Source organism: Bactrocera neohumeralis, chromosome 6 (assembly GCF_024586455.1).
Source record: "Bactrocera neohumeralis isolate Rockhampton chromosome 6, APGP_CSIRO_Bneo_wtdbg2-racon-allhic-juicebox.fasta_v2, whole genome shotgun sequence".
Classification (NCBI taxonomy): domain Eukaryota; kingdom Metazoa; phylum Arthropoda; class Insecta; order Diptera; family Tephritidae; genus Bactrocera; species Bactrocera neohumeralis.
The window spans coordinates 9,741,806-10,318,521 of record NC_065923.1 but is presented as its reverse complement, the minus strand read 5'-3'; the positions used below and the strand labels follow the sequence as shown (position 1 = coordinate 10,318,521).

Below are 576,716 nucleotides of genomic sequence, written 5' to 3'. Positions count from 1 at the left end.
GTCAGGATCGGGAAGGACCACTCCGAGCTGTTCGATACCAAACGAGGTTTCAGACAAGGCGTCTCTCTATCGTGCGACTTCTTCAATCTACTGCTGGAAAAAATAATTCGAGCTGCAGAGCCGAATCGAGGAAGCACAATCCTATATAAGAGTGCACAGCTGCTGGCGTACGCCAATGGTATTGATATCATTGGCTCAACAACCGCACCGTTAGTTCTACTTTCGCCAGATTGGATAAAGAAGCGCAGCAAATGCGTTTGGTAGTGAAAGAGGGCAAGACGAAGTATCTCCTGTCATCAAACAAACAGTCGTCGCACTCGCGTCACTGTTGATACTGTTTAGCAGAGAAAGATGAAGACCTCCACTCCGTTGGAGAGATCAGGTGTAGAAGGATTTGGCTGCACTTTGTATATAGAATTGGCGCCAAAATGCGAAAAGAAGAAACGACTGGCACGCAGTTGTTAACTCGGCTATATTCGCGTAAGCGGTGTTTACACCAGTAAAAAAGACGAAGAAGACACTTCTGTGGTTACCTCCAGCTGGGACAATTCTTCGAAAATTGCATTCAATTTCAGCGAGCGGAACCCAAAGCTCGCCAAACAGACTTCGTGTAAGACTCAAGACGTTTTTGTATTATTACGTCACTTTTTGCTGTGATTTCATAAAGAGAATGGGAATAAAGCACACACTCATGCATTAAGGTTCCAAAAGGCCGTATAATGAAGAGCTCCCAAATCACACATAAGTTAAAAACTTGATAAAATCTTTCATTTACATGTAGAGCTGTGGTATCTGGCGCTCGGTGTGGTTTTACGGACTTTCTCATTATACTCCGCTCGCAAAAGGAGGATAATATTTGTTTCAGATGCAAAATTATTAAAATAATTCAAGTTGCCATTACCCCCCGGCAAGCCCAGGGTACAGTCAAAGTCGCATGCGAGTTTCGTTAGTGTTCGCTAACTACCGTAATGCACACATTCTCGTAAATACGTTATACCCCCGCGAATTGTTGTGGCAAATTTCACTTGCATACAGATTAGCATCGCGTTCGTCCTTGCCTTTGTGCCCTGAGTAATTAGTAATTTTATTACATCACATAGTGCTGAGCACACACGAGTCTCCGAGTATCGTTCGCCTCATAACTGCTGCATTCGTTTTCTCAATGGGGACATTGGGTGTTTTAAAGGATTCTGGGGCGTGCGGTGTAATTACCGGCGACACGCCAAGTGCCAGCCACAGTCAGTGCGGCAGTGGGGGCGAGGCAGTCAGACACCAGACTCTAAGGTGTTGCAAATACTTTGTCCCATTATGGGCTACATACATATGTATGTATGTACATATATGTACATATGTATCGATGTAGGTATGTGTGGGTGCAATAACACATGAGTGTGGACCGTGTAAAATGAGTTTATTGTAATTTTGTTAAAATATGACATATTTTATTGCTCAAAACACTTTATCTGCGGCAACATTTGCATTCGTGTTTGGGCAATAATACCTTGTGCGCATATTAAACTCACGATAATGAAATGAAATTAGTCTCATTTGAATTTATGCAAGGACTAAACTCACACAAAGAGTGTGAGTATTATTTTTAAAGTTTTATGAGTCAGTTAAGATTTGAAACTTTGGAGATCAGGATACACACTTGCATCTCACGAGGCATTGGGAGAAATCCAACTGAATTTATGCATATAATTCATATACATTCTTCGTTTATGTACATAGATACAAACTCCTAAATACATATATGTATACATACGTATGTACATAGATACGTATATCCAAAGCTCTATCGTGTATTTTTTTTTTCTTTTATAGTCGTCTCAACAGATTGTGGGCTTAGCACCTTGATAGTCCTTAACTTCGTAAATTCCTAATAATATAATATATGTATGTATGTATGATTATTTTAACGAAATTACGAAATTGTTTCTAAAAATATTAAACTAATAGCGAGATTCTGTAACCAGTCTCTAGTCTCTATTTGAGACATTTTGAGGTAAAGTCTCAATTTGTGACTAGTTACTATTGACTAAACAGTCTCTAGAGTTCGTCTCAAAATATTGCCTCAAATTTGAGACCTGATAGCTAGCAGGTCACAAAACTAAAAAGAAATCTTTCTGTCATTTTGAATGTACTGAATAGAGATCATCATAGATATCAATCAATTGTCGTTTTTTTTATATTTTGTAAGCAATTCAAACACGAAAAGGTTAAAAATAAATCAATTTTACATAAACTTCGTAAATATTATGAAACAAAGTGAATATATATTTTTATTTTTATTGATAATTATGTTTTTTGACTATGTTATAGAAAATTTAATATTTGTTATCGACATATTTATTTTCATTAAAGTGTAAAAGCATCTCTGAATAAGGAAATGTAATAGATTTTGTGACTGTCACTTACAGAATAGAAAAATCGTCTCAAGTCTCAAAAATTGTCTCTAACCTAAAATTTCAAATTTAGAGACTTGAGACTGTATCACGGTAAATAGAATTCTGTTTGCATTGTGCTGCGAAGGCATTTACATACATATATGTACATATGTATGTAATCGTTTACCAAAGGGAGCACGTCATTCATATGAAAATATGTATATAGTATCTGTATATGTAAAAAAAAAAATATTTAACCCTTCTGTTACCTTAAGGTCCTCGTGACCTCTTTATGTTATTTTTTCTTATATTTCACAAAAGATACAAAATTTTGGGAATTCCTGCGTTGGGAGAAACCGCTTCGAAAAAGTGCAAATTCTTTTTATCAGTTTATAAAAAATGTGGCACAATCGAAACTAACGTGTGGGCAACATAAGATTATTGTAGAGGCAGATGCCTCATTCTTAGTTTACATACCAAGTAAGCTAAGTAAATACGGGATAAAAACATAGGGTATCTGCGGATATGCGTACAAAATTTTATCTGAATTTTCAAAAGTATTTTGAAAAAGATTGGGTATGAAAGGCGGAATATGACGAAAGACAACTTTTTTACAACTCGAGATTTAGCATTACTATTATATTCTTCTTTACTGGCGTAGACATCGCTTACGCGGTTATAGCCGAGTTAACAACAGCGCGCCAGTCGTTTCTTCTTTTCGCTACGTGGCGCCAATTGGAGATTTCAATCGTAGTCAGGTCCTTCTCCACCTAGTCTTTCCAACGGAGTAAAAGCCTTCCTCTTCCTCTGCTTCCCTCGGCAGGTACTGCGTCGAATACTTTCATAGGTGGAGTAGACGACATAACCTAGCCAGCGTAGATGCTGCCGGATATAGCAAGACCCGAATAATGCGACTTATAGAGTTTGGTTTTTGTTCGTCGAGAGTGGACTTCACTTCTCAATTGCCTACTCAGCGTTGGATTTCGAGGCTGATATTGTTGATGGTGTTATACCGTAAGACGAAACTATCTACGACTTTGAAGTTATGACCGTCAACAGTGTCGTAGGAGCTAAGTCGCGAGTGCGACGATTGTTTATTTGATGACAAGAGATATTTTGTCTTGCCCTCGTTCACTACCAGACTCATTTGCTTCGCTTTCTTATCCAGTCTAGAGAAAGCAGAACTAACGTCGCAGTTGCGGCTGTACATTGCAGTTCTGCAGCTCGAATTATTTTCTCCAAGATTAGACTAAAGAAGTCGAACGAAAGGAGTTGTCTTGTCTGAAATCTTGTTTGGTCTCGAACGGCTCGGAGTGACTTAATCCTGACGGAACTTTTGGTATTGCTCAACATCAGTTTACAGAGCCTTATTCATTTTGCGGAAATTCCAAATTCAGACATCGCGGCAGAAAGACAGGTTCTTATCGTGCGGTCAAAAGCAGATTTAAAATCGACGAAGAGGTGGTGTGCGTCGATTCTCTTTTCACGGGTCTTTTCCATGATTTGACATTACTTTTACTGAATAATAACGGGGCAATATAATAATAAAGTGGGCACTTTAAGAATTAATAAGCGCTTTTTGTCAGTTTGTGGCACTATCCAGGCGTATAAGACGATTACCACTACTAAGCAGTCGTTTCTTCTTCGATGGACAAGTCATCATGTTCATTACATTCATAAAAAGTATAAAATGTTTACTGGATTGAGCACTTTGCAACATAACAAAAAACATTATTGAAAACCATCTCAAGAAGCTGCCGGAATTAATCGAATTTTATAATTCTACGAAATCTGGAGTACACACAATGGACCAATTATCTTAGCAGAAACATATATCGGGTGATTTTTTAAGAGCTTGATAACTTTTTAAAAAAAAAAACGCATAAAATTTGCAAAATCTCATCGGTTCTTTATTTGAAACGTTAGATTGGTTCATGACATTTACTTTTTGAAGATAATTTCATTTAAATGTTGACCGCGGCTGCGTCTTAGGTGGTGGTGAAAGTCCAATTTTGGGCAACTTTTTCGAGCATTTCGGCCGGAATAGCCCGAATTTCTTGAAATGTTGTCTTCCAAAGTTTATGGAATAGTTGCTGGCTTATTTCTGTAGACTTTAGACTTGACGTAGCCCCACAAAAAATAGTCTAAAGGCGTTAAATCGCATGATCTTGGTGGCCAACTTACGGGTCCATTTCTTGAGATGAATTGTTCTCCGAAGTTTTCCTTGAAAATGGCCATAGAATCGCGAGCTGTGTGGCATGTAGCGCCATCTTGTTGAAACCACATGTCAACCAAGTTCAGTTCTTCCATTTTTGGCAACAAAAAGTTTGTTAGCATCGAACGATAGCGATCGCCATTCACCGTAACGTTGCGTCCAACAGCATCTTTGAAAAAATACGGTCCAATGATTCCACCAGCGTACAAACCACACCAAACAGTGCATTTTTCGGGATGCATGGGCAGTTCTTGAACGGCTTCTGGTTGCTCTTCACCCCAAATGCGGCAATTTTGCTTATTTACGTAGCTACGTCAAGTCTAAAGTCTACAGAAATAAGCCAGCAACTATTCCAGCTTTGGAAGACAACATTTCCGAAGAAATTCGGGCTATTCCGGCCGAAATGCTCGAAAAAGTTGCCCAAAATTGGACTTTCCGAATGGACCACCTAAGACGCAGCCGCGGTCAACATTTAAATGAAATTATCTTCAAAAAGTAAATGTCATGAACCAATCTAACGTTTCAAATAAAGAACCGATGAGATTTTGCAAATTTTATGCGTTTTTTTTTTTTTAAAAGTTATCAAGCTCTTAAAAAATCACCCGATACATATGTACGTGCAGGAGATAAACTAAATGTTGGTACATAACTTTTTTCTCGAATATTGTAGATGTCTCGACGCTACGCTATAAGCTCAGACATCCATTCTTTTTCTCGAAAATCTTGCCGGAGCTCAATTTGCCGTAAAAATTAGACTTAATTTGTAGTCAGTCAAATTAAGAAATAATAAAAAAATTAAAATCATTAGGGTTTTATAGGATACACTTACAAAACGTTGACTAGTTCATTCCGTGGCCTTAACATCACATGTGCACACCTTTTATCAAGAGAAGAGAAGGGTTAAAGATTCCTTCCTTTCTTCCTTTCTGCAAAATAATAACAAGCTAAGCTCATATGCACACATGCACATAAGAACATATGTATCTACATACATACATTGTATGTGTACGAGCGTTTATGCTACGCGCTCACATCAATGAACTCGGTTTAGTTGATCTATGCACTCATGTCGCAAAGCTGAAAAGCCGAAAATCTGCAAAGCTAATGAAATCGTTTAATTAATCGACAGTTGTGGCTATGGTTAAGCTCGTCGCAGCGCGTCACATTAATGCGGTGTAGCAACTAATTCAAAAGTTTTGATTACCTTTTCACGTACTTAAAATACTTTTGTAATTACTTTGTTAACTACTTCGACAACAAAAAACAAAAAAGTGAGGAAAACAAAAAGTGACAAGAGAATAAACAAATGCCTTTATTGTTATTGTTACTTGACGCTATAAAATTTTTACATAAAACTCGTATCGGTGACTATATCAATGTTGCAGCTGATTCTCTTGACGTACTTAGTTGTTGTTGTTGTTGGCCCCATTGTTGCTGCCTGCTGCCTGTTGCTGTTCAGGTCGCTGAAGTTACAGTGAAACATAATGATTTCTCATTCCAGATAAGGTGCATTGCTTCTGTTCACGGTAAACGCGAGTCGCAGTCAGCAGTTAATGCCATTTAAATTTATCTGTAACTTTTTACTTTTTTCTTGTTACTTTTTTACCTGTTGCCTTTTTACTTTTACGAAACTAATCGGACTTTTTGTGCTGCGCCATTGACACTCGCTTGCGTTGTCGCTGGTTCAGTCGCTAAGCCGGCTCGTGGCACTCTCCACACAATGAGTAATTTAAAGCAGGTCACTGTTTGGACTGCTCACAATGTTGCACAAGTGTTTGTGTTTGTGTTTGTGCATTTGTCCATCTTCAGATTGAGCGTGAACACAAATCGGTTATCAGCATCTATAAATCTCCGAATTAATTTGTATTAAAGGAAAACAAGCAGAAAACGTTTAAATTTGTTTTGGTTTTGTTTGCGGTGGATTGCTTTAGCTTTACCATCGGAGTTTTATATATTTTGACAGAAACAGTAGCAAAAGTGTAACGCATGTACATATATACAGTGTGCGACAAAACTAAAGCACGGAATATTTATAAAATCATAAAGTAGGCATTACGTGATGTTTTATTGATTTGTATTATTAGTTCATGTACTCTTCTTTTAAAATTAGTAAAAATTAAACAAATTAACTTACTAAAATATTATATAAAATTAAATATATGAAGAACTCCAAAAATCTGGTGCGACAAAACAAAAGCACATAACTAAGAATTTACATTAATTGCACATTAATTGTTTGTCAAACGGTTTTTAATGATCAAAAATGTTGGATATGTGTAGTTATTACCTAATTAGAAAAATATTAATGCATATTCAGTTGCAGTTCGTCATTCAGTACGGTTGGTTGTATGTTAAAGAGAAAGATATTTCAATGGCTCGAAATAAGTATTCTGTTCATTTTAGAAAAAATTTGTTAAGGATTTTAAGAAAAGAGAATCGGTTATGACTATTGCAAAAAAGTTTGGAATAAATCATCCTAATGTTTCCCGAACATTTAGCTGATTTGGCAAATCAAGCTCTTTGGTTACAGCGCATAGAGGTAGACGGCCGTGGAGAGCAACCGAACGAGAGGATAAGGGAGTCATTCGGGCAATAAAAAATTACCCTTTTATATCGGCAATATCTATTGTAAGACAATTACGGTTAAATATATTACAGAAATCCATACAACGTCGAGCTGTCCATGGGGAATTTTCATGCTACCTGTAGCAAGTTATTGCAAAAAAGCCGTATTATTTATTTAAAGAACAGACTGGCGTGATTGGAATTTGTGAGGATGCACATAAATTGAACGATTACCAAATGGCAAACTGTACTTTTTTCTGGCGAATCGAAGTTTAATATCAAAGATTGAGATATAGGCAGACCGAAGGGACAACGCCTAAATCAACGTTATAAAACAAGCGCGGTGAAACATGGTGGAGACAATGTACTAGTGTGGGGTTGTTTTCCAGGGAATGCAATAGGATAAATTCATCATATAAACAGTATAATGGACAAATATAAGCATAAAAATATTTCTCAGAATATTAATGCTGCCACATGTTGCAGAAGAAATGGCTTTAAAATGGAGTTATCAACATGACAACGACCAGAAACACACTGCTATTTGTGTAAAACAGTGGTTTGTTGATAACGGGAATGAGATTTTGAAGCGACTCGCACAATCACCTGATCTCAATCCCATAGAGAACCAATGGTAAATTGTAGATCGAAAAATCAGACTTGAGAATTGTAAAAATAAGGCCGTTTTATACATTCAAGTAAAGGTAGCATGGAAAAGCATTTCCTGGAACATATCAAATAAATTAATTGAGTCCATGCCTAGCCGATGTGCAACTGTATTGAAAAATAAGGGATACGCAACCAAATATTGAAAGACATAAATTTTTCATTCATAAAACCATTTCGTGCTTTTGTTTTGTCGCACCAAATTTTTGGAGTTTTTCATATATGGTATTTTATATATTTTTTTAATAAGTTAATTTGTTTAATTTTTACTAATTTTAAAAGAAGAATACATGAACTAATAATACAAATCAATAAAACATCACGTAATGCCTAATTTATGATTTTATGCAGTTAAATACCGACAAGGTAGATTCCGTGCTTTAGTTTTGTCGCACACTGTATATATGTATGTATATGTATATACAGTAGTTAAATTGTTATAAATTAATTAACGCTGCATCGAAGCATGAAATTAGTCAGGACGAGTGTCTAAAAGAATGTTGAATTTATCAGAAAAGCTTTTGGCTTCTACCAATTACATAGCTTTAAAACGAATTATGAATGGACTATTTAAATATTTGGAACAATTATCCGCACAAAAGTAGTAGCTTTTAAGGGGGTATTCTGGTATAGACGCATGAATTTTAGGCATTTTTTAAACTAAGATAAAAAAAAATGAAAAACATTTTTACTATCCATTTTTTGATATGTTTTTTATTGACATTTTAATAATGTAAAAAACAATTGCAAGAAAAAAACCAAAATTCGTGGAGATACCCGCCGGTGGAGTGGGGCTTCAAAAACCACGGTGCGTCCTGGTTAACGTGATTTCAACCCTTGTAGAGATCTAAAACACAAAAAATAAGAAGATTCTTCATTAGTAAGGATGTCGTTATCGGGTTGACCATTTTCAAAAAAATAATAATAATAACAAAATGGCGTCGACTTGAAAAAACATTTTTTTTGAACCGATTTTTTCGACTATTTCGATCTTTTTAAAAATACTTCAAATCAAAATTTTTGCAAATCCAAGGCAGACACGATAGAACATTGTATAAAGATGATATATACCAAATTTCAAAGGAATCGGTTCAGTAGAACTTGAGATGCCATGTCAACCACCTCAAAAAAAGTAGTTTCGAGAAAAACGCGTTTAAAGTGTAGGAGACAAATCTAGTGAACACGGACGCCACGTCACAATATCGGCTGTACCTCCGAAAATAAGTCGAATTTGGAAAAATCCTTCCAAGGTCATATTTTTGAAAGTCTAAACTTTCAAAATATGCAAAAAAAAATCAATTTTTTCAAAATCCTAGACCAGAATACCTCCTTAAAGAGGTTATATTTAATCTATTTAAAAGGTATTCTAGTCTCTAGTCTAGTACAAAAACAAAAAATAAACAATTTTCCGATTCACCCGACTTGTCTATGTCTAGAACTATACCAAAAATTAAATTTTTTACTATTAAAAAAAATCGAAACAGTCAGAAAGTGGTACACATTCTTTTCAGGCAGTAGACATTTCCAGACATTGCGGTATTATTGGAGATTAGGTTAGATAGTTGATCAAATATGGCACGTGGATTACATATGTAGTCATTTATGAGGCCATACAAGAGAAGAACTCCTGTGTTTGAACTTACAAATTAGCAAAACGTTTAGTAGACAAGACCAATTTGCACAGGCAAATCCATTCCCGCCAGCTCGGTGGGATGTCTGAAGATATACGCTACCAAGTGCTTAAGTCTTGACCTCCCAAACGCGGTACAGTCAAGAAGAAAGTGTTGAGTTGTTTCCACATCAACTTCATCCACACAACTTCTGCAGAAGGCGTCTGGTAGGACTCCCAGCCTTACTACGTGAACGCGAATAGGGCAATGTACCGATGGCGGCCCAGCGCTGATCAAGTTTCCGCGAAGTCTAGCTATTTAGTAGTAGAAAAGAAGAGGCTGCGGGAGCACCGATTCGCTCCCATTCTACCAATAGCGGTTCTAGGGTGCCCTTTCTTGCTATCTCATCAGCTTTACAGTTCTCTGTGGCCTGGCACAAAAACTAGTCTTATCACAAATACACTCGATGCTATTGATACCGAGCTTAGGCACTCTTTGAACAGCTCTGTACGGACTGTTAATAAGTCGGCTAGTATCACCGATGTGTTATCTGAGTGGGTGGCAATTTCTCTGAAGGAGGCTGTACTTCGCAGCAGTAAACCTAGTGCTACTTTAATGGCTGCAACCTCGGTCTGGAAGACACTGCAATAATCAGGAAGTCTGAAACTGGAGTTGATAGAGAGTTCCTGACAGTAAAGCCCTCCACCAATTTCCCCCCCAAAGCTTTAACCCATCAAGCTCACTGCCCCTCTCCTCCAACAAAATCGAGTTTAACAATATTGCGTTTTTTTTTTTGGTTCCAGATTGCTAGCTGGGTTGATTCCGTGGGTATGGTCACGTGACAACTTTTTGTGCTCACTTTATCAGCTAAGTTTTAAAAGGAGGGAGGAATATTTAGTATGACCATCCAAACGAGTTCATGACTTTAAATTCTAACAAAATTATTAAAAAAAAAATTTCTATAACGGTCACCATACCATGGTCAGGGTTAAAAACGGTTGGCGTAGTATATCATAAATGCAACAAAAATTGATAATTTCATCGCTGCTCAATGATTCAATTAACTACTTTAGTGGAGATATTGTCAAATATCAAAATGAGCGAGTGTTTTAAAACTTAAAATCATGTTCAGTTTTTACTCGCAGAAATATTTATTAAATAATCCACGAAGCGGAGATATTCGTCAATATTCCAAGAAGTAAAGACATCCCTAAGACAAGTTAAGAAGATATGATCTGTTTCGGATAGTGGGCGGACCAGAATATCTCATGCGGAAGGAATTCGTTTAGCCTCAAATCCAGAAGCTGTCAGACTAAATTCGATTGAATGAGATTTAATGGGCAACACCCACCGAGGAGCAACATCGAAAATCCACACATTCAAATAAATCCCACATACATACATACGCAAAGCCACATGCTCGCATGTGTGTATTTGATACAAATTCATGAGCATTCAATTGAACTAATTCACTGAAGAAGAAGTGCATACATTTTAACAGTTGATTGCAATCGTAACGATTTATTCGAGCATACACATACATATGGACATACATATGTACAATAAATGAACTGTATACGCAGCAGCGTCAATAAATGCAAAATGAAGCTTTAGAAAGCAGAAAGAAAGTTTTGCGTCTCCATCTCAATCAGCTTCAGTGAATCTCATTCAGCTGCCGAAACGGCGGGGCTGTGCAATGGTCAAAGGGCATTGAGTGGTCAAATTACAGGAAGTTCGTTATCGCAATCACCCCCTTGACGTGGACGTCAGCTGATTGCCCCTGGCCACCAGTGGCGCCTGGTGCTGATTAAAATGTCACGCATTGGAACGGCAAAAGTGGCAAAAGAATTTGGGAAATTAAGCGGCCGACAACGGATGAAAATCAAATAACCGTTCGAACGCTGAAGACACACTGAAACGCGCGTTGAATAATACATGAGTCGCTCTAACGGCGTCCATAAAATCCTTTAATCGAAGCAAGTGGTGTATTTAATACAGAACGCATAGCAACGTACATACATACATACATACATATACATATATACGCTGATGAGCTGAGACGTCAACTCCGGGCTAAGCACATTTATTTATTCATGTTCGAGGTCAAGCCAAGGCTATTAGGGTGGTGAGGCAGATGAAGACAGCTTAAATGGTAATATTTATTTATTTGTACCGCATTTAATTTCGCATGTTTACCTTGTTTCCCAATGCCCACGGACTATCATACGCCCAGCCATAAACAGGAGCACACGCCTGTTGACAGCTATCAGTATAACCTGAGGGGGGAATAATTACCCTTACTGCCAAGTGACCAAGCCACCACAAATGAAGCTTCGGAGCGGATATTTTACTTAAAGACTCACATACATACAAGTATGCACATTCATGTGTTTGTATGTAATTCAACAAAAACGGGATAAAGAAAATGTGACTTATCATTAAAGTGCACTGAGTTATTCAGGCCAAATGCAGTCGAGTGGCAAGTGTCTTAATCGGCGCTGTAAATGAGTATAAAAATTCCAAAAATACGGCTTACACATATACACACATACATATGTACATATATACAAATGTGAAAATATCCTGCAAAAATTTGTAAACCAACTGACATTATTTTAAAACATACCGTTACAAATGTATGTAACTAGATGGTACGAGAAGGTTTTATAGGAGACGGTGTTAAAAATGGACGGTGGGCGTGGCAGCGCCCCCTTTTAGGAGAAATCACGTTTCACCGTACATTTTCGACCGATTTCAACCAAATTCGGTAAATGTCTTTGAGGTATACCATCTCGGGTCTAAAAATTGTAAAAATCGGACCAAAAAGTATTCAAATGTCAGATTCCGAATATGGAGCAATAAGCATTAAGGTTTATTGTTAACTTTTTACCGAAAATATCGGTCAATCTATTAGGTATGAATACATAGCAGTATGTATGATAGTAGTATGCCGAATGCCAACAATGGAAGGAATCGAGTCATAATTCCCACAGCTCCCATATACCTAATATAAAAATTTCTTAACTTCCGGAGGACTTTGCACATGTTATAACGGTCAATATGTGAGCTTCTTCTTCTTCTTTATTGGCGTAGCCACAGCTTACGCGGTTATAGCGGAGTTAACAACAACGCGCCAGTTGTTTCTTCTTTTCGTAAATTGACGCCAATTCGAGATACTAAGTGTAGCCAGTAGCGCAGATTGTGGGGTCTCCCTTTTTGTGGTTTAGGTAGGGCACATCATTAGTTTCCAATAGTTGGAAATATTCGAGAAGCTAATACATGCTCCTTATCAGTTCTTCGCCACCGAATTTGAAAAGCAATCTATCGACTCCCGCTGCTTTGTTGTTCTTTAAGCGGGTAATTGCTATTCGAACTTCGTCGGGCAATGTAACGTCTGCTCCATCGTCATCGATATCGGAATCGGGTTCACCATCTCCCGGTATTGTGCTTTCACTGCCATTCAGCAGGCTGGAGAAGTATAGCCTCCATAATTTTAGTATGCTTTGGGCATCAGTCACTAGATCACCTCTGGCATCTCGCTTTCCTTTTCAATTCTCGATATCTCTCCCATCCTGCATGTGTTGAGGGCGATTGTAACGTTGTGAGGTAGGCGGTCTAATTTCTCTCCTGTGACATGCCACTCCTATTCGAACCAACTTTTCTTTTGCCTTTTCCGTAAGCCAATGGTTTCGTTTTCTGCTGTACGCAAGGAGCTTGAAATGCCGTTACACAGTTCTCTTATACCAGGTTGCTGATAAGCTCTCTTTGAGTAGGAGTGCAAGTCCAGTATAAAAACGTTCGGCAGTCTGTTGCGATTGCAGATTCTCGACGTCGAACCTTGTTTTTGTTTGTTGACATGCCTTTTTTGCTGCACTGAGGCGGGTGCGTATCTTCGCTGCATCAACATAGTGATCCGAGTCATTGCTGGGCACTGGAGTCGTGTCTATGTGGAATATAGCACATATAACCATATATGGTATTGGCTTAATTAGATAAAATCGATTGAGGAAGATTTAGTATAATTTTCGCTGTGATTGTAATCCATTCGCAAATTCGTCGAGCCATGAACCTGTAGGTATTAAGCTGGCTATGATCCTTACAAGTTGCAAGTGCACAAAGTGTTCGGTTACACCCGAACTTATCTCTTCCTTACTTGTCAACAGTACCGTTATATGTGGAGTGAGCGGCGTTATGATCCGATTTCATCCATTTTCACACTGTCGGTAGAGATTCTTAGTGGATTTTCATATAAAGGCCTTTTGTGGGCGTGACAATGGTTCAATTACACCCATCTACAATTTCGTCCTTTCTTTTTTGCCAGAGAACTTGTGTACCAAGTTTCATTACAATATCTCAATATTTACTCAAGTCATAGCTTGCACAGACAGACTGACGGACAGACAGTCACTCGAATTTCAACTTTTGATATTTTGTACATAAATAACCCGTTAGGTGGACACAATTATTATATCCTGTACCAACATGTTGCAAGAGTATAAAAAGCAATGCCAGTGAAAACCAGTGCCAGTAAAGTGCATTGCAGTAGTCGAGCATACGCACTTGCATGGAAATGCGAGTCCATTCGTATATGCTTACATACATATACGTAGTTGGAGATATAATGTATAATGGGTTGTCAAAAAAGTCTTGCGGTATTTTCGCTAGTTGGCGCTGAAAGCGCGTAGTTCTAGTTTTATTCGTCGCATCGGGTCATGCTATACCTTTTTGGAAGAGCTCATTTCACGCGCTAACAAATTGATTGTCGTTTCTTTTAAGTCGTTCGTGAGTTATAGCGTCGCAAACATGGAGCAAAATAAAGAGAAAAAACGCCATATTTTACAGTACTACTACGATAAAGGCAAAAAATGCATCTTATGCAGTTTATGGACCCGATACAGTTTCCATTTCCACCGCACAACGATGGTTTCACCGTTTTCGTTCTGGTGTAGAGGTGGTCGAAGATGCGCCACGCTCCGGAAGGCCTGTCGTCGAAAATTGCGATAAAATCGCTGAATTGGTCGAAAGAGACCGGCATAGTAGAAATAAAAAAAAGACTTTTTTGACAACCTAATAGCATGTACATACATATGTATGTATGTACTTAACTAATTCCACAGAAGCAATATTCAATGTAAGTTTTTAGACATACATACATGTATGTGTGTATGTACATACATATACATATGTGGCATTTATGTATGCACATACATACATACTTGCATAGATGCATAAATACATACATACATATGTATATTTATATGTGGGTATGCGAATATGGTGCAGCATTCGCCACCGAACAACTTGCAGCCAAGATTACGCAATGTGTGAACAATTGCGATTTTATTCAAATAACGAGAACAAAATTTAAAATTGCAAAAATAAATAAGTATCCGTGAAATTAGCTGTCTCCTTGTTTCCAATACCCTCTAGAAGAATTTTCAGAAACAACTTGTATAAACACATGTACTCGTACATACATACATATGTACATATGGTAGCGGAGGACAATCCGTACACGCTCTTGCTTTCTCACCCCAACGAAATACGAGCATTATTGCCATTTGACAAATTTGCGTCGTTCAAAGCAGTCATGATGACTTGAAATGGGTGCATATGACACACCTACATACATACATACGTACATGTCTCAGCCCACCTTGTGAGTTGCTGCAAAATTTGGCGACAGTTGTTGTCTATTGATGTTCGCTCGACGTATTAACCACCATGACAACATTTAAGATTTGCAGAACATTAAACTTTTTATTTTTCAAGTCCTTTTTTACTTTCTATTTTTAAGTAGCAATGAGCAGCATATGTACCGATATTAATAAGGTATGGATTCACATGGTATATACATACATACATACATAAATCAGTATAAACATATGTACATGCTTGTGGATATGTAATATAAATTCAATTAAGCAAGCGCTAATGTGCCGCTATTTCAGACGCCTTTCTTTGTCGAGACTATTTGGTTAGGTTTTAAGGGGTTATATGTGGGTTTCCTCAGGTAAAAGCCAGCCTTTTTTTAAATTTTTTGTTCTCATATTAAAAAAGAAATATTTTATTGTAATTTTTAACAAAGAAATTCTGAAATTTTTGGAAAAAAATATTTTTAACTCGGCCATTGTGACGTCATTTCCGGTGACCCCTCGAAAAAAAGATGCGACCGCGTTGACAGGATACCTCCTTACAAAATCATCTAAAGTGAAAAAATATGTGTTTTAGTTAAAACCTTAACTTAGAACTTGAACGAAGAAAAAAAATTGGATTTTTGGCAGACATTTTTACAAAAAAATTAAATTTCAGTGAAAGTTTCGCGAATTTTTTTTTTTCAAATAGTTGTAATCGAAAAAAAGATTCTTCATCCAAGTCTTTAAATTTCTAAAGATGTATCTCAAAAACCTGTGCAAAATTTCATGAAGATCGGTTGATTGATTCTCGAGAAATCTTGCCAACCGACTTCAAAACCATAGTTTCGAAAAAAACACGTTTAAAGTCGGCGCTCTTAGCCTAGCTAGTCTCGAGCGCACAAGTTCTCAAGGCTGTATCTCCGAAACAATTACTCGGATCAACTTGAAAATTTAGTACAATATTCTTGATATGTTGTAAAATTTAATAATATAATGAAAAAAATCGATTTTTTGAAGCCCGAAAACCCACGTAATCCCTTAAGTAACCGAGCAATTGCTTCGTTTTATTTGCCGTCCACCTCATACAGAAAGTTAGTTCAATATATGTGCTGTTAGGGGTTAATTGGTATATTCGTCAATGCATTTCTCTGTATTTCGATCATTGACCTTTAAATTTCTGAGATCACAGTTTTATCCTACAATTCCAAATTTTTCAACAAAAAAAGTTAATTTCATTAAATTTCTCATGAGCGATTGAACGACTTCTAATTTGAAAGCTCAACCTCATGTGTTTTAAGAAATTTGCAGAGAATTCTCCAGCGTCTATCACGTTACACTTCCAGAACTAATATACACCTAAACGTGTGATTTATGGTATTGGAGAGGGTGAAGATATTACTTAATTCAACAAATGTGTGTTTTGTGCCAGCAGAGAACACTTGCTCATCTTATTAATATTTGCGCAATTCATCGCTTACAAATTACTTGTATTGTCCCACGCACAAGCCTACAGCTGAGAGCGGGTGCTTCTGCAATTTCTTAGAGGCTTTCAGCATTTCAAGGTACCTCAGCTAACCAAACAAATGCCTCTAAGAGACATGAGAGTGGGAATGCCAGAACTCCAAATACTTTATTAGTTGCTGTGCCAAAAGTAGGTCGACCACAGCTGGGAATACGGATAAATTAGAGAAAGCAAATGGCATGAGTAGTAGATAATCACAAACAGTGGATTATACACAGCGCAACTGTTTGTATGTACATATGTATGTACATAAGTGCTGTAATATTAATTTATTGCTATTATTCTCCATGCCCGCAGCTAGAGACCCCGAAGACGTATCGAAATGAAAAAGGACAATTTAATTTAATTTCCGTTAACGCCAACCAATTGCTACAGAAGGATTCGGCACCGAGTTCTATGAAAGCAAAGCAACAGCTACCGCTAAGGCCTACACGAAACCATGCTGGCGATGATAAAAAGCCAAATTTCAAGAAGAAAGCCATAGTTCACACTTGTGACCACTCGTGGTGGAATGCGGTCACATAATGGCAGATACGCACACACCACATACGCATGTACACACATGCATATGTATGTGTATGTATAGACACATACTCGTAAATTGTGCATAAATACACGGCTCCACGCAAGAGTAAGTGCTGTTGCCGCCAGCTGCTGAGGGTTGCGGTTAATTTATAGCCACTAATTACGATATGATGAATTTTCCTTGCAGTGTCCACACATGAACGGAAATGTATAAGTATACACACATGTATGTGTGTGTGTGTGTGTATGTATATGTACGAAATCAAAGCAATGACAAGGGAAGCGTCGTGTATGCTGCCTGCCGCAAGTGTCCTCAATTGCTCTGCTCATCAACCAATATTTGATGTGGTTTAATTGTGGTTTTTAGCTTTCAAGTAAAAATTTATGTTTGATAACCTTGTTTAAAATGTAAGCTGACAGCGATTCTTATGAACACGCACCCACCCTAATGGCAAATGGTACGGCACAAAGCACCATCTCTTTCTAAGCACAATAACAATAACTGTCAACAGCCACAAATCTATACATCCGGTAGAATGGCGTTGTAAAAGACTATGCTTTGAAGAATAATGAAAACTACAGGTTCCACCCCCACCCACACCCTCACCAACACTATGCTACCGAACAGCATGGGCTGGCGTAATCCTCAAATGTGTCAGCAATAAAAAGATAATCATGATTTACATCGCTCAGGAATTTATTCATCAGCGGGGAGACGCACAAAGTTCGTGTACCAACAGATTCAGCATTCATACGCACAGCAACCAAAGTGAATATTTTTGAGGATTATTAGAGTGAAAATAGCGAACTTTATTAATTTGCAAATGAATTATTGACTTGAAGAGTCCTATAAAAGAATTCACACGTACAATGTCATAAATTCAAATGCGCGTATTGAGGGGGCGATGGTGTCACTTTATGAGCGCATTATTGTCATCCAGTCAAACATATTAGCTGAAGGCAGTCAATAAAGCTAACTTAGCTTAGCTTATGCACATATGTATGTATGTATGTGTTGGTGAGGACAGTCCTTGGAAAATGTGCTCCTGTCTGTAATATCGCCAATGCAATGTCGAAAAAATGTTTCGTCTGCTATTGAAATATTGCTACGCATACATATTTACAAAACATTTTCTAGGTAAGCAAAAGGAAATTATTGGTTTGTTGCAGGGTTTCAAAAGCAATTTCTTCTGGCCTTAAATTATTTGAAGCTTAACGTAATTTTCTCACTTATTCATCTTGTTCTCCCACTTGTATTCAAATTAGATAGCTTCGTGGAAAGAGTAAGTTGAGAGTAAGGTGGTAAATTTGGTACATACATATGTATGTACATACATGCGTATTATATTGGGTAGTCGAAAAAGTATTTTCGTATTTTGTCAATAGATGTCGTTGCAGTCGTATATCTCCAGTGCTACCAATCACATTGTGTCATACCATACAGTGTTTGAAAGGTGAGATTTTAAGCTTGATTCAACCAAAAAAATTAAATTCGGGGAAGTTGAAAAAAGTGACAGCTGTTCAAAACTGAGTGAAAATAATGAAGAAATTCGCTATATTTTGAAATTTTTGTATAAAAAGGGAAAAATGCACGCAAGCCACCAATGAAATTTGTAAAGTTTACGGAGACGATGCTGTATCAGTTCGTGTAGCACAACAATGGTTCGCTCGCTTCCGTTCTGGAAATTTCGATTTACACTGATGAAAGTTTTACACTGATGGAATAATGTCTCTAGTGGCAAATTGCAAAAAGTGGTCGATCAAAATGGTACATATTTGTTTATCTACTATTTATTATTATAAATATAAAAACAATAAGTTAAAATATAATTAAAAATACGAATAAACTTTTTCGACTACCCAATATATTCCGTTCCATGTTTATGAAATGCTTGAAAAGTCGCATAGACGATTTGTTAACGAAATGTCGAATTCGCCAGCCTCCCGTTATGTGATTGCTAGACCATTAATCTTTATTTCGATTTCGATGCCGACTTCAACTTCACCTTAACTTTACCTGGCTACGCTGTCGAACGCCACCCGCTGTGAGCTTTCCCCATACCATTTGGACTGACACATAAAGTCGAAAGTCAGCAAAACAAACAAATTTCTTTTTTATGGTAATTGAAGTTTTTATTGTTTTCTCTCATTGATGTTTATTGGATTTGCTTGGCGGCAGTGGCTATTTGTTTTGCAGTATATACACATACATACATACGTACATATGTATTTTGTTACACTTGCAACAGCTTCGTTTGCATTTAATTTTTTCATGCGATATACATTTGTAAGCATTTAAATAGCTGAGTTCACTGCGCGCTTTAATGCTGTTTATTTCGAATTCGAATTTCGAAAAATGCCAAAACTTCTATTAAATTTTAAAATATTTACTAAAGAATACCTTCTTCAGCAGCCGTCTCCGACGCACCGCTTATGTGTTTAGCGGCTGTCTGGTGTGGTTCGCCAAAAGCGCGTCGAATAAGCGTTTAAACGTGCGCCGAACGTCTGTCATCATTCACTGCGACGAAGAGCAGCAATAAAAAGCGAATAACTCGCACTGCAACTTTTTCAGCTCGAAATTAGTAAGGTAGCGAGGAAGCGCGAACAAAAACATCACAAGGTTTGGTTGCCTCAAATACCGCACATTCCTGGCATCCACTGCTGAATTTCCGCACACGATTGCCGCGAATATGATCACCAGACAGCGTAGCGTAATGCTACCTAGGTTCCCGCAAAGCAAAGCACGGTTTGTCCCTGAAGTACTACATACTTGTATGTAGGTGCACCCCGATTGAGAAGATTCACAGTTGCCAACGCACTTTGATTGCTTCGAGCCATAGCTGTAAGTGGGTAAAAAACGTATGAAAAGAAATCGAAAGCTAAAAACAAGCAGCATATATCCGTACAATTGTCAACTGCTCCTTGTTGTCAGCGTCGTCATCGTAGCCACTGTAAGCACACTCTCGGCACACATGGCCGCTCGCGCCTTGCATTTCATGTCTATATATAATATATGTATGTATATTAGGGTGATTCAAAAAAAAATTTTATTTTTTTTTCAATTGGTACTCGCAAAAATAGGTTCCTAGACACCTCTAAGAAAGCCTCTCCAAATATGAGTTTTTAATTGCAACGGGAAGGTCCTCCGCCTAACGGTTTTCTATTTTTTCTTATTATCAGATAGAAAAATTTATATCTCGCTTCCAACTACTTGAAAAAATATCTTGTTAATTAGGTTTTGTAGAAAATTGAATGCTCTAAAATATGGTCTCTTATGATTTTTTGGGAAAATTTTTTATTTCTTAAGAATTTTATAACTCAATGAAAAAAAATTATTACGAATAGATTTTTGGAGAGGCTTTCTTAGAGGTGTCTAGGAACCTATTTTTCAGAGTACCAAACGAAAAAAAAAAATTTTTTTTTTGATCCACCTTAATATGCATTGATGTTTGACGATGAATATCTCGTAAACGCTTAACTTAATCGAAATATCATAGTAGACCATTTTTATAGAGCAGTAAATTTCCTACAAAACTATGTGTTTCATCATTCATAATAATTTTTTTTCATTGAGTTATAAAATTAATAAGAAATAAAGAATTTTTCCAAAAATAGTCAAATTTCAACCGTTAATATATTTTAAACGGTTGGGTTTACGAAAAAATCATAAGAGACCATATATAGCATTCAATTTCCTACAAAACCTAATTAACAAGATATTTTTTCAAGTTGTTGGAAGCGAGATATAAATTTTTCTATCTGATAATAAGAAAAAATAGAAAACCGTTAGGCGGAGGACCTTCCCGTTACAATTAAAAACTCATATTTGGAGAGGCTTTCTTAGAGGTGTCTAGGAACCTATTTTTGCGAGTACCAATTGAAAAAAAAAAAAAAAAATTTTTTTGAATCACCCTAATGTATATGTATGTACATAATTGTAGGTATGTATGTAGCTAAGCGAAAACTGCTGGCTCACTTCAGGCATTGGTAGGAAATAATTACCAGCCGTTTTGCTGGTTGACAGCAGCATTCGTGTAGTGCTTGCTTGAACCCGCGAGTGTCTCGCTCGTCTTCCTCATCATCCACGTCCCTCCCACCACTACTGGCTTGGGATGTATTGATTTTTAGTTATTGAAAGCCAACCACTGCATTTGACAGAAAATTGCGTCAAATCAACAGGGCAAAAGCAAAAACTCAAAATGCGTATACGCATGCACACATACAGACATACAAATATACAAACGTACATATGTAGATATGCGGCCCAGAAGTACAAAGTGCAGCAGCACAGTAAGGAAACACAAGTCTGCGTGTGCGAGTGTGTGTGTAGTCATTCGTCGACAGCGTTTAAACCAAATTGCCGCAATAAGAAATATGCCGTTCGGGTCGGCCGATCGCTGCCACCGTGCCTAAGATAAGCGTAATGCTGTCCACTTTTCAACTCCCCCAGGACGTCAAATCTATGCGCCGCCGCTCTCTAGCGTATAGCGCGTAGACAAAACGCGCCAGCGCAAAAAGAGCAAAAGATCAATAGAGCGAATGCAGCGAATAACAGTAGAATTGTCACCAGGACGCCATGAAGACTTTTTCCCGCCGCAGCTAGACTTTATTTTATAGCAGCGTATACGAATGCTTCCTAGTCTGGCACGCTGCAAGCATTATTATTATGGCCCCTCGTGCGCCCCGTGCCTCCCCAGCTGTTCGCGCGACGAGCAGTACACATGTTGTTAAACAATACCGCAAACATTTGTTGACAAAATGTGCAACAGCACCATAAACAAGGCACCAAGTCGAGAGAGGGCAACGGCAATGGCCACTGGCACAGCGACAAAAACAAACAACAAATGTTGACGACATGTCGATGCACTTGGCTATGTTGCTGTCGCCAACCTAATCGCTGTTGTCGTCTTGTTACCAGGCCGCTGGCCCTCCGCACATCGGCCGGCGCACTGCAGGTACTACATACTACCGCGCCGACTTGATTGATGCACATCAATGCCCATGTCACCGAGTTGCTGCAGAAACTGCTGTTGATATTTCGCCGTTGCCTATTTATGGGCATACGTCAGTTTTTGCTCATTGGTGTGTTATTCGACTAATTGGGTATGAAGGGGCTTAAATAGCAGAGCATTGTTCTACATAATTAGCTGCTGCTGCTGCTGCCGCGGCTGCTCCTGCTATTGCCAATGTCAGTGCATTGTCCGCCGTAGGTGAGTTGGGCAAGGATTACCGATGGCTATGCACACACACACACACACACACACACACACAAATAAATAAAGACCTACGCCGTTAAATAGAGAGTCGAATAATAGGCAACATAAGTAATCGTTGCTCGTCTACGAAATGCAAAAATTATGATGTTGAATTTTTCGTTTTTAACCATTACTGTCACTCTTAAACCAATCCACCTACAATCCTTCTAAACAAATGAGTGTGGATCCAACGTTGACGTTTCGTTGACCTAGGCGTACCATATCGATTGACGCCAATTTCGATCACTTCACACCCACCAGCGCACAGCTCGCAAATCGCAGCTGGTGGCTAGCACTCGGGACTCGGCAACGGTATGGACAGGCGGCAGTCGCAGCGTCTTCTAAGCGCCACTTTGTGGCGACGCATTCGGCATACACTTATGAATTGCAAAATTTACATCACTTCGGCCTCACACCGCACGGCGCATCGCATCGCGCCGCGTTCATTCGACAAGTTTTTCACTCAACGGCCGGCAAGCTTTGAGACACCACAGCGCCAAATATTAGTTAACATGAATGCCTCGTGCGGTCAGTGAGACGTGATGGACATGTAGAACTACGAAGCGTCGCTCGTCGGTTCGGTTGGCGCAGCTCTGCAATGTCCCGTTTCGGAAGTTGTGGAAGCGTTCGCGGTCGCGTTCACGTTCACGTTCATGTTCACGTTTTCGTTTGCACTAAGGCCTACGCTTATTGATGCCTGTCGGCTACTTCAGTAGCGCCTGTTGAGCCAGTTAAGACTTTTTAGCGCTTGCGTTTGGCAAATCGATTGTAAGCAATACATGCCTCGCCGCTGCTTCCACGGCCACTGTCACGGCCTTTTCCGCTTACCTTGCAGCCCCGCTGCTCTCCCACAGACACACGCTGCACGAACTTAGGTATGCATGTACACTCGTACACTCATCCCAACACATGTAAGTATGTATGTACATATGTACATACCCCCATGAACGTCTACGTACTCGTACACTTTAGATGCGTGTGCACATGTGCCACCGGGCGGCGCAGCGCGGCTTGGCATAGCGGTCCATCGCAGCGAGCCGTATCGTGTGCGTAAATATCACTTTAAGCGAACGTGATATTTTCAAATTGATGACCATAATCTCCAGTTGTGGGATGTGACTGAGAGACCGAGTCAGGTCTTCTCGTAGTAGGTGCACGTACTTTGCGTTGCGTAAATTTTTGAAAGCACGCCTTCGGTTTTCATTCATAAAACGAAAGCTCAATGAATCGTCAATGTTATGCATGCACAAATGTGGCTGGCTGGCTGGCTAGTAGTAGATTCTTCCGCGTTACACGTCAAAAACGAGAACGAGCTGGAATTCATATCTCACGCACAAGTTTACTGCCTGATCGCTGAGGGACACATGTTTTTACATATCCATACATACATACGACTGTTGAATACAATATGTTACAAACCTAAATAGCGGGCAAATAGGAAGCGGTAGGGCTGAAATCAATAGTTTGCATATAATGATGAATTTGTTAGATTTAAGCGATGCTTAAATATATTTCTACGTTATATTGCTCCAAATTCATATAATATATATTTATAATAGGCTTGAGTTCTACACTTTTATCAATTAAGTATGTAATACGAATACTTTTCTTCTTCAATGACGTAGACACCGCTTACGCGGTAATAGCCGAGTTTACAACAGCGCGCCAGTCGTTTCTTCTTTTCGGAATTTGGCGGCAATTCGAGATACGAAGTGCAGCCAGGTCTTTCTCCACCCGATCTCTCCAACGATGTGCAGGTCTTCCTCTTCCGCTGTCTCTTAATTCGCTGAACTACATATGTCAATGTCGTCGTAAGCCGCCACAAATTTCCCGCAGAACCTTTCTCTCGAAAACTCGTAACGTCGACTGATCGATGTTGTCCATGTCTCTGCACCGTACAACAATGATGTATAATGAGAAATGAGAAAATCGAGAGCGGACTTTACTTTTCAATTGCCTACTCAGTCCAAAGTAGCACCTGTTGGCAAGAGTGAATCTGCGTTGGATTTCAAAGCTTATATTCTTGTTGGTATTATTGCCGGTTCCAAGATAGACGAAATTGTCGACGACTTCGAAGTTATGACTGTCAACAGTGACGTGCGAGCCAAGTCGCGAACGCGATGACAGGAGATATTTCGTCTTGCCCTCGTTCACTACCAGACCGATTAGCTTCGCTTCCTTATCCATTCTGGAAAAATTAGAACAAAGGACGCGGTTGTTGTGGGCAATGATATCAATATCATCGACGTACGCCTGCAGCTGTATACCCTTCAACTCTGCAGTTCGAATTATTTTCTCCAGCAATAGATTGAAGGAGTTGCACGATAGGTAGTCACCTTGTCTGAAACCTTGTTTGATGACGAACGGCTCGGAGAGGTCCTTCCCGATCCTGACGGAACTTTTGGTATTGCTCAACGGCAATTTACGCAGCCGGCAGAAAGGCAGCGGCAGAAAGGCAGCTCCTTATCGTGCTGTCAAAAGCAGCTTTGAAATCGACGAAGAAGTGGTGTGTGTCAATTCTCTTTTCATGGGTATTTTCCAAGATTTGGCGCATGGTGAATATCTAGTCAGTTGTAGATTTTCCAGGCCTAAAGCCACGCTGATAAGGTCCAATCAGTTTGTTGACGGTGGGCGAAAATCTTTTCATGCTCGATAGAACCGTATGTGCGAAGTTGAGTAGGTTATCCCAAGGTAGTTTGCGCAAATTGTGGGGTCTCCCTATTTGTGGATTGCACAAAATACACTCAAGTTCTAATCGTCGGGCATGATTTCGTCCGACCATATTCTATAAAGAAGCTGATGCGTGCTCCTTATCAGTTCTTCGCTGCCGTATTTGAATTGCTCGGCCGGCAATCCATCGGCCCCCGGCGGGTAGTTGCTGTTCAAAATTTTTCATGGTCGCGATGAGGGCCATTTCTGGCTCAATGGGTATGTAAACAAACAAAATTGTCGTACTTGGGATGAAAAGAGACCTGAAAAGATTCAAGAGCTGCCATTTCTAGAAACAACAACGGTTTGGTGTGGTTCGTGGGCCGGTGGAATCATCGATATATGTTTTTCAAAAATTACGTCGTTGAGAACGTAACCGTCAATGGCGATAGCGCCATGATAACCAATTTGATGCCTGAAATTGAAGCTCGTGATCTCGGCGACATTTGGTTTCAACAATAAGGCGTCTCTTCTCACACATCGCATCAATCAATGCATCTATTGAGAAAACACTTCGGTGAGCAGATAAATTCATGTCTTGGGCCGGTCGATTGACCACCAAGATCGTGTTAGACTTTTCCTGTGGGTATACATATGTAAAGTCTAAAACCTATGCGGACAATCTCGCTTCGATTCATGCCTTGGAGCAAAAATTCATGCATGTCCTTCGCCTGGTGCCAGTCGAAAAATTGGACTTAACGGATGGACTATCTGAGATGTAGCCGCGGTCAACATTTGAAAGAGATAATCTTAAAGAAATAAATGCCAAAGAATGATTCAAATGATAATAAATATGATATGTAAGTGTGTAAGTAAATTTTCCATTAAATTTGAAATTTCTGTATTTTTTCTTTAATAAATTAGGAACCTCGAAATTGTGAATTTATCATAGCTCGCTACTATACAAAATTAAAAATTTCTAATGAAGCGGACAAAAATAATAGGTTTTATTGCACCCAAGGATAAAAGTTTGTGAAATGACTTGATTATATGTTCACAAGTAGGCGCGGTTGTTGTCCGTTTTCGTCCATTTTTTCAGTGTACAATAGGAATATTTGTGTAGTCTGAACCACCGAATTTGCTTAAAAAAGGTCAATTAGCTCCTGATATATAGGATAAAACTTGGTAGACGTGTTCCTTGGCAAAAAAAACTCTCATAACTAAGCACTAAATTAAGATAAAGAACTGTAATTTGGTACAGGACATCGCAGTAGCAAGGGGCATCTGAAAACTTTTAAAAATGTAGTGGTGGGCCCGGCCTCTAATAAGTTTAATGTACATATCTTCTAAGGCTGTTGCGTCCTTTTCATTGTGTTTTTTTTACGTGACCGGGTCCCAAACCCAACGCACAATCCTGCGGATGGATGATTCGCCTTCCCACTTAAGGTCGCCTTCAAACCATGCTTTTTGACTACCCGGAGGATAGTTTAGCCGGAAGTCGCGAACTGCTTCAGCCATATATAAAAGAATCGTTTCTGGCCACTTTCAAGTGACTGGCGCTCAGAGAACTTTCCTCACCTGCGTGAGCTCCATGGCTCCATCCTCCAATTTTTATAACGACGTAAGCGGTGTCTATGCCTATAAAGACGGATCTACTTAACCATTAAAGCTACAAAATTTCTGTAAAAACCCCTACATGGATGAAATCGGTTGATATCCTCGCCCACTCCCCACTGTTAAAAACTATTTAAAATACGATAAATCAATAACATAATCCAACGTGACAACAAATTTTATGTTATGAGGGCTTTATAGAAGCCGGGGTCAAAAATTGGACAATGGACGTGTCCCCGCCCTCTTTTAGGTGAAATCACATTTCTCAATACCCGCCAGACCAAAAAACCAAATTTGGTGCGTAACATTCCTACACAGTGTAAAAATAGGTGAAAATGGACTACAACCACGCCTACTTTCAGTATAACATAATTTTGTATTTGACTTGATTCTTTCACTTTTAATAAAACGAGAAAAAATTTGCACGAATAATGACTTTGAAGTATGCCACCTTCTGATCAAAATTTCTCCATATCCTACCAAAACTGTTTAAGCCCTTAGTATGAGATATGAAATTGAAATACAGGAATAATCCTTTCCTGAAAACAGTATGTCTGTGTGATAAAAAAGGGGTGGAATCGGGTCAATATTTCTCTTAGTCTACATATACCATGCCTAATATAAAGATTTTCAAACTTTCGAGTGACTTTATAGCGCATAAATTGGCTTATATGGGAGTTATGTTAATGAAATCGAGTGAGGGTATTTTTCGGATAACGGTGCGTCTTTGTACCTAAAATGGATAAAATTGGGTGAAAACTTGGCCTAGCTCCCATATAACTAACACCTGGATTTTCGAACATCCGCCTGATTTTACTCCATAGGATAGTGTGTGAGGTACCTTAATGAAACATAGGGTACATTTTATTAGTAAGTGGCATGTTTATAGTACGTGATATTGTCGAAAAATAGGTAAAAGCGTGACAATATTACCCCAACTTACCTACATACATAATAATTTATTTTTTTTTTAAACCTTTATAAAGAATAAGTCGATCAGCGAGTTGCATGTTATATACATACATATAATTGTTTGGATACCGATCCGATCTTAGGTATTTAGCCGGCTTTTATCCTTATAAAATGTTTGGTTGACCCTGGCACTTTAAAGGTTTTCATTTAATGACCCTTTGTGGGTGTGGCAGTAGTCCCATTTCGCCCATTTGGAATACCAACGTCCCTTGGGTGCCAAGGAATTTTCTTTACAATATCTCAATTTTTATACAAGTTAACGTTTCCACAAACAGACGGACAGACAGATGCTCGGAGTTCAACTCGACTTGTCTGCCTTATTATATGATTGTAAACATATACATATATAACTCAATATCTATCTCGATTAATTTTAGGTGATACAAACAACCGGTAGGTGAAACAACCATTGTACTCTATAGCAACATGTTGCAATAGTATAAAAATGCATTATAAAAGTAAACGAAGAAATAATAAAACTGTAAAACCTTAAATATAAGCTAAATATAGAAAATTTAATGTTAAATTATTTTATTTGCAAACTAGGTTTAGTAGGCCTAGGCCGGGCCTTGTAATAAAAAAAATATCTAATAATAAAATATAAAATCTGTCTAAAAATTCAATAATAAAGGGGGTGAAAATAAATAGAAATTAATCGCTTTCCGATGGGAACAACACGAAGAAATAAAATTAGTTATTTATCGTATTTTTTCAGATATACATATTCCTAATAATAAAGGGCATTCCTATAGGTCTCTGAACGAAATACCTCTTGTTTAGAACAGAAGCTACAACAAAGATATTATGATAAATATGATCTTCTCCATTTCCTAGGAGAAACCCCACACTCATTATTTTTGGGTACATTAAATGTTATTACCTTCTGGTATTTTATAAGGACTAATATTAAACCAAATAAACCACAAACTCATTGTGCAATATACATGTATGACCATTTACATATCGTTAAACTATCTGAGATCTTCTCGCTGTAAATAAATATTTAGATCGAAGGTGCAGATCAAGGCTAAGCATCTACGATATTATACATATGATATGCACATACGAACGTTTACAAGTATCAGAAACTCTGAATTTAATATTAGACTATGGGAACATCGAACATAGTAGAGGAGTCTTAAAATATGCATTAAAAACTTGGAAAAGTTGCGCTTGCAAAGGTGTAAACATGCCACATATTTGTGGTGCTCTTGTTAATTCCACTTTTCCAAAAGACGCATATTTGGCCAAAGTACTTACGTAAGCGGTTTGAAGCATCTAAATCCATAAATAAACAATTTAAGTCCATAAAACATACACCACAAAGCAATGGATGGCTAAGAGGAACCATGCTGCAAACATATAAAACATATGAGGCAGTGTACAAATAACCGAAGGATACCATAACCGCACTTTGTATATAACCAAGCACACGGTCGTGACCATTTGTACATACTAAGAGAAGGTTATAAAGGAAGGAAGCGAACAACGTGAGCGAGTAAAAGAGATAACAACTGCGATGCTTTACTGAAATGTAGTTTTGTAGTAACGCACGAGTGGAGTAAATAACTGCACACTGCCAGCAACAACCAGTCGGAGAGACGAATATGTAGTATACGGCGTCCTCCCTTCGCTATTATATACATACCGTAACAAGCGGAGCGAATTGGTTGGTAGTCTTGCTTCCAGTTACTACAGATCGTACGGTAGCGGCAAGGCGTGGTCGCAACACAATCAGTGCGAGCGAGAGAACACTGTATACCATAGTAAATCAGTAGAGAGCGCGCAGTAAAATATGTGTCGTTAAGAGGCAGAAAGTGTATTTACAAGCGTGTTGACGTAGCACATGCAAGCAAATTTGCTTATCCCGATTTTTTATGTTGTGTTAATTCCATATTCGTTTGTTGTTGCATTGCTTTCTGTCCACGGCCATTAGCAGTAGCATAGCGATAGGGAAGAAGTACTCTTTGTAGTTACATTCATATGCTAATTCCTATTCGACAGCAACTGAGTTGACATTCAGTCACGTCCCGCCCATTCGATCCCGTTCACTTACATTCCAGCAAAAGTACCGCCATTAGGCGGCTGAATGCCCCGCTCGATTCCGGTTGGAGCCTATGCGAGTGCCTCTCAAAATTAATAGTGGTTGATTTTTATTAAATGTCAGTGAGGTCTGAATGCACTCCCATTCTGTTTAAAGATTTAACGTGCATTGCTAAAGCTCTTTCTTCATTTACATATAGTTCATATATTATTTATTTTCACTTTACTTTAGCAATAAGCAAACATATTTAAACTTTAGAAATAAACAATTTTAGTTCCGATACTTCACTTCTTTTCAAATATAAAGTTGATTTTGACATTTTAGCCATTGATAGCAATTTTCCAACGTATGCAATGTGAAACAATTTAAACGGTATATTAAGTCTTCATATCATAAAACCGATAATTTATTTTCTAATACTTCGTAAGAAAGAAATCCTGTTGTCAAAGAAGAATACAATCATAAGAATGTTAAAAGCATGAAAATAGTCTTGAGACTAATTGGAAATTTCGACTTTAAAGTTGCGCGGATTGATAGAAATCAATATGTAAATCCTTAGGGTCTTGGTAAATATTTTAAACGATTTCATACTTTTTTGTATCGAAATAATATGTAAATGTCGTACTTATGTACCAAGCTAGCTTTATTAAGAAATTAAAAATTAAATTGGGTATATGAAGACTTGCAAAAGATATGGACAAAGTTTGGTAAAATTTGGCTAAGTGCTAAGCAAACCAATTCAATTTAATCCATTTGATGTCCACATAATTTTCAGGGCTCCGCGTCTAAGAAAAATTCTCTTTTAACTTTAACACTAGAACAAATGCCATATTTGGACCTGGAACGGGGTAGAAGACTGTAACACCGAGAAGGAAACGGGTGAGGCCCTCTAATATATATTTATATAGTGAAAATCGTCATAACGGTACACCCATCGTCGCAGTGTTTTTGGCCGGTTAAAATAGCTGCCCATGTGTGGGGCCGTTGCAGAAGAGAGCGCTTAAAAGGAATTCTTAGAGCCAGAAGCTCCAACTCAGAAGTATATTTTTATTGAACTAATAAATGCGAGTCAGTGTTAGGCAGACAATTATCCCATATGAAATCTTGTTCGATTATCAGAGACAATTTGAACGAAATATTACCAATTTACTTGCCGTACCCGGTCATTGGAACGTACTCATGTTCGGTTATAGGAATTGGTTTTGTATGAAAATATTCATGGACATGTTGTGTTCTTGAAATTTTTTCGGCTATGGTGTCCAGTTCTTATGACCGTTATGGGAAATTTTACTGTAATTAAGAGGTTACATGGGTTTCCTCGAGTAAAAAACAGACTTTGTTCAACAGTTTGTTTCTCTTATAAAAATGAAATATTTTATTAGAATTTTTTATTGTTACAAACATACATTATTAACAAAGAAATTCTGAAATTTTTGAAAAAAAAATTTAAACTCGGAAATTGCGGCGCCAAATCCGGTGACCTCTCGGAAAAAAGATGCGCCTGCGTTGGCACGATAACTCCTTACAGGATCATCTAAAGTGCAAAAATACGTGTTTTAGTTAAAATCTTAACCTAGAACCTAGACGAAGGAAAACAAAATTGAGAATTAGATTTTTGGCAGGCATTTTTACAAAAAAAAATTTAAATTTCGCAACACTTTTGTTTTAAATACAACTAAAGTATTTTTAATACTACTATGGAAAAAAAACTTCTTCGTCCAAGTCTTTAAGGTCTCAAAGACCTGTGTAAAATTTCATGAAGATCGGTTGAGTAGTTCTCGAGAAATCTTGCCAACCTACTTCAAAAACACAGTTTCGATAAAAAATGCGTTTAAAGACGGCGCACTTAGCCAGCTAGCCTCGAGCGCACAAGTTCTCAAGGCTGTATCTCCGAAACTATTACACGGATGTTGTAGATAAGACAATAAAAAAATTGAATAATAAAATAATTCGATTCTTTGAAACCCATAAGCCCATGTAAGCCCTTAAATAAATGTGGAGGGTAGCTTTGGTGCAGTCGATGTTAACTTTTTCTTGTTTTTGTTTTTGTTTTTGTTTTTCTTCCCGTTATTATAATTGACCTACCTTATTTTTAAAAGTGATTTGGTAAGATTCTAAACAGTGTTCTGGTTATTTGTTAAGAGGACATTAAAGGAATATTACAGCTCAAAACCGGCTGATATGAAGCTTCAGCTGTAATTGGGAAACCTATTTCACTAAAATCTGTTTTCAAAACTCTGAGCTTTGTGGTATAACACTGTTAGCACTTGTCTGGGTATTGGACCAGTCAAATTATTTTCGATTCGTTTTCGAAATTACTCAGGTTTTCCAAGTTTTTATCAGTCATAATTATAGTGTAGTTTCTTAGTTACTAAAAAAGTAAAATTATCACCACCATTCACGTTTTCTTCTTATTGTAATGTTTTCTAACATTTTTCGGTAATGTTAATATGGCAGATGTTATAAGGTTTCAAAGTACAAAAATAAAAAAGTTCAATAATTAAACGAATGTTCCAAAATTGAAAGAGAGTATTGGTGTAAGTCCCACGAGTCCAGGAGAGGACAACAAGTGTTCACAGGCACTGATAGGAAAACTCGTCTGTAATGATCATTAGCCTTCCTGCTATTATTGTTAGCAGTAAATTGATTTGAGGTTATTCTTTTCCAAAAGAATTATATGATTCCAATTAAAGTAATTCGCCCAGAATATCCACCATATAATAGACCTTTATACGGAAATTGTTTTATAATGGCATATCTGCATCCATTCTTTTCCAAAATTACCCCAAGGTATTTTAATTTATATCTATATGGGTTTAAGCGATCGTCAATCGACAGAGAAATCCAAAAACTTTCTGATACATATGTACGTATGTATGTATATGGATCAGATATTAATGTAGGTACACCTATGCAGACGAACACATTAAGTTACTGAAATCAAAGTTTCAAAAGTGTAAGTCACCAAGATTTTCATAAAACATTTTCACGGCGATGCAATACTCCGCTATCAATCGATTTCCCCTTCCTTTCTTAACATACAAATGTATGTATGTATGCATTAATTTTCATTCAATGTAAACAGACTTGCTCCGAGTTAGTAAGGTTATTGCTATCAGAATATTTCACCCTTCTCATACAAGACTCCTCACTCCCTTAGCCAAATACAATGAAACCACTAATTTGCAACATTACAAAAATTAAATTAATGTTTACACTCGGTGTTACCGGAATGTGTGCACACATACACTCCCGCACTTTCATTGACAATTTTCAACATAATCAGAAGGACACACGCACATCCTTTTAAGGTCTGATGATCCGATTGAGAAAAGCAAAAAAGCAACCAGTACAATTAGAGGCGAGCTGTTGAGGTTTACACTGGGCGATTTCGGCAAACACAACAGCAGGTTGCCACGTTCTTAATCGCATTACACGGTTCAGCCCTCACTTTGCCTACACTCTGTACATAAAATGTATGTATGGAAGTAGCTCTGCCCCTGTATTTGGCTAAATTGTCCGCTCACTGTCCGTCGCTTCAAATTCGATTAGAATTCAAATGGTTCCAAAATCACGCAAGCATTACATAAGTACACATATGTATACACTTGTAGCTATGTGAGTGGTTAAAGTCAGAAACTCTTGAGCCTTTCAGAGCTTGGCATCATCACCGGATAATAGGGATTACGAAATTAATGAGTGAATATGTTTAAATTTGCGTATGGTTTAAAGTTGTCCAACTTGTTTTAAGATGTGCTGTGCAACCATATGTTATTTACCAACGTCTCTATTAAAGAAACATTGCATGGAATGCCTAAGCTTTATCCCTTTTGGCCTTTACGATTGTATTATGCATTCTTATTGCTGCTGTATTGTCATAAATTCACTTGAATTCAGAAGAAGTTGGTCTTGTAAATTTATCTCACATCTAAATTGTTTTTATTGCTTTGTGCTTTACATTACATTATGCTACAAACCACTGAAATTATTCCTTTAAATCGAGTTGCAGAATCACAAAAACCACAAATCACTAACACCACAGGCTATTCGCATGCACACACCCACACTTACGCAGTACATTTAACCGCAATAAATATCCACATGACATTTGAGTTGTGGGCGTAGCAATTTTAAACCGATGTAGCCAACCCCGAACCAGTGCAGATAAAGTGGCCATTTAAATTAATTATTTATATCCGATTGTCCTGCAAGAGCAATTATGTGGCATAATAAAACGATTTGCTCAAAGGAACTAGCCTCTTCTATGCTATATCTATCTATTTAGTCGTCTCCATTGGTTTGGTGTCTGAAATATTATTGGTTGATTTACGTGTCGGCAAATAAAGAGTAAAGGAGTAGTTGGCGACATTAAGGCATACCTTAAGTGAGCGAAACACTTGTTGCCAAACATTGTTGGCCCCAATTAATACTTGGCGCAGTATGTGAAGCGTTTATAGGGATATTATGAAAATGAAATCAGTACGAAAACGGAAATTTTAAGTTATTAACTTGCCTGTAGTCTATAAATAAATCAGGATATATTTTAGAATAAATAATTGTATATATACATACATATATTAAAAGGCTTGATTGAATGGGCAAATGGCCCAAAATATGGTTATCTAGTACTAGATTCCAGCATAGAAAAAATCATCAAGCTACCTGGCTGTCTCCGGATCGAGAAGCCATCAACCAACGACGAATACCGCAGTCGATGGACGATGATAGTTCAGCGAATCAAGAGATAGCGGCTACCTTGGCTAGGTCATGTGGTCGACCCGCCGGAGAAATCATCACCCATCGACTGCGGTATTCGTCGTTGGTTGGTGGCTTTTCGATCCGGAGAAAGCAGATCAACCATGATGTGATAGACGAAAGACACGTCTGCAGTTTTTTAGACGTGCATAATCTCCGAGATTCTAACTTTAACTCGAACCACTAACTTGTTGCTGCCAAGATACGCACCTGCCTCTGTGCAGCAACAAATGCAGCCCTGCTCTCTGAGAGCACTCATCAGCAACTCGGTATAAGGAATTGTGGGCATTTGACGCTCCTTACGTAACGAAACGATTGATTTTCGGAAAAGACAGAAGAACAGCTGGCACGATGAGGAGTGCCGTGCCGCAATGGAGAGAAAACATAGTGCATATCTCGCAATGTTACAATCGACCAAAACACGTGCGGAATGGGATGGATACCGAGTGTTGAAGAGGGAAGAGGGAAAACAGAGATGCCGAAATATGTACGTACGACAAGCTGGCCGACAGGGGTAATGCTCGAAATTTCAGTGCATACTCTTGTAGAGCCCACAGAGGTGATTTAGTGACTGATGCCAAGAGCATACTAAAATATTACTGTTTCGTCAATCTTGGAACCAGCACTAACACCAACAACAACGTCAGCCTCGAAATCCAACGCAGAGTAACTCTTGCCAAAATATGGTATTTCGGACTGAGTAGGCAATTGAGAGGTAAAGTCGTCTCTCGACCAACGAATACCAAACTGTAAAAGTCACTTATCACCCCCGTCCTATTATATGGTACAGAAGCATGGACGATGACAACATCTGATAAGTCGACGTTGCGAGTTTTCGAGAGAAAAGTTCTGCGAAAGATTTACGGTACTTTGCGCGTTGGCAACGGCGAATATCGCATTCGATGGAACGATGAGTTGTAGATGATATACGATGGCATTGACATAGTTCAGCGAATTAGGAGACAGCGGCTACGCTGGCTAAGTCATGTCGTCCGAATGGATCAAAACATTCCTCTCCGTTGGATAGTGGCATTGCGTCATCTCGAACGTGAAATATCAGACCCGCTTAATAAATTTGTTATAATAAATTTAGTTACTTGAGCGGGTTTCCGAAATGAGTCCACCCTAACCTAAGTTTACCTGAGTTGAAATCAGTTTGGTAAAATAGCCTTAGTTAACTTAGGCAAACTTTGTGTGTAATTGCAGAAAAACATTGAAAACTTAAGATATTCACGAAAAATCAGTATGAGTTTGCTCGCTCTCAAATCCTTTAAGGACAGCGAGAACATAAATAAATATTACTTCGCTTTTCCACTTGTTATCTTTACCTCCGACGGCGCTCGCCATTGTAGAGCGGTAAATAATACATCCGCTTTCCAAAGCGCTAATGTTTTTCGGCCAACGGCTTGTGCAGCGACGACGTGCGAACGGTAAGGGCAAGTCTTCTGCATGCCGCCACTTCCGCAAATAAGAAATGATTTACGTTGCGCTATAAATGTGACTAACTTTGTCCGCTTGTCTATCTTTAACCCAAAGGAGCTGTTAAAGTTTATTAAAAGCTCGACAGCATGCAAATCGCTTGGCATTGCCCAACGGAAATTTAAAAATACATTTACGCTGACATTATCACTTTGAAATGTTGCAGAGGCCATTAAAACGATGAATGTTAAAGCTGAAAGCAGAGCACAACAACTGACTATTTGACGTAATTACATACATACATACAAACACTATTTGGCATTTTGGCTTTATTAAATGCCCGAGATCAGCAAACAATTTATGTTTGTGTGTGTATATTTGTATATTTGTATGTATGTAGGTGTGTATGTTTGTAGGTTGTTCATGGCGTTTGAATAATTTGATTTCATATGGAGAAAAGGTCAAATGTCCAATAAATGATTCAAACGCAATGACACGTGTCGCGGTGCAAATTGACGCAAATCTGACAGTGAATGACACTTGCTTGCTTATTTACGCCTGCACACAATTACCTAAGCCACAAACAATAATTCAATTGATTGCATTGCTCGAAGCTAAAAATAAACTTGACATTGCTAAGGTTTTTATTACATATTAATAAAGCAGTTTTTGTATTTGCAATTTCTCCTACACTTACATTGATTGCTGCCATTGCAAAAGTCCTGGAATTTCCTTTGTAATATAAGCTAAACTGCAACGAATTTTCGATTGCCGCTCATACCCTCATAAATTATTATATTTGTTGGCGCTGCTCTTCTTATTTTAGTGGCAAGCGGCAGGACCACTTGCTAAATAGCTTCTTATGTGTCACTTTTCCATGTTAAACACACTCTTGGCAAATTAATATTCCCCACCAACCCCCCTCTGACTGTCCGGTAACAGTTTTGTATGAGCTGGCAGAGATTTATGCTTGGAGCAGCAATATGCCAAATTTTTACAAAATTGCACATATTTTAAAAATTACCCTTTAAAGCGAAATGAAATGAAAAATAAAGTGGAAATGCGTATGTACATATGTATGTATTTATTTCATAGTTCGTGCCTCCCCACCCACCAAACGGCTGGTGCTTCACTGATTTTGCGTATTTGGCCGTCACCCTCCACTCTAGCTTTTCGCATTGAATTCCCTTTGTTGCTCTCTGGAGTGTTGCGATTTTATTTATTGGCTCTGACGCGCACCCTGCGGGATAAGCAATGTGGTTATGCTTTTTCAATACATGTGTGCCGGCGTGAGTATGCATGTGTGTATATATTTTCCACTGTTTCGTGCGGATGTGGATAAGGCGCATAATGCATTTGATTTGGATTAGTTTAGGTGGCTGCTGTAGCCGCTGTTTGTGGTTTTTTAAGCTTATTGAGGTTTAAATATTTGATGATGACGTTTTTTTTTGGGCCAGAAAAAGGCCGAAATGCAAAAAACCGCACACACTTCCCTCGCTTTATTTATTATTTATTTTTATTTTTATTTATTGCAAGAGTTTCCCTTGCTCCGGTTATGGTTTGGCGGGCTTAGCGCTTCAGATGCTTATCTTTCAAGTGCTCAAAGGAAAATGTATCAATAAAAAAACAGCTACAAATACATAAATACATATTGGAGTAGTGTTTTAATGAATTCAACGGAACAATTTTCAAGTTTTCTCAAGACAAGTAGCAACGAATTCATAAATTCAGCGAGTAGATTAACATTTTGTCTATAAATCTCAGCAATTACTTTGGAAAAAAAACAAAAAAGAAAAAAGATAAAGCTAAAATATAATAATATGTATATGTAAATTGCTATATTCATACAATGGCAGCAATTCTTTCATTTCATTTAAATGTTCTAGCTTTCGCAGTGCCTTTGTCGTGAAAACTCTTACCGCGCTCAAACGAATCCCATGGCAAATTGAAGTGATATACAACCACGCCTAACACAAATAAACATATTTTCATAATTCATGCTTACCATATTCGCCACTTTTCCATAAATTTATTGCCATGGCGAAAATAATGAAAATAAGGGAAATATGCGTCAAAATGCGAGGGCTGTTTGTGAGCCGGTGTGCGTAAACTCGTGTTTTATTCAGTGTCTTTTCGCTGTGCGTATTTATGAATGTAATGCAAGTGTCTTTGCATTTTTGCTATTATAAATAAGCAGGTGCCGGCGGTATTTCAGAGCAATCTCCTTGGGCTAGCGGCAAGCGATACACGCTACTTTAGGGCACTGCGCTCACTTCGGCCGGCTTTTTGATTGGGGCTTCCGCCTTGCATGGGCCGTATTAGATTTCATGCAACACATTTATTATGATATTTCAAGCAGATGTAAATAATTCAAGAAAATTGTACTAAATTGCTTAGCCCATTTATGTTGACACTATCTCACGAGACGTTTATCTCTGCTACTTGGATGATTAATTAAGTTTCTGGCAGGCAACGCTGTCGGCCGTAGACGGTTGACATTTGAATTTTGGGCTTGGTGAGGCGCAATTTAAAATCTTTGCGAATGTTGTGCCTTTTTGATAAACCAACTGAGGAATTGCAAAGGACAGGTTGCTTTTATTATTGGCCCCAAGGTGCAGATAATTCTTGTAAGCTTTTAGCGGAGCTGGAGTTGGAGCTGCAGCTGACTGTATGGTAAAAAAGGTAAAAAAAAAGGTGTGGGCCAACTAGGCCACTTCGTCGACGGTGTGCTCTCTGCTTTTAAACTCTTAAAATCCTTTTTCTACAGTCAACAATGAAAAGCGTTTTTCTTCTTCGTATTTTCAAGATGCATATCGCCCCAAAACTCACAAGTTCACCACGTCTCCTTCGTGTGCTTCTGGTGTAAACGCCGCTACAATTGATTGAAAAATTCAGCTAACTCACCAATAAATGCCAATAATCTAAATCATCCATGAGTAAAAAAAACATTGAAATGCACAAATATAAAATGAAAAAGTGCTGCATATACATATGTAAAAGTATGTATGCATACGAGTGTGTATGAAAGATGTGAGCCTTACCTACTTCCGCGTACTAGGCTTTCAAATGGATCGGTATGCAATGACCCTCATTAGTTATGCATAGAACTCAAATCGGTTGGAAAATGAGCTTCAATCTCATTGATTTCTACTGTGATTCACTTTATTTCAGGAATGCATGGTGATTGTGTGTAGTTCGAAAGTTTAAAGCACATCAGTCAAAGTTGGCATTTGATTCAATAAATTAAATTACTCAATAAATTACATGAGAGGAAATGGTTATGCCTAATTTTCCCATTGATTAGTAGAGTTAAAATTAAAACTAGGTTTTGAATTTCAGCGTTTTGATTTTGGACATGATTTTGCGACCAATTGCGATTTTCGTGCGCCTAAGACTTCTTTATTTATGAATTTCAAGTTTGGCATCTCCTGCAATGCCACTTCGAAAAGTGTTTAAAAAACATTCTTTTATCGCATTTTATACATTTTACATTTATATTGCGGCGGGGAAGAACTGATAAGGATCATGTTTGAATTTAGTATCCCCGGCTGGTATGGCAGTGTAAACTGACGTTGAGTAATACCAAAAGCTCCGTCGAGATCGGGAAGGACCTCTCCGAGCTATTCGATATCACACAAGGACAGACAAGGCGAGTCCCTATCGTGCGGCTTCTTCAATCTACTTCTGGAGATGCGAGCTGCAGACCTTAATCGGGAAGGTACAATCTTTTATAAGAGTGTACAGCTGCTGGCGTACGACGATGATATTGATATCATTTACCTCAACATCCGCGCCGTTAGTTTCGCTTTCTCCAGACTGGATACTAAGCTAATGGGTCTGGCAGTGAACGGGGGCAAGACGAAATATCTCCTGTCCTCAATCGAACAGTCGTCGCACTCGCGACTAGGTTCGCACGTCACTGTTGACATCATAACTTCGAAGTCGTAGATAATTTCGTCTATCTTAGAACCATCATTAACACTAACAACAATGTCAGTCTCGAAATCCAAGGCAGAATAATTCTTGCCAGCAGGTGCTACTTCGGACTGAGTAGGCAATTGAGAAGTAAAGTTCTCTCTCGACAAACAAAAACCAAACTCTATAAGTCACTCATTATTCCCGTCCTGCTATATGGTGCAGAGGCTTGGACGATGACAACAACTGATGAGTCGACGTTGCGAGTTTTCGAAAGAAAGGTTCTGCGGAAGATTTATGGTCCTTTGCGCAGTGGCGAATAACGCATTCGATGAAGCGATGAGCTGTACGAGTTATACGAGGACATTGACATAATTCAGCGAATTAAGAGACAGCAGCTACGCTGGCTAGGTCATGTCGTCCGAATGGATGAAAACACTCCAGCTCTGAGAGTATTCGACGCAGTACCCGCCTGGCGAAGCAAAGCAAGAGCAAGACCTCCACTCGAATGTAAAGACCAGGTGGAGAAGGACCTGGCTACACTTGAAATCTCCGATTGACCCCAAACAGTAAAAAAGAAGAACAGCTGGCGCTCTATCGGCTATAACCGCGTAAGCGATGTCTACACCATTAAAGAAGAATATGTATATTGGATATTGCTTCAAAAACTGTTTCTATATTTCTAAACATATTATCTTTGCTCCCACATACATATGTATATGAAGGGTTGGGCTAATTGTGATTGTGACCTTATGGCAATAAGAATCTATGCATAATACTCACATTGGATATGCAAATTCATATTTCCATAATCCACTCAAATTTATTAGCACACAATCTTTAGAAGCTTACTATTTAATATATATAACTGTATGTGTACATAAAGGCCTGTGTATGTGTATTAACATGCTTATATGTGATGTGTGTTTTTTGTAGTGTAGTGACCTCTTGCAGTCATAAAAGCTACCCAGAAGCACATTCTTCAGCCAGAGAGCATCACCTTTTGGTGGAGGTGGACAATTCAAATAAGAACGAACATACTTACATACATATGTATATGTATGTATATGTTGTTATGCCAGCCAACAGATGGTCATAACCCGAACGTCGATCTGGCTCGGTCAATAATGCAATAATACTTACGATAAATAAATAAATATGCCATAAAAATAACAAATAAACAAGGCCCTCAAGATATATGGCAAATGGTTGGAAGGTGTGCAAAGGTTAACGGTAATTGTATTTGAAAAATTCAAGAGGACGGCAGTCGACCTAAAAGAAGTTCACCCAAAATCAACAAGATGACCACAAAACCAACAACACTAACAAACAAGGGCAAGGACAATACATAACGGCGGAGGCATTACTTATAGACAAAAGAAAGCAACAAAGAAAGCAACGAAAAAACACAAGGCTACTACAATGCATGCCAACAAAAATGGTCAGATATCTAGCAGCAGGGGTTCTATTGCGATTGCTCGTACAAACTCACAAACACCACTTTCCAGCGATGATGCATCATTATCGTTTTAACCACACAGAGTTGAAGAAAGGCAATAGGATGCACCAGTTGCTAGAAGATTAGAGTAAAGTAAACCAGAAGTGCCGTTGAAGATGATTACGCAGTGCTGAACGAATTCATAGAAAGGAAAAGCGAGTATCCACGAAAATTTATTGGATCATAACCATAAAAATAATAAAAAAACATCCACATGCATTGGTCAAATGAGGGCAAGTGCATTACTCCCTTGGACGCAGCACTACCTTTGTTCCACACATTTACTAACATAAACATGTGCGTATGTATGTATGTATGTATGTGTGTATTTGTTTATATTTGATTCAAAACACCATAGCAAGCTGGAGCGGAAAGTGGCTTTTACAGCAGCATTTTGCGGACATTGCGTAAAAATATTCTCTTGCTAACACTACATTGGGATTAGAGCGCAAATCAGCAGGACATGGGCAGGTTATGCTCACCCCCAAACCGTTTTTCAAGACCTCTGCATATGTGTAATGTGTGTGCGTGGGCGAGAACTGGGAAACGAAGTTCAATGCCTAATAGGCATGGACAGTTTGATGGCTCTCATCAAGCGTGTCTGCCAGTTGCGTTTCGTCATCTCGCCATTTCAGTGTCCCGCGGGAGCATTTTTATTGAGGAATGCCGGACAAGAGTTGGATTTTATTTGACGGCTGGCCGTCTTTCATTGGCACTTTGGTGTGCTGTCCATTTTTTCTCTCGCCTTTTTCGTTTGCCGCATTAAGTATGTATTTATTTGCACAGAATTTGACGCTTTATGATATCCCTTTAGTGCTGAGTGGACACAAATGTAATTGAATGAGCGAATTTCTTCGTTTTTGAAGAGGCACACTACGGCTTCTTACTCCAAGCTGTAAGTGCCAATGACGAAAATTGAGTTATTTTTTTCTTTTACATTTCTGACTTGGTCGCATTCAATGGGCGATTACATTGCAGAGCATGTGTGTATATGTAGACACAACCTAGTGTATGTATGTATATACATACATATGTACATACATACATACTTATGTAATTGTAATGTATAGTCATATAGGCCGCCTGCACCTCCTGCAACAACCACAGTTTCACACTTTTCATTCAACATCTGAAAATCTTTCAATGCTACAACAACAAGTGTCCCCAATGCTGAGCACGTCACCGTCTCCGAAACATTATTTAATTTCACAGAAACCTACTCCGCTTCAGCTAATGCACCGAAGCTGCTACTTGGTTGCCACTAAGGGAGTTCAGAATCGATAACATCGTAAAATGCAAACAAACAAATTAAATAAAAACACCTATGAGCTCATTCAAAGATTAGGCAAAGCGTAGAAGACGCCTGTTACGTACACATGTACATACATACGTGTGTATGTAGTCACAGTCTTGTCAGTAGTTGACTCGATCGCACCATAGAGACAAATGAAATTTTAATAAAATATCTGGAAAGTCATCAAAAAGGCGGAAATGTGGTGCGTGCTTAAAATAATCATTCAGTTCGTTTTATGAGATAACATCTCGATGTCACCACTTGTATTCCAACTACAATATATTATACATACGTATGTACTTATGTATGTTGTGTTCGCTTTGAATATACTTATGCACGAATGTATGTCTCTCTCCCCCGCACTCGGCGCCTTAATAAGTGGAAATACTTAGGCATGAACGAGTATGTAAACTTCTACATACACACATATGCATGAATGTTAATGAACGTAGCAAATACAGTTGTAGTTGTTTGTGTCTTCATCTTCATTCATGAAATATAGTATATCAGTGAATATACAAACTCAAGCAAATATAGAAATGCACACACATACGTATATATTAGAGAGAGCACGGGACCAACTATTCAGTACACAGTTTTTCGAATTTGTTCAACGAGCTCCGAAATCTTCTTCTTCTTTATTGAACTTACGCGGTTATAGCCAAGTTTACAACAGCGTGCCATTCGTTATTCCTTTTCGCTGTTTGTCGGCAATTGGAGATTCCTGGTATTGGAGTAGCCAGGTCTTTCTCTACTCGGTCTTTCCAATGGAGTGGAGGTCTTCTTCTCCTTTTGTTCTCTCCGGAGGATATTGCGTCGAATACTCTCAGAGCTGGAGTGTTTTCATTCATTCGGATGACATGACCGCTAGCGTATCCACAGTCTCTTAATTCGCTGAACTATGTTAATGTCGTCGCATATCTCGTACAGCTCATCGCTCCGTTGAATGCGGTATTCACCGTTGCCAAAGCCCAAAAGACCATACATTTTCCGCAGAACGTTTCTCTTGAAAACTCGTAACGTCGACTCATCAGATGTTGTCATGGTCCATGCCTCTACACCATATAGCAGGATGGGGATGATGAGTAACTTGTAGAGTTTGGTCTTTGTTCGTCGATGGACTTTACTTCTCAATTGATTACTCAATCCGAAGTAGCACCAATTGGCAAAAGTTATTTTGTTGGATTTTGAGGCTGACGTTGTTGTTGGCGTTAAGAATGCCATATCTAGATGATCACGAAAGTTCATTGAGCGATATTCACTTGTGAGTGGCCAGAAACGATTCTTTTACATATAACATCTCTCGAGTTCCGGTCTTAGACCAAGTATCCTCTGTGTAGCCGAAAAACATCCGCTTGAAAGCGAGCTAAAGTGAGAAGGCGAATCATCCCTCCCTAGGGTTGTGCGCATCGATGAGAGACAATTTGAAACTCCAAATGATTATTTCACTATCCAGTATACTATACCATACTTTTAAACCAAGCACGAATTACATACCTCCGCCCGCAAATAAATACTACTTACCATGATTTTCATTATTATAGTGGACCTTTTTCTTTTTTTTTTTTTAACTCGGTCATCTATAGCTTTGTGAAAGGCCCTGGGGAACCGCCACTATTGACTCACATCAGTAGCTCGCTATTTGCGGCTCTAGCTTCACTGCTTCTTTATCGTTCCAAGCTCTTACAGTATCAGAACTATCGTCTTCTCTATGGTATACCATAATTGTCTCGGTTGCAGCATATAAAGCACTATACATATTATCAGGTGTTTTTCGGCCTGTCAATTCTCCAGATCCCACCGCTCTGTTGGGCAGTAGAAAAATATATGCTCCGCATTTTCGCTACTGCTACCCCAGAAAGAGCAAGTAAATCCATTCTCATGACCGTAACTATTCATGTACTCTCTAAAACATCCGTGTGCTGTTAGAAATTGAGTCATGTAAAATTTTATCTCTCCGTGCGTTCGTTCCACCCATGCTTGTACATTGCCGATTAATCGGTGCGTCCATCTTCCCTTGGCTGCCGTGATCCAATAATTTTTCTGACTTGTCCTTTCTCTTTACGATCTGCCAATGTCAGCTTCCTTTCTATAATTTTGCTTTTGTCATAGATTCGCTCCTGTTCTCGAGCCATTATATCTTATAACCATAATAGTGGACCCAATACGGAACCTTGTGGCACACCAACAGTTACAGTATACTCTATTGGCCCTTCATCCGTGTCATGGAGCAGCAGCTTTTCGGACAAATAGCTCTGAATGATGCTCAGCAGGTAGGTTGGTTTTGTTCGCCTCTTTTTAACTGCTTTGTTGCAATCCTTTTTTTGGTATAAAGTTTTACCAACACCTGAGAGCATTTTCCCGGCTTTGATTGTTGCAATTAGCGGGAGTTTATAATACACCGGAACATGGACCTTCCCTAATTGTTGTTTGAACAGTACGTTGATTATACGTATCTCCTTCATTTGGTCATGGTTTAATCATTATCCCAGAGGTTCAATTTTCTCTTCACTCTCTTCATGAATATATTTAAGCGGCGCTATGTTAATCGACTCATAGCTAATTCAAAAAGTTGCTTCGCTGCAATTCTAATCTGCGAGCGTGCTGTAGTCGACTCTCCGTTATCCGATATCCGCTTTCCGCATACGTTGACGTGCCGCAAATAAAGAAGTATGTGCAAATGTTTATTGACATTTGGGATTTGAATTGATTTTCGCTTTCCATACCAAAGCATTTCGTCCCTCTCCAGCCAGTAATTTTCGCAATTCTCCAATCAGTATAAACACACATACGCAAGTCGGATTTTCGGGTTCGCTCATTTTCTAGCTCTTAGCATTCCAACTGGTTTCAAACATACATACATATGTACATACTTGTAGTTGCGAACGTCCCAAACGTAGTTTTATTGTAATTCGCTTAAAGAACCCAAATGCAAATATGCCATTGGAAATTTATTGAATTTTATTTGTATTTGAATTGCGAAAATTTATTTTATCTTAAAAATCTGAACACGTCAAATATGTTGACACTGTATTTGCATAAATAATGATGAGGCCACCAAAATGTGTCTCTTATTGAAGACAACTGCATAATTTTAAGCGCCCAAGCCTTTCCCAGTTGGAGACTGCGACTAATATGAGCTTGTAAAATGGCATAGACATACTTACATATATAAATATATATATGAGTACTCACTATTTGTTTGCGAAAATTAATGTCAAATTCAAATTCTTGCTGAGAGTTCCTCACAGATTCTTAAAAATATTCTTTACACACATACATACATCCGTACATCCGTCGATGGTATTTGTAATAACAGTAGCATACTTATATGTACATATGTACATACATACATACATACATCCATACATAAATATATAATATAGTTGTCCTATAAACTTTATTTATTTCCCTAAACATCTCCAACATCTCCAGCTACACCGCTGATTAAGAACTTCATTATCCACACGGAAAGCAACGAAATAATGAATTACAAACTAATGACACATTCAGTAGCCATAAATTGGTTTACAGCCCACCAGAGAATTGTGATTAGTGACCAGCAAAGTTCAGTTGTGAAAGCCAAGCGGTAAATACGAAAGGTCTTCCCCACTTGCGACTTGCTGCCAAACAGACCTATTATAATTATTTTATTTGTATGCAATTCAGCAAAATGACGCCGAAATTGAGAGGCTGTCCGAAGCGCTACAGCGCTACCAAAAGCAAAACCGCCCATATGCAGCCAGCTGATTAAAATCAACATGCTAAGCCAGTCAAACACCGCAGGAACGTACACAGTGCAGACACACATGTGTGTGTTTGCCAATCATGCATCCCCCAATAAGCGAGCAATTCCGTACATGTGTGGATGCGCCGGTTATTGAGAGTATTGGTGCGTTTCGGTGTTTCCGGTGCGACACGTGGTCAATCAGCAGCCCAACAAAGACTGCTCTAATGAAGCGAATTAAACACCTTCTTTGTTGGAACGATACACAAATCCAATACAATATGCCCTGCATACATACATACATACATAGTACGGTACATATAAGCCGCATGCGGAAAAATTAGCATTTTATAAACACTTTCACCCCAAAAAAATACATTTCTGCTGATTAAGAAAATAAAAGTGAAATATAGTCGATTTTCCCAAACAAATACGCTTGTTTGTATGTGTGTGCTGATAGGTAATTGCAATTCGAATTACCGCTTTAATTCTTCACTTTCCCGTATGTGTTTGCGTCTGTATTTGAACGCTCTCTTTGGTTTGTGGATTCGATCATAAGTTACTCCAGTTATCATTTTTTCCAAAAAACTTACTATAAGCCCCACAAAATAGCTCATTCGTAACGCATATTTTTCGCTTGTCGTGGGATCAGTTGTTGCTTTACTTATCGTACTTATCGCGAAATGAAACGAATTTGTTCCATCAATATGAAATATTGCAAAATTATACCACTAGTAAAACAAAAAAAAACAAAAACAGGGCTTGATTGCATCTTGCCTCTTAGCCACTTTTCTTTCCAAACACAGCAATCATTCCTTTACGCCTATTTATGCTTTCAGCTGTACCAAACTTACCCTCGTGTCTCGCTCTGTGTGATAAACTCCTCCTTTCTTCCATATATGCATGTATGTACGTATGACTTTGTACATATATACATAGGTATAGGTAAATAAACATGTTCTTAAGACAAATAAATCATAAGCAATAAATTACCGTTATAAACATATAAATGCATATACACATGTATGTGCAATGGAAAAATGTGGTGTCCGCGTATTAAACCAACCAGCTTACGAGGTGTAAACAGGCATGCATGCACCTGCAAGCGCATTTCTGTACAATTATATGGACCATATACTATACAAGTAATTATAATTAATCGAAGCACAAGAGCCACAGTCGTCATCAAGGATGCATTAATTTATATTAGGACCTAATCATATACAGCTACGGTCACCTAATTAGCAACGCCGCTATTTGAAGCATGTTACCATTCCTAAGTCCAAAAGTTGGTTGGGATTTAACTTTTGGGGGATAATTAAGCAACATTTCACTGCTTTATGAATAATGTAGTTTTTTTTTATTATATTTTATTCTGCATTACGTTTTTTTGGAAGAAGAATCCACCATAATTAACAACGCTTGATATACTATTTTTTTTTTTTTTTTTTTTTTTTTTTTTTTAGAAAAGCTAATATTTTGGTAGAAAAGCCATTATTTCACATCTGCGATGCATTGATTCAATTAATTTCTCACATATGCTTTTGTAAATTGCTTTCCACTCCATCCTTACCTTTTCGAATAGTTCGGTGCAATTTCCGACTCTGTGCAATCAAACCTTCGTTTTCATGGACCTAGAGATTCTCAGTGTGGACCGCATTGATCTGGACTGCTTGAAGACCAGTCTAATAAATAAATCATATTTTCGTTCATCCATCCTTTAATTGAAACAACCAAGTAACAGGCATATTGTCGTCGAAATTTGGAAGCATTCACATCTCTTAGTATAGAAATATACTGGTGGGGCTCTATATGATCCTCAATTTTTGTTATAGGCTCAACATACCTCCTGAACATAGCTTTATATTACCGTCGCCGTGCTTCAACGTAAGAAGAGTTCATTTGGAGTCAAACTTTTTACGTCACGGATGCCGATCGAAACTTTTTCCGTCTGGTGGCAGCTTATTTCATTTAAATAGAAAATAGGACTCTTCTCCACTCTTTTAAAGTTCAATAACGATATGAATTGGCGAATTCAAGTCGTTTATTACGATTTCGCTCTAACAGCAGCGGAGAAATCCTCGCGGAGTGTTCTTTTTCCCATAAGGGATTACATGGATTGCCTCGGGTAAAAACAGCCTTTTTTCAACATTTTTTTTTCTGATATAAAAAATTAAATATTTTATTAGAATTTTTCATTGTTAAAAATATACACTATTAACAAAGAAATTCTGAAAAAAAAAATATTTTAAACTCGGCCATTGCGGTTTTCGGTGAACCCTCGGGAAAAAACATACGCCTGGAAGGGAACCCCTTACAGGATCATCTAAAGTGAAACAAATACGTTTTTTAGTTAAAATCTTAACTTAGAACTTGGACAAAGGAAAAAAAACTGAAATTTGGATTTTTGGCAGAAATTTTTATAATAAATGAAAATATAATGTATAATGTTGTAGGATTTAATAAGATAATTTGATTTTTTGAAACCAGTAAACCCATGTAACCCCTAATAACAGTTTCTTCCGATGGTGCGCTATAATTTTCCACAAGCAGTTTTATAAGATGAGAAAGTTGTACAGAAAAGGAACACTTTGGAATGGACACCGACGCACGTTTGAAATTATTAAACAAACCATTGACAAAGATTGGATAGGCCCTCTAACTATATTGGTTTCGCTGTTTGGTCAAAAGAGAGCTCTGAAAACTTCACTCAGATTCGAAGAAACAAACAGTTCTGTGCAGTGTTAATAGTCGATAAATTAGATGCATATAAATACTCAAATAAGGCCAACCCCTTTTCAAGCCTTACGTTAGGCGTCTGCGTCAAAAGATGGAAATTTCTTTTCGGCATTTCGGAAACTTACAAAAAAACAGTAAAGTAAGGCAGTCACCCCAATAACACACACATCTTAATATTTATGTTTGTATTTTTGTTTGTGCAGCCTTGAGATGGAACAAATTATAAGGTATTGGAAATTGACAGCATTATGTAATGAATATAAAATTATGCAAATTACAGTGCAGTTACTTTTAATGGTCTACCTTTAGAAGAAAGAAGAGAAAACGGGACTTGTGGAAGTGCTTCGAGTATTTTAAAGGTTTTCCATGCGTCTCAAAAACACATGTTTGTAAATTTGTATGCAAATATTTTACGAGCTTCTAATAAGGGATGACTAAAGGCGTATTTATACTATTAGAGGAAAAAATGCGTAAAATAATCTAATCAATACATTCGAAAAAAAACAAGAACTTATTGCATACCAGAAAAAATAGTAGAGCACAAAATTATGTATACTAATGAACATAAAAAATTGTTATATAAAAAAACTTAAGTCTTATGTTTTTCTTTTTGGATGCATATAATAGGAGGAATATTTACCTACATTGGAGATGATAAGTGGTAGCAAGTTTCTTTTCTATTTTTCAAGAATAAATGGGCTCGATGGAAGATATCTAATCTTTATCCTCGAAAATCTCCGTTTGAAATATTGAGCCCACCTTTCCAAGTATCTTTCAATCGACAAAGCACACTATCTTCTTTACTGGCACAGAACCGCTTACGCGGTTATCTTAACAACAGCGCGCCAGTCGATTCTTCTTCTCGCTGTTTGGCACCAATTCGAGATACCAGGAGCAGCCAAGTCCTTCTCCACCTAATCCTAAATCTTTCGCAGAACCTTTCTTTCGAAAAATCATAACGTCGACTCATCAGAGTGACTTGTAGAGTTTGGTCTTTGTTCGTTAAGAGTGGACTTTATTGCTCAATTGCCAACTCAGTCCGAAGTAGCATATGTAGGCAAAAGTTATTCTGCGTTGGATTTGGAGGCTGATATTGTTGTTGGTGTTAATATTGGTTCCAAGAGAGACGAAATTATCTGCGACTTCGAAGTTCTGACTGTCAACAGTGAAGTGGGAGCCAAGTCGCGAGTGCGATGGCTGTTTGTTTGATGACGAGAGATTATTCGTCTTGCCCTCGTTCACGACTAAACACAATTGCTTGGCGTCGGCGTACACCAGTAGCTATACACTCATATAAAATATTGAGCTTTCTCATTTCAGCTCTGCAGCTCGAATTATTTTCTGCAGCCGTGGATTGAAGACGTCGCACGATTGGGGGTCGTCTTGTCCGAAACTTCGTTTTGTATCGAACGGCACGGAGAGGTCCTTCCGATTCTGACGGAGTTTTGATCTTTTCAGGGATACCAAGTTCAGACATAGCGGCATGAAGGCAGCTCCTTTTCGTGCTGTCAAAAATAGCTTTGAAATGTGTTAGTGAATATCTGGTACTTTCTATCCTGCTATCCATATTCTACAAAGAAGCTAATGAATGTATGCCCCTTTTAACTCGCTTTCGGACATCTTCATGGTCGAGCAATGGAACGTCCGCTCCATCGTCATCGATTGGGGAATCAGGTTCACCATCTCCAGGTATTATGCTTTCACTGCCATTCCCACAATAATTTCAAGGCACACTATATGATTCCGAAATGACACCATACATGAAGTTTATTTATGCAAAAAATGCAAATGTGTTTTGTATGCCTTGAATTTTATCGAGTTGTTGGCCACAAAGAGGGAAGCAAATATTTAAATAAGACACATTTAAGCAAGAGTCCTGTCTCCGCCCGTGCATACCATATAGATGCAACAATTGTATTTATATGCGTCTATTTTCATATATTCATATATATGTATGTATGTGCTTCTGTCAGCGTCCCTTGCAATTTATACACACTTACCGACCTTCCGAAACTTTTACCAATTTGCACATATTATCATCGGGTCAAATGCAATAAAAGTGTAAGAAAAATATCATTAATCATTTGAAGACATAAAGTAGAAAAAATAGTATCGTCTCGATGTGGCCCTGCCAAAAGTGAATGCGGGAATGTCCGAAATAAAAAATGCTCTTTTCGTCAGAGTGTTTTATATATCAAAATAAGAGCAAAAAAACTAGTAGAAGCGCATAAATTATCCTTTTTAGATTGAGTTGAGCGAACTCTAAGGTGGCGCACTCTAAAAATACTTACACAAGTCCAATGTGCATACATACATATGTACATATGTGTGTATATTGAACAGGGTGCGTCTTTAGGTGGGAAAAAAAAACTTTGTTGAATTCCAATAGAAATATTTACTTCGAAAAAAAGGCATGGAGCCATATTCCAAAAACTGTACTTTATAAGGTGATTCAAGAAACACAATTTTACTTCCAAATAGGTTTCACGATGTGGCACAATTATTCAACATGTGAATAACACCGAATAGGGTCCCAGGTTTCTCTGCATTTGTATTTCGATGGTATTATTGGCATAAGCTTCTCTAACTGAATATGAAGCCCGAGTTACTGTCAGTGAGCAGTGAACTTGAGGGGACTCCGCCATTTTACTCCATTGGTCTTTTGAGTGGGTACGCAATGCAATAGTCTATTCCGGTGAACCAGCTACAACTGAGCTTGGACTATGTGGTTTCACAAAAAGCCTTTTCGATGGTCATAATTCAAAGATTTTATAAACAACATTAAGACCGTGCATGGTTAATGGAGATGTCCACTTAATCGAGCGTCCATTTAGTAGAGCTGTCACTGTATTTTTATACCCTGAACAGGGTATATTAAGTTTGTCACGATGTTTGTAACACCCAGAAAGAAGCGTCGGAGACCCTATATAGTATATACATACATACATATGTATATAAATGATCAGTATGTTGAGCTGAGTCGATTTAACCATGTCCGTCTGTCTGTCTGTCCGTCCGTCTGTATATATACGAACTAGTCCCTCAGTTTTTAAGATATCCTTTTGAAATTTTGCAAACGTCATTTTCTCTTCAAGAAGCTGCTCATTTGTCGGAACGGCCGATATCGGACCACTATAATATATAGCTGCCATATAAACTGAACGATCGGAATCAAGTTCTTGTATGGAAAACTTTCACATTTGACAATGTATCTTCACCAAATTTGCTATAGATTATTTTCTAAGGCAACAATGTAATCTTCGAAGAAATTGGTCAGATCGGTTAACTATACCATACAAACTGAACGATCGGAATCACGTTCTTGTATGGAAAACTTTCACATTTGACAATGTATCTTAACCAAATTTGCTATAGATTATTTTCTAAGGCAACAATGTAATCTCCGAAAAAATTGTTCAGATCGGATTACTATAGCATATAGCTTCTATACAAACTGAACACATAGTTACTAAAAGAAATGCACCTGTGAAGGGTATATTAGCTTCGGTGCAGCAGAAGTTAACGTTTTTTCTTGTTTATTTATTAATTGTTTTTACTATCCTATCTTCTAAGTTAGTTCGAACTGGACACAGTGTGCCAAATTTTGCTAAAATCGGTTCAGTAGTTTAAGAGTGCATCGCGGACAAACAACGTGACACGTAATTTTTATATAAAAAAATGTCTATGTGTCAAAGAATAATAATAAAAAATAAAATGTCCGCGTATCCAAAAACAAAAAAAAAACACCCTTTATGTCGTAACTCTAGATTTCAACATTTGGCGGCGAACAAGTGCAAACTAATGTTATGCAATCCAATTTGCTTCCCAACTTTAACGTTGACTCTATCAAGTCTTGCTACACAGTGACACATCCGCGTCAATAAGTGCATGAGCACACACAGGAAGTTGTACATCCATCACTTTCATTGTTATTGTTGTTATATGTATGTTACGGGCTTCTGATCTCACACAAACCGACATGACCGAGACCGAAGGGAAAGTAGCCAGGGACTGACGCGTCGAGCCGGGTGTCAATTTGCAAAGTATTCACTTGCATTTTTCTTCCGCTTCGATTTTCTCAATTTACAACAATGATCTGCGAAATTTGGCAAAGAATTTGTGATGTCCCTGGAGTCCGATGAACGAATGGCTTCTTATGCACGGTCAAGTGAACTTAGCTTCAAAGTGCTCATGCCACATAAATACCTATGAAATTTACATATGTGAGTAAGCAGATACCCCAACTCCTATACATATGTATGTAGATAAGTATATATACACTCAATTGTGATTCAAACTACTTAATGCCTTCCACTGCATCACAAACAAACTGAAAAAGCAATCCATCCACCTAACACCTTTTGTCGTACCAACAAACGGTGAATCGTCAGCGTTTCCTAGTTATAAAATACGGTACATTTTCTGGTATACACATACATACATACATACATGCATATGTATATTTGTATCGTGTTTGTACGTAAACACCTTCGTGTAATTGCAGCTATCTAATCGTAACTACATAGTTGATTTGATTTTTCTCACAAATAAAATTTGTTTGACAATACAGTTGACCAGCTTAACCAATGAGAGACTTCAAACACCAGACACACACACCCAGAAAGTAATGACGCCTTTCTCTCACATACACTGCTGCTTTAACAGACACTTGAGGCACTGACACAAGCACATACGCGAGTACTTTTTTTTATTATATTTTGCCGAGTAGTCATGCAGGCACGGCTGCTTCGTCAAGTGTGATGCCCACGTAGGGACCATAGGACCTTTGTATCCTACTAAATTTATGACATTGCTGTCCCTTTGTTATCTCTTTACGTTTGTATGTACTTCACAGACGCCAGTTATTCTTTCGGCAGTGCGGTTTCCACGAAAAATCAACCTGTAGCTAACTGTAAATCGCATATGCCCGAAATAGACACATTGTTTGGGTAATAAACACGATAAAATTTATGTATTTATCTTCGAAACACTTTCTGTGTGTCGTTGTATTATGATGTCAGTCGATAACATTGGCGATTCGCCTTCCCAATAACAGCGACTGCTGTCATAATAATTTGTGACACAAATTTCTTTATTAATTGGTCGCATTGTTGCTGCACACATTCCACACCTGCATGTATGTATGTATGTATGAGTACTGATTTCCACGCTCTATACTCAAACATACATACATGCATATATATACGACCGAATAAACTACGTGAGAATGCAACTGCATACAATTAATAAATATTTAATCCTTCCAAAATTAAGATCAAATCAAGTCTTTACAATTTATGACCACTTCAGTGTAAAAATGGCGCGCCTTGGCGCCTGTGGCAAATCATAAGTCCTCCAAAGACATAAATTTTCAAGCTCAAACGGCATGAGCACGTTATCGGCAATTGTTTGCATTTGGAAATATTCGCGATCGCAAATAAGCGTAATTTGATAAGCAATAAAAGGAAAGCTGGAGCTGGAAGAAAGCAGCAGACTTACTCGTGCAAAGACATGGCGCTTGTGGCAGCCTGAAAGTGGCAATTGCAGCGCTGTGCCAACGTATAAATACAGAAGCACCTTGCTTACTTGAAACCATATCATCGAAATCGAACGCTAAACGCAGTCTTACGTTGTACTTAGAAGGAGAATTTATGTAAAATTCGCCAACTCCAAGCTACTACATACATACATATATACTCGTATTTAGAGCATTTGGCACACATGTTCCCAGAAGACGCACAAAGTCACTTCCACGCGTGTTTAAATGAACAAGTATGTGTATGTACATAAATATATGGTATATGTATGCGCATGTATGCATGGCAGGGGTTGGAGCGGGTGTTTTTGCAATTTTAAATCCGATTTATTTTTTAAAATGCCTCGGGGATCGATTATTACCGTTCAAATTCGAATAAAACGTACGCGTGTTCAATGCGATTTGAAACTTGCATATTCGTCCATCGAACGGTGAACGACGAAGCAAGCAGTTTGTTGGCACACTAAGCCCCCTGGTTTGGGCGTGGGCGGGCGCATTTCAGTAGACTTGTTCATTTTATTCGCTTTGAGTGCGCAATAATTTAAGGAATTTGAAGTCAATTCAATGTCGCCTGCGATGCTCATTCAATTTCCTATTATTACAATTGTCACGAGAGTGAACGGAGTCAGCCGTAACGATATGAATCATAATAAAAATGCATTTAAAATGTTAACAAAAGGTCTTTGTGCGTATTTTTCTTGTATTTTTTTTTTTTTTTTTTTTTTTTTGCAGTTCGCTTTATTGTGTTGTACGCAAAGCACTTTGCAGAGCATATGTTTGTACATTAGAAACACATCTCACCACCCACCCTACCGTCCATTGTCGTACCTACTTTTCTTACTTTTCTGGAATAAAATGCTCTGTGAATGCCGATTGAGCGGTGGCTGAAACGCAACGCTTCGGGATTGACAATGCACATACACACAAACACACACATAATTGACTCGTTTCTACTTGAAATTAACAGTCGAAGAACTCGGCTCAATGTGCCAAACATACCTATACACCCTAACCTTAGCTATGACAGGGTTTTAAACTGATAATAAGTGTGTCTTACTAGAGGCGACAGTCCTTAAGAGTTAGAAACTCCAATTTAGTAACTAAAGGCTTTGCTGCAGAAAAGGCATTATTATTGATTTATTTTCAGAAATTAGAAATAACCTCCATCAAACAGTTATTCCAAATAATATAGTTTTGTTTCAGAATGGCTGAAATAGATAGATAGTTAATACCGAGGTATTGCGCTGCGATCTAGGGTCTATTGTGCTCTCTCCTATATCATATATGGTCACCAAGGTCGAGCATCCTGAATAATTCCAAGAGTCTGCTGGGCGCTACTGAGGTGATGTGATCCCCATCCATGTAGATGGAACCCAGGGCCTTAAGCCTGCTTCAGCAAATTATTGGACAATCCAGAATCAGTTGGGCTGATGTTTCCTGTTCCAAGTAGCAGAACCGGCAGTTTTCGCAAGAGACTATGCCCATGTTGGACAAGTGCTTCCTGAGCCTGCAATGCCCTATGTAGAGCGTGACAAGGAGGCGGAATTTGTCAGGGGGAAGGTTAATTAGTTCCTCAAACCTAGAGAGGTTATGCCTTCTAGAAGCAGCTTGGCATGGCGCATTCCTGCTGCCTGCTGCCAGTGCTGATCTCTCCCCGCTCTCCTCTGTGCGGAGCAGCTCCTTAAGAGTGTGGGACCCTCTGCAATGCATGATTCTGGTCTCGTCATCTTGAACGCTGTCGCAGAGCAAGCTAGTTCGTCGGCTAGCTCATTTCCGGCTACCCCTTTATGCCCCAGCACCCAGATTGCACACTGATAGGCGATTCAGCCTTCCTGTGCACTCCTCTACTAAAATCGATTTAACCTCATATGCTGAGATCACATTTAGTGCCGCTTGATTGCCACTAAAAATGGCGATGCGCTGGTTGCGATAGTTGCGGTGGAGATTGAGTTCTACGCACTGACTTATAGCAAAAACTTCTGCTTGAAAAATGCTTGGAAAACGTCCCATTCGTATGGATAGCTTGGTATGCGGTCCCGCAAAGCCGTCCGGTATTTTCGAGCCGTCAATGTACCACTGGATAGTACTGTCTCTCAGCAGTATATCAAGCGTGGAGTCATTCCACTCTGTCTTGTTGCCGAGAGCAACTTTAAAATTCTTTGTGAGTTTAATCCTCTTTGTAACGCCGTCCCTTGGATGAAGGGCCAGTGGTGTGCTTTCCCCTAGGGCCTTCATCTGTTGAGACAACGTTTTCTTCTCTTTGCCGAAACCCTCTGCTGGCATTAGCAGCATGGTATGTTTCGCGACCTGTTTAATCACCAGATGCAGCTGCGTGAGCTATTGGTAAAATTTCTCTAAATACAATACGATGCGGCCGAAAATATATAAAAGGTCGCAGACGAGGTTTTAGATAACGTGATTCTCTATCGTGAAACTTTTTCAATCTACTCCTGGAGAAAATATTTCGAACTGCAGATCTGAATAGAAAGGGTACTATCTTCTATAAGAGTGTACAGCTATTTGCGTACACCGATGATATTGATATCATTGGCCTCAACAACCGCGCCGTTAGTTCTTGTTTCTTCAGGCTGGAAAGCTGTACGAGATATACATTGACATAGTTCAGCGAATTAAGAGACAGCGGCTACGCTGGCTAGGTCATGTCGTTCGTATGAATGAAAACACTCCAGCTCTGAGAGTATTCGACGTAGTATCTACCGGTGGAAGTAGACAAAGAGGAAGACTTCCACTCCGTTGGAAAGACCTGGTGGAGAAGGACGTGGCTTCAGTTGGTATGTTGCCATTGCTCAATTTGTATAAATGGTTTTGCACACATCTAGCTTTACAGTTATAATTTTTCATAATGGAAAATATGAAAACTAAAATTAAATTAATTAAAATAGTCTACCTTTATATGATAAGACAGGTCGTATCAGCTGATTCGGTCTACGGTTTTGCTTCGGTGACTAAATAAAGCACTATTCTTCATAGGTCACAGTTCACACTACGTCTACGTTTTCAGAGCATAGTCTACTCATTCACACTGTTCACACTGCACACAACTTTTTTGTAAAATACAATCTCAATTGTGGGGAGCGTAAACATACACCACCATCATCTGTTATTTAATATCATCCACTGCTGTTTTTTGCATAGTTACAATAATCAAGATATACGTCAAAGTACTAGCTGCGCTCAGAGGCGGCCTGATGCAATCTAGAAAAGAAATCATACTTAAGAATAAAGTAAAAAAACTAGCAAAAACCGCTCGCCAAGAGAATAACATTCGTCACAAGACAACACAACACAAGAAAAGCCGACAAAGAAACTTGTAGCAGTTGTTGCCAACTTTTACTCGACTAAAGTTAACCGCATGACATTGTGTGTTTTGGTCCTTTTCTTGAGAGACACAATTTATTGCTTAATTAATTCTTCAGAATATTTAATCCAAATTTATTTTATAAATATAGTACAAGAGCCTTGGCTGCATTCTACTGCTTGTACTTTTGTATTTGAAGCGAAAATATTCACATGTACATACATATAACAGTATTTATGTATGCGTGTATTACTTTAAGTATAACTTAATCAGAGGAATCAGTGGAAACGGTTAGTCAAGCTCACCAAATATTGAATGGCTCTGGGCTTGACCAACAAATAATAACATTTCGCCTTCACCAAATGAGCAAACACAAACAAACGTCACCGGCTGTTGATTTAGTGTGGTTAGGGAAGGAATTGGAATTGTTTCATTATGGACTATGGACATTAGAAGTTAGCTTTCACTTCCCTTCTATGAACCTAACATACACATATGTACATACATACATGTGAGCCTTAAGATAACAACATATATACACATACATACATATATGTATGTATGCGGAGATGGCTTATAATTTTTCTACCTGTATATACATTCATATGTACATGCATAATAACAGGGTTTGTCCGGAAAGTAAGAGGACTGAGTCGATTTAAAAAAAATTATTGAACCAATCGTTACAATTCTTTAAAAACTTTCAAAATAGGCTCCTTCTGTGTCGATGCAGCGCTGGCAGCGCGATTTCCAAGCATTGAAGGCGTCACGGAAGGCATTCTCCGGAATAGCCTTGAGAGCCGAGGTGCATGCTGCTTGGATCCCCTCTGTCATCTCAAAATGCTTGCCTTTCATCGGTCTTTTCAGCAAGGAAACAAAAAAAGTCTGGGGAGCCACATCTGGGCTGTAAGACGGCTGCGGAAGCGTTGATAACCGGCTTTGGTTAGGCAGCTGTTGTCGGTCCCGATTTACCCTTCGTTTGAGTCTCTTAAGGACTTCCACGTAAAACTTAACATCTGGGCAATTAAACGAATACTTAGTCGACGGTCTGAGTTCGAAACTTTGCGCACGCGAGTCACATTGTCGGTGTTTGTCGCAGTCGCAGGTCTCCCAGCACGGTCTACATCAGCAAGCTCTTCCCGGCCCTGCAAAAAGGCCTGATGCCGCCGAAACACACCACTTCTTGCTAAAGCAATATCTGGGTAAGCCTGCTTGATCATATCAAACGTCTCTGTCGCAGATTTACCGAGTTTCATATAGAATTTAATCGCTTGTTTAATCGGCTTGCACCACTCAATGAAACACGTCCCGTGAAAATATTTGTTCTGACGCTCCAGTTGCTCGGAGACAACTCACCAGCCGCTCGTTCATTAGCTAGGAACGCCCTCTACCGCGTCCAGTCGGTGCGCGCGCGCTCTGAAGTACAGTCGCGGCGGAAGATAATCAGCCCTATTACTTTCCGGACAAACCTTGTATGTGAACAGGCGGTAGCTTCTTTCTGAGGAACCCTGCGAGAATCGCAAAACTCTAGTTAAATGAATAAGGCCAAACTCGAGGGCTCCAAAGCCCATTAAAACCACCATAAAATCTTCCACACTGCACTAGAAAAAATGAAACTCACCAGCATTTTGCGTTATGTCCAGCCGGTATGCTTGTAAGCCTTTACTTCATTCGTATGTAATGTAGATAAGCACATGCGAAATGCGATTGTTCTGAACGTGTGGCCTTAATGAAGGACTTTCCATGAACGCCATGGATTAATTTTGAAATTGAAAAACTTGGAAACACTTACATACGTTATTACGTGCGGTGAGTGGAACACCGCTACATAGTTAGATAAAGGTTGCATTAAATAAGCCACCCCAACTTGCTTGGGTCTATCGAAGCAGACTTACATAAGCATTGAGATAACAGCAAACTCAAAGTCAAACAAAGTCACGTTTGGCTGCGATTGACCCAATACTATTTTATATTTTACGTTTAACCTCATCCCCCTGACCCTGTAGTGGACTTTAAATCAAAAGCATATTATTTGCCCTTGACAATAGCGCTCAAGTGCAAACTCTTTTGGCAGTCACACACACTAAGGCTACACTACAAGCCTGCTCACGTGACGACTAGAAATGGCAAAGCTACAAGTTTTCAGCATTAAAAATGTTAATTAGTCGTGGAATCTGCGAAACAATTCTTTTACTGTTCATTACGCCCCTCAGCGTAACTGCTCCGCTGTCGGCAAGCGGCAAGCGAACAACTTCTAAAAAGATTTGCATATAACAACACAAAACTGCATTAAATGTAAATGCGCACGTGAAGAACAACAAACGCAACAACAAAAATCAGTCCTGATTCGTCTGGCTGTGCCTGCATGTGCAGTTGCCGCACTTGGGGAGTCAAACATTACCCGCCAATTAGGTGCAATGTAACACTTGTACGCGACGGCCGCCCGCTCGTGCCAACCGCGTATAGCTCCACACTCACAAAGTTCATTTAAGATTTCGCAATCGAAACTGCAATTGTAGTACACCGTTGAATTTACTTAAATTCTCTTTTGTCTCTTATGCCGGAACACACTGGTGTGCAGGTCCTTCTAGCGCGAGCCGCAGACTGTATGACGCCCAAAATCGAAACGGGTGCGTGTTTGAGTAGAAGGAGAATGTGCTGTGCTCCGCAACAGTGCCAACCAAGGTTCGCTGCCATCTCGGTTGCACATCGGTTGAGTATGCACCGGTTTTTCGCGTGAAGCCAGCAAAGGTATCACACATTTCACGGTTTGCATCTCACACTACCTTATCTTTGGCATCATATTCCACAATGATTACGCCGCAACTGAATTCAAGGTTATTTGCCCTGCCACTGCCACTGCCACCACCAATCCCTGTTTGTACTTATTTGCTCTTATTACTTTTGAAATAGTTGCTCCCATTAATGGATCATGTCTGTACCGCAGCAGGCACTCCGTTTCTCTGTGCCTTATAAGTCTCGAAGCTATTTTCACTAATTAAACCTTTGTATGCTCAACACTTGTGCCATTCCGCCCAGCTACTGGAATTGGCAACCGAGCAAACAATGTACACTTTTCCACAACAACAGCAAATGTTCTCGTTGCGGTGAAGAAAACTGAATATGTGCTTTTAACTGTTAAGCATGAGCAAATACATACATACATACATTCAAATGTACCTGAGGTTCGATTTACAAATTACTTCTGATAAGATAAGCAGACGTAATTTATAATTAAAATTATGACTTTATAGAAAAAGGAATGCATATGTAAATTGGGACTGTTATATTTTCACATAAATTTACTTAGATATATCAAGGTATATGGGCATAAAACCTCTACAAGGCCACTGTTTACCATGAACACAGGGCTCACCTCTCTGGGTACGAATATGTGCTAAGTTTGTTTACGATATTACAGGTATTTGAGTCTTCCACACCGATCCATCTTTGACTCAACCGCTAATTCTGTTATTAAGAACGAAAGATAGAGCTCTTTATGGAACATCATGGGATATTTTATAATTATTCAATATTCTTCTTCTTTAATAGCCTAGACACCGCTTAACCGCTTATAGCCAAATTTACAACAGCGCGTCAGTCGTTTCTTCTTTTCGCAATTTGGCGCCAATCCGAGATACCAAGTGCTGCCAGGTTCTTCCCTACCTGATCTCTCCAACGGAGTGGAGGTGTTCCTCTTTCTCTTCCTCTACTTCCCCGGCGAATACTCCGTTGAATACTTTCAGAGCTGGATTTTTTTCATACATATGGACGACTTGACCTAGCCAGTGCGCTCTTAGTGCGCTGAACTACAAGTATGTCAATGCATTCGTATAACCCGTACCACTATCGTTCTATCGAATGCGATATTCGCCGTTACCAATTTCTCTCGAAAATTCATAGCGCCGACTCATCAGATGAGTGACTTGTAAAGTTTTGTTTTTTTCGTCGAGAGAGGACTTTACTTCTCAATTGCCTACTCAGTCCGAAGGAGCACGTGTTGGCAAGAGTTATACTGCGTTGGATTTTGAGACTGACGCTGTTGTTAGTGTTAATATTGGTTCCAAGGTAGACGAAATTATCTACGACTTCGAAGTTATTACTATCAACAGTGACGTGGGAGCCTAGTCGCGAGTGCAACGACTGTTTGTTTGATGACAGGAGATATTTCGTCTTGCCCTCGTTCATTACCCATTTGCTTCGCTCCTTTATCCAGTCTTGATGCCAATGATATTAATATCATCGGCGTACGCCAGCAGCTGTACACTCTTATAGAAGATGGTTCCTTCTCTATTTAGTTCTGCAGCTCGAATTATTTTCTCCAGCAGTAGGTTGAAAAAGTCACATGACATTCTTCCCGGTCCGGACGGAGCTTTTGGTATTGCTCAACGTCCGTTTACACTGCCGTATTATTTTTGCGAGGATACCACAATGAGACATAACGAAAAGATGGTGTGTGTCGATTCTCTTTTCACGGGTCTTTTCGAAGATTTAGCGCATAGTGAATATCTGGTCTGTTGTTGATTTTCCAGGCCCAAGCCACACTCATAAGGTGCAACCAGTTTGTTGACGGTACGCTTTAATCGTTCACACAGTATTCTCGATAGAACCTTATATGTGATGTTGAGGAGGCTTATTCCACGGTAGTTGGCACAGTTTTTGGGGTCACCCTTTTTGTCTTTTTATGGTTTGGACAGAGCACACTTAAATTCCAATCATCGGGCATACTTTCGTCCGACCATATTCAAGCAGCTGCCGACTTCCGGGCTTAGACCTATCCTCTGGGTAGCCGAAAAGCATCTGTTTGAAGGCGAGTTAAGTGAAAAGGCAAATCATCCTTCCCAGATTTCGCGCTGGGCTTAGGACCCACCACATAAAATACACTACCAATGAAAATAAGAGTATCCACATATACAAATAATTAGTAACTTTATTGGATTTATTTTCGCCAAATATGTTTTTGTTTAATCCTTAAAGGCGAATTTTAAAGAGCAATGCGCTGAATACGCTGCATCGCACCTGTTTTATTTTGCCAATAGGCAATCAATATTTATACATTCTTCCTTTCCATTACGAAACATTCGAAGTCCGACCCACCAAGTGTTCGTGGTCTTAATAAATGTACGCTGCGTATTGCCGCGCCAATCACACGCTCAAAATTCCAGTCACGTTTTCTATCAGTTTGAAAGGAAGAAGAAAAATCAATACCTGAAACCCAATCAACACTTTTCGGAAGCGCAGAAAAACTAAAAGTGGGAAGCATTAACTGGGCAGCGGAACTCTCCTCAACGTTACCTGCGGTGCGAGTGCATTTTCTTCTAATTGAAGGCACAGAGTTGGAGGTAGGATCTTTCTGTGCTTATAAAAAATAAATACCTATGCTTAAATTTTCAAATTTAGATAGCTTGTACCTCAGTCTGGTATATACATATATCATTAACTTCCAAATGCATGCAAGTGGAAAAAATTAAGGATTTTTAAACGTTTATAAATTAGTCTCAATTCCCGATTTGTGTCGTTTTTGATTGATTCCTTTTGAAAATAATGACTTTGATTAACTTTGCAGCGGAATCAATTGTATTCGGATCAACATTAATCAAAGTGTGTGCGTCAAAATTAAGGGGTCGAGTCAAATCTAGCAAATCAGCCACCGGAAATATGTGTTTCGAATGTTACAAATGACCTCAGCTACTTCGGCCGGTGATGAGATTTATGGCATCCCGCTTTGCTGTCAAGACGGACGGACGTCTTTTTACCCGGCCGCAGGACAAGTGTGCAGAGCCGCAAAATTTTTAGTTTGACATAATCATATGTGCACCGCCACCGCTTTGCGCTAAAGTGTTGATACCCACGTCGTGCTACATGCATACACATGTATGTATGTATGTATTGTCAACCGCGTTTGCCAAGCGAAATGCCTTGGGATAAAGGAGGAAACTAAAAGAGTCCAAACTATCGGCGGGGGTGGTGTGATTCCTTTTCCCAACAGCAGCTCGCTAGAAATCATATGGCATATTAGTAAATATATGTATGTGCATGCCCATGCGCATGAAAAATCTTTGAAGATACACACATATGTACATATGTATAAACGTATGTGCTATCAAGGCGTGAGATTAGCCATGCTCGTCCTGATGCTGCAACAGCTTCGTCGGACTTGTCATGTAATGCAATAATATTTGTACAATATTACCCTTGTTTTCATTGTCCATTCCAGCCATTCACTTTTCCACTTATGTCACATGATAAATGACCTTCTTGTCTTCCAACCTCTATGAATTATGACTTTCTTTTTCTTTGCTTCGCCCTTTCTGCGCTGCCTATTATTAATTTTTGGCTTTTTTGTTTCAGCTCTGAGTTTTTTTTTCCATTGTGATTTGCGTCTTTCATAACTCTAAGACATGTGATGTCTTTTTGTTGATTTTCTATACTGTTGACAATATATAAGGCAATTCGACTTAAATACCCTTGAGGTTCTGCCTGCTGAATTGAGTAGGAAGTCGGAAATTGTCTTCGCACTGCCTCAATGTAGGGCAAGTGTGAGTGCACGCGCCGTCGCCATCGTCATTCCTTGGCAATGTTGTCACTCTGTGACTTTACAGTTATGATTGTCTCGAATGGCAGCGCATTAATGGCGAAAATGCTAATTTAACCCTTTTTAGTATTCATAGCTTTACGGTTCAGCTAATACACTTTGGAGTGTCCCGCACACGCACCCTCCACCCGCGTTGTCAACAAATGATGAGATTAATCTTTGTCGCGGCGCTCATTTGCATTCCTTAAGTATTATCCGCCGGGAGTTCTTAAACATTACTCTTGATGTCTTCAGACTATTATTAAGTAAAACCACTTGCTGCAAAATCTTTAAAATAAATACGAATATATACATATGTACATGCACTTGGACATATACATAAAAATACATTAGTATTATTTACATTGTTACATTGTTACATATGTTTGTACATACATATGTATATTAAAAATATTAACATTTTCCATACAATAAAATAAATCCCAAGAAAAGCTTTAATCTCTTCACTATCACACTACTGTTATTATAGACCTAAATGTGCATCCAGTGATGTCATCTTCTCAAACCAGCACTGTTGGCCACTTTAGCCTGAGACGAAAAGATAACCTAACTTTCGCAATAGTGTATATCCCAACTGCTCTCCAGCAATTTCTTCGCCTAATAAGGTCAAATTTATGGTCAACTATATCAGAAAAATTCCCCTCCAGCGTTATGCGCTGGGTTTGGGGCCCGTCACATAAAAAGAAACACTCCCAATTAAAAGAACAAAACAGTCTCGGATGAGAGACCCCCTTTTGATGACGTCCGCTGCAAACGTTTTAACGATTACGATTTAAGAGCATGTACCTGGAATGTCCGGTCCCTGGTTGATGTCCTCTTAAAGGAAAAGGCTGACATCACCGCCGTTCAAGAAGTGCGATGGACGGTACAAGGACAGAAACGAGTAGATCCTCGTGGCATTTACTACAGTGGTCATATAAAGGAACGCAAATTCGGTGTAGGATTCCTGGTGGGAGAGAGACTCTGTCGCCGAGTACTAGCTTTCATCCCGGTGGACGAACGTCTAGCCACAATCCGCATCAAAGCGAAGTTTTTACACATATCACACTGATTTATCTATAAGCGCTTGAAGCGCACCCATGAGAGCTGCCCCCGCCACGATATCAAATCGTGCTTGGCGACTTTAACGCCAGGATGGGCAAAACAGGTATCTTTGGCACAATGGTCGGTAAATTCATACTCCATGATGAAAGATTCCCTAATGGGTTAAGGCTGATCGGCTTTGCCGGGGACAGAAATATGGTTATCTCTAATACTAGATAGGAAACTGCATCAAGCTACTTGACTGCCTCCGGAGCGAAAGGCCACCCACCAGATCAATCATGTTATGATAGGCGGAAGATACTAGACTTCTACGAAAAGACGCGGCGACTAACAAGAGGTTTTAAGACCGAAGCATACCCTTGTAGATCCCTAGAGATGATCTAGTGACTGATGCTCAGAGCATACTGAAATTATAGAGGGAACTCTTCTCCAGCCTGCTGAATGGCTGTGAAAGCACAACATCCAGAGAAGGTGAACCCGATTCCCCAATCGATGGCGATGGAGACGACGTTTCATTGCCCGACCATGAAGAAGTTCGAATAGCAATTGCAACTAAGCAGCGGGGGCTGATGGATTGCCGGCTGGGCTATTCAAATAATGATAATGTGCATGCATCAGCTCCTTTGTAGAATATGGTTTATTCCGTTATATTAACTCTTTCTTGAATTGGACACTGGAAAGTGAAAGAAAAATGGAATTTAAAATTGTGTTATGGGAAGTAAGTGTGGTTGTAGTCCAATTTTTGACCCCGGCTCCTATAAAGCAATAAAGGAGTGGACGTGGGATGCTTAAAAGATTTTTTCTTGATTGAATTTCGTTGTTGTAACTTAAGTGGTACCTCCTACATTATACTAATTAGAGGACGGAGCCACGTCTACTTTTTCAAAATTTTGCATACGGATTCCTCTTTCTACTGCGAACCCCTGTACCAAATTACAGTTCTATATCTTAATTTAGTGCTTAGTTATGGCACTTCATAGGTTTTCGCTTAATGGCGTCTTCTGGGAGAAGCAGTGGTCAAATAACGCCCATCTGCGAACGCATCCTCCGTTTTTTGCCAGGGCATACGTGTACCAAGTTTATTATCAAGCTGCTACGATATCTCACCTTTTACTCAAGTTACAGCTTGCACAGACAGACCGACGGACGGACGGACAGACAGACATACGGATTTCAACTCATATTCTTATTGAACGTATGTAAGTATGTATGTATGTACATATGATATACAAGTATATAAAGTCTGTGAATTCCTCAAAACTGTGCATTTGTTTACTTACCAAAATAAAAGTCGGCAAAATGAACGTTGTAGAAATACTAATGACCATTCAGGGCACAATAATTCGCCACTTGTATACAAACCCAACGCACCAACTGTTTATTCCTCTAAGATTGGGGCCACAGCCATTAATCCTCCCAGCTACGCATATCAATAATGTTACTTTACTGCAGGTACCACAATGCAAAGGTAGAGGAACTTACAAACTTAAGCACGTATACATACATAACTATGTATTTGTCACACTATCATGCTGCAATAGCCAATATACAAGTATTTAGCCGAGCAGCGGCTGCATTTCGTATGCTCGGCCACACGCAAACGGCGAAGTCTTCGTACTGACGTATGTAAATACATGTACGTGTGTGTGCGTTTGCATGCAGTCTCAGTCACAATAATGGAGGAAAATATTCAAAACACTGCCTATATACATACATACATATGTAGATATATGTATGTAGGTGTAAGAGAGCACAGCCTATCACAACGTCAAATTTTAAATATGTATTGACATGTGTGCCCTGCTCATGGCGGCTAGCCGAACGAACGCTTCTATTGGAAAAACGCCGTCAATGAGCAGTTGCAGTACCTGAACATCGCTTTGGAAGAATCTGTTAGCAAAACTTTCGACGACAGTTCCTCAGCGAAAGCTGCAAAACGTAACGTGGAAAAATAAATCCTAAGTAGGCACAAACACACAAACACTTTTTTTTTTTAATTTTGTATATTGTTTTTTTCTCTCCACAAATGCTTCACCCATACATTTACATATGCACATTTTTTGCTTTTATGGTACTTGGAGTTGACAATTTTTGTGTGGTTACGCCTTTGCTTCTGAAAATATTAACTTCGCTGTTTTATTGAATACACCTAATTTGAATGCACAATGCACCTGCATGGGTATAATTCGTAGAATGTTGTACTTTATTTTTACTTACTTTTTGAGGATTTTTATTATTGTCGGCCCAACCTCAATATCGATACGTTTTTATAAATTCATTTACACGTACATATGTACATACATACTTGTATATTTGTGCATGTATTTATGTGCGGCTATTACTGTTTATTTTCCATGTGTCGATGGTCTCTTTTATTTTGCCATTTTCGTCGGAGCGTAATTTACATATCTGGGTCTTGACGCTTTGTCCATACTAATATGCTTTACTAAGCGTCAATAGATTTCTCTTTTTATGCCTCAGCCCCGTTTGTCAGTAAGCTCAGGTAAGTTACCGATTTGAGCGTCCATTACAAATTAAAACTCGGACCTCAGCTCGTTGGCGTGCCACGTAAAACTTGGTTGACTCAGTCAAGAAAGCGCTCAACCTGAAACATACCTTCTTGTAAAACGGATGCGAGTAGAGAGAGTTTATATTCCTGGTAGAAACGACGGAGATGAAAGAATAATGACTTCAACAGTCTTCGAAAATCATCAAGGACTCAGAATGCGTTTTTATGGGAAATTTGAAAAAAAAATATACAGATGAATACTCATTAATTTGAACTTATGGTGCGTTGCTGTTTTTCTCAGAGAGTTCACTGCTGTTTTCATTGCCATTTTGCAGCGCTCGCCCATAACTTTGCTAGCCAACAACGATTGCGGGAAAAGAGCTTTGCAAACACCCAGAAACATATTAATTTACGAAAGTTCAATTTAATTTGGCGAAAAGAACTTCAGTAAGAGACTTTCGCTAAAATATAGCTCGAAAATCGATTTTCAACACAAAATCCCGCAAACGCTATGTAGCTATATTTATTACTATCATGCTTGTACATATGTATGTATGTGTGCCTGGGAGCATAAATATGTATGTATGTATGTGCCTGCATGTATGACTGTGTACTAAAGAATGTATGCTTTACTGTGTGCTTGCAGCAAATTGTAGGAAAGTTTGTCATTTCGTGAAAGAAATGTCTTTGCGTTTATGAGGAAATATGAAGAATTAAATTCATAAACTTCATTCACAATGCGTGTCACGTGCGCGCAAACGTACGCAGTGCGACTATACGCTTACACTTTGACGCACATACACATAACCACGCATACAAACAGACATTCGCACAAGCGCACACAGCGTCAATATGTCCATCCATCTGCACGTCCACCTATCCATCCAACCAAACCAAGCAAGCAAGCACACAAGCGGGAGAAAAAAATGCATAGCTGTCGGATACTGGCCGCCGTGGAGACATTTCACTTCGTATTTCATTCGCCAAATGAGTTGGCGCGGGAGGCAAAACGATGCACACGAGCTTTAATACTGCGGATGAAATATTCGTAAAATTTAGCCAGCACTTATCTGCTGTTGGATTTCCGACAAGCGCACAAGCATGCATACCCGCGCGCAAATGAAGTCCGTCTGTTTAAGCGTTTACTTGCATAAAGACATGCTACTAATAAAAGCAGCAAGCCAACAGCAGCTTCTTAAAGCTTTTAGCACACACTATTACGCATAACTACCTAGCCGTACTCAAAGTAAGCACAAGCATACATATGTACATATGTATGTACACATGAGCGCATGATAACATATCCAAAGTATTTTCATAATGATTTGTCAGCCAGTCAACTGCCGAGCCATTATTTTGTGAGTTAGCCACAACTAAGTACTTCAATATGATTTCTAGGAGAATAATTTGAAAATGTGATGGCATTTTTTGGCACTCAAGTTACTTTAATACCGTACATATATACATATGTATGTATGTATATATGTACATATATTTATATATATGTGTATATGAATGGAAATGAATATTGCCGCTCGTGTTCTGTTTTATTGTCATTTTAGTGACGGTGCGCGTTGCTCGCTAGACGCATTAGCTATAAATTCTCCCTGCCGCTATTAGCAAATCAAGGTGAATGTGAATTTGTATGCCGGTACTCATATAGTTCATACACATCATACCCTCATACAGTATGCAACCTAATCGTCAGTGGAGTGCTTTATTACCAAAACTGCCGTTGACTCAACTCCCAAAGTAGTTAATTATTCAGTGAAATGTCTTATTCCACTTACATTGGATATGAAGAGAGTAAACGCAATACATTTGACTCAATTTCACTTGCAAGAAGATGAAAATGTGTCCCACAAAACCTCACAACTATTTAAATATATTGTAGCTAAGTACAATAAAATATTCCTTACAAAGACAAACCAAAATTTCCGCTTAACATTGCTAAGACTGCTCCTCATGTGTACTTTTCTGATGATTCGGAGAAAGAGCTTGACAAACCTAGTATCACAACTTGACAATATTAGTATCGTCTCAAAACCAGAAGACAAACCAAAACCCTCTCCTGACATTACCAAGCATGTTCCTTGTGTCTTCTCTTCTGATGAAGACTTTGAAGAATAACCCATGCATAATTTCGTGAAGATATCTTGTTAAATGGAAAGCTTTCCACGCAAGCAATTTATTCCGATCGTACAGTTTGTATGCCAGCTTTATGCTATAGTGTTCCAATATCGATATCGGCCATTGCAACAAATGAGCAGTTTCTTGCTGAGAAAAGAACGGATGCAAAATTTTATATGGTTATTTTATAAAATGAGGGACCGTACGAACTGGTCAGACAGGCGAACAGACAAGTGGACATACATACGTAGGTAAATCGATTTAGCTCGTCACGCTGATCATTGGGTGTCTCAACGTTCACAAAAGATTGGAATTAAATACAGGGTGTCCGAAAAACGCAAAACTTAAATTTAAATCGAATGAAAATCGCCCACTCTGGCACCAGCTCAGTTGACCGGTTGTTATATATAAGTTATGTCTAAGGATAAGCCCGTGTTTTTGTTGTTTGTAACAGGTACATAACCCCCGTTAGGATGGTAAGGTTTAAATAAGTCGTCGTCGACGTCATCCAACGGTAGGCCCAGGAAACGTGCTGTTTTGACGGGTTCGGACCAAAGGATAGGGGTTAGTAGGATATTAGGATATGCAAAGAGGTGGCCAGTGTCATGCGGGAACTTATTGCACCCCGGACATATATTAGATATGTCAGGGTCTATTCTGGATGGGTAGGAGTTTATCCTGCTATAGTATTCAAAACGAAGCTGAGCAAGAGTCACTCTTGTTTCTCGCTACAACTCGAAGTCTTTGTCTACAAAGGGTGGTGGTTTGACTCCAAGTACGCCGTTCACTGAGGCGTCGATGAAGGTGCTGATGGCTCCACTGTAAATGGCGGTCAGTGCTTATCGAATTCGTATTGTTTGACGGCGTAGTTAAGGAATGACTTCTCAGTATGCAGGTGTTCGATGCGAGACATTAAGAGGCATCCTGTCGTATTTCGGAGTGCAGTGTTCTGACAAGTTTGGAGCTTCCTCGTCTGCGTTTCACTGCATCCAGACGACCATATTTATGCGGCGTAGTTAAGGACCGTCCGGCATTTTGCCTTGTAAGTTGCGAACAACGTTTATTTGTCCCTTCCCCATGTGCTGCCGGCTAGCGACTTGAGGATTTTGCTGTGGCTCTGTACTTTGGCAATAATCGTGGTCGTATGAGGAGTGAATGAGTCAGAATCTTAACGCTATCGACTGCAATATTAACGTCAAGTCTCCTTCATCCAATTTGTGAATATGGCCGATGAGATAGCCGTTTACTTTTGAGCATATGCCATCGATTCCATTGCCCGACGTCATTATCGTGCAATCATCAGCGTACTAGGTGATAGAAATGCTCTCTGGTAATTGTTGGAGTTTCGAGATGCAGAAGTTAAACAATAACGGGGACAGGACACCACTATGCATTGAGTTTTACGTCGAAATATTACAGATGATTGACGACCGCTCAGGTAGTTCTTCAGTCCTGCAGGGAACGTAGCTTTTTCGATGTCCTCAAGTAGCGTTGTGTGTGTCTAAGGCTTTTGGCAAGTCCAACGCTACGAGGGTCGTTCTCTCGAAGGGTGCTTTCTGATCAAGGCCACGAATTATCTTCCCCTAGCTCAAGAGTATCTGTGGTCTGAAACTCAACCTCATCTTGAGGATCCACCTCAGAATTTAATCTAATTTATATGTATGTTTTACGGATGGACATTTTAAAGGAAATATCCCAGGACCGAGTTCTTTCGTTGTCCATTCCCATGTTGCGTTTTAAAACTAAATAAATGTTGTCAAAAAATAGCCACTATTTGAACGTTGCAGAAAGTTTACTGATGCTTACGAGAATCTTCATATATTCACACACACACACGTTTAAATGTATATGAAATTGTATAAGTCGATGTCTATAATACATATGTACATGTGTGGATGTTTTTGTGGACAAGTACAACAATGACAAATAATATGAGAAAATTCCTACCGCAAGCCCTACTTATTTATTTATTGTTGTACAAAAGTAAAAATTGTTCAACCGAGCTACAACAAAGAAAAAGCAAAGCCAAAGTCACGCTAACCACGTTCCAAAGAACGTTTTGTCAACCAATGTGCGAGTATGTTTCAAATGAACAATCCCGTCCAACTGCCCGCCTCGCTGTAGAGGTGTCTTTTAACGGGGCGGGAAAATGTAAACAAACAATGCGTTGACCCAGCACGATTCCGTATTCGGCAACATAGTGAATATCTCAATTTCGTTATCGAACCCTGCAATGTGAGTTTTACAATTGATTGCAACTCACTAGTATCCATCCGAGTGCAACTGGGTCCACCACGCCAACGCGCAAAGGAAGCAAGCATCGCGGTGCAAGGCAGTGAGTCAGAAAAAAATCTTTCGAACACTGCTTCCTTCTGAGTTGCTCCCGTGGGAGCCTTCGAAAATCGTCTGCGTAGGCACCACTGGCTTCGTCTTTTCCGTTCGGTTCTAGCGGCAATCACGAATTTATTATATTGTAATGCTGTGACAAGTGGCGCTCCAGCCTCATTGCTTGTCAAATTCGTGCCCACGTAATAACTCTTTGCTTTTCGTTTCGCATATATGCACGTATATATATATGTGTACATACGTTATACACATACATATGGATATATGTATGTGCAAACACAAGGGCATGCCATACTTCGTTGATAACAATACCGGCTGCACTAAATAATGATTTTTTACAAAATCAATTTCATGTGCACATTTATATGTACTATATGTATGTATGTACAAGGAATTGTAGTGACATATTAATTTTCTGTTTTTAAATTAACAAACCTCAGCTTAACATTAATAGTTTGGATAGAATTAATGATTTGACTGTTACGAGTAGAATCAAAGAACCGGTGGGTTCCCATACCGCAAGGAAGAACCTCCAAGGCATGTGTCATGCCAAGTTGCTAAGTTGGGGGGTTACAACCTCATCAGGTTTAAATATGTAATCAACATCCCAAGGAGCAAATTCAGACTACACTGGCCACTGCAAGCTGAAAAAGCACTTATACAACATGAGCCTAGCTTCTTGCTTAAATTGCCGGATCTGTGACAGGGAACCTGGAACATCAGAACACCTGCTAATAGACTGCACAGAAGTCTGCAGACGCTGGGTGAAGGCCCTTGGATCCATATTTCTAAATAAGAATCACATCGCTTCGCTAGCTCCTATCAGTACATTAGACTTTATCAATATGCTGGGGCTGTGTTTTTATGGTGCAATCCTTGTTTATCAATCTAATCTATATCGAACAAAGAGTTTCGTGTACAGAATAATTCCTAATGTTGGAATAGTCTTACGATGATTCAGTTTTATCAAAAACAGAAGCTTGCGAGTGGTACAAAGCCTTCAAAGACGATTAAGAGATCGTTGAAGACATGCCTCGTTCTGTACGAGCTTCGACCTCTTCAATTGATGAATTGATATGATCTGTTAGAGAAATGGCAAGAAAGTTCGACATCTCTCACGAGTCCGTTCGGTACGGGTACTTTTTTTGTATATGATATAAATAATCAGGAGGACGAGAGCTATTGAAACCCAGTTGAATGTCTATCCGTCCGCCTGTGCAAGCTGAAACTTAGATAAATACAAAAAAAAATGTTAACTAAGCCAGAATACCCTTCGCAAATAAAAAACATTGCCATACAAGAATTTGATTTTGATCGTTCAGATCTACGGCAGCTATATGCTATAGTGGTTCGATCTCAGAAGTGCCGACAAATGAGCAGCTTCTTGGGGAGAAAAGGACGTGTGCAAAATTTCAGATCGATTTCCCAAAAACCGAAGGACTAGTTCACCTATATACAAACAGGCGAGGCTACATCGGCTTAGCTCGTCATGCTGATCATTTATACATACATAAATACATATACATATTATATTTTGTAGTCTCTTACGTTACCTTCTGGGTGCTGGCAAACTTAATATACTCCGTAAAGTGGTCCAGCCCCCTAATAAATATAATGTATATATGTATGTACATATCTCACAGTCCATTAAAGCTGTATCAACTAAATTTGCTCGATACAAATAATTTCCGACAGTGTGAATATGGGAAATCGGATGATAAACTTCTAAAAATGTGATGACTCACTAACTAAATAAGTCAGAAGAGCCTCATAACCATTAACCATTTAACCTTTATAGGAGCCGGTGTCAATATTAGACAATGGTGATGGCACTGTCCACCATTAAGTGAAATCACATATCTCAAGAACGACTAGACCAGTTTTCAACCAAATAAGGTATATAGTATTATCCTGACATTCACATATTGCAGTATAAAAAATGGAAAGAAAAATGGCGAAATCGGACCACAACCATGCCTACTTACTATAAAGCAATTTTTTCTTGTAATAATATGTCCTATATATCTATTCCTAAACCAAAATACCCAATATAATAATTTCAAGCTTCCGATAAGCTTTATATCGAAGGGGGCCGTCGCCCCGGGCGCAACGTCTTGGGGGCGGCAAAATGGTACTTAAAAACTCCAATTCGGGCAAAAATTCTTGCAAATTGTGCCAAAAGTGTACAAGATATAGGGAGAAAATGGGTTTTTTCTATGACTTTTAATAAGATGTCTTGTAAATTTACTATCAATTTCCTCAAAAACTGTATTGTGAGAATTGTGGAACTTCAGAATTAGCGCGGCTTCCTAAATTTTATATACTTAATATCGAAGATATTTTGTAAAAATTCACTTTTGTTCGAACCACCTCATGAAACTTGTAGGTAGGTAGATAAAGGGGGGCGGCAGAACATCCTTGGCCCCGGGCGCCCGAAGTTGTAGCTACGCCACTGCGTATATATCGGTCAATATGTAAGATATCTTAGCAATAATAAGTAAACGTATAACTCTGGATATACGTTGGTTTATTACTGAAAATCTGAAAACTCCCAATAGCTTCCATTTACTACATACATACATATAATGATTTTCGGTATTCTAGCAGACTTTATGTCCAATATGTCGGTCAATGTGTGATTTATCTTCACCATAATTGCATGGAAGTATGATCTCGAGTAAACTTGAGTAATGCCGAACTTTAACGCAATTAGTTCAGAACGTTTAGAAAGGAATGAAGGTACCTAATTTGATTTTGAAAAGACCTCCGGCTTTCATCATTGAAAATTGAGAACGTAAAAGTAGCCTTTTCTTACTTGTTTTACTTAAATCTATGTTGAATATATTAAAAGCAATGTTTAGTATTATAATTCTCATGAAAGTGATGTAGTTTTCTAAGTTTCTGCAGTTCTTCAAGCTTTTCTTGAGCAATTGACAATTTAGTATTCATACTGTAAAGCCACCCTTATTATTCTGAGGGATGAACTTGACAACATGCTAATGCAACAGTTTACGTTAACCATACATATCAGATGCTATTTTGCCATGTATTGGACAGTTTTCTTAAGTTGATCGAATACGACTTGCGTAAGATGCAAATAAAAGTAGCTAAGACAAACGCTAGACCCATTTAACCATTGCTAGGCGTCAGGTGCACACCTGAGCCCACGAAGAGCTGCTCTTAAAGGTGTTGTTGGTGGCGCAGTTATTGGCACATCACTGCTGTGTAGCTGGCCTTGCCGTTAGCAGTAACTTCTTCGTGGTTGCAGCGAATTCACAGCCGCGATTGTTGCAGAAGTCTACGGTCGTTTTGTCTCTTACGTGAAGCTTTTTTATTCTCACTTTAGTTGTGCCTTGCAGCTTGGTTGGCCGCAGTCGGGCTTTGGCGTGAGATGCTGTATTACTCCCGTCTAGTCGGCATCGGCGTTGTTATTGCTGTATTTGCAAATCTCGAACTGGTCTTTTCGTTTCGTTGGGGCAGGTTTATGTCCCTCCAGCAGCAACAACAGTAACACTAACACCATCAATTGGCCACCTTGTTGTTGGCCCGATTACTGAGCCGGCCGAAGCGACGACTAGTATGTGCACATCGCCACCGATGTTGGAAGACGATGACGACGATGATGCTGGCAGTATTGGTAATTCCAACAACAACAACGAACGTCTGGCAATAACGACGATGTTGCAGCTGAAAACATAAATGCAGTGAGGCAACTCTGGCTGCCACACGGCACCTCAGACACCGCTGCGCTGTGTTGGATGCTTCGCTTGATGAGATGAGTGGCGACCATGTTTCCTGATGCGAGGCGGATAGTTTATCGCCAATTTTCATGCCGTGCAGAGGTGAACGCGGAAAAAGGCGTTCAAATTAAAACGCACTGCACAGTGTAGGGAAACCTCTAATTGTGAGAACGGCTGGCTCGCTTGTATATTAGTAGTAGCAATGGGTATTCCGTCGGCAAGTGGATTCGTTAAATCGTTTCATTCGCTGATTGTTTGCCTCTGGCAAATCGGCGGTCTATGACGCTCTCGCACGCATGATTATTAAAGCCGGAGGCTATATGTGCGAACATATGTCGTACTACATACTAGCATATATATATATACATATGCATAAGTGAAACAATACGGTTCGCCATTCAGATTGTTTGAGTGCAGTGAATTCCGACACAAATCTCGGCGCAAAATAGTTGTCAAAATTGTGCCGTCTTTAAAGTGATGATTCATATCAGCCGAAACAAGTGAAAGTGAAAATCAGAAATACATACATATATTTTATATAACTAATAAATTTGGTGTAGCGAATGTAAGAATTTTGAAAAACGTGCAGTGCAATGAATTAAGCTATACACATTCGTACATAGTTTTCAATTAAATTCAAAGTATAAGTGATTGACTACGATTTCTCGTGCAATGGATCATCCAAGTAGCGGTTTTGTCGCATCGCCATGGGCAGCGGTATTGGGCCATCACGCTATGGCAGCAACGGCTGCAAGCGCCGATGCGGGATTCGCGGCAGCAGCAGCGGCACATGTCCAGAACGTGGCGGCAGTAGCTCAACATCACCATCACCACCCACACCACCATCAGATCGCCGCTGCTGCTCACCACCACTCGCACCACCATCCACATCATCACGGCCACACACACCACTCGCACCACACACATCACTCTCACCACCTCAATCCGACGGCCATGCCCATGGACTTACACGTACCACAAGGATTTCCATATTACAGGTACTCCTATTTACAAAAAACCGTTTGTGGTTACCGTTTTCGAAGCATTTTATTTGTAGATAATTGCGTCATTTGAAAATCGGTAATCCAATGTTTCATGTAGAAAAGTCTGAGTCTGTTCTTACTTTAATGAAGCAAAGCGTCGTTCTTGGCTAGTTCTGTTATCAGTGGTTTTTGTTGAGGGATTGAACAAGCGAAGTTTTTTTAGAATTGTAGAACATTATTCAATTAAAAGAGAGTTCGCAACTCACAAAAAAACTGAACAAAAAGCAAGTTCTGAATAGAGACATATGTATACAGTTATTGATTCTACAAGTGGTGGGACAATCAGCAAAGCTAAAAGCAAAGAAGCAAGCAAAAAAGACAAATTGTTGTTACAAAGCTTTAAAGCCTGAAGTTGACGTTTTTCACTGGCGTTTGGTGGATTTTATAAAAACTTGCTTTTGACATTTTGTGAGTTTAATAAAAACTTGCCTGGTGTTGTCTCCAAATGAAACAAGAATCAAGTTTATTTCGGACGCTAAAAGTGAAGTGACTACAAAAGTGTGTACGCCGAACAGTTACGATACATAAAAGTCAGCATGACGAATATTCGGAAACTATTTGATTGGCGTAAAGACATGGGTAATCTAAAATGTGGACTCTACACCTTCAACTTCTTAACAAATCTGAATGGCTCTCTAATACCATGTTCAGGCCGAAAATTTAAAAGATTAGATTATATTTAAGCATTTCATAACCCAACAGTGTTCTCACTGCCGTTAGAAAGGTCAAAACAGCTGTTATTGTCATTCAAGAACTCACATCGCTTAATATTTATCAAAAGAAAAGATTGTCATATAGTATTTTGAAATAAAAAGACGTCTTTTTTTAATATTTTCCATATAATAGAAATAATGGATGCATTTTTTCATTTGTTAAGTCGATTTTCAGATGAAATTAGATTCATTGCTTTAAAAAAATTTGTTTGTTTACATTTTTTTCCCTTTGTAGTGTCTAAATCAGCTGTGATAATGTAACAGATTTCCAGTGCTGACAAGTAGATTGCGCAAAATCAGAGTCGCACAGAGAGATTTAGCGTGGATCAGTTTCAAATCATTTCAATGAAGTGTTTTGGAACTGTCATTTTTGTATGGCGAAATCTTGATAAATTTTTAAGATTAGTGGGATAATCCATTCAACAGCCGAAATCGTGTGATTAAGTGTCGGTCTGAACATGGTATAAAAAACGATTCCATGTAGTAGAAATAGGCTTTCGGTTTCCAGTAGAGCAATAGTGATAGCGTGTGTGTCAAGTTAAGATGATTACAAACACGCTAAGGAACAAGCTCATTAAGCTCCATTCTCAATAAATAATATATGTAAGTAACCAGCAATAGCTGGTTGTACATGTCTATCTATCAAAATCATAGGAATTCAAACATTATTATAATAATTTGAATGAGAATATAAGTGGTTCAGTGTTACGCTTAGATATAATACTTTGTGACAAAAAAGTACCCGGAGATTCCTTCAGCGAATTTTGATTTGTCTCATCGCTTGTCTGAAAACGGGTTCCATTCCGCTGATTGTTGACTTGCTTGCATGTCAAACTCATAAACTCATGTCTCATCAACAGTTATAATACTCTGCATGAATGTCGGATCGGAATTCGCACGAACAAGCATGCCCAAAGAGACGTATTTACGGTACTTTTTTTGAAAAAAATTCAGCTTTTTATGGGCGAGTCGAGTAAGAATCCGAGCTCTCTTGCCATCTCTCTAACACTTACCTGACGATTTTATGGCAGCATATCCTTCACTTTTTCAATAGTTTCAGCAGCTGAAGAGGTTGAAGGTCGTCCCGAACTAGGCATGTTTTCAACAATCTCTGGACCGTCTTTGAGGGCTTTGTACCACACGTAGGCTTGTTTTTGATAAAACTGAATCACAGTAAGCCTTTTCCAACAATTTAATATTCATAATAAACAACAACTAGTTCCTATATATACTATACTATCACAATTTATATCAGTTAAAGACACTTCTTGAAGTTAGCAACAATTTTTATTAAAAACCTTGCCAATAAACTGAAAATGTGACATTCAACATATCTGGTACAAATTCATTCTGAGGATCATATTATGCTAACTGCAACATTCATGTTTAATGAAATTGAAATATAAAATTGTGGAATGGAGGCTGGCGGAAGTTATTGACCGATTTCTCACATTCCTTGTTCCAAATCAAATTTTCAGAACGATTGTTCAGCGGGCAGAGGGTAGAATTTGCCTGCAGTAAGGTATACATGTCGTAAGAGACGACTAAAATCCAAAATGTACTATATTTCAGCTTAGTCTTGTCAAATATAGTGTTCAAATACTCAGCGAGAACTGATACGAGCAGTACAGAGTTTGAATGAGTTTTCCTCTAATGAAAAAACATTTGAAGTTAAACGACAAATGTCACCAGTCATTGAGTTTGATGGGTGCTCAACTGGTAGTAGCAAAAGCTACAAGGTCTGACCGGAGACTTAAATCTGGTACCACGAAGAGCAGTTAGCCATTGGAGTTCTCTCCAATCTGCTCATTTGGCGTGTCTCTTTGGGGAGACGGCCACGGTTTAAACCTAAAGGAAGGTAGAAAAATTCAATTTAGTGTGGAGTCGCACTGCGGCCGGGTGGCGGACCCACAGCACGGCAAAGGTTTTAGATCGGCCTCAAACCCGACCAAGGTGGAAAAGATGTCACCCGACCCGACCAATTGGAACCAAAAAATACTTGCAAAAAAATGTATTATCTGGGTCGGTGATCAGGGCATTATTTTGATCCATGTACACCATAAGGTTGGGCCGTCGACGTCAGGCACTCACGTAAATCACAACGATGGTTTACTACCGATATACTCAGTGTATGGAGGTACGTTTGGGCCAATATTATGCCTTTTTGTCACATAATTTTATGAATATTCTTTCTTCGCGTATAAAGTTATTCACTATATGACATTGACATAAAGCCGGAGACAGATTATTTCTGAAGCATAGTAATTTAAGAAATGTTATGTGGAAAGTAGATTAGATTGTTGGCCCATTTACGGTTTAAAACTGACATAACAAGAATAAAATAGTCATGGGAATATTTCGTTTGAAATCAGTAAAGTATGTTTGATATAAAAATTCACTTTAAAGTCAGCTAAACCAATTGTATACAATTATATGTATGTATGTTTAACTTATCTCCATCATAAAAAATTTAGAGTTCTGGCGTCTCCGGTGAAAAATTTAACGAATTTTAGGAAATTTTCAAAAAAAAATTGAAATATGGAAGAGTATTTTATAAAATCTTCAAAAAAAAATATGTTATGGAAGATGAAATTTTCAAAAAAAATTATCATATGGAAGATGGACATGGATATTACAGCAGTTTGGTTATTTTAACATGGTTATGTATCTCACGTATACCACGCCCCCACCCAAAGATTTGTTATACATACTAAGTATTTGTGCCGGTATCAAATCCTAAAATTCTGACAGTCTAAATATCTATATTTTCACTCCTGACAGCGAATAGACTCATACAGACAAACATACACAGGGTATTTTTTTCCTTCATTCTCATCATTTTGGTTAATCGACCTATCATCCCATAATTGTGCTTACATGAATTTAGCAAGGCAATTCCATGCCAGCTCTGTTATTATATAAATATGCCTAAATGTTTGCGCGTAAACAGATCAAAAACTATGGAAACTAACCAAGTGATTATAAAAATTTTCAACAATGTGTAAAAACATTGACAATTTTCCTATATATGTATGTACATATACATATGTACATATGTACATATATTGCAAATATTCGGTTTAACTATAATAAAAAAATCATTTTAACTATAAAAGAAACATCGTTACCTATATTTAAGACAAAACTCCTAAAGTCCAGTTTCTAAAAAAAAAATAAGTTAAATGAATAATTCTGCAGTATTGGAATTGACACAAACGAAGGATTTATACTTATGTTCGTAAAAATTCATTAGGTAAAATTCTTAAGATCTCTAGTTTGTTGGTAGATACAAAAGGAAAGTCTTTCTAGTATTAAGTGGAACTCGAGTAATAGGTTAGATCTAGCATTGAAAATGCGCCGAACGAGGACAGGCAAACGAATCGGTTGTTGATTGGATCGTTGTTGTAAATCTAGCTGAGTGAGCACTTTATCGTTATTACTTCAACAATTTATTATATTTTAACATGGTCAGCAGCTAGACCGCGCACACAAAGCTTTAACTCATCGATCGCAATTGAAAGAGAATCCAATGATCAGCACTTGCACCAAACACCAAACACATCGCCAACATCCATCCAACCGTCGATTCATACTTGGCGGTACATAATAAAAGTCTATCAGGATTTTTCAATTATATCGAAATAGCGTTATCCGTACTTGCATCGCGTCAGAACGCATAATTACTATAATCACCTGAGTTATTACCTCGACGAATGTTGCTGCAAATCGAATTTACCATCGCCCGCTGACCACCGCCGTTCGCCGTTCGACGTCCGTCGCCAACCATTCACTACGTCGTGGCTTTACATTTGAACAGGAAGAATACGAGTGCTCACTTCAAAGCGAAGAGTGCAAAAAGGCAAAAAACAAATATAAAGGCATTATATTTAAAAATAAATATGTATGGATAAGCTGGCAATGCCTTATGGTTCATATTCGGCGGGAATTCGCGACTTCAAGTTGCATTTCGCCTCCCCTTCACCCTTTATCCTTCAACGTCGATTATAGCCATTTGATGAGTGTTTCACTTACCGCACACTGATACGATTTCAAAATCGGCTAAACTCAGAAATCGAATAACAGTGAAAATGTATTTTAAGTTTTTATTTCGATATACTTATGTACATACATATGTACATACTTCATTTGGATGTACTTTTGTATATCCACATTTTATTATGGTGTAATATTTGACATTATTTCTTGTTGTTATTATCACTTATTAAAATTCGAATGCAAACAAACACATGTTCATACATGTGTATGCATGCGGCGTGCAAGTTCAATTCAACTACATCGCTCTTCCAACATAACCGAAGCAGCCGGCTGGGTCATCTCGTCAACAGGCGACGATTCCATCTTCGGCACTTTGATGAACAGCCTAATTTAAGTGAAGTAGTTGCGCACACCCACACAAACAAATATTACAATGTCAAAAGCGTATATGCACAGTTGTATGTGCAAGCAGCTAGCTATATTAAGAACGATTGTGAAATTATGGCGCGAATGGGAGGATCTCCGTACTGCGCTGTGAGACCCAAACTACTTACTACACCATGCCATATAAAATGCGAATCACAATTTCCACAATTTATTTTCGAACGTGATTGGTGAGTGGCCGAGCACTAATAAAACGACAACAACAGAAGGCAGCAAAAACGATGTTCTCGGCTATGCAAAGCAATGACCAAAACGAAATAAATAAATGCGGCGAAATTGCAGAACGCATAAGCAGACGGCAAGAGGCATAAACGCAAAATTAAAAAAAAAAAATAATAATAAAATAAAATTCAGCCAAAAGTGATATAAAATGCAAGAAATTATGATGAAGATGCTCGCAATAATGATGATGATAGCGGCATGCTGAGGCAATTGCTTTGAGTTGGAAGTGATGAGAATTGCGGCGCTGGAAAACAAAGCGAAGCAGCTTCGTAGAGACGGCAGTGACTGCAGAGCGGGCGCTGCAAATCGGGCGAAAGGCAAAAGTCAACGCTGGCTTTGAAGTGGAAGTGCTGAGTGCACACCCCTTGAATGCGATTCACTTCACACAATCAGCCATCTACATTCACTGTTGATTTGGCCAGTCAGGTGAGCAGCAAATGGGTTGCGAACCTCTTAGCTGATTCTTCTTTCTTATACTTTTTATAGCAATTGTTGCCGTTCGTTGCGTTACCGTGCTGCTAGTGTTATCGCCGTTGAGCAACTGCAGCGCTTCAGTAAAATCGCTGCTAATTCGTTCCACGGCTGCAATGTGCGCTTTACAACCCATAACCGACATATTACTTCAACAATAAAATGGATAAAATTCACCGCCATTGCCTTGCATCTTCGTGCACGTACATATGTACATATATGCACATTGCTATGTTGTGGCTTAAATTGTGTGCACCAGCTTGACCAGCCAGCCGCCTTACTTGGATGCGCGCAAAAAGGGTGGCTGCAGTACACGCCGCCATTAATTTCCACAAATATGTTAACAGGTTTGCATTATTGCAACACCATCGCTGTGATATTCTTATCAGGCAAACTCATTGATTTCAAATGCATTTCAATCATCCAAATCTCTGCCCAGAGCTCATCGCAGCACCTGCAGACGCAGTAACGCCATTTTATAAAGTTCGAGTGTCTGCGTACGGAGGATTCTGACAACTGACGTTGCCGCAGATTCAATTAAGTTATGCAAATTGGAAGTTTCTGCCACTGCACACCGCCACCATGCATCCAATCGAATTCAAAACATTGCACCCTCACTCCAATGCCGTGCCGCCAACAAGCGCGTTTGTACGCTGCTGAAGTTCTCGTTACGTTGTTATTATTGTATTGTTGCAATTGTTGTTCTTTTCAATGTTTTTGGTTATACTATATTCTATATAATTTTGATGATTATTTGATGATGTCGAAGATGTTCACACAGCCTGCAGCCGAAAACTCATTACAAGGCACTGGCATCACAACCCAGATGGACACATCCTTATGGTCGGCGAAGTCAAAGCGAAATAACATGGTAGTTTGTGTCGACAAGTCAAACTCTAAAATTTACACAATCTTGATTAAGTTTAAGCGGCAGCGGGTCTAACAACCACATCAAGCCTTCAGTGGTAACTTCACTCCGTTTCATTTCTCACCGCCACAATCACTGACACAGTGCATGGTACTCCGCGTGTGCAGTGCTACCGTCCGGCTGTAGGCTAATTTCTGCGGCAGCTCATAGAAGCGGTTCCAACGCAGCAAAGGGCCGCATCAAATTGCAAACACACACTTACAGTAAGCAGCCCCTTTGACACACTATTACATGTCGTGAATTGAATTGTGAGCATGTGTGCGTTTGTGTTGCAGTACGCATGCGCAGGCTCACTTGCACAGCCATACGTTAAGTGCAAAAGTACAAATACCTGCTTGGAATATGTAATGCAGCGCAAATCATAAAGCGCATTTACAAGTGCTTATAATGCATATCCAACTCAGTTATACTCGCATAAGTATGTATGTATGTATGTATGTATTTAAGTATGTAGAGAGCGGTAATACACCATCTGGACAACGACGCCATTCTAAGCATACAAATGCTTTATTAACTATGTATGTATATTCTATAAAGTACATAGGCTACCTGCTAACTACAAATGAATAGAATACACAAGTGATGACTTAAGCCATCGGTCTATTGGAAAAAGTAGCGACGAATAGAGAAAGACAACTACTTGTTTTGAAATCCAACTCAATTAAAACGCCAAAAAATCTTTTTCGTGTCATATTTACCGTTGGCAAGACGAAAGTTCTACGAATCTTCCACAGAAGCAATATCATCAATTCGAGTTCCTCGAGCGAAAATCTTCTTTCCAATTTTACCAATTTGTCTGCATATTTTTTAGACAATGTTTCTTTAAAATTAATCATTTACTTGTATAAATAGCTCTAATTAAATTATAATTGTTATAGCTTCGCTAAATCAAATGTCGGTACAAAAATACTTTGGCTTTCGCTGTCTTGTAAATTTTGACTGTACTTCACCGCACGGCGAACTGTACTCACAAAAGCTGTATCCTAAAACACTTATAAATATGTATGAGTGGTGAAATTTTGGGATTCTTTGTCGGTTGTTTGGGTAGAGCTCGACGCAATGGATACAACAAGTAGAAGTCATCAATGCCGGCAAACAAGGTCGCAAACCTCAAAGGGTAAATGCGCATCGGTGGCAATAAAACTCAATTCGAAACAAATCGATCCAAAGTCACTATCATCAGACAGTATTAACAATTTTCATCGAACTCGCTCCAGACTGGCATAGCAATCATCAACTAACGGCTGCACCAACACAACACTGCCAACAACACAGCCTGCAGTAGATCAATCAGTGGACAGCGGAATTCAACTTAAATCAAAACAAAAAACATATTCGTTCAACGTACTGCTACGACAACAGCTGAGTCCGAGGAACGGAACAGCGCGTAAAAAGCATGGTATAATAATATTGGCGGACAATATAAACGCCCCAATAATCTCCACTCAAAATTAAAGAGATTTTTAGTATGCTCGCACAGATGGAACAACAGCTTCGTTGCCAACATACCATGCGCTTAAGTAACTACACACATATACATACATGAGTAGTCGACAAGCAGCTACCATGGACCACTGCCGCGCAGATATGTACATACTGCACATATGTATATATCGTCTCATTGGACAATAAACGCGGTTGTGCTTGTCAATTTGATCGATTTTCTAGAACGAACTCCATATTAATTTGTACCTTGGTGTAGCACTCACGTCATACCCCACGGAACAGGCAGCGATCACAAGCGAAGATAGAGAGTAGAAATGCAATGTGCCGCAACTTCATTAAAACCACCACAAATGAGAGCGTCACCTAATAAAAAATAACTACAACAAAAAATTGTTGGACACCTTCTTAATGAGCAAATTCACACTTCCAGGCGGAATATGAACATCGATAATACACATACATATGTACATGTACTATGTACATGTGTAAGTGTGTTTTTATGATTACTATGTTGCTTCGAGTTCACACAGCTTGGTGTTGGGCTTCTCGGTGAACGCAGCAACAATGTATGCCTGACATTTGGGCAACCAACCACACTGGAGAATTTTAAATTCTTTTTACATCAAAATGATTTGCTAAAGAAATGGGTAAATTTTTGCACAAAATCTCTGCATTTTTGTGCATAGAACAACTAACTTCAATATCAGATTTTATAAAATTTTAAATTGCATTTTGAATTATTTTGAATGATATATGTACATATACATATACATACATATGTATGTATGTACATATGTCGGGTAGATGTACACAGAAATATAATATAGAAATCCTTTCGTTAGGTATTGTTGATATCCTGTTGGTACACTCTGCCTTTTTGAATTCAATAATCATTAAACAGATCGAATCTGATTTCTACGACATACATACATATGTACATACATATATATTATATGTATTACTATTACGTTGATTAACATTTGGGCAAACGGTTACAACATTTACCATCTATTATGTTATTTTTGATCGTAACAGAGTCTGTAACGAGCGTCAATTATGTTACGTGTATTCAACATCCACAAGAATTTGATATGATGTTGTGGGGACTTTGCTGTTAAAAACTTTTTTTTTTATTTACATGCAGACGTACAGCTGTGTTCACTGAAATAGCAGTACTGCAAAATGAAATATGCAAAAAAAAAAACATTATATATTTTTGCTTCTGCTGTACTATTATTTGAATTAACACAATGTTCAATTATTGACGACGAATTGTTATACATACGCAATATGTTTCGCAGAATGTAGAAGTTCTGCTACTCTGTGTTGTTTTATATCGCCAAACGAATCGCACCATTGCCGCTCCCACAAAATGATATTATTATGCTTAACATAATAATTCTGATTTTGAGGCTTTAACATTTTAACTGCAATAACATTAAAACATAGTCATTTACTAAGCGCAATGTTACCTAAAATTGACGAAATGTATTGTAACACGTTCACCTCTCATATGATGATTTTTTTTTTTTTTTTTTATAGTAGGGGGAAGCATCGAAAGCCGGAGTCGGAACTTGATAATCCGCTCTAACATACTCCCAACTACTCTCCCAGAACGATTAAGTATTATTCGTGGGAGGGACAGGACATTTAAGTCTCAGAACTGACGGACGCCTAATTTGTTCAAAAAGTCAGTTGTGTCATTATATTGACGCTTCGCTGACATAATTTACCTCTCATATGATGATTATACATATGTATATGTATAGAACTGCTAAAAGTGAGAGTCTGTATTGATAATAACAGTTCATACAGCTCCGCTTGTAGGCTTTTACCAGAACTTTCGTATATTAGAGGATAATAAACAAATTTCATTACAGTTTTCACTACAGTCCTCTCACCACCGCTTAAAAATTAATACAATCGTACCGTAATCATACCCACAAACAATGTAACACCATTTTATTTGTATTTTAACACAGATATCGAAATAAAACTTTGCACTAATTATTATCCTGAGATGCCTGACATGACTCCGATAACGAAATAGCCAAAATTAGTACGTACAGCGAATATGCAGCCTTTTGGGACAAAAAAGTACCCGGAAATTGTAAATAAAAAGCAAACAAGAAAAAACGTTAACTTCGGTTGCACCGAAGCTAAATATGGCAGCTATATACTATAGTTAACCGATCTGAACAATTTCTTCGGAGATTACATTGTTGTTTTAGAAAATAACACGTACCAAATTTGGTGAATATATCTTGTCAAATGTGAAAGTTGTCCATACAAGAACTTGATTCCGATCGTTCAGTTTGTATGGCAGCTATATGCTATAGTTAACCGATCTGAACAATTTCTTCGGATATTACATTGTTGCCTTAGAAAATAGCACATACCAAGTTTCGTGAATATATCTTGTCAAATGTGAAAGTTGTCCATACAAGAACTTGATTCCGATCGTTCAGTTTGTATGGCAGCTATATGCTATAGTTAACCGATCTGAACAATTTCTTCGGAGATTACATTGTTGTCTTAGAAAACAATATATACCAAATTTCGTAAATATATCTTGTCAAATGTGAAAGTTGTCCATACATGCATTTGATTCCGATCGTTCAGTTTGTATGGCAGCTATAGGTTATAGTGGTCCGATATCGGCCGTTCCGACAAATGAGCAGCTTCTTGAAGAGAAAATGATGTTTGCAAAATTTCAAAACGATATCTTAAAAATTGAGGGACTAGTTCGTATATATACAGACAGACAGACGGACATGGCTAAATCGACTCAGCTCGATATACTGATCATTTATATATATACTTTATAGGGTCTCCGACGATTCCTTCTGGGTGTTACAAACTTCGTGACAAACTTAATATACCCTGTTCAGGGTGTATATATTTAAATATTCATCAATATTTATTTTGTCGCCACTAGACGTAATACACTTATGCCAACGATATTACAGTCCTTGAAACACTTTTCATAAACACTTTTTGGGATGGCTTTCAACTCCTTCAGCGAATTTTGATCTACATATTTCTTCGATCGACCGAAAAAGGGTTTCACAGAGCGGCAATTTCAGTTTGGGGAACATGAAAAAATCATACGGCGCCAAATCTGGTGAATACGGTGGTTCATCGATGGTATTCATTGCTCTTTTGGCCTTAAATTCGGTCACAACCGTACTCTTTTTGAAAAAATTCTGCTCTATCGAGACCAGTCAAGCAAGAACGTGTTTCATACCCAAAATGTTCACCAAAATCATTCGAACGGACTCGCGAACTAGCTCTCTCGCCATCTCTCCAACACTTGCCTGACGATTTTCAAGCATGCTATTCTTCACTTTTTAATATTTTCATCAGTAGAAGAGGTATATTTTCAACGATCTCTTAACGTCTTGGAAAGCTTGGTATCACTCGTAGGCTTGTGTTTTTAATAAAACTGAATCACCGTAACCTTCAAAGCTAATAGTAATAGCAAATATTTTCATGGAAACTAAATATAAGGTAACCTTATTTGATACCACAAATGAAGACAATATTTTGCCAATATTCGCCTATTAACGAATGTTCAATGAATTGTAAAAAAAATAATATTATGTTGTGGCAGCAAAAACAATCATATCAAACTAGTACAGACAGAATAGTTTTAACACTACTGGTTGATATTAGTGAATAGGCTTTTTAATCAAAGACCAACAAAAGTTAGAAACACTTTATCTTTATATGTAAGTAGCATTTACAGTAATGTGTGTACTTGTGTGTCGTTAGCGCGAACCTAACGATCATTAAGCGATAGCCTTTATTTATTCGTTAAGTGCATAATTAGGTATTTGACCACGGCCAATATGGCATCCTCAATAAAAAAAAACTGCTGCAATTTTCCCTTTCGCGTAGTAGCCATGAAAATAGAGGTCCCAAGGCGCTTGGCAGACGACATTTCAAAATAGCTCCCTCCTTGCCCGACAACGATCTCATCGCCTAAATTCGAATGCAAAGATTGTCACGCTTGTCGTGTCGATTGTAATTATCGCCACAGCTGAAGCCCTAAAATGGGTACTTAGTTTAACATAATAATTACTAAGCCATGATGAAACAAATTAGCAGCCGGCCAAGCGTCGCTTTGATAATATGTGAACACAAATACATATTTATTTATATACCTTAACGTGTTTATACGCGCATAAATATCCCTGTAGGAATGAAATGAATTAGACAGCTCCTCTAAATTGACAGACATTTCTCTAGTGAATGCGAGTACATAGTATAACGAAAACAAACATTGCGCAATTCAAATATTTTTGCTGAACCTACCTCTTAGGGTAAATTGGTATTTTTAAAATACTAGACAGTAAGTCAAAGTGAATTTAAAGCAATTTTACGTATCGATGCATGGCATGATTTTACCTGCAGGGGTGCAAGAAAAACATGTTCGAATTCCTGCGAAGGCACGTGTCCAGCGCAATCGCGTAAACGACGTTGAATCACAGAAAATGTGTAGCAAACAAGGGGACAATTGCCAAATAAAGAGTGAAAAATTCTCAACCGAAGTCAGTCATAGATTGCTGGTATTAGCAGTTCCAATAAAAATTGCTGAAACAAAAGAAACAACAAGAAAATGGCGGCAAACAATGCATCCTTAACTGGGTGAGAGTGATGTTTAGACACTTGCTGATGGCTCACATCAAGTTACGAACGATCAAGTAACAAGCGGGCTCACAGCAGCTTGTAGAATTGAGTTGGCCAATGAAGAAATGTGTTTAATCACTAAATGCATTTGCATGGTTGTACGTGTATGATCGTGCACGCAATGCATATTTGAGTAACCCACACAAAATGTTTAAACGCTTTTGAGCACATTTTCATTGACAAAAATACTCCAAGGGCGAGCAAAAAAATGTCCCGAAAAGCTGATACACGCTTGAAACGCTTCGTCTTCAAAATATTTCACAGATTCCTGAATTACTTTTTATCGGCATTATTCAGTATACTTGTACATACTCCTGTTTCAGGAATCATAATACTTTTATGAGCATTTTGAAGTTTTACAGTTAATAAAGCTTTCCGCAAATATTCATAACTCAGAAGAGCCAGTGAAAAGAGATATATTGCATATGAAGCGTTTCTGCTTCAAGTGGTCACCGTCACCGCTTTTTTCTTCAATTAAATAAATGTTTGTATGAAGATATAGTTGTATGCCTTTATTCCGATATAATTTGAAAAAAAATCGTTGATTAAAAGTATATGAACTAAGTATACTATATATGATTAATTTTCAAAATCGTACAAAACAAATTTATTCTACACTACAACAACAAGAAAGCAAATTTTATACGGATATGATAAGAAACACTCTTGTCATATTTGACTTATTTTTTAAACACATTGGAGTAGTAGGTGGGATAATAACGGGTGATCCAAGCAGATATAAGTATGTACTTTTCTCAATAGGCTTTTTTGACAGATCGCGCGTAAGTCGTGTCAGGTTTGGCATTTCATCATGGAAAGACATACGCTTAAACAATGTTTACAAATCGTTCAACTTTATTACGAAAATTCAGGTTCTGTAAAGAATGTGTATAGCGCACTTCGCTTAACTTATGGTCAACATAACCGACGGACTATTCGCAACATCATCACCCATCTTGAAACCCAGCATTCATTATTGGAGAATATTCGACCGAATAGACCACGTCCAGCACGCAGTGAAGAGAATATAGCAACTGTAGCTGAGAGTGTACACGAAGACCGTGGAGAGTCGATTTGGCGCCGTTCGCAGCAAATCGGACTAACGTGTGAAACGACTTGGCGCATTTTACGGCGAGATCTTAAACTGAAAACGTACAAAATACACAATTATGTAAGAACTAAAAAGCCGCTCGACCTTCTCCACCGAAATCGCTTCGCTCTACGGGCTTGTGAAAAGTTGCAAGAAGATTCGACCTTTTTCGTTCCAAATTTTGTTCAGAGATGAGGTCCATTTCTGGCTCAATAGATATGTAAACAAGCAAAATTGCCGCATTTGGGACGAAGAACAAACTTAAGGGATTCAAGATCTGCCACTTCATTCAAAAAAACATCGGTTTGATGTGGTTTGTGGGCCGGTGAAATCGTCGGTCCATATTTCTTCAAAAATGATGCCGCTGAGAACGTAACCGTCAATGGCGACCGTTATTGCTTATGATAACCGACTATTTGATGCCTGAAATTGAACCTCGTGATTTCGGCGATATTTGGATTCAATAAGACGGCAACACTTCCCACACATCGCATCAATCAATGGATTTATTGTGAAAATACTTCAAGGAGCAGATAATTTCACGTTTTGGGCCGGCCGATTGGCCACCCAGATCGTATGATATCAACCCTTTTGACTTTTTCCTGTGAGGATATGTAAAGTCTAAAGTCTATGCGAACAATCCCGCCTCGATTTAGCCTGTCATTCGCCAGTTACCAGTCGAAATGGATCACCCTATGTTTGATAAAATTTATAAAGTATTAAAAGCACGTCTGTAGGGAGAGGCACCACCCTTTTTACCACAGAGCCCGGTTTTTCACTCAGCGGCCCTACTTTCGATAGAGTTTTACTTCTTGTTTAACTATATACATACATATGTAGAAATGAAAAATAGTGTTAGTGCATTGCAACTATCTTTCATGTGCTGGTGTTTATCCATTTTTATTAGCCTTCGCCTCCAGCATTAATGCTTATTATTATATTATATAAACGGTCTTAAATGTTTTGTAACATATGTTATTATATCGATTCATTAAATTTATAAATCCAATGTCTTAGTCAATTGAAAATATAAATAATCAACTGTTGTCTATTTTGCAGATATCGCGATGATGCTCTTTGCTGGGGTGATAGGTAAGCATTTATTTACATTTTGAGATTACCTACTCAGCTTCCAACTACTACATTGATATACAAGTACATACATACATATGTATAGTCAAATCATATTTTACGAAAAATTCATTCATCCATTAATTATAACGTCTTTTGTAGAAAATCGATGGAAGAAATTGGAGCCGCACAATCTTCGGTAAATGCAAGGTAATAAAGAGCTACACACTATATATAAATTTAGTATAAAATAATTGAAATAAATATTTCACACTACTGAAAATTAGTATTTCTAAATATAGTTTTAGAATACAAGAAGAAGAACAAATAGTTGTAAGTAATAGTACAAATGCAGTAGTTAGGGGGTGCTTCATCACACCATGGCAAAGGCAATGGTAGGCTGAAATTTAAGAATTTTCTGTAGGCGTGACATACGAAAAAGCAAAGCTCGACACACTACACAATACAAGTTTATAATTAATTTGTTCGCAATGACAACTTAAAGACGCACTCCACTGTTATTACCGTCGACTCAATATCCATACCGTGGTTGTAGACATTGTCACCTCGCTCATGATGGAAATATCTACCACGGTGTTTTACTGAACATTTATGAAGATTTCACCATTAAGCACTAATAATACATTCATCCATACATACATACATACATATAAGCCGGTGTTTGTGTGTTCTTTGCCTCGGTGTCTTTTAAAGCGTCCTGCTGAATTTGTTAACATAAAATTATTAGCCCATCTTGACGGACGTTGGCTGACATCTTTTGCGGCTTAGGTGACATTTAAACAGCGTGTTTTTCTGTGACGTTGTTGTCAGCACATCGTTTCTGCTTCGCAACGTCAATAATGACGACAAGCAATTCGCGGCGATATCCGAGGCTGTGGATGCTGCAACAACAATCGTCGGTAACTTAGTTTAGTACTTAATGCGAATTACAGTAGAAAAAGTACAAATATCGGACTAATTGGATTTATCTTGTGACTGCTCATTTAAAGTCGACAGACTTACACACACACATGCGTACATGTACATACATATGTATAAATTTGTATTTCATAGTTTTAAACTAATTTATACGCACATCCATTAATTAATGTCAAATAGGAATCGTAGTGATATGTTTATACATACATACATACATATATGTATTTACATTTAACTGTAAGCCACTACCTGAGACTAGAGAAGGGCGAAAGATCTAAGCTCGTAAGGAAAACGCAGATTTTTTCAATGTATGTTCCATATTCTGAAAATATGAGTAAACACTTTATTTCCAAATGTTTGAATATTTCGCAATTTTTTTCTCTCCAGAAAATGTGAAACCAATTCATTTGTGTCAAATTCTACACTTTCTGCACAGGCGGATCCAGAAACAGTTTTTTTTTTTTGGAAATAAATATTTACTTGAAACTTGAAGATTGTTATATAGTATATTTTATATAGTAGCCTTTATACAGTTTAGTATCATGGTGGAAAAATTTCAAATCGACGTTCTAATAACAAATCCTACTAAATAGAGAAAACACATTAAAAATCGTAGTAGTACGGAGTTCATACATTTCGTGTATTGAATAGAAAAGTTTCACAAATCAAAACGATGTGGGCCAAGTTTTGAAAATCTTTCGTAAACTTCTTCTGCAGTGATTCTCATGATGCGTGTGCAGAAGCGCCAGACCAATCAATTTATCATAAAGCATGTTCGTCCTCAGCCACGTTTTCAATCAGCGAAGTGTCGAAAAAGAGCACTCAGAGCTCGCAATTGTCACAGGAAGTGTGCAGAATATGCGAAGAAAACTATGAATTATGGGGTATAGGTCTACAACGGAGTTCTTCAACGTTTCGAATGCAGAAGTCGTTAACTTGTTGTCTTTTGACTTTTGCTTCTGCCCCCCATGGGCACTGTCAGTGATCAAGTTCACCTTTGAGCATCAATCGTCGCATGACGTTGTCATTATCAAAAATGCCTTTGAATCTATCTATCAAGCAGTCAATAAGGCTTTCCATTTCTTTGGTTTTCAAAGCACATACTTTTTCTGGAAGCAGCAAACTCAGTTGAAATCCATCCAATACTTCTCTAGAAAAGCACCTCTTCAAATCTTCGCGGATTGTCTCAAACAGAGGAAATGTAAAGGGGTTTGAACAATCGAATTTGGTTGATATCGATCGAATAGGTCCTGAGATATGGATTTTCCCTAAATGAGGGCGGTGCCGCGCCTCTTAATCAAAATTTGACTCCTATAAAGCTTTCTAGTGCCATCTCGTAAAATTGAATGTCTCCGACGGATTTAGTTATTGATTTAATGCGATTTTACTAGTTTTAAAACCGTTATAAGAGGATTAGGCAGGGTTATCATCCAATTTCGCCAATTTTTATACAATCGTTAAAACATTTTTTCTGCATAAATTTTGTTGATATATAGCTTTCTTAGTTTGGAAGGTATTTATAGTATAGTTACAGGCGATAAAATAGAATCAAAGTTTCTTTTGAAGCAATGATACGAGTATAATTTTTGAAAATTTTTAAAAAAGAGGAAATGATACCATTGTCAAGTTTTATAGTCAACTTTAATTTAATAAGTGTAAATAGCGTGCCTCGTGCTTAATGACAAAATAATAGTATCAGCGAAATGGTTTCATAAACAAAAAATACTGAATTTAAAAAGCGTAAAAAGTAGTTATTTAAACTTAATTAGAATATTTGTATCAATTATGTATGTATATAGAGCGGTCGAACAAAACAGTGTTCAGAGGAAAAAGGTTTGTACGTCCAAAATTTGCAATAAAACGGTCACACGCAATGGGAAATTGCAAACATATTAAATATAGTATATCACAAAAATTTGTGTTTAATGTCTTGAAATTTCAAAAAAAAGATTGAAATAATAGGTCCATCACAAAAAATGCCTGCGGAAGTCAATCAAAATATTTCAAGATTGCCGATGCGCGATCCGTTTAAGACCGCTGCAGCCAATCAACAAGAATTAGGTGCACAAATTTCTTCAAGAACGGCAAGAAGATGACTTGTGGAGAAAAATCTCTTCGGCGAGAAAATGGAAAAAACGGCATAGATGCAATCGTATTCAGTTTGCAAAATTACACATAAATTAGGTGGAGTGGATAATTAAAAAAATGGTTCGACATTCTATTTCCGGATAATTAAAACAATGGTTCGACAGTTTTCGTGTCGGCAATATAATGTAAGTGGTGGTCGGACCTATCTTTTGGATATAAGAAAACTTGGACCGTCATATATACGCTAAAATTGTAAATATGCTGAATGGATTTCGCCTGCAATTTGGTAATTCCAAAAAGAGAGCGACCCAAACATACTTCTGATCTTGCAGAAAAATGGTTTTCAGATCAAGGTGTTGATGTCATGCCTTATGTATAAGAAGGTACTTCCCTGGCTTTAATAATATTAAATGTTTTTGATTATACCCGAACTTAGCTCTTACTAACTTGTTTTCATTAAGTTATATCATAAATATTCTGGATGTAGACTGTCATTATATACATATATTTCTAAATAATAGCATTCGACTCTGATTTTGAGTTATTTTAAGAAAATTTTGAAGACAACTTTTATAATTACTAGAGTATATCGAGATTGGCAACCCTGCGTTGTGAGAGAGCATTCAGCTGACACGTTTCTACGGCAAAATCCAAATGTCGTGGACTCTTACGGCAAAGAGGAAGGCAGTAGCGTTTTTCGCTGTTCTCTTACTTTGCGCTCCCATAAGATAGGTCGTATCAGCTGATACGGGCCACGGGTCTACGTTTTCGGCTATTTGCGCTCTTAACTTAGAAGCAAGAATGCATCTGATAACATTTTTATCGTAAAATATAAGCTTTCTGATATTATATCAATATGACATGAACAAAAAATGCAGGGATAGACAGAATTTGACCGATATCTCGGTATGTATAGTAATTATAATTATAATTATAATTATAATTATAAAAATAAAGTTCGTCACTTCAGCTATAAGTCATCCTAACAAAGATTGTCAGATCGAATTACCGATGTTCATTCTTTAGTTTACTATATATTATATATTGAGTTCTATCGAAAATCTGGGTCGGGTTATGTGTGTTTAATACAGAGAGTATATATCGAAAATCTTGGTGCATCATAGATTGGTGACAGAACAAAGTGACTTTTATGAAGGAGGAACTTTTAAATGCGATTGCTAACACAAGTATTCTTCATAAAGTTTTTTTAAGAGTTTTTAAATTTCTTTTAAAGTCAATTTAGTCGATCTATAATTACCAAGTCTTCAAGATAATTCGTTATTAAAAAGGTTATAATAATTAAAAAACGAGTAAGTGACCCCGCTAAACACGAGTTAAGTCCTTACGTACGCATATTTGACCCAAACGACTCTATCCCTTACACAGGCTTACGATCGGATACATCGTCAGGTGACCAAATTATTGAACTCTGTAATACTATGATACATGTTGCGATAGTATAAATGGAATACAGAGGTGCATACGAACTCATCTTTTAAGAGCAATATCAGGAGCCGAAGGCGTAACTATCAGCCTCTGGGTAGGCAGCGGATTTAGAACTAGGCCGAGAAAGCATTATTAATTATAAATGTCGAATTTGAGTTATTACTATTTATTTGCATTAGTCTTTTCGAAAAATATATGTACTGGACTTAAAACAGAGAATTTCTGCCCGTGAATTAATGAATTCAGTACAAATCGCTTATTCAAGAAGAAACCTCATAATCCAAAATATAGCTCTTCGGTAATGGAAAGTAAACCAAATGATCCAGGAATAATAAATCGTTTTATTTCTTTGTCAGGGCTACTTTCTCAATAATTGAATTATTGTACTCTTTCAATAGAAAGACGATATCTGTACGTGGTATAAAATTGCAATTGTTAACAAAATACTATTTGGAATTTTAGTCACAACATGTCCATCAAAATAGTAAATACGAACGTTAAAACCGTTTCGATAGTATCCGTATTTACTTAAATATTCACATATAGCCATGTGTGTACGGCATACGGTATGTACATATACATATGAACATATACATACATATGTATGTACATATGTGTGTATATACGGAGGCACCCATACATAAAATTTCATATAAATGAATACGTATGCGAGAATATATAGTAAGAGACGTGACGTGTGTATGTAAATATGTATATTCAAAGGACTGTAAATACTTTATATACACAACAAAAGGCGTACATACATATGTATGTACATGCGTACATGTTAAAAATGTATAGATTTATACAGTTCTCCCTCGATAAGTTAAACGCTGTTTGGTGGTATCAATATAATCATTATTTAGCAGTCATTCATATTATTATTGTTACTCCAATGCGTTCTTTACAATCATCCCTACAATTTCAGTTTACAAATATCTGTTGAGCATTAACTATAAGCATATTAAGGGATATGCTATTTTGTATACTGCAAAGCTACTATTAATGTCATTTTGCAAATTTTCCCACATTTTTACTTGATAAGTAATTCCTCTAGGAAAATATTTGACATTCAAACTTTCAGACAAATTATCTAAAATGAATGAAAAACAAAGAAAGCAAACTATTTATCCTTTTTTCTTTTTTATCGCATTTCTTCCCAGATAAATTAGACGATATCTTGCCTTTGAGGCCTTTTCCTGTGCATCACTGTTTATCCATGCAGTGCTTTGCATACAAATATAAAGATAAATATATAAATTACTATGAATGGATATGTGTACATATCTGTGTTAAACAAATACGAATGCAGTATGAACTTAGTACGTGTATGTGTCGGCAAAGTCATCATAAAAACAACAAAATATCAATAATGCAACTGAACAAAGCGAGACAGCAATAAGTGAAGTAACTGAAAAAGAGCCTTTTTCATATATGGAACTATGTGAATACTAAGTAACCACAGTAACATGACCAAATGCAAAAGTAGCCGACTAATTGTCGTGCGTGCCAGCCTATTATACCTCGAATTGTTGGTATATAACTCGAGTACTGCTACAAAGCGACAAAAATTTTCGCTCACGTAACTGCCAAAAAAGAAACTGAAGTGAAAATGTTGGTTTGTCGGGCGTGGTACCAACTGAGGTCAAAGCGGGATGGCAACACTAAATGGTTTCTTCCTTGAAATGTATATAAGACGTACACAATTTATATGTATAAGTATTAATATCCCAAGCACTAATACTGAGGGCACATAAAAACAACATAAAAGATACTACGAGCATTGCGAAGATACAACAACAGTTCTTTAGTACACGTTCTTCTGCAAAATAAAAAATACTTATGTATAACAAACCGTAATTTCACTTCACAGCCCCCACTTGAATACTTATGTTTAGTTGCATGTTAAAAATTTGTAAATACATATGTATGTATATGTGTAGCTCTGATTGTATGGCTCATTTTGTATGCGCTCAATGTAGAACCAACCAACGGCAGTCACGTCCCGCCCATTTACGCTCAACGCAGCACATGACCAACAACAGCAACAGAAAGAGAAAGAGATACAGCATAATGTAATGTCTAATACTGTATGTGCGAAGATATAGACTTGAGAGTCTTGCGCGGTAGTTATGGCCGTAGACAAAAGAGAGGGTAAAAAACGGACGTGCATCTTCTTCAAATAGGAATGACGAGCAGAGCGTGCAACTGCTTAAAATGCTACTGGTACAGCGAGTACATGACCGAGCAGCTAGTCAGGTGCACGACAGCGCCCACACATATTCAGATTCGAAAACATGCGCAACTTTTCCCCCTAACTGCTTACATATAAATGGATAAAGACAGTTCGTAGGTACAAAAATACAAACATACATATATGTATGTACGCATTTGTACGTATGCACGTAGTTCAATATAATGCGATAGGTAGCGATTCACATGTTCATCAATTCAATTCGCGTTTACGCAAAAGCTTTCACACATTTCACTGCAAAACTCTACATTCTTCGAAACTTCCTTCTCGTTTTCACGAAATATTACAATTAGCAGTAATTGAAAGGATATAGACTATGAAATATACCGATGATGAGAAAAGAACCCAACAAGAGTTGAAGTAAATGTCACATACGACAACGGTTTTAGGTTGGCACTTTACGCCCTTTTCCAATTTCTCATCCAAACACTCTTATGCAGTACAATTTAAGGTACAAAGGAATGTCATCTATATGTACTTATGTACATAATTGTAAATATATGTAGGTATTTGTTGCATCCAAATAATATTTAATTTTAATTTAATTTTTAATAAAGACGGTTCCAATTATTTGTCGGGCATTATTTTATATAAATATAACCGATATAACGCACGACTGTTCTTAAAAATAAATACATACATATGTATATGAAAGTGTAAATTCATACCATGAGCGGACAAAAACCTCTATTTCAACCCCCGCAATGCTACGCTCTATCTTCCGTTTCTCTCTTTGCTCCAAACTGCGCGCTCTCTAAGCCACAATGCCTTCGTCACACAACACATAATAAGATATGTATATACCTACTTGCGTATATATATGGACATAGATATACATTTACATAGCTTGCCTAACCTCCATAGGCATGGCCAGATTTTCGTGTCTTTTGGTTTTATTTTGAACGTGAATACATCGTTGAATTATTCTGCACGTACTCGTCGCCAACTTCGGACGCACTGTGTGTATAGTCGCCAAGTCATACTGCGTACGTTTTATTCTCGTACACTTCCTTTTGTCGTTTTCGGTATTGCACCAGCGCGCATACTAACTAAACTGTGCCAGTGCCAGTGCCCAGTGCCAGTCTACATCACTTTCTTTTGCAACGGTATCACAACGGTGTGGTGTGACCATAATCAGATTTTTCAACATAGAGTGCAAGTGTTGTAGTGACCGGTGGACAATGGCGGGTGGTAGTAGATAATCAACCCCAGTCATGCATAGTGGTAATCGCCAACTACGTGTAATTGTTGACCACAATTGCTAGCCAGATCCCATTCGGCGTTCAGCACTCACACGTAAACATCCCTGCACCAGCCTCTCCGGGCATACGGGACTTGGCGGAGATATCACAATTATAGACAAGGCATACACCGCACAACGTGTTGCCATTAAGTACGCACGTAACGTACAAAAACGTATTTGAACGTGCAGTTGATGTGGACCGTTCGGTACGCGGCCAATAAAACTCAAAGTCATCTGAACGCACGTCGCGTACGGTCCGTACACGGACTCGGTAGGATTCAATTGGAATTACTAATCCGAATTTGCCGAATTCGTCAGACACAAATTCGCATGTGCCAACCGGAAGGCCACACTAACGCCAGCCGATAACCTTCATACGTTTCCTCATTGTAAATTAGACCGCCTCCCTCACTTATAGTTAAAATATCTCAGTGAAATTTTTAAATGATACACGCTCGGTGTTTAGTGTGAGTGTTTATATGAAAGTGAAATTATTAAAAATACAAAATTATAATTGTTAATTGTAACATTTAACAAGTTCATAAAATATAGAATTTTGTGCATACGTATGTACGTGTTAATATTGAAATAAAATGAATTGGAATCTGCCACAAACGTGCTTGCATGGATGAAAGAACATGCCCATAGAGATCGTTAAAATATACATATGTGATTGAAAACGTTGTTAAAACGCACAAAATATACGATTTATAAAAAGTCAAGTAAATTTACTAAATTCGTCTTAAACAGTGTGATAAGTGTGCCATAATATTAAATACATACATACATGTTTTTAACTGAAGCAATAGTGTTCACACACATTTTCGTATTGACGCAGTTATAAAGCGTATAATTCGGTACGGTTTCATCGGTGCAAAGTACCATTTATTAAAAGAACTAATTAGTCAGCATTCGTCATGTTGCCCTATCAGGCTGTTGCAATGGATTATGCTGGTTACCAGCGGCAGCCTACGCCCGGGCATCCTGGAAATCACATGTCAGCTATGGGTTCGCTGAGCATGCCCGGTGTGGCGGCTGGCCCCTTCACACACTCATGGCTGGTGCCAACGCAGGACCTGTGCGCTATGCCATATGGCAAAATGACGGGTCAGCACCAAGCAGGCGGAATGCACGGTCCACAACAGCCCATCGAACCAGGGTCAGTTTACAAATTATTTTATTCATATTGGCTAATTACTGTCTCTAATCCACAATTTTTACTGTACGCTTTTTATACGGAGTATTCCTTCATAACTGTTTATATGTTATCAGTATGGGAATTAATTTATTTGAATTAGTACATTGAAATTTGGCTAAAGCGATAAATTCGAAAAGTGTACACAAATGCGCTGTAACCCGTTGTAAACTAAAGTTAGCAGTTTGTGCTCGTGATTTGATTTAGTTAGGATGTGTTAACCGATCTTAGGACTCAGGTTAAGCGTGTTATTAATCGTACATGAGTATGAACAATCGTTCCCAATTGCATTGAGGTCCCATTGGTGTGTCAAATTCACGACGGATATTAAACATTTTAACACATATCTACATATAATGTATAGATATATATTCGGTCCGGTAAAGAGAAATCATTTTTTTCCAATATATGGATTTATTCTGTCCCAGTATTTTCCCAATAGGAACGAAGGTTTCCATGAGAGTGGCTTTATGAAATTAGTTTCAAACAAACAACTGTCGAACGAGCTGATGCACATCTTACCTACATCGGAACATTCTAATTATGCTAAAAACAACTTCAATGTAATAAGAAATTAATTAGAATAATTTCAAATGTCCGTCTACGTTAAGGGGTTAGATGGGTTTCCGCGGTACAAAGAAAAAGTATTTCTAATATAAATAATTTGAAAAATTTAAAATGGGATATCAAAGGTACATATTTGAACAATGTCTCCTAAAATTTTAATATAAAAATGTTGAAAATTCAGCCGTTGAGACCTCATCTCCCTGGGTGCCTCACAAAAAAGTGCTCTTGCCGTGGACAGCATAACTTATTATTGGTTCAACTAAAATAAAAAGACCTAACATACTCCGTTAGTACATATGAAAATCTCGTTTTTGAACGAAGAAAATAAAAAAAAAAACTAAAAATTTTCATTTTTTCTTAGATCTTGAAAAAAATCTAATTTTTTGGTCAAATTTTCGCCATTTATTGGTTAAAAAAATAAGTTGTAATGAATCAAGAAAATCCTTCGTTCAATAACTAGGTACATATTGCTATTTCAAAAATGTGCACACAATTTGAACTAAATCGATCCATAACTTATCGATGAATCGTGTCCACGGACTTCGAAAACACAATTTCGAGAAAAACGCCTAGCTAGCCTCGAGCGCGCAAATTCTTAAGGCTGTTTCTCCGAAGTTTCTATAACTCAGATCAACTTGAAAATTTAGGACAATATTCTAGAGGTGTTAAGACACACAAAAAAATAAATTTTTGGAATTTTTCAAAGCCACCTAAAACCTTAAAAAGCCCATAATATTCCAATTAGGTCCTGCACAGACCCGCATAAGGTTTCCAATGACACACTCCCTTCCATATTCTATTTTTTTTAGTTTCTCAATGCAAATGTTAAAATGTAAATGAAAATTAGGTCGCTTTGTAAATACATCATTATGAAATAAGTGAACATTTTGAATTATATACATATGTATGTTTTTGTATATACATATGTATGTATGTACATATGTGTGTTAATGTCTGAGTTAGTCAATTGGCCCGTGGCAGTCACATGGACAAAATAGCTGTCTGTTAAATTTGTCCAGTGGTTCACTACATTAATTCGTTTAATTGCCCAAACAGATTTTTAACACTTCAAGATACACATCTTTGATGTCAGTGTTCAGCATGCTTTCAAACTCTCCGCCAGGTAACATACATATGTACATATGTTGCGGCAAGTTTGGAAAGACAAAACCCAAAGAAGAAGCTAAGGTTTTAACGGAATCGTAATAAGCCAACATCTCATCAAGAAAGGGAAAAGCCGCGAATATATTGTTGTTGTTGTTTCACATACCGACGCACTAAAAGTGAAGATATAAAAATATTTTTTAAAGGAACAGATGTTCACCGCCGAGAAATGTCACTATTATTTATGCGCATACACATTGTTACATAGTTTCTTTAATATAAATACATACATACATACATACATATGTATTAACCAACGTGGGTACGTTTATTTATTATTTATGTATGTACACTGCACTGTCGTCAGAACAACATCTAACCAAAGAAGCCGACATGAAACACAACCGAAAATTCTGAAAAATTCAAAAGGAAAGATAGTGACGGAAAAAAACTCGAAACTTGCAAATAAAAATGATCTATGCATATTCATAATTGCAAGTATTCGCAAAGTCCACATACCCTAGCATACATACATACATATATGCTTGTATGTAGTTAATAAGCAAACATCTCAGTTTGACATCTTGCAGCTAAGCCAACGCTTTTGTGAATGACAATTCCGCAATGTTAGTCACGCTTGCAGATGAAGATGCAAAATGTTGCACATGCGTACATTACACATAAATGCCCCTATGCTTGCATATGCACATATGAAGGTACATATGTATGTGCATTTGTTGGAGGAGTGCACACAGAGTACCATAGCTAAACAGTACCAACGAAAGCTTATACACTTATGGACCAAATAATAGGTGTGAACAGTTTTTACTTAATAACTTTGAAATGTTTGCAATTAAAACAGTTTTGTTTTAGTTATAGCTTTGCTTTACTTGATTAAATGTAAATATGTCGGAAATTTTCTTTCAGAACATTAAAACTGAAATATTTTTCGAAACAAGAAATAGCATTGGTCAAAGTAATAGGTGTAAAATAAATATATTTAAAAAAAAAAAATTAAGTTATCCTATATTCCGTTCACAGATTTCTAATAATCTGTATATCCTCCGTAGGTTTTCAATTCTACTCGACATTAATTGAATTAATTTTTAATTGAATTAAATTACGAACGAAGAAAAAAATATGCAGAGTTCTAACTTTAATCATTAATAAAAACATAAATATTTGGCGTATTATTATTATTTAAGTTTAATGTATACAGCATATAAAAAATAATTTTTTTCTAAAATACGCCGTGTTTTGAAATGAAAGGGCTGCCTATCTATTCCTAAGGTCACTCCACAAGTTCTCAATCGGGTTGGAATCAGGGGATTGGCTAGTTCATTGCATACCGGTCACATTTACAGCCTTAAATCACTCAAATACCAACCTCGATATATGTTTCGGGTATCAAGCATATGGTAACACAACGTTTTCCAAAATATCTCGGTACTCGAAGGTGGCCATTGTGTCCTTTAACCAAAATAAATGATCAACGCCTTGCCAGGAGAAACCTCCCCACAAGCAAAATGTTTCCGCCCTCATGTTTAATTGTCCTTGTGGGTGTTTATAAATTTTTTTTTTCTTTAGGCTGGCGAACACTTCTTTTACAATCATTTCCGTAAATATTAATCTTAACTTCATCACTGACTCAAATATTTCGCCACTTTTTCGTGTGTGGAACCGCACTAAATTTTATGTTTAGCGGCAAAAGCTTTTCTCTCCTGCATGTGGATCTTTCATAGAAGAGGAATTCTTCTGGCTTATGTCCTGGTTCACTAATCGACGCCAAATTGTCCGCGAGCTAACCAACTGCCGCTGCGATTTATTGTGAAGTCACATAATGGTCCTTTTTTGCCATGAACAGTATGCGGCGATCTGCAGTCAGGCAAGTTTTTCTTGAACCGCCACGAGTTTCCTATTAATTTTTTTTGATTTAGAGCATTAGTTACAAAGTTTCCCCACCGCCCTAACATATTTGCACTGAATTTCTACCTTTGTTCGTTCATCATAATTTTACCAATCGGCGCAGTGGCTTTTACGAACTATTCTAAATAATTTCTTCTTTTCAATAGTTTTTTTACCAATCGACGCTCTAAATCGCTTTTTTAATATTGCACTTGGCTATTTTTTACGACCCAATTCTAAATAATTTCTACAATTAACAAAACAATTCAGTTGCTGATACTGACAACTACTATCGCCTTCATCGTAAAAATGTAACGGTATAAAAAAGTAACAGTTACAACACCATTTGACCACAAAACAATACTAGCTAAACTCACACCTATTATTTTGTGCATAAGTGTATGTATAAGTATTAACTTGACTCGAATGCCTTCAAGCAAAACAAGCAGAAAAGAATGTCTAAATTGCCATTCAAATAAAACACTTCAACAAAAGTTTCTCTCATTTCGTTTTCCTTTATATACAATATTTATTTAAAAATAATCCCAATATGAATACAAATAACTGTGCAATGTGTTAATATGTACTTTCTGAATTATGAATCTCTTTGTATGTAAGTGCTTAGTAAAGACATTTTTACAGACAAATTTGCGAAGAGTGCATATCTTCTATTTTCTTCAATAACTAAGCTTGAATAAATACACATTATGTACATACCTACATATAATATGCGAATTAATAAAATAAACATTAATACTTGTTCTTAAAAATCCTTATTTTTCATCATTTCAAAAAGATTTGAAGATAAGGAACTAGTCATCAATTTTTCATACGGTGTCATATTTTTACACTGTTAATTCTGCAACCAATCTTCCGCGTAAGAACGGAATTTGCCATACTACAGTTTGAAACGGCACTTACTTTCGGTCCGATTTTTATCCATTTCAATGCAATACTTTGTCAAATTGAAGCCTGCTATTTACAAGGCATCAGGCAATATTTAATGTGTAGGCTCTCACATTTCTTATTTTTTTTCACAACAAATATACCTTCTATTATCGGATATTACATAATTATCGAAAATTCGTCAACGTCGTCACCCAGCAGCAACACCAGTATTGTTAGAGCGATTATAAAAATGAAAAATCTTTCAAATCATCGAATGGGGAAAATATTGTGTTTAATAGCCAAATTGCATTAAAATGAACTTTACTTGCTATGTCTTGTTGCACCTTACCTTACCTTACCTTGACTGTCATATGTAAGAAGAAGCAAATATTTCACCCATTGTTGCAGTTGACGTAAGAGGCCGCATAATGGTGTGAAAGACGTCATCACTTTGTCAAATTTACAAACTTACAAACATCCATTCATTCATTCACACGGTCATGAAACAAATTGCTGGCAATTATTTATAGATTCCGTCCAATGTTATTGTGATGCATTGACTTTAATCCCGATTTTTTGCTTTTTCCATAAACCCGCACCAAAACACCTTTTTCTTTTAAGTGTTGTTCGAGCTGAAAATTATTTAAAGTGAATTCTTGGAGACAATAGTGGAAACAACTCACATAGGGATGCAGTTTAAAGATACGGATAATAGTTTATATGTCTGGTATTCGCTAGCCAATTAGTCTTTTTGTCGAAATATTTCTTAAATTGTTCTTGTGTTATTGCAATAGTCAAAAAAGCTTTTAAGAGAGTACATACCTCTGAAAGTTTGCTGCTTATTCTTGATTATTGCCGATGAATATTTGTAGGCGGAAAACTAATTTTTATTCCAGCTTCTTATGAATGTAAAATATACGCAAGCAAATAATTACTTTGGTCAAGGCAAAATCTAAAATTTCAAAGTGTTTGTTGTGAGTATGTTTTTATTTTTCCTCGAACTCTTCAAATATTAGATAATAATAATGTATGAAAAATTTGTATTTGAGTTTTTGAGTAGAGATCTTCCTCTTCCTTTGTTTCCCCCGGCGGGTACTGCGTCGTATACTCTCTCTTAATTCGATGAACTATGTCAATGCGATATTCGCCGTTGCCAAAGCACAAAGGCCCATTAATCTCCGCATAACCTTGCTCTCGAGAACTCCTAACGTCGACTCAACAGATGTTGTCATCGTCCATGCCTCTGCACCATATAGCAGAACGAGGATGATAAGTGACTTATAGAGTTTGTCTTTGTTTGTCGAGAGAGGACTTTACTTCTCAATTATCCGAAGTAGCACTTGTTGGCAAGAGTTATTCTGCGTAGGCAAGAGTTCGAGGCTGACGTTTTTGTTGGTGTTAATGCTGCGACGATGTGAGTAGTTCTATTTTATACCATTCTTTCACTATTCTGTGAACTTATTAAACATGATGTTATGTTATTTTACCTTTTCGATAACGATACGTTTTTATATTATATTTAATAAACATAATATATAAAAACCGAATCGAACAAGATTGTGAAACACTTTCAGGTGTTGGCAAGGCTCTACTTTAAAAATTGTTGCGAAAAAATAAGGAATCAATATTTTACGAAATTTTCAATTTAATACTTATTTACGGTATGAGGAAGAAATCAACCAATAAAATGCAACAACATTATGTTAGGGATAATATTTATATTTATGAAAACATTCAAATATCACATATATTGACCAACGTAAATGGCTTAAAGTCAGCTAGAAAATAGGAAGGCATTATAGCCGGTGAAAAAGGTCCGGGTTCATAGAGTTAACTTGAGGCATTACTAGAAATGCAAACGATTTTTGTCAAAAATCAGCGATGTTTGCCATCAATGCTTCAAATCTAAAAACGTCGATATGTATGTACATCGATCTTGCCTGGACCGATGTTTTATGTCGATGTTTTTTATTCAAATTCTTTTTTAGAATTAAGCAGAAATCCTCTTTTTCGAAACACTTTTTCACACTGTCATGTATTTTGCTGTAAAATACAGATAATTTGTTGGTGGAATGTGGGTTTGCAAATATTGATAACTCATTTATAAGTAAGTGGGAAAAAAGTTTTACAAAAAAATTGAAAATAAACTTCATGTTCAATTCTAATTCCTTGCCATAATTTTTTAATTTTTTTTAACTTCATGTTCAATTCTAATTCCTTGCCATAATTTTTTAAGTTGTTTGTGAGCGGTTAATTTTATGATCCAATTCTAGGCAGGTATACATAGTATATATAAATAATTGTGCTTATATTCACGTCTACACCAATAAAGAATTGCGCCTTCAAAGTCAAAAAGTAAGGTCTAGAACTTGTATATAAGAAGTTCAGATGCTTCCGCCACATGCAAAATCATTTTTTCCTTAAACAGTTTTTAGAGACTGGCGCTGGTACGTCGGAATCTTCCGCTGAGTGTGAATCAGAGCATTGGTTTGATATTTGGAGCCACCATAAACATTTAGACAACAAAAATAGTGTGAAATCTAAGTTATCCAATTTATCTACAATTACATCAACAAAAGTTGAAGTGCAAATGTCTCTTGGATCAGCTGTTGCTCCTATCAAGCAGAATCTAATAAAAATGTGGATTGATATGAAAAGTGTTTTTCCGGAGTTTTACATACATATAAATATTTTGCCATTGTGGCCACTTCAATTCCGAGTGAACGATTGTTTTCTAAAGCCGGAGCAACTATCACACAGCAGAGAAACCGCTTGACAGGAAAAAGACTTTCTAAGTTCTTGTTTGTAAATTATTTTTTAAGTAAATAACTTATTGTGTGTTTTAAAACCTTTCGTATCTATTATTTATTTATTATACTCTTATTTAAAAAACTAAAAGACATTTTCTGGAACTTATATTTATAGGATTCTCGAACTACGGAAGGAAAAGTCGCGAGACGCAGCAAGATCTCGACGTGGCAAGGAGAACTACGAATTCTACGAATTGGCGAAAATGCTTCCTCTACCTGCGGCTATAACAAGCCAATTGGATAAGGCTTCCATTATAAGACTGACAATAAGTTATCTGAAATTAAGAGATTTCTCTGGACAAGGCGATCCACCATGGACTCGAGAGCCGTCGAGTAGTAGCAAATTAAAAAGTAAGTTGGTTTTTAAAAATGTAAAGACGTCTGATAACTTTTTTGATAAAAAAATAATAATCCGTTGTAAAAAAAGGCAAATATGTACTAATTCAGCCAACTAAGCTAGAGGGGTATAGAGATTTTTTTTTTTTTATTTAAAGAGAAAAAAATTTCAAAAAACGCACTAGGAAGAGCTTCAGTTTTAGTCAATACTGTATGTATTTAAGTATTTATGTAGGCTCATCCCACTCCGGATGGCAATACACGGCGTTTCACGTTCGGGTTCAAGATAAACTTTAAAAGCTCTTGAGATTATCGCTTATCATACAGTTATGTAATAATTACGAACTTATTTATTTTTATCAGGTGCTGCAATTCGACGTAGTCCTGCCGTAGATCTATTTGAGCAACATCAAGGCACACACATATTGCAGGTATGTATGTATGATTGCAATCAAAATCATAGTCAAACTAATTTTGTGATTTGGCAGTGAGAATGTGTCTTTATTAATTATACCATAGCTATATTAAATACTTAGTACTAAGTCAATAACAGTAGCGGGCTAAAATGTTAAGTTCATACACATTAGTTTAGGAATGAAATATCTATGAAGTATGCATATGTGTTTGTCCAATTGTAAATGTATTTTCGTTTTTTTCATTTTTCACTTTTAGTCACTAGATGGATTTGCATTAGCTGTTGCGGCCGATGGACGATTTCTGTACATATCGGAAACGGTATCTATTTACTTGGGCCTCTCACAGGTAGAAATGACAGGAAGTAGCATATTCGACTACGTCCATCAGAGCGATCACGCAGAAATTGCCGAACAACTGGGGTTAAGCTTAACCAACGGTGGCATTGCAGCTGGTGGCAACGGTAGTGGTACAACTGGGCTAGCGTCCCCCACATCGGGAGCGTCAGACGACGGTGTTGGTACACATGGAACGAATAACCCTGATGGTGAGTATGCTAAGCAGCATTTCTAAAAGAGTTCGTTGAACCGGATAAAAGCAAATGTATTTGCATATGTACTTACATATATATAACAATAAATATATATACATATATATGTATATGTGTATATAATGTTTATATGCTTATAAATATATACAAATATTCATTTAAATACAAGTCACTAATACTTGTTTGCTAATATAACATAACTGTTGTCGCATATTTCAGTGTCTGCACAAATGACCGTGTCCTCCACCAGCGGATATAAAGGCTACGAGCGATCGTTTTGCATTCGCATGAAATCGACACTCACCAAACGAGGCTGCCATTTCAAATCCTCCGGCTATAGGGTATGTACGAGCACACAAACAAATATGTCGCTACATACTTGTATGTATATACTATATTATGTGTATTTAGTAAGTAATAACACAGACCAACATAATATACACATGTACTGTAATGAAAATGACACTGAAATACATAAGAAGGCTCCTCCTATCCCATTTAGTAAGTAGCTTTAGAGTTTTTGTTCTCTTTCATATAATAATCTACACAGATATCATTCTATATGTAATTTTGGCATTGAGTAGAGTTCTTACTTTTAAGTTATATTCGTTGAGGTCAGAAACAATGAGGCAAACTTTAAAGTGAAATTATATCGACATATTTATATTTCACCATCCCATTACCCACTTATGTATCTGCAGGCAAACGATCAATCGGTCAATGGTGGTAAAAATGGTAAACCAACGGGCACTAATTATTCGGTACGTATCAATTCAAATCAGGGGCAAATTTGGCTCTATTTGTTTCTCTTCTGAGAGTAATTGATTTCCTTATGCATACATATGTGTACATTAGAAGTCCACTAGCCTATATATATGTATATATAACCGAAATGTGAAGTAGTGCATGCCACTTTTCGTTGATTTGAATATAAATTTTACTAACTTCTTTCTTTTGTCGGTTGCTTATTGATCAGATGAGTGATCAGTTGCACACTCCCTCGCATATGATCTGTATTGTATGCCGCACAGTACATTTCCTGAAAGGCGTACTTCAGTTTAATCCCGTTAGTATCTACCTAAGTCCCAATGTTGTACGTCAACTCCATTTCTTATGTCTGACTAACGTTTAGTAAAAGGTAGTAAATTGGTTTGCGAAATATTTGGTTTGATTGATCAGTTTGAATGTGGACAGCCTATCAATAATTATTTGTAGCGTTGAAATTAGATTTTTCCTTTTGTATTTGTACTTTTAAGTTTAAAATTATTGTTTTCGATGCAGGAATTTTCTCACTCCATAATTTACTTATGAGATCGTCTCAGTGTGTCGCTCCGAAAAATCACTGATTTAAAATTTGACAAAATGGCGGCGGTTTGAACAAAATGTAAATGTATCGAATTTGGCCATTTTTTCTACAGTTTTTCGTAGAAAAAAATTGGAAAATTAAAAAAAAAAACAAAGCTTCCATAGCGCGATCGAGAATAACGTTAAAAATGTTCTCTCCAAATCGGAACTAGATATCTTCAAAACTCTTTCTTTGAGAGTGGGAACCGTTTTGAAAAACACCCTTCTAAGGAAAACGCGTTTAAAGATTGGAGTCGCTATGTTCCCCACTATGTTCCTTTCTATAAGAAACGCTGTAGCGATCGTAATAATTTTAATTTCGATTTCTAAACTTGAGAGAATGTTTATTACAGTGTATACTATCCGATAATGCAGAAAAAAAAAATCGATTTTTGGAAAATTTCACACTCAGACGATCCGTTAAGTGTGTAGTAACGCAATAGCTGGATGTTAGGCTTAAACTTCTAGTTTTGAGGAAAATAAAAATACATTTACATACATATGTGCGTATGTACATATGTATATACCATATTCACCTTACATAATACTCCCATATACAAGGGATTTCGCACAGTGAGGACATTCTTACGAAATATGTAGTCCTGCTCATTTTGCTTTTAATTATTTTAACACAACTTTTATAATAAACAATTCTCATTGATATATGATCTCCTAATATTTTTCCAATTCGTATATTTATTTTCTAATCTGATACAGGTAGTTTTGCTATTGTGCAAGCTGCGACCGCAATACACGTTCTCACACACACGAAAATCTCAGCCTCCTTTGTTGGGCATGGTCGCTCTAGCGATTGCCCTGCCACCGCCTTCCGTTCATGAGATTCGTCTGGAATGCGACATGTTTGTAACCCGCATCAATTTCGATTTTCGAATAGCACACTGTGAGCCAAGGTATGTCGTTTGTTATTTATTAGAAATAATATTGAATATGCAAGTTTATAAATCTATATACATACATACTGATATGGAACATATTTATGTATGTACATATATAGTGTGATTCATTTTGAGGTTAACTACTTTTTTAAAGAAAAAAAAGCACAGCAAATCAAATTTTAAGGGGAATGTATATCATCATTCGAAAGAACATTCTTTGGCATTTTTTTGAAGATTAACTCTTTCAAATGTTGGCCGCGACTACGTTTCAGACGGTCCATCCGTTGAGTTCATTTTCGATAACTCGTTCAAGCGTTTCGACTGGTAACAGGCGAATGACAAACGTGATTTTTTGCTCCAAGCCCTGAATCGAAGCGGGATTGTTCACATAGACTTTTTACTTTACATATTTCCAAAGAACGGTGTGATATCACACGATCTTGATGGCCAATCGACCGACCCAAAACGTGAAATTATCTGCTCACCGAAGTGTTCTCGCAATAAATACATTGATTGATACGATGTGTGGGAAATGACGCCGTCTTGTTGAAATCAAATGTCGCCGAGATCACGAGCTTCAAATTCAGGCATCACCAGCATCATTTTTGAAGAAAAATGGACCGATGAAATGACAGCTCTAGAACCGCTTCAGGTGATTACAAGTGCGGCAATTTTACTTGTTTACAAACCCATTGAGCCAGAAATGGACCATCGCTTAACAAAATTTCGGTCGAAAAGGTTGGATCTTTTTGAATCCCTGAGTCTCAAGATGAGTGTTGATGTTTCGAATATTACGCGCAGTAGGCCGATTATTTTGACCATAAGTTCTAATTTGTTCCGGTGTAAGTCTTTCCATGATGAAACGCCTAACAATACTAATGAAAAAAGTACCTCTACTTGGATCACACGTTATATGTACATATGTATATAGATATAGAGAAAGTAAATGCATCTTGAAAAAACGTATATATTGGCTAACTGTTAATATGGATTTTCCAATCTATAAAGGGTGTCTGATTTGCTGGACTACAGCCCCGAAGATCTTGTCAACAAGAGTATGTACAACCTATGTCATGCTGAGGATGCCATTCGGTTGCGAAAAAGTCATATGGATCGTAAGTGTTTATCTCCATATATCAATTTGTTTTTGTATACTCAGTTTTGCCTATGCGCTTTTTAATTACAGTAATAGAAAAAGGTCAAGTTCTCACGGGGTATTTTCGGCTGATGAACAAGAACGGCGGCTACACTTGGTTGCAAACCTGTGCAACGGTAGTTTGCAGTACAAAGAATGCTGATGAGCAAAATATAATTTGCGTCAACTATGTAATCAGGTATGTTATTAGAATCTCCAAATGGCGTATGTATGTACCAAAAAACGTTTTTAATTCACTTAAATATTGCAGTAATCGAGAAAACGAGAATCTCATATTGGACTGCTGCCAGATGGAACCTACTGTGGATTGTATTAAACACGAAGAACTTGTCAGTGACAAGAACTCTGGCTCGCCTAACAGTGATGCCGCGCCCGACGGACAAGCCGGTGTTGGTGGCAATGCGAAAGACTCACCACCCAAGGCTGATGGTGATGGACACAACCAGCGTTCACGTGGACGGGGTTCAAGTTCCACTGTTAATACAAACTCTAGCAACTTAACTTTAGTTAAAGATAGTCCTAATTCTGTAAATGTTGAAATGGAAAATGGGACGAGTTCTTTGCCAACAACTGTGGCCACACCAGCAGCAACCCCTACCACAACAACAAAACGCAAACGAAAAACCAAAGCCTCGCTGCAAATCGAGGAGAATTCGGACGTAAACACAGTTAATGTTTCGGACACAGATACTCAACCGCAAACGAAAATACCAACCATAGAGAGGGAAGTGCCACGTAGCCGTTTGCCATCGACAGTGGAACAAATCCCACAGCAGCCGCAGCAAGCGCATATTTCACAACAACAACAAACGCAGCAACAAATACAGCAGTCACAACAACAGCAAGCGCATTCTGAGGCTTCCGTGAAGGATTTGGAAAATGCTATGACAAAACACTTGCCCTCACCCGGAATAAATAGTAGCGATGCTGCAGTAATCGCCACAGATTTTAGCACAGACGCGCTCTTAAAACAACAGCAACAAAACGAAAAGAGCAGCACTATACAGTGGATCGGTGCGCCACATTATCAACAACCAGCGCAAATGCCTGCCACCGCGCTGCTGCGGCAACTTTATGCAAATCGAGAAAGCGTCATAAGAGCTACAGCACGTCAAACGCCGACCGGCGTCTTTTACGGTGACCAACAGGGTGGACCGTTGCCCACTCCACCAGGCAGTGAGTCATCCTATGACAATCACCAATATCTACAACTTCATCCCGCCCATCCACAAAAGTCCTCTTCAGATGCATTCACAAACTTGGTATCCACATATGGTGGTTACCACACCTCTATCGATTATCATAATGCTATGACTCCGCCTAGTTCAGTATCTCCGCGTGACAGCAACAATACCATAAATGCAACCAAAGCAACCTCTCACAACAGTAACGGCTATGATTACACGGACTCACTCCGTGTTCAGTATTCAACACCGAATAACGCCGGCGAAAGTAGTGGCACACCTGCACTACCGCTCAAGCCACAGCCATACTCGGCCGCAACGGCCACCATGCACCATCCGCACCCAAGTGCCGACGCATCGAGCATTACATATGGCAACTTAGATCAATCACAATACTTTCCACCACATTCCAGCTTTCATTTATATCATAAAGGTACACCACCCAGTGGCTGGTACTCGACACCATCATAGGTCAGCCTTCAGAACTGCAATTTGCAGCAACAGTGGGGAACGCAGAAAGAACAACCAATGCAGCAAGTTGAACTGCATCCAAAGGAGAGTTGGGATATTGTTGGAGCACTTGGAAAAGTTGCCAGAATGTTCTTCAGTGCCCGTAGGGGTAATTAAAGAGAGGGCGGTACTACTAACTCGAAAGAAAATTGCCTTGCTTGTTAAACTCACGCATGCAGCGCGAAATATAGCGGCCCAATTCAACTGTAGCGTAATATGGTTCATACATACGCATACATACATATGTATTTACAAGTATGTTCAATAGAATCTAAGGAAAATATTGTTTTTTCACACTATCGTTCGAAAAATTGTACACAACTTCTTTTCCGAAAACCTACGTGGTCGTTACTAAATATTATTATGTGTACTTATGTATGTAGTTTTGAATGACCATACATACCTATACATAAAAACGGGTATATCTATACATGTAAGTATGTATGTGTGTATGTACATACTATCTATATGCTTCGACTAATAACTTTTGTGAAATTCTAAATTTCCTGCTTAAATTCGTGATGTCTTAAAATGTACAGATTGGTACATGTACATATGTTTGTACGTAAGTAGTACGTCCACCTTTGAATATCACAACTAGATATTTAATCAATTATTTTTAATTAGAAAGGCGTTAATCCGCTTCGTAGAGCTCTAAACTCTCCGACGTATAAATAGTATATACACATGTACATATTTTACTGTTAAATTTTGTTTTACCTTTCCATTTGAATTTGGCTTTAAATATTTTTTCAAACACTAGACACACGAATACTATAAAAATCTGTAATAAAAAATACAATTGTAAGTAAAATATGATTACGAGCACATCAAACATTTGTACATTTCAGAATTTAAAATATTTATAAAATGAAATATGTGAACTAACTAAAATTGTATATTTTTCGGATGCTATAAGGTTATAACTAAGGAAATACTCGAAATGAACAATTTCCAATTATTAATGGATAACAAATAACCAATTGCTTATATAAGACTTAGATAGTGTGCCAATAATGCAAAGACAAAAAAATATTATAAATTTAAGAAATTAGAAGTGCATTTTGTATTGTTATTAATTATTTAAGCTACATACTAGCGATTTACTTAAACGTTTATATACAATTAAGGACAGATATCTGCATGTCGCAAATACAACCCTATGACATACATATCAATCATTTTTGTATTTTGTTTCTCTTCCCGTGATGGAAGTGCACATTCCTTGCAAGTTTTGTGTGAATTAGTGCAATTATATGTATTTGTATGTGAATATACATATGTATGTGTACATGTATGTATAATATATAGGAACGCTTAATTTCAAATCCCATTCGATTCCCACCGCTCATTCCCAAACTTATTTCGTTAATATGATTTTGCAACTGTTAAGACGAATGAAAGTTGGCCTGTAAATACCTACTCTATATATATATTATATATACATGCATATATGTATATATACACATACACATATACCTATATAAACTACAATTCGGTTGTGTGTGCATACGTTTGAACCCAGTTAAAAGTAAAATAGGTAAAAATTATAGGTGGATTTGAAAAGTACATAATAATAACTGCACATACATACATATACTTAAATAAAATAAATGGAAAAATTATATAAAATTACCTTAATATCATATAGACGTCTCGTGCAAAAGCAATAAACTGATTTCAAGTAAGTACACACACATTTTATATAATATGTATGTACAGTGAACTTCCCCCCTACGGTCAGTCCTCATAATCGGACAGCTTTAATAACTCCAGAGTAGATTTTTATGGGGAACTATATTATTTTACACTGCCAACTCCAAATTTTTTTCTTCGCGGAGTGTCACTTATAATGGAAATAATGTATAACTTTTAACTTTTGGGGTTCTCAACTCATGGTATAGCGTACCCTTCGGCCAGCAGTGGACATGGACATATTGCGGAATCAACGTTCTAAAACCAATCAACGCTTCTATATTATAGGCAAAATTCTTGAGATTCCCTAAAAACATGAGGGGAATTCTCTTGCTCTTGCAAGATTGCACGATGACACAAAATGCATAAATCCTCTACCGGAATACGCGAGGCCATGAGAGCACCCAGAAGCTAGTGATATATGAACAGCTGATTCGGTTAATTTTTTGTGAGTGACCATTGTGAATTGGCGCACCTTCTGCATTCATTCTTAAAGCAAAATGTAACAAATTTTTATATTTTAAACAAAATGTATAAGATTATAAAATTTAAATAGAAATTATTAAATCTATTTGAAACTTACCTTCCTCAACAATTTAACGGCGACATCTGTCTTTATGAAAAATGACAGCTGGCACAGGTTTACAATTATTTTTTTCGTGTCATTGCTCGAAAATAAACATGCGTTTTGGTGTGACATATTTTACGGCCATTGCAAATATTTTATTGCGTCTGTGTTTTTATTGTGTCGTTGCACCAATTGGAAAATTTCAAACTTCGTGCACCGGGGAAGGATTTTGAAAGAGCAAGAGAATCCCCCTATGGTGTTTTAATCCTTATTGGCAGATGCAATCTAATTGCAATAATACGTTATTAAGTGGTTATCGACAAATTTCTTAACAATCGATAGCAACCGATTATTTCATTTTCCTATGTCAAATCGATCAGCTGTTAACGATTTGTATACCTTTGTAAGAGGAAATAATTGTAAAGTTAGTAAAAACCATCGTAAAGGGGGTGAAAACCATAGATAAAGTAAAAACAGACATCTTCAAAAATAAAGTAACATAACAAATATACTAATGGAAGAAGTTGATAAAATTATTGTTCAGTCGCTAAAGCAGATCGGTTGTGATATTAGTTATGATTGTACGATGGGCGATTTTACTCCAACACTTTTGGTGGACACAGTGTCAAAATGCTTACAAAAGATTCAACCATCTTCGAGATATATACCACTCACACTGCCTGAAGGACTTGCAATGGCGCAGAGATTCTCCATAGCTACTACATTGTCTTCAATTATATCTACGCTTAACTATCGTGCGGATATTGGATATCAAACTTTCCTATACCCCAACGAAGTAGATGTTCGGAAACTGTTAATGTTTCTTATTGAAAAAATTCCCCGCGATGAAGAAGCACCTACAACCGAAGTGGGAAATTTGCCATGTAATATAGAAATATGGAGAAAAAATATTAAAGAATCAATATTGGATGGATTGCACAAACCATGGACACCGCAATTCTGTAGAAATTTAGGAAATGCTCGAAATTTTGGATGTAGTGGTCAGATAACCAACTTCAAACCACATCATAACTTAATATTTGTAGTTGAAAACTCGTTATCTTCACAAAAAGGCCCCTGTTCTCAGCATAAAACAATAACAGTTTTTCAACAAACAGCTACACAAAAATTCGACCTAATAAGCACAATTTTACATCAGAACTCTATTGATTTATATGTAGGCAAGCCATGTAGCCACGAAAATCAACCAAAATTTGTACCAAAGCAAAATCAAACCGTGACTGCTCTGTCAAAATCGGAAAGTTTTGTTTTAAAAAATGCAACAGACGTATCGCCTATTAGCAATCTCACAGAAGAGATTAAAAATTTTAAAGATCAAAACGCTAATATTTTAGCAATACGAAAAACGTTAACAAAAAATATAAATACAATTAAAAATGAACAAGTAGAAGCGCAGAATGAATTGGAAAATATGCAAGCAGAAGTCAAAATACATGAACGCGCTTGTCTTGTTTTAGATAATCCAAAAGAAAACACATCTAAATTGGAAACTCTTATTCGAAGCACTTTAGAGCGTCGAAAAAATCTGGATCAGCAATGGCAAGAATTCCGAAAGCCAATGTTGAATACTATTGAAGGCCTGAGAACTGCTAAACATTTACTAAAAACTAAGAATGTAAAAGAATTTCAGGAAACAATTAAACAATTAGAGATAGCATTAGAAGATAAGAAGGCTCAACAAAAACAACTTGCCACAGAACTGAGAATGATTGCAAATGATGGGGCAGCTCCCCGTAAAGAATATATAAATAGAATATTGGAGTTTATTTCGAATATACGAAAACAACGAAACGATATTTATAAGGTTCTAGATGACACTCGGGATTTGCAGAAACAGCTAAACTCTTTATCGGCCCAATTACAGCGGCAATTCTGTTATACGGATGATTTGCTCTTTCAGACTGCCAAACACGATGTACATTCAAAAGTTGCGTACAAGCTTCTTGCCACATTACATTCCACTTGCAATGAACTTGTTGAACTCGTTTCAAAAACAGGAAATGTAACTAATACATCACGAGAAATAGAAGTTCAGATAGATCGTGAAAAAACAAAGAATGTAACTGTGCGTTTACAACAAATAACAGAAGACATAGAAAATTTTGGTAATTTAATACAAAATCTGCGAACTGAAATTCACGATATAGAAAACGAAATTTCGAAAGCTTGAATCACAAAGTAGTTATACTTATATGGAATTAATATTGGAGATCATATTGTTTTTAAAAACATTGTCATAGACACACAGTAATGGAAATATTCCAATCACTATAAATATACCCTCCTAAATATTGGTATTTAATTAAAAAAGTTTTAATATTCATTACAAATTTGGTAATTTATAGATTTTATAGTTCCAAGTGGAATATTTATTATTACTATATGCGCATTAAAAGATTTAAATAAACAAATATAATTCTTTATTATTGTTATACAAGGGTTAAGTTTTTGAAAATACAAATTCACGCTTATAGAAAGAAGTACATACGTAATTTATTGTTTATTGCAATAGCATATCCTACTCTTAAAGAATATTAGAATATTAATTAAATGGTTTTAGGTTTAATATCGGATTTGAACAGTTTACAAATTAATCACTCCTAACAATGTCAAAAATCATTAATACCTACATTTCACACACGCTCTATGTATGTGTGTACACTTTTGAATGTACAATTGAAACACTAAAACCATCGCTACTAATTACACTTATTTTCAATTAAAGACCAATGTTTAATTTTCCAAATCAAATAAAATATTTTGCATAATAAAAAAAAAGAAAAGCCTTTTAAAAGTGGCCGCTCTCCAAATACTTTTTGAAGCTTTCATAACACTCTTCCGACGTCCACTGCTCAATAATAGTATCGAATTCTTCGTCTAAAGCATTATTTATCGTTTTCAGATAATTATTAATAATAGATTTTTTCATGAAACGGTATGCCTGCAAAAAAAAAATAGACTTATAGAAGTTACAATTAATGTTATTGAACAATAATTCATTACTTCGGTTGACATCATTGCTATTTTCTTAGCAGTCAGTAAAGCATCTTCATTAACTTTACCAGAGGCGGTAAGTTTGTGTACTAATCCAGATAAAGCCGATTCTGTTGAATGTAGTTTTTCTCCCATCCAAAAAAGTTTAGTTTTCTTTAAGACATATCACGTTAATCAGTATTTATATGTAATTCAATCGCAATACTGTACTTACATAATTATCGCGAATTTTATTTATATTATTCCAAATGCAAAATCCTTCGGGCACTTGTCCGATTTTGACGTAAGGAGTTTCATAAGAGCCCTTATCACTTCCTATGACTATATCAAACAAAGGTAATTGCATTACGCCTAATCCAATATTGCTCCCGTTTACTCCAGCAATAAGTGGCTTCGGGAACGTTGCCAAAGTCTTCAGATAGTTCCTTTAAAATTATTGTACACTATATTTGTTTCAGCATAATTTCAATTCATTTAATCTTACTTGACGGCTGCTGCTAAGTGAACAGCGAATTGTCTACGTTTGTCTATAGTACCATGTGTTAAGTCTGTGAAATCAACACCGTAACAGAAGTTAGGTGCATTTGTTGTAATCACCACAGCATTGCATTCATTATCCTTGCTTAGCTTTTCCAATATATCAACTAATTTGTTCAACATCTGAAAACAAGACATCATCAACCTCATTCTTAGTGGATATTATTGTATTAACAGTACAATACCTGGGCTGTGAAGGTATAATTTATTTTTGCCTTTTGCGTGTTAAAAACAATTTGTGCAACTTTTGCGACTTTTTTAACCACGACGTCTGATATATTTGCACCAGCCGAAGACTCCTCTTTTAGCTGTTTCACTGAACTTTTGCTACTTACTCCAGTGCCTTTGCTCTTGTCTTTCTCATCGGTATTAGCGGGACTGCGAGTGCCTCTACGCCCCGCTGAAGCCCCACCTGACTTTTTAGTGTCACTTGTTGGCAAATCATCCAAATGGGGACTGGATTTGACTTTTCGATTTCCTTTTTGATTTGATTTTAATTCAGGCTTGGCAAATTCAAATGAATTACCAATACCGGCTTTCGCACCAATTCCAACACTAGATGCTTTAATAGCCATATTATTTTCATTTGATGTTTTCAGCAAACTCCTTTGGGCTGCTTTTGCTCCGGAATTGTTAGGCGTTACACTTACAGTTGTGTTTGGTTGTACATTTTTGGTCAACATTGTTTTAGTTGCACTTGTAGCTTTTGACACTGGTGCATCCAAACTGAGACGCCGAATTGACGCACTACTGGAGTAAGAACTATTAGAACGACGTCTTATAATCATAGCATCATCAGTAGCTTGTTGTTTATAAACATAATCCCATGTGGAAGAGGGCCTTTGTTTAGAATTGCGTTTGTTCTTTACGCCCCCACTGCTTGTTGTAACTGCTGTTAACTTTCCGGAGGTTGGGGTTGTTTCTCGCTTTAAATTCTAAAAAAATATATCAATTATTACTACGATTTTATATCAAAATATTTTAATGAAATATTCACTCTTTCGGAAATTGTAGCAGCGCGGCTTCGCATTAACGGCTTATGTGTTTTATCGACTCCTTGCTCCGCAATAAGTTTGTTTCTCTCACTTTCCAGGGAATGGAGCATGTTAGCAGCACCCTCATCGCTTACTAAACGATCGATTTCACTAACCCGCTTTTTCTTTGACCCTGTCCCACTTCCGTTTAAAACAGGCGTCTGTGAACGACGTTTTATTGGTGACTGAATTTTAATTACATTTTCTTCGTCAACTTTTTGAATTTTATTTGATTGGACAGTCGTTGGTGAAAGAGGTTCAATTTCTTTTACTTTAGTTAGAATAGAATCTAATTCTGACTTCGACTCCGTGCTTCGGACCTGTTCCATATTTTCGGTCTCGTTTCGATTAAGAGGTCCTTTGGTAGGCATTTTTTTCTCTTTCAATTCAGCTTGATGGGTTCTGGCAATTTCTACACGCACTCCCTTCAGACCTGCAACTGAAGAAGTTCTCTGAGAGGATATGCTCATAGATTCATTAGCTCCTCTCACATTTGCTTTAGAGCTATTGCGTGCAAATTGAGCATAAGAAATTTGAGTTTCAGGAGCATCCGGATCCCAAATAATTTTCGGTTTTATAATTCTTGTACGCTTAAACCCAACAACAGGTTTGGAAGTGCATGTATCATTTTTTAAGTGATCTAACTCATTAGGGTTACATTCTCTTTTGGTGTTGTCTAAATTTAATTTACCCGGTTTTTTTATATTTGTTTCTGATGATACGGGATCACTTGTTTTACTTTTCATTTCCTTGTTATCCACATTCATATCTAACTCAATCTTCTTATTTTTTATAATATTGTTTATATTGCTTGAGGATTTTAAATCTATTTCAGTTTCATCATCGCTCCAATCTGCACCAAGCGACGTTACTAAATCGGAGTTATCTTCAACTTTCAAAGGTTTAATATCTTGCTTACGCCTACGTTGACGATCCGCACCACGTGCATTTAATCCTGCTATTTGCTCCATAGCCATAGCTCGAATTTCTTCATTTGTTAGAGGTGTTACAGTACTAACGTTGGGAGTGCTCGCAGGATTTAAAGTTTTATGTGTATCATTCAAAACATTTCCTGTATCTTTTTGTATAGACTCAGGTTCGTCAGATTCGTCGTACACCACTTCCATAATTTGAAATTGTCCCTCACCTTCAATTGTCACACCCTCAGCTAAGTCACTTTCTGTTACAGATGGCGACCGCATACTTTCCATTTCATTGTCGATTTCTTTTACTTCTTTGGCAGATGTATTCGCGTGTTCATCAATGCCTTTTAGGACTGCAATCAAATCTTCATGTTCTAAAGCTGTTGTCCCACTATCATCTTGTACAATATTACCTTCATCATCGCAATGACTCTGTAGAAGGCTTACACTTTCTTCAATGCCAATACCCTCCATAATTTTACAACTGACATTTTCTGATTTCAACGATGATACCTTACCACTTGATAATCCTTGTTTATTTATAACTCCATTCCCGGTATATTCTATATTTGTGGGTTCCACGTGGTGCATTTCCGCAATCTCTCTTTCTAACGAGGTCAACTCATCCATTTTATCAACTCCACTATACATTCCTACAAGCAGCAGTTCATTCGAAATGATTTTTGCAGTACCACTATCATCAGAATCCCCACATTTTTTCTTCTTGGCTTTCTCGGCAGCGATCATACCATATTCACTCATTATAGTCTTTATTTGTTTATAAATGTTTAAATTTTTTGAGTATCTGCTTGTATGTAATATTTTTGTTTGATTATTGTAGTGGTTATCTTACGGCATGTTTACATCTTAACCAGCGCCATTTTTACTCCGTCTCTTTAGTAGAATAGGAAATTATGTACTTGATTAATGTACTCCTACAGAAAGCGAAATTAACAAACAAATACTTGAATAAAATTTTATTAACACGTAGAAATTAGATCTGCGACTTATGGTTTAATATCTTAAGCATTCAGAATATTAAAAACTATTGTATTTTGATTATTTTCACGTAATTAAATTCCTTAACATCACAATATCCAAATCTTTATCAAATGTCAATTAGACAAATAATTGTGGCTACAGTTCAGTTATTGCCATATTACAGACAAATGCTCGAAAAATATGTCAAAAGACAGGGTGGCACAATTTGTATGTACTAAATTAATGTAATGATATAAATTGTCTAGGTATAACAATAAATAAATAAATGTGTATATCCACGATGCTTGATTGCTGTGAAAATTTCACCTTTTAAATTTTGGGATCGTTTGACTGAAAGCTTTCTATAGCTACTAGAGCGAGACTTTATGGTGAAGTATAATTATGTATGTATGTACAGATACTTCAGATACAATGAATTATAACAACAATCTTAAATGCTCTTTAAAGCTATATAAATATATATTTATTCAGTTAGACATCGGATAAAAGAAAATGTTATAAAAATGGGCAACTTTGGTTTCTTATACAGTTGACTGCTGTCATAATCGCAATTGGCGTTTGCCAAAACCATTGTCACCATTGTGTTCTTTTTGCGCTCTAAAATCGCATTGGTTTGACGTCGACAAGGGTGGTGCGCTTTAAAAGTTCACCTCCATCGTTTTGTCGTTGTCGCGATCATATTTCTTTGTTTTGTATAATTTTATATCGCATAAAGTCGTGAGTACGTTAACTATTATTGTGTGCCAGAAATGGATGCACAAAAGCTTACTGAATTGCTCCGGGCAACAATCGAACCGAATCCCGAGCAGCGAAAAGCAGCGGAAGACCAACTGGCACAAGTAAGTGTGATTGAAACATTTGAGGTTATTCAAAGCATCAAGGTGCTATTGAAATCAAATGTTTTTTCTGTTTCAAAGAAAACTTGAAGTAATTTGATTAGTACCTATATAAATTTAAATGAAAAGCAAATGTCGATTAAAATATTAGGAGTACCATCATTGCTAGTTTTAGTTTTAGAATATTGTAGCACGTGTTTTGATTTCCTTTATAAATTTCCCATATACATTTGCATATACTTTACCTTTAGATATTTAGAGGCAGGAATTGGTAATAGACTCAAAATCGCATTAAAATCTTCTGAACATTTGAATTTGTTTCGGATTTATGACATCCTAGCCGAGACAAAACTTATGTTAAAAAAAATTAATTCCGAAGCATGACGTATCCGATATTCAAGGGTACCAGACAAAAATATTTAAGTATAAATTGAATTTTATTGCTATGTACATATGTACATTTTATGTATTAGAAAATTTGGCAATGAATCATAAAAATTTGTTCAGTTTTTGAGATATCCGAATGAAAAGTCATAAGTCATAGTGCAGGTTGATATTCTATTGATTATTTGTCGGCCAGATCGGACAACTATTACATATATCTTCCATACAACCGATTATTCAGATTTAAACTTCGCCTTAATAATCGCTGGCTCGAAGCCGGTTTAGCCCCATCCCATAGTCTCTTAGGCAAGGTAGTTCAGAATGGTCTATAGAACATTACCAGAATACACGATTCTACAGAAAAGAAGAAGGTATCAGAGATATAATCTCGCAAGAGAATATGTTCCTTTCCTTGAACTACATATATACATATATATTAAATTTTCGATTAGATCGGAAACAGTGTTAAATGAGGGGCAAGCGAAAAGGTAATAAGTGTGATTTGCACATATTAAGGACATATTAGAATGATAATAGATGTGTATCCTGAGTTAACTCAGTTTCGTTGACAATTATTTTTAGTTTTAAGGCAACGTTCTTAATTTGTTTTCGTTGTTTTAAGTTACTGCAACAATATGAGAAAAAATTTGGAATTGTAACAGAAAACACCATATGTATATGATCGAATATTGAACGCAAGGTTCTTAGATAAAAGGGTATCAAGGCATAGTATGGTACATCTTTTTAAGGAAAAAACAGCCAAGTTTTTTCGTTCCTTAGGTTTTTTTAAGCGCATTTTTGTACTGTCAGTAACTAATCCGATATTTTTTAAATATAAAAAATGTATCGTCGGAGGATGCAATGCGTTTATTATTTTTACGAATACTATAATGTTTCAGTATTATTCAGATATGATGTTTCATATTTATTTGTCTACAATTTCAGATACACAAAATAATTGGATTTGTACCGACAATATTGCAAATCGTTATGCAAAATAATGTAGATCAACCAGTACGACAAGCCGGAGCGATTTACCTTAAAAATCTCATAACGAACAGCTGGTCAGATCATGAGTCGAAAGCGGGTGAACCAATACCTTTCTCTATTCATGAACAGGATCGTGCTATGATCCGCGGGTCAATTGTGGATGCAATCGTGCACGCTCCAGATATTATCAAGTTAGATAAAAATTTAGTTTATGATTTTCGTTTTCTAAAATTCTATAATTTTAGAGTACAACTAGCCGTATGTGTGAATCACATTATTAGGAACGATTTTCCAGGTCGTTGGCCCCAAGTAGTCGACAATATCAGCATTTATCTTCAAAATCCAGGTTAGTACATAAGCCTCTTATATTTGGACGTTTCTTATGAGATGACAAATTCAAAGTTATGAAATCTGTACTCTAGATGTAAACGGATGGAATGGCGCTCTGGTTACTATGTATCAATTAGTGAAAACTTATGAATATAAGCGTTCAGAAGAGCGTATTCCCTTAAATGAAGCAATGAATCTTCTTCTTCCAATGATTTACCAACTTATGGTTAACTTGATGAATGATCAATCTGAGCAGTCGATGCTACTTCAAAAACAAATATTAAAAATCTACTACGCCTTAACTCAGTACACACTGCCATTGGATCTGATCACTAAAGAAACATTCTCGCAGTGGATGGAGATATGCCGGCAAATTGCTGAAAGACCAATACCAGATTGTTCCCATATAGATGATGAGGAGAAACCTGAATTTCCTTGGTGGAAAGTCAAAAAATGGGCCTTACATATAATAGTGCGAATGTTTGAACGGTAAGATCTAGTTTACTTTAGTAATGATTTAATTGCTTTGAACTATACAAAATTTCAGTTACGGTAGTCCACGAAATGTAGTGAGTGAGAAATATCAAAAATTTGCAGAATGGTACCTTCCAACATTTACATCCGGAATTTTGGATGTACTACTAAAGATTCTTGACCAGTATAGAAATCACATTTACGTTTCTCCTCGTGTTCTTACCGACATTTTATCTTATTTAAAAAACGCGTAAGTAAAAACATACAATATATTTTAAACAGCGCAATAAATATTTATTTTACAAATATTCTACAGTGTAAGTCATGCATATTCTTGGAAATTAATAAAACCTCACATGGTAGCTATAGTACAAGACGTACTATTTCCTATTATGTCTTTTACTGATGCCGACCAAGAATTGTGGGAGACTGATCCTCATGAATATTTGAGGTTAAAGTTCGGTGAGTTTCGATTGTTTACCTACATCTAAATATTTTACTTATAATACGTTATTATTCTTTATACAAGATATATTTGAGGACTATGCAACACCGGTACCAGCAGCGCAATCTCTGTTACATACAGTTTGTAAGAAACGGAAAGGTATCCTGCCAAAGGCCATGAATATAATAATGCAGGTATAGTCTAAATTACTTTCTTTTGACGACGCTAATATTACTTATCCTATGTATATATATAATACATTTTAAAATATCATTTGAATAGATCATAACCTCACCAAATGCGGATAATAAACAAAAGGACGGTGCATTGCATATGATTGGAACCTTAGCCGACGTGTTGCTTAAGAAACGTATTTATCGTGACCAAGTTGAAACTATGTTAACTACATACGTCTTTCCTGAGTTCCAAAATCCAGCCGGTCATATGCGCGCCCGAGCTTGTTGGGTGCTGCATTACTTCTGCGAAATTCAATTGAAGAATCCACAGGTGCTAGCGGAAATCATGCGTTTGAATATACATGCATTGCTCAATGATAAAGAGCTTCCAGTCAAGGTCGAAGCCGCCATTGGCTTACAAATGTTCTTATCAACAAATGATGATGCAGCACAATACGTGGAGAGCCAAATAAAGGAAATAACGAAGGAGCTATTAACAATTATACGTGAAACCGAAAACGAAGATCTAACGAATGTTATGCAAAAAATTATGTGCACATTTACTACTCAGCTCCTGCCTGTGGCCATGGAAATATGCCAGCATTTGGCTACCACCTTTAGCCAAGTACTTGAATCGGAAGAAAATTCAGACGAAAAAGCCATAACAGCAATGGGATTATTAAATACGATAGAAACCTTATTAACTGTTATGGAAGATCATCCCGATGTCTTATTAAATTTGCATCCTATTGTTATTAATGTGGTTGGCCATATATTCCAGAATAATATAACCGGTAAAATACTATTGAACTTAAATTAAAGCCAACATATGTATTTTAACATAAATTAACGTGCTAAATTTTGTGCCATTATAGACTTTTACGAGGAGACATTCTCATTAGTTTTCGATTTAACGTCAAAGGCAATTTCACCAGAAATGTGGCAGATGATGGAACTAATTTATCAAGTTTTCAAAAAGGATGGAATTGATTATTTTATTGATATAATGCCGGCATTGCATAATTATGTTACTGTCGATACGCCAGCTTTCCTTTCCAACCCTAATAGACTCTTGGCTATGTTCGATATGTGCAAAACGGTAAGTGAAATACAAACGAATGGATGGATGGCAAGTTTATTACAAATTTCATTCAAAAAAACATTGCAGATGTTAACTACTAATCCTGGCGAAGACCCAGAATGTCATGCCGCTAAGCTGCTTGAAGTTATAATTTTACAATGTAAGGGTCAGATTGACTCTGTAATTCCGATGTTTGTTGAATTGGCTTTATCACGGCTCACTCGCGAAGTTCAATCATCTGAACTTCGTACTATGTGTTTACAGGTAACATTTAGTGTCTTAATAGTACTGCTGAAGAACGCATATTAAATTTGTTTATATAGGTGGTTATTGCTGCGCTTTATTATAATCCACAACTTTTATTGACCGTCTTGGAAAAAATGTCACAGCCAAGCAATGAATCGATTTCATCACATTTCATAAAGCAATGGCTTCATGATACTGACTGTTTTCTGGGGTAAGTAACACAACAGTGTCATTGGTTTCAGCGTTTTTATTTTAAATTGAATATTGCGCTCTAGAATTCATGATCGCAAATTGTGTGTTCTCGGGTTATGTACCCTGATTTCACTGGGAGACGCCAAACCGCCAGTTCTCAGTGAGGTAGCTGCTAAAATCATACCCAATCTTATTCTACTTTTCGATGGACTTAAACGTGCATATGAATCACGTGCACAAGAGGAAGAAGATGAGGAGGAAGAAGAAGATGAAGATGATTGTGAAGGTTAGTATTGGTATTATAAAATCTGTATACTATTGTAACCGTAATTTGTCAGTAGAGGCACTGTCTAGTGACGAAGATGAAGTTGACGAATTTGCATCCAACTATCTGGAACAAATTGCTGAAATATCTAAAACAAAGGCTGCAGAAGCAGGTTTTGAAATGAAGGCTGAGATAAAAGATGATGAAGATTCAGATGATGAGGAAGAGGAATCTGTTGATGATCTTAATGAAACTGCTCTTGAAGGCTTTACCACGCCCATCGATGATGAAGAAGAGGATTCTGCTATTGATGAATATGTTACTTTCAAAGAAGTATTTTCAGGTAAATTAAATTTTCGATGATATGCTAGGCAACATCTTGAAATAAAATTGTAATTTACTTTATATAGCATTGTCCAGTCAAGATCCGGCATGGTATGCACTTTTAACAACCGGCCTCACAACTGAACAAACGAAAGCCCTCCAGGAGATTGTGGTAACCGCCGATCAGAGAAAAGCGGCTAAAGAATCAAAAATTATTGAAAAGCGGGGAGGTTTTGCATTTCCACAACAAACCGTACCCACTTCATTCAAATTTGGCTCCTAATACTGATCTACAACAATACAACAGTGTGTGAAATTTATTTCAAGAATATAAAAAAAAAATTATTTTCAACAGGCATGATATAGAATTTTTAAGATGATATGCATTAAAAGAATATAAATGATATAAAGATCGGTGCAAAATATTGTAATTATAAAGTGATTTATCAAGACCATGCACATTTTATATTAACTTGTATTATTTAAATATTTTCCATAAAAGAGACTCGATCATTAAGATTCTTATAGTTTTCTACTAATGAAATTACAAAACGCAGAAATGGATTTTATGCAGCTATTTGCGACAGTTTCATATGGTCTCTTATGTATATTACTGAAGCATACATACAGATATAAATAAAAGCTGGTAGTGACGTGGTGAAAAACTACGAGTGTTCTGAAGCACTTTTGAACCTATAAACAATACCAAATTAGTTAAAATAAATAAGTATTTACTGTATTATCTCATTTACACAGGCCATTTGATACTGCTAATGAGAGTGATTTAAGATTATATGAATACATAAATTCATATGAAGAATCTAATTGACCATCAAGTTTACTCTTTATAACTTTTTTTTATTTTGAAATAAATACAATTCATTTATTTTAATAGTAAAGAACAATCGAGTTTAAATTCATTAACAACATGCAAATATTTTGGTTGCAACATTGCATAGTTTTGGTAATTTAGATACAAGTTTAAATTTATCAAAAATGTTTGTCAGATTGAGTCATTTTGGAACAATTTTATATATTCTGATCTGCCAAATCTTGTACGAGTCAAGTAGAGCAGTTGTTGTTGTTGTAACGGTTATCTAGTGCCCGTTAGGAGGGTAAGGATTAAATAAGTTGTCATCGGGGTATCCAACGGTAGGCCCAGGAAACTTGCTGTTTCTGCGTGGTTGGACCATAGGGGTAGAGATGTCAGATGTGTAGGGTTAGCAGAGCATGCAAAGAGGTGGTTAATGGGTTAATGCCACGTAAGGACTCATTGCACGCTGTACATTTGTTTGATATGTCAGGATTTATTCTGAATAAGTAGAAGTTTAACCTGCTACAGCATCCAGAACAAAGCTGTGCAAGGGTCTCGTCACTGCAACTTGAGCTCTTCGACTGCAATGGGCTGTGGTTTGACTCCATGTACGCCATTCTCTGAAGTTTGTTGCGGCCAAAGTATAGTCAGCATATTGTTTTACGTCGTCGACGTAGTTGAGAAAGAACCTCTTAATGCTTCTGGGAAGCGGTTCCGCTACAAGCAGGTGACTGCAGGGATGATTTCTACGCAAGCTTGGACTGCTTAAAGAGGAGTTCATTATGCTCCTTAACTGGGAGCATGTGGGCCTCACTGTATAGGTGTTCGAGCCATCCCGTTGTAGTCCGGAATGCAGTGTCGCACTCATTAGCTAAAAGCAGTGTGACTCTTAATATTCGACTAACCGGATAGGGCATTATTCGAATAATAATATTCGGCAATATCCGGAAAGGTGTGAGCCTTCGACTATTCGATTAACCGCTCATTTTGGACTATCCGGTTAACCGATCGTTGTCGACTCTGTATTCGAATAGTAAACGTCCAACTTCTACAAACTGTTCCTACGCATATAATAGTATAGAAACTTTGCAGTATATGCGTTCACAATTGATATTTTCAGTAGAACGACTATTCGAATTACATATAATTCGGTCAAGATTCATACGAACGGTTACAAACCGGATATTCGAATAATCGGTTTTCAGTTTATTCGAAAAATTTTACGAGCTCTATAGTCAAGACACATCTAACATGCATTGGCGTACTTAAATATTATTTTTGTATCATGCCACATAGAAAATTCCGTCATAAAATAATATTCCCTCACTTTGAAAGGAGCGTCAACAAAAAATGTTAAATCGATGTCGGGATTTAGACAAGCTTTCAGCTGAACGGAAATGGGACGAAGTTTTCCATTGCCTTAAAATCGATGTAAACTCAACCATAGAGCTGGGCAGCATTAAAGGTAAAGTTTTAAAGTAATCAAAATTTCTTAATCTTAAATATGTACATTTGTGTATGTACATATGTATGTACATCTATATATTATTATTATGTGTAGTTACCAGGGATAACGAACATACCGATAAGTGGTTGGACGATTATAAAGGGACTATGAACTCATTAGAAGTAATTCTAGCTATTATTCTATTTTTCGACCAAATATTCTATCTCGTGCTTTTGTGGTATTTAATTTGTTTTATAATCAAATTTATACGTTATCGTGGACTAAGCACTTGCTGGCATTGGGCTCAGAAAATTTATTCCTTGGAAGAGAACATTAAAATGCCGGATATGATCATGAAGGAAGGCCATTACTTTTACAAAAGACCATTTGAAAATTGTAAATAATATTGACGCACATACCCATATATAGATATGTATATACATACATATTATGTATGCATGTATCAATAGAAACAAATATAAATCCTAAAACTATTAAACAAGTTTCAATGAATTACTGTTTAAATAAATTAATTTCGATTGGCTGGTGTGGGACTAAAATTGATAGACACGTCATCTAGAAAGAAATATTTCATTCTGATTCAGTTCCTATGGTATTGGTATGATGTTGCTGTCAAGTGCACATCTGCATTTGTAATCCATTGCCTAAATATACTTATATCTTAGGTCAATAGGTTATCTATGTATATCTTAACCTAAGTAATATGTTTGTATTGTTGAGTGCATGCACGTTGTATATACATAAATGCACATGTTTTGGGTTTGTTTGTATGTATGCCTGTTGAATATATTTGATCGTACATATTTTAGACCAGAGGACAGTATGTCATATAATCGTGAGTATTACATATTTCTTATCATGTATTATTTAATATTCTTAATACGTCTCTCATACGTAAATATGTATGTACATACATAAACATTTGAATTCAAAAATTGAAACTTCAGAAGTGTGCCACACATATGTACATACACACATACATATATGTATTTATAATAAAACGTACGTTGAATCAACTAAAATACAATAACACGTAACTTTAAAATTTCGCATTTGGCTTTTTTAACGGTTTTGACCGGTGCATCATATTACATACATATTTGTATGCACAAAACAGTGGCAGATTCAAAATTATGTAACCCCAAAACATCCCAGGATCCGCTAATCTAATATTATTTAAGTAGTGTTATTGCAGTGCATGCCGTTATAAACATTCAAATCAAGTTCGTTCAGATACGGCAATTTTTGCTGCGCAACAAAAATATTGCGAGAGAGACAGTTAGCTCTGGGAATCTTGGCATTTTCTGGGTATTAGTTTGCAGGGTATTAGTTAACATTCTGCAAAGATATAAATAGTTTATTTTAATATAATGTTTTTTTGAATAGAACAAAAGTTTGACTTCTATCGGGTGATTTTTTAAGAGCTTGATAACTTTTTTTAAAAAAACGCATAAAATTTGCAAAATCTCATCGGTTCTTTATTTGAAACGTTAGATTGGTTCATGACATTTACTTTTTGAAGATAATTTCATTTAAATGTTGACCGCGGCTGCGTCTTAGGTGGTCCATTCGGAAAGTCCAATTTTGGGCAACTTTTTCGAGCATTTCGGCCGGAATAGCCCGAATTTCTTCGGAAATGTTGTCTTCCAAAGCTGGAATAGTTGCTGGCTTATTTCTGTAGACTTTAGACTTGACGTAGCCCCACAAAAAATAGTCTAAAGGCGTTAAATCGCATGATCTTGGTGGCCAACTTACGGGTCCATTTCTTGAGATGAATTGTTCTCCGAAGTTTTCCCTCAAAATGGCCATAGAATCGCGAGCTGTGTGGCATGTAGCGCCATCTTGTTGAAACCACATGTCAACCAAGTTCAGTTCTTCCATTTTTGGCAACAAAAAGTTTGTTAGCATCGAACGATAGCGATCGCCATTCACCGTAACGTTGCGTCCAACAGCATCTTTGAAAAAATACGGTCCAATGATTCCACCAGCGTACAAACCACACCAAACAGTGCATTTTTCGGGATGCATGGGCAGTTCTTGAACGGCTTCTGGTTGCTCTTCACCCCAAATGCGGCAATTTTGCTTATTTACGTAGCCATTCAACCAGAAATGAGCCTCATCGCTGAACAAAATTTGTCGATAAAAAAGCGGATTTTCTGCCAACTTTTCTAGGGCCCATTCACTGAAAATTCGACGTTGTGGCAGATCGTTCGGCTTCAGTTCTTGCACGAGCTGTATTTTATACCGTTTTACACCAAGATCTTTGCGTAAAATCTTCCATGTGGTCGAATAACACAAACCCAATTGCTGCGAACGGCGACGAATCGACATTTCACGGTCTTCAGCCACACTCTCAGAAACAGACGCAATATTCTCTTCTGTAGGCACTGTACGCATTCGTGTGGTTGGTTGAATGTCCAATAAAGTAAACTGAGTGCGAAACTTGGTCACAATCGCATTAATTGTTTGCTCACTTGGTCGATTATGTAGACCATAAATCGGACGTAAAGCGCGAAACACATTTCGAACCGAACACTGATTTTGGTAATAAAATTCAATGATTTGCAAGCGTTGCTCGTTAGTAAGTCTATTCATGATGAAATGTCAAAGCATACTGAGCATCTTTCTCTTTGACACCATGTCTGAAATCCCACGTGATCTGTCAAATACTAATGCATGAAAATCCTAACCTCAAAAAAATCACCCGATACATTCAAGGCATCGATAGAATAGTACATATTTTTTATCGATAACGACACATACTATTGATAATATCTTCCAGCACTATGCTACTCTTCACGCTTGTATGTTTTGAATCGTCAAGTTTCGAATGTAAATACTTCAAAATCATATTTGTGCAGAAGAAAGTTTTTAAAGTATAATAATTAATTTTAAGTTATATAAATTATATTTAAAATAACAAAATGTCAAACAAATGCTTTGGAGATGATGTCATAATAGAAGAAGTGGGTCGAGTTCTTGCCGTTGTTATTAAAAGTGGTCGTATTTACTAATTATAAAGTTTATGTATTACAGATTCCCATTTTTTTGTCCAAAAATCTTCAAGAAAACCTATATCTTTTCCAATATCCGACCAAAACACAAATAAGCAACTTTGATAAATCAGCTGTGGTCAACTGTTGTGTAAAGCCATTGAACCAAGAAGTGAAGGTTGATTTTGCATTAAACACAGAATCGAATTTTTATGACCGCTTTAAAGGAGAGAAATTCGCTTTGGCTTCTGATGGAAAAAGTCAAACAAAAGGGGAACGTCCGACTTATAAACGTGGAGTCATGGATAAGCAGGCTTTCACAAGCACACGTTCGTTGGATGATGTGGACAAATATGTAGTTGGTATCCTTTCGGATAAGGAATTGCATTTGACACCCTTGGCTAATATACTACAGTTACGCCCTTCATTATCTCATTTTGACAAAGAAGACAAACGATTAAAGGCAGAACAGAAGGCCCTCAATGATGAAGATGATGAGGAAGAATTACAACAAGTGACCGTGAAATTCGCAAAATCTGGCGTAGGAAATAAAAAGTCAAAAGCTAAGGAAAGACAAGGATATGCAAGTTTTATAAAACGAAGCAATGAAGAATCGTGGTGTGAGACTTATTGGCACCCGCGAAAGTCACCCACGGCAGAACTTGAAAGACAAAAGTTATTTGCAACAAATCAGCAAATTAACCTCGCATTGGAATTGGACTTTCACAAGTATGTTAAGAAGCTTCTACCAGAGGATGGTAAAGATCAGGGCATAGATGCCGTACTTCCACCTAAGGTTATTAGCAAAACTCGATTAAAGTCAATGTCACTTGTTGACCAACTTAAAGTAATTCTAAGAGATGGTGAGTGCTCCATGTTATGGAATTTTTTGATGGTTTAAATAATTTTTTTTTTTTTTACAGTGCGAATGATGAGTTTTGAAGATATATACTCTATACTTCAGGATTGTAATGATTGCAATATATCTAGTGAAAAAGTTCTTCGCTCTTTACCCCAAGTTGGAGTACTTATACATGGCAATTGGGTACCCCAGTCCGATATTATTTATCCTACAGATACATTATCTAACTCAAATGGTGTTTCTTCCGAGCTAATGATACGAGCAAGAGATTACGTGGTAAATATTGTACAAATATGCAAGATTGTGTGCTATTTATTAATTTTATTTTTATATAGCTTTTCAGATTTTCTCGCGTCAAGTATCTGTATCGTCGCCAAGTAATAACGGCAACACAACTCCCACCCGACGAAGCTGCTGAGGTTCTACAATCCGTTGCTCGTCTTAACTCTGAAAAAAAGTGGGAATTACTATTGTCTCCCAACAAAGAGTTTGAACAGAGATACCCAGAACTTATTCAAAGACAAGAAATGGTTTGGCGAGCTACTGAGCAAACATATAATGAAATGGATTTTGAGAAATCACCCAAGCGTTCACGAAAACGGTCGATTCGGGAAAACAAATTGCAACCTTCGCAAATGCCTCAAACAGAAGCATCATAAACAATATACAAATATGTGCTGTATTTTAAAAGAAATTAAATATTATCTAATTCTTTAACATAGCATTTATAGTTTTTACAATTTCCTTCTGTATTGCATCACGGTTATTTTTATTTATTTCGTATATCTTGGATTTAGGCGACTTTTTTAAATTTTCTATAAGTTGACTTTGTTTAATAGGTACGCATGGAATAGTAGCCAAAATGGGAATTTTATGAATTAATTCATATAAAGCACGTTCAAAATGTTTGCTCTTCAATTCCATTTTTCCAATTTCATCAATGATCATAAGTTCGTATTTGAAATTTCCACATGCAATCAAGGGAAGTACAAGATTTTCGAAATCATTAATGTGAATAGAATACTTTCCCACTTTCGGCATCTGTTTTCTATTTTCGGACAGTGCCCTAAAATGGATTAAATAAATATCAATGTATTTAATGGATATCACCCTTTTTAGCGAACCTCGCTAATACGCCACGCTGGCCAGACAAGGTCACAACATCAAAACCAACACGTTCATGTGTCTGTTCATTACGTACTTCCTCAGTTAAGAACCCCTGACAACTGTAAATCAGCCGAACTTCTTCAAATATCTTTCGCAATAATGTTGTTTTACCCACACCTTAAAATAATATATGTATGTAAATATCTTTTGTATACACCATTACTTGAAAAGTCCTGTATAAATACTAATTACCTGGCGGACCCGTTATTAAAATAATATCAAACATTTTCTCTGGACTTATTTCTTTCATAAAATTTTAAGCATAATATGGTTGCCAAGTTTTCTCTAAAGTGTTACATCCCAATAATACTAGATTTTTATAAATGCTTATAAACAATTTTATCTCTTAAGCTTCACTAACTACTATATGAAATTAAAAACCAAAGAGTAAAATTTTTGAATATGAAATTAAAAATATTATCTCCATTTTTTACAAAAAAATTAAAAAGGGGTAAAACAAATAAAGGATGCACACTGTATATCACACGTCAACAATTTGTTTTACTGCGTGTGACAACCTCGTACTCTTGACAATACGAAAAATAAGTGCTGAAATATGTTGAGTTAAAATTATTTTTATTTTCGTAACTATAAAAAATTGTATTATCTTTTATAATGGCTAGTCCACGTACACGTCGTGTTCTTCAAGAATTAAAGCCCAAGGATGAAAACTCGGTTTGTTAAAAAAATAATGTTAATTGTCGGGTAACTATATACTCTTATACTATTGTACTACTCTAATATTTAGAAATGCTTTGAGTGCGGTACACACAATCCTCAGTGGGTTTCGGTTACGTATGGCATATGGATATGTTTGGAATGTTCAGGGAAACACCGTGGTCTGGGCGTGCACATATCGTTTGTACGTTCCGTAACCATGGACAAGTGGAAAGATATTGAATTGGAAAAAATGAAAGTCGGAGGAAATAGTAAAGCTCGAGAATTTTTCGAAGATCATCCTGAATGGGATGATCGATCACCCATTACCCAACGCTATAATTCCAAGATTGCTGCTCTATACCGGGATAAAATATCCACTCTAGCCCAAGGAAAGTCTTGGGATTTACAGGAAGCACAAGACCGTATTTCTGCTACCACAAATTATTTCGGTGACAAAAATATCAACTATACTTCTCATTCCAAAAGTAGTGGTTCCGAAGGTGGTTATCAAACAGAATCAAACAGTGGATGTGGTAATATTACAAATAATTATCAGCAGTTCAATACGCCTGAGTTCAAAGAGCAAAAAGAAGAGTTTTTCGAGCGTCGAAAAATGGAAAATGCCTCACGTCCAGAGTAGGTTTTCTTTACCCCGACTGTATATATTTAATTTTATTAATTAATTAATGTTTAAAAATATTCAGCAATTTGCCTCCTAGCCAAGGAGGGAAATACTCAGGCTTCGGATATTCTCGAGACCCACCATCAAAAACGCAATCTCAGGAAATTATTGACTCTACGCTTTCTTCCTTAGCTTCGGTAAAGATAACATTGTATAAAATTGTTTCCATATCTTATATACGTTCTAAAACAGGGTTGGAGCTTATTTTCGGCAGGAGCTTCTAAAATTGCAAGTACGGCTAAAGAAAAAGCTGTGACGACTGTAAGCCTGGCCTCATCAAAGGTATGATTTGGGTATTTTTGTTTTGGGTTCCATCTTTTTCGTATCTTTAGTACTACAACTTGCTAATTTCTTCAGTTAACATATTTTGTCTTATTATTTTTAATATAATTTGTAGAAATAAGGGTACACATTGTTTTGTTTTTAGTTTTTGGTTTATTTATTTATTTTTTTTATGTATATAATTTCTCAGATTAAAGAAGGCGGTTTATTAGAAACTGTCCAAGGTCATGTTTCCGATGTGGCGTACAAGGTTCGTATTGCTTATGACTTGTTTTTTTTTTATTGCTTGTTTTCTACTAAAACTTCTTGTTTAAATTTTCCAATATTTATCGAAATTCATTAGGTAACAGATATCGGCAAAAGAGGTTGGAACAATATTGGCGGAAGTAATGTAGCATCTAATCAATTCAATCCAAACGGGAACAATAGCGGTAGCAATGATAATTCCTATCAAAGATCACATTCTGTTGGAGGTAATTCTTTGTTGAAGGTTTATTCTTTTAACAATTTGACCAATATCAGCTTCCAATTACAGGCGACGGTGACTGGGATTGGGGGGATAGTTCCTCTAAACCAACCATAGCTCAATCTAATTCGTATCATCAACAACTCGGTGAAATGAATGATAATAACTGGTCAGGATTCGAATCAGTTGGATATCAAAGTGCTTACCAGCAACCGAAAGCAACTGGAGTAGGCCCGGGCACGACATCGGCTAAGAAAAACACTAATCTTCAATCAAGCTCTCAAAAATTAAGTGAAGGTTTCAATACTCTTGATGTTAAAAATGTAGCCAACAAAAGCGCCAATAATGGAAAGGCCACAGAAGAAGATGCTGCGTGGGACTTGCTGTTGAATTAAATGCGATATATTGATTTTTGAAATGTTTAAAAACTTTTCATATGTGCTTATAATAGCATCATATCGAGCATTTTAATGAAAACTAAATAATGGAGGATTGTTTTTCTGTATTTGTTTTCTTGTACTAGCTTGTAATAAAAAAGTATGTATGTGTATTCATAAAGTCATTCATTCTGCGACACAGCTTTGGCAATTTAATTTTCTACTACAATATTTTGCCAAGTGATGGGTGGTTTGATCAAGAACATATTTGCATCAAAAAGTAGATCCTAGATATACATACATATGTATATTTCAAACGTTACATTTATTAGAACAAAAAAATTTAAAATTGTAATGATTTCTATCAAATAAATATTCATAATATAACAATGTATGAAGTATTCTGCCAGTTTTCTGGTCTTAGCTCCAAATTGATGATGCAGTTTAAAAAACTTTACACTCTTAGAGTATAGTGGGCATACGAAAAATACGTCAAATACGTTGATTCAAAACCAAGTAATAACACGTAATTGACATATTCATATCTTCTTCTTAATTGGCGTAGACACCGCTTACGCGATTATAGCCGAGTTAACAACAGCGCGCCAGTCGTTGGTTTCGTTGGATATTCCAAGCGAAGCCATGTCCTTCTACACTTGGTCCTACCAAAGGAGCGGAGGTCTTCCTCTTCCTCTGCTTCCCCCGGCGGGTACTGCGTCGAATACTTTCAGAGCTGGAGTGTCCATCCGGATAACATGACCTAGCCAGCGTAGCCGCTGTCTTTTAATTCGCTGAACTATGTCAATGTCGTCATATTTCTAGTACAGCTCATCGTTCCATCGAATGCGATATTCGCCGTGGCCAACGCGCAAAGGACCATAAATCTTTCGCAGAACGGTCATCGGTTGCTGTCATCGTCCAAGCCTCTGCACCATATAGCAGGACGGGAATTATTAGCGACTTATAGAGTTTGGCTTTTGTTCGTCGAGAGATGACTTTACTTTTCAATTGCCTACTCAGTCCGAAGTAGCACCTGTTGGCAAGAGCAATCCTGCGTTGGATTTCCAGGCTGACATTGTTGGTGGTGTTAATACTGGTTCCTAAATAGACGAAATTATCTACAACTTCAAAGTTATGACTGTCAACAGTGACGTGAGAGCCAAGTCGCGAGTGCGACGCCAGACCCATTTTCTGTGCTTCCTTATCCAGCCTGGAGAAAGCAGAACTAACGGCGCGGGTGTTGAGGCTGATGATATCAATATCCGCTCACCTTCGAACGGATGTTCTTAGGCTACCCAGAGGATACTTGGTCAAAGGCCGGAAGTTGTGAGCTGCTTGAGCCATGTGTAAAAGAATCGTTTCTGCCCACTCCCAAGTGAATAGCGATCAGAGAACTTTCCTCACTTGCGTGAACTTCTACATATGACTCCATCCTCCAACGACATATTCATATACATAAGTTAAAATACACGATTAAAAGCACTTCAAATATGCACAGAACGCCATTCACATTAGACACCTTTGCAGACTTCCAGTGAATAGCGTCCTTGGAGTCAACATCTTCCTACTTCTCCGCAAGCGATCACTGTTGTTGATGTTGTAGTGGCAGAACAATCGATCACTATCTTTACATGCCCTACCCTCTCATCTAACCACCATTTCCTTATGGCTTGACCCTATTGAACGTTTCACGGCATCCCATTAGATGGATGAAAATTAACTTGCGCTTTGTCACTTAAATATTGTCTGGATAACAACTACTTCAACAACAACACTATCTAATCGATATCTTTTTCTTAAAATATTATGACAAAAACACTTAAATTTAGCAAAGCTGACGTGCGCGTGGCTGACTATCACAGTATATGCCTAAAATATTGGTAAGACTCAGATACTTATATGTACATATCTACATATATGTATTATTGAACTTGAGAAAGAATATTTTTCTGATATTATTGTACCCTACCGTCTGACGTACTCTAAATGAAGAAGAGGTTAAGAAGGAAAGAAATATACTATTTCAATATATGTATACCGACGAGTCCAAAATTGACTGCGGTGTAGAGGCGGGGGATACTCCAAGGATCTTTATATCTCTCTATCTTTCCGCCTATCAAACTTAGCTAACCACTGTACATCTACGGAAGATACTGAAAACGACAATTTACACAGCCAGTCCTGCGGCACTACTAGTCTTGTCGTCACCAAAAAAAAATTCCTGCTTATTAAGGAAATGCAGAAATGATCCACTTATCCGTAATTTAAAAGACGAGGTGGCTAAGTCAGAGCATCTCTAGGCGAATCCGAGGCAGAGAAAATATCGCGTCCGTTAGAAACGATCAAGAGGGAACTCTATACACAATTTAAACAAATTACTCAGAATAGATGGAAATCTTCAACCAAATGCAGGACAGCGAAACAGGAGTGCCATATAAAAACACAAGCCGCAACAGTAAACTGTAAGAGAAGGAAGGTAGGAAATGGTTCTACATGTGTTTACGGTCCAACTAAATCCATATGTATATCACAAACTAGACATCGAACTGTTGGAATTGTCTAGGTACCAAAACTTGTAGGACTTTCTACAAATATAACGAAGAAGTAGTTTTATTGGGAGCACCAAATGGTTTTAACAAAAGCATTAAACCTGATACAAAGAAATAAAGATTTTATGAAAGTGTGTTAAAATGACACATCCAGCACAATTTGAGAACGAAGCACTTCCATTATGCCCTACTGTCAAAAATGGAAACACTGTGAAACAATTAAAGTTTTAACATTGTTTAATATTTTTAATCAAGATAACATTTTGATATTATTTATTTACATTATTGGAAACAAATTATTTGTCATTTGCTACTTTATATAGACTTCGATTGCTACCAATTTAATTTATTTAGTGTAAGGACTATTATTATTTAAAATTTACAGGTTTGCGCAAAAGTATCACACCCGTGTTCGATTTACAAATGCTTCACAAAAGTTTGAAGCATGTTTCAAACATCAACAAAAAGTAAAGGAGGCATACATATGTACATATGGAAGTATTTGTATGCGTACAAATCACGTTTATGAAGTATAATCAGGCTTTGGAATCTCCGGATACATTTGTTTTTGAGGTTTGAGTGGTACTTGAGGTTTACCTATGATATTGGTGTAGGACCAAGGTAGTTGACTACGTAGTTCTGCGTTCAGACGTGCGTTTGACTGTTCTACATTTGAATAGCGGCTATTTAGAGGTGTTTCTGTTGATAGGTGTTGAGCTTGTTCCAAAGGCAAAACAGGAGAAATCGGCCTGGAGTTCGTGGCTGGATAGTCAAGACGATCCGGATGTGAATCCGCATGGCGATATGATATATTATTATTTTCAGCTGTCCTCAATTGTTCGCTATCATTTTGTGTTGACACCGCTGAGACCTGGCGAATTGTAGCTAATGCAACTGGTGTTGAGTCGCCATTGAAGCTTTTTTCATTTTGAATTGGAAGTTGTTCAATTACTATCTCTTTTGTATTCGCACCAGGTTGAATGGGTGGCAGTTCTGTTCTGCGTAGGTTGGTATCTATCACATGTCTTTCAATGGTTGCAGTAGAAGAGCTCTGATCACCAGACAGATTGGTGGAACTCTCGTTTGTTATTGAACTAGAACTCTGAAAAGATAAAACATTACTTGATCTCATCGACATTCATTGGCTCAAAAATTGCAAGTATTTACATTTTTTGCCAGAACGTGAGACAATGACAAGCAAAACCCGGTTCCAAAAATGTTAAGCAGCCATATAAGTACCACGCGCGAACTCAAACAAGTCATTACTACCGCAGGTGTAATAAAGTAGGCATCAAAGTTTGCCAAATAGTTCATTAAAACACCATTTGAGGTATCTGCTCCGATATATGTAAATGCATCGTTTACTGTCTAAAATTTTAACATGTTAGCGAAAAAATTTACAAATTAACAAAAATTTTAAGTATGTATATTCTGAATGGGTTGAAAAATCGGAATCCTAACCTTAGTGCACTAACCTTAATTGAAATATCTCTGAATTTTTTTTTACAACTGAAAACTGTGAATTTTGTGTATTAAAAAAAAGGTTGTTTTCTGACAACAAACAGGCTTCTGGTTCAGAAAGACCACAGGAGGCGGCAAAACCGAAATTTAGTGAGTCAGCTATGATCTTTGATATTCGAAGAAACAAGTAGGTAATATAATTCGTGACTTTCTACTCGTAAAAGTCTGGCGGGCGACGGGTAGCGTATTTTTTGTACATCGAATTTTTTTTATTACTCAACTTCGCTCAAATTAAGAGGTCAAGAAACGTCAATTTTCGAAGACTCGATGGTTCACACTATCTAACCAATATCAATATGTCGAGAGAAAAAACCCTATTTTCATTAAAACACACTGTTATTTCATTATTAGGCCAAAGGCTTTTCAACCCACGAAGATACATAAGTATGTATTACTTACAGTTGTGTGTATAATGTCATATATAAAATAACCAGTTGCTACACCGTCTAGAATACTTCCTCCGATCACTATTAAAAACCATGGCCAAAATGAGATGGCTGCAACGAACTTTGTAACACGTCCGCATATTGAAGCTATGATGTAAAAAACATATTAACATTACAATTTAAATAAAAATTATTAACTTTTGGCAGTTGGGAGAACCATTTGCTCGTTTTTCGAAATTAGATTATTCAAATTATTTAACATAAAAATTTAACTCACCTAAAACAAGCAGAGATGTTACTATCCATAAAGCGCTTACTGCTGCATATGTGATCAGAAATATGTACGTCCGATTTGTAATTTCAAATGATTTCGACCAAACCATTTCAATTTCAATTTCGGTTGAAAGACCTGTCGCTGATACTTTTGGATTCCCGCAAGTTTCTCCTTAAAAACATAATCGTTTCGTTTTTAAAAGCGCACGCTGATATTTTTAAGAAAAAAACTTGTATATTTTGACAATGACTCACAGCTTCATTGACAAAAGATTTTTAAATTAAAACTCTGAGAAACAAGTATTAGTTGTTATTAGTAAAGACATTACAATTTAAGTATTCTCCATAGCTGTTAGAGAATGTTTTTTTCTGAAACAACAATAACAACGGTTAGAGTCTTCTATAAAAACCACACTGAGAACTAAAATTTATGGTTTTTGAACTAATGAAGAGGCGAATAAAATCTGATGTGTTTTGGGACTTGCACACTCGTCCCACTAGTATAGAATGAATGTAGAAAATGTTGTATATAGAAATTATAAAAGGGCATTTAGATGGACTTTCTGTTAACATTTCAATATTTCAATGTTTATCGCCTGAACAGCGTATATTAGGTTTGCGACGAAGTTTGTAAGACCCCAAAGGAAACGTCTAAGATTCTTTAAAATATACGTATCTATATTAAATTCATTAGTGTGACGAGCTAAGTCGATTTAGTCATGTTCGTCTGTTTGTATATACTCAAACTAGTCCCTCAGTTTTTGAAATATTGATCTGCAATTTTGCATACGTCCTTTTCTCAGTACAAAGCTGCTCATTTGTCGGAACAGCGGAATCGGACCATCACATACATACATAACTGCTGTACAAACTGAACGATCAAAATCAAGTTCTTATATGGATTCCCATTTGAAGAGATATCTTCACGAAATGTGGCATGGGCTAATGTCTAAGACAATGCTGCAATCTTCGAAGAAATTGTGTAGATCGTATTAATGTATAGACTACTAGCAAATATATCTCATACAAACTGAACTGATTAAAATATTGCAGAATTGCTTTGGGGAGCGATTTTTCTTATTTTAAAATCATTCATTGCACATCAAGTAAAACAAATCTAAATTTTCATGACCGTAATCTACGGCCAGCTACACTATTTTTTTATGAACGAGCCCAATAATTCACATATAAATTTTGTGCATATTTTTCGATGCGGTCTGTATTAGGTTCCCCAAAGATATCTGACAATTGTCATCTCGTACGACATCAACTCGAAAAAAATACTACTTGCTTACTCGGGAAAAAGAGAGTCATATGCCTAGTTGGGACTCTGGTTCGCACCAGTTACAAAGTGGTCATTTGTTAGTTTGAGCGGGTAATTATACAAAATTAGATATATTAATATGTATTTATGTATGTAAGTATATGTAGTAGGAATGTGCTTAAATACTATAATGATTACTCTTAATTACTTAATACTTGTCTGTGTGGTAATTATAGAATCTCGTCATTTACGGCTTTACGCTTATAAACAGTTTAAATGTATACACATACATACATACATATCTAGAAACACACATACTTTGAAAGTAAATCAAGCGCATTACAAATTCAAAGGGGTTTTTGGTTATATCTGTCGTTGCTTCATTCTGGCAGCTTTCCTGAGTTATTCCGTATATTGACAAACCAAGATAAACGCAGCCTTGGAGCTGAAAAGGTATCCACATTTCAATATACATATGTACACGTGATTATGCAATTTTTTACAACTATGGTAATAATGATTGAAAATATAAAGTGATTCACGCTTTCGTCAACGCTTACACAAATGATAGATAGGTATAGTCCGCTATATGCTTCCGCAAACAACAGTCAACATTTGTGTGTATGTATGTATGTACACAACAAATTAGGAAACCCATATTTTGTTCAAATCTATCATGCTTCGTAGTCCGAACACAGATTTTTATAAATTTTAATTTAAGTTTAGAATAGAAAAAGGTAAGTTCGAATTATGGATGTTTTATAATTTTTAAGCACTTTGTTTTTTTTCGATATTCATGTTAATTAGGTTTGGATGAATCTTTAAACCTATTCACAGTTGCACGCGTATATACATATGTACATATGTATATTTTATGGTTCCGAAATACAAATATGAATATTTTCTTTTGTATTTTTGAGCGTTTAATAAATTAGAATAATTACCAATATCACAATTGCCATGAAGGAGATGAAACATTTGGCAAACCCGGTATTGACATTAGAAGCCATAATGCTTATATTGCTTTCCGAGAGTATTTCCAAGATAAATGTGAATTAAAGGGCTTTTACCCTTCCTTTAGCTTTCACCGAGCAATTTTTACAACTTGTGACTGCGAAAACAGAAACCTACGACGGTAATGGCGATAACGTTAACTGCTTAGCAAGTGCTGGCGTTGACGAAAATATGATTTGATGGAGTATTGTATAGTCGTTTATCATCTGGCGTTCAATTCGATATCTTATCAAAGTAATAACTTCTGCCGTTTTTCCAATCAAGTGAGGTGGGGAATTCTTTAATGCCGGGTACGAGCATTACATACTTTTGTACGTGGGTATGCTAAACCATAATAGAGAAACATAAAAATTTTGCAAAACTTTACACAGCATTCGCCCAAATATTAGGTATTAAAATAAACAGTTGAAGGGCCCTCATGCGGTGTTATCAATCTCTTATCATATTAGCTTACATCATTATTGGCTTCTAACTATAAAATCATGCATCGGCCTACATCTACATACATACATATACCATACCCAGTGGTCAAATCTACAAATTAAAAACTACTTTACAACTAGCATGAGGCCCAACTAGTTGCCCGACGGTCTTTTCCTGAGCAAGCAGTTGGTGCATTTTTCAAGTTGTAGTATCTCCTATCATCAAACAAAGTTGTAGATAATTTCGTCTATCTTGGAACCACCATTAACACCAGCAAAAACGTCAAGCTCGAAATCCAACGCAGAATAACTCTTACTGACAGGTGCTACTTCGGACTGAGTAGGCAATTGAGAAGTAAAGTGGTCTCTCGACGAACAAAGGCCAAATCCTACAAGTCACTCATCATCCCCGTCCTGAGATATGGTGCAGAGGCATGAACGATTACAACATCTGATGAGTCGGCGCTACGAGAAAGGTTCTGCGGAAGATTTATGGTACTTTGCGCATTGGCAACGGGGATTACTATAATGAAGGATAAGGGGCTTAGGGCGGTGGATGGAGCCATGTGTAAAAGTTTACGCAAGTGAGGTAAAATCTCTTAGCGCCATTCACTTGGAAGTTACCAGAAATGATTCTTTTACATATGGCTGAAGCAGCTCACGACTTCCGGTCTTAGACCAAGCATCCTCTGGATAGCCAAAAAATATTCCTTTGAAATCGAGCTAAAGTGAAAAGGCGAAACATCCCCTCATCAGGGTTGTGCGCTGAGTTTGGCACCCACCTCTTAAAAAACCCTACCAATGAAAAGAAGAAAACAGGCCTTTTGATGATGACCACTGCAAAGGTTTATTGATTACGATTTAAGGGCATGCACCTGGAATGTCCGGTCACTTAATTGGGAAGGTGTCGCTGCCATTGATGTCCTAGTTAGAGTAAAGGTTGACATCACCGCCGTCCAAAAAATGCGATTGACGGGACAAGAACGGAGGCAAGTAGGTCCTAGGTAGGTGAGGAGAGACTCAAACTCAAGGAAAGTTCTATGTTGAGAAGCTGCAATCACAGTAGACAGCCGAACGATTTTCTACTCGACTTGCAGTCCTGCTCTTTGAGAGCACTCCTCAGCAACTCGGTATAAAGGAACTGTGGGACGGTGTTTCAAGCTCCTTATCTGCAGCTATACCTACTACCTCGCAACGTTACAATCGAACACAACAAGTTCGAGATGGGATAAAGAGTTGAAGAGGGAAGCGAGACGCATTAGCAGACAAAAAAAGAAAGAGGCCGAAATGCGTGAGTACGAAGAACTTGACAAGCTGGCCGACAGGGGTAATGCTCGAAAATTATACGAAAATAATGCAGCGACTAACAGAAGGTTCTAAGACCATAGCATACTTTTGTAGAACCCCCTGAGGTGATCTAGTGACTGTTGCCCAGAGCATACTACAATATGGAGGGAACACTCCAGCTTGCTAAATGGCAGTGAAAGCATAACACCAGGAGATGGTGAAACCGAACATGAAGAGGTTCGAATAGCAATTACCCGTTTGAAGAACAACAAGGCGGAGGGAGGATCGACACCTCTTCGTCGATTTTAAAGCTGCTTTTGGCAGCACGAAAAGGAGCTGCCTTTATGCCGCTATGTTTGAGTTTGGTATGCCGCTATGTTTGGAGTTTGGTAATACAGCTGTGTAAACTCACGTTGAGCAATACCAAAAGCTCCGTCAGGATCGGTAAATACCTCTCCGAGCCATTCGTTACCAAACGGGGTTTCAGTCAAGATATGTAGATTAGACTTTTTATAAAGCGGGCCATGGTTACTTTTTTAATGTCGTACCAAATAACATTCTTGTATATTATTATGGACTCAGAAGTTTCATTAAGATAGTATCTCAATTTTCAATCAAAGTACTCTTTGCACAGGCGGACGGACGAATAAACGGACAAACTGTCACCTGGACTTACACTCGTTTCATCGTCCTGATTATTTATATAAATATATCCCTATTTTTATCTCGATTCGTAGTAGGTGATACAAACAACCGTTAGGTGAACAAAACTATAAAACTCAGTAGCAACATGTTGCGAGACAAATACCAACCCGCAACAAAAACACACAGGTAGGAATTATACCTATTAAACAACACAAAACGAGATATTGTATTACAAGTTCATTAACATTGGATTATAAGCACCTCAAATGTATAACATAAAAACTATCGGGTCATCCAAGTAGAGATGATCCAGCATTCATAATTGGATAATATTAAACCGAATAGACCACTTCCAGCAAGCAGTGAGGAAAATATATCAGCCGTAGCTGAGAGTGTACACGAAGAAATTTTGCTCAGCGTTTGTGCCCATTTCTGGCTCAATGGGTATGTAAACAAGCAAAATAGTCACGTTTGGGACGAAGAACAACCTGAGGAGATTCACGAGCTGCCATTTATATTCAGAAAAAATCGGTTTGGTATGGTTCGTGGGCCGGTGGAATCATCGATCTATGTTTTTCAAAAAATGACGTCGTTGAGAACGTAACCGTCAATGGCGATCGCGCCATGATAACCAACTATTTGATGCCTGAAATTGAAGCTCGTGATCTCGGCGACATTTGGTTTCAACAATAAGGCGTCTCTTCCCACACATCGCATCAATCAATGGATTTATTGAGAGAACACTTCGGTGAACAGATAATTACAAGTTTTAGGACGGTCGATTGGACACCAAAATTGTGTGAGATCATACCGTTAGATTTTTTCCTGTGGGCATACATAAGTATGTACATATGTGAAGTCTAAAGTCTATGCGGACAATCCCGCTTCGATTGACGCCTTGGAGCAAAACACCACGCGTGTCATTCGCCAGTTACCAGTCGAAATGCTCGAACGACTCATCGAAAATTAGAGTCAACGGATGAATCATTTGAGACGTATCCACGAATGACGTTTGAAAGAAATAATCTTCAAAAAATTAATGCCAAATGTACTTTCGAATGATAATAAACATTCCCCATTAAATTTAAGGTTTCTGTATTTTTTCTTTCAAAAAGTAGGGAACCTCGAAATGGATCACACTTTAATCCCGATTGTTTGTCTTTTACCGAGAATCGACAAATATTTATCGCCACATATACATACTTATATGTACATACATGCATATATAGTACTAGAACATGTATGACCCGAGTTCGACAATTTTATTTTGATATCTTCCTTGATTCAAGATCATCTATTGTAAATTGTAAGATTATAATGCAAATTACGATATGAAATGTAATCTAAATTTAAATGAAGCTAGCCAACTTTTACATTTGCATAAATGAAATATGTGGGATATTTAGGAGGGCTTCAGAAACTCAGATTCACACAAACATATACATATATATATATATCCACTTCTGCCCATATACACACACATATGTACGTATGTCAACGAATAAGAGAAAAATATCTGTGAAGTTACTTTGAATTCAAATATCCCAAATACACACATAGAAACATTGATTCATATACGTGCTGGGAACTGTGCAGCCATTGTTTGCTTAAGCGTTGTGAGATTTCAATAATTATACGCACCTACATACCCGTATATTGAATTTACAATTTGAGCCCGTTTCATAATTGCTTTGTTTGTTTGCACGAGTCATATGATTTGCATTTACACCTTGGATCAACTTTTTTAATAACTAACATGGAGTATTCATCTACACACACAGGTCATGATCTGCGTTTGGTTTATTTTAAAGAAATATTATAATATAACTTGCGAACAATTAAACTCGAGCTGATAATATTACTGGCTCTGCCTCGATTTCAGCTACATTTGCCTTAAGCTCCGCCTCAGTTTGTTTTAATTCTGAAACCGTGTTTTTCGGTGTTGATGACGACAGACTTTCAGGTTCCTCATTGGCAGTTTGTTTGGTGTTGTTGTTTTTCTCCGTTTCCTCACTAATAACTTCAGTTTTTTCCTGCAATGGTGTAGCCTTGATGTCTGTCTTTCTAATGATGATTTGAGTTGGTTTAGAATCAGTGTCCTTCAAAGTTGCGGATATAACTTTTGTTTGATGCAATTGGAAAGCCGGCAAAATGGGGAAATTTCCAAAATGTGGTTGCACAGAAATATGTTCAACCTGTATCCGAGTAGATCCTGATTCTTTATTCGAAATGTTTTCGTTGGATGCATTTATTGAATCAACACTTTTTGGTTCAACCACGGTTTTATTGTGATCGCCGTCGGAAGAAATAACTTGGCCTGATTCATTATCCGTTTTTCTTTTGAGTACTGCATGATCTTCAATAGGACTTAAATGACTATCGGTTGATTCCGTTGTTTGATGTGCGAGACTGCCAGCGCTAGAAGCTGATTGTAAAAAATTCTGCTCTAAATCCCCAATGAGCGATTGTAAGGAAACCGTCTTCAAACTTGCATCTTGATTATCTTCATAGATTCGACGCTTTACTATTTGTGAGTGCGTTTCTGGATTATAAAGATTTACGTTTTTTAAATATCCGTCAAAAATATCATCCAATTGCGATGGGCGTGCCAAAGATGTTACACACAATGTGCTAAGCAACTGAAAATCCAAATTCATAAATTTTATTGCAAACCGAAATTTACTGTTAATCACTTACTACTAAATATGTTGCACCCCACATCACAGCAGATACGAGTGTATTCGTTTGAAGTGTGATTTTACGATCAGATGCGACTGCTTTCCTCAGGCACGAATTCTTTTAGAAGCACAATGGCTACGAGTTAGGCTTTTTAAAGTTTCGATGATATACTTAGCACAAAAGCTTTTGCGGATCGAGCGTGTAAGGTGCAAATTGCTTTGATAATTTATTTCGCTTGATTTCATTCGAGTGATGCTTTTAATTACCCCTTAGTAAAGTGTTTACTTCGGTACATACATACCGAATATGCAATGAAGATATGGCTTAAAAGTACCAAATTTGTTTAAGTTTCGTAAATACATATGCAGACGTCATCAGATATAGGAACAACAAAATGCGCTTATCCGTAGTTTATGGCACACAAATTAAGGTCTCTGCGTAGAAAACCACATCTTTTTAAACTTTATGATGTATGTAAATAACAATCGGTTGATCCGTGAATTCTGGACCAAAATGTTTAATACAATTAGATATAATTAATAATATATATATATAGTATATATACTTATAAGAGAAATTAAAATACTGAACAAAAGAACAGCAAACGAGAAAAGACGAGCAAATTAAGTAAGACCAGGAACAAATTTGCTTATAGCTCAGGATTGATGGATGAATCAATGAATCAAGCTCAGGATTATTAGAAGGTTGCTTGTATTACCTAAAAATAATCGAGTTAGATATAGGGTTATATGATCAGGATGAAGAGACGAGATCAAATACAGATGGGTGCCTGTTCGTCCGCCTGTGCAAGCGATAACTTAAGTTAAAATTCAGATATTCTTGGCAAAAAAGTGAGGATGAGTTCGTAGATGGTCGTAATCGAACCTTTGCCACGCCCAGAACGCTACTAATGAAAAGCCTATAAAATACCATAACTTAGCAATTAATTAATATATAAAGCCGTTATTTTTGGGGTAAAACTAAAAAAAAAATGGTCGTGGCACCGCCCTCTAATAAGTCTAACGCACCTGTCTTCTAAACCATCAAGCCTATATTAGCCAAATTCCTATAAGAAACCCTACCGACAATGTAAAAATTAATGAAATCGAATAATTCCTCATATGATGGTTTTGTTAAAGATAGATACAAAATTTTATACCCGAGATGGCACAAAAGATTTTTATAGGAGTCGGTGTTAAATTAGAACGATTTTGAACACCTATATCTCGGGATCTACTGGACCAATTTCCATGGGATTCTTACACTTTTTAGTATTTATCAAGCACCATTGAAAAAATTCGGTTAAAACTTTGCAAAAATAGTGTCTTTTAGGTATGGCACTTTTTACCGGATATTTCGGTCAGTCTGTAAGATTTATTATTGCAATTCGGTGACAGTTTGCCGGTATGCCAACATTTTGCTAAATTGGACCAATAATTTGATTAGCCCTCATATACCTAAAAGTAAATTTTTCTAACTTCCGTTTGACTTTATACTTCATATAAAGACAAATATTGCTTTATAAAGCTTGATAAAGTTTTTTTTTCTAATCTGATATAAACTAATCTATAAAATCTGGTGAAAACTTGCCCTAGGCCACACATAACTAACAAACCTTATGTACCTGAAGGTATTATCCGGGTATTGATCGTTGCAAGAGTATGAAATATTCGGTTACAAACCTTCCTTACTTGTTAATTTTTTAAATCTAAATTTTTCCTGTTTCTATCTATGAAAACTCAGAATATAGTATTGATAATGCACTAAAAATCTGAATATTTTAAATGTGGGAGTAGGTTTTTTATTTAAAATGAATGCATAATATCTCAAAAATGTTGTGTCTAAAGTCGATTGGAGCAAAATTGGCATTAATAAAGTATTTCAATACTTGTTTTATGAACGTTTTACATTGATTTCAAAACTTTAAATCGTTTATACCAAAAATCAAGTGTTACAAGTGCGTCTCGTAACTTTAAAATCACTACACCAATTCTCATCAAATTTTTAACCCTATTTTTGTACATAATTTACGAAGTAATTTTTAATATAACAGTAACCAATTATCAGATTATTTTATAAATATTGTGTTTTTTCTTTCAAAGTTTTCTAAAAAAATGAAAATTAGGAAATACTCTGCCTGGAAAAACTATTATTTAACGAAAGAACCTTGTCTTTTCGATTTCGGAGAATACATGAGCTATTATAAGAGACACAGCAAATAGCTTTTTCCAACGTTCGAATTGTTGCCAATGCCATATTTTTTTTAATTTCTTCGTTTAAATTTTACAGAACATTGTTCGATATGACGTTAGAATAAAGAAATTAAAATTTTTCGTAACAAAAGATTACTGTTTTTGCACGAATTAGCATTGCAGAGCAGTAATGAATTTGATTTTTGCTTGAGTGATGTTATAGACAGACAGAGCTGGCAGAGCTTGAATCTTAGTTTTTTACATTTTACAATAAATATTGTAACAATCTTCCAAATTTTGTTTATTTACTCGTATATAAATATGTACAACAACATCTACACACATAGTACGTAAATAGCGTTTTTCAAGGGTTCTCAGTAGTCAACTCACGAGCATGTGCCCCTTCGCTTTGGAATTGAACACTACAAAACACGCTAAATTAATTAGAGCCACCTCAGAGCACATGCCTCACTTCCTTTATCTGCTTACTAATTAACACCTTAGAATCGTTAATTAACAGCCGATGTTAATTAACGGAATTGCAAAAGCTCCGAAACATCAATTCCAGTTAAATGAGTTCGATATAAAAACCAGGTAAATTATGAAACGAAGTTCAAACTGTCTAAGTCGTTATTTTACTGGGGAATTGTGTGGTTGAGATCAAATCGATCTTTAAAGGGATCCAGCTGTCAGGCATAAGCGGGTTACAGCAAATCAGGTAAAGATGCTAGTAAAATACACCGTTTTTGCTTCCATTTTGGTGGCTTTGCTCTCCACTGGCTCGATAGCATTGCCCCTGCTGGACTCATCAAGTGACATAGATAACTCAACGTTACAGGAAATGATGGCCAGTGTCAACGATACGCCGAAAAACCTGTAAGTCCCAAATGATGATGATTTCTAGAATTTTTTTTAATATTTTCACTGTTCTTGCTCTATGAATAGGTATGTTGTGAAAGCTGTTGTTTATGAAATTGGAATATTAACGGAAGTCGATGACAACGAAACCAGTTTCGAAAGGTAGACATGCTATATAATACATACATACATATGTAATTTCAATAACTACACACACACATACGATAAATAATACAAATAAATAATTTCTAGTCAAGAACGAGTGGATTTAACATTCTATGACACCCATTCCAATCAGAGCCACATTAACCTTGGCAATGTACCTCTACCGATTCAAACGAATATATCCGGACAAGTACTTACGGGTATCGCTCCCGTCAATATTGGTGCATTTAGCAGTCCTACAGAACTTTTGGAAACGTTGCCCTTAACAGGAACTATTGTTAATATAACTCACAGCAACACAGCTTATTACCAACTCAGCAAGTCAAACGTTAGTGACTCGTTAAAGCCTCGTATAACGGATGTTGGCGATTTGACAAATGTGTCCCACCTCTTCCCTGTTGTGAGCCAGGACCCATTGCAATATCCAGCTACTACTAGCGACAAAACAAATTCTGTGGAAAGTTAAAAACAGTCATGTAAACGCCTTACCGTTTTTTTCTTTTAGACTGTGGAAGTGTTTATGATAATGTATATAAATATTTATTTTAAGAGAACAATTCGACATCTTTTACTTGCTTATTTAGAACAGTATATTTTACGTACTCCGGTTTCGACCTTTGAATGGAATAATCTTATCACATATCAAAAAGGAACAAAACATTTTAGAAATGGTATTGTACGGAATTTCAATGGACCAAATTTAAATATTTGATTTATGGAATATATAAACACTTTCCTTGATAGGAAAACATTTTTTGTTTCAGAAATGGAAGGTATGGCTGCTTTGCTTTAATTAGACTAAAAAAATACTGAGTGATACTGGTACAAATAGTTGATGAAAAACTTCAAAGCTTTATTATCGCATAAAAGGACAATAACTATGTACACGCGGATATACACATAAATATTGTATAATATATATATAAATACGTCACAAGATTTTATGTGCTAGAGTTTCCAACGATGTGTTGCTTACAATATTCCCACATAAACAATGCCCCCGTTACGTGTACATTTAGGGAACGTATTAATCCAAATTGAGGTATTTCAATAGCATAATCTAAAAAGGCCAGAATATTGCTTGGTATACCTTCCTTCTCGTGCCTGAAAATATTGTAATGTAATAAACTCATAAATCTCATAAATATATTGCACTCACCCTAAAACCAATACACATTTCCGAGGAAATGAAAACCCAATTATATTCTGACTGGCAACAGTTTGTTCGGCTCCTATAATATCAAAACCGTCTTCGCGTTTGTCTTTTAAAAATTCTTCCAAATTAGCTTGTTGGACTTCAAAAATATTCAAATTTTTTTCAGCAGTCATACTATAATTAAATAGTGATAGTAAAAAAATACACATAACATAGAATACTTACCTCACACTTTTGAAATCATCTTTTTCAACAATTTTTTTTGAGCTTAAAACCAAGTTTCGTATACCAAGTACTTCACATGATCGCGCAATGCCTCCAATATTAGGAATTTTGTCTATAAGACTTGCCACTACAAACATCTAAGAAGACATAACGTTTTATTCGACATTTGCATAGTCATAAAAGCACATACATACTTACATAAGAATTTACAGAAGCTTCTTCCTCAGCAATGCTACTTTTGGTGCAAAGAGCGGTTTCCGGGTTCATTTTACGCTGCGTATTAATACCATTGTTGCTAGCAAAAACTACTTGCTCAGGTGTGTGAAATTCTTTCATAAAACTGCGCTTTTTCTTCGAAAATATATGCCTTGATGTTTTATATTTTTTAAAATCCAAATTCGACATATATTCGTCGGCTGGTGCCATTGTAATAAACATTAAATTATCGAAAAAATGTTTAGTATCAGCTAAATATATATATGGGAGCAACAACCGTACATCATTCAGAAGTTCATTCAGTTGTGATCCGATAGCCGAACCAATTGCTTCTTGCAAATTATATTGATTTGGAAATGAAGTATCGGCATCACTGAAATATTGATATTCTTATGATTTAATTTTTCTTCTGCGATACAATGGAGCTAAGATATACGTACCATTTATGGTTTTCCAAAATTTTATATATAACCAGCTGTGCGTATGAACGCGTCTGGAAATGGGGTCCCATGGTGAGAGGAAGAAGTTTGTTTATAACAATATTTTCATAGTCTTTGGAAAGCTTGGTCCGATTTAAGACAGCGTAACAATAAACCATGCTAATAATAGACACCTGCTGGCTAGGTGTGTATTTGTTTACCTTAAAGAATAATATTAGTAACTAATATTCTGCATGTAGGTCAATATACAGTTTTGCGCACTCAATAAGCAACTTAAAAGGACTCATATTCTACTATAAATACTGGGCGTATGCGTAAAGCCAAAAAGGACTTCATTAAAAATTTAGTTAATTACTAAATTTGTAATATGTTAATTACACGTGTGTTTTGATGAGTCATTAAGGTTCTTTAGAGGAGCATATGTATGTTAATTCAATAGATTATCAATTAGAAACTGCGTGTATGAAAACTGCAAAATTGTTACAAAGTTAAGCCTTTAGTGCACAAAATACACAGGCGACTGCATTTTTCATATGCACACTTTCTTGATCGAATTTTATATTATCTTACATCATTTAATTTTTTTATAATAATGTCATCATTAGTTATACACTTCGCAACAAGCAGCTCGAGTATATAAGTTATGTTCAGTTGATTATTGTGGTTTAATAGCAGGTTTAATATGTCTTCACTGCAACCACATTCCCCTTCTGATTGTATTAGTAAGGAAATTACTGCATTTAATATTCTCATTTTCATTCGATGCTCAATAGAATTCTCAAAATACCTTGGCTTTTTCGAACTTAAAACTTCGAGTTTGTTTAGAAGTTCGGTGAGTATTATAGCGTTATTTTCGATTGGCAATGATAAAATATATCTTAAGCGCAAGTGATGGAAACGAAGGTATTTTCGTTCATATGTTTCTAGACAATAGATTTCTTCAATCCTGCCAGAAAAAATCAAATTAGTGTTACAAAAATTTAAATTTCTGCATTATATTTTTACCTTGCGTCTCCGAAGTTTATATCACCCATTAAAATGCCCTCAATATAGGTTTCTGTCTTTAGAACGACACCAGAATTTAACACTGCAGAGCATATACCAATATTTTCAAAATCTGTGCGTATAATTCGGTCCGCATTTTCTTTTAATTGATGCGGCGCATATATATTTTTGAAGTAATTTAATAAATTTTCAGTTCTGTAAAATAATCATAACATAGTGCATTTTTATATAAACATATTTCAAATAATTTAATTACTATTTACCTACACAACATAGCAAAGCGATGGCATGCGAGACAATTTTTTAAGTTGTCTTAAAAACGTGTCTATTATATATTCATCCATAGTCTCTGTGTTAGAAACTAGCAATTGAGAAAGTTTAAGCAATGTTTTATGGGATCCCGTAGTTAAGATTTCCTCCATATTCTCAATGTAGTTATGTAAGTTCAGAGTATCTGTTATATACTGTTTGGTGAAAAAGTCAGGCCACTTTTTGCGAACAAAAGCTTCTGTATTTTCCCCGCAAGGTAGTTTTGAAATTACTTCGTCACTTAATTCTTTATAAGAACTGCCAATGTATTTATCTAGTTGCAGATTCCAAAATGACTGACAAATATTTTGTGCAATTTCGGAATTTTCCGTCTCGAACACCAACATGAAGAGTATCCAATTAAGATTATTTCGATCTGCTTCTGTTTTTTTCTTTAAACATTCAACGATCCCATTTAATAAAGATGTTTTGTTTAGTTTAATTTCTTCGTTTTTTTGAACGATATTTTCATATTTCAGTGCTGGATGGTCGATAGAGAGTTCTCCATTCAGATTATTTGTAACAATTTCATAAAATCGTTGCGATAGAGAGAGCGAATCCCCATTATCGATGCAGTTTTTAAGTTTAGTACAAAATGTTGAAAAATTATTAAAAGGATCCGTAACATTATACAAAGTTTCAATTAGAACGATATATTCAGTTATTGTCATACAATCAATAGTTTCGGAAAATGTGTTTTCACATAGCTTAATGCATTTTAACCGGATAAAAGGATTTTGTAAAACCCGGACTCTTGTAGCAATTTTTAATAATAGTTTGTTAGAAATCAAATTCGATGTTGTTTTGTATTGAAAGATATGAGAAAGCCAAAAGTGTAGTGGAACACTTTTTAGATTAATTTCCATCATAATTTCCACAAACCGAACAACATCTCCGTCCAAAAATTTTTTAACAGAATCCGTAGGAAGAAAATAGCCTTCATAATTATATAACCTTGTATTATTGCTGGCTCTTACAAATTGACCTAAAACATTGGGGCTGATGTCTGAACAAGAATAATTTTGGAGAATATATACAAGTGCCCAACGGGTAACCAGAATATTTTGATTTGATAAAATTTTAAGATAAAGAATATCCAGCCATATTTTCATGTTCGCGTTTTGAAAGTCGTTTTGTTTTATATGCTCTAGAGAAGGTAAAATTAGGTGTGACTGGTTTTCTTCTAAATTTTCCAATATGGTAATATATGACATCCAAAAACGCTGTTCTGTCGAATCAGTACAAGTGTAGTTTTTAGTTTTTATCAAATATAAAGCAGCCTTATATTCTTCGCGACCATCGCATTGCAATAACTTTAAAATCAGCTGCTCAATCTCATGTCCATCATTGAAACCGTTTATTATTGCAGAGAAATCGTCAAAGAACTGAATTAGCACATATGTCGTTGCGATTGATATATCCTTTGTATTTTTTAAATTCTTAAGAATCATATTCCAAAGCCGATTCACAATTTCAACTTCATGGAACGATCTTGAATATATTTTTAGGCAAAATATTACATCTGAAGTTAGGGATTTACTCCAAGTGCTGGAAAACAACAATTCCACAAGTAAATGTGCCCATTCAGATGATAATTTTAATTTTGAATCACGTGGGCACTTCTGCTTTGATACTTCTTTAACTACCTGGTAAATTATCCTGACGATGTGCTTTAAAGAAAACTCACTTTGCTTGTATAGTTTAATCATTCTTTGAAAGTAATCGCTGATATCAATTGTTGATCCATTTTCAATTTCTATTTTGATAGCATGATTTATCATAGATATATTTATTTCTGGTGTCGGCGTTTCCTTTGCGGTTGATCTTTTGAGCTGCTCTTCTATTGCTCCAAGTTGCATTGACAGAGCAATGTAAGGAATTTCGATAAAATGCGATTTTCCCAAATTATCCATTTTTGATTATCTTTCCTTATCCTAAATAGAGATTAAAAATTCAACAACTTTACATCTAAGCGAAATTTGCAATTTTCGGCACCCTGTACTTACTTTTCGATACCCGATATCAATTCTATACATGAAATAATTTGAATATGTGACATTAGCTGGCAGCTGAGTTCGCTCTCCAAAACATATGAAAAAATTTAATCTGCATAACACCGCATTTACACAGAGAATGTACATTGCTAACATTGCTAACATCTGTTAAATTTTCGACGTTTGAATGCTTGCCTTTTATTAAATATCTTCGAAAAATTAATTATACTTTGCATGCAAATAACTGTATTAACGAGATTAGAAAAAATTCATTAATTTGAAGATTTCGGTACACATACATCTTTTTGATATATCCATTTAAATTAGGACAATCCATTTATACTGGCTGCGTGCCAAATGGTAAAAAAATAATTTCTCATCAGGTTATTACTAATCATTATTACCAAATTATTTCGCTCTATTTTACAAATATATTTGTACTATATTTATAAAGTGTTACTGAGAGAAATTTTTAAAAACAAGCTCATGGATATCATCAGATGTAATTCAAAACCGAATATAAAAATATAAATTTTTACATGCATGCACGCAAAATTTCTCATATTGCTATCGTTAGACTTACACAGCTACAGTATAAAATAAATTTTAAATTAACTGAACGAAGTGCATACGGGAACACAGCTCATAAAGTTGGTTGCTGCGGCAACACTAACTAGAATCTGATGATTTTGACATTTATGAGTTACTTGACATCCCATTAATATTGACAGGTATTTATTTGTCCTAAAGTACTTAGCTTTTTTGCATAGTGACGGTCAAATATTTCTTAATATCATGCATTTATTTGTGTTTGAAAGCGACAAGTAATGAATACTAAGTGAAATTATTACCAACGAAAAACGAAAGTGACGAATTGCCAATCTGTAACTGGAACGACAAAAGGTGGAATTTGTGTTATAATGTTAGTGAAGTATATTTTTTGAAATTGTTTAATTTACGTTTAGTCTGAAGCTGCAACTTTTGTACATAATTTAACGTAATTAATTAAATGTAAGTTTGAATCATTATATTACTTCGACCACCTATACTTCGTTTTTAATAACTTCATTTGGGTTTAATTTGTATTTATCAATTTAACAACCAAATATTACGTTGACTTACTGCTTACACTGCTCATTTTTATTAGATGATGATAAGTTACTGCATTTCAACATTGTATTAATATTTATAATATCCAGTCATAAAAAACTGTGTGGATGAAAAAATGTGTACACTCCAAAGCTAGTCGTTTTGAAATTCTCCCATATTATTAATGTGATGTAATATTATTGTAGCAGAAAATTACATTATCAAGAAAATTAAGCAATCTTTGGCAGAATATACATACTATGTAGGCCTGAGACGTTGTGGTTAGCATAAAAACGATGATGTTTAAGGGGCAGATCTTATCCGTACCCACGAGGGTCGGGTCTCAGTAACTGAAACGGAACCGGATATTTATCCGTCCACGGACTGTCAACTCGGCACAATTCCTCGAAATAACTTCAGGAATAATTTCTGATGTTGGAATAACAAGAAGGGCACACAAGACTGTGTGACTTTTTATTTGCTCTAAGCATAAGTATGTATATCAGTTTTATTAAGATAAGTCACATATTGGCCGATATATGCGGTAATAAAGTCAATCGGAAGTTCGAAAATCTTTATATTAGGTATATGGGGGCTAAAGGAAGTATTGACTCCATTCAACCCATTTGTAGCATACAGACATACTACTAGCAAGAAAGCATTCTCTCTAAATTTCAATTATAAATCTAACACCTTGTCCAATAATTTCAGTAAAACGTCAACTATTTGTACTGGGGTCCACATATTCGGTATCTAGGGGCTTGAACAGTTTTTGCTGGATTTGGACAATTTTTGGTCATAAGGTGGCATACTTAAAGGCATTATTCGTGCCAAGGCTTACCCCGTTATATAAATTGCTTCTTGATTTGTATGGGAAGTAGTTGCGGACATATTCTGATTTCGGCCATTTTCCCACTGAAGCATAAAAATATCAGTGGAATGAAACTTCCCAAATTTGGTTGAAATCGGTCGGACGGATCTTGAGATATTTAAAGCCCTGTTATACCATGTTCGTGGGGGACTTTTTGTTATTGATTAATCGCTCTTTTAGTAGTTTTTAACAGTACCGCAATATGGGGAGTCGGCGGGGTTATCATCCTATTTCATCCATTTTCCCCATTGTTGGTAGGAGTTCTTATATTATTTGCACTATACGAATTTGGACGTTGTAGCTTCATGGGCTTAAAAGTTATGTAATCAATCACTCGGATTTCATCTCTTCTCGTCGTTCTGATCTTTTATATATATTTATATAACCCTTTATCTATCTCGTTTAATTTTATGTGATACGTACAATCGTTAGCTGAACAAAACTATTATACTCTGTTGCAAGATTATTTATTTATTTATTAATTTATTTAAAATAAAATTATTTATTTATTAAAAATGTTCGATAAAGTACTATTTTACTCGAAATTTTGATCGTTTTTGCCCTGCCAAAATTCGATTTGTGATCTGATTAAAAACACTATAGATCAGTGTATGTAGAGGCAAAAAGAAATTTCATTACGATCGCAGCTTCCCTCTAAATGGATATAAATCAAAATCTATAAATCTGAGACGGGTATATTCATATACATATATGTATATATTAACCTGGAAACCTCTTCCATCTTACCATCACAATACTACGTCAAAGAAATCGGAATCGTGTCATTTTTGTATCATATTAAGTAATTCAATTGTTAACTTACTTAAAAAGTCACATCAAGTTTGCAGCAAGAAAAATCATATCAATATGAAAATACCCTTTATTTAAGATCTATGTACATAATTTTATTAATTTTATTCAAAAGATTTTAGGCTTCAAAAAGTATTTCATACGCAGTATTTATAAATATGAAAATATTTGCAAAGTTGTTTTTTTTTTATTCTATCTGCTTCTGATCTAGTGGTGTGATCATGCTTCAGAAATCTATGAATGCTAGTTTTAGTTGAAAAAACAAAAACCTGATTAATTACATAATATAAGTTACAAGTTAAGATACAATTGTGTAAGGCTTTAAGTGATACCAATATAATTGTATGGTACATACGTCTGTAAACCAATATTTGATATCGAATGTAAGTATGTATATATTCATATATCGAAATCAATCAACTATAAAAAAGATCCCTTTGACAGACGATATCTTAAATGCTGAGATGATTAACAACCCTAACTTGCCGGTGCCAATCTGGCAATCTAATAATTAATATATACATATAACATACAAATTAGTCAGCCTTGTATTTTAATACTGATTCTAAAACACGTCGCCTATCGCGAGTTTCAAATAGACAAGTTTGTTAATGATTTATGGTTTTTTCAAAAATATATTCAATAATTTGTAAAGAGATATCATCTTTTTGTCATTTGACGAAAACAGATAACATTGATAAGGGAATACTGCCATGTTAAATTTTTTATCTCTACTGTAAGTCGATGTCAACGTTATAAAATAAATTTTAATCTCTAACTGATATTCTATTTGCAACTTTGTGGCAAAATACGTGATGTGCATATTGTGCATACATGTCTTTATTTACAAGCGTTTCTAATATACAAGCATACAAACATTTGTAAATATATATACATATATTGATATATAGTAAAAACAAATCTAAAATTTCGAGTGTAATGCATTTTTGAGTATTTTTAAGAGCATTTGCGTGCACGGGACATTAAAAATGTACAAGTAGTTTTTACCTCAATTTATAATTTCTGATAAAACAAAGTAAACGTTTAAGTACGGAAAAATTTTACTCTGTAGCATATTATATCACATTTATATTTGATATTAATGAAATGAAAAATTGCTGAAACTATTAAATATACTCACCTCAACTCTAAACTCGTGATAAAGTTAATGGTTGAATAAAAAATAGCAATAATTGCACTGGAACAATAAAGATGTCATTTAACATGTTGACGGCTCTTGATAAATATTTGAAACTGAAAGTTTAATACCTTAAGTACTAAATAGTGTAACCCATAGCCATAAATAAAAAAATATAATAATTATATTATACCGTTCGAGCATATGTATATTTATGAATATATTTCCATTCCTTTGCATGTTAATATATACATATATATATTTATACATATGCACATATTTTGGAAGGAAACTAGGTTATGTTTGTAAATACTTATGATAATAGTTATTGGGTTACTACAAGCTAGTTTGCTTAGAATATCTCTACATACGTCTGGTTCGGCGACATATACGAACAAGTATTCACATGAACAATATTGTTTAATAAATTTTTAAGTAAACGTACGTGCACGGCCTAATTTTTAGGCTTTTCTAAAATTATAAAGATAAAGGAATATATGTGTAATATACCCACGCTGCCTTAATCAGGTATGCATACACTATTTTTGGACCTTTGTTTTTCACGAGATATTTATTATATATGTACATATGTTTTATTGTACATGTCATTGTAAACGTTTTGAATAAATTCTATCTATCTTTTGTAGCATCAAAAAATGTCTAAATATACAGGGAAAAAATGTCGTTTACTTTCAATGATGTGGCTGACTGCGTTCTTCTTCTTCGTGGAAATCGTGGTGGGCTATGTGACAAATTCAATGGCCTTGGTAGCAGATAGTTTTCATATGTTAGGTGACATAGCTGCCCTTGTCATATCATTCCTATCGGTAAAAGTACGTAACTTTTATATATTTACTTACCAATGTATATACATATTAAAATTCATAATTCCTGACTTATCCATATTCATTCAGATGTCCCCGAAAAAGTGGTCCAAAAATACATTTGGTTGGGCGCGAGCAGAAGTGTTGGGTGCTCTGGTTAATGCAGTGTTTTTAGTTGCTTTGTGCTTTAGCATTACCATAGAAGCTTGCAAAAGGTAAAATATGAACGTTAAATATACCATAAATCCAGTTAATATATCTATGATCCCATAGATTTATAGAAGAAGAGGAAATTCACGAACCGAAACTATTAGTTATAGTAGGCTGCCTAGGGTTGTTGGTAAATGTGATAGGATTATGCTTGCTTTATGGTGAGTAAAATTGCGGTGTGTAAAAATTCAAAACTACGCTCAATCTGCTTTTTGTAACGTCATCTGTCTCAACAAGTTATGAATTCACATAAAACTATATAAACAGATAATAGGCGTAAAAAAAAATTGAGTGTTTAATTGCTGCAAATAAATACATATTTATATCCACATGTTCAATACTAGAACACGGCGGTCACCATGGCCATTCACACGGGGGAGGCCTTACTAGAAATCACAGCAGACTTACCGAACTGGCTAATATCGACGATGGCGAGGGCGAGGGCGAAGCTGAATTTGCTTATGAAAAAGAGGTATTTTATTGAATATACAATAAAACAGAATATAATATAAAAATATATATTTTACTTTAAGAAAAAACCGGTTAAGAAATTGAACCATGGACATAGTCATGATGCAGGCCATATGAATATGAGAGGTGCATTTTTACATGTATTAAGTGATGCTTTGGGTAGCATTATAGTTGTGATAAGCGCTTTGGTATGTACACAATTTGCATATAAAAACATATGAAAATCTTTCTTTACGTTCATTTGTATGTTTAGGTTGTATGGTTAACAGACTGGAAATATCGATATTATATGGATCCTGCTCTTTCAATTGTGTTAGTTTGCTTAATTTTACATTCTGTTTGGCCCCTTCTACGTGAATCTGCGTTAATATTGCTGCAAACTGTTCCAACTCACATTCAGGTAATCGATTGGATCTAATCTTTGATTTTAACTTTGTAGTTGTAGCGAGTTTCTAGACCCTGCTCAATTCCGATATCATTGAACCGGCTGTCTTATAAATTGCTGATTGAAACTATATTTATTTATTATTGGTCAATGCAGGTTGATGCCATTCAAAAACGTCTCTTAGAAAAGGTTGACGGAGTCTTGGCCGTTCACGAATTTCATGTCTGGCAATTGGCTGGAGATCGCATAATCGCTTCAGCTCACATAAGGTAACGTAAATGAGTAAAAATGTTATGGTTTTAATGTTGCAAATGTTGGAAATATATTTTTTTATATATTCATCAATAGATGTCGGAACCTTTCGGAATACATGAAAATTGCTGAAAAAGTTAAAGAATTTTTCCACAATGAAGGCATACACTCTACCACAATCCAACCTGAATTTGTTGAAATAGAAGGTTGTAACATGTCTGACGGTACATCTAGTTTAAATATGAGTGGCTCTGATTGCGCACTGGATTGTCCAAGTACAGCTGAAGGATGTGTTAAGGCAACTTGTTGTCAAAATAATAGCAAACTAGTAAGTACTGAAAACACAAGTTAATAATATTTATCCAAAGCTTAACCTTATATTGTAATTCTTAATTTCTTGGTAGAATCAGGTGCCCTCGCCGACAAATTCCCCTTATGCATGTCGCCAAAGGAACTCGACCAAAAATCCGAATGATGTTGAAGCAGGTACACAATTCGTTCATTTGCTGTGCTTTTATTTTTTATAATAAATTCTTTCACATTAACCCATTTCCCGGCATACTTCTTAATTCGACTGGACTTGATTTATTATAGGCTCCTCACTTTTGGAATGTTTAGCTGGTGCATCGGTGCATAATGGCAATTCGGAGTCTGGGCGTACGACTAATGGAGATGTAGTGTGACACCTTTACCTCTCATATATGTGACAAAAGTAATGAAATGAAAAAATCCCAAACGCACAAAAAAAATTTGTATTATCCATTTTTATTACAACTTCGCTACAGGTATAATTAATGGTTGAAAATCTGAATAGATAAGAATCCAACCAAAGATTGATAAAAAAATTCAGAATTGCATTGAATCAAGAAATATGATGTTATAAATCATTAATAACATAATTATCAACAAAAGCATCAAGTTACCATGATACTGGTTCGATAGACAAAAATATAATAGTAAAAGTTAGTGAATGTTAGTAGGGTATTCATATAAATTTAGTAGTAAAATTATAATTTTTTTCAGTACTTTAGCAACTAAGTATTCGTTATATTAGATTGTAATTTTAAAATTAAAAGAACAATTTGGATGCATTTCTTCTTTTTGACAATTGTTTGTTCAAATTGAAGAAATGTAGATCTTTTTTATTTTCATAATTTTACATGCATACATACATATGTAATATGTAAATTTTAGATTTAAGAAATAAAATATCTTTCACTTTTTGTGACATTTTTACTTTAAACATTGATATACGAACATGAGTAGTATTTGCAATAAATTTTCATATTTCTCAGCTTTGCATACGAGAATGTATTATTCTTGATTATCATTATGTTTCATTTAGGTTGTGATATGTATTTTGCAATTTTTGTATCGGACATTGTGTGGTTAAATAAAAATGTGCAATTCCGCCATGTTGGACATCGGCTCCATCTCAACATTCAAATTTGTAATTTATATCAACCAACGTACTATCTTTTTAACAAGATCACAACTAAATAGCTTCAATATACCAACTATTGGCGACTTTAATTCCTCAACTATTGACGCTATTACCAAGATAAAGACCGATAGGGCTCGGCGAACACGCCAAAACCATTGGATTCATGGGACTATTGAATTAGACAACCTGGCGATTCACAGAATCCTTCCTACTATTTAAATATAATCTGCAATGACATTTCTTTAAATGTTTTCAGATTTAAATAATAAAAAACAGCGTTATAATGGGACTAAAGACAATATGTTTTTATTAAATCATATGCACACATAATTAAATAATACCCCTGATTATTTATCACTAATGACATTCTCCGAGTTTTCCTCTACTACTGCTTCATCCCATGGCCCATGAATGTTTTGCTTATATTGTTGTTGTGTCACAAATATGTATGGACATATAATATTAATAAATCCCGTTAAAGTGGCATAAATAATAAGAATATTAATGGAAATGTTGTACAGCATAAAACAACAAATCATATAAGTAGGCAACAAAAGGTACCATCGCCAGTATAAAGATGTAAAAATAGGATAAAGTACAAAAAAGACAGACGCTTCTACAAGCAAAACAAACGCATGGAAAGCAGTAGAAAGGCGAGACGCCAAACAAATTGATGCAAATATAGCAGCATTCAATGATAGCGCCTTTGAAACCATTGCAGCTGATAATCCATAATCAAAAAATATTAGATTGAGCAGCAGGACAAAGAATGTCATTGAAAATATTGTATCAGTGCTTATAGCATTCGTTAGACGGTGTAGTAAAGGCGCAAAAAGATATCCAAAGACCAATACCGTCAATAGAGTTTTTGAGTCCTCCAGAAGATATTGAAGTGTAAAAAGCTTTTGTCCACGGTAAAAGATGTATCCAACTGAAGTGATTAGTCCAGTGACTAATAAAACATTGAGTGGGGTAACACTCTCGCTGTAAAGCAAATAGAAAATAACCAAAAAAGCGGTTATACACGAAATTTGGTTATTTAGCCTAGTGATGCCTTTAAGAGCTTCCTCGAAAGTGAAAAAGCGAACATTTAAATTCGTTTTCAAGTCTTTTAGGAAGCTGGGATCTGTGTAATTATCGTCATATTCAGCATTTTCGTACAAGCATTTCTTCCAACGTTTATATGATTGAGGCACCATGGTGTTATATCTGTAATTATAATTGTTTATTATTTTACAATATTAGCAAGTTACACTTATAAATTTATGTAACAACTACCAACCATTATGTTTATTTATTTTACACGTAGTATCTGAATTAAAATATTCGATTTAATACATAAATTTCAAAATTCCATTATTTTACAATTATTCAGAAATGCGAAATACGATTTCTTTTTAAATCTTTCGTACGAACTTCGCATTGAATCATTAAATGTCTAAATTTAGGGTCATTGTTATTTCTTTATGTGCACTCCAGACATACTTATGTATGTTCAAGGAATTGATAATTTTAACCAATTAGTATTTACATTCTAAGTTATTCAGGTGTTGCCTTTAAATATTTGCTACTGTAGAAATGACCTATAAATAGTGTTAAACTTTTTAATAAAGAAACGAAAATCCATAAATCTTTTTTGTAACGCTGAAACCGAGTAACCAAAAAATATCAGCTGATTATTGAAATTTACGCACAGCTGACAACAACTACCCCTTAAACTCATTTTATTATATGCCCTTTATAAGTTGGAATTGGTTTTATAACTTTGGTGTGATTTTGGCTTCTAAAGTGTCTTAATAATGGTTAGGATCCATATTCGTTCTGAGAATCAGACAGACAGTTTTTTGGTAGACGTATTTTATGAATATAAATCGAAGTAAACCTTAAAACATACATACATTTATGTATATAGGGACCATCTAGCTATCTTTGTTGCCGTTGAAAGTATATTACCTACCTTAGACAGATATACATATATTTAAAATGGAACCCATTCCCAAATAAAAATCCGACGGCATGTTTTTGCCTTGGTGATGAATGTAGAAAAACGAAATCGGTTTCAACGGACTGGAAGAGGATAAACTTAACAGCCCCCAGGACAGCCGGTTCTACGCACCGGAATTGACTCGGATTTCCTCCGACCAAGGGCTGTTCTTTCGGCGATCTAACCCCGTTTGGATCGGTAAGTGTTAATTTGTGTTTGTCGTCACTGGAGCAATGCCTTGCAGCAGGGTGGCTCCGTATCCTCCTGACTCGCGCTGGCATTGAGTCCAACCCGGGCCCGGAGGAATTTTTCTGCTGCGTATGCGCAAAATGGCTCCATCCAAACTCCACCTTGGTCAGGTGTAACACATGCAATGGATGGAGCCATCTTAAGACCTGCTCAGGCCTTAAGACTCATAGGGAGTGGACCACGCGTTACGTGGCCCCATGTTGCCTGCGCAATACTGCGACCCAAGCCTCTACGGCTGTGCAATCCGCACATAGTTCGCGCGCCGCGCCGCCACTCAATCCGAGTGGCCAACAGAGGACCTCTACGGTCCCCAGGAGCTCAACCAGGCAACATAGCTCCCCCTCTGACTTCCCCCCCCCCCAACCTTCATCCCACTCCAATCCTCGTGCGAGAACCAACCAGCAGCTCTTGGTCTCTCGCACAGTCTGTTCCGTGTGTCAGGCCGTCATACGTCGGAATGTGACATCCGTCAAGTGCAATTCCTGTACTGGCTGGTGTCACTTTTCGGCGTGTTCCGGTCTGCGCACCACACGTGAGTGGAGTGATTCGTACGTTGCCCCATGCTGCAGGAGTCTGCCCCCGCAATACACAACAGTGGCATCGCCTTCCAACACCACAGAGCGACAACCGCCCCTGCGGGTTCTACAGCTGCAACAACTACCACCCACATGTCACTCCCTCACCCCCCGGAACACCCACGGACACCCGCGACAAACCCGGCTACTTCAATTTAACTGCAACGGACTCCAGAGCAAGATCGAGGAGATAGTTGCACTCATGAATCGGGAACGTGTATCGATAACTGCGGTCCAAGAAACCAAGTTAAACAGCCGCTCAGATCTTCTGAGTTGTGCCGGTTTCAACGTTATACGTAAAGATCGCGAGCGAGATAACGGTGGTGGCCTAGCCTTCATATTGCACAACACCGTGCAGTATCGCCTAATCGATGAAGACATCGACCCCAGGGATAGCTATCCGGTCAGGCGATGTCGAGCTCGAAATATTTAATATATACATCCCCCCAGTTACATGTTGCCCAACAGGATATCACCTGAATATAGGTGCGCTACTTCGTGATGAAAACCGTTTGGTACTAGGCGACTTTAACGCGCACCACGATCTTTGGCATTCCTGCCTGTCAAACGATCGTAGGGAGATGGAGCTGGCGGAACAGATTGACGATTCGACATTCTGCACAATGAATGACGAAGCCCCCACCAGAGTTATGGGCACCTGTAATAGCTCGCCGGATATTACCATTGCTAGCGGTGGTCTGATAAACAACATAACCTGGCGACCTATGCTAACTCTCGCATCAGATCATCTGCTCATAATTATTTCGATCGAGAAGCCTCCTGATTTTGTTTCTGTCGCCTACTTTAACTTTAACAAAGCTAATTGGGTCGGCTTCACAGAATTTACTGAGAGCACCTTCAACGCTCTACCTATTCCTATGGACGTATGCGTTGGCGAACGTCAATTCCGCAAGGTGATCGCAGCAGCTACCGCTCGCTTCATCCCGGCTGGAAGAATAGCGGAAATCCGCCCCAATTTCCCAGCCAAAGCAGCCGTTTTACCTAATGAGCGCGACACCTTACGCCATGCCGATCCCGGGGATCCCCGAATAAGGGATCTCAATTTGGAGATTCGGCGTATGGTAAACCAACATAAGCGGACGAAATGGATAGAGCACCTGAAGTCCTGTAACCTCTCCACCGGTGTGAGTAAGCTTTGGGCTACTGTCAAAGCTCTGTCTAACCCGAAGAGACATGACGACCGAGTTGAAGTTCAATTCAATGGTCATGCCTCTTCGGACCCGAAGAAGTGCGCGAGCTATTTTAGCCGGCAGTTCACACTGCACCCTTCGGTAGACAAAGCTAAACGATGTGTTAACCGACGGCTGTGCAAAATGCCAAACGACGGCGCGCCACTTACTTTCACCGATGAGGAGGTTCAGGGTGTCATCAACAAAGCAAAATCATCCAAATCCATTGGCCCTGATGGAATCAACATGCTAATGCTAAAGCATCTAGGCTCGACGGGAGTAGGATATCTCACCAAGGTCCTCAATCTGTCGCTGACCACTTTTCAAATACCCGATGTGTGGAAAGTGGGAAGAGTGGTCCCACTACTGAAACCTGGGAAACCCGCCAACAAAGGGGAATCTTATCGACCGATAACTCTCCTTTCCCCAGTAGTGAAGACACTTGAGGCCTTGCTACTCCCGACCTTCACTCACCACCTGAGCCTAGCCAGCCACCAGCATGGATTCCGAAAAGTGCACAGCACCACCACAGCACTTAGCGTCATAAACGCCCAGATAGTTCGTGGCCTCAACCAGAAACCACCCTGCGAAAGAACGATCCTCGTAGCGTTGGACCTGTCAAAAGCTTTTGACACGGTCAATCACACAACGCTACTGCAGGACATCGAAACAACTACGCTCCCTCCAGGGCTAAAGCGGTGGACCATGAACTATCTGAGCGGTCGCCAGTCATCCGTACTATTTCGAGGTAAAACATCTAAACTGAGAAGAATTAAACAGGGGGTTCCGCAGGGTGGTGTCTTCTCCCCACTACTGTTTAACTTCTACATCTCGAAACTCCCACAACCACCAGAAGGAGTTTCCATAACCTCGTACGCAGATGACTGCACGATATTGGCGTCGGGCAATGGAATCAATGGCATGTGTTCGAAGGTAAACAGCTACCTCTCCGACCTTTCTCGTTTCCTCACTGCACGAAATCTCACACTTTCCCCCCCCAAATCCACAGCGACCATATTCACAAACTGGACGAAGGAGTATAGACTTGAGCTTAACATTGCAGTCGACGGCGTCAAAATTCCGACTGTCAACAATCCTAAGATTTTAGGTGTAACATTCGACAGTCTATGCTCCTTCTCTCCTCATACGACCGCGATTATCGCCAAAGTACAGAGCCGCAACAAAATCCTCATGTCGCTAGCCGGCAGCACATGGGGAAAAGACAAAGAACGGTTGTTGGCAACATACAAGGCAATCGGCCGGCCGGTCCTTAATTACGCAGCCCCCATATGGTCGCCTGGATGCAGTGGTACGCAGATGAGGAAACTACAGACCTGTCAAAACACTGCACTCCGGACCACTACAGGATGTCTTTTGATGTCTCTCATTGAACACCTCCACAGTGAGACGCTTATGCTCCCAGTTAAGGAGCATAATGAACTCCTCTCCAAGCAGTTCCTGCTGGGATGCTTTCGCAGAAATCACCCCTGCAGTCACCTGCTTGGAGCGGAACCGCCTCCTAGGAGCATCAAAAGGTCATTCCTGGATTACGTCGACGACGTCGTACAGTACGCCGACCGGACTTCGGACGCAACTAACTTTCGACAGGTACTGACCGCCATTCACAGCGGAGCCATTAACACCTTCACCGACTCCCTTCCCGTGAATGGCGTTCTTGGAATCAAATCACCACCCATCGCAGACGAAGAGCTCCAGCTGCCGCGAGAAACGCGTGTGACCCTTGCGCAATTTCGTTCTGGATACTGTAGCAGGTTAAACTCCTACTTATCCAGAATAGACCCTGACATACCCAATGTATGTCCTGCATGCAACGAGTCTCCGCATGACACTGACCACCTCTTTGCATGCCCTACAAACCCTACCCATCTAACACCCTCCTCCCTTTGGTCCGACCCCGTCGAAACAGCACGTTTCTTGGGCCTATCGTTAGATGACATCGACGACAACACAAATGACATTTACCATCCCAACGGGGATTAGATTTCCGTTAAAACAACAACAACAACAGGATAAACTTAATGTTTAAAAACAGGTTAGCGGAATCGGTAATAGATAGTGAAACTATTCAAATAAGATCCACAAGTGATGCCCCCAAGGAAGAGTATTAACCAACACAATACACTTACCGACATGTTCGATAAACCTTATGTTAGTAAAACGAAAGTCACTAGTTTGGGGTAGTATTTAACATACCCCATACTAAAAAAACTTGTCCTGGGTTTCATAAAGGTACCTCATATACAATCACCAATCATGTGGAGTAAAGTCACCCGGATGTGGTATGTTTGTTACATGGGGGCTAGGTCAAGCTTTCGCCCGATATTTGCGCGTAAAAAGACATTGGGATCAAAATTTTTGGTACCTAGGAGCTTGAACAGTTTTTGTTGGATTTCATACTTTCCGCCAAAATGCAGTTGGATTGAAAACCATACATCAATTTATGAAATAACACACATATGCATCCGTATATACTTTTTATTTACTTATATCCAATCGAGTACTAATTGTACTTTTTCCCCTAATGTCTGATTCTTTTCAGAAAAACATTAACAGAATGTATGATTTTATAATTATTTATTTGTTAATGCACAAATTGGTATTAAATAAACATAAATAGTACACAACTTATTTTTACTTGGTATTTGTTTGTAATGTTCAATAATTATTCAGATTCAAACATTTTTTTCTAAATATCCAGCAGTAAAAACTGTAAAAGTATTATTATTGTCGCTATTTTTACGATAAAGGCCAAAGTATATTCATGTTTATTATTAAGCTATTGTTTTGTATTTTAACTATATACCACGCTATATTATTTTGTTCCCAAATAGCTAGCTGTAATATTAATTAGATTTATGAACTGAATTCCTATAGGCTGGTAACCCGTCATCAATGGTTTAGTTGATTTTTGTTTGCTATTTGACCATCAATTTTATTTAATAACATTTATTGTATATTTTTGTCTGAATTTGGAGTTAATGTATAAAAGTTTGGTCAGACAGTCATGTTTATAGCCAATTAGTTACATTTACTATTTTCTAGCTAAACACTTCAAAACGACTGCATAGTTCGTCATAATAATATTTCAGTTCCGTTATTCGGGCACAACATAATTGCATATGTAAAAGAAACTTTTATGTATAGTAAATTTTAATATTATTTGTATGGGAGATTGGTTAACAGTAGCCTTCTATTAACAAATAAGTTGTAATATCTGACGTTAGGCTACTAGAGAATAAGGCACCGTAGTGTTAATAATAAAATTGTTAATTAGAATAAAACTTAAAGATATTTAGTACATTTAACAGTTTATATACTTGTTTGTAGATAATTAGAAAAATATATAAATACATACTTTTGTTTACACATTTTGCAGAATAGTATAATTTGTTAGAACTGGTAAAACGTTAATAGTATAGTTATAAAAATGAATAATACCTTTATATCAGAAATAAATTTAAGGTACATCAGAAAGAACATTAAAAATATCTAGGGTATTTAGTTTGGCTTAATGTCTTACTTTCTAATAATTTTGAACGTTTCAGAAAGGCTTTTCTTTATTAAATGCAGTTCAATCCAGTATAACGAATGAAATGATATCATGTATAGCCATACGTACGTATGTATATATTAAAATTATTGACCATACATACATATGTATGTATATATTAATTTTGTTTTTAAAAATTTGCAATTTATTGACCACTTACTTGTTAAAAATTAAATTATATTTTATAAATTATTCCATTAAAATATGTTTTGCATTGCATTAAAAAACAACCGTAATATAATGAATAAGTATTTAGAGTCCCTTTTAATGGACTATGAAATATTTGTTATGTATGAGTATCAAGCATACGAAATACTGGACGAAGACTGCATATTTATTTTATGCCCATCCCCCGGTTAGTTTATGGAAAAGTTCTTCATTTAAAGTTTGGTTATTTTCTTTCGACCGCATTGACATAAATATATATCCACCAATAAATTCGTGAACAACTTTGCAATCGGCTGACTGGCATGAGAATACAACGGTTTCATCATGAAATTGGATCATCATACATTTAATACCCCAGTTCACATTCCAGGCTTTCATCGTGTTGTAGCGCCATGTTTTAATATGATCACCAGTATTGAGGTCCATCCGCATGATTCTATTATGTGCAACCCCAAGAAGTTCTTCCTTTTTGTGTCCATCAAATTTAATAACAAACAATGTAACTCCAAAATCAGGCAAGGATTGCCAGGCCTCTATGTATTTGAGCTTTGCTTCTATCAACGACAGTTTTCGTACATTTGCATGAGCTTCTAAAATTCGTTGACCCGCTTTTCCAGATGCTTTGCGCAACATTCTCGGAGATAAATAGTCATTTGCATCAATGCTTCGTGGGTCTACATTAACAGCAATTCCCTGTACTGGTTTCTGCATACTTAGAAATGATCGGATGCTTGTAACTTCACTTTCATATGAACTATCAGCAAGAGAACGACCTTTTGATGCTAACCGACAAGCGGCCATCCATCTTGCATACTGTTCTTCTGTGTCACAGCGTATCCACACTTCGCTATTTGGACCGGTATGACCTTCTGGCGACACTTCTAATTTAATGGAAAATTTTCCTTGAGCCAAATTTACATCAGGAGTTACTTCACATCCACGCAAGTTTATAGTCAACTCCGGAGCACTGCGGCGAGAGTCATCAGCCGTTTTGTACAGATGAAGATGAAGATCTCGATATGCAAAAAAATATCTTTTATAACCTTTTAGTGTAAATTTACGAGGTTTCAGGAATTTCAAGTAGTCTGATAATTCTGGAATTTTTGTAATGTTGTTAACTTCTGTAGTAGCATTCGGCCCTTCTAATGTAATTTGCAGTTCATTAAGTGCGGAATCAATGTCATCGTATGTTCCATTCTCTCCATTGCCTGAATCTACGACATCTAATTTGGATGAATGTGAATCCGCTTGGAAATTTATTTGAAACTGTAGAGCTGCAAACATTAGTGACTCCTCTTCAGTACATTCAATTTCTTCATTTAAAATCGACCATCTGGCTTGTTCATATAATTGATTTATTCGCACTTGATCGTATTTCGGGTTGATGTCGAAAAATGTATAATACTTAAAACGTAAACATAAGGTCTCATATTCGCGAATACCCTGTTCCATTATTGAAAGAGAAGAATCCAGCCATCCAACATTCATTCGTGCTTTTTCTATTAAAGTCCGTGGGCGTAAAAGTCTTGCGCGTACATCTGGGCTTGGAGATCTAGGTGAGCATGCTAAATTCTCTTGAATGTCACCAAGACTAGAAGATGAATCAATAGTTGTGTAACCGTTGTTACTTTGCTTCCAAGTTCCTGTTGGAGAGCTGATTGGAGTACTTGGAGCAGTTCCACTTGGGCCTCGTCGAGGTGTTGAAGCATACGGGGATACGGGAGCACACAAAAAATTTTCATTTTGTTGCTTATCCAAACTTCCATTGCTTCCATTGTATGTTGAATTGATGGGAATAAAAGAATTTGTGTCTGCAGCTGGTTGGAGAAACGTTGTTCCATCAGAGTCTGCTACAGGTATTGCCTTTTGAGGCAATTTCGAAAAATTTTTTTTAAGGTGATCGGGTTCAATAGGCTTACAGAAGGATAATTCTTCAGGATATCGAATATCAAGCCCTTTACACAAATTTACTATTGACGCAAATGTCTTAGTAGAAAAATCCACTCTACAATCCAAGTATCGTAGATCCGGTAATTGTACTCGGAGAGTTTTGTGCATTGGAGTAAAATGGAGTACGCAATCCGCTTGTACACCTACTTGATCTAATGTTGATCGTGTTCTTGTCAACCATACATTTTTTGCAGGCCACCAGAGGGCATGGTCTGACCAATCCTTTGGATTTTCGGGCTCAACTAATTGCAGCATAATACCACCAATATGCTGATCGCCCCGTACTCGTAAAGTTTTTTCAATTCGCAAGTCTGTGATAAAAATCCGAAGATTCCAAGAATTCTCGCCAACGTGAATCATTCTGCTTATAAATTTTGCACCCTTGTATTTAAATGGATTTGATACGATTCAGCAAATTGTGCTTGCTCTTTTGCAGCAGAATCTAAAATAAATAATATATATAACAAATATTTTCAAGAACGCTTAAAACGAAAACGAATAGCGATGACGTAAGTTGCTTACTAAAAATCTGTGCTAATACATGCACATATTTCGCCTCCGTGTTTAAATATTTGCGATTCAAGTGAACTGCTTATCTTTTGGTGTAGCAGATGTTCAGTCGACAATACTGCTTATTAAAGTGGTACAATATAAATGGTTTATTCACAAGTAAAATACCAAGAGTGTGTTCACTTTTATCGTTTTTATCAAATGATTTCTATATTTTTAAATACACGAACTTCTTTAAAACAGTACTTTCAGTGAATACCTTTTAGGGTTTCAAATAAATAAGATCTATTTGTTCACTTATGGATGTATTTATGTACAGAAGTTCTCCTTTTCGTTAATTAAAAAACCATCTCAGATATTCCGATCCAACCAGACGAACGAATAATGTAATTGCGTTAGAAACAATCAAGGTGGAGCTCACTCATAACATATATTAAACGAATTCAGTGTGAGAAAGCAATAAACTAATGGCAATATGATCGCAATAACCAGAAACTAGAACTCTTTCCATTACACATTGAATGAAGGAACACTATAATTTTTAACAATTTATTAAAATTTCTCTCGGAGATTTCACTTCTCTCATATAATATTTGGCATCTATTTTTAGAAGAATATCATATTAGACAAATATAAGCTAAAGATGATCACAAAGTAAATATGAAAAACCAGCGTTGCAATTGTTTTCATCCCAAAACCATACCTCTACATAAAAAATGCAAAAAATTTAATTTTATTATGATTCAAATAATATTGTTGTGTCGATAGCTCAAAAACAACAATTTATCCCAACGATTGTAGTTCATAATGTCAATATCAGCCGTTTAAAATTTCAACCAATAAGAATAGGTTTTTTGAGTGATAACTGAATACGAATAGATTGTAAAGCATACAAAATTTAAACCAGAAATTATTAAAAAAAAGTTAAAATTTTTAGTAAGAGGAAGCACGCTCCGAAGTAACACAAGTATAATGAATCATGATAGTAATACAGGGTATAAAAATTATAGCAAATGATGAGACAGTCCAGCACGTTAAGTATTTATCATGTCAATAGATACATACATTAATGGGTTAATGCCAAAATATAAATACCTGAGATCCACATTTGTGGATTCAACTTTCATGTTCAGTTGTCTTTTGTAAAACTTTCGTATCTATCGTAATTTTTGGTTGTTGAGAAATATTACATTGTGGTGAGCCCTTTTGGTCATATTTTTTAAATAATATATTCATTGAGTTCAGTATATGGAATTGAAAAATGTGTAAAAGATTAAAATATATACATATAAACATCGTTAACGATTTTATCATATTTTTTAAATAATATATTCTCATGAAAAATGTGTAAAAGATTATATACATATAAACATCGTTAACGATTTTATGCTACTACTCATATTGGAATGTACACATATAGGAATTTACACATTGTGTGATAAAATGAAGTGTATTTAACAATGACGTCATTAATAAAAAGACCTTTCGTTGGAACGCCATCATATTTCGTATAATACGTTCTCTTTATGCACATTTTACTCCAGAAAAGGAATATCTCATAAAAACCACCAACATTCGCCAGTGTAAACTTGAATACATCCTCTTCATAGGTGTGTTGATGAGCTTTTTAATATGTATGGTTTCGATACGCACATACAATATACTTATGTGCATGTGTACATATAACGTATTACAGAAAATAATAATTTAATTTCAATAATTAATTCTATGAAAGCTGACACGTTTGAGTGATATGCATTCGTTGAAATGTCATTAACAATCCTACTTAATCATTTTAACGTGCAAACGTAAATATTTACATAAACACACAAGCCAAAATTTAATTTGTCTAAAAATTCAACAGCAAATCGTTTCCACAGATAATAATTGTTACTTCGATAAACTTATCATTAGCAATATTGCCAATAAAAAAAATTGATGGGAGTTGTACTGCTCGATTTCCACTCTCTAAAGAGGACTATTTATATAGAATCCGGAGCATTATATCGGTAACTGTTTTCCACGTAGCGTCCTATAATTGGGGTGCAATTAATTTAATGATAATATGTACAATGTACGAATCAATGCCCATTTTTTAATACTAAAATAATCTATACTACTAAAATTATTCAAGAATCCCATTTTTCTGGCGCTCAATCATGAAGCCGTTTTTGTTTCAAAAATGATTTTCTGCTTTTCCTGCTGTCTGCAGTTAATATTGAGAAGCGACTTGTCTTTGCTATTGGCAATTTTAACAGGCTGCTAAGTACTGGAATGACGTTACTTTTTGTGGTGAGACAAACATTTTTTTTATATTATCAATATGGACCTGATAAAATTTGGAGAAAGCCAAACACAGTTCTGCAACAGCAGAACATCATGATCACAGTAAATATTGGAAAGTTTTCTGTAATAGTGAGGGGCTGTATTTTATCGAAATGGGTAGGAAAGCCGTGGATTTTCACTGATGGATTGACTAAACAGGCATAACTCGATATTCTAAAAATTGAGTTGTCAGGGGCAGGATGAATGATAAATCCAGAATAAATTAAAGTACTAGCTGTACCAGGATAACGATCCAAAACACAAATCGATTCTGTGTACTGATATGCAAATTTGTATCCAGTCTATGTTCCGCCGTTCGTCCCGTTTTGCAAACAATTAATTAACAGTACATCATTTGTATTTCTTCGAATTTTTATGGTTTTTTTTTACTTTTGCGTTTTACATGATTAAACTTTTGAGCATTATTATTTTTTTAATATTTGAATTAATGAAGTAACGAAAAAAAGTATAAATTTTTGCGAAATATGAGCTTAAAACTGAATTTATATACTTTTTTTATTTTGCAAATAAATAATTGACAAACTGTATACATATAATTTATTCCTTGTGCTAATTCGATGTAATACAATATTTTTAATATTTTAATTAAAAAACTTAAGGCTATAACATCGATTTACTATTTATTAAAGAAACATATTTGAATGTGTGTTTTTAAAAAAAAAAATACATTTGGATGCCTGATTGGATATAAAATGCATATGAAAAATTTTTCACATTTTCTTTAATTCATGGGAGATACGATTTGCTTAAGCAAATAACATATTTCTTAAATATATATATGTACATACTTATACATATTAAAATCAAACGTATTCTGTATTTTATATTAGAAGCTAACTAATAAATCTCAATAAAATGAGCAAAGCAAATGGAACAACGCCTCCGCAATATACTTACGTTCCTCCGCCATCGGCGCCACCATCTTATCAGGAAGCTGTTGGTGGGGTTAAACCGGTTGGACCATTTACCCCAATCGCCGCACCTACTGTTCCATCATCCAACAATGCAATTGTAACCACGGTTGTGCCTATCGCTCGAACCGCTACACATATGATATGTCCTTCTTGTCATGTCGAAATCGAAACTACTACGCGAACGGAACCTGGCATGATCGCCTACTTGTCAGGATTTATAATAGCTCTATTAGGGTATGTAAAAATGTTTTACAATTCTCAGAATTAAATATTTAGTGTTTTGTTTAAATTCAGTTGCTGGCTTGGTTGTTGCCTTATACCATGTTGTATAGATGATTGTATGGATGTACACCACACCTGTCCAAATTGCAAAGCTTATCTCGGACGTTATCGGCGGTAAACTAAAATTCACTTTATTCTAAAATGTGAAATATCCCAAGTGGTATTTATAAGATTTTGTAGGATGAAAACTCTTTTATTAATAACGAAATTATAATGAATATTTGCAACAATGTAATCAACATTAATTAACAAAAAACGTCGCCAACAATAAGCCTAATCTTAAAAAAATCTTACATTAGTTTTGGTTTTACGAGTACAAACATATACGTACATATGAAAGAAACAAACAATTGGATGTATATTTCAAATTTTTTTTTTAACTTTATAATGTTGTAAAGATCATATAAAACTATATCGAATATATGCGAATGCTCAAAATATTTTTTTTCGAATTATTATTAAAGAAATTGTATATCACATTTTTTAACGAAACTTAAGTATATCTATTTGATTTTCTGCGTTTGCTTTTAAAGCTTTGATTCGTAACGCTTATGTGCCTTAAATAAGTTATTGTAACAAACTTCAACGTAGTTTATTCACTAAAATATACCAATTACTTACAATTACAAAAAGTGTAAGAGAATATTTTTATTGTTTAGTATAACTTAAAAACAGAGAGGTTCAAAGGTAAGTACAATCTCTTTATTGACATTTGTTACGTTCGAAAATAAAATTCAGGAAACACTTGTAATATTATAAATTTGCTTTTGAGAAAGACTAATTTATTTGTCAAAGCAAAAGTCTGAAGCAAAGTGAGGCCAATGTTGTGTGTGAATTAGCCTTAAAACTCGTTGGAAACCCGCAAGGTGTCGCTATGTGTAGGAAAGTTTTAGTTAATCAAAACAAAATCAATAATGCTGTTCGTTTTGACAGATACCGCAGATTCTCTGAAATTTTTTGCCAATAAGTGTAGTCTAATTTTAGAGTGAATTTATTAATAAAATAGTAAAATAAGTACTAATATTTTCATAAAGATGACTGCTCAAACTATTCTTTTCGATTTTTCTGTGGATTCAGAAAGGACCACTGATACGAAACAACGACAAGAAATTGCTAAAGTAGTCCGAGGTGAAGTAGAAAACATATTTCCACAAGTCGAACTTGCATATCAAATGACCATGGAGGATGGATTTTTCTGTGTGTTCACAGAAAATAAGGAGACAATGATTACCTTACGCATTTTTCAACAAGGGCTTGTAACTTTGAATATTGAGTATTACTTAGAAGATGGAAAAGAACCACTGATGACTTTCGATGTAAATAAAATTTCATATATTAACCTTTAATAGTGGATTAAGCCGAAAAATAAGAATTCTCAGAGTTGCCGTTTTGTGACAAAATGCCTATGTTTTAAATTATTAACATATGTAGGTCTATATTCCCAATTTCTTGTGAGCATTAATTCGTCACTTTAGTTCTGATTAACCTAGCCTAGACTACTTCTTTCGGTAAGGTTAACCAGAACTTAACTGACAAATGGTTATATACAAATAGTAAATACATGTTTGATGCACATGTCTGTTGGGAACAATTTGAAAGTGAGTGATTGTGCTCATATTCAAGAATTATAAGAATGATGTTTCTTAAATATTAGCATTTATTCATATATTTAGGAAAAGCCTCATTATTAAAGGGGTTTCACTAAACGGCAACTCTGCCAATTTATTATAAATACAATTGATATTCATATGCATACATCATATACATATGTAGATATATTCATGCCTATTCTAACCACATGTACATGTTCATATAAGTATTCATAACCATGATTGAATAATAATATATTGCACAGAACAGCATCGAATCCTGAACGCAGATTAACTGCTTCATAAGATAATTTTAATTGCTGTCTTATATGTATATGTGTATAAACATTTAAAAAACCAAAAATTATAATTGTATTATATGTATGTATGTATAACTAGAATAAGTAAGAAAAAACTGAGTAAGTACGTAAACAAACTCGTAATTTTCAAAAATTAAAGCTCCCATAAAGCTCTCTAAAACCATCTCGGTGGTAAAATTTAATGTCTCTGCTTAGTTATTAATTTACGGCGCTTTTAGTAGTTTTTCACAGTACCGTTGTATGGGGATTATCGTTGAGCGGGATTATCCTCCGTGGTTTAGAAGATATGTACATACATCAAACTTGTTAGAGAGCGGTTAACGCCCACTTTTTCAAAAAATTTTACTCACAGATGCCCCTTGCTATTCCGATTCTCTGTACCAAATTACAGCTTTATATCTTAATTTTGTGCTTACTTATGTCCCTTTATATGTTTTCGATTAATGGCGATCTGTAGGCGTGGTAGTGGCCCGATTAAGCACATCTAAGAACTCGAAATTTTGTTTGTACTAAGGAATCCACATACCAATCTCACACAGACAGTCCACTGGATTTCAACTTTTCATTATCATCAGGATGACGAGATCATTTAATGCCTACCTTGTGATTTTATTCAGTTAAATACCGACAAGGTAAATTCCGTGCTTTAGTTTTGTCGCACACTGTATATTCGTATTAAAATTGAAAATGATCAATATATGTATGTACATATATTAAATCATTTGAAATATAAATACAAATTAACTGTTTTGGTTTAAGTGTCATCTGTTGAGTATCTCTCTTTTCTCATTTATATTTTAGAACAAGTATTCGGGTACAGAAAAATCTACTTAAAGCAACTGAGTAGAGTGTAGAGGTAGAGTGTATCTGGAAATTACCGCATTTAGAGTGTTTAGGATGCAATTTCGGGATTCGATGCCTAGTAAGCAAATATTTTTTTGCCCATTGCTTTCTTTTAGCCAATAATGTTATTCATACTATATATCCCAGCTTGTTTTAATTTTAATTTAAGATATACCTACATAGTCTTAACATTATTTTAAAGAAACTATAAAACAATCAGTCTACTTAATCAATGAATCTAAAATATATGGGAGGTCCACTTTATCTCAAATCGTATTTTTTAATAAAAGTAGTTGAATTTTAGACAATAAATGCAAATATGTTGGAAGAACCGGAAAGGTGTAAGAAAGCGTGGTAAAAGCAAAAACCAGAAATATGTTAGACAAACAACACGTTCAAACTTTGATTTATATAACGAACGCCCAAAAAAGTTTCACTGTAAAAGCTACTAAAACCGTCGTCAACGTCAAAAAATAACGGCGAAAATGTTATTTTCCATATGACGAATATACAGTAAGGTTTAATTAAAAGATTGTATAGTAAGCGTGGCACGCTTACTTATTTAATATGAGTATTAAGTTGAGTATATTAGCTGTCTTCGATTCGATAATTTTTTTCGTGTTAGAACCGTTGCTGTAACCATTTTTTTTGGTTTTCTATAAATTATTATAATTGATTTTAAGTCTTACGTTTTAGAAACACAAGAAAATAAGTAAGGAAGGCCTAAGTTTGAGTATAACCGAACTTTTTATACTCTTGCAACTTGCAAAGATCAAAGACCGGAAAATTCCTACAAATACTGGCAAAACTTTACATTAAGTATCGACCCGACTTTATATATATTTTTGCCAATATCAAAAACTATTAACATGCTACATACTAAAAATTGTTCTCTGGGTTTCATAAAGTGTCTCAAATACAAATAATAATCATATGGAATAAAGTCAGCCGGATGTTCGAAAATCATGATATTAGTTATACGAGGCTAGGTCAAGTTTTTACCCAATTTTATTCATTTGAGGCACAAAGACACACTGTTACGAGTAAAATATGCTCTCTCATTATCATTGAGTAACTTAACGTATTGTCCGATATATGCGGTATAAAGTCACCTGGAAGTTCGAAAATCTTTATATTAAGTATATGGGGCTTAGGGAAGTATTGACCGGATTCAACACATTTGTAGCACCAAGGCATACTACTATCAGGAAAGTGTTCTCTGTGAATTTCAATTACAAATCTGACACATTGACCAATAAATTCGGTAAAAAGGCAACTATAGGACTGGAACAGTTTTTGATGGTTTTGGACAATTTTTAGTCATAAGGTGGCGTATTTTAAAGGCATTATTCGTGTTCGCCCGTTATATTAGTAGCTTCCCGATTTGTACACTCGAAAGGAAAGAATCAGATAGAACTTAAAATTGTGTTATATGATAAGTTGGCGTAGCTGTAGTATGTCAGAAGAATGTCACGTACTAAATTTACTCGAAATCGGTCGGTTAGAAGTTTTTATAATAGTTGCGCTGGCAAATTTAGTTGCTGTAGCTTAAGTGGGTTAAGAGAAATGTACATTAAACTTATTATTGGCCCCGCCCACTTTTTCAAAAATTTTTACGTGCTGGTACCCCTTGCTACTGCAATCCCCTGTGCCAAATAAGAGTTTTATATGTTAATTTAGTGCTTATTTATGGCACTTTATAGGTTTTCGGTTAATGGCGATCTGTGATCGTGGCAGTGGTCCGATTATGCCCATCTACGAACTCGTAATTTTTTTAGTACTAAGGAACCCGCATACCAAGTCTCATTATCTCAATTATTACTCAAATTGCAGCTTGGCAAGGACGGACAGACAGACAGTCACACAGATTTCTACTTTTCTCGTCATCCTGATCATTTATATAATCTATCACGCTTAGTTTTAGGTGATAGGTATAATCGTTAGGTGAACAAAACTATTATACTCTGTTTAAACAGGTTGCAAGAGTGTAAATATATTTTTGTGTCTGTTATAAAATGGTTGCAAATAAATAAATTTCGACCTTTGTAAATGTGCTTAACGGTTTGAAAACAAATGCAACATATTTTCATTTTTTGTTTTCACTTATTGAAAAATGTAATGAAAGCTACTCACCTAACATACCGTTAAATGGAATTATTATTATTATTATTATAATTATTTTACAGGTATTTTTGTCATCATTTTATGATTATCTTATATGTATAATGTATTTATATATTGTATTGTGTAAACTTTACAATTGCAGACAATGCGCACAATGGAACTAGTTTTACGTCAAAAATTGCATTCCGATCGTTCCAAGTATTTACCGCCGATAAAACGTGGTGGATACATTGACATATACATGACTAGTTCAGGTCAGCTTAAGATTAAACATAAAAGCACAAATGTATTAATCTATACTAGATCTGATTTTTATCATCAAAAGAAAATTTCATTAAGAAAGAAATATTTCGTCATTATTAATTATCAAATAAAAATTTCCGTACACAAATCATGTAGTCATTCTACTTTGTATCTTCACTTCAAATTTTTTTCTTAGGGTTAGATGAGCATATTGTATATGATTGTTTTCATTGAACTTTGGAAATAATGCCGCAAAACGACAGTTTTACCAAATGAAAATATTGCTCTGACATTTCAACAAGCAGAGTTTTTAAATTTATGTGCAGACGAGCTCAAATCAAACAGCGAATAAATGATAGGTGTTTTGCATATTTTTAATGTACATATGACATTTTCGTATTTTCGAACACTTTCACCGGCCGAAAAAATATTAGATTTGATAACCCATAGTACTTATCTCGTCAACTGAAAAGGAAAATCCTAAAAGTTTTGAATTAATAAGGATGGTATAAGTATTATTTCTTCATTTAAAAACTTCCAGAGATAATACTAATATGTTCTTACGATCATATTTATTTATGACCAAAAGGAAGAAACAGCTAATATCGATTGGAGATAGAGTTAGGCAGAGTAGTTTTAAATTTTAAGTCAATATTGAAAGAGGCTGTTAAGATATCGATATATGTATACAGTAAATTAGAAATCCAAGTTTTAAGAAAAAATAAACTTTATATCCAAATAAAATACTAGATTTAAGGATAATTGTTAAAAAGTGCTTAATCGCACGAACTGACTGTTATCGGGGTAGTATGCAGACGCATACATATATACATACTTATTGAACCTTATACGTATCTATCATTATATTCATTGACCATTAGTTATAATTGAATAATAATTTATAATTTTATTTAAAGCAAAACTATTTTCTTTTATTTTCATATATGAATCTCTTTCGACATCAACTCATAAAAACGCCACCCACCATCAACCACAATTACCATCATCACCACCACCACCACCACCACAACTTCTTCCTCTTCGATACTATCCGAACGCAAAATTTAACAGTCATCCAAACGCCTTGAAAATATCCTAGCCAAGAAATTGAAAGTTCATTCTGGCCAAGTATTGCCCACTTTGAAACGTGGAGATGTCGCTAGGTATTTTCCATCATCAGGTAATGTTTTCATTAAAATTTTGTAATTTATAACTTTATTTATATGTGAATAAGTATTTCCGATTAATTAACCACGTAAAGTAATTCACGTGTTTATATGTAATCTTAATCAATATGTAAGTGTTTTTGGACGCATTAAAATTAGCTAGCGCAGCATCGGCACGACAAAGAGATCGACACAGCACTATCAGTGGCTATGTTGTTGAAAGCGGTTGAAAGTTGTCAACGGCTTTCATCAATTACATTCATTGAAGCTAAGGATGCCCGCAGATTGGACGTTTAAAGCCTAGCCGAGCGCAATTTCCCATTCTGCGGGCACTCTAATGAAAAAACTTTGATTGTTGTTACTTTAATTCAAATTCATCAAAATGAAAGTAGCTGTGCTCATTTCAAAAATATTTTACAGCAGAGCGAAAACATCTATTAAGTATTATACATACATTATTAAAATTGAAATAATAAAATAGGTATGAAAATATTAAACTTTAAATACAGTCCTGACCCAACAAAAAATACTGTAGCTTTTAATCTAAAAAATAGTTCTCATTCATTTTCAACTATTAATTGCCAACAAAAAATTGTTTGTACATACGAGTAACGAAATATAAATACATTATGGAAATATGTTGAGTACTTGCGCAACTGGCTTGCATTGCTGCACCCGGGTCTTGTTGGGGTATACATTTATTGCATTTTTATACTCTCATCATGTGTTGTACAGAGCTTTATAGTTTTGTTAACTTAAGGGTAATTGGAATACCTGTCTGTTGTCACACCTCAAATAAAAAGTAATAAGTGTCGTCCGTTATTATCTATCTTTATTTGTTTATCTGGGGTCGGGTCAGAATTAATCGACATCCTTCCGATCCGTACTGGCGTTGAGTCCAACAATCTGGTCTTCAGTGTATGGAAGCAAGTTTCCGTTCAAATTTCACCTCAGTTAGGTACAACACTTACTGACAGTAATCTACGCGCTTCGTAGCGCATTGTTGTCTATGCTTTCTATAAAACGCACAACGCAGACATTTAAATTTTCTAGAAGATTAATCAAACAAGTTACCCATTTTTCTTTCTTCATTCATTATTCGAGAAGAGTGCGGTGATTCCGCATGGGTACAAAGGCACCGGTTAAGATCAAAAATTGCCGATAAACCCCACTGCGAGCACCGCTGCAGCAACAGCCACTACCTCCACATCACTCCTTCAACCTCTGAATCACATTAGACTCTTATTTTCATTAAATACTCCAATCTCCGTTTTTTCTCACCTGGTTGTGCAAGAACACCTGGTGAATTGATGTGGCCATTAATTCTTTTAAAAATTACGCTTGTCTTTCTTAAATACATACATAAAAAGAATTCGGCGATTTTTACGATGAGTGAAATTATTCAACAAAGAAGTTCCATTAATTTTGGCGTGGGATCAAATTTCCAGTGCTGAAATGTTCAAAATGTTGGAAAAGGTCTTCGATGATAATTGTTTGTCGCGAGCAAGTGTTTTTGATTGGTGCAAATTATTCAAAAAGGGTCGAGAACAAATGACGACAAACCACATCCAGAATGGCCATCAACATCAGCTGATGATCAACATATCAATAAAACAAAGAAACAGGTGCTTGAAAACCGACGATTAGCAGTCAAAGATCTTACTGCTCTCGTTGGAATATCGGAAGAGTCAGGGAAAATCATTTTGAAAAATCATTTGGGTCTAAGAAAAGTGAAAGCACGACTGATTCCAAAATCACTAAATTTTTTTGAAGAATAGCGTCGCGTTATCGTCTGTGAAACAATGCTTTCCGTGTATCAAGATGCCATCAAACGTATTATTACTAACGGTGAGTCTTGGATGTATGTTTACGACCTGGAAGCAGACGATCAATCGGCCGAATATCGAGGTAAAGGTGGTAAAAAATCAGGGTTATATTGACAGTTTTCTTCGATTATCGAGGTGTGGTGCACTCCGAATTACTTCCGACCGGCCAAACTGTTAACAAGGAATACTATTTGACTGTTATGCATAGTTTGCGCTAAGCTATGCGTAAAAACGGACCGGAATTATGATCAGACAACTCTTAATTTTTGCACCACTATAATGCACAGCCGCATACTGCATTGAGTTTTCGTGGATTTATCGCCAAATTTTCAACCAATATCGTGCCGCAAACATCGTATTCGCCAGACTTAGCTTCGAGTGATTTCTGGCCTTCTGGCTATTCAGAAAACTCAAAGGACTGCTCCGAGGAAACTGTTTTGAATCAATTGAACGTGAATCGCTGCGCGCCTTGAAGGCTATTCCAGAAATTGACTTTAACAACTGTTTCGAGGATTGAAAAAAACGTTGGCAATAGCATATTGGGGCCAAGGAGGATTACTTTGAGATGGACGGCATAGATTTTGAATAATAAATTAAGAATTTTAAAATTATGAACAAAGTCTTATTATTTTTTGGCCTAAGTAGTATAAATGATCAGCGTCGATTTATCTTCTTTTTACTAAAGTTACCGGTTGTACGGATGGACACATGTATAGAGAGTTATTCGGAATTCAACTCGTCTCGTCATCCTGATCATTTATGCATACATAACCCTACTTATTCTGAATTACTTTTAGGTGAACAATACTATTGTATTATACTGTTTAGCGCTTAAGTCGTGAAAGTATAAAAATTGACACTTGATTTGTTGCGAATTCAAACTCTATAACTAATAACGAATTATCGCAATTTTGTTGCCAATAATTTACCCCCACAAAAATTATATTTTAATTGAAAACAACATTTTATTGATAACCAGCAAAGGAGTTAAGTAATTTTAATCCTACTACTGTCATTTTAATCGCATTTTTCATGAGTAATTTGAATCTCAGGGAATAATTGTATTACTGAAAACTTTCAGAGTTACAGTTAGAGTAATAGCAATAGCAAATAGTCAAAATTAATCGTAATACTTAATGTTCAGCTCTCGTTAAAGTTATAAGTAATTTTTATACGGTATTATTGTTATTTGACATGTTTGTATTATCCTTGTTTTTAGTTGTTTTCTTTACTCTCGGTCTATGATGTAAATGCCATAAGTATTAAAATTAGGCAATTATTTAGCCAATAACATATTGTTCTGAATTTTAGACGAACGAATCATCGAATATGACATTGATGCTTTGGTGTTTGAGGAGCGTTCGCCCTTTCAAAAAATCCAAATATTGCATTCAAAGACTTTGGGAAACATGTTGATTTTGGATGAATTACAAAGTGAGTAAATTAAATGCAAATTCCTTATAAATAGAATAACTATGACTATGTTTTAAATTCAAACTTATTTAATTATGACCTTATTTAGATATTGCCGAATCGGACTTAATTTACACCGAAACTCTTATGGGGCGTGGTATCGAAAATTATGAAGGGAAAGAGATTTGTATATTAGGCGGTGGAGATGGTGCATTACTTTATGAATTACTGAAGGAGAAACCCAAATTCGTCGTGATGCTTGAAATTGATGAATTGGTGATGCAAGCATGTAACAAATATTTAAATACGATTTGTGGTGATGTACTTGAAAAGCGCAAAGGTGATAATTATGAAATTGTTGTTGGTGATTGTGTGGAGTACATGAAGAAATTCATAAACGAAAATCGAAAATTTGATTATGTTTTTGGTGATCTTACTGATATTCCAATATCTGGTGCTCCTGTTGGCGAAATTTGGGATTTTATACGAACAATCCTCGAACACTCTTTCAAAATATTAAAACCAAATGGAAAATATTTAACACATGGCAATGGCACAGCTTGTACGGAATCCTTGGAGTTATTTGAAGATCAATTGCGATTGCTTAGACCAAAAGTAAACTTTACTACTTCTAAGGCATTTGTGCCTTCTTTTATGGAAGAGTGGCTATTTTATCAGGTGTCCTTGGCTTGACCGACTGAAATGTCCCACAATTCTCATAATACATTATGTAATCAAATGCAACGGCTATCTTACCAAATTACCTTACGAAATTATATGTTTAATTTCCTCAACGAGACAATTTTGGAGCCCCGCAATACTTCATGGAAAATTGAAAGTTTATTTACATCAATTCTGATCAAGAGGGGGTCATGGCTATGAAACGCAATGTACCATTTACGAGTTTCTTAGTTTAATAAAAAAGTGTTTCGTAATACAATAGTTACAAATAATACCAAATGTGGATTACTAATTTAATTAAGATTCTGTTTAAGGTTAAATCACCAGAGTGATTTATAAAAATCGTTGAGTAATTAAATTACTATTATAATTTAAGCCTAATTGTAATTCAAACACAAAGCTAGGGTGATACCATAAATCTTGTTACTTATCTCAGTATACACAAAATGTACTAATAATTAAAACTGTTGAGTACTTAACGTATGTATGTATATTTTAGTTCAAATACAAATAAAAGTAAAAGTCGTATGCAGAAAAAAATTAATAATCGTATGGTATGAATTTGCTGTTTTATTTAATATGGCATTTGTAATTAAATATTAAATACCCTGATTTAAGTAGGCGATGGATATACGGTCCACAATTTTCCCCGTTAAGATGAGTAAGCAATCTTCAAGTGATTGAAAGGAAGTATTTAAAATACCATTACGAGAAAAAAGTCATCGAAGTCTGCAGTATTTAATATAATTAATAACCATGAAAAAACAAAGTATTTTCAAAGAATAATTAGTTATGGAAACTTTTCAAATTAAGTTCCCAGGAGTCTCTTTACATTTCATAAAGATAAGTAAAAAATAAGCAGTTTATCTGCAGTTGATACTTTTAAATACATAAATAGTGACGGCGCTAAAAAAGTTCCTCCACTGCTGCAGTGATTCCGGCATTCTACGTGGATAAAATCTAGCACTAAAAAATCCTCGTTAAACTATAAGATACTCTCCGTACATTGACCTACAATTAACAAAAAAAAAAATCAAAAAGGCGTTTATAAAAAATGGTGAATTCTATCGCAAATTTTGGAAGTTTTACATCTACAGTACAGGCCGAAAAAAATTGCATGATGATCGGTTCATTTATCTTTGAAATACACTGGTCAACAAATTTTTAATTTTTTTTTGTCACATGAAAATTTATATCAAATTTTGAATATACTAAGGCCACCAAATAATAATATATCAATGAAAAAATTAATACAATGTATGCAACGAGTCTCCGCATGACACTGACCACCTCTTTGCATGCCCCACAAACCCTACCCATCTAACACCCTCCTCCCTTTGGTCCGACCCCGTCGAAACAGCACGTTTCTTGGGCCTACCTTTAGATGACCTCGACGACAACACAAATGATATTTACCATCCCAACGGGTATTGAATCTCCGTTAAAACAACAACAACAACAACATATCAATGAAAAAAAATGTACACATCATGTTTTTTTTTTGTGACATCAAAACAAATATTTTCGTAAAAAGTACAAAATTCAGCCACACTTACAAAATTATTTCCTAATATCTAATAGATACTTATGATTTTCTTGAATATTTGAATAAATCACGTACTAAATCGTTTAAATCACATTGTGTCAATAAGTGCGGTTCTTTTGAAGTTGACGGTTCATAACTTGAGGCACTGTTTTCAGATACCTTATTATGCTGACTGAGAAACAATTCCGGACTAGAATTCTCACTTTTTGATCGATTTGGAGGCATCGGCACAGGCAGTTCGGTACTATGTAGGATGGGTCTCTTGGCCGAAGACAAGTTTGGATACTGGATAGTGTGTTTGGATTTGGTAGTAATACCTTTTGTTTGAGTCAAACAAAAATAACAATCACTTATATGATCCTTTGGTTCCGCCCAAATCATTGGTATAGTAAATGTCAAATGTCGAGGTTCTTATTTAGCCCAACCTAAAAAGAGCCTCTCACACGTTACACAACATTTATGTGGAACCCAGGATTTGTCTTGATTCCTCACATGAAAACCAAAATAGTCTAAATAGCACTGTTCAATTAGTGATGTGAAATTTCGACGCTGAGATGTAAAAGTTAATCCTCCACACACATAACAAAAATTGTCCGGGTTGTTCAAACACTTTCGTGGCATATCTACGATCTAACTAATGTAAATAAAATGTAATTTAGCAAACACAATAGTTACACAGTCGACTAAATGCAGTTATGTAAACAAAGAAATGTATATGAGGTCAGAAATGAATGTGTAGCTGTCACAGGAAAACTGGATGTTATAGAAACAAAACTGTTATATATTTTTAATGAGGGTACACCAACATAAATAAAAATCATAACAAAGTTCAGGTGACAAAAAACAACAACAACAATTGTTACACAGTCCACTAAATGCAATTATGTAAACAAAGAAACGTATATGAGGTCAGAAATGAATATGTAGCAGTCACAAGAAAACTAGATGTGATAGAAACAAAATTGTTACAATAACAATAGTTCATGTGACAAAAATAGTGTTTACCAGTGTAATCAGTTCGAAAATATTTGTTTATTATCGTATATGTTTTTAAAAATAAAACCAGAGATATTAAACTATTCCACGATAAACGCTTTGCTTCAATGTTGACTAACATTTTGCTTGGCTTCGCGTCGAAAGCTTTTCATACAAAAACATCCATCGAAATTTTCTGTCAAAACAAATGTCTGATGCAAAGCTAAGTTCTATGTGAACCAATCTTAATGCTAACACCAGAACTGCTCATAGCTGTCACATTTAAATCATCAAACAATTGTTTGCTTGGTAGCCGTTCAATTGCATATATCGATTCAACATGTATCTATCTATCGATTTATCGATTTTATAATTTTATGTGGTCTAAATACATAGCTATATCATGAAATTGTTCAAGCAAATGTTAGGCGATTTTGAGTGATACCGGCTATATTATGGGTTTTTGGTTCGCAAGTCATTTATGTCGCAAGTCACGCATTCGCCCATTCAGAGACAAACTCGTTGTAGCACGATACACTGTGCACGCAATACAAACAAACAAAGTACTTAGGTAATCTATAAAGCATTTAGTAATGGCTAAAAATGGTAAAATGAAGTAATTTCTATATTGACAGCGGACACTAAAATAATACGTTATGGAAAGAAAATTGCATAGTGGAATTCATCATCCAACCCTGCGAATGCTGCAAGAATCAGGGTGTGAAATAACTCCACACAATTTAATGTACCCGATATTTTTGATAAGCGATGACGATGCAATCGAACCTATTAAAAGTATGCCAGGTCAATCACGAATGGGAGTTAATCAATTACGGAAGTTTATAGAGCCGCTGATATCCAAAGGACTCTCTTCAATTCTTCTCTTCGGTGTGGTAGCTTCTTCGTTAAAAGATGATCGAGCTAGTAATGCAGACTCTGATGTAAATCCAGTAATACGGGCATTGCCTCTGTTGAGAAAGTGGTTTCCAAACCTTTTAATAGCATGTGACGTTTGTCTATGCCCGTATACGAAACATGGACACTGTGGTATTCTTGGTGAAAATGGACTTTTGAACGCACCGAGCATTGACCGTTTAGCAGAGGTTGCTGTTTCCTATGGGCTTGCGGGAGCACATATTGTAGCTCCTTCAGATATGATGGACAATCGTATTCGTGCAATAAAAGAAGCTTTGATAACAGCAAACTTGGAAAATAGAGTGTCTTTATTGTCATATTCTGCGAAATTTGCATCGAACTTCTATGGTCCTTTCCGCGATGCAGCGAAGTCTGCGCCAGCGTTCGGTGATCGTCGTTGCTATCAACTTCCTAGTGGATCCAAGGGGCTGGCTATTAGGGCTGTTCATAGGGATGTTATGGAAGGAGCAGATATGCTGATGGTTAAACCGGGAATGCCATATCTGGATATATTGCGACAGACAAAAGACACTTATCCAAGTCATCCGTTGTATGTATATCAGGTTAGTGGTGAATATTCTATGCTATACTTCGCTGCCGAGAATGGTGCTTTTGATCTAAAAGATGCTCTAATGGAGACAATGAAAGGATTTCGTCGAGCAGGAGCTGATTGCATTATAACGTACTTCACTCCCATATTGCTAGATATATTATCAGGACTCAAATAGCATAGAGTTAATTTTACACTTAAATGTGGATGTACATTTATTGACACCTAACTATCTATGTCTGAAGATTATATTATACTGATCGCCGAAAGTTAAAAATAAAAAATCCTAAATTTACTAATAAACGAATCAATGTGTTTTTGTTTTGTTTTTGCAGTGATAAATAGAATATTAAGTCCAAAAGACAAATAATACATATTATATTTAAGTTCAAGCGTTTCTTCAAAACAGTATAGTTAATTTGAGATGGTTATGCCTTTTTTGATTATAAATTAATTTACATTACCTGAAGAATTTGGATTAAATCAAACTAGCATTTCCACGTATAATTATTTTACAGAAATAACCATTTAATATTTTTAATCAATGTATTTTTTTTTTTTTTTGAAGAATATCAAAAAGAAATTTTGATTGAATAATTTAATTTTTTTTTCATAAAATATTCAATTGTTATACTTATTATACGCCCAATGTCTCCATTTATTGTACATTAATGTTTTAATTCGTTTAACTCAATTTGATTGACATAATTAATTGCATATTCATAATGAAAACGTTTATAAAATAAAAACAATAAAATCTATTCAAATCCGTTATAAAATAAATGAGTTCATTTTATTTATTTGTGCAAAAATGTATGTGAGGATTTCATTATTAATACACGACTTTAAGTTATGAAGAATTTTTGTATATAAGATATACAAACATGAATGTGACATTATTAAACGGGCATTAGAATAATGCGGAATTTTCATAATACTGAACTTAACGCTAACAAATCAAGATATTCGTTTTTAAACCATGATTATTATTTCAATTTGCTATGCTCTAATATTTCATTGTTTTGCATTGGCTCTAAATCTGTGTCTTTAATAATCTCTGATAACCAATGCTCTATATGAACTGAACTGATTGGTTCATTGCTTTTGTCATTTTTTAGAAAAATGTTAAGATTTTCAAAATTTTTTAAAACTAATTGTGGCTCTGTTTGTAAAGTTTCTTCCAATAAAACTGGATTTGGATTGTTTTGCTCGGTTGATCCCTTTTGTGGTTTTCTAAGCATCCCCATATTAACCGGTGGTCTTTTTTGATCCATATTACGTTTGATTTCATTGAACAAGCGATTGTAAAAGTCGCAAGTTATTTCAGCACCTTTTGCGGTTGCTCCATTATTACCACAATCATTTTCTTCGAAAGATATGGTTGAGTGAGTATTTATGGGGACCACTGATACATTATGTAAATGTTGATTAGACTGTTTTTTTGCTTCAATGTGACCCTCTGCATTAATTGTGTATTTTTTTGTTTTTTTCGATTGGGATCTAGAACTTGAATTACTTGATTGATTAGAGGACGAATCCAATGAACCGGGTGTAGAAAGTTCTGATATATCTGTCATGTTCTTATAAACTTTCATGTCATCAAGATGGTCACAATTCTCATTACCACAATTTATTGTTACGCTGGAAATATTACGAAGGTTAATAATCCCGTTGCAATTGTTAATGGTAACTCTTGGTTTGTTTCGAACAGCTTTGGTTAATTTCACAGAAGATGTGTCCGATATATTTGACATGTTAACAGTTTCGCTTCTCTTATTATAAGAATCGCGGCTCAAATTAGATACGGCTTCAACAATGGGAGATTCCACGTCATCATCCAACTCTTCCAAATTTAGTTGATGTATTGGAGCTTGATTTATTACTTGAGTTCTTCTTATAAGTTCTTTAGCTTCCTCAAGTGTTATATTTACTATGGAATCATTTATATATTTCACATTATGTTCAATCAAAGTTTTATCTTTAGAAAAATCAACCGAAACAGAATCAGAAACTTGGGAAAATTGTTTGTGTTGAGGTAAGAAGTTGCTTTGATTTTCATCAGATTGAATTTTTTTGTACATTATTTCATGGTCACAGTTGGGAGTTATATAATCCTCTTGTTTAAGAGCTAACACCATGGACCCCAGTTGAAACCGCCCGAAGGATCGAATCGAACGTAGTAGTTCAGCCTCATCTTCAAATAATATCTTTATGTCATAATCTTCATTTGTTCTGGATTTCAATAGAATAGTGTTTTCAGCCCCACATTCAGTTAAATGCTGCTTTGTTGATGTCACCACTTCCAATTGCCTAAGTAACAACTTTTCCCTCATTTGAAGAGCCGCTCGCAAGTCCGCAAACTTTTTATGTATACCTTCTTTTAACTAAAAAGCAATATTTTGTTAAATACTTTATAACATATGATATCTTATATCTTACTTGAACTACTTGATCGCTTTCATCTCGGTTGTTTTCCATTTTGCACAAATGTTCTAAAAAATTCATTATTTCTTAATATGCCATTAAAATAACATATTTGCAAATAGCATTTTCTTAGTTTAGTATTTATTAGATTTCTACTAATAGGTTTCACTAGAATGTCAACAACAGCTGGTTCTCATTTCTGATATCATACGCATGCGCTTTTTATCCAATGAAATATCGATAACTTACCTAAGGTATGAGTGCCAACTTTCGTCTAAATGTCAATTAAAATTGCAATAACTATACAAAATCTATTCCCGTTTTTTGAAACTTTGGTACGAATATTTAATATATTTATAATCACTTAGTTGATAAAATGAAGAGGCTTTTGAAATGCTTGAGATGACATTTAGAAAAATCGTAGAAAATCGCCACGTTTATAGTGATTCGTCGTCTCAATGCAATGACTATGTGTCACTTATTTTTAGGAAGATATATAAGAATTTTTCCACCTGATACCTCAACACCACAAATATTCCACTTTTTTATGGTAACTTTTGAAATCCTATACTTTTGCTCTCAAAGGAATAAATGATGTACAAAATATTTTCAAAGAAGTACGATATGTAAATAAGCATATATGTATGTAAATATAAAATCAAGTGGCAAGACTCTTGGGGCAGAAATTTTGTGTATGTGGTAGAATGTGGATCGTTTTGCAAATATTTAACTAGTTTTGTTCATTTCGCATGTGTCGGTAATGGTGAAAAGTGTTTTGGTATTTCAAGAAAACTATTCGAACGAAACTATACGCCTTTAACTCTTATTAATTAGATTTATATGAAAAAGGTTCCGTCATTTTCGAGACTGTTTCGATTGCTGAAGATTTTGGTTAATTTATAAGATGACTTGTTAAATTATGTCTTCGCAAATGGAAACACCCAACTTTCTTGGCCTATAGTCGTGGGACAGCATGGTATTTTTTGTTTCGCATTAATATTAGCCAAATTATGAAAATGAAATTGGCTTCTTTTGTGGCGAAAGAAGTGTTATATGAGGTTTAAAAATGAATTTATTTTTTTTTGTTTGTGTACATATTAAAATGATTTGATGCATCTCATTGAGCAAGGCGAAATACCTTTATGAATGTTCTCAAGTGTATGTAGGGATATGAACATCAGAAGTTTTTACTGTGTCTTTATGTCATAACAGGGTTACCCACTCGAAGTGTTACCTATTCAAACGACTATAATTTTTTAGTTTGATAATATTTTTATTGATTTCAATGACAAAAATGTATGAAAATAATCAAAAATTTAGAATCCATTCACTTTAGCTCGATATGGCCACCTTTTGCCTTGACTATGGCCCTCAAACGGTCAAAAAACGAGTTGCATGCTGCACGAATGTGAGCTTGTGGTATTTTGGCCCATTCACGTACAATCGCTTTCTTGAGCGCATCCATACTGGTGTATTTTTTTAGTCCGCACCTTGCTCTCTAAAATGGACCAGATGGAAAAGTCCATCGGATTTGCGTCTGGTGAATTCGAAAGCCATTGTGTCGACGAAATGAAGCGTGGAACATGATTTTTTAACCACTCTTGGTTAATTCTCGCTTTATGTGACGGCGCCGAGTCTTGTTGGAACGTCCATTCTTTCCGGCCGAAGTGTTTACGTGCCCACGGCTCTAAAGCACCTTCCAAAATATTTTCACGATAATAAGTCGCATTTACTTTGACACCAGGCTCGATGAAAACGACTGGAGAGCGCCCATCAGCGGTCACGGCAGCCCATACCATCACTTGCGATGGGAAATTACTTCGGGTGGCCATTCGTAGGCTTAAATTCTCGTACGTGCGTTCGGTCAAGTAAACACGGTCATTTTGAGAGTTTATGAATTGCTCAATAGGGAAATTCTTCTCATCAGAAAACACAATGTTCGGAAATTCGCCACGTTCGTGCAAGTGTAACAACTCCTTCGCTCTTTCGAGTCTAACTTTTTTTTGCTGCGGTGTAAGATTGTGTCCTTTTTGGAACTTGTAAGGCTTGACCTTTAGCTCATTTTTCAACAGTCGTTGCATTGAACTTTGCGAAATTTTCAGCTCTTTAGCCATTTGATTGCCACTTCGACGTGGATTTCGTTCAAGTCGAGCCTTCACTTTTCGAATCATCTCAGGTGATGTTGCTGTTTTCTTATGACCACCTCCATGGCGTTTTGCGATGCTGCCAGTATCATTGTAACGATTTATAGTGCGATACACAAACATTTTGTTCACTTCGAGATGTTTTAGCTGACGAACAATTGCTGCTTGTGATTTTCCAGCCAAATATAAAGCAATCACACTATTACGTTTAAATTCCATCACGTATAACTTTTTTTTTCACAGACACGACACAGACTGGTGTAAAAATGTTTTTGTACGCTTGTAAACAATGGAATGATTTGTTATTGGTGTAAATTTAAGCGAAATTAACGATCTCTCTGTCATTAATAGTGTCTAAAACATAGTTATAGCAGTTTGAATTTGGTAACACATCGATTCCGTTTTTTTTAAATGGGTAACTTATTCCATTTATTATCGCAACTGATCAGTGACGACGTCAAAAATCTCTTTACAAAATGTCTCAATAATATTTGAACCGGTTTATTGCTAACGTCTTCAACGAATAACGTACTTTTACAGTAGCGTGGTACTGTTTTTCCTAACAAATATTAGGGGCTGCTTTAGTTTTGTCCATTCAGATTTATATTTATGCTTAAAATTTTGTATCTCGAAAGAATATATAACTAATGTTATATTTTTTGTGAATTAATATATGTACATAATTTTAACCTATAATAATTGTCCAAATGTTCCTGTTATATTTTTCAAAAATTTAGACATAAAAAAACACAGTTTTAGCTTTAGTTTTGTCCAATACTGTATCTCAGGTTTTTAATCTTAAATGAGTGTCAATAAAATTTAAAACAATGGTTTTTATATTACGTTCAGCTTTAGCTCTTCCCACCATGATTTTCTATATGATTTCTTTTTACACTACTTAACGAAAGAAGAATCAAATCAATCTGTTCACTTCTAGGCGAAATCCCAACTCTGAGCAACGCTTGACTTATAAGTACATATACATATGTACATACATATATGTATGTACATACATGTGTTCGGCCTATGTATGTGCACCTTTGTGAAAGGGGAGAGAACACCATAGACCATAGATTGCAGTGCATACCTCAATAGCTATTCCATTGTTATTGTTGTAGCGGCAGAAAACATTCTTTAAATTTGAAAATATATAACGCATAAATAAAATTGTTCAAAAACTAAAAAAATGATTTATAATATACTAGAGGACCCGTCCACGCTTCGCTGTGGCTGATACATAGAAAATACTACTACTACCATCTATACGATTTCTATTAGTTGCATTATAACTATTCGTTAATAAGATATAGCATTTTTCTGAAGCAACTTGTGTTAGTTTACAAAAAAATGGATCATAAAGCATTTCGTGTAATAATAAAGCATTGCTTTTTGGGGAACCGAGGACAATGATGCTCTAAAGAGGAGAAAGCTCAGTACAAAGTGGTTGCCTCGCAAGTTCATAATCCAACAGAACAATGAATAACTGATTCTGAGTGTTTGAAATAAAACCGAATTTTTGCGTCCGTGTGTGACAATAGAAACATAGCTCCATCATTTCTCACTGGAGTTCAACCGACAGTCATTCTAGTGGACTGCACATGGTGAACCGGTTTTCAGGCGTGGAAAGACGAAAAAATCGGCTGGATTACTGAGCCAGTTATAATCTATTTCACTGCGTATTTGGTTGCAGTTCTTTTCTACTATTCCAAATACTTAGCAATTGTATAAGTTTTGAGGAAGAATCTGTTTAAAATTGTACGCATATATTCAAGGAAAGGAAGATGATTTGAAATATAATCTTTGTATTTATGAGTTGAATTAAATTTTAACAAAAAGAGATAAAATGTATCTTATGTCCTTACCCTGGTGCTAAGCTACCTTCCCACCAATTTTCAGTTAAATCGATTCAGCCGTTCTTGAGTTATGAATGGTGCAACTAACACAACTTTCTTATACATATATGTATATGTATATAGCCGGAATAAAAAAAGCATGCGACCGAAATTGAATGATTCAAATATTTGACAAATAAAAATATTGAAAAAAAACAAACAAAAATTGAAAAAAAAATGTGTATGGAAAAATGTTACTTTTTGGTAATTTTCCAATTTCCCTTAACATTTAGGAGGATGAAAAATAGATGTTGTCCGATTCTCCACCCTAGCCGATATGCACGCTAAGATTCACGAAAATCGGTCGAGCGTTTTCAGAGGAGTTCAATAACGTACACCGTGACACGAGAATTTTATATATTAGATTATATATTTTATACATAATATATTATTGCCAATTAGTATTGATTTCCTTCTTTCACCTAAATTAAATTATGTCTGTCAAGAATGTTTTGTAAATATATATTGAAATCTAAAAAGTTGAAGATTTACAACAAACACAATCACTGTAGTGTAATTAATGTAGAATGCTCCAATGACTCTTTTGAGAACCTATAATTCTTATTTGCGCGTACAAAAAAAACGCACTATCGCCACTTTGATCACAACTGTAGAATCATATGAACGCGCTATATATGGGCATATGCATGTACATATGTATGTGTTGGTGTGTGAAAGTGTATGAATATAAGGATTAAAAACTACGACAACTACTTTGACAATAGCCGGGCTATTTAACTATTGTTTATATTGTTGGCTATTTGTATGCTAGCTTTCCGTTTTGTAAAGGCGCCTAAATAATTGTTGCACATCCGATTGCCTTATTTGTTTTTATTCAACAACGGTGACTTACAATGTGCAATTAAATATGTATGGTACTTTCAATTGTGCCTTAAATTGTGCTAGATGTAGACAAATCTAGAACAATAAAAACATGTTTTGAATGTAGGTTTAGTCGGAGAAATTATGATTATTTGTGAGACACTTGTGCGGGCAAAGGATTCTTAAAAGCAATTCCAATCAGTTATGTATGGATGTGAGTAAATTCCTCAATTCCAATTAGCTCAAAAAATTGAATTCGATGAATCAACATTAAAGGAAGGGACATCCGTTTAACTCACGCTAAATAATAATATCATTGATTGAGCTTTTCATTCAATAAGAGTTAAGAAACCCAATAAAATTTTTATTTCCATTGCAGTGAGTTTTAGTTGACCGGTTCGGAAAATTTCCATGCTTATGTACTACGTACTTACTGAATATTCCGATCCCATATCTTAACTTGTACAAACTTATCAAAATCAGAAAGAATTATCCACTTTTCCTTGGATCCTACGGAAAACCTTAAATCGCAACATGCCGAAATAACTCAAGCCCCTATATTGACCATACAGTATCGGATTAAAAAAAAAAACAGAACAAATGGTTTTTTCGGCAAAATCAATTTATTTTATTCAAAATAGTCTCCTTCTGCTTCAATACAGCTTTTCGTACGGACCAAAAGCATGTCGAACGAGTGTTTTAGCTCGTGGGCATTTTTCCGAAAAGGAAGAAGTCGCAAGGTTCCATATCGGGTGAATACGGGCAGTGGTTAATTGTTAAAATGTGAGTTTCGGTCAAACAATCGGTCACAAGCGTCGATCGATGAGACGAATTCTGAGCAATTTTTGGTCGTCAGTCAATTTGTGCGGAACAAACCGTGCACACATCTTTCGTAAGCCCAAATGTTCGGTAAAAATACGATAAATCGATGTTTTGGAGATGTTCAATTCCATTTCCATGAATTTCAATGATGATTTCGGTTGATTTTTGATGAATTACCGCACAGTTTCGATGGAATTTCCGGTGATCACGGATTTTGATCGTCATTTATGTGCTCACGACCACTTTGAAAACGTTGAAACCACTCGTGCACTCTGTTATGGGATAGGCAATCATCGCCATAAACTTGTTTCATCAATTGAAACGTTTCGGTAAAAGTTTTACCAATTTTAAAACAAAATTTAATGTTGGCTCTTTGTTCGAAGCTCATTTTCGCACCGATAACACAAACATACTGACACTTAAAACGCAATAACTTCACTTCCAATCTATGAAATGTCATGACAATCGATAAAGATAGCAGATTATAACGCACCAGTCGACATATACATGGCGCCACCAGGGGGTGCTAAATTCAAAAAGTCCTGTTTACTTTGGAACCCACCTTGTATTTTAATGCAAATAATGTTGATTACACAGACCGTAATTGCTGGAGACCTATTTTAATTTTTTTATGATGATTAGGGTAAATAAAACAAATTTATTAAAATTCACAGTTTATTTGTTTAACAAAAAAAGGAAGTACGTATGTATATAACATCTAGGCGGACTTCGGAAAGGTACTACTGCAAAGTTTCGATATGGTTTGACTGCAGTATTTATACATATATAAAGGGTGGTCCATTTCGAGGTTTCCTACTTTTTTAAATAAAAAAAACACAGAAACTTCAAGTTTGTTGGAAATGTTTATTATCATTAAAAAGAACATTCTTTGGCATTTACTTTTTGAAGATTATCTTTTTCAAATGTTGGCTGCGGCCATGTCTCAGATGATCCATCCGTTGATTCCAATTTTCGGTCACTCGTTCGAGCATTTGGACTGATCGCCGTGGTATTGAAGCTGTAATGTCGCTGTAGACGTACAAATCCATGGTACCATTAATACGATGAACCGGTCCTAAACCAGAAGCAGAAACTCATTACACAGTTTTTCACTTGCTTATCGGTCATTCTATTTATATGATCTCTAGCGGACTGCAATCGTCTTAGATGAAACAATTATTTTTACGAGATAAAACTTTGAACGAATAGTGTCTTTGAAGTATGCCAATTTATGGACAAAAATTGCCCAAATGGAACCAAAACTACTTAAGCGCCTATATACCGAATTTGTGAACCCCAATACCTATAGTTCACTTTTGACCGAAAATATTGGTCATTATGTGAGAAATTTGAGAGAATCTTTTCCTTATAGTAGTATGTCTGAGTGTTACAAATAGTTGAAATGAAGTCAATACTTCCCCTCTTCGAACATCTGATAAACTTTATACCTTATATATCCGGCAATATGTGAGTTATCTTCTAATAACGGTGCATCTTTGAGCTTAGTATGAATAAAATCGGGAAAAAAAACTTGACCCACATAACTGGCAAACCTTATGTTCCTGTAGGTATTATTGTCAACACGAGAGTGCTTGCAAGAACATGAAACTTTCGGTTGAACCCGAACTTAGCCCTGTCTTCTTCCTCATTTGTGCACTTAAAATATCTAATATTTATTGAGTGTTTTTTAAGAAAACAATTTTATTTTATAAATTACGTCCTGTATCCTCTATATGTGCGAACTAGTCCCTCATTATTAGGGATATCGATCTGAAATTTGCACAAGATATCTTCACGAAGTGTGGCATACGCTATTGTCTAAGGCAATGCTGCAATCTGCGAAGAAGTTGTGTAGATCGTGTTATTATATAAACTACTAGCATACATATATCTGCCATACAAACTGAACGAACAGAAATTGATTAAAATATTGCAGAAGTGCTTTGGGGAGCTCTTTATCTCTGTTTATCACAAACACAATTACTTGAGGGGCCGCAATCATTCAGTGAAAGTAGCAAAGTCATCGAAAACTTTACTTATCTGAATCATCCTTCCACCTCTGTTAATGACGATAACGTAAAAAAAGTAAAAAAAAAAACAGTGCTCGAAAATCGCCGTGTTTGCATCAGAGTGATCATCATTACTGATAACGAGTCGGAGATTTATGGATATGACGTCGAAACTGTTAAACAATTCAGTGCACGACGCTTCTTCATTTCGAAACAGAAACAAGAAAAAACGTGAACTTCGGCTGCACCGAAACTAATATACCCTTCACAGGTGCATTTCTTTTAGTAACTACATATGTGTTCAGTTTGTATGGAAGCTACATGCTATAGTTAACCGATCTGAACAATTTCCTCGGAGATTACATTGTTGCCTTAGAAAATAACCTGTGCCAACTTTTGTGAAGATACATTGTCAAATGTGAAAGTTTTCCATACAAAAACTTGATTCCGATCGTTCAGTTTGTTTGGCAGCTATATGTTATAGTGGTCCGATATCGGCAGATCCGACAAATGGGCAGCTTCTTGAAAATAAAATTATGTTTGCAAAATTTCAAAACGATATCTTAAAAATTGAGGAACTAGTTCGTATATACATATATAGATAGACGGACAGACAGACAGACGGACGTGGTTAAATCGACTCAGCTCAACATGCTGATCATTTATATACATATATACTTTATAAAGTCTCCGACGCTTCCTTCCGGGTGTTACAAACTTCGTGGCAAACTTAATATACATACCCTGTTCAGGGTATAAAAATCATGTCAAAGTCTGTCGTAAAGCGCGTCATAAACGACGGGTTTGTGTGCAGAAAATCGATGGATTCACTACGATATTGCGCTGTTACATTCTAGCTAGTCTTCGCTGAGTTACCGTATTCGACAGAACTGGCTCGCTTTGACTTTTTTCAAAACTGAAAAAACCGCGTCGGGTAATGCGCCGGGGAGTCTACTGAAGCCATTAAAAGTCATACGTTGAAGGCACTGACTCCTGGCCGAGGCTTATAAAAAGTGTATGAAAAATTTTATTAAGCTTGTATTAACTTAAAAAAACCGCTTGTGAAGGCGATAATGTAGATTTGTTTTAATACAATACGTGAAAATATTGTTTTTTTTTGTCAGTTTGCGACAAATTTGAAATAGAACAAATTGAGTTTTGCACTCCGACCTGCGACCTCTTTCTTACATACTTCCAGATCTCTGATTAATTCCATTGCTGAACTTGCTCCCTATAGAACACCTGTATATACTATAGATCCAAGAACCTTGATCGTGCTTGTGGAGATTTCTGCGCAATCTAGAAACAGGTTCTACAGAGATTCAGGCACCATATCGGGAAATCGGCAGTTTGCAATGTTCCTTAATCCTTTATTGACCAGTACAAAATTACACCAATATCTGGAATTTGTCTGAGGATGTTTATAATTTGTTTAAACTTCGTGAGCTTGTAAACTTTCATTAGCAGCTTTGAATAGCGCTTGCCTGTAGATTGCTGCCACTATCATTTTCTTGCTCACTCTTCCATCCTTGATGGAATAGCCCTTTCATGGTATGACAATCCACCGCAATATAGGATTTCGGTCTCACCATTATAGAAACCGCTGAAGAGCTGGAAAATTTGTCTACCAGTTTGTTTTCGGCTTTCCCTTTGTGCTCCTACACACAGATAAGGTGAACTCGGTTGCAGACTGAAAGTAGGTTAAGTGTAGACTTAGAGACGTAGACTTTACTTATCTTTTCCATACTTCTCTGCTGTTACGTGCATCGTGGTATGATTTCTATTTGACTGATTATTATATGGAGCGGGGTGAGTTGTAAAATGACCTGCATCGTTGCCATGGGTATGTGGGAACTGCTCTCGATGAGCGAAGTGCTGCATTCCGGTGGCCTGTGGTAGATTCTGCCTTTGCCTCTTGAAGTTTTGGCACCCGGCACCAGTTATTTGTCCACTCTTTCTTTTTATGACTGAGGCTTTACCTCCTGGCTGAAAAACATCCAATGGGCACGGATGATGGCACCTGTTGGTTATCCTGCACATTCGACTTTTTGCAACCCGTCTGAGGAATCCTCTACAAGACCACTATTGATCGATATTTATATACTGGCAACATGTTTGCTATAAGTGTAATGGTTTTATTCACGTAAAGATTGTTTGTATCCCCTAAAAACAATGGAGTTAGATGTACGGTTATAACGGGTTGTTCAATAAGAGCGCTACAAAAGTTTTTTTTTATTAAAACAAAAACTGTTTGGGATATCAATGAAATTCTTTATTCCTGGGAAAGTACATTCGTTCTTCAATCGTCGCTGGCTTGTTGGCATAAACCATAGACTTGACGTAACCCCACACGAAATAGTCTAACGCCGTCAAATTGCACGCCCCAGGCGGCCAATTGGCTGGGCCATTTCGAGAGATAACACGTTCACCAAACTTGCTTTTCAATAAATTGTAAAGACTTGTGGCGCCGTCCTGTTGAAACCACATATTGTCCTAGTTCATATGATCCAAATCGGGGCCAAAAATACTCGATCATCATTGAGCGGTAGCGATTCCCATTCACAGTAACGTGCTGGTCTTGATCATCACGGAAGAAGGATAGAAGGGACGCCGCCCGCCCATAAACCGCACAAAACCGTAATTTTTTCAGGATGCAATGGTGACTCATGGAGTACATGTGGATTGCTGCCTGACCAATAACGCATATCTTGCCTATTGAGGAAGCTATTCAGCCAAAAATGAGCCTCATCGCTTAAGATGATTTTTCAATGATAATCCGGATCATTTTCAAGTTGTTGGTCAGCCCAATTCGCGAACATACGATGATTCTGGTGGCTTCAGTTTTTGTGTCAATTTGACCTTGTAAGGATGTAGGCCAAGATCTTTTCGCAAAATTCGCTACAAGGACGTCACAGAGATGCCCAACACTTGACAATGACGTATGGGAGACTGATTTGGGTCTTCATCAATTGATGAGCTAGCGGCAGCAATATTCTCGACACTTATTTATCTCACTGGCACGGGAAAATTTTGAACTGTGCCTGTGGACTGAAATTTTTCCACTAGACGCTCAATTTTTGATCTGACAGTACGATTATGACGACCATAAATTGGACGTAACTCTCTTAAATATGAGGCCACTGACTCCTAATTTCGAAAGTAAATTTTAATAATTTCGACTGGTTGTTTGGATCGTATATCACCATGATAAAATGGCAAACTTTACTTAAGAGAAATGTCAAGAGAGCGGGAGTCATTTCCTGTCCCTATCAGTCTACTTTTGTAGCGTCCCTATTGAAAACCCGTTATATATATATATATACATATATACATACATGTTCAGGATGACGAGACTGGGGAAATCCGACTGACTATCTGTGCGTTCGCCTGTATTTCTAAAAATCTAGATACCGTAATAAAACACGGTGCACATGTTCCTTTGGTGCCCGTGTTGGTACACGGGCGCAATCGCACCGCTGCCGCGTCCACGAAACGTCATTAATCGAAAACCTATAAAATGTCACAACCAAGCACTAAATTAAAATATAAAACTTTAATTTGGCACAGGGTATCGCAAAACTCACCCCGCCCTCTTCTCATATAAGGTGTTTGTTAAAAACTGCAAAAAGCGCGATATATCAATAAGCAAATGCACAAAAAACATTAAATTTCACACTCAGCCGCTTCCAAAATTGGACAATGGGCGTGGCACGTCCCACATTTAGGTGGAAACCCATATCACGGAACCTGCTCGACCGATTTCAATATACCTCGGTAGGCTTCATTATTATGAAATAGTATGCTATCCCGTGCCTAAAAATCGGACCGGCTTGGAAAGCACCTAACGATTATGTGGACCCCTGTGCGTATGGCTGACCATGCGTCGCTAATCTATGAGACATAATTCTGGAAATCGGGGTAAATGTTTCTTTGATAATAATATACCCTTATGTCAAAAATGGGTAGAACCAGGTGAATATTTCTCTTAGCGTCCATATAGCTACCTAATATAAAGATATTCGAACTTCCAGTGGGCTTTATACCATATACATATATCAACCACTGTGGGAGTTAAAACGTATTTGACATTGTATCTTTGTGCATGATATTGATACAATCATACGCATATTGAATACTAAAGAGTCACAACTGATATATTTTCGATATCGATTTTTTCAATATATCAACTCGCAATAAACTTATCGTCTTCTTCTTAAACTTATCTACTAAGCCAAAAAATTTCATTGTCATCACTATCTTACTTAACTGGAAAATCACCTTAGGTCTACCTTCAAAATAAGTCAATATTGGGTAGTCGAAAATCTATTCGTATTTTGTCAATCGAAAAAAAACGGCTAGCATTGATCTACAGAAAGGGATTCGTCTTCCAGCAGAACAACGCTAGACCACACATATCTTTGAAAAAAAAACTGGGAAATAGGGTAAAGTTGGCTTTAAGAGAAGCCTGTGAAAATTACTTGTCGCAGTTTTTCGTCGAGAAAATAGAAAAGTTTTACACTGATGGAATAATGTCTCTAGCAGAAAAATTGCAAAAAGTGGTCGACCAAAATGGTATATATTTGGTTCAGTAAAGTTCATTATAAATATAAAAAAAATAAGTTGAAGTTTGATAAGAAATTCGAAAAGACTTTTTCGACTAGATTATCCATCATGATATCAAATTTGAAAGGTTATAGTCAGATTTCGACAATTTTTGGGTGCCACACCATATACAAGTATGTACTATTTGCACAAATTGTTAATCGATTTCACCATTGCACAGATGCCTCTCTAAATTGTGATACTTTGTACTAATTTTTAGTTTTTAGCATAATTTGTGACTTATTAATGGCACATTATAGTTTTACTCTGTTTGTTAGTTTGGCAATCGTCCGACTTTTGAATTTTGGCTCAGTCTATCGTTTGCACGGACAGAGGATGATCGAAATTCAATTCATTCATTTAGGTATATACAAAGTGGTTTCCAAAGTAAGCAGAACCTTTTGAATCTAGCGCCCCCTGGTGGTGGCCATCTATATGTCGACTGGTGCCTTAGAATCTGCTATCTTTATCGATTGTCATGACATTTCATTGATTGGCAGTGAAGTTATTGCATTTTAAGTGTCAGTATGTTTGTGTTATCGAAAAAGAGCTTCGAACAAAGAGCCAACATTAAATTTTGTTTTGAAATTGGTAAAACATTTACCGAAACGTTTCAATTGATGAAACAAGTTTATGGCAATGATTGCCTATCCCGTAACAGAGTGCATGAGTGGTTTCAACGTTTTCAAAGGTCGTGAGGACATAAATGACGATCAACATGTGGGCCAATCAAAATCCGTGATCACCGAAGATTCCATCGAAACTGTGCGTGAATTCATCAAAAATCAACTGAAATCATTATTGAAATTCTTGGAAATGGAATTGAACATCTCCAAAACATCGATTTATCGCTTTTTGACAGAACGTTTGGTCTTACGAAAGGTGTGTGCACGGTTTGTTCCGCACAAATTGACTGACGACCAAAAATTGCTCAGAATCCAACATTCGAAGGACGATTACCTGACCAAAAATTACATTAACCACTCCCTGTATTCACCTGATATGGCACAGTGCGACTTCTTCCTTTTCGGGAAAATGCATTTGCCCATGAAAGGAAAGCGTTATGCAGACATAGAGGCCATTCAAAAAGCTTGCACTGGCATACTGGCGGCCATACCAGCCCACGAGCTAAAACACTCGTTCAACATGCTTTTGGACGATGCAAAAAGCTGTATTGAAGCAGATGGAGACTAATTTGAATAAAATAAATTGATTTTGCCGAAAAAATCATTTGTTCTGTTTTTTTTAATTCCTGTTTACTTTGGAACCCTCCTTCTTCTTCTTTACTGGCGTAGACACCGCTTACGCGCTTATAGCCGAGTTAACAACAGCGCGCCAGATATTCCAAGCGAAGCCAGATATTCCTTCCAACGGAATGGAGGTCTTCCTCTTCCTCTGCTTCCCCCGGCGAGTACTGCGTCGAATACTTTCAGAGCTGGAGTGTTCTCGTCCATTCGGACAACATGACCTAGCCAGCGTAGCCGCTGTCGTTTAATTCGCTGAACTATGTCAATGTCGTCGTATATCTCGTACAGCTCATCGTTCCATCGAATGCGATATTCGCCGTGGCCAATGCGCAAAGGACCATAAATCTTTCGCAGAACCTTTCTCTCGAAAACTCGCAACGCCGACTCATCAGTTGTAGTCATCGTCCAAGCCTCTGCACCATATAGCAGGACGGGAATTATGAGCGACATATACTAGAGTTTGGCTTTTGTTCGTCGAGAGAGGACTTTACTTTTCAATTGCCTACTTAGTCCGAAGTAGCACCTGTTGGCAAGAGTTATCCTGCGTTGGATTTCCAGGCTGACATTATTGGTGGTGTTTATGCTGGTTCCCAAATATACGAAATTCGAATCTACAACTTCAAAGTTATGACTGTCAACAGTGACGTGAGAGCCAAGTCGCGAGTGCGACGACTGTTTGTTTGATGGCAGGAGATATTTCGTCTTGCCCTCGTTCACTGCCAGACCCATTTGCTTTGCTTGAATAATGTCTTTGAGTCTGATTCTACGGAAAAATTCGAAACAAATTTTCCATGAAATGGCATCTCCCAAAAAAAAACCTGAGAAATCGCAGATATCGTTTTAAAAAAGATAGTTTCGAGGAAAACGCGGTTTAAGTTCACGTATAGCTATGTATATCTCGGATATAATACCTATATCTCCGAATATATTTTGAATTTTGAAAAATCCTCTTGTAGACATATTGTTGAATAGTTAAAATTTGAAAATGTAAGGAAAAAAATCGATTTTTTTATTTCTTGAATATATACCAATGCTGCCTTATGCGGGTTTAAACGATTAACCATAATTTAAATTACGATAAGAAAATTAGAATGTACTAGAATGGAGTTTTATGTAGCCGATATGGCTTTATTCTCATTTTTCGAAAAGCTTTTTTTCGGGCTTACACCAACAAAAAACGCCGTATTTTTTTAACTCTAATCATACACAATTGGTTTTCGAAAAAAGGTTTAAATAAAATACTTTTGCAAACATTTTTTTTTATGAGTTTCCATGGTCGCTTTTGTTGTTCTTATAATTTGAACACATCTGCGTATGTATATCTTAATATTATTGCAAATCGTGAATACATACATGTGTAAGTATACATGTTTGTTTGTAACTGTGTACTTTTAAACATATTCACTCTCAGCATCTAAAACAAGGACAATTGTGTGCCTTGTCACGTGCAGTCTTTTGCGTTTCATATCTTGTGCTGTCACGTGAATGCGATGATATGTCAACAGGAATTCTATGCACGCCGTGAATGTAAAAAAACTTTTCCATAATTCGGCCAATAAGTGGTAAATGCGGTCATAGATAGATACACTTATATACTTACATACATACAAATATACCATACACATGTAAATACTAGTTCATCTGCATTGACATTGGCACATGTAAGACTCAAAGTATATTAGTACCGATGCAATATCTCTTGGCTTTTAATACATTAGCGAAATCGAAACATTTATGTTGAGTTGCGAAATTCGACTTCGATTAATGCAGACAAAATCAAGTCGTTTTCGTTTTTTCTTACAATCAATGATAAGATTAGGCATATGGCACGTCTAATACATACAATATTGGTGTATTTGTTTGATGGCATAAGATGGTCATTGCTCATTCAGAGAAAAGAAGAAACTTCCACCATTGTAACAAGTAGCATAGAGCTAAATTGCGAACTCGTAAATAAGGAGTATAGAATTACAGAAAAAATTAAGAGCTACAATATACATATGTATGTATGTATACCTTGCGTGAATGTTTATTTAATGGAAGTTCATGTACTGATGAAATATCGAATATTAATTTGCAGCGACTTATCTTATCTAAACAAAAAAAAATTTCGAGTATTTATATGGTACACTGCTTACCAAAAAGGAAAACGTTATTTTATTTTATTATATATAAAATGACTAATTAGTCAAACCACAAATATATGTATTGTATTTTATGAATAAGCAATTCTAGACCGCTAAGTTAATTTGTAATTTGTTAATGTGTATGTATATAAAATTTTGTATTTAACAGGAAATTAAAAGGTCAATTAAAATGCATAGAAGAAAGCGATTCAGAACAATAATGAGTAATGATGATGGAAAGAGATGTTATTTAACTTCAACATAAAGACAATTCAACGAATAGCCACTTTCTTATAATGTTCTGCCGTCCATATTGGCAATGGCGAAATAAGGAAACGAAAATTATGGCTAGAGCAAAATGGAAGCGAAAATAACAGTGAGATAATTAAAAAGCAAATTAAATGAAAAATATACACACATACATTGAGGTGTTAATGATATATATTCATATTACATTTTAAAATACTGACAATAAATGTGATATTACTGGTGTATTAAAACGGATATAAATGCAGAGTTCATTGAAATATTACATAAACATCGAAGACAAATGAGAAAAATTACTTTCGTCACTTAGTAAGGTTAAATTTCGGTAAATTATACGAACATCTGTTGCCGAGATTGCCGAAATTGCTTGCAAGAAACAAAACTTACGAACATCAATGAACTTACTGTGCTGTTGCTGCGGTAATATGGCGCCGAACACGAGGATAACTCGTAAATGGGAGTTATTTGCTGGGCGCAACAAATTTTACTGCGATGGATTATTGATGTCCGCACCACACACGGGGGTTTTTTATTTAACTTGCATACTGATAACGGGAACCAGTGCACTGTTTTTCGCATTTGAGTAAGTAATAACTTTAGATATGTATTGTGTAGATGTTTAAGCCCATTAAAACTCAACACGTCGTGTAACCATATTGTCCACAAATTATTATATGTTCCATTTGTATGTATGAGTGTATTGATATTTACATTTTATTTTTATACTCTTGCAACATGTTGCTACAAAGTAGAATAGTTTTGTTCAACTAACGGTTGAATATATCATTTCAAACTAATTTAGATAGATATATAGTAGGGTTATATACATATATGTAAATGATCAGGGTGACTAGACGTGTTGAAATCCGGGTGACTGTCTGCCTGTCCGTCGTCCCGAGATGGTATAAGAGGGCTTTAATGGTCTCGTGGTCAAAATTGGACAATGTGGCACCGCCCTCTTTTAGGTGAAATCACATATCTCGAGACGATATCATCCAAATACGTACGTAATATCATCCAAAAAAGGTACGTGGCATTCCTCTCACAATTTTATGGTACATTGTGAAAATGTGCTAAAACCACGCCTACTTCCCTTATAACACCATTTTAAGTTCATTTTTAAACTTTCAACGACTTTGATGTGAAATCACATATCTCGTGACTCGCCCTACCAATATCATCTCAATTTGGTAAGTGACATTCCTCTCACAATTTTATGTTACATTGTGAAAAAACATAGTTTACATAATTTTAAATTTCATTGGAAACTTTCACTTTCCAGTATACAAATCAATAATGCCATAATATATCAAGAAAAACTTAGCACGAATAGTGAATTTGAGGTGTGCCACCTTATGATTAAAAATTGCGTAAATCGAACCAAAACTGTTCAAGCCCCTAAATACAGAATATGTGGACTCACGGTGCGTATTTGTGATTAGAATGAAAAAATTGGATGAAAACTCGCCCTAGACCCCATATAAATAACAAGCCTTATGCACCTGGAGGTGCTTCCCTGGCTTTAATCTTTGCAATTTGCAAGGGTATGGAATATTCGGTTATACCTAAACTTAGCATTTCCTTACATGTTTATAGTATATTTTAATACAAATGTATTACAAATTTTTACTCGTATCCTGTTATTATATGTAAACTGATTTTTCAAAAATCATATCGACAAACAAACATAAGTAATATAATAATCATATAAAATAAAATCGGGCGTAATCAGCCTTTGGAAGTACACCTGCGTATATCATACGAAGTAGGTTGGACAATAAGGGAATTTGTATATCATACACATGTATTTCCTAAAATCTTTGCAAGTGAATATTACAATACAATTGCAGTCATACCATCCCCGGTGAATGAAATGTAATGATTTGCGTTTGCAGAGCAAGCATGTTAGACTGCACCAAACCGTCCCTATGAGCTTTTCCATTGTTCTCCTTGGGTTTCTTTTGTGATATTTTGCATGAATTGCGGTTTAATTGTAGTTTATGAATACAACTACACACACGATTACTAACGGTTGGGTTCCAAAAAGTTTTTAGAGAAGAAATGGAAGTCCACAGTTCTGCAGCTAAACATAACCTTCAAAGGACACTCATAAAATTCACAGGTGTCAGACAATTGGTTCTTGTAATAACATTTTGAGTGAGTCTAGTTTTGGTGAACTGTAAAAAATTTATATAAGAGTATTTTTTGTGTTAAAGAAACATAATTTTTTGTACATGTTGGCACAGAGTATAATAGTTTTGTTTGCAACACTTAAAACTAATCATGATAGAAATGGTGTTATAGACATATGTACATGGGTATAAAAAGATCAGGAAGAGAAGATGATATAAATTCCGGATGTCTGCCTGACTGTCCGTGAAATTCGATAAAATCTGATAAAAGTGCAATTACTCACTAAATAAATACGACAGACGTATTAAGTTTCATAGTCAGGAGAGGCATTAAGGGCTTCATAGGAATCATAATGGGTGGCATTGCCCATATAAATTCCATCTGTTTCACTTTGGAGTATATAAATCAAGTACTACTCAACATATCGGAATAAAACTTAACTTTAATGTATGCCGTCTCATGTCTTAAAATTGTCAAATTGGGAATATAACTTTTTAGTCGTCCATATACATACATATGTCACCATGGCTGAGTTTTTTGTAAAATATCATTCAATCGTTGAGATGTATTATTGAAATTAAGTAAGAACCTTCGAGTCTCAATCTCTATCTTCTATATAATCACTAGACTACGTATTGCTGTGACTAAGAAGTATAAATTACGCTGAAGAATAATAGGTGAACCAAATTTAAACCGAAGAACTTTAAAATTATATTCGGAAAATTAACGTTTTCATTTTCATCAACAATAATAGCGATTGATTTTAAACTTATCAGATCGCCTGACATATTATCCATGTACTAAAGGTTGATCCATTTCGAGGTTCCCTACTTTTTTAAAGAAAAAGAACACAGAAACTTCAAATTTAATGGGGAATGTTTATTACCATTCAGATGGTCCATCCTTTGAGTCCAATTTTCGGAAATTCGTTCGGGCATTTCGATTGGTGACTGGCTTGATGTTTTGTTTCAAGGTCTGAATTAAAGCGGGGTTGTCCGCATGGACTTTAAACTTTACATATCCCCACAGGAAAAAGTTAAACGGCGTGATATCACACGATCTTAGTGGCCAATCGACCGGCCCAAAAAGTAAAATTATCTGCTCAACGAAGTGTTCTTCCATTAAATCCATTGATTGATGCGATATGTGGGAAGTAGCGCCGTCTTGTTGAAATCAAATGTCGCAGGGATCAAGAGCTTCAACTTTAGGCGTCGAATAGTCGGTTATCATGGCGGTCCACAAACTACATCAAACCGTTGTTTTTTATGAAATGGCAGCTTTTGAATCTTTTCAGGTTGCTCTTCGTCCCAAATGCGAAAATTTTGCTTGTTGACATATCCAAGGAACCAGAAATTGGAATCATCGCCGAACAAAATTTGGCTCGTAAAAGGTCGGTTCTTTTTGGAACTTTTCAAGAGCGAAGCGATGTCACTTGGAAAGGTCGAGTGGCTTCAGTTCTTGCACAAGCCATAATTTGTATGCTTTCAATTTAGGATCTCGAAGAAAAATGCGCCAATTAGTTCCACACGTTAGTCCGAGTTGCTGCGAACGGATCATTTATTTTTCATTTGTTCATAATTCAGTGCCACATAATGTTTTTGAACTAAGCAGTTTTGATGAGTACTAGTATTTTATATAATTACAACCTTTTATTTTACAAAAAGGGGTGTTCGTTTTAAATTATAAGAAGATTAACGTAAACTTAGTTAACCAATTTTATTTTCAAAATATATTTGCTGCTAGAAAAATATAATTATTATGATTAATAACAAGTGTAATCAAGGCTAAAAAGTACCACAATATGTCTTTACCTTTACCTAATGTGCCATGAATATTTAAAAATTGGTTTTATAATCTCCATTTTGTTAAATTTCAGTTGTCCGTTTCTGGCTACACGTATAAATCCTATCATTCCTATTGTTGGTGCAGTGCTTTACTTCTTTACAATGAGTTCCTTGCTACGAACAACCTTTACAGATCCTGGTGTTATACCCCGTGCTTCTCACGACGAGGCTGCCTATATAGAAAAGCAGATTGGTAGAAGATTTGAAAAATGTTCATAAATTCAGTTTTTCTATTTCTTTATTTTTTATATAATTACAGAAGTGCCAAATTCTCTCAATAGTCCCACATATCGGCCACCGCCACGCACAAAAGAGGTCCTTGTTAAAGGACAAACAGTGAAATTGAAGTATTGCTTTACATGTAAAATATTTCGACCCCCACGTGCATCGCATTGCAGTTTATGCGATAATTGTGTTGATCGGTTCGATCACCACTGTCCCTGGGTAAGCAACAAATCTTGATAATTTTGCTTAAGATATCGCTCCTCTTCTCTCTATTTTACAATTATATTAAGATTTCGCTAAATTTCTTGGTAATTTTTAAACGGTCGTTTCCTATTGTATTCCTTAAAAATATACATAAAATTAGAATTACGAATAAACATAATTTCCGGAAACGTAAATTGATGAAATTTACTAAAAAAAAGGTGTAAATGCCATCATGTAATACCATTTATGTAATATGCATGAGATTGGCTTGAAAAAGAGAGAGAGCAGAGGAGTGTGATCATAAAATATTCGTTAAAATGTTAGTAATTAATCTAAACTATATTTTTTTAGGTTGGTAATTGCGTGGGAAAACGAAATTATCGTTTCTTTTATTTATTTCTAGTCTCGTTAGCATTTTTAGCGGTATTTATATTTTCATGTTCTGTGACTCATTTAGTTTTATGTAAGTATATCATAAATGTAAAAATACAAACATTAGCTATTGACCGACTTACTTTTGTTTCATGTAGTGATGAAAGCAGAACAGGAAATATTTGAGGTGATAAAAAAGGCGCCATTTACTGTGATTGTTGTGTTCATTTGCTTCTTTTCGATTTGGTCAGTTATTGGTTTGGCAGGATTTCATACCTATCTGACAACCAGTGATCAAACTACGAATGAAGATGTCAGTATAATTTCATGAAGAACATTCAGATATTAATGCCTTATTTTTTTCTTTGGAATGTAGTTGAAAGGATCGTTTTCTTCAAAAGGGGGTCAGCGTTCAATAAATCCATATTCGCGAGGAAACATCTGTCTAAATTGTTGTCATATACTTTGCGGACCAATGACACCATCATTAATAGACCGGTTCGTTAAATATTTTTCTTTAAAAGAAATATTTTATGATTCTGTTTTCACTTTCTGATTGTTTCACAGTCGGGGCATTGCAACGGATGATTATATTCTGCAAATGCAACAACATTCCAGTCCACGCCATCCTTTAAGCGACGTGATGAGTGCTTCACACGTAGGTTCAAGTGGAATGGTTACGGCCCAACCAGTAATTGCAGGAGTAAGTGCGGGCATTAACGTTGGGGGCAATGATATTAAAAACCGCCTTTATGAAGAGGTGAGCTATTAACTCATATTATATTATATTGTAATTAATTTCCGTATATGCCTTGTTGATATCATCATTGTAATATTATATTATTTTTTTTTTTGCACATGCAACTAATGTATCACAACCTGCAATTTCACGCAACTGGATTGGACATTTGCACCAAATACATTGATCGTTACACCTTCTTTTCTTATGCAACATGACTGTAGTCTAATGCCTCTTCGGCAACATTAGGTGCTAGTAATGGAATATATCGACCACGGAGTTATGATAATCTACAAAACGGTAAGTCACAGCAGCTACAATATAAAAAGTGTTCTTTGCAAACACTTCTACCCCCTGCTACTCATCAATTTAAAAATCGACTACTAAAGCCAAAACCAGAGCGACAAATTCTCCACGAAAGCCATAGCGCACTTGCGACTCCACAAATCATTCATTCACCAACCATATCATCGTACCATTTAAATTTGAAGCGATCGCTTCATTTGCCAATTTCGCCTTCTTTCGATGCAGGAAGCTCTCCGCTTCCACTTCTGCATCACCATTCCCAAAATATGCATTCCATGTACCCTGTAGCATCACAAGCGCAGTCTTTAGCGGTAACAGTGGGAACAAATAGTATCATCGGTTCCCCCATATCAACGTTGGCGACACCCATACCTGCTGGCACGCGCAGCACAGCAAAACGTCCATCTACATTGCAACTCCAAGCGACAGCGGCCCACTCGGCCAGTTCTACAACTCTGACGACCATACATACCGCTGCACCACAGCCTCCAGCTCCAACCGATTTTAAGTATTATTCGCCACAACGAAGTACTGATTCCAATTTAATGCGCAATTATCCATTTCATAAAATTCGCGGTATGCGTCGTCAGTCAACTCAATCGGTTGATTCGCAAAAAGTTAACATAAGTGGTTATCAACCGCTCCCGATGAGGCCACGTTATAAACATCAAGAAGTCCTCTTTGAGTTAAAATCACCCACAAATCGTTTAACTATTCGTGAGTGTGACTTCGGCGGCGGTGGTGAACCCTGTGACGATGACCAATCTATAAAGGATAGTCAAATATTTCGTGTTAGTAAACGAAACTTATATATGAATCATCGATCCCCGTGGAAGGAGCGCGATCGTTATTCTAATTTATATGAATATTCGTTCAATATAGATTTAAATTCCATAATAGAGGATGCTGCTGGAAGTGACTCATCATAGTATGAAATATACATGATTTACTTTAGCTTTTGTTATATGCACTGTTGATGTCGCTTCAATATTTGGGCTAACACAGATGTCAGTATTAAAATGTAACACATATTTATTGTTATATGAGAATAGAGTTTTTAAAGCAACGAAAATACAAAGCATAGGTAACTCATACTTCAAGTTTTTCAATACGAACATTTTAATAATGAGGTTGTAAACGTACATAATTCCTGTCTTGCATAAAATGAAATTTAATATGACTAAAACAAGTCCACTATAGACGACAATATAATAATACATACATATGCAGACGTATTTGGAATTAAGAAGATGGTAGAAACAAAGTTATCATTAACTGAGAAGATAATTAACATGTCAGTCTTAAATACGCTTATTATATTATTATTTTTAAATATGTTGGACTACATTCTGTCTTCTTTTTAAATTGCTTAGTAATCCTTATTTGTCAAATTAAAAAAAAAAAAAAACAATTAGAAAGATTTGTAAAATGTGTTAAGGATATAGCTTTAAAGTTCTGTGGGGTGTATCTATATTGGCAATTTTTTACGAGTTCCCGCTTTACAATTTTGAGCCTTTGGCATATTATGTCGCAACGCTAGCATACTAATATAATGTCCTTTTGTTTTCCCGAAATTTTATTTGTGATTTTTTTTATACTGCTACTACTTCTGTCGAAATATTTGGATTATCATACATCACATTCCCTTTGAACATTATGAACAAATATTGTACCGAAAAATCCCGAAATGAATAAAAGTACTGCCATTTTTGCTAAATCTACTAACCCAAGTGACTTCAAAATATATATAGATATAAAGTTAAACAAGATTTTAAACGATTAACCGATTAAATATAGTAATACATTTACACGTTATTGAATAAAAGCAAAATTAGAGGCTTTTACGTATATATTTAAAAAAGTGGTTGATCAGCTGTAATATTCACAAAATGTATAATATTAATTTATTTAAATACAATTAAGCTAACATAACAGAGTACTCATTTATAACTTAATACTTTTGGAAATAACAAAAGAATTTATAGATTTTTTGTGAAGGTGTTTTCGAAAGACCATTGTCTACTTATTTAACACACATTTTTTATTACTTAGTTACGATCATCCTTCAGATTTTATAATCGATATTTTATATGTACTATTCAAAATTTTTACATATAATTCCTTAAAAGATCTTCGTTAGATGTTTGGCAAAGTTTCTTCCCTATGCTGTAGAAGGTACTGGAAATTACATAAGATTATGTTATCTCCACTCTGAGGTACGGCCACTATTTGAAAAGACTTTATATTCAAATTGTCATAACTTCATACCACAACCCCCTATGTAGAGGTTACAACTTTTTCTAGGAATAAAATAGCATCATCACATAAACTAGAAGTTGGTCACCAAAATTTTGTATTAACATCGCATAAATGCCTAATAAAAGCAGACAAAGACTTTTTGTGTTACTAAAATCAGTTTAAAAAATGTAAAAAATAGGAAAGTATCTGATCCACTAATTTTTTTACTGAGACGAGATAAATATCGACATTAGTTCTTCGATGCGTTTAGATTCCCTATTGGATCAATTGTGTTTAGATTCAAGGAACTTAATGAACATTTCGGTTTAAATTTGTGTATGATCGTTCTTTATGCAAATCAGCTTAGCTAGGACCCTGTGAAAATGTAACTGTGGAGAAATTGTTTAACAAGTTCACACTTATATTTGTTTCTGCTAATTTCAATATTATTAACCATTATTTTATTCATTATGTTTAGTTGTTGTTGTACGTTTACAATTTTTATATTCGTTCAACTATTTATTATCTCTCTCTTTCTCTTTATTTTTACATTTCGTACTTTCATATCGTCATTTTGTATTAATATGCAAACCATTTCGAAAAAAATGTTAACTGATTTACTCAAAATAAATGTTGAGACAAATCAAAACAAGCCGCGTCGCTTTAAAACAATAAAAACTAAGAAAAATACTAGATTGGGTGAGTTGTTTAATATTTTCAACTGTAATATACTAAAAAAAATTTTGAAATGATGAAATATAAATAAGAAATAATCCATATACACCAGTTAGTTGCGAATAATTACATATATTGTTATTCTTTTACTGTTTATGGTAGTATATAAACATGATTGCATATAAAGTTTTATTGAGATTATGATTTTCTTCTTCAAGTTTAGCAAAAATTAGCTTTATATCATAGTTTGCCAACTTGCGTTAGAAATTTGATGAATTGTGTACTCTCTTTTGCAATTAACTGAGATTTTTTTGCACGTTATTTTAAACATTGATCAATGCAATTGCGGATTGCAGTGTTTTGCTCAGATTTTTGTTTCAGCCCTTCACACAAGACGCTGTCGTGTATACATACATACATATGTCGGTATGCGTAAGAAAGAAAATTATTTTGCTTCCTTCAGAGTCTCGGGTAATTAGATAACGTTAATACAAGTATATCAAAGGACATGGATTATTTATTTATACAATTTTAAGGTCAGAATATTAGACAAGTATTATGGGAAATTAATAAAATTTTAATAATCTAACTGTCATCGAACAGTAGTACTCATTTCCGTTCTTTCAGTTGTCGTTACCAAATTTAAATGCATATTTTGTAGAAATACAGATATTAATTAATGAACTGCCTCGTAAAATGGAATTTACTTCAACTTTACATAATGATCAATTTGTATGGACGATAATATTTTCAGAAATATGTATTTAATTTTCATTGTGTGAAGGGCGCAGCCACTTCGGAATTATCGAAGTGATTTTGTTATTAACCAAAATATTTATATTAAATAAATCACACAATACGAAATGGGAAAACTAGCCATGTTCGGTAATACATTTATGTACTTTCTCTAAGTGATTATGTATATATGTATATGTATGTATATCGCATCCCATTCCCCCTCACTATACCATAACCATAAATTTGTTGGAATATTGGCTCTTGTTTATCATGTATCATTTGAGTCTGTATACAACAAATATGTGAAATATTTTTTTATTTAACCGAAAGGTACATAAAATTGAAATATGTATTTCATATTTTCTCTCTTCTTTTCTTCCCTTGTACATACGTAAATTTATGTTTTGTGTTTTTGTGGTCGTTCGAATAAAATAAAAATGAAATACCCTACAACGAAAAACCCAATTTAATTGAAGCTCCTGAATTGATTGAACCATTACTTGATGACGGTGAGAGAGTACAAAGTGTCTAAATCGAATACGGTATTTCCGCTTTCCGTTTTGCGACAAACTCGCTTTAAATTCAAACATGTGCATGCTTTATGAAAAGTGTAAAAAGTCTAAGCAATAGTTTTTAATGAAATTCATAGTTCAACACACATAGCAACATCCTTAGAATGTAATAGTACATAGCATACATATTTACAAACACAAATGATTTATATTGACTTATTGACGATTATGGACATATTTACATTGACGTGGTTCACTATTTTCCCTCTAATTTCGCAACCATTTTTAGTTCAAGGCCAGTCATATCCCCTAGAGTCCAATAATATAAAAATTTACTAGATATAAATGTTAGAAACTTGGAATATTTTTTACTTCATTGTATGTGTTCGACTGTAAGTGTGGTACACAAATATTATATATTTTGTTTTACATTTTTTATATAAACAAGGCTCCTTTGTCGGTAAAAAAAAAGTCCGGCAACAAAATATTTAATTTTCATTTGGGTCGAAAAAAGTTAAAATTGGTTTACTGGTGGATGAACAAAAAAGTTTATAAATATTTAAACATAATTTTTTTATCTAAAAAAAATTGGAATGAACATACTTTGCCTTCGCTTTTCTAATCGTACAATTGAGGTAAATGGGATTTCAAAAAAGTATTGTTTTATTTACATGTTAATATTTATTCTTTGGACTTTCACGTGACTAATATGTATTTATGTACGTATTATATATTTGCAATATAGTAAATATCTTTGGTAACCATATATGTTCAAGTAATCGGACTTGACTGGCTTTAAGCTTTAAAAACTGCTTTTTCTTGTGGTTAATATTATTTAGCTTTTACATTTAATTTTGCATTGTTACATAAACTAAAAACATTTAAGCTACTTAATTAAATATACGATTTGTTTTATATTATTTTAAAAATCAATTTTCATAACTAACAAATTTATAATACTAAAAAATGATCCGTTTCACTTTCAAAATATATTTCAGGAAACTCCAATAGCCTTGCGCATTTGGTAGACAACGAAATTCCCCTTTCCCAGATGGACGTACCGCAAACACAAACCGCACAAATGCAACGGCAATTCCGTCACCATAAAGATCGTGTACAAACGAGTTCCTCAGATAGCAATAATATTATAAATACATTTGACAGTAACGACTGCAATCCTGACGATGTAATCGAAATCGTCGGTAAATCGGAAGTTGTAGTTGCTGTGGCAGCAATCGCTGCAACAAGTCAAGCTCGTGAACGCCAGAATCGTTCGGACAGCTACAATAACTTATTTTATTCGGATAGTGGTCCCGCTAATGCAAAAAGCAATACATTACCATCGAGTGTTTCGGCTATTGAAAGTTTTGATAAAGAATCACCCGATCTTCCGCCAGAAAACAATGCAATTAACTTATCTGCAAGTATAGACATGAAAGATTCTGGAGATTTGCCAGAACAAACGGAATCAACAAATGAAAAACAGAAATCCAACTTGTTAAAACCAATTTCCCAAATAGAAAATGTGTATAGCAACGTCTTACAAAGTGGTGCTCCCTGTGCTAAACATGTAGATAGTAATCCCAGTTTACATGTGTACTCCAATTTAATGGACGAACAAAAACAGCACGAATTAACTCTACAAATGAATAAACAATATAAGCAATTAGCGCAGAAAAGTATTACATCATCCGGTGTAATGTTATCGTCAGCGTTATTAAATGACGATTTAGATTTGGACGACCCAGTTAGTGCATCATTTGTTGCACAAGAAAACGTAGACTCCAGTTTTTTATCTGCTAATGGTAAAGTGTGTGATAGCTCTATGAGTGGTCTAAACCGTCTACGTATGCTAAATAATACGACAATGATAAATACCGCACTTGATTTAGACAGCTTGGACGGTTCTAGCTTAGGCAACAATTCTCAATCGTGCTTAGTTAAAGAAGCTCCTCCATTATCCTAAGCTTCATATCGTCAACTACGAGAACAAAATAGATACTTATGCATGTATACTAAAAACGAAAAGTGTACAAGTTGATAGTTTAAACTTTGTATTTTAATTTACATAGGTTAAGATTTAATCAAACCGCAATGAAGATTTACGTACGCTTATAGCAAACGGCATTACTTGCACAAAAGCTGAGAAAACTACAAATTATGATGTGCATATTTTAAATTAAATTGAGTAGTTTGACATGTTTAATGAATTCAAGTAGTTTAAAACGAAGTTGTTAGACTTGTATAAACTAAAGGTACTGCCGCTCTCACCAGTGACTATGGATATATAAAGCTACCCATCACCAAACACCAATCAAAGAATTCATTTTTAATTTCAGTTATGATCTTTACTTTTGAAGTCGTCGGTCATGGGTAATTTCATATCTTGTCTGAATTCCGAATTTTAAAAATTTAGAATAAAGTGACGGGCTAATGAAAGAAAAATTTAGGAAAGAAGTTCGATCGTTCAGATTGAATTTACACATAACAATAGCAGTATCTGTTATGTTGTTGTTGTAGCGCCAGAAATCATTCCTGAAGAAATTTCGATGAATCGTGCCGGAGTGACAGTCCTTGGCGTGATAAAAATCCGGAGCCGTTCCGATTATTCAGACCCAACTTTCGTGGGAACGAACGGGAACGTGCCTGCTATGTATGTAAATGCTTTTTTATGCAATTATTGTAAAAATTAGTTTTAACTTTGAATGCGTAGCCTAGAGGAAGTGAACAGAGAAAGTATAAAGCATGCTGTGAATGAGCGTGCGAGAACAAAGCCATAATGAGGTACTTGCGCTTTCTTAAACGCTATATTTTTTAATAGTACTGATTTGGATATTAATTAATTCAACCAGTTAGTCAACACAGCAAGAGGTTGGTTATTTAACAATGTAAATAATCTCAACAGAAAATACCAATTTTGTTTTGTTTTAGTGTAAATTTCATAAAAATATCAAGAAACTCTGCTAGTTCGGCTGTAGCATAAAAGTACAATGGCATATTTATTATTGCCGTTAGTTTAGTGCTAAGTGTTAATGTTATTGTCATATGTCTCATTAAGTTGATTTTGTTGGGCAACCATGATTTTACCGTATTTTTCTGATGATATTTTTAAGCACAAATTATGTTTCGGAAAGAAAATTATATACGAGTTAAAGTAATGGGCATGCAAATTAATCGGCAATGGTAGTTGCAATCATCAATTCAATCGTTCATAGCACTTTATAATAACTACGGCTTGAGTTCATTGAACAATTTATGTGAAATCCTAGAAAATAAGTAAATAATAATTAGAGGTTAAATGGCTGTGCCTCAAAAGATAACCGTAGGTACGAAATAAGCTAAATTAACTTAAATTGTTCGTGGGAGTTCAGGTGCACAATTTTTAATTAAATTTTAGTTTATTATAATTGCTTTTAGATGTTAAAATGTAGAAAATATACGCGAATCAAATCCAGAAATTGCCATTAAAATATGGAAGGTACGTAAAGGTATTTAAGATTTTATATTGAACAATAAAATGTCAGTTAAGATTGTAAATAAAATAAAAAGTAAAGAAATACATATATACATGGTAAACCATATAAAAGGAAGGAATAAATAAATCAACCTGATTAGTTATAAAAGTTACTATTACTATTATTGAGATGTTATAAAGTTGTGTTGCCGAGTAAAAGATTATTACATAAACTCGTTACTGTAACTAGGTGAGAATGTGAATACTATAAATGAATAAAGCAACGAAAACACTAACATAAATATAACAAGTATTTCATTGATTTACCGTTTTAAAGTACAGAGTGTTTCCTTACAACCGATACGAGTATAACTTTCTAAACACACTGACTTAAGAAAGTATTGTGTAGTACTAATTGACAGATGACTGCTAACCGGGCAATAAGAAAACGGCCCTAAATTGAGTCAATTAAGGTTAAGCAATATGAAATTTCTCAGTTTTTCATTTTTGTAGTGATCCAAGGCAGTATCGTGCTCGTGTTTAAAATTAGTATATTTTGTTTAGAAATTTAATACTCAACACGTTTTCATTTATATGTGTATTGATATTGTCGTTAAGCTATTACACAATGAACTTATATACATATACATATGATTGCTATATTTCTATGACAAAAATTATAAATTTTATTAAAAAATAGGATTATCAATTATGCTAGCAATTCTATAGTTTATTTATAGTGCTACCTAACTATTCTTGTTGAGTGTCCTCTAGATTCACGAACACATTTCGCATTTTTTCCAAATCAGGTGGTGCCGTATCAGGGTTTCTTATCCAAAAGTGATAAGCGCGCTTATCTGTTTGTGTGAAGGGCTTGAAGCTTTTTGGGTTTAAGGCATCCGTACCTGTGATTTTTGAATTGTATCGAGCGTACAAAAACACACGATAACGCCAGTTATCGAAAGTCTAACGAATACAAAAAATTACACTAATCACAAAATGACATAGGCCCATATATTAATAAATTTCCTTGTACCTGTTTCCATTCTGCTACATGTTTTACTGCCCCTTGTGGCACTGTGTTGAGAATATCTGCTAATTTTACCCAATAATGATCCAAAATAGGATCACTACGGCGGTGTTCGTTTATGACGGGATTTTGCTCCATAAAGTTAACGTATATTTCTTTTTGTTTTTTCGACATACGCTCCTTTCGTTCTAAAAGCATAATAATATGTTGCACAACCAAATTATTTATCATATATTTTTGTGATTAACACTTACGCCTAAAGCTATTTCCAGTAGTATTTTCTTGCATCAAAGCCTCGAAATGTTGTTGTTGTTGGTGGTGTTGCAATGCATATTCATGTTGTAAACGCTCCAAGTGTAGTTCTTGTTGCTGCTGTTGATGATGTTCTTCATCAATATAGACACTAGATTTTGGGTGGACCGGTAACGGGGGAGGTGAAGAGCCGTCCACCTCAGTGTTGGAACCAGTCGTATTAATTGTCGAGTCGTAGTCAATTTTCGGCTCTATTTCCATATGACTTATTTCACCAGCGGGTATATTTGAATGCTGCATCCGAATTTTCATTGTGGGGATTTCATCAGCATTCTGCGAGTTTTGTGAACTTGTTCCGCTGGCATTAGAACGACCACCAACCGTTGTATGGTAAATGGGAGTGTCTGCGTTATCATGTAATTCCAAAGACGACTTTTGTGTCGCTGAACAACGGCATGTTGAACAAGTACCAATTGTAGTGAAGTTTTCTTTGCAAGGATCATAAACTGTATTGTATATAGAAGAATAAAATGTATATATATACAATATTTAAAACATAGTTCACAGTATCTAGATGTACATGTATCACCACAAAAATAAATATATAGTCGAGTTTTTATATTTTTCAGAATTTTTATTTCTATAAATTATGACATTGTACATTATGGGTGTATAGGTTGCTTTGGTATTCAATAAGTGCATTTAGTCTGTTCAATTTCCGATTTGCTGAATATGTCCAGCTAATCTGATTGCTGCGGAGGAGTGGTTTTATAACTAGTCCACATTGAATACGCTCGCTGATCGGTGGATGTTAGTGGTTTGAAATTTTTTACATTGTGCGTTACGGAGCCAGAGAGTTTGTAATTGTAGCGATAGTACATAAAAACTCTGTACCGCCAAGCGTCAAATGTTTGTTTCCATTCCTCCACGTTTTTTACCGCTCCTTGTGGAATATTGTTTAAGATTGTAGTCAATTTATTCCAATGGGATTCTAACAAAGAGTCGTTGCGTCGTTGAGACTGCATGCATGGGTTTTCTTCGAAATATTTAACATACATTTCCTTTTGGTCTTTAGACATTCTCTCTCCTCTCCCTGTTTAAAGAATCACAATCGAATTAATTGCTTAGTACAATACAAACTAAATTACCTACTTCTAAAGCGATTCATTGAACATGAAGCAAACTGATGTTGCTGGTAACTAATTTTCTTAAAGTGGGTGTCAGTGATGGTTCTATTTTCAAAAAGGTGCCCTGGGCCAAACAAATGAAGTTCTTGGTTTTGCTGATTTTGTACATGGTCGATATCGAACAATTGCTTCTTTCGTGTCTGTGTTTTTTCGATTTCATAGTCACTAGGGTCACATTTTGTAATTGTTTGCTCGTCAGTAATAGATAGTTTAGATCCCTCAGCTTGGTCCGAAAAACCTTGGAAAGCAGTCTCCCTATTAGAGGTTTCGGAAGTACTTGTAAAACATTTTCGACCATCTTCTGTATATTTAGTATCTTTACCATCAAAGGGGTCTCGATATTTTCGTTTCTGAACTTCTTCAAGGTGTATATTTTCATGTAATTGTAAGGAAATGTCTGTGGGAATAAAGTTCTCTACACAAGACGAGTCAGCAATGCCATTATCTGGTATGTCATTTAGATTAGCTGGAAAAAGAGCATATTAACGATACTAGATTTAATGTAAATATGTTTATGAACTTACTAGAGGCAAGTGCAGTACGGTGATCGTGAAGTTTTTATGATTATTTAGTTGAAACTGAACATTTATCAAAAATTATAATTTATCGTATTTACATACATACACATATATATTTATTTCTTACTTAACGTAATCATAATTGGATTCTAGAATTAATCTCACGACAGTCTCCTCTACGTAACCAGCAAGGATATTTTGGGAACCGTTTTTGGGCTACCTTAAAGCAAACATGAACTACAATTACGTAAATGTTTGTTTTGGGCACCTATCGGTTTGTAAACCTTTAGCTCCCAAAATTTTAGATGTCCTTATCTTATTATAGTATATGTTAAACCTAACAAATTTGTATATTAGCGATATCAATCGACTTAATACTGATACCATAACATATTGCAATAATTTGGGATTTACTGATGCTATTACTCACCTTGTCCAATTTCTATAACGAAATTGGTTAGATCATGGCGTTGCGCCAAATAATGCAAAAGCAGCTCATCCGGTATGTTGAATCCAATCTTTTTATTTCGAAACTCAAAGTTATAAATTCCAAAAGCAGCTCTCACTAAAATAGATTTATAAGTGTAATGTTAATATTTCTTTAGAATTACTCTTATTTATATAGGAATTATGGTAAATGTTTCTTTATGTACCCTCTTTTACATTATCAACAAATCATTTTTCATACCAACATTTCTCAAGTCCCAGATGTTCAAATTGCGGTTCTCTTCAGGCACTCCAATCATTAGAAGTTTCTTACTGTCACGAAATTGAAAAGGAATTATTATACCCGAACGCAGTACCATTTTATTGTCTTAAAAAGACTATATCCGAGTTAATTCATTAACACTATTCAAAATATTGTTGCCTGCAAAATATTCTTCATATAACTTCCAGGCTGAAGGATTCACTTTATTTATTTTTTTACTTATTTTCAATATTCTATTTTGTGGATAAAATTCCACACCAAACGTCAGTCGAAGAGGAATCGATCCACAAGTGGACTGTAGCGCATGAAACTCGAATCAGATCATTATTATACAAGTTATGCCATTATGTTTCGTTATTAATATTTGATTATATAAAACTTGTTATAGATACATTTTTTCAAAATTCAATCATTCATATTTTTGTTTTAGAAAATAATTAATTTTTCAACAGATATGTTGGTGTCAAGGGCATTGAAATAATTTAGTGTGTTTGCAATGATAGCTTGGCATCTCTGATAGGATTGACGTTCTTTTTTATTCAACGTTTGATCTGTCGTATAAGAGAGAACGTCAAAAATATATACGAACATTGCGAATAACATCACACGTGTTTATGTTGGGATATTCGGTTTACAATAATAAATTCTTTTAAAATAATTAAAAAAATTGGCGATTGCTAAGGATAAGAAAATATGGGTCGTACAAACCGTTCTCGTAAGCGTCGCGATGAAATGAATAAGATCAAGAAAGCGCGTTACGAAGCAAAGGAACTTATTCGATTAAAGAAAACATTGGGTCTTATAGACGCTGAAGGAAATGAAGTTATGAAAGATATGTCGGATGTAGCCACTGTAAAAACAGCAAAAGAATTAAAACTGGTAATACGAGATACTAAACCGAACCTCAAGAAATGTATTCTAGTAATGATTGTTTATAATTTTCAGGAGAAGAAATCTCGTGAAGAACAGGAATTGGAGCATGAGATGGAGGAGCGACGAGAGCCAGGTAAAAACTTTACAGAAGTTAACGAGAATACTGGAAAAGTTCATGTTTACAATAGTAAAACTATGAAAGATCAGCACGGTTCATACCCGCCATGGTATAAACCAAAGAAAACAGCTAAACGGATACGAAAGAAGGCACACGCGATGAAAAAACGTTTTAAGCAGACTTGGACAACTGCGAATGTTCCGTTGTAAAATAATTATTTTTTTCTAGTTCATAGAGTATGGTATAATATACATATGTATATATATATATATACATATATATATATGTATTTTTAATCTCACAGGAAGTATGTATTTATGGATATATAGAACATTTTTAATATAAGAAACAAAGTTTTTAGAAATAAATTACATATTAAATCCCCTGTGAAAGATTGAACCCTTGTTAGTTTAACATATAGGCTTTATTTTGGTTCATATTAAATAAACTATTAAAGTTTTATAATGTAAAAAATAAAAAACAATTCGCAGATACATATATAAATAAATAAGTCTTCATTGTATAGAACAGTAACTACGTACTCTACATATCACACCGGTCGTAGCTTGTGCTACAGAATCTAATTGTCTATTGGTGTCCACGTGTAATACCAATTGGGTGCAACCCCCTTTTGTGCATTTCTTAGTTTGTTCTTCCGACGCTGAGGGTCATTCATCTGTTCTTTCCATTTCTATAGGCTCTTGTGAACTTTCTTCTTCAATATTACCTTGCATAACTGTGGGATTTATTGAAGGGTTGCTCTTCAATACGGAACCACCTGTGAATCCAAGTATTCCACAGCCCACAGCGGCCAGACCACCTGCTTTCAAACCGGCTACCAACCCAATAGGGCCACCTACGCAAGTGCCTATCAATGCGCCAACCACTGGATACATTGCTTTTTTGTATGTAAGGGCTTTGCGCAAATTACTCTCACCAATTTGCACATTTTCAAGGGCTTCTTCGGCGTTATCAGCAATGATTCGTACATCATTTCCTTGTTCTTGAACCAATTGATGCATATTAAGATACATTCCATTGAGATCCCGAATCTCGTTTTGCAACTCTTCTAGTTCATCCAAGCAAGCTTGTCTCTGTTGCAATTGATATTCTTGCTGTTCATACTTTGTTTCTATCGGAGGAATTACTTGACGATGTGCTGTGGTTAGTCCTATTTCTGCCGGAGGGGGAGTTTCATCCTCTTCATTTTCCAATGAGCCCGAGTATTTATTATATGACGGTGCTTTTAATTTCAGCTCTTTAATGAAATTTCAGTGGTATGATTAAGAATAATATATTACTTTAGCTTTATTTAGCTTACCTAAATATTCACTCATGCCTTGGAAAGCTTTGTTTTTACCATCTTCCATCATTATATCGAAACGTTCTAAATCTTCAGAACGGACTCTTTCTCGTAGAGCATCCATCTCAATTAACAGATTCTTAATTTGTTTAATTACTCGTGTTGCATTAATTTCCTCTTTCTTAATTTTATTCCAATCACCCAAAGCTAGGCTTTTTTCGATATTGCTGCGATGATTTTTCAGGAGACTCAAATGATGTGGAATGGCGAGGTCATTAAAACGTCGAACAGAAACTTCCGCCTGTTTTAAAGGTATTTTGTCGTTTGAAGCCATTGTTTATAACTATCTGAACTCTAAGAAAAGCTATAACATAATATGGCGTATATGATATACTTCTTAAAATAATTAGAATTGATTTTAGACTTTAATAGTGAATTTGCGATTGTAGTATTTTTGATATGACAAATAAAGTCAAAATTATTTTCTTTTGTATTGCAATTTTGTTTTCATTTCATTATTCGCTATGCAGGGTTGATATCAATTAGTATGAAAAATGTTATCAAGAATACCAGACTGTTGAATATACGTTTTCAGTACAAGCTTAATGGCTGATTCTCATAGAACATTTACATAATTTTCCGTCAGATATTTGTTTCGTCAGATCATTTCGTTGGATGCTTTTGCATGAGTACGTTTAAGTAAAAAATAAACCAAGCCAAATGTTGGTCAATTCTCATCTTTCAACACTTCGCCCAGGAACAGTCATCATTTTTATTCTGGCATACCTTTTATTTTATAGCCTAAACAGGGTATATTAAGTTTGTCACGAAGTTTGTAACACCCAGAAGGAAGCGTCGGAGACCCTATAAAGTATATACATATGTATATAAATGATCAGTATGTTGAGCTGAGTCGATTTAGCCATGTCCGTCTGTCTGTCTGTCTGTCTGTCTGTATATATACGAACTAGTCCCTCAGTTTTTAAGATATCGTTTTGAAAATTTGCAAACGTCATTTTCTCTTCGAGAAGCTGTTAATTTGTCGGAACGGCCGATGTCGGACCACTATAACATATAGCTGCCATATAAACTGAACGATCGGAATTAAGTTGTTGTATGGAAAACTTTCACAATGTATCTTCACGAAATTTGGTATAGATTATTTTCTAAGGCAACAATGTAATCTCCGAAGAAATTGTTCAGATCGGTTAACTATAGCATATAGCTACCATACAAACCTAACGATCAGAATCTTGTGCTGGTATGGAAAACTTTTGCATTTGACATGGTATCTTCACGAAATTTGACATGGATTACTGCATAAGGTAATAATATAATCTCCGAAAAAAATGTTCAGATCGGATTACTATAGCGTATAGCTTCCTTACAAACTGAACACATAGTTACTAAAAGAAATGCACCTGTGAAGGGTATGTTAGCTTCAGTGCAGCCGAAGTTAACGTTTTTTCTTGTTTTCTTATTTTTTACAGGTTATGAAGAAATAGCGCTGTTGAGAAATAAGAAGGAAGAAGTCACAAACTGACCATCCCTCCCCCTCCTACATTACCGTAATTTATCCAGAGATCGCTGAACTACACCACTTAGGGTAGAGGCAAGGCTCCATACATCAGGCAATATACATATATATGTATGCCAGAGTTAATCGGGCATCCGTAAATGAGTGACTCTCTCTAAAGAGTATAGATGTTTTCATCGCAGATGCAAACATATGTACATATGTACCTGCGGATGTTTGTTTAAGCGCCGTCGCCACAATATTCATTGTTTAAAACAAAAAAAAAAATGTAATGAAAAGTAATGCTTTGCTAGTGCTTTCTAGGTACATATGTATGTCGTATGATTCTTACTTGAGGACTCAAGTCCTAAAGATGAATAACTGATTTTTCATGAAAGAGTTTATTTCGGCATCCTATTTTGATTTCAGGATTATGTATCCTGGTATATTCAGGGTCCTACTGATTTATCATTCAACTTAAAATATTTTTCCAGCTATGAGCAAGAGTTTCTTGGCTGACTCGATCCCAAGTGGTAGATAATAGATTAAAGCAAATCAGCTTATTTTGCTGCTATTGCAAACTATTTCTGTAATATAGTTTTGTTATTTTGATCCATCGGTTGGGTTAGGGGTGTGGCATAAACATGGCAATTATGTTCTCATCTTCAAGTTTTAGTTTTGTTTCAGGTAAATGAGAGGGAGCGTTGTCAATAAGTAATATTGCCTTTATTGGCAAATTCTTCTCCTTTAAAAACTATTTTACCCAATCAAAAGCCAAAATGTATAATATTTATTTTTTAATTCTTTAGTCTTATCTTTTAGCATCAATCCACTAATGGTAAAATTTCCTTTACTCATTCGAATGAATCCCAAATCATTTCAATAGATGGGGGCTCTACTTCCGTTGGTTGATTATTGTTGTTCATATGAACTTTAGAATCAATGCCCAAACCAGAATGGAAAAAAGCAAAAAAAAAGATCTCTTGTAAAATTTTATTTTCGTAACATACGATTATTTCGCAAAAAGAGGACGACTTTTTGATCAAAATATGGTACTAAATAAAAAAAGAACACCGTGTATTTTTCGCATAGTTCAGTTTTTCATTTATATGTATGTATACTATTTATTGACAGTAAATGCAATAGGGTTCGTTAAACCATCGTTTTTTGGATACACGAGTATTTGTCAATTTGGTCATTTGTAAATGGCAAGTTTACTTATTTATGTACATATTACAATCATACAAGCTATCATTTAGATATTTATTTACAAATATTCTAACACACTTATGTATTATTGTCTAAAGAATCATAGGTTGAAGTCAAATGCATATGAAGTCAAAAATTGATAATTGACAAAATTATGTAAATTATTGATGAGAAAAACTTTTTCACATTTTTAATAGAAAATCATTAAAATACGCTACAGCTAACTTAATTACATATACAGTCTAGTTCTTTGATTTCTACGGACAATTGGCGTTAGGTCCATTTCGGCACTTCATTAATAGATTTAGCATGCTCTCAAGCCTGTTAGTCCGGGTCTCTGTTTGGTACAGATTTGACTGTAACCGACTTATGTCCTGCTGCTGCTTTTCCTAGATTTGAAATTGTTAAAAAAAGACGTTATCTAGATGTATATACTATATGAACATATGTAACAGGACAACATCCAAAAATGAAAAATATTTTAATACTGTTGCAGTACACTTACTATAGTACTTAGGCGACTCTTTAAAGTATCAACAACACTGTGAGCAGCTTGAAGTGATTTCTGCAACTCATTTGTATGTACCCTCTCATTTGCTAAGGAGCGCTCAATTTTCTGAAGACGAGCACTAACATCCTTATCACTTGACTCGATTTCATTTTCCAAATCCCGTGCTTCAAAAGCATCATCATCTTGCAAACCTGTAGAAGACATCTGTTGTATATATATTTCTCCATTTAGGCATACAACTTACCGATTTTCTTGCAACTTTGCTGATCCAATTGTAAAACGAAACCTTTGCGGCATTCACAAAAGTATGAGCCAATTGTGTTGACACAGGTCTGGTCGCATGGCTTCTCTTCTTTACATTCATTTATGTCGTGTTCACAATATTTCCCCGTAAATCCTGCGGGGCAAGTGCACGTATCAGGTTCAGTACAAGAGCCACCATTTTGGCACCCAGTGCTACAAATGGCTGTTAAAGAAAAGTAAAGTTAAAGAAAAGTTACAGATTACAGTCTGAAAATAGTGCACAAAATAGTACAATTCATGTAAAAAAGAGCTAAAATCGAGCACATCCAAGCAGTGAGAACATAGAAATGTTTATGACTGGATATCAACACAAGCTTATTTCATCTATACTATATGTACATATACCACGCATCTTTAACTTCTTAATCTTTTAGCACACTACAAACTTCAAACACACATGGCTAAATTAATTATTTTGTTTTAAATACCAACATTCTAATCTACCATATACCATATGTATCTATGTAAATTTATGTATGTAGTATATATTACGTGGCAACCGCTTACGTTTTGAGCAGGAATCTGATTTTGGAAATTCGCGTTCCCAACCGCTGCAGCAATCGTATGTAACTTGTTGCGATGCCTTATGGCGAATGACATCGCGAAAAGCCTGCTCATGGACTAGCTGAACTCTTGTACACATCTGATTTGGATGTTGCGTCTGCACTTGAACTGCGCTGCAAGGCGTGTTGACATGTTTCCAGATCGGTCTTGCATAGACTTCGGTTGTTTTTACGGGCATGGTGATGGTGCGTTGCTGTACACAAATATGTCGTCTGCAAGTGAAATTGATCTACATTAGTTTGAGACAATTTTATTTTTATAAACGGGGCGGACTTAATCTCAATGTACTTTTTGTGATCACAAATTTGGTAGTGTAATTTTGGTAACTCATATCAGTACCACAGTAGTGGGTTGAGCTATGCCCACTTTTTAAAACCTGTGACATTTTGTGACCCTCTGTGAATTCGGTAATAAATATTATTTATCACTCCATTAATAGCGTTAATGTAGTTCCTCATCCACATACAAGGTGCATTCCAAAGTAAACAGGACTTTTGAAAAAAATGAAAAAAAATCAATTTATTTTATTCAAAATAGTCTCCTTCTGCTTCAATACAGCTTTTTGCACGGTCCAAAAGCATGTCGAACGAGTGTTTTAGCTCGTTGGCCGGTACGGCCGCCAGTTAGCCGGTGCAAGCCTTTTAAATGGCCTCTACGTCTGCATAACGCTTTCCTTTCATTGGCAAATACATTTTCCGAAAAGGATTTACGGATTTAGATTGGCCCACATGTTGATCGTTATTTATGTCCTCACGACCACTTTGAAAACGTTGAAACCGCTCGTGCACCCTGCTACGGGATAGGCAATCATCGTCATAAACTTGTTTAATCAATTGAAACGTTTCGGTAAAAGTTTTACCAATTTTAAACAAAATTTAATGTTGGATCTTTGTTCGAAGCTCATTTTCGCACCGATAACACAAACATACTGACACTTAAAACGCAATAACTTCACTTCCTTCATCATGAAATGTCATGAAATTCTCATTGGACAATCGATAAAGATAGCAGATTCTAACGCACCAGTCGACATATAGATGGCGCCACCAGGGGGCGCTAGATTCAAAAAGTCCTGTTTACTTTGGAACGCACCTTGTATAAGTACATATTAATATATGCATTTGCATATAGGTATGCATATGATATGCATATGTATACATATATATATAAGTATAACCATGCCAATATCTTAATTAAAAGCTTAGGAGTAAAGAAAGCTGTGAGCATTCAGAGAATGTGTTATGAAAGGGCCTATTATGAGAAGGCTGTACGGTGAAGTTGAAGTGAAGTTTAATTTTAATTCCATAAGAGGACATACACGCGCATTCCGCGTATTTTATATTGCTGCAAACCTGTTATTCAATCTTTAAAAAATAGCACCTTGCTAAAGTGAAAAGTTTTTGCATCGCTAAAAGCTAAACATACATACATAAGTATATAGTATGTATTTATCTACATACTATGTACTGTCATGCTTTCGAGTTTTGATTGATAGTCACATACACGCAAATCATCAAATATATGTACATATGTGTAGAGTTGACATACATACATATGTATGTATGTATATTCACCCTTCCGAATATTGCTGCAATCCACAATTCTTATAATTAAATTCTAACTTCTTAGCTGAACTTATTATTTACAAAAATACCGCAATACCGTACTCATGAACCCGTTAGAATTAATGCACTTTATGAGAGGATATTATTTAGCTATCGCCATTGCGTACTTAATGGTTTTTTCAATGCATTATTCGGTACAACTGATTAATCGGTGTTATATTTGACAAAACTATAGTATTGATAATTTATTTGTTTTATTTTTATTTGTAAATAACATTTGCACTCCATTAATTAGTTATTTATAATACTATTTAATCTACTACAACGCACTGCCAGATCTTCTAGTATTTACATATATGAATATTAAAAAACTGTTTTAATTTTCTTAAAACTTTACAGGTAAATAAAGAAAATATGTAATTTCAAGTTGTGCCTGGATAGAGAGAATTAGGGTGCAGTGGTAATTGAAATTTTGAATGCATTTTTCATTTTTCAGGTTCATCACAGCACACACATGCGTTACTCTCTACCATACATACTACAATACATATACATATATACATATATGCATGTACGTACATATAGGTGTGAATGTATGCTACTGGAAATTCGCGAAATTCCCTTTTCGCCTAATCGGCACATGTATTTTGACGGTGTACATGAAGCTAAACATGCAGCACTTGCGGCAGCCGTTTTGACAAATTAAAAGCATCTCGGGTGCAACGGCTGCACGACGATTAAGTGATCAATTTTGTCTCAGCCATCGCAGATACGAAGGCACTTGATTCTCTCACTCCATCTTTGCGAGTGCTATTTTTGCTGTAAACCATACGATATTTAATATAACTTTTTTAAGAACACACAAACTTCTTCAAAATTTTTAGTTCTTATAACTATTACAATTTTTTATGCAAAGAAAATTGAAAAAATGAAAATTTTATGGAAAAGTTTAGCACCCTACTTCTACAAGTACATACATATATGTACACATGCATATTTATACATACGAATTTTTTCAATAGTTCATTGTCCTTTTCACCTTATGAATTGTGCCATTAAATTTTTGGATAAACATACTTATGAGTTATGTGTTTATCTGACTATATGTAAACACAATGCACATACATATGTACAGGATAAATTCCAATATGAGTGTAAGTTAAAACTTGATTCTTAACATTGTTTAAAATTTTTTATGGCATCCTCTTCTAGACAATAATAGTGACAACGGCATATTGAATCAAAAATAGGAGGAACGAACATACATACATACATACATATGTACATATGTCTGCTCTGAGAGTCAATTTTGAAAAGTGCAGAGAGAAATTTGACTTAAATCCCAATATTTTATTAATTAATTCGATACAAGAAAATTTCATCAAACATACCGTAGACAATTGTGTAAATTATCAAATACTATCAACTCTTATTATAGTATGTATGTAGTTGTAGCTTAACTGTCTAAATTAGGAAAGATTCAAGAGCGTTTATCTATAGTACATTATTTTGCGAAATTTAAAGTTTGAATACATTGAATATATTTAAAAAAATATATTTGTACTTTATTTTTTTATTTATTTATGAACATATCTAGCTGAATAAATTATAAAAATTAAAGTGATCTTCAAAAAAATTGGCGCTCTTTAAACACATTATTAATTTTTCCAAGTAATATCTATTATGCTTTAGCACTTTTTTGTTAAGAAATATGTTTTAAGGATTTACATTATCCACTGATCTTTTAATATGTAATAATTATAATACTTGTATTTCGTAAAGTTAATAAATAATTTGCAACATTATTTAAAGTTATCAATATTAACTAGCTTGAAAATTTGAGCAATACTGCTAAATACTGCCCGAAAATGTAAATTCATAGTGGTTTTCAAGTAGACCGATTTCTGTAGCCTTCCGGCAACTAGTTACTATAATCCACCAGTTGAACTTTAACAGGCAGTTGAACGGACTTTAGCCAGCAAACTGTGAGGGGTACATACATAAGTACAAGCATGAACATTTCTCTTTACAATCCCAAAAGTGCCTTTCTAATACATTTCCCAACAACCTCGACCTTTCCAGAATCGAAATAATTTCTTAATGCCTATAAAATAAAACTAATGTATCAACTTTTGATATTGGTTTGGCTGACGTCTTTTGTATATATTTTGTTTCGAACGTGGTATGATCTTGTATACATTAAATGCACAAAACATGTACAAAAAAATGTAGGCTACGTGCCTTTTACTTCGCAACAAATGGACACCACCTTCACATAAACAACTTTTTGGAATGGAGCCGAGATTGAATTCAAGTAATTTGGTAAAACTACCTCAGCTAATAATACAAATCACTGAATGCCGCTTGAGTCTTAAAGGGCTATACCAGTGCGACACTTTCAAAAAACTTTTTTTTTTGCTTTTTCGATAGTTCATATATGCAAAAATATCCTGTGAAATCGGCGAGGTCGTATCTTAAATAGTTTTTGAATGGCAGCATTCTAAACAGCGACCGCTCAGAGGTGCAAACATACATATACTGAAACTTTAAACGCGTTTTTCTCGAAACGACATTTTTCAAAATTGCTGACATTATAACTCAACGAGAAATTGACCGATCGACTTCAAATTAAAACTAGATATAGTTGAATAGATTTGCTGTACAATAGACTACGATCTTTTTGATTGGTTGAAAATTGTAAATTTGGCATTAAAAAAACGACCATTTTTTTGTAAAAAACGATTTTTTTTTAAAAATTACTCCATTTTCTTAATTTTTAATATTTTTCAAAGATCGTAGTTCATTGTATAGAAAATATATTTAAGTTTAATAAACATTTTGAATTTTTTTTTGTTTCAGCTACTCAATCGACCGGAATCATGCCAGCAGTTGAGGCACTTTTTTTTCGGCACTTCTGCAGACAGCTCATAACTCCGTTATTTTTCAATATTTTTGTAAAAAAAATTTTTTTAATATAGCTAAAAATATACTTTATTACGTCCATAGAACGTCGAAACATTCAATCTAGTACTTTCTTTAAAAAAAAATTCACGAAAATCGCCTAATTTTTCATGCGTCACACTGGTATAGCCCCTTAATTTTTACAACTTCTGACCTCCGTGTGTATTCAAATGCTAGTTTTTATCTATTCAATACTAATGTCACAACGCTGGTACTACTTATGGCAGGTGAATAAGTAAGAACGATACTCTGGTAAACTTCCGGGATGGGGTGGGATAAAAATTCATTACGTAAAATTATGTTTGAGTGAATTATCACCCCACTATTAAATGTTGCATGCCACTTATAATAAAACAATATATTGCTCCATTACGAGATATATATAATATATGTATATTTATATATGTAAGTACATATGTGTGTACCTAAGAATTGTATTGCGAAAATGTAACAAACACATATGGATGTTATAGCGGCAACATATCTATGAGAAACAAGTTTCACCTAAAATAAGTTCAAAAGCTGAGTCGTGTATTTTGTGTATTTTTATTCAAAATGAGTTCAAGAGACTTTTGACGCCATTGCAACCAATTTGCTGCGTTGTTTATTTGTTGTTATTTGCTTTTTAGGGTCAAGTTTTTTTATGAAGGGTTTCAATAGCTTTAATTTAGATTACGCAACGTTCTTAATAAGTAATTAATTCTTTCGATTAGTGTACATATGTAAATAACTGACGGTTACTTTTTACTTAGCTTGTCCCATAAGTACGAGAATTTGAGGTGTACAACTGAAGTGTTCTAAGAGACCTTTCCAGACGGTTATTGAGCTAGAAAGCTTTTATGTAGTAAAACTGTAAGTCATGAAATGTTCGGCAAGTATGTATGTATATAAACATTAATTATTTCGTAGATAGTTGACATTAATGAAGGGCCAACGACTTATCATTATTGGGGAACTAGTTAGGTGAAACTGTACTATTGAAACACACTGTTCGTGCGAATGATAACTCCACTAAAATTGGTTTTAGCTTGGTACATGTGTGTTCAGTATTTCTTGACGTCATAAGTAGGTTGGTATTGCAGATAGGCCAGTCATTCATTTACCAATTAAATTTCAAAACAAGTTCGACTGTAATGCTCACTGTGGCAAGAGGCGTTGGATTCTCCCATTAAGAGGTTTACAATACAATCTCGAAAACTACAAAAGTTTATATATATAATGTTTAGATTTGAAACTACGAAAAAGGCGTTATCTGTCTAAAGAAGGATGTCAAAGTTAAATAATATTACACTCAGCGAAACAAAAAAAACCGCACTCAAAATATTTTGTAATTTTGATGTTTAAAATTTAATATTAAAGTTTATTTTAATAATGTTTGTAAAAAAATATTAAATATATTACAACATTTCACGAAAATATATTGAAATCAGCGAAACATACATTGTTGAAGTCCCCCGGAAGTTCGAAGATCTTTATACTAAGTAAATGGGGCCTAAGAGAAATATTGACCCAATTCAACTTATTCTTAACACACAGATAAACTATTATCAGGAAATTATTCTCCCGTCATTTCAATTATATATCTCACACATTGACCTATATTTTTGGTATAAAATTAACTAAAGACGCTGGTCCCGAAATATGGGTTTTCACTTAAATGCAGGCGGTGCCACGCCCATCGGCAAATTTTGCCAGCAGCTCTAATAGAATCTTCTCCTATGACCTCGCGTGTAAAGTTTTATTTGGTTCGGACGAAACTTTTTGGTGCGGGACCACGCCAACTTTTCAAAGCTTTTCAAACCACAGTTGCCAAATTTGAGTTCCGTATATTAACCTACGGCTTAATTATGGCACTTTATACGATTAACGACGTTTTTTGGGCGTGGCAGTGGTAGGATTACTCCCATCTACAATACCAAACATCTTATGGTGCCAAGAACATGTCTAGCGAATTTCATCAAGGTACATACATATGTATGTATATTAATTGTGGCTCAAGTTACAGCTTGCACGCACGGACGGACTGGACAGTTACCCGGATTTCCACTCGTCTCGTCAATTGTTTATATGTAAAAAAGCCATAACTATCTCGAATAGTTTTAGGTGATACATACAACCGTTAGGTGAACAAAACTGTTATACTCTGTAGCAACATGTGGCAAGAGTATAAAAATTACGGGAGTGGTTTACCCTAACTTACGGAGCGAGTGCGATAGCAAGGTTATAATCCTAAAAAAGGTGGCCTGGATCATTTTCGGTTAGGGGCACCAAGCTGGGTACCACCCCTTCCGATATAACATTTCGTTCAAGGTTCACTGAGCATTCTTATATTAAAATGGATTTTCTGCCAACCGGTCAACACGTCTTGCTTGATAACCGTCAGGTCAAATAAGGCTAAACTTTGATTCGTCAGAAAACATTACAGAGATCTTCTTGGTTGGCGTCCAGTAAGTTTATTTTTTTTTTTTTCTGCTCAAGAGTGGCTTTTTACGTGTATTCTTCATAGCAATCCCATCTCGTTAAGCCGATTTTGAACTGTTTGAGTTAAAATATTATTACTAAATGATTTTTGTAACTGCTTTAATTATATGTAAAGAACTTTACATGGGGGTCAGTTGAAAAATTAAATAAAAATTATCACTAGTAGTACACGACATAAAGCAACTCTGTCTTAAGAATGATACCATCTTTCAATATCTCCCCGAAAAAATATACTTACCGTGCGATTCTGTAACTTGAGACAGTCTCAAGTCTCTAAATTTGAGATTTTAAGTTAGAGACGATTTTTGAGACTTGAGATGATATTGCTATTCTGTAAGTGACAGTCACAAAATCTATTACATTTCATTATTCAGAGATGTTTTTACACTTGAATGAAAATAAATACATATGTCGATAACAAATATTAAATTTTCTATAACATAGTCAAAAAACATAATTATCAATGAAAATAAAAATATATGTTGACTTTGTTTCATAATATTTACGAAATTTATGTAAAATTGATTTATTTTTAACCTTTTCGTGTTTGAGTTGCTTACAAAATATAAAGAAACGACAATCGATTAATATCTATGATGATCTCTATTCAGTATATTCAAAATGGCAGACAAGAGCTCTTTTTAGTTTTGTGACCTGCTAACTACCAGGTCTCAATATTTTGAGACTAACGCTAGAGACTGTTTAGTGAATAGTAACTAGTCTCAAATTGAGACTTTGCCTCAAAATGTCTCAAATAGAGACTAGAGACTGGTTACAGAATCCCGCTATTAATGTGACAATCGCCCCCAATCTCCTTGTGTTTATGCCGGAGATGGCTTTTGAGCCAAAATATGGTTTGCCACAAAAAATGTAACAGATTATAAGGTATCATAATCAATGCAAATTAATTTTAATCAATTATTACTTCACTTACTTTTCCATGTCTTTGGAGTCGATATTATTTGTCTCGTTTGGCTCATCGGTAGTATGGTCCGAGTTTAAGCTTGGTGGTGCTGCCGTAACATAACCTCGTCGTGCCGGCACCAATGGAGGAGGAAGAATTGTTGATGGTGTGACTGTTGTATGCAGAGGTACAAAACCATAACTTCGTCGAGTATTCACCCAATCCGGACTAGTCATTTCAGTTCCATTCGGACCGATAAGTTCCACATCATCACTATTGTCGTCGCCTTTTCCACCATTGTCACCTACATTTACGGTACTGAGCGTAGGCAAACTTTTTGGCGACTCAAACGTGTTGCTATGCGCATTGTAGACATGATACTTCCAGTCTGGACTAACTCGATGATTTCGAGCGCCACGTGGTGAAATATTATTGTTATAATAGTTCCTTGAACTTAAGCGACGCAGTCTCGTCGATCTTGTTTTATTGTAAACCTGTTCCACTTGAGCATTAGGGCCAAATGAGGACAATATTTCGGGCTGTACTTGTCGATGTTGAAACTGAATCCTTTGCTGCAGTCGTTCTTCTTGTTGTGGTACAAAAAGTGATTTATGATACCGCTGTTGATGAGGGTGATGATATTGATTTCTCTGAATCGTCAATTCCTGTGATTGATGCGAAGCAGTGTCTTTCTGCCCTATAATGCTGGCTTTTGCATAAACATTGGCATTGGAGAAAATAATAAGCACCGCGGATATGACTGCCCAATTCATAATTTTTGCCATTTTAGCATATGTGCATATGTGTAAATATTTCAATTCTTTTATATTTATTCAGCAATTGGCTTTAATCTTATTTAATACTTCCATGAAATATTAAGAATTCAACCAAAAATATGAAGGACCTAAAAAGTGATGGGGAAAAATGTTTATAAGTGAGTTGTCCGAAACAAAATGCATATTAGAGATTATTTAAAAAATTCTTATGAATTCGTTGTGTTTGAAAATTCACTTTTGCTTAATGCCAAATCAACATTAGTTTATCAATGTCGGATTAAACCCTTGAATTCCCACGACTATCGATTCCATACCTGCCATACTATACTACGAAATATGGACATCAAATTGTGTATGTACGTTAACTCAAGTATGTGGGTATGTAAGTATTTATAGATAGATACATATACATATGCATATTTGAACGGTATTATTTTCATAAATTATTTATTTTAATTTCAGAATCCTCTATTCCAAATAATCCGTTTGGGCGTACAACAAAATCTTCATAACGCATGATTGAGCTTAGCATAATAATACGAGAATCGCTAGACGTTAATTCGAGATACCATAGAAGTATGCACACATATGTAAATACACACACACATACATATATATGCACCATTCATCCGCATCCCTGATAACTCTGCTAGCGCTTAGGAATCCGTTGATGCATTTAATTATGAATTATGAATTCCAGGAATTTTCATATGACATACGTATGTATATACATATGTACATATGTATTATGTTAAGCGTATGTATGTATGTATGTATGTAATTACATATGTATCTGCGCCTTTGTCTCCTTATGTATAAGATATTTAAAGTTGAAGTTTGTAGCATATTTATTTTACTGATATCCGGCAAAGCTAGAACTTCACATAAATTTAAAAATTTGATTGCTTTGTTGTATTATTTCTTGTCATGTACTTAATTAAATATCCATATTCATTTTAAATCGAACACTTCTGCAACTGTTGACAGAATTTCCATATTAAATGAGTTCCAATTTACGGTTTAAAGCTGTTTTTTCAATGCCTTAAATTATTTTTAAAAAATTCGAAAAGGTCGAAAAATTGGGTCAAAAAAATTTTTTGTTTGAAGTCGACGCCATTGCTATTTTTTTTTTTTTTTGAAAATGGTCAACCCGATAACGACATCCTTACTAATGAAGAATCTTCTTGTCTTTTGTTTTTTTCTACAAGGGTTGAAATCACGTCAACCAGGACGCACCGTTTTTTTTGAAGCCCCCACTCCACCGGCCCGTAGCTCGACGAATTTTGGTTTTTTTCTTGCAATTTTTTTTATATTATTAAAATGTCAATAAAAAACATATAAAAAAATGGATGGTAACAATGTTTTTCATTTTTTTATCTTAGTTTAAAAAATGTCTAAAATTCGTGCGCCTAGACCAGAATACCCCCTTAAAATTTACTCCTAGGCTTTACACATACATACATACATGTACATATGTACATATGATCAGGGTTCAGTATCAAAGTAGTGCTCAGTAAGAAACAATATTTTTTCTAAAGCTTTATATATTTAAACATATAGTACATATGGTATATTATGTTATTGCTTCCATACATAAAACTTTATTATTAAGCATGCCTCAATAATAATAATGCATATGGTAAGTAAAAGAAGCGTTTGCTGTTGAACGTGCCTTCAATTTATTGACCATCTGTCAGACAATGAATTAAGCATATGCGCCAATTAATAAGAAGCAGTCGCTGAAGTATGGATTACACTACACGAGTGCTGAGGAATCGTGAATATGTCTTCAAACTGAAAAGTTTGTGTGATCGCCATCTCGATGGCGACGGGTTTAATTATTCAAATTACAATTAATTTTAAATACAAACTGACAATGGCACTGGCAGAGACTAATGAACTGTAAAAAATATTAAGTGATATTACACACATATGGTAAAATTATTACACAAGTCCCTAAGCACCACACCGAGCAAACCCATCCTCCGCTGGCATGTATGTAAGTACGTATGTGTTCATAAGTGTTAATCAATAACTATATTAACTACAAAAGTGAATGTTCGCCCACATGTACATACATACATACATACGTAGAAATGTACATATGTATGTATATACATATGTATGTACGTTCTTGTAACATGTGTATGTATGCACGCAACGTACCCAGAGTGAACTATCATAAATGAACTACTTTACAACTAGAAATTCCTAATTGAAATCGAAGTAATCAGGAAGTCCTTGATTATAGTTAAAAATTTCGAAACGAAATCAAGTAAGAAAGAGCTAAGTTCGGGTGCAACCGAACATTTAATACTCTCGCAATTTGTAAGGATCTAAGCCGGGCAGTGGCGTAGCTACAACTTCGGGCGCCCGGGGCCAAGGATGTTCTGCCGCCCCCCTTTATCTACCTACCTACAAGTTTCATGAGGTGGTTCGAACAAAAGTGAATTTTTACAAAATATCTTCGATATTAAGTATATAAAATTTAGGAACTAGAAGCCACGCAAATTCTGAAGTTCCAAAATTCTCACAATACGGTTTTTGAGGAAATTTATAGTAAATTTACAAGACATCTTATTAAAAGCCATAGAAAAAACCCATTTTCGCCCTATATCTTGTACACTTTTGACACAATTTTCAGAAATTTTTGCCCGAATTGGAGTTTTTAAATATCATTTTTGAAAATTTGGAGAAATAAAAGTATTTGTTACATTCAAAGCATAGGGTAACTGTGAGAGTGACACGTCGCGACGACAGAGTTAAAATAAAGATACTGTTTTTTTGTCTCTCCAATATGTCGCTCTGACAGTTTGCCCTATGCTTCAACTGTTTCTATTACTATGTTCTATCACTATTTTTAAGAAAGATATAAGCCAAAAGATATAAGACAAATTCAAAGACTGAAAAATAGTAAAAATTAATATTTTTCATTGCTTCTCTTTATCTTTTATAATAAATTTTGTAAAAAAAATTTGTTGAAGTATTTTTCTGAATATTAAAAAACAGCGAAGATCGTTTCCCCGCCCCCAAGACGTTGCGCCCGGGGCACTTTAAATAGTTTTCAACCTAACCTTTATATGGGAGGTGGGAGTGCTTATAATCCGATTTCACCCATTTTCACACTATCAAAGGAGGTGGCAAAAATATTTACTCTGCCAAATTTTGTTGAAATAGCTTTACGACTTTCTGTACATTAAACACATTAGGTGACCACTTTTTAAAACTTTTCAGCCCACAGATACTCCTCACTACTACTCTCTCTCTATCAAATTACAGTTTTATTTTATAAACATGTTTTTGTTAAATGCCATTTTGGGGTGTTGCAATGGTCCAATTACGCCCATATGCAATACTAACCTTCCTTAGGTGTCAAGGAACATACATATGTATGTAGCAAGCTTCATCAAGATATCTCAAATTTATTCAAGTTATCGCTTACACGAACCGACGGACGGACAGACAGTCACTCGAAATTTAACTCATCCTATCATTTAGATCATTTTTACATGTATACATTGTACATATTTATCTCGATTAGTTTAGGTGATACAAACAAGAGTTAAGCGAGTTCGAAATGACATGAGTTAAGCCAACTATAAACGGTATACTAGTGACTCTTTATATGTATAGTTTTAGGATTATTTTCAATGCATTGATGAGATGTAATTCACAAATAATTTGTACTTGTAGCACATTTACTACAAGTATATTTGACAATGGCATTTTGGAGGACTTCAGCATGCAAAATACAAGTTGCTGGTATGGGACAATCGGCTGACTAGGGTCTGCAGGGTACATATGTACATACATGTATATGCGTGTTATTTGTGTATGTCTGCATTTCTACGGAAGTAAAGGCAAAATCGAATCCACGCCAAATGCCATTTGAAGAATTTATTGAATCTGTCATTGTCATAATGGGAACAAAGAAGAAGCCAGTCATCCATGATATGTTCGCCGAAGGTTGAATCAGTCGTTTTTGATTTTTTGTCTCATTGAACTTTCTCAGTGTTTGACACTTTTCCTACAAATTCTCTGCAAAGCCAGCCAGCTTAGTTACCGAACGGCTGAATTCATTTAAATCGAGCTCTAGGAACAAAAGCACCAATTTACTCGACTGTTGCCTTGTGAACACGCTACACAATCAATTAAAATCTGCACATCGTCAAACATTGCCGGACATACGACGAGTCACTTTAACAGCAATTAATTTTTTTCCATTTCATGGTTTTGTGGCTGTGTATAGGAGATACAACTATCAGATTGGCGCATATTATTACTTTTATTCAATCCACACCTATGTTGAAAATGAAATAACTGCATATGGTTTTGATGAACTTTTTTCGTTGGCAACAATAAAGTGTTATTTTCCGAGATATTTACGTAGTTCCCGAGAGATTCTCATTCCTTTAATTCTAGGACAAAAGGTCCTCAATTTTGGTGTAAATTTTATTTCAAAAGGTAATTCAATAAAAATGACCGGAAATATAGATCAGGGTAAATATGCCGCAAAAATGCAAAATTTTAAAACCTGGATGAGGTTTATATTAGAAATGACCAATACTTTATAAAGCCTTTGTGTCAAATCAGGTAAAAACTATACCGATTTTTCATAATTATTTTAAAATATTTCGATACATTCCCCATCTGACCTACTTATTAATTGTATATTCGTTAAGAATGACTGTGAATTTGGAAGAGAAGCCATAAATCATTAACGTATGCACATAACATTATATCTTCTGGTATATACATACTTATGTACATATCCATATACATATAAATATAAATATATATGTAAGTATATGTATATAAAGACGTCCGTCCAGTTAGTATGCAAATCATTGTGTAAGTAAATGTCTGCTTAAGCAGCTATTAAAAGCATAAGTTGTTTCCTGAATTTTCGCTTCAATTGTGGTTTTAGGGTTTTAGAGGGAATTAGGGTAAATTCACACTTATTAATAACACATACATACATATTATGTATGTAGTTGACAACAACATTGTGCTCATGGGTGAAATAAAAATCCGACTTTTTAAAATGACTTATTAATTGTATTATACATACATACATACACATTATATATGTATGCATGCTTATGATTCAACTAGAATGATCGCAGCGTTGTGACAGCTTATTAAAATTCCGGGAGTTAAAGCAAACGATTTTCATCTGCATGAAGTCGACATGCGTATTATAAGAGCAAATTTATTTAGATTATAATTACGAGATTTAGTTTCCAGGTACATATTTATATACAAAAATGCATTCATATCGCTGAATATTCATATTACAAGTTTACGTCCAAAGGGAGACCGTGCCCGAGCCCACTCGACGACTGAACTTGTTTATTTTATTATTTATATCGCTGTTGTTACTGCACAAGGTAAACATCGCCTTGGCGCTACTCGAAAGAAGACAGATGGAAAATCTGCATAATGATCAGACACTGAACACTGCAATAACCGAGAGGCAATTCAGAGGCACTTTTTAAGACAATTTTCGAAGCAACAAATTAATTTATTTCTTTAGCTATGTATAAACACAAGTATAGCAGAACAATGGCTGCCTGTAAAAATTATTCTTAAGTCGCCTTCAAAAGTCGGATGGATACATTTCTGTATATTGTATTATTCTTAAGGACTGTAGTTCAAACGGTACGTCAGATATTCTTTAGCTTTTGCACAATTTCTGTTTGTATTTAAGTCACTTCACTTTTTAATTATACTATGCACATGTATGAATTACTGAATTATCTCTTGCCACTCCTTTGGAGTTGAACATAAGTATGTATACAATCACATATTTACCAAAATCCGTTTCTGAACGCTAAAATCTTAGAAAGCAACAACTATGGCGTACCGCCCGATTAACAATATCACGTTTATTTGTTAAATGTTGCGGTTCCGACGTTGCAACTTCTATGTCCGCTTGGTCGCTGTGCCGCGAGTCGACTGATCTCTACACTCAGACGCCAACTCTCGTTGCCAATTGTTTAAAGTTTAAACAAACGCGTTCAATGGCTTCTGCTTTGATGCAACTTCGACGTAATACATTCGCTTCCGCTTACGTCGGATTAACCAGCATGCGAGGAGATGATTCCATGTTCTCTGCGCACTCACTTACCAGCTTTGTGACAAACTTGCTGCTCGTCAGAACGTGTTTAATTGAGTCATGTTCACTTTCTTTGTTCGATGTTTTGTTTATATTTTTCTCTGGCCGCGTTCTCTGCAACGTCATTTACCCATGTTATTCTTGTAGAAGAGAATTTGCGTAGTTTTCTAGTTTACTGTATAATATATCTAATAGATATATGTACATATGTACTTCAGCTGAGTATCTACAGAAGTGTCAGCAGCTTCCTCGTTGCACAGTAGTTGTTGCCACTGTTCTCTGGTTGGACATGATATTTTACTAAGCCAACCGTTTTGTATTACATCTAAATCGTTTATTGTGGGTCCCATTATTATTGGATATTTTTATTTCAGAAGCAATGAAATGTTGCCAAAGCTGAGTTCAGCTTATCGTCTTATTCTGCTGGAGTGTTAAGTTGCTAGTTTAAATATGTAGATATTTCTTCCTTTGCGGGTTGGATGCTGTGGCAATAAGAAGAGAGTAATGGCTGGCTGGAACTCTACACCAACGTATACTTATGGACATAAGATAAGAGAAGCCAACTGCTTGAGCAAGCCTACCTCAAGATGCATGTACCTATGTACATACACTTACATAAGCTTATAGATTTGCGTGTGGGAATAAATTGCAAATATAAAATGTTAATGGACAATAATTTAATCAAAAACATAACAAAAATAATAATAAATCCTGGTAGATACATGATGTTTTTACAAGAATATCCTAAACCAAAAGGGAAACCGTTTAGTCGTATATGCTCTCACTTCAATTCAGTTCATTGTCATTTACAATTTTGAATGAAGAAGACTTGTATGTACTAAGTACAAGAAAAATAAACCAGTTAAGTTCCATTACGAAAAATACGAGTACTACTTGATAGGCATATTAACACGTAATCACTTCATTAAATACATCAACACTACTCAATTGATGAAAGGTTTAATTTATAGTTTATACAGTGATTCAAAAATGTTTTGGCACAGGCGTTGTCTTTGCTGAAAAATATACCTATTCAAAATTGAAATGACAATTTTTTTAACCAGCTTTTGGACCATTATTAGCTTACAAACGCTCAAGAAGGGTTCTGCATAAATTGTGAGTAAGTTAAGTTTTTGGGTAATATAAGTTTTATTATTTTTTTTTTCTGCTCTATCCGACTTATTACTAATAATTATTTTAAAGTTGTTCAATTTTCGATACAGTACGTATTATTAGCTGACATACATACATGTATATCATAATAAGCTGAAAATATATTATTTCATAAGAAACGCGAAATGCATGTTAAAAACGGCTAAATGCTCATGAATGAAGGTTCTGCATAAATTGTGAGTAAGTTAATATTTTAATTTTTTCTTATTACTCATAATTATGTTAAAGTTTTTCAATTTTCAATCATTCCATGTCAGTGCAAAACTTGGACTAGTTATAGGGTGAGCAAAATGGCCGGTCGTACAGAAATTTCGATGGATTTTCGTAAAATTATAATGAATTTGCACGTGCAGCAAAAATCTTATCGTGAAATTGGTAATATAGAGCAGAGACCTTATTCAAGTGTGCGAAATATTGTAAAACACTACATCAACACCGGAAATTTAGAGCGTGAGAACAGATCTGGAAAAAATTCGCACCACGTCAGGAAAGCTGCAGTGACTCAGAATCCGAAGATTTCAGCATTAAAGCCATACAGACAGAATGGGCAAATATAACTCAAACTTAGTAGGAAGTATCCGTCGACGTTTAGAAGCAGTTATTTAGGCCAAAGGAGGTTTAACAAAATATTATAATTAAAAAAAATCTGATTCAAAAGAATATTTTCCATATGTGCGCCTAAACTTTTTTTATGTAGAAACCTAAATATATTCATTATAATTTCATTATCTTTAAAAATATGTTAAATGTTAAATATCTTTTAGTTAAATATATAATAAATATGTTAAAATTGAAACATTTGATTATTTTACTTTAGTAACTTCAAAGGGAAGCCTGTAATTTTTGGATAAACATTTAAGTTTATGATGTGCCTAAACTTTTTTGATTCACTGTATGTAGCGTGCCATCAACGAGTTATCTAAATTTGCCACAAAGGAAGAGTGGCTTGAAGCAATCACCATACAAGGTGCTAGCAAACAATCAATTTTCATGTGCTCAAGCTCGGGCCCTGGCTGATATCTTAATCTAAGGCAGTGATTACATGTGTTGGTAAATTATAATAGATAGATTAAACTAGTAGAGCACTATTGATAAAATGATTTATTAAAATATATAATAAAGCTACGAGAACTTCTCAATGTGTGTATAGTATTGGTGCGCTGTGGTCTTTCATTTGTTTGAACTTTTGAGGATCGTTGCTTTTGTACTTAAGGAACTTTTTTGCATTAATTGCACTTTGAGACTTACTGGCATACCTAAATTAAACGGACGGCAGTTAAACTGACAGTATATTTTCTCACACGCTAAATTAATCATACATATGTATATGAACATACGTATATATCATGTAGATATGTATGTACATTAAAGATGTATAAATACAGTGTTATCGCAAGGTGATGCATTTAGATGAAATGCTTCCTTTCTTTTTACGTCGAACACGTTTTTGACCAAATGAGGTAACAAGTTGACTTCTATGCAATAGTTAAACAACAAAACTGGAATCAATTACAGAGGCTACTGTTAGCAATGTTGTCGTGCTACAAACAAGGGCAAATAAAACTGCTGTACGAGAATGACTAGAAGAAGGAATTTTTATTATAAAACAGGAAACAGTTAAATTTCGGTATAAGGTCACTGGAACCTGGGACAAAAAATAGTAAGACTTTTCAATTGAAATTCCGTGCGAAAACCCATTCCTCGAAATATTTCTTTTTCTGGGTTGGTATGACTATCAGTGAGTTCCATTAAATTTTGTGCGCGGAATCAAATTTCTGTTGCTGAAACGTTCAGAATGTTAAGAAAGCCCTTCGCTGATAATTGTTTGTCGCGAGCAAATGTTTTTAACTGGTACAAATTATTCAAAGAGGGTCGACAATGCGTGGACAATGAACCACATCCAGGACGATCATCAACATCAACTGATGATCAACACGTCAATAAAATAAAGGAAATGGTGTTTGAAAATCGGCAATTAACATTCAGAGATCTTACTGGAGTCGTTCAAAAGTCTCAGTGAAACCATTTTGAAGAATCATTTGGGCCTAGAAAAATAAAAGCACGATTGATTCCAAAATCACTCAATTTTTCCGAAAAACAGCGTCTCGTTAACGTCTGTGAAACAATGCTTTCCGACTACCAGTATGTCATGAAACGTATTGTTACTGTCGATGAGGCTTAGAGCAATGCTTACGACCCCGAAAAGGACAATCGATCGACCGAATATTGTGGTTATTAAGGTTATGTTAACTGTTGTTTTCTCCGATTATGGAGGTGTGGTGCACTCCGAATTCCTTCCGACCGGCCAAACTGTCAAGAAGGAATACTATTTAAGTGTTTTGCGTGGTTTACGCGAAGCTATTCGTAAAAAAGGTCGGATTTATGAGCCGATAACTCTTGGTTTTTGCTGCATGATAATGCACCGTCGCATACTAGATTGATTTTTCGTAAATAAATGGTCTGAATCAACCAATACCAAGAAATTCTTATGTTGTAGTAGAGCCCAGCCAGCCATTACCCTCTTTAATTTTTTGCCACAGCACTCAACCCACAAAGAATGAAATATCTATGTACATACATATGTACGTATCAGCTTAACATTCCGGGTTTAAAAAAACTTTTAAAGAGACGTTAATACTACGAATAAGTAAAATTAAGGGTTACATTACCTGTTGAACACACCTCATACATATGTATATATGTAAGCACAAAATTACATTTCAAACTGCACTTTACATAACTCGTCAAACTCGGTCTCTCTCAAATTTTTGAACGTGCTACCTAAGATTACCATTTTGTATGCCCACATGTGCCGTTATTCTATTTAAAGTTCACCGTATATGCTCTTTCATAAGCAGCGCCTTTGTCCATTTATTTAGTGCTTTTATTCATTTGGAGTGTTACAAATTTGGTTGGTGTTCGTGAACTCTTAAGCAGCTGATATATGTATGTATGTATGTACATGCATTGTGTGTACATACATACGTATGTATGTTCACAAGCGTGCATCGAATGATGAATCGAATTTCGCTCTTGCATTGTGATATTTTTTTCCCTCTTATAATACTCGTATTACCGCAGTTAGCTGCTTGTCGCTGGTTTTAACAAAGATTAATATTAACGAGCTTTTGATTGAGCCGATGAAACTTAAAACTATTACTGTGTTGTTGTACTTCTACATAATACACTGAATCTTCCTAATGAAGCACGCCCACATTGGAAAATTGAACTTAAAAAGAAATACTCGATCTGCAGTTGACCCGCTGAGACACGCTGATATCACTAACCCACTAACGCATTTCTTCCATTCAACATTGCATTCAAAGGTGTTTAAGGCAATTAATTAAAATGGTAGACGCAATACAAAACAAATGCATGCATGTAGATGCTGACATTGCTGCTGAAGTGGCTGATGTAAACATTGCCACGGCGATTAGACCGATGACCCATATGTATACATACGTACCATCAAGTGCATACAGAGAAATGATAGTAGTCAGACACCAGTCACAACTTGAAGTTCCTCACTTAAGTCGAATCAGACTTACCAATTTGTAGGAACACTGAAAAATACCAGTTGTCGATATGGAAAAAGACAATCCGCCGACTAGTTGGGTATGTGGTTCAAAGCAGTTGGCAAGTGGTATATTACTAGTTGACTCGGCTGCAGGATGGTTGCGCGTACTCTTATACTCGTGTATATTTACAAATCAGTGGTCAACATCGACACCTACACAGGCATTTGCATATTCGTGCATATAAGTGTTAGAGCAGACAACTCTGCCGCACAGTGACTACGAGCGGACATTATAAGCCCGGTAAATGAGGGTCATATTCAATAATGAAATATTAGCACTTATAATTTTACAAAATTTTGTTGCAATATAAAATACTCGCTTCAAAAGGAAATTGACACACTGTAATTGGTTTATAAATGACTTTTGTTGACACAATAAGCTGCATCTTTGGCACTTAATATGATGGAGGTAATAAAAACACTGATAAAAGTCAACAGAACGGTAGTTGGAAGACGCTGGCAAGGGCACATAATGAAAAATTAATACTTTAAAACCCATTGAATTAAAAAAAAAAATTAATACAGTCAATAAATTTCATTGAAATCGAGTAAAGATCGCTGGCCCAAAAGCTTGCGGACTGTTATTTCCTTCAATATAAGTGACATTTTTCCATGTGCATATCTTACTAGACATCAATTGTTAGCTTTTAGTCCGGAACAAACCAATTCTAAAGAATCTATATAACTGTTTATATAGATGTTTAGCTCAATTTATAGATAAAAAACTCAGACGGTGAGCATTTTCACTCTTTTTTTTAAATACAAAAATCGGATGCTTTTTGTCACTATATGTACTTGTACGTAGGCATAGTAAACAGATGTATTTGCTTCACACATACTTTCACTTTAAGTGGATTACATGCGTATGGATAAATATGCAAACAAAAATTAAAAAGATTTTATAAAAAAAATAAATGTACAAAAGCTTGCTCTCGAACCTTTAGTATCAAGCAATTCATCGAAACCAGAAAACTGTAATATTATCTAGCCAGAGGGGCAAACATATCTAAAGCAAAACGAAAATGAAATGCTCAAAGTCCAATGAAAAGTAAATGAGCTTACCCAAACCGCCAAAACACTTAGCATTGAAGAACCGTGCCAAACTTAAAGCATGGCGGATCAAACTCAAATCCATACGGTAACACCCAGCAGCTGCAATTGCTGCTGTCTCAGAACAAAGGGCTTGGGCTTGGCGACAATATCAAATGTCTGCTAATAGCCGGATCCTTTTATTTGCACTCCCATTTATTTGTAGGCCATGAATAAGAGCGCTAAGGCAAAAAACGGGGTGAACCGAAAACAACGACTCAGAAATACTATATTTTTTGTAACACATGAATATATGTATGTATGTGTGTACTTTGGTTATGGGACTGGTGTCCGCACCAGACATATGGGTGTGTTTGCACACATGAATGTGTAGGTACTTAAGCATGCACATGTCACAATTGAAGCAGATAGTTGTAATAAATTATATAAAAGTGCATATGTATGTAAATATGTCGACTTTTTTAATTATAAGTAGATACGGAACTCCTTCTGTAAAGCGAAAAGTTCGTATAATTTTAAAAAAACTCACAAACCATTTTGTTGGCGAAATTCAAAATCTGAACATATTAATATGAGCTGTCTTCCAACATTTCAATATTATTTTTGTAGTTCGATGCGTATTTTAACAGAGATCACGAGTTTCAATTACAGGCATCAAATAGTCGATTATCATGGCGCGATAACGGTCGCCAACGCATGGTCCATTTGGACCAGTGGTCCTTAAATTTTTGCAGGGTCACGTTTCAGTTTGAGTGTTACAAACATCGCGACAAACTTTGGAATATTATAAATCGCGCCCAATTGATGCATTTGTTGGGGCCAATAAGAATGTATATAGTACATTTAATAAAATATTTTATACATTACATTATAACGGGTGATTCAAGTAGAGGTACTTTTTTTAATAGCCTGTCATGGTAGTTTTGTTCAGTATTGCTTGGCATTTCATCATGGAAAGACTTACGCTTGAACAACGTTTACAAACAGTTCAACTTTATTACGAAAATTCATGTTCTGTAAAGAATTTGTTTTGTGCGCTTCGCTCATCTTATGGTCAACATAATCGACTCCGAATCGACATTATCACCCATCTTGAGATCCAGCATTCATTATGGGATAATATTTAAAGGAATAGACCACATCCATCACGCAGTGAAGAAAATATAGCAGCCGTAGCTGAGAGTGTTCACGAAGACCGAGGAGTGTCGATTCGGCGCTGTGCGCAGCAACTCGAACTGACGTATGGAAATACTTGGCGCATTTAAGTCGAGATCTTAAATTGAAAGCGTACAAAATACAGCTTGTGCAAGAATTAAAGCCATTTGACCTTCCGCTTTTTCGAGCCAAATTTTTTTTCAGTGATGAGGCCCATTTCTGGCCCAATAGGTATGTAAACAAGCAAAATTGGGCCGAGTAACCTGAAGAGATTCAAGAGCTGCCATTTCATCCAGACAATACAACGGTTTGTGTGGTTTGTAGGTGGAATCATCGGAGCATATTTCTTCAAAAATAATGCCGGTAGTCACCGTCAATGACGAAAGTTATAGCGCCATAATAACTGACTATTTGATGCCTGTAGTTGAAGCTCATGATCTTAATTTCAACAAGATGGCGCCACTTCCCACATATCGCATCAATCAATGGATTTATTGAGAGAACACTTCGGTGAGTAGATAATTTCCCGTTTTGGGCCGATCGAGATCGTGTGATATCACACCGTTAGACTGTTTTCTGTGGAGATAAAGTCTGAAATCTATGCGAATAAAAATAAATGACAAAGAATATTCTTTCATTTCCCACTAAATTTAAGGCTTATGTGTTTTTCTTTAAAAAAGTAGGGAACTTCGATATGAATCACCCTATAGCTGACATAAAAACTGAACGATCAAAATAATGTATGGGCAACTTTTTTATTTGACAAGATATCCACACAAAATTTGGCACAGATTATTGATAGCGTTTGGAGTACGAGCTCCGAAGAAATTGTTTAGATCGGAGTACTATAACTCTTTGAAGTCATTTCTTGTTTTTTTTTATCGTTTTTCAACTCAAACAATCTATTCAAGACGAAGTTTATTTTTTTTTTCAGTTTTTCAAACAAGAACTGGCCCAACTTGAAAATCTGTCATGCAATAATGTAAAAAAATACTATATCCATACGCGTGGTTATGAAAAGCGATAAGTGCTCCTTGGAATTTATTTCAAATTGATTATACAAAAATAAGGAAGGGCTAAGTTCGAGTATAACCGACTCTTGAAACTTGCAAGAATTACAGCCGGGTTAATACCTTCAGATGCACATGGCTTGTAAGTTATAAGGCGTTTAGGGCAAGTATTCACCCGATTTTATTTATTGTAGGCTCAAATATGCACCGTTGTTAGAAAGACATATTATCTCAACTTTATTAAGATAACTCACCTATTGACCGATATATGCGATATAAAGTCATCCGGAAGTTCGAAAATCATTATGTTAGGTACATGGGGGCTAAGGGAAGTATTGACCCGATTCAACCTTATTTTACTATAAAGAAAGGATCCTCGCCAAATTTCCATTATATGTATGTATATCTCACACATTGACCAAAGCACTGGGATTTGAACAGTTTCAATTCAATTTTGACAATTTTTTGTCATAAGGTGACATACTTCAAAGGCACTATACGTGCAAAGTTTTATCTCGTTATATTAATTTCTTCATGAAAGTGACAGAAACCAATGAAATTTCAAATTGTGTTACATGGGAAGTAGGAAGTACATACACTGTAGCATAGAAATATTCAAGGGTTTTTGATGTGCGAAATTTGATTGAAATCGAAACAGAGGCAGATTTTACCTAAAAGTGGGCCTAGCCAAACCCGTGCTATAAGTAGTTTTTAACTGTACCGTTATATGGGGACTGAGTGGAGTTATCTATAGTTCTTATAATCTTTGCTTTAGGTAAATTTGTTTGTCGTAGCTTTAGTGGTTTAGGAGACATGTACTATAGGCCGTTTAGAGGGTGGAGCCACGGGCACTTTTTCCAAATTTTTAGCCCACGGATGCCCTATGCTACTTAGATAATGAATAATGAATGTACGAGGGGAAATGATATAATTATTTACTTTATTCGAATATTGAATAGTCACATTGTATAAATATGTATATAAGTATTTAGATACATATAAGGTGTTTAATCATTAATAAAATTACTTCCTAAAAACATACATACTATATGTCATTTTAGTATAGATGTATATCACGATTATCGTGTTCAAATAGTGATAACAGCCCCCTCGTCGTGTAACCAATGACAAACGGGTAGAATAGGTAAATAATATACATACCTATGTATGTATGAAAAATTCAACTTTTGTTCAAGTTTAATGAGATTTGTTAAAAATAGAGAACTTTAACTGTAGATTGCTGCGCGTGAAAAAAAAAAACATACTAAATAATTCAAAGAAGCGCCGCCCAAATTGCTCAAAACTTTTCAACTTTAGCTTTATTTATCATTTTTACTGGAGAAAAACCGCTATTTTAATAAGTTTGGTTTCTAAAGAAATAAATTAATTGTCGTTAGTCACGTTTTGTTGCGCGGAAACTAGCAATAACAAACCAGGTAAATCAAAGTTCGGGTGGATTTAGTTATTAGATACTTTTTGGAAAATTATTATATTATATACGAGAAACTTAGTATAAAAATTCACACAAATATGTATGTATGTACTTACACGTATATGCATGAATGTACATACATATATACATTTATAAAGTTTTATAAGTGTAGAAAAGTCAACTTCCTTTTTCAACGTGATGATATTGGCGTTACACCGGAAGTATTTAAACGTATAAGCAAATATACGTACATATGTATATATTTTTGTATTAGTTAATGCATTATCAAATCGATGCATTAGTCAGCTGTCGCGGGTTGAAACGATGATTAATTTATGCATATTCAGCCAGAGTAAAATGCACTGTGAGCGACGAGGTGACAAAAGAATTGTTATAAAATAATTATATATTCTGATTATATGTATATATACATATATATGTATATGACTTTATGTAGTCAACAAATTTCCATTCTCTGGCTGATTCCTTTTCAGGTGTGCAAGGCGCTTCATAATATATGTATAAACAACTGACTGCTTTTCAACCTCTAGAAATAAAATCAGCACAAAATATGTAAATTTTTTTGAATTACATATATTAAATTACAACAAGGTTGGGGAAAATTCGGCTGAAAGAGATTAGGAATATGAATGAAATATTTTTTGACTTAATAAAATTTATCTTCATTATTATTCCAGATAAATTTGATTTTAGTGATTAAATTTTTTGCAACTTCATAACACCATTATCACACCACACCCTATTCATTTGCAGATTTTTTCGGATTTGGCGGATTTTTACAGCCTACAACAGGTCGTGCGGATTATACAAGGTGGGTTCCAAAGTAAACAGGACTTTTTGAATCTAGCCATCTATATGTCGTCGACTGGTGCGTTAGAATCTGCAATCTTTATCGATTGTCCAGTGAGAATTTCATGACATTTCATTGATTGGAAGTGAAGTTACTGCGTTTTAAGTGTGAGTATGTTTGTTTTATCGGTGCGAAAATGAGCTACGAACAAATAGCCAATATTAAATTTTGTTTTAAAATTGGTAAAATTTTTACCGAAACATTTCAATTGATGAAACAAGTTTATGGCGATGATTGCCTGTCCCATAGCAGAGTGCACGAGTGGTTTCAACGTTTTCGTGAGAACATAAATGACGATCTACATGTGGGCCAATCAAAATCCGTGATCACCGAAAATTCCATCAAAACTGTGCGTGAATTCATCAAAAATCAACCGAAATTATCATTACAATTCATGGAAATGGAATTGAACATCTCCAAAACATCGATTTATCGCTTTTTGACAGAACGTTTGGGCTTACGAAAGGTGTGCGCACGGTTTGTTCCGCCCAAATTGACTGACGACCAAAAATTGCTCACAATCCAACATTCGAAGGACATCATTAAAGAGGTTTATTTGACCAAAAATCACATTTTAACCATTAACCACTCCCCGTATTCACCTGATATGGCACCGTGCGACTTCTGCATTTTCCTATAAAGGGAAAGTGTTAAGCAGACGTAGAGGCCATTCAAAAGGCTTGCACCGGCATACTGGCGGCCATACCGGCCACCGAGCTAAAACACTCGTTCGACATGCTTTTGGACCGTGTAAAAAGCTGTATCAGGAGACTATTTTGAATAAAATAAATTGATTTTGCCGGAAAACCCATTTATTCTGTTTTTTTAAGTCCTTTTTACTTTGGAACGCACTTTGTTCTTGTATGTAGTTTTCAAAGAAGAGAGCGAAGATAAGGAAACTACTGCTATGTTTTAAAAATTTAATAACAGTTTTTTGATTACACTCTACCTTACGTGATCAAAATAAATGTAGAACCGGAAGCTCCTAAAATACGGGTTGTTAAAATCGAATTAAAGTCATGTTCAAAAAGTAACTTCCTGCTATTTAGAAGAATATTAGGTCGATAAAACCGATACGGAGTTTACAATTGAATTGTTAACCTTTAAGAGATGTGGATGTTGGTTTTTAATTGATACCTAAAAGCTTAAGGTGAACAAAACTATTACACTCTGTAGCAAAATATACGGACTAAAAAGCTTGAATCTTTAATTTACTATTCATTAGTATACGTATTCCTCTTTTCATATAAAACTTTCGCATGCCTTTTTAAAGTAATATTTTCAAATATCCGTATCTGCTTGGCGTTCCGAATTGTTTTTCATTCCCGACTGCTCAGCGAATCCCGTCACTTTAGAAATCTTAAAACTTCATTCAAATTATTTCAAAAACATTTTTAAAATTAAATTTTCGTTTCCTCTCCTCTTTTTTGTACATCCATTTCCCTTTACCATATTTTGTTAAATTTTTATTTTGGACTCTTCTGGATATTTAAACAAACATACATAATAAATTCAGGACTTGGTCCAGAACGAAAATTATTTACGGAATATATCCTAGTCATTCTTTAATCTGCAATCAGTCCACCAGGAATTTACATACGGATCATAATATTTATTGATATATTGGACAAAGGAGCAAATACCGTGAAAAGATACGGAGAAAGTTACGAGGAGCATACATACATACATCACGTCAGAATAGTTTAGTATGTCACGGTTTTTCACATTATGGAAAAGCCCGGAAGATGGCGTAAATCGAAAATCGGATAAAGTTTCAAAATTTCTACTCGACGTCAATGAAACTTTTAAAATGTAAGTATGTTGTTATATTATGTACATATATTAGCTAGTATATTTCGGTATGCAATTATTTGTTTGATATGAAGAATGTGAAGAATTAAATGTTTCTGATTCCTTTATTACCTAAAGCTTCCTGAACAGCTGCAGTTGGTTTGTTTATGCTGTAGCCGCCTTCCTCATCAGTTGTTGTATTTACTATTACGTGTATGATTGCAAGCGTCGCTTAGAGTTGCGGCGCAGACGTCAAGAGGTTCAACGCGCTAATGAAAGGTGAATTACCGTACAATATACTATAGCAGGAGTTACGAAAGTTATAAACTTATTATCACTTTCTAATTTAGAGTACCACAGAGAAGGCGACCGGGCGCTATCTACAGAGATCATGAGATCTTTCGAAATGTTATGCGCACAGTTAGACAATATATTGGTCACACAGAAGACAAGACCCAATTGAAGCCTTATGTGCTTCGTCGCACGAGGAGTGGTGCGATATATGGACGATTTTCTACTCGCGAAGGTGTGGGCACATAGAATAGAACTATTGAGACTCCTTTTGTGCTGATGATTTTCGGTAAAACTATTCATATATCAAGCTGTCTAATAAAATCAAAATGTACAACAAAACGTTTGTGCCAGTTTCCATTTGAACAAAATGCTAGTATTCAATGTTGATTTAAGGTTGAATTCCTGTAATCGAGTTGTTGGGTGGAAAATCACCAGCTCCAAACCCTCCAAACATCTTCTCACCTTATTCGACCCTATTTCAGAAAACCATACAACTTTGTAAGTATTCGGTGCAAATAATTCAACAAATAGGAAACTGATATCTGAATTGTGGATTGTATAATTGCAAAACTTGAGAAGATTGAGCAATATAGATTTTCACGACGAAAGAAATAAGTTTTTCATATTATATTGTTGATCGAAATACTAATGGTGCAGCATTTTTCTATGAATGCTAAAATCTTTAGAAAGATGTATGTATATAGAGATGTGTTAAGAACATTAAAAACAGATTAATTCTGACAATTATACAGGGTTTGTCCGGTAAGTAATAGGGCTGATTTTCTTCCGCCGCGACTGTACTTCAGAGCACGCGCGCACCGACTGGATTCGGTAGAGGGCGTTCCTAGCTACGAACGAGCGGCTGGTCAGTTGTCTCCGAGCATCTGGAGAGTCAGGACAAACATTTTTCGGCGACATGTTTCTGTGAGTGTTGCGAGCGGAAAATGCAGCGGTCCTTAGAGCTGAGGTACGCGGTTAAACCACGACAACGCCACGGCTCCCACCGCCTTTCTTGTGAACTGCTACCTATCCAAGGCCGGCATCCCAACGCATCCATAGCCGCTGTACAGCCCAGATGTGGTCCCCCGGACTTCTTTTGTTTCCTTGCCTGAAAAGGCCGATGAAAGGCAAGCATTTTAAGACGACAGAGGAGATCCAAGCAGCATGTACCTCGGCTCTCAAGGCTATTTCGGAAAATGCCTTCCGTGACTCTTAAATGCTTAAAAACCGCGCTGGCAGCGCTGCATCGACGCAGAAGGAGCCTATTTTGAAAGATTTTAAAGAATTGTAACGATTGGTTCAATACATTTTTTTTTAGTTAACCCAGTCCTATTACTTTCCGGACAAACCCTAAATTCAAAAATAGGTAGGAATCACATCTTCATTCCTAGGACATCGCACTTCTAATGTTTCATATGATGTATAGTTTGGTTAATTTTGAAGTAGCCACTGCACAATGTGGAGTACATTTTTTATGTACACATGCATGTAGCTCCATTCTAGCCACTTTTTTAAGGATGTGCACAATGCCTGCAAGCACACTGTTGAGCAAGTGAACACGGAATACCGTGAAAAATAAACAAAACCATGTGCCTTTCTCACCCCTAGCAGCTAGTGACAAGCTTTGCTTCCAGTGCCAACTAGCTTTCAAGAGTATGCTTTGCAGTATGGCGCATGCGCATGTTTACAATTTTGGCACATTGACAAGGGAGCGAGGCCGCGCAAAGCTTTTACGACAATAACATCAACGGAGCATTTGACCTGCACTACGGGCGATGGGAATTTGTATGCCAACAACAATTTCGTTGGAGTTCTCATATACACATATACATTATGGCGTATATTTGTATGCATATATATGTACATACCTACATACCAATGGTGCATACCTACATACGGATAGCTGGCATGTTAGCTGGCTGCTATTATGGCTTTTCAGGGTTCTGCAAATACTCAGTTGATGTTTAGGCCCAAAGCGGTTAAGTCGGGCGCGAAAAAGGACACACGCAAAGCGGAGAATGTGCGCGGTTGTGGCAATGGTTGGTGGAGAAAAATTAAATGTAGCCAAAAAAGTAAATGAGCTCTATATAGACAGCCTTCACTGCTGCAGCCGACAACGCTGCTGTTGCTGCGGTCGCTATTAGTGAAAAGTGCCAAAAATACCAAAATCGATAGTTTAAATGAGTTTGTAAGCGACGGCGACTGATTGCAAAGAGGGACAAAATATAAATTAAGTAGTGATAATTATTTGCCTCAAATAACTATACAATTTTTAAATGCTTAAATGAGCTTACATTAACATATGTATGTATATCCTATGTACAGATATACACAAGCATATATGTATGTATATAGCTGTCCATATATATATGAAAAATATATAGTATGTATTTAAAAACTGGTGCGCAGGTAACAAACTAAATATGGCGAACAAAGCTCCAGTTGGAAAGACTAGCGCCTAGACCACCAGCTAACAGCGTGGGTGGCGACGCTTCATGGCCAAGATGCCAACCAGCACAGGTTAAAATTGGCGTGTAAATGACAGCGCTTGGAATAATTAATTAATTTTTTTAATAATAGGTTTTATTGAAAAAAATAATTATAAGTGACAGAAGAATGCGCTCAAGAAAAAACCACATTGCACTAGAGCAAAAAAAGAAGCGTGTAAACGAGTAAGAGAAATTCAAAATAGAGCAGTGACAAATAAAGTTCTATTAGAGGATTGGCTTTGAATTTATTTTACATTCAAAAAAATATATATGTGCAATAAGAACTTTTTTTATTAATTTTTTCTTAAATAAAACCGCATAATACCAGTAGAAATAATCACATTTTGATCTAATAAATGTTTAGCTTATTGATTTAAGCAAATGTCTGGATTGAAATCTGTCTGCCGCAGAAACATAAGTAGTATGAAGTGGAACAGCATTGACGACAAACGGTTATTATTGTATTCATTCGCCGCTTAATAATGACCGCTTTTCCTCAATTCTATATAATTTTACTCACAAATTTTATAAAAGTGTGTTTTTAATTACAGTGCAACAAGCAAAAAGTGTGTTACGACGTTTTTAAAAGACAATTCATATATTGTAAGCGAAAATATCCTTATAGCCAAGGGTACTAACTTAATCCACTCTAAAGAATTGGCTATTGCACTCAAATGGTAAATGTATGTGTTGAAGTAAGTAATTCAGTTAGTATTAACGTATTATTTTTCTTAAAATCTAGACATGTTAAAAGTAAAACCGATAAAGTCTAGATAATAAATACACTCTCATGTGTTCATAGGTGTTTCATCATTATTTCGTCCTCCCAGTAGATAATGTCAATTCATTGGTTAAGATAAAAATTCAATCAGCTACCGTCTGTTTACCTTCCCAGTAACTACTCCTTTTTATGTGTCAATGTCCTACGAGTTGTCTCGTACTGGTTAATTTTGTCTCGTACTATACTTAACAATAATATATGTATATAAATCAAACCTTATGAATGTTTTTAGTTTAACTTTATAAATAGTTTTTTAGTATACTTTCTCCTAACCGTTCAATTTTCAATTTATAAGCAACGTCTAATCTCGTACTAGTCGCCAATATCTACAATTATATAATAAATACTTGTGTATATGCTTTAATATTTAAATACGTTATGCATATAAGGAATATAAGAATAAGGATGTGATTTCACTCGAGCCCCTTCCACTTCCTTTATTGATTAAACAAAAAGGACGACGAAGAGAACGAATGGCGAGTTAACTAAATTTTCCCACGAAATCCTGTACATAAATATATATATGTACCTATTTTTATATACACAAAGCATTTAATAAGCCATGGTGTAATAACACAAGGTAATCTTAGAATTTACAGAATACGTAAACTATTTTCCTTTAATTTGGGAATATACACGAAAAATTATAATACGGCATAGTAGAAGGAACACTTCCTCGAATTCATTACTTTAACACTGATAAAGATTTTTATTATACAAATACCCGTGAAAGATATTTTCCTTACATAAAGTATAAATGAATGCAAATTAATTAGGCTGTGAAAGAACATTTTGTTTCTAATACCAATACATGATCCTTAAACTCTGAAACTTTGCTGAATAGATTTTGTAGAAATGTCGTTTATAGTTGATATGGAAATTTATTTCTGGTTATACAATTTGTATTTCAAGTTAAACAACTTACCTGTAGGTTATGCTATATGATCGGCTACATGTTGTTGTTGTTGTTGCTAATTGCCTTATATTCGACAATTCGTTGGCATGCTGATGTTCTTGTTAGAGATACAAATGTATTTTGCACAATTTTCTTGTTTTTCCGCAAAGTTGGAGATTGGCAGATGTCTACATATTTATACCTATGAATAAACAGAGCTAAAATTCGCCTGGAATAATATGCAATGACAGTTCAATTGTTTTCCAACAATTATTATAATAGAGAGCCACATGGTACTACAGATGTCAACATGGTACAACTGTTAAATAGTTCGCTCACAACAGTGACAAATGGTCACACGTAAAACTCATGGATGAGAATCCACAAAATATCAACTAAAATAACACATTTAAGTGGACTAAATAGAGTGTACTAAAGCTTTTTTGAGCATAAACGTTTTATACTTTGTATCACAAGTATGACGCTATTTTTGAAAAATATAAAGCAATTTCGCTGTTGTAAGTTAAATGTCTCAGTATTGCTGATAAGAAGACTCATGATAATTTTAACTACTTTTTCAACAAAGGGAAAAACAAGCTTCACCCAGTTACAACTAATAATACGTAATAAATTCCATTCGGATATCTCAAAACCTGACGAACAAACTTTTATGATTCCTAAAAAATTTCGCCATAAAAATTGTTGGCTCGAAACCGAAACTTTGGTTTCTCAGGCAAAAGCCGTAGAACACTTCATGCATATGCGACTTTTCCATTTTCTCACTGCTTGTAAATCGATCCGCTCTAATGTAGATCTATATATTATATATAAATGAAATTATGTAGACATGTTTTACATAACTTATTGTCTAGCTTTGAGCAACTTTAACTTTAATATCTAACAACGAAGGAAAATTCAATTATATTATAGGACTTTTAATGAACTAGTTTCTTATATGAGATATTTTTATCAAAATTAACCTTACTAACACAAATCTGTAAATTCATAAACGAAATTTAAACAAGAAAAAACGTTAATTTCGGCTGCACCGAAGCTAATGTACCCTTCACACGTGCATTTATTTTAGTAACTATGTGTTCAGTTTGTATGGAAGCTATATGCTATAGTAAGCCGATCTGAACAATTTCTTCCGATAACTCATACAAAATTTCGTGAAGATATATCGTCAAATGAGGAAGTTTCCCATTCAAGCATTTGATTCCGATCATTCAGTTTGTATGGCACCTATATGTTATAGTTAACCGATCTGAACAATTTCTTCGGAGATTACATTGTTGCCTTAGAGAATAACCTGTTACAACTTTTGTAGAGATACATTGCCAAATGAGAAAGTTTTCCTTACAAGAACTTGATTCCGATCGTTCAGTTTGTATGGCAGCTATATGTTATAGTGGTCCGATATCGGCAGTTCCGACAAAATAAGCACAAATGAGAAAGTTATGTTTGCAAAATTTCAAAACGATGTCTTAAAAACTGAGGGACTATTTCGAATATATACAGACTGACGGGCATGGCTAAATCGACTCAGTTCAACATACTGATCGTTCATACTTGTATATATATTTTATAGAGTCTCCGACGCTTCCTTCTGGGTGTTACAAACTTCGTGGCAACCCTAATATACCCTGTTCAGGGTATAAATATTGGATATTTATTTATAGGGTTATGCGGCTTAGACTGGGGTCTTGACTGTTTTAAGTAAACATATCCACTTAAATTATTTAAATACACTTACTTAACACTCATAACTTACTTAAACACTCATATCGTCCTAAATTAAGGATTTAAAAGCAACTCGAATGTCGAAATTATTGGCACACATTATTACCAAGACAATTCCCGCTTCCAAAACTGTAAAATTTAGTGCTTTTGACAAGTTTTCTTTAGTTAGTTACGTGAGATATTTTTTTTAGTTAGTTATACCCACATAAGGGGATCGCCGATTTTCACACTGTATTGTTTGGTTGTATGTAAGTTTGGTTTACAGTTAGGCTTTAGAGGTTTGTCAGATATGCACGTTATTCCTATTAGGACCATGTCCACTTTTTAAACAGTGTTCAACCACAGATACCCTCCTTTACTTTGATTTCCTATACTAGTAGCACAGTTTTACATCTTTATTTGTTGCTTAGTTATCGCCTATCCGCAATATTGAACACCTCAGAGTACCTAAGTACGCATATACCAAGGTACAACAAGCTATTTCAATTTTTACTCATGATGCAGCTTGCAAGGAAGCAGGGACATTCACCAGAAAATCCACTTGAGTCTTCATCATGATATCTCTGTTACACTGGTCTACAGTGGTTATGTTGCCCTTATTTGTACCCCCAATTCATGAAACTATCAATGATTTTGTAAGATTTGCATTTCAACTTTAACATACTAAGTATGAAATTTTTTTACAAATATATCCTAATACGTTCTACGCTTTGGCAAATTATTTTGCCTTTCCTAACTTGACCACGAATTAAATCACTGAGTTTATTGTGAGAAAAAAGTTTGGGGTAGATGTTTCACCGATTTATTGGCATCCATTGGGAAATTTTAAAACGAAAGAGAGATTTTCATTGAGTAAAGTAGGACATTTTGTGGACTGTAATTCTAAATACATATGTCCACATTTGATTTTAGTAAAACCTTAAAATCTTCACCACAATTTTTCGCATATTTTCGGCAACGCACCTGAGAGTAGGAATCAAGTGGTATTTGCATGCTTTTAAAAGATGCTCAAAATATTAATCATGACTGGAAAACAGACAGACAACCCGGATTTCAATTCGTCATCCTGACCATTTATATACTATATACATATGTACTATACATAACCCTATATCTATTTCCATTCGTTTTAGGTGATACGAATTACCATTTGGTGAAAAAAACTATTATACTCTGTAGCAACATGTTGCCAGAGTATAATAAGGGACATCCATCTAGTAATTCGACCTCTCAATTCCATTATGGCTTAACAGTACAAATTGGCAATGGGAATTTATTGCTTATTCGAAAGATAATAAGTGCAAACCTCCATACTTCAAATACATGCCTCAACTATTCAAAGATAATTAGTTCCTGTTTTATTAATCAAATATGTATTTTTTCATACGTACAAATATGTAGAACATATCCGGAGCATCAAACAGTTAATTACCAAACACCTCGGCGTGCTCTGTAGCGGCGTCAACCCATTAGCCTTTCGTGCAAAAGGATACGGCATAGGGGTTCGCGCTTTTTATGGAAATGCGCGGCTGTTATGAATTGTGTGTAAATAAATTCAAGTGTTTCCCCTGTGCAACATAAAACATTTTGCGCGCACTTGAGTGCAACCCGCTAACAACCTGTGAAAAAGCCTGTCTCAGTCGCAATATGTACGCACTTACATATGTATATGGAATGCGCCACGGTTTCTAATCCTGTCTGCGTTTCCGTAAATGCTTGCGCAAAAAGGTGGCTTCACATCGCCCCTTTTTGTACATTTCACACGTTAGTTCACAAATTTATTGCAGATACCTTCTCTTTTAGTTAAAATCCGAGTTGATGCCCATATCTGGTTCCTGGACGCTCATCGCGTACTTAAGTAAATATATCGTTTTGAATTGTAATGCAGATGGTAGATTTAATGATTTTAAAAAGTAAAAAGCCGACGTGATATATTCGACAATTATTACTTCTCTGGTTAACGTATCTAATCTTATATTTACTTACGTGGGTTTTCATTTCACATCAGAACATTTGTTTAGCATAACGTTTTGCTTCTTTTAAAGATCTCAAGTTCGAAAGGCTGGAAACGCGATTAAGTGATTTATTAACACCAATTGGCCGTATCTCATGTCCTTCATTATCGGCTGAAGTGATCATTGTACGAGTCAATGTAGTTAAACAACATCGTATTAGCGCATTAAGGGTGTCCTTATCTTTAATTGAGCGATTTTTGTATGTATAAATAAGTGCATAAGTTGCTAAAGAAAACGCAATTGACATTGATCCACGACGACTGCATTCCAGCTATAACGAAACTTCGTTCAACACTTCAAATGACAAATTTTTACATTGTCCAGATAATTCCTTTTGGGTAAAGCTTGAGGGGGTATTCTTGTCTAGGATTTTGCATATCTTGAAAGTTTAGACTTTCAAAAATATGACCTTGAAAGGATTTTTCTAAATTCGATTTATTTTCGGAGATACAGCCGATTTTGTGACGTGGCGTCCGTGTTCACTAGAATTGTCTCCTAAACTTTAAACGCGTTTTTCTTAAAACTGACTTTTTCGGAACGATACCCACGATTTCTCAGGTTCTACTTACCGATTTACTTGAAATTTTTATAGAGTCTTCTTTATAGGCTTGTCTATGGTTGGAACTAGCCCCATCCCCAAATTTTTATTTTTATTATTTTTAAAAAATTCGAAATAGTCAGAAAAAGTGATCCAAAAAAACTTTTTTTTCAGGCAGTCGCCATTTTGTAGAAAAAAAAATTTCCCACTTTTCCGTAGTTCCGGCCATTGCGACATTATTCTAGAATAATAATCTTTTCTTTTGGATTCAGATAACTAGGAGGGTTGAAATCATGGGTATGGTCACGTGGAAATTTATAGAGACCCCCCACTTCGTCAGCTCATAATTTTTGAAATTTTTTACTTTTTTTAGTTTTTAATTTTTTTTCTGTACTCTTCTAAAATTAACAAATAACTAATAAAAAAATGGATAGTAAAAATATTAATTGCCTTTTTTTACGACACTTTAAAAATTACCTGAAATTCATACTTCTAGACCAGAATACCCCCTTGAGAATGTCAGTCGGTTTTTGCTGCAAAGATGCACCGTTATTAGAGAAACTTATTACATTTTGTAACTTACAGTTAATGGTAAGTGTTATAAAGTCAGCCAATCAGCCGGTTATATTAAAAGAAGTATTGACCCGACTTAACCCATTTTTCACTTACAAACATAATATTACAAAGAAAGGGTTTCCTCGGAATTTCAATAATATATTATCTAACATATTGAAATATATTTTCGGTAAAAAGTCAGTCATAGGCACTGAGGTGCACATCTTTGGTATCTGGGGGCTTGAACAGTTATGGTTCAATTTGAACAATTTTCAGTCCTGAAATGGCACACCTTCAAGGCACTATTTGTCCAAAGTTTTATCACGATATATTCATTAATGCTTGATTTGTATACTGTAAAGTGAAAAAACCAAGTGGAATTTGAAATTATGCTATATGGGAAGCTTCTGATCTGATAAAGAGCTTTTTTAAGTTGAATCCTTATTTTAGATCGAAACCTGAAACTACAGAGGCGTCTGCAAAAAAAATCAAAGTGGAAATAGCGAATACCCTAATGCCCATATATACATAAATTAATGTCACGCATACGCCCCCGTGCCTCTATTTTTTTATACATACATACATATGCACTATACATATGTTCTTTCGTGTGAGATTTTAGTTTGCAAGGGTGCCTTGTTTCTATTGCTCCGTCGCTTTGCATTTATGTCTTCACACCATGCATTTTTGCTGTAGAATCTATGCACATGCAATTACATCCTCGTATATATGTATAAGTATGTGTGTACATATCTATAATCTTTCACATATCAGTGAACACCACAAAATCAATAGCTGCAAATAAACAATGACCAGAAATACATAATACGCTTTGGTCACATCGCCATTGAAAAAATTATAATTTGCTGTATGTATGTATATACATATGCACATATGTATGTACATTTGTGCACATTTGTGTATGGTTCCAATTTCTGCTAAATGGCCATAAAATCTTGTCAAAACACTGGCTTTTTTCTGCTTTGTTTTAAAGAAAATGTTTAGCAATTATTAAGGTATTGGTAAAAATATGAGTGTGACCCGATAATGACTTAGCCTCCCCACACGACAGCGCTTTTAACGCAGAGATTCAAAGAAAATTCGTATCAGACGGGATAAAGTTGGAGAATAGGCCAAGATAAAAAAACCGCCATTTGCAAAAAGGATCATTGTTCTTTTCTACATTAAATAGTTATTGAACCAGCCACGTATAATATTATTCTTTTCCTTCTTTATTGGCGTAGACACCGTTAACGCGGCTATAGCCGAGTTTACAACAGTCCTTCTCCACCCGGTCCTTCCAACGGAGTGGAAGTGTAGCCAGGTCCTCTTCTTCGCCCGGCGGGTACTGCGTCGGATACTCTCAAAGTTGGAGTGTTTTCATTCATTCGAACGACATGACCTAGCCAGCGTAGCCGCTGTCTTTTAATTCACTGAACTATGTCAATGTCGTCGTATATCTGCAGAGCCTTTCTCTCGAAAACTCGTAATGCCGATCGTCGCATCAGATGTTGTCATCGTCCATGCCTCTGCAGCATATACATACATATGTAGCAGGAAGGGGATGATGAGTGACTTGTAGAATTTAGTCTTCGCGTTGGATTTCGAGACTGACGTTATTGTTGGTGTTAATGCTGGTTTCAAGGTAGACGAAATTAGCAACGACTACGACGAAGTTATGACTGTCAACAGTGACGAGTACTGTTTGTTTATTGACAGGAGATATTTTGTCGTGCCCCCGTTCACTACCAGACCCATTTGATTCGCTTTCTTATCCGGTCTGGAGAAACAATACTCACATCGCAGTTGTTGAAGTCAATAATATTAATATCATCGGCGTACGTCAGCAGCTGTACGCTCTTATAGGGGAGTCACCTTGTCTGAAACCTCATTTGGAATCGAATGGCTCGAAGAGGTCCTTCCCGATCCTGACGGAGCTATTGTATAATATTATTACCTTAGTCTTAATTAGAGGCCAAAACAAAGTTCGCTGACCGCAAAGTATGCGCCAACTTATAAAAGCTTCCGAAGCAAGTTTTATAATTTCATATATACTCTTAAAACAACATTCGACTTGGAATTCATGCAATTATAAATGAACCTCGCGCTCAGATGTACTGATTAATTACTTCTATAAAGACTCAGATATTTGCATACACAGGCTTGCATGTCTGAATGTGTAGCGAGCACTCAATTTATCAAAGCGGAACGCCGTAGCCTAAGACTAACGAGTTGACGACTCGTATATTTCAAGCTCCGTCACCGTTTGCTACCGAACCTTGGCGCCACAAAACTAATTAATTATTACGAAAGATTTGCATTGTGCACCCAACGTCACGTGACGATTTCAATATAACGGTGATTCAAATTCTACTAGAAGAAAGGGCGATAGCAAGGCGCCAACGGATTGTTTTTGTTTACAGTTCATTGGCGCAATGATGCCCATTTGGCCATGCAAAACGTGTAAGTGTCTACTTGCTGATGTTCAATTAATGTCTGTTACAAATGACGTAGGACATTGTGTAGATAGCTTGTGTTGTACAGCGTGCTCCTTGAAGGATTATTACTACATAGGTGTTTAGCCAAGTTTGTTTCTATGTACATACGAGTATATGTCGTGACACAAGTTCAAGCTAACTCGGCACAGCTGAAGATTTCTTGAATATAGAGTAATAAAAAACCGAGCAGAACCTGGTCCCGCTGAGTGGTAGAGTGCAGTTCTGTAACTCCTTCCTCGGATTGGGTATATTTTATAATTGATGCTAATTTGGTATTACCAATATGATAAGTAACAAAACAAAAAACAAAAACTAATCATCTTTTCAAAATATTCTCAATTAAGGTCTACTTTTGCATGTGTTTGAACCAATTATCGAAGCACTTTTGACACGCAGATTGAGGTATATTCAACACCTGCGTTCTGAGCCGCCTCTTCGGATGTCGAAAACGTCGACCTCACCGTTTATTTTTTTTCGTACGGGTGTAAAAAGAAGGTAATCAGTGCCAAGTCAGGACTTCTCATCAAATCGATGTTTTAAGTGCTCAAAATGCAATTTTTTCAGTCGCTGCCTGAGAGCTCGCATAGTCGTGGTGACGAGCGATCCGTATTAAGTGATTGTTTTCCTGATTTTTTGAAAGGCAACTGGCAAACAAATAGTTGTACCACACAGAATTTACCGTTTCCATTGTTCTAGTCGTAAAGTTGCAACATGCCCAGTTTTTTCCAAAAAACAGCCAACCATTTGCTTGGAACTGCTTCGTGTGCGAACAACTTTTCTTGGATTCGGCACATCTGGAAACATTCATACAGCCGCCTGTTGTTCATTTCCGGGCTTATACTCGTAAATCCACTATTCATCACAACTATTCCACTATTCATCATAACGGTGTTTCGAAATACGTCTATGATAGTATTTCGAAGCACCGTTATCGTATTATTTTAACATTGCTCTTGACCAATCGCCACGAGACTTTTTTGAGCGACCGACAAGGTGTGCAGAATCCAGCAAGAAAAATTAATAAAATCAAATGTTCATGCAATATAAAATTCATACTAGTCCCACTTATAGCCCTTGTTGTCTCAATCTCGATCTTCATGAAATTCGTCTTGGAGTGATCTAAGACTTCGATTGGGTTTACTATACCACGACAAACACTGGTTCTTGATGGAACTTCATTGTCAAAAATTTAATGAAATTGAAGTTTATCGATCCATAATTGCTGAGATAATTCAAGTCGAAAGTTGTAAAGATAATCGCGCAAAAAATACGCGCCTGAACTCCATTGTTTTAGCCGATATGAATATTTTAAGTTACTGTCAAGAACGCAAATAGTGCTCATATGTCAAAATACGATAAAGTTGTGAGTTGCCAGATTGCAACACTAGGGTTGCCAAATACCAAAATATAAAAGGCAACCCGTACCATGTATTCGATGTTAATATTTTTCTTGATCTGCTAAGTACTTTTGGTAGCTGGTTAAAAAAATGCATATAAAAGTCTTAAAGCTCAATATTTTTCTATTGTGGTTAAACAAATTTGGACTACCCGAGACGATTTCCATTTGGTTCGACTTGAAAAGCAATTATATAAGTAATACAAATCAGTATGTTAGTTTTATTACTTAATAAACATACACTTAAAAAGTTTAGACACCAGGACCATGCACTGATTCATAACTTCTTTATTGTCTCATTACACACAGGTATCTCAAAAGAAGCAATCACCATCATTAGACGGAGACTGGTTACGACAAGATCAATTCCTTGAACCGTATAGATAAACTGGAGCAGCCATAATCACGTTATCGTTGATATTATATTTATGCTTGTTCATGGTGGACATTCAAGACGCGAAGATTTGTGTATGATTGAGTTAGTCTAAAAATATTTAAAGCAATATAAGGAAGTACACTTTGTATATACTGCTGATCAATCGTACTCAAGAGGCATTACCACTAAAAGATGCATCCGTACAAGTATCAAGTATAAACATATATTCAAATAAATACCAAAAATAACAAAAACAACAACAACCAGAAATATTTAGGTGCTGTGCTCTATTTATTATACAAATATGTAACTAATATAACCGTTAAAAATATAGCTTATTATAAACTGTTTGCTCATCAGTAGCAACAAATCAAACTCTTCCATAATTAAAGCGCGTAAAATTAAATTTAAGATATTTTACTAACCCGACACACAGACAATTCGCGGTGCCAGCAATAGATGTACGTAGTAGGTCGAATTATTACCAAAAAAAACAGTTTAGATTTTAATTCTCTTTCGCGATATTTACACTGTAAGCCAAGCATTCGCATTAGGATGCGTTTGTAATTGAAATGAATGTTTTCGTAACAACTGCAAGTCTATTAATCTAATCTAAAGTAATTTAATTAGAAATCTCTTAAAAGAAATGGTAAAAAGCAAACACAATAAAGTGAACATTTAAAATAAATAAAAGTAAAACCAAACAACATTTATTAGCGCAAAGGAAATATAGAGTTATGTATTTGCTAAAAGAAGTAAAGAACTTTGTATAAATTATATGAAACTAATGCCCTTAATCAAAGTGTTGTGAATTTCGAATAAAATCGGATATTTAATGTAACCAAAGTAAAATTACAACGCAAATGACTTATGCATTTCTAATTGCATATGTTTTAAGTATTTTAATAGTTTGAGGAACACAGTAAAATGCATGCAATTTAAATAAACGAATATAATCAATCAGCTTAAACCGAACATTATCGAGCTTCAGAAGAACAACGCGGCGCCGCACAACCGCGCTGAGTCTAAATTTAAAAAAAAACTTTAATTAGAAGCATATTTTAACAAAAACAATTAGACAAACAACATATAAGTAATATAAAAACGCATACACTCACTTAAAGCGAAGCACGACGAAACTAAAAGTTCCCTCATATTTATACTCAATCTTAACCCCAAGCCACGGTAAGAAGCGCCCTCACACAGCTGACTTCAGCAGGTATCTTTATTTTAACCAATAATTCTACAAACTGAAAATGCTTGTGCTTTAACGAGTAGTAGTTGTTCGAGTGCATATGTGAGTAGTTAAGCAGGTTAAGATATAATTTGCCGAGTGCAGCCGTATTTGGCTGTTTGGCTGTTGGCCAAATAGGCTTCATTTTAACAAGGCACTTGCCCTTCGAAAGTTAAGGGAGCATTCACATACACCCGCATACATACACTTCTAACGGGAAACGACCTTCGCGTGCACCGAAGCTTCGTGTCGTCTACGCTTTGTTGAACAATTCGCTGTAAAAAGTGTTGAGACAACTACTGGAAAGGCAGGGGTGCAAAGCTGCGAGTACAAGGTGAAGACTATCACACAACCGCATCGGAAAGCGGACAGTTGTTTTGAAATACGAAATGAAAGCGTCATGAGTGTATATAAGGTTAGCAGATGTTTTGAAACATCATACAATCAATTTGTACTTTAAATGGGAAAACTTTGAACACTTGCTATTCTCTCACAGGCCATTCGAAAATGCAGGAAATGAGTTACCTGCAAGATAATTCCAAATTGGAGGCACTTACGAAAGCTGTACTCATATCCATTCTCGGCGTCGCCATCGTCATATCGAATCTTCTCATTATAGCCACTTATGCCAACTTTAAAGGTGGGTTCTTGTTATTATTATTGTTAATCACCGACGGGTACTCTGTATTTGACAAACTCAATCAATTACTTTTGCAATTGAAATTTATGAAAACTATCTGTATAAAATATATGTATATGTATGTACTATACTATATGAAATTGTAACAGGATGCTACGTAAATGAATTTGGAAGAAGGTACGGCGTCGCGCCGATGCATGGACAATAGTAAAAATGTTTAGTTGTAGTTTAGAAAAGCAATTATTTACTTGAGTTTTTATTTTGATGCGCGACACAAAATGATGCTTTTACAGAGAATTTACAAAACAACTATTTGTAGATAAAAAACCATTCTAATCTACTATTTGTGCATTAGCAAAAAATATTATATGTGACCTGGTCTACGGAAAGGGGGCTTAGGTGTCAAAAAAAGGAGAACAATTAATGAGATAACGAGAAACTGACGATTATTTTTAACAGTTTTTCCCAGAAAACTAGTTTTCGCACGTTAGCTCCCTTTTCGTAGACCAGGTCACATATATCACATCGTTATGTATTTATGTTTAATAGAAGTGTTATTATTGCTTGAGTCGCTTGCTGCAAGAAAGTATACGAGTACATCTGCATATGTTGGAACCGAGATGCGGTCAAAAATTGTCTTTACTAGCCCATAAAATACCTGAAACTGATTCCCAGACAAGGTTCTAATACGGATAACCTACTGTAAATCATTTACACATTTAATAGAATAATAGACAATACTGGCAATAAAAATCTTCTTTATACAAGTATATCTTCAGAAAGAAAGGATTAAGTGGTTATTCCTTTACTCCCTTAAAATAATAAACGCTCAAATTAGAGTTTATATTTTTTTTGTTAATGGTTTTGATATATTCACATTGATTTCCAGCGAAGATGATTCTGAACATTCAAAATTTGAAGCTGGCAATTTACAAAACAAACAATAAATTGCTAGATTTCCGATATTTATCTACAAATCTAGTTATTTCAACAATTTTTACGTCCAATTGGTTGGTTCATGGCGCTTCTTTATTTATTTACTGTTTTCAATACTTATATTTGTCTAATGTGTGTGTAGTAAAAAAAGAAATTCATCCAAGCTTGAATTACTAATTCCAACTCCTCTGTGTTGGATATTATATGTCCTTAGGTCCTACAGAGGTCATCAACTACTATCTGCTGTCGCTGGCTGTTGCGGATCTACTTTGCGGTTTATTGGTTGTGCCCTTCTCTGTGTATCCTGCATTGACGGGAGAATGGATGTATGGCGATATTGTATGCCGCTTCACCGGCTATCTGGAGGTGACACTGTGGGCCGTATCTGTATATACATTCATGTGGATCTCTGTGGACCGATATTTGGCCGTGCGGAAGCCTCTTCGCTATGAGACTGTGCAGACAAAAACCAGGTAAATATAATTATATACTTATACCTAGTATGTATATGTACAAACGATTCTTAACCTACGGTAGAAATCTAAAAACTGTAATTAATTTTTTTTCACCCATGTATGTACATATGTATGTATGTACTTATGAATATCTTCTTGCAGATGCCAATGCTGGATGGTGTTTACATGGATTTCGGCCGCGTTACTATGCTGTCCACCGATTCTAGGCTACACGAAGCCCATCACGAACAATGTGACGCATATTTGCATGCTTGACTGGGGCAATATGGCGGCGTACAGTGCAACTCTGGCAATTTTAGTTTTAGGTCCTAGCGTTATATCCATAGTACATAATTATGGTTACATTTTTGTAATGATGCGAAAACTTAAATCGGGCGAACCTATACATGATAAAGAATATGCAACCGCATTAGCTGAAAATTTATCGAATCCTAGTCATATGATGTCATTCGTATTAGTGTTTGCATTCTGGATGTCGTGGTTGCCATGGATGGTGCTGCGCTTCTACGAAGTGGTGACCGGTGATGTTATCCAAAGTACTCTTATTAATTTTCTGGTCGTTTGGATTGGCGTGCTGAATTCATTTTGGAAAATCATCATTATGACCAGTATGTCGCCGCAATTTCGGATCGCACTTAGAGTATTTTGTTTAACAATTTGTTGTAAGACTAAGGGCCGTTTGCAAGCGGAACTAATCGGATTGGACCCAGATGACTAGAGTCGTTAGATTTTCCACAGTATGAACGGTTAAATTAATTTTCACAATTGGCTTACCTTTCCTCAATTTTCCTAACAATTTCAATTTACAATTCGAAATCACACTTTTGAAAAATCATGATGAAGCACGTCTTTATCAATCAGTTACAATCAAATTAAATAAACCATACATATGTACATATACAACTTAGTAGGGCAATATACGTAATTGCATGCCTGACCTATGCATATGTATAATGGATGTAATTCAAATGTGAATTTTTTTTTAAATATTCAATTCTGTGAAAAACTTTGAGCATAAAGCGGTGGCAATTATAATGATAACTACAACTTATTTACTTGTCGGTGCGTTTAATACATACGAAAACGTGCATGTGCATGTCCGTGTCAACATTTGTTGCTCTGCTTGTAGAAAAGTTGGTACGTACATATGGAAACTTTTGAAAATCAACTACATTTTCCTGCATTAGTTTCCAAATGCGATATACCAAAAATAAATTATAATTTTCCTTTGTTTTTATCTCATAAAAGTACATTACATCGTAAGTAGTACTATTCAAGTTTAAGTTAGCTTAAGATTTCGACGTTTTAAAATTCGTTGCGCATTTCGAAATGTGAATGCATCTATATACTTGCATATTTATGGTATAAACATAAGGATATACATATGTACGTACATATATACTTATGGATGAATGTACGCTCATTTCAGAGCCATAGGAACGTACATACAACGTGCAACGTATGTAAATACTTATATCGTTTGTTACAAATAATTTTTAAAAAATATATTACATAAGGCATTTCACATGATTACATACATATGTTTTTGTAATTGTTGATTTTTTGCATAAAATCGAAAAACACATTGTTATAGCTTTCTATTTATCTTCACGGTTGTAAAATTGATTAGTAATCCCTGAGTGGAGCGGCTTATATGAATGTACTGAGTAGAATAAAATACCTGTGGAATAATTTTTTATAAAAGCAAGAATGGCGATATCCTACGAGATTTCAGATTTCGAATTATACATACATACATACATATGTACTTATTTGCTTTACTTACTTAATTCAAAGCACTCAACCAATGATGCAATTGGCTACCTTTGATTCACAACAACATTATAAAGATTACCGCACTTTGGAAAGAATTGAAAGGGGACACCACACTAACTTCAACTACACCCCTAGCATTCTTATCTTTAATTAGCAGGGAGAGCTAGCGGAGATATACTTATGTTGAAGGCCGAATAGTCAGCTCCAATGGGTTAGTTTCAAGCTCTCGGAGATAAGGCGAATTAAGATCGTTTAGTGGAACAATTAGAACGTAACATTTGTGTTTTCATGATTTTTCGTTTACTAGCGAATTATAAACGCATTATTTGCACTCGCGCTATGCTTTTGTGGAAGCAAAAATCTTACATGAGATACGCATAACATTTTATCCTTTTTCCTTAGTGGGATAAATACAGTCTCCCTTTGAGTGCAGCATTGCGTTTATAAACGGAAAGTTTCAATAATTTGTTAAATACTTATATACATACATACAATCATAACTACATTTATACATATAGGTTTATATTTACGTGTTGTTTAAGTATTTAAGGTATGTTTTTGTAAAATTCGAATTTATTTTGAACATAATAGAAGTTTAGTATTGAGAATTAAGGATTTCATGCGACTGTTAAACTGATGAATATTTAATAAACAATTTTATCATCGCGTTAAACCATATGTATATTGTTTTAATAAAACTGACGTACATATGTATGTAGTACACCCCAATTTAATATCTTGTTCTTAATTTTAAAATTATATAATATAATATAATATAATATTGGATTGCACCGCTATCGCAAGAAGTTAACTACTGTTGCAACGACGCTATAATACCCTCCACAGGTAAATATTTTATAGCATAAACAGAAATAAATTAATATTTTTCTTCTCGTTACGCTGATCATATATATGTATATATATATACATATATGCATACATACTCATAAGGTTTTTGACGTTTTTTTTGGGTATTATAAAGATCGTGGTAAACTTAATTTACCCTGTTCAGGGTATAAAAATAACTGGTATAGATAGGGTTACCCACTCGAAGTGTTACCTATTCAAACGACTATAATTTTTTAGTTTGATAATATTTTTATTGATTCCAATGACAAAAATGTATGAAAATAATCAAAAATTTAGAATCCATTCACTTTAGCTCGATATGGCCACCTTTTGCCTTGACTATGGCCCTCAAACGGTCAAAAAACGAGTTGCATGCTGCACGAATGTGAGCTTGTGGTATTTTGGCCCATTCACGTACAATCGCTTTCTTGAGCGCATCCATACTGGTGTATTTTTTAGTCCGCACCTTGCTCTCTAAAATGGACCAGATGGAAAAGTGCATCGGATTTGCGTCTGGTGAATTCGAAAGCCATTGTGTCGACGAAATGAAGCGTGGAACATGATTTTTTAACCACTCTTGGTTAATTCTCGCTTTATGTGACGGCGCCGAGTCTTGTTGGAACGTCCATTCTTTCCGGCCGAAGTGTTTACGTGCCCACGGCTCTAAAGCACCTTCCAAAATATTTTCACGATAATAAGTCGCATTTACTTTGACACCAGGCTCGATGAAAACGACTGGAGAGCGCCCATCAGCGGTCACGGCAGCCCATACCATCACTTGCGATGGGAAATTACTTCAGGTGGCCATTCGTAGGCTTAAATTCTCGTACGTGCGTTCGGTCAAGTAAACACGGTCATTTTGAGAGTTTATGAATTGCTCAATAGGGAAATTCTTCTCATCAGAAAACACAATGTTCGGAAATTCGCCACGTTCGTGCAAGTGTAACAACTCCTTCGCTCTTTCGAGTCTAACTTTTTTTGCTGCGGTGTAAGATTGTGTCCTTTTTGGAACTTGTAAGGCTTGACCTTTAGCTCATTTTTCAACAGTCGTTGCATTGAACTTTGCGAAATTTTCAGCTCTTTAGCCATTTGATTGCCACTTCGACGTGGATTTCGTTCAAGTCGAGCCTTCACTTTTCGAATCATCTCAGGTGATGTTGCTGTTTTCTTATGACCACCTCCATGGCGTTTTGCGATGCTGCCAGTATCATTGTAACGATTTATAGTGCGATACATAAACATTTTGTTCACTTCGAGATGTTTTAGCTGACGAACAATTGCTGCTTGTGATTTTCCAGCCAAATATAAAGCAATCACACTATTACGTTTAAATTCCATCACGTATAACTTTTTTTCACACGACACAGACTAAAATGTTTTTGTACGCTTGTAAACAATGGAATGATTTGTTATTGGTGTAAATTTAAGCGCGCTGTCATTAATAGTGTGGTAGTTATAGCAGTTTGAATTTGGTAACACTTCGAGTGGGTAACCCTACATAGGTATAGTGATTTCAATTTTTTAACTTGCCCAAATTTCACTTTCAGAGGGCGCTATGATATGTTTGCTATTTGTTCTTCCTTCTTTCCTTTGAAGCAATTAAAGCTGGCAGCACTCTCGCCAATAAGCAATACAGAGAACGTATATTGTACAATGTAAACAACAGTAGTGCGAGTGAGGCAAACATATTCGAATGGCATAGGTGAAAAATTAGAGGAAAAGTTTTTCGACGAAGACGCAGTGGAAACAGTCACGCGAGGCAAACATCAGCATACTCAATAATGTAAATAAATATATTTTTAATAAAGAAATCTTAATTGTGTTTAAAAATGATGGAAAATGTGCAAAATTAGATTTTAAGTGGAGAGTTTACATTCTTGTGTTATGTGATTAGTTTTTGCGCGGCGCTCTAGCGCAACAACGATCAAGGTTTAACTTTTTCTTCGTTTTTAGACAACGGTTTGCATGTGTGCGCGACGTTTTATGAAGTTAAATTGCGTAGCGTTCGACATTATAACTTAAAACTTTCTGCGACATAATTGCCTATACAAAGTTTCAGCAGCCATACTATTTGGTCAAAGAGTACGAGAAGGGCTATTTTCTAAATGATACCCACATGATAGGCATATTTTGCATTTTCAATTAAACAACAAATTGACAATGTTTGAAATTATTAGAAAGTTTTGGATTTCAACTCATCCACGAAGAAGTTTATAAGAATAAATAGTAGCGGTCTTGTAAATCGGTAGTATATACAAAGAATTACCTTCGACTTCGTATATAAAACTTCCTCAGTAAAGAAGTATTGTGTATGTGAACTTTTTTGGAAAATACAAAAACGAAAATACTGATAGTTTAACTGTTGATACAACTGTTATTTATATAAATTGACCTATTCAGAATATATAATAACTTTTTGCTTTCAAAGTTGGCAAAATTGTCAAGTGCACATAAATATGTGCATCTGTATATGTGTATCGTGCATATATATTCCATTAGTATTAATCCAGCGTGAACCATTATACTGAGATTTTATATACACTGCTTATTGCGTTAATATAATGGATAAATATTGTTTTCAAAATTTCAAATTACATATATAAAGCAAATCATTAATAACTATTTAAATAACTAAAGTTAAGGTACACAAATTGCACAAAGAATGTTTTGAAATAGAAAGCAGTAAAGTAGATACGAAGCATAGGCAGTAAAAACGGCAGCTGTTTTTGTTTACTTCTATATAAATATATATGTATGTAAAAGCTCTCTTCACGTTTTTCTCTTCGTTTTCTTTCGTATTTTTCTGGAATGGATTTGTGGAAAAACATTCATGAACATATACACTTTTACAAGCTTCGTTTAATACATATAAGATTTGTGTACGTGCCTGTTACGAATTATGTACTTATATACAAATAAGAATAAATTTACCCATTTCCATAACCGGCTGTTAGGATATTTTAAAAACGGGAATGTAGGCATTCACATATGTACATATATATGTTTTATATATAAATATCTAATAGGATAATCTTATTTGGATTCCCTTTGCTATTGCATATGGGTATTGTTCACTTATATAATTATCAAAAGTTAATTAATAATACTTATATTAAAAAAAGTATATATTTTATTAAATAAGAAAATATTCTTAAAATATTTCTCGTAAGCATTAAAATATTTTAGATCAAAATAATAGCCCTTGGTTGGATAAAATAAGGGTTAAATCCGGTAATGTGAAACCCGCTGTGGGAGAGTTGCTATATTTATTGAAATTAGTTTACAAGAAATATAAAAGATGTTATACAGTAGTCAAGAAAAGCTTATTTACAAGAATGGTTAATAGTTTTTCTAGTATAAAAAAATTGAAGCAAGTTCTTAAGTACATATGTACATATATACTTGTTCGAAACTCCTAAAATCAGCGCAACAGTGGTAAGCAGAAGTTTTAAAACGTTAAGTATGTATATTTTCACCCTTTCTTGTGTTGAAAATGTATTCCGCTCCTCGGAAATGATCCTTTTTAAGTCGGATTTGTAGCAGACATTGTGTTCTCGACTTATATAATAAGCTTAACAGGCATCTAGATGGGGGATGTGAGCAATTGCTTTGGCATATTTTATAACATATTTTCGAGACCACATACATATGAATGTAGACTGATATTGTACAACAAGTTGCTATTTGGAAAGGCTTAAGTCGTGTATTTTGTTAAAGTTTTTAATAATGTACCCTTGATCTCGGTCGCTAACTTAGAAGGACTATCAGAACGATGTTTACGATGGAACTTCTTAATTTATAATTACAACTCAATCTTTGAAATACGATGAGTTATTTGTACCTACAGTATCTTTCTTTCCATACTTCGACAAAATTTTCTTTCACGAGAGCAGTTGAATACTAACTCCACTTCAGAGCCGTTTTGTTTCAGTTTGTTCTTTTGTTCTTTCTCTGATTATAGTACTCTAGTATTAATACAAAAATGGATATATGTATATCTAATCTATGTATATATTCGAACTCCATCTGCTTATGTTGATATAGCTTTACATTGGTATGATCAACAATCACAACTAGCATTTGTATTTCTCCAATACTTGCAACTAGTGCTTTTGTTGTTCTATGAGAAAATTACTAATGTTAGTATTTTGAGCTTTGCAAGGAATCCTATAATATTCTGTATTATCGCAGGTATTGAAATATAAACAAAGTCATATATAATTAACTTTTCGTTATTATTAATAATCTTAATATTAATAAAACGGAAAGAGATATTTTTAATTAATATATTATTTTATTTGTTTCCTGATTAAAAACAAAAAAAACCTCAAAGAATAATTTGTAGACAATTTAGTAAACAATGCTCAATAACAAAAACAAGTATGTATCAGTTAATCTACAATGACTGTCAAAATATCGAATCCAACTTTTGAAAGATAACATAACTACAAAATTATTAAATAACAAAAATTAAAAAAAAAAAAAAAAAACGAGCAATAAAAACTTACTTTTAAAACGACGGCCATTCCGACCACGACCCCGATTTTTAAATCAACGAAGAACACGACAAGGCATATAACCCACCGCCACCGACAATCCCCCGCTTAGCTGATTGTTGAGGTGAAAAATGTCAACGTTCTTAAACAATTTCTTCCCAGCAGGTAAGTGGCATCAGTACTTTTGATAATGTAGCAATGAAGGAAATTATAACCTAATGTTTTTGCGGTTTTTATTGTAATAAAATGCATTTAAAAATGTGGCACATAGCATGTTAACATTAAGGTTATTATAACACAAAGACGTCTTGGATAATTGATATACATACATACTATATTGTATGTATATATAGTTGTACATACCATTATCATGCTTTCATGATATTTATGCTTATTTAAAAACATACAAAGGTCCTAGGCAATACCATTGTTTTAAAACGTTCATCCGTCCAAAGAATCAAACAGTTGTCTTAAATTAATTTACAGAATACAGTATGTACTAACGTTTATCCGTCCAAAAAGATTATGGCAAACGATCTCTTATGCAGAGGCTTAGTAAAAAATCGTTGCACACATCCGCCAGATCTGTCAATTAAAAGTTTGTTGAATTCAGTAAATTAGGAGATATAACTGTGGTTTTTAATGAAGATGGTGCAAACAGAATATTCACCCACCTACTCTTTTCCTACAGCAAATACAATATGGCAAATACACAATATTTCGATTTATAATCGAAGTTCGTTTGTTTGACGAGTATAGCTTTTTATTTGTAAAGGCCATTTAGAAAGTGTTTTCTCTTCTTTTCAATAATAACATTGGGTTATACAGTGTGCGACAAAACTAAAACATCGGTACATATTTAAACCAAGTGTAGTCATTAAATGATTCGTTCTTTATTTTTATTAATATAACATTCGCTGTTCTTATTAAACTAGTAAAAATTAAACAACTTAGAAAAAATTGGGCTTCGTTTTTAAATGAGGATGTTTGTATACTTAAGTGAAAAGTATTTCAATGGCTCGATTACAGAGATCCATACAACACCGAGCTGTCCAAGATGGACTTTCATGCTACATGTGTGTTCTTTAAAGAATAGACTGACTCGAATGAAATTTGCAGTACTTTTGAAACTATTACGCAGGCCAAAGGGACAACGCTGCATTATATTACAGGCCTGGTGAAACACGGTGGAGGCAATGTACTAGTGTGGGGTTGGGTTTCACGTCATGAAATGAGACCAATTCTGTCAATGGCTTGAATGGTATATAAAAAATAAACTTCAGAATATTATGCTGACGCATGCTGAAGAATAAATCCCATAGAGAACCCATGAAAAATTTTAAAAATAAGGACGCTTTATTCATTCAAGTAAAAAAACATGGAAAAGCATTTCCGGCGATACAATAAATAAATTTATTATCTCCAAGCTTCGGCGATGTAAAGCTGTATTGAGAAATAAAGGATACGCAAAAAAAACATTAAAATAAAATTTTGCATTTATAAATCCCTCACCCGAATTTTGAAGTTTTTCATTTAATTTTTTTTTTTTTAATAAGTTATTTTGTTTAATTCTTAGAATTAAATGAATGACAATGAATGTTCTAATAATAAAATTATAATTGTAATGCCTATTTTATGATTTTATTTAATTAAATACCGACAAGGTAGATTCTGTGCTTGAGTTTTGTCTCACACTGTATGCTGTATACTATGCACGTTATGTGCATATATTTACAAAATTTTGTCGTTCGGTGATTATTTGGCCCAATGTTTGCCAATATCATGTAAAAAATAATGTGTACTGGTAAGCCATTTTTCGTCTGTTAGCCTAAAAGTTGTCGTATCATTTGTTTAGCTAATGTAGGCGTTAACAAACGTAGTTATACATAAATATGATACATTTACAAAACAATATATGTACATATATCTGAGTTTAAGTACAAAAAGAGTTGACTTGTTAACATTAGCTTACATTTTTAAGAAACTTGTTTATTTATTTATTTTTTTTAACTCTGCAACAAGTAAGCTCTGCAAGGTTTGATTCAGCTGTTTCTGCTCAAATATTCACATGTGTATGTATATAAATCTGTTATACCCGAATTTGCATATTACAAATTACATGAATGTCAAATTCAGTGAGTGTAATTTTTACAAACTCATTTAATTTTAATTAATAAAGATAGTTATGAAATAATAATTTAATTATTATAAACGATATTATATGAAAATAGAATTTACTTTTTTATATTTTAGTTTACAATTGTCGACCTACGTTTAGGGTCGTTGCTTTGGTAAACCCTGAAGTTGCTGCGCCGATCTTGTTCTTCAATACTTTGTGCTAAATTGATTTTTAATATGCGAAGAACGGTATCTTTTTTTGTTCATATTTCCTTTTATGAATATGAGGTCTCCAACACACGTGGTTGCTCCCCAGGCCCAACCATAATACACTCTATAACACTTCCTCACATCCAGTTGTTTATTGGGAATCTGCCATATCATACCTTACGTCAAAGTCAAATGTTTTATTTGACTGTAGACGCAATATTTACTGATTTATGTAGCTCGGTACGCTGACTTAATTTTTTGCCATTGACTTATTCAAAAAGTTGCAATTCTATGTACAAAATTCAATAAAATGTAGAACTAAAATGATACTTTGTAATGCAATTTTTTAAACTTTGCATTTACATACGACTCCATAACAATGCATATGAAGTAATGACGTATTTTGAGTTGTGCTATCTTACATTTTCATAAACAGTGGATTTAGCACGTTTGAACACTAAGCTTTTGAAATGCTTCTGGAGTGTTCTCGCAAATAAGCGCATATTTAGAATATTTAAATTGCATTCCCAACGAGAAATAATAAAAAGAGCGTAAAAAATCGGAAACAAATGTTGGGCAGGAGAAAGTAACCAATTTGATTTCGCTCTCTAAGAACAAAAAATTAAAAACTCTGATTAAATGCTTGTTATAAAAGCTGCCAAAAGGAAATTTTTTGTTAATAGGGTATGGGACATACATATGTAAACAGTATCTAGGAATATAGGACTATTAATTTCCGCATACTGCCGAGCTTTTATCTATGTATTACACTATTACAAAAACATCATGTGCCGCATGATACGTTGAAGTAGTCACTTTTTATTGTGTATGGCTATTTCAGATTTTAGGATGTATTTCTATTTTTTTCTTTCGATTAAAATTTAATAAATAAATAATAAATAAGAATTTAAAAGGTATCGAAAAATGATAAAATCTTAAATTTTAACTATCCAATATTTCAGACACAGCTGCAATGGATCCGATTTTTTATCCTCCTTCGAACGGAATTCCCTCAGAAAGTAAACTTGCGACGTATATGGTAAATAATTATATAAATTTGAACCAACTAATTTTGCTTTTGTGTAATGTAATTCAATGCAAAAAATGCAAGGTATGCAGCAATCTAAAGATCTATTCTGGCTTTTGGGAAATTATTTTTTCTCGAGCACAGCCATATGTTGAAAGGTGGACATTCAGTCTTATACAATTGCTTCTGATTTTGTGTTATAAATTCACAGATACTTTATTGTTTGCTGATTTTTCAACTTTGTTTGAACTGGTTAGGAAAACATGTGAAAAGAATGTCCCGTTATAAGGTTTTTTCTATTTTCTGTTCCATTTAGTCGAAATGTGAGCTTTGTTTTTGCATCATCAGGTTAGCACATTTTAATTGGTTTGATTTTGTCTTCAGAGCTGGAATATCTTGATACCAATTGATACCAAATTTTTTATTGCTTAAGAGCTTTATTTTATTTAATATGGCTAAAGGAAATCGCTTTCAGTTCAATTATAGATAGCTGCGTCGATATGGAATTGTGTCCGTTACTTCAAAATTAGTTGTTTTTTTGCCTTTCTCATGCATTTTCTGTTTATATTTTGATGATTTTGTGTAATTTACAATCTATTTGTATTCAGTTATCACTAAAAAAAAAACGCATTTTCATTGGTTGAAATTTTTAAAAAAATTATTATTTTTATTTATTTTTTATATTTATTTATACAAAAGAAAAAAGCTGAATTTGACATTATAGACTTTACTATTACTTTTGACACATTGGGTTGTAATAATTAAAATGTCAAAACAGCTTTCCCCCATTTTAAAAATTTTTTTGACATTTTGAACGATACGATAAAGCTCTAAATTCACACTACCTGGATTAATTTAAGACAGAACCTTAGTCCTCCGACATAAATATTATAGAAAAGATTTGGAAATGGTTGGATCGTACAATTTTGTAGTGTGTCCAGCAGTATTCCACTAAAGAGAAATTAGTTGAAAGTATTAAAAAGGCTTGTCATCAATTTCCTTAAATTATATTGGGAAATTGTCCGAATCTCTAGCCAATCGGAACATTGAGATCATTCGCAACATGGCTTAGTATTAAAATAATATACAAACGTTTAAATTGGTTATTACATATGTATATTTAAAAATATGTTCTTGGATAAAAATGTTCAACAACATAAAATATGTGGTGTTTGCTAACGTGATAACCATATTTAAATCGTTTAAATAAATATTATGTTTAAAGATAAAACACTAATTGTTTGTTATTTTACTTTAGCAAATAATTTTAGAATTGTTGTTTCTTTAGTTTTGATAGAAAATAACCAACACTATTTAAACTGAAGTGTGCTAACCTGATGTAACGCAGTGTATGTAGACTGTATGCAGACACCAATATAAAAATTACTTGTCAAGTTTTCTCCGGTACTGAACTGATTTAATAAAATTTATTCACCGCTTTTAATCTAATTTAAAGATAAGATAGTTTATATTTCAATTATGTTTAAAGCCAAAACAATTCATAAATAAACATAAGGAAGGGCTGAGTTCGGAAATAACTGAACATTTCATACTCTTGTTTCTTGCAAGGATTAAAGCTGGGGTAATTGTTACAGGTACGTAAGACTTATTAGCTATATGGGGTCTAGGGCGAGTTTTCTCCCGTTTTTATTCCTTACAAATATTATTTTATTGAGATAACTCACATATTGACCGATACTCGTATATACGGTATAAAGTCACTTTAAAATTTTGTTTTATGAGAAGTAGGCGTGGCTGTAGTCCAATTACACTCATATTCACCCTGTCACATAAGAATGTCAGTAGAATATGCCGAATTTGGTTGAAATCGGTCTTGCGGGTTTCGAGATATTTGATTTTACCCAAAAGTAGGCAATGCCACGCATATCGTCAAATTTTGGCCTGGTTCCATTTAAGCCCGTTTTTTAGTTATTGATTTATTAAGGTTTTAGTAGTTTTTAACAGTATCGTTATACGGAGAGTGAGTGGGGTTATCATCCATTTTCACACTCTTGCTAGAAGTTTGTATAATATTTCCGCTATGAGAATTTTCCACTCGCCATAGTATGCCAAATTACAGTAACTAAATGCTTAGGTTTTATAGGTTTTCGTATTTTTTTAGTGCCATGGAACGCACATGCAAAGTTTCATCAAGATAGTTGACACGTACAACCGTTAAGTGAACAAAACTATTATACTCTGCAACAACACGTTGCCAGAGTATAAAAATATAATTCTAAACACAAGTTGTGTTCAAATTCAAAAAACAAAAATAATAATAATAATAAATAAATAACAATGATTATTATAATTCAGGGTAAAATGGCATATATCGGGTGATTTTTAAGAGCTTTGATTTTTTTAAAAAAAAACGCATAAAATTTGCAAAATCTCATCGGTTCTTTATTTGAAACGTTAGATTGGTTCATGACATTTACTTTTTGAAGATAATTTCATTTAAATGTTGACTCATGTGGTTTCAACAAGATGGCGCTACATGCCACACAGCTCGCGATTCTATGGCCATTTTGAGGGAAAACTTCGGAGAACAATTCATCTCAAGAAATGGACCCGTAAGTTGGCCACCAAGATCATGCGATTTAACGCCTTTAGACTATTTTTTGTGGGGCTACGTCAAGTCTAAAGTCTACAGAAATAAGCCAGCAACTATTCCAGCTTTGGAAGACAACATTTCCGAAGAAATTCGGGCTATTCCGGCCGAAATGCTCGAAAAAGTTGCCCAAAATTGGACTTTCCGAATGGACCACCTAACACGCAGCCGCGGTCAACATTTAAATGAAATTATCTTCAAAAAGTAAATGTCATGAACCAATCTAACGTTTCAAATAAAGAACCGATGAGATTTTGCAAATTTTATGCGTTTTTTTAAAAAAAGTTATCAAGCTCTTAAAAAATCACCCGATAGAAAATTTATTTTTTACTGCATTGACAAACATTTGTGTCAATCATTATGAAAATTTAAACTCAAGTACAATCATTTGGATTCTTATACCGGCAATAACGCTTTCGCCTTTAATAAATAATATTTTACGTAGTTTTTTTAATAATAGTATTTAATGTATACCATAGCCACAGCAACGCGTGGCCGCATTTTCTAGTATACATATGTACATACATATGTATTTACCTTTCATTTTATTAAGCAGACTTCTGTGTATTTTATAAGTTTATAACTTGCTTACCAGGTTACCCCGCAGTCTCCCGAATTCATTCCAAATCGCATAAATTCGTCCCCAAATTTCTATACACCTTATCATACTCCTATGCTGAGCAACGGTCTTGGCAGTGCCGGTGTCAATGTTGTTGGCGGCGTTGGCCCATCTGTAGCGAAATCGGTGAATAGTACTCCTTCGTCTCTGCTTGGTCTGCAGAAGGCAGCTGCAGCCGCCGTTGCACAACAAAAACAACTACAACAGCAACATCACCATAAACTTCAACAGCAATCGCAGCAGCCGACCCAACCGTCACACGCCTTAGTAAACGGAGTCATTTCGACAACTCAGCCACCGACTGGGACGAAATCATATGTGAACATGTCGACACCTATGAAAGTGCGCGGTAATATGCTGCTTAACGAATCGCCTACAAATCTTGTAAGTGGCGGAAGCGAAAAATCTCCAACGCGAATCACACCCCACGCCTCGCCCATACCAACAACGTTACCAGCGAACGTGCATCAGGTTTGAGAATGATTTAATCATTGATTTATTATATAACCTTCGATCTAAAAATATATTTAATGCAGGAGAACGTAGGTGGTACCATCTATTTTTACCCAACTGCCAACCATACGACCGCCGCCAACAATAGTGCAGTGGTGAATAATGTTGTTGACCCCGTTAGTGCGCATCACGCCCCACCTTCGGTGGTGGCACCAATACCAGCAGTACAACCTCCACTGCTATATACCGGCCATCATGTGTATCCAGGACCAGCTTCCAATTTAATTGCATTGCAGCCTAAAACACACTTGGAATCTGCCTTCTTCCTACCTGATGAGATGCGATCAGAAATTCTTGCCCGCAACGAGATCTCAAATTTAATGCTGGACCCAGCCGACGTGGCACAAAATGCCCTTCCACCGGAAGTAGACAATTATCATTCTTTGTACCCCCTGGAACCAGTTCAGGCACTGCACGGAAAAATCACTATTCTTTCATCCACTTATAAGGCAACACATAGCACTACTGGCATTAAATATTGCTTACGGAGATTACATGGTATGTGTAAGGACATAAATTATTTTACGTATACAAATTAAATATAAAAAGTTAATTAATTTTGATACTAAATTATCTACACGAAAAGTAGCATATTGATTTTAGTTCCCAGGAAACAAATTTAATGAAGATATTTTAATTTTTAAATTATGAACTTTTGAAATGACAAACAAGTAAAAATAATAAAAATATATTTATTATCCACCGGTCGCTATAAAACCAAAAGAAAAACGTTTGTTCAGAAGTTACGATCAACGTCGAGAATTGAATACAACATTAATACAGTCCACGAAATAAGTATAGTGTACAATCTAAGAAATGGAAATTATCGCGCACTTCGATTTTTGAAAGTTAAGCGTGTAAGCAATTGCTACGAACTTGATCATTTGTTAGTAGCACCAGAGCTTTTCTAGTACCGTTACTTTTTATTTAATTTGCGCTCTTTCATTAAGAGCGAAATAATTATAGCGTACAGTTAAGGAAAGTATTCGTTAGCGGCAAGACGTGGCATTTATTTTGTAATTTTAAAGACTTAAAGTGAGTTTGTCTTAAAGAAATAATAGTAAGTTAAAGGAGCTTCTCAACCTATTTTGCCATCTGGTCATAAAACCAGAAGGATGCAATATGCCCAAAGGCACTTGTTATGGGACGATGAGTGAAAAAAGTGGTTTTAAAGACGATAAAAAGTTTGATTAAGATGGACCCAACGGCTATGACAACTACTGGAGAGTTATTCGATGACCACTGGAAACAAGGCATTTGAGAAATTTTAGGGAGGTTCTCTAATGGTATGGGGAGCTTTTTGGACAATGGTGCAATCCCAAAATGTTTTCCAACGCATAAAATGAATACGATGAATTATATCAAACTACTAGGCAGCGGTTAATAAACTTTTCTGAATGGTTTTGTAAGGAACCATAGATTTTTTTTAGCAAGATAATGCCACGTAAAATTCACATGATATTATATATAAAGGTTAAGAAAAAAGATTCCAAGCTTGTACGCTATACTTACTACTGTGATCACTTACAGAAAAAAATCTTTTCCCATTCGAAAAACACGCGAAGTATGAATCAAAAATTCACCTTTCAATTTGATCACAGTAGCACTTCGTAGACTATATGACCCCAAATCGTATATAGTATTAAGTTAACTTAAATAAAAAACGTTAAGTAACGTTAAATCTAGATAAAAGGTGGTCCATGTTAACACCTTTGATCAAAATTTTACAAGAGAATAACATTTTATGAAAAATAACATAAACTTGAATTAAAATTTTTAAGGTTTTCGCCTCCAATCAACAAAATGTATGGCTGTAGTAGAGATGTGGAAGAAATTGCAACATTCGAATGTGGTACAACTGCGTGAGATATTCACGACAAAAGCATTTGGTGATAATTGTATGCAAACTTATTGGCTATAAGACTTTACTCTATGTATAAATATATATATTTATATGTTTTTTTCGTTTATAGCGTTAGTATTAGTTTATGATTATCATCCCGGTTCACAAACCTTGCTTACAAAATACTTTACGCCTACACAGGAGTCCAATGGTTATCCCGATCCATTCCAAGGCGATGCGCGCCCATTCAGGTATCGAATAAGTTTACTTTTTATAAAATAAAATTGTTCATTTTAATTTGAGTTTAATTTGGTTTTAAAAAGGTAATGTTTTAGTTAACGAACTTGCGTAGTATATATGTATCTTTTTTTCTCTTGAAGCCACAAAAGTAACTTACAACGTACTAACAATGGCCCGTTATTGCCGGAAGCGAGTATTTGGTCAATTATCATGCAACTGACAGCCGGTTTACGTGCAATCCATCAGGCAGGACTCGCCTGCAAGTGAGTCGAAGATCAGAAGCTATTCCATTATATTTGTTTTTAATTAGAAATTGAAATTCAAAATCGAAAGGGTCTTGGATCCAACAAAAGTACTAGTAACTGGTAAACGGATGCGCCTAAGTTTTTGTGGTACAAGTGACATAGCACAATTCGACCCGAATGCAGCTAATCCTCTGGCAGTGGCTAGCATGCATCAGCAAGTATATGTCTACATATTTTATTTAGTACACTACCGGCAAATTAACCTATAATTCCAAATTGGAAATTGCAGGATGATTTGACTGCCTTGGGTCGGCTGGTATTAGCCTTGGCATGTCGATGCTTACAATCAGTTCAGCGAGAGAATGTTCAAAACAGCATTGAGATGGTATCACGTCACTATTCTACTGATTTGCGTAACTTCATTGTGTAAGTTTTTGTGTAAAGAAATTGTTGTAACGTTTCCTCACTAGACTCTTGTTATAGCTATCTATTTTCAACAACGCAACGGCGCTCTGTAACTGATCTTATGCCAATGATTGGGGCACGTTTCTATACACAAATGGATGCATTACAAAGCCTGTGTGACATGCAAGAAGACGAGTTGGCTAAAGAAATGGAGAATGGTCGACTCTATAGAATATTGGTGAAATTAAACTGCATCAATGAAAGACCTGAGTATGCACTTAATTATTAATATAATATTCCCGTGCTGCTTATATTTTAGTGAAGAATGTTAGTGTACATTATTGACATATTTGAATTTCTATTTCAGTTTTAATATGGATTGTACTTGGTCAGAGACTGGTGATAGATATATGCTGAAGTTGTTTCGTGATTATTTGTTTCATTCCGTCACAGAAGATGGTCGTCCATGGTTGGATCACGCACATATCGTAAACTGCTTAAATAAATTGGATGCCGGCGCATTAGAACGAGTACTTCTTTAATATAATCCTCAATATAAATAACTAATACGATGTAGATGTGATAATTCAGCTATTAACTATTACCTCATTTCTTTTTTTAGGTTCAACTAATGTCGCGTGACGAACAGTCCGTTTTGATTGTTACATATGCTGAACTCAAAAATTGTCTTGAAAATGCATTTTCCGAATTGGTGATGAATGCTCCGACATAATGCTTTCCAAACACTGACAGAGTCTCCACCATCAGTCCCGCCACATTTGGCATCTCCATTACTACAATTGGCACTAAAAGCAAATATAATAACAGTAACAGTCGCATTATTTGGTAGCATTAGAAATTATTGTAACTGAACAGAACTGTTAGTGTAAAGACCACCGCCTATCTTGAGGGGGATAAAATGTGCGAGAATATTTGTAAAATAGAAGAAATGCAGCCTTATATCTACAAATCATCAAATCCATCGAAACATTAATAATGTATTCCCCCCTCTCTTTTTCGAACTGCATATCTATTTATCCCTGCGACATATAATTATTAAGCTAAAAAGATTTTAAAGTGGAAACCGAAAAAAATATAAATCGAAACTAAAAATAAAACAAAGTACTTTTTAAAAGTCTTGATTGATCAGAAGAAAAACAAAAACAAAGGCGAAAGCTAAAGTAAAAGTAAAAAAGGAAAAGAACAAGTAATTTTGCTTGTGATGTTAACCAAGTGTTTGGCGCTGACTATTGCATACTAATAAGATGTTTTGTTGTTGTTGTACAAAAAGAATGACGGAGTAAATAATCTATTTTTACAGAAGTGAGGAAAAATAAAAAAAAAAAGAAAATTGTGTTAAAATTTTAAACAACAAGCAAATACGAAATCTGAAAGAAGATTAATGTTGAAGAAATCCGACTAGACGCAGCTTATGCGTCTGGTTTTTCGAAGCGATCTTTTTACACTCCTTTGACTGGGAAATATATGGAGACTTAATATAGTTATTTATTGTTTTCTTTATTTCAGTTTATATTAATCTAATATTTTTGTAGTATTTCGATCTACGCTGTTAAGGCTTTTTCTAAATGCAGTGTTATGTTAAAAATTCCTTATGCAAGGATAAATAGGTGAATTTCACAATTTTTATATTGAAATTTTCATTAAGATCAAATACTTATGTGTTGCGTGCAGTTTCTTCCTATTTAGTTTAAAATTGTATCGTTTATACCTCAGTGATAAAAATATATAAAAAAAATATACAAATTATCAGAATTGTAGACCTTCCTGTTCAGACACGCTTGATAAGACCAATGCAACATCAAAAAGCCCAACTTATTTCTTCTAAAAGAAAATTAAGTAATCTTAAATTATTGTAAGACTTATATTTAAAAATAAAACATAAAAATGCAAACAAAAACTTATTATTCGTGGTAAATTTCTTCTACAAATAGTTACAATTTGGTTGCTTACTTGCAAAACCCAGCTAATATAGAATGTGAAAACAGGAATTTAGACAATTTGTACGTTTTTAGTACTTTTTATTGGAAAAATATTTCATTGTGCAGTACATGTTTACATAAATGGCGTTAAAAAATTACACAAATTTTTCTTACATTCTAGAATAAAATAGAGCGTTGTAAATTGTGCTCAGATTTTTAAAATATCCTTTTGGACGGAATGGTTTTGAGAAGTCTATATTTTATGATTACACAATAAACTTACTGTATTCGAATTTAAAGTTGATTACTCAAGGCACTTATTTATAAAAGGATTTTGTGTCATATAATGTTTAGCATATACAAAGTTTGTACTATGTCTCAACGTGGGTGTCGATGTAATATTTATGTTTACATTTTTAGAATTATTCGTATTTTATGGAACGTGGATTCGAAATAAAAATTGTAAATTGTAATTTTAATTAATGCATTTGTAAATTTAGTTCAGGCATAACTGATCTCGTGCTCATAACTTTTTTCATCCCATTCATGATTATCGGGAAGTGCGTGATGGCGTAAACCGCAAAGACGTGGCCCAAATCGCAATATTAATATAATGACACCAACAATAAAGAGAGCAAGGGCAGCTACAGCCGGAAAAAATAAAATAAATGCCATCTTTCTACCGTTATCTGATTTAGATATCGCTTTCACGCTTCTGCAGCTCAACGTATTCTTCACGTTGTCGTTGTTGATGTAATGTACGGCCTTGCGGACGTTGTGGTCTTTGTTGTTGCAATTGATGAGAAGGTGGCTCAATTTGTATTTGCTGTTGCACGTGTACTTCCGGTGCTTCGATATCTTCGCGGAAGATATGCGTTTTCGGCTATAAAAAATAGAGAAATTATACATAATATTATACTTTCCAACAGGACATTATAGTTTGACTAACTTATTTCGAATATTCGATAAAAATATTGTATTACAGCTGATATACATGTGAGGGATTTCAATTATAATATTACATTTTTACTAAAATCATGTTTTCATAAAACTCGCCTTAAACAATCATTATTTGGAAGTCAAACAATTTCTCTAACTGATGAATAGATGAAATAAATTCGATTAAATAACTTTGAAGAGAAAGAACACGTTAAAATTGTAAGGACTGCGTCGAATAAAATTTTCCGCTACATTCCTTTTCCATATTGTGCTATTAGAAATTTCATAAAAAAAAGAAATTGTATCTTAGTAGCTCTGAAGAAATGCCTGGTCCGTCCAATAAAAATTTATTTAACACTAAAATGGCAAGCGATGTAGAAGTGCCTGAAAGCATTATTAAAAATTTTCAAAAGCAACCGCAGCGGTCTTCTAAGAAAATAGCAAAAGAGGTAGTGACTAACCCTAAAATAATTTCTCGCCTTATTAAACGCTTTACGGAAGATGTTGGCATTGATGGGAGGAAATATTATGGTAAAAAGAAGGTGCCACATTATCATAAGAAAGCGAAGTAAGTTGTAACCATTCGCAAGAAAAACCCAATCATTTCGGGTATTAAATTGGCGAGAAAGGCTGACTGACTAGATTCTATCGTACGCAGTATACTACACAATGGATGACGAGTGTTACGTTTTTACGGACTTCTCTCAGCTACTTGGACAGAATTTTTATACAGCCGATTCTCGAGGATGTGTTGCGGTTGTAATAAAAAGGGAGATAAAGACAACAACAAAAGTGACTAAAAAAATTCTAGACTTCCTTGTTAATTCCTTCATTTTTCCCATCTAAAATAAATTTTTAAATAAAACATTTTAGTTTATAAAAATCGAACTACTGGTTTAAAAGATTTCATCATTTTTGTAACGAACAACTTTATTCGACACTGCCTTATTTGGAAAGTTGCTAAGATGGCACTCTTTAAATAAATTTGATCTGATAGCCATTTTTAACCAAAAAAAAATCTTAATTCAGAATTGAGAAGGATTCAGGATTATTGATGTATTTACAAGATTATGAGGAAATGAGACTTTAAATTACATGTGATTTGCCGAGAACTTGTTATTTCGGTATAAACGAATCAACAAGAAAATGTCCAGAGTTTAAACCACATCATGTAACCACCCCTATCAACACATTTAGGTGACTTACAACGTGTCATAACGCATCGTAAAATCATTAAATCATAAATTTTTACACTAGTATGTTATCGGTTCGTTATATCTTATAACTTTATAAGACAATTTTTTTAAACAAGTGTAAAATTTATGAATTTATGATGCGCTTTATACTTTTATATTCTATAAGCAATGAGTCAAAACAATTGTAGTGTTCTATTCAGTTCAAAGACTTACGTAGAATCGTTCAAAATATGAGGCGTCTTTTAGTTCTGTGAAGTCCAAGGGTGGCTGCAAATGTGGCGTAGCTGACCAAATGGAAACCAACCATCGGTTACCTGTTAATCCGATTACATTAATATTTTCATATTACTTTTATAACTGAAATTTAACCTGTGTGCCTATCCTGCCAATATTTACGATGTTTGGAGCAACACCCTAATATTATATTTAAAATGATAATGGAACCAAGTACGACAGTACAGACAGCGATCGTCACATAAAAAGGGGAGAAATTTCCGTAGATATGTCCAGTAAAATATGGATTCTTTTCATAAGCCGTACGTTCTTCAATTGTTGACATAGTTACTTTACCTCAATCTTCACACGACTGCTCTGGATGGAAGGAAAGCTAACGCTACTAAGTGCAAAAATATCTGAAAGTGTAGTCCAAGGTTTCATATAAGTCGCTTATTGGATTTAAATTTACTTCTAACAAATATAATCAAAATCAAGTCGATTGTTGGTTAATTTATTGTCACGTATGTATGTACATATGTATATACACATAAGTTGTGTTGGAATTGTGTTGGAAAATATTAAGTGGAATTTATTCGAAACGTATTCTTCAACAACTACGTTAAAACCGTTTACGAAACGTTTTATTCATAATATGTAATATTATATATTAAAAACACTTTTAATATAAAAACGTTAACTCACACTATCCAATTAGAAATGAAAACAACGCCCTAATCGTACACTCAGTGAACATAAAAATATATCGATATAAAATCGGAAATGAATAGTATTTAGGGATGGTAAGATTTCGATATGAACGAAAGAAGTTACAAAGTTAGGCTGTGTACCAAACGGCAGGAAAATACAAATTTTGAGAGAAGAAATTGAATACATATTAGGGGTATTCTCTTGCTCTTGCAAGATTGCAGATTGCAAAAATACTATACCGAAATATACAAGAGCACGAGAGCACCCATTGCAGAATCTAGTGATATATGAACGGCTGATTCGGTCAATTTATTGTGAATGACTATTATGCATAGCTATTGTGAATTGGCGCACCTTCTGCATACATTTTTAACAAAAAAACTAACAAATCTTTATAATTTAAATAGAAATTATAAAATCTATTTAATACTTATCTTCCTCAACAATTTAACGACGTAATATGTCTTTATGTATAATGGCAGCTAAAACAGGGTTGCAATTATATTTTTGCGTGACATTGCACGCAAACATACATTGGTCTGACATATTTTACAGCCATTGCAAATCATTTTCTGCGTGTGTTTGTTGTTGTGGCAGTGCACCAAGAGGAAATATATGCAATTCTTGCACCGTGCAAGGGTTTTGCAAGAGCACGAGAATACCCCTATTATAAATTTGTAATTATGTATGTATTAATCGCCACGTTTTATTGTTATAGTCCATATAAATACAAAGGAGACAGAAACTCCAGAGTTCTAGATTGCGTCCCAATCTGTAGACGCAGACACAAAGTCCTGGGATCCCCGTATACTTGCAGGGAATGCATTGACACTCTAGCACCAGTGAGTCTTTGTGATAAAGGGACGAAATTCTAAGGTCCTAGAGAAATTAAGTAATAGTATAATAAGAAGCACCTACATCTTGCGCATCGTCGTTCTGGATATTGTAACAGATTAAACTCCTACCTATTCAGAATAGACACCCACATATCTAATAAATGTACCGCGAGCAATGAGTCTTTGCATACATTTTTATTCCCACAACCGTTCTTTACCACTCGTGATGGCTACGTACGTCCATATATAGACCCTCGAAACTTTCATTCATTATTTTTACAAAATTGCAATGTAAATATGTACACACATAGATATATACTTATAAGAACACGTAAGTGTGTATGTAGATACATATTGGGCGCATGCCCACTATATTGTTTATATTTATAATTGATAATTCTCCAAATTCACAACAAAAAAATTGCCGCCTATGACCCACATACGCAAACATTTACGTGAATACGTACATGTATGTAACCATCTGTATCATATTGGGAAGCAAGCACTTGTTGCGCTTGGCCGGCATAAACCATATGATAAGCAATTGTAAACAATAATTAACCGCATGCGCAGATTTTAGCTGGAGCATGCGCATTGCTCCGTTAGAAAGGTTACACCGGATGAGCTTCTGCCGAACTCTATTTTTCCTTTTGTAACACATAGCTTTAAGTCGATGAACTCACTAATCTTGCAAATATTCGTAAATTTTGGGGAAAACGGTGTAGACACAAATTTCTTTAGAAAAAATGTGTTATAAAATTATTTAAATATATCGCATTAATAGAAAAAGGGCGTTAATATAATAATTATTACTGTAGTTAAAACAATTATCTAAATATTAAAAATGATTCAAAACTTCCCTTCGGTAATAACCAACTATTATTATAATATTCAATAACAGAGTGACGGATTCCTATGAAAAAAATCGTTTACTTGGTGGTTTTTTTAAATATAGCTCAAATCACAAATTAACTAATTAATTTTAAACGAAAAATGGCGTGCAAAACGAGAATTAATTATATATTAATATGTTTTTTTGTGTTATATCCTAACGGTGCTAACTTTGCTCCAGGAGAAAAAATCAATTACAACCTGTGAGTGCATTTTATCCGTTCAATTTTTGTTTTGAACTCGTCTTTAATAATATAATTTTAATTCCAACACAGTGCAAATTCCTGGGCTGACAAATTAGGCATGGAATTGTTCCATTTGGGTGACTTTATCACGAGAAGAAAAGAAGTTCAAGAGGTAAACAGATGTTACATCTAAGATTATGACCATTAAATTATTGATTTTACAAATAAAGTTTGCTACAAGAAAGTAGGTTGATTGTTCACTGACGATGATATTTGTAATTTAAAGAGATTGTGTGCTCTGTGGGTTGCTTATCATAGTAAGATTTCAGAACATTTTCTTATTTCTTCCATTTACAATAAAGTTCCATTTTAGATGTTCCTCCCTTTAAATCAAATATAATATTTTTTTTATAAATTTGAATGTAAATCAGTAAATTTTTTTAGAAAGTCTTCGGTTTGTGGTTTGAACCGCATTTGCAATTTTAAATTAAAACATTACAAACCGAGTTTTCAGATAAGTTCAATGGTTCGGAAATGAAAGCAAAAATTGTTGATTATAAATTTTATACATAGTTTATACACAGCACTTTAATTACGGACAAGAAAACGTGCCAAGTAATTTTATTTGAAAAATATCGTATCTGGAATAACATATTGAACAAATAACAAGCTTTAGGTCTTTTCAAGAAAATATGTGTTGATTGAAAATTAGTCAAAAGGAATCATTAAACCTTATGAGTTGTTAAATCTTTTAAATCATAGCAATAAGTTATGCGAACATGCAAACATTATCTTCATTTGTAGAGCTATTTAATATTATACTATATATAAAATATTATTGTCTTTACACATTGTAATTTATGAATTATGCATTTTCATGAAAAGAGTTTTAAAGAAGCACAAGTAGTATCGCGATCAGGAGCCAAAATCGTGGAAAATATGGCACACGATATAAAAATGATGATGGATTTAAAAATAAGTGCAGTGCGGGTAAGAAAGAATTTTAATAACTATAAATGTACATACATACATATGTATATTGTAATTAACTCAATATTCACATGCATATACATATGTACATATGTATGAATGAATATGAGTCTGTCAAATCTAATAGAGTGTTATTATTTCAAGCGAATAATGGATACAGCGGAAAACACTGCGTTGTCGCATCAGAACGAAAAAGAGGATCTGTATTTTTCCTATTATAATGCTAAAGATATGAGAGAACCTGACGATCCAATACCAACACCTGCGCCTCGTGAGCTGGATGATATGGGCGAACCACACATTTTTGTACCACCCAAAGAGATTGTTTTAACACCGAAAGCTGAATTTTTCAATACGCCAGTTAATCTGAGCGTCAGTTCAGTGCATGTGCCCTTAAACGTTTTCGATCGAGGTTTGATTTCCCTTACCATACTTTGTTTTTATTTTATTTCTACATTTTATGTGCATTTACTCATGAGCCACGAACACTTTTCCGAATCACTCAAGCTTTTTCGAATACAAAACTTATTGTAGTGTATTGCTAAAAGTATATTTGCGATTAAAAACGAAAACAATTTCGTCAGGATATCTTGCGCAGACACATTTCGTGCTCATGCTGTACCTTAACGCCTCTATATGTTTATGTGAAAGCTTTAAAAGCTTTCAAATGCGCCAAAGTGACTGCGTAAATGATTCTGACCAAAGTTGAAAGCGAGTCCGTAGTCTACACACAAATGCATTAAGAAACGACTTAACTCTTGAACGTTTACTGTAACCGTTAACCATACTGACACAAAGAAATATTACAGATTTGCATATACATATGTACTTATGATTCACCTGCATTTGTGCCTTTTTACATAAGTAATAAGTTAAATTATTTATAGCAGTAGTGAACTATTATGAAAATAGAATCGTCAATATATGTATCACTGATGTGTTGAGATTTGCGATTTCAGGAGAGTTAATTCATAATTGGTAATAAGTAACTGCTAAAGGTGTAATCAGAATCATGCTACCGATTTATAGCTAACTACAAATTCGCTCATTGAACTTGAAATGTATTCCTTCTTACATATCAATAATTGTAGTTATTGTCTAATAGATCACTGTAATGCTTAAAGACAAAAACAATGTAGAAGACAGCAAAACCAGGACACGACGCTAATATCATTTACAACAATTTCATCATCTGTTATTTTCTAGTTTTTTTTTTTAATTATGAAACACGAAAATAAAATTTAACAAAATCTAAACTTCTCTTCCCATAAAAATAATAAATTGCAACACACGTTTTTGCATCACATTCATCAACAATTACATATACATACACTTGTCACAAAAAATGCAAATCTGGAAATTGAATTAGCCAAGGAAGTCATCAAGTCCATTCAATGGTCGGAGAATTTAGATCAAATATTTCGTGATAATTACAAAAACGATCCAACATTGTCGTGGCAATTTTATGGCAGCTCGACTGGTTTCATGCGCCAATTCCCGGCAGCCAAGTGGAAAGCTAAACCAGTCGATTTGTATGATTGCCGACTGCGTTCATGGTATATGGAGGCAGCGACAAGCCCCAAGGATGTCATCATTCTATTGGACAGCTCGGGCTCTATGAAGGGACAGAGGCTAGATATCGCAAAGAAGGTTGTGAATACAATACTTGATACGTTGGGTACCAATGACTTTGTGAACATCTTCACCTTTGGGAAAACAGTAGAGCCAGCCGTCAAATGTTTTGAGGAGACACTAGTTCAAGTATTGATTTTTATTCTTATTAATTGTTATGTATTTTTACAAATCGCACATATTTTTTTTCATAACTTATTAAATGTTATATCTGTAGGTTTTGTTATAGAATATTTGAAGTCAAAAAGTATCAGAATATACTAAATTGCTAGAATTACTTAGAATTTTCTGTTTCAATGGAGTGAATCTGTACAAACCAAAAACAAAATGGATACATATAAAATACCGCTTTCCGTCTATTCGGTTGACTTTAACAATAAACATAATATAGGAAATAAATTAACAAAATTCTAATAATTGGTAAAAGATTTTTCACACCCGCAACGCGATAATTATGTATTATGCACTTTTTATTGTACAATTTAAATTATTTACTATCTTATCATTTGTCTGTCTGTTAGCAGATCTGACTGAAATTCGATTTTAGTTGTCCAGTCCAGTCCAGTTAGGACTACTTAATGTATTAAAACAGGTAGATGCTTTCATTTGTTTTCAATTTCAATATGCAAGCAAATGTGTTTAGATGGTATACATATGTCAGATTTAAAATCTTATAAAATATGTCTTCAAGAAAACCACGACAAAGCTGAATAATACGATTTTTTTTTTAAGTTTTGCATTAAATTATCCGCTACTGATTTCCTACAAATATTTTTTTTTTTTTATTTATACACCTCACCTGTCATATCTACACTCCACCCACACTAAATTGTCATTCCTTCACTGATCATCAGGCGAATCTTGGCAATATTCGGGAGCTCATGGAAGGTGTTGACTCTATAACAATTGGCAACATTGCCAATTTCACCGCTGCATTGACGAAAGCTTTTGAAGTTTTAGAACTATTTCGTACGGAACAACGCGGCGCACAATGCAATCAAGCGATTATGATTGTCAGTGATGGCGCACCTTTTGCCTATGAAGAAGTTTTCGAGCAATATAATTGGCGCGACCTACCATTTAAGCCGGTACGCGTTTTCACTTATCTAATTGGCAAGGAAGTGGCAGATGTCAAGGACATTAAGTGGATGGCTTGTGAAAATCAAGGTTATTACGTGCATCTAAGTGATATGGCCGAAGTCCGCGAGATGGTTCTTAATTACATACCAGTGATGGCCCGACCTCTGGTACTAGGTAAACATGATCATCCTGTTGTGTGGACACAAGTATATGCCGATGTTATTGTAAGTCTGGGTTAAAATTCATAAAAATAGTAGACTTAAAATGTGCTGACCACATAAATGTTACGATGATTTAAGGATCCGAAAATATCAGATTGGATGTGGGAGGTGAAGCAATGCGACGATCAACGCGAAGATGTTTTAGAGTTTCGTCGGGAAGGTTACCGCATGCTGGAGCCAAATGAAGTACACAAACGCATCTATCTTCGCAACAAAGCGGTACACATTTATTACTCTTTGAACACTTGTTCTTCTACTTGTTCATTATTAATTGACAACTATTTTTATTTTTAATTTATATATGAACATCGAAGGCCTGGAATCAGCCACTCGAATCGGATGTGTATCAATTTATGACCACCGTTTCCATGCCAGTTTATGATCGGCGTATGAATGCTGTAAGTATCTTCATAATACACCGTAATTAAGATTGGTTAATCTTCCGAGATTCGATTCTAATTAATAAATACATATATGTACGCCAAAAGTGGTAAAATGAAAATTTAATTTCGAAAAGTCAAAAGTCAAATATTTATTATTACATTAAAACATTTACTTATACATACTATATTGCATATGCATATGCTCATATGTAAGCACATAATACTATTTACCTACTGTATATACTAATCAACAACCAATCGAATATTACACAAACAGAATATCACCGAAGAGGTTTTAATAAATGAGGCGCTGTGGGAATTGCAAACTCGTGAGGTACCTAGAGTGATAAAAAACCAACAAATTGTGATTAGTTTCGCGTAGTAAAAAACCGTTGCTAAGTTCCAAGCTAGCGTAAACCAATTATTGTTTCGTTTTATGTTTAATAAACATTAACTGAATTCAATATTAACATATAACATATATACGTATATACATACATACTTAGCTAGTGTTAAAATTTTGGTAAATTTTACCAAATTTTTTTGTAGAATGAACCAATTAGATACATACATACTGTCTTGTCAACTATATATTACAATTCTATAAGCCATAAGCAAGACACAAGTCTAAAAAAGGTAAACATCGTAAGAGCAAGAGGAAATTGGGACACAACAATATTTCTCAATATTAATACGATAGAACATTTTAATTATTACACGTTTCTTGCCTTGCTTTCATTCTTTTTTATTTATGTAAACAATAGCGTTGTACGAACATAAATAGAAATAACAAAAATGAACACAGAAGTAGGAAATCACTAGATAGTGATTTAGGCCTATACCTAATTTACCATTCAAACGACTTTATCTCATCGCTGGACTCGTACTAATTTACAATTACTAACGCAACACTTCTGCAATTTTTTAATTAATTGTTGTAATTACTTTGGCGACAAGAGAAGTTTAGGCTACCACTAGTGCCTGCGAAAGCATATGGTGCAATATGTTAATGCATACCCTTGTTATATGTAGTTATTTACTAAGCAAGTGGTCAAATGAAAACCATTAAATGGGTAAACTTATAATTTGATGAGTTGTGTACTCAATTTAAAATAATAGGTTCTCAAATATCTCCCTTTTTTGCTCTTTATTCAATGCTTTATAAAAAGTGATACAGTGATCGTAGAAGCCCTCCTCCTTATTTGCGAAGAACTCGGACAGCCACTTTTCACAAGACTCTTTTGAGTTCAATTTTACACCAACATGGGCGTTCGCCATGAACAGGAACAGATGGTAATCACTTGGCGTTATGTCCGGGCTATATAGTGGATGCGATAAAACCCCCATCCGAGTTCCCGTAGTTTCTGACGAGTCATTAACGAAGTGTGGGATCTGGCGTTGTCCTGGTGAAACACTACACTCTTTTCTGGACGCTTCTGGTCGATCGCCTGCTTCAAGCGGTCCAGTTGTTCGCAGTAGATAGTAAACTTAAGAGTCTGGCCGTATGGGAGCAGCTCATAGTGGATTATTCCCTTCCAATCACACCCAACACACAGCAAAACCTTCCTGGACGTCAACCTCGGCTAGGCCACTGTTTGGGACGATTCACCGGCCTTCGACCACGACCGTTTCCACTTGTTATTGTCGTATGTGAACCATTTGTCGTCGCCATTCACCATCCGCTTAAAAAATAGATCGGGTTCGTTCCGTTTCAGCAGCATATCGCAGGCGTTGATTCGGTCCAGAAGGTTTTTTTGTGTCAAATCATGCGGCACCCAAACATCAAGCTTTTTTGTGTATCCAACCTTCTGCAGATGGTTTAAAATGGTTTGGTAACTAACTCTCATCATCTGGGCGATGTCACGAGATGCCACATGCCGGTCTAACTCGATGATTTCCATGATTTGATCGGTGTTCGTCGTCACAGGTCTTCCGCCGGCTGGCTTATCCATGACGCTCTGAGTCATCGAAACCATTCCTCCGCAGTTCGAAGTGATAGAGTACCATCCCCCAAAACACCATTAATCTCACGGAACGTTTCTCTAGCGGATTTGCCTTTAACGAAGGAAAACTTTAAAATAGTGCGAATTTCGGCGTTAGTGAACTCCATGTTTACACGTCTATGTCAAGACCTTTCAAAGATGCTCTGTAGCGCTTTATAGATAGCCGCGAAATTCAAAAGATAAAGCGGAAGGGCGATATTTGACAAACTAATATATTTATGAAACGAAATTTTTTACGAAGGTTTAATATGAAAAAGGTTTACTTAGATGCTGCAAAAAAAATTTGACTTCATATATTTACTATTCAGGCCTACTGTGATGGCTTCTATTCATGTTAAACCATATTAAGTAGCTTGAAATCTAGGTTATGTAATAAGTAATATTAGTTTATTTTCTATGCTTGAGTTTTTTGATAGTTTTAGATTTTGCGGCGGTAATTTTACTGATTGCTTCAAATACTACCACACAAATTAATTAAACATTTATAAATATACAATATATTAAAGTCAAATTATTACGTAGAGAAAGACGAAATACTTATCTCATTGATCGTAATTTATTAATTGGTAGTAATTTGTTTATTGTGACAAGTATAAAAGATTGAGTAAAAAGTCAATGTGTGTTAACCGCTAAATTGGATTTAATAGTTGAAATAAATTACATAATTTAAACATAATAATTACGGTAATTTATGTGGATTTATATATTCGAAATTGCGCAACTCTTATGTGCAAAAATTCCTATTTATCTAATGTAGATTGATTTCCCTGTTGTTATTCATACCAATAGTTGGAGTAGGCTGAACATACGTTCTTTACATTTATTCTATTTGACTCACTTTATTGCAAATGTATCCTTAGACGAAAATCGCCAATCTATTGGGTGTCGCAGGCACGGATGTACCTATAAGAGACATAAAGAGAATGCTCTCCCCGTTTTTGGTAAGTTTGTAAAGATACAAAGTTGTTCTTATTCTTTCAAATAATTTATTTCTATTCAATATTGTACAATATTTGATATTTTGAACAGATGTATAAACATTATAAGAAAATATATAAAAATTACTTTTGAAATTGGAAGATTAATACGCGTCCATTCGATTACAGCTCGGTGTCAATGGCTATGCATTTATTGTGACAAATAATGGCTACATTCTATTCCATCCTGATTTTCGTCCAATTGTAAGTTAAAAATGATTAACAAGTTAAAAATGATAAACAATGACAAACAAGGAATAAGCAAGTCGTCATGATTCCGTATTTTACAATTTTAGTTTCAAGGCAATATTTTAAAACCGGCATATAACAGCGTAGATATGATTGAAGTTGAGCTATTGGACGATGATCGAGCACCGAGAGATTTCAATCCCGTACTACTAACGGTATTTAAATCACAATATAAGCTCATTCAGACAAAGAAACTTTTGTTGCGGCAACGTACAAAAATTAATAATGAAAACTATTTTTTGTGTACTACATTCAAGTAATATAAGATTATAAAAGGTATAAGACTTTGAGAAAATGTGAACAGAAATGCTAATATCAAGAGCTAATCCTTTGCTAATAATGAGCAACAAAAGATTTAACCTCTGAATAGAGACTTACAGAGTTTTGAATAAACTTTATATACGTAATTATTAACTTTTTAAAATATCACAGATTCGTGATTCGATTATAAATCAATCAACTGGTAGTAAGTGGATGTTGGTAAAAAATCACTTTGACGAAATGGTGAGCAAGCATATAAGAATCCATCCTTTACCCATCTGCTTACATATGTATATGTTTAATTCCACCTTAGAAACGGGTTGCTCGCATTAAACGTCAATATTATTGGAGAGCGATACCTAATACACCGTTTACTCTTGTAATTACGTATCCTGAGCAATACGGCGTACATCGCCTCTCCATAAGAGCAGAAAATGAAATACACCGCATGAATATTAAAGGTGAAAACTTATTAAACTACTTTGGTGGCAAACGTTGGAAAATTCATCCAACATGGTAAGTCAGATAAAAAAAACCATTACGTTAGTAAAAGCATTTAAAAAGTTAACAAGATCCCCGCTAAGTACACAAATTTTTCTTTGATTTAATTTTAGGTTGTATTGTAAGCACAACAACAAAACTTTTACAACACCAGAAGAAGAGCTGGTTTGGTTTTTGAATAAAATGTCACAGCCTGGTTGGAGGTGGCCACTAAGTAGAAGTGCGGTGCCGCCGGAACACGCAGCCCTTTTATTTTGTAAGTAAATATTAAAAAGAAATTGAAATTGAAATTCAATACATAATACTAAATGAGCTCGCTCTTCATGCCCAGTTTTATTATAGTGAAAATTTATTTAATTTTATTATTGGATCTTTAATTTCCAGATGTATGAGTAGGCTATTTACACACATTCCGCCTAAGTGTGCCGTTATCATGCCCAGTAATCGCTATTTTTCACTAAAACGTTAAATATTCAACTTTCAAAAATATTCAAAAACTTTAAAAATTTCAACAATGTATCTGGAATGTCCTGTTGAATTAACGACATTATAATTGTGCAGTTTAATTGATGCAATTAAAGAAAATAATTCAACGACGTAAAGGCTTAATTAATAGTCATCTTTTATTTAACGATGTGTCTCAACATATTTAAAGTGCGTTAACTTTCTAAAGCATAACGCTTGAATTTGATGAAGAGAAAAATAGACACTTTCGATACCGTTTACTCTTGGGTGTAATTTGATACACAGCAATATCTTAACGAGCTCTTAGCCAGTTGTGAAAATAGTGTCCTTCCTCCCATGTCTATGTACAATCGATAGAATACTGAATCATCCTTCTACTTTACAATAAATAACAAATACTAATTAAGGCGATTCATATTTAGCAGTTTTCGAATATGAGGGCTTGCTAGATTATTTTGTTCCGCACATACTAATATTTGATTTGATCAGAAATACGAAAAGACTTTTTCGACTACCCAATAAAATGTTCCATTGGGGATCGTTTCAATTCACAAATATTCCCTACAATTATATGTACATATATCTTTTCATGAAACATTAGGTAAAACCCCTTACGTAACATTAGGTAAAATCACGCATATAGACAAGTAGGCATACATTTACTTACATATGTGTGTATGTTTGTTCTTCATGTTAAGTTTTTCGTATACAACTTTTTATCGCAATGATCATAATTTACATATGTAAATGCAAATCCACAGCTAACACATCCTCCGGGCGCATACCATCCATAAATGATAAAGAAAGTTACTATTGTGAGTAAAATTTCGTTTCGATTCTGTTTGTAATTGCTCGTAAAAAATAAAAACAATTAAATATGTAAAGTAACGTTTTTTTAGTTATATCGCAAAGTTCACTAAAAAGCACCCACTAAATATTCGCATATTCATTCTTGTTAGTAAATTTTTCAATTCGCCCCGAGCATTCACACCAGAGCACATACTCGTAGCAAATATTTCATTTAATAGTTTTAATTCCAACATCCCACGAACATTTTAACATATTTTTATAATAACTATGCACAGACATGAATGTATGTATTATTTATTAATTTTTTATTTTAAACAAAAAGCGGTAGTTAATCGGAACAACTGTTCTAAGACAATTCTTTAATTGTGACCAATTCAGCTTTATCATAGCCTAAGAACATATCCGCTGTGATATCGTAAACGTCCTGAAAAAATGCATGTTTTTGTAAGTGCAAATAAGTACCAAATAGCAGCAATAAAGATTTTAAACATTATTTTGTTAAGCAAAATCATAAAATCAGAGAGATCTCTTCTTATTATATTTTTATACATATTGCATTGATTTACCAAGATTTTATTTGAAACGGTTGACTAAGGAGTTATGAGAAAGTTTTGATTCCGACATAGAGTTGTATTTGAAGATGTTATATATTCGCTGCCCAGTTCAAATATTAAATTTTCGATACCATTTTGGCAGTACAATTTGCCTTTCGCTTTCAAAAAAGCAGCAATGCCAGCGATTATTGCTATATTTGTTTTCGGCGAGTTTTTTTTCAAAGCCGAATTTATGCAAATTGGTCCAGTTTTTATTCCGTAACAGCCTCTTTTCTGTCACTTGCGAATGGTTCTTCCTCTGGGATAGAGCCCGAATAAAACTCATGGAGATAGTTTTTATTATGAGCAGTATTTCTTTATATTCAAAAAAAAAATTTATCCTGTGATTGGTACCACTGGAGGAATACAACAGCAACAACATCTACTGACAAAATACGAAAAGACTTTTTCGACTACCCAATAATAAGTTCTAACTATAAAATTTATGGATACAACTCTAATGGTGTATTATCACGATATGAACGGTACACATGTATGTATGTACATACTTCCGGAAAAAATGGATACGTAGTTCCCAGAAATCTGCAACCCTATTCAACCCTAAGAAATTTTAAAAATTTAAGTATTTCTTTATTCATTCTACTGAATATCTTAAGTTACTATTATTGTTAAGTTACTGAAATCGAAAAATCTCGAAAGCCTAATATTGTTAGCTGAGGAGTTGCTAATATACGAGTATTTTGCATGCTACACATAGTAAATTCACTACCGAAGTCGCATTCATAAATTTCATATTTATTTTAAATAAAAAACTTTACCACACCTAAATCCTTTTATTTTTCACCTGCACCAATGACAATTTAATATTTGCAAAAAAAAGTCCCAATTATGATCGCATACTATATATGGTATTTGCATACGTATTTAATCTTGAAGAAGTACTCACTATACTGGAAGTTACAAAGTCAAATTTCACTATATAAAAACTTTTGTCCTTTTTCAACTGTTCATAAAGTAAAAGTATGTGTAGTTTTGTTAATAAACTTAATCTGTCACACCCAGATATGTGCGTACTTAATTCAATAAAAATCTTTATCAAATGAGAAATCATCTTAAAAGCTATATTCAATTTATGTATTCATTCCAGGTGATCGTCAACTCATGCAATCACTTGTTTTTGATGCACGGGTTACCGAATGGTTTTCGAAAAACACAAGCTTCAATTCCAAAGATGACAAAGGGTAAGAGGCTCATTTGCTCTGAAATTGAAATGAAATAATCAAAATGATTGCTACTTATATGCTATAAGGTCTTAAAGCAACGAAAGGCTAAGCTAAGCTAATAATGCCAGATTCATTATTAATTCTAGTTATTATACAGTCAACTTGAGAATATGAGAAAAATTAAAAAAAGTAATTTAATATTCAATTTTGAGGAGACGCAGATAATCGTGATTGTTGAACCAACAAATTAATTCTAGACTTAGACTCGAAATGGATTTTTTGAGATTTTTTTTTTTTTGAGGAAAAGAAATAATTTATTACATCGAAATTTCTAGAGTTTTGGATACGAAATCTTTGATATTCTGTCTTTGGAAAGCAATTGCCCGATGCATCTCGCATGTGCATTCGTCGGACGGCGGGCAGGATGCAGGTCGCAATTTCTATCGGAAACAAAAAATTCTAAGAGATTCATATTTGTTAATAACGTATCTTCTAGTTAAACTGAGAAAATTCCAAAAACATTGAAAAAGTCTACAATTTTTTAAAAATTGAAAAAAGAGGTTTTTGACCAAAAAAATTTTAAAAATATGTTCAAACTTGACTTTTCTTAGTTTTTTTAGTTTAAATAGAAGATAATTTATTGCCAAAGATAATAAACTTTGCCCCAATTCCATACGACGTTTAGTTTTTTTATCCTGCCCGCCAATTAAGAACAATCGTAAAAATGAAAAACCGAGAAAACGTTAAAGTGGTCGCTTTCTGCCCAAGAGCTCATATATCTGCTAGACGCTTGGTCACTAATTTTCCTTCTAGCTTCGGCAATATTTCGAATTCCAATCTATAATTTTGGGGAAATATTCTAAGATAATTCATAAAGCGATTTAAGCAAAAATCGGGTTTGAAGCTTCTAAAGCAGGTTCCCCCCCTTAATGACCATAACTATAGATTTTGATTGATCAAATGATAAACGAGGAATGCACCGCGACCTTAGGTCGATTGTGCCCTCTCCTTAATCAAGCCCCAGAAAATTGAATATTTCAGAGATTTTTTAAATAACGAAAATTCAAAGAAAAAAAATAAATAAATAAATAAAATAATTATGCGGCGAGTACATAAATAGAATGTTTGTAAAATTTATTCATTTGTTAAAGAAATTTACAAGTCAGAAGATCCCCTTCTTTTAACGCTAAATTTAACTTATTTTTCGTAAAAATGAAACATAAACCTCTATGAGCTTATGAATTATATAAAATCTACATATCGCTCTTTTCCTGCAAGACCGGCATAAATCAAAAAAAGTGATTTTTGAGTTAATGATGCAGAATTGTTCGTTATATCATACTTCATGTTGAGTGAAAATTCATATGAATACCTCTTATATGCTCCGCTTGAGAAGAGAATATGATTCCTGTTTTCCGTGTAAGGTTGGAGTCAGTTGAAAACTTTTAACGCGTTTTCTGGCAAATCGATTTTTTGACTTATGCCGGTCTTGCAGCAAATGAGCGATATGTTTATAGTATTATATACAGCATATTTATATTATTTTTATAGGTTGAATCCTTCTTGAGATATCATTTACATATTACAACGATTTTGACATACATAATCAACAAAATGACATTGATATATACAAATCTTTGTAATTAATAACACATACAGACATTTACCTACTTCGAGTATGTTACATGCACCGTTATAAACATAAATACATAGTCCGTTTAAATTACTGTGTTTCTTTTTCTCTGCAAAAAATATCTTCCCTCCGTTTTCTATGTGATTTTTATTTTTTATTTATACACGAGTTCACATTTCTTCCACCTCATTATATTTATATAATATATACATACATATCTAACTATTAAAATATGTCTGGATTAGCGCAAGCGCTTCAAGCCCAATAGCCGTTTTAATGGGTTTGTTGCCAAGGTAACATATTGAATACAATAGAATTACATTCATACCTGCATATATGTAAAATGATTTATTTTTGTAATAATAATATACATACATATATTTCTATATTGTAAAGTACCTTTGATTTTGGGAAATTATCTAATGGGTTTCTATTCGACAGAAATGAATTCAAACAACGATTCGGCATAACAGTGGCATTTCTGGCAACACACAGCGGTTTAACACGATGGCAAGAGTTCCATTCCAATATGGCCGAAGAAGCTGGTACTGGGTAAGGTCCTATAGGGTGTTTCAATAGCTATTTAGTCTACCTAAGAAAACCGAAAAGTTTGAAAAAACGGCTAATTAGTTTTTAATATGTATATTAAAATTTTGGAATTTTTCGAAGTAGGCCTTTGTGGCGATATTAACTTCTTCATTCGACAAAAATTTTTAGAGGCGAATGTCCTTTGAACGTTTATAATGAAAAGTGGTAGTAATCGTGTATGATTACTCTTTCGCCATAACATAGCACTAAATTAAGATATACTATAAATTCTAATTCGGCACTGAGGATCACAGTAGCAAGGGGCACCTGTGAGCAAAATTGTTTGAAAAAGTGGGCGCGGTCCCTCTCTCTACTAAGTTTAATGTACGTACATATCTCCTAAATCATTAAAACTGCAATAAGATAGTTTGAAAATAAATGAAATCGGAAGATAACCCCGCTTACTCCCCATATAGCGGTACCGTTAAAAACTACTAAAAGTGCAATAAATCAATAAATAAATACGCCAGAAACATTAAACCTCCGAGATGGTATGAGAAGGTCTTATGGGAGCCGGTGTGAAAATTCGACGATGAGCGTGCCACCGCCAACTTTTTAATTGATTCTCATATCTCTGGACACGACGACTAAATTAGTACGAGGCATTCTTCACATATCCCTATGTCACAGTGCGAAAATGGCGAAATTGGACCACAACCATACCATTGGACCATAAACATACTTCCCATATAGTACAATTTAAAATTCCATTTGATTCCTTCACTTTTCAGTACACAAAGAAGTAATTGAAATAACGGGATAAAAGTTTGCATTCATAATTTTTTTGGTCCTTATGACGAAAAATTACCCAAAACGGTTCAAGTATGTATGGGATATACAATTGACATTCAGAATCCTTTCCTGACAGTAGTAACTATGTGTATCAAAAACGGGTCAATACTTCCTTGAACCCCTATTTACCTAATATAAAGATTTTTGAACTTCCAGGTGACTTTATCCTGAATATGTCGGCAAATATTTGAGTTATCTTAATGGAAACTACAGAGCGTGTTGTACTCATAACAGTGTATGTTTGTGTCTAAAATGAATAAAATTGAACGAAAACTTGACTTAGCCCTCATATAACTAAATCAGGATTTTCGAACATCCGGCTGGCTTTACTTCATATGATTGGTGATTGTATGTGAGGTACCTTAATAAAACTAAGAGACAATTTTTTTAGGATGTGGGATGATAACAGTTAACAGATAAACTCGGGTCGATACTATCCCAGCTCTCACATACTACATACAATGATTTTCGTTTTTCCAACAAACCTCATGCCGAATATGTCGGTGAATGTATGAGTTACATATAGTACATTTACATTTAAAATTGTTTGGATTCCGATCCTCTGGTTAACATTTTACACCTTAAGCTGTTTCCCTGGCTTTTATTCCTGCAAGTTGCAAGAGTATAAAATGTTCGGTTGCACCCGAACTTAGCTCTTTCTTATTTGTTACAGTTTATACTAGAGAAGCTTCATAAAATATAACATATTATATCAGGACCTCAATCAAATTAAAATTTATTGTTATTTTTATTGAATTTAGTGAGACATTTAGCGAACAAAATAAAAATGCCATTGACGAGATGTGGTACAAACGCGCAGTAGATCAGCATTTTGTGCACAAGGACAGTTTTGTGTATTCGGTGCCATTCGATGCAGGAGGTAATCAATTTATCCATATTTTCAATTTCCAATTTGTTTTTTACTTGGGAACAATTTTTGGTTAGATCTTGGAGAGGAAATTACAGTGACGGCAAGCAACGCAGTCTTCCACACCGAAGGTGCCAAATTCGCACCTGCCGCCGTTGTAGGATTTCAGTTTCATCATTCTGCACTGGAGAAGCTCTTCCGAAATATTACAGGCAATGTAAGTAAATTAAATAAAAATTCCAATAGTTTGGTTCCTCTAAAAATTATTCATAATCCCACGTTTGAATCCAAAATAATCCTATTGCCACAATGAAGAATTGAAAAGAAATGCTTGTACATGTATATTCGTTGTAAATATTATATTTTTTTTTATAGGGATGTGCTGTTGAGGATCGGGAATGCTACGTTATTGACAACAATGGTTTTATTATAATCTCTCCATACCGTCAAGAGACGGGCAAGTTCTTTGGGGAAATTAACGGTGGTATTATGGCGCGTTTAGTGGACGAGAAAGTCTTCAAACGTGTCACTGTGTATGATTATCAAGCTGTTTGTTTCGAATCCAGCGGTGATATGAACGGATCAAATAACTTACTATCCGTAAGTGATATAAGCAGCTAATACTGAATATAACTGAAACCTAATCAAATTTGCATATCTCATGTATATGATAATATTTAATTTCTTTAGCCCCTCTTTCATGTACTTCGTGCGCTCAAATGGCTTTTACATACGGTGTTGTGGTATATTGTGCAACTTACCAATATGGCCATTGCCGAGTTTATCGACCCATACATAGATGAAGACATGAATGACTACCCAAGCAATGCGAAGAGCAACGACTGGCTCCGTTTGGTGACATTGCATCGCACACGACTCAAATCGTGCGACATGCAACGCCACTTATATCTTATGTACAATGAAAAGGATAATGTAGTTTACAATATAACAGCTCATGCGTGTGAACGACCATTTGTTGTGCTGCCGATACCTAATAGTAATATGATATTGTTGGTAATCGATCAGCGATGCCCACGAGATACGTCCATACAGCTGACGGTTAATCCAGCCCCCATTCCATACCCGCTCGATAAGAATCAAACATTCGCCTGCTATAAGAACGATCGTGAGTTTTCAAGGGTCCGTCCCGTCAGTTGCATAAATAAGCATATAAATGTAAGTACTAAATTTTATATAATAAATTAATAAAACATTTACTAACTAATTTCTTTTCGTTGTTGATTTAATTAGGAAAGTACAATAGAATTGTGCGGTAATGCAGGAAGCATACAACTTAACGTGATGCTAATGATACTTGGTATATTATTGAGCCGATAACTGAAACAATAATGTTTTCCGATTTGCGAATCAAGTCGGTGAAGGGTTAAATAAAACTTAATCTTGTATTTGGCTCTCCTCATGGTTAAATATACTACACAAGGAAACGCTGGTACCTAACAATAATAATTATGCAATTATGTTATATAGGTACATATATACATACATTCTTTATTACTATCAAGGCAGATATTTGAAATTCATCAAAGTTGGTTAAATGCAAATCGAGCACTCAGTTCAATCACGTGCATATGTATATTTCCCCAAAACAATTAGCCAAAAATTGTGAATACACGCAAATGTGTTTGTAGGTTTGTAAAAATATGTATTATAATTATTGTATAGTATAAAATTAGATCACATTAATTTCGGTAAATGTGGCCTGTGGAGCTGTTTTGTTATGATTAATTTATACATGTTGCATAATTTATTTCGAAAACTATTAAACTAATACAAGAATCCATATGTACATACAATTGAGCGAACAATTTCGGCAATGAATAAAGTAGTCATAAGTAGCCTTATTAGCGTCTCTTATAACAACATATAGAAAATTTATTAAATTGAAATTGAAAAATAAATAAAAAGATCCTTCAACTATTTCAATCATCAAATTGTTTATAAATTTCTTTTAAACTGAAAGATATAAAAGTCAGAATATTGGCCATATGTAAAGGTCTAATGGTAACTCAAATGAATAATACAGAAGACGTAACAAAATATGAAGGTAATAATTATAAATATATTAACTAAGTCAAAAAATATTTTGGCAATATGCTAAAGCTTCTATTATAAACACTTAGAAAATATATTTCATATAAAAGAAAGAAAAACAAATTAATTACCTTATTTATTATATTAATAAATTGTAAAAGAACATTAAAAATCATATAGAATTCAAATAAAGTCCATTGTTTGAGAGTAATTTTCTATGGTTTTACTTAATATTATAATTTTATTTCTTGTTCGACTACTTATGTAATAAGGCTTCACTCAAACAAATCCGAACGGATATAACTAAAAAGTTAATATTCATCCAAAAGAGAATACCAATAATGTATAGTCATTATAAGTTACTGAAACGAATCACTTACGATCTTAAATGCACTTACATTTTTTTTTTTGATGAAGTCATCTGATGAGTCGGCCTTAGGAGTGTTCGTTAGAAAGGTTTTACGGAAGATGTATGGTCTTTTGCACATTGGTAACGGCGGATACCGCAGTCGAGCTGTACCAGATATACGGCGACATAGACAGAGTTCAGCGAATCAAGAACAGTGGCTGCATTGGCTAAATCATGCTGTCCGGATGGAAGAGAACATCACAGCTTTGAAGGTTTTTGATTCAGTCAGAAGAGGAATACCTCCACTCTGTTGGAGAGATCAGGTGGAGAAGGACCTGGTGTAGCCTTGGTATCTCGAATTGGCGCCAAATAGCAAAGTAAAGAAGTTTTTTTTTTCAAAATCGTTCATACTTCACAATGTTCGACCGAACAGACCACGTTCAGCAGGCAGTGAAGAAAATATAATAATAATATAATGTATGGAACGATTTGGAGAATTTTATGTCTAGATCTTAAATTGATACGAAATACAGCTTGTGTAAGAACTGACGCCGCTCAATCCCCCAAGCGCAATCGCTTGAGTAAGAGTAATAGATGCCATTTCATACAGAAAAAACGATTTGGTGTTAGTTTGTGGGCTGGTGGAATAATCGGTTCATATTTCTTCAAAAATGATGCCGGTGGGAACGTAATCGTCAATGGCGACCGTTTTCGCACCATGATAACCAATTATTTGATGCTTGAAATTGAAGTGCGTTTCTCGGCGATATTTGGTTTCCACAAGACGGCGCTCACTTTCGGTGAGCAGATAATTTCACGTTTTGGGCCAGTCGATTGACCGTGTGATATCACACCGATAAGACTTTTTCTTGTTGGAATATGTAAAGTCTAAAGTCTATGCGGACAATCCCGCTTCGATTCAGGTCTTGAAACAAGACATCACGCGTGTCATTCGTCAATTACTAGTCAAAATGCTCGAACGAGTCATCGGAAATTGGATTCAAAAGATGGACCATCTGAGAGGTAGCCGCAATCGGAAAAGACAATCTTCAAAAAATAAAGGCCAAAGAATGTTCTTTCGAATAATAATAAACTTTCCCAATTAAACTTGAAATTTCTAGGTTTTTTCTTAAGTAGGAAACCTCGAAATGGAGCGCTCTTTATAAGTATTAAGAATGAAGCATAAACAAAGATAGATTCAGAAGAAAGGTGTCACCAAGAATTCGCCTTCCGTCCTTATCCCAAGAAAATGTAAGCAGCTTTCTAACTTTTTTCATAGGTAATGTATTTTTTTAAACGCAATACATATATGCACTTATTTTAAATCTATGAATGAATATTTATGTCGTTATGAGTAAAATATGAGTAAATGTAGTACATAGATATCAAAAAAACATTTTTAAGTACAAATAGGCTTATTCAGTATAATAAATACAAGTATAAGGGAGCAATAAATGTTAAAAAATATCTACGCGTTAGTATGCGTATATGGAATATACAAATTAGCACTTTGAATAGACATATCGTTGCATAAGAATATATTCGAAATATGCTTACTTAAACTAACACAATAATGGAATACTTTTATGTTCATATATATGGTTATACATACGTTCTTACATAAAGACTTATTAATTAATTAAATTAAATTCCTTCGTCACTTATTTCTTCAGTTTCGTCATCCAACAATAAGCTCGTCGAACCGTAATTACGGAGTCTGTGAATGGGGAAAAATAATTTTATGTTTTGAGAATGAAAAACATTTTAATACATGCTTAGGTACATATGCATGTATGAAAACAATAATTAATAATAAATGAAAAAACGACTCTTACCATACATATGTACATCCATATATGTAACAAACACACAAGCACAAGGAAAAATTATGTTTAACAAATCAAACTTGTAATTGGAATTTATAGTACATATGTATTTCCACATAAAAATTATAGTTTAAAACGAATCGGAAATTATAAGCATACTCCTGATGCTACTTTGGAAGTGCTTACCTCGTCGTCGGACACTTTGAGACCATCTAAATTAATACTGTTCCGTGAATAACTGCCGCCAGCACATTGATTAGTGCTGGTGGCCCTAGCAGTGCCACCTATACCAACCACAACTGCTTCACCAACGTTACCACCACCAGCACCACCAGTCTTGGAGGAATGCGAATGATCCTCCAGAAATAATTGGCGATTTACATCGTCTTTACACGAATTAGGATTTGAATTTGTGTTCGCATTAGAATTATAACTGGCGCTGCCATTCCCACTCACGCCCATACCTAGGCTCGAGGTGTTGGTCGTTTTTAATGGCAGTGCCAGATTCGAGCGATTACCACTAGTTTGTTGCTGTTGTTGCTGGCCACTACCAATAAATCTACCAGATGACCGTTCACGCTGCTCGCGCTGATGGTGATGATGTTGGTGCTGCAGATGAGATGGATTATCAAACTTTTGTTTGGCCCGCTCAAATTCCAGATTGCGCGATTTCGACTCAAAAATATTTTCTTCCAAGTGCGATGGTTTCGCATCGAAAAATGTGCTTGTCTGCTGCATCAAAGTACGTTCCGTATGACTTGAGCGTTTTGGTATAGCAGCTTCCGCGCTACCCCCATTCGGTAAGCTGCTAGCTGCATTATGGCTATGACGGTTGCCAACAGGTTGATCATCAAAAATCTGACGTAAATCATTGATATTGGGCAAGCATTCACTAGGAATTTCTACGGCGATCTTATTGCGCAACTGTACACCGCCTACGGTGCGCATTTGAGGGCTGGGTGCTCGTCTTAAATATTTTGTTTTTGCATATGGTACATATACACATATTATGACATTCAAACATGTGTTTATTAAATAGTAGAGTATTAAATGTTTCGCAATTTGAAATATTTATCCATCAGAAGAAGCAGCAATCCGAAAAGTTAATATGTATGACAGATTTGTTAACAGTTACCAGTTATAGAAGGAAAACCTCCAGATTTCGTCTCTAAACCAGACAGAAAACAAGTTTTAAAAAGCGACAAACCTGGTTTGCAAATGTTGAATTTGCACTTGGAGTCCTTCAGTTTGACCAACTAATTCATCATTGGATCTTTGTAAACGGCGCACCTGATTTACAGCCGAGTCCAGTTCGTCCTCAGCACTGGCTAATTCACGCTTCAATTCTTCCACTCGCTGTCGGAGTCGCTTCACCTAAAAGTAAAAGTTAGTTATTAATTTTATTTATAGAAATCATTAGTGAACTGGGTCATTCACGGCAATTATTACATAAACTGTAGTAAAATATGGCAGCCATTCTACCATTTCACACGCTTAGTTTTATAATTGTTCAGATCATCGAATTTCTACTGTACACATACATATGATCATGTATAAAAATATTTATACATATGCAGTATCATATCAAGTATAATGATTCCAAGGAGAGAATACATCATTGAGTAAGGGGCAGAATACACACACCGAATCACGGAGAGAAAATAGTGTGACCGAACAATACCATATGTGCATTTACACATACATATGTATATACCTTAAAGCTAACTGATAAACAGCAGTGAGCGCATTTAGACAATATAGCCTCTTTAATTAATTTCTTTTTTCCGGTTATAATGGAAATATTGTTGACATTAATGATTTAAAGTAAAAATAATAAATTAAAGTAAATGAAATTAATACCCTGGAGATCCTATTTAATAGGAGTTGAATATGATTTTTGAAATTAATGATGGAGGAAACTTATGCAAATGGTCCTAAATGTATTAGATCCGAACCAGTTTGATGTTAATGCCGCCTCTTTGAAACAAAAACATAGATCTCTTTGCATACATTGATATCTTTTTCAACGCAAGTAGTAATCATCACTGCTATAGTATACATGTATACATACATATGTATTTATATATACATTGATTTATTGTCTCTCCCTGTCTCTCAGTGTGTATATTGAGAATCATAAAATAGATGTGTGATTACACTTGTGATTAAGCTTTCGGAAAACACATTCTCAGGTAGGTGAAAGATTACAGCACAACTTAATCCAAAGATCTCTAAAATACTTTTATACTGGAATACAATAATATTAGTGAACAGTCGCACAAGAGCGCGCGAACCAGGAGGTTTTATTCTATTAATACGTAAATAAGCAATATAAAGCAAATTGTTATCATTATACTACGCAAGTACTTTCATAAATAATAGATACAAGATTTTAAACAGATAAAAATCGTAAAGTACAAAATGATTGCGAGATACCTCTTATCGAAATTTCGTCCGACATCACAACTGTGTACTAAAGCAGTTTATGCAAAACAATTCGCTACCACAACTGAATCACCGAAATTCAATTGGCAAGATCCACTTAATTTAGAATCACAGCTTACAGAAGAGGAGATCGCCATACGTGACGCATTTCGAAGTTACTGTGAAACTAGCCTACTGCCGCGCATCACTGCTGCCAATCGCAATGAGGTATTCCATAAGGAAATTATGGAGGAAATCGGCAGTCTAGGAGCATTAGGTTGTACAATTAATGGATACGGCTGTGCTGGTGTGTCGAATGTCGCATACGGTTTGTTGGCCAGAGAAATCGAGCGGGTAGATTCGGCTTATCGCTCTGCTTTGAGCGTGCAGAGTTCTCTGGCGATGGGAGCAATATTCGATTATGGTTCTGCAATTCAGAAAGAAACATATCTACCTCGAATGGCCCAAGGCAAATTGATTGGTAAGTGATTCAAACAAATATAAAGCAAAGATCTTTATACTTTACATACATATGTATGTACGAAAAGGACTATATATGTAACATATATATGTATATATTATAAATACATATATACAATAATCATTATCTTTTTATAGGAGCATTTGGTTTAACCGAACCAAACCATGGTAGTGATCCAGCCGGCATGGAAACACGGGCCAAATATGACAGCAGTAGCAAGGAATACATTCTGAATGGCTCTAAAACTTGGATTACCAACTCTCCGATAGCGGATGTCCTTATCGTATGGGCAAAGTGTGAGGATGGAAAAGTGCGAGGATTCATAGTGGATCGGGCGCAATCGGTCAAGGGTTTATCCACTCCAAAAATAGAAGGAAAATTTTCTCTACGCGCATCTACCACCGGTATGATATTAATGGACGATTTACATGTCCCCGAAGCTAATCTATTACCAAATGTTGAGGGCTTCAGAGGACCTTTCGGTTGTTTGAACAACGCGCGCTATGGTATTGCGTGGGGTGCCATGGGAGCGGCAGAAGCATGCTTGCAAATCGCACGCCAATATACACTTGATCGGAAACAATTTAAACGACCATTGGCAGCAAATCAATTGATACAAAAGAAGTTTGCTGATGCACAAACTGACATAGCATTAGGTTTACAAGCATGCCTTCAAGTAGGACGGCTTAAGGATCGGAAGTTACATACCCCAGAAATGATTTCACTTATAAAACGAAATAACTCAGGGAAAGCATTGGACATTGCTCGGAATATGCGTGATGTTCTTGGTGGCAACGGTATATCTGATGAATATCATGTTATACGGCATTCCATGAATTTGGAAGCTGTGAACACGTATGAAGGCACACACGACATCCATGCGCTCATTCTTGGGCGTGCTATTACAGGAATACCAGCATTTGCCAATTAACTTAGTCTAGAACTAATATTTTATATTTTTTTACTTTATATTGCATTTCTCTCTTTACATTGCCTGTCTTATATAAAACGAAAATGATAGAAAAAATTTCCATAAAAATAAAATTAATTAGAAATTTTTACAAAAGACTAAGGTTTTCCAATTTGCTGAGATTGTTGCACTTACCTCGGCTTCGTATTGTTCTGCTCGCCGAACAGCGTGTCCTAACTCTGTATTGGTTTCGGCTAACAGTTTCTTCAATTTGGAATGTGATAATTTAATCTCGCTTATTTCTTTATTTCGATCAGCAAGTTCCTGTTGCAGTGCACGTACTTCAACGTCATTCGCCTGCATTGGTCGACCTTTGCGATCAGAACGCTCTTGATAGTCGCGTACTTCAGCTCGCAATTTTTTGTTGTCGCGTTCCAAAGCAAGCTTTTCTGTTTCAAGACGTTCTCTCTTACCCCATTCTGATGCATTTTCGGCCTGAAGACGTTCCAACTGAAAAAATAATGGAAAATTAGTTTTAATAAATATATTACGAGTTAGACTAAACACTCACCTCAGTACGCAGTTCTGATAAGCGCCGTTCGAGGTTTTCCCGTGATGCAGTTTCTTCATGCAATGAGTTATTTATTATTCGCATTTCAGCGCGGTGTTGTTCTTGTAGGGTCAGCAATTCTCGAACAGCTTCCTATAAAATTATCATATTATTCAATTAATAATTAAGAGGTTAAAGTCCTGTTAGCTTAGACTCTGGCTTTATCAACTTTTTCGAACATAAAGTAATTAAAAAAAGCGCGAATAAAACTATTTAAAGTAGATAGTCAAATACATAATATATATAGTAGGTTCTGACAAACTAAGTAACTATTTTATCCTTCTTCTTTAAAAACGGACGATTTATTCACCTAACTTTGCTAGAAATTAAATTTAAGCTTTGGGCATAATTAAGGTGCTACAGAAAATTTAACCAATCTACGAAAGTTCAAAATTAGACATTTTGAATAGCGCAATCCAGAAAAGAAATATTAATAGTATCATATATATAGTCTATTTCATGCGAAATTTGTCACTAGATTATTGTGGTTGTAATGTGTTGCTCACCTGTTTAGCTAGGCGGAGCTCTTCCTGGCGATCACGTACTTCTTGTATTTCCAATGTTAACTTTTCGATTGTTTTATGTAGAATATTTTTCTCCCTGAAATTACGGACATTGTTGTACGTTTTTTTTTGTATGTAAAATGTATTGACAGATGGTTATATAAAGTTATTCGTATAATAAAAATAAAAATTCGTATGATCTTTTTCTAACTCTTCTAAGCATTGCGTTTTTTAAAACCCAAATGAAGTTATAAAGCCTAATTTGAAGTGTCAATATTAATTTCTCTTAAATCCTAAGTGTTTTTATAAGAATTATTTAACATATTTTTTATTTAATTGTAAATGTTGTATGTGTATATATAGATATGGGGTATTCCATACCAAATCGACCACTTTTGAACCCGACCCCTTTAGATTTTGCTGAAACTTATCCATCCTTTTCTACCCTTTGAAAAACATTTTTGAGAATTTTTTAAAAATTTTTTGTCCAACTTCAAAAAAAGTTATGAATTTTTCAAAAAAAGGCTTCTTTTTATTTTCAAATAGCCATAACTTTTGTATAAATTGACTTTTGGGGACCTTTTTTTTAAATTTTTGTTTTCGAATGAACTTTTCGAAAAAATACACAAAAAAATTTAACACGATCAATTATATAAAATAATCGGTTTTTTAAGTAAAATCGTCATTTTTTGGAAGTTCGACATTTTTGGAAAATTCGCCATTTTTTTTGCCGATTATTTTATTTTTTGTTAAATTTTTTTTTCGAAAAGTTCTCAAAAATTTAAAAAAAAAAAACAATTTATACAAAAGTTATTATTTTATATAATTGATCGTGTTAAATTTTTTTGTGTATTTTTTCGAAAAGTTCATTCAAAAACAAAAATTTAAAAAAAAGGTCCCCAAAAGTCAATTTATACAAAAGTTATGGCTATTTGAAAATAAAAAAGGCTTTTTTGAAAAATTAATCTTTTTTTTGAAGTTGGACAAAAAATTTTGAAAAAATTCTCAAAAATGTTTTTCAATGGGTAGAAAAGGATAGATAAGTTTCAGCAAAATCTAAAGGGGTCGGGTTCAAAAGTGGTCGATTTGGTATGGAATACCCCATATACATATATGAATAAAATATACTCACTCTCTTTCTGCTTGTACAGTCTTTTGTGCTTCATCTAAACGCAGTTGAAGCATTGAGATTTTTTGAAGCAAATATTCCTCGTCAAAATCGTCTTTTGATAATTGTTGTATTAAACGTTTTTCTTCAGCTGATACCTCATCTGTCAATATTGTCTTTACTGTTTCAATTCTCTTTTCAATATTTAAAAAACTTACCCATTTCGTTAACATTTTTTGTTACGGCACCTTTAAGAACAAATTCTTCAATGTCCAAATCTTTCAAATCATTACAAATCGCCTTAGTAACCTGCAATATTTAATTTGTTTACAACATACAATAGCATATATGTATATGTTTATCAAAAATTACCAATCCGTCTTCACTGTTCACATTTTTTAAGCCATCAGATGAAATATCAGGTGAGCAATTAGCATCACGCCCATTTGCTTCAGTATCTTCAGAAGCATCACACATTCTAATTGATTATTACTTTTTATAACAATCTTAAATAAGAATTTACTATATAAATACTTACCCTGTTTTGTGAAATTGATCGGCATGTTTCATCATTAAGGTGTGAACCTTTTCCATTTCTTTTTTAAGTTGAGAAATTTGTACCTCGAGATCATTTTTCTCCCGCTTATAAGAATTAGCTTCTTTCATAGATATGTCGAGATTGGCTCGCAACTGCTTAGATTCTTCCCTTGCTTTATTCCGTTCTGTTCGAACCTAATCACAATAATCAAATACAAAATTTCTATGAATATCGATTAAACAAGTTCTTCTTTCTAAATTACTATGACTCGTAGCTACGAAAAGTTATAACGGAAATATCATGTGTATATACCTTACTCCATTTTTCACGCCAATTAGCCGTACAATCTGACCACCACTTCATCGTCTTTTCCATTTGAGCAGCGCGCGCTCGTGCTTCATCCAACTCCCGCTGTCTCTGAGCCTGAATCAAATTAGATTTTTTTTTACTCATATGTACCTTTAATTTATGGTTTTAATGTGTAAGAAAGTTTTCATTTACTTCTCGAGCCTCCCATTCTGTAGCATCCCCAAATCTAGGTGTTTCCGAAGTTCCTCCTCGTCGTTGCACTGGCACCGCACTTTGAGACATGTTTCGGAGGCTAACAGAGCAAGCCACAGATGGAAAGGAAATGTAGATATTTGCAAAAAAAAAGGTTCTACACTGTTTTTTTTTCCAGTGAAACTTGTTTAATTATTTTATTCTTTCAGAAACTACGATTATTTACTTTCATTTTACTTTCGTTATTTTCGTATACACAAAATGTTGACGTTCTCTTCTACCCATCTTCTCAACGTCGATTTGACGTCTTCTGCATTCTCTGTCTAAAATTGAGAATGTCAATGTTTGTCAAAAATTAACTATTTGTCAGAGTTTACTACTCAACTGAAACTGCTGTACACCTTGCCTAATCTTACAAAATATATTCAAATTTTCAATACCACAAGCAATATGTATAAAAATTATAACAAATGCTCTTTATTATATTTAGTTGCATATAGTTTCTCTCCTTTTTCATCCGTAAATGGTCTTTTGATTTTTTACTTAGCCACAAACTTCTTCAAATTGTTGAGAAACTACATTTTTTATTTTTGAGTAAAAAATTGCAACACAGCTGAATTTTATTCGTATTGCTGATTTACATAGAATTTTTGCTTTGTTCTGCGTCAGACAATTGCTTTTTATGAATACGTTTCCATCGAAGTGAAACGCACTTCAAATTTTTATGCTACAGTACCCTTTGCTTTCCTCGCTTCGTTGTTAAGTTGCTAATTTTTTTAATAATTTCTTCATTATGTAAAAAGTAGTGTTTATAAATAAAAATAGAAGAAATGTGTAGACATAAATTTGTGGTATATTCATTAAAATTATATATGAGTATGAAAAATATATTTCGACAACAAAATAATGGAACATAATATATATATGCCAATATGATGGCAGCATTGGATTCAGTTACATTTCAGTGGTTGACATGTCGCGTTTCCTTCTTTTGACATTACTGCGTCAACGTGATTCGATCTTTTTCCGCTTTGAACTCTGAAGATGGCGGTCGGTAAAAATAAGGGTCTCTCTAAAGGAGGTAAAAAAGGTGGCAAGAAGAAGGTTGTAGATCCCTTCTCACGCAAAGATTGGTACGATGTAAAAGCACCAAACATGTTCGTGACCCGCCAGATTGGCAAAACTCTGGTTAACCGTACCCAGGGTCAGAGAATCGCCTCTGACTACTTGAAGGGTCGTGTGTTCGAGGTATCATTGGCTGATTTGCAAAACGACAACGATTCGGATCGTTCTTTCCGCAAGTTCCGTTTGATTGCTGAGGATGTTCAGGATCGCAATGTGCTCTGCAATTTCCACGGCATGGATTTGACTACAGACAAGTACAGGTACGATAATTAAGTGAAAAGTGTTTATTGATTATTAGTTAGCAAAACAAAATTGCACGTACATATATACAATATGATTCAGATTTCATTTTTAAAATCTTTCTATTGTTATTAATGGGAAGAAAACTGACATGATATATATTTTGCAAACAACGGACGTATAATTCAGACAAAATATTTCACAACTATATGTTTTGTCTCTACGATGCTCCAAGACTAAAACATCAAACGGCACCCTGGGGAACTGTTACCTACATTCCCAATTAGGGATTAGTTTGCAAACAATTATTTTAGCTGTAATATCTAATATTTATTTTCAAGTATGTATAGTCTTCATTTTAAAAATGAAATCTGAACCAAGTTCTTTATTGTTATTAATGGGAAGAAAGCTGATATACATATATAACCTGCAAACAACGGACGTATAATTCAGACAAAATACTTCACAACTATATGTTTTGTCTCTACGATGCTCCAAGATTAAAACTTCAAACGGCACCCTGGGGAAATGTTACCTACATTCCCAATTAGGGATTAGTTTGCAAACAATTATTTTAGCTGTAATATCTAATATTTATTTTCAAGTATATATATAAAGTTGATACTCATTAATATGTTATCCTCATTTAGGTCCATGGTAAAGAAATGGCAGACACTTATTGAAGCCATTGTCGAAGCTAAGACCACTGATGGTTACATGCTACGCGTTTTCTGTATCGGCTTTACTGCTAAGGATCAACAATCACAGCGCAAAACTTGTTACGCCCAACAGTCTCAAGTTCGTAATATTCGCTCAAAGATGACTGAAATCATTACCAACGATGTAACCAGCGCTGACTTGAAGCAGTTGGTGAACAAGCTAGCACTTGACTCCATTGCTAAGGACATTGAGAAGAAGTGCCAACGCATTTATCCTTTGCATGATGTTTACATTCGTAAAGTAAAGGTTTTGAAGAAGCCACGTTTCGATCTGTCCAAATTGTTAGAATTACACGGTGATGGCGGTGGCAAAGGTACTGATGCTGTTGTTTCTTCGGAAGGCGCTGTTGTCGAAAGACCCGAAGGTTATGAACCTCCAGTACAGGAATCTGTTTAATATAATAATTAATTAAACAACATACACTTTATAATGTAGAAGATACAAAGGAAAGAAAAGCCAAAACTCGCACATAGGAGTTTTGCCGAAAAAACTTAATACTGAGTTTGTTTTAATTTTTTTTTTAAGTGCATAGTATAAGGGAAGTCGTTTCGTTTTTCTTCTTTCTTTGCAGTAATAAATCCTGATTTCAAAATGGAAACCTACCTTGTGTGCAGTGTACTAATATTACGAAGGTAAATAAATTAGTGTATTACATTTTAAAGTGTGTGAAATAAAATAGTGATGTTAATATTTTTCGTCGCTGAATGTAAATTTATGATGTCAAAGTTAAACTGATTTCATACAAATTCTGAAAAACTTTACTCTGATGAACAATTATTAATGTCAAACAATCTCTTTTCAGTGGTTTGGTGCGCATGGTGGAGCATCGCAAATATTTACGATGTAAGTAAAAATTTAATGAAGTTTAAGTTTATATTGTGGAATAATGATGTTTTCATATTATTTGCTACTCTTGAAAAAGTACTTTGATGTAAATATATTCTGATTCAGTTTCACAATAAATCCTAATTAGATTTTTATAGTTTATACATATAAATATATCTATAACTTTATTTTATTTCTTTCTTTTTAGGATTTGGGCATTCGATTTCCGTTAGATCTGCACCGTTTATTGCTCAATAGTATATATGTGGATAAAGGTTCGTATTATCCACTTTTTATTTAGTTCTACTCGAAGAAAATGATGTTTTCATATTATTTGCTACTCTTGAAGATAATGATGTAAACCCAATTCTGATTACAATTTCATTAACATTTTTGATTTTAGTAAAAAAAAAAAAAATATTACATATATTTTTTTATATTACAGCTTTCTGTATTAGGAATTCACTTTGCAACTCATTTGGATTCTCATGATTTGGTAAGTTAATTCTAAACATTTACAGATTTTCAACTAAATGTTTAAATTGATGACAACTTTTAATGTAACTTGAAAAATTTATGAAAGTTTTACTAAAAATAGATAGTAGAACTGATTGGCTATTTCATTTCTTTTAATGCTTATTTGTTGACTTCAAAAGTAAAAATATATTATATTTTTTACTTTCAGTTGTGACTTTGTAAGGCAGATAATTACTATTCTGCAGATATTGAATTTCTCGAGGTGAGTTCTAATTTTACACGTACACTTTTAATTATATTCTAAATGATGAAACTTTTACCCAGCTCGCTTTGATAATTGTGAAGAAAACTGTTCCAATAACCAACGCAAATATTACCATCTGATAAAATACTCAACAATTTTAATGATAATTTAAATCCAAAATATATATATATTTATTTTTTTTTACTATATTTTTCCAGATAACATATATTGGAAATCTGAATGAAATTGAGGTAATATCCGTTTCCGCAATATTCGGGTCCATATAATCGAAATGAAGTTATATCTCACATGTTTCCTAAAATTATTGGTCCTTGTTTTTGAAGCCACAATAATGAAGAAGAGGTAATTATAGCACTTAATTTGATACGGTATTATTAAAATGATGACAACTTACCCAGCTCGCTTTGAAATTAATTGAAGAAAACTGTTCCTTATCCAACGCAAATATAAATCACTGATTTTCTTGTGCTTATGAATTTTAGTCCATAGCTTATATTTGTTTTTAATGAATATTTTTTCTGTTTTATAGCTCAATTGTTTTTCTAAAATGCTGAGGAAGGAAACAACTTCTTGATAAAAATCAGGTATTAAAATATGTTAAAATATATACTTTACTTTAATTAAATATGCATAGAATTCCTTTTATTTTAAGTTTATCTTTATATGATGAGATGTTTTCGGATTCCCCATCATTTGACTGTTAAATGACTAAATCCTCTCTGATTGAATAACGTTAGATTTAAGATAATTGTTTTTTTTTTCTAACCTAAGAGTTAACGATATTTATGTTTTTATAGGTGGACTTACAGCTGTTAATGTGGGACGGCCATAACTTAATACAATCTGGGCACTTATCTGGACCCCGTTTTAAAATGATCAACTTGTTTAGATATGAAGGTGAGTGGAAGAAATTTTCCTTCTATGTACACTGGTGGCCAATAATGAAAGATTTCATTAAATATAACACTGTTCTAGTTAGTGACGAAAATCGTATAAGCCTATGTTTTTCGACAAGAAAAATTCTGGCTTTAAACAACAACACAGTTTAGACAGTGTTTGTGATAAAAATCTCTAGTTAAGACTCCACCAAAGTGTATTAAAACCCAATTACGGTTTGTAGTTCCACCCAGTTGAATTGAAGTTAAAATAATTCTACTTCAGATCCACCGCTCTTTTCGATATTACGAACTACAACTAATTTCCATCGAAGTTGTTGAAATTATTTAAAAGAAAAATTAAAATAATTGCAAACCGTAATAGGGACTAAAGTGCTCCTAATTAAATGATGAAACTTTGACCCAGCTCGCTTCGATACACCATGAAGAGAACTGTCCCAATATCCAACGCAAAAATATATTTACTGATATATTACAAAGTTTTCTTATACTTCGAAGCCATTATTGCAAGTATATTAATTATCTTTATTTTCTTTACAGATGAGGGCAAAAGGATTACATTGGAAATGTAAGTAATCAAAAGTAAAAAAGTATGTATTTTATCATTTATGATGAGATATTTTCGGATTCCCCATCATTTGACTGTTAAATGACTAAATCCAAACTGAAACATAATTACAAACTCATAATGTAATTATTATTTTGCTATTTCTATAAAGTAACGGCCTTCTTTTGTTTTGCAGATGAACTTGCTGATGCCTATTCATTTATAAGGTAAGCATAAATTTGAATATATCTACAGAATTTTGTAAAACCTACTTATATGATGATACTCTGACCCAGCTCGCTTTGATTTTCAATGAAGAGAATTCGTCCCATTATCCAACGCAAATTAATCTTTCTGAACAATTTTCTCAATTCATTTAAATATATTTTTTAAACATATTAGTCATAGTATTTATTTTTTTTTAATTTCAGGTATGTTACTACACGTCAATCCTGCGCAGCACTTGATCATCTCTTTGAAATTTGTTATTTTTGACCATATGTTGCTAATATTAAAATAAATAAATAAAAGTAAAACAAAATTAACAATGATTTTAATTTTTTACGTATAGAAAAAATAATAGGTTTTTTTGTAGTAAACAAAAATATGTATAATGATTTTATTTATTTTTAAAACAAATGGAACATGACACCTTAAGCAGTAGCCAACGAAAATTCATTTTAATGAACTAATTTTAATTAGTGACTTCCTTCCCAATTTGTAAATCTTTGCTGACGAGTCGACTCCATTTGCTTGGCTAGTTCCCATGCATCCTTGTCAAGCACATTTTTGCCTCGTGCCACAGCCAATAATCGAGTTAATACCAACAAATGATGTAACTCTTCGGCATCGCGAATGCTTTTATTTTTGCGCATTTCTACAAAATCATTTTGAATCATTTCGCTCTCAGCTGGGTTCACATTAAATTCGGTGAGTTTAGCCATAGTTAGGAACCGTCTAAATTGATTTAATCGAGTTGGATTCAAATAATGCCTAGCTGCCTTGAGCGACTCCTCAATAACTTCAACAGATTGGTCATCATACTCGATTGGTACAAATGCATCGTACTATAAACAAATATTTGTAATGACATTCTTAGTAATATGTACATATATGTATTAAAAAAAAAAAAACTTACTGGCAAAATACTTTTCTTTTCACTGAAACACAATATTGGAATATCGACTTCATAATCAATTTCATAATACTGGAAATTACATTTCAACTCCTGATGCGTCATAACATGCCCAAGAATTTGCATAGACAAAATGCCATTGCTGTTAAGGCGATCAGATTTAGTAAATGTCTCATCTATCACGAGGTGTGTTTGTGGTGCAAGCTGTAGCATTCCTGAGACTAACTTGTTGGTTTCATAATCCTTTCTATAGTGTTATATATTAGAAAATAAATAAATTTCACCTGTAACTATGGAGACTTACTTTGGTCCAAAAGTTGATTCGTTCATTGTCTCTGCTGTCATTGTAATATAATGGCTGGCTGGTATTATCAAGTCCAATAGCTCGTAAAATTGTTTCGTATAATTTGAAATACGATTCTGTGGTAAATTAAAGATATTTAAGAGAAATCTTCCCAAACATCGAGATTCTGCTCTGCAATAACTGTGAATATGTAAATATATGTATTTACTAGTAAATATGTTTAAAACTTTTATTTACAAAGTACTACTACTTACACTGTAGATATTAAATGTGATAAGAGATATTCCGCAGCTAAGTTGTCATTGAAAAGGCATAACTTTAAGAACGTTCGAAATTCATTGCCTACAGATAACATGTTGAAACCGTGTGGGTCTATACATGTCTGCGAATTTGACAGCAATCTCTCATCCAATAAAGGATTTGGATGTGGTAAGCAATGTACCGCTATTGCATGAAGTCGAGGTATTAATGATGGCGGTGGGTTTTGAGCTTGTATCTCATTTAAATTATCAAACGCATCTACGTCCATTGTTGTGGCATCCAATGCCGGATTCACCGAGAGAAAACCAACCACATCAATAATAGTGTTTAATTTGTACTTTTCGAAGTCGTTGTATATTTTTACCATACAAGCTTTACTGGGGCGACTTGGAATTGGCGAGTTTAGATGGTATTCCATACCAATTACTGAATTTGAGGTGTGATTAACTGTGTCACTATCAACAGCGTTATTTAGCTTTTCCCCTGTACGTTGCCGCTTATTATTATCACCATCAGCAGCAGATTTGGCACTTGTATCGATTTCGATATGCATATTATCTTCCTCCATAGGTGCGGAACGCTTCTTGCCTGCTGTATTTTCCATTTCCACTGGCTTTGGAAAATTGCTACGACTACACTGAGATTCATACTCTTGGCACCAGTTATTTAAACCGGGTATAGAAATAACAAAGAAGGTACGACGCTCACCGTGAAGATTTTCCTTGGCATCATGATTTACACGTTCGCCCTCATTTAACAATAAACAGTCTCGAAATTTACCATCTTGGACTCTACAAGTATTATCTTCTTTAACAATTTCGTAACGTTCCAAGTACATTTCGGGGTCTAGCATGTCTTGAATCATTCCTCTAAACCTCACAATACTCATGTCTTTCAAGTCATGCAATGGGGTGTAGTTAAGCAACGGAATTCCACTCCACCTGTTCGGATCCTGTAAAGATTCAATGAATAAACCACCTTCCTCACTTTTTAAGTGTTCTGGCAGAATATTTAAGCTCAAAGAATGCATTTTCAAACTTGTGTTGTATAAACAATAGTAACAAAATGAAGTGTATGATTAACAAAAAGAAAAATTCCAAAGCAGAAACAATACATATGTTTTGTTTGTTTGTCACTCGATTTGGCGCCAAAACATAAGTCAAATTGGCAACGCCTAAGAAAGTAAATCGATCGATATGCACATCTTAGCAGTACAAAATTGAATTTAAATACTTTTAAAGAATTTTTTAAAAAGTTTAACTAAAATATTTCATTATAAAGTTGACTGACAAATTCTAGTTCATATTTTAATAAATACCCTATTTCTGGTTTTTAAATTTTAGAAACTGTTAGCAAAATACGAGAGAAAAACATCAATTTACTTGTAAGTTATACTTAAATCAATATTTTGTGTACCAGGAAAGAGATTTTAGTGAAATAGCAGATAGCGTAAACGTACCAACTTTCAAATTGATTAATTTTTAGAAATGTCTTCTTGAACAGAAAGTTTCGGAATCTTTATAACTCATCAAAAATTTAATTTAATATACTTTATCAATGGTGATCCTGTTTGTTCGTTTGATATACTTATGTACATATATTTGATTAATTTGATAACACAGCCAATTTGATATTCCAAATAAAAAATATAGTGAAAATTTTTATCATTGACTAGACGTTGCCATTTTTGAATGCAGCTGTATAAATCGTAAAAATGAGCATTGATTTGTTTTTTAACTCGGTCTATCGATATATTACTATCAACCCTATAACGCTTAATCTGAATGTATCTAGAATGCGTCGTAGGTACATAAAGAGAATTGTGTTGTGTGTAACAATAAAATATAAATTAAGATAGTTGAAAGATTAATATATTGATTGAAAATTCCATTATTATGATGGCAAGACGAGGTGGTAAGCGAATTCGAATGAATGATCCGCCTCCAGAGTACGAGGAACATGGGTAAATATCATTAGTTTGAAGTTGGTTTAGCTGTACATTCATGAAGAATTGTTAAAATTGTAGAGAAGGGCTAAATGAAAGTACTTCAGATGGAGATAGTCCAATGAAACGAATGACTCGCCTTCGCGCCAGAGGGGGAATCCGTGATAAACCGCCAATAATAGACGACGATGAAGACGACTTTTTCGCTCCGGTTGCCCGCAAACGAAAGCAACCGGGTCCCCGCAAACCCCCTGGTGAACGTCGTGAACGAGTTGATAGACCAAGAAAAGAGCATATTGAGAAGGAACAGGAGAGGGTGGATATGGAAAGGGACGTCACTACTGATGAAAACAGTTTGTACTTCATTGTGCGACATTCAAAGTCAGCTATAGCCGTGAGTGAAAACAATACAAATTGGAATGCTGGATTAATTTAAAATTTGTTTCAGAGTATTGTTGATGATTGGATCGAAAAATACAAAGAAAATCGTGATTCTGCACTTATAGCTCTAATGCAATTTTTTATAAATGCGAGTGGTTGTAAGGGTAAAATATCTGAAGATATGCCCCATCCAATGGAACATACCGCTGTGATTCGAAAAATGACTGAGGAGTTTGATGAGGTTACATGAATATATTAGTGTATTATTTTAATTTCATTTTATTTCAATCCAATAGGAAAGCGGAGAATATCCCTTAATAATGCCTGGCCAACAATGGAAGAAATTTAAAATGAATTTTTGTGATTTTGTTCAAACTTTGGTTAAACAATGTCAATATTCCATAATATATGATCAATTTCTTATGGATAACGTAATATCGCTTTTGACGGGTCTCTCTGATTCCCAAGTGCGCGCCTTCCGCCATACGGCAACTTTGGCAGCCATGAAGTTAATGACAGCTTTGGTAGATGTGGCGTTACTAGTATCTAATAACTTTGAAAATGCTGCTAAACAATATGAAGCCGAACGTGTTAAGGTACGAAGTATTTGTAATTAAACATATTTAAAACGTTATTAAACTAAAATCTTTTTAGTCGCGAGACCGTCGGGCAACTGACCGGCTAGAGTCCTTGATGACAAAACGTGCTGAGCTTGAAGAGAATATGGACGAAATCAAGAATATGTTGACTTACATGTTTAAGTCCGTTTTCGTGCATCGTTATAGGTACATATAAAGTAACACTTCAAATTATTATCTTAATTTTTAATTCTTTTTAATTTTCTTAGGGATACTTTACCAGATATTCGAGCAATTTGTATGGCGGAAATTGGAGTATGGATGGAAAACTACCCGCAAAATTTTTTGGATGATTCTTATTTGAAATATATCGGTTGGACATTGCATGACAAAGTTGGCGAAGTTCGTCTTCGTTGCTTACAAGCTCTGCTACCTTTGTATGATAAAGAAGAATTGAAAGGGAAATTGGAGCTCTTTACATCAAAATTTAAAGACCGAATTGTCGCCATGACATTGGATAAAGAATTTGAAGTGGCAGTTCATGCAGTGAAATTGGTTATCAGTATTTTAAAGTAAATCTTTTATTTTGGTCTTGAATTACTTATTTTATGAATGCAAACTAACTTTTTAGAATACATCCTGACATATTGGCAGATAAAGATTGTGAAATTGTATATGAACTTGTTTATTCATCACATCGCGGCGTAGCGCAAGCTGCAGCAGAGTTTTTGAATGTACGTCTTTTCCATTTAACATCGGATATGGAGGAAACAAAAACTAGACGCGGAAAAATACGTCTACCCAATACGCCTTTGATACGGGATTTAGTGCAATTCTTTATTGAGTCAGAATTGCATGAACATGGCGCCTACCTGGTGGACTCTTTCATAGACAATAACGCCATGGTCAAGGATTGGGAATGTATGACTGATTTACTGCTCGAAGAACCCGGCATTAACGAAGAGGTATTGGATAATAAACAAGAATCCACTCTTATTGAGATAATGGTAAGCAGTGTAAAACAATCGGCGACAGGTGAGGCTCCTGTTGGACGTGCCAGTAACCGTAAAATAACGTTGAGCTCAAAGGAACTAAAAGCTATACAAGATGAAAAAGTACGGCTTACGGAACATTTTATTTCAACACTTCCTCCTTTGTTGGAAAAATACCAGGCAGACAGCGAGAAATTAGCAAATCTTTTGGCTGTACCGCAATATTTTGAATTGGATATATATACTACAAATCGACAAGAATCGAACTTGCAGGCTCTTTTAGATAAAATGAGTTACATAATGTCTGTACATACGGACCGAGAAGTGCTCGAGACGTGCGCCAAAACACTTGAGTACTTGTGCAGCGAGGGTAGTGCCACCTACACCCGGTGTGATGTAGCGCGTTCAAATATTATAGACAATGCGGTCAACAAATATAAGGACGCTATCGATGACTGGCGTAACTTAATAGCAGGTGAGTAAATAAACTAAATGCAAATTCACATCAAAAGAGTCATAGTCAATTATATTATATTCAGGCGAGGAACTACCAAACGAAGATGAAATCTATAATGTTACAATTTCGCTAAAAGTTATATCCATTCTGTACGCCTCTCACAATCTTAACCCTTGGAACTTATTCGAATCTATTTTCCAAGACGTGGAAGAATGTCAATCTAAAGAAAATCCTGGACGCACATTGCCCAATGAAGCGCTGATATATTGCATCGAAGCATGTTATTTCTCAATAAGCTGGGGTCTGTATTTTGTTGAGAACCAATGTGAGAGCAATAACGTCGTCATGGTTTGCGCTGAACTGCGCGATAACCTAGTGAAATATATGGCAGCTTGTTTTGAATTAACAAGGGACGGCCCAACGGAGCAAATCCAAGAATCGGTTAGTTACTTTTTACTTGTTTAACATGTGCTAATATATACATATAAATATGTATGTATTTTCATTACCTTTGCTTCTAATAGGCCTACCAGTCAATATGTGATATTTTGATTGTATTTTCTGATCAACTTTCGAAAAACGAGAATGAAAATTTACGCTCACTGGAGTATAAGTCAACGCTAGACGAACAGCTAATTTTAAATAACTTTGTTCAACATTACGTTTTTACAATCAAACAAGAAGGTATCTAAGAGCTCTTTTTATTTTTTAAGTTAAAGTGCGTATATTTCATTGCAGTTGTTCAAGACGAGACACGAATTGAGGAATTACACAAAAAGCGCAACTTTTTGGCTTCATTTTGCAAACTGATTGTTTATAATATTATACCAACAAAGAGTGCGGCGGGAATGTTTAAACACTATGTGAAGGTAAGTAAGCCCTAGGTGACCGGTGTTAATGAATGATGTTGATGTCTGCATGTTGTATTCGTTTTTATTTTATTTAATTTGAATAACCAATCTCGTTTCAGTGTTATAATGAGTACGGCGACATTATTAAAGCTACACTTGGGAAGGCACGCGAAATAAATAAAATAAACTTTGCTTTGACTCTGCTCCTTAGCTTGATAGCAGTGTTCAAAGAATTGCAGCAGCAGTCCGAAAACGGTGTAATTTCCAAGAACTCGCATGATTTTTCCGACTTAAAGGAATTGGCAAAGCGTTTCGCATTGACGTTTGGCTTTGATGCAATTAAAAATCGCGAACCGGTGATCGCTTTGCATCGAGCTGGTATTCTTTTTGCCGTCGGCGATGTTCCTGAAGACCCAGTAGCGGCACCCACACGGCTTTTATTCCTTGAAGTATTAAACGAATTCAACAACAAATTGTTAAAGCAGGATAAAAAAGTAATACTGAGTTTTCTTGATCGACGCATTTCACCGGCCATGCCATCGAGCAGAGCTGAAGAATGGCAACCACTTGTTCTCTATAGAAATTCGCTGCTGCACGGCGAGACCGATCAAGCACCAGTAGCAAAGCGGGCTTATGCGCGGAAACGAAGAGAACATGGTACTAAAATTATTATTATTTTCAATATGTACATATGATTATGTGTTTTCTGATATTTTTTAGATGACGAATACGATGATTACGAATATGAGGAGGATCATAACGATGTATAATTTTTAGGTTAAATAATCTTTAGGTAAATGTTTTTTTATGTTTCCTTTAGAGAAACGTACTTTGTTATTTATTAGAAGTGAAAATTTGTAAATGCAAAGTTTAAAATAAAAATACGAAATATAGTTGAATACTATGTATTTACACTCAATAATGTTTTCTTTAGAATATTTTATTCTAGTTCTATAGGCAAATATAACTCCTGTAAATTAAAGTGTGCAACGTTTTATTATGCTTCAAAAAAATATATATTTTTTTATTTTTTATGAAATACAAAACGTATTTTGTCCATCTCCATTGATAACCATATATTGTTTTACACTTAATAATAAGCATTTAGGTGTAAATAAAATATTAATTAAAGATTTCACTCAGCTAAACACTAGCATGGATATATTCCAGAGATCCTTAATTGAGGTTTGAGATTAGGATTAGCTCTTGGAGTTACATAATACATATTTCGTTACTCAAAATCAAGAGGTATTTTATAAAAGTTCCAATTATTTTTCGCATATTTACTGAAGATACCGCTGTATATTCATAGAAAATATGCAAAATAAAAACTTTACTTTTAACTCACCTATGAAAAAAATATGCACATGTAATTATTTTACTGAAGTGTTTTTTTTTTTTCTTCTTTTGATTTTGTAAAGCTCAAATCACAACAAAAGGCGTTGAGAGGCGAAAGTCTGTGCCCTTCCGATGGCTTCTTCTAATTGTTCTTCGAATAAAGTGGACACTTTTCTGCCTTTCATATTACATACTTCTGCAGAATCTTGACCCTTTGGTGCTGAAACCTGTGATTTAAAAACCACTGCGAATTCTTTTAGCCACTGTTCGGCATCAAAATGATCGCTGACAAATTTCTGTAAATATCAACAATAAAGATATCTGCACACATGCTTTGTTAAAAAATAGAGGTTGTAATACCTTGGGCACACAACAACGTGCTTTAACGATGCTATCACACATGCTAGCTACAAGTATCGGACGATCGGTACAAAGTTTTGTAGCTCTTTGCAAGGGCACCTCCTCGACCAGTGCTGAGCTTGTGATGTAATGCACAATGAAGGGATGGCTTTTAATAGGTTTTTCTTGTAATAACGTTTTCATTTCGACCTCGACAAACTCTCTGCAATAGTTTATCATAATGGAAAAAGAGAAATGCTATATAATGATTATAAAATAAATGCCTACTTTAAAGTTGTCCGGGTTGTTTCTTTAAGCTTTTTGAGCATATCATTAATGCGTTCTATGGTGTTAATTTTAAACACGTAAGGTAACGCAACTTCCATATGTATCAAATTGTGGCGTATCTTTTGCAGTTCAATCTCAGTGGCATTTGTAACATTATCAGTCTTAAACTCTTTATCCAGCATGTCTACACGGTGTTGTAAGAGAGCTGCTATTCTTAAAGCCTATAAAACATGATAGATTTTGTACCGTTAAATTTAACAAATAAAGACTACTTATTATATAAGCCTTGACATACATTTTCTGCGGCTTCGCCTGCAACTGCTGTGAAAGAAAATCGTGCACGATTCGTTTGCCTTAGATTTGTGATGCAAAAATATTCTATTTCTTGTGTATTTCTCACATGTGTGCCGCAACACAATTCTTTGGAAATCAATTGAGGGTTCTCACATTTTATGCTTATCAACCGTAGTCCAGACTCAGGATAAACTTCCCCAGGTATCATTGTAATATCGTCTTGTTGTAATACGTCACTGGCGTTTATAATCTTCACATCCACTGGCACTTTTGAGTTTATAGTACCTCTATTTGTATAAATTCGAGCACGCTTAGTTTAAAAATTTTAATTTGGTATTTAGTTTCCTACTTACACAATCATATCTTCCAGCTGTGTAATATCCTCCTTTTTAATGCGTTTTCCAATTAGACCTACCTCAAGCTTGAAGTTATCAGTCGTAACGGCACTGGAGACTTGATAAGTGACCTTTTTGAACAGCGTACGGATGGCAGCATTTAACAAATGGATTGCTAGAAGAATAAATAATAAAATAAAATAAATAGATTCACAAATTTTACTCTTGAATTCGAGTTCTAGCAAAATTAATTAATCAAGAAGAATCGATGATATCATTTCCCACTTGTATTTAACCATTCCAATCACATGCGATGGAACAAAGATTATTTTCTTATTATTTATCATAAAGACTATTAAGTTTTCTATAATCTAATGGTTGTATGATTACTAAATCTAAATATACATCTACATATCGTCACCTGAAATGCAAAATAACGTAACAACATTTTCGGAAATTTACAGTGACATGAATGAAACACGAAATAAAATGGAACATGAGTGAAACAGAATTTTAATATTGGTTAAAACTAGTTTATATTTGATCCGGAGAACCAGAAAATGTTGAACATAAGTAGTGAAGCGTAATCTATAAGACATTCAATTTCGAATTTTTTGATGATACGTTATTTTGCATTTCAGGTGACGATATGTACATTTGTATTTGTGGCTACATACCTGTGTGATGACATGTTGTCAGCTGACGTCGATTAACATCTACTACCAGCTTTATATTAGCACCTGCTTTCAATATAAAGTCCTTTTCAACATTCGACAAGTCACACACATGTATAATACAATCATTCATAGCTATAACTTCTTTGACAGGCAACTCAAGTGTTTCGCCATTTGTTTCAGATGTTAGCAGCATTGAGCCAATATCACTTTGCTGTCCACCAGATTCATGATAAAAGTTTGTGATGTCTGTTGCCACATATAATAATTCTGATTGCGAGTTATTCAGTGACACTGTGTTTGATTCTTTGCCTTCAAATACCATACCAGTAACTCGGGCCGAAACACAAGGAATATTATACCGCTTTTCATCTATATCATAACTATAATTATATTTCGTACTATTATCTGTGTAATTGAGTTTCTGCGTGAGCAGTAGGAGCGCTTCGTTTGTCTGCTGTTGATTTCTTAGCTTATTTTCACTGCTACCATCGTTTGAGGAAGCTTTTGATCTCAACTTAGCATTCGCTATTTCCTTCAAGTAACCATTCAAATCACATTCCATATTCTCTAATTCCGCAAGTTTTTTGAAATTTTCCTCAGTTAAACCATAAGTATCCGTAAGTTTGAACAAAAATTTACCGGGTATGATATTGTTATTAAATGTTTCCTTGTGAATTTGGAAATCTCGATAAGCTGTCACAAAACCGGGACATTCCATTAAATCAACTTCCTCCAGATTGGGATATTCCATTAGGACCTCAGCAAATGCCCTCGAAGAGCTTTCCCGTAATGCCTTGAATACTTCGCGTTCATGAGCTATTAATTCGAGTATGGAATTTTGTTTATTATATAAATCTGGATACGCCATACCTATTGTATCTATTACTATAGGTATAAGTTGAGATACCAACATCTCATTTTTAAATATATTTTCGCTTATAGTAAATACTTTGCGTAAAACCCGTCGCAGTTTTTGGCTAAAATATTGAATAGGAAATTTAGATATTATATTGATTTCTTGTGTAAAGTAAATACTTTTGATCAGGTAACATGCCATCTCCTAAACAAACCGTTATCATCCGAGAGTGGTCTGCTAGAATTCTATATCCTGTATCCAGTGTAGCGTCTTCTAGTGGGGTTGGGAATTTACTACTATAATGGGGTGCGTGTGTTATCTAACAAAACCCAAGTATTTTAAATATACTTATGTATATTATTAACATAATCATAAACAACAACATACTTTTTGAATGGCGTTGAAAATTGGCATGAAAAGATCTGTATCATAGTTGGATGATTTATTTTGTAAAATGGCAGTTAGTCTTTCGAATCCCATGCCTGTATCTACATGTTGAGCGGGTAATTGTGTTACAGATCCATTTTCGTTCCTAAAACGAAATCCTGATTATATTACATTTTCGAAAAATTGAAAATAATATTATTTACCTATTGTATTGGATAAAAACCAAATTCCACAATTCGGTTAAATCTGGTCTGTCTGTGTTAACGAGCTTCGCGCGTTCATGACCTTTTGTGGGACAATGATCGATATGTATTTCTGTACAGGGACCACATGGGCCAGTCGCACCCATTTCCCAAAAATTTTCTTTACAACCAAACGGTAATATTCTTTCAACGGGAAAACTGTTAAGAAATTATAATGTAACAAAATATGATACAAACTTAGTTTGAAATTTTGACATACCCTAAACTACGCCATATTTCATAACATTCCAAATCCGCAGGCAAACCAAGTACCTTATCACCTGCAAAATATGTTACATATAATCTACTTGGATCAATGTTATAGGGACCACGTAAAAGTTCAAAAGCCAGTTCACAGGCTTCGCGCTATTTCAATAAAATTGCTAATTAGAGGAGGAAAAAACTATATAATATTTTATTATATGTACCTTAAAATAATCTCCAAACGACCAATTTCCTAACATTTCAAAAAAAGTGTGATGATAGCTGTCCTGACCGACAATAGAAAGATCATTGTGTTTACCACCAACGCGAATACATTTTTGCGAATTGGTTACTCGAGGATAAGGCGGTTGAGCTTTACCCAAGAAAACGGACTTGAACTAGATATATACATACTTTTAATACAATTATTATGTTCTATATCATAACATTACACCTACTTGATTCATACCAGCGTTAACGAATGCCACGGTCGGGTCACAGAATGGCACTACCGGGCTGGAACGCACAAATTTGTGATCATGATTTATTTTGAAATAGTCAATGAATGTCTTGCGGATTTCCTGAGAGGATAACACTCGTTGTAACTTTTTGGCAGAGGAATACATTGCGCTAACAAAGCGCTAATAACTACAATAAATAATTGTATTGTTTGCCCAATTCTATCGGCAAATATTGTTCTAAAAGCCGGACCAATTAATAGTACACTACAGAGAATGAAAAAAAATATATGTAATATATGTATTTGTCAAAATCGTAACACTTGCGTTGCCAACATTAAAAGTATGAAATATATCAATCGGATTCTAATCGATTATAATGTATATCGATAGCACTTGTTTAAAAAATTCTATTTACTAAGATCCGGCCACAGAATGATTTTGAGACTTGTGCTGTTTTAAGTGCGATAACGGTAAGAATACAATTCTTAAGATTTAAGCCTTAGTGATATTGATAGCCACCACCCACATATTGCGACTAATTGAATATCGAAAGCATCACATTTTCACAAGAGAAAATATCAGTGATAATGAAGAAACTTCAATGAGCCGACTAAGACCTGGGATAATTTGAAAACATTTCTGTCAAAATATGTAACGTTAGTTAGACTTAAATAAGAAAATTAACAATTATATACAATATGTGTGCAATTTCCAAACTAACATAACCTAATAGTGAAATAAAACTCATAAATCCATACATACATAACTTCATTGTAATTGAATAATATTCTTAGATACATATATTGTGAAATATTTACATTGCTTACAGATTTACTATTAATATATAAATGTACATATATACATATAATGTAAACATCATTAAAAAATAATTTTTCGACTATGAAATTAAAAGACGGAATGCTTGTTAATTAATAGAATAACATTCTTATGCAAATAAACGTGACGTCATTATGATCTAAATACTGATTTAGTCTTGAATAAATACAGATACCACTTATTTAGAGACCACGATATGACTCATTTCGTAACTTGACAAATAATACAAAATATTTTTAATTGATATTTCGCATTGCACTTTAGTTAAGTAATTGCGACATCATACGAGTACGCGTTTATGATTATATACGATTCATTCAGTTCGCTTACGCAATTCAGATAATCCATTTACATGTTCTATAAATATGATAGATCTTTTCCAAATAATACGCGTACAGCCAAAGTGAAACTAAAAGCTAAATATGGACCTTTTACGTAAATTTACTTGCATTTTAATAGTCCGTCCCTGGAATATATTAGAATCATAAATATCGTTTTTATTTGTGCATAATGGAAACTTGAATGTACATATGTATGTATGTATGTTGTCGCTTTTAGAAAAAATTCATAAAAAATCTAATATTTGATAGAAGCTTTATTATACCATTGTTTCTATTTCGAGCTACACGCAAGTAAATTTCTTCTTTTTTGAAAATATTTGAGAATCAGTTGATGCAAGTGATGGATATATACAAGACTTACAATGAGTTATGACTAATTTAATGAATGCTCTCTCATGCCAATTTTTTATATTATATAAGATTACATTAATTTGTAACATATTATAGTAATTACTTTTTATAAAACACATAATATTAAATTTTACTATTATTATTATATAATTATATCTGAAGCGAAATGTTTGGCTAAAACTTCCTTATATGCTATTTCAAAAAATTTATCATTTCTATTATTTTGTTGCGATTGTTGTGCATATAGGCTTTTGAATGCCATAACATATTTATCAGTTTCTGATCATCTTTTTCATCCATGGCAATGTCTTCATAGAGTTGTGGATTGAATCTACAATGGTATGAAGTAATAAATATTTGATATTTGAAAATGTACTGAAGTCGGCTATACCTGTAATATGGAACACCGATAGTGCTGCACCAGGCGCGTGCGCGATCGACAACGCGTCCGTCAGAAGCTGTCGCTTGATCCACAAGCAAGTTACCTATCCATTTTATTGTAATGATAGTTTAGCAAATTATATGCGCTCAAGAACGTGCTTTCACTTACCAATTGTTGAGAACCCGTAAGCTAATTTGGCGGTATCCCATATGCTTTCAGGGCGAAACAAATCAATATCCTTAAGCGCAGTTACTGGTATCAAACCGGTGCCTAAGGAAACAACTATTGAAACCTATAAAAGATAATATGATAAAGGAAGATAATAAGAAATACAAAAATTAATTAAAATAAGCGCTTACCGGGACAGCCTCTTTTTCACGACCCACACTGCGTAATGCCATATTGTACTCATGTATTTCGGTCATAGCGTCCAATGTCGGGTTATTTGCGATTAAGCCGCCGTCAAGGAAATGCCCAAAAGCACTGTGGACAATCAAGTGAATAAATAACTCAATTTACTTACAAAAGGATTTCAGTACAAAAATTGTTAATTTAATCCAAATACGTTGAAACAACGCAAAATAATATATGTACATATGTTCCAATTTAAAATATATTGAAATGCAAAAATTGCTAAAGAAAGTTATTAATAAAAATATAAACGGGATTACGACTCACGAACTTAATGTACATATGTTGTTTAGAATATTTGTAGAATTATGATTCTAGGCTTTTAATGAATACTAGATAAAATAAAAACAAGTAAGGAAGCGCTAAGTTCGGGTGTCACCGAACATTTTATATTCTCGCATGATAAAGTGATAATCGAGATTTCAATATCCGTCATTTACATATTTTTTTCTTTTGCTGTAAAATTGATTATATTAGTAGTTCCTGAGATATGGTTTTTGGTCCATAAGTGGGCGACGCCACGCCCACTTTAAATTTTAAAAAAGTCTTGGTGCAGCTTCCTTCTGCCATTTCTTCCGTAAAATTTAGTGTTTCTGACGTTTTTTATTAGTCGGTTAACGCACTTTTAGTGATTTTCAACATAACCTTTGTATGGGAGGTGGGTGTGGTTATTATCCGATTTCTTCCATTTTTGAACTGTATATGAAAAGGCCTGAAGGAAACGACTCTATAGAGTTTGGTTGACATAGCTATAGTAGTTTCCGAGATATGTACAAAAAACTTAGTAGGGGGCGGGTCCACGGCCACTTTTCCAAAAAAAAAATACGTCCAAATATGCCCCTCTCTAATGCGATCCTTTGTGCCAAATTTCACTTTAATATCTTTATTTATGGCTTAGTTATGACACTTTATAGGTTTTCGGTTTTCGCCATTTTGTGGGCGTGGCAGTGGGCCGATTTGGCCCATCTTCGAACTTAACCTTCTTACGGAGCCAAGAAATACGTGTACAAAGTTTCATAATGATATCTCAATTTTTACTCAAATTACAGCTTGCACGGACGGACGGACGGACAGACAGACATCCGGATTTCAACTCTACTCCTCACCCTGATCACTTTGGCATATATAACCCTATATCTGACTCTTTTAGTTTTAGGACTTACAAACAACCGTTATGTGAACAAAACTATAATACTCTCCATAGCAACTTTGTTGCGAGAGTATAAATATTTAATAAATACGTTACACTCTCAAAAAGATTGCGTAAAAATCTACTAACCGGAAATATGATGGTGCTGCTCCTGTCGCCCGAGCTGCACGCCAAACTAGTTGTTCTTCTGGGGGCGGTGGAGGCACACGACGATTATCTATCATTATATACATAAGTAAGGATAATATAATCAATATAAGACATTGTTACTTACTAATAGGTGTAACAATTCCTAGAATATCGCTGGCGCTGTGATAATTTCTAAAAAGATGCAGGTCCACTGGTTTACGATCAGCCATTACACCGGTTATCATAATTTTTGGGTGTTTAATATCCGTCATTACAGTGAACTCGCCCAAATTGTCCTTTAATATTTTTTCGAACAATTCACTTGGATAGGGACGTGAGCCAACGAAACATTGTTCTTTCAACCTCAAGTATACACCCAAGCATTGGCGCATTGTTTTACCACAACCGAGAGCAAGTGATAAAATGCCGCCAGTGCTAGTGCCTGCAATCCAATCAAACATATGTACAATTGGGGTTTGAGAAAGTTTTTCGATTTCCAATAGCATTTGCACGAGCACCAGACCACGAATGCCGCCACCATCTAGGCATAATAAACGACCGCGACCATATGGCTTTTCACCTCTATTGCTAGAGCCACTAGAAGACCCCGGTGTTGTTGGAGTATTGGCCCCAGTAGCATCCCCACTACCATTGCCTTCCAAACTATTACTGGGCGATACTTATTCGTGTAGAAAATAAAATTACGTTTAAATTGATTGAAATTGCTAGTTATGAATGTTCTTCTACCTTTTTTACTGTCGGTATTGACTTTCGTGGTAAACATCCCCAATAGGGCATCCATAATACTTTGTCCTTTTTGTTCTTTCTCGGTATCAACGATAACAGTAGGTCTGTCAATTAGAAATATGTAAATGATTTCTGAGAGTACAGTTCTATACATGTGGTTAAAACCTACTCCGGTGTAACCGCGCCACCGTTAAACGATGTACCCAAAAAGCCATCGATTGCTTGACGACTAGTTGCTGCTAGCATATTTTCAATATGCTCGCGTTGCTCAACTGGCTCTGGTGACTCCGGTGGTATTCCATTGTAAGATCCTTTCGCGTTGCAGCCTGCGGGACACTTCGTGCTTGATTCTGGGCATCTATTAAATTATACAAAGTTGGAACATATAATACTAACTATAAAGTCTAATTAAATATATAATAGATTTCCTACCTCTTGGCACCAACTGAATGTAAAATATAAAGAATTTCACTGTCTTTGCCACCATTTGAATCTGTACCGACCATATGTCTAGGTGTTTTCCCATCTTTATTTTTCATATTTATATCGCAACCAAAGACAACAAGACATTGAACAATAGGTACCAATTTCTTTTCGATGGCTATATGTAAAGGTGTGTTCCCATCTTTATCAAAAACATCAATATCAGCATCATGAGCGAGTAGCGTAACAACACATTCAAATCTGTTTCGAGCAATCTGAATATCAAGGTAAATCAGTTATTCCTTTGTGAAAGAGTACTTAAATTCAATGTTACCATCAAATGAAGAGCTGTGCGCCCATCGAAGTTAGTGGCATTGACATCGCATCCCTGCATGATGAGAGCATGTAATGTTTCACGCGATGAAGACCAATGCAGTGGAGTTCCACCGTACTTCATATCCTGCGTGTATAGCTTATTTGCATTCGTTTTAAGAAATTCAGCAACTGAAGTCGGTGTACTAGATTTGTATATTTTACTCATATTTTTGGCGTTTAAATTAACATCTGCCCCAGCTAATAGTAAAGCCTTCACGCACTCTGGTTTGTCCGATAAACATGCCAAATGTAACGGCGGATAACCATCGGAATTGATGTGATTGAGATTTTCCGTACTTTTTGAGGTTAACAACTTAAAAGATGAAAAAAAAAAATCATATTATGAATTTTGAAAAAGACGAGTACAAAAATAAGACTCAAAGTTGAAAACCCCCAAAATATTTTTCATCATTGCTAAAAACTACTTAAGTTTAATACAAGTTTAGTTTTAATTTTACTTACATTTATAATTTCTTTTGTTGTGCTAGCGGCGTAATGGAAAATAGAATTACTGTTGTTATCCAAATGTTCCATTTTACACAGTGGCATCAATGTCTTGACCATTTCAATATTCCCGGTTTTGATGGCAAGCTAAATATATTTTAGTAATAGTAAATAAACAAGTGGAGAAGGGCTAAGTTCGGGTGTAACCGAAGAATTTATACTATAGATAGGAAATACTTTCAGTTGATGGCAACACTTAATATTACGAAATATTGTGAAAGTTATTGAAGATGAAAGATGACTTTTATACTCAGCTGCAACATGTTGCGAGAATATAATAAGTTATGCTCGTATATTACAAAAAAAATCAATGTTTTTGTTAATATTACCTGAAATGGTGACATAAGGTGTACATGGTCAGAGTAATCAATGAATTCCAGGACTTTGGGATTGCTAACGTAGTCCACAAGATTAAAATAGGCAACTAAGTGAGCTAGTGACCAGGACGGATTTTCTGCTAAGGCGTCACATACTCTTTGTATACCGTTAACATTGAAAAACTAGGTATTTTAAGCGATTATTGATTGTTTAAATAAAATTGTAAAAAACTTTTACTTTAAAGTCAATTTAAATATACATATATGTGAGTTAGCACGACATTACCTCTTTAACGATAGAAACAAATACGGGTAATCGATGTACAAAAGCATTGAATCGGTCTTCTGCTTCTTGCTGAATAGGCGAACGATATAAGCTAAAGCAAGTGTTGACGGGGTCATTAACATGACGTTGGAGAACAATTTCGTAGCATGCCTTTTTGTCTGTTGAATTGAAGGGCGGTGAATAAAGTACCATGCCTTCATCTCGCCCTATTACTAATAAACTTCCTAGGGATTCGCCTTTAATTTCCAGCACTTTATTTGGCGGTGTGTCACCTCCTAATAATCGTTGAAGAACTAAATATTTAAATGAAATAAAAAATAAATTAAGTGAATATAGCAACACAAGGTATTAATTGTCGAAAAAATGTACATAGCATGAATTGGACAAACCATTTCCGAGTAACAAAAGCATATTGTTAACCTAAGGTATTTTCTAAGATTTTCTTTCTGTAACTGATTTTCTCATAATATGCTATTTTAATTTTAAGAAAGAAAATAAGAAACTAAATCAATTAAAAAAATCTGTTTTTATATTATAATATATGTATGTACATAAATTTTGACAAATACGCAGTTAAGAGGGATCATCTTCTTGTTTTTTTGTAGTTGCACGTCGTAGTCTTGCCTCTAGTTTAAATTTTAAGTGCAAAAGATCAAACGCTGATAAGTCAGTATATTTCAGACAGTTTAACTCATGCTGTATGTATGTATGTACATACTAATGCTAATAATTATATATGTATTTATAAATTTTTAATTTTTATGTGGCCATATTCTGAAAGCATTGACAAATTTGTGGATTTTGTATTTCTCACAAAGGTTGAGGGTTTTTATTTATTAATGCTGATAGAATAGCTGTCAGCTGGTTCTACATTACCGGAATTTTCCTTCACCTTTCTGCTATTAGGGCTGTTATTTGCGCGATCTAAATCTATTTGAATTGGAAAAATGTAAGCTAATTAAACATTGCCTATGCTTGTGTTTTAATTGAAAAAAAAAACTGATATAGTTCGAATTGATGTAAAGATTAGTCTGAGGTTCAGAAAGTGGGGACTCCCCAGAAGAGAACTTTTACACATTTTTATCGTGTGTGTCACACTGTAATTGTAGAATTGATTTCATTTTCCGGTTTATTTTATGTAATTCTTATGAACAAAGAAATCAATAGAATGTACTATAGTTACATACATATACGCGGTTATATATTACACCAACAATTCGGAAATTTTGTTTGTGTTTAAATGACAATTGTGCACTATAGAATAATAAAATATATGTATATAACACTACTTCTAACCATTAAACATAATGTAGCTTTCTGTTAACTGCAATTTCTTTTAAGATATTTTCGTTAATTTCCGTTTACGATGACCACTTTTTCACGAGTTTCTTTTTAATTTTATTGTATATAAAAAAGTTATTCCGTTGGATTCTCTGTTTACCAAAGTTACACTACTTTAATTGTTTAAAAAATTCTGTATCAGGAATCAGCTGCTTAAGGCAGTGTGGCTGTACATAAATTTTACCTAATAATAATAAGAGTTGCCAATGTGGTGTATTATTCCCCATAAATACATTATATTTTTTCTTTAATTTGGTTAACATATGAGAGTCAATAAATAATTAAATTGGTACGAAAATTTCAATTGATTAATTATGAGAACGCAATGAGTCTTTTCCTTGTTGTCAAATGGACTCCGTAATTCAGGCTGGTTCAAAATTATCTGTACAATATTGTGGTTGAAATTGGCAGCACTTTATTATATTTTGCTTTGCTATAAACTTTGGTAAAATTTCCTATTTGGTATTCGACTTTTCAGCTGTCATATGGAAACAGCTAAAAATTCTTCCGTAATCGAAAAGTTTATAGGTACGCAAAATGATTTTTTTTGTTTTGTGACATTCTTAAGTCAAATATATGTAAAAATTGTTTGTAATTATTTTTTCTAGAGTGAGAGATTACACATAATTAAAAAAAGTAAATCAAAATAATGCAATAAGACCTACTTTTTTGGGTGGAGCGGATTTTAGAACAATTATATATATGTAAATATATATATAGTAGCTTTAATTTCGGTGAAAAATCAAACATGGAAGAACATGTGTAATATTTCAACAATAAAATTTAAGAAGTTCTTAAGTTCTGCAGAAGTTAAAAACAATGGATTGATTTTATAAATGCAGTGATTTAGCCTATAAAAAGGGCAGATTAAGGGTGTCGATTAATGGAATTAATTCTTGCCGGGAATTTTTAGTATTTAAAAATTATACGTATTTTTTATTCTTATTTTGGTTTGAAATGTTTATGCTCTTTGACTATACTACATAGATAAAATACACACATTTACAATTGATTTAATTATTTTGGTTTATTTATAGACACTGTGTAATCGGACAGTTTCTGAATTAGTATACCAAAAGCTTCAAATCAAAACTAAAGAGTCAAACGCATAAAAATGCAGGACTCGCCTGACGCCAAGAAACCTTGCAAGGGCATACTAAAAAATTCCAGCAGCTTTGATAAGCCTGGTGCCGCGAGGTGAGTGGAAATTTCAATGTCAAATAGAATCCAATTAATATGTGATTTTTCGTTTTTCCGAATAATCGTTTTTTATTTCTATTGTTCTCTTACTACAGCTATCGCAAAAGTGCGAAGTTTGATGAATTAAATGTTCTGCAAACCTACCACCCACATGACAAAGATTATGGTCATATGAAAATTGATGAACCAAAAACGCCATACAATTATGTTATTCCAGATCTGGCACATACCGATGCGTTAGACGCAAATTTACTTGCGGAGAAGTAATATAACTAGAATTGTTACATTCCATAACTATATTATATGTATTATTGAAAATTTACAGGTTGCGTATAGCTGCAAGTACTCAATCGCCTGCATTCGGTTCTGAAGACATTTCTGACGAAGAAAACATCGATGAAACACCGGAAGAAAAAGGTACGCTCGTGATGTGGCTATATGTTGAGATCAGTGAATAAAATCAGAGAATTCGCCATACTTAAATCTACCATTTTCAAACCAAATAAAATGATCAATTGTTATTTATATTTCTTTAGTTCGTCGACTTGAGTTTGAACGTCGCAGAAAGGCGCATTATAATGAATTTGAAGCGGTTAGGCTGGCGCGTAAATTGATTGAAGAAGAGCTGGGCGATGAAGATGATGAGAATGATATTTCATCTATTGGGGAGGATGTTAAATCGCTATCTTCCGCTGAAAAATCCAATAACGAGGAAATTGAAATTCAAAGTGAACACACAGAACAAGAAGTTGTACCAGAAAGTGCAGTAGAAGAGGAAACAGGCACTACGGAACAAGACTCCGAACTTGATTCTTCCGATAGCAATCGGGCTTCAGCAACCAATATGGATGTTGATGCACAATTGCAACCCTCCCATCCCTGTTACGGAAGGGATTAGTATATATACAAATATATCATAATTCAAAAAACATACATTACTCTTTGCTGCATTAAAGAACGTAAAACTTAATTTAAACAAAATATTTGAATCAACGATAAAAGCAACACGTGATCGTTCGAAAGATTACATTTATTCTTGACAATTACATAATTAATGAGAGGAATAAAAAAAATTAATTAATATAAACATTGCTATCTTTGCTTACATTGATGCGATGCAATAAAACTGTGTCAAATTAAAAATATGTATGCTAAAGACAGTTTGATTAAAAAAAATGAAGCTTTGAAATAAACTGTATTATTGAAATAAAACTTCTGACGGCGCGATGACGAATTATTCAGGCGTTTAATGTTTTTTGTCTATAATAAAAATCTTTATTAAAATAGATTTGAAGATGATTGAGCGAAAATAATGAAATATTTTTAATTATTCTGGTACAAAAAAATATAAATCGAATACATTTAATTTTTAATTCCTAAAAAATACACAAAATACTATTTCATCAAATTAAACGGCGAAACTGTTATTTTCTAATTGGTTCGGAGGTTTAAAAATAACAAATATTAAAAAAATGAAATGAAATGAGAGTTACATGAAAATCACTTATATTGAACATTGCCATTGTTATACTACAGTGAAAAACAGTTTTTGTGACTTTTTTGTTCAGAAAATAATATAATTACCATATAATTAAATATGTAAATCATATACACAAATAATTTTAACGTGCATACGTAGACTAATGTATTTTGAATGGCAATATTGTATAGCAGAAACAAAAATGATGTTCTGATAAAGAATTTTTAATTTACCCAAAATATTTCCTGAATTGAAAATTTTAAAATAATTTTGTTTATTAGAAATACGAATTAGCCATATAACTACTTCTTGCATTTAATTATGTATACGTGTAAGAACATGTATATATTGATAAAGCTCTAATAAATGCACTATTAATGGGCAGCTATTTATTATCGTAATATAATCTTAACTTCCGGGCCAATCGAATACAATCCGTTTGTCTCCAGTGGAAATTTATTTGAATTGATGGTCAATTATTGTTGCGCTGAATTAATTATGTAGCAAAATCAATATGTCAATGCATTCAGCGGTTGGCAAATGTTTATATTTACTACATGTAATTGTTTGCTTTGTGTAATTGTGTGTAAGTCAGAAGTGACGAATACGAGTATAACTTCTACAATTAAAGACCACACATGAATTTATTTATGTGCAATGATTATTACTTACTTGAATTGTATATTATTATTCTTAAGTCAAACATAATCTGCTTCGCCCACGTGCAATTGTGTTTATAAATTACAGCCTGTGATAAAAATAATTAAAATGAGTGATCTTCATTTGGCGGATTTTTTACAAACAAACGTGTGTTTGTATACTAAGAGGACGAATTTCGCAATGTTATTTCTCTTTTCCACTTTGCAAAGAGTTAAGCACTTCTTTGTGTATAGTGTTTTCAAATCTGATGAATCTCCACCAACTTCACTTGGGTGCTCGAATAGCTCGATGATTTTTACCTAAAAATGGGAGTCATAGAATGGTCTAACAGAACATGTAGGCTGATTTTCACTATTTTTGGCACTAATAATATGTATGTGTAATGCAGTAATATGTATGTTAATAATGTGTCACAATAATTGACCGATAAATGCGTAAAAATGAGATTTACAGTTATATAGTTACATTTAATAAATCTTTGTTACTAATTGAACATGCAACAAATACATTTTTTTTTAAAGTGGGCGTGGCCTCGCTGTTCTAAAAGATTAATACCCATCTTAATGGGTGAAAAAAGAATTTTTTTGTTTGGTAACATACTCTGAGAAATAGATTCTTAGACACCTCTACAATAATCTCTCAAAGTACGAGTCCTTTTTTTATTTAATTTTTTAAATTTCTTTCTTTCAAAGCATAATTTAAAATTTTTTTTTTAATTTTTTTTTAATTTTTAATTTTTTTAAAATTTTTTCTTTGATCTTTAATTTTTTTTTCAATTTTATAATTTGTTTTCTTTAATTTTATATATTTTTTTCAATTTCATAATTTTTTTTTAATTTCATACATTTTTTTTAATTTTTTTCAATTTTTTTTAAATTTTTTCTTGTTGATTTTTGACTATGAATATCTCGTAAACGCTTAACTTAATCGAAAAATTATAAGACACCAGTTTGTAGTGCTCGAGTCTTGAAACCAGCATTATCATCAACAGCAACGACGATGTTAAAAACTGATAAGTCGGTTTTCAAGAGAAAGATATTGCCGAAGATTTATATTCCTTTGCGCATTGGGAACTGCGAATACCGCAGTCGATGGATCGATGAGTTGTACGAGATGTACGACGACATTGACATATGTACATACATATGTAGTTCAGCGAATTAAGAAACAGCGGCTACGAAACAAGTTGGAAGCGAGATTTAAATAAAAAAAAAAAAGAAAACTCTAAGGCGGAGGACTTTCCCGTTACAATTAATGGTCCGGTATTAAAATTGAATAAAATCGATTCGAAAATAAAGATTCTACATCGAAATGTATGATATCGACCTCTATCAATGCTGCAAAAGTCTATTGAATCTACTTTTTATGTTAGCAAGGTTGACTTTCATGTAAATATTTCGGATATTAAGTAGACATTATACATGATAAGTTTAGCATAAGTTAATCCGATATTAATAAATATTTTTTTTATAAACAAATTTAGTCCGAAATTTTGGTCAAAAATGGATTTTTTTTAGAAACTGCCATTTTGTCAAAAAATATTTATTTTACTTAATCCTTCGATTAATTACTGGATCTAATATTATTTTAACTAAATCTGTTTGGTTTTTTTTAATTTTAGAGGATCCAGTTCAGAGATGTAGTGATCGCCGCAGAACGTCGTTGTTGAGAGAAGCTGCCCCAGATCAGCTGTAGTTACTTTCCAAATAAATATTTTTACTAACCAAAAGATACCATAATATGTGTACAAATTTTTGGATCAATAAATTTATAAGTATTCTCGAAAAATCTGGAAAATTCGCATTTTTTGGCCCTCATATACCTGAACTAAGAATTTCCGACTTTTGGTTGTCTTTGTACCACATATATGTATATCGATCGATATGGAAGACATATTAGCAAAATTAAGTTAACGTACAATACTTTATATATTAGGGTTTAGTGTGGAAAATATGTGAAATTGGTCCACAAAATAGCTCAGCTCTCATATATGTATGTATGTACTACATACAATGATTATCGTTTGAAATTATATAAATGTCTCGGACATTAAGCAAAATCGTAAAAAAGGTGAGTCACCTGTAATATAAGCAATTAAGATACCAATTACCATTCCATTCTCAAATAATAACTATTTTCACGCAACACCTTTTAATACAAAGTTTTGCCAACACCTAAAAGTATTTGCCCGGCTTTCTTCCTTGAAAATTATTCTTTATTTATTTTTATTTGTTTTTATAATTTTATTCTTATTTAAAATAAACTTTTTCACACAACATACGTAAGGGACTGGATATGATGGCCAGATACTTACCTAAGATCAGCTGTAACCAAATTGAAATAAAAAGTCTTTATTACTTCGTTTGGTCAGAGAGATGTACAAATTTACATTTATTTGATTTCATCAAGTTTTATTCTAATGTAGTTGTGTACCTTCTTAATCCATCAACTAATCACATCTTTTACAATGTACTGTTAATTGTCGAGTTAGATAATACAATATTATGAACAATAAAATGTTGGGGTTATCTTTTATGCCAATTTAGCAAAACACTGAATTTTGAAGAGCTCGTCGAGCTCTCCGTTTTTTTTAGTAAAATTACACATTTATGACTTATGTTGCCAATTCGATATCAGGTGTGTGTATACTATATATATATGGATAATAATGTTTGCAGATGTAGTATTATTGGCATATTTTTGTATTTTTTTTTTTTTTGATTTTCCGATTTTTTCATATTAAATGATTTGGTGGCGAAACAAACCATTCTCTATGTGTGCGTACTCCTTCCGTTTGGAAGTACGTCGTGTGATTTTCTTTCAAATCAGTGATTTTTTGTCATAATCGAGTCGTAAAGCCAGTACGAATTTGCCGGTAGTCGGTTCGAGTTATAATGACATACAAATACATACATATTTTATGTGTATATATGTATTTATATTCGCATAAATGGTTAAATATCATAAATGATCAGTGCAATATCACATTGGTGCAACCATGCGTGGGAACCCGGGGCCAGCCGGCGCCGCCCAAAGGCTATAATGGCATCCTCGTTGTTAAATAGTTATAGCCTGAGAAGCGAGCGCCCACTTGCCGCAGTTAACCAGCCTAATGGCGCAAAGTGTGTGCACTGAGGTAAAGTGATTTCATGAATTATACGTAAGATTTATTGACTTACACCTCTGATAGATGCACATATGTAGTCATCATGTGAACTTTCTATGTATTCTCATATATAAGTATTTGTTACATAACTTTCACAAGTTTCAATATATCTTAGTGATTTCCGATCATGCAACATGGTTTTTGTTGCCTGAATGTACACTGCTCCTATTCTTACATTTTACTAAAATAATTTTGTTTTGCGTTTTGCTACTCTTACAACTAGGGTCTGCAACAGTTTGTTGTTGGTGTGACTGTTTCTATATATATATGTATTATATATTTATACGCTAGGTATGCTCTTTTCCTTAATAATAATTGGAGAAAACTAATATTTAATATATATTCCATTAATTAATATATTAATTATTGTTTTATGTATTTTTTTTTGTATTTTCTATGCAATAACAATTTTAAATGAAACAAAATTAAAAATCTGCATGTTGCAAGTTTATGCAACTAAATTAATAAACACATTATCAATTAAAATAAATTACAACTTCTTTGCTTTCGAAGAAGCATTTTTTAAATAAAATTTAAAATGTTTCCGTTTTGTCAAAATCGTATAACCATCATCCATATGCCGTAGTTCGCTTCAGAATTTTTGTATTTTGCTAGTTTGCAGTTTTCAGTTTTGTATTTTCATTTGATTTAGTTTGAAAACTCATTTCATGTTGGCGTCGGGTTTTCGTGAAACGTTTTTGTAGTTCTGCGCCAACGTGCTAAGATGGAGTTCATCTTAGGCAGGTTTCCAAGTATTTATGTATGCAAAACTAATTTACATCGAGTGGGCGTCGTTTGTTCACTTACAACTAAAAATCAAATTTTTTCCAAATAAATCAATGCTCACATGGCCCATTCCACACACGCAGTACATGTGCGAATGGTGCCAGTCGAATTCATTGTAGAACGAAAATAAATAATTCTAATTTAACAGAAAATTATCACATACACACAATGTGTATGTGAGAACATCGATTTTTGAATGCATTGGCCGCTGGGTTCTCGCTGTTGCGGGCGTGTTCAAAGGCCAGTGGCACGCGTAGTTGTTGTAGCTGTAGAATACCGTGTATCATTTTGCAGTTTTTAACGTACCCCCGCTTCGTTGAGCACAAACGAACAGCCGACGAACTCGTAGACTCACACATTCCCAAGCACTTCGTTATGGGTAAAGGGCTAACCTATCCCTACACATCTCGATTATCCATGTACAGATTTGAGAACAAAATTCGTTAGTGTAAATTTGACGTAGTATATTTTTTTCTGCTTTTCAATGCTCCGTTTGGTTAGTTCGTGATTAGTTGATGTCTCTTTTCGTTATAATGTACAGTTAATTACATTTTTTCGTCATTTTCCAATGTATTTTTGTTTTTTATTGATTTTTTTTTTTTAATTTTTTGTGATATATTGTTTTTTGCGAAATTGTTTCATTTATTTGTTTCGAGGGTTCAGCAATCTGGTGTTCATACCTTTTAGGCGAACATGTGTTGTGTGCCTGGTGGTGTCTTGTAGCTGGGGTAGTAGCTGTTCAGCGCGTTCTTGGCGAAGAATGTTGTGTAATCCTGCACAGGGAAAACGGATTCGATTAACTATTTGTTATAGATAAATTATTTAATAATAAAAATTGAATAAAGCAAAAAAATTAAAAAAAAGTAAGTATGGAAACTTCGGTGGAATCGAATCACGCTTAACTACACAAGTCATCGAGATATAAACTTTATTATTCAACGCAGCCATGGTGAACTTGGCCTACTAACTCCGGGTTTCAAAAAATCGATTTTTTTTATTGTCTTATTATTCCACTACACCTATAGAATATTGTTCTAAATTTTCAAGTTGATCCGAGCAATAATTTTGGCGATACAGCCTTGAGAAGTAGTGCTTCGAGGTTGTTGTCGAGGCTAGCTAGTCTAAGTGCGCCGTCTTTAAACGTGTTTTTCTCGAGACTGTGTTTTTGAAGGCGGTTGGCAAGATATCTCCAGAACAACTCAACCGATCTTCACGAAACTTAACACAGGTCTTTGAGATACAATTCATTAAGACTTGGACAAAGGATTTTTTCAGAATTTTTTTTGTTAACAGTGTATGTGTGTAACAATAAAAAGTTCTAATAAAATATTTCATTTTTTATACGAAAAAAAAATCTCGAAAATAAGCTGTGTTTTACCCGAGGAAACCCATGTAACCCCTTAAATTGGTCTCTATGTCATGACCTGATGTTTAACCTTGTAGATTTTGAGTGGTACAAACAACTATTAGTTGAGATTAATTCAGTGGGCTTACGCGATTGACTTTCCGTGGGCGGCATACTGGTCCCAGGGCCAGTTGGCGCCGTTCTTCATTTTCGCGTATTGCGGCTTCTTTATATTCTGGCGGTGGCCACTTCAAGTCTCCGCGCATGTTGCTGCCTCCTGTTTGTGATGAGAAAGTTATTAGTTGTTGTTCTTGTTTCTTATGACAGTTGACAGACTATCACTTACCTTGAAAGCTAACGGTCGCTGGTTGTGCGTTGTAAACAGGGGCTGGCTTTTGCGTAACGGGTGCCTCCTTGCGCAGCGTTATAATTCCGGGACTTCCGCCGCGGTAATCTTGTGGCAAATTCTGTGCTTGGTGATCGGGCTGATCCTGACCAACGTGTTGAGGCTGTGGATAAGAATTATATTGATTGGATTGTGGTACAGTCGAATATTGTTGGGGTTGTTGTTGTTGTTGAGGAGTTTGATGATATGCTTGCGATTGATAATTAGATGGAGGAGCTGCCTGATATTGTTGCTGCGGAGGTCTCTGTTGATAAGGCGCCTGAACCGGTTGATATTGTTGGGCAGGTTGATTATGCGCCCAAGACGGTTGCTGCTGTTGCTGCGGCTGCGAGTAGGGCTGCTGAGCGTAAGGAGGTTGCGACCCCTGGTGAGGCGGATATTTTTGTGCCTGCGGTGGCGCTTGATATTGATCGTAAGATGTTGCACGATACTGTTTTAAATTTTGTTCGATTCCATATTTTTCGGACGATAACGGTTTTGTTGAAATTCAGTATATTCCCAACAATTCAATTGTTTGTTTGTTGTACATAAATAGGTAGTGTGTAGATGGGGTGTCGTGCAGATATGTTCAAGGTTTCGGTTTCGGTTTCGGTTTCGTTGTGGCATCATGCATTTAATTGTTTGTGGAAGTTGCATATTTACGTATATTTGCCACGTTTCAAAGTAAACACAAATATAGTCACACAAACAAATAGAATATTCGGGATGTTTTATAGTTTATAGTGAGAGAGACAGAGAGAGAGAGAGCATGATGGTCCATCAAAAATTGAAGGGGAAAGAGAAGATGATAAAACATTGTAATTAGAAAAATTTGTGGGGATTGAAGTGAACGTAAAAGTGTTACTGGGTTAACGTAGGTTATGGCTCTAGAAGCAACAAAATGGGTACTTAAAGATAGAGCGTGTGAGAGCGCGTTTTTAGCTACGTGCGTTTTGTAAGCTGAAATTTGCGAGAGATAAAGAAAAGCTTTGTTAGCATAGATTACAAATTATATATTATTGTTATCAGCGCGAATGAGTCTTTGAATATATATAAATATGTGTTTGCTACGAATGTGTGTGTTTTGCATTAGTTAATGACAAGTATTAAGTTTTTGTAAACCTTAAATTTATGTTTTACCAAAATTACTCGCCGAGCAAGGCAGATAGCAAAATAATTTATTACTTGTTTTACCATTTTGCCTATATATGTTAATCAGAATCAACTCAATATACCAACTGATCAAATTTTGTGAGGATTGAAAACTGCCTGCATAACCGGAAAAGCAATAAGTGCCATAGGTCATTCAGGTTGCAGCCTATAATATAGCTCCAACGATCTTTACTTTCTCCACTTTTTATAATTTTTTCAAAGCTGATTTTCAAAAACAAAATATGATCACAAAGTCCCCTGTGGAATTCTTCGAGGTTTACTCCTCACACGAATTGGAAAGCGTATGCAAAAAAGCCTAGAGCGCATTAAGCAGCTAATGACGAGGAGAGCAAACAAGCTGCCACACACAAAAACATGAATTCTACATTAATTATTTCGCGTATTTCTCGCAATTTGCAAATGTGTAGGTACATTTGTTCCAGTGTACCTGTGGTGTAGATGGATCTTGTTGGCTCCGGCTAGGATAAAATGGTGTGTCACCTACAGGATTTGCTAGGAATTCACTGCGCGCCTTAGGCACAGGCGGGTGGATAGGTCTCCAACCAGCTGAGGTATTCGGTTCATATTGTTGCTCAGGTTGTTGCTGTTCAATGGGGTAGTTGTGCGTTGGGTAGTGTGAGGCCGGTTTCTGCTGTCCGTACTGGTCGCTTAAAGGTTGTCCATATGGTGAACCAGCTGGCTCATGTGAGGGTTGGCGGTTAAATTGTGCTTGGGTATATTGTATGGGTTGTTGTTGCGACTGTTGCGACTGATGATATTGTTGTGGTTGTATATAAGGATGAGATGTGCTATCGCGAACACCACGGCTGACGTTATTATAAATGATACCCTAAAAATATGCAATTGATTTGCAATAGCGAAAAGAACAAGCTACTATACATAATATTCTTATGGGATGGCTCTGGTTTTATTGCTAAAATGTTTTTGCCAACTAAAATTTTCAGTTTAAGTTAATTTCGTAAGAAATGTTTTCCTGCGCATATTTTATCATAATGTCCATCCGCATGTGTCTGCCGCTAGCATATTGCAAGACTCACTTCCTTTTGGAAAACGTCTGCGTAGTTACTCATGAAAAGGTGGAAAATAAACGAAATGGCTCAAAAAACTGACAGAACTCATACGTACTGGGGTGGGAACTTGGTAAAATGTAGTCTTTGGAATTTATTATAAATATTTTACTTTATAAGTTAAATTGGGGAAACGTTATCCGTTATTTTATATAAAGCTAAAGCAGTAGGTGGAAAAGTTTAATTCAACCAAAGTAGTTCGAGGCATTTATCACACTGCGCAAGATGGATTGCAAATACAATATAGTGTACCAAATGACGAACTACATATATGGACATATATTGCAATTATTTATATATATTTACATATGCAAGGTATATAGTATATAAGGTATGAAAGTCAGCTATGCTGAGGTTTGTTTAATCGGCTTTCTTCCACCATTCAGGATGATCGTAATTTTACTGTTAGTATCAAGTTAAATTTTTAAAAGTTGAAAAAAGTTTTTTTTAATTCAAACAGCTATGCAGGAAAACCATATTCATGCTATAAATAGCCAATTGGAGTGCCTCGGGCTGTGCATATAGAATGTATGAAGATAGAGACTGGCGATGACATAGGTATATGTATATTAAACGGTGGTTTATGACGTTTTTGGAACAATTTTAGAATAAAAATAATTTTTTAATAAAAAATATGGTTTAATAAAAAAAAAATGGTAATATGAAAAACACGTTTGGACAGTTGTAACCCATTTCGTTCCACGTTGCGTATACGCAGCATCTTCTTTTCAAAGATTTGTATTTGCCATGCCCATTTTTAGCGTTTTTGTGAAAAAAGAATTATTTCAGTTTAATCAATAGAGCGACTTTTAGTTAGTTTTGAACATTTTTTAATAATTAATGCATATTTTCCGGCTCCTAGCAAATGCTGTGGTGTCAAGTTGTGTGCACGCAGCTAATTGTTCAGAACAAATGTAACAGAAATAAATAATCCGCAATTTTTCCTTGCCCTTTTGTGAACGTATTTTCATGTTGATCAGAAGAAGCATTAACGCTTGACAATTTTTAGTGTGAGATTCAAAATTTGTCTGACAAACATCTGTGCGCATTTGCAAGTGTGTGTGTTTTATAGGGGGTACAGATATGGGGGAGGTTCAGATATGGAGTGGGTGAAAGCCTAAGAATATACCTTCATAATTGCATGTATTGCTGCGGTACTGTGCAATGTGGTCAAACTCACGCGTACATACATGCCGCCACTCTATGCCTTGCAACTCTCTTGTGAATTCACTAACTAATGCAACGCTTTGACACTCTACTATGCGCAATTGAATTAAATTTAATAATGGCTTTTGAATTTAATAGTCTCTGGTTATATTTTTTTAGTTGTACAGCTATTTGTGGAATTATACACACGAATGTGCATGCAGGCAGCGAGAATGTTCTAACGCAGAGATTAAGTAAGTATGATTCGTGCTGCCGAGTACTTCGGGATTCAACTAAAGAGCATAATTTTGCTAGGAAAATTGTAATTTTTGAAATGCAATTACAAAAAGATTTGGATATGGATAGAAAAAAGCTCTGAAGCATTTAAACAAGCCTGAGAGTGCGAGTGAGACAAAAAATTCGGTTGGATTGTGTAATAAATTAGTATAATTATGAAATTCAAGCGGATAAAGCTATTCGAAAATATCCCCTTAAATTACTTAATTCAATACTTTAGTTACGAAATTTTTCTTCTGGAGATTCACTTTATCTTGATGGGCAATAGTTTTGGCCTATTATGCTTACGAATCTTAACTCAATTTGTGTTCGCGTGCAGCATGAAACTTTCTCGCAGAGGGAATGAAAAGCGCAGTTGCACTGTACAGCACGATTTTTTTGATTACATTAATATGCCTTCAGGCAAAAATTTGACTAACCGGCGGCATACCTGCTTCCACTATTACATAATTTACAATTACATAATTTACAACGAGTAGCTTTATTCTACGACTTTTTGCATGCAATCTAAACGCAGGCATTAATGTACCCATACACTGTCTATAAAAAGTACGTAGACAATGATTGCAAATCTACGAAGACACGCTATGTTTATCACCCACTCGCTGGGACCGAAATCCCCAATATTAACTGGCTGAATATCAAAAATTGTCGTTTATTACTCACACAGATAACGATCTGCTTCCTCTTCCTGCCTTGTGGTGGTAGGTGCAGGGGGTTGTGTGTTGTGGAGCAGAATGTTGGCTGCAGTAAAAGAAACAAGTTTGCACGTGTGTTTGCGCATTTATGGGTATTTGATTTTATGTGACTTTGCAATGTTTTACGACGAGGAAGGCACATAAAAACTTGTCTCTCCTATGTTACACTTTGTCTGCATGTAACAGCCAATGACAATAAAAAAACGGCTCTTGAAGTGTAAGCTTTGGTGCATACTTATCTGCAAAATGGACACACACACACATTAAGATTTCGTGCATGGAATTAAAAGAACGCTTGTGCCAAGAGAGCCAGCTCACTGGCAACGCACTCGAGTAAGAAGAATTTTTAAACAGAAACAGTTTAAGTCGCTGCAACGAATTTTTGCTTTGAAAGTCAGATAAATCTATTTATTCTCGAGCTGAAGTGACGAATATGAGGCAAACTTCCTTTAATTTCTTTGACTTTGCTAATCGCCGAGCATTTGATTTGCGTGCTTTAGCCAATTCGGCACAATTTTACAAATAATAATTTATAATTTTTATAATAAATACACATTTGAGGGTTGAAGCAAACGTGGAAGTCACTTTTCAGGGAAGACACAAACAGACGAAAGCTCCAGCAAAGCGTCTCAGACAATGCCAAGTCTTAAGCCGTTGTTTCTTTGCCAGAATGCAATGTTTTTCTTGCCAAAAAAACTCCGTCCTGAAATAACATTTTCCATTGTTTGCGCGTATTTATGTGTGTGTGCGTGCGTGTGTTTGTCCGTGCTGTACTCCTTACATTTTTACGGCATTCAGTTCAGGCACACGTGCGCATCGCTTACACCAGTATTTGTGTTTTGCCATTCAATTGTTTTTGTGGTTGTTGTTTTTTTTTTTTTTTTTGTTTTTCAAACGACAGTTTGTTTGCACTGGTGTCATTATTATTGTGCGGCACATCTTCACTTCGCTTTTTATTTGACTGCATTATTTGCTCGTTCTTATTGCTATTGTTGCACGAACTGTTATTATGTATACAATTTTCCTGATCGAAAATTATGATTGCGAACAATAAACGCGAAAAAATGGCCAAAGTGGAAAAGCCACCAGTGCCAGCGTGACAGCGCGCAGTGCCATCTCGGTTATGCAATATATTTTATGTTCGCTTGATATGACAATGGCATGCAGCGAGGGTGGAGAGGGCGAGACGTCGTATGGTGCGCGGCCGGGGCGGCGACAATTCATGTCTGACATTTTTTGAAGCCGGAAGCGGCTCTAATTCTTCAATGCCGTATCGAGACGGCTGGCAACGCCGCTACATACATAGCAGGTTTTGCGAAAATTCTGGAGGTGTCCTTTCCAATTGTCAAAATGTACAAACAAAAAGGTTCACTGTACCTCGCTCTTGTTGTTTGGCTCCTCTCCCCTTGAATTTGACATTTTTGTCGTTTATAGCGCCTTTATTTGCCTTTATTGGTCGAGCGGTTCATTGCAATAGCATTACAAGGCATACAAAGGCAAACATCACAAAGCGTTTAAACTTTTTTATTGCCAATGTAAGGCATAAAATGAGTATGAGTGAGTTCCATATTCTATTACTTACTTAAGGTATCTTGGTAAGGGCTGACGCTTCATTAGCCGCATTGCCTACCTCACCTTAATAACTTCCGCATCAACGACCTTTTGTTCGCATTTTTCGGTAAACCTTGAAAGCTTTCGTTGGCGTAGTGCGGAATGCTTTATGCTAGCCGTTGTACCTAACAGCAGTTTTTTGGTCTTGTGAAATGGGAGAAAGTATCACCCATAACCCCATCAATGAAAGTTTCCTTGTATTTTTAAACGCATTAGCGAAAGTTCCTTCGTTCATCTGCCAAAAATAAAGTTTTGCGCTAAACAAACGCTGCTTTCACGTAGGAAAAGGCCACTTACACACATTGCTTGGGCGCCGAACAGTTGTTGTTCAGCTGAAACATATTTTTCAATAACCAAAGCAGGTTTCGTCACTAGCATCATTCAGCCCTGAGCTGGATTTATGCAAAAATCTACACTGTAACAACATTAGTTTCCGGTAAAAAATGCAGTTGCATGTGTGTGTGTGTGTGCAGCTTTAAAGAGCAACATGAAATGGCTTTGGGCGCAATAATAATTGCATTTCGACTCTTCAATTATTTCTCAGTTATAATTGTGTGGGCACTTTTTATTGCATAACAACACCGTTGGTTTTGCCAAATATTTACATTAAATAAAAAGCCGCGTTGAGAGTAAATTTAATTTTAATGTTAAAGCCTTTTTCCAGTTGCGCCAAGCATCGCCGCCACGAAAGCAGGCAAATGAGCGGTTTTTTGTGTTCGTGTGCGTTTGTGGCTGAAATTTACTCACCCGCCTTTTTGTTTATTCGCCGCGTTTTTTAACTTGTGCGCATTTTTTCAGTGTTTATATGCAACGGAATACGTGAAAAAGTTATTGTGAAGTATTTTTTTAACGGTAACGTATCCGCAATTACAAATTCACTCAGTCGTTCCGTCACTCAGTTGCGCGGACGTGCGCTTTTCGGGAGGGCGGTGCGTGCGATTGTGCGCATTGATTTGGTTTGTCCCTTTAAATGCACTTTTGTCAGCCTGGCATTTTCACATTTTCACGCGTGTTTTGCGTTCATCGCCATAAATTCCGGCCATATGAGCGGCAATACGGCGCTTTCGGCGCGGGCGGGTCGCGTAAATGCGGAGCGGTGTGTGAGGAAGCCATTCACGCCTATATTATCTGCACGTGTGTGCGTTTATTGTCATCAGTGCGGTGGTTTTTTCATTACACATGTGCATATTTATTGTTTGACCACTGCAATTGTGGTTGCACTGTGTGCAAATATTCATAGTTACTTACATACATACAGAAGTACGCTCGTACATGATCATTGTCGCGCGAATGCATATGGTTAATTTGCCTTCATGGGCTGTGTTTGAATGCGACTACGTGTGATATTTGCAGACAAGTGCACAAAAGCATGTTGAACAAACGAGTGACGCATCTTGGATGGAATGACAAAAGAGTTTCACCGCAGTATACACTTTTGAACATTTCTTTGATGAAGTTAAGACATATTTGATTCAAGTGTTTCCCAACGAAAGCAAACTCGTGGTAGATGTGCATAGTAGCCGCGATTTATAGCTTACGCGCTCAACAGGGCGGATGAGTAACATTTAGTTCGGATTTGTATTCCAAAAGCAGAATAGAAGTAAATATTGGGTAGTCGAAAAAGTCTTTTCGTATTTTTAATCAAATTTTAACTTATTTTTTTATATGTATAATAATAAATAAATAAACAAATATGTATCATTTTGGGCAACCACTTCAATATTACAGTTATTTAGTTGCCACTTGGATAGTGGCGAAACCCATGACTGTAAGCCAAGCGTGTTTTTGGAATTTTCGGAATTTTCATGTCATTTTAACACTGAGTAAAGTGCTGCAATAATCCGTTTATGTGGCACATAGAGAATAGTAAAGATCTTTGTTGCTTATTTATGAGTTACAGGATATCGCTTTAATGTCCTAATGGAATTTTGGGTAGTGAAGGTCTTTCATCGCAGCAGGCGCAGTCAGCGGCGCAGCATTTTTCGGCAAAAAATAATAAATAATAGATTGTTTATGTATACATTTTACTGTTTTTTACTTGCTTTTGCTTGCTGACTGTTGCAATCAACTACAAACTTGATGCTGCTGCCATTTCCTTGGTGGTTATTGTTACCTACGGTGCCTGTGAGGCATGCATTTCGCGCTGCCTTTGGGTCGCGAAATGAAAATATCAAAAATTCAACAATTCGTTAGTGCGCCTGTAGTGAGCGGCCGCAACAAATCCGCCGCTGCCACTGCCGCCGCTCAATCGAAAGCTGGCGTGTGGAATTGATGCTGGCTTGCAGTCTTGTAGTTGTTGGCAAGCGACAGCTATGTGTGTGCGCAATATGTTGCATTTGTGGCATCAACACCAGCGGGAGCACTCGTTCTTTGCAATTTTCGCACGCTATTTTTATTTTACTCTCAATTACATGTGCGCGCAGCAACATGCAGATATGTTGCATGAACGTGCCATGCGCTTTCACTATCATCCAGATACATACACATGTGGATTTCAGCCATATTTCACACTTCTCTTGACCGGGCATTTGCTTGCCGCGTAATTATTTTCCACCTTTGTGTCAAGCGGCGCATCAGCGGGGCTATGTGGGTGTATAAGCGATTTCGCGATTGCCGGCATGTCTGCGTGCTGCCATTAACTTGTCTATATGTTTGCACAAATACAAGAACATTTGCATGAACTACTGTCAATTTGACTGGCGCCTTCCACTTCATTTCGCCATCTGTCTCCCATACCTATGTACATACATATAAATATGCGCGAACGCACGCTAGCTACAAACGCTGCCTGGCATTCACTCAGACTTGCGCTCACACTTAATCAACGGGCATAAATACATTATGCAAATTTAATATGAATTGCAAAAGTCTCACTCGTCATGGTTGCGCCGACTGTTGCTGTGCATTTTGCCATTGCGTGCCGCAGCTGCAACGCATGCCAACGCATTCGCCTAGATGGGCAGCTTGTGGCTCGCGAGAGCATACGCTGAGCAGCAACACATCGACTGCTGACTGCTATAGCCGGAATTCTGATGGAATTCGTCATTTGTGGGTGCTGGCTGGGGCAATTCGGTTAGCTGGGCCAGCGAAATGCTAGTGGCTTTAATAATTCGTGTTACGTATACGCCATGCTGTCATTGTGAATTAATGTGCGCTGGCGTAGAAACACTACACACCCCTCTGTAAGTTCATGCGCATACATTCTTCCATATAATGTCGTATAAAAGCATTATATTAGTGAATACATATAAATAAGATAATATAAGTTATAAGAAATAATTTTTTTTTATGCCTCACTGGAACCTTTACAAGCAGCAGACAATGATAGAATTTCAATTATGCAGAGTTTGTACTCATATTTATGATATTTGTGTCTTAGATGAAATTACTGAAGAATACAAAAGTATTGTACCATCCGTCGCTCTCTTCCAGACCTAAATTGTCATAGCAAGAACTGACTCGAAAAACTGATTCACGAAAATTTTTTTTCACAGACCTTTTGATTTTTTGAAAATTATTCGTTTTTGCAAAACTTTCTCCACATGTTTTATTTAATGATGCCAATCAACTGATAGTAAATAATATTTCACTACAGCCTCATACCCTAAAGAAAGCATTTAGTAAAAAATTTGTATATTCACGGTATAAGATCTGACCAAATGCCCGTATAATAAGCAGATGGGGCCTAGTCAGACAGGCTTTCTGCCAAACAAACGTGATGGGTAGCCGTAGGTTTTCGTTTCCATTTTATTGTTGCATTGCTGCAGTGGTAGCCGTTAGATCCTTTGTTGGATTTTTGCTTAATTTCAGTCATATTTTCCGTTTAACGTCCCCCACGGGGCCTATTTAAGCGCTCGTTAACTTTCCCATGACCAACTCATTTATGGCAGCTGCAAAGCACTCGCAGATCCATACAAATGCGCACTTACGAGTCAACACATCACACATCCTACATAATGGCTGTGTAAGCTTGCAGAGTTGTAAGCATAAATATTTCCATATATGTATGTGTGTGTGCGCGTATGTCGTCATGACGCGCTCTACGTTCATGCCAAATGTTTCATTCATGGCGCCGTACATCTGTGCTCACATACATAGTATGCATATGAGGAATTATTATTGACAAATGATTTTGACGCAAAGAAGGAAAGAAACATAACTCAGTTATTAGCAGTGAATTAACTAAGCGGTGTATGGAGTGCAAGCTTCTTTAAGGACAATATAGACGGCTTAATTTTGAAGCTTTGTAAAGCACAGTATAAGAATTACTGATTCATGTACTTTTGTGTATGCAGGATCTAAGTTAGCTACTCACAGCCAAGTCCAGCGTTCTTTCCGCTGCACTTAAGCAACTTTTGTACGTACATATGTGAGCATATTCCCAAAGCCGCCAGCGTGAGCGGATGTGGTCCTTTTGGTGCATGCTTCGAAGATTTGCGCCTTGGCTTAATTATTATTAAGTGTCCAACTATTTACAAGTAAAGGAATAATTTATGAGCCCAAACCGTACTTGGCTGCAGTGAAGAAAGTTTTAAAGCGAAACAAAGAGAAGCTGGCCCCAATAGAATGCCGAAAAGAACAGCGTACCTTACACCCTTTGTTCTAGAAAATAATAAATGCACACACGGTTTTAACTGTTTATATGTTTTATGGCTTCATATATATACATAGTATGCATACAGGCGTGCACATATGAGAAGACTCGATGAGTGGCATCCAGGTCCCTTACGGTCGTGTGTGTTTACGGAGGGGAATGCTCGCAAATTACCATTGTGTTAGTGTTAATTACTGAGTTATGCCAACACGAAGCTACTGCGGAGCACAGTGCTTGGGTGGCTTTTAGAGACGCTTATAAGGGGGGTAAAGCAGGGTTGCTTGCATAAATCGCAAGCCAACTAATGAATGGGCAAGGCAATACAGTGAGGTACAGTTAATTGGTCGAAAGTTCATTAAGAAGTGTGGCCAAAATTTTTGGCGAAATCCCTATGTTCATGAAAGCTGCTACAAAAGACAACCGCTGGGAAAGCTCGTGCGGCGCGGCGTATGCGTAACATTGCACTCTGGTGCGCGTTGGCCGCGCGCTTTTAAATTTGTCGGTTGCGGCATTTAATTTCTGCTCGTTACCTTTTAAATTGTGTCCATTTGTGGCCATTATTTTTTATGTGACAATTCGTTAAACAAATGCATGAATGCGGACTAAAAAGAATTAAACAGATTAACAAATAAATTAACTTTTGTTTGCTATGCTTTTTTCATCTTATTTATTTGCCGCTGTAGTGACCACGAATGGCATTGTCTCCCTTGCAATTTTGCTTCATTGCCGCTTCAGCTCATCTGCGTAAGCGTGCGCGTGTGCGCATGTGCTCTGCTCATTGCAATTTTGTAGTAATTCATAGTGCGAAAAATCCCATTTATTTTAATTGCCGCCATTTTTTTGTCCGCCAATAGCATTGTTGCGGTCGAAGTTTGAGGTTTCCACTACAGAAGCGTGTGGAAACTCAAACAGCGAAAAAGCCAAGGCACAAAAATGCATGGCGGCGCGGATGTCCGTGTGTGTTACAGGCTTCTATTTGCTTTCAAATAGTCTGTTTCGGGCTAACCGAACGCAAATTTGTTTTAATGCGATGCGCGTTTTGTGCTTTGCGCCCTTGGCTATTTTAATGTTGTTTGCCAAAGTTCTTACCACCAACTCTTTTTTTCTCGGTTGGCGTGTATGCAACGAATTGTTGCACGCGTGACGCCGTTTGACTTTTTGTGGTGGCCGTTGACTGCCACAAAAAAATTGGCATTTTTTATTATCATCAGTTCATGCGCAGTTTTGTAAGTGTGCCTTGTAATTGTTGCGCGCTCGTGAGTATTCACAAAGTTAATTTGCATAATTTACCGCTATGTGCAATTGTACATTGAGTTCCGGAAACCGAATAAACGGTGCATGTTGGTGGAGAATTGAAAGATCTCTCTTCGAATATCATACTTGCAGCCGGTTTGTTAGTCTTCTTGATCAGTTCCAGGATGGAGGTTTATCACTGTGTTCGGCAAAAGTAAGCAAAATTGGTTGGTTGGCTATTAAGAGTAAAAATGAGTCTACAGCGTCCTCGTCTTCATCGACACCGAACTAATCAATAAGTTGCCAACTTGAGTTTTTAATGCTTATGCTGTACAAGTACAAATACATATTCAAATGTTTTTGGTTATGCCGCATAACTTAAATCAACTTCCGATCAAGGACTGAAGCAAGAGGAAGGGTGTTTGATTGGTGCAAATTATTTCCTGAGGGTCGAGAACGCGTTGACGATGAACCACGTCCAGGATCGACATCAACTGATGATCAAGACGTCAATAAAGAAATTGGTGCTTGTGAATCGATGATTAACAGTCAGAGATCCTATTAGTATCGTTTTAATATCGGTAGGACCAATAAAAACCATTTTGGAAGACCATTTAGGCCTAAGAAAAGCGAAATCACGATTGGTTCCAAAATCACTAAATTTTTTTAAAAAACAGAGTCACGTTAACGTCTGTGAAACAATGCTTTCCGAGTACCAAGATGCCATGAAACGTATTATTACTGGCGATGAGTCTTGGCTCTATACTTACGACCGGGAAATAGACGATCAAAAGCCCGAATATCGTGGCAAAGGTGAGCCGAAGCTGAAAAAATCAAGTCAAAAAAGGTCAAAAATCAAGAATGTGACAGTTTTCTTTGTTGAGTTGTGGTCTACTTCGAATTTCTTCCGACCGGCCAAACTGTCAACAAGGAATACTATTTGTTATGCGTCGCCTGTGCGAAACTATTCGTAAAAGAGGTCGGAATTATGGGTCGACAACTCTTGATTTTATCAGCACGAGAATGCACTGTCGCATATTGCATTGATTCTTCGTGAGTTTTTAGCCAAGTTTGCAACCAATAACGTGTCATAACCACCGTATTCGCCTGATATAGCTCCGTGTGACTATTGGCTATTCAGTAAACTCAGACGACTGCTCCGGGTAAGCCGTTTTGAGTCAATTGAAGACATTAAATGTGAATCGCCACGCGCATTGAAGAATATTCCGGAAATTGACTTTAACAACTGACGGGGATGTTTAAAAATTATGAACAAAGTCTTACTGAGAGAGGACAAACTATTAAAGCTCAATATAATATCTCAAGTAGCAGAGGTTTCAACCAATTAAAAAACCAGAGATCAAATGGGGTATGCAATGGGAAAATGTGCAATAGTAAAATTAAAAGATATTTACAAGGGATTAATCATTATTTCGATATGTGTGCATATATACAATATTTACATATTTAGAGCGCTATTTACAAATGTTACTGAAGGCCAGTCGATAAAACATTGGTATAATTTGAGGGGCTGAGAGCTCAGTAGTTTTTGCAGGCATGATTCATACTTCGCTATTTCGTTAAGTCACTGTACAATGTTTAATAATCTTGCTCCGAACTTGACTCCGCGTTTGTGTATTTGTATTTTAGTTGGTAACCGCTTTTAATTTAGTTTAATTTGTAATGCGTAAAATGCATTGGCAACTGCTGTAATTACCTGGTTGGCTGGCGCAGCTGGCTGCTGTTGTTGTTGCTGTTGAAGTGGCTGCTGCTGCTGCTGCAAGTGTTGTGGCTGCTGCTGTTGTCCTGGCTGTTGTGGTAGCGAGCCTGACACCGGGTAGTGGCCAGAGGTTGGTTGGGGCGTGAATTCCCTAACAACGCGCTCCTCGGATACGGGCGGCCAAGCAACGCGCTTATAACCTGGGAGAGAGGGAGAGATAGAGAGAGCGCGATTAGGAAAATTGTATTGGCGACATAAAATATTCCCGAAAATGCTTTTTATAATGATACTGTGCCATAATGAACTAGGGACATAACAAGTGCTTTGTGTGTATGTTTTCATGAGTGTAAGGAGCTAAAACGATGACTTCTATATTTTCATTAATTATAAAGAAGACCAGGGCTTATAAAATAGGTAATAACTATGATATATTACAGTGGAAAGTACATAAAAAAATTAAATTGGAGAAGTAATGGTAATTGTAGCAGTTCTGACTTTTGTTTCATTTTCTGTTGTGAGCAAATATTTGTATTCATTTTTTTACGCTGCTTTTGTATCTTGCCAGCAGATACATTAAAACTTTGTCCACTCTTCGGCGCAAATGTTGTGCAAAAAGCATTGAAGAACCCTTAAAACAAAATATTTGTAACTGGATATCTCGCTTGTCGTTCAGCAAGGGCGCCGCTTGAAAAGCTGCCTTTGCCAGACATGTCACTCATGACGGACCAGTGACCAAGTGCGCTCGCAAAAACTATGGTTGGGTAGACTGATGTCCAACGATATCACCTAGTCCTCTGTGCTGGTAATTGTTGTTGTTGTCTTTTGATGTGGGAACATTTTTTGTTCATGTTCAATGGCTTTAAAAGCTGTCCCTTCCCATGCTGCCTTGATAGCAAGCACTCGCATAAAAACATTACTTTTTACCCCAAGAATATTTCAATTCGGTCTTGCTGTTATGTGTTTGTTGTTACTGAGTACGCTGGTTTCAAATTTAGTTTTCTTGATTTGTTTCTTTTTTAAATAAATTTGTAATATTTTTTTTTCTTTTTTTAAATAAATTTGTGATATTTTTCATAAATATCAGTGACACCCCTGTTCTAACTCGAAGTAAATTAATTTTTTCTGCCAGCTTCCAGCTTCCATCTTCCGTTTTCCATTTCCATATTCTCTGTTTTCATTTGCATTCAACGATAAGTGTGCTTTTTACAATTATGCATTTCGGTTTCGGAGGGTCATTCGCATTCCCACAATTATTATAGCTCGAAAGCGTTTGTGCTTCCTCGGAATTCTACTACCGTTCGAATTGATAGTTTTGTAAGCAAATTAAATGATGTGACATAAATACATATACATATATATATATATATATATATATATATATATATGAATGTATGTGTCAGAAGCAACCCTGACATTCACTTCTTTTTGTACTGACGAATACTTTAAAAAGCTCTTTTGGTCGATAGAGCAGATTGGCATTGGTTTGGCGGAAAGTTTATTGTACCAGAAAAGTTTTGCGCCCCAAAAATTCATAAATTTCTATTATTTGGGCTGAGAGCGGAACCAGTGCAATTAGTTTAATTCGGATATAAATAAGTAGCGCCATTAATTAGTTAAGCGTCGCTAATAAATTCTTCGATATTGGCATTTCACTTAAATTTATAAACCATTAATAGGAATTTATGATTTAACGCACACACGCACACATACATATGTACATGTTATGAATTATGGCATATGCGCTTTTGGGCATATATGTTATACCATAAACACACGCACGTACATATTAATTAACGGATATAATAACTGTTTCATTGCAATTATAACCACAAGGCCAGTGTAGCTGTAAACAAACTGCAAAGAAACGTATGAATTAACGGAAAATAAATCGATTGCTTTGTTGTAATTAAAGTGAGAGTTCAAGTGAAGCGCGCACGAAAATGTACAAGCAGACCACGACTTGCAACCTCAACCGCATTTCAGCAGCTCTGTGGCGGTCATAAATTCCCCATAAATTGAGGCGGACGCAACGTCAATACACTTACAGCGCACATTCCTTACATATGTGTGATTTATGGCATCGACGGGCAAGGTCGCCGTTGGCTAAAGGTGCGAGCGCGCACTGTTGTTAAATACATCGGACGTGTAAAGAATGCACATTCATTGCTGCCAAGCGGGCGCTAACTACTCCACCCAAAATATGAACAAAATATGAATATGTGAGGGTCCGTCTCTCACAGTCGTACGCAAGTGTGTGGTTAAAGCATAGATGGTACAAAACTTTTAACGGCTACGCTACTACTTAGTGGCAACAGCACAATACAAATATGTGTGTGAATGTGAATACATGAATAATATTGAGAACTGTCGTTACAACGCAATCCATTTTCATTATTTTTCTAATCTATATTGTAGATTCGCACTAAATCAGAGATCTGCATGTGTCTAACCGCCTCCGTTTGGTTCTAATTTCACTGACTCGCGTAGATCAAAATGTTCTGCACCGCCTTAGAATCATAATTTAGCACTTTGGACTGGATAAACAAGATCTCCCTGTTCCAATTGAAACCCTTTTGAAACGAATTATCAAATATGTTGTCATTTTTCGGTGCGTTTGCATTATTGGTATGAGTACCTGTTGTACGAGAATTTACGTTTACAGCGCCATTGTGGCGCCAGCCTACCTACACACCTGAGTTTCCACCCAATTTTTTTCTGTTTTCTGTTTTTGCAGGCATAAAGAAATGCTTATTATTAGATTTGCAGAATTGTGAGACATCAGCACGGTGCACATAAATCGAAGAAACCGTGCGAAAGTAGTTGCGTGGGCCGCAGAGCAGATATACAAACATTTTTGGCAGGCAATTACGCATTTTTCCTCAAATTTGTTTGCGCATTGCAATCGGAAAAATAAACGTTCTTTTGGCTTGCCGTTAGGAAAGGCAATAAATTGTGCGCCTTGCAATCGTCTATTCTACCATATAAATGTTGCATGAACAATAAAAGATTTTGCGGATGCTCAGCTCATGTAATAAAAAGCTATTTGCATTGGCATTTGGATATGCGAAATCAACCGTTACACCGCAGATATAAACACATTTGTAAATGCCTACGGAATGCTTATTTTTCCAAGTATAATTTTTAAGTATTAATTTATGATTAATATTGTGTGTACGTGTGCAGAAAACTAAGAGCCAGACAATAAAGGGCGCGCTGCTGTGCGAGTTCCTTACATCCGCATACAGAAGTAGGATACAGAAGTAGGTACAATGTGGCTCAAGTTAATGGGTGCAACACATCCCACAAGTAATGGTGTTGCAGCTTTTCACAAAATATTTAACGGAGGTAAACTCGTGGCCACGCAAACCTTACCACCCAAAATTTTTAAGTATTTGACTACACTTTATAGCTGTACTTTTTGCGGTATAGAAATTTTTAGAAATAAGTTAATGACATAATATTAATCAAAAATATTAAAAATTAAATACAAAACACATTCAGCTACAGATAAATCAATTGAAAGCAAGTGAGCTTTACAAAATGAGCTCGAAATGTAAGAGACTGATATGCGATGAAAAAATGATAGTTTTTATTTTTTTTAAATTTAATTTCATTTATACTATAACTGAAATTAATATTTTTTTAATTGAAACACAAAGTTTAGTGGGTGTATCACTTTAAAAACAATAAAAATTAAATAAATTTGTATAAGCACAGAAAAGCTAATTTATGCTTTACTCGTTAAACGTAATAAATTAAAAACTATAATTATAATTAGAAAATATAATTTACTTTACTTATGCAAAAACATAAAAAAAACAAATTTGAAGAAAATCACGAACGTACGAAAAAGTCCGAAAAAAATTTAAGAAAGTATAGTGGTAAGGTTTGCGTGGCCACGAGTGTATAAGGAAGTATTTTCGTGCGGAATAATCTAATAATCGGCGTTTTTTTATTGAGGTTACATCAGACACACGATTCGTATCGAACCTATTGTGGTGCCCTAGCGAAGTCGGCACTATTAGAAACTGTGAAATGGAGGAAAAACCTTTATTTTCTTGTTCAACTGATGCTGAAATCGAAGTTTTAGTGCAAACATTGTTATGTTCTGCGGTTTGGATATATTCAGCTGAGCGACAGTGTAAATCTTATAAGAGTAGACAAAACAGACATACATACAAATAAATATTTGATAATAGATGTGTGTAAGGAAAGTTGGGAATCACTCTGTATGAGGCCACCGCGGCCTCGATATTCCCACCAATGACAACTCGCTGCGTAAAAGCTTTAAAAAATATTTACTTAATATGCGCTGTTGCTATTTAGTCAAGGCGTTTGTTATGATAGCTGTATTTTAGCGACAGCAGCGCAGTGATTGCCATATCACTTTGCGGATGCTCAACCGAATTAGACTCAAAGTGTAGTCGCCAAAACCGTACAACCATGCCCAGAAGTGGCGCACGTGTACCAATCATTCATACACACACGCCACGCTACAAATGGACGCTGCAAACAACGTACGCCAATGCCGTGCGCCCGCCTAACATAATCCCGACAGCTATAATAGCATTACCTGACATATATGTATTTACGCATGTATGTGTGTGACCACGAGTAGCTGGCTGGCAGTGCGACTGTGTGTGTATGTCGCAATGAATGTTATTGTCCGAATGAACGATTGAATGAATGAATGCCTGGTCGAATGAGTGAAATGCCTAAGAGTGGTAATTTGCGGATATCCGTTTTGTTTTCATATCGATGAACGTGCCTGGTGCGCAAATGTGCGAAAATTCATAGTAAATGACTGGTTGCAAAGCATGCTGGCTGCTGTCAATACGGCCGATTGCTAGCGTTTGTTTGCGCGTGTGTGCCACTCGGCATAGGAGGCACGTAGGCTGGCCAACACCTTGTACGCGCGGCCAACGCCGCAGACAAGCAGACCAACAATGCTAACTGCTAAGTACGCTGGCGTGTGTGTGTGTGTGTGACTGTGTAACCGCAACTAGCTAGCTGCCCGATTACGGCACAGCATCTCCTGCTATTTGAGGTATGGACACGTGCGCATTCATACACCAATAGGCATTAAAGGATCACGCTCATTTGTGGCAACTGCAATGTGGGCGATGCTGTGTAGGCTTGATAGACGAGCATACGAGCAGACAACGGCGCTTACATATTGGCTGGCGCACATTCAAATGCATGACCATTGGGACGCGGCTGCAGTGCCAGCTTTTTGCCCTTAACGGCTTTTCGACCTTTCATTTTCATTTAATTTTTACGCCTCCATTTGTTTTTCTTTTTCGCCCTTACACTCACACCCAGCCGCCGTGGCCAGCGCTATGAGTCCCCAAGTAAATATAAAACATGTTTATTGTGTGCACACAGGCTTCCCGTTATGTTGCGTATGCGTGCGTTATACATACATATGTGTACAGCTATGTGTTTGCGTGTCTTCAGGTGTAAACGAATCGAAACTTACACGTCCAGCAGCACATAACACATAATGAAATTACACACACATACATATGTACATAGCAGCACGAAGGTGTGTGCGCAGATATGTGCGCGCTTGTTTGGCATTAACGGAAATTAATATTGATTGATGTTAAATTCAGTTAACGTTCACAGCTACCAATGTGGCCCCCAGGCTAAAACAAACGCCGTTATCAGCGCTGATAGCCCGCGTTCGACGCCATCAATTTCCCTATTTCACTGTTTTAATGGGCAAAAGTTAAGTGTACAAAGATGAGGCATTCAATCTCCAGCTGTCACTTTTACCCGCAATAAAACGCGCTTGGGCGGCTACTTGTACATGCACACACACGCATGCACACGTGTCTATATGTGTGTGCAGTGTATCCATATCACATTCACACTGCTCTAATTTTCTAACCTGCTGACCCTGTGCTGTTTAGACCTTTGGCCTTCTCCGACTCCCTGTTACGGTATGTGTAAGAGTATGTGTACGGGTGTGTGTGCGTATGAGCATTGAAATAAAGAGTTTTCTGCTTGTTCTCGCCCTCGTTATTATTGGGTTATAATTTTTCAAGTGTTAAGATTTGTTGTGTCAGGCCATATTGTTTTTATTACTACCGTTTTGTTACCCCTGGCAAGCTGCGTCCATGATTCGTTGTGGCTAATGGGTTTCCTAGCATTTTGAGCGCAGCTGGCTGGGGTTTAGCAGAGTTTCTCTTCCTCTGCTTCTCGTTTGTAATAAACGTGATTTGTTGTTGCTCTGCTCTGTTCACCTTTCTTGGTGAAACAGGGATTAAAGTGGTTAGTTGTGAATTTAATGTGGCAACAAGTGATTTATTGAACAAGAATGCTAAGTAGCGTGGCTTTAGATATGTAAAGCTTTTGATTCAAAAAGTAAAAAATATTTCAATTGTAATTCCGGGATAAGAAAAAAAATAGTTAGTTAATAGTGGTAGTCGAAAAAGTTTTTTCGTATTTTGTCAATAGATGCCGTTGCTGTCGTATATCTCCCTTGCTACAAATCACATTGCGTCATATTATATAGTGTTGGAAAGGTGAGACTTTAAGCTTCATTTAACTAAAAAAAATTAAATTCAGGAAAGTTGAAAAAAGTTACAGCTGTTCAAAAATGAGTAAAAATAATGAAGAAATTCGCTATATTTTGAAATTTTTGTATAAAAAAGGAAAGAATGCAACGCAAGCCACTAATGGAATTTGTGAAGTTTACGGCGACAATGTAGCACAACAATGGTTCGCTTGCTTCTGTTCTGGAAATTTCGAAATTTCGATTTAGACTGATGGAATAATGCCACTAGCGGATAAGTGGCAAAAAGTGGTCGACCAAAATGGTACATATTTTGTTTATTTATTTATTATTATAAATATAAAAAAATAAGTTGAAGTTTGATTAGAAATACGAAAATACTTTTTCGACTACCCAATATAATCAAAACTCAAATTTTGTTTCAATATGAATGGTTTCTATTAAAACGTTTTTCCTTCACCTGCTAACTTGTGAAAAGTGATGTTACGTTATTTTGCATTTTAGTTGACGATCAATTTTATATTTATTATTTATATGGTTTTAATGATTATTCCCCTGAGTTGCCACTTTAGAATGTTTACGGCCAATCTATTCTTAAGACCATGGATCTATGTATGTTTTGCATCTTTTTTTTATATTTCATTCAGAATTTTCGCTATTCACATTCTTCCTTAATCACATTCTAGAAATATTTTCTTCAAACTGCATATATGCGCTCGGAATTTAGCAAAAGTGCGTTTTGCTTCGATTTTTTCTTCGGTGTCCCATCCGCCCTCACTTGCATACATATACTGCCAGACACTTTGAGTGTGCTCTCTTTGTGGTGAGAAATGTTTTTTGCATAGTTTATGTATAAAAAGTGCTGTTCTTTTCGCCAAAGAAGTAACGAAGTAAAACGACGCAGAAAGGGAAACAGTAAAAGTAAGGATTGCAGAGCACATCGAGAATAAGTGAAATATCTAAGTAAACGACGATAAGCAGAGTACAAGGGAATTTCGCTTCAAAATGATGTTGAGTGCGCAGGAGCTTGTAGCCAAGTGCAAGCATTTTCCACTCATTAATTTCTCCCATTCCAACTTTGTAAAGTCCTTGAGCAATTTGCAGTGAAAGTCTTTGCTTATCTGCCCTGATGGGCGACTCTAAACTAAACATAAGTAGAATTTAAAGTTTAAAGTCTACACGAACGCAGACGCAAACACAGACATGGCTCAGACGGCTTCAAGCATTTGTTATGCATTTGGTAGAGTAGCTAGCTGACAATTGGTGGCTTAAGCCAAAATTAATTATCATTTCTTTCTGGCATAAGTATTATCGGTACACAAAGTGTCGGCATCAAAAGAAAATCAAATTCGTCAACGTCACAGTGCCACATTTGTATCGACATTGTCGTCAGTCAGTGTCGTCTTGAGGCAGAAGTATTTCAGCAATTGCTGTCAAAAATATACAAACCAAACATTAGCTAAGCGCAAAATAAATAGAACGACAACAAAAATATTTGTGAGGTCCATATGCCACACTTTGTTTTCGTCGAGTAAATTGTTTTGTGAATGCTAATTATAGCCGCCTAAGTAAATTCTTACTCATCCGTCGCTGTGTGTGCTCGCTCATGTCTGCATCATTTTGTCGATTCACTTTTCGAATATGCATATGTGTCAATTGGCATATATATTTGTAATAATTTTATGTTTTGCCGCTTTGCCTTGGTGATTTGCTATTTTAAGGTGATTTCTTCATAATCTCATTGGTAGTTGAATTACGAGGAAAGCGTTTGTGAAATGATTAATGATATTGAGCTCCTTCCTTTGATATGAGTTTAAAAAAATACTTTGTATCTTTCTCTTTACTATTTATATATATTTAGACATGACAGACGTGTTTAATTTATATTTAGGGGGTACTTTTCCTTTGGTAATTGGTTTAAAAAAAAAAATTATATATTGTTTGGATTATTTCGTATGGAAGAATTTTCTTAAATTTGTCTGATTCCAAGTCCGTTAAAGAGATGCAATTTTTTTAAATACTTCCATTAGTATTATAATACTTTTTTTTATTAAACTATATATGGTATTTACTGGAAAAGTAACGTTGAAACACTTGCTTGCCTTAGAGGCATTCAAAAATATAATTTCGGAATGAGGCACTTTGTAAATTGTAAAGGAATCGGTAAGCCTTATGACATAAAATTTGTTTTGAGACTTTATACATGGTATTTACTGGAAAAGTAAAGATGAAACCCTGAGTCGGTAAGCCTTCTGACTTAAAATTGGTATTCAGATTTTTTTTGGATAAAGAATTCCACAATTTTCTACTTTTGGGAGAGAGATAATTTGGAAAGATAGATATTTTTCTTCTTTTGTGAGAGAGATAATTTTTTACTAATTTTTTTGAAAGATAATTCCAAAATTTTCTACTTTTGGAAATAAACCTCGTTGTTTTCATTAAAGCAAAATTTTTCTTTTCAAACTCAACAAAACAAGGCAACAACATGTATTTCACGTATTTTTACAAAGAATTTCGAATACGGTGAGGACATAACATTTAAATTCTTTTCCCAGTCAAGCCAATGCGGTTTCCAGGGACCGCCAACCAAAAATATTTTGCAACATTTTGCTAAAAGCTTCTTTTTGCTAATTTTGTATTGGGAAAACAGAGAAGAGAATTGCATATTATTTGTAAGCTGTGAGCCACAGAAAAATACGGCGGTATTTTGGCACAGTTTTAGAATAAAAATAATTTTTTTTCCGCATTTTGAGTTGAAAAATTATATGCCATTATATTGACTCCTCCAACATATGTATGATTTATGCACATGCTCGTACATATGTTCTTATATATTTATTTATACACAAGCATGTGCATAATTTCAATGCTCATATTTCCCTCAAAACTAAAAATATTGACAATTCTCACGACAAAGCAACAGCCACAACGACCGCACCCGTCGGGACATAATTTTAGAAAAGGAGATCTGCGTGCGTTGGTTAGGCGGGTGGTGGGGTGGGCGCGTATATTTAGCGCATAAAAGTGCTACCACGCATTCATATGCGAGCGCATGCACATACATATCTTCAATATATACATATGAAATTATATTTTTGTGAAATGAGCGAAGTGAATAAAAATTCAGAAGTGGAACATCGACAAAGATGAGCACGTCACCAAAACACGCCAATCAAGGGGACGTGCTGAAGGTAGCGTAGACGACGGCGTAAACTTGGGGGCCGGGCGCACTTCGCACTTCGCACCGACGTGTGGTCACATGATCGCAGCAGAGATATATTTTTAAATGTTCACATTGAGATTTTTCAATTAATTTGGTTTATTTTTTCTGCACAAAAGCGAGTTTATTTACTTTCGATCAGTTAATTTAAGTTGCTGATTTTTCTAATTTCATTTCAATTATTGTTAAAGAATGTTCTGAGGTATATGCGTATGTACACAGAGCGATATGTTGGGTATGAAACACGTGCAGTATGCAAACATATGTACAATTTTTTCTTTGAGAAATTACCGTCCATATTTTTATAATTTTTATTGATTAATTGCCACTGTGAAACCATTTTTACAACGCTCTGAACTGTTTCTGTATTTGCTGTTTTGAGCAGTCTTTAGTCTGTTTAGCTTATTTAATAGTTTCTTCAAACAACTTGGTGCTCAAGCGCGGCTTTTCAGGTCTCTTGCAGTTAGGGGAATTACACAAATAACTATGTTTGCATTTGTTGTTGTCTATCTGTAAAATGTACAAGTTTTCAAAAGCAATAACACTAGCTGTAAATTTCTGTAAAAAATGTTTGTAAATAACTGTTAATATTTAACTATGGAAGGTGGCGAAAACTGGTGTTGAGCAGTGTAGAGAATAGTGTATAAAGTAGATTGTACACGTTACCACAAATCACAAATTCTTTTGATAACTGAATTTTGGCTATTGGATTTGAATTCCGAAATAATTTTGCACGTCCGATTCTCTGCTTTTCAACGTGTGTGTGTGACTATAATTGACTGCTTTCAGTGGTTGCGTGCGCTTCAGAGAAAATTTTCTTTAATTTAAATTTTTTTGGATTAATTTCGGTTGTTTTTGTTTTTTGACTTAATAAATGTACGTTTCGAATCGTTTTAGCTTATATTTGTTAAATCGTTTGATCGCGTTAATTAATGAGTATTTGTTATTAGGTGTTTCCAAAAATTCTTTATCGCTTCTTCAATGAATTTATAAATCGTTTTTTCCACTGAGTTGGGAAAAATTGAGAATATAAATTCACTTAGGAATTTCGTTGCTAATATACTCGTATGTACATATATATGCTTGTACGAATTGCTAAACTGCGGTTCTACTTGCAGCGGCGGTGCACTTAGCGCGCGCGTCTCGATTTTTGGTCGAATTTCGTTAAAATTGTCGTATCGAATTGAAGTGGCGAATCGTTGTGAGTTGAGGCAAAGTGCTGGCCGTTCGTCGCAACAAAATTTGAGGTTCACGTTGTGCCTGTGCTGGTGTTAGTGGGGTTCGTACAGTTCAGGGTGTGCACACCAAGATGGCTATCTAGCAGCTACACGCGAGTGAGACAGAAGCATCAAAAACTTTTGTATAGAGAAATTATTTAGCGATGTGTACTGTCCCAGATGGAACTTGTGCTTGCGATGATTTTTTAAGGAACAAATGACATAGAAACAAATGGGGTAACGTTCAATTAACAATTCAAAGACAGTATTAAAACAATCAAGTCACTTCTGTCGGTTACCTAGGAGTTGAAGTTTGAGCAAATATATGTACATATAAAGGTTATCTGGTTTCGAATCCGTGTACTGAAGTGGTAGTACTGCTTCATTTCCTTGTGGGTGGCATGGATTTGTACCGTGTGCGTTTCTGTTAGGAACACTGAATATCAATAACGGTTCGCGTCAGTGTAGTCGTATGCGACTGCTGGCGGACGCATCACGATTGTATGAGAGCACACCGTTGCTGATCGAATGCTTGTGCGCGAGTGATCCAGCTATGATCATGACGTCCTCTCTCACGTCATTTGTCCCACTTTCGCCGCTGCCGTGGTGAATAGAGCAACTAGATTTGAATATTTTCATTTTGTTTGTACTTATGTGAATTTTATTAATTTATTTTTATTGTTTTTTATCCAATGTTCACGGAACATCAGCTAACAAAAGTAATGATAAATTGAAAATGAGGAGAAATGGAATCAAGTTATTATACAAGTATAATTGTATAAATCAGATATTATTTATATGTCGATTTGTTGGTTGAGAATGGCGGTTGGATCAAAGTTAAATATCATTTGTCTTTCTGAACTAATTTCCTTATTTCAGCTGCTTTTTGGAGTGAACAATGTTTATATTTCCGTATGGAATGTGTCAGTTTGCGACTAGGGAAAGCTAATGATGGTTTCAGAAAAAGTTAACCACTGAGAATTACGGTTTAAAGAAAAAGCCTTTTCGTACTTCTAATCAAACTTCAACTTATTTTTTTATTTATAATGAACAAAAACAGTAACATTTTGGTCGACCACTTTTTGCCATTTTTCCACTAAAGACATTATTCTATCATTGTAAAACTTTCGCATCGAAATTTTCAGAACGTAAGCGAGCAAACCACTGTTGTACTATACGATACAGCATCGTTTTCGTAAACTTCACACATTTTATTGGTGGCTTGTGTGGCATTATTCTTTTGTTTATACAAAAATTTCAAAATATAACGAATTTCTTCATTATTACACTAATTTTTGAACAGCTGTAAATTTTTTCAACTTTCCTGAATTTAATTTTTTTAGTTAAATGAAGCTTAAAGTCTCACCTTTCCAACACTATATATTGTGACACAATGTGAATGGTAGCACTGGAGATATAGACTGCAACGACATCTATTGACAAAATACGAAAAGACTTTCTCGACTACCCAATATATTGGTTATTATATCTGATAATGATTTTCAATTTTTTGCTGGTACATTGTTTTGCATTTTAGGTGAGGATATACTGTTTCAACTGCGTTTTCGTTGAAATTTAACAAATCAGAAATCCTGTTTACGTTCGCATTAATATCTTAGCATAAATTGCTGTTATACCAGTTAACAGTCTCTCATCTTTAATATGCTCTTTGGATAAGACAATTCTATACTGCCAAATTTTTATGATCTCTCCATTGAATATTTCTTTCGGTACCGCGTGAGTACAGAAAAAGGGTTTGGAAGATATATTCAAGCTTCAGTTTCGAAAACAAAAATAATTTAACAACATTTTATCTCATTGTTTTATATTTCTTTGAAGGAACTTGTTGTTTTATTATCTCACCAATAACGCGGCTCTTTAGGGCCACTTTCCAAATATTCCGAAGTTTTTATTACCAAGCTTAAACAATATACAGTATAAACAAGTCTGATGGGTCTGTTGTTTCAAAGTAACAATATTTATGAGTGCCTTGGCATTTGTTAAAGGTCAAGCCATAATTGTGAGAAAGCTTGGTTAACACTTGAAGCACATTGTTATTGTTGGTCATTTGGGAAAATGCTTGCCCTAACGTCCGAATGAGCCTACAACAACATAAAGGAAGAGAAACATAAAAGGGAAAATGACCAAACTGATGACAATTTAATGCAAGTATTTATGTATTAAATTTCAAAATAGTGTTCAAGATGTTGTGATAATAATATGCTTAATGACTACATATTTATCCTGCTGCTTTTGTGGCAGATAATTTGGCAGTTTATGATTCTCACTCAAGCCATAAAAAGTTTCATTTTGGTTATAAACCGACGAGGCAAGCAATTGAATCCGTCTTACAGAAAAGTTAGAGGGAAGGTGAATAAAGATGCAGAAAGCGTTGCTCTGCGCAGAGCTCGAACGAAGAAAGAATTGAGTTTGGTTTGTCCGAGATATACTTAATAAAACGCTCGCCAATTCCCAAAACAAGGGAGGATGGAGGCATGTGTAGAAGTTCACGCAAGTAAAGAAAGTTCTCTGATTGCCATAACGATTGGCCAGAAACGATTCTGTTACATGTGGCTCGAGCAGCTCACGACTTCCGGTCTTTGAGCAAGTATCCTCTGGGTAGCCAGAAAACATCCGTTTGAAGACGAGCTAAAGTGAGAAGGCGAAACATCCCCTCGACATTTGGTTGTGCGCTGGGTTTGGGACGAGCCACGTAAAAAACACTCCCAAGGAAAATAATAATATATATAATTCTTGATATATAGCAGTGCCAGATCAAACTTTTTCTAAAAGCAGTATAGTATAAAATCCTATTGAGAGAGGCTGCTTTATCAGCCCTAATAAAGTGAATAATTTTCCTCTAATTGCTAGACAGCACTTTCGGATCGCATGCATCATTAGGCGCAGTGATTAACAAGTGCATGTTAGCATTGCTTGCTTCAATTAGAACCGCTGCCAATTTCGCGAGGGCTTACACACATATGAGCATATTCGCATGATTCGCGCCAGATGACAGTGAAATTGATGCGAAAAGCAAAAATAATAAAAAGTACATAACAAAATCTTGATTTCTGTCATTCGCTGCTGACACTTTCAAAAATTGAATGTAATTTAAATGCCATTTGTTCACACAACCGCCATATGAGTGCCCGATCTCGTGGTCGCTGCTTCCCTCACCAACAGCCATGTCAGCTGATGCGGCATGCCACTCGGACGGGGCTATGCTTACAAGCGGCGGCCAGATGCTCAGGAATTTTGCCAATTAAATTTTATGTTGCACACAAGTTGAAAAATACAGCACACGCATGCACACAAACGCACACAAAAGGTACACTCACTTGCTGCTAAAGCAACAAAAGCAACAGAAGCATATGCTTCCGCCTCCCTTGTGAGTTTTCCAAAATTAAATTCATTTAAAATTATTTCATTTCTTGCCTCGCACCGTAGTCCCGCTAGGCTTTCGAACTGTTTAACGTCGCAGGTGTGGCAGACACAAGCCGATCGGCGAAAACTCAACGCAAGCAGACACACAACATTTTTGGACCAACTGAAGCTGCAAAGCTCTACATAGTCCCGTACACACACACACACGCCCATACAAATTCACACATATTGGCATGTATGTATGCAAATTCCTGAGAATCGCAGTGGGTTGTTCTACTTCAAATGCACAGCTCTCGTTCAGTTGCTGGCAATTAATTAATAATTTATTTATACAAAAATCAATGTGCTAGCCCAACTGTGTGCGTGTGCCTGTGAGGTGCTGCAAATTTAGTTGCAATATAGATTTTAGCCAAATTGTTTAAGCTTGCTTCCCGCAGCAAATATTTTAACGACTGCGTGTGCAAGTGGTCGTATAACACTTGCAACCATTAAAATTTATTTCCGATTCAACTACTTGGTATGCAACACATGCCCATACCATAAAGCCACATATCAGGGATATATAGTATTCGTTGCACTTTCGGAAAACTTGCTCTCTCCATTAATTGCGTAGTAAACGTTCGCCTTAGCTCGTAAAATGAAATGGCTTTAAGTATTGGTTTATTTCAAAACATATTTATTTATATTAATAATTTAGACTTATTAAAAAAAATCTAAAATCAAATCAAAATCTAAATGCTCAACTCAATGGGTCTTCGGTCATTTTTCCGAATTTTTCCTGTACTAACCAGCACCAGTTTCATATCCTGATAAAGAAGGGAGATTAGCTGATTAAAGACAAAAACTTCTTTGTACAGCAAGGAAATCGTCGAAATATATAATAGCTTTGTGCACCTAACGGTTGTACTTATCACCTAAAACTAAGCGAAATAGCTATAGGATTATAATGGGTTGTCAAAAAAGTCTTGCGATATTTTATTGATTTTTTTTTTATTTTTATTGAAATTGAAATGAATTTTTGATGTTTCATGCCCAGCTCTTGACCGATGCTACGGCTGCTACTATGCCGGTCTCTTTCGACCAATTCAGCGATTTTATCGCAATTTTCGACAACAGGCCTTCCGGAGCGTGGCGCATCTTCGACCACCTCTACACCAGAACTAAAACGTTGAAACCATCGTTGTGCGGTGGAAATGGAAACTGTATCGGGTCCATAAACTGCACAAATTTTATTGGCGGCTTGAGATCCATTTTGGCCCTTTTTTTTTATAAAGTGCCCTAATTAAGCACTAAATTGAGATATAAAAATTAAATTTGGTACAGGGAATCGCAGATTTTTGGAAAAGTGGGCGTGTCATTGCCCTTTAATAAGTTTAATTCCAATATCTCCTAAACTACTGAAGTAACAACAACTAAATTTGTTCAGTGCAAATATTATAGGATCCCTTTCGTCTATCTGGAAACCAGCATCAACACCAACAACAACGTCAGCCTCGAAATCGAACGGAAGATATCTCTTGCCAACAGGTGCTACTTCGGACTAAGTAGGCAATTGAGGAGTAAAGTCCACTATCGATGAAGAAAAACCCAACTCTATAAATCACTAATTATTCCCGTCCTGCTATATGGTGCAGAGGCATGGACGATGACAACGTCTGATGAGTCTATATTGCAAGTTTTCGAGAGAAAAGTTATGCGAAAGATTTATGGTGGTTTGCGCGTTGGCCACGGCGAATATCGCATTCGATGGAATGATGAGCTGTATGATATACACGACGACATTGACATAGTCTAGCGAATTAAGAGATCGTGGTTACGCTGGCTAGGTCATGTCGTACACATGGACGAAAACACTCCAGCTTTGAAAGTATTCGACGCAGTATCCGCCGGGGAAAGCAGAGGAAGAGGAAGAACTCCATTTCGTTGGAAAGACCACGTGGCGCCACTGTGCGAAAAGGAGAAACGACTGGCGCGCTGTTGTTAACTCGGCTATAACCGCGTAAGCGGTTTCTACGCCAGTAAAGAAGAAGAAGAAGAAATATTAAAGGAACTCCTACCGAAAGTGTGAAAATGAATGAAATCGGAAAATAACCCCGCTCACTCCCCATTTATTAAATTACCTCCGAAATGATATAAGAGGGGCTTTATAGAAGCCGTTGTGAAAATTGGACGATGGGCGTGGCAATGCCTACTTTTTAGTGAAATCACATATCGCGGGACCCGATCGACCGATTTCCACTAAACTTAGTACGTGACATTTTTCTCATATTCCTATGTCTCAGTGTGAAACAGGATGAAATCGGTCCATTCGATTCTTTCACATTCCAGTACACAAATCGGAAAGCAATTGATATAACGGGCCCAAAACTTTGCACTAACAATTCCTTTAAAGTATGCCACTTTATGACTAAAAGTTGTCCAAATCCGACAAAAACTGTTCAAGCCCCTATACATATGTCAGATATACAATTGGAATTCAGACAGAAACCTTTCCCGACAATAGTAACTCTGTTTATCAAAAACGGGTCAATACTTCCCTGAGCACCCATTTGCCTAATATAAAGATTTTCGAACTTCCAAGTGACTTTATGCTCGATATATCGGCCCATATTTGAGTTATCTCACGAAAATTACAGATACACGGTGAAAACTTGACCCAGCCCTCATATAACTAACATCAGGATTTTCGAAATCCGACCATACTCCATATGATTTGTTGTGAGGTACTTTACTGAAGCCCACGGAACATGTTTTTAGTGTGTGGCATGATAATAGTTAACAGATAAAATCGGGTCGTTACTACCCCAACTTCCATATATTACATATGTATAATGATTTACGTTTCTCTAACAAACCTGATGGTGAATATGTCGAACAGTGTATGCGTTATATAGAGCATATGTATGTATATATAAAATTGCTTAGATTCCGATCCTCAGCTTTTACACCTTAAAGTATTTTACTGGCTTTGATTCTTGCAAGTTCCAAGAGTATAAAATATTCTGTTGCGCCTGAACATAGCTCTTCCCTACTTGTTTCTAGTTTTTCCTAGATACATTGAATAAGAGCGCTTTAAATTTAACAAACAACCTAGGCATGTTGGGTATAACATTTCGCAACGTAATTACAATATATTTCAAGCACTTGTTAAGTGTAAATATACTCAGTGATACTTCCAGAAATACTTGCACACGTCAGTAGAACCATTGCAGAACACTTAGTTTAAGAGGGTATCAATGCGGAAAATTTGGAAACAGCAAATTATTATTAAACGATTTATCGATAATTATTGATCTTTGAGTATTTTGGGATAACCTTGGACTAGAGACTAGGCTGATGTGGCACCTGATCGTATGAGAATATTGTATTGTCAGCGCGATTGAAAAATGTGCCCGCGACTAAAATGCTGACAAATAAAGCTTAGCTGGCACGCTTGACAGAAATAGCACGGATGACTAAAGATAACTACTTTAAGTTGTCATGTGAATGTACAGCTGTCGTTGAACTGCTCGCATGAATATTCAAGTGCGCGTCATTTAGAATTTTGGCGATCTACACCTACGTGCGCACATGAAGAAAACGAGAGATTTAAATAAAAAATTTAGTGGCTTTTGGGTGAAAGCAGTGCTATTAGCGATATTCTTAGCCACATTACTCGTATACTTTGACATTTTTCTTAAATAGCGTAGCATAGTAAAGGTGCATTTGTGGGAAAAATAGAATGTGCTTGCAGAGATCGAGGGGTGTACATATCCTATATGCAATAATTAAGTAGTTTTAAATGCTCGGAAATTTTTTTTGCGAAATTTTTGGAACAGTCAATATGTAATCTTTTTTCATTCTTGTTTTCACTGCTCATCATATTTTCAATATGAACATTTTTACGATTTTGCTTTGTGTTTCATTTGTGTTTGCGCTGAAATTTGCTCATTCGCCTCTTTTACCCTTAGCGTTCAGTCATACTTATTTGTTCAGTACATTCCTATGCATAAGACAGATAAAATATGTAACAATCGGTGTGCGCCTTGACGTTCAAGTCGGTGTGGATTGAAATTTTCAGGTGCAATCAGATGAAAGCGCAGCAAAGACGGACAGGGTCAGCTGTCATGTCTCATGCAAAATCATAATAATTTTTAATTGTTCAAATATATGTATGACGCTGCCTCAGCCGTCACTAACGCTAGATCTGTATTTATAATTTTCGCAAACGAAATGAAAATATTCGACTTTTTGGATTGTGCTTGCTCGTGCGCTCGCATATTCTGCCTTGCATCCACTTTTTAGTTATATTTCTACATATTTTTCTATTTAAAAATTTTATTCTCATTAATTTGCGCTTCGATACGAGCAAGCTGGTGCCAACAAAGCAGCTAAATAAAAAAACCATGGGGGAAGATGTGTTAGTTTAATGCGCAGCCGGTGAGCAGGCGGGCAAGAAAGCGGCTAGGCAGCCTTGGAGCGATCGCTTAAAAATAATTTGCACCTGATCATCGGCGGCATTGCCTTGCGTATGCTTTCGGTGTTTATTGTCATTATTTATGACTGACACGTTGTTGTTGTTCAAATGAAAATTCTCACCTTAGCCGCAATCACGCACTAAAAATCGGAATGGAAATTATTCCAAAGTTAAACAGTATTTCGAAAACGAGGGCAAAGTTAATCGCATGTGTTGCGAAAGTTTGATTTAAATGGAGGACAGAAGAAGAACATTCAACTTTGCAGTTTTTGTTTCGATCATACTAAGAGCGCACTGGTTAATCGTTGTGAGGTCGGTGGGAAATTAATTTTAACTTATTTCTTGCTTTTTGAAATTATAAGTTGTTAGTTCATTGATAGTCTAAATAGTTCTAATAAGAGATTACGACTTCAAAAAATTTTAATGTTTTGCCGCATAATGCGAATTTATGCTGTTTGTCTGAAGAAAGACCAGTTCTTCTTAAGGCTCTTAAGGTATATCGAATTTTTCGATTGTGAATAAAGTTTCGTTCGATAATATAATATATAAAATAAGTAAAAACCTACTTGTAAAAAACACACAAAAATTAAAAAAAAAAGAAGTTTGGGTAGTCGAAAAAGTCTTTTCGTATTTTTAATGCAACTTCAACTTATTTGTTTGTATTTATAATAATAAATAAATAAAGAAATATGTACCATTTTGGTCGACCACTTTTTGTCATTTCTCCGGTAGAGACATTATTCCATCAGTGTAAAACTTTCATTAGTCTGAATCGAAATTTCGAAATTTCCTGAAAGGAAGCGAACGAACCATTGTTGTGCTACACGAATTGATACAGCAACGTCTCTGTAAACTTCACAATATTCATTGGTGGCTTGCGGAGCATTCTGCCTTTTTTCATAAAGAATATCAAAATATGGCAAATTTTTTCATTATTTTCACTAATTTTTGAATAACAGTAACTTTTTTTCAACTTTCCCGATTTTTTTTTGGTTAAATGAAGCTTAAAATCTTATCTTTCCAACAATATATGGTATCACACTATGTGATTTGTAGCAATGGAGATATACAACCGCAACGACATCTATTGACAAAATACGAAAACACTTTTTCGACTACCAATATAAAATAATTAAAAATCTACTTGTCAAGAAATTAACAAAAAAATTAAAAAAAGTATATGAGAAATGTGGCGAGAGGTAGTAGAAAATTTTGGTCAAATCATAAAACTATTACAGTAATATTACCCCTCACTAACACCTGCTGCGCTGGGCACAAACACTATTCGAATTTAGTAAGGCTTCACCTGCGGCTTAGTGCCGCTTTGATTTCATTTCATAAAATTTTTGCACGAAAAATTCGAAAAATCGCACACGAATGCTTTTCAAACAGCTGCAGCAACAGCAACAGCTGAAAATATGATCGTTTTATTTGGCCTCGTCGCCGGATTCGCCAATGAATAGGCAGCTTGACCAATATGTATTTATAAACAGACAGCAATGCGCACACGAACACGCGCTGCTTTTTTTGATTTTGCTTTGCCAGCTAAATATAAAATGCTTTGCATTATTTTCGTTAAATATTTAGTTATTTAAAGGATTTGCATTTCATAGAAAAATAATTCATGAAGAATATTAAACAATTTTAGTAGTTTTTGAATAGTTTTTGAGTACATGTTTACAACATATAAGGTATTTAGCACCGTTGCCCTTTAGGCAAAATGAAATGATGTAAAAATTAGCGCGACACCCAGCAAAGCGAATGGGTAAGGAACTGCCCGTGTTGCTTTGGTACACAATTTTTTGCATTTATTTTAGCGGCCTCTAAGTGCTTGTATTAACGTGGCTATAATTTAATCTACGCAGGCATTAAACATGACTGCACAAATGTGTACACATTCATTCGCATTTTCCGTATCGCTTACGTGGCAGGCAGTGCGATCGCGCGTCGCATTGTAATGAAAATGCATCGCTTGCTGCTTGTGACAGTAAGAAAACACATTCATTAAATTGCAACGAGCCGATGAAAAATGGTGATTTTATGGTTGCGATTTAAATAGTTATGGGTTTGCGGTTTTTTAAGTGGACTGCCGCAGTAGCGCTTCGTGGCCATTGAAATGGCTCGGGATAAGGGACAAAGACTCATGCGGTGAGCAAATAATAAAGAACTTGAAGTAAATTTTCAATCAAATAAGGTAAACAACTGTATGATTTTCAATTAATATGTTGGTAAAAGCGGATAATAAATCTACCCATCCCTTTACGGCATGCCAATCCCACAATTCTAAACAAGCAGCAGCATTGATAAAAGCTTCACCTTTTCGTAATTAAAAATTTCCATAAATAATAATTAGCCGATGTGTAAATAGCTCAACGCTAATCACCTTATAAAATTCTCAGCACCGTTTATTAGCACCGCAACCGCGGCTTTACAGCATCCCCATTCCACTGGTGGTAAATATTTAAACTCTTTGGCACACAGGTGCAATATGTAAGCCGCGCCAACTCGCTTTCGCCGCTGTTTATAAAAGTGCTGACTGACGGGACTTTTGAGCGAAAAAGGGTTCCATTCAAGGCTCTTAGAATGCTATGCCCGTCTTTGAGCGGTTCGCGTTTGCGAATGAAAAGGAATGCCAATATTTGTCTTGCGCATCAAATCGAAAAAGGATGCAGAGCGAATGTAGGCCGTATGGCTGTTGTTAAGGCAAAATGTAAGCAAACTTAAGACATAAAATAAACAAGTACAAAAGCGCGCTTTTAAGCCGCTTACAAAGTATCTGGACGCACATCAACACACGTACCGCCTGCGAAGCACAAAACGGGTGAAACAAAAATGAAGTTAATGAAAGAAAATGTTTGAAAGCTAAAAGTGGAAATTCGACTAACTTGCCCTTCCCAGCCAAATAGACGAAATTATAGATAATATGGCGTAAATAACAATATTTTTGACATTATTTCAATAAATGGAAATACAAGTAGCCTAGGAATGACATTATGTAGTAAAACGTCATGGTTGCATTTGAATGGGCTCGGCCCGCATTTTGCAAAACTCTATGAATTCTGCCCTAGTATGGTGCTAAGTAGAAGAAGATGATAGTTTTAAGACCACACATGCATTAAGAGGAGAGTTGCAAACCAACTGATTCTTCTTAAGTACATAGAGTATTTTCCAATGGATCCCAAAGTTTTTTGCTAAGTGGGAAGGACTGCCGTAAATTACTGTGCCAAAAATGAGTGTGATCTATCAACCAGTTTCTTGAGAGCAGCTGCTTAAGTCGGTACACCTGAGTAGTGTGTTGCGATTTTTACACTGTATAAAAATATAAAACAAAGAATTTGTTTCAAATTTTGTATTTTTAACCAAATTTCGTGTGAGAAATCGTTGCGAATGTTGGGTAATGCTTACGATGATTCAGTTTTATCAAAAACACAAACCTACGACTGATACAATGCCTTTAAAGACAGTTGAGAGATCGTTGAAGACATGCCTCGGTTTGGACGACTTCGACCTTTTCATCTGAAGAAAACATTAAAAAATGTGAAGGATATGATACTTAATCAGGCAAGTGTTAGAGAGATGGCAAAAGAGCTCGAGGTCTCTCGCGAGTCCGTTCGACTGATTTTAGTGGATATTTTGGATATGAAACGCGTTCTTGCTTGACTAGTCCCGATAAAGCTGAACTTTTTTCAAAAAGAGTACCAAAAACAGGACAATAAGGAGTTATATTTACCAGATTTGTTTCCGTGTGATTTTTTCTTCTTATACAAACTGAAATTGCTAATCCGGGGAACCCGTTTTTAGTCGATCGAAGAGATAAACTAAAATTCACTGTAGGAGCTGAGGGCCATGCCAAAAAGTGCTTAGGAAAAGTGTTTCGGGGACTGGAAAAATAGTTGGCATAAGTGTATTAAATCTGGTGGGGACTACTTTGAAGGCGACAAAACTAATACTGATGAAAAATTAAATATATAAAAATAATCTAAAACAAAGGAATAGAATTAAAAATTCAATAAAATTCTGTTTTTTGCAAAGCCGCTTTTATAGAGAATATCAAAACTTATATAGAATTTTATCGAACCTTTTTTAATTTTATTCTATTTCTTTACTTGCTCACTGTCTGACTAGCTTTTGAAAATAAACGTTCGGATGGCGAGTATTTGAAAGCTACTTTATATAATTTAAGAAACTGTGTTTGTCACCTTCCATCTGGTATGAAAATATAAGGATAGCTTATCTGACATATCGAAAAAATTGTTTTCAGTTTTATCAGAACTATCTGAAGAGTCCATGCCCATCCCTCGGCTTCTGCAATGGTATTAACCTTCATAATTTCTTTGTTTTTTCTAACAGCTATTGCTAACAAACTATCAAATCTATTGCCATTGAGGCTAACAAAATTTTTGTGTGAGCATTTGTTATCATGAAATATAATTATTTGCAAAATGGCGTCGACCAAGCAGGTGCTAACTATAGAAGCACATGTTTGAGCTCTTATGAGCTGAAGGAAGTAAGTAGAAAATCTAATAATCGAATACAAACATCGATGCATCGAATTATAGCGAAACATCACATTAAAAAACATCAACGTTTTGTACATCAGTGGATATCGGCCAATACTAGTAGTATGTAACTTTAATTTGATGAACAATCTCCTTGGTATTTTCTTTTCGGCTCGTCTTCTTAAGCTAAATGGTAGCCGGGTAGACATATTATTAGAGAAAAAATTAATCTTCATTGCCATTAAAAAGTGTAAACTCAGCAACAACAGCAAAGCATATAATATACATAAATACTCAAATTAATAACAACAGCAATAAGGATATCCTGCTCAGCGGCAACAACAAATATTTTCACTTTACACGCGAGCATAACATAAAGTAGCTATCTATGCTGAGCGAGAGGAGCGCGATGTGTGTGTTTCGTTTCTAAATTAATAAAGCGTCGAAATTAAAAGCGTGTGTGAAGGTCTATGGCACCGCATAGAAAATAACGGCGAAGGCAGCGGGAAATTGTGGTAAGCAACAGGCAGGCTTCGGGCACGTTAGACACAGCAGGGATGATAGCATCCACAAAGGACGGCGCGTCGCGATGGTCTCGTTGACGACGCCGCACTTGCAAGCCTTAAGTATAATTTATTATGAGCTGTGAGCAGTGGAAAGGGCACACCACATGCACATCTTACACAGAGAAACAGCAATAATACCGACAGAATTTAATGATGCCGACACGCTTCACATTTCCAATTTTTCAGTTTTGATTTTTTCCCCTTATTTGAGCTTTACTGCTTTAGTGAGTCATGAAACTGATCAGGATTGGCGCTTTGCTCGAATCTTGTAAGCAATCATTTCACACAATCTTACGGAGAATTGTGTAACGGGGGGTTTTCTTTCCAATCTACCACAGTTATTATTGTGTTTACCTTGATTCAAAGCTATGGATATTCACTTTCTTAGTGATTCTGGTAGAACTCAGAATCAGATTAATAGAAAATGTTAACATTTTCGCATTAACTGTATCTGCGCTGACGGCGAAAAATGACAGCTTTCGTACTTTTGTGTATCCATCATTTGGCGATGATAAGCAAGACCCATTTCAGCAGGACCGTTGAATGGCTCATTTGACAGTATTTATATGATGCATACAAATAGACGAAGGCGCTGGGGCTTGGCGGCTTGTGTGTGTGAATGCCTTAAAAATTTGAGAAAGGTTCATGGTTTTTATGAAAGCTGCGACTTACAATTTCCGCCAACACGATACTTAACGGCTTAGGCGAGACTATGCGTTACCGCGAAATCCACGAAAACGGAACTTTATGAGCAAAATGTAGCGGAGATATTAAAATTTCATTAGCATTTCATGTTAATTAATTTCATCCTGTCGGCGCATGAATTATTATCTCGCCATACAAACATGCCTGTCTCCTCTCGCCTGTCTTCTTTACATATATATGATTCAGTGAGTGTCTGTTGACGTATATATATAACGCATAAAAGTACATATTTATGTTTTTTCTCTTTTATCGCTACGCGTCGGTTTAGTGTTGTATTAATCATTACGCAAAAATAATTTTGACTGTTGTCAGAATGCTTGCATTCAGTTCGGGATTAAATCATTGTTCACTATAGGCAAATGAGTAAGTCAGGTGGATATTTTAGATGTGTATATGTTTAAGGTAATACAAATACGATTTGCTCACGACTCGCTCATTGGCTGCGCTGTTGGCGTAATTATTTATCTGACTTTTGGAAAATTTGTGAACCAAAAAATGCAACTAGACAGGAGTGTTCACACACTTCCCTCTTTTGATTGATTGCCAAAAGTTTTGTTAGTTATTTTTTATTACAGAAAGCTGAAAACAATAAGATTTGCAATCGTCGTAAGGGAGGGTGTTACCTGCTCTTCTTTCGAAATGGTAAGAGGCTTTATACGTGAACCCCTTCATTAAGTTCGATTTGAGACCAGGACGTTATAAACACAATTTTTAATCACGGTTGAAGGAAGTCTCTACATTGAGGTTACTCTACACAGCGGTGCGGAAGGAACTAGCTGCAGCATGCGACGCAACTATATGTAGGACGAGATATAATAATAATCGAAAACCGGTATACTGGTGGAATGAAGAAATCGGCAAGCTGAGTAAGCCCTGCCACTCAGCTAGACGCCGCTTCCAACGTAACCAGGGAGGTGAAAATGAAACCCGCCTCAGCGAAGTATTAAATGCCAAAAAAAAATCCTGGTGTCAGCCATCACCCATTCGAAAGCTCTGTGAAGAAGCAAACATAGACCCCTGGAGAACGGCATAGAAAATTTGTATGCCGAAGTTCAAAAATAAGTCGCAGCAACCCAAGAATGCATCATTTATGAGAAATGTTGTCGAAGCCTTATTCCCGAAACAAACTTACAGAGCCAACCCTATTACTCACGGAAGATGCTATTGGCTATTGCGAAAAAAATCAAAAACTCCAAAGCGCGTGGAATATATGGTACACGAAATAGAGGCCTAGAGGCCTTAAAGAAGCCATGACTCTAAGACCCAGTATGTTTGTTAACATGCACAAAAACGATTGGTCTATTGTACGAAAGCATTGTAAAAACCGGCGGATTATCAGAGAGACAAAGCGGCTTTATAAAAAAACAGGGTTTAACACTGCGAGAAAGTAATTTCGTCCACTGACAATGCTAAAGAGTCGATTTATGTGGGACTTCTGGCAAAAGTTAAATCCCTACCCTTGTCTCTAAGAAACGTCTTGGCAGAGTATGCTCTACAATGTTGTCGATAAATGGAATTAATTTTCGACCGTCATGGATACGATCAATAAAAGTTGGGGGATGAAGACAAAAACAAGTGTCAAACAAACAAATATATCGGACTTTAGCAACCGGATTCTTAGCGATAATACAAACAAAAACAAACAAACATTTGCACAGAAATTCGCTATCCATTCAATATCACGTGCAACAAACGGTACTTCAACACGTGCCACATATGATAGCCAACACATACGAGTCCTGTACTGTGACAACACGAGAGCACAAAAACACGACATATTATTTCCACATGGAACAGCAGTTGCACGTACCTTCGACGCTGATGTAGGGACGCGGTGAAACATTATCGAACGAGCGATTAATAATGCCACACTCACGTGGCGTTGCGACTGTAGGCTCACCAACAGTATCTAGGCTTTGCTGCCGGCTGTCGTTGTCCAGGACTACTTCCTCTTGTCGCGATTCGCGGCGGTGTCCCCGCTGGCGTGCAGGCAGAAAATCTGATTCTCCCATCCCGACTGCGGTGGCGTTTGAATCAGCAACACTGCTGCCCGCCAACGACCGTGTTGGTGTCGTCACCGTTTCATTACGGCAGGCGTCATGCACCCGCTCGCTCATCATCGGTTGCCAGCTGCCAGGACGTGCACAGTATGCCAAGGATGGAGATGGTGTTAAAGGGACCGCTGGCGAAGGACCTTTTATGGAGTGTTTGTCACCATCGGCGATATGCTGTTGCCGCTCGTCGACACAGTAGTCAACATCATCATCACTAGACGCGGCATCAGCATAATGCGTGGCGGCGCTGTGCGTGAGTGCATTGTCCATTTCAATTTGCGCCTTTTCGTTGCATTGCGCGGCGATGGCTTGTGGCACACTCCGCACTTTTCTCTCCCACTGCTGCTGTGATTGTGGATCCACAGATGCACGCACCAATAAACCAACATTGTGACCTTCCACCTGTGGCACAAACTCGGCCAACAGCCTACACGTTGCAGGCGAGCTGGCGAATTTGGTGTCGCCTAATTGAGCGCTCGAAGTCCGTTTGGAGAGCTCCACACCATTGTCACCGTACTCGTGTGTAGTGTCATCAATCAGGTCGGTGATGTCGAGCGGATTCAGACCGAATGGTGAGGCGGCACGGGTCGGTGCGTTAGGCTCAATTAATGCGGCGGGATATTTGCGCGTGGGTGAGCGGTTGGCTTGCGTGGGACATGGGCTTTTGGAGCGACTGCGTGAGCATCGAGTGGTGGTAGGTGGCTGTAGACGTGTTTTCGAAGTGGCTGGCGAGGGAGTTCTTGATTGCTGTTTGACAAACTGAAGCTTGGCTGTAAGTGATTGATTGCTTGCAGTTGCTTCATTCCCAGCTTTTGCATCGAAATGCATATCGTTGTTGTCTTCGCTGTGTCTGCCTAGCTCTGAGGCAGTGGCGAATTTGGTGTCTTTAATTTGTGGCACATCGACTGTTTGCTTCCAGATTATTTGCTGCTTAAAACAGGGGCTAGGTATTTCGTAGGTGGCTTTGTACGTATCGAAACCATCCGTGCTGTCCGACTCAAGATAGTTTTTATTGTCTCCATTGATATGCACCGTTAATTTGCCTCGACGCCCGGCAATCGTACGGCTGTGTAGTCCTCCTGAAGCTAAACCCGTTATTGTTGATTCGTCTGTTACCACCTTCTGTGCAGCCAGCTGTGATGCTGTCGCTGCAGCAGTGCCGTGAGCAGCTCTCGTGGCTTCCGCCGAGTGGGCGTTAATCCTGCTGCTTGGAATTGTGATTTCAGTTGATTGCGCATTCTGTTGGTCGCATGGTTTTTGGTTACTCTTCGTTATTGGTAGAATTGCTGATTGCTGTTGATTTAGTTGTTGCATTGCAAATTCTTCGGCCGGCTGTCGTTGCTCAACTAACGGATCTCTGAGACGATCTTGATTTGAGGTTTCGATAGCAATTGCAGCTACGGATTCATTGTTGTCTGCATTTTCTGGCTCTGCTTGCCTTAGTTGCTCGCAATCTCGTTGCAACGCCACATCCACCTGCAGCTTGTCAATTACCTGTCCCACCAGCTGCTCCTGCGATTGATGCGTGGAAATATAACCAGAAACCACACTTTTGCATAAATCTTTCGGCAAGCTTCCTGCACGGGTCAGTGGTGGCAGTGGTGGCGGTATTGGTGGAGTTGGAGTTTGCGATGTTTCAGATGGTTGTTGTTGTTGGCGTTGTTGTCGTCGCAAGGACTCATTTTGCCAGCGGCTAGTAACGGTCTTATGTTGCTCGCTTCCACCTTCGTCCGTCGACACTGTGAATGCTGGTCGTGCTCCAGTTGTGCATGTTGTAGGCTTTTCGCCTGTCAATGTGGTTGCACGTCGTCTGGGTACAGGTGTTGTTTTTGCGGCACACAGATCTGGGCGGTTGAGTGAAACCTCCTGAAACTGTGGTTTTTGTGTTTGTGTGTGCTTACTTTTAGTTACTGCTGTTGCTTTTGGTTTCGCTGCCGGCGTCATGCCTTGTTGCAACTGCATTAGTTGCTCATAATTGCCAACAACATCAATCACATGTTCGTTGGTGCCTTTACCTGCCGTGATTATATCGAAAGTACTTGTTGATTTAGCGCCTAATTTCGAGTTGATTTTGTGACCGAATCGACCGCTCGTACCTGAAGGCGTCTGCTGATTTGCGACTTCATCAACCGTGTTTGTAATATTAACTTGCTCGTTTCCATTATCCGTAGACATTTCAGCCATGGTTGGATCTTCCTTCGGCTCAGCAATGTTATTACAACTCTTATCTGCTGAGCGCTTGGTATTATTGCTGTCATCAATTTTGTCATTTACCGCTCCAATCTCGTCGCTAACATTATACTCCTTATTGCCTTCTTCAATTCCAATTAGGACGAAATTACTATACTTACTCCTAGGCGGAGCAGCGGCATCGTCCAGATTTTCCAATATAGTCACACGTTTCGCTAAACTTGCAGTGGGTGCAATATGGTGCTCAATCAGCAGCAATCCTTCGATATCTTTACGATCCTTCAAAGTGACTGCGTGGTCTGGGAGTGCTGCGCTCGGCTGTTTGCTTTGCACCGCAATCAGACGACGCATTAGTGGCTGTAACACACTGCCATCGTCGCCACTTCGACTTCCTAAATCGCCCGCATACTTGGCCGTCAGATTTGCTGCTGTACCATCCACCTTAATAGCGGACAAATCCTGCAGAGCCTGCTCAACCACAGGCATATTTTCCAGCACGACAGGATGCACAAGAGCTTCCATTTCATGCAGATTGTCATCAGTGTCACTAACAATGTGCAGCGGTCGGTGCGCCAACCACTGACGGGCTATCGTGTGCAGGGGGCTCTCCGGTGCGAGCGTGGCTTCGACGCCTTGTTGGTCCTGTAGCTGAGACTGTTCCAGTTGAGTTTTGGTTGTCAGTGGAGCTGATTGCCTTGATACTTTTGGGAGGCAGGTTTTGTCATCTTCATGCTCATGCCCTTGTTGTGGATGAGGTAAACTGCGATTTAGCGCGGCTTTTGCATTTTCCATGTAGGTGTCAATTTGACGCAGATGCTCGGCAATTGATTGCTGAAAGCGTCCATATTTTGTTTCGAGCGCCGCTATTTCGATAGCATTTTTCCCCTGCAGTTCTGCTTCTGACACTTCCATTAGTTCAGAATTTCGACTTGGTCCTTCATTAGTTGGCTCCACCGTTGTCGTAGGCGGCAACCGAGCGCGTTGCATGTTTATTGTATTGCGACATGCTGCCTTTTGTTGTTGCTCTTTCTGCCGTGCCTTCGTCGCCTTGTTGTTTATTTGCCACTCATTTCCATCAGCACAATTTCGTTTGCTGTCACCAGTGGCAGCTGCGGATCTGGATGCCTCTTCTGGTGCTTGCTTTACTGTTGTTGGTGTGATGTGTGTTTCAAACGTGTCAGGAATCTCACCAAATGGCCCATACAAGTATTCACCATCGGTGTAGTAAATGCCGCGAGGTCGATTGGACCGTATTCTTTGCTGGCCCTGTTGTCCTGCGGCGGCTTGTATGTTGCTTTTGGCAACTTCATTTTCGTTGGCGCTTCTCATCGCTTTCTGCAGGTTTTTTGGTTGTGCTGCATCCAATTTTATATCGGAGGTATTATATATGGGTAATTGGTATGCGTCTGAGCGTGTGGGTTTTTTGCACGGAGCCTCTTTTGGTTCGCTTGGTGGCACGTTCATTTTATAGCCACCATTGCAATGAACTTTATTATTACTCTTTCTATTAATAGCCTCACTAGCAATTGACTGTTTCGAAGATCCAGGTACTGAGGTGGATTTTTCAGTATTTGCCCTCGGCATGGTGGCGAAAGTTTGCGACGATGTACGAGCAGTAACTGACGGAGGCTGCTCTTTTCGTCTCCTAGTAACTATACCGGCCTTGAGTGTCGGCGAATGTCCATCAGTTGTCGCATGTTGCAACATTTCCTCAGGGGGTGAGGGTACAATTGTAATTGCGGCGGGTATGTATGCGACGGTTCGGTCATCCAAATCGATTGAACGCAAATATATGCAAGCATCATCGTAAAGCTGATCCGCGCTAACAGTGCTAAGATCGCGACGGGGCGCTTCTTTAAGTGGTTTACGGTGTTCAAGTGGGTCATGCTTTTCCAGCTCGATTGGTATGATTCTTTCGCTATTACAGCGTCGTCTTTGTTGTTGCTGTTTATGTGTTTGGCTGGACGGTTTCTGGGTTCGTTGCACCACAATTGAAGGCTCGAAGCCCGTGCCCGCGGCATTACTACATGTCATGTGCTTTGCGTTTGTAGATGAAATATTTTCAACTTTTGGTGGCGCCGGCAGTGGTATGTCTTCCAGGTCGCCCACCGTCTGTGTGCCAACTGGCTCTGCTGGCAGTTTTTTATCGTTACTCTTTTGAAGCTGTGCGGCTTTAGTAGCTTCATTTTGAATTTGTCGCTTATTACTGGAAGCCAATCCACCGTTATCATCCAAGTGCGCAGCAGTTGAACCGAATGATTGAACAGCGCCCGAGTCATCGTAACATATTTTTATTTCGGTTGCCAATTTAATGGCACGTCGCTGTACGCGCGGTGACATGCCTTCACTCGATCTTGATGGATGGCTCGTTAGTAGCGTTGGCTTTGCCACGCCAGTGCGACCATCCCCAAAATCTCTGCTTTCGCTTTTTAGTGGCGTTACATTGAATTCGCTTGTACTGCTCACTGGTGTGATACGCGCAGCGGGACTACTGCCACCACTGGCCGCACCGCCGGCTGACCGTGGCTTTTGTGGTGGCAACTGCTCCCGTCTACGCTGTTGCTGTGCGCGTCCGCGATCTAGCGACTGTGATTGTCTATTATTATTGATGGCGGCTGTTGCAACACTTTGCTTGGTGATTTGTTGTTGGTCCGATGTGACAGCGACAATATTGTCATAACTGTGCCATTTTTTAGGCGGTCCTTCATCGCGACGCGCCAATTGTTCGAAATAATAGCGGCGTGGCTCCACCAATCCAATATTTTCATCGGCCGCTTTTGTTTCGGGTGCGGAGAAGCCGCGCGCCATCGGCGTACTGTAATCATGTGAAGCATCGAAGCTGTTAGTGGTGGCAATATTAGTCAACTCCCCTCTCCGCTCATCATTTTTTATGGCTGTAGGCCAACTGGTGGTTTCTGCCACATTCGGCGCGATGGTGGACCCTAAAGAATCTACAGCCGCATTGACCGATGATGTATTAGCCGTGTTATTGTACACATTTGTCAATGTTTGTTGCGCCTTGCCAACAACGCCATCGGTAGAGATGTTCGTGCGCGTCTCAGGGGAGCTATCGGTGACACGTGCTGATTTATTTGTCGCATTTTTCTGTAGTTTTTGCTTTCGAAATTGCAATTGCTCCATTTTATTGCGTTGCCGCAACTCGGTGGGCGTCGGTTCAATTATTCGCGTGGGACTATTGAATTTCTCACGTATCGCATCGATGCCATGCTGCTTACAAACGCTCTCCGCGAAGTGCAATGCATTGTTTGTACCACTGCTTTTGGCTTGTTGTTGTTGTTGCTTTAGTTGCTGTTCATGTCGCAATTGATGGCTTTGCTGTTCTCTCGAAGAACTACGCGAGTGTGTGAGTGATTGCGTTCCGCGGCCCACTGCCACCACGGCCTCACTGCTTGGAGCAATGGTTTCAGCCCCCATAGCGTAATCGCTGCACGGTGGCGGCCAGCTGTGGTCGCGTTTATGCAAATTCCTGCGTGTGGCAAGGCGATTTATCTTCAACACCGTATCACGGTCAATGGTGATGTCGTGCTGATGGCACAGGTATTGCGTTTTGATTTGCTCCAACTGCTGCTGGTGCACTGGTGTGTGCATGACTTGGTCATAGTACTGCTCATAGTACTCAGACGCCGTAGGGTGCGGTCTGCGCTGCCGCGGGCGACTTTGCCGTTCACAAGTAACATCTGTTCGAAGCGAGCGTGTTGCAAGTTCATATAGATAATTTTTTTCCATTTTTTTTTGGTTGTTGTCGATGTCGGTCATTATAGTTGGTCATTTGTAGTTGATTGTTAGGGTTTGATTTGAATATTCGTTATTTTCCGTTAAGTTGCGGTCGCCATTGTTGTTTTCGACGGACAAACACACGCATAAATAGACTTGCATTAATATTTTGCTTTCTATTGTGACAAATTGCACAATTAACATTAAAAATTGCTGGCGGGGATATTACCATATACTTGGACCATCTGGGGTTTTGAATTTTACTTACAGGCACACGTACACAGACACATGTTTGAGAGTATTAAAGTGAGTTATTATAATGTTTTCGTCAGTTGGATAGCGTTACTTGGCAACACAGCTTGAATCAACAACAATCTGCAACACGTACATAATTCATAAATAAAATAATTAAAAGCACATGAAATATATGGAGACACGTTGATTGACGATTTTTGAAAACCTCCGCTAAGATGTCAAAAAGTGGAAATTCAAAACCGACAAAATCAATAAATCTTGTCTGTAATACAATTCAACGTAGAAGGTCTCAAAATATCAGGTTTTTAAGAGAATATTGTAGTCATTTTTCTATATTCCACAGACAATGAGTGACTGTAAAAGTCTTGTGGTAAACTACTGAGATGAGTTGCCAAGAAGAGCAGAGTTAGGTTAAGTTGCAAAATTTTTTGGGTTCATGCATGAAAAAATCTGAATAAACACATTCGAAAAGAGGTCAGTCACTGCGCCCAATGTGAACCAGTAGTTAGAAGTGTAGTTTCGCTCAAGAGATTACATGGGTTTACGGGTTTCAAGAAATTGAATTTTTATTGTCTTATTAAATTTTACAACAACTCAAGAATATTGCCCTAAATTTTCAAGTTGAGCCGAGTAATAGTTTCGGAGACACAGCTTTGAGAACTTGTGCGCCTGAGACTAACTAGGCCAAGGCGCCGTCTTTAAACGCCTTTTCTCGAAACTGTGTTTTTGAAGTCAGTTGGCAAGATTTTTCGTGAACTACTTAACCAGTCTTCATAAAATTTTACACTTGGAAAAAAATTTCCCGAAATTTTCACTGAAATTTTAATTTTTTTGTAAAAATGTCTGTCAAAAATCCAATTTTCAGATTTTTTCCTTTGTCCAAGTTCTAAGCTAAGGTATTAACTAAAACACGCATTTTACACTTTAGATGATCCCGTAAGTAGTTATACTGCTGGCCCATCTTTTTTCCGATGGATCACCGGAAACGTCGTCGAAATGACCGAGTTTAAAATATTTTTTCCAAAAATTTCAGAATTTCAAAAAAGTCTGTTGTTTACCTGAGAAAACCCATGTAACCGCTCAATGCTATTAAACTTAAAACACGCTGAAAGTGTGGCGAGGAATGCAATGTTACCACAAGAACTATATTCAGTATAATTGTGATATTTTTGAAGATTTTTGCGACATTGTATTTTCACACACTTCGTTAATCGAATTTTCGAAAAGCGGGAATGCAGCTATCTTCATATAATTTCACAACGATGCCAACTTGTCATTGTTGTTATTAATTAATATTTTCAATTTAACCAGCTGCTGCTTAGCTTGCTGAAATATTTATGGTTCCTATACATACCCAGCAGTCAAATCGACTAGTTATCGATTACTTTGCAACTAGTATGCGTCGCAAGCGTATACAATCCACACAAGCAACTGTATTTATGTGTCGGTATCGGATCGTTCTATAATTGGTATAAGTCAGCTGTTTTACTATTCAGTTCGATTTCAGTTAGGAATTTCTGGTTGTAAGGTGGTATATTTCATGACTACTTTGCTGCTTATCTAAGCGTATTTAGGTGTGCGTATTTTGTATTTACATATACACACTGTTGGCGACGCATCTCTCTCGTATACTATGTAGCGCAAGGTGAATATTTTAAAAATAGCTGCCAAAGTCTTTTATTTATTCTTCTATTTTCGATTTGTTGTTACACACTGCTACCGAACGTTTGCTGCAGCAACAAATTCCCACTGTATGAACCAAGTGAAAATATATTCAAATATTATATATCATAAGAAATACAGATGCGGTACCGTTTTGGAAGTGTGGAAAATAAAGTAGAACATGTGTGAGAAGACGAAGATAGTGTCTTTGTTGTGTACTCAAAATGGAATATCTATACCAGCTAATTTTTAAAAATAGTTGCCCGCTGTGACTCAGCGTATTAAAAAGTTGTTTCTTCGAAAATTGTAGCAAAATATTTGTGTACAGTACTATGGGCAAAAAATGGTAAGACTTTGTTCTTAATTTTAAAATTCTTATTTATTCTGTAAAATCAATGTCGTATCCGTCAAAGTAATTCTCCTTAGCCTCCCGCTTTTTTTCAATTCTCAAAACAGTTGTTGAAGTAAAATTTCGGAATAGCCTACAGTGCGCGTGGCGATCCACCTTTTAATGGTTTCAATTGACTCAAAACAGTTCACCCGGAGCAGGCGTTTGAGTTTGTTGAATAGCTAGAAGTCATACCGAGCTAAATCAGGCGAAAACGGTGGTTGCGGCACGATATTGGCTGGAATTTCGGCGAAAAACTCAAGAAGGATCAATGCAGTATGAGACGGTGCATTATCGTTGTGCAAAAACCAAGTGTTGTCGGCCCATAATTCCGCCTTTTAATTACGAATAGCTTCGCGCAAACAATCCATAACATTCAAATTGTATTGCTTGTTGACAGTCAACAGTCAACTGTCAACATAACCTGGATTTTCGACCTGCTTTGACGCGGTTTTTTCGGTTTCGGCTCACCTTTGTAACGATATTCGGCCGATTGGTCGTCTGTTTCCGATTCATTAGCATAGATCTATGATTCCTCCTTAGTAATAATGTGTTTCATGACACACGGAAGTCGGAGAGCATTGTTTCACAGACGTTAATGCGACTCTGTTTTTCGAAAAAATTTAATGATTCTAGAACAAATTGTGCTTTTACTTTTCTTAGGCCCAAATGATCTTTCAAAATGGCTTTCACTGATCTTTCCGATATTTTCAATGTTGCTAGTAAGATCTCTGACTGTTAATCGGCGATTCGCAAGCATCAATTCCTTTCTTGTATTGGCGTGTTGATCATCAGTTGATTTTGACGGCCGTTCTGGATCCGGTTCGTCGTCAACGCGTTCTCGACCCTCTCTGAATAATTTGTATAAATCAAAAACGCTTGCTCTCGACAAAATATTACCACCGAAGGCCTTTCCCAACATTCTGAACGTTTCGGACCAGAAATTTGATTCCGAACTCAAAATTTAATGGAACTTCTTCGTTGAATAATTACACTCATCGTAAAAATCTTCAGAAAGACAAGGATATACTAATGATTATTATACCTTGAACAGGGTATATTAAGTTTGTCACGAAGTTTGTAACACCCAGAAGGAAGCGTCGGAGACCCTATAAAGTACATATATATATAAATGATCAGTATGTTGAGCTGAGTCGATTTAGCCATGTCCGTCTGTCTGTCTGTATATACCTATACGAACTAGTCCCTCAGTTTTTAAGATATCGTTTTGAAATTTTGCAAAAGTCATTTTCTCTTCAAGAAGCTGTTCATTTGTCGGAACTGCCGATATCGGACCACTATAACATATAGCTGCCATATAAACTGAACGATCGGAATCAAGTTCGTAAGTATTGAAAACTTTTGCATTTGACAAGATATATTCACGAAATTTGGTATAAATTATTTTCTAAAGCAACAATGTAATCTCCGAAGAAATTGTTTAGATCGGTTAACTATAACATATAGCTGCCATACAACTGAACGATCGGAAAAAGTTCTTGTATGGAAAACTTTGCATTTGACGTGGTATCTTCACGAAATTTCACATGGATTACTGCTTAAGGTAATAATATAATCTCTGAAAAAATTTTTCAGATCGGATTACTATAGCATATAGCTTCCATATAAACTGAACACATAGTTACTAAAAGAAATGCACCTGTGAATGGTATATTAGCTTCGGTGCAGCCGAAGTTAACGTTTTTTCTTGTTTTGATGTCACTTTAGGCACAGATGTTACTAACGGTCATACCAACCGAGAGAAAAAATATTTAGACAAGTGAGTTTTCGCGCGAAATTTAAATTAAAAAGCCTTACCTTTTTTGCCCACAATAGTATACATTAGGGTACACATTTCTCTATGCTTTGAAAGCTGAGCGGTTGTGAAAAATTTGTATATCACATAGCACTTCAGTTATCTAATTATGTCCATTACAAAGAAGAAAATTTTAGACATTTAAGGGGATTTATTGCTCTAGGGAATGCTCTATTACTCCGGGATTCTTCCACCGAATGTCATATGACAATACTTTGGAGAGTTGCTAAAATTGAATCTAAACTTAGGATAAAAATATTGTAACCAAGAATTTCTTCTTGCTGCCTTTTTAAAGTATAAACAACAACTGATCGGATACGATTTTTTCAATATTTTAACCTTTGTATGATGCTACTTAATAAATCCTGTCATCTAAAGCCGGTCATATGGAAGGATTGCAACAAGTTCTTATCTGTACTTGGTGTCTTGTTTCAATATTAGAGCATGTATTTATTGCTTAGGCAGATTCGGCGAACGCTTAGGCCATTTATGTCTCGCACTGAGTTCAGCTGTGTACTTGTGTGAGTATGCTGTTATAATCCCATGTTTAAGCAACTAACAATGCATGACGCCGAAAGCTTGTTGAACTTCAAATTTGGTGGTAATATTGAACAAACACACACAAACACGCACACATATGTGTAACTTGACCAACATGGCAAGCATAACATGAGCTCAAAACTTCTCCAACTCCGGCACTTCTCAAACGATACACACACACACGCACATATGTATGTAGATATGTACAAGTATATCGCAAGCAAATGTACATATATAAATTAGTATTTCGTAGCGCAATGAATTCAAATTATTTACTACGAGATTCCATTAAGCGCCGCTTCTGCAACAAGGAGTGGCGTGGTCGCAAATTTCCCAACGAACCAAGAGTGAGAGGGAGAGATATCTTATAATTTTTTGTGTTGGCGGGTTAAAGTTCTGAACCAAAAAATGGTTAAGACTTGGACATATCTGGGTTCGTAGGTGGATCCACTATTCTATACAAAAGTAATATTATTTCCCCTTCATGTCAGTTTCTGTTCCACTTTCTACTTGTATTGCGTTGTTATTGTTTTGACGATAAGAACGAAACTTTTTAAGTGCAGAACTTTCCGTTATTGTTAAATATTCTTCAATACACCTTTGTTTAAAATAAGATCGCTTTGATTTTGCTCTGAATTTCTGGTCTTATTGCCGTTTCATTTGAGAGCGAGGTCAATGTGCATATTCGGGGTAACTGCGGCAAACGCTCTTGTATGCAATCGTATGTTGCCACTTCCAAGATAAGTTGCTCGAACATTAGCCATATTTTGTGGACCATGTGCGATTGCCGAGATATGAGCAAACACTCACAAACACACATCCTCATGCATGAAGTGTTTGTACGTTTGGTGGCGCAGATATGTGGATATGCAGATAGTAAGCACACTTATTCAAGTTATTGTTTGCTTGCAACAAAAACCAACACCACAGTCACCCCCAGTTGCCGAAGAGTCAAGCGTCTTTTAATAAGCCAGCTTGCCTATTTAAGCTATCAGCACTCTGGCAAAACGTATGCGTATAAGCTGAGCTCGTGTGCTGCAGAGCGTGAAAGACTTAAGGATCGTAGCATGCATGGCTGTGGAGTGGCAATGCGTGGCTGAAGTTTGCAGTTTGGCTGTAGTTAAGTGCTAATACAATGTGCGGCTTTCGAAACATACATATATAAGCAAACACATGGACCTGGATCTGCTGGGTCAGAGTGCCCGAGTGTGGCCAGTTACCGAGCAGCCACTTGCACTAAATATTGTGCGGCTGTTTAAGTGCACAAGACATTAAAGAGTTGTGTCAGCAGCAGAGATAATGAAAGACCGGTTACCACATAAATACTTGCCTTGTATGCAACAGTGATGTGCTTCATGGCAACAACATTTCCAACAAAAGCGTTTACATTTATCGAAATATTGGCCTGACTTGTTCAAGAGTTTAATACGAAGAGAAAAAACAGTGGAATCCGTTTATGTCAATGCATCCGGGCTGGTTTCGGCTAAGTGTCTTTATCAGGAACAGTATAGCTGATACACAGTGTATGGTTAGCGACAGATATGGACCCAAAAGCCTTTAGTCAACCTTCAGTCAACACAAACAACTTTCAAAGGCTACCTTTATTATAATAAGGCTTTTTCGGAGGTCAAAACCCGGCATGGTGCCTTTCAGGTGGACTCTGGTAGTTGCGCTGGGATAGATAACGGCTCTTACCGCCTTACTACACTACGTTGATTGCTTAAAGCGAGAGGATTTCGTATACATATCATATTAGTAGGCACATACAGGGTTATGCTTATGTTGCCACCAATGGCTGGATATTCAAGTATGAACTGCAGCCGCTGCTGGCCATGTGTTTGCGGCGACAGTGAGCTAATTGCGGCTGCCAATAACTGGAGACATTGTCATTAATTATGGAAATTGCTAACTCAACGCCAACTGGCACGAAAGTTGCAATTAAATTCCCAAAATGATTTTGTAATTTAGAAATCAAGAATCGTTGCAAAATATACAGCAAACAAAAGCTTACGAAATTAAGTGCTTATCTAAGCTTATAAATGAGTAAATAAGTTTTCAATCAATCAAAATAAATGGCAACGCTGTGCGAGTGTAACAATAAATGAACGACGTGCGAAAATTTCATTTGTTTCCATACTCACGCGAACATGTGCACGCATGCACAAACATGTACAACTTCAATGAAAATGAGCAACTACACACTCACAAGCATACAGCGATACAATACATGCATACACAGCGCCTGGCTCATTAGATCCAAAATGCAAATTACTCATACGCCATGTATACCCTACATACAAAGCCATACAATTTTACATACACACACAAGCAAACGCACACACATTTATACGCGTGTATTTATTTGTCTCTAATTGGGAGTGAGGTTGTGCAAATAGTGCTCACAGCAGCTCTCCTGTGGAGCACGTGCCCCGGCATCGAACATCGCTTGCATAAGTATTTACATACATGCGTAATACCAGTTACCAGTTACCAGTAACTGTAGTATTTGTTGTTACTTTAAATACAAACTTGTTTTGTGCTTTGCGCCTTATTATGAAGTAATTTGGCAAATAATAAATTTTGTCGCAAAGGCACGTGCCGAACGGCACACATACACATACACACTGCTCATCAATACGCAATCCATTCGAATGTATATGTGTGTGTGTGTGTGAGGCTGTGGGTGTGTGTGCGCGCTATGATTTGTTGCTATGACTGCCGTGGTATTACCGAGTGTGGTAGTGTTGTTTCGTTGTTGTTTTGGCTTTAAATCACCATTTCATTTGCATAAATTACAAATTCAGTGGAGCTTACACACATTACAGTATTTATTATGTTGTAAGCTTACAACAGGCTTACACTTTATGCATAATGCGCATATTAGCCTGTTGCTCAGTAAAATGGAAAATTATGAATTTATTAAATATTAAAATTTTTTGCACAAACACTCAAACACACACACATACACACACATATGAGAGTCACATGACACATTTCGAGCCCATTGCTTGCGGTGCACTGCGTTGTGGCAAGCACATTGCACTGGGCAACTCGGTATGTTGCTGGTAATCCCGGTTAGCGGAGGTTGTTGTGCTTAAAAAATAAAGATTATTTTTGAAAACATGAGCAATGAAGTCAAATGGTGCATCAAATTGTAGAGAGCGGTTCAAAGCGGCTTTTCCTAAAGCGAAGTGTTGTCATTGTAGCGCGCCTAGTGTTGCAAGGGAGTCGAGCTCAGAAGCTAAAAAGTTTTTCGATGCTCTTGAACAGCGCAATCAATTAGGAAATTGTGAGTAAGCAATTTCCTATACTTACCACCTTCTACCCACCGCTCAACTAATTGGCTGTGAGGCAAAGTCATTCGCCAGAGTTCTACACTTCGCTGTAGCTGCTTTGTTGTTTTTGTACTTGTCATTGCTTACACAAGTGAAAAACTTAATTGAACAGCAACACGCTCATGGATCTTTCAAGCAATTTGTGTTTAATTAAAATTTATTTGCATGCGCGCAGCTTGCGCTTGTGTATGTGTATGTATGTATGTATTTATATACATAAATGCACGCATGTGCGTCTGCCTGCATCTGGTGAACTATTAAAAGTTGCAAGAAAAATAAAATTAGTTGTTTCTCTTGCTTTCCCCTGCAAGGCTGCTGATAAGAATCAGCGAATTAATGCTAAAAGATACAACTTTTTCAGTTACACAGGGTGAGCTCTTAGTTAAAAGTGATTTTTTGTTTAAATGTACTCAAAGGATCTTTTTTACCAAGACTTGCTACTAAACAGACCCATGCAGACTACCTAGAAAGCTTGGCCTAGAAAAAAAGCTTAGTCTAGAAGGCCAAGAACGACTTATGAATGGTTAACTAACCGGAAAATTAATGCGCAAGTGAAAAAATATTGGGTAGTCTTTTCATATTCGTTCAATAGATGGATAAAATACGACAACAATGTGCGAAAAAGATGATAGTCCAAGCATGGTAAAGCTCAACAAATAGTCGTAAAGCCAGGATTGACCCCTCGAAAAGTTATGCTGAGTGTTTGCTGGGATTGGAAAGGAACTATGAAGTGCTCGAGCCTGGTCGAGCGATTGATTATACATTTTACTGTCAACAATTGATGAGATTGAAGCAAACAATCGGGAAAAGACGGCTAGAACTGTTCAACAAAAAGGTAAGGCGAAGTGCCATCAGGACAAAACTAGACCACACACATCTTTTATGACTCGCCAGAAACTGGGAGAGCTTGGCTGGGACGTTTTGATGCATCCACCATATAGCCCTGACCTTGCACCAACGGACTACCATTTCTTCGGTCAATGCAGTGGAGTAAAGTTGGCTTCAAGAAACTGTGAAAATTACTTGCCGCAGTGTCTCACAGAGAAATCAGAAAAGTTTTACACTGATGGAATAATGTCTCCAGCGGATAAATGGAAAAAAACGGTCGACCAAAATGGTATGGTATATATTTGGTTCATTAAAGATCATTATAATATAAATATAAAAAAAATAAGTTGAAGTTTGATTAGAAATACGAAAAGACATTTTCGACTACCCAATATGCAGAAAGTCTAGCTTAGCCTAGAAAGTGAAGCTTAGTCTGGAAGACTATGAATTATTTGTGAACGGTTCACTAAACGGGATATTAAAGTGAGCAAATAATTCGGGGAATAGAGCTGGTTTCGGTTATAAAGGTTTGTGGAAACAGGGATAATTTGAAAGAGGACTTCTAGGCTAGCCGAGGCATTAGCTAGCTCCACATTAGTAACTGGTTCATCAAAAACACTAAAACTGTGTAGAAATTAAGGCATTTTGTTCACTTTGCTTAACGATACTCTACCGTCATTGACGGCTATTCCGTCGGAAAGGAATTTAACTGTCAGCGTTGGCAACGCACCGCTCCCCACTCCACAAATTCTTTGCTTTACGTCAGTGTGGTTAAAAGGCTGCAGCAAACTAAACAAACGGACTCATATGGTTTCCCTCCGAACTTAGTGAATCATTAATGCAACGAAAATATAAGCTGTTAACATGGCAACAACTGGCAAGTTGGGGAGCAGATAGTTCGTGAGTCCACGAACGACTATTGTTGCGAACTAAGTTTAGTTACTTACTTGTAACCTCTACTAGGCTTTGGCGAACTAGCGCGCCCCGCTCGCCCACCCTTGGCCGTTTGGTATTTCTTTTTATCTGCATAGTAGTTGGAAACTTTTTGCATTCAGCGCTAAACTTCGCCGGCCGCTGCCCAACTTCGGCTAGTTCGACAGGCGCGCGAGGCGGGTGCGAGTCGGCGAGCGTATGGTTAGATGAGTACACTAGGCATGGCGCACATAAACAGTTAGCTGTCTTATGCAGCGTGCTGCTTTACTCAAAACAAAGTTGCCAGGCGTTTTTTGAACGATTAACTGCAGCCAGTGTGTCTGCGAAGTGTGTGTGTGTGTGCGGCATGTTCGGCTGCGTGCTGCATATGCGCATTTGGCTGTGATAAACGTGCGAGTTTAACAATTAGAAACTTTGAAGTTTGCGCAAGTTCGCTTCGTGCGTTCGCCGCTTTGCCACGGCCTTGCTCGGCAGCGATCAACTTGACTGCCAAATGGCCAAGTTACTTAGTTAGCCGAGCCCAGTTGATTGGGCCGCAACCAGGCAGGGCGCCAGTATAGTGATTTAGCTACTTCGCAGGCTTCCGCCACATGAGCCGGCCTAGAAGTCCATTAAACACTGTTGCAACATGACTTTTCTCTCTTAAGTCCACAACCTTTTGTTTATGCGTTTGCAACGCGATGCAGAGGGTATAATAGTTTTTTCACATAACTTGTTAAGCTTCTGTTGAAACTGAGAAATCTTTATGAAAGTGCGGACACATGTTCCATAGCTCACTAATACTAGCAACGAAGCAAGAAGGCTTAAGGATCTATCAGTTCAAAAGGTGTAAAGGTGTGAGGTACATGCAACATTTTAAAAATATAATACTGCTGACATATCGAGACCATCAACGCGCTTATAATTGGTTCAAATGGTATTCGGCTGCGGCCGAACTTAGCCCTGCCTTGCTTGTTTTATTTCGCCTTTGTTCAACACCATTTATGTACAACTTTCGGCCGTGTAGTTACAGTGTTTATCGAAGTTTTTCGGAGTTTGTTCGCAGTTGTTGTCTGCGAGTTGCACCAATTTAGTCTGGAATTACCTATTTGCATGTTTTTGTTGGCGGTTCGCTTTGTTGGCAGACCAACTTTCTTCTCGCCATAAATTTCGCTTTTTCGTTTTAGTGTTGAGCGTAAATTATCGGCGTTTTCGAGAATTACGGCGAACTTTAAAAATTATGTGAACGGGTAAGCAATAGCGAAGCTCGGGTGCAACCGAATATTAAATGCGCTTGCAATTAAGGAAAATATGAAATAATGTCAACGACTTGGTTATAGGCGTATCACATGTGGTCACAGCGAAACTTTGCTGATAGAACGGACACCCCTAATCGATTCCCACAAAACCATAAGCACCGCCCGAATCTGCCAACTGGTCACTGTTGCTGTATGATCTTCTTCCTATAACTTCGGTGGCGTTTAATTTCCATGAACTCGTAGTTTTTACGGGCTGTTCTTGGGTTCAGTGTGTATTCACCATTCTTTAGTCAAAAACCGTTATTTTGTAGAAAGTTGGGCACTGAACTGCAAATTATTTGTTAAGTTCAAAACAGCAAGACTACAAACCATTATATTTGCAATTCTAAATCTCCGTATTTTCGGCAAAACGGCTTACAAACGCGACTTTCATTGCACATACATAAGTAACTAGTTGTTCGTTATAAGCCGCTTACACTCGCTACATTATTTTGAAGGGTTTATGTATGTAGACAATAACAAAAACGATTTCAATGAGGAGAACATGGGTTCAAGATGACACATTTTTGGCAATGTTTCTTACACAAAAACCCATTAAACAAAAAAAAAAAAACAAATAACAAAAGAGATTGACTTACCGCATTTCATTTGCTCTTCTTCTTCAACGGCCCGCAAAACAGCTGAGTTAGCCAATGTTTTGGTAATTTCGGGATCAACTTCAATCCTGCAAAAAAACAAATGTTGAGATTATTAAATAAAGATTTTAAGCAAAATAACCTTGAAAAACCACAGCGAGTGACAGCGAATAAAAACGAGCTTTTGAGTTCTGAGCTTCCAAACGAGCTTTACTTACTAATTAGTCAAGTTAGTAATAATGTTTTTAGATTTTATACTTATGTGTTTGGTGTTTCTAAAAGTGAAGTTGAGCTCTGAGTTTTATCATCAACGTTAATATATGTGAAGGGTGATCCAAGTAGTTATAGTTACTTTTTTCAAATGCCTGACAGATCACGCGTGAGTCGTGGCAAGCTGAGATCTTTGGCATTTAATAATGGAAAGACTTACGCTTGAAGAACATTTAAAAATCGTTCAACTTTATTACGAAAATTCACGGCCTGTCTTATGGTCAACATAATCGCCCTACAGAGTGTACCATTCGCAACACCATCACCCATCTTGAGACCCAGCATTCATTCTTGGATAATATTTGACCGAATAGAATACTCGCAGTGAAGAAAATATAGCAAGCGTAGCTGGAACACAACAGCTCGACCTTCCCAAATGCCATCGCTTCGCTAAATGGGCTCTTGTATAGTTCCAAGAATATCTGACTTTTTCGAGCCAAATTTTTTTGAGATAAGGTCTGTTTCTGGCTCAATATGTTTTAAACAAGCAAAATTGCCGGAATTTGGACGAACAGTAACCTGAAGAGATTCAAAAGTTGTCATTTCATCCAGAAAAAACAACGGTTTGGTATGGTTTGTGCGCTGGTGGAATCATCGGTCCATATTTCTTCAAAAAATATGTCGGTGAGGTCTTAACCGTTAATGGCGACCGCTATCGCGCTATGATAATCGACTCTTTTATGCCAAAAACTGAAGTTCGTAATCTCGGCGACATTTGGTTTCAACAAGACGACGCCATTTCCACACAACGCAACAATCAATGGATTTATTGATAGAATATTTCGGCGAGCAAGTAATTTCACGTTTTGGGCTGGTTGATTGGCCACCAAAATCGTACGATATTACACCGTTTGACTTTTTTTGTTGTGATATGTAAAGTCTAAAGTCTATGCGGACAATTCCGCTTCGATTCAGGCTTTGGAGCAAAACATCACCCGTGTCATTCAGCAGTTAACAGTTAAAATGCTCGAACGAGTCATCAAAAATTGGATTCAACGGATGGACCATATGAGACGCGGCTACGTCTACAACATAGGTAACAGGTAATCTTCAAAAATTGAATGCCAAGGAATGTTCTTTCGAATGATAATACTCCTAAACATTCCCCAAAAATATTTAAATTGTAAATACTACCCACTTATGATGTCCTTAAAACCCCGAAAAATTGGCACTCAACGGCAACACCAAGATCCGTTATACATATATCAGCAGCACCGAAGCTTCGTTTTAGCTAAAATACAATATAGTTCATCAGTTTCAATTCCACATCAAGCACTTGCACGAGCGCTGCACAGTTCTTAATCGGCAGAGGAGAAAAGGAGTACACTCGCTTATATATATATGTACATATATAGGTACTTACACTTTGAATTTATTAATCGCAAAAATTGTGAAAAAAAAATTAAAAAAAAATACATGCGCATGTTTAGTGTATCGGCTCACATGGATTAGGAGGGTCGAATCTGCGAGAAGAACATATATTAATTTTGAGTTTCTTCACATTGCGGAGGCGTCATACCGGGAGCTATGAAAACTCAAAATTCGTCAGATGGAAATTTCAAATTTGCAAAGCTAATTTTTCAGTTCTTAGCCAAATTATTTGCCTGTGAAAGTTATGTTTTTCTTCATTTCAGTGAGTTGCAGAGGAATTTTCAGCAGAATTCGAACAGCTTGGCTGCTCCGCTCTAATCAACGCGCATTATTCGTGGCGTGCAAACGTAGAAATGTGCGAAGAATGTGGAATAAGTGGCAATACGGTGGCTTATTTAATGTGCACCATGCTTGAGAATGCTGCGACGGAAACCGCAAACAGCGCCCCCTCCGTTCCGGCAAAGCCGCAAGTCCGTCTGACGGCAGCTGAGGAACCGCACAACCGAGTAAGCGAGTAAGCGAGCAATCGAACAGCCGAATCAGCAAACAGTAAATAGGAGCGCAAGTGAGCAGTCAAGTGCGTCGGTGAGCAACCTTCAATGTGGCAAATATGATGGACGCAGTGGCGTGGAGCCGGGAAGCAACGGAATTCATCCTACACACCATATGAATATGTATGGCGAAGACACACATGTGCATGAAATGCGAGTGTGTTGCCTACGAGTGGCGTGCGTATGGGTGTGCGGCTGCAGTGCCTGCGCATCCTGTGTGTGTGTGAGTGTGCCTGTGGTATGCCTTAAAATAAGGGAATTTATTTCGTGCATAAATTATCATATTAAATGGCAAACAGGCTGGCAGCCGACATCCAAGCGAGCAATCACAACGTCGAGCACTGCTCAAGTGTTGCTCCGGCTGCGGTGGGGCGGTGGCACTTACGCATGCTCGAACCCATGTGCGCACACATGCATAGTGGCTGCTGCTGTGGGGAATTGTCGATATTGCAACCTGCAGAAGCATACGCTTGCCGCACACATTGCACATCTTGCTTCGAATGCGCGCCTATCTGTTGGTGCCACATGCTTCGGCGCGCCGTGTCGTACATCGTTCGAGTGCTACGGCATACAAGTGTCGCGTTAGCGGCATGTAGATGCTGCAGCTATCATTGCGAGATAGCGCCTGGCGCTGCATCGCACACACACATATATATATACATATCCGCTTTCTGCCACATTGCCGTATGCAAATTCACACATGCAAATGTGTGCGGGTGTGTGCGTGTAGTGGATGTAATACTTGATTGCGCAATTACAAACACTCCGATTTGTGTCTGGTTGCTGCATCGGCGGCCGGGTGTGTGTGTGTGTGCGGGAAATGTATCTATGTGTGTGTGCTCATTAATTTACAATTTTAATTTCATTGATTAATTATTCTTATTCTAACTAATCGAGTAACAAGTTAAACACTCGTCCGACTAATTGAAGTGTGTGCAAGCAGGCGTTGTTGACACTTGAGTATGTGCCTTGCTCCTTCACGCACACACACATATGCACTTCTGCTTCGGCACGCACACACGCACAAAGGCGTTTGAACGCGCGTCTGATATGTCACCCGCCGCGCAAAGGCATATGCACGAGCAGTCGAGTGGCTCCTTTGCCTTTGCCTGTTGTTCATGCGATTTTCAAGGCTTCGCAGACGCGAGAAACTGACTAAATTAAAAGACACTTGTGTGAAAAATTCACCAGTTAAGCACCGGTTAAGTTGGTGGCTGCAAGCCAAGAGATATTTGATTAAAATGTGATGACCTTGCTGCAAGCAACAATCTCGCCATATTTACGCACCCATTTTTATGTTTACCTTTTCCTTGAAAATGGGTTAAAAAGCGATTGGGAGGGCCTTTTGGTCGCGATTTTTGTGGCATTGCTGCCGTTTCTTCCCTCCTACTCTGTGACTACATATTTATGTCACTTAATTTTGTAAGATCAGTGTGGTGTTGTCTCTGCTTAAAAGCTGGAAATGAAAAAAAAAAAAGGATTTGTGAATGCTGAAAAATATAAAAAGCTTAGGCCAAGCGCTCATTTCCCCGCGAAATTGTATTATTCGAAAGGTCTCCAATGGTAAGAGTCCACTCCGGCGCCCGCCTAAAAGCGATAATTGCAGCAAAGTGCATCATTTCACCTGACGGTCTTGGCGATCGCGTGCTTTTGCGGGAACAAATTGCCAACAAAACTCTCAACTATCACCTACCAGACTGCAGTTAGACATGCAACTCACTTAGTTACTTATCTGCGGCCATTTGACTCGTTTGCTGTTCACTGCATAGTGCGATGAATTTATGACGATTTAATTTCTGTTTGCCCAACAATTGTCGCAACGCCAACCGTGTAGTACTTCATTAGCTGTGGAATGTGACGTGCGAGGTGAGCCGGTTAGGGTTCTCGATGCGAGGCTCCCTGACGGTATTTGCGAGTATATCTGGGAACGCTACTAAACGCAGGTTCGTTGCAAATAGCGAATTTTCCTCATATGAGTGATCTCTTGAGTGGAAGTTGGAAAGTATGCGAAATGTCGGAGTTTTTCGTTTATTACTTTTTGCATTTTTCAATTTTCTCTTAACGTTTCGGTCTGGGGTATCGACATAAGCCCTGGATGTAATACACGCCCCTGAATACCTCATAAAAATTATAACGAGTTAGTTTAAAAATAGAAAACTGATTTTTTATACGGACGAAAGCATCTCTCTTCTCTTCTATGTCGATTGGAGTACCCCAAGTTTCAGTGTTAGGTCCACTGTTCACGTATGACGGCGTGATAAGAAGACAGCAACCAAAAGACGTGAAACTAATAGAATTTGCGGACGATCTCAATCTTCAATTATTCGACCTAAGAAATAAATGTAATGAGTTCTTAAATGGTCTACGCCTCTTCTGTGAGTCTGGAACTAACGGAGCAAAAAACAGAAGTATTACTCATAAGCACCAGAGAGGTGAAAGAACGAATAGAGCTCACTATAGGGGTGTGCAAGATTACTTCACAGCCGCAGCTGAAGCACTTCGAAGTAATATTGGACTTCAAATTAAAATTTAAGGAATACTTTGCATATACTTCGGGTAAAGCAAATAAAATTCATAATGTTCAATGAAGAATGATGGCCAACAGGGGCAGTCATTCGAATAAAAAGTGCTTTCCGGATGAAGAATTAGCCAGTATGCCACTCATTGACATCGAGGGAGGTGAACTCGAGTGATTATATCAACTATCAGCGCCTAAAATAGTATAGGCAAAGACAGAGGTAAGGAATAAGAGCATCAAAATGTGGCAGCAGCGGTGGCAATCCTTATCCAAAGAACGTTGGAGACTTATTCTGGACATCCACTCGTTGATAGATAGACGACATGGTGACCTGGATTTCCACCTGGCCCAAATACTTAGTGGACACATGCTTTAGAAGCCCCTGAACAAGTATTATTTTATTGCTCGCGCTTTTCAAATACAAGCGGTAAACGAAAAAGCACACTCGGTGGTAGTTATACGGTTGATAACTTAAGAACACTCATGTGTCAGTCGAATGTGAAATGGAAAGCTGTTAGCGATGTGTCCGCTCTTATAATGACAAAACTGAGATTTTTCAACAGATTAGGCGTCCGTCTGTTCTTTAAAGTGGCATCCAACTGAATTAAAGAAATATGTTTCAGAATTCAATAAAAACGGTGCATGATTGGTAATTTCCAATCGTCGTATTTGCGATAACTCGCTGTCAGACACCATCGTTCAGGGCCTGAGGCCTATTTACGACAAATACACCTTGTGCAAACTTATGGGCGGGATTGAGCCGCTTCGTGGTTCGTAGGTAACTGCAGTTGTGATCTGTGTTATGTGTGAGTCGCTCATTTTGTTGTGGATTCATTGTTGCAGCAAATAATAATAACTGTAATAACAATAACAACTAGATTACAACTGTCGTAACTCAGCTAGAGCGCGTTAGCAATGCCAATAATGCACGGCCACGTGTGGCTGTGTCTGTGTGTATGCATATGGGTGTGTGTGCGTGTGTCATAAACAACAAAATCGTTATCATAACTACGACCCACCACGAAAGTCCACATATTCGACAAGCGAGCACTTGTTGTTTGTGTGTGAGTGTGTTTTGTCTTTTATGTAGCTTGTTGATGAGCGGCGGCCGGTGGCCGGTGGTTGGTGATTGGCGACTGACGACTGACGACCGGTAACTGCAGTCAGAACGTGCCGCATCGAAAGCCAAATGAGGCAACATCTGCTGGGTGTTGTTGATTTTTATGCTACTCTTCCAACCCTCGACGCCCGAGCAGAGCCCCTCTCGCTCTCTCCCAGTTCTGATTGCTGACATTTGTGTGCCCTCATTGTGACAGCAGTTGATCATGTGGCTAACCACAATTTACATGCACTGCTCGTTCGTGGCACCGAACTGACACCAATGATGCTACCAACTGTTTCTGTTGACGGTGCGGCACGCCTCCATTCGTCCCTTGGACCAGCGCAGCTGCCGTCCATGGCTCGCTTTGATTGTTGGCTGCGTTGTTCATTGTGTCATTGCGGTCAGGTGTGTGGAGCTCAGCCGCATGTGACTCGGAGTTTATGTTTAAGTTAATTCCGGCCAGCTTAAGCAGGCTGTTGGGCGCGGCAGATGGACGGGCTGAGCTGGTTGACTGCTTTACACTGTTATCGTCAGCCAGGTGAAGGCGGACACATAGCGTATAAACAGATGTGTGTTGCCACCTAAATTTATTTGCATGTAATTTTTCGTAATTTCATAGTATGCAATACATCATTTGATTAAATTGCCATCAGCCATGGTGGCATACAGCAACCGTTTGTGTAAAATGCAAAACGCATAGCCCTCAGTAAATTTTTGGCAAAGTGACAACAGCTGCTCGTTGATTTTCAGTGGCGTGGAAGCCCACACACCCTACCATGTACACTCTGCAAACGAGTGGAGACTAAAATTGCTGATATGGCCCTATGCGTCTCTTAATATTCGCAGGTGTCTGAGTTCGTGTATGGAAAACACATAAATCGAACATATTTACTCGAGTATAAATTGGCGTGTCCCCAGGGATGTCATTAGTTTTTACATCCAATTAGCATGCAAGTGCGTGTGTGTGAGGCTTGCGAATATAGACTTAATATTAAATCTGACTTTTATCTATATTGCGATGTAAAAAAAATATGCGTGTGTAGGTTAATTGAGACTTATGAACGTTCATTGCAATAATAATAATAATAATAATAGCACTGCTCAACAAATGTGTAGGAAAAATTTCCGACTGATGTTAGGTCTGTGGGGTATTTGAATTGTGCTGATTACCGATTTGAGTTCGAAAGTTTTCTATCAAAAATAGCCATTTTAGTAAATGGTAGTAGTCCCTACAACACAAAATTATTATTACATCATTATGGGCTTGAGCAACCGAATTGCAAAATTAGCAAGAAGCAGTCGCAAAGTGACTGTACACTAGTGTAATTAGAATTTATTCTCTAAAATCGCGAAATTTGGGAGCAACAACTTCTGATGAAATATGGTATGTGCCCATTGTTTGGTTTGTTTTCCGCTTCATGCAAGCAATTCTGAGTTTATGAATGCTATATTTTCATATTACGTATACGCCCCATCCCCCAGCTCGTCAAAAAATGTTTAAAAACTTGGCCAACGAGTAGTTTGTATATTTAGTGGCTCAAAGCTCCAATCACAATTTACTTTTATTTCGTTTACTATAGCTTTTTACAAACCCTCGGACAAAATACAAAACGAGCATGAATCCGATCACACGAAAGTTAATGAGAAGCAATGCGGACGCAACAAAAAACACCCTAGGGAAAAGCCTTCATTAGGCTAGCATTTAATATGATAAAGGTAGTTGCTAGTGAAAAATGTGAATTTCAATTGGGTTTGAAATGTGTTGTTGTATAGTTTATTGTAATTTTTTAAAACAAGTGAAAAAGTGGGAAATCGAGAATAAATGAAATGGTCCAAGAGTATATTTAGTCCAGTATATGTATGTACCTACTACTCTGAGCAAAAAATAGTAAGACTTTGTTCATAATTTTAAATTTCTTAATTTATTCTTCAAAACTTATGTCGTCCCCGTCAAAGTAATTCTCCTTGGCACTAATACACCTGTGCCAACGTTTTTTCCAATTTTCGAAACAGTTATTGAAGTTAATTTCCGGAATATAGCTTGTTTAATGTCCTCAAATGGCTCAAAACGATTTCCCCGAAGCGGTCGTTTGAGTTTGCTGAATGGCCAGAAGTCTTCTTCTTCTTTAATTAATTGAATTAATTCGAAAGTGAGTAGCCAGAATTCTCGTGGATCAGATGAATACGATTTTAGCTCAATATTTGGTTGGAAATTTGGCGAAAAACTTCCGAAGAATCAATGGAGTATGCGACGGTGCATAATCGTTTTACAAAATCTAAGAGTTGACGGCCCATTATTCCGGTCTCTTCTTACGAATAGCTTCACGCGAACGAATCCTAACACTCAAATAGTATTCCTGGTTGACAGTTTGGTCGGAAGGAATTCGGAGTGGACCACAACTCAGCAAAGAAAACAGTCAACATTGCCTTTTGACCTGCTTTGAAGTGTTTTTTTCGGCTTCGGCTCACCTATGGCACGATACTCGGTCGATTAATCATCTGTTTCTAGGCCTTAAGCATAGAGCCAATACTCATCGCCACTAATAATACGTTTCATGACATTTTGGTGGTCGGAAAAATTGAGTGATTTTGGAATCAATTGATTTTTCAAAATGGCTTTCACTGATTCTTCGGTTATTTTCAACGATGCTACATAGTATGATCTCTGATTGTTAATCGGTGATTTTCAAGCATCAATTCCTTTACCATATTGACGTGTTCATCATCAGTTGACGACGCGATGGCTTTCCTTGACGTGGTTTGTCGTCGTCCGTTCTCGATTTGAATATTTACACTTGCCGGCAACAAATAATTATCACCTAAGGCCTTTCTAAACGTTTCGGCACCAGAAATTTGAATCCGAACTCAAAATTTAATGGAACTTCTTTGTTGAATAATTACACTCATCATGTACTAAACACTAAAGATTATTTTGATGTGACTTTTGCCACAGTTCTCACCGACAGTCATACCAACCTAGAAAACAATTATTTCGACGAATGGATTTTCGAGCGAAGTTTACATTAAGAAGTCTTACTTTTTTTGCCCACAGTACTACTTCTGAACATAATTTTCTCTCCATCGTTACGCATAGGCAGTGAATCAGTTTGAAAGTGAGATTTTTTAATATTTTACAAAGACGAATGATTCCCAAGGGCACCAAGGAATCATTTGAAAATTAATTATTAATAATTTCGCATTGCTCTCCAATAGGTTGTGCACAAGGAAGTTGATGGCTGTGTGTAAATGTATGCGTGTAAATTAAATTAATTGACATTTTAGAGATTAAAATGCCACATTCCTTTTATGTGGCAGCCACATAAACACGCATGAACGGCATTTGCAGGAATTAAAAACCACAAGTGTCTGAGAGGCGGCGAGGAGTGTGCAATTTTGAAAATATTATGACAACACTTTCAACTGTTTTTGCTGTGCACTTTTCTGTTTTGGCATTGGTGGCTGTTATGCTCTGCTGTGGTTAACAGTTATTTGTGTGCGCCTGACTTTTAACAAGACCACGAAAGTGATTTCCATTTGAATGCCATTTTGGAAGCGTGTGTGTGCGTGAGTTGAAGCTCAGTTGCTCAGCTACACTTGTGAGGAAAAATTGAACTAAAAATGGAAGTTTTCTTTGAATAAAATCCTGTGTGCCCTGGAAAACGTGTTTCCAGTAGCACCTAAGTTTTTCTGTCAAGATTTCTTTATAACATTTTGTGTGTGCTTCCAATACTTAGGCTTTTCCGATTATTTCAAAACAAACAGTTATCTCTGCATTGGTTTTTGTTGCAGTAGCTTAGCAGTCGACAGCTGCGTGACACATAAAAGCATTTACATAAATATCTTATGCGGCATTTCGGATGTTGCATATACAAGTATTTTATTTAAATTTTGCCGAGCGTCTGTCATTAGATCACCGCAAGTGACAATTGAATAAATGAATACTGAAATGACAAGTAGCACAAGTCAAGTGCTGGCAAATAAGTGCAATTTACCTTGAATATTTCATGACGTTAATTATGTGGCAAGCGCTTTCAAAGCAAATGGATTTTACTTCATTTACTTGTATATTCTATGTGCCAATGCATTTACGTAACTCCAGCAATATTTTTAAGCTGGAAATGTGGAAATTAGGAATTTTTCGCTCACTCTCTCTTTGGAGGGAATCAATGGAGTACAAATGGAATGTAAGCTAGTTAAGAGAGGAAAAAACTAAGTTTTTTTTTAAATTACTTACGGAGTCTTTTTAAAGGAGCCTATTTTATGGCTGTTCCATTATGGGGTCAGTAGGGTAATCTGGCCTTTTTTTTTGACATTTTTTTTATAGAAATTTTTATTCTACAATAGAACTTTTTTTCACATGTCATGAAGTAGTGCGTTTTGAGAAAGACGCGTTTAAAGTTTGAGGTGTGCACTCCGAGCGCTCCCAACGTCGAGCGGTATTATTATTTTTATGGCCTTTTTCGAAAGCTTTCAATGGTAGAGTGGGTTTCTACATTCATTCTAAGGATATAAAGGTACAGAAAATGCAAAAAAAAATAGATTACCCTACTGACCCCTTATATTAACCCTAATATTTCAAATTTTCAAATTTTCTTATAGTGTCAAGAAAATTATTTGGTCCAATTCGGACTGGTATGACGTAAGGTAATCTGTGCGGCTGCCATGGTTTTGCTGTACGCTTGAGCTTTCTCATTTCCTTTAATAAAATTTGCTGGAATTACTATTTCACTGCGGTGTTTGTAACGGTTGGGCACTGAATATATTTATTTATTTCGCCTTGGCAATTACAGCATAACGCTTTTGAGCCATTCTGTGGGCTTGTTGGAATAAAATGTTTATATGAATTATTGCTGATGCGTAAAATTGTCTGTTATTATTGAAAGTGATACCAGTAAGTGTGTATGTGTGTGTGTGTGCTGGCAGCAGTGGCTTAGAAAACCGACAATGCGCTCAGATTGAGCTAGGCAGAGGCAGAAATAATATTATTTCACTTAAAAATTATTCGCATTGTTCGTATGACGTGGATCAGCAGCAATGCCAAGCGACTTGCACTGACGGAGGGAAACCGCTCACGCACACACGGATAGGTCACCGCATAAAGGCACAAATCAAAAAAGACAGAAAACGTAAAAAGCTCCTTTGCCAGCGCTTTGCCTCCCTTATATACATATATGTATGCATGTGTGCATGCGCTTAGGTACTTTTGTGAAGCTCGACAAATGGCAGAGCAAGACGTAGAGGAACCAACACTTGCACGAATATAAAAGCGAAATAACTTTGCTGAAAGTAATGAATGAATGCATGAATGATGACTGCCGGCTGCTGGTCAAGTGGTCGAGTGGCCGAGCGGTCGCTGCGTTGCTGCTTATGTGCAATTGTGCAAAAATAAATATGCACATTTTAAATTTGTTTGTGCCACGCACGCACACACATATCTCTATGTTCATTCTGGCAGCTAAATAATTTCCCATCTCATATTTATTGTTGGCAGTTGGTCATTTCTCTTTTTGCTAATGTGAGTGCTCATTTGACAGGCGAGCGGCAAGGAAATGAAGGCCTATCAAGCCGCAGGACACTTGTAGTTTGGGGTCAGGGCGGAATGAAAGAAATACGGGCGGCATGAAAGAAATACTCGCATAACAAAGACGGCTCTTGCGGAAATGATTTGCCATTTACTGGACCAATGTGTAGGAGACAGACCTTTGCATGCATTTTCCGAAAGCTGAGGCCAACACTTCACGAATTATGCATTTCTTCTGTAGCAGAATATTCTTCTTCTTCGAGTGATTTAGAATTATATGCAGAAGATTGTTGCCGGTGCTTGCTTCTTCGAGAGATTCAATATTATCTGCCCTCAAGTGTTAACCTTTCCAACTTGTGCCAGGAAATATGCAAAATATTAATTCTTTTTTTGATTAAGAAGTCACCAGTCGGCATCAGGATGTCTGAGAGCACTTAGCCCGAAATGTGTGTGCAGACAAAAGAAGTCATAACAACGAATTTCCCGAGCGAAAGGGCACATTTCCTTCATTTACTTAAGTACATTGTCTAAGTGAAATGTGCAAACAAATGGAACAAATGGGATAAATGTGATTTGTTGTGCCGCAGCCAAACAACTTAATGCACAGCGATGACCCAAACTGAAACCGAAATCGAAACCAATTTGTGTGAGTGCACATCCTTTCAATGAAATATGGTGTCTAATCAACTTAGACAAGTCACACCTTTAAACTGAATTGTTAAAAATGGATTCCCAGGTCAACGAGCACCGAGGGAATTGCGGCCGCCTTCATTTCGTACACCAGTGATGAGTATGTGAATGTGTGTGTATATGTGAGTGTGTGCGAAACTACACATTAAACGGCCCCAAAAGCGGTAAATCGAAAAGGCCAAAATGGCTGTCAACAAACGAGGAGCGAGAAGAATTGCTGACGACAGAATTCGTGCATTTACGAGGGCCTGCGCTGCTGCTGGCGATGTGAAAGCGAACTATATGTGTAGTAGCCGGCGGCAGGTGCTTAGCAGAAGATTTGTATGCAAACTATCAGCCTATGTGCCACCAACTGTGTGCGTATGTGTGTGTGCGATGATATTGAAATAAAATAGAAATGAATCGAAAACCGAATTACCACGTGTGTGTTTGCGAAAGCGTGCGTCGTGAGGGGGTGGCGGCAATTGAAATCAGATGAAGCACAAATGAAATCGCAAACGAGAAATAAGCAATTTTCCATAACCAAACAGTCGTCCACACGCACACGCACTCGCACTCATACGAACATACATGCGAACATGCAGCGGGCACAATATGATTTCCACTCGATTTGCCAGCAAACAAATTCAATCAGGATTCAATAACATCAAACGGACCCACATACATACGCGTGCGCTCATACAGCTGTATGTGTATGCATAAGTGAGCGTTTGTACATCTACTTTGCAGCAAAGTTTCCTCCTTCCACCGGCAGCCAAAACCACAAACTATTTGTTTGCCCAAACAGTCAGGGAGACACCCACACACTCACGTACATATATGGCCGCCTACATACAAGCTTAGCCATGCAAATCTTCCGTGTGTGTGTGTATGCAAGTTTCTTTATCATTTCCAATTCATTACTTATTCAATTTGATTTTCATTTGCTAAAAAGCTTAAGATTTTCTAATGATTTTATTATGTTTTCTTGCGTGCATGGGCGTCTCCTCGGGCATTTCATCGAGCTTTTAGTTTCTGCACTCTTCTCTGTCTCGCTCATACATGTGTGTGCAAGGCATATACACATACAAATCAGTGCTTTTTAACCTTGTTTTACTTAACTGATTTTCGCTTTCATTAGCAGCCTTTGAGCGGTTGGAAAATGTCCATTGAAAGTCAAAAGCTCTTAGTATTTAGCCCCTCTGATTTATACAAGATATGTGAATCGGTTTGATTTTAGTTCTTTCGATTAAGGGGTTCGCTCGCAGAGCCTTTACCTGCTTAATTAATGAATGAAGCCTATTTTGAATTAAACAATTGAGCTAAAAAATAATAATCTTTCCTCTTGCTAGACTAATCTATAAAGTTTGAGATATTTCCAGAACTCACAGTGTCATGATTTGAATTCAGAATACTCTCATCTAATTTGGAAAAAGACCAGAACTGCTGTTGTTTTAGTATCTATATGGTTTGATGAAACACAAAGCTAAGTCTATTATGAGAACACTAATAAGAACTGTAAAGATTCTTTCAAAACTGTTTATCATGTTTCCTTCTACCTCCATCACGGTGTCGTATATTGTTAAAAAGTCGTATGTTACAAACGTTTCTTCTATGTTATGCTGTCCATATATTCTTATCATTGGTCTAGCGTCTCTTTTTCGATCGATTCTGAAATCTGGGCAGGGATTGAAGATCTCTGAGGAGAGAAGGCATTTTAACCGACAAAATGAACGTTTTCTTATCACTGAGTTTTCAAGGACAGTAGTTCTTGAACGGTTGACAAAATATTTCACACCAGTTTTGTCCTTTATATAACGTGTGATCGAAGAAGAGGTACTTTTTTTCAATAGTTCCTTTTGATAGATCACTTGAGAGACGTATTAAGCTGTCATGCTATTTTTGTTCGGTATTGTTTGTCATTTCATCATGAAAGGATTTACCATTGATCAACTTTTACAAATAGTTCAACTTTATTTCGAAAATTCGCGTTCTGTAAAGAATATGTTTCGGGCGTTTTGCTCAACTTCTGGTCAACATAATCGGGCTACTGAGCGTACTATACGCAATACTACCACCCATCTTGAGACCCAGCATTCATTATTGGATAAAATTCGACAGAGTAGAACACGTCCAACACGAATTGAAGACCCATAGCTGAGGGTGTAAACGAAAATCGTGGATAGTCGATTCGGCGCCGTTCGCAGTAACTCGGGCTGACGTATGGAACGACTTAGTACTTACGACGAGATCTTAAATTGGAAGCGTACAAAATACAGCTGTGCAAGAACTGTAGAAGAACTTCAAGAAGATCATTCGTTTCCGAGGCAAATTTTGTTCAGCGATGAGGCCCATTTCTGGCTCAATGGGTATGTAAAAAAGCAAAATTGCCGCATTTGGGATGAAGAGCAACCTAGCTTCCTAGAAACAACGGTTTGGTGTGGTTTATATGCCGGTGGAATCATTGGTCTATATTTATTCAACCGTCCGTTCGTAACCGTCAATGGAGACTGTTATCGCGTCATGATAACTGACTATTTGATGCCTGCAATTGAAGCTTGTGATCTCGGTGACATTTGGTTTCAATAAGACGGCGTTACTTCCCACGCATCGCATCAATCAATGGATCTACTGAGAGAACACTTCGGTGAGCAGATAATTTCAAATTTTGGGTGGGTCGATTGGCCACCAAGATTGTGTGATATCACAGCGTTAGACATTTTCCTGTGTAGATATTTAAAGTCTAAAATCTATGCGTACAATCCCGCTTGGAGCACAACATCCCGCGTGTCATTCGGCAGTTACCAGTCGAAATGCTCGAACGAGTCAAGGAAAATTGGACTCAACGTATGGATAATCTGAGACATAGCCCCGGCCAACATTTGAAAGAGATAATCGTCGTAAAATAAATGCCAAAGAATGTTATTTCGAATGATAATAAACAGTCGCCATTGAATTTGAAGTTTCTGTGTTTTACTTAAAAAAAAAGTTGAGAACCTCGAAATTGATCACTCTTTATACGAATAGAGTTGTGATTTAATTTTTCCTCTGGGTGTGTGGGCGGTTGTGTTGTGTTTTTGTTGTGCGCAATTACCCGTTGCCCAAACCCCAAACAAAGAGAGAAACAAGCGGAAACAGCGTGTAAACGAACTGACACTGCAGCCAACGACACTAACACAATCAAGATCGCCACTAAGGCCACTATCACGGCGAAGTACGAACGCAATTACCGCAGAAGTGCCGCCAATAGGTGATGACTGCACACGTTCCACCGAAACCAGATTTATCGCACCAGCTACCGTCAGCGGCAGGAACTGACACGAGTAGAGTGTGCTTTCCGAGCGTGAGGGGAGAGAGTGTGTGTGGAGGTACGAGCAGCAAAACAGTCACGTATAATACATACATATGTGTTACGATCGTGCAATAGTGCACGTTAGTGAGCATTGCTGAGCCGTGCTCTAAGTCCGTGCGTGTGCAGCGGCTTGCATTTGCATTTGTTTACGCGACGCAGTTCGGCGCCGGTGGCATTTGTGGCATATGCAGCTGCTTATTTAGGTGAATTGGTGGTGTTCGTTAACAAGCAACAACATCAGTCGGCGCGTGTGTGTGCAACCCTGTACAACGATGCGGTGGAGTTGACGTAAAACTTCGAGCGAATTATATTACTTGCAGAAGAAACCGTTGGGTGCGTATTTTCGGCATGGTTGCATTGTTTGGGCACATACAAGGGTTCGAAGCCACAGCTCACCAGTAATGAGGAACGTGTTTGGCAAAAATTAAATTTAAACAAAACTTTTTCCAATTAAATTTCTTTGTTGGTTTTAATTATCCAAAGAATGGCAAAGTGCTGATTTATCACACGTGCGGAATATATGTACATGTATGCGTGTATTTGTGTATGTATGTATGTAGGTGTTGAAATTCAGGCCGCATAGAGCGCAACTCAAACTCATGTTTAGACTTAACGAATGGCTAATGATGAGAGTTTGAAAGTCCAAGGTTCGAGCAGACTCTTCAGAGGTCAGCTCTTCTCTAGAGTTGCCCATCAGCGCTTTTTGGGGGAGGGGGTTTCGTAGGGGGCTTACTTGGTACTGTAGAATATCCTCAGACTGCAAGTTTAACTTTTCTCTGGCGATAGCTGCGTCTTTAGCTTACTTTGCATCAGATACAAAGATTAACATCTCGTTTGGTGAGCATCTACGAGACACATACGGAGACTGTGGCACCAACGCCACAGCGTTACGCAATGACACGGCCGTCCATGAACATTTATTAAAAGGTGTTTCAGGTAAGCAAAAACAAGCGAAAGTTCACACATGACCAAACCTCGCACATCCCCCTCTTCCGCACCATGTTATCCCTTTGCTTAACGCATGCAAGTTCAACAGACGCAACGCAACAGCTGAAAGGGCCGAGAGGGGTATGGGGAATACTCGTCAAGGCGCAGTCGTTTGAGAAATCGAAAACTTTTAGTTAAATTAAAGTTTGTGTTTTTTGAATGCCACCGAAAAGCTAAAAGATTACTTTCCTTTGCCAAGTGCAAATGGCAATGAAATTGGAAAGGGATTTTTATTATAACGAGGTAACGGTGCGCAAGCACACGTATGCATATGTGAACACATGGATTAACTCGCATTTTCGTACATGTCACACACATACTCACACCTACAGAAATGTGTGTTTTACATTATTTTAGTGTTAATAGTAAAAACAAATTCAATATTTGTTGGCATACGAATACGGCAGAGCGAGTGCACAACACGAGCGGATGCGAATTTTAGATTGAACATTTTACCAGCCAAACACATAGGGTGAATTCAATTTGCAGCATTACGGTTGTTCCTGAACGAAATGTTTACGTTGCAGAGTTAATTTGGAGTTGCCAAATAATGCGAGATTGCCACGAGGAGCACACTTACTTATCTAAGCGCTATATGGAAACAAACCAAGCTGTACTACACAAAGTGAATAGAGGCTTACATTGAGACAAAAAAGCACCCGGAAATTGTAACGAAATTCCCTGGGTAAATAATATTTCAAAAAATGTATTTTGTTTTACCTGCTTAAGTCGGTACACCTCAGAAGTGCGTTGCGGTTTTTACATGGATAAAAATATCGAACAAAGAATTTTACTGAAATTTAGTATTTCTAACCAAATTTCGTCTGCGGAATCATAGTGAATGTTGGAAAGACTTACGGTGATTCAGTTTTATCAAAAACACAAGTCTACGAGTGGTACAAAGCCTTCAAAGACGGTCAAAAGATCGTTGAGAGATCTTCGACCTTATCAACTGATGAAAATATTTAAAATAAGTGAAGGCTATGGTTCTTGAAAATCTTCAGGCAAGTGCTAGAGAGATAGCAAGAGAGCTCACCATCTCTCGCGAGTCCGGTCGAATGATCAACCAAGCATATTTTGGGTTTGAAACGCGTCTTGCTCGACTCGTCCCGATAAAGCTGATTTTTTTTAAAAAGACTACCGTAAGCAGGTCTCTTTGGACACACTTAATCGTGCGAATTCCGATCTCACATTCATGGAGAGCATTATAATTGCCCATGAGACATGGGTTTATTAGTTCGACTTGCAAACAAGTCAACAATCATCGGAATGGAGGGGAAGAAACGAGCCGAAACCGAAAAGCTCACGCCGAAGCCGCTCAAAAATCAAGGCGATGAAATTGTTTTTCGATATTCGTGGTTTGGTGCATCATGAGTTTCTTTCGGAGGACCAGACGGTCAATAAGGAGTTCTATTCGTCGAAAACGGCTGGAATTGTGGAAGAACAATTCATGGGCGGTGCGTGTGTTCCCGCCGGCGAGCTTTAAAAAATACAATGAGCAGGATCAATATGGAAGCAGGATTTAGATTTGAAAGCATATGCAAAACAAATAATCTGAACAATATCAAGCGACGCAGCTGAAGTTCTAGCTAGTATACCGCCCATTGACATCCAGGGAGATGAATTCGCGCATTTGGACCAGCTATCAGAGCCGTCTGTAGGCGTAAAAAAAGGGGAGAGAACCAAAAGCATCACAATGTGACAGCAACGGTGACAAACTTTGACCAAATAAGGGTAGACCCACAGACTAATCCCGGGCATTCGTTCATGGATAGAAGACAACATGTGGACTTAGATTTCCACCTAACTCAAATACTGAGTGGACATGGATGCTTTACAACCTATCTGTTTCGCTTCCATCACGACCTTGGTCCGTACTGTCCGACATGTACAGGGTCCATAACGACTATGAACACATACTTTTTCAATGCCCTCGTGTTTCAAATGTAAGGGGAAAGTTAAAAGCTTCATTGGCGGCACTTCTGTGTCAGTCCTCTGGTAAGTGGAAAGCTGTCAGAGAGGCGTCAGCTGTAATTATGACAAAACTAAGATATATACAGTATATTGGACGTCAATCAGTCCGTATGTTAGACGAGACTTAAAGTCTTTCTCTCTCCCATGAAGTAATAATTAATCCGGTGGTTCCGTGGGAGAGATATGTGTTGGGAGTAGGTTGGGTTCCTTCTTCTTTTTGGGATCCTTCTTCTTCCCAAAACTGAAATTGCCGCTCCTTGGAACCCGTTTTCAGTCGATCGAAGAGTTAAAAGAAAATTCGCTGAAGGCCCAAAAAGTACTTATGAAAAGTGTTTTGGGAGTGGAAAACTGTATTACATCTTGGGGGGATTACTTTGAAGGCGAAAAAATAAGTATTGATGAATAATGAAATATTGTGGATTTTATTTACAATTTCCGGGTACTTCTTCATCACAATGTGTGTGAAATCCAGCAGCGCCTTAAATCGCTTGCTGCTTTGACTAGGTATAAACTGACGCTTAAAGCTTTAATGTTTCAAATTTGCAAATTTGAACTACTTTTTGCTGCTTTTGGCGAACACTTAAATGGAACTGAGTTGGGAGTTTCACTGCCAAAGCATATTGCACGCGCGCTTAGTGTGAACGCGAATTATCAAATTGACTAATTAAAAATAGTTACCGAAGCCGCTTAATCGCATACTTTCGAGCATATGCGGTATGTGTGGTGAATAGTCCAAATATATTAATTATATATTTATTAGCTTCACGCCTGCATTGTTGTGACACTTACCTGTAAATGAAATAAAATGAAATAAAACGACGGTTAGAAAAAAGTCGCAATATTTTTGTACGAGCAGAGAATAAAATAATTGAAATTAAAAATTTATGTGCATTTGCATTGCTGCTTTTCAATGTGCATTAATTATTTCTAAAATAAGTTTGTGCCAGAACTTAATTGCATATTCATTTTGGCGCTTAATTGCTGCGCACACGAATTAAATGTACAAAAACAATTCGGCCAAATGCGCTCAACCAAATAAATGTGGATAAGTCATCCTTTTGTTTGATATACACCCAAAGTCACACTCACACACACATACACGCGCGACTGTGCGGCTGAGAGTGTGCGTGCGTATTAGTATTTAATTCAAACCCGTATCGAGTTGACTGCCACAAGTGCATTTAACTTCATTAAATCAACAAAAGCTACACTCGACCCACCCACACACACATACGCGTATGCATGTATGTTTGTATGTTTGCATGTATATTTGCTATGTACACGTTTTTGGCCAAGTACATGAATAAATACTTAATTAATCAAATTTTGCGCATGTGCGCCAGCTTACCAGTTGCCCAGCTGCTCGCTGCTCGCTCGAGCCACGAACTTTTTGCCACAATGCAATGCAATTTAGCGCAAATATTGGTTTGTTATTTAAATCATATTTGCAGTGGGCATTAACATTTCCCATTTCCCCTACTAGAACACACACACTCACATAGACACATGGCAATTGGCTTGAGCTTGTTGCACTGTGCTTTGGCATATACATATGTATATATATATAGTGTTATATATTCATATATATATAATAGCATAATGCTTATGGCAAATATTTTGATGTTTTTAAGTTTGCTATGCAAATGTGTGCAAAGTATATGTGTGTGTGTGTCGGCATGTGCACATTATCACTCAATTTGTGTGGGTGCGCATGCGAGTGTACATGTGCGCGCGTGTGTGTGTGGTAATTTAATCGATTTGCTTTAAATTGTAGTCGCTGTTGACTCTGTCCAGCGCGCCGCACTTGTTTTTGTGCAGTTTTGTTGTGAACGCAAACATATTCGCAATTACACTCGCCGAGCTGCGGTGCGGTCGAGAGATTTTGCGTTTGTAATTAAATCAATTTTTTGAGTGAATGAGTTAATGATTTAAATTAACGTATGATTCAAATGATTTATTCGCGATTGCGGTTCTTTACACATTTTTTTTTTGATACCCTTGTGAGCGTGTATATATGTATCTTCTGCCTGTGTGGGCATACAGTGCGCTCGCTGATTCAATGTAACTTTATCTGACTTTGGTCTGACTTTTTCGTCAGTTCTTAACTACAGTTAGCTCAGCGTTATTGTGGCTATGTGTGGCGCTGCGTTGTGGAACTGCTACTAGGAAGTCAAGAATTGACGGCGCACTTCAACATGGCCTACTTTGCACACGCACACCAATCCAGTAATTGCAAGCGGCGCTTTTTATGAGTTTTTACGAGTGGTGGAGATTAAAGGTGAAGGCGCTGATGAGAGGTGTGCGGGGTTTATTAAAATTTCGTTGCAATCAAATGCGATGAATGCTGGAGAGGCGTCGTGCAATGGCGCGCGGTGTGTGTGTATGTGCGCGCGCCGGTATATATGTGTACGCTCGAGTGGGGTCGTATATGATAGGAGTTGTGGCTTTTTTTAAAGTAGGAGGAAACATATACTATAACAAAAATGAGGAGGGGTAGTGTGACGAATGCTGCGCACGGTTAAGATACGATACAATCAGCGCCAAGCACACACCGCAACGCATATAAGAGCAGGCGTTTAAAGCAATCTAAATCTAATAAATCCTCAGTAGCTCACTCTCTTAGAAAGTCAAGACAGTTCGAAAGGCTAAGCAGCGCATTTTCCTACGGCTCATCGAACTTTGCAGCAAAGCGTGACCAAAGAAAGCACTGCACGCCTGTCGCGCCGTGTGTGTGGAAGCATGAGTGCTGCATACTTCTAGGCGCGCATAGTCACACACTCACAGCACATTTGGGTGATTGTGTCGGCAGCGACGTGAGTGATACTGATGAGCATATGCCGCGGACGTTGACGGGTTGCAGCGCGAAAGCTCTGAACTGCTGGTGGCAGCGCGGTAAAGCGTTTATTTCAGCGAAATAAACTGAGTGCGTTGCACACACTCGCAGGCGCACACTCCCAAGTCCATGCATATGTGGTGGTAGAAATATGTTGGTGGCAATGTGTGCCACATTTCGATTGGCATTAAATATTGAGTGCATTTTGAGTTGCTGGCATAGATTGATGGCATATTACCGCGTCCGAACACACGTCGCGCTCACCGCAATCCCCCAATGAGCGTGGCCGCAGACGCGCAACAATGCAGCCGCATCAGCGATTTGTATGACGCGCTGTTACGCATTGAAGCGCTGATCGATAATCACTTTCCTGCTTAAAAGGATTCTTTTATTGGGCGGATTTGTTTGGCGCACTAAAGCGCCGTAGCGGCGAGGGTGTGACATGCAATGTGCTGCACCATTAACTGCAACGGCAGCGTATACAACATGTATGCACATGCAATAGGCGCGCCTTCACACACATACCCGGGGAGGTGCTGCAGTGTCAGGAGTTGCTCTGACCGTGTCGAGGCGCGATTAGCACGCAACAAGCGAGACAAAATTAAAACTTAACCAGCTGCAGGCGTCTATACATTAGGGATGTTTCGTTTTGGTTTAAGTAAGTTAAGGGGACTGAAGAGTCTTGGAGAAGAATTTATGGGAGAAGTAATTTTCAAAATAATTAGCGCCTCCGCTACAAGCATCTGCGTCATGCTGTGCTTTCGAACACAAGCAGTTCATTGAACTAACACGAGTAGCGTTGATCCTGTGAATGGAGTGTGAAGTGCCTCTCCATCATGTTGCGGAAATTAGGTGAAATGGGCGCTAAGCAATTTCGATGGCGTCAGCGTTCGATAGAGAATTGCTAAATAGGCAGGCGTAAGTGTGTGAGTGCCTGTTTCTGGCTACGCGTATCGTCATATGTGTGTCAGTTGGCACATTGCGCCTAAAAGTATAGTACGTAAGGGCGCCGAAGCTCATGCTGCAAATATTGTCACTTTTGGTTGAGAATGAAATTGACAAAAGTGAGTAATGCTATGCGCTTCATGCTGGGATATATGACGTTTGGGTTTGAGAGAGGGATTTCCGCTCATTTTGAAACTGGTAATTGGCATATAATGGGTAGTCGAAAAAGTACTTTCGTATTTCTAATCAAATCAATAATATTTTGCATTTTCAGCTCAGCTTTTCGGAGTATTTTTTAATTATGGTCAGGCGTAAGTGAAATCTCAGTATTGTCCTAAAACATTTTATATTATTGCCGGCAAAATTTATTGTGTAAGCGTTTTGCTTTATCTCTTACATTATGTGCAGAATGTGCAGCATTTCTTTTGCATTCCCATATAAATTGCTTTGTTTTTGTTGATGCGCATAATGGATGTTGCAAGCGGAGAAGTTGTACTGAAATTGAATATTTACAATTTAAAGGCTTTTATTGTTTTATATTTGTTTTTGCCAGAGCGTTGTTGCTGCTTTTGTAGTCACTTGAAGACCGCAGCTTGCAGTCTCCAAAGCAATAGAATATCAATTTACCAAGGAACAGGGAAAACAACTGCATTAGACAAATAAACATATACATAATAAATTATAGCAAGAAATTTAGAAAATTTAATTATCAGCAGCAACATCCACAGCGACTGACACATGCGACGGCGCAGAGCATGGACCGAGAGTCATTTGAAATTCTTGGTTGCTTGCCAATTAAAACACTCGAAAGTCAAAGTGGCTGACGTCTCGTCCGAAATGGCTCTGTGTGGGTGTTTATATGTGTAAATGTGAGTGTATGTATGTGTGAGTGTGCTTGAGTGTAGTAATAAGTTGGAATTTTAGGAATATACACATTGATTTGCATTTGATTTGGACATTGTCAACAATTATGCTGAGAAAATGCCATTTTAATGGAAGATACTTTCGACATTGCAGTTTATACAAGTCAGGGGTTAGGGATTTGGCAATAAAGCAATAAATTGTATACTAACAACGTATATCTACTGGCTTATTAAAAACCTTCATGTGTTTGCTGAACACGGGTCGCTAAGCTTTTGCACTAACGTGCTTGCATTCGGAAGTAGCGAGCTGCAAATCCTCCATATTCATTTATATACAGTTATTCAATGAAGTTAAACATTTTAATAACTTTAAACTAGATTTTAAACTTTTTTATGAGTAATGGATATATGTATGTGTAGTCGAATTTCAATATATTTTCATTTTGGGTGTCTTGGCATTGGCATCTATGACATCTAATCTCATAATCGAAATTGAAAAGCAGTAAGAATGATGATGGAAGTAAGAAGATAAACACTGAATAAAAAGAATAGCTACTTCCCGGGTGTGTACTCTAAGAGCTGGAGTGTTTTCACCCAAAGGACGACATGACCTAGCCAGCCTACCCGCTGTCTCTTAATTCGCTGAATTATGCCAACGTTTTATACCTCTGACAGCTCACCATTTCATCGAATGGCGGTATTCGTCATTGCCAGAACTATAAATCTTCCGCAGCAGCTTTTTCTCGAAAACACGTAACGCTGACTCATCAGCTGTTGTTATCGTCCATGCCTCTGCACCATATAGCAGGACGGGGATGATGAGTGACTTGTAGATTTCGGTCTATGTTCGTCGAGAGAGGACTTTACTTGATTACTCAGTCCGAAGTAGCACCTGTAAGAGGTAATGTGCATTGGATTTTGAGGCTGACGTTGTTGCTGGTGGTAATTCTGGTTCCAAGATAGATGAAACTATCTACGACTTCGAAGTTATGACTTTCAACAGTGACGTGAGAGCCAAGTCGAGAGTGCGACGATTGTTTGTTTGTTGGCAGTAGATATTTCGTCTTGCTCTCGTTCACTACCAGACCCATTTTTTTCGCTTCCTTATCCAGTTTGGAGTAAGCAGAACTAACGAGGTTGCAGTCGCCTTGTCTGAAATCTCGTTCCTAACGGAGCCTTTAGTATTGTTCTACGTCAGTTTACACAGCGTATTAGTTTTGCGGGAATACCGAATTCAGACATCGCGTCATAAAGCAAGCTCCTTTTCTTGCTGTCAAAAGCAGCTTTAAAATCGACGAAGTGGTGGTGTGTATCGATCATCTTTTCACGGGTCTTTCTAAAATCTGTGTAAATATCTTGTCAGTTATTTTTTTTCCAGGCCTGAAGCCACACTGATAAGGTCCAATCAGTATGTCGATGTCTTTCGCACAGTACGCTCGATAGAACCTTAAATGCGATGTTGAGGAGGTTTATCCCACGGTAGTTGGCGCAGATTGTGGGGTCTCGCTTTTTGTGGATTGGGCAGAGCACACTTAAATTCTAAGTATCGAGCATGCTTTCGTCCGATCATATTCCACAAAGACTTTATCAGTTTCGCGGAGCCGTATTTTCATAGCTCGGCCGCTTTGTTGTTCTTCAGACGGGTAATTGCTATTCGAACTTCTTCATGGTCGGGCAATGGAACGTCTGCTCCATCAGCCTAGGTTGGAGAATCGGGTTTGTCATCTCCTGGTGTTAGGTGTTATGCTTTCACTGCCATTCAGCAGGCTGTAGAAGTGTTCCCTCCGTTATTTCAGTATGCTCTGGGCTGCAGTCACGAAATCACCTTTGGGAGTTCTCCGGTCTTGAAGCCTTCTGCCAGTCGCCGCATTTTTTCGTAAAATTTTCGAGCACAACCCTGTCAGCCAAATTTTCAAGCTCTTCGTACTCACGCAATTCGGCCTCTCTCTTTTTCTGTCATCTCGCGTTCCTTTTAAACTCTCGGTGTCTACTCCATGCCGCACGTGGCTTGAAAAAATTATTACTGTTTTAAGTAGCGCACTGATTTTAACAATCCAAAGCATTAGAGTACACCTGCGCCGGATATAAATATGTACATTCCAATTATTTCTTTGGTAATTTTCTCTCTTTCATTCTTAATTGGATTTTAACTAAATAAAAATGAATATATTGATTTCAAATAAACAATGACATAAGTGCTACTCGATACCCGGTACAGTCGCAGGTAATAAGACATTTGAGAACCCTTAAACAGAGAATAAGCATAATGACAAGCACTTACGACTCAATTGAAAATCATAAGAATTAATGCATGAATTAAGCAATTTTATATTAATGAGGTTGCCACTAGCGCTTAGGATACGAAATATCCGCATTGAACACGCGTCGCTCTTAACAATCGCTAAGAGAATTTATTGGCAGAGCCATAAACACGAGTAGACAAAACCAAGGAGATTTGCTGTAAAGACAATAGAACACAACACGTAATAGAAACCAGATAACAATAAACTTTGCTGAGAGCAAATCTGAGGAGTTTGACAATGAGTGCTTGCTATTGTTGTTGTATAAAATTCAGTTTAATTTATTTGAGGAGACAAAAAAGATGATTTCTATGCGTTCAAATCAGCATAACTGTAAAAAATTTACAAGTGAATGTGGTTTTTTGTTCGTTGGTTGCCAGAATCCTGACCGAACAATTTGTATTCGTTAGTAGTAAAGATTGTGCCCCCATTGTTGTTACAATCTCCTTAGGAACTGCTAGAAATTGATATTAACATTTTAAGCCAAATTTTTTGTGTGGCGTTGTCCAGCTTTAAAGCTTCAACTGAAAGTTACGTCTTAAAGATTAACCTTTGATTGTTTGACATTTGCCATCCGACAGTGCGCTCGTAAGTAAACCAGTCCTGACGCTCTACAAGCGTGCTCATTACATTGTTATCTCAAGATTCTAATGGTGTGGTTCGTCACCGTCGGCGCTCCGCTACTCTTTGAGTAATTTTAATAATTTCACATAATTGCTTAATTATTGCTATTAGGCATGGCCCAGAAGTAACGGAGGGAAGTAACAATAGACCTATTTACAATCACCATCATTAGTTTGCGCGTAGGCTACTTAGAAACTTTGGCTTCCACTCGCATTGGAGCGGCTTAAATGCGTCAAACATTTGCGCGAATGCAATTAGTGGCAAGCACGATTATGAACTTAATATTTCGCGAAAGCTCCCTTTTCTCACTCAGCAACTAAACGCCTACTTTCTGGCAACTCGGTCGCATTGCAATCTTGTGAGTAATAAGCGCCACCACAACAATGGCGTTGACTAACGACGGTTGCGAGTCGCTGCCGCTGCCGCTGCCGCAGCCGCAGCCGCCGGTGCTGCTGTTGAGGTGTGCCAAATTATCCTGTCGACATGCTGCGCTAATTGTAGCCGCAGCCACGGCCAAGCGCCCGTTATTTGGCATTCTTATTATGGCGGTTGTATTAGTCTCCCCGTTTGTTGTTGTTGTTGTTGTTGAAGTAAATCTCATCGCCGTCTTTGGCAGTCGTATAATTGTTAGCATAAGTTTTCCGCTTGTCGTCAACGGCATTGTCATCAGCTGAAATTGGTAATTCGCGGCTTCGCTCGTTGCCGGGCGCAGCTTTGAGATACGCATTTCGAGTGCAGCCGTTATAATTAACTTCTTATTTCGCTCACATCATCTCATTAAGCTCACTGGCTCTGCCTTGCTCTGGCTTCTTTGTTAGCTGGCAAGCTCGGGAGAATGCGAAGAAGATCGCTACGCTGCCAATTAGATTCCTTAAGTTTTCGCATCAAAGCGGTAAGTCCTAGCGCATAAGCAGTGCTGTCGTATCGAATTTATGCATCAAGTGTATTTAATTTTAGTTCGTCCCGCTCGATGGAGAGTAAACTCATTGAATTCGCAATTTGCCGGATTTCTGACGTTCAATTAGCCCGAAGACTTGGCAGGTAGGCAACTATGCATATGTATGGCGTCGATATTTGTGTGTCGCTCATAGCTGAGTCGTGAGCCTTGCTCACTCCGGTGGTGCGCAAGTATTTATATGGCTGTGTTTGACTAATAATCAGTTTCTAAGGTTATTTAATATTTGATTGCGTCTTGCAAGCATGTCGTGTTTAACATTCGCCGTTATGCCAATTAGCAGTCAAGTTTTAAAATTCTTGCAGTTTACACAGGCAACACGAAGAGCGAAACTTTTGATGTTCTACATTTGGAAGAGCCAAGTGAAATTATATATTGATGAGTTCTCAGCTTCTGCGGAAACTGTAAGGAACTTTAATATCCTACGCATTACAGGGCGGATGCAAAGCGGTGAATCACTTAAGCAAGTCGGCAATCGATTAAGCTTCAGAAACGAGGCTTCGATTTTGACGTAATTTTAGTTGAATTTACTCTTACGGTCGGTTAAGATGCCGGTTGAGTCTGATGCTCTTAACTATTCCACCAAACGACTTTTCACTTTAAATTCTGATAAAAATCGGTATTTTCATTTAAGAATGAATTTAACGTCATATTAAAGCTGACTTTGCGGTTGGCAGAAGAAGACTGTTTATTCTTTGTGGAAAATCAAGTTTCTTTCGCACAAAAACTTCATCTTTATGCTGCATAATTGTCGAAAGCACAAAAACTATCGTTTATTCACCTGTCTATCACAAAACTTTTCGCATTTTTTCAAGCCAAACAACCAACAATCAAGGTTTTTGCCACAATGCCTAAACGCCTCGACCGAAGACAAGAAGAGCAAACTTCCCTTCGATTGGGACAAAAAAATAGGTACACCTACCCAGAGTGACAACATTTTTTCGACAAACAGAAAATCGAGCGCCCTTTGAGGCGTTCCGAGCGCCAGCTTACAAAGCGGTGCCGAAATGCGAAACTTATTAATATGCCATCGCCAAAGCACAAAAAGCGTGTTTAAATATTGTTGTAGCCAAGCGAAATGCAGCATCAAAGAAAAAATTAATTAAAATCACGATGCGCTTCCGCTTGCTCTCCACAAGCTTAGTAGTTGAGCCGTGAAATCGGTGCGTTCTAACGGCGAGCCAGGCGAGCAACGGTGCGACATGTTGTATGGCGGGTGAGCTGGGGCGAGTGCTGCTCTATCCAGCCAACAAAGTGTCATTCACCATACCGAAATGTTTGATGAAAAAATTGCAATTTTGCTGCCAGCTTTGTGTGAAACTCAACACGTTCGCTGGCTGAAGCTTCGGCGTCTTTGTGTACTCGGGCGTCCACGTATGAGTATGCAGCATTAGGGGCCAGCCATCAATTCTATTCTTCCGCTTACGCCCTTTGTATTCTTGTTATTTTGCTGAGAGCAGATTCCGATGTCGCCGTGGCTACTCATTTATATATGTTAATTGCTCATGTTCGCTGCTTCTTTGAGTCGAGTTGCTTTAGCGTGTATGCTTTCATTTAAAAAGACAAATCCTTACTTTGGACATGGTCAGAATGCCTTTTCTAAATATTTCCCCCTATATTGGTCCAGAGTTGCCGGCAGAAAAGCTGGACGTATTGGAAAAAACAGTTTTTCAGTCAAATCGAAGGACTTTGGAGCTAATAAAGAAAGTATCCGTAGGTGACTCTATGCTGGAATTTGTGAGAGAGACCAGCTTATATCTACGTTCGAAACGTGAGCCTTACATTATGGGAGCTATAAGTTGAAGAGTGTATACCTTCAACAAGTGATACACTTTGTTCTTAGCCATAAGGCCGAGAAGCGATGGATGGTTGATCGAAGATCGCACGTGGACTTGTATGTATAGTCCTTAGTGAGGCCATAGAAAAGAAGAACTCTTCTGTTTGGACTTATAGATTAGCAAAAATTCTTAGTAGCCAATACAAACTTGCATAGGCGTTTAATTTCAACTCCCGCCAGTTCGGTATAATGTCTGAAGGTATGCGCTCCCAAGTGTTTAAGTCTTGACCTCCCAAACGCGGGACAGTCAAGAAAGAAGTGATGCGTTGTTTCCGCCTGATCTTCTTCCATGCAGCTTCTGCAAATGGCGTCTGGTAAGATTCCCAACGTTACAGTATGGACGCCAATAGGGCAATGTCTTGTTAAAAGTTCCACAACTAGGGAGAGGCTAGCCTTACTGAGGGCAAAGAGATCACTAGATCTTCTGCGATCAATCATGGGCCAAAAGGCTTTTGCGGCGGTGCAAGTACCGATGTTGGCTCATCGCTGGCCAAGCTTTCGCGAATCCCAGCTATCTAGTAGCAGAACACAAGAGGATACAGGAGCATGACCACTGCCATTCTACCGATAGCGGTTCTAGGGGGCCTTTCCTTGCTAATTTACTAAAAATATAGAAAATTTTTACACAGCGCTCATTACTGAAACCAACAATTTGGAACTGTTCTAACGTGCGCTGAAGTTAATCCTTTCTAATTTAAGGCCATGAAGAGATTTAGGAACGGATATTTGAGCTTAATACTTTTGTCTACAAATACTATTTCTATTGAAATCCATGTAGCACAATTGTACAAAAAATGTGGCCACGGTGGATTACCAATGGCAGGGATATTCATATTTGCTGTGGGATCATGTAAATAACAAAGCCATTTGCAGCATACGTATTCGTAAATCCTACCAACATTGGACTTTAATATTTTGCTGCTTTGCTTTTCACCATTGCGAATTAGCAGGCATGTTTTGTCGAGTGCGTTTGGTGCGTGACCACCGCTTTGTGCATACTGAGCTCAAATCCAGACCTTGAAAAGGTACGAATGAAACATCCAAACGTACGCCGAGCAATGGTGGAGAAGCCTGGCCAAAGCTCCGAAGCTCTGGCGCCCCGCCTTATTCATTCTCGAACATTAATACTAAGCTCATATATTATATAAGTACATATTTACTAGCGGAAGAGGTGTGTGTGTGTGTGCGTGGAGCGGCGCCATGTGTTTTACAGTGACTATTTATTTTATGGATTTGATGAGTGAGCACGCGACCTGTTTGACATAGCATCAGTCGACTGGAGTTTGTCAAAGCTGCGAAGCAAATAAATAAATGTCAACAACCAGAACGAGAAAAATGCAGAAATAAACGCAGCCAACGATGCCAACGACGCCTGTGGGTGGCAGGTGCTCTCTGCCAATCTGCCAAAAAGGCAGAAAAACGAGCAGAACACGAATGCTCAAATAAATAAATTAAATACTCGGAGGAACAACAAAGTGATTGCTAAGCTAATGTTGCATAACGTGAACTAACATATGTCATGATGAATAGTAAGAGTGCCATCACGAAGTTTGCCTGTCCGTGTGTGGCATGTGGCATGTGACAGAAGAAAGCGGATTAGGCAAAGGAAATATGCAAATAAAAAGTAACAACGATTTAAGAATTTTTTTTGAAGTGTATAAAAGCGAAAAAGATAATGCTACAATAGCAATAAATCTGGCGCAATGTGTTGTTGCTGACGATGCCGCCATTGTTATTGTTTTTGCCATTGCTGCCACCCCTAGCTACTGCCATTGTTATTTATAGGTACCGCTTGGAGTAGGAAGAGTTGAGTTTTTGCCACGCAGACTTTCGATCATGTTTTTGTATTTGTTGGGATTGTTTTGTGCGGTTGTGCGTTGCTTGAGTCTGGTGCTCTTAAATATTGGGTGTAGCGTGCACAGATCCGCTGGTGTCCCTTTCTGGTATGTCTGATAAATTTATTACTTTGCTACCGCGTGCCAAATGGCATAGGCCACTCGGGCCTTCAGCCTTTGATCGCCGCTGCGACGTGGCCTGGGCGGGCAGAATCTAATGTATTAAAAATGACAAAGCCGCGTTTTTGTGGGTAGGCAGCATGTTTTCAATATCAAAATATACCAAATTCTAAGCACATAATAAAATTCGCAGTTATTAAATACATGTTGCTTTCCTTTAATTCAAATCTTTCTAAAAATGTTTATATTTCTAAAGTTTGATTAAAACACTCTTTTTAGCATAGTAAAATTCACAAATTTTTAAGTAAATTCCATAATGCAGACATGTATTCTTCCACATTACTCAATGTAGATATGTATGCTTATATATATTAATATATTTATTCAGATAAATTACCGCACTTGACTTACTGCTAAAAGCAAAAAATAGTAAGACTTTGTTCATGACTTTAAAATTCATAATTTATTCTTCAGAATATGTGTCGTCCTCCTCAAAGACATCCTTATTGCCTCTAATACACTTTTGCCTAATCATTGAAACAGTTGTTAAATTCAATTTCCGGAATAGCCTTCAAGGCGCGATTCACGTTTAATGTTTTCAATTGAGTTAAAACTGCTTCGCAGAAGCGGTTGTTTGAGTCTGGTCGTAAACGAGGGCAAGACGAAATATCTCCTATCTTCAAACAAATAGTCGTCGCATTCGTGACTTGGTTTCCACGTCACCTTAGACAACGTCTGGTGTGTTCAACGTGGGTACTTGCTGATGGCAGTCTTACCCCACGGCGCTCAAAAGCACAGCGGATCAAATCAATACGTTGATCAGCGCCCTGAAAATGCCTAGCATTTTTAGTACCAACTGGTGTGTGGGATGGACACGCTACTTATTACCTTGGTAGGGATAGAGGCCAATCTAAAATCTCTGCCGAGCTTTGCGTCACATTCAATTGACAAATACAATTCCTCCTGCATTTGGGTGTTAACCATAACCACCACGATACTCCTCGAGGGGTTGGAGCGAACTCCAAGGGCTCCTGCTCCCCGTGGTACCAGAATGAAGTCTACGGCCAGACCTCGTAGCCTAAGCTACCACCAGTTGAGCTTCCACAAAGCTCTGAACTGGTGGCCAGGGTCACTGTGGACAGCCATAATTTCGAAGTCGTAGATAATGTTGTCTATTATGGAACCAGTATTAATACCAACAGCTACGTCATTCTCGAATGCCAACGCAGAATATCTCTTGCCAACAAGTGCTACTTCAGATTGAGTAGGCAATTGAGAAGTTAAGTTCTCTCTCGACGAACAATGACCGAATTCTACAAGTCACTCATATTCCCCGTCTGGTGCAGAGACATGGGCGGTGACAACATCTGACGAGTCGGCCAGTATTCGAGAGAAAGGTTCTGCGGAAGATTTATGAACCTTTACACATTGGCAACGGCGAATACTGCAGCCGGTGAAACGATGAGCTGTACGAATAATACGACAACACTGATATAGTTCAGCGAATTAAGAGACAGCGGCTGCGCTGGCTAGTTCATGCCGGCCGAATGGATGAAAACACTGGAACTTTGAGAGTATTCAACGCAGTACCCGGATGGGGAAGCAGAGGAAGAGGAAGACCTCCACTCCAGTGAAAATAACAAGTGGAAAGGGATGTGGCTGCACTTGGAATCTCAAAATCTTTAAATCCGGATAAAAATGCTACAGACAGTATTTAGCTCCCGACGAACAGAATCGGTGAACATGAAATTATCGGGGTCACCGATGAAATAAATCTTGTTGTGTAGCTATTTACTATTTTTTTATTATATTTGCTCTTTCTGGCTTTCCACGTTCATGTTGAAAAATGACTTATCGAAATAGTGGATCAAAATAAAAAGCCAAACTAAAATTCCAATTTCGTATTTTCGAATTTCTGTCACAAATTAACAGCTCTGCGAATATTGCAATGAAATCTACTCTTTTCGAGTCTTGAAAGCCCAACAATATTCAAATGTATCTATAGCACAAATGACTTAAACCCACAATTCTACATTAAATACATAAATATTGAGCTTCACTGTGATCGTAAAATTACCAGCTTCGGGAATCCTGAAATTCTTATATCGATCTTGCCTTGTGGCATCGGTGTCGGGGAGAAAATTATTTTTGCGCATAAAAGTTTTGTTTGCGCGCTTTGTGCTCGTCAAAAGTCATAATATAAATGATATGAGAATCACTTCAGTTTAAAAGTTATAAAAACGCGCTAAGAAGCGCCAACATATTCATTCAAGGGTTCATGGCGTAAAATCTGCTTTTATGGGCATCTCTTTTATTGCAAATCTCTGCTCGCTGCTCATTAGGCGTTTAGTATTTCCAATATTGATGAAATAAATAAGCGAATGCGAGTTTATGCCGCAATGAATGCGGAAAGTTCATAAAAAGTGTCATTACGCCGTTATTACGGTTTTTATGAAAGCGTGTTGCACATTTGTTTGTATAAGCGCTCGTGAGAGCACATGTACATATCTACCTCAGAAAGCATATAAATATGAGTGCGGAATGAATCTCAGCAGCTCATTTCTTTAGCTGCTGGAGCTTGCTTTAGTTTTCCATTTCAAATATCAATTTAAAGAATCCTAAACGGTACAATTTTCCTCGAAGCGCTCTCTAAAATGCTGCGTCTGTGTTTCATACGTGATTCCTTTGCTCAGCAATAAAACATTAAGGTGTATTTAAAGCCGCGCCGAAGCTGGCATCGCCATCTTTCAAATGACAAAATATATAAGGACCTGCACACAACTAAGGTTGCTAGACAATCAGGAGATTCTTGAATGTGTGTGTGTCCATTACTTTGATGACTCTACTTGACTTGAATGACAAAAAAATCGCTGCACAATGTGCCACGAACTCCAAATCATAGTTACAATGCGGAATTGTGCGCCACTCCAGAGCAACCCATGCGACATACACATGCACATACACACATGACAACTCTTTCTGCCTGCAAGGGAGCGGCGGACGCAGTGCGAGCGTGTATCCACTTGCTTATGCGTAGCACGTGCGACATCAGCGCGCGAATTGCAGCACTAAAGGTGTTTTGGCTGGCAGCTTAGCAGCGATTCGCCATTGTGCTGGCGTAATTCACATCGCCCTAAATGCGATATAACCTCAATGTGCCAGCTCGCCGTTGTCGCTTTTTGACGCTTTTCGTCGCCATTGTGCGATGGATTTGCGGATGCCGCCGTTACGTACGGCAAGGTTCGTGTGTATTGTTATTTGGTGCACCGTTAGCTGCCATCATCACGGTTTTTTGTCTCCTGGTGGCTTTGGCCACCGACATAATGACATTATCGCTTGCATCTTTGATACAAAGTACAGGTGTGGAAATGTCAAACAAGTTGCCGTGCCGCGGCAAAGACATCAATGCTCGTACGACTAACGAATGCTCGTCATATTCATCCCAATTCAGTGTGGCGTCTGCGTAAGCGTTTCCTCGTGATTCGGTTGTAGAACGTTCTTTTATATCCTTGCCTAATCGCTCACACTGCCTTCGGATGTTTCTAACTCATTTGGTGTAAGGTATCCCACGTGCCACAGAAGCACCACCGTCTTTGATTTTGCGTACTTTTCCTAATTGCAGACGATTTTAACTGGTTAACATTTGCTATACAAAATCTTTCATAACCTAAAAGGAATCTCTAGAAAGATTTGCCGAAATGTTGACAAAGATTTTAAGCCTTTATTTTGAAAAGTATCGAAACTGATATATTTGACAACAGATTTGGTTGATAAATTAGATTGAGATGGCCAGCAAAGGCTCAAGCCTTATTTGATTCAAGATATGCCTCTGTGGATTATGTTGTAAAAGCATGTTTTTTAGTAGCCGTGTATTCAAACTCCCAGAGGTGATTTAGTGACTTATGCCCAGAGCATGTTGAAATTATGGAGGGAATATTTCTCCAGACTGCTGAAAGGCAGCGAAAGCATAACGCCAGGAGATGGTAAACCCGATTCCCCAATCGATGACGATAGAGCGGACGTTCCATTACCCGAACAAGAAAAAATTCGAATACAAATTACCAGATTGAAGAAGAACAAAAATGCGGGTGCTGCTGGATTGCCAGCCGAGCTATTCAAATACGGCGGCAAAGAACTGATAAGGAGCAAGAATCAGCTTCTTTGTAGTATATGGTCTGACGAAAGAAGGCCCGACGATTGTAATTTAAGTGTGCTCTGCCCAGTCCATAAAAGAGAGACCCCACAATCTGCGCCAACTATCGTGGGATAAGCCCAGCCTCCTCAATATCGCATATAAGGTTCTATCGAACGTATTGTGTGAAAGATTAAAACCTACCGTCAACAAACTGTTTGGACCTTATCAGTGTGTCTTAAGGCTTAGAAAATCAATAATTAACCAGATATTCTATATGCGTCAAGTCTTGAAAAAGACCTGTGAAATGAGGATGGACACACACCCCTCTTCGTGGATGTTTAAGCTGCTAAAAGCTCTGTCAGGATCGGGAAGGACCTCTCCGAGCCGTTCGACGCCTTTAATTTACTCCTGGAAAAAATAATTCGACCTGTAGATCTGAGTAGGGAAAGTACAATCTTCTAAAAGAGTATACATATCCTCCCGTAAGCCGATGACATCGATATCATTGGCCATAACAACTGCTCCGTGAGTTCTCCTTTCTCTAGACTGGATTAGGAAGCGAAGCAAATCGGTCTGCTAGTGAACGAAAAAACAGTCGTCGCACTAGCACTAGTCACTATTGAAAGTCATAACTTCGAAGTCGTATATAATTTCGTCTATCTTGGAACCAGTCTCCAAATCTAACGCAGAATAATTCATGTCAACAGGGGCTACTGCGAACTGAGTAGGAAATTTAGAAGTAAAGTCCTCTCTCCACGAACAAAGAACAAATTCTACAAGTCACTCATTATCCCCGTTCTGCTGTATGGTGCAGAGGCATGGACGAGGACAATATCCGATGAGTCGACGTTAGGAGTTTTCGAGAGTAAGGTTCTGCGGAGGATGTATGGTCCTTTGTATATTGGCAACAGCAAATTCCGCAGTCGATGGAATTATGAGCTATACGACATATTGACATAGTTCAGCGAATTAAGATCTAGCGATTACGCTGGTTAGGTCAAGTGGTCCGAATCTATGAAAACACTCCAGCTCTGAGAGTATTCGAAGTAGTACGAATTGACGCCAAACAGCGAAAAGGAAGAACTGCCGCGCTGTTGTAAACTGGGCTATAACCGCGTAGGTGGCATCTAATGTCTAATGGTGGTGTGTGAATGCGAGCAGTTCTCAGGTGCTATTGACCTTGATTTTTCTTTGTCAAAGTCAATTTTCAAAAATAAAATACACTATAATAACTAGTCTGCTGAGGTAAGGTGGGACTTGGGAACTACAATTACTATGAGTAATTGTACAAATATGTATGTAAGTATGTATACACGTAGAATAGTATTGAAGGGTAGTGGCGAAATTTCATCAAAACTCATATAAGCAACTTGCAACACAACATTTACCGTTACTACACTAATTCGCTTGATAACAACAACGACGTGGGAGAGCTCTTTCAAACAAACGTACACATAAATGCTTGAATATAACAGCAGATAAATCGCTGCTAACAAATAGTCACGAAAAGCAAAAAAAAAATCGGAAAAATACCTGCAATCGAAAATCAAATCAAAAGCAAAATAAAATGGATTTGTTAGATAGAGATCTCGTACCTGCCAAACGAAAAGCGCGAACACCTATTTTAAAGCTAATGAATCAGTGATGTAGACAACGCGCGCTGCTAAGTTTCTGCACAAACACATACACACGCGGTTAATTAATCGTCGGCGGGGAAAAGCGGCTGACTCACGAAAGAGGTGAACGTGTGTGAATGTGTATTTGTTGGCTGCCTGTGATCGCAGTTGCCACAGGTGGATGAATCAGCCGGTCATAGCTCATCGCTCGCTAGTCGCATTAGTTAAACATTGTCTAAATCCCAGCGTTAGTATGAGGTGCTTTGTGTTTGTGCAGCTTTTGTTCTTGTTGAATTTTGCGGTAAATTTATAATAATTTGTTGTTATGTTTATCTCATTCGGTGGCCGCAGAAGTCCTCGAGCTAATCGCAGATCATTGCCAACAGGTGCATGCATCATTCAAACATGCTTGAGTGACTAAATGTTTGTGCACGTGTGTGTATGTGTGTGTGAAATATTTATTATTTAATATTTTAGCTGAGCAGCGCACCTTGAATTCGTAGGTTAGGGTGAGAGTGAGCGCAACAATAACGGATTCTTTTGCCTCTTGGCAGCCATAGAGATTGAATTAGAGGTGAAAACAGAGCTGCGGGGGCGTAAAAATATTTGAACACTATCCTTAGCGGATTGAAACATCAAATAGGTGCTGGTATAGGCGATTATTTGAGCTTACAAGATAAACAAGTTCAAAAAAATCTAGAAAAATCGCCATTTACGATTAAATTCTGAAAACAAGAGAATCTAGATTCTTGGAATTCCTGAATATCGCATTTTAATATTCAATATAAGCACTTGGTGGCTCAATCGCCTACCCGATATCCTATACTATATGCTTCTAAACATATATACGTACATGTGTGTGTAGTAATGTAAAGAAATTTTATATTCTTCTGGCAAATCTGGCCTTTTGGGCACTCTCTGTTTATAATGCAAATATGAAGAGACAACCATAATTTTATTAATAATTTTCATTGCCAACAACATGTGTTAAAAGCACATATACATACATACATTCATGCACTAGTATATGTATGTATGCATGTACATAAATGTTTGCTGTTGGTGTACGTACATTTTCTAGTTGCTGGTATTTTCAAGGGCAGCAGCGAGCAGCGTTGAGTGTTTGTTGCTGTCGTGGACTGATTACCGAGTCGCGTTTCTAAAATATAACTTTTCGGAATTCCAATAATTGTTCGTAAGTTCGCGTTTGAGTTTTTCGGGTTTCTTCACTGTTTTTTACACCGTTAACTAGTGGGTCACTTGGCGTTGCGTGCCTTTGGTATTGTTTTGAAGTTTTCTTCACCCCTTTCGCGCTTGAAAATGTTCAAAACATCACCGTTATTGACCGGGTGCTTCACTTATTTGTTGGTTGAACAATGAACTGACTGAATGCCTCGCAGTTGATTATCTCGTTTGCTGGTTATCTTTTGTTGATTTGTAGATTCGCTTGTTTGGCTTTGCTTTCAGCGCACTGATTGTCAACGACAAACGTTTTCCACTCCGAAACACTAAAAAGACTAAAAAATCTGTCGCCGCGTTGACAATGCAAAGGCCGCAAAATTTCAAACGCAACGTGCGGCTTCAATACCGACGTACTTAACTACATGCAGCCAGGTGTATGTAGTATGTCGGGCAGCAGAGGCGCTGCAGCGCGAGTGGTGGTGCAGCGCAGCGTGGCGCTGGTGTGTCGCTGCTGCTGTGACTGCCATCGTTACGGCCGTTGTTGGCGCTGGCGCTCGTTGCTGTTGTTGGACATTTCGCTGTTTTCGCATTTTATGGCGTCGACAGCGCCGTCTCATAGCTACAATTAAAGCTTTTGAGCAAATAATCTACACACACACACACGCACACCTGATTGTGCTTTAAACGTACATATGTACTTGCTCAAATGTGTTTCAGCAGATATCTGCGAAACTATGTGGCTGCATTTTATCTACTCTGCGATTTGAAGGTGAGCTAATACACGAACAATAAAAGTTAAGGTGCGAGTTTGAAAATTTTTGTACGGAGCACTGGAAAATAATAATTAATTGTGCTTTATTCGAAAATTTGGTGCTTATAAGAACAGAGGAACAACCAGTACGGCCCTATGTAAAATGGAATTAGGCGTCTTTGTGACTTCCACTATTGTTGTCAATTGCTTATTCAAGGTTCAGCACATTACTTTCAGTTCATAATTCTGGTGATTGAGAGGCATGTTAGACCCTGTTATGTGGTTTCTTATAGCCTTGACAGACGGCAGCGTTAACTGCGCACTTAATCAGTTCCAAATTTGTAGGTGGCAGACGGCAGCTATGCGAGTTTGAAACTCTTCTAAACAGCTGATAGTTATTTTTATAATATTTTCAATGAAAATGAATGGATGATAAACATTGCTGTTGTTAGCCGTCCAATAGTTACAAAACCATTTTTTATTACAGGATTAAATGGGAGTTAGAAATAGAGGAATCTTCACTAACTCCTGAATTAATCCGGATTAATGCAGTTAATTCGGATTAACGCCAATCGCTCATTAGCAAAACATGCAAGAGTTCATATTTTTATCTTCGGTTGTCATGGCACAAGTTTTATCTTCTGATCTCATGAATCAAGTAAAAAATCATGTTGATCTTTAATTCTTCCTCAACTTTAAGATGACCGTTGTTCAAGTCGGAAAAGTCAATCTCTCTATCTCAGACCGCCAAAGTTATGTCAATACATGAAGAAATACTAAAATTGTGTTCAAATTTTAATTGTTGCAATAAACTAAGTTTTTTAATTTGCACAATTTTTCACAGTTTTCAAAAACTTCCCTATAACCAGTGAGGGTTTCACCAACCGATTTGTGTCTACAAGTCCGAGCAAAATCTAAAGCGAAGCTAACACCTTTCGAGCAATGTTGGCGAAGTCGCTCCCTTCTCAACATCAATAATTTCTAAAAACTTCCACATAGCCAGTGAGGCTGCTCCCGCTTGTTGGCACCGAAGTGCTGAAAACTTTAAGTTGCTTCATGTCAGAGAGATGGCTACCGAGGGTTTCTAGAAGCGCCAAGGTATTGAAACCGCTTACACTCCATCTTCTTTATTACGCAGCCTTTCCATTCTCGCAGTGTACAATATTTATGTTTGCAGAGACATAGCACATACATACATGCATACATTCAGTGTGCTTTGCTCGCTTTCATTGCGCCTCGCGCCCCACAGGTGGAATACACAATTCTTAAATATCTCACGACAGCTCATTTGGAAAATAAGTGCGCAAAAATTCATAATTTTCTTCTCTCTTTCACCATTTTTTCGCTAAATTAATTCGTGGAATTCGTTTTATTCGCACAGCAACATGTTGCTAGAAGAAGCGCAACAATTAGCCAACATGCTTTTGAGACCTTCGCTGCATGCACTTATACATACATATAGCATCAGTATGTACATTTTTATGTGAATACCGTTTGTCAAAGCAACAATGCAGCAACAAGTAAACAAAGAAATATTTTTTCCGTTTTTGATTTTCGTATTTTATCAAACACACACATAAGTATGTAAATTCATAGGTACACACAGTGCTCATGTCGCTCATACTTTCATCGCCTCGCTACAATTGGGCAGCACTTGCATAACCATTTAGGTGGTAAATATGTACAAGTGTACGAGCATAGCGCTGCTCTGCGCCGTTTCGCTGGCTGCCCACTGGCTAGTCGCTTGTTGCTTGCAACATGCTGTTGGCGGGTAATGAGCGTGCGCATGTGTCTGTTGCAATTAAATAGCTGTTAATGCTGGAATAATTCTTGTTATCTGAACGGTTATTTTTATTGCCACCACTGCTGCGGCAAATAGTGCCACATCTTCTCGCCGCTTTTGTATATTTTTCATGGCCACTTCAGTTCGCTGGCGCTGCTGTTTGGGGATTCAGTGTTTATTTGTCTATTTGATATGCGCCATTTTGGGCAAGTTGACTCTGCCATTTTCGAAACATTTTCGAACTCAATGCAATACTTGCTATGAGCAAGCGTTACATTATGTTGTTGTCATATTCGGCGTTGAGTATTATGGCAACAGTACGAAATGTCATTGTCAATATTATTGTAGCTTAGACTGCTCTTATATAGGCAAACTGATGGCAGCGTTGATTTATTGCAATTTAGCGAGCGATTTTACAAAGCCTAAATTTTTCCACTTTTTAGTTTAGCGTCATTTTATTATTCTTTTTTGATATAAAACTAAATTTTCATAAAACCTTACAACAATATATGTATATCTGATTGACAGCTGTTGGTTTTGGTTTCTGTTATTCAACACCATTTTGCGAACAATCGAAATTGCAACTAAAATATTTGCGGTCTTATGGTTTTGCCGTGAGAATTGTGCACTTTGTTGTTGCATTTTAACAACACTTAATAAATTGCTTTAAAGACGTAAAGTTGAGCAAATTAGTCTTTTGAATGCTTACACATTTTTAATAACGCCACTGCCACTGACTATCTATTCAAAACGAAATTCCTCAAAGCGGTACAAAGGCAAAGCTAAGTAGACCGCGTCGCTGCGATGAAATAGTTTAGTTGTTTTTGTTGGGCAATGATATTTTTTCATAGAAAAATTCCAAGGGAAAAGGTAAAATAGTGGAAAAATTCTTGCAGAAAACGCTGACAAAGGCGCTTCACTATTGTAGAGCCATTGTTTACAGCCCTTGTAGCAGTAAGGACCAACGATGCAACAGATGAATATTGAATGAGGCGGGTAATGTGCTCTGAGCGCCCTGCAGGCTTGATATACTAAGATGATTTGCACCCAACGCACCATGTATTTTGACATTTACGCGTGAGCGACTGACAAATTCTGACGATATTTTTTTGTAACAGAAATTCACCAAAAGGGTTATCATATGCCAAACACAACATTTTAATTTAATTTGGTGGAAACTCTGAAATCTTAGATCATTGCCACTTGTTTTCTTTCAGATATTGTTGTTGTTTTAGCGTCCCCATTGAGGTGGTAAGCATGAGCTAAGTTGTCGTCGACGTCACCTAACGGGATTCAGAAGAAACGTGCTGTTTCGACAGTGTCGAACCAAAGGGTGAGGAGTATCAGATGAGTGGGGTTGGTGGGGCATGCAAAGAGGTGGCCACTGTCATGCGGAGACTCATGGTACGTTGGAATATATTGGAAATGTCGAGGTCTATTCTTGCTACAGTATCCAGAACGAAGCTGGACGAAGGGTCTCTCCCGTTTCACGAGGCAACTCGAGCTGGTGGTTTGACTCCAAGTACTCGTACGCCATTCACGGAGAGGGATACGGTGAAGGTGTTAAGTGGAGTGGAGTCACTGTGAATGGCGGTCAGTGCTTCGATTCCAATCGACTTAGATCGAAAAGACTGTAAGAAATGTCTCTTTTTTGCACTTATCCCGTATTAGCAGGACTACGCTGTAAGCATTTGGGGTACACTGGTGGAGGTATCGATAGTGAGGCCGTAGAGACTGTTAAAATACGCGTCAAGCGGTAGCATGCTAAAGGATGACTATTTCTCTTGGACTTAGCAACTGAACTCCATCTGGTATCGCAAAGGACTAACATGGAACTGGCCCTTGCGTGGCTCTTTGGTCTACCAGATTAACCAAGCCTTACCTAACCCACTCTCCTTCAGCTAGTCTGCGGCTTGTGACGATTCGTTTGCAGATGTGATTTTAGTCGTTGGGTACAAAGCAGCTCGATTGGATTTTTTTTTTATTTAACGGTGGTGTTGAAGTAGACGGTGGCTCTGTGGCTCACAGCATTATGGTACTTGAGGCGCGCATTGCCTGTTGGTTACTGCTACAGCTGCTTAAGTCTGACAATGGCTAAAAATACCGCAAAAGATATTTCTCGAGAGCAGTGTCGCTCGAACTTGCCTCGCCGAACTTTATTATGGCCACTTTTTTAAGTGGTTCATGCGTTTCGTCCCCAACACTGCTATGACATTATTATTATTGTTGTACTTGGTGTTGTTAATGTAGCTATTGTCGTAATTCTTACCGCTTTGTGGCTTTTAGTCGAACACACCACACACATACGGCGGGAATAAGATATACTCATTCGCCCATTCGAGTCGCTCCCCATGTTGCAAGAGGCGCTGACGTTGTCGTGTAATCGTGTGTCACATTCGCAATCCACCGTCAAGCGTTACGGGTAGCGTGTGTGCAGCACATTCACCAGCTGCAGCTAGCACCTGTTCTTTTTGTCACATTCTTAATTTCAGCTCCCTTTTTTGCCTGGCTTTTCGCTGCATTACGGCAATAAAAAGTGGACTTGGACACAGCGAAAAAGTGAAACATCACAAAATAAAAGCAGCGTACTGTGAAAAGCCACCAGTAGAGGCAGGCAGACGGGCGGTTCGGAAATGTTGGCCAATGCATTGCGGCCTTCCACGGCAGTGTAATAAAGCGGTGTCTGCGTATGTATTTGTGGATGGCTTTGCAGCAACAACAGCAAATGCGTGAAAATCCGAAACCCGTCATGGCTAGGAAAGTAATGCAGCCGGGCTCATAACATAATTTATAACCAGGTCACTGGGTAGAAAATTGTAAAGTTGCGGTGGAACGTGCAACACACTGATTACATGCTGCCACGCGCTCACTGCAGGTGCCAGGGAGCGCTGCATGTGTGACTAACGGTGTGTTGCTGGCGACATGCACATAGCCATGCAATTGTGCTGACGTTTGTATGTGAGCGCGCCACCGTTGGTCTGCCGGTCATGTAAGCAAGCACTGCGGGTACGCCGTCATTGTTGGATGTGTTGCTCAATCGTATTGTGAGGAAATAGTGTTGTGCCGTCGTTATCTTTAACTTCTCGAGCACGTTTTTCTAAACTTACAACTATTATGGCTCATAAGGGAAGCAAAACGACAAAATATTACCAATTTATTGCTTCTGTGTACAAAGTCATGGAAGTTGTGGATCTGGCCCAACACCTGTGTATGTTTATGGTTATTGATATAATTGCAATGGACATTTGCCTACACGTAGCTACCTCGCTGAATTGGGCCTATTCGATATCCAAAGAATATAGGACTGTTCCTTGGACTAAATTCTCCAGCGACGAACTTCTCTACCTCGTTGAATTGGCCCTATTTGAGACGAATACAGGACTGGTTCTTGGAGCACACTCTCCAGCGACGGACTTCTTTAGCTCGTTGAATTGGGCCAATTCGAATTACAAGCCATTACCGGACCAACTTTTCCAGTGACGGACTTCTTTACCTCGCTGAATTGGGCCTATTCGGTTTCAAAAGAATACAGGGCTGGTCCTTGGACCAACTTCTCCAGCGACGGAATAACAGAGCAGAACGAAATTTTTTCCCGATGTTTAGATCAGAAACAGCAAAAGTTTCAGACTCAAGTTTACAATTTTTCATGCGTCTTTGAGAGAGTACCTATTCATTATACTTGTATGTATATGTGACTTAACCCTTGCAAATATAATTGAATGGATTATGTGAAACTGGAGGAAACACTTGGAACACCTTCAAATAAACGAGCATACATTGTCAACGCTTAAGAGTAATTCGAATGCTCGGAACATAGTTGAAAGAGAAACTTTAAACCTCTTGAAAAAGATGTCGAAAGCACTGCGTGCCTTATACGAGTACATATATGCCCAACTCATCCGCACCCAGCCTTGTTGTGGGCCATTGGGGAGTGATGTTGCCAGAGTGAGTGTACAACTCAATTTACATGAACACGCTACAGCGCGCAAACACAAACAAATAAGTGAAAAGTGGAAAAATAGCGCTCCATATTGCGGCGCTGGGCTCGGCTCGCTGCTGGCGTGGCTGTCATTCTCGTTAGTGTTGCTCGCAGAGTATCATGTTGCGGCTGTGGCAAGTACACGCGTTAAAGAAACTTTTATGCGGACGCGAAAATTGCAGCATTCTTCGTTTGCCAACAAAAGAAGAAGAAAAGCGCAAAGCAAATAAAATGAAAACAGAAATGAAATTTACGAAGAAAACGGCGATTCACTTATGGACACCAATGTTTGAGTGTGTTTTTGTATGGCGCTTGTATTGCTGATATTAGCAAGACTCAGCAAAGGCCGTGTGTGCGGCATCGGTTGCAACAACAGTTATATTAGCGGTAAGAGGGGGAACGCATGCGACTGCAGCTGGACCAACTTTTGTAAATAAAAAAATAATTACATGCGCTTACTGTGCCAACAACAATGTGTGGCGCAGGGAGTTGCCTCCAACATAGCAAATGACTTGCCGCTTGCATTTCTTTGCTTGCTACGTGGCTCGTATTACAGCACAAGCACACAGCGTCTTCGTTACACTCAGTGTGTTTGTTTGGTACGGCCTGCAACTTGCAGCGCTTAGGACAGTGGCGGCAGCTGCTGGCAGTCAGTGAGTATGGGAAATCAAAAGCCAAACTCACTCGCACCCAGAAGAACAGCAGCTGAAGAAAGCAGCGCCAGCAGAGCACTTACCGGCCGCGGCGCTTAAAGATTCTCCTCATGTGCCCAGCGCGCGTGTGACAGTTAGTTAGCGCCAGTGTGGTTCGCCGGTGACCTGCTTGTCGCGGTTCAACTCAATTTGTGTGCGCACTTGGCAACAGCGAATTTTCCTGTCATTTGGCAAATATTTGCAAAACGTGTTTGCTGCGAAAATGGACGCAATGAATTCTATTTGATGACTAGGACATCGTCATTACATAAAACACGCGAAACACGTCCCTGAATGCTTGCCACCGTTAGATGATGGCATGGAGGGGGTACTGCTAGATGTGGCGCTAGTGCTAGTACATAGTCGTGTGTATGCGGATTTATGAATTGCGTTCGAGTGTTGCCAATGTGAATTTTGAAAAAGTCTTAATTGTTTTCATCTTCCAATTTGCTTTTTCATATATACAAGGGCACTTCCGCTTAACACCGTGCCAAGCCACCGAAATATTGTCGTAACGAACAACAGATGAAGAGTATTTAGGAACATGCAATCCGTGACTTAGCGCTTTGCAGGTTGAAAGAGGACTCTAAAGCCGCATTGACTCGCCAATCAACCAGAGATGCGTATAGTAAGAACAGGACAAAGCGAAAGAAAAAATTCTTTACGTAGTTGAAGCCTCCTCTTATCACTCGTGCTTGAGCGCTCATCAATCTCGAAAAAAAAGTACGGGAAAAAATGTGCTGTGAAAAGGTCATGCATGACACAATTCTGCGGCTCCACACGAAAGAGTTTTCAATGCGAGTTTCTCATATTTCTTACTTCCTTTGTGGCTATTCCACTTACTTTATGGAAAATGTTCGGCTTTTAAGTCGAGTTCGGTGCTTCACGCCGACGCAGCGCCAACGTTTAGTACGCTGAGTGTATTAAACGATAATGGGCGCCTTTGGCATTGCGTGGTAGTAGAACCGTTGATCCAAAAAATGGAAGGCAGACGAAAAGAAACGCTGTGACAAAGTGTGAATGGCCGGTCGTTTAGTAGCTTGGTCGGTCATTGCGTGGTTAACTTCACTTCACAGTGCAATCTGGCGGGGCTGTTCGTGCCACACGCGCTGCGCCGGCTACACACCGCCAACGTCGCTGATATTCTTGTGCGGATAACACAAAGTGCACTCATAAATTGTTGTCCCTTCTGGTGGATTTCCAGCGTGAGGAAGTGTTGGGATTTTCCGCGATGAGCGCTCTAACTATGCTGATAGCTTAACTGCTGCTGTTAGTACAACTTTTCCCGCTGGTCGTGCGGCTGGCGCCAGATTCCTTGCAGCCGTCTCCAGGTTAGAAAAAGCCCCATAATAAATGTATGTGTGTGTTGAAGTGTTGTAGTTGCGTTGCTAACATTTTCTCATTCGTGTGACTTTCGTGCGGTGACGAAAAAATATATCACCTTTTGGAACGCACTTTGTTGCAAGTAGCCAAGCGCATGTTGCCGATCACAAAAGCAACGTGAGTGTCAATGTGACGGTGTGTGTTCATAATAGCTCTTTCTCCTTACTTTTCACTGTGCCACTGCAACTTGCTGTTGACGTCCGTGCCGCCTCTCGGTGCGCCAACTTATTTCGAATGAACGCACCAACAACATTTTGGCGACTTTGGCTGTGTGCGCTTACAAATCACTTTGCAGCGTGTTACCAGCAAACAACAACAACAAACGGATGATAACTTGCTGGCAGCAACAGTAACAACTTTTACGGCGTCTAATGTTTATGTTGTTACGCTTTCAGTTTTCACGCCAGCAAATTGTCACTTAACCTAATGGATGAGTAAGTGCTGGCGGCGCTCCGCTCGCACCTGTTGTTTTTGTTTTTTAGCCATTTGTTTTGATCACCAGCACACCCTTTGTTTAGCTAAATCACAGCGCATTGCCGTCGACAACAGCACAGCAAGCGGCTGCAGTCGCCGTGGTCGTGGTTCTTGCCATCCGTTGCAGGGAAATCTGCCAAAAGATAGCGCTGTTTTGTTCTTTGGCTTCCCCTTTTTGCTGTCGCTGCGTTCACGACAAGTCTTTTGCATCGATTTTGGGGGAAATTGAAAACTGAATGATTCACGCCGCAGCAATTTTCGGCCAACGCGACCACTAAGAACTGACTACTTAAGTAAACCAATTATACGAGGGACATTCGATATACACATTTTTTTTTTTAAGAACTCTTTAAATTCGTCATTAGCTTGCAAGGAGTAGAAATACAGAAATTAAGTACAACGAAGTAGATGTTCAGCTCTAAGAAAACCTAAAGTTATAGAATAATTGCAATGCTCCATAATGGGTGCTCCAAGTAGATGTACTTAACCTTTTCTGACAGAACACGCGTGTGTCGTGTCGTGTTCAGTGAACACGAAGAACGTGGAGAGTTGATTCGGCGCCGTTCGCAGCATCTTGGACTGACATGTGGAACGATTTGACGCAATTTGTGTCGAGGACTTAAATTGAAAGCGTACAAAATACAACGGAAGCCGCTCGATCTTCCCAAGCGTCATCGCTTCGCCTTATGGGCTTTTGAAAAGTTCCAAGAAGATCCGACGTTTTCGAACCAAATTTTGTTCAGCGATGAGACCCATTACCCAAAATTGCCACATTTGGGACGAAGACCAACCTGAAGGAATTCAAGAGCTGCCATTTTATTCAGCAAAAACAACGGTTTGGTGTGTCCTGTGGGCCGGTAGAATCATCGGTCCATATTTCTTCAAAAATGTTGCCGGAGAGAACGTAACCGTCAATGGCGAACGTTATCGCGAAATAATAACCGACTATTTGCTGCCTGGAATTGAGGCTTATGATCTCGGCGTCATTTGGTTTTAGCAAGACGGCGCCACTTCTCACACATCGCATCAATCAAAGGATTTATTGAGAGAACACTTCGGTGTGAAGATAATTTCACGTTTTGGGTCGATAGACCACCAAGATCGTGTTATATCACACCGTTAGTTTTTTTCCTGTGAGGGTATGTAAAGTCTAAACTCTATGCGGACATCCCGTTTCGATTCAGGCCTTGTAGCAAAACATTACGCTTGTCATTTGCCAGTTATCAGTCGAATTGCTCGAACAATTCATCGAAAATTGAACTCAACGGATGGACCATCTGAGACGTAGATGCGGTCAATATTTGAAAGAGATAATATTCAAAGAAATACATGCCAAAGAATATTCTTTCAAATTATAATAAAGTTTTCTCCTTAAATTTGAATTTTCTTTATTTTTTCTTTAAAAAGTAGGGAACCTAGAAATCGATCACTTTTTATATATTACATCAAGTATTACGCCCTGTTTATAGTTCGCTTTTTATCAATGTTCTCTGACAAAGTCTAGTTTTAAAGCCTTACCTTCTTGCTACGAACGTCAACAGTGTGAGAGAGCACAGAATATGACTATACTAGTTGGCGTTAACTGCTCGCGTGAACTATTCTACTTGCTTCATTTGACCAGGGATGATGCGGGCTGACATGACTGAGGAGGAAGGAAGGTTCCACAGATTTTACATTTGTGACGGAACCGATTAATATGCGAATGTTCGTACAAATCTTCGTGTTCAAGATTCTCATAAGGAAACATTGCGCGCCGCAAACAGGTGCAAGCTTTGTTGAAATGAAATGCAAACGCAGAAAAGGTGTATTCGGACTGTTTGCTTGATTTTGCACCATTTTTGTCGAATAGCTTTTTGATTAATTGATTGCAAATTAAACCAATTAAGAAGTTTCCCAATTTTTTCTCGAATATTTAATTGAAATGCATTTATGTATCAGCAAAGACAAACGGCAAAACGGTTTCTTACTGAAAGATTTTGCTGGATCAACTATTTGTAAGATGCATTTATTAGCATTCTCTTGAAGAAATGAGACTTCAAAACAATTTATTTCCAAATGACTTTTAAGATTTTTCTTTTAAGCGAGAAAAACTTGCTTGTGACCGATTGGATCCTCTTGTCTAAGACAATGCATAAAGCCATTAGAATGAATTGTGTGTCAGCATTGAGCGGTGGCTGCGATGAAATGTAAATTACTTGAGGTAACGGTGAATTCAAATTGATGCTTTGTGGGAAGTGCAACGACGGATACTTTAACTTTGTGTGGCGGGCATTAAGGTGGGTAGATGTCACAAACAGCATAAGAAATGTAAAATTTAAAATGCCATGCCATAAAATTAATATTTACCGTTGCACGAGCAGCCGAGAGCCATGCCGGCGAATTAGCACCGGTGGCAGATTCTTGAAGCGTCGCCGAACCGGCTACTCCCTGCAGCGCTGACTGCGGCTACTGTCGGTGGCGCTGGGTTGGGCGGTCGAAGCTGGGAAGCAGTGTTCAAGACGCCCGAGAGAGAAAATGCGAACGCCGAAAAAAAAAATGTCGAGCAAAAAGTGCTGAAAAGCACAAAACTACAAACAAACATAATTGTGTGATATTTGTGCAAACACTTGGTCAGCAGGAAACCGTTTTTGCTGCTGCAACCTTTCAATATTTGATGACTACAAATTGGACAATTGCGACAAGTGATTCTTCTCGTCCTTTGTTATATTTGGTTTGGTATTTTTTATTTTATTTGATTTCCGTCTTTTCTATGTTGCTTAGGTTTTGGGCTAGTCGGGTGTTAAATTAAAAGTTGCTGCACATTGGGGCTTAGTAGTAATTCTACTGTTTTGGATGAGTCTCGATGTTATCTGACTACTGCAGATCCTACAATTTCGGATACATTTTTATGATTTCTGCTTTTTAGCCGAAAACTGGAATCCTTCAGGTTGGTGGTGGCAACTCCAAGCTCTAAATCTAAATCTAAGCATTTGATTATGAATACTCGGTACTGTTTCGAGGCCGTGATTCCTCGAATGAAACCATAATAACCTTTGAAGGTAAAACAAGGCTTAGCAAGCAGGCAAAAACTAGACTCACATTCGGCAATTCAGTTAATATGCTCTGTGAATAGGAATAGTAAGAAAGAAAAGGCAGCCGAGTTGGCCCGCTCGGGAGCAGTTGGGAACATAATTCTCCTAAGCAGCTCCAGAACATTCAGCTCCTTCAGCGGTTGCTTAAAGCAATGGGTCCCAGAGGTACATATCAGGTCTTGGAGCGCCCTACAAAGTTATTTTGGGGTAGTGCTGATGGTGGACAGATCAAAAAACTTCTAACTTACTTCTAGGCAATAGCATCACAGTCATCGCAGGACACTTAGCCTTAAGATCTCTCCTTCACAAAATTAGAATTGGATATTCGGCGGAATGTAGAACATGCGCGGAGGGTGAGGAAACGCTGGAACCTTCCTTCCCTTCCGAATACGCTGCCTTCAGCCGCATGAGACGGGTTATATACTACGGCTCACAATGCTCCAACACCTTGGAAGACATGGTGGAAGACCTTAGAAGACATGGATGGAAAAAATAAGGTATTTTACAAAACACACTGAGTTCCTGGATATGAATTGCTTAGATTACCACACAGGGGCACAATTGGCCTAGGTGCGGCCGCACACGGTTCGGCGCACTCTCGCCTCCCTTTTCAACCAACCAACCAGTCAAATTGTGAGGTCAACCACTCCGAGAGCCGACACTTCGGGATGGAAACAGACAGAACTGCGAGTTTCGGTACGATTTAGGCACGTGCTTTGAGTAATACAAATAGATTAGTGAGTGTGGATGTGTTTGTGTTGCATGCATATCTCCCTGTATTTGTTTACCTTCGGACGACTGTGCGGTTTCCTGCCTTCTCGCCACGCGCTGCGGCCCGAGAAATGCGACCAACCACAGCCAGTCCAATACAATTTTTGTCATTACTTCAGTCCGCATTTTCGTTGTTGTTATTGTTGTTGTTGGCTTCCACTTGGCTACATAGCGTTGGAAATTCGTTCATTATATGTGATAGCCCGAATTAATCTTGCAGAAAATCACTCAATTATTTATGTTTATAATTAGGATAATTTAGCAGCGGTCATTTGGGCAGCGTTGCTATTTTGTGTGTGCTTAGCCACCGACCACCTAAGCGGTTCGACGGCCGTCGGCCATTAGTAATGAGCTGCCACACTAATTCTGCTCAATGCTCAACTCGCCGGGCACAAAAGCCAATTGCTGTTGTTGTTGTTATTACTGTATGGTGTAATGTTTTTGTTGTCGCTGTTGCTGTTGCTATTATTGTTGGGCTGGTGCTTAGTTATGTGGATTGCCGTAGGAATGCAGGTAAGCACAGATGTGTATGTGCGTGTGTGTGTGTGCATGTTGTTATTGTATGTTTTGATGTTGCCTTTGTGGCAAATACGCCGTTTACGTTGTTATTGCTATTATTGTGGGTTATGCTGTTTGCTATCACACAATTAATTTTGTTATTATTGCTCGAGCAACACGAAACACACACAAACACAACACACATATACATTTATACATACATGTGTAAGTGTGGCTGATAAGCAAATGCGCAGATGCTGCCGCTTTAATTGCGTTGTTGTTGTTTTTTTTTACTTCGGTGCAATTACAATTCATGTACGTTTCAATTGAGTTTAGTTTAGTGTGCGGAAGTGCATTACATAACGGTGAATTTCAAATTTATTGGAGGCGGTGTCAATTAATATTGCATGCAGGAGTTGCCATACTTTCAAACCGACCTTTTTGCAAGAATTGATTCAAACTTTTTGCTCAACTATTGCCACGCCGCTTTTCAAGCGAAGCCTCGCATTTATTGAGCAACTTTAGTGGTGCGCATGTTGGTGCTGTTGTTGTTGCGCCGTGGTGCTTGCGGTTGCCTTTGGTTAATCACCTCATAATAGACGCCTCGCAAATTCGATTCGATTTGATTGCTTTGTCTCGCGTCATTACGGCTAAATGCGTTGTGCGTCTGCGGCGTGCGCGGCAAATACATGCAACCAAACCAACAACAATTGACAGCCGATGAAACAACCGCAACAACTGCGGTCACTCCGTTGCGCGCCGCCACGGCCTCTCCTAATCCGCCACAGCCCGGCGCTGCTGCCTTTGCAAGCTCCCACTGGTGGCGTCATCGGTGGCGTCTGTTTCATCGCCAATAATAGAAATAGATAATTGGGTTGGCTGCGGTGTGCCAATGTCTGCATTATTTTGTATTTATGCCCCAATATGTGTGCACAAGCGGGATTAGGCGCTGCTAAATCGCAATCGATGGCAAAATTGTGCAACTGTTGCAGCTGGTGCAAGCAAATAACAGTAATTTGGTAGCCTGCTGGCGGCATGAGTGCCCAAGGAACGGTAGATTGGCAAAATAGGGTGTCGAGTGCAACTTTTTGCGCAGCAAACGGAAGGTGCTTCAAAAAGGACTCTTTGATGTATGCTACACACACACACACATTTATGAATGGAAGCCTTGCAACCCAAAGTGAGTGCTTGCCGCTCCTCATACTTGGTTGTTTTTCTTAGACGATCATTGTCTTTGTCAGTTATGTTCTTAAGGCATCAAATATCTTTGTCAAGGATAAAACGTGCTGTATATAGCTGCCACGGTGAGCTAAGCCTCCATTTGTAATTTTCGGGTTTAACGACATAACTTTTCGTCGCATAACATATACGCACACAGCGTTGTCGACACATGCTTACATACGGTATCTGAGGAGGGTGTTTGATATCTTGCACAGTAGCACACCCTTGTATTCATTCTCTGTATTCTCTCCGCAAGGTTACATTTAATTAACTCTGGCATCAGCCTGGGAGGGACGCTTGTATCCTGACATGCTCGTAGTTAATATTTGAACTCAGGCGATATACAGAGTATATACAAATATGATTGCGTAATTATATGCTGCCATCAAAAGCGTTACATAAGAATGTGCAATTAAATGCATTATAAAAAGTAATTGCGATTACATAGAACACGATACTCTGCAGGGGGTCGCAAAGGTGTTAAACTTCGTGGCGAAAATTGTTTAGGGGATGATGTGTGAAAGTGTGTGCGCGCACGTGTGATAAGCAGTTAACATGAAAAAATGCAATGAGCTGGTGGTAATTGAATGCGGTTCCTTGATAGCTACATTTTGCTCACACGCACTCCATTATTGTTATTGTTGCGTACTTTTGACTGAATTGCTGACACTTCGAGGCTCTTTAACGCGGCTGTTAATTCGGTGACGAGTGTGGTTTGAACCGACCACATTTATTCGAAGTGCAGACCTGCTCGGTAAGATTTCTTTCGCTTGCAGGGTTGAGTCATTGAACATACTCCATCCTTCTTAAGAGAAAAGCTCATATGACACCTGGTATAAGTATGTGTTTTTGACTGGGCGAAATGTATAGGAGAAGTTGACCTAGCCTTACACATATTTGTTAACCAAGTAGCGCACTATTTTATAATAAATATTTATTTAAGGGGTTACATGGGTTTAGGGGTCTCTAAACATTTTTTTGTCCTTAAATTTTTCAACACCTCTAGAATATCGTCCTAAATTTTCAAGTTGTTCCGAGTAGTTTTGTAGATACAGCCTTGAGAACTTGTGCACTTGTGACCCATTTTATTGTCTCTCAAACCTTTAAAGGGGTTTCCTCGAAACTGTGTTTTTGAAGTCGGTTGGCAAAATTTCTCAGGCACTACTCAACCGATCTCCTTGGAATTTTACACAGGTCTTTGAGATACAATTCTTAAAGACTTGCACGAAGGACTTTTTTCCTATTACAACTATTTAACAAAAAAAAAAATGTCGGGAAATTTTCAGTGAAATTTTAATTTTTTTGTAAAAATGTCTGTCAAAAATACAATTTTAGTTTTTTTCCTCCGTCCAAGTTCAAAGTTAAGGTTTTAACTAAAACAATTATCTTTTTTATTTTAGATGATCCTGTAAGAAGGGCGCATCTTTTTTCCGAGGGGTCACCGGAATTGGCTCAAACAACGAAAGAGAAGAACCACGGGCACGATAATGTAAACTCGGCTACAACTGCGTAAGCAGTGTCTAAGCCAATAAAGAAAACGAGATATGTGAAAAAAATCATATTTGGTCGGTCCTGAAGGATGTCGTTTAAAAAGAGGGACACCCCCAAAATAGGTTCTTTAAGAATGGGTAGTCGAAATAGTATTTTCGTGTTTTGTCAATAGATGTCGTTGTAGTCGTATATATAAGCCACCAATGAAATTTGTGAAGTTTGCGGAGACGATTCTGTATCAGTTCGTGTATCGAGATTCTGTATCGCACAACAATGGTTCGCTCGCTTCCGTTCTGGAAATTTCGATGTGAAAGATGCACCTCACTCTGGTCGACCTATCGTTGAAAAAGTCGATGAAATTATGGAAAAGATTGATCAGGACCGTTATATAAGCAGCCATGACATCGCTAAGAAACTTAACATTCATCATCAAACAGTTTTGAACCATTTAGAAAAGGCTGGCTACAAAAAGAAGCTCGACGTTTGGGTACCATATGAATTGTCTGGGAAAAATCGAATTAACATTTGCGATTTTTTGCTGAAACGAAATGAGATCGAACCTTTACCCTGAAACGAATGGTAACAGGAGACGAAAAGTGGATCAAATACAATGTACGAAAAAGATCATGGTCCAAGCGTGGTTAAGATCGTCAAATGGTCGCAAAGCCAGAAGTGACGCCTCGAAAGGTTATCCTAAGTATTTGGTGGGATTGGAAAGGAATCATCCACTATGAGCAGCTCCAGCCTGGTCGAACGATTGATTCTACATTTTACTGTCAACAACTGATGAGATTGAAGCATGCAATTGAAAAAAAACAACCAGGGATGATCAACAGAAATGGCTTCGTCTTCCATCAGGACAACGCTAGACCACCCAGATCTTTGATGACTCACAAAAACTGGGTGAGCTTGGCTGGGAAGATTTGATGCATCCACCATATAGCCCTGACCTGGCACGATCGGTCTAACATTTGTTTCGGTCAATGCAGAACTCCCTTAATGGAATAAAGTTGGCTTCAAGAAAAGTCTGTGAAAATTACTTGTCGCAGTGTTTCGCCGAGAAATCAGACACGTTTTACACTGATGGAATAGTATCTCTAACGGAAAATTGACAAAAAGTGATCGATCAAAATGGTATAAATATATTTGGTTCATTAAAGTTCTATAATATATAAAAAAAAAAAAAAATAAGTCGAAATTTGATTAGAAATACGAAAAGATTTTTTCGGCTACTCAAATAAGTATTTTCTGTGCTTTTCTGCAGTGTGCGACTCGACCTGCAGACAAAGACACAAAGTGTTCTTCTATACATAGATACATATATGTACATATATGTTAAAATATATGTAAATAGTTACTTGTGGTATATAAGTAATTACGCTTTTACGCCGCGGTGCCGCAAATTTACTCCACCATCAAGCTACACCAGTTCGCATTTATTTAGCTTGTGTGGTTAATTATTTTAATGGCAAATACTTCCTCATACCTGTGCGCTTTGCTTGTGTATATGGATTGCAAATATTCTCAATGAAACAATTAATTAAGAGAAAAAACCCAACAGCGGCAAGTTCAATGGAAACTGAACAAATTAAAAAAGTTTTGGAAATTGCCAACCAATAAAAAGCGGCGAACTGTAAGTATAAGGCAAACATTTACCGAAATAAATATCGTAATTGGCTGAACGGAAAATTATTGAAAATTGCATAAGCATGACTAATGCACGGGAGGCACGCACAAGCCCAGCCGCTGTGAGCTCCCCTATAGGAAAGCCTATTCTACAAAGCAGCTTTGAAACACGAACAAACTTACGAAACAATTGACGAGCATTACAAAAGTTTTTCTCGACCTTAGTCAAAACGTTTGTTTTCGAATACAACTTGGGGGCCTTTCGTAACTCTTTACGACAACCAAACTGAAGTCTAAATGTTTGATTGAAAATTGATAAAAAAGTATTGAATTATAAGCTCGACTTTTGATCGACGGTTGATATCTTGGAGATCCGCGACCTGTCCTGTGAAGATCCTTATTGTCAAGCAGAAATCTTGATATATTATTGAATGCGAGTGCCTATTTCGGGTACCGTTTCCTGCCAAGCCGGTAGTAAACAGGACGACCGCTAGTGTGGGTTAACTTAGTTAATTGGTAATTCATTTCTTATTTGCGCAATAACCACTTGTGGGAGCGGTGGCTTAAGGTGGAGATGAACTGAATGATGAGAGCAATGAAAACCAAATAAGGCAGCCAGATTCTACACAATTTTCATACGGATGAAGCAACTTGAGACGGACCGGAGGCCCACAGGTATCAGTTTAGCATTTCATTTGCCAAATGTGTGTATGTGTAAGTATGTAAATATGTAGATGTGGTGCAGTGAGACCTGCCAGTGTGTGCAACGATAGTTCGCCGTGTATTACAGAATATGATGTGTTGGTTGTGTCGTGGAGAGGGGCGTAGTTCCGGTGCGGTATCACCGAATGGCAAACTACATACTTATTGGGAGAAACGTCGGTTCGACTGGCTGTTATCGCCATAAGCAAGTGCCTGACTGACTGCCTGATGGTCGTTTGCTCTGCTGCCTGAGTATGGCTGAGTGGCTATTATTGGCCACTGAAGCAAACTAAAATCGAAATGAATTTGCAGTATAGTAGATAGAACGTGCCGCAGATGAACAATTTCGTTGCACAAGCATGCGCACACACACACTCAGGGACTCAGGAGTACACACAGGTATGTACCGCTCGGATGGGGATGTGTATGGGTGTATCATACTATTTATTGCTAAGTGTATGCAATGTAGCAATAACAATTTTCTTAAATAGCCATAATAACGCCGCTACCAACAGGAAAATAGCACGCCGTGAGGGCGCAGCGGCGGCAGGTGAAAGCGGTGAGGCAAACAAATAATAACGGCGCGAGGTGAAAAAACTGCAGAAAAGTTGTGGAAAAAATGCAAAATTTATGTAACGCAGACACATTATTTTGCCATTATCCTTAACAGCCCAGCGGTAGCAGCAGCGTGAGCCGCGGACGTGACGAAGGCGTGCGGGGGCGACTAAGTAAGTTGCTGCTGCCACATTGCATGGTACGGATGCCGTTGGTTAGGGCCGGGCACAAATAATGAATTGTGTGCTTTGTGCAACATATAAAGATGTAAACAAATGTGGGATGCGGCATGTGCGGCCGTCGCCTAGTAGTGAGTGCAGTTATCGGAAAGCAATAAATGGGCGTTGTGCCAGCGATATGCGAAACTCGAAGCATTTAAAATGAGGAAAAAGGAAAATAGAGAGAAATGAGGAACCTCTATGACAATTGTGGATTGCGGAAGACTGCTTATAACCTAATATGGAGGTCTAAGTTACATATAACACTAATTTGTAAAATTTTTAGCAATTATGTTATTCGAACCTTTCGAAGATTTTTTTACTTAAAATCATACGTCAAATACAGATTTGAGGTTTGCTGATTCCAAAACCAGTTTATTGCCTACTTTTGAGTGAAACAGTCGGCATAGGTTTCCAGTTTCTCAAACTTCATGAAATATTAATGACTCGGAAACTATAATATCTGCTACGAATACTTCTCACATAGCATACACACAAATCGACGTATGTGTAGGAGAACTGCAGACCACTCTGCGTAGAGTGAGACAAACTTTTTCCATTAGCTTTTAATACAAGCGCATTTACCATTATTTTCAACGTTTTTTGTATTCTTTCATTTTTCCGACGATTATTGTTTGGCTACCTATTGTCATTATGTATATTTCCTGCATAAGCTCCTCATATAAGCTCAAACATGCGCTTTCGAGTCCTCTCTATGGGAGTCGCCACTAATAACTACGGGCATTAGCGGCTTCATTGTTATCAAACTTATTTTGTTTTTGCTGCACATACTAAACATAAAACTACAGTTATTGACAGTTAGATGGAAAAGTATCTATGCTTTTCGTTTAGAAAAACATTTCAAATGTGTATATGTGAGATGTGTGTACATATATTATGTGTGTCACTTATCATTTATATGAAGTAAGCATAAAAAGTGGAAATGTAAGATTTCACACACATACAATATAATACTTGTATACTATGTATGTATGTATATATATACATATATTGAAAAATCAAATATAATACATGGGAGAGATCAGAGCTTAAGAAAGATTGTGCCACAGAAAGTTCGTTTGATGCGTATAAATAGTGAATTAGAGATAAGTAAAATGCACAGAATTTAAATATAGTTAAGTAACATTCATTTCAATAAAAATAAAGTGTGAAAATATATATACATATGTATGCTACATATAGAAATATATCGATAGCGATATATGGAAATGAAAAAATAATTTGGTTGCAAGAAAAATATCCTTCAGAATATATTCTTTAAACTTCCTAACCTTAGCTTAACCTAAGCTTGTAGTCTCGAATGTTTCTCTGAAGATCAGCAGACCACAAATCTAACCAAGGGTATGTAATAGCTAAGCGAAACCGGTTGGAACCATTTTGAAACTTAGAACTTCATCTTTTCGAATACAACTGCCTAAAAATGTCATAAGTTTCATAACATTGTGACAAAAAAGTACCCGGAAATTGTAATTAAATTCCCCGGGTAAATGCTATTTCAATAAAAGATATTTTGCTAAGTTGGTAGGACTGATCTTAATTACTATTTCGAATATGAGCACGACCTGCCAACCTATTTCTTTACAACAGCTGCTTAAGTCCGTACACCTCAGTAGTGTGTTGTGATTTTCACAATGGATGAAAATATGGAATAAGGAATTGGTCCCAAATTTTGTATTCCTGACCAAATTTTGTGTGTGGAATCTTTGCGAATGTTGGAAAAGGCTTACGGTGTTTAAGTTTTAGCAGAAATACAAGCCTACGAGTGGTATAAAGCCTACAAAAACGGTCGAGAGATCGTTGAAGACATGACTCGCCGTGGAAGACCTTCGACCTTTTCAACTGATGAAAATATGAAGAAAATCCCTATTATAGGTTTCTTTATTCATCCCAAAATCGTAATTTCTGGAGCTAATACGGATTTGATGTAAAATATCTTCTGAAGCCGAGCAATGCTAAGGCGGCGCTTTCTCGTTATTCTACAGTTCTTTCATTTACAATATTTCGTATCCTTCTTACATGCCGCGGCATTGTGATGGTGATCAAGTCACACGGAAACATAAAATTGAATTATACTTCATTTTAACATAAAAGGTTAAAAAGTATCCAATGTCCGTCCCTGGTTTTAAGCAACCTTCCCACCAATTTTCGGCCAAATCGGGTCAGCCGTTCTTGAGTTATAAATAATGTAACTAGCTTTCTTTTATATATGTAGATATATGTTTATTTTTGTCGCAAGGTAAATAGATTTTTTAGTAATATTGAGGTTTAAATGTTGATAAAAGCAGCTATTTAGGACGAAAATACAAATTTGAGATCAGGAAAATATAACTTTCAGCACCACTAAACACTTTCTTTTAGCTGTTTTACTTTTCTACTGCAGCGAGGTTCAAAATGGAACCCCCTTACATGCCGCTTGCTTGCTACCAATCACTAAATAATGTCGACTGCCGGAGGGACCGGAAATCCACTAGCCATACTGTGTATTTGCGCAACTTCCTGTCGTTGTAAATCCATATTTGAGTATATGTTTTGATTTCTTTATCAGTTGCAACAAAAACAATAACTGTAATATGCTTGCTGCGCCGCCATTTGCCATGTCTTGCGAAAAGCGCAGCAGTAATAATGGTGAACAACAGAACGCGCACAACAACAGCAATAAATAAGGAAATATTTAGTTACGACCGTTCTACTCGTGCATATCCGCCGAACGGTATTGTAATGGTAATATCGGTATTTATAGAAATGAATAATACGCTTAGGCGATTCCTGTCGCTTTTGTTTCGTAGTAATTATTTCCGTTTCCGCTTGTGTTTTGTTTATTGCGAATTTCAGCTTATTGGCTGAATGAGCAATGCACACAGCAACAACCAACGAAACTAGACACAAGCCTACACGGCCAACCAACCCAGCTAAAAGGCCCGCTCTGTGTGAGTGATGCCGTGGTGTTGGTGAACATTACGGGCAATGGTGGTGGCGTGGCGCGGCTAGAATGAGGAAATAAATAGCAGCATAGAACAATGCAATTAAAAACACGTAAACAGCACAATAATTGCAACAATTACGAAAATGATACACCACCGCAATGCGAATATTGTCAAGCCGGTAACGAGCAGCAAAGGGATAATAAAGCAATTATTAACAAACGCTGGCGCCTTTGTGCGCTGCACCGCGAAATGATTTTCATAAACTTCGCCATTAGCCGCAGCTGTTTTTGCAGTGCTCAGCTTTGGCAAGCGCCTAACGCCAAACGCAGCAATTAACTTGTTTATGCCAATTAAATTGAAAGGCGCAAACTTTGAATTTAGAAAACGAGATTCGCCAAAAGAACGGTTTGCCTTAAAAGTGGATCGATTCAATGCACATGCGCTACACATACGCACAAATACACATACACACACGGACAGGAGGCGTAACGCGACGTGCGAAAGTAACACTCTTAAGTGCTTTCAGGGAATTCACCAGTGGCTTGCGGCTCAATTGCTCCACGACTAGGCTGACATCCAAGGGCGCACAGCAGCTGTCGTGGGATTGCTCAGCCTCCAATTTCCCAATAATGTGGTGCATTAGTGATAATTGAAAGTCGTGTCATTGATATAACTTCTCGTCAAGGTTGCCGCGTGCATTCGCAGGTGGCATCAGTGGAATCAATCAGTTGCCTGCAAAGTGCTTAGAACTTTCCGAATAAACAGTTTAGTGCAGCAATTTCCACATTTTTACATACATATGTATTTATTTCTATTGTTTTTTGTGTAAATGCGCGCAGCAGTGAAATAAGCACTTACCGAGTTGGCGTTTTGATTTCCGCCATTCACTATTGAAACCGTTATATTTATTATGTTATCTGCTTTTATATATTCGCACGTAAATGCACACATGTGTAAATGCATAACAAAGGCATATTCCATCAGCATATTCCATCATTTGCCATGAAATATTGGCATTGAATTGCTAATGGATTCTGCTATGACATACATATGTACTAATGTATGTGTGTAGGTGCGCCCCAGTTTCAGGTCATAACTCGTCACCCATGGTCGCATAATATCGCACATCAAATGGCATGAAAACGCAGCTGCTAAAAGGTGGACACAATCGAATCGGTGTTCAGATTTATTATCTCTACTCTAACAGTTATTGGCATATGCGCGGCTGTGATGAACTCTCTGCACGACTTTGCTGAACTATTCGCTGAAATGTGATTTTATGTCAGAATTTATTGGAATAATTCATAAATATCATTTGCAATATGTAAATGGTGATCCGTTTTTGCACTCGCTCATTTACAATTATTTTGCCTTTTCTGCGGCAGGGCAGGTTTTGGCTTTAAATCCAAGGCAGCGAGTACTCATGCGTGATTGCGTGCGTCCCTTTTAAAGACCAAACCTTCGAAAAGTCAAAAGAAAAGCATGGCTTAATTTTTAAGCTTTTCTTAAGTGGCTTAAGGTAGCATTTAGTGTATGCCATGAACCAGGTCAGCATCTCATAGTCTCTTAGTAAGAGTTCAGTTGTCTTTGTATCGGATTTCTAACTATGGGATAATCCATTCTACTTTTTTAAAGAAAAACACCGAAACTTCAAATTTATTTTTTGAAGATTATCTCTTCAAAATGTTTGCCGCAGATGGTCCATCCGTTGAGCTCGATTTTCGATGACTTGTGCGAGCATTTTGACTGGTAACAAGGCCTTAATCAAAGCGGTATTGTTGGCATAGACTTTAGACATAATACTCTCACATCAAGTCTCAATTTCAGACATCAAATAGTCGGTTCCACAAACCACAGTCTACAAACCATACCAAACCGTTGTTGAAACGGCTTTTGAATGTCTTCAGGTTGCTCTTGCTCGTCTTAAATGCGGAAATTCAAAAACTTCGAATCTTTTTGGAACTTTTCAAGTGCCCATAGAGCGAAGCGATTTCGCGTTGGAAGGTCGATCGGCTTCAGTTCCTGCACAGGCTGTATTTTTTACGCTATCAATTTATGATCTCGACATAAATGCGCCAAGCCGTTCCTTACGTTAGTCCAAGTTGCTCCGAACAGCGCCCAATCGACCCTCCACGGTCGTGTACACTCTAAGGCACGGCTGCTAACGAAACGAGTTTTAACATGAAAGCTTGACACGACTCACTGGTGATCTGTAAAAAAAGGGCTATTGAAAAAAGTAGCTCTACTTGGAACACCCGTTAGATGCATAAAGTAGCTTGTTGTCTGCATTAGCTGAGCTAAGTCTAAACTTCTCTTTTCAATAACTCATTCGAGAGTGTTTTATGAGCCCTCCGAAGGCGATGGTCTTTAAACATTAAATGTGTAAAGGAGACAGCGCTGAGAGCATAAATTGCTGCAACCAAATTCTATTGTAGTTGTGAAGTACCTATCAAAATATTTAACATTCCCAAACCGCACCCGCTTCGCCGCACGCTCATTACAATCGGACAGACCGCAAAAAGTGTCAGTTGGCAATGAAGAGTAGTTTATGTTGGCAGCTTCACTGTCCGCGACACAAATGCTTTTCACTGCTGTTGTTGTCATAGCCAGCCACAGAAGCATAGTCGGACCGGCAGCCGCAAAAGTCACAAAGTTGCAATTTTCAAGGAAACCATGGGCGGACTGTGTAGGCGGCCACAAACCGGGTGCTCAACTAACTCCCGCTCTTGAATCTGCTTGTTTTTGCAGTTTACTATCGCCTTCTTGTGGAAATTGTGCTTTTAATGATATTTGTTATTGCTCGTTTCGTTTTTTCTGCTTTGGTTTTTCGGTTTATAGTATTTCTGCAAACCACTGCTTAAGAAGATACGCAGTGAAGCGAAGCGTTGTCTTGGCCCCGCAGGCAGTACGAGCATTGCGGCGCGCTGCGTTGAGGAGGAGAGCCTTAATGTGCGATAATTTTATGATTTAAGTGTTTAATTAAGTATATTGTGACTTGCAAGTTGTAAGTTGCCGCTGCGTCTTGCAGTCTGTCAATAGACAAATAGTGTTTAAAGTAGAAGGAGAAATGTTGCTGCAAAGAGTCGATGAACCAAGCGAGGCAATGGGAATTGTGCTGACTGTACTAAATCAACAATTTGCATAAAGCGGAGAATAGTTTCCTTCACAAGGTTATACATCTCATTTGTTGTGTATGTGTGTGGGTGTGAAAACAGCACATAAATAAATCAGACGAACAGTGAAACGACCACTTCCGATTTTGGTTCCTTTTAACATATCAATGAGAATATGACGAATAACTTTACAGACATGGTTGCCATTTGTAGCCGAGCTGGAAAGCGTTGATGTATTGACTCCTAATGGCTTTAGTGGCAATAACTTGCTACTGAAACTCTCCAACTCTTTCTGGTGAACCTTATAAACCAGTGTTTTATTTAAAGTATATATGTACAGACTTAATAAGTTTGAAATGATTGCTGTACGAAATATACGGAATATACAATAAAAGCTTAATTTTAGTTATGAGCGTCGTTCGACGATTGCGGTATAATAACTTTATTATTCTGGGGGCCATGTGCACTCTCGCGTACAATGTAGCTGCCGCAACTTAATATAAGTGGGAAGGTGGCAAGGAGAGCTAACAACTGAAAACTTAAGGATCTCTTCGAGCCGTTTGATATCAAACGAGGTTCAGACAAGGCGCCTCCCTATCGTGCGACTTCTTCAATCGAATGCTGGAGAAAATAATTCAAGCTGATTTCTCCAGACTGGATATGGAAGCGAAGCGTATGAATCCGGTTGTGAACAGAGATAAGACGAAATATCTCCTGTCATCAAATAAACAGTCGTCACACTCAGGACTTGGCTCCCACGTTACTGCTGACAGTCATAACTTCGAAGTCGTAGATCATTTCGTCTATCTCGAGACCCGATAACTCTTGTCATCACGTGCTACTTCAGATTGAGTACGCAATTGAGAGATAAAATCCTCTCTCGACGTACAAAGACCAAACTCTATAAGTCATTCATAATTCCCGTCCTGCAGCTCTAACAGTGTAAAGAAGAAGAAGAATCTTAAATAGAACTTTGACTCATTCGTTCTAATTATCATAATTTGTATTGGTTTCGAGTCAATTTCACATTGGAAATGAGAACGAAGCGGTCGAAGAAAGTATCTATCTGAAGAGCCCGATTGGGGTCAACAATGTGCAGAAGCCTTTCGCATATGCGGTCTTGAAGATTAGTATGCAGTTTTAACCATTTTTTGTAGTTGATGACATTGCATAATCTGCCGCTCGGTCTTTCGGTGAGCGCAACATTAAGTGCATTTCCGTTTTAGCAGAGCTTAGAGCCGAGTTCGGCGCTTGGCAATTTAGTAATTACAAAAGTTTATCCATTGCAAGCACTTTTGCGCTGCTTAATGCCTCGTTAATGCTTCATTGCCTCTTTAGTATTTATATTAAGCTTCAACTTCAAATCGAACTGTTTGGCTTTCCCAGTCCCAGTCCCGCCAACAGCCACGTGTTTGCTTGAACTTTTCCATTTTTTCTGTGCTACTTTTTGTGTGATTTTTAATCAGGCAAAGTTTGCTTTTACGTCCAGAATATTTTGCCCCGTTCACTCTGCTCACTTAATTCCAGAGTTAATTCCTTTGACCTGCCAGTTTGGCCAACAATTGTTTTGCTTTAACAAAATAAGTTTCGCGCTTTCTCCCCAAAAAGTCCGTTTTATCTGTCTAATGTTTTACAACTTTTCGCTTACAATTCTATAAATTCAGTTTGCTTCTGGAAAGCTATAACTTCCTTGTTTTTACTATAATACATGTACATTTGTTTTTGTTTTTGTTTAGTTTCGCAATGTTGTTTTATATACATTTGCTGTTTGTTTTTTTGTTTTTTTTTTTTTCAAAACTGCAGAACTGATCTCTAATCGGGGTGGAATCTGTGTGCATCTCCGTCAGGCTTTCATGTTTCCTCGGATCCTTCAATTTGACCGACTGTATGTACATACATATGTGTAAAGTGCTCCAAAAGTGTACATGTGTATGGCGGGATAACTTCTGTATTGCGGCAACAATTTCCACAAAACAATTGAGTGATCGAAACATACGCACATTGGCGCTTACATAAGCACAGAAGTATGCCAGTATGTTTATTTCCACTACAACTTTTGTATGTTATTGTTATTGTTTACAAAAGATTAGCACAGACCAATGGGAGCAAAGAAACCAAAAAAAAAACGTTGGAAAACTTTCGAAAGTGCAGAGGCACTCTTCCATATTGGCTACTTGCGGTCAACCAACAATTCAACTCAACTCAACTCAAGTCAGCTCACTGCTGAACAGCCAACTTTCAACTCACTCAATTCCAATCAAATTGAATCAGTTACATGAATTAGATGTGGCACGAGCAAAGATGGATGAAAACAACTATGAATATGCTGCATGGAGGGAGCGAATTCTTTGCAATTCACATAAAGGGGTTTCGTTAAGGCATCACCGAACTTAAATAGAGTAAATATTTCTTTTTTATTGTGTTCCACTAATAGGGATAGTTCTGCCCATAATTGGAAGCATCTCTGAATGGTATACCTAAGTGAGATTTAGGCGAAAGTAAATAGGTTAGTAGAGGAAGACCTCTTCTCCTTTGGAGGGACTAGAATAACTAATTGGCGCCACATAGCAAAAAGGAGAAACGACTGGCGCCCTGTTTTTAACTCGGCTAGGAGTATTGGGAACCGTAAGGTTTTACCTATGGAAGCCTTTAAACAGGAGAAATTCGAGAATTATTAATATTTTGTTAAGCTCTATTTTATAAATGGAAGATTTGTATTAAGAAATCATTTATTTGCTAAGAAGTAGTACCAACAGGCATACAAGTAAATACATTTCCCAGCGAAGATTTGATTCAAGCATAGATTTCCGAAAAGCGAGCGGGGATCTCGCGTAAAAATTTGAGTGTACCACTTCAAAATGACAACCCTAAAAATCACATACCAATGACTTTTTCAAAACGTTCACTAAATTCCCAACAGGTGCGTTGATTGTTCTAACGCGCTTCGACTTTGTTGCGTTCATCAGTATTCGCTTGTGCAACATGTTGCGAGAGTATAAAAAGTTTGGGTACATTGGACATAACGGGTGATTCAAGTATAACTTTTTTCAAAAACCTTTTTTTTACAAATCACGCGTGAGTCGTGTCAAGCTGTCAAGCTGTCATCTTATTTTTGTTCAGTATTGTTCGGAATTTCATCATGGAAAGATTTACGCCGCGTTCTGTAAAGAATGTGTATCAACATAATCGGCCTACTGAGCGTACAATTCGCAACACCATCACCCATTTTGAGACTCATCATTCATTATTGAATAATATACGACCGAATTGAAAACGTCCAACACGAAATGAAGAAAATATAGCGAATGTAGCGGAGAGTGTACACGAAGACCGTGGATAGTCGATTCGACGAGGTCAGCAGCAACTCGTAAGCGTACAAATTACAGCTTGTGCAAGAACTGAGGCCAAGCGATATTGCTTCGCTCTATGGGCTCTTGAAAGTTCCAAGAAGATCCGACGTTTTCTAGCCAAATTTTTTGTAGTGATGATGCCCATTTCTGGCTCAATAGGTATGTAGACAGGCAAAATTCTTGCTTTTGGGATGAAGAGCAACCTGAAGAGATTCAAAAGCTGTCATTTTATCCAGAAAAACAACGGTTTGGTGTGGTTTGAGGGGCCGGTGGAATCATTGGTCCATATTTCCTCAAAAGCGAAGCCGGTGAGAACGTAACCGCCAATGGGGACTGTTATTGCGCCATGATAACCAACTATTTAATGCCGGAAATCAAAGCTCGTCATCTCGGTGTCTTTTGGTGCCAACAAGACGGAGCCACTTCCCGCACATCGCATTAATCAAATGTTTGATCAATTAATGGTTTTCACTTTGGTGATCAGATAAATTCACGTTTTGGGTCAGTCGATTGGCCATCAAGATCGTATGATATCACATCGTTATATTTTTTCTTGTTGGCATACATACATACATACATATGTAAAATCTAAAGTCTATGCGGACAATCCCGCTTCGATTCAGGTCTTGAAACGAAACATCACACGTGTCATTCGCTAGTTACCTGCCAAAATGCCCAAACGAATCATCGAAAATTGGATTCAACGGATGGATCATCTGAGTCCTAGCCGCGGCCAACTTTTGAAAGAAATAATCTTCAAAAAGTAAATACCAAAGAATGTTCTTTCCAATGATAATAAACATTCATCATTAAATTTGTAGCTTCTGAGTTTTTTCTTTAAAAAAAGTAGGGAACCTCACATTGGAACCCTCTTTATATATTGAAAATATTTTGTAATATATTCGATAGGCACATGTATTTAGAATTTATATTCTAACTAATCATGTCTCACTACTAAATACTTCTGTAAACGAGTTTAACAGTGAGTGTCTACTTAAACGTTTTAATAGAGAAAATAAGCATCTGCATAATAAACACTTCCGATGCAGCAAAATTCAATGGCCCAACATCTCCACAAACGCTAGTCAGGACACTGGGCATGTGTACCTTTGCCTCGATTTATGGCACAGTTGCAAATTGATTCTTCGTCGTTATTTTGTGGCACTGAGATATCACTGCTCCATCACCATTACCATCATCATCATCAATCTCTGCCACAGCTATTGTTTCTATATGTTATTTGCAAACTTGTGGCCACAAAGTGCAATTTGGTAGACATTCTAGAGGAGAGAGCGTGTAGCGACTTCGACGAAGATCTCTGCATTTCAAATAGAACATTGAGTGACTTTACGGAATTTATATTATGAGACAGAAGAAAATTGATATTTCTGCAAAGACGATGCGACTGATTTTATGAGTTTACGAAGTGTGTGCGCATTGTTTCTTTGCTTTGGATTTGTGGAGTGGGCTGTAACGGGTATGTAGCAGAAGTATAGCCTCGCTGTTGCACTGCTTGCAACGGACAGCAAACTCACTTGCTTGTATTAAATTTGTGTATGTAGCGTTGTGGCATCACTCAAACCCGCCTAACAATAATACGAAATCAATACGATTGATTGCGATTTTTCGAATAGAACTTTGAGTGCTGTGGCCCTAACGGCTCCATAGCGCGTACATTCATGTGTCTCGAGTATATGTGTGTATATATGTGAATAAGTCACAGAAGTGTTGCTTTGTGTCACTAAATTTTATTGAATCTTATTTCCAATTTATTTCTCGAGAGTTTTGTATGCTCGTTTAATGTTTCATATTTATTTATATTTAATTTCTTTGCTTTTGTTTTGATTTGATCTTATTGAGAGGCGAATATTGCGGAGTGGAAAATATTGATATGCACACTTTTTTGTACGGCCATTAAATGGTTTTGAAAATATAGTGGTGATATTTCTCAAAGTGCTCAAGTTACAGTGGATGTGGTTGTGTGGTTCTGTAAGAGAGTGTAAGGTAAGGCAAGGCTGAGTTCGGCGCAAGCCGCATCGTAGTGACACGCTAAAACCGTGAGAATTAAAGTTGTGTGAAATAGTAGGCGAGGTCTGCAAGGCGAGATTTTTCTTATCTGATCCTTTGCTATATTGCAAGTGATCACTGGTGTCATGCCGAAAGTCACCAAATCACAAAAACATTAAGCTCAGTGCAACACTTGTACGGCAGTATCAAATGTAAATATGACTGTAGAAATATCTGTGGATATCGCAACCGGGAACGTGATGATATAGCACAAATGCGCGCTCACGCATGCAATAACCAAACAATTGACAATACAATACACCCATACAAAAGCACACACACACACACACACATGGATTTATAGCTGCAGACTCATCGCTATAAATGCAAAAATTGATGCATTATTGGCTACAAGTATGCACAAAAATATTCAAGCGACGCATGAAATGGCATGGCTCTATGGAAGCGCACACACCGACACATCACATGCAGCAGAGCATGTGCATATGGTCTTTGTGTGGACTCCCTCAGCCATGAGCACAGTGAAGCCAGCCAGCGTCGAACAACAGCTGATACACACCGACACCCAAAATCAAAAAACACTGTGAATAGTTCGCAATGGCTGGTTTGGCACTGAATGGCGTGTACGCAATCAGCCTTCCGTCTGGCAGCACTGCGAATGCTTGATGGTAGAAATGGAAATGGAAATAAATTCAATGGTCAATTTATTTGCAGTTTCGTTTTTCACATTGTCAAGTTGGCCTTGCGTAGCATGTCACTTACAAACCATTTATTTTTCCCTTCCGTTCCCTTACTCGCGCGGAGCTTTTGTCTCGCCCGCTTTCCCGGTTTCTTGCACATTTGTTTGGTTTGGTTGGTTCGGTGCGGTGCGGTGCGGTCTGGTTTCTGTTTTGTTGCGGTAAATGTCGTTATTCATGTTTTGCTAGCATCTTTTTGTCAGTTCTTCGCTGTTAATATGTATACAGCTCTGTGGATATTATGTTTTTCACTTATTTTATTTATTTGAGGCATTGAGTATTGTCTTCCGCTGAGTGCATGATTTGTAAAGCAAATTGCTCGTGCTCTGGCCCTTGTACAATGAGGTAAGTAATGGTAATACATATCTACACATTGTTGCGTGATTGCTTTGGCTCCTATCATATTTCAATTTGCCGCTGCATAGAGTGCCATGAATAAATTTATTGATACTCTTGTAGAAGTTGATGTAAATTTTAGTGGCAAAAACACTTCCAATGCCACAGCAGACGTTCATTATTTTATTTCAATTGGTTTTATAATGACATTTCCCTACTCAATTACTTGATTGATTTTAGGTACGTAAAAATTAAATTGCTCTGCCCTGCGCCATTGCCAAGAAGCCTTTAATCTCCTGTGGGCGGCTTAAAAGAGTAGCAGGCTCTAAATGATTATTGGTATCATTTGTCTAATTAAATGCTAATTAAATGCTGGAGAGTTTTTAAACTGATGAGCGCTTAATTATAACTGGATCAACGATATACCGACATTGAATAACACGGTTTTAGAAATTATAATAACAGAGCGGTAGGAGAGGGGCAGTGAGCTTCTTTACGGATAGGTCAAAGCTTGGGGGGAAGTTTGGTTTGGAGCGGTTTACTCTCAGGAGCTCTCCATCAACTCCAGTTTCAGAATTACTGATTATTGTATTGTTTTCCAAGCCGAGGTTGATGTCTCCTTCAGAGAAATGACCTTGCACTCGGATAGCAGGGCGTGATACTAGCCTTGAACTTTTTAACAGTGCGTTCTGGAGTGCCTAACCTCGTTATGAACGGCATCGAGTCACTTCGTGATAAGACTGATATAAGTGCCAGAAACAAAATCGCAGGCAACTGTAAAATTGATGAGCTAGCAAGGAAAGGCACCGTAGAACCGCTTTCAAAAGTATGGGAGCGCGGAGCTTACGTATCCACTTGTGCTCTATTAGTAGATAGCTGGGCTTCGCTGGAGCTTGGCCAACGCTGAGCCACCATCGGTACATGCGCAACAAGATCGATCGCAGGAGTTCAACTGATCTCTTTGTCCTCAGTAAAGCTACCCTCTTCCTAGTTCTAGGAGTTTCAACAGACCATGGACCTATCGGAGTCCATGCTGTAAGCTTGAGAATCTCACCCAGCGCCATCCACAGAAGCTGTAAGGAAGAAGACGAATTGGAAACAGCTCAAAACTTTCTTTTTGACTGTCGGCGTTTGGGAGATCAAAGCTGAAACACTTGGGAGCGCATACCTTCAGATATTCCACCGAGCTGGTGGGGATGGAAATTGAACGCCTGTGCCAATTTTATTGACCGCGTTTTGCTAATTTATAACTTCGAACACAGAAGCACTTCTTTTTTATGGCTTCACAAAGGACTACATATAGCAGTCCAAGTGCGATCTCTCTAGACTATCTAAACCACATATAGCTATCAGCTTGCTGGTGGAGGTTTTAGAACAGTGGAGCCCTTCTGCGTACAAAAGATAATGCCGTCATCACAAATACATATGATTGATATCATATCAGTCGTTAGTAACCCTGTTTGGACTGCTTTTATTGTCATTATGGAAGTATTTGTCACTACTTTATAATAATTTACGACAATTATGAATATGTAGAGAAGTTTCCGAATATTCAGTGTATTGACTTACCCATCAGCGCCGAAAGCCTTCAGCTCACGATCCAATGTTTCCTTGACATTTTGCTGGGAATAAAGTCCCATGGGGGAGTTGAATTGTTTGTGAACCAATTTACGTTGAACGGTGGCCATCGTGTATGGATACGGGTTTTTTATATTTTCCTTGTTGTTTTAGAGTTATTATATAAGTTTTTATTATCAAGTTTGTGTACTCTTCACTGATTTTAGCTCAAGATCTATTCATTTGATCGGTAGCGTTGGAAGAAAAAACGGTTTTAGTTAAGTGAGTAAATAAGTATTAGTACGGTTATTAGGTAGGCTCGTGTTTTTAGGTAGGTTCGTGTACACCGGTGAGGTAAAGAGTTAAGGAAGGTTAAAGAGAGTCAAAGAGTGCAATCGATGCAACGGTGGAAGGGATATTTTTGTGCTGTGGAAAATAGTAATTCCAATCAGAAGAGATATGTCGCCAATAGTTGGTGATAACGGTGCAATTGGTGATGATTTTTTATGAAATTGGGTTAGTCTAAAAAATGTTTTAGAAGTAATATGGAAAAAAGTGGTTTAAAACCAAATTATTTTGTATGAAATTGAGTGTTGCAAAATTGAGTGAAATTGTTTCTAAATTTTTGTTTGTATTTTGGTGAATTGTATTTGTTGTTTTGTTTTTCAAATGAGCGAGTGCATTTCGATATTTCCCGTTGTAGCTGTTTGTGAATCTCTGTGTGCTTTCTATAAAGTTATTCAATTGTTCTTGCTGTGTTTGTTGTTGTGATGTTTTCACAAATATTTTTCACTACTTTTATATATGTACTGGCTATGTGGCTTTGTATTTCGTTGTTGTTTCGAAGATCGTCGGGTGATTCGCTCTGAAAAGATAAAAATAGAATATCGTATTTATTAAATTGCATGAGAACACAGCAACAATTTTCCATTATGCTTGTGTTATACATATAAACATGAAGTGTGTGAAAAGATTTTTATTATTTTTCCACAGATAACGACGATATTTGCAGAATAAGAAAAATATCTACCGAGTATAACGTTTAATTAATGATGCAAATAAAATTATATGAGAGAATTAAGTGAACTGGTCCATTTATATCTAAGGACGGATAAAGCACGTTTATTGCGCTGAAAATGAGGTTACCATTTCCAACACTTTCAGCAGTCGGAAAAAACCTTTACAAAGTTTTGAAAAGGGAGGCGTCAAATATTTGAGACAACGAGATGCCAAGGTCAGCCCTTACAAGGAAAGACCGATCGTCGGCTGTCGAACAATGAAATCATACACTAAGGATTTGCTTAAGGGGTTACGTGGGTTTCCTCGAATAAAAAACAGTCTTTTTTCAAGACTTTTTTTCTTTTATAAAAAATGAAACATTTTCTTAGAGATAATAAAAAATATTACAAACATACACCATTAACAAGGAAATTTTGAAATTTTTGGAAAAAAAATATTTGAAACTCGGCCATTGCGACGCCATTTTCGGTGACCTCTCGGAAACAAGATGCGACCACGGTGGCAGGATAACTCCTAACAAGATCATCTAAATTGAAAAATACGTGTTTTAGTTAAAACCTTTAACAAGAACTTGGACGAAGGAAAAAACTGAAAATTGCATTTTTTGCAGACATTTTTACAAAAAAATGAAAATTTCGCGACATTTTTTTTTCAAATAGTTGTAATCGAAAAAAAATTCTTCCTTCAAGTCTTTAAGAATTGTATCTCAAAGATTTGAGTAAAATTTCATGAAGATCGGTTAAGTAGTCTCGAGAAATCTTGGCAAACCGACTTCAAAAACACAGTTTCGAGAAAAACGCATTTAAAGACGGCGCACTTAGCATAGCTAGCCTTGAGCGCACAAGTTCTCAAGGCTGTATCTCAGAAACTATTGCTCTGATCAACTTGAAAAATTTATTACAATATTCTAGAGTTGCTGTAAAATTTAATAAGATAACAAAAAAAAATCGATTTTTCGATACGTGTAAATCCATGAAAACCCTTAAGCGAGTACTTGTGTGTAAATTGAGGATCCTTCTATGCCCCTGCTCCAAAAAAATAACTTTATTTGCCACTCTTGTCCCATGGAAATTTCGCCGACTTGTTGAAACCCATTTTTTTGTCAAAAAGGGCAATTTATCCCATTTTCCATTCGAATAGTCTCACTTCTCTCGCTTTCGGAGCTTTTGTGTGTCAAGTCTCTCATTGTTGCTGCGCTGAATTGATACTTATTTTGATGAAAATTCAATTAAAATTATCGCACTGCCAATTAAATTAATCCACCTGCCAATATTGAGGCCCGCACAACAACGCCACACACACACTCCTGCGTATATATAGCTGCAGCCATGACACACGCATGACGTGCTGATGCAATAAATATGCCAAGTTGTCAGTTGACGCTGCGCTCGGTGGCCGCCGGCTACTACAGGTGGTCCCTTTGAATTGCGTTGCACATTGTGTCGCATTCAAAAGTCCGTCGAATTGTTATTGCTGCGAAGGCTTCTCGCTTTGCCTTCATATTGCCACATATATGGTATGTGTTTGCCATGCACACAGGATGTCATACGCAAGCGCTGAACAAAAGCAGGGGGAGGCATAAGTACATATCGCTTTTTACATTCCCAATTTATGGCGCGCTTTTCATTAAATTGTTTTATAGAAAAATAATTGTTGGCCTGCGCAGCGTCATATTTTGTTGAATTCGTGCTTGCTCCATGCTTTATGAGTGCACAATGAGTTATGGCGATCGCTTCAGCGATCATAAAAATAAACACATACGAGCACACCGACGGGGGTTTAAAGCTTTATTGTTTGAACAAACCCGGATCTCAGCGCGTCCTCGTCACTATCCTCAGTTATTTATATACACGCTTTGAGCTCAGTGCACTCAAAAGAAGTGCGTAACTCAAAATAGGAACGGGAGCATGTTGGAAACAAAGAAATCCTTAACACTTCTACCCAAAATAAATGAAAATGCGCTGGATTTTACGAGTACATCGTTCGCACGAGTACGCAACGAACGACCTGTATACGGGCCGCACACGCACACACTTGTGCCACACATGCATTAGGGCTGCTTTGTCCATGGCTGCCACCCATTCGCGGCGAGGCGGCTTTGTTCGTACACAAGTCGCAAGCGACATACACACACGCTGGCGCGCATTAGTTCCTTGCCACAACTGTGCGGTTGTTGCTTGTTGCACGAAAAGCCTGGCCCAAGGTATACACGACACAGCCAGCGCGTGACCCGACAACGTGACAACTCATTTGCTTTGTAGCATCCGCGAGGATCAACCTACCTAAACCAGCAACAACAGCAACATGCGCTGTGATGTAAGCACAACATCATCATCACAATTACAATTATCACCATTTCAGCTTGCATCATGGCCCTTATCATAAGTTTACTGCTCATCAACGCAGCCCCTGCGTCATGTAAGAGAAGGCAGCAGCAGTTGGGTGGTTGTGTAAGCTTTTGTTTCTACTAAATGCTCAGATTCACACACAAACACACGCATTTACTACTTAACTACCATACTTGTATGTATATGTGTAGGAGCTGTCATGTCACGTGTGTGCGACGCATCGCCCGGCTGCGCCGTCATAGCACTTATTTACGAAGCTCACTGTGGATTTTGAGATGTGTGAAGCTACTTTGTTTTTTCCTGTCTACTTGTTCTCTTTTATTCCTATTTAACTCTTCTTTTTATATCCACAATCTGCTCCATCTTCGCCTTGTGCCGTGTCACAGTTAATTGCCTTCGGTGTTTCCATGTCGGAGTCGGAGTCTCCGTTGCCGCTGCGATTCGCTAGTTGCCATACGCTGCATCGGGCAACCGTTAACCGTCAGCTCTCCCTCCCTGGTCGTGTGGCGGTGCCCACGTCGGGCGGATATGTGTAGCTGCCATCCGAGCAGTCTGGCATTTTGTTTGGCAGCCGGCGGCCGGAGTTTACACAACTGCATAGAACTTCCGTATATTGTTTGCTGCGCCATTATGTGTTGGCGAATTGCATTTGCATAAATTTAAACACATATTGGCTGCGTATGCATGAAAACATTGCACATTTATGAGCAGCTACACCGCGGCAAATGGCAGCACTTTCCCAGTTTTTTTACTCGGACCAATGGCGAGTTTTTCGTATCGTGTCCATAAAACATTGTTTCAACTTTTTTACGTTCCCCACCTTATGATATGCCTCATGATTTCCAAATCAGAGTCATGCGCTCACCTCATTGTTTAGAACTTGGCAGTGTACCGCCCTAATGTTAGAGTATATGCGCTTCTTTTTCAAACTCTGTTTCTGTGGCGTAAATTTTTAAGCTGTCTCTAAAGGTTCTTATGGAATTAGTGGGACTTGGCCTGCGACAACCTTTAACCTTCTGAGTGAAATGCGCGCAAAACAGAGCCTAGAACTGTGTCTACCTCGCCCTTTCAAGAGTTGTCAATTACATTTCAGCAGACGTGGAATATTCGAAACCCAAATAGCCCTCACAACTCTTTTTTTTTACCGTGCAATATTAAGCTCATTTGTGTGTGTGTGCCCAAGCATGCGTATGTGTGAGTTGTGCCATAGTTTTTATGCAGAAATTTCGCTTGTCAGTCGGAAGCTATGAGCGTCATACTCGTGTGTTTGTAGTTGTTTTCTTTTATGATTGTTTGTTTGCGCTTTTATTAGCAAAAATAAGTAAAAACAAGCCATAAGTTTCCAAAGTTTTACAATGTTATCTTCATCGTTAAGTTTTGTTATCTCTTTCTTAACTTTACAAATTCCCATATCAAATATGTCCGTCCGTGTGCATATGTTAATGTATCCATTTAAGTCTGTGTGTGTAAGCACACATACACATTTATATAAGCATGAACGTTTTCTATACAGCAAATACTCTGCCATGAGCCGTATTTATGTTTAAGCGCAATTTGAAGCCATAACTTAAGGGGTTCTCCTTCTAAAGGGTGTTTCAATAGGACACTACAAAAGTAGACCGATATTTCTTTTCAGTAAGGTTTGCCATTTCATCATGGAAAGATATATGATTCAACAACGAGTCGAAATTATTAAAATTACTACCGAAATTCAAAGTCAGTGGCCTCCACTTTTAAAGGGCTAAGTTCAATTTATGGACCTTAAAACCGTCCTGTCGGATCAACAATTGAGCGTCTAGTGGAAAAACTTGATTCCAGTGTGACAAAGAAGTGTTCATAGTGTCGTGAATATTGCTGCCGCTAGCGTATCAATTGAGGAAGACCCAAATCAGTCTCTCGTCGTTCTCAAGCGTTGGGCATCTCTCTAACGTGGTTGTGGCGAATTTTGGGAAAAGTTCTTGGCTTACATCCTTACAAGATGAAATTGACGCAATAACTGAAGCCGCTTGACCACGAAATCGTCGTATGTTCGTGAATTGAGCTGAGCAACAACTTGAAAATGATCCGGATTTTCATCGAAAAATCATCTTCAGCGATGAGGCCCATTTCTGGCTGAAGGTTTTGTCGGTAACACATATATGAGTTATTTGTCAGGCAGCAATCCACACGTACTTCATGAGTCACCTTTGCTTCCCGAAAAAGTTGGGGTTTGGTGTGCTTATGGGCCATATTTCTTCTGTGATGATCAAGACCGACACGTTACTGTGAATGAGAGTCGCTACCGCTCAATGATAACCGAATATTTTTCACCTGAATTGAATGATATGGACTTGGACAATATGGGGTTCCAACAGGGCGGTGCCACAATCCCCAGAGCGAATGTCACAATCGATTTATTAAAAATCAAGTTTGGTGATTGTGTTATCTTACGAAATGGCTCAGTCAATTGGCTGCCTCGGTTGTGGGATTTGATGCCGTTAGACTATGTCCTTTGGGGCTACGTCAAGTCTATGATCTATACCAACAAGCCGGCTACGATTGGTGAACTTTGTACGAATATCGAACGTGAAATTGCAGCAGTATTGGCCGTGGTGCCCATGTAGAAGAAATCGAGTTCCATTCATAATGGCATCGAATGTACTTTCACAAGATTAAAGAATTATATTGGTATCCCAAAGCTTTTTGTGGCGCTCTTATGGAAAAAGCCTATATACAAGTATTTACGAATACACATACCTAGATACGCATATGTAGTTGCAATAAAACCTGTATAGAATCTTAAAATACGGTCTTGTATCAATGAGTGATGAGAGTTTCACTCAATTTTATCAAAGCCTTTTTCAGGTTGGATCCTTTGGATCTCTAGTTCAAAACATTTGCTCTCCTTATCACCTTAATCTACTTGTGTTCACCTGCGTGTGGTAACATTGGCTCTTGAGCTCAACTTGCAACCGATAATTTAGTTTCATTACTTCGGTGTCAAAGCCATAATAAGTAATGCCCGTTAATGCCACACTGTGTACTAATCGATTGACCGAGTTTTGTGTTAAAAAAAGCAGCGAAAAGAGAGCCGAGTTGTTGCTGTGTTGATATCGAAAAATATTGAATGCGCTTTGGCGCCTTTGGACTCGGTAAGTGCATTACGAATTTACGAATTTGATGAATGCATTTGTCCTGAATAGTCTGCCTAATTACACGCTTTCACGTTCGGTAACTCAATTAAGTAGAAAGCAGAGCCGAGCTGAGAGCGACTCATTGCGAAACGTTGGCTTTTTTGCACTTCAATTCAAGTGGATGTCAGGTAGGCAACGAGTATCCTCGGGCGCAGAGCCCACAAACACGCAGCCTTCACAGCACAGTTATACACGTATTGTACACATGGCTGTGTGTGTGTGTGTGCGTGTGCGTGTATGCTTGTTAGAAGACACGTGGAGAGCTAACTGTCTAAATGCCATGCAAAAGTGAGCATTCAGTTGGAACATTGGAGTTTCCAGTTGCATAATTGCCGCTCGTATTTCTTTACTACCAATGCAGCGCTGCTTTCGGCTGTGCGCATGTGTGTGTGTATGTGTGTGTCTCTGTATCCACCCTGTTTGCTGTGTATTTTAATGTAATCTGAGCATCTGTTTGTAATTAGAGAGAAAGAATAAACAAAATTAGTAGTGCATACGTGTGAATATTAGCCCTTTGCCTTTGCTGGCGTTTGCCTGGCATTTGCTAGCGTTTGGTACGCTCCTCAGTTCTCAGTTGTGAGTTAATTAGTGCACAGTAGTGGAAAAGCTTGTGTAAAAGAGGTGAAGGTGAAGTGCTGGCAGCATTCGAAATTCCAGGCCAATCATATGCGCCTTTCATTTGCTTCGTTGACATTTCTGCACTCATTTGCCGCTGCCATTCGACATACACACACAGTCACGACGGAATCTGAGGCATGCTGGAGAGCATGCAAACTAGTGTCGTTACATATATGCATGTATGCATATGTGTGGCTCGAACTGCATTGAGGCAAGAGCTACCTTTTAAATGTAGTCAAAGTTTAGAGCCAGCTAAAATCAAAACTCTGCTGCGGCCGCTGCTTGAAGTAAGCTGCTAGCTTAAGGAAGATAAAGTAATATAACTGTGCTCTCAGCTGCCGCTTCTAAGCAATATGTTTCGTTTGACGCCCACAAAGTTGCGAACGGTCGTAAATTGTTAAACAAATATATAAAATTGTCTTGTGTTTGTTTTCGTTTTTGCTTGCTTTTGTTGTTTTTCACTGCTGCTGCATGACAAATGGTCGATTCGGGCCGAAGTGTGTTTCACATTATTAAAATACATGCACACTCAGCTATAATATATAAGAAAATCGTTTTGAAATCAAAAAATTTGTATTTGTAATTCTCAAATATTGTCACGTAATTAATTAATGGGATAATTAATTTTAAGGTCGAGCGAAGTTTTCTATATTTGCCTTTGAGATTTCATAACTATTATTGCTATTATTGCTAGAAACAGTTTATATTAAATGTTCGCTGTTATTTTAAGATTTCAGCCAGAATTGCTTTTTGGCCATAATTATATGTATATATAAATAATAATAATAGATATGTAAATATTTAAATCATGCGTCGCCTTTCTCGAAATTCTGTATATATGTACACTTTTGTATTTTTAGCTGTATCGAATGTTCGCCTCGAATTCATTATTGGCCACTTAATTGCCTTAGTCATTAGCCTTGAACACACACGCACACATGCACACGCACACCTGAACACAAAGCGCTGGCATTTCGGTTAACAAGCACACACACACACACTTCAAGCTGTTTCAGTGAAGAAGAATTTCACAAATCCACTTCACTTCACTTCACTGGAAAATAAATAATTGAATAATCACTTTTTAAAAACACTTTGCAGCTAATTGAATATTAAAATATTTGCTGATAAGTACTACTATTATCATAGAAATTCCACACAAATGTGGAGTCTTCAAAAGAGCTAAGAGGGTACACACCTTGACTATGAATACACTACTGTCACACTTAAAAATTATTTTCAAACTGACATTTCGCCCATTTCCATGTTATCTCAAAGCGATGAAAAATGTCAAATGGACCAGCGACACACATGCACATATGTATGTATGTATGTGTGGAAATGAGCATCATGTGGAAATGACTAAAAGCGCACAAGTCGTTTAATCGAAAGGCTCGAAAAAATGCTGAAAAAGTGCAAATCTGCCCAGAGTGCCCAAAGGTAGATTGAAAGATTATTCTCAAATAGCTAAGAAGTTATATATGTACAGTTAGAAGGCTGAAAAAAGCGAATTTACCAGAATTTTTTCAGAGAAAACTTTCGAATTTATTGGTCCAAAAATTTTTACACATAAACTGTATTTTAAGAAATAATAAGAAAGAGAGAGCAAAATAAAATGTTTTCACAAAATGGCGGTTTCTTAAAAAATTTAATATTTGACCAAAATTTTGTTCTTATATTGAAAAAAAAAATATTTTTCGGTGAAAAAAGTTCTCGAATTTGACTGCCTGGTCAAACTTTAAGCCGAGCACAATGCTTACTGAATTGAAAATTGTACAAATGAACTTACGTGCTTTTCAGAAAAAGTTTTTTTTGGCCGAATTCGCAGTCGCTCATGCAGTCCATGGACATTGAATTGTGAGATGGTCAATATATGTAGAGTGGTGGGCGTGTGTTCATCTGGCCAACTGTTTGTATTTATTAGTTCTCAACAAAATTTAATTCGGCTCGCCAGCATCATATATGCGACAAAGACGCCGCAAGCGCAGAGGGAATTTCAAATTAGCAGCTTTTTGAATACAATCAAATCGAAAAAGACATTTGATTTTTTGTTTTTAAACGAAGTCAAATTCAAAATAAAGCGTGTGTGCAGTTGCATGTACAAACATATTCTGTCAATATATTTTCCATAGCAACTTTTCTTGGATAATTTTCTCAACTGACATTGTGTACGTTTTTCACGCAAATTTTTTGTTTTGTTAGGTTGTTATATACAGTTAGAATTTTCAAAAAATCAAATTTTTTATTTTATTTTCTTAATGTACGTACATTTATGAATACGCACAACAAATCTCATATCCTTCCGGTGAATATTTTCGAAGTTACAGGCAAATTCGAAAGGGTGTTTCAGAGTGCTTGGAAGTTCAAGGCCTAACTTTAAATGGCCTGTGACCTCGAAAACAGCTAAACCGATTAGTTTCAAATTTTATCACGAGCTTCTTAAATATATTTTTTAGTTATTAATATAATTCTTTTAATCAATAAATATTATTTTATAAACAATTGAAGTCCGAAATTTTGGTCAAAAATAAAACCGCAATTTGTCAAAAAATTTAATTTTTCTTATTTCTTCGATTTGCTTTACTAGATTTAATATTATGAAGTATGTTTTTTTTTCCAGAGGATGCAGGTTAGAGATATAGTGGTCATCGCAAAACGGCTTTTTTGAGAAGAGCTCTCGGAAATCAGCTCTAGTTCCTTTCCAAATAAATATTTTTAATAAAACTAAGGCTTAAAATACAGTTAAAAAATATAGTAAAAGTTTCTCAAAAAAAAAATCCGGAAAATTCGCTTTTTTCGTCCTTCTAATCGTACATAATCCCTTCAGATTTCGTGTGTTAATTTTTGAATTTAGTCGAGGGGTAGTCGAGCGACCCATACCCCTTTCAAATCACTTACGCTAACTAAGCACCTCAGAAACGTACATATATACTTAAATATATTATATGTTTATTCATAAACATATAAATAAGTATGTATGACACATGTATAAGTCAATTTGTGTCAGCCCAATTGTGTACAACACATACCTGCACACCTTCTTTTAGACGTATATACATACATAAATTCATATGTATAGAGTGTGAGCAAGCGGCTGGGGAACGAGTGTTTCGAGAATCTTAATAATAATAAATATTTTGCTTTCAAATATAAGCAATGAGTAATATTATAATGAGTGTGTGTCAATGTTCGGTATTTACCTAATGTAATAATATTCACAATTCTCACCTCAGTGCATCGAAACCCACCACACTTGTGTGCTTCTCACTTTTATGACAGTGTGTTAGATAAATTGTTCAATATATTTGAGTGCGGAACGTATCTCTTGGACTTTCGAAAATTTTCATGCTTACAAGCTCTCACACATCTGCCAACCAAAACCTTGAATATTACTTTAATGACTTTTGTTTTATTTCATTTGAAATAGCGTTCATTATTACAATTTAAAGCATTCAATGGTGCAAGGGTGTTGGTGGCTCTTGTTCCATTTTTAATATGCCACAAATTAATAAGAATTCCTTTATGAAGTTAATGTTAGCATTGGATTTGAATATAGTTTATGCTATTTGTATGATCTACTTTTGATTTTACAGTTAATAGGAAAATTAAATGTGTAACTTCTGCAAATATGTTTGCCATTTCAGAAATGACTTTGGAGTATTACTTTTTTTGAATATTCAACTAAAATGTAAGCAGATAGTATTTGAAATATATCCAGTAATAAGTTCTCAAGAGAGTGCTGTATGGTATTAAAGCTCACATTTTTGTGGGATATTTATCAATATCTTACTTACGAAGCTTCATAAACGGTTGAGAGATCGTTGAAGAGATGGCTCGTTCTGGACGACCTTCGACGTCTTCAACTGATAATAATATTAAAAAGATGAAGGATATGGTGCTTGAAAACCGTATTTAAGAGATGGAAAGAGAGCTCGCAACCTCTCGCGAGTCCGTTCGAATGATTTTTATGGATAACTTGTGTATGAAACGCGTTATTGCGCGACTCGTCCCGATAAAACTGAATTTTTTTCAAAAAGAGCACAGTAAACCGATCTCTTTGGACATGCTTGATCATGCAAATACCGATCTCACATTCATGAAGAGCATTATAAAGAATTAGAACTGCCGATGAGACGTGAGTTTATGAGTTAGATATGAAAACAAGTCAACAATCATCGGAATGAAGGGAGAAATGTGAGCAGAAACCAAAAAAAAACACTCCAAAACCGCTCAAAAATCAAGCTGATGCTCATTGTTTTTTTCGACATTCGTGGATTGGCGTATCGTGAATTTGTTCCGGAGTCAATAAGGGGTTCTAATCGTCCGTATTGTTTACTTGAGAACATCCGTCGAAAACTACCGGAATTGTGGAAGAAGAATTCATGGATTTGCACAATGATAATGCACCATCGCCACATATACCATGAATACCCTTGATCAACTACCGTATTCACCAGATTTTTGTCCGTTTGATTATTTCTTGTTCCCCAAACTAGAATAGCAGCTCCGTGTAACTCGTTTTCAGTCGATCGAAATTCTCTGAAGGAGCTGAATGCCATCCCAAAAAGTGCTTCTGAAAAGTGTTTCGAGGACTGGAAAAGTCTTTGAAGGCGACAGAATAAATATTGTTGAATGATTAAATTTTTTTGAGTTTTATTTACAATTTACGCGTACTTTTTTTGTAGGTTTTCATAAATATGCCAGCATTTAATAGGAAACTACCTGCGTCTATGCGCCCAAATATGCAAAGGAGCCAATAACAATGTGTGCCGTGAATGGCGTAAACTTCGCCTCACTCATTTTGGAAACTTCTTGCAACTATATGATGTCCCCTGCGCCCTTTACTGCTGTGGTTGCTGCAAATTGCCCACACACCCACCCCCTTCCTGGAACTGTGCCGCTTCGCTGCTGCGGATTGCCTTTTTGCTTCAGGTCGGCGTTCGGTGGCTTAAATTTTTATGCTTTTTTCTATGTAAAATTTTATTACTGTTTTTCTTTGCTGCTGCATAAAGTTTTTATTTTTATAGTGTAAAAATATTGTGCGAATGGCGTTTTACAACTTTTTGTAATTTAATATATTTTTTCAAGATTGCTCTGTTATTATGGCTGTTGTTATCAATATTTTTATTTTCAGATTTTCTCTTTTCATCGTAATTCTTATTGTTGTTACCGTTGTTAGTGTTAATGTAAGTGCTGCTCTTGCGTTTTTATTATAAATGACTGGAGAATTCTCGAGTTAGCGTTTCGCAGAACTTGGCCGCAATGGATTTGCCACTGTTGTTGCCTGCGCCCATTGTTTCCACGAATTTTGTACGCTCGCAACATGTTGCTAAGAGTACATTAGTTTCGCTTACCCAACGGTTGTTTGTAACACCTAAATATTATCGGGAGAGGTGTTAGGTAGGTTATGCGTTCAAAAATCAGGAGGTTGACGAGGCGCGCGGTTTTCGAAATGTGAAGAAACAGAGAGCAATTTAACTTGGTCAACAAAATTTTACATCGGGCTATATTAAAATTGTGCGGGGTTTGAAAGTTATTAATTTTCCGTCTAGATTTCGGACGCAACTAACTCCCGACAAGTACTGACCGCCATCCTCGATGCAGTCACCAACACCTTCATCGACTCCCTCTCAGTGAGTGGCGTACTTGGAATCAAATCACCATCCATTGTAGACCATAAGCCCGAGTTGCGAGAGAAACCAGAGTGACCCTTACCGTCCTAACGTGGATTAAGTCCCGTTACAACAACAACAATAAAAACAAGAACAAGTGTCTTGTTTGTTTTTCAATTTTATTCTTTAAATTTACGGTTGCGTTCGTAGGCAGACCCGCCCTGTTGGTTGTTTCTATTTTTATACATTGTAGATAGCTGTGTCTGAGTGTACGTCTGTATGTCATAGTTGCTGTGCTTGGAAAAGTTTTGGGCGCTGTTATAAAGGCGTGTTGCTGAAATTTATTTCGCTGTTATGAATGTCAGAGAAACGCTGAAAATATACGAGCAAAATGAAATAAAAATAAATTGCCGAAAATCAAAAGTTGATAAAGTCAGCAGTTCCTTTTGCCGATTCGCTATGTTTGCTCGCATTTCACATTTCAAAGTTTATCCACTGTACATTGGCTCAATCCAATTAAAGATTTTCGGCATTTTATGACAGATTTTGTTTTCAAGTCCAGCTGGCAAATGAGTTTAAAGTTTCGAAATTATGGCGTGTTGAGAGTCATGTCAATTGTACGAACTTTTATGTGTGTATGTGTATATGTAAAGCTCGTTCGTAACTAACTTAAGTGTGTAGGTCTTGAGGCGCAGCGAGTTCAAGTGCAAGCGGCGTTGCTTCTTTAGCTGCATCTTTAAGACCGCCTTGACTGAATGAGAACCTTAAGTTAATAAAGAAATCAAATGAGTAAGAGGAGTATTAATGCGTGAAATGGACTGTTAGATTTTTCTGCGAAGCTTCTTTATACCAAGCGTACAGAATATCGGCCAAGTCAGCACTCATTCTACAATTGTTGGCCTATAGCAGCTGCTGTGGGCGCCAAGTACACTCCGCTTTGCTTGTTGTTGCAAAAATGAAGTGGTCATCTTCAGTTGCTTATGCAAATTGTTGATGCCAACCTTACCAGTGTGACGTCACCATTTATTTACTCGCAATTAGGTTACACGCGTTCACTGTGAAAACACTTCTGCCAGTTCGCTTCCCTTCTAACACAGCAGTGTGCAGCATGTTGCAAGCGACAAAGTCATGTACCGTTAAAATTTCGCCTAGCTTTGAATAGAAGTGTATGTCTGTGTCCTATGAGCTGGAAGTGCTTTCGCAAAAAGTGCGCGATATGGCAGCAACAACACAGTGCCACAGACAGCACTGGCGGACCAACGTTTGCCTTGTAGTGCCGCACTTACCGTTTGGTGTATCAACAGCTGCCACGACTTTCCCGTCTGCTACAACGAGCAAGAACGGAGTTGTCACAGCAGTGCCGCAGCAGCAGCGCGCTGTTGCCATCACAGTAGGCAGCGATGGCCGTGTCGTTGGCATTTATTGTAGGCATCCGATTGTTTTGCACGCGCCGCCTCTTCTCGTCGTATTCTTTTGCTTACCCTGTATGTGCGCTCTACTCGCAAGGACGTACTAAGTATTTGTGCGAGCGTGGGCGCCTGCGGCAAGTGGCAAGTGGCAGCTAACTGCGCCCGTTCAAGCCAAGTGCGTCTCCCTCTTGTCATTTTGCTAGCAGCTGCGTCGAAGTGTGGCACTTGCGTTGGCTTGGCCTCTTGTGCCACTGCCGCTTTTCTGTTTGCATTGTTGCAGCGACATATTTGCTTGTTAAACGTTTTCGGAACGCTGCTGGCTGCCGAGAAGTGGCGGCGGACTTCAAACCAAATTAAAGGCCCATTTCGTTGTTGTGCCCCAAAATGTTGGACAAGTTTCTGGAGTTTAATTGTTTTCGTGCTGTTTTCAGTTATGTGTACGTGTACGTGTTTGTGTGCAACTACAAAGTTTTGCGAAAGAAGAAGCAATGGAGCGCTAAATTTTAATTACTTCAATTGGCGCTCGAAATTATGGTGATTTTCGACTCTCAGCTCATTGGGTCAGCTTCGACAGAAATCACATTTGCGGCAGTTTACTGCTCACGACCATTGATATATGAATGTTTGAGTAACTTCTTAGGTGTCCCTTCAAGATTTCAATATTTTTTGGATGTCAGTACTAAGTGCAAGAAAACTGTCCATTAACGAGAGCCTTTATACAAGGTTTGTCCCGAAAGTGATAGCATTGAGTCGATTTAAAAAAATTTATTGCACCAATCATTACAAGTCTTTAAAAGCTTTCAAAAAATGGTCCTTCTGCGTCGAGGCAGCGCTGCCAATGCGATTTCCTAGCACTGAAGGCATCACGGAAGGCATTCTCCGGAATAGCATTGAGAGCCGAGGCGCATGCTGCTTGCATGTCGACTCAAAATGCTTGCCTTTCATCAGCCTTTTCAGGTAAGGAAAAGAGAAAAAGTCCGGCCACATCTGCCGGTCTTGGTTAGGTGTCGTGGTGCAACTTCCAATCGGCTGCGATGTCTTGTCGGACCCGATTGACCCACGTAAAACTTTGCGTTGTCGGTTTGTTCAGGCGGAACAAATTCATGGTGGACGATGTCTTTGATGTCAAAAAAGACAATGAGTATCGTTTTCACTTTGGATATGCTCATTCTTCCGACCTTAATTAGCGACCTCTTTCCAGCCCTCTAAAGCTGTCATTTGCTTAAGGATCCTGTCTTCAAGACATCTTCCACGCCATGCTGCCGCAGAACACATCAAGCACTCAAAAGCTTTCTCACACACACAAACACACACATAAGTGCGTGTTCAGCGCGGGAACACTCGCACGCGTAAGCCGCCAAAATGCCACACGCAGCAAAAAGGACACTGAAGCACATTTATAGGGTCACTCAGGCGCCACTTGCCAGATAAATAAAGCACAACTAAAGGCAAATAAATAAAATTTAGCGCATTTGTGGCTTAGCATCGCAACGCAGATCGTCTGGGTGTGTGGTGTGTGTGTGTGTGTGTGTGTGTGTGCCCGAGCGCCTAATGCCACGAAAAGTGTACACACGTTGTTTCCAGTTGTAAACAAAGAGCAGTGGCCCCAAACAACACGAACAACACAGAACATAAATAAACATATAAAACAGAAATAAATAAAAGTAAAAATAAAGGAGGCAAGGATAATGCGAAGTAAGCATCGGGCAAGTAGACGATGCAAGCGAAAAGCAAAGCATAATAAATTGAAAGATTTGAAGAAGATTTGATTGGCTTTTGCTGTATTATCCCGCTTTTTTCGTTCTTCGCACACAGCTCCTCAGCATTCGTAGTTGCTGGTCGTGAGCTATGGACGCCTTCATTTGTATGCACGCGTGTATAACTTTGGTGTTCGGGAGAGAGGTGGCCCCAGCACCCAGAGGTCTGCTGGATATTCGTTGTTGCCAAAACGGCCATTCGTACGTTTCACACATACACACGCACTGTGCTCCTTGTGTGTGTACGTGTGTGTTTATGTCGAAGTGGGTATTTGCCAATGTGTCACTTATCGCTGCCACAGTTTATGCTGCACGGCGGACGACGAGCGCAGCAGCTGAACGAAGCTCCCGCGTTTAGTTGGGCCCACAACTAGTCCGTTTAAGAGCGCTTTATGACCAGTGTGCGTGTGAATGTAGAGATGAGAGTAAGTTTGGCGAAATAGTTTGCAGGAAGTGGTGCGGATTGAGCGGCATGCGATTGAGTGCCGGCTTTTCGGGCTGCTTATGTAACGCTTGTTTATGTATTTGTTTCGGGCGCACTTGACGCCTTAAACGGCTATGCTCCGTAGCAATGTGGCAGCGTAACAACGTAACAACAACAAAGTTGAGCGACCAAAGCCAACGACCAACAGCCAACAACCAACAGCCGCCATTAGCTGGCAGCTAGTGTCGGTTTGGCACGTACTCCTAAGATTGTCACGTTCGCGTTGTAAACATAAATCAGGCCTATTTTGTCATTATTTGTTGTTCATGTTGGTTTTGGTTTTCCTTTTGTTACTATTACGAGTGCTGTTGTCCTGCCATTTCACAGTGGCATTAAGCATCGAATGAATAAGTGAACGCTTGTAGTTGCTACGTTGAATGCTTTCTGCAGCATCAAAGCTCAGGCTATTGGCTGGTATTTAGGGGTTTCGGGGCATAAGTTTACACCAAGATGTACATATGTATGTATGTGTGTATGTGTGCGGGTAAATATTTGCACATATTTAAAAGCGACTACAATAATAAACTTTTGAAGCTATGCTTTTATCTTGCGACGATGACCTCGCCTTCGGATGCCCATACGACGGCCAATAAAATTAACACAATTGGCGGAAGGCAAAATTAAATCCATTAAAATATACGTGCTTCATATAAAACAATCAGCTCTTTGGCTGAAGTTTGCCTAACAACTCAATAATGAAGTGCTCTTGAGCGCTGCTCGGCAGTTAAGAGAGACATTTGGAATAAAATACCAATTTCCCTTTTTGTGTGTCAATTTCAATTAAAGAATTGTCAAGATGAAAACCTTTTTCAAATCTCATTAATGAACAAAGCATGAGCATGCTGATATAGGTAACCCATATATCAGTTATATTTTCTAATATTTGCTTTCAGCAGCTCTTTCTTCTTAAACGGAAGAAAGTTGGTGAAGTTGCTTAGAAAGCTCACTAACCTCAACTTCAAAGCACGCATTGAAACAATTAGGATGAAGCAGCTTCTGAATAAGAGCTCCATAGTCTATAGGACATGTGGATGGAGTCACGCGTAGAAGTTTACTCAAGTGAGGAAAGTTCTCGCAGTGCCATCCACTTGGAAATGGCCAGCAACGATTTTTTACATATGGCTCAAGCAGTTCACGACTTCAGGTCTTAGACTAAATATACTCTGGGTAGCCAAAGAATATCACTTTCAAGCGAGTTAAAGTAGGAAGGCGAATTATCCCTTCGCGGGGTTGTGCGCTGGACTTGGAACCAGTGACGTAAAAAACGTCGCCAATGAAAAAAAGAAAACAGCCTCGGACGACCGATGTCTATGCCAATAATGAAGAGAAGTCTATCGTTCCCACGGAATTCGGGTCTACGTAACCGGAACGGACCCGGACTTTTATCCGGCCAAAGACTGTCAACTCGGAATAATTCTGCCGCTACAACAACAACAACATCAGGAAGTCTACAGAACTGCCCATAGATCCCCAGAGTTAGCTTTGTACATAGTGAATAGATTCGTGTCAACATAGCATTTCTGCGGCCATTCTGAAGCACTGCGCGGAGCTAACATACTAAAAAAAGTGGGAAGCTCTTTCATTAACAAAAATTCCAAAACTGAATAAGAAATCGTAAAACAAAAAAAAAAAAACTAAATACTAAGTGGATAAGTGTCGAGAAGAACTGAGAAAAGAGCGTACAAGTTGTGGCACTTGCCGCATTAGATGGACCACTGCTGTCACTCAGCCGTAGAAGCAAGCATTTATCATGCAAAGTATGCTTGTCATAAATTCCGATAAGTCAAGTGACCGTTAAAACTGCTTACGGAAACCCTTCAGCCATGCAGGACGCAGAGTAAACAAACAAAGACGAGCATAATCCGTAGCGCCAAGTCGCTGCAGCGCAACGGCTGACGGCACAGCCGTGATAAATCTTTTGAAATGTGGAATTACACACTTCATTGCAGCACTTCTGGCCTATATGTCATGCGATTTAGCCGCCGCTTTCCTTGACAACTTTGCAACTCATTCAAAGGCGTGGCGCATGGAATGCGTGTGTGTTGCGCCGGTGGACAGCAGCTTTCGGTACACTGCAGCTAAAATAAAAACCATTTAACAAGACATGGAATGACAACAACAATAGCAGCTGCAACGAGCAAAGTTAGTCATTCATCCAGCAGCTAAGCGGAAGTCAGCAACAAGAGCGCCCGAAACTTGCGACGTCATCCAACTGATCATTCAACCATCCATCCATCCATCCATCCATCCAACCAACCAGCCGTCCACCCGGCCAACTAAACCGTTAAGTTAGCATTTATCCAAGCAGACGCGCAAACGTTGAGCAGAGAGTGAGGCAAGTAGCAAACGGTGCGTCAACGGTTTTCTCGTTGTTGTCAGTGTTGTTGTTTTAGCACTTGCTTAGCACTACTTGAATGCATACATTTGTGCTTATCATCATTTGGTGAGCAGAGCTTGGAGTTGGGCTGAAGTTTTTGTGCCATCATTTGTCACTGTCTCATTACATTCAAATGCACTACCGTAGCGCGGTGTATCAACATGAGAAGGTTAACGGCGCTTGCGGGGCAGGCCACTTGCATGAGCCCACAAACTGCAGCCCAAAGAGGACCGCATGTGTGGAGTGGCGTGAGACAGTGTTGCTGAGGCCAGAGCCGGCGCTCAAATCTAGCGCTAATTCTTCCGTTTTTTATGAACTGTTTAACATGGCATTAGGATTCATAAAATGACGGCTTTTGTCGTGACTGCAGGCGTTCCCCTGCCGTTATTCCATTCTACGAACGACAGCTTATTATTCCGTGCCATGGCGAGGCAGGGAGCCTGGTCGCTGCTCATATGCTTTGCAGCGCAATTGAATTTGTTTGAACGCGCCGGAAAAGCTAAATTTGTTTTGCGCTTATTATTAACCCATCATTTGAGCACGCTTGTGATTAGGATGTGCCATTTTGCCGATGTCCTGTTTGATTGCTGTTATCCTTCGCCGCTGCTCAACTGTTGACAAGAAAGCTTTTCTCTAAAAGCCACTTCCTACTTTATTATTCTCATTTGGTTAGCGCACAGCACACATAATATTGATAAGACAGCCGAGTTTGCCGTGGGCGAAGCTAAGTGGCACTTCCAATACTTTTGATTTTATTACCGGCGCAAATGCGATTGATTTAAGGTGCGCCCGTGGCTTAGTTATTACTGGAATATGGTAGTATATGTGACAGTATACATTTATAGTATTTTTTTCGATTATTTGCAGTTAAAGTTGTGAGTTGCCATGCTTGGTAGTGTCACATTTTCGTTTGTGCCTGAAGTTGTTGGACGTGGCGTATGAGTAACATTTCAATCACAGTTTAAGTAAGCGACCAAATTCCTTGTACTCCACATAATGGCAACAGCAAGTATGCAAATGAGGATTTACTAACTCGAAATGGCGCCAGCACTTTGATTCCAAGCTCCTATTATGTTAATAACGGCATAAGTTCACACACTCACACACTCAAAGCGCATATGGCATGCGCAGTGGCACTGGGACTAATAAAAATGCTAGCGATAAGGGTCAGGGGACAGGGAGCAGGGGGCAGGGTATACTCACACGACTCAGCTAAACAATTTAATCCACAAAATCCATAGTCACTCTCGGTGTTTGTGACTTCATTAAAATGTGTTACCTTTCTGACGCCATTCGCCACTGACGTTTGTTCGCCTGCATTCCGCGCGCCTGCTCCTCTGCTCGCTGACTCGTTCCATCGCCATTTGCGCATTCTTTCCATTGCATTAACCAATAAACATTTATGAGCGCAAAGCACTCAAACAATCCGCACCTCAGCTGACGGCGGCGGCAGTGGTGGTGGCGTGTAAGCTGGCATAACCGCAGCGCAATGATAGCGGAATTTCCACAATTGTTTCTAACTAGCACTTTTAAGTTGCTAGTTGGCAGTTGCATTGTTGCACTGTTGTTGTAATGTTGCTGCTGTGTACCGAAGTATTCGCCACGTCATTGCACTGACAGATTGTCTACCGACAAGTGCATATTGCGCGCTGGCTCGTGTTTGCCTATGTAGAAGCGCCAATGCATGTGTATATATGTGTGTGTGTGTGTGTGCGTACAAACATTTTAGTTAAGTGCTATTTTACACTTAATATTCGAAAGATGTTTCAATTCGCAGGCAACTTTTCGCTTGCACCACGCGGCGCGATATTGCCACACCAATACATATGCAATCGAGCGCCGCGCAGCTAAGCTCACAAACGTATAACACGCCACCAGCCAGGCATATGCACACTCGCGCACACATCTACATCATCGAAAAAGTTGCTGCAAACTAAACAGTTTTGTTGCAAACTTAGCGTCTAGCCGTTGGCAGCCGTCGTTGTTGTTGTTGTAGCTTTTTTCGAATTTGTTATTTTGTACATTCGCAGCGCTCGTTTAGCTTTTAACTTCATTGCATTTCAGCATGTTGTGCGGAAATTTGCATTTCGACTTGTAACACCGAACCCAGCTACTCGGCCACTTAGTCATAAAATCCACACCACACTTGCCACACGCTGCTACCTTCACGCTTCCTTATATTCTCGATTCTCGCATTCACGAGCTCACTTGCGCACACACCTACTCACTCAATCGGTCTTTCATTTATTCATTCGCTTGGTTTCCCGCTTGGCCACCCTCACGTTTTATCCGTTTAAAGTCGTTGCATACTTTACGGCGCACGCCGAAACAGCAAAACAAAAAGAACAGCTGCTTTGTTGGGTTTTGTTTTTGTTGCTGTTTTTTATTTAATTTTTTTTTTTTTTTTTTTTGGTTTTGGTTTTGGACTTCAGCGGTTGAACTAGTTGCAATCTTCCCAACATCAGCACACACACACGAAATTGTTGCCTAACTAAGGGCGCAACTATCAGAAAGCAAAGAAAAATTCCGCAATAAACTGAGCAGAAAATGTCCGTAACGTGAGTTTAAAGCGAAAGGTTTTTGCGAGCAGCTTTCCCAGTTCTCCGTTTAATATGTGGCCCAAAGTTATAGTCAAGCATGGCATTGCTGTTGTTGGTATTTTGCACATACCAAAATTTAGAAAAACAGCGAAATTTACGAAAATAAATTTACTATTTCGTTTGGTGTCATATTTCATAGTTAGCCAAAGCTCTCCCTCTTCTTTTAAGGGCTTCAGCGAATACAAGAATACTTTCAAGATTAGCGTCCTTTTTTAGCCACTAACTTTGCTATGGGAATGCAAACGCTGATTACGAAAGCTTTTGGTTGAACTAAACAAAAATAGTTTTGGTTAGAGTCAGGCGCCCGTTTGACCACTTCGATTCGCATTTGTAGTAAAAGCTATTTACGACTCTCTCTTAAATCGTTAGCTGCATTTTAAAGTGGCTAGTAAAACACTCAAGCTCCCCCCAACACTTCGATTCGAACACCTAATGATGAATATGCTTTCAACCGACATTACGTTTGCGACATTATGGCAAAAACGGATTGTAAAATGGTAAAAAATTTATGGAGAATCATTAGTATCGCTTTGAATGGGCGCCGAAACAAAAACTTCGCAAACACACAATAAAATCAATGCAGAGATAGAGGAAGCGGGAAGCGAAGGACCATGCACTCTAATGTGAGTGTTATAATGTGTGAATGTGTGCGGATACAGTTATGTGGCAGTTGCAAAAAGCCAATATTGAGTGGAGCAGTTTATCTTGCAGTAGCACTAAAAACTCTATGCTATGTTTGAAGAGGAGCGAAATTGAAAAACGATCGATTGGCTATTGGTGAGCAATGGCAAAAAGTCCACACACTTCGCCAGCAAGGAAAAGTATTAACGCCAATCAAAAAGAGGGCGCAGAGGAAGAGCATACTTGTATGCATGTGCGTTGAGAGCAGTTATAAGTAATCGTAAAACGAAACTAAGTCTCGACCACAATTTGCAACCTACAGATAACTTTAATTAAAGCAAGTGGATCTTTAGAAAAATTCTTTCGTGAAGCCGTGAAGACGTTGGTGATGAAGCAAAACAAAGCAGTTAAAGCGGCGCTATTTTCGTTTAACATTTTGTCTTCTGGAATGGGTATAAAAAGTGCATTTTATTTGAAATTCTCACACACTCTCCCCACTTGTGAGGTGCCTGCCGTACTGACGTTGTCCGCGCGAAAGAAACTTTGCAGCGCTCTGTAAACATTATGGCCGTGTGGAGTTGTGTGGAAAATATTTTTCTTATGCATTCGCATTGATTGCTTGGAAGATGTACCATAAACTTGGAGTTAAAAATCACTATTTTATTTGACAGCGATATATCTGAAGTGCAGGGTTAATATACGATTTTTGAAAATGTTTTAATGACTTTTACCCATATTACGTCGAGTTCTTAAATTAAAAGATTGCAGATTGTGGAAGAACTGAAGCCGATCGACCTTCTTAAGCGAAATCTCTTCGCTCTATGGGCTTTCTGAAAAATTCCAAGAAGATCGCACATTTTCGAGCCAAATATTATTCAACGATAAGGCTCATTTCTTGCTCAATGGGCTTGCGAACAAGCAAAACTGCCGCATTTGGGACGAAGACCAGCCAGAAGACATTAGAGAGCTTTCATTTCAAAGAAAATAAAACATACTGGTGTGGTTTGTGGGCTAGTGGAACCATCGGTTCACATTTTTTCAAAAATGATGCTGATAAGAACGTAACAGTCAATGGCGACCGTAATCGTGCCATGATAACCGACTATATGATACCTGGAAATGAAGCTCGTGATATCGGTGACAATTGGTTTCAATAAGGCAGCGCTACTTCCCACACATCGCATTAATCAACGGATTTATTGAAAGAACACTTCGGTGAGCAGAAAATTTCTTTTTAGGCCAGTCGATTGGCCCCCAATATATTTTTATATCAACCCGCTAGACTTTTTCCGGTGGGGATAGTTATCTGCGGACAACAATCGCTGTAGGTTACGTGTGTACCTGCCGATGACGGGCTAACCTCATGGAGCTTTAAAAAGCACATAGATCAATACAATGCGTTGATCGGCGCCCCAAATAATAAATGCTGTTTACACGTATATTTTGGTTCCTATTGGTTTGGGTGGAAGGGACACCTTTTCCAACTTGGTGGGCTTCGAGGCCGATCTAAAATCTCTGCCGTGCAGTGGGTCCGGCACCCGGCCGTAGAGCAACTCCACACTGGATTGAATTTCTCAACCTAACCTGGCCTTAAGTTTAAACCACGGACACCACGAATCTTTCCAAAGTTCCAAATCTAAGCAGCAGATTGGAGCGATCTCCAAGGGCAAACTGCTTCCCGTGGTACCAGATTTAAGTCTCCGCTCAGACCTTGTAGCTTTTGCTACTCGCAGTTGAGTACCTGACAACTCAATGACTGGTGATATTTGTCGCTTGAACTTCAAGAAGACTAATTCAAAGTCTATAATATCATTTCAAGCTCAGTATTATAGCACTATTTCTGATAATGACTATGCTGAAATTTCTAGGTATGCCAAAAATACAGAAACAGTGCTTATGTATTTTAGTCGCCTCTTACGACAGGAAAACCTTACCACGGGAAAATTTTACCTCCTGCCCACTGGGCGATTTACTCGTATATGAGTGAGTGCAATCGAATGATAAAAAGTTAGGGAACATCGAAATAGATCACCCTTTATATCAATTTGTTGCAAGATTACTTAATTGATGATTCCCTTCTGTCAGGGTTCTGATCGGAATTGCAATGTTGCCCATTTATCTCCATCTTATTTGACTTTGTATTACTGATAAAATGTAGTAAACGTTATTAGTTTATATGAAAAAGATGAGGATAAGATTCGAGAGTTAATTTGAGAGACTTCCTTATATCAAGTGATGGGTGTGTGAATGTAGACCACATAATTGTACATTATAACTCTTAAAAAGAATTTGGAGAGATTATGTTCTCTTCGTGAAAATTTGCCAGAAATTATTGAACTTTCGTTTTATCTAATTTTACTGAATGCTCAGAGTATGTGTTAATTATTTTTAATAACCGTTATCTTTCGAAAGAACGCGCATATATAGAACCAGCAATTTCAAAGACCATTTCCATTTTCAGCGGTTTAAATCTAGAACTTAACTCAAATGTGTAATCCGAAATGTGGCTGTGAGATAAATGGTGCGGGCATAATGTGACAGTAGTGCAGTTGTTATTTACGCGCAGCATGTTGCCAATGAACGAATTAAACATTCATAAACACATACACACATACGTCTCTAAGAGAGAACAAACAAACGCAGCAACCGAGTTAACATTACATTTGCAAATTGTTTGCTAATGAGCACTTTTCCACATAGAACCCCGCGCCACGCCACCAGCCACCAGTCTCCAGCGGAAATTGGAAATGTTTAGTTGGAAAAAGTAAAAATCTGCAGACAGCTAGCACACCCACGTTGAACGGGGGCCCGAGCGTCAGGCAGTGGCATAACAGCGGAAGCCGGCAGCAGCGCGGAATGCAAGGCGGCGAAGCAGTAAAAGTAAATTCACTGAAGAAAAGTGTAATGCGGGCACCGAAGATGCTGCGCCAAACCAAATACTCGCGTTGCCGTGCAGAAGAGGAAGAAGCAGCAGAAGTGGATGACAGTCACGGGTAAACAAAATGACAAAAATAAACGGCGAAAGTAAGAATGCAGCTGCAAGAAAAATGCGCTTATCGATTGCACTCAAATAAATTGGCGTAAATTTGTAAAAGGTGCTGACGACGCTGATGATGATCGCCGCTCATGTTACACCAAACGCTTCATGGCACACTCCGCCGTGTAAGCGCTTTTATTTATTCTCACGCTTTCTAAAATGTCTGCAGAAATCCCTCTTTTCTCTGCATTTTTAATCTGCAATGCGCGCGCGAAGCAATAAATAAATGACAAATTCGCTGTTCCTGATGTTGCAACGAGTGCGTGGGCGCTTAGCGTGTGGGAGGGAGGGGGGCGGTTGCTGGCTGTTGTCGATGGCGCTGAAAACACACTGATATTAGCTGCCTGCTAAGTTGGAAATCGCTCTGCTTATTTGCGCAAAATTTATTCTTCAACTTAATTTTATTTTTACGTCAAACAACATCGCCAACCGACGACAAGCGAAACCCATTATAAGGTGTTCCAACGCGTTGTGTGCTCCTGCGTGGCATGGAAGCTGGGACGCAAGAGACGCTTTCTCCCAGAAAAATGAGGAAAATGAGGAATCAGCGACAGCAACGCTCATACCTGCATAATGAGAAGGAAGGAGGAAAAAGATGGATCCGGGGAGCTGCAAGTGAAATTCGTTTTGAGACGCAAATCAATTCATATTGAAATTTGCTCCGAAAATAGTTTACGAATTGCCAGCTTTTACTAAAGAAAGTAAAAAAAATTTAAAGTTAAAGCGTGTCTCATACATTTTATGACATTTATGAAAGCATTGAAAGTGCATTAAAAGATAAATGAGGACTTTGTGTTTGCTACTTTCTATGCGCTCTTAATAACACAAGGCGTTATGCCAACATATGTGGTCATCCCACTAATGACTTCCCACTCCCGTGTGGTTATACGCCTCACGCACTTGCAATCTCCTACAGACATATTCCTATATAGTATATATAATGTAGATGTGTGCGTCAAGCATTTCTGAAATGGCAAAAAATGCACTCGAAGCCTGCGTAATCCGCCTGCTGCCGCAGCAGCTTCTAGGGCTGCCAGGCAACGAGCGCGTTTGGCTCGTCGCACTCTGTAAAATTGAAATACGGCTGAAGGCGAACGCATTTGCATTACCACTGAACACTTTGTGTTTTTGTGTGGCGGCACTACTTACCATAATTTTCTATTTTTAGTCTTAGCACACACTGTATTTCGTTCTTGCAACAATTGGCTGTCGCCATAGCGCTTGTGGCAAACTTGTTGCATTCATGAATTCTCACAAATAATGGGACTAGTGTTCTATGTGCGTGGTAAGTGGATACATATGAGAAGAAATGTACTTAGTGAGTCTGGCTGTGTTGCCTTTTAACACATTTGGTCCGGCTTTTGTAAGCTCCCGGTTGAGCGCGACTAATGCATAAAATTAAATTTCATTTTTATGTTCGCTTCTTTGTTTCTCTTCAATCTTTTTTAATGGGTTTTGTCCTCATGCTATGCTGAGATATATAGGGTTTGTCCGGAAAGTAATAGAACTGAATTTCTTCTGCCGCAACTGTACTTCAGATCGTGGTCACATCGACTGGATTCGATAGAGGGCATTCCTAGCTAACGAACGAGAGCCGGTCAGTTGGCCCCGAGCACCTGGAGAGTCAGAACAAACATTTGCGCGCGACGTGTTTCTGTGAGTGGCACAAGCCAAAAATGCAGCGTTCGTTAGAGCAGAGGTACGCGATTAAATTCTGTGTGAGCCTCGGTAAATCTGAATTTGAATAACGTTATCACAGTTGACAAGTCCTGGATTTTTGAGTATGATCCCGAGACAAAGAGGCAATCTTCCGAATGGCACACGCGGCCGTCTCCAAAAAAGAAAAGAATGAGCAAATCCAATGTGAAAACGATGCTCTTTGTCTTTTCTTATATCAAAGGCATCATCCATCATGAATTTGTTCCTCCTGGACAAACAGTCAACGCTAAGTTTTACTTGGACGTCCTCAAGAGACTCAAACGAAGGATCAATCGGGTCCGACAAGACATCGTAGCCGATTGGAAGTTGCACCACGACAACTCCCCGGCTCACACCGTCTTTCTTGTGAACAGCTAACCAAAGCCGGCATCGCAGCGCTTCCGCAGCCGCCCTACAGACCAGATGTAGCCTCCCCCAACTTTTTTTATGTTTTCTGCCAGAAAAGGCCGATGTAAGGCAAGCATTTTGAGGCGACAGAAGAATCCATGCAGCATGCACCTCGGCTCTCAAGGCTATTCCAGAGAAAGCCTTCCGGAGAAAGCCTTCCGTGACGCCTTCAATGTCTGGAAATCGCGCTGTCAGCATTGAATCGACGCAGAAGGAGCCGCTTTTGAAAGTTTCTAAAGACTTGTAACGATTGGTTCAATAAATTTCTTTTAAAGCGACTTCGGACTGACTTACTTTCCGAACAAACCCTGGAAGTGATGCTGACTTTGGTCAACCTGCCAGCGATCCATTCGGGTTAAGTCTACAATTGAGCACTATACATGCCATATACACTATGTCCTCAATGCAGTGTTCCATAAGCGGCCGCTTCAGGTGTTGAAATGCAAACAAACGACAACCATTTGAATGGCTGCTGCTGCTGCCTACCGCTGCTGTTGTTGTTGCAGTTGCAATTGATATTACAAATCTTGTTTGTACATTAACAGGCATTTTAGGTTCGGCTTGTTCGGCTAGACAGCCAGCAAACAGGAAAATATGGAAAATTCATTGCCTGCATTTGCTAGAATGACTGGTCATTATTGGTCGGAGTATAACTGGCCACCAATACATACAACCGTGAGTGTATACCGTGCACACATAACTGGCTGTGTGCCGCAGCATATTCGATTAGCTGCCGTGCGTTGTGATATTCGCAGAGTCGGTTCAATTCAATGCGGCGTTGTGAGCCCTTTGCCAGCATCGCACGCTCCGCTAAACGCACACTTCGATTGGCAGCAAATTTCATTATCCATTAGTACTAATGATTAATCACGCGCTCACTCGCATGCATGATGCTGTGTGTATGGGGGAAAGGGGGATGAACGCAAGGGTGTTGCCGTTAGTCGTCATTGAAACGGAAACCGAATTGTGTTAATTTTTGGCTATAGAGAGCGATGTTGCCGAATCGTAAACGTACCCGAATTTAGTTTTCGCTTAAAGCAGAGCGCACAAATTCTACGAAACTGAAACTGAAATGGCTTTCCAGGGTTTCCCACTATTTGAATTGTTTATAGAGAAGAAGAAGAAGAAGTTGAAGCCATTCCATCAATTGTAAATGTTTCGAAAATCACTTCAATTGTTATGCAGAATCTACATATATGTATGAGTTTGTGGCGCACTGGCATCGATTTACAGTTCGAGCAAACTAAGCTCGAAATTACATTTGCAAATCGGATTCAAACCAGATATCTCGCCTCGTTTGCTCTCTGTCGTGCAAACATTCCGATGATGAATTCCTGTGTGCGGAAAATTCATAACACATCACTTGCCTGGTGATAACGAGTGTCCTTCTGCTTGGCGATACACGTTCCTTCATTCAAACATACATTTGCTCTTCATACATATTTGCAAGTGGCCGTGCTTTGCTGTTTCTAGGTATGTATGAGCCACTTACAAATCTTAAACCACCAGAAAATGCTCCATCAATGCTGGTTGCATTACAATAGTGATAAATAGATTTCGGCAAGTGAGGGGGACTTGATTCCCAGTTTACTTAAATGAAAACAAAGTTAAATTTTTTTTACTGTGCTTTGTGTCTCTGAATTAATTAAATGGTCCGACGATATTGGCTGGCATTATGTTGTTGTTTTTTAATTTGCATCAAAGGAACTTTTGCCGACTTCAATATCTTACAGTTTTCACTTCAAATTCGTTAAAGATAATTATTATTTTGTTACTGGCACAGCGATTGATCACTATCGTGTCTAAAAACCCGTCTGGTTACTTCAGAGCCCTTGAGGAGGCACCAAGTTAAAAACTTTTGAGTGGCGTCTCTGATAGCGAATGATTTCAAACTGTTTCGAACCTACAATTTAATATAATCCTTAATAAAGGGCTATGCATTCCATAGAATGTAGAAGTTCACGCAAGTGAGGAAAGTTCTCTGAGTGCCATTTACTTGGGAGTGGCCAGGAACGATTGTTTTAAATATGGCTCAAGCAGCTCACGACTTCCACCCTTAGAATAAGTGTCTTCGGGGTAGCCAATGAACATCCGTTTGAAGGCGAGCTAAAGTGCGAAGGTGAACCTTCTCTCCCCAGGGTTGTGCGTTGAATTTGGGATCCGTTACATATAAAATGGCCCCAATGAAAAGTTACCAACAGCCTCAGAAGAGAAACCCTCCTTTTGATGATGACCATGGCAAACGAGTTAAGGATTACGATTTAAAGGCTCGCACCTGCAATGTCCGATCTTTTATTTGGGAAGGTGCCGCTGCCCAGCTGGTAGTCGTAGCTGGTCCGCGTAAAAATAAAGGCTGACATCACCGCCGTCCAAGTAGTGCGATGGACGAACAAGGACAAGGAATAACTCTTGCCAACAGGTGCTACTTTGGACTGAGTAGGTAATTGAGAAGTAAAGTCTTCTATTGACGAACACTAACTAAACTCTCTAAGTCACTCATTATTTCTGTTCTGTTATATGGTGCAGAGGTATAGACGATGACAACATTTGAGGGGTCGACATTATAAGTTTTCGAGAGAAAGATTCTGCGAAAGATTTATGATCCTTCGAACAGTGGAAGGAACGATGAGCTGTGCGAGATATACGACGCCATTGACATAGTTCAGCGAATTAAAAGACTGGCTATGCTGGCTAGGTCATGTCGTCCGAATAGATGAAAACAATTCAGCTCCAGAGGAAAAGGAAGACCTCTACTCCGTTGGAAAGACCAGGTGGAGAAGGACCTGGCTTCGCTTGGAATCTCCAATTGGTGCCAAGCAGCGAAAAAGAAGAATGCCTGAAACGCTGTTGTAAACTCGGATATAACCACCTAAGCGGTGTAGTTTATGTGAGTTCTCACCAGCTTCCACTTGTGAAGACTACTATTTTAAATGAGAATAATTCCTTAGTTTTTCAGTCAATTCACCTTAGCGGCAGCGGCATAAATAATTATTGTCTGGGTAACTGCGCGAAGGTGTTTGAAGAAATTACAAATGAGTGTGAGAGAAACGCTAAGATTTGATACAAAAACAATTTCCGAATGAGACAGCAGAAACTGCCATCAATTTCTGCGTTAAGTTGGCGAAAGTAGCACTTCAATGCCCGCGTTCGCTCTTTTGTGTTTTTTGCTTTTTGTTCTCTTCAGCCAGCTGCAGCTTGTATTTGAATGGGGCATGTTGCTGTTGTTGTTTTTGTTGAATTTAAGCCCTTTGTTGCTTTGATTGATTCAATTTGTTGTGTGATTAATGAACACAATTTACCTTTGACAGCTGACGGGGTGAGCTGGCGACGTGAACGGACTAGCCTCTTATGGCTCAAGTCGCAATTATTGCGTCCATCAGCAAGGCAATACTAACATTAGCATAGCTGCGAGTGTGAGTGTTGAATGGGATGAGATGGTGAGGTGGTGATAACATTGGCAATAATAGTCAATGACTGTAATCGGCGTTTCAACGGTTGAGTTCACACTTTGGGACCTTGCATAAATTTGTTAATTGGACGGGATTTATTTCGGTAATTAACACTGGTTTTCCAGCTGACTGTGCTTCAGCTCTTGCTTCAGTTGGGTTGAGGCTTCGTATACTTTAATGCGAATATATAGACTTAAATCGGCCAACGAAGTCTGCCGAATACGAAAATGTTGCAGAAATATTTTTTTATGAAATAATGTTATTGATTGTCTAGTTGGCTTTTTGACAAAGCACAAAAGAAGTAGTGCTCTCCAACTGATTATTTCCAAACCCTTTTCTGCATTCAAGACCTAATCTTTTATGCTTGCTAGATAAATAACTGGCAACAAACGAATATCAAGTAACAGAATATTTTAAACCAAACTAATGCAGCCTGACTTTCCGCCAAAATATCGCTTACCGAAATATGCACTGTAAACGCTGGCGGCTCACAGCACACCGCAAAACTCACACAACGTGCGCTCTCTGCCATGGCAGTCATCATCTATTTCGTGGACGATTAGACGCCGCTTGAAGGCTAATTTTATTTTGCGACAACGAAATTTATGTAGTGTAAAGTTAATCCCATAAAATGTTATGGCTTATTGTAGGCAAAGCCGAGGCCTTAGACAAAGGCTGGTGAGAACTCTGGTTAGCATGCCGGCTGGCTTAGCGTCACGGCTGCTGAGATATTGGCAACAAATTGTGCTAATGTGTGTACCACTCGGCCATTCGGCCATTCGACCGTGGACCCATTCGATATTAAGCATCGGCACATGCCGACACACGACGACGACTCATGTACACAGTTATCCGTCGCGGTTGCAAGCGCCGCCTTGCGTTGGAATGTGAATGTGGAGAAGAGCAGAAAACGGGAAAATATAAAAAATGCGAATATAAATTGGGAAATGGACGTGGATAAAACACACAAACGACGGACAGCTAACGCAGACAAGCAAAAAAAGCTGTGCTGTGTAATTAAAACGCTTCCGATTTCAGTTGCTTTGTGGATTGCGCTGAACGAGAGAAGTGTGGAAAAGGCTCCACGCGAGGCAGCATTAAAGTTTTATTGGGTAGGTGCCACTACTAAATACATATTCGGAATTCATTGTATTTCTCGTTAAATTCGCTACGGTTTGCCTTTATGATGGCGTAAGATTACAACAACAATACATTATGCGTTTCAGCGGGACCAGGCTACTTTGGGCCCACACGAAGCAAGCAAGTTGTCTACGTAAAAAGCTCAGCCGTCGGCGAAAGACAAATCCCTTTCGCGTATGCGGAGACCGAGTAGAGCCGAGGGGTGGCAAGTGGGCGAAAGCCATCGTAACGGCCAGTTGTTTTTGTTGTGTGATTTCTGTTGAAAAAAGCGACGAAAGTAACGATTGTATTTGTGAAGATTTTCCTGCTGAGATTTCCAGCGCCAAAAGTGTCCCGGCTTTTATGTTTCTGTTTATATGTTATGCTTGTTTGTATTGTTGTAGCCTTACACCAACTGCCGCTATTGCTTAGGTGGCTGTTACGAGCATAATGTGCACATACTCGCATGATTTGTTGTTATTTGCTCTCTAGGCACTCACACACACACACGCCACCAGCTCATTTATGTGGCAACTAACAATGACTTCCCTCGGGCGAAAATTGCTCTGGCAGCCGAATGATGGCTAACGGTCCGCCGTTGGTGGCCAATGTCGGGGGGGAGGTGTCAATAAAATGTGGTAAGTTGGGTAAGGGGCAAGCACGGCTGACAAATTAAAGTGCTGGGAGAAAAAATAGAAGCGCCTTCTGGTTTTCAACGTCCGTAGCCCGCTGAGCGAAATTTTTACACTCTTTGTTGCTATTAAAGGTTAAATGGTTTTTTGAAATCTTAATCTAAGTACAATGAAAAAACATATGCTGAATGCGCTGACTTGGCGACCGCTTTTATTTTTGTGAGCGTAATAATATGTTGAAATAAGTTTCCTCTGAGATACCAAAATATGGTCTTGGCTTATGCGCAGCTAAACTCAAATCAAAAGCCAAAAGGCTCAAAAAGGCCTCTTTAAGAATTGTTATGTATATATGTATATTATATATAGTATAAGCAATGCCAGCCGCGTGGCTTGGCGCTCCGTTGGTTCGTCAGCTTTTTGCTGTGCCTTACACGAATATGATTATAGCTTGATCTGAAATGTAATGGTAATGCCAATTGGAAATGCAACACTTGGTCTAAGCATTAAGGTCAGGTTAGGTTAGATTAGATGGCTGATCAAAGATCTCACGTGGACTACTATATGTGGTCCTTTGTGATGTCAAAGCAAATAAGTACTCCAGTATTCGCTTAGTTGCCTATTCAAATTCGCACTGCTGGGATGCGTAAAGTATGCGCACCCAATTGACCTCCCAAAGGCGGAACTGTCAAGAAGGAAGTGTTGAGTTGTTTCCACCTCATCTTCTTCCATACAGCTGCTGCAGATGACGTCTGCGTGGACGCCAATAGGGCAATAGCCCGTTAAAAGCCCCACAACTAGGAAGAGGCTAGCCTTAAAGGCAGCGCAGAGACATCACTAGATCTCCTGCGCTCAATCTTGGGCTAAAGGGCTTTTGCAACTCAAGTTAAGATGGTGGCCTAGCGCTGGCCAAGCTTCCGCGAAGTCCAGCTAGTCGTGGAACAGAAGACGATACGGGAACACCGATTTTACTGATAGCGGTTCTAGAGTGCCTTACCTTGCAACATCACATAACGAAAACCAGTTAAAAAAACTAAAAATAAAATAAGAAAAGTGAAAAATTCGCTGACTGTGCATGCGTGCCTATGTAAATATTGTTGCTGCCACACATCTGTGAGTTTGCATTTCCAGCAGGGGTTGGCCGTCGGTCTTCTAAATCAACTACAGCGCAGAATAAAAATAAATAGGGGCAACAGCTCGTTAGTATGCATGAGGAATATTGGATTTTTCATGGCTATTTTAGTGTGCGGCCTCCATGTTTTGCCATAGCCTTAATTGTAATGCTTGTAAATAAGCTGAAAATGGCAGTCAACGCCTTGCAACAGCACCCAAAATCGCGTAACGGACACAGTACAAAACTTTCTCACAATCAGCTCTTTGCTTAGCCGCCGGCGCTGCACGATTGAAAGGCGAAAAGCCGCCGACATTACTTTCATGTGAAGGCGAGCGAGCTTCCCAATGGTACCGCAATTTAAATAATTGCCCAAGCAGCCGCAACTAGCGTCGAAGCCACGGACATACTTATGCACGTCTATGCGACGTACTGAAAAAACTATTTGACTTCGACTTCTTTAAGAACCGCATTTGAGTAAAAAAAGGTAAACAAACGTAAGCTTTCATATTTCTCATATTTTAGGCGCTGTGACCTAAGCATGTGGAAATCGTATGAGTTTTTCGTTACTTAAATGTACACGCAACACAAGTCGGACCAAAAATTGAGATTACAATATTTTTTTTCCAATAATATGTGTTTTAAAGCGCATTTTCAAAGCTGTTTTTTAACCTTTACAGCTTTTCATAAAACCGTCTCGAGCAGCTTTTTATGAAGTTATGCTGAGGAAAATTCGCATTTCTACATTCTCTGTGAAGATTATACTCTACTTCCCATGAACAACTTTTTCAATTAATATGGAGCTTTACACAGCCTCCCCTCACTCGCCCTCTCTCCTCTGCCCCCAAGTACTTACGATCAAATATGATGAATTGCAAAAATTTAACAAAAGGCAAAATACCTTAACATAATCAATTTCAAGCTTAAGGAACGTATGTACCTACCGCGTCATCGTAACTGTTACACCACTCTTGAGGAGAAAATTTAAAAATGATAAAAGACAATGGAAGCCTCAGACAAATAAGAACTCATAATCTTTAAAGCTTTTAACTCGTGTGCGCTCCAGACGCTACTTATGGAGCTCAAAGGCATATGCTCATATTCATACATTCATATATGTACATATGTATGTATTTAAGCGAAATATTAAAGCCGACAGCGGCAACAACATTTGCATAAGCAACAGCTGGCAGTGGCTCCACCCCCGCCGCCGCCAAATTCCAGCTCTTTCGGCAACAAAATTCTACTTATTCTAAGAATGACGAATGACTTGGCGGTGATTTGTGTTTCCAGGTGCAAGCGATTGCTTAAACTTGGATGCGCAGAAAGTGTTGTGTAATAAATTCAAATTTGAAAACGCGAATGCGAACAAAAAGTACTCGTAAAGAGCTCGTAGCGAGATTGCCCAAACTTCAATTAAGTGTAGATATTAATTTGCCGAATATAACTAATGTTTATGTCTGTCAAAAGTCTTCGAGGAGCTCTATTTGTATTCTTTCTTTACTGGCGTAGACCCCGCTTACGTGATTATAGCCGAGTTAACAACAGCGTGTAAATCGTTTCTTTTTTTTTAGCAATTTGGCGTCAATTCGAGTTTCCAAGTGAGCCCAGGTTCTTCTCCACCTGATCTTTCCAACGGAGTGGACGTCTTCCTCTTCCTTTGCTTCCCGGCGGGTATTGCGTCGAATACTTTCAGAGCTGGAGAGTTCGAATGCGAAATTCGCCGTGACCAACGCACAAAGGACCATAAACCTTTTGCAGAACCTTTCTCTCGAAAACTCGTAACGTCGGCTCATCAGATGTTGTTATCGTCCATGCCTCTGAACCATATAGCAGGACGGGGATGTTGAATGACTTGTATAATGGTTTTTTGTTCGACGAGAAGGACTTTACTTCTCAATTGCCTATTCAGTCCGCAGTAGCACCTGTTGGCAAGATTTCGAGGAAACGTTGCTGTTGGTGTTAATGCTGATTCCAAGATAGACGAAATTATCTACAACTTCGAAGTTATGACTGTCAACAGTGTCGTGGGAGCCTAGTCGCAAGTGCGATGACTGCTTGTTTGGATCTTACGATATTAGATCAAGCCTTGAACTTAAGGGCACCCAATTGAAAAGAGCCAGCAGACGCAGCTTAAAGTGACAGTTAAAGTACGAAGGGGCGATTTTTAACTTAACTCCGAATATACGCAGATACATATGTATGTGCTGTGTTATGACTTTTCCGACTTATTGTTGTTGCTTTTTGTGTACATTGCTTGTGATTGTCATCACGAGTTCGCTTGTTGCTCTGCTATCACAGTTTACGCGCATTACCTCAGTTATAAAGTTAAGCCGAGTGTGAAGGCGGAAATGCGCACCACTCCTGCAGGAGACTGGCTGAAGGCATTCAGAAAAAGCTCATATGAATATATACTGTACATACATACATACATATGTACATGCATGTGTAAGCTAGAGAAAACATGTAGAATTTCGAAAAAGTTATTTGGCGAAAGTAAAATTTTGCTATCAATATATCCTATTATTAGTGCTTCATATTGTCAAATAGTGCCATTTGCTTGTATTGTGTGATTTTGTGTGAAATTTTTGCTGCAGATGCGTTTTGCACCGAAGCTTTAAGCTTTCCCAGCTAGCTACTTTGTCGTGCGCTGCGACGAACGATCTCATAAAAATGATCGATATGCATGACGAAATTTTTATGTGCAAATATATGTATGTATTTTAATATTTTTATATGTTTGTATGTTTGTGTGTGTAAGTGTACGCAAATATCATCATCGTAACATCATCATTTGCCAGTGGGGGGTTTTCGTTCCCTCGTGACACGCATGACTGCGTACGATGCGTTCCTCTTGATGTGCCATGATATAACGGTATATGATGTGTGCTGATGCTTAGGCACAGTAACGGTTGTTACTTTTGCCTTTGTAAGCCGTTGCTATTTTCATTTTCTTTGTACTCACGTATGTGTGATGTTATGTTTGTGAGAGCTTTAAATTTGCAATATGCTCTGATAAAGAACGTAAACATTTTTGGTTTAATATTTCGAATTTTTTTAGAAGGTTTGTAAATACAAAATTGCTATTAAACTGAGTACTCAGAAAACTAGGTTCTTAGATATCTCTAAGAAAGTGTCTCCAAGTATGAGCTCTTAATTTCGACGGGAAGGCTCTCAGTCTTATAGTTTTCTATTTTTGCCTTATTATCAGAGAGAAAAATTCAAATATCGCTTCCAACTAACAAGTCTTTCAATAAGAGCGCTACAAAAGCGGTTTGGGATATCAATGAAATTCTTTATTTATTTACATATATGAGTGATATATGTATATGAGATATTAACTCCACCGAAGAGACTAAATTAAACAAACTGAGTTAATGTTGGCCAGGGTATAGAAATTATTTGTAGTAGGGATATGAGGTTCCGACCAAGTTTTGTTAGAAAAATGAAAAACATTATATCGTCACATAAAATGCAAAACAATGTTTCATCAAAAAAGTCAAAATTAAGCTTTTTATTGCTTTTGATTCACTATATCTTATTATATTACTAAGATATAACCAATATATAACCACTTTATAACCAAACTCAAAATTTTGTTTCAATATTAGTAGTTTCTATTATATTGTTTTTCCTTCGCCTGTAAACTTATGAAAAATGTTGTTACATTATTTTGAATTTTAGGTGACGTTATGAAGTATGTATGTATATGGGAGTTGGGGGTAGTATTGACGCAATTTTATGAATTTTTGCTAATAGCACATACTATTAATATGCCACATACTAATAAAATGTTCCCTGGGTTTCGTTAAGGTACTTCACATACCATCACCACCATACCATCAGCCGGCTGTTCGAAAATCCTGATTAGTTATATGGGGGCTAGGTCAAGTTTCCGACCGTTTTTATCCATTTACGGCACAAAGATATTCTGTTATGAGTAGAACACGCTCTCTCATTATACTCTGAACAGGGTATATTAAGTTTGCCACGAAGTTTGTAACACCCAGAAGGAAGCGTCGGAGACCCTATAAAGTATATACATAAATGATCAGTATGTTGAGTTGAGTCGATTTAGCCATTTCCATCTGTCTGTCTGTCCGTCTGTATGTAGTTTTTAACATATCGTTTTGAAGTTTTGCAAACGTCATTTTCTCTTCAAGAAGTTGCTCATTTGTTGGAACTGCCGATATCGGACCACTATAACTTATAGCTGCCATACAAACTGAACGATCGGAATCAAGTTCTTGTAGGGAAAACTTTCACATTTGACAATGTATCTTCACAAAAGTTGGCACAAGTTATTTTCTAAGGCAACAATGTAATATCCGAAGAAATTGTTCAGATCGGTTAACTATAGCATATAGCTGCCATACAAACTGAATATATAGTTACTAAAAGAAACGCACCTGTGAAGGGTATATTAGCTTCGGTGCAGCCGAAGTTAACGTTTTTTCTTGTTTTACTTGAGATAACTGACATGTTGGCCGATATATGCGCTATAAAGTCATCTGGAAGTTCGAAAATAGTTGTGTTAGGTATATGGGAGATATGGCAAGTATTGGCACAAGCAGTCGCGGATTCCAAAAGTTAATAGTTATACATTATTTCCATCATAAGTGGCACTCCGCGAAGAAAAAGTCTTTGAGTTGCAAGCATAAAATTAAATAGTAACCAAAACCTCTACCATACCATTGTCAGGAAAAGACTATCCCTGAATTTCAGTTATATATCTCACACATTGACCAATATTTTCGGTCGAAAGACAACTATAAATACTGGGGTCCACACATTCGGTACCGAGGGGATTGAACAGTTTTAGTTGGATTGGGAACTAATTTGGTCATAAGGTGACATACATACTTTACAGGTATTATTCGTGCAAAAGTATTCCGTTATATTAATTGCATCTTGATTCGTGTACTGGAAAGTGAAAGAACTAGATGGAAATGGAGCGGTTATAGTCCGATTGCATCCATTTTCGCACTGTGACATAGGAATGTGTGAAGAATGCCACGGACTCAATTTAGTCGAAATCGGACAGGAGGGTCCCGAGATATGAGAGTGAGTGATGCTAGGCCTATCTCGAAATTTTTAACACGGTTCCTATAAAGCCTTTTTATACCATGTCGGGTGAATAATCGTCTTTGGGATATTTAGTCAATAATTTATCGATCTCATCAATTCTTACAGTGACGATAGGGTGCTAAAGTGATTTGTCTTAAGTGAAATTGGTTATTATAGCTTGAGTGGTTGAGGAGATATGCATGTCAAACTTATTGGAGGGAAGGGCTATAACCACTTTTTCAAAAGTTTTTGTCCACAGGTGCCTCTGGTTACTGTGATCCCCTGTGCCATATTACAGTTTTACGTCTTAAATTAGTGCTTAGTTGCACTTTATAGGTTTTCGGTTAATGGCGATTTGTAGGCGTGGCAGTGATTCGATTATGCCCGTTTACGAACTCGATTTTTTTCCCCCGAGGAACGCTCATATACGTACTAAGTTTCACCAAGATATCTCAATTTTACCTCAAGTTACAGCTTGCACAGACGGACGCAAGAACAGACAGACCGCCACCCGAATTTCAGCAGGTCTATTCTTCTTGATCATTTATATACATATGTATATATGTACATATAACACTATAGCTATTGCGCTTAGTTTTAGGTGACGCGCACAACAGTTTGGTGAACAAAACTGTTATACTCTGTATAAAAAGCTTCTGGTGAGCGTGTGTGCATTTGCGAGTACTTGTATGTTTTCACAACTTTTATTTTGTTTGCTTCCACGTCAAGTGTCCAGATGATGCCGCCCTTGTAGTTGAACGATAATTGCATCAACACCAGCGACTTTCCTAAGTTTGCATTTCCCGTTGTGGCGGGAATGAGGTAAATGAAACTTTGTACTTTGTGTCGTCAGCTGACCGAACCAAATACGTACATACATACTTAGCTGTTTTTGTTACTTCAGGCGGGTCAGCAACAGATGTCGCAGATAGTGCGCCAATGAGATGATTTCTTGAAAGTTTTGTCCAAATTGGGTATTAATAGTTCGGGTTATAGACTTATTCGAGTTCTCGTTGGATTTTTAGTGAGACTAATTAACTGCATTCATGGTATACTGAGTCATTGCCAAGGCAAAGTTCTGACGACATGGAGTTCTGGATATTGGCTGTATGAAAGTGAGCTCCCAGGAAGCATCTGCCTTGTGGATACGCTTTACTGGATGCACGGAATAGTGGATTATGTGACCTTATTAATGTCAAAATTAGCAATAATAATACAGTACGAGTTGAGAGCTCATAGTGTCCATGTAGCTTATGAAAGAACTTTCTTAAAGGTTTGTGGAAACAATGCATACATTCCTTAGCGGCCGAATGTTGTCCCTTAAAACTTCTGAGAAGGCTATGCGTTGAGTACCGTTGGACGTTTTCGGGTTATTTGAAAAATAGAAATTCCGGATGAAATTCGCAATAAAAATAATAAATAACAGTCCGTATTATGTACTCACCTTTGTTTTATTAGTTGGAATTCAAGCTTAATCCAACTGGTGGTACAAATCGCTGCGTGCTGGTATTCATTCAAAAATCAGTACTGAAAATGTTCAAGCGTTTCGTTTGTCAACGCCGAGATGGACTTCGCTGTACATAGGTTGCACTGGCTCACTGCATTTGTTGTTGCTTTATTCATAAATAAGTAATTCTTTTTTGTTTTTGTTATTGCGAAAATCCACAAATCCTCAGTTCATTTCGCCCTCCGCAGCCGATGCATGCGCCATGTGGGATCGCAGCGAGTGACGATGCCGCCGCAGTTGGACATACTCGCTGAGAGCGCACATATTGAGCTCGGTGCGTATATTGAAAATAAAAAACGCGATTCCACAACAATGCGAACGAAAGTATTGATGCTATCATAGGTATTACATTTGGATTAAATATTGGAAAAAATAACGGTATGTGACATCTGAACATACACCCATTTGAGTGCAACCGTAGACGCGAAAAATGAAGCGTATATGAAGACTACATACATATATTGGGTATATTTCTATGGTCGCAGCTGTGGATATATCGAATAAAGACGTATCGAACGCAAAAGTGTGCCAATGCAATGCTTTCATTTGTTGCACCCTGTTTTCGAAATTATTTTCTGTATAAATTGATTGTTTCCCAGTTTTGCGCTGCTGGAATCGGCTTGCGGTTTCGCATGTTGAAAGCAATTATGCCGAAAAAAAACAATTGTAATAAATTGGAACGGTTTTTTGAAGAAATTTTTGAATATTAGCAAAGTAATTTTTATTGCATTATTAGCCATGCTCGTGGAAAGACTGCGGTGGGCGTCAGAAATGTGAGCAGGCGAAGTGTGAGCCAACATTTTTGGCTGCACTTATTTGCACAATAGTGTGCGCCACTGGAGGAACTACAAACAGGTTTCAAAAAATTTCGAAATCTCCCTTTTTCCTAGTATACATAATGCCTTGAAGATATCGAAAACTGTTTTCTCATTGCTGTTGAAGTCAGACTAGATTGCTGTTTTGAGACCGAGTAAGCACGCGCACTCAAAATCTAACATAACAAATACATATGTACATACAAGTATATTGCTATTTTCGGCGGCGTATGCCATTTTTGTCACTGGCCATGCAACTTGGCCAAGCGATCCGCTGTCACTCGCTGCCTCGGTGTCAGTCACTCGCCTGCGGTGGCGCACATCACACTTGCACAAATATTTCATTTCTAGCAGTTTGGCTCTGCTTTAAAGATTCTTTAAAATTACTTAAATCCACTTGATTTATCTAGTTTTTTTTTGCTTGCGTTGAGGATCAACTTTTATTAGATTGGCTTAATTTGAATGTGATATTAAGTGTTCGCTTGGCCTTTAACACGCTGTCATTGTTTTCTTTCGTTTTCGTTTTCGGTTTGGTTTTGGTTTTGGTTTTATTTCTATTTTTACAATTACTATTTGTTGCTTGCGCGAAATGCACTCACTCATTCACTTACTTCCGTTAGCACGACGAGGTGACTACGATGTGGCATCAACGGCTTCCACACTCTGTGCGCCAATCTGCAGCACTTCAGCCGCCGAGCGACTAAGTGCCAAGTGGGTAGCAAAATAAACACAACAAAAACAAAAAAAAATGAAAATGAAAAAAATGCGAAGATAAAAATGCCAGCGCCATTAAAACAACAATACTTTGGCAAGCGAACGCATTAAAAATCAGATACTCGGCGAATAAATATACTAGATGCTCAAATAATCTTATAAAATGTTCGCATTTCTAAATTTACTCACTGCCAGATATAAAAATATAATTTGATTGCGCACATAATACATGCGAATGTGTGTGGGTGTGTGCGAGTGTGTGTTCCAAGTAGACCATTCCATGAATTTTTCTGTGTTAATTTTTGACTTGGCTGAGGTGAAAAATTCAAAATCGCTTTGCACCAAAGTCTTATATATGCCCAACGCACACACCTACACGCATACATATGTACAAGTATATAGCGGCATGTATTAATGTGTACATGTGTGTGTGTGCTAGTGGCCGTGTAGACAATTTTATATATTTTCACGCTGAAATAGAAGAACAAAATAGATTCGCTGTTTTAAAATTAAACGCGCGAATTCCGGCCAAGTGCCGCCGGTGGGTGCCCACAAACATTTATACCCTACACGGCTACGTTGTGAAATCTCTGTATTTTCTGTCGCCTGCAGTCCGTGTTTATTTGACGTTTGCAGCATCTACTAACGGGTTTTCAATAAGAGCGCTACAAAAGTTTGGTTTAGGATATCAATGAAATTCTTTATTCCTGTGCAAGTACATTCGATGTCATCATGTATGGAGCTCGCTTTCTTTTGCATGGTCACACGAGCACGCTTGCAGAAGTTCAGACGGCCGATACTGCTGCAATTTCACAATCGATAATCGTACGAAGTTCATCAATCGTCACTGACTCGTTGGCATAGACTATACACTTGACGTAGCACCACAGGAAATAGTCTAACGGCATCAAATCGCATGACCGAGGCGGACAATAGACTGAGCCATTTCCTGAGATAACACTTTCATCAAACTTGGTTTTCAATAAATCGATTGTGATATTCTCTGTGTGGCTTGTGGCGCCGTCCTCTTTGAACCACATGTTGTCCAAGTTCATACCATCCAATTCGGTCCAAAAATATTCGATTATCATTGAGCGGTAGCGATTCCCATTCACAGTAACGTGCCGGTCTTGATCATCACGGAAGAAAGACGGCACAATGACTCCGCCGGTCCATAAACCGCACTAAACCGTAATTTTTTTGGGATGCAATGGTGACGCATTGAGTACGTGTGGTTCGCTGCCTGACCAATAACGCATATTTAGCTTATTGACGAGGCCATTCAGCCAGAAATTAAGCGCTGAAGATGATTTTTCAATGAAAATCCGGATCGAAAGCTGTTACTCAGCTCAATTCACGATCACAGAACGATTCTGGTGGTCAAGCGGCTTCAGTTCTTGCGTCAATTTGATCTTGTATGTACTATAGGCCGAGATCTTTTCGCAAAATTCGCCACAGTGATGCCCCACGCTTGAGAACGACGTGTGTGAGACTGATTTGGTTCTTCCTCAATAGATTCCTAGCGGCAGTAATTTTCTCGACACTACGGGCACTTCTTTGCCACGGAAATACTTTGTGCTGTGCCTATGGATTCAAATTTTTCGACTAGACGCCCAATTTTTGATCTGACATGACGATTATGACGATCATAGATTGGACGTAGCGCTTTTAAGTTGAGTCCACTAACAAAATATGGCGTCGTTTGCTGTCCCTATCCCTATCGGTCTATTTTTGTAACGTCCCTATTGAAATACGTGGCAAGCGTCTTAGTCGGTGGTCATACTCCTTTGTTATTTTTTCATTGGATGGACAGCCTGACTTTAAAGAGATTTAAACTTATGTACAAGTAGTAAATTTTCATATTTTTAATTTATGAGCTAAGTACTTAGCATTTAATATTTATAGGTATACAACTTATTTTTATTTTTTATTATTCTGTCACTAAACAGAGGGTCACTTAATGAAGTAACACTCACAATTTCTTGTACCTTAACAGCACATTTACTTATTGTCTATTAACATTAAGACAGATTGTAAATTTAACTTGAATACAAAAAAAAAATATATATATATTATTTTAATTTAATTTTTTTATTAAATAAATTAGAACGATAGATCATTCTACGTTTGGTTTCATTAGCTCATTTGCACCCGAACAGCTAGCTGGTTAAAGCGTTCAATTGGTTCGTTCACAATCAGTTTCGTTTGATGACAACAGCTGATCTTATTGAGTTCTTTCGCAGCCAACTTCACACTTAACTGCTTTACCGTCACATATTTGAACAATAGATATACTATATAGTAAGACTTGTTTGTAATACATTTTCTTAAATTTTTTATAGTTCTTTTTGTTTGGTGCCCTACCGAACAGAATTTCCGGCGTATTTTACTTGTTACTTCAAGCCGATATGGATGATATAAGGTCCACAAATCGTCGATTAATAGCTGTAGAGATTGCTGAGAGATTCAATTTGTCTAACGCGACCATTCATAAGTACGTTAACGGCCTACGATTAATTTCGAAGCATGTCAAATGGGTTCTTCATGTTCTTGCACAACGAAATTTGCTTCGTCGCATTAACGACTGTGAATTGCTTATCAAAAGTTAAAGAAATTATTAATTTTTGAAACGAATTGTTACTGGCGACGAAAAGTGGGTTGTTTACAAGACTGTATAGCGCCAGAGATTATGGTTTAAAATGTATGAACCAGTGCAAATCACTTCGCATGCCGATAGTCACCAAAAAAATGTTATGTCTCTAATTTCATACCCATGATCAAATTAAAATCGTGTTTAAATTGCACTAAAAAATAACTAATTTATTTTTTGAACGACTCAATTATTTAGTTCTATAGTCTATATTCAGAAGTCTTCTTCTTCGTCTTTACTGACGTAGACACCGCTTACACGGTTATAGCCTCATCCTCTTTGCTGTTTGGCGCCAATTGGAGATTCCAAGCCAAGCCTCTACCTGGTCTTTTCAACGGAGAGGAAGTCTTCCTCTGCTTCCCCGGCGGGTACTGCGTCGAATACTGTCCACATCTCAAGTGAAATAAGTTCAGCAAAAAGTCAAAATTTCAAGTTCATGTAAATTTTGCTTTTATTGCTTGTCTGCACAACACTAACTGAAATTCACAATGTGGACCCCTCCACACTTCTTTCAGCGCTTAATAGGCTTTTCTGGCATTCAGCGTTCAATGCTGAGTGATTCAAAATTAGAAGCTCAACATTTCAGCGAGCTACTATAATAATTGCTAGGAGAAAGACGAAAAAAACCAGAGGCTTGCGAGCGAATAGCGGCAAATGTAAACAACGGTAATGGGGTAATGAAAACAACTGCTGCTACAACAGAAACAAAAGCAGACAAAAGCACCGTCGGCAACAATGACAAGCTGAATACCTCAAAAATGCCAACACAGCCCATTTCAGCGCTCTGGGCAATCCTTTCAATGTTGCGAAATGCACAACCGCAGGACAGAGAAGGGCCGACGACACATTCAAATGCCTCGCCGTACATACACACATACATACACATGTACGTACGTATATATGTAGCAGCTACATTAGCAAGAGTCTGGAATAATGAAGGAAAGCAAAAGCACAATGGCGGCTGAGAAAACAAAGGAATAATAAATACAAGAAGCTGAAAACAATGACAGCAAATGCTACACCAACACCAACAACAACAAGAGCAACACTTTGCTACTTTTGTCGACGAAAAGCCAAGAAACCCAATTCAACTTACAGCACGGACTTGCAAGGAAAGCCGAGAAGTAAGCGAGTAAGCGAGAATTAGGCACGCGTAAAGAGGGCAACGGTAACAAAAAAGAGAACAAACAAAACAAAAACAAATTAAATTGCAACCCATGGAAGTGGCAGCAAAAGCGCAGAATAATAAAAACGAGAGTAAAATGTTCACGAGCAATGAAACAATTATTTGCAACACTTTAAGACCACAACAACACAGGCCTCTCTCTCTAAGAGCTGCAACAAAAATATAAAATACTTAACAATAAGGAATTCCGAAAACAATGGCCCACCACGGCCCAGTCCGCGCCAGCGCCGACGTCGACGCCCAGAAATGTGAAATACGAAATGCTCAACGCGAAAAGCCACAGCCACAGCCACAATGAGACAATAGCAACTAAAATCCTTTGAATTTCTCATTTAACAAATGTGGAGCGCATTAGAGGCAGGAAGTGGTAAGAGTTGATGCTGAGGACAACACTTATGGGGTATTACGGCATGTGTCATGTGGCATTGGTAATGACAATGACAATCATCGGTTTGTGAGTCACGCCGAGTTGCAAGCGGAAAATGAAGGAATAGGGAAGACATGTAAATAGCGGCCTTTAAAAGCCAAGAAATGCTTTGAGGATCGAAGCTTATGTAGCCGTTATCTTCCATGCCTTTCAGCCAACAGGAATTTATCGCGGTTGGGACAAGCAGGATACGGTTTTGGTGCCAATGCAAGATTTGGAAAACTAAAACTCTAGGTTGGTGCCAGAAAATATTCAAAATTTTCGCTCGATTGAAATAATAAATGTGTTTTTTAAGTTTAAGTTTTTGGGGATACTGTAAATCCATACTTTTCCTCAATTTGTAAATTCTTTTTTTGTGCTTTCCATGAAATGCGATTTAATTTCTGCCAAATGGCGACTTATACAGCAACAAAATAAGCAAAGAAAGGCACTCCCTGGAAGATAAGTGTTAGTTAAACCCAAATCTATGCTCTGACGTACCGGAACCACAGTGCCGGCTGACTGCGGCAATAATAATGCTGATTTCGCTACACTCACAGCTGGAACCGAAAATTCAATCAGCCCAAAATGCCAATAAATTCTTGATACCGGCACTACATACATGCTGCCGCAAGTCAATTCGCTTATAAAAGGTGTCGATCATTATTAATGGCAAAAAACAGACGATGGCATGTCGACACAAATCAACCTGCCCGCCAGACAACAAGGGCCAGGTACAAATGCGCTCCATTGCAATGGCCCACAAACGGTTGGCATGACCATACCTGCATCTGTGTGTACGAGTACATGAAGGTTCAAGCACAGTCGAGTGCGGGTGGCTGGGTCCACAAACACGGCCTAAACTCAAAATGACACACTGCGCTGACAGGCAGAGCGTTGACGCGCCAGCTGGTTCACTAGTTGTTATATTGGCCGGTAGCTGTGGTTAGTGTAAACCACAGTAATTGACATAAAGACAAGTCAAAGTGACACTTTTTCCAGTATTAGATGACTGTCAAGTTATTCGCTACGGTCACATGTCGATTTCGCTTTCTGAGGTTTTTCTCTGCATTTATCTCTGTTCTTTGATTTTTTATGCCTTTGGTTCTTCCGCAGCTCAGGATATACATTCACACAATCACGTAGACTGGCAATTTGCTTTATTTTTAAATTTAATTGAAATTCCACTGCCATCGCCGTTGCTCTAAACATGAGAGCGGCGTGTGACGGTAGTGTCAGTGGTTGAAGAAATGGCTAAAAAGAACGGATGTTGGTTTTAATGTTTGCAATGAGGCAGAAACAATCACGCCACAGACATTGTTTGCGAATCCCAACGGAACTGGCGACATGACTGAGTGGTCGCCTACGAACCAATCCACCGGTTCGTTGGTAAAAGTCAGCCAATTGTTTAGTGCAAATATGCACGTTTTCGTAGAGCAGAATCTGTTATGAGAATGAAATCTATACCACACTACTAGGCACCTGATTGATACTTATTCAAATTGACAATCGCGAATTGCGTTTAACTCAGTGAACAATCGAGTGCGCATAAATAGTTTACTCAAGCACTTAACGCCATCCCTCACATATTGCCTGTGGGCATCGCCGGAAGGTGTATGTTGCCATCAGACTCGGAGAGCCTGGGTTCCTAAAAGAACACGGGTCTGAACACTCGGAAATCCTCACTGACTTTGACTTCATACCGGATCACTTGGATCATGGAGTCGCCAAACCGAGCTCTGGCGGCTCTTTATCTACCCATATACCGGCGAGGGAGTTTTGGATGGGAAGAAGCTGTTGGAGGATAGGGACAGTGAGCTTCTTCACGAATGGGTCAAATTTTGGTGGCAAGGTTAGTCTCTTTCAACTACAGTTTCAGACTCCCTCACTATTGCAGTGTCTTCCAGGCCGAGATTGCAGGCATTAAGGTAGCAGCAGATTTACTGCTCCAGAGTGCAGCTTTCTTCAGAGAAGTGACCATCCACTCAGATAGCAGAGCGAAGATACCAACCTTGAACTCATTAACCGTGTTCTCAGGGCTAGTTAAAACGTGCCTAGCCTCGCTATCAATAGCATCGAGTGTTGTCTGGTATGGGTGCCAGTCGGGGCTCCCGTATCTTCTTGTGTTTTATTACTAGAGAGCTTGGTTCGCCGAAGTGTGGTTAGCACTACATTAGTAGTCCATGTGCGTTCTTTGATCAGCGTACTAACCTAACTTAAACTAACTTCCACTACTCAGTTCAGCTTTTAATACAATTTATTTGTTTATTACAATTTTTTATTTTTTCTCTTGTTTTCAGCCTTTCAAAGCTAATTTCTGTGGATTCAAAATGGTCTCAGCTCGTTTGCATTGCGACACTTCCGTCTCAGCAGCGTTTACTCACACGAGTCTGAGTTATTACTACACAGTTAACTTTTCGGTCGATTCCTTGTGTTTTCAGTCAGCAGAACATCAACAATATAAAATAGAAACTTCAAAACCTCGCATTTAAAATTCTAAAAGCAAAACACGAAATTTTTGAAGTAAATTTATAATTAAAAGTAAAAATATAAAAGCTATACACCAACAAGACACGTATGAGAGGAATCCGGAGAATGGCATAGCTGACGTTACTGATGAGTGGCACGTATAGATACAGCACTACGGGGAAATATCAAATCATTATTCGAACATCTACGCGAAGCATATAAAAGGTGAGGCATTACATCTGAAAAGAATTTCAATGTGTTTTCTACAGTTTGCTCTTCCTTCAGTTGGTTGGTAAGACGAAATTGTGGATATTTATCAATATTTTGTGTGAACTTGTGCCATTCAGCAATAACTTTTTGTGGCACCCCAGACACCGCATCCGTCAGTGGTGCGCCAATAAAGACCCGCTAAGATGGGGGAGGAAGAAACAAAGAGGAGGATGTGCCCGCAGAAGAAAGATCCCACGGACGACCAAAGTTTGGGGAAGGCGGCATTGTTGGCAACTATCGGTTTGGCAGTCGGTCTAGTGCTGTGCGCCACTACAGCGGGCGCGGCAGCCCCAGCAGCGGTGGCGGCGGAGTAGGAAGGCATTGCAAGGAGTACGCACGTAGCATAAGTATGACAGGTTTTTCGGTGGTGCGGCAATGCAAATCCTTGTCAATATTATTGCGAATGCGGCCCGAATGTCTCCAGTGTGTATTTTGGCACACGTGCTTGTTCTTATACACCAAAAAACTCACTCTTAAGGCAAAAAAAAAAAATAAAAATTAATAAATATGAAACACATAAAAATGAAAACTTGAAAATAATCGAAACGAAAAAGAAAGAAAAATAAAATATATGAATTCCGTGTATTAATGCTTCGGCGCAGTTTTTACGTTCAAAAGGAGTTTAAATTCTGCAGCATTCGTAGTGGCAACTTAAAGACTTGGCTTAAAAATGTCCTCTAGGAGAAGCGGACGCTCATAATTTTAACCCCGACAACAGTCTGCTTTAGCCATCGCAGCCGAGATTTGTGAGGCCTATTTGAGGGGGCTTTCAGAGCCATAATTTCGCTAGTGAAGTGCTTCCACGCGACACATACTTTCAATGTTGATGTTTAGGTGAATAATAGATAACAAAATTATCCATAAATGAGTTGGCTCGGCTTTCATTGAACATTTATTAAATATTCACTCAGCAGGTACATACATACATACATAACTACAGCGCTGAAGTATGATCCATATACCTAGTACAAGTACTCCGCCTAACTGCCAAATTAGCTGTCACTTTTGTAATGATAAGCAAATGATATTCATTTAGAAGCTGTCTCTCTGCCGCCACAAAACGCCACGTCGCTGTCAAACATTTTGGATTCGACGAATGCTACTTATTTATCGGTACATTTAATACTAGACTACACATACTTATTTAGATATGTCAGTGGGTGTGTTGTGCTTTGTTGAAACAAGCTTTTGTAGAATATTTAGTATGCGAGTGTGTCGATGGCATGTCGGTCTGCCTGCGGTGGCAGCACCCAACAACAAACCGCAGCAGCAGCATTGATTTTATCATCCCGTTATTATGTGTGGTCTATATTTATGCCAATTCATTGCTCAAACACACGAGCATTCATATTTACCAACGAAACTATGTGTGTGTATGCATGTGTGTGCTGCTAAGTGAGTTTCTGCAAATATTATTCTAACGTTGATTTGAACATTCAACTAACGAAGTAACAAGTATTCTGATTTAATTTCGATGAAAGACAGAGATGCCTCAGCCAATAGATGTGGGAAACATTCGCTCCGAAATATATGTGTGTATATGTACATGAGCCCCAATGTGCACCTTTTATTAGATAATTTTTTAGATCAAGTTTCGTGGAGTCGCCAAACCGAACTCTGTACCGTACTATCGATGAGGATGCTATGGGTGGGAAGAAGCCGTTGGAGGAGAGGGGCAGTGTGCTTCTTTACGGATGGGTCAAAGCTTGGGAGGAAGGCTTGTTCGAGCGATTTGTTGTCAAGAGTTCTCTATCAACTCCACTTTCAGACTTCCTGACTATTACATTATATTCCAAGCCGAAGTTGTAGCCATTAAGGTAGCAGTAGATCTCTTACTCGGGAGTGCAGCCTCCTTTAGAGAAGTGAACATTCACTAAAATAGCAGAGCGGCGATACTAGACTTGAACTCATTTACAGTGCATTCAGGGTTAGTCGAGGAATGTAGAACTTCGCTATCAATAGCATCGAGTGTCTTTGTGATAAGACTGGTATGGTTGCCGGGCCATAGCGGAATCGCAGGAAATTGTAAAGCTGAGGAGCTAGCAAGGAAAGGCACCCTAGAACCGCTGTCGGTAGAATGAGAGCGAGTCGGTGCTCCGTATCCTCGTGTGTTCTATTACCAGATAGCTGGGCTTGGCGCAAGTTTGGTTAGCGATGGACCAACATTGGTACATGCGCTGTCTCAAAAGCCTTTTAGACCGATCGATCGCAAGAGACCTAGTGATCTCTTTGCTCTCAGTAAGGCCAGCGTCTCCTTAGTTGTGGGGTTTTTAGCGGGACATTGCTCTAACGGGGTCCACGCAGTAAGGTTGAGAATCTTACCAGACGCCGTTTGCAAAAGCTGTTTGGAAGAAGATGAGGTGAAACAACTCAACACTTCCTTCCAGACTGTCCCGAGTTTGGGAGGTCAAGACTTAAACACTTGAGGGCGCATACCCTGAGACATCCCACCAAACGGCGGGAATAGAAATTAAGCGCCTGATAAAATTTGTATTGGCTACTTAGCGTTTTGCTAATCTAGCAGTTCTTATTTTCTATAGCTTCCCAAAGGACTACATATACTAGTCCACATAAACTAACCTAGCCTAGATCAAGCTTTTGTATAATAGTTAAGATAGACTCGGAACACGTTATCAGATTTTACCTTCTCCTTGTTCATGGATATATGATCTCATATTCTTTAAAGATTTATAGCTACAGTTGAGGACTTAATGTACTTTGATGAAGAGGCAAACTCTTTCCAAGGACAAGTCCAACAATTTTTTTTGGCATATCCTTCATGACGGTCGCTTGCTGTAAGCCAGGGTCTGCAGCGGACGATTGTGTTCTGAACCCTCTCTATAAATCCATCGATGATCATTCTAATTAAATATTCTAAATTTTCATATTTGCACTGGGGGTATAAATATCTGATCAGGTAATTTATCTTTTAATTTCGAAATGTTTATATATGCAGCTATATACAGTATTATATATGAGAATACATATGTACATGTACATAAAATAAATTATGAACAAGGACTTTTAATGCTTCCCAGCAATTAATCAGCAATCATTAACTGGCTTTGGTTCGCATTAACACGAACAAGTATTTCAATTAAATTCGAAAAGTCAGCGTTGACATAAGATTTAAATTGTAATCCCTGGAATTGCTGCAAGCGATTGAAATTGCTCTCCATCCAAATGAATTTAATCAAATTGCGGGGAGTTGAAATGCGCGTCGTGCTGCGGCTGGTGTGTGTTCGATTCGCTATGCCACGAATGCACACACACACAGCCATACGATTCCACACACACGCAAAGCGAAGGCGTTCGCGCGTTCCAAGGGAGCTGAGGTAACGAAATTTCCAAACACACTTCAACGCGTCACAACACAATCAATGACAACAGGCCGCGCAGCAGCAACACAAACAACGACAACAACAAGCGACGCCCGACAATGAATTTCATCAATCACTCGAGTTGACGGTGAAATTCCCAAAGAGTTGATGAGCCGGCGGAATGCCACAAAATTACTTTTGTTCTTACTCACACGCCTCCAGGCTGCAGGGGGGCCGGCGGCGACAGGGAGTAGCCACGTTGCCACATAATGCTCGAATGGAGCTGTGAATACCTGCGCTTAAGCGCAATGATTCAATGAAGGTTTGCAAACTTTTCCGATTAATATCGAATAAGTTTTAGTGAAGGCTGGAGCGGAAGGCAGCAGTCCACAAGGTATTAGCAGCTTGGCGCAAGGCTTCCACCAACTTCAATTCGCCCATTCCGAAATGTATGTGTGTGCTTACATGTTTATTGGCGTACCTACATACATATGCGGAACGTGAACGTGAACGTGTGTGTGTGTGCGGGTCTGTTGGGTGCGCGTGGAAGCTGCCGGCGAAAGTGTAACTGCTTTACGTTCGCTGGCGGAACGAATTGAAAGTGTGAGTGACTGGAGGTGGGCGTTTTTCTCTCCAACTGTTTGTCTGTCTGCGCTGCAGTGGCCTTCACTAAGTCAGCAAACTTACTTCAATAAGCCAACAACTTTCAGCGTTCTTACCTGATTACAGAGCGAGCAACAGCGACTACAGCGCCTCGCCGGCTGCCACGGCTGAAGAAGTCAGTCAAATTGGCAGTCGGACAGGTTGGACAGGCAGGCGAACGAACTGCCAAATGCATACAAACACATCGATGTATTACCGTCGCTCGGAATTGAGGTCGTTCATGTTGTTGTTGTAGGTGGTGTGTACTCTGCACGAATGCGGCAACTTTATCACTTCAACTGTTTATCCACTAAGAATTAAGCCGGCGTCGAAGAGCCAAAGGCGCGCGTGGACGTACGCACAGACTTTGCGCGCGCTTAGAAATATGTGGACGTGCGTGGTTTTTGTTTCTAACAACATAATGAAATAAGTGGAACACGAAATCAATTTGATCAAAAAGTTTGCTCATCTTATTGTTTTCGCTTAATCTTTGTGATTTTGCCATTTGGCCGTAATTAAGGAGCCACACTCGCCCAGATTGAAATTTATCGACGAATCTTTAACATGTTTGTTTGTGCAAGGATCGTACTTCCAGACTTGTATACATATACGAATTAACTTTTAAAGCTTAATTACCCTTCGGGAAATGCATACAAAATGGTCATGACATTTTTCAACGAAATTGCTGCAAAGGCGGCATATAAAATAATATGGAGCTATAAACGCATCACGTCACTGATGAGGAAATTATATATGGAACAGAGAGAATTGCAAACACTAAAGCATCATATTGCACTGAAAAAGTAAACACAAATATACCAGCAGTGCGTAGACAAAAGGGAGCTATGCTCCTACCGAACTTTATGGATGCTGGGCACAATGGGGAAAGTATTGGAGCGTATAAACTGTGTGCGGCTAGAATAACACCTAGAAAGAGAACCATCGGGATTAGCCGAAAATCAATATGGTTTTCGAAGATACAGAGCAACAACAGAATCCATCAAAAAGCTAACAGAAGTCGCAAGCAAGGTAATTGAAGAAACCAGGTGGTTGTATGGTTCCAAAGAATACTGGTAGTAACGTTCGATGTTAAAATGGACTTCAACTCGGCCCATTGGCCGTATATCATAGAAGCCCTGGAACGAAAGAGAACCGGACTCTACCTGGTGAGAATCTTATCTAGCCACCTCTTGGGTAGGTTACAGCTATGTAACACAAAAAGAGGATCTAAGAACTATATTGTGATAGGTGGTGTACTACAAGTATTAGGGCCGCTTCTGTCGAATGTTTTATATGCCAATTGGTTTCGTCTTCCACTGCCCAAAGAAATAAAGGTAATCGGGTACAAGGCGATACAAAAAGCCATTGTTTTGGCTTACAAAAACCAAACTACAGTTAGCAAGTCAAAAAACGGATCGGTACTAATAATGAGTAGGTAAGTAAAACTAGAGGCGACTGAATAAGGATGGATACAATATCTCAACGCAACATTCGTTGAAATCCTTGGGTGTGATAATCGCCCCATAGCTAAACAATCGGACCCACATTGAGTGATGACTGCACCAACGAGAATAATGGCCAACATAGATGGACCTAGTCAGAGTAGACGCGCTCTCCTGGCAAAAGTTAGCCAGTCAGTATTAATATACGCGGCACCTATATGGGAAACAGCATTGCAGCACAAAATATATGTGAAAACAGCGAAAGCAGTAGTTGGGTTAAGCGTAATCATAGTAGCCTGCGCTTTCCAGACTTTGTCACACCAAGCTGATGGAATTATTTCAGGTATTATGCCACCAGACATTATGGCGGTCAAAAGAATTTATGACAAAACAAAAAGCTCTGACAGACGACTTACCAAACAAGAGAGGAAGACAAACTAGCCTTAATGAATGGCAGAAATGGTGGATGGACACACGCGTTAATCCCAAACGTTCAAGAGCGGTTAGAGTAGAGCCATGGTGAAACTGATTGCTACTTGACGCAGTTCCTGACTGGGCACGGCTGCTTCAGAGAATATTTATATAACTGTATTCGATTTATTTGACTGCTCTTTTTGTGTAAAAATATTGTATCGCACATGATACGATCCCAACAGGTGTGGAACTTTGCATATAAGAGAATGAACCGCAACAGCCCTAACAGTGGTTAGAAGAAACGAGTGGCAAAGAAAGAGCAAGAGACGGTTGATTATGGGATAGTAGGAAATTTTTTTAAATCTTGAGACTTCCGGCTAAAGCTTCTCCTTCTGAAGAAATGCCTGGCGGTGGGCCCGCAAGGAAAATAACGAGTTATAAGAGACGAGTTTAGGATGTAGGCGTCCTACTACGGAAGTCCCGTACACGCTCACACTAGCAGCGGATTCGCGAGTCAGATGCACGATTTTATGGTACATGTCGTCTGAAATATGACGGTATCTGTCGAAGATTCGGCTCCCCACACAAAAAAAAACTTTTATCTTTGTTAACTACAAAGGCATAGAATGTGTAGTAGACCATCGTTCAGCTACTGATAAACTGCAAATCCAAACTCACCGTATTTTGACTTCATTGACTGTCCATACTGTCGCTATTACTACCACTATGTAGTTAGAACAATTCCCAGCTTACAGCAAAAAGTAACTGTTTCAAATAGAACGCGTCGAGAAAAAATTGAGCCAATTTTTTCAAAAGAAGGTTCAGAGTGACAGCAAAATTCATACAAGGAAAGTTCAGGAGACCTAAATTCTACTTGAATTGGTATCAAATTACATCTAGTAAGACTTAAAATATACTCTAACTTGTATGTGAAGAAGACAGTGAGCTGACTGGTTGGCCTTGTGGTTTATAATAGTCTTAAATAGCTTCTAACTAGTTGGTTAGACTGCAGAGGCCATGTATAACTTCTTTTTACATGACACAGGTGAATGGCCAAATGGAAGTCTCGTCTCTGTTCGTTTCAACCGCTTGCACTTATTGTTGATGCCTCAATTTGCGAAATCAGCAACTACTGAGCAGCCGATGCAGGCAACACAGCTAATCAGCCATGCAAATGGAAGCTGACGCTTCTTCAGCGATGGCTATGGACATCTTTCACTCGGCTCATGGATTCCCCTGTGTCATGAAAAATGTTCAAAAATTTCATGGCAAATAATAAATACCATGGCGCTACATGCTAGTGGCTCCGAGGAGTGGTGGCAATGGTTGTGTCAATACGGGTGGTGTGTTTATGCTGCGCACAACTACACATACGAATGTTCACAGTGACATGGAGTAATATATAGTTCCGTAGCGTTGCCGAGAAACGGCAATAAATGACTGCAGTCAAGAGGACAAAGAATCTCAAACTGAGCGCTGGCGGCTTCGGTTGCAATCCGTAGAATGCCCCTTCAAATTGGCATTGTTGCCCGGTTGAGTGGATTTGGGCGAGTGCGATTTATTGTGCGCTCCCATAAAAAGGGTCGCCTATGGAAATTGACCGGCCAGACGACAAGCCTCAGCTCACTGGAGTCTATTACGTAATAAGTATGTCCTACATTGGAATGTGTGTGAGTTTCGGTTGATTGGAGATTTTCAACATACTCGTACACCAAGCAATCCGAACTACATCGCTCACATTCTTGCTAATTTGGTGGAAAAATACTTATGCTAATGTGAAAAGTACCATGTTCTTCGCTGGCTAACACACAGGTATTGGCAGGGAGCATGAGGGGGCTTATTCTCGAAACTATTGTACAAAAAAATACGAAATATGGAAAAGGCAGTTTTTTAAAGTTCTTTATTAAACAATCGTGCTTAAACTATAGGATTATGAAGGGTGATACATTTCGAGGTTCCCTACTTTTTTAAAGAAAAAAGACGGAAACTTCAAATTTAATGAAGAATGTTTATTATCATTCGAAAGTACATTCTTTGGCATTTATTTTTTGAAGATTATCTTCTCCAAATGTTGGTCGCGGCTACGTCTCAGATGGTCCATCGTTTGAATCCAATTTTCGATGACTCGTTCGAGCATTTCCACTGAACCCAACGAATGACACGCGTGATCTTTTGCCCGAAGACCTCAATCGAAGCGAAATTGTATGCACAGACTTTCGACTTCACATATCCCACAGGAAGAATCCAACGGTATGATTTCACACGATCTTGGAAGGTAATCGGGCAGACCAAACCTTGAAATTATCTGCTCACCGAAGGGTTGGAAGTGGCGCCGTTTTGTTGAAATGAAATGTCCTCGAGATCATGAGCTTCAATTTAAGGCATCACATAGTCGGTTATCATGGATCGATGATTCCACCGACCCACAAACCACAACAAACCACCACAAACCGTAGTTTTTTCTGCATGGCAGCTTTTGAATTTTTTCAGGTGGCTCTTCGTCCCAAATGAAATGGGTCTCATCGCTGAACTCAATTTGGCTCGAAAAAGTGGGATCTTTTTGGAACTTTTCAAGAGCCCATAGAGTGAAGCGACGTCACTTGGGAAGGCCGAGCGGCTTCAGTTCTTGCACAACCTGTATTTCAATTTAAGATCTCTATGTAAAATGTGCCAAGTCGTTCCATACTTTTTCATCTTCTTTACTGGCGTTGACACCGCTTAAGCGATTATAGCCGAGTTAACAACAGCCCGCCAGTCGTTTCTTCTTTTCGCACCGTGGCGCCCATTGGGAATTCCAAGCGATGGCAGGTTCTTCTCCAACTGGTCTTTCCAACGGAGGGAAGTCTTCTTCTTCCTCTGCTTCCCCCGTCGGGTATTACGTCGAATACTTTCAGTGAAGGAGTGTTTTCGTTCATACTTACGACATGACCTAGCCAGCGCAGCTGCCGTAGGGAGGATAGAGTCAGGTGTAGAAGGTTACGCAAGTGAGGAAAGTTCTCTGATTGCCATTCACGTGGGAGTGGCCAGAAACGATTCATCTACATATGGCTCAAGCAGCTCACGACTTTCGGTCCTAGGCCAAGTATTCTCTGGGTAGCCAAAGAACATCCGTTTGAAGGCGAGCTAAAGTGAGAAGGCGAACCATCCCTCCATAGGGTTGTGCGCTTGGTTTGGGACCCGCCATGTAAAGAACGCCCCGAATGAAAAATTTCCAACAGTCGTTGCATACGTCAGTCCGAGTTGTTGCGAACGGCGCCGAATCGACACTCCACGGTCTTCGTGTATACGGCTTCCTATTTGGTACGGGAATTCATTAACAACTTTTCTTTTTGATTTTATATCTGAATGCGGTAGGGACCTGGTAGTACGACATTGGTAACCTAAAAGTAACTGAACTGAAGATCCATAATACTGCATATATTTAGGCACCCATACATTGGTATCCAGGTGTAAATCTTTCTTATAGTATATGTGAACTTAATTTCAGGACGGCCTCCCTGCGACCTTCAACTCTCCTACTCTCCCCTTAGTGGTTTAAGCTGCGCTTTTCGACGAATTTCGAGCATTGCAGTGATTTGCGAGTTCATGCGTCAACACATGCTCATAAGCGACTCTTAACTTTGATTTCATGCAAGTGGAATGCGATGTGTTACGTGCATCGTTCCGATTGAATAAATATATAATGCGCTTGAGCGCAGCGGTACTTATAAGAAAGGTGTCCTCTTGTCGTTTTCAATTTATTCGTGCCAGTTTCTCTTGACGCCGCGCGGCCGCCATCAGCAACGTCATCATGAAATTAATTAAAAATATTTTCTTACACTTTGTTGCTTTTTATATTCCATTTCTTTAATTGCATTTACACGAAGCGCAACATCAAATGGTAAATAGTAAAAGCAAGTTGCGAAAAAACATTTCAAATACTTGACACAATTTGTTGGTATGTCGGCTAAAGCGCCGGCGAAGTGCTTATGCGCATTGGACTGTGTGTGTGTGTGTGTGTGTGTGTTGTCGGTGCTGGCTGGGGAATGTGAATCGCAACCACGACGAGTCATAAAATATTTACACGCCATTTCTGCCGCTCACACACACGGACGCACACGGAAGCACACGGAAGCACCCGCCTCTTACTCATTGAAGGAAAAACGGAGTCGCATAAAAGTCTTAGCCATTTCCGTTGGCAGCCGCTGCTTCCTGCCAGCTGCAAGACCTCAAAGCATGGATATATCCCTAAAAATAGCTGTCAGCTCGGAATATTTACACAAACCAGATTTATCACAAACAACCGCTCATACGTACGCCTACACAGCCACACACACACACACACAAACAAATATACGAAAGCATAAATTTCAGAAGATGTACGAGCAAAGCACCGCCGGAGCTCACCTAGTAGCTACAAGCAGATACTGGTCGAAGGGCGTAGTGAAGCTGGTGGCATTGCTCCGTCGTGAAGGATGAAACAAAATGTTAGCATAAATAAATGAACGCTTCCACTGGACGTATTAAGATTGATGTGCTTCTAATTGATTTGGCTGACTGAGTGAATTAATAGCCGACTGAGCAGCCGAACTGCAAGCTAGCTGGCGGGCTGGCTTGTTGGCTTTTCTCACCGCTCATGCTTGTTTCGTTACACAATTATACTCGTACCCACAGGATACTCGATTGGACGACTGCTGTCGCCGTGAGTCCATTTGTATTGAGCCGCGTGGGTGTGTGTGGCGGAGTTCACAGTCAGGCGAAAGGATTTTAAGTGCATTCTGTCAGACACATGTACGCACATACACTTTCAACATAATAAATGGCTAAATATTACCTAAGGCAGCGCTTAAAAGCTCGGCTGATTATGACTGCAATGCTCGCCGATTGCCGTTTTAGTATTTGTCTTGCAGGAAGCCACTGAAGCATATTCGTACTTATTCGAAATATTCAATTGCAGAAACGAGCTGTTTAACTTATGTGTGCAACTTTTGCGTACCCATTCAAACCAAACATACCATCTTTAGTGGACCTACCGTCTTCCCAACCGCATTGAGTGTGGAGACCGTTAATTTTCTTGAAAGGTTCACAAAGAAAACCAAAAGGCAGAAGAGCTCCATTAAAAGTCGTCGCAAGCTTTCCTCGTGTGGCCAATGGCCGCACATATACCTACACACGCATGCCACAAGAGTGTAGTCTACCACTTGGAATTGGCAGCAGCGTATAAATGTGTATTGTTGCTGTTGTTGTTGTGGCTGCGGCTGAGTCTAGGCAGTAAACATTTAATGAATGTCCTTTTGTCACGCAATCAAAACAATGACCTGCTGCAGCCGCCACAAATACACGCACACCCTCACACATTAGCTAATCCACAAGCGTGGGTCTAATAAGTGTGTGTGTGTGTGTATGCGTGTTTAAATGAATGTCTGTCGGTGTGTGTGCGCACTTCATCGTGTAATTGAAATTGAAATGTAAATCTTCTTGCCGTCGCTGTTTACTTGCGGCGTCTGCGTCGCCACTCTTGCCCACCTACACAGTCCCGAACTGTTCAAGGCGCCAAGCGAAATGTAAGTAAAGTGTCAACTAAGTGGATTTGAATTGAATTTGATTGTGGTGGCAATTGCTTTGGGCATTGAAAATATTTAAATAAAAGTACACTGCGCAAAAACGGGGTCTTCAATGCAATTGGTCTTCCAATGAACACAAGCAAGGTTGTTCCGAAGGATGCCTCTTCATTGAGAAGAGAATTAGGGTCCTTGATCCTCGGATAAAAGAGAAGGGGTCACTTGTCTGAGGCAGCAATTGCTTTCTTTTCATTGAAGGCGTTTTTTACGTGGCGGGTCCGAAACCCAGCGCACAACTCTGGGGAGCGATGTTTCGCTTTCTCACTTTAGCTCGCCTTTAAACGGATGTCACCCAGAGGATACTTGGTTTAAGACCGGAACTCGTGAGCTGCCTGAGCCGCATATAAAGTAATCGTTTCTGACCACTCCCACGTGAATGGCACTCAGAGAACTTTCCTCAGTTGCATGAACTTCTACACATGACTTCATCCTCCGGCTACGCTGGCTAGGTCATGTCGTCCGAATGGATGAAAACTGCTCTGAAAGTATTCGACTCAGTACCCGACGGAGGACGCAGAAGAAGAGGAAGACCTCTTCTACGTTGGAGAGATAAGGTGGAGAAGAAGGTATCTCGAATTGGAGCTCGACTTTAAAGAAGATGAAGATCGCGCAAATGTTGACCGGATCAAGCAATTCAGCATTGAGACGGTGGAGCTCATTAATATGAATCATTGAAAGATCAGTTGTGAAGACGATCTTAAAGCCATCACGTAGGTCTAATGCTTCAGCACGGGGAGTAGGACTCGAAAGTTTTGTGTGCAATCGTCTCTCCTGGCTTAAATCGCGCCTTTTGTTCCGAGCACAAGCATTTTTTGCGGTGTCCCCTCGCCACCTGCCATAATTTGCGCGCGTCTGTGAAGTGGATGGTAAATATGTATGCAAATGTGGAGGCCGGTTCATTTTAACACTTTTACGCATTTATTACTATTTTATTAGCACTTGGAATAAATTCAATTTCATTAAGCAGCGAGAATTTATTTTATTGCTGCAAATTATGCTTAATACAAGAACAACGTCTAATTGAACAATAAAGGCGAGACTCGCATTGTTGCATAATTTTAATTGAAATTCCTTTTATTGAAATAAATGCGGTGCGAAGGGGCATAGATAAGCGCACCGGCTGCCTCGAGCTGTTTTGACTGTCCAACAGATGAATCACCGGGCGCCAATGCTCGCTCAAGCGTCTGCTGCCAAAACCAAGACCTTCCGTTTGAAAAGGCAAAAACAATAAATGTTGGCATTTAGTAGCAACGATGATTCCAACACCTGTAAGCGACACAACAATAAGCCAGAAAGACAATTGTGGTTAGTGAAATGTATCACCGGCACCGACACACATCCTAAAAGTAGGTATGAAAGCATGAGTGTTCGTGCTCATCTTGAGAATACTTATGTGCATGGCAACAGCGGAAGGACATCAAAAATATCTCGGATGCCAAATTTTCTTCGGACGCCTATTGGCAACTGAAGCTTGCAAAGTATTATAAAATTCCTTCACATCCACATACATGCATTTGCATCGGTATGAGCGGCAAGAAATATTGGCTGTGCACGACAGGCTTGTCGGCTGCGCGGCGCAAATCAAAGTGGCTCAGGCAAGCGCAGCAAATGTAACAGCAAGCCAGTTTGCTAAGCGGAATTGCCATCTGTTTTCTTGGAAGGCAGCCAAATCGATTTGTGAAAACACAGAAAACCAATTCACCGGCGCTGATTTGCGCTGCGAGCCGGCACTGCTCCGCCTCATCTTTGGCGCCTGCAGTCGGCTGAATTTTGCGGAGATTTCCTCGTCTCTTTATCATGCTCTTCTTTGTTTTGTCTTTGCAGGCGTTCAAGAAACAGCATTAGCACAACAACAATCGGTTCGATTCTTGCACCGTGTGTGTGTTTGTGCCAGTGTCTACTTCACTGGCGGCGTCCTTGTAGGCCAGCTCCTTGCTTTGCCTCTCGAAACGCCAGCTGTGCCACCTATGCAAGATGTCTCTGCGGCGCTGCACCGCTTTTATGAGAATATGCTTTGGCGGTCGTGTCGTACAACGGCATATGACAAGCATTTCGTTTGCCAAAAGTGAGTGCAAAAAAGTGGAGAATTCAAAATTCAAGTTATTGAAGATGGCATAGTTTTGGCAGACCGCTAGATGTTACAATTAGTTGAGGACATTTTAAGAGTTGAGTTAAAGGGAGAACTAACGCCTATGCGCACGCATTTATATATAAGGTGATCCATTTCGAGGTTGCCTACTTTTTTAAAGAAAAAACGCGGAGACCTCAAGTTTAATGGGAAATGTTTATTATCTTTCGAAAGAACATTCTTTCGCATTTATTTTTTTTAAGATTATCTCTTTCAAATGTTGGCCGCGGCTACGTTTCAGATGGTCCATCCTTTGACTCCTATTTTCTATGAGTCGTTCGAGCTTTTCGACTGGTAACTGACAAAGGACTTGCTTGACTTTTTGCTTAAAGTCCTGAATCGAGTTGGGATTGTCCGCAATTACTTTAGACTGTACATATCCCCACAGGAAAAAATCTAACGGTGCGATATGACACGATCTCCATGGCCCAAAACATGAAATTATCTGGTCACCGAAATGTGCTCTCAATAAATCCATTGATTGGTGTGATGTGCAGGAAGTGGGGACGTCCGGTTGAAATGAAATGTTGCCGAGATTACGAGCTTCAATTTCAGGCATCAAATAGTTGGTTGTCATGGCGCGATAGCGGTTGCCATTAACAGTCTCCGGCATCATTTCTGAAGAAGTATGGACCGATGATTCCACCGGTCTACAAACCACATCCAACCGTTGTTTTTTTCTAGATGAAATAGCAGCTCTTGAATCTCTTCAGGTTGAGTACGAAATTTGGCTCGAAAAGTCGGTTCTTCTTGTAACTTTTCAAGAGCCCATAGAGCGAAGCATTGTCGCATGAGAATATTGAGCTTCAGTTCTTGCACAAGCAGCATTTTGTACGCTACCAATTTAAGATCTCGACGTAAAAGACGCCTAGTCGTTCCATACGTCAGCCCAAGTTGCTGCGAACGGCGTTTAATCAACTCTCCAAGATCTTCGTATAGACTCACAGCTTTCGTTGCTATATTTTCTTCACTGCGTGCTGGACGTGGTCTATTCGGTCGAATATTATCCAATAATGAATGCTGGGTCTCAAGATGGGTGATGGTGTTACGAATAGTACGCTCAGTTGGCCGATTATGTTGACCATAAGTTGAGCGCAGTACGCGAAATAAATTCTTTACAGAACGTGAAAGTTTCTCAATGATGAAATACAAAAACAACATGACAGCTTAACACGACTCACACGTGATCTATCAAAAAAGGACTACCGAAAAAAGTACCTCTACTTGGATCACCCATTATAAATGCATATAAGAGCATTAGTTCGTTATAAAAATGTATCAAAATTAACATTTTGCTTTGAACAACGAACATATTAATAATAATTAATTTGGGTTTCAGTTGAACAGCAAGTGGATTCAGGGCTCGTGAGCGCATCATTTCGGTTGTAATTATCGCTTGCAGCAATTTGTCAATCACCGCGTTGTTCGATGAAATACAAAATATTTAATTACTTCATGCTGAGGGCGTATAAAGGCAAGCCAGTGCGCCAAAGTCAACAAGTTGGAATCCTCTTAATAAATATAACGTTCTAATTTCGTCAATAATGAACGGTTAAAACTTTGTAAAATATTAAAACCTGGAAAATTCGTTTTCAATGCATTTTGTTTATTTATGACCAATTAATGGTATTAATAAATAGTTGCATACAAATCACCTTCCTCTGCGTCCCGAAATTAATGCATTATTAGTAGCAATAAAGCTGTTGCAGGTCAAATTTCAATTATCCACTGTGAAGGCAGTAAAGGTCACTTGATTTTGTAGAGCAGGACGATTTTGGGTTCTCGGTTGTGCCGAAAAGTTATCTTTATCTTCAGTTAATTAGTTCACGACACTTTCATTCGATTTTTCATTTAGATACATTAATGTAATGATATTTGGAGCATATAGTTTCTTCTTCTTCTTTATTGGCGTAGACACCGCTTGCGCGGTTAATGCCGAGTTTACAGCAGCGAGCCAGTCGTTATTGCTTTTCGCTATTTGGCGCTAATTCAAGATACAAAGTGTAGCCAGGTCTTTCTCCACCTGGTCTTTCCAACGGAGTAGACATTTTCCTCTTTTTCGCTTCCCTCCGGACAATATGACCTAGACCGTAGCCACTATCTCTTGATTCGCTGAAATAAGTCAATGTCGTGGTATATCTCGTACAGGTCATCGTTCCATCGACTGCGGTATTCGCCGTTGCAATGCGCAGAGGACCATAAATCTTCCGTAGAACCTTTCACTCGAAAGGTTCACGAAAACTCAACTTTCAGCTTTGTGATCGTCTATGCCTTCTGAATTGCCTCCTCAGTCTCAAGTAGCAACTGTTGGCAGGAGTGATTCTGCGTTGGATTTCGAGTCTGGCATTGTTGTTGCTGTTAATACTGGTGCCAAGATAGACGAAATTATCAATGACTTGAAGTTATGACTGTCAACCGTGACGCGGGAGCCAAGTCGCGAGTGCTACGACTGTTTGTTTGATGACAGAAAATATTTCGTCTTGTCCATGTTCACAACTAGACCCATCCGCTTCGCTGCCCTATCCATTCTGGAGAAAGCAGAATCAACGCCGCGGTTGTTAAGGTTAATGATATCAATATCATCGGCGTACGCCAGCAGCTGTACATTCTTGCAGCTCGAATTATTTTCTCCAGCAGTAGATTGAAGAAGTCGCACGATGGAGAGTCGCCTTCTCTGAAACTTCTTTTGATATTAAACGGTTTGGAGAGGTCCTCCCGGATCCTGACGGAGCTTTTGGTATTGTTCAACGCCAGTTTACACAGCCGTATCAGTTTTGCCGGGATACCAAATTCAGACATAGCGACATAAAGACAGCTCCCTTTGGCGCTGTCAAAAGCAGCTTTGAAATCGACGAAGAGGTGGTGCATGTATGCAGATATTTTTTAAAATCTGTCTATAGCTTCTGCACAACAGTCGAATTTTGGTATTTTGCATAGCAGTCATGAACTAATGTTTAGTTGAGCGATCGAAGGGAGTCCAACGGGTCGCCTAACCTTTCACGAAAGGTATTTCATTTTACTCCGAAAGTAATAACGGTGTCTGCATTACAAGTACTCTATTATGCAGATAGGCTTCAGTTTGTTATTTTTATTCAGCCTATTTATAAAAGTCATCTCAAAACAATAAATCTACATATTTTATTCAAACCTCATCAGCGTCTATTTCATATAATGTTTGTGCCCCAGTAACACATTCACATTGCTGGGCTTCACGTGGGGTTTCATGCGATTACACATGCCCTGCAAGGACAAAAATTACCAACCTCCGAGCCGTCGCATGAAATAATGCTGTGCAAATTCCAAATGCTATCAGCCTTTATGTGCCACACCCGACGCCGGCTTGCCGCTCCGAGCGAAATTTAATTGTCATTTGAAAGTAATTTCGTTGTTGATATTGGTTTTGTGCGTGGTTTGACTAATGTCCACACATTGCCACGCATTCCGCATTCCGCACTCCGCACTCCGCGCGAATTATATGGCCCTCGCAGTTGCAATATTGCCATCACTATAAATGCATTGACTACCCAATCGCTTATGCCTATGCGTCCGTGCATGCGCGCGCTTGTGTGTTTGTGTGCGTGTGTGCTGATGATGGTGTTTATGTTGCATTTTGTATGTGGTTTAACATGTCTGCTGTCAACAAACCGCATGCGAAATGTTTTGTTTGCTGTGGCCGCATTTCGGGGCATGCTTCGGTTGGCAGCCTCAAATCCCATTGCGCCGCAGTTGCATGCGTGTGACCAGCACTCGCAAAAAGGGCCGTCGCGGTCGACTGCAAAACTACAAGCCGCGCACTCGCACTGGCTAATTTCGACCACATTTCGTAATAATAACTGTTATCACTGTTAATTTACACATTTCGATGCACTGCAAAGTAATTCGCTACAAATGAGGTTTTTTAGTTAGTCCAGCGCTCGGCAAAAAATGTAATGAAATGCAGAAACTAATTTGAATATTACATGTAAACGCATTATTATAGTATTTGTTGCGCCGAAGTCGCCGGAAGTTTGTGTTAGGTGCAAGCACTTGAAAGCATAACCGCATTGTGCTGGGGCATGGAAAATGAAAAAGCTCACGGTAAGCTTCACTGTTTTTGGTCTACACACACAATTTACCGCATCTGTGGGTATGTATGCGTGTGTGAGTCTAATACGGAGTGCGAGATTTATACCTCTCACACATACGCTGTCGATGTGCCGGCGTCAATTGCCAGGAGGCGGTGGAGGCGAGGAGGAGAAGGCGGCGAGGAGCGCATTTGTAAATTTGAAGTGTTGTTATAGACGAACCATGTTTCACTGCGCGCAATTAGAATTACCGAATTATTTTTACTCATGCGTTGTCATGTTCTGCTGTCGAGCGCAGCACAATTCGGCCGTTGTCGCAGTCGGACAAGAGTCTTGATGGGCACTTTTCATTTGTGTGGGCAGCCCTTCGCAAGCACTTCGCAAAGCTTAACGGTGGCGCAAATGTCACACATAACCGGCGACTGTTTGGCCAGGCAAGTGGGCATTAACATGTGCTTGGCGTTAAGCGTTACCAAAACTACGAGCGAGCTGTAGTCGTTAATATTGCTGATACGAGTGGCGGCCTGGCATCGGCGTTCATGTAGCGGTCGCTTAAGTTCATAATGCTGGTTCATGTGTAATGTCTGCGCTCAAGCTGGTATCCGTGTCAGTTGTGTATTGCTAATGCTGGAGTGGACCGCTTGTTGCGAAATGGTGCGAACTGCCAAATCTCGCTTAGTTTGGATTGCATTCACATGTATGTATGAATGCTTATCAACCATATATATCATATTGGACGCATCGTGTTTGCAGGTACGTACTTGCATTGGGAAAAAATCGGTGTGTCGATGCTGCAATCGTTCCCGCATTCACAATATTTCAGCGTTTGGAGGCGTAGTCCAACTGTAACTCAGATATGTTGCATACCCTTAGGCGCAGCTCTTCCTCATAGTTTTAAAAATGAGCAGAAAGCAAATTCTTCACATATGCGCACACATACGCTCGTTTGTTTATGTGTGTGTGTCTCTTTAGAAGCAGTTAAGCGCCGCCACCAACACATAATCGTGTTTTAATACACTTTGCTGGCGCGCTTATAAACTGAATGCTGCAACGGCTTTGACAAAAACACTTTAGAGAGCTCCGGAGTGCTCGAAATCTGCACAGTGGCTTGATTTCTTTCCGCTGCTGACTACTTTATTCGTATTGTGTTCGAGCGCAATTAAATTAAATTCACAATTTTGGTTACACGGTGGAAGGTAATCCTCACATGAAGCTCCCACATCAAACGCGCATTCCATGGATGAAGCTTTTCATACTACTCAGCCACTGAGAGCACACTGTGCACATGCCGCGTCTTATTGCTGGTCATTTCCGAGCTGCTTGTGCCACGATAAGCGTTCGGACGTTTCATCTACACATTCCTCGCAACGCTGAATCTCGCATTCTGCACCACACACACACGCACGCACACATCGGCAACCGGGTTTGGGTATTATTTATGCAGCTAATAGCGTTGGCGCTTAGCTTTGGCCAGTTATTCATGCGACACGCTCGCGCAGCCACTCGTGCTCACAAATTTGTCTGGCAATTAGCCGCAGGGCAGCAGCAGTGAAACATTTAATTACATGAAATATGCGCTTGTTATCAGCAATGAAAAACTTACTGTCTCACCTGAGCCTCGGCACCGCGCCGCCAAGTGCGCTCGACTTTTATTGTCGCTTCCATTTTGGCGCTTGCCTATGAAAGTCCGTCCGTTTGCCTTAATATCAGCCGAATGAATTTCGAAAGGTGTTCGAGGCTTACCTCGCTTCCGCCCTAGAAGTTGGTGAAAAAATTTACTCCTGATATAAATAAACCACTTTGCTCGTCAATGCGTGTGTGTGTGTGTACTTGTGCGTTGCTTCATGTTTGCTTCGGCTGTGAGCTCACAGGCGGCACCCGTGGTTGGACGAGTCTCGAATTAGATTTCACCTTGAGTGCGTTTTTATGTACGTGAAATAAAAGTTTTCACATTTCACATTTCGCCTTTCAAAGCGCTCATTCTCCGATCTACTTAATTTTTTTGGAGTGGCATCCAAATACTTTGGCGTTTATAAAGCAAAAAAAAAAACGTGAAGAAAAAACAATAAAAACTTTTGTTATTTTAACCTTGACAGAAAAGTTTGCTGACATTTTGCGTCTTTATTTGTACGCATGAGTATCCGGCGAACTTGTCCACTACTATTGACAAGTCTGCCTGTCAGCCAACATATTTTCAGTCTGATTGCGGAGGCCCCTTAGGCAAGCGATTCACGATTCATGAAGTATAATTGAGTCGCATTGACTGCTATGAAGGAGAAAACTAAAAGCTTGAGATAATCAGAATTTCGATTTCACCAAGTCACTTTATGGAAGTTGCAGGTTTCATGTCACTGCTGGATATTGAACCTGTAAAAAGCAGCAGCAAAATCAATAGCTTCGTGAATTGTATGCGTATGAAGCCAAATCAGCTCATATCGGGAATTTAAACGTAAACACCCGGCCAACAGTTTCCTTCGGTGCTGCCTTACTAAGTATCGGCTTAAATATTAACTCAGATTTCGAGTTAAGAAAATCCGCGCTTGAACTCACTTTTGCGCCAATATATGCCAGCAGGGTCGCAGTGTTGTGTTGTTGTGTTCACATGGCGTAAGCGTCTCGCGGCGCGTGCCTGCTCCGCAAACAAGTGCTGGGACATTCACGACTCTGGTTATTCGAAATGTTGAAAAGTTATTTCGAGTTTTCGCTGTGGCTGCAGGCATTGCTCAATATAGCTAGTTCTTCGGCACACATTGTAAACTTGCACATACACTCACACACACACACACACATGCAGAAGTGATGGCGTGCTTGAATTCCCTCTTCACTTTGCGGGCACCGTTACTTTTGCTTTGCTCCGGAAATTTGTCAGTTTTCTCAATTTTTACCAATCCGACAGTTGTACGAAGTCTTTACCGCTTTCCGTGCCCGCCCGCCCCACACCCTGTGCACTTCGTTATTTGTCATTGTTGACAGCTTAAAGGTAACTCAATTAAGCTATTATTGCCTGCTGCAGAACTTGCGACTCCCATGGGAAATTGTGGAAGTGAAAAGTTATGGCAAATCGCTGGCTGTGCTTGTTACATGTGTGTGTCGGTGTGTTGATTTCTGTGTGTGTTGGTGCGTGTGTTGCGGCGCTTTTTGATAACTGCCGTTAGAAAGCGTTTGCGCTGGAAAAGTACGACTAACGGTATTTCAACTAGTTTCAGGGGAAAATTTGCAAATCGGCGCCTTAGGAGAAATGAAGTCGAATCGGATCACCCACACACACACATAGATGGACACACGCATACTTATTTATTAAAATGTTTTGCTTTATTGAGGATATAATTTGAAACATTGGACATTGCATTAGTTAGCTCCACTTTAATTAAAATTTAATTGCTTGCAGACTTGAAGCGCCAATTATATAAGCGGCAAGAGACTTGGTTTCTTCTTACGCTGTCAGCTGGTGATGCTGTTGTGGCGCTTTAATCAAAATGAGCGCTTAGGATGGACCTCACTGCTACAACTTGATGTTCGGATGAAAGTACTTACTTCTTAAGTGACCATTTAACTCACGCGAACTCCCAACGGGACCATGTGTGCACTTTTTTCGAGGGAAGCAACTTGTTCGGCGCGGCATAAGCCTTGTCATAGTTAAAGAAAAGGCTTAGTCCGTCCTAAGATACTTTTAATAACTTTACTGCTTGTATATCAGCCATGAGGACCCGATATGTTTAGCTTAGTTGAGAGGTCTTAAATATACAGAGTTTGTCCGGAAAGTAAGAGGACTGATTTTCTTCCACCGCGACGGTACTTAGAGGGCGTTCCTAGCTAACGAACGAGCGGCTGGTCAGTTATCTCCGAGCACCTGGAGAGTCAGAATAAACATTTTCGCGTGACGTATTTCTGTGAGTGATGCAATCTGAAAATGAAGCGTTCGTTAGAGCAGAGATACGCGATTAAATTCTGTGTGGAACTCGGTAAATCTCTTACTCAGATGTTACTTGAGCAAGAAATGGTGTGTTTCGGTGGCACCAGGCCTTTTTGGAGGGCCGGGAAGAGGTCGCTGATGAAGACCAAATCCACCATAAATTTGTTCCTGCTGGGTAAACTGTTAACGCCAAGTTTTACGTTGAAGTCCTCAAGAGACTCAAACGAAAGGTCAATCAGGTCCGACAAGATATCGCAGTTGATTGAAAGTTGTACCACAACAGATATCTATATTACAGATATCCTATTACCTTCCGGACAAAGCCTGTAAGACAATTCCAAAAGGTCCAGCAGTGGTCGACATCCAGGTCTGCTCGAACCCAACATTTATGAAAATGAGCTGCCTCTGAAATGCCTGCGCTTGTATCCGCATGTATCTGCATGCGTGTATGGTAGTGTACACAGACACACTGGCGCCTACATACTGTCTCGCTTTACCACTCGTTTGCGTGGCTCGGTTATTAATTAAGTGCAATAATAACTTCCGGCATTTTATTGTGTACGCACTTTAATACAATTAAAATTAACATAACAAAACAACAACAATTATGCATGCCCTTAAGTGGCAAATAGGCCAAAAACAACAACGTGCCAAAAGTGTTGGTAAAAGAGGCTTCGAATAGGCGGGCACAAACCAACTACGCGATGCGAGAGCAGAATGCCGCAGTTAGAATCTGATATTTTAACTGTAAAGCGTTCACCGGTGTATTGTGTGATATGTATATCTAAGAACTCGCTATATCATTGACTGGTATAATACCGTTAACTCCGATATAAGTGACTTTGACTTTCAGTCAGCGAATTAGAGCTACATTTAAAGAGTAAGGCGGAATTAACCGTTGTTAGAAGATTTACCGAAAGATTATTGTATATAGGTTAGGCAGGTAACTCACACCTTAAAATGGTTACGTTACAATTTCTGTGAAACCGTGCTTTTCTTTGGATTTTTGCTCACAGTTTTCTCCCAAGTTTGCTACCCTATTTGCTCACATAGGTCCATAACTTGTAAATGCTCTCCGAACTGCTCTAAATCGTGGGCGTTTCTGGGTGCTTCTGAACGCTTATGTGTGGTTGTATATGCATGTGGCCACCAGTGCGTATGAGCGACGCAGGTCGTTGCGCTTTACCGCCTACAGGCGCTGCCTTCGTCAGCTCCGCGTAACAGTGTTCCTTCCGCTTGGTAGTTAAATATTCCCACTCCCACGCTTAATAGCGGTACATGCCTAAGAAGCGTGAAAATTAAAATGCAGAACACAAAAATGCCAAAACGAGTAAACATTACTTAGCGTGCGGCAAGTAACGAATTAAAGTGGGCCTGCTGTTGGAGTCGCGCGCGCTTATCCCTAACAGCCAGCGCTGCCATTTGAATAAAACTTATTAGTTATGCTGCGATATAATTAGGCATTCATACTGGCAATGTTGATTGTTGATTAAGCAATTTAATGAACGCTTCGCTCGCTCTCCACCGTAACACACAGTGTGACGACTCAGCGTGCTCAGGAGGAATATTTAAGCTGATAATTTAAGTTTTGTTGCTTAGACGAAATTAGTAGTAAGTTTTCTTATAACTTCAGTACTTGCTTGATTCCTTTCGCAGATACTTTGAGCATAAATAATCTGTCTTTACAAGTCGCTATTCGTTCTTATAATACTTAAGCTAAATATTTAAAGCTTTATTATCAAAGTCTTCAAGGTAAATCTCTTTCGTGGCTGTTCGCATAAGTCACCAAAGTGTACGAAAGAAGTCTAAAAACCATACGAGGTACGGAAAAGTTCAAAAGTGCTTGGTATTAAAGGATTCTTCTTCTTTTTTACTGGCGTAGACACCGCTTAAGCGGTTATTATTCAGTTGATGCCAATTCGAGATACCAAGTGCAGCCAGGCCCGTCTACATCTGATTTCTCCAACTTAGTAGAGGCCTTCCTCATCTTCTGTGTTCCTCGGCGAGTACTGCGTCGAATATTTTTGGAGCTGGAGTGTTTTCAACCATTCGGACGACATGACCTAGCCAGCGAACCGGAGGATGGAGTCATATGTAGAAGTTTATGCAAGTGAGGAAAGTTCTCTGAGCGTCATTCACTAGGGAATGGCCAGAAACGATTGTTTTACATATGACTCAAGCAGCTCACGACTTCCGGTTTTAGACCAAGCTTTCTCTGGGTAGCCAAAGAACACCCCTCCCGAGGGTTGTGCGCTGGGTTTAGGACCCGCCGCGTAAAAAACGCTCCCAATGAACGGTAAAAAAACAGCCTCGTATAAGGGACCCCCCTTTTGATGACGACCATGGCAAACGAAATAAGGATTACCATTTAATATATAGGAGCGCAAATTCGGTGTGGGATTCGTGGTGGGAGAGAGACTTCGTTCTTCAACATATCGCTGATTTGTGCTCATGCCTCGACGGAAGAGAAGGACGATGTGACCAAAGATACCTTCTATGAGCGCTTGGAGCCCATCTATAAGATCTTATTTACACATTTCAATAAACGAGGCGTTCTAGAAACCCATCCGCTAATGTACCGCATTATGTATTTATCAGAAGCGATAGAAATGCAATTCCGCCTTTATATTGATCTGGCTAGGGTTCAAACGCTGGAAGTCGCAAATATTTAACTTTTATTGTCTTTGACTTCGGCTTCGCGTCTTGCCGCAGCAATAAATAACGCATCTTGCTGGTCCGGTGTCTGAAGAGAAGAGGTTTCACATTTCACGTTGCTCACGTAACCAACGGTAAATGTTACCCGGTAGCCCTTTGAAACGTCCACACACACAGTCACAGTTGTACGCACGCGTTTGCATGAGCCTTCTCGTAAATGTTCCGATCAAATACTCGTGCAGCGACACAACTAACGGCAGTTTTTAATAATTGATCCGTTACCGCAAACTATTACGTTCATTTGCCGTTGTCATTTACCGTTTGCCGCGCTTGGCATTTTTACAAACAACTGTAAAATGTCTGCGGACTGCGCCAACGATGGACGGCTCTTAAAAGCGAAGAATGCAGCTTTGTTGTGCCACCAACAACAACATATGCGCATGTGGGTGCTTCCTATTCCATTAGGTATGTGTTATTGGATAAACTAGAGTTTGTATTTGCGACACATCCGTTAGCATCGTCGGTGCCCGGATATGAGCATTCATCAGCAGCACACATTACCGGTTGACCGACGACCGATGCCATTACAGCGTGCACTCGCAACAACAAATGCCATGCAGTCGAATGTACTGCACATATGTGTACTGGTGTAGGTGAGTGGGTGACTGTGTGAGGTCGCTGTCGAATGACCGCTGCGTTGACGGGTCCGGAGCGTGCTATCAGGGCTCACATGTCACGCTCACGTGTTGCATGTCGCTTGGGCTGTTGCATGTATACAATTGCTGTGCCAACTCGGATTGCTGCAGCGCGACTACGTGCGAATGTGCGCTGAGTGCCTGTGTGTTTATGCGCCTTCCATACCCAGCAATATATTCGACCAGTCACATTCTCGCTGAGAAGACGATTGGGTTCCGTTCTTTTTTTTGAAAGTAGGGGGAAGCATCCAAAACCGGAGTGCGAAACTTCAATCCGCTAAACCTAGCCCACTCCCATTTCGAGACTCTCCCAACGACCCACCTGATTAAGTATTATTTCGTGGGAGTGATAAGACATTGAAGTCTCCTCTACGGTACGTATCTCAGCTCTATATAGTATGTCTCTCTCAGTGATTGAGGCTGTCTTCTCGCTGACAGCTTTCTAGTTCTCAGTGGACCGACATATGAGTGTCGTCCACCGTGACATTAGCACCGAGTGTAGTTTAAAGTTTTTCCCTTGTACTTAAAAGCGAGGGCAATAAAAGAAATAATGCTCTCATTCCTCAAAGTACTCTGGACACGTCGGACAATTCGGGCTAAAGTCATGCTGGAATCTGTACAGGTAGCTTCTAAATCACCCATGCCCACTTAGGATTTGGGTTAGGTGGTAATCTAGGTCCGCATGATCCACCCCCTGTTGATCCACGAATGCATATCAGGTAACAGTTTGTGAGTCCACCGTCCTTTAAGTGAGGTTTGCTACCGCAGCTTCCATGTTGTTAAGCTTTTGACTCTCTTTTGGCTCCTATAGACGGCTCTGATAACTTGTATACCCGCTTGAATTCGTCACCCTGGATGTCAATGGGCATTATATTGGCAATTACTTCAGCGGCGTCACTTGATAATGTTCGGACAGCGCTGTTAACTCTTAGTGCCGACAGCCTGTGCACTTGGGTACTCGTAATACTTAGTTCATTTGTAAGTTAGATTATCTGTTTTGTATTGCTTCTGATGGATAAAGAAGTTCTGAACAACTTATAAAGCTAATGTTCCTAACACTTCTACGGGTCTTATTGAGGAGTCCTGCTGACAATCTATCAGATCTTAAAACGTTTGTCATCTTCACGGCTTGGCAACATCTCTTTGACTTTGCTTCGAAGGGGTTGAGTGCGGAAGTACTTAGCTTAGTAACATTGTAATATATTGGTGATAAATTTCCCAGCGGTGTTCTCAGCTGGGTTCATGTGTTGTGTGTTGCATGTTGCATGTCGCGCCATTGAATGCAGTTAGTTTACGGCTACTCATATACCATCCAGTGGAAGTGCATACAATTTTTAGCATTGGCAATAAAATGTTTGTATCGTAAAACAATTTTACAATACGTTGAGTAATGCTTGTCTGCCAGCGTTCGAAGAACAAAACACGAGCTTCGAAAACTCTAAACTCAAACAAAGTACACACGTTCCAAATTTAACGTTTCCAACTTTCAACTGCATAACGGAATAGCAAATTTCTACGTGGAAAAGTGCTTCAATTGCATTGCTGCCATTTTAATCGACTTCGGTGGGGAATGGTCATCAATTCTAACTGCGTGTGGTGTGATGGTTTCGGTTTCAAGAGGTTCGTGAATTGAGATTTCGAAAAGTAATGATAAATATTGAAAATGTTAAATGTGAAATGCTAGTGAATAAATACCCTCTATATTTGTATTTTTTAAACTCAAAACGTCAATAATTTAAAGCTAAACTTCTGCCTTACTGCTCACTTTCTGACGGCCGAAAATTTGGCGGATTTGAACCCCATGAAATGAGGGAGTTTTCGAAAGGACTATAATAAGGTGCTCAAAGACTTTTAAAAGTAGGGTTTGGCTCCTGTCGTGTTCATTTTTAGGTAATGTGAGGCGCATGGTAATCATATCCATTTTTTCGCATCCGATCATCGATGTAAAATTATGTTCTCTTAACATATTTGCCAAGTAATTATGTCGATTTTATTGAATCTCCGCACTCAGTCGTAGAACGTACTATTGACCTTAGCTCTGATGTTATTTCCCAATCTCTCTTTCTTTGCACAAGTCCATGCACATTCGCACCGCATGTATTTATGAGTCTTTTCTATGTCAGCCAATAAAAAGTGCGACAGATCTGCGAATGCGTACATTCTTCGGCTGCTGGCATGCATACTTAATCTTACCGCGATAAAGTGCCGCGAAGATAGGAGTTGGGGCTGGAGTGTATGCTGATGCTTCAGTAATGGCATTGGCACCTATAACGGACCATAATGCTATTTTATACACAATATAATGATATAGCAAAAACAAGAATAAACAGAGCCATGGCAGAACAGAATTCTATAAAAGTAAACATAAATATGGCAGGTTGAATATACATGCGTTCAAATCCCCATCCAGAGGCGAGGTCATAAAGTACACTTGAAAGTGGCAGTAAATTTTCTAGGAAGACAGAGGGCTACAGTGGCGAAAAAAGTGGCAACAGAAATCACATTGAGTGGTATGAAAGAGCGCTCATTCTATGCTACTCTTTGGCGTTTCTGTTTTCTGCGTCCCGCTCGAGAACATAAACGCTTACAAGCGGCGCCTACTTGTAAAACTCCGGGCATTCACAATGTATGCACTTAAATGGAAGTCTGTGGATGTGTGTATGCGTATTAGTGGCATGAAATTAACCCTTGAGTTCTATCGGCTTAAAAGCCTTGGCGTTTTGTGGAGAAAGTGAAAATGGTGTCGATGTTCAAATAAGTCTATAAAACTAGGAAAAAACAATAGCTGTGTCCCCTAAAAGCAAACAAACTCGGATAAGAATAGGCTTCTACGGTTGAGCTAGAGCGAGGCTGCCAGAACGAGGTTGTCAGAACGCGAACTGATTTTTCCACTGATATCATTTTTGGGGCTATATCCAATTATTAGTTCCACAAGAAACATCTAATATTGAAATAGAGCCATTCTTTGTATAAAGTGTAAATAATAAACAAATATTGAAAGGAATTTTCTTGATACCGAGGGCTAAGCAGAATTACTTCCCTGTATTAAAGACACCATCACCCATCATGAGTGATTATTGGATAATATTTGATAGAATACACCACGTCCAGTACGCAGCGAAGAAAATATATCAGCCGTAGCTGAGAATGTACACGAAGACGTGGAGAGTCGATTCGGCGAAAACTCGGACTAACATATGGAATGACTTGGCGCATTATACGAGATCTTAAACTTAAAGCGTGTAAAATGCAGCTTATTTAAAAAGATCTGTTGTTTTCGAGCAAAACTTTGTTCAGCGATGAGGCCCATTTCTGGCGAAATTGATCCATTTGAGAAGAAGAGCAACTGGAGGAGACTCAAAAGCTCATCCAGAAAAAACAACGGCTTGGTGCGGTTTGTGGGCCGGCAGAACCATCGGTATATATTTCTTGAATGATGCCGGTGTGAACGTAACCGTCAATGACGACCATTACGGCGACGTCATAATCGACTATTTGGTGCCTGAAATTGAAGCTCATAATTTCGGCGACATTTGGTTTCAACAAGACGGCGCCACTTCTCACTCATCGCATCAAGCTATGGATTTCTTGAGAGAACACTTCGGTAACCAGATAATTACACATTTTGGGCCGGTCGATTGGCCACCAAGATCGTGTTATATCGCACCGTTAGACTTTTCCCTGTGGGATATATAAATTCCAAAGTCTATGCGGACAGTCCCTCTTCGATTCAGACCTTGGACTAAAACCCCACGCGTGTCATTCGCCAGTTACAAGACGAAATGCTCGAACGAGTCATCGAAAATTAGACTCAACGGACGGATCATCTGAGATTTAGCGACGTCCTGAATTTGAAGGAGATAATCTGAAAAATCGCTTGTATGGGAGTTATATGACATAGTTGTCAGGTCTTGCCGATTCTGACAAATTATTAATATTTAGAATACCAAATTTATCTTCGTATTAAATTTTATTGGAATATCTCAAAAAGTTGACAAAAAAAATAATAAATCACAAAAACTTTGTCCTAAGAGTTGCTAGGTCGAAACCGGTTTTAGACGGAGAGTCTCTTAGGCAAAGCTGTTTAGAATGATTTGTAAATCATTTCCGGCATAAGCGAATTTTAAGTTTTTTTGGCACCCTGTAAATCGACCCGCTCTAGTGTACACACTTTGTATTTAGCTATTTGTTTTTTGTAAGTAATATTCGCTTATTATTTAGGGAAGTTATTTTTACTCAAGGGATAAGCTGGTAGAAGCTAGTAGAAAAAAAAAAAAAAAAAAAATATTTTCAAAATTTTGTAATATTATTTTTATATACATAAATAGCGTAATAGTTTTAAGAACTTATCCAAGTGCAAAAGTAACTTATCCAAGAAAAAAAAGTTTGCAGATGCAACAAAACAAAAATTGACGTTGAAAAAGACGGACCCAATAAAGTACGGAACAACTGACACTCGAACCGTATGGGACACACCATGAAAATCGTATAAATGACAAAAGGCACTCGGCACCTGAGCGCAATAAATGTGATTATGAGGCTGTAGGCGGATTCGGCTCTACCGGCACGCTAGTTGCATTTTAATGTGGCACACTAACTGCCTTGTGACGAGTGCAGACCTGAATTGTTGTCACTCGAATGTTTTTCACACCCAACGGCAGTGCCAGCCTGCACTTGCGATACACCAGTGTCATCCACAATGAAATTGCATAAAAAGCTGTGCAAGTCACGCACCAGTGCAACCAGATTCCAATGGGAAGTCTAGCTGTCGGTGAGTGTGAATTCAATGCGGCCAAGGCGACTGCAGCCGGCAGTGATTGGGAGTTTGAAGGGTCACTCAAGTTTAAAATCAGCAATCTGTTTCAAGTGCGAAATATAAATAAATGCGAATACCTCTGCCGGGTTTAGGCCACGCGTTCGCTGCTCCTCTTCTTTAAAGTTGCAATTCATCAAGTTTTATAAGTCTGCTTGAACACCAGAAACACTCTTCAACTCTCTCTTGTGTCTATATAATCTACAAAGCTGTTGGAAGAGTCTTCAAATATTCCTGTCTACAGCTCAAGTGATAATATTTGTTTAGTCCTTCGATTTGCCGATAATTTTATTAAACTAATCATAATGAATGTGTGGTTACAGGCTGTTTCACAAAAGAAAGCACAATGCTCGTTCACTTCAATGCAGTACCAAAAACCGAATCTAGAATATCCATACCGAAGAACGATTTCTTCTTACGTTCCCACTCGACGTTCTCCTCATTGATGTTCTTCATGGCACACCAACCATACAGAGCCATAAATATCACCTCGCTCGCCAGCAGCATTTGTACCATGAAATATGTCAACAGCAAAACCATTGCCGAGTATACATTGTGAGCCTCGTACACCTCATAGCCACTGAACAGCAGCAGAAATTGCCCGAGATTATGCAACCAGTTCTGAGCGAAGGTAACTATCCATGGAATCAAGCAAATCCAGTAATACTTTTGCCGCACACCCATCATGGCCTGTTCGAATGTGGCCAGCGTGTCGCCGTAAATACGACGGTCTAAGGCAGCCACCCCGCCGCAGCCGTAAAAATAACCAAACATGGCGATTGTGCTGAAAAAGCCGGATTCTAGTAGACCGAGTGGCTTGTGGTGCATCCGTATGATGCAGGTGATCTGCTTCGCGGAGGTGAAAAACGTTTTGGGCACCCAACGCATGTCGATATCAATGCCCGGCCGCAGGAGTGTGGACCACAGTAAAACCACCAAAAAGCTATAAATAAACACGACGCGTAGGTATCTGCGCACCGCAGCAAAAAAATCGCGACCAAAAGCGATCAAATTGTGCTCCGTAAGCGGTTGCTGGGACATTTGTGCGTTGGCTCAGCTGTCTGCAAATTTTTGTATTTACGATTCAAATATTAACCAATGGTTTTTGCTAAAGCTGTCAGCAGAGTCCACTCAAAAATTATTGGTTATATGCGACTGTTTATCGGCAGTAATTTTATTTTATGGCGTGCAAACCGTGAGCTAAAAAATATATTGTTCGACGTAAAATAATAATAAATTGACAAACTGCATGACTTGGAAAAAATTCGAACGGATTGCTTCAAATTCTCATATTCTGCAGTAAGTGCGCAGATTCGATAACTCTTTAATCGAAGTCTAGGCAAAAGTTACCGACTTCGTTTTGTACACTAATTCGGCATTATGGAATTGAGTTCCAACAAATCTTCCCTATTTCGAAACTAATTTCCTTAGCAAGCCTCCCGGGACGGGACAAGGACTGAGAAGAGTAGATCCTTGTGGCATTTACTACATTGATCAGAAAAAGGAGTGAAAAATCGTTGTAGAATTCGTGGTGGGAGAGAGACTCCGACGCCGAGTACTGGCATTCAACCCAGCAGATGAACGTCTAGCCACAATCCGCATCAAAGCGAAGTTCTTGAACATATCGCCGATTTGCGCCCACGCCACAACGAAAGAAAAAGCGAAGTGACCAAAGATGCCTTCTATGAGTGCTTGGAGCGCACCTATGAGAGCTGCCCCGCCACCATGTCAAAATCGTGCTTGGCGTCTTTAAAGCTAAGGTGGGCAAAGAAGGTATCTTTGGCTTAACGATCGGTAAATTCAGCCGCTTGATGAAAAATTCCCTTCGCTGGGCCACGAAATACTATTATTTGTAGTACTAGATTCTAGCATCGGAAAATTCACCAAGCTACCTGGCTCGAAAAGCCACCAACCAGATCGATTATGCTGTGATAGACGGAAGACACGTCTCCAGTGTTTTACACGTGTGTACGCTCCGAGGCCCTAACATGGACTCGGGCCACTATATTGTTGCACCCGCCTCTGTGTAGCAAAAAACGCACGTCAAAAAACACAAGGAAGGTTCGATGTCGAGAAGCTGCAATTACATCAGACAGCCGAACGATTTTCTACTCGACTTGCACTCCTGCTCTCTGACAGCACTCGTCAACAACTCCATATAAGGGTACTGTGGAACGGCATTTCAAGCTCTGTACGTACAGCTGTAAATTATACCATTGGTTTTCGGAAAATGCAAAAAACCTTATCGCAGTGGAGAGAAAGCAGACTGCCTATCTCGCAACGTTACAATCGACCACAACACGTGGGGAATGAGATAGATACCGAGAGTTGAAGAGAGAACCGAGACGTTTTTGCAGACAAAAAAAGAGAGAGGCCGAAATGCGTGAAAATGAGGAGCTTGACAAGCTGTCCGATAGGGGTAATGCTCGATCTAAAAGTCACTTTTTATTCCCGTCTTGCTATATGGTGGAGAAGCATGGACGATGACAATATCTGATGAGTTGACGTTACGAGTTTTCGAGAGAAAGGTTCTGTGGAAGATTTTTGGTCCTTCGCACGTTGGCCACGCTGAATACCGCATTCGATGGAACGATGAGCTGTATGAGATATGCGATGAAATTGACATAATTCAGCGAATTAAACGACAGCGGCTCGCTGGCTAGGTAATGTCTGAATGGACCAAAAAACACTCCAGTCTGAAAGTATTCTATGCAGTACCCACCGGGGAAAACAGAGGAAGCGGAAGACCTCCACCCCGTTAGAAGGCCCAGGTGGAGAAGGACCTGGCTTCAATCTTTATGGTTTAGGCTAATCAAAAAGGGCGACCACTTCCGCGTTCTCATGACGTGGAGTTACGTAGCCGGATTTTTATTCACACCATGATTCTTAACTACAAAACTACATCCACTACTTCTTTCGTTGCTGTATTCTTTGCACGGGTATTCACATGTTGGAATAAAAATGAACGCTACCATTAAACAATATTATGCATAGGTATTATACATATAAGCAGTTCGGCATATTTTTGCAAAGCGGACGTTTTTTTTAATGGGAGCAGGCATTCACTTTCACTGAAATTCTCGTTCGCTAAAGCTTTTCGCCATGTTTCCACTCGTTACAACTACTCGAATGGATTTTACACAAAAGTTTTATTAGCGGCCCATGTCGATAATAAATCAAAATGCCTATTTCACATGCAGGAATCTAGGTCACAGTCTCTGCTCATTCTTCCACAACAAAACCGTGAGATACATTCATATATCTGAGCGTGTGTGTGTGTGAATGCATGCTTCTATGCCTGCACCCAAACGAATAATGTTATGTTATATCCACGAAATCGCTTGGATTGCTGGACGAATTCGCTTGTGGCCTCGCAGATAACTGTGTTTTTCACGCCGCTTCTCGTTAATGAAAACGTATGGCAGTGCATATTGACATATGTACGACGGAGCGCTCGTGTTTGATTATGCATGGTATTTATGGGAGACGCCTTCTACTGAGTAGAAAACGAGTTCGAAATCATCAGGCTGATATTTATTGGTGAGAATCATCTCTTAGCAACATTATGTAGAAATTCTGAAGTTCCAATTCTAAGCTACGGTGCTTTCTGGGTTTGAAGAACAATCGACCACGTCTTCAACGCAATATAGTTGGTAATTGCTTTTGCGCGTAAGGCCGATTAAATTCGGTTGCTCTTCTACAGTTCTCAATAATATGAAAATTTAATTTGATTTTTTTACATTTTATTGTCGGCGCGTGAAAATATTGGGTTAGTCGGTTAATCGTTTATAAAAGTCTGAAATCCTACTCATGGCTGCCATAGCTGTGCCCTGTGGTGTTTAGCTACTTATGTGTGCGTATGCAGGCGGTTGTGTGTAAGTGTATAAGTGCTTGTTTGTATGTGTTAGGAAATTGCTCCACCTGCTGTGAGTGGATGAATGCGAGTAATTCCTCATGCAAGAGCCGACAGCCGGAAGTAATTACATGCTTGTGCATCCAACTTAGCGGGAGGCAGGCTTACACGCACTCACATGCACACACACACCCACCCAGATACAAACACATACACACACATTTGTTAATGTTTGGCGCGCTTATTGCTTTCGCATTGCTTTTGCATTGTGTTTGCTGCTGTTGTTGTACTGTTGTTGAATGTCAGCATTGTAAGCGTGCTTCCGCTTCCGTCCAGCTTTCCAATCGGAATGAGACATTCAACCCACTCGAGCTGCGTGAGCGCCAACAATAATAATCATGCCACAAAGAGCACAATGGGAAAAGCGCAAATAATAAGCGTGAACTATTAGAAGCCACCCGCACACATGGCTACACACACGTATGTATCCGCGTACACCATACCTACCTACTAAACTCATTAGTGCCCTTTGCAA

The 576,716-nt window shown here is 37.3% G+C and overlaps 38 protein-coding genes and 1 long non-coding RNA gene across 96 annotated transcripts; 21 read left to right on the top strand and 18 right to left on the bottom strand.

Moving 5' to 3' along the window:
* Positions 1-76,241: 76,241 nt before the first annotated feature.
* On the top strand, positions 76,242-116,349 carry LOC126761524 (protein trachealess). The gene is made up of 11 exons (XM_050477811.1): positions 76,242-77,224; positions 92,331-92,363; positions 92,505-92,552; positions 108,897-109,132; positions 109,481-109,548; positions 109,790-110,078; positions 110,301-110,422; positions 112,143-112,336; positions 113,330-113,436; positions 113,508-113,655; positions 113,728-116,349. Exons 1-11 carry the CDS (start codon positions 76,899-76,901, stop codon positions 115,130-115,132), a joined length of 2,976 nt encoding a protein of 991 aa, XP_050333768.1. The 5' UTR covers positions 76,242-76,898; the 3' UTR covers positions 115,133-116,349.
* Positions 116,350-117,815: 1,466 nt separating this feature from the next.
* LOC126761190 (coiled-coil domain-containing protein 22 homolog) lies at positions 117,816-119,676 on the top strand. Its single transcript, XM_050477151.1, has one exon. The coding sequence runs from the start codon at positions 117,949-117,951 to the stop codon at positions 119,623-119,625; it is 1,677 nt and encodes a 558-aa protein (XP_050333108.1). The 5' UTR covers positions 117,816-117,948; the 3' UTR covers positions 119,626-119,676.
* A 182-nt stretch (positions 119,677-119,858) lies between these two features.
* Positions 119,859-124,049, bottom strand: LOC126761189 (chromodomain Y-like protein). Its single transcript, XM_050477150.1, has 6 exons — positions 121,984-124,049; positions 121,172-121,921; positions 120,934-121,109; positions 120,664-120,874; positions 120,459-120,602; positions 119,859-120,396 (listed from the first exon to the last, which is right to left on the bottom strand). Exons 1-6 carry the CDS (start codon positions 123,703-123,705, stop codon positions 120,244-120,246), a joined length of 3,156 nt encoding a protein of 1,051 aa, XP_050333107.1. The 5' UTR covers positions 123,706-124,049; the 3' UTR covers positions 119,859-120,243.
* A 482-nt stretch (positions 124,050-124,531) lies between these two features.
* Positions 124,532-130,435, top strand: LOC126761383 (importin-7). Of its 2 annotated transcripts, none has more exons than XM_050477493.1 (14): positions 124,532-124,784; positions 126,111-126,346; positions 126,401-126,501; positions 126,578-126,974; positions 127,033-127,209; positions 127,276-127,421; positions 127,489-127,598; positions 127,687-128,374; positions 128,456-128,679; positions 128,749-128,925; positions 128,985-129,118; positions 129,183-129,385; positions 129,438-129,707; positions 129,775-130,435. In XM_050477493.1, exons 1-14 carry the CDS (start codon positions 124,695-124,697, stop codon positions 129,969-129,971), a joined length of 3,150 nt encoding a protein of 1,049 aa, XP_050333450.1. In that variant the 5' UTR covers positions 124,532-124,694; the 3' UTR covers positions 129,972-130,435. The 2 variants fall into 2 exon arrangements, with proteins under 2 accessions (XP_050333450.1, XP_050333451.1); XM_050477494.1 differs by having other exon boundaries at positions 124,533-124,784; positions 129,441-129,707.
* A 4,322-nt stretch (positions 130,436-134,757) lies between these two features.
* On the top strand, positions 134,758-136,549 carry LOC126761915 (DNA-directed RNA polymerase III subunit RPC5). Its single transcript, XM_050478348.1, has 4 exons — positions 134,758-134,936; positions 135,007-135,826; positions 135,887-136,101; positions 136,161-136,549. Exons 1-4 carry the CDS (start codon positions 134,895-134,897, stop codon positions 136,482-136,484), a joined length of 1,401 nt encoding a protein of 466 aa, XP_050334305.1. The 5' UTR covers positions 134,758-134,894; the 3' UTR covers positions 136,485-136,549.
* On the bottom strand, positions 136,484-137,259 carry LOC126761916 (cancer-related nucleoside-triphosphatase homolog). Its single transcript, XM_050478349.1, has 3 exons — positions 137,185-137,259; positions 136,950-137,109; positions 136,484-136,891 (listed from the first exon to the last, which is right to left on the bottom strand). The coding sequence occupies exons 1-3, from the start codon at positions 137,240-137,242 to the stop codon at positions 136,531-136,533; spliced, it is 579 nt and encodes a 192-aa protein (XP_050334306.1). The 5' UTR covers positions 137,243-137,259; the 3' UTR covers positions 136,484-136,530.
* A 223-nt stretch (positions 137,260-137,482) lies between these two features.
* LOC126761934 (ADP-ribosylation factor GTPase-activating protein 1) lies at positions 137,483-139,632 on the top strand. 2 transcript variants are annotated; one of them, XM_050478369.1, is made up of 7 exons: positions 137,483-137,667; positions 137,741-138,288; positions 138,357-138,471; positions 138,527-138,616; positions 138,807-138,866; positions 138,960-139,089; positions 139,152-139,632. In XM_050478369.1, the coding sequence occupies exons 1-7, from the start codon at positions 137,608-137,610 to the stop codon at positions 139,475-139,477; spliced, it is 1,329 nt and encodes a 442-aa protein (XP_050334326.1). In that variant the 5' UTR covers positions 137,483-137,607; the 3' UTR covers positions 139,478-139,632. The 2 variants fall into 2 exon arrangements, with proteins under 2 accessions (XP_050334326.1, XP_050334327.1); XM_050478370.1 differs by lacking the exon at positions 138,807-138,866.
* A 2,595-nt stretch (positions 139,633-142,227) lies between these two features.
* On the bottom strand, positions 142,228-150,555 carry LOC126762045 (uncharacterized). 2 transcript variants are annotated; one of them, XM_050478527.1, is made up of 6 exons: positions 150,470-150,555; positions 145,771-145,897; positions 144,193-144,360; positions 143,929-144,062; positions 143,176-143,376; positions 142,228-143,110 (listed from the first exon to the last, which is right to left on the bottom strand). In XM_050478527.1, exons 1-6 carry the CDS (start codon positions 150,530-150,532, stop codon positions 142,532-142,534), a joined length of 1,272 nt encoding a protein of 423 aa, XP_050334484.1. In that variant the 5' UTR covers positions 150,533-150,555; the 3' UTR covers positions 142,228-142,531. The 2 variants fall into 2 exon arrangements, with proteins under 2 accessions (XP_050334484.1, XP_050334483.1); XM_050478526.1 differs by lacking the exon at positions 150,470-150,555 and adding an exon at positions 146,397-146,763.
* Positions 150,556-150,584: 29 nt separating this feature from the next.
* LOC126762046 (uncharacterized) lies at positions 150,585-151,637 on the bottom strand. The gene is made up of 2 exons (XM_050478529.1): positions 151,518-151,637; positions 150,585-151,459 (listed from the first exon to the last, which is right to left on the bottom strand). Exons 1-2 carry the CDS (start codon positions 151,539-151,541, stop codon positions 150,659-150,661), a joined length of 825 nt encoding a protein of 274 aa, XP_050334486.1. The 5' UTR covers positions 151,542-151,637; the 3' UTR covers positions 150,585-150,658.
* Positions 151,638-154,293: 2,656 nt separating this feature from the next.
* LOC126761469 (uncharacterized) lies at positions 154,294-155,271 on the top strand. Its single transcript, XM_050477649.1, has 3 exons — positions 154,294-154,567; positions 154,637-154,711; positions 154,802-155,271. Exons 1-3 carry the CDS (start codon positions 154,416-154,418, stop codon positions 155,178-155,180), a joined length of 606 nt encoding a protein of 201 aa, XP_050333606.1. The 5' UTR covers positions 154,294-154,415; the 3' UTR covers positions 155,181-155,271.
* A 272-nt stretch (positions 155,272-155,543) lies between these two features.
* Positions 155,544-160,099, bottom strand: LOC126761467 (probable methyltransferase TARBP1). 7 transcript variants are annotated; one of them, XM_050477642.1, is made up of 9 exons: positions 160,072-160,099; positions 158,024-159,999; positions 157,757-157,951; positions 157,322-157,697; positions 156,752-156,951; positions 156,294-156,684; positions 156,096-156,232; positions 155,874-156,044; positions 155,544-155,818 (listed from the first exon to the last, which is right to left on the bottom strand). In XM_050477642.1, exons 2-9 carry the CDS (start codon positions 159,976-159,978, stop codon positions 155,656-155,658), a joined length of 3,588 nt encoding a protein of 1,195 aa, XP_050333599.1. In that variant the 5' UTR covers positions 159,979-159,999; positions 160,072-160,099; the 3' UTR covers positions 155,544-155,655. The 7 variants fall into 7 exon arrangements, with proteins under 7 accessions (XP_050333599.1, XP_050333598.1, XP_050333604.1 ...); XM_050477641.1 differs by lacking the exon at positions 160,072-160,099 and having other exon boundaries at positions 158,024-160,050; XM_050477647.1 differs by lacking the exon at positions 160,072-160,099 and having other exon boundaries at positions 158,020-158,118.
* A 689-nt stretch (positions 160,100-160,788) lies between these two features.
* Positions 160,789-167,550, top strand: LOC126761288 (zinc transporter 1). 4 transcript variants are annotated; one of them, XM_050477331.1, is made up of 12 exons: positions 160,789-160,962; positions 161,025-161,070; positions 164,615-164,800; positions 164,882-165,006; positions 165,065-165,162; positions 165,346-165,473; positions 165,535-165,660; positions 165,726-165,872; positions 166,014-166,126; positions 166,206-166,437; positions 166,514-166,595; positions 166,704-167,550. In XM_050477331.1, exons 3-12 carry the CDS (start codon positions 164,624-164,626, stop codon positions 166,790-166,792), a joined length of 1,317 nt encoding a protein of 438 aa, XP_050333288.1. In that variant the 5' UTR covers positions 160,789-160,962; positions 161,025-161,070; positions 164,615-164,623; the 3' UTR covers positions 166,793-167,550. The 4 variants fall into 4 exon arrangements, with proteins under 4 accessions (XP_050333288.1, XP_050333287.1, XP_050333286.1 ...); XM_050477330.1 differs by lacking the exon at positions 161,025-161,070; XM_050477329.1 differs by lacking the exon at positions 161,025-161,070 and having other exon boundaries at positions 160,789-160,981.
* A 281-nt stretch (positions 167,551-167,831) lies between these two features.
* LOC126761290 (phosphatidylinositol N-acetylglucosaminyltransferase subunit C) lies at positions 167,832-169,213 on the bottom strand. Its single transcript, XM_050477333.1, has 2 exons — positions 168,836-169,213; positions 167,832-168,762 (listed from the first exon to the last, which is right to left on the bottom strand). Exon 2 carries the CDS (start codon positions 168,750-168,752, stop codon positions 167,901-167,903), a length of 852 nt encoding a protein of 283 aa, XP_050333290.1. The 5' UTR covers positions 168,753-168,762; positions 168,836-169,213; the 3' UTR covers positions 167,832-167,900.
* A 4,820-nt stretch (positions 169,214-174,033) lies between these two features.
* On the bottom strand, positions 174,034-178,347 carry LOC126763121 (unc-112-related protein-like). Of its 2 annotated transcripts, none has more exons than XM_050480364.1 (2): positions 178,010-178,347; positions 174,034-177,682 (listed from the first exon to the last, which is right to left on the bottom strand). In XM_050480364.1, exon 2 carries the CDS (start codon positions 177,598-177,600, stop codon positions 175,462-175,464), a length of 2,139 nt encoding a protein of 712 aa, XP_050336321.1. In that variant the 5' UTR covers positions 177,601-177,682; positions 178,010-178,347; the 3' UTR covers positions 174,034-175,461. The 2 variants fall into 2 exon arrangements, with proteins under 2 accessions (XP_050336321.1, XP_050336320.1); XM_050480363.1 differs by having other exon boundaries at positions 177,763-178,346.
* A 488-nt stretch (positions 178,348-178,835) lies between these two features.
* Positions 178,836-181,732, top strand: LOC126763125 (LITAF domain-containing protein). Of its 3 annotated transcripts, none has more exons than XM_050480369.1 (3): positions 178,836-178,946; positions 180,927-181,244; positions 181,305-181,732. In XM_050480369.1, exons 2-3 carry the CDS (start codon positions 180,952-180,954, stop codon positions 181,408-181,410), a joined length of 399 nt encoding a protein of 132 aa, XP_050336326.1. In that variant the 5' UTR covers positions 178,836-178,946; positions 180,927-180,951; the 3' UTR covers positions 181,411-181,732. The 3 variants fall into 3 exon arrangements, with proteins under 3 accessions (XP_050336326.1, XP_050336329.1, XP_050336328.1); XM_050480372.1 differs by having other exon boundaries at positions 178,865-178,946; positions 180,930-181,244; XM_050480371.1 differs by lacking the exon at positions 178,836-178,946 and adding an exon at positions 179,113-179,360.
* Positions 181,733-182,205: 473 nt separating this feature from the next.
* On the top strand, positions 182,206-192,058 carry LOC126763123 (spermine synthase). 2 transcript variants are annotated; one of them, XM_050480366.1, is made up of 4 exons: positions 182,206-182,608; positions 186,311-186,422; positions 190,715-190,837; positions 190,926-192,058. In XM_050480366.1, exons 1-4 carry the CDS (start codon positions 182,327-182,329, stop codon positions 191,507-191,509), a joined length of 1,101 nt encoding a protein of 366 aa, XP_050336323.1. In that variant the 5' UTR covers positions 182,206-182,326; the 3' UTR covers positions 191,510-192,058. The 2 variants fall into 2 exon arrangements, with proteins under 2 accessions (XP_050336323.1, XP_050336324.1); XM_050480367.1 differs by lacking the exon at positions 186,311-186,422 and adding an exon at positions 187,483-187,591 and having other exon boundaries at positions 182,207-182,608.
* A 2,337-nt stretch (positions 192,059-194,395) lies between these two features.
* Positions 194,396-195,790, top strand: LOC126763124 (delta-aminolevulinic acid dehydratase). The gene is made up of 2 exons (XM_050480368.1): positions 194,396-194,589; positions 194,654-195,790. Exon 2 carries the CDS (start codon positions 194,675-194,677, stop codon positions 195,659-195,661), a length of 987 nt encoding a protein of 328 aa, XP_050336325.1. The 5' UTR covers positions 194,396-194,589; positions 194,654-194,674; the 3' UTR covers positions 195,662-195,790.
* A 460-nt stretch (positions 195,791-196,250) lies between these two features.
* On the bottom strand, positions 196,251-198,080 carry LOC126763122 (uncharacterized). The gene is made up of 2 exons (XM_050480365.1): positions 197,923-198,080; positions 196,251-197,867 (listed from the first exon to the last, which is right to left on the bottom strand). The coding sequence occupies exons 1-2, from the start codon at positions 197,986-197,988 to the stop codon at positions 196,470-196,472; spliced, it is 1,464 nt and encodes a 487-aa protein (XP_050336322.1). The 5' UTR covers positions 197,989-198,080; the 3' UTR covers positions 196,251-196,469.
* Positions 198,081-198,643: 563 nt separating this feature from the next.
* LOC126763324 (palmitoyltransferase app) lies at positions 198,644-227,451 on the top strand. 4 transcript variants are annotated; one of them, XM_050480694.1, is made up of 11 exons: positions 198,644-198,883; positions 213,741-214,421; positions 217,848-218,008; positions 218,075-218,259; positions 218,596-218,707; positions 218,775-218,929; positions 218,993-219,114; positions 219,184-219,376; positions 219,580-219,655; positions 223,789-223,854; positions 224,823-224,922. In XM_050480694.1, the coding sequence occupies exons 2-10, from the start codon at positions 214,234-214,236 to the stop codon at positions 223,842-223,844; spliced, it is 1,248 nt and encodes a 415-aa protein (XP_050336651.1). In that variant the 5' UTR covers positions 198,644-198,883; positions 213,741-214,233; the 3' UTR covers positions 223,845-223,854; positions 224,823-224,922. The 4 variants fall into 4 exon arrangements, with proteins under 4 accessions (XP_050336651.1, XP_050336652.1, XP_050336649.1 ...); XM_050480692.1 differs by having other exon boundaries at positions 198,646-198,883; positions 223,789-223,821; positions 224,823-227,451; XM_050480693.1 differs by lacking the exon at positions 223,789-223,854 and having other exon boundaries at positions 198,646-198,883; positions 224,823-227,451.
* Positions 226,783-231,216, bottom strand: LOC126763326 (probable serine/threonine-protein kinase DDB_G0271682). 8 transcript variants are annotated; one of them, XM_050480696.1, is made up of 5 exons: positions 230,954-231,213; positions 230,696-230,830; positions 228,563-229,066; positions 228,315-228,496; positions 226,783-228,244 (listed from the first exon to the last, which is right to left on the bottom strand). In XM_050480696.1, the coding sequence occupies exons 1-5, from the start codon at positions 231,069-231,071 to the stop codon at positions 228,029-228,031; spliced, it is 1,155 nt and encodes a 384-aa protein (XP_050336653.1). In that variant the 5' UTR covers positions 231,072-231,213; the 3' UTR covers positions 226,783-228,028. The 8 variants fall into 8 exon arrangements, with proteins under 8 accessions (XP_050336653.1, XP_050336655.1, XP_050336654.1 ...); XM_050480698.1 differs by having other exon boundaries at positions 228,149-228,266; positions 230,954-231,214; XM_050480701.1 differs by lacking the exons at positions 226,783-228,244; positions 228,315-228,496; positions 228,563-229,066 and adding exons at positions 229,554-229,653; positions 229,709-230,002; positions 230,070-230,213 and having other exon boundaries at positions 230,954-231,216.
* Positions 231,217-231,552: 336 nt separating this feature from the next.
* LOC126763328 (protein LLP homolog) lies at positions 231,553-232,364 on the top strand. The gene is made up of 2 exons (XM_050480706.1): positions 231,553-231,853; positions 231,920-232,364. Exons 1-2 carry the CDS (start codon positions 231,668-231,670, stop codon positions 232,172-232,174), a joined length of 441 nt encoding a protein of 146 aa, XP_050336663.1. The 5' UTR covers positions 231,553-231,667; the 3' UTR covers positions 232,175-232,364.
* On the bottom strand, positions 232,251-233,753 carry LOC126763327 (syntaxin-17). The gene is made up of 2 exons (XM_050480705.1): positions 233,287-233,753; positions 232,251-233,223 (listed from the first exon to the last, which is right to left on the bottom strand). Exons 1-2 carry the CDS (start codon positions 233,600-233,602, stop codon positions 232,634-232,636), a joined length of 906 nt encoding a protein of 301 aa, XP_050336662.1. The 5' UTR covers positions 233,603-233,753; the 3' UTR covers positions 232,251-232,633.
* Positions 233,754-235,862: 2,109 nt separating this feature from the next.
* On the bottom strand, positions 235,863-252,068 carry LOC126762198 (uncharacterized). The gene is made up of 6 exons (XM_050478757.1): positions 251,873-252,068; positions 245,313-246,186; positions 237,315-237,583; positions 236,749-236,970; positions 236,499-236,695; positions 235,863-236,382 (listed from the first exon to the last, which is right to left on the bottom strand). The coding sequence occupies exons 2-6, from the start codon at positions 246,065-246,067 to the stop codon at positions 236,251-236,253; spliced, it is 1,575 nt and encodes a 524-aa protein (XP_050334714.1). The 5' UTR covers positions 246,068-246,186; positions 251,873-252,068; the 3' UTR covers positions 235,863-236,250.
* An 11,673-nt stretch (positions 252,069-263,741) lies between these two features.
* On the top strand, positions 263,742-265,032 carry LOC126761807 (uncharacterized). Its single transcript, XM_050478214.1, has 3 exons — positions 263,742-264,256; positions 264,374-264,514; positions 264,586-265,032. Exons 1-3 carry the CDS (start codon positions 264,153-264,155, stop codon positions 264,773-264,775), a joined length of 435 nt encoding a protein of 144 aa, XP_050334171.1. The 5' UTR covers positions 263,742-264,152; the 3' UTR covers positions 264,776-265,032.
* Positions 265,033-266,492: 1,460 nt separating this feature from the next.
* On the top strand, positions 266,493-283,555 carry LOC126763619 (beta-2 adrenergic receptor). 8 transcript variants are annotated; one of them, XM_050481293.1, is made up of 6 exons: positions 266,493-266,568; positions 267,570-267,713; positions 277,749-279,464; positions 279,546-279,689; positions 280,840-281,098; positions 281,243-283,555. In XM_050481293.1, the coding sequence occupies exons 4-6, from the start codon at positions 279,557-279,559 to the stop codon at positions 281,817-281,819; spliced, it is 969 nt and encodes a 322-aa protein (XP_050337250.1). In that variant the 5' UTR covers positions 266,493-266,568; positions 267,570-267,713; positions 277,749-279,464; positions 279,546-279,556; the 3' UTR covers positions 281,820-283,555. The 8 variants fall into 8 exon arrangements, with proteins under 8 accessions (XP_050337250.1, XP_050337252.1, XP_050337255.1 ...); XM_050481295.1 differs by having other exon boundaries at positions 266,502-266,601; XM_050481298.1 differs by lacking the exon at positions 266,493-266,568 and adding an exon at positions 266,577-266,717.
* Positions 283,556-285,402: 1,847 nt separating this feature from the next.
* LOC126762741 (PAN2-PAN3 deadenylation complex subunit PAN3) lies at positions 285,403-300,472 on the top strand. Of its 6 annotated transcripts, none has more exons than XM_050479726.1 (13): positions 285,403-285,509; positions 288,060-288,387; positions 291,513-291,589; positions 294,784-295,278; positions 295,344-295,818; positions 297,102-297,218; positions 297,294-297,414; positions 297,544-297,666; positions 297,737-297,866; positions 297,938-298,074; positions 298,132-298,323; positions 298,421-298,583; positions 298,676-300,472. In XM_050479726.1, exons 2-13 carry the CDS (start codon positions 288,354-288,356, stop codon positions 298,784-298,786), a joined length of 2,175 nt encoding a protein of 724 aa, XP_050335683.1. In that variant the 5' UTR covers positions 285,403-285,509; positions 288,060-288,353; the 3' UTR covers positions 298,787-300,472. The 6 variants fall into 6 exon arrangements, with proteins under 6 accessions (XP_050335683.1, XP_050335687.1, XP_050335686.1 ...); XM_050479728.1 differs by having other exon boundaries at positions 285,426-285,509; positions 288,072-288,387; XM_050479727.1 differs by lacking the exon at positions 285,403-285,509 and adding an exon at positions 285,535-285,655.
* On the bottom strand, positions 300,063-300,668 carry LOC126762746 (uncharacterized). Its single transcript, XM_050479736.1, has one exon. The coding sequence runs from the start codon at positions 300,666-300,668 to the stop codon at positions 300,495-300,497; it is 174 nt and encodes a 57-aa protein (XP_050335693.1). The 3' UTR covers positions 300,063-300,494.
* A 19-nt stretch (positions 300,669-300,687) lies between these two features.
* LOC126762745 (uncharacterized) lies at positions 300,688-303,102 on the bottom strand. 2 transcript variants are annotated; one of them, XM_050479735.1, is made up of 4 exons: positions 303,047-303,102; positions 302,498-302,760; positions 302,342-302,442; positions 300,688-300,876 (listed from the first exon to the last, which is right to left on the bottom strand). In XM_050479735.1, exons 2-4 carry the CDS (start codon positions 302,685-302,687, stop codon positions 300,688-300,690), a joined length of 480 nt encoding a protein of 159 aa, XP_050335692.1. In that variant the 5' UTR covers positions 302,688-302,760; positions 303,047-303,102. The 2 variants fall into 2 exon arrangements, with proteins under 2 accessions (XP_050335692.1, XP_050335690.1); XM_050479733.1 differs by lacking the exon at positions 303,047-303,102 and having other exon boundaries at positions 302,498-303,004.
* Positions 303,103-304,587: 1,485 nt separating this feature from the next.
* On the top strand, positions 304,588-322,457 carry LOC126762739 (voltage-dependent calcium channel subunit alpha-2/delta-3). Of its 7 annotated transcripts, XM_050479716.1 has the most exons (24): positions 304,588-304,982; positions 305,055-305,136; positions 305,850-305,954; positions 306,099-306,366; positions 307,324-307,715; positions 308,441-308,890; positions 308,966-309,106; positions 309,202-309,285; positions 309,548-309,604; positions 312,134-312,214; positions 312,380-312,454; positions 312,547-312,654; positions 312,932-313,003; positions 313,074-313,276; positions 313,375-313,517; positions 314,488-314,541; positions 316,238-316,331; positions 318,192-318,239; positions 318,388-318,498; positions 320,088-320,206; positions 320,272-320,411; positions 320,570-320,794; positions 320,885-321,370; positions 321,446-322,457. In XM_050479716.1, exons 1-24 carry the CDS (start codon positions 304,882-304,884, stop codon positions 321,530-321,532), a joined length of 3,726 nt encoding a protein of 1,241 aa, XP_050335673.1. In that variant the 5' UTR covers positions 304,588-304,881; the 3' UTR covers positions 321,533-322,457. The 7 variants fall into 7 exon arrangements, with proteins under 7 accessions (XP_050335673.1, XP_050335676.1, XP_050335675.1 ...); XM_050479719.1 differs by lacking the exon at positions 309,548-309,604; XM_050479718.1 differs by lacking the exon at positions 314,488-314,541.
* Positions 322,458-324,104: 1,647 nt separating this feature from the next.
* Positions 324,105-331,782, bottom strand: LOC126762740 (coiled-coil domain-containing protein 102A). Of its 2 annotated transcripts, XM_050479724.1 has the most exons (12): positions 331,497-331,782; positions 331,308-331,418; positions 330,996-331,189; positions 330,830-330,935; positions 330,676-330,766; positions 330,482-330,620; positions 329,353-329,446; positions 328,808-328,939; positions 328,432-328,746; positions 325,629-325,795; positions 324,608-325,388; positions 324,105-324,312 (listed from the first exon to the last, which is right to left on the bottom strand). In XM_050479724.1, exons 1-12 carry the CDS (start codon positions 331,584-331,586, stop codon positions 324,304-324,306), a joined length of 2,229 nt encoding a protein of 742 aa, XP_050335681.1. In that variant the 5' UTR covers positions 331,587-331,782; the 3' UTR covers positions 324,105-324,303. The 2 variants fall into 2 exon arrangements, with proteins under 2 accessions (XP_050335681.1, XP_050335682.1); XM_050479725.1 differs by lacking the exon at positions 324,608-325,388.
* LOC126762744 (glutaryl-CoA dehydrogenase, mitochondrial) lies at positions 326,609-328,392 on the top strand. The gene is made up of 2 exons (XM_050479732.1): positions 326,609-327,326; positions 327,464-328,392. Exons 1-2 carry the CDS (start codon positions 326,843-326,845, stop codon positions 328,255-328,257), a joined length of 1,278 nt encoding a protein of 425 aa, XP_050335689.1. The 5' UTR covers positions 326,609-326,842; the 3' UTR covers positions 328,258-328,392.
* Positions 331,783-332,502: 720 nt separating the features above from the next.
* LOC126761052 (40S ribosomal protein S3a) lies at positions 332,503-334,076 on the top strand. Its single transcript, XM_050476960.1, has 2 exons — positions 332,503-332,881; positions 333,512-334,076. Exons 1-2 carry the CDS (start codon positions 332,541-332,543, stop codon positions 333,975-333,977), a joined length of 807 nt encoding a protein of 268 aa, XP_050332917.1. The 5' UTR covers positions 332,503-332,540; the 3' UTR covers positions 333,978-334,076.
* A 2,542-nt stretch (positions 334,077-336,618) lies between these two features.
* On the top strand, positions 336,619-337,132 carry LOC126761053 (uncharacterized). The gene is made up of 2 exons (XR_007667306.1): positions 336,619-336,818; positions 337,023-337,132. It is a non-coding gene; the product is annotated as an uncharacterized LOC126761053 (long non-coding RNA).
* On the bottom strand, positions 337,133-339,392 carry LOC126761051 (mini-chromosome maintenance complex-binding protein). Its single transcript, XM_050476959.1, has 4 exons — positions 338,285-339,392; positions 338,031-338,210; positions 337,730-337,973; positions 337,133-337,658 (listed from the first exon to the last, which is right to left on the bottom strand). Exons 1-4 carry the CDS (start codon positions 339,319-339,321, stop codon positions 337,290-337,292), a joined length of 1,830 nt encoding a protein of 609 aa, XP_050332916.1. The 5' UTR covers positions 339,322-339,392; the 3' UTR covers positions 337,133-337,289.
* A 671-nt stretch (positions 339,393-340,063) lies between these two features.
* LOC126761026 (cohesin subunit SA-1) lies at positions 340,064-344,409 on the top strand. Of its 2 annotated transcripts, none has more exons than XM_050476904.1 (12): positions 340,064-340,254; positions 340,318-340,630; positions 340,685-340,858; positions 340,914-341,213; positions 341,272-341,402; positions 341,465-341,767; positions 341,827-342,662; positions 342,727-343,085; positions 343,169-343,328; positions 343,392-343,513; positions 343,615-344,152; positions 344,216-344,409. In XM_050476904.1, the coding sequence occupies exons 1-12, from the start codon at positions 340,187-340,189 to the stop codon at positions 344,263-344,265; spliced, it is 3,354 nt and encodes a 1,117-aa protein (XP_050332861.1). In that variant the 5' UTR covers positions 340,064-340,186; the 3' UTR covers positions 344,266-344,409. The 2 variants fall into 2 exon arrangements, with proteins under 2 accessions (XP_050332861.1, XP_050332860.1); XM_050476903.1 differs by having other exon boundaries at positions 340,065-340,254; positions 343,383-343,513.
* Positions 344,410-344,865: 456 nt separating this feature from the next.
* On the bottom strand, positions 344,866-349,180 carry LOC126761027 (alanine--tRNA ligase, mitochondrial). Its single transcript, XM_050476906.1, has 12 exons — positions 348,914-349,180; positions 348,680-348,853; positions 348,472-348,617; positions 348,213-348,410; positions 348,010-348,154; positions 347,802-347,941; positions 346,767-347,743; positions 346,108-346,264; positions 345,756-346,041; positions 345,461-345,681; positions 345,194-345,395; positions 344,866-345,129 (listed from the first exon to the last, which is right to left on the bottom strand). The coding sequence occupies exons 1-12, from the start codon at positions 349,079-349,081 to the stop codon at positions 344,923-344,925; spliced, it is 3,021 nt and encodes a 1,006-aa protein (XP_050332863.1). The 5' UTR covers positions 349,082-349,180; the 3' UTR covers positions 344,866-344,922.
* Positions 349,181-350,330: 1,150 nt separating this feature from the next.
* Positions 350,331-356,673, bottom strand: LOC126761396 (85/88 kDa calcium-independent phospholipase A2). 2 transcript variants are annotated; one of them, XM_050477513.1, is made up of 14 exons: positions 356,466-356,673; positions 355,170-355,462; positions 354,896-355,066; positions 354,525-354,653; positions 354,022-354,375; positions 353,697-353,962; positions 353,434-353,622; positions 353,265-353,368; positions 352,663-353,196; positions 352,518-352,605; positions 351,187-351,310; positions 350,996-351,119; positions 350,837-350,930; positions 350,331-350,776 (listed from the first exon to the last, which is right to left on the bottom strand). In XM_050477513.1, exons 1-14 carry the CDS (start codon positions 356,473-356,475, stop codon positions 350,638-350,640), a joined length of 2,619 nt encoding a protein of 872 aa, XP_050333470.1. In that variant the 5' UTR covers positions 356,476-356,673; the 3' UTR covers positions 350,331-350,637. The 2 variants fall into 2 exon arrangements, with proteins under 2 accessions (XP_050333470.1, XP_050333471.1); XM_050477514.1 differs by lacking the exon at positions 356,466-356,673 and adding an exon at positions 356,046-356,135.
* A 297-nt stretch (positions 356,674-356,970) lies between these two features.
* Positions 356,971-359,861, top strand: LOC126761781 (protein phosphatase inhibitor 2). 3 transcript variants are annotated; one of them, XM_050478165.1, is made up of 5 exons: positions 356,971-357,038; positions 357,548-357,707; positions 357,806-357,973; positions 358,036-358,127; positions 358,247-359,861. In XM_050478165.1, the coding sequence occupies exons 2-5, from the start codon at positions 357,625-357,627 to the stop codon at positions 358,606-358,608; spliced, it is 705 nt and encodes a 234-aa protein (XP_050334122.1). In that variant the 5' UTR covers positions 356,971-357,038; positions 357,548-357,624; the 3' UTR covers positions 358,609-359,861. The 3 variants fall into 3 exon arrangements, with proteins under 3 accessions (XP_050334122.1, XP_050334123.1, XP_050334121.1); XM_050478166.1 differs by lacking the exon at positions 356,971-357,038 and adding an exon at positions 357,048-357,146; XM_050478164.1 differs by lacking the exon at positions 356,971-357,038 and adding an exon at positions 357,102-357,214.
* A 2,347-nt stretch (positions 359,862-362,208) lies between these two features.
* LOC126762980 (antigen LPMC-61) lies at positions 362,209-502,505 on the bottom strand. 8 transcript variants are annotated; one of them, XM_050480096.1, is made up of 9 exons: positions 502,446-502,505; positions 494,885-494,953; positions 494,101-494,323; positions 423,251-423,336; positions 379,069-379,271; positions 367,133-367,534; positions 365,494-365,983; positions 365,297-365,424; positions 362,209-364,575 (listed from the first exon to the last, which is right to left on the bottom strand). In XM_050480096.1, the coding sequence occupies exons 3-9, from the start codon at positions 494,217-494,219 to the stop codon at positions 364,486-364,488; spliced, it is 1,518 nt and encodes a 505-aa protein (XP_050336053.1). In that variant the 5' UTR covers positions 494,220-494,323; positions 494,885-494,953; positions 502,446-502,505; the 3' UTR covers positions 362,209-364,485. The 8 variants fall into 8 exon arrangements, with proteins under 8 accessions (XP_050336053.1, XP_050336059.1, XP_050336055.1 ...); XM_050480102.1 differs by having other exon boundaries at positions 365,494-365,656; XM_050480098.1 differs by having other exon boundaries at positions 494,899-494,953.
* Between the last annotated feature and the right edge of the window lie 74,211 nt (positions 502,506-576,716).

Bases quoted from the DNA above. Each gene is read 5' to 3' on its own strand.
- LOC126761934 (XM_050478369.1), top strand. From the start codon at position 137,608: ATGGCTAGTCCACGTACACGTCGTGTTCTTCAAGAATTAAAGCCCAAG. The intron at 138,472-138,526 runs GTAAAGATAACA...GTTCTAAAACAG, and splicing joins CGCTTTCTTCCTTAGCTTCG to GGTTGGAGCTTATTTTCGGC. The intron at 138,867-138,959 runs GTTCGTATTGCT...GAAATTCATTAG, and splicing joins TTTCCGATGTGGCGTACAAG to GTAACAGATATCGGCAAAAG.
- LOC126762198 (XM_050478757.1), bottom strand. From the start codon at position 246,067: ATGGCAAAAATTATGAATTGGGCAGTCATATCCGCGGTGCTTATTATT. The intron at 236,971-237,314 runs GTAAGCGGTTGC...TTTCTTTAACAG, and splicing joins ATCAGATTCCTGCTCAAAAC to CCATTTGTAGCACTGGGTGC. The intron at 236,383-236,498 runs GTAAGTGTACTG...TTTCAAATCTAG, and splicing joins AGAGTCGCCTAAGTACTATA to GAAAAGCAGCAGCAGGACAT.
- LOC126761190 (XM_050477151.1), top strand. From the start codon at position 117,949: ATGGAAGAAGTTGATAAAATTATTGTTCAGTCGCTAAAGCAGATCGGT.
- LOC126762046 (XM_050478529.1), bottom strand. From the start codon at position 151,541: ATGTGGGGTGCAACATATTTAGTA. The intron at 151,460-151,517 runs GTAAGTGATTAA...TTGGATTTTCAG, and splicing joins GGGGTGCAACATATTTAGTA to TTGCTTAGCACATTGTGTGT.
- LOC126762739 (XM_050479716.1), top strand. From the start codon at position 304,882: ATGGCGTGCAAAACGAGAATTAATTATATATTAATATGTTTTTTTGTG. The intron at 316,332-318,191 runs GTAAGAGGCTCA...TGTCTGGATTAG, and splicing joins AATTCCAAAGATGACAAAGG to CGCAAGCGCTTCAAGCCCAA. The intron at 320,412-320,569 runs GTAAGTAAATTA...TTTTTTTTATAG, and splicing joins TCCGAAATATTACAGGCAAT to GGATGTGCTGTTGAGGATCG.
- LOC126762741 (XM_050479726.1), top strand. From the start codon at position 288,354: ATGTCAACGTTCTTAAACAATTTCTTCCCAGCAG. The intron at 295,279-295,343 runs GTTTGAGAATGA...TATTTAATGCAG, and splicing joins TACCAGCGAACGTGCATCAG to GAGAACGTAGGTGGTACCAT. The intron at 297,867-297,937 runs GTATATGTCTAC...TGGAAATTGCAG, and splicing joins TGGCTAGCATGCATCAGCAA to GATGATTTGACTGCCTTGGG.
- LOC126763619 (XM_050481293.1), top strand. From the start codon at position 279,557: ATGCAGGAAATGAGTTACCTGCAAGATAATTCCAAATTGGAGGCACTT. The intron at 279,690-280,839 runs GTGGGTTCTTGT...ATATGTCCTTAG, and splicing joins CACTTATGCCAACTTTAAAG to GTCCTACAGAGGTCATCAAC. The intron at 281,099-281,242 runs GTAAATATAATT...ATCTTCTTGCAG, and splicing joins ACTGTGCAGACAAAAACCAG to ATGCCAATGCTGGATGGTGT.
- LOC126761781 (XM_050478165.1), top strand. From the start codon at position 357,625: ATGCAGGACTCGCCTGACGCCAAGAAACCTTGCAAGGGCATACTAAAA. The intron at 357,708-357,805 runs GTGAGTGGAAAT...CTCTTACTACAG, and splicing joins GATAAGCCTGGTGCCGCGAG to CTATCGCAAAAGTGCGAAGT. The intron at 357,974-358,035 runs GTAATATAACTA...GAAAATTTACAG, and splicing joins GCAAATTTACTTGCGGAGAA to GTTGCGTATAGCTGCAAGTA.
- LOC126762980 (XM_050480096.1), bottom strand. From the start codon at position 494,219: ATGGCCACCGTTCAACGTAAATTGGTTCACAAACAATTCAACTCCCCC. The intron at 367,535-379,068 runs GTAATTACAGCA...GCATATTTTTAG, and splicing joins CAGCTGCGCCAGCCAACCAG to GGTATCATTTATAATAACGT. The intron at 365,425-365,493 runs GTAAGTGATAGT...CATCACAAACAG, and splicing joins AGCGACCGTTAGCTTTCAAG to GAGGCAGCAACATGCGCGGA.
- LOC126762740 (XM_050479724.1), bottom strand. From the start codon at position 331,586: ATGTCTCAAAGTGCGGTGCCAGTGCAACGACGAGGAGGAACTTCGGAA. The intron at 331,190-331,307 runs GTATATACACAT...TATTGTGATTAG, and splicing joins GGCGTGAAAAATGGAGTAAG to GTTCGAACAGAACGGAATAA. The intron at 330,621-330,675 runs GTAAGTTTTTTA...CAATATTGACAG, and splicing joins AAAAAATGTTAACGAAATGG to ATGAGGTATCAGCTGAAGAA.
- LOC126763324 (XM_050480692.1), top strand. From the start codon at position 214,234: ATGAACTTACTGTGCTGTTGCTGCGGTAATATGGCGCCGAACACGAGG. The intron at 214,422-217,847 runs GTAAGTAATAAC...GTTAAATTTCAG, and splicing joins GCACTGTTTTTCGCATTTGA to TTGTCCGTTTCTGGCTACAC. The intron at 218,930-218,992 runs GTCAGTATAATT...TTTGGAATGTAG, and splicing joins ATCAAACTACGAATGAAGAT to TTGAAAGGATCGTTTTCTTC.
- LOC126763122 (XM_050480365.1), bottom strand. From the start codon at position 197,988: ATGAATTTTTTAGAACATTTGTGCAAAATGGAAAACAACCGAGATGAA. The intron at 197,868-197,922 runs GTAAGATATAAG...ATTGCTTTTTAG, and splicing joins AAAGCGATCAAGTAGTTCAA to TTAAAAGAAGGTATACATAA.
- LOC126761524 (XM_050477811.1), top strand. From the start codon at position 76,899: ATGGATCATCCAAGTAGCGGTTTTGTCGCATCGCCATGGGCAGCGGTA. The intron at 92,364-92,504 runs GTAAGCATTTAT...CGTCTTTTGTAG, and splicing joins GCTCTTTGCTGGGGTGATAG to AAAATCGATGGAAGAAATTG. The intron at 112,337-113,329 runs GTATGTCGTTTG...CAATCTATAAAG, and splicing joins ATAGCACACTGTGAGCCAAG to GGTGTCTGATTTGCTGGACT.
- LOC126763123 (XM_050480366.1), top strand. From the start codon at position 182,327: ATGACTGCTCAAACTATTCTTTTCGATTTTTCTGTGGATTCAGAAAGG. The intron at 182,609-186,310 runs GTAAATAAAATT...TTACAATTGCAG, and splicing joins AACCACTGATGACTTTCGAT to ACAATGCGCACAATGGAACT. The intron at 190,838-190,925 runs GTGAGTAAATTA...GACCTTATTTAG, and splicing joins GATTTTGGATGAATTACAAA to ATATTGCCGAATCGGACTTA.
- LOC126761383 (XM_050477493.1), top strand. From the start codon at position 124,695: ATGGATGCACAAAAGCTTACTGAATTGCTCCGGGCAACAATCGAACCG. The intron at 128,680-128,748 runs GTAAGTGAAATA...AAAACATTGCAG, and splicing joins TGTTCGATATGTGCAAAACG to ATGTTAACTACTAATCCTGG. The intron at 128,926-128,984 runs GTAACATTTAGT...TTGTTTATATAG, and splicing joins TTCGTACTATGTGTTTACAG to GTGGTTATTGCTGCGCTTTA.
- LOC126762746 (XM_050479736.1), bottom strand. From the start codon at position 300,668: ATGGCATTTATTTTATTTTTTCCGGCTGTAGCTGCCCTTGCTCTCTTT.
- LOC126761916 (XM_050478349.1), bottom strand. From the start codon at position 137,242: ATGAAAGAAATAAGTCCAGAGAAAATGTTTGATATTATTTTAATAACG. The intron at 137,110-137,184 runs GTAATTAGTATT...TATTATTTTAAG, and splicing joins TTTAATAACGGGTCCGCCAG to GTGTGGGTAAAACAACATTA. The intron at 136,892-136,949 runs GTTCGCTAAAAA...AATCCATTTTAG, and splicing joins CAGCGTGGCGTATTAGCGAG to GGCACTGTCCGAAAATAGAA.
- LOC126761027 (XM_050476906.1), bottom strand. From the start codon at position 349,081: ATGTATTCCTCTGCCAAAAAGTTACAACGAGTGTTATCCTCTCAGGAA. The intron at 348,618-348,679 runs GTACATATAATA...TTATTGAAATAG, and splicing joins CGTTTGGAGATTATTTTAAG to CGCGAAGCCTGTGAACTGGC. The intron at 345,130-345,193 runs GTATTACAACCT...TGATATTTACAG, and splicing joins CACGTTGTTGTGTGCCCAAG to AAATTTGTCAGCGATCATTT.
- LOC126763125 (XM_050480369.1), top strand. From the start codon at position 180,952: ATGAGCAAAGCAAATGGAACAACGCCTCCGCAATATACTTACGTTCCT. The intron at 181,245-181,304 runs GTATGTAAAAAT...GTTTAAATTCAG, and splicing joins TTTATAATAGCTCTATTAGG to TTGCTGGCTTGGTTGTTGCC.
- LOC126761290 (XM_050477333.1), bottom strand. From the start codon at position 168,752: ATGGTGCCTCAATCATATAAACGTTGGAAGAAATGCTTGTACGAAAAT.
- LOC126761051 (XM_050476959.1), bottom strand. From the start codon at position 339,321: ATGCATTCTTTGAGCTTAAATATTCTGCCAGAACACTTAAAAAGTGAG. The intron at 337,974-338,030 runs GTAAGTCTCCAT...ATAACACTATAG, and splicing joins GAATCAACTTTTGGACCAAA to AAAGGATTATGAAACCAACA. The intron at 337,659-337,729 runs GTAAGTTTTTTT...ATTTGTTTATAG, and splicing joins AAAAGAAAAGTATTTTGCCA to TACGATGCATTTGTACCAAT.
- LOC126762745 (XM_050479735.1), bottom strand. From the start codon at position 302,687: ATGTCAACAATTGAAGAACGTACGGCTTATGAAAAGAATCCATATTTT. The intron at 302,443-302,497 runs GTTAAATTTCAG...TCGGATTAACAG, and splicing joins TTGGCAGGATAGGCACACAG to GTAACCGATGGTTGGTTTCC. The intron at 300,877-302,341 runs GTAAGTCTTTGA...TATTTTTTATAG, and splicing joins CATATTTTGAACGATTCTAC to CCGAAAACGCATATCTTCCG.
- LOC126761396 (XM_050477513.1), bottom strand. The intron at 351,311-352,517 runs GTTAGTAGATTT...GATTGTCCACAG, and splicing joins GCAGCACCATCATATTTCCG to TGCTTTTGGGCATTTCCTTG. The intron at 351,120-351,186 runs GTAAGCGCTTAT...TATCTTTTATAG, and splicing joins GTGAAAAAGAGGCTGTCCCG to GTTTCAATAGTTGTTTCCTT.
- LOC126761189 (XM_050477150.1), bottom strand. From the start codon at position 123,705: ATGAGTGAATATGGTATGATCGCTGCCGAGAAAGCCAAGAAGAAAAAA. The intron at 120,603-120,663 runs GTAAGTACAGTA...TATGTCTTAAAG, and splicing joins ATAAAATTCGCGATAATTAT to AAAACTAAACTTTTTTGGAT. The intron at 120,397-120,458 runs GTAATGAATTAT...TTTTTTTTGCAG, and splicing joins TAGCAATGATGTCAACCGAA to GCATACCGTTTCATGAAAAA.
- LOC126763124 (XM_050480368.1), top strand. From the start codon at position 194,675: ATGGAAAGAAAATTGCATAGTGGAATTCATCATCCAACCCTGCGAATG.
- LOC126762744 (XM_050479732.1), top strand. From the start codon at position 326,843: ATGATTGCGAGATACCTCTTATCGAAATTTCGTCCGACATCACAACTG. The intron at 327,327-327,463 runs GTAAGTGATTCA...ATCTTTTTATAG, and splicing joins GGCCCAAGGCAAATTGATTG to GAGCATTTGGTTTAACCGAA.
- LOC126763121 (XM_050480364.1), bottom strand. From the start codon at position 177,600: ATGATTCACGTTGGCGAGAATTCTTGGAATCTTCGGATTTTTATCACA.
- LOC126763328 (XM_050480706.1), top strand. From the start codon at position 231,668: ATGGGTCGTACAAACCGTTCTCGTAAGCGTCGCGATGAAATGAATAAG. The intron at 231,854-231,919 runs GTAATACGAGAT...TATAATTTTCAG, and splicing joins CAGCAAAAGAATTAAAACTG to GAGAAGAAATCTCGTGAAGA.
- LOC126761288 (XM_050477330.1), top strand. From the start codon at position 164,624: ATGTCTAAATATACAGGGAAAAAATGTCGTTTACTTTCAATGATGTGG. The intron at 165,873-166,013 runs GTAATCGATTGG...TGGTCAATGCAG, and splicing joins CTGTTCCAACTCACATTCAG to GTTGATGCCATTCAAAAACG. The intron at 166,438-166,513 runs GTAAGTACTGAA...ATTTCTTGGTAG, and splicing joins GTCAAAATAATAGCAAACTA to AATCAGGTGCCCTCGCCGAC.
- LOC126763327 (XM_050480705.1), bottom strand. From the start codon at position 233,602: ATGGCTTCAAACGACAAAATACCTTTAAAACAGGCGGAAGTTTCTGTT. The intron at 233,224-233,286 runs GTAAGCTAAATA...ATTTCATTAAAG, and splicing joins AGGCATGAGTGAATATTTAG to AGCTGAAATTAAAAGCACCG.
- LOC126763326 (XM_050480696.1), bottom strand. From the start codon at position 231,071: ATGGTACTGCGTTCGGGTATAATAATTCCTTTTCAATTTCGTGACAGT. The intron at 229,067-230,695 runs GTGAGTAATAGC...TATACAATACAG, and splicing joins CGTTATAGAAATTGGACAAG to TTTATGATCCTTGCAAAGAA. The intron at 228,245-228,314 runs GTACAAGGAAAT...TGTATTCGTTAG, and splicing joins ATGTAGCAGAATGGAAACAG to ACTTTCGATAACTGGCGTTA.
- LOC126761052 (XM_050476960.1), top strand. From the start codon at position 332,541: ATGGCGGTCGGTAAAAATAAGGGTCTCTCTAAAGGAGGTAAAAAAGGT. The intron at 332,882-333,511 runs GTACGATAATTA...ATCCTCATTTAG, and splicing joins TTGACTACAGACAAGTACAG to GTCCATGGTAAAGAAATGGC.
- LOC126761026 (XM_050476903.1), top strand. From the start codon at position 340,187: ATGATGGCAAGACGAGGTGGTAAGCGAATTCGAATGAATGATCCGCCT. The intron at 340,631-340,684 runs GTGAGTGAAAAC...AATTTGTTTCAG, and splicing joins ATTCAAAGTCAGCTATAGCC to AGTATTGTTGATGATTGGAT. The intron at 343,329-343,382 runs GTATCTAAGAGC...ATTTCATTGCAG, and splicing joins TTTTACAATCAAACAAGAAG to TTGTTCAAGACGAGACACGA.
- LOC126761807 (XM_050478214.1), top strand. From the start codon at position 264,153: ATGTCACGGTTTTTCACATTATGGAAAAGCCCGGAAGATGGCGTAAAT. The intron at 264,257-264,373 runs GTAAGTATGTTG...TATTACCTAAAG, and splicing joins GTCAATGAAACTTTTAAAAT to CTTCCTGAACAGCTGCAGTT. The intron at 264,515-264,585 runs GTGAATTACCGT...TTTCTAATTTAG, and splicing joins GTTCAACGCGCTAATGAAAG to AGTACCACAGAGAAGGCGAC.
- LOC126761467 (XM_050477642.1), bottom strand. From the start codon at position 159,978: ATGGATAATTTGGGAAAATCGCATTTTATCGAAATTCCTTACATTGCT. The intron at 157,698-157,756 runs GTAAAAATATAA...TTTTTCTGGCAG, and splicing joins ATAAACTTCGGAGACGCAAG to GATTGAAGAAATCTATTGTC. The intron at 156,233-156,293 runs GTAAGTATGTAT...ATGTCTTCTTAG, and splicing joins AAGCTTCTGTAAATTCTTAT to ATGTTTGTAGTGGCAAGTCT.
- LOC126761915 (XM_050478348.1), top strand. From the start codon at position 134,895: ATGTCAAACAAATGCTTTGGAGATGATGTCATAATAGAAGAA. The intron at 134,937-135,006 runs GTGGGTCGAGTT...TATGTATTACAG, and splicing joins ATGATGTCATAATAGAAGAA to ATTCCCATTTTTTTGTCCAA. The intron at 135,827-135,886 runs GTGAGTGCTCCA...TTTTTTTTACAG, and splicing joins TAAAGTAATTCTAAGAGATG to TGCGAATGATGAGTTTTGAA.
- LOC126761469 (XM_050477649.1), top strand. From the start codon at position 154,416: ATGCTAGTAAAATACACCGTTTTTGCTTCCATTTTGGTGGCTTTGCTC. The intron at 154,568-154,636 runs GTAAGTCCCAAA...CTCTATGAATAG, and splicing joins AACGATACGCCGAAAAACCT to GTATGTTGTGAAAGCTGTTG. The intron at 154,712-154,801 runs GTAGACATGCTA...AATAATTTCTAG, and splicing joins AACGAAACCAGTTTCGAAAG to TCAAGAACGAGTGGATTTAA.
- LOC126762045 (XM_050478526.1), bottom strand. From the start codon at position 146,462: ATGGCTTCTAATGTCAATACCGGGTTTGCCAAATGTTTCATCTCCTTC. The intron at 145,898-146,396 runs GTAATTATTCTA...ATACCTTTTCAG, and splicing joins TCATGGCAATTGTGATATTG to CTCCAAGGCTGCGTTTATCT. The intron at 144,063-144,192 runs GTGAGTTAAATT...TTTACATCATAG, and splicing joins AACATCTCTGCTTGTTTTAG to CTTCAATATGCGGACGTGTT.